Below are 457,335 nucleotides of genomic sequence, written 5' to 3'. Positions count from 1 at the left end.
TGTGGCTTATTCAGTAAAGCATAGTTAAAGTACAGGTTAGCATGTAGTAGAAAGACAATATAATAATTTGCTACTGATGATAAACTAAACTTCTTCAACTGGTACCCTTCAGATGTGATGGGTACAACTTTGTGCTGTCTCCAATGGGTGGATCTGGAAACCTTTGGAAAAGATACAGAGATAGCAGAAGCTTTAGGTGCAGATTTAGGAGGTAATAAAGGTAATAAAGGAGAAGGCTGTGCTCACACAACTGATTGAACCACAATTAGGTAGTTACTACTGAATCAGATTTGACTCCCAGTGAATGCATGGACAAATGCTTGCAATATTGATCCGTCCCTTGTAATATCTCATAGCTCTTCTAAAGAAAGGCTTACAATCTCTCTGAACCCTCCATCTACCTTATTTTTTGTTTCCCCCTTCTTCTTCCTTCATTTTACCAAGCATAATTTTTTCTTGGCCCATCATCCATGCCCAAAGTATGTGGATGTCTTCTTGTTGATGATTGCCTTAGCAGAACAGATATTTTATTTGGTCTAGGACTGACTCTTCTTTAATCCATTGTACTCTCAGTAACTATTTCCAGTGTGGGAGTTGAGAACCAGGGTTTCTTAGGGCAGAGATGACAGTTATGTCAACAACTGGCAATTGTCCAGCTAGAAGGTTGAACGAGAAATCAGGGCAAAGTGTCCATTAAATCATGGGAAGGGTGGGAGAAAGAAATGCTACAGTTAAGCTAGTGGGTTTAAAGAGGGAATTGCACCTTCACATTTATCAGAAGATAATCAACTGTTTTAGTGGCTTCTTCCAAGTCCACATAAAGATTCTTATTGAGGTGAGTCCTAAAGCCTAGATAAGCCATGCTGAGAATTCAGGAAATACTGCTGAGCTCCTGCCTATGAGCCCAAGATCCAGAACTTAATTCAAATGCATCTATCTCCTTTCTGTCAGTCTTTCTCAATGTCCAACTTTCACAGCTATCCAATCACCATTAGAAATACCAGTGCTTTAGTATTCTGATTTTTGTTGTGATAGAAATATCCCTACTCTTCATATTGTGCGGTAAGTTTGTAATTACCTTCCTTACTTTTCCTGTTCACTTCTCCAGCACAATGTCCATTTATATCTATTCTTGAGCCCAAGAAAACAAAACTACACTTCCTTTACTTCTTCACTGCTCACTCTGAGTTCAGTAAGCATACTGGTTGACATTATATTTGTTGTGTTAATATTCAAGAGTTTTCATTTTTATTATTTTGTTTCATCATATTTATATTTATTTCATCATATTTTTACTTTTCTAGTGAGGTCCTCCAGATCTTTTTTACTCAGCTAATAAAGTGCTGTTGTTTGCAAATAGCAACAACAAATGGCAAAATATTCAACTGCAAATTCAGGTCTTACAGTGGCTTCTTGTTCATTATAAAGGATCCTCTGAAGAATTATCAAGTGTTCTGACATGCTTATTGTGTATATGTGCGATCAAGTCAGTATCAACTCTCAGCAACCACATAGACAGACCTTCTCCAGGACGATTTGTCTCCAACTTGCCCCTTCAGGTCTCTAACAGTGTGCTCACTGCCACCAGAATCAAGTCCAATCACCTTGTTGCTGGTTGTCCTTTTCTTTCCTTCCACTTTTCCCAGCATGATGGGCTTCTCAAAGTTTGTTTGTTTTTGTGGCTATCCATGGTATTCTCAAGAGTCTTTTCCAACACCAAAGTTCAAAGATGACAACACTTTTTCTATCCTGCTTCTTCAAAGTCCAACTTTCATTTCCATAGAGTGTCACAAGAAAAACCACATCCTGCACAGTTCAGATCTTTGTAGGCATAGATGCATCATAACATTTGAATATATTTTCCCAGGCCTTCATAGCAAGTGCTAGCTGGAGGAGTACTTCTTGACTGCCGGTTCCTTTATTGTTGATAATCCTGAAAGGCAGAAGCTATCCACCATTTCAGTATCTTCATTGTCAGTTCTGAGGCTGGTTGCTATACCTGCTGTCATTAGTTTGGCCTTTATATTTAATCTTACTCCCACATTTTTCATTGTGCTCCTTTGACTTTCACTGCTAGAGCTTCAAGATCCTTTCCATTTTCGGCTATCGGGGTAGCATCATCAGCATAGCAAGGTTATTGATGTTGCTTCCTCCAATTTTAAAACCATGCTCATCTTCCAATCTAACCTCCTCAATGTATATTTAGCATATAATAACCTTGTCTCACTCCTTTGTCAGCCTGGAGCCAGTCTGTCTCCTCATGTGCTATTTGCACTGTGCTTCCTGTCCTGCATATGTCATGTTTCACGTGAGGACAAAGAAATGTTCTGAGGTTCTTATTTTCCTAAGGACATCCCACAGTTTGATATGGTTAATACAATCAAAGGCCTTTCTATAATCAATGAAGCACATATTGACTTCTTTTTGGTATTATTTACTTTCTCAATTATCCAGCATGTATCAGCAATAATGTCTCTTGTTCCTTGGCCTTTTTGAAAACCAGCTTGAACATCTGGCATTTCCCTTTAAGTGCAGGGCTCTAATCTTATTGGATAATCCTAAACATCATTTTCCTAACATGTGAAATTAATAGCTTGCACACTTTCTTAAAGTCCCCTTTCTTTGGTATTGGTATGTAGACTCTCTCTCCATGTATGCCTTTATTCTTTTGTGTAAAATCAAGTCAGACTTTGCTTGTGAGAGGAATTAGCATAGCGGTTTGATAATTTGTAAATGCTCTTACATCTCTTTTCTTCACCATACAAACACCAATCTTTTCCATTCTCCAGCCACAAAGTCTTGCTCCATTGTTGTTAACTTTGAGCTGTTTGCACTTTAATTTTCTCATCTCCTGCAGCTTTAAATAGGTCAGTGGGTACTTCATTCATACTTGCTACTTCCTTATCTGACAATGGTCTTTTGTATGTTACACTTTCCTTTCTAATGGAGTTAGTTCTTGAATATATTCCCTGGAAATGTTTGTTATTCTATAAACCTATTTATAAAAGGATTCAGCATAGTCTTTCATCTTATTTTAACCTCTTTTGCTTCTAGTAGTTTCTTCTGTGATTACATCAGAATTCCTGCTTTACCTGTAAAATTTTCTGTGATTTCTCTGATTAAAAAGTCTAATTTTTCTTTTCTTGTTAATTCCCTCTATTTGTTGGCATTCCTCATTTCTTGCATGGTCTTTCTTTCTTGGAAGTCTGTGTTTAGTCACTACCTCTTTCTTGTTCAAGACTATGGCTATCATGATCGCTTGTTCTAAAAGTAATTTGGATCTTTTCCACTTTGAAATTTTGGGAATTTTTTTTCTGCTTCAGTTTTTACCACATCTCTTATCTCTTCCTCTAGCTCTTTAGCTTCTGTTTCATATAGGTTAAGCATAGCAGATTATTTGACATTAGTAGTTCAAGTTCTGTTCCACATACTTGCATCTGGAAGTGCGTGGCTTGCACTTCGTTATCTTCTGGTTTCTATTAGGCAGTTGATCTGATTATAATGTTATGCATCTGGTGATGTCCAGGCATAGAGCCTGGGTGTGTGTTGCCTGAAGCAGGTATTGGTAATAAACAAAGAATTCACTTTGCAAAACTTGAAAACTTAACTTACATTATTGTATTTATCTTGTTAACCTATTCTTCCAGCAATTCTAGGTCCCTCCATTTTTCCAATTTTTTGCATTCCAACACTAACCATTTTAGGCTTACTTGTTGGGCAAACCCAGCCAGTGCTGTTACATTATTCTTTAGTGGGTCTGGTAAACAAGCCATTAAGTAGATGTAGCAGGGGAATATATATTTTATTTTAAGGACATGTATATCCTTACAACCTGGATAAAATAAATACTTTTTTATTTTAATAGTTCTCCTATATGATGCTGACCAAAAAAGTAATTGTTCCAAGGTTAATTCTACAACCAAATGGAGAAATTTGAAGCCGGCTTTTCTGTCCCAGTGATATCTGTGCATTGGGGATGCAAAAAGAGGATATAGTAGTATAGGATGAGATCTCAGAAACTAAGCAGAATTAGCCCAGGTTATTTGGCTGGGGAAATGTCAAAGATGCAGCCTAGACTGGGAAGTAGAAAAGAAAAAAGATCCTATAATGCAAAGATAAACCACTTCTGTATGCTGTCAAGAAAACTGCACGGATAGATCCATATAAGTCACCAGGAATCACGTCCTATGGCAAAGGAAGTTTTACCTTTCAGGACCAGATGCCTGAAGGGAGGGGACCCTGGAAAAGAACGGGCATAATTCTAGTAACACTGACATGGCATTTACAGTAGTCTTTCCCAACCTGGTGCCTTCCAAAAATACTGGGACCACAGTGACCGGTGGGTGGGAATTCTGGGTATTGTAGTCCCAAGACGCCCGGAGCGCTTCAAGCTGGGAAAGGCTCGGGCTGACTTGCAGCCATCTAGCCCTTCGTGCCTCCGAAGCACCCGCAGGCGGCAGACGATCCTTCCCCGGGGAAGCCGCTCCTCCCCGCCCGCAGGAGGGTTACAGACCCAGCCCAAGATTCCCGGAATAGCAGCTGCCGCTCTTGGGGGAGCCGCCTTCGGCCCGCCCGCGACCGCTTGCGTCGCCAAGCGGGCCCTCACGGCGAATCGGTGAGCTGCAATCAACGCTCCGGCATCGACCGCGCGTCCCGTCCCCTTCGCCTCGCTTGGTGGGGACAGAGGTGGTCGGAGAGAGGGGGCGTCTGCAGAGCCGCTCGGGGTGGTAGCGCCCCTTCTGGCCCACCTGGGACGTGCAGGCGTATTTTCCCGCTTTCTGCGAGCAGAGGAATGTCTTCGATCAAGATTCAGAGGGGCGATAGCCATAGATGGTGGCGCACTGGAGGCCTGCGACAGTGGGGAGGAGAGGACGGATGTCTCGTTTGTTTGTTTTCCTTGTAATGCCTTTTATTGCTCCGCTATGGCTATCATATTGTGGTTCTAATTTTCTTCTTGGCCATCTTTATTATTATTCAGCATGGTGGGGTCCCCATTTCATCAGCTTTTCCCATCTTAATGTCTTGGATAAAATTCTAGGCTGGGAGGGGGGCGTTTAGGCTAGCCTCTGCCTGAACCCATCCAGCCAAAGGGAGCCTGTGACCTCTCTGTATGTTGGGATTACAACTCCCTGAATGCTGGCCAGCGGGCCCCTTTGAGAGCTATATACCAATGATGACTGAGCCAGAGTCACAAGAGTCAATGAACCAAAGGCCTCTCCTCTCACAACCTCTGCATGCACACCCATGGCGTGCATAGTGCAGAAAGGCAGCAAGTGGTTCCGTAGGCAGGGGCAAGGATGTAGGGCTTCCCTTATTTCCAAAGCTGTTTTCTCCCGGGAGCTGAGAAGTGCAGAGAAGGGGATCATGAGAAGGAGAGCTAATCTCCCCATGCGCAGCAAACTGGGAACCCGCTGGGCATGAGAGAAAATAGGGCAGGGTAGTAGGGAGGGGACAAAAGTGGGACTGGGGAATGGGAAGACTTGGTAGCCCAGATAGATCTCTAGATCAGGCGTTTTCAAGTACAGGACAGGAAACCTCTTCCAGATGTTCCTGAATTACAATTCCTAACATTCCTCACTATTGGGCAGGAAGATTGGGACCATTGGGAGTATAACTTTGTAACATATAGACAGATGCAGCTTCTTCTGCTATAGAAGATATAAGCACACGTAGCATCACACTCTCTTCTTTGACAGTAAACAACATCTTGCTAAGCACAGAAAAGGAATACAAAACAGTACATCAAAGAAATTAAAGGCATGAGATAAGAAAAAGAAACATGGCTAAATCTGGTTTATACCAATATCATTCACTGTACCCATTCCATAACCCTTGTCCTTGCAAAATAACCTGGCTTGCACCACATCCATACACTATTTTGTACACTGCTTTTTGATCTCTAAAGGATCTCATTAGTTCCATCCAACCACAATTTTCTCAATGTTCTCTTTCGTCTTGACCCATTCACTCTTCCTTCATATATTTTTTGCAATTTGATCCTCATTCAATCTCTCTCTATAACCCTAATCCAAACCACCTCAAAGTACTTATTTTGAACCAAACACACACTTTTGTATCTAATGCATATTCATCCAGCACCCCTTTCTTCTTGGCCTTGTCTGTTCTTGTTTTGCCACACACACTTACATAACCCATTCCTACTGCATTCACATTATGTTTTTTCTGACATACCCAACTCTCACTTCTGTATAACAGAATGACCAGAAGCACACCATTACATACAGTCATTTTCACTTCCTTTGATATTCATTACTTGCAACAGGTCACATATTCCTATCATCTTTCTACCAGCATTTGCATGCCTTAAAATTTCTCCATTTTCCATTCTTTAGTAAACTTTCTATCAGAGTATACAAATTAATCTAGTTGCTCTATTGTTTACTACTTACATATACTTTGTAATTAGTTGCTCTATTTTCCCTGCCAAGCCAAACTGTTTAAGTCTTTGATACCATATTTTTTACATTCATTCTCCTCCCCTCATTATATGATCTATTTAACATTCAGTGCAAGTCACTTTTGTTCTTAGCCCAAAACATGGCATTGTATTCATACAAAAGTGCATGAACATTCATGTCCCAACTAATACACATCTACCATCATCACAACCATTCCATATGCAATTAGGCTTAAATGCCTTAATCAAAGGGATATCAGACATCCTTGTCTCAACCTTGGCCAGTGTTGAATCATTTGTTAGTATTCCATTTATTCCCATGCGTGTTTTACTTCCATTCTGTATGCTTTATCTCATTCAGCAATCAACCTTCAACTCCAACTTTTGTGCAAAATATTCCACTCAAAATACTCACTTTCACTAAATCAAGAAATACACAATGAATTTTCTTCCATTCAAACATGTCTCACTGACCTACCAAAGAGAAAGAATCTGATCTGCATACCCCCTGCCCAGCATAAAGCCTCCCTGTACTCCCAAATTCTGCTCTTTGATCAGAATTTTGCCACACATTTTCCCCAGGCATGCTTAAATTAACTCCCCTGTCAGTTTTGCATTCACTCTAGCTATTATTTTTAGGGAAATAATAAAAAGCATTCTTCCACAGATGCAGCCTTTAGACTCACATTAAGAGAGCCAGTCTGGTGCTAGAAACTCTGAGTTCTAAGCCTCCCTTAGGCGTGAAAGCTGGCTGGGTGACCTCACAAGGTTATTGTTGTAAGGAAAGAGAAAGCAGGAACATTAGGTTCACTGCCTTGACATACACATACATACACAACAAAAATGTAACAATAACAAATGAGTTGCACAGCCATACCATTAGCAAATCATAGCTATATTTCAACATTTCTCCAATTACTCTATCTACACCTGCAGCCTTACCCTTTTTCAACATTCTGTAGCATTCATTACTTCTTTTTCATCATTTCTGAACACTAAAATTTATAGCATTCATTTTAGTCCCATTATTCAATATGCCAACATATTTCCAATACCAATCTCTAAAATAGCTCTTCCAATGTTCCCTCATTTCTGTTTCATTCCAAATCATTGTGTCACTTTAATTTTAAATTCCATTTATTTTGCCAGAAGCTCCTTGTTTAGTCTTTTTCATCCACTTTTTATTTCCACCAGAAATGCTCTGCATTTTCTTTGCCTATTTTAAGCCAAATGTGCTGTTCTAAAGCTTTGCAGAGAGTAAAAATCGTAGGAGCCTAAAGGAGGTCAAATGATGGAACATGTAATGTGACCTTGCTGTACAAACTATGTGATTTATATAAATATGTCTGACATCATTTTGTCATTTTCATATTATCTCAGTCTGTTCTGGATATCTATGGCTAGAATTAGAAGGTACTATTAGAAAGTTGACATTTGCACAGGCAAAGTGACTCTGCAAAATAACATCTTTGCAGATCATCAAATCCAAAACACGAGCTTTCACACTACAAGTTCATTCTTTTTTTAAAAAAATATAATTTATTTTTCTGCTGTTTAATCCTTATTTTGTCATGAAAAAACACTAATGATAAAAAAGACAATAAAAGTAAAATATAAATAAATAAAAATATGAGTAACAGGAAACAAAGAAAAACCCCAACAGAATTAGGAGTATGTAGAAATGTTTGCCATCTTAAGGAGAGATACAATGATTTTAAACATCCATATTCACTATTTTTGTCCAGAAGCACTTTTTCTACTTTCCACAAAAGTATTTGAGCAAATTGGATACCAGATATGGTAATCTGCATCAGTTTGATTATAACCCCTCCAATACAATCTAGAAAGGCTTTGATTGACATATCATCTTAAAAGGGTTCAGTTACATCAATGAATTACCTTATAGTCAGATCTCGAAGACTTGCTGATATTATTTTAAAGATAGATTTGTTTTACAAGAAGTCCGCATCTCAAATCCTTTCCCACTTCTTTGTAAAGACTTTGAAGGGAATCAGTTATATTTGATAAGAGTTTCACATGGTACTTTACTTGAGGTTTCTTTTAATGGAAATATTGATGTGGATTTACTGCATTCTTCAGATCTCTCAGAAGAAAAGGTTGAATACAGATGCAGGAGTAAATGAAAATATTTGTGGTCTTGATATGTAAGATTTAATAAGCATAAGACGACATGATCCAATATATCTCCTTTGGTTGGAATTTGTGAGACTTCAGCAAAGTACATTAATTAGGGAGAGCCATTTATCAATAATCAAGTTTCCAACTTTCAAAGTGCTCATGTGAAGGAAGCTCCAAATTGCGATCTAGTTTAGAATATTATCAGCTCTCTCGTGGGTTTTGTTTGTCTGTTTGTGCCTTCAAGTCAATCATAAGTCCACGCATTTTCTTGGCAACATTTTTCGGAAGTGGTTTTCCCTTGCCTCCTTCTGAAGGCTGAGACGGAAAGACTAGCCCAAAGTAACCCTTGCGCCTAAGGCAGGACTAGAACTTACACTCTCCTGGTTTCTTATTATTTCTGTATTATTTTGAATTATTCAATGAGTAAAAGGTAATAATAATGTCAGAAGCTGCACAAAACACATCGGACTCCAAAAGCGTGGGGAAAATGTTCTCCTGCCCCCTATAAATCTGAAACCTCTCTCTAACTTGCAGGGACAGACTCCTAAAAATTAAAGAAGGGACGTTACTCAACCGGGCTCGGCAGCTTCATCGTATTCTGCAACAAGCTAGGACAAAAGATGCTTGCCTGGCTTGTGTCTCACAGGCTGCGGTCGCACGATGGGGCTAGCTTACGGTTCCATGTGCTATCCGAGCCTGGGTTATGGGGCTAAAGGTCTCTCTTTACTCGACGGTTACCCGCGGCGCTCCTTGTGCGCAGGGCTGAGATAAGGAGGTAAAGCCGCCAGACGGGGCCGTCACATCGTTCGAGGCAGATTCTGCCCCCGCCGCCCCATCCCATCCCTTCCCTTCCCTTCCCTCCCCTCGATGAGTGGGTGGATCCCACTCTGATGTCATTTCCCGTGGAGTTCCCCTCCTCCACTGACCCCCTCTCTTCTCGAGCCGGAAAATGAAGCAATCCTCCGGGTGGATGTTTTCCTCTTGCCTTGGGAGGAGACGGCGCCGCTACTGATTTCTTCTGCGTCTTGGTCCGGAGCCCTCCTGCATCTCTTTTCCTCCGATTGCACCAGGCTCGGAGCCCGACCAGCTCTCGCCCCGTTAACTGCTGAGAGTCCCCGATTGCTTTCCAGGAAGCTCCAGTGGGGGTGGGTGGGGCGGGGGAATGATGTCCCATGACACGAGCGAGAGGCCCCCCAACCCAGAGCCGCCCCCCGCGACTGTCTACGTGCTAGTGGAGGACCCACGGTCGACGGACGCCCTCCAGCTGCTCAGGTGAGATGGGAGCCCCGCCTCCCCCACCGTTATTGGGGGCAGGACAGGAGGAATTGCCGTAGCGGGAATGGGGGTATTCCCTGAAGGGAGCTGAGTTGAGGAGAGAGTCCGCGTGGGGCCTCTCTCATTGCTCGGAGTGACGACCGGCACCTGAATAATTCAGAGCAGCTTCATTTGCACGAATGTAAATTCCTTCCTTGTTAGTTTCTAGCAGCCTCGTCAAACCTGGGTTCTCCGGATAATTGCCATTATCCCCATCCATCCGTCAAGGGGAGTGGGGTGGCGATGGGAGTTTTAAGGCGAGGTGTTCGGCAGAAGGTACCTTGTTGGGAAAGTCCACATTCTAGTCAGCTGGATTTGGACGCGTTGATGTGCCATCGTGTTATTCACTCGGAGGGAAACAAGATGGGCTGTGCTTGTGCATACGAAAGCTGGTTGAAAATGGATGTTTGGAGAAAAGGGCAAAGTGCTGAGAGGAGTGCCCTGGAGCTCTGGGGCGCCAGGATTTCTGATGGATTCTTTTCCCTCTCCCCTCACCCCCAAAAATGCAGAAGAGGAAGTATTAGAAAAAGAAAACAAAGTACGTGTGCATGTCTCTAATAAATGTTTCAGCATCAACCATTCAGTTAATTGGCAGAGTCCAGTTTTATGTGTTTTATAGAATGGTCTTGACTCTGACTCAGCTCATCTTGGTTTAGCAGAGTAGCTGAGCTTGAACATGAGAAACCTGGGATCTGTGAGGTCATAACAAGGGAAAGGGAAAGTACATCTGAGCAGGTGCCAAGGTTGTTATTCGCCTCCAGTTTTACTGAGTATTCAGTTTCCTATTTCCTCAAGTTTCTTGTGATCTAATAAAATGAAACACGCGGACAAGAGGAAAAGAAGAGCTCCTCTTAAAGGAACAGTGGGGAGAATCTAAGACAGCTGTTGAGTTGGAAAATCCAAGCTAGATAGAGATTTGACTCAGGGATATAAAAGCTCAGCGTATCCCAGCTGTTGGTGTTTTCCTAGCTCTGTGATTTGAATTTGCAGAAAATCACAACATCTATCTATGTTTGTCTATGTGGGAGAAGTGCCTTTATGATTCAGTTTCCTTCTGTTTTGCTGACTGCAGGGTCTCCCCCTGTGTTTAGTTTTCACTTCTGTTTTTCTTTTTTTAATTGCTGATCTCAACTTTTTCCTGAGTAAAGCCACAATCAACCTTAGGCTCACCTATTAATTGGCTTTAAAATTGTTTATGTATTTCACTTCTTCCCTGAACCAAAATGTCTTAGATGAGAAAACTTTTTCCCCCTTGAGATGTACACTTTTGATGTACCTGAGTTTATCAGGCAAAGTCATAGATTAAGAAGCTAGTTCTTGCAAGTTGTAAGAGTGGTCTGTAATAATTAAAACAAGTGAGGAGGGCAAGAATGGGAAATCTGTCTGTGGATCTCTGGACGTTACTGAATTATTTCCAGCAATCCTTGCTATTGCCCAGGTTTACTGGGGCTTCCTGAAGTAGTAGTCCTGTAACATTAAGAAGGCCATAATTTACTCATTCCTGGTCTAAAAAGTCAGAAATACTTGCATTCTATTTTCTGGCTTCCTAATCCCAGAAGCTCATTGCAACCTGTTTTGGGAATAATGGCTTTCCTACTCTCTGTGCACATAGCATTACAGTCTCCATCATTCCCAGTCATCAAAAACAAAATGATGAATGGGGAATGGAGTTGTAACGGGACACATCCAGAGCATGGCACACAGAGTAAAGTTAGCTTGCAATGTGAACATTCATGGCTGGCATAAATGCTGGCTGGCTGACCTGGTGAGATTTGACTGTTTCTTTCTAAGACTAATGTACAGCCATATGGGCATCATTTCCACGGCAACAATTTTCTTGGGAAATAAGTATAAGACTATATTATTGATTTAATGTAGTACTTCTTCTGTAGAGCTAATTGAGGTGGATGGGAAACCAGATGGGGCTCCCCCCAAATTACCCAGCAGGTTCCTGCATACTTCTGGAATTCTCTAAGTGAGCAAAAGTGCACAGGTTGCAAAACGGAAAGAGTAACAACCGTAACAATAATAGTGAGCTTTTTTGTGTGCATGTCTTCAAGTCAGTCCTGACTCCTGGTATCTGGGGCGCAAAAATGCATTCATTCATTCATTCATTCATTCATTCATTCATTCATTCATTCATTCATTGGATTTATTAATTTATTGGATTTAAAAATGGCTGTGGTATCAAAAGACAAAAAGAAAAACCCATGTATAAAGTACACAGTTTATATTGAGAACCTGATGGAAGGGGTTGCAGCTCAGGTGGGTGTACTCTATGAAATTAATGAAAAACGAAAATTAAAATCCTTTTTACCACGTGCAATGATGTTTTAGAAGGAAGGCAAGCAATGAGGACTTATTTCATCTGGTACAAAGGCCCCTCTCTAGTTAAATAAGGCTGACGTTAGGATTACAGAGAGAGGCTATTGATCTCTCTTGCACAGTACTATCTACATTGATTGGCAACAACTCTGCAAGGTTTCTGATTTGAGTCTCTGGTCAGCTCAGCTGCAGAGGCTGCAAATGGAAGCTGGGAGGGCCTGGATGTAAAATACGTCTTTTACCTTTTACCCCCTGTTGACATCCTGTTCTGGATTCTGATTCTCATAATTCCCAAGCAGCATATGTTCTTCTCAGCTGTATTCCCAGTATTTGGAATCTATTAAGATATGAATTGTGGATTGTTGACTCTTTTCTAGGCAGATAGGCTGTAGCTGGCACTGTAGCTGGTATATAGAGTAGTGGTAATGGGAAGGAATTACTCCCTCCAACACTAGAAGACCCCTGTACTTATAGCACTCCTGTATGAGGAGAAAATGCTCTGCAACCTGTTGAGCACTTTTCCCAGAGTGCCAGAGACATCGTTAATAAGTGCCTTGTTTGCTCATTCTTATCAGAGCAGGGAAAAAGCTGATTCAGAACAAGCATTTATTTTGTCCAGCTATGTGCACCACATCAGTATCAATATCTCACCTAGGCACTCAGAATGTGTAACTATATCTACTATTAAACATAATTTATTCAGGCCCATGCTTAGGAAAAAGCCTCTTTGATCAAGTAAGGACTTTCTCCTGAGTAAAATCTTACTGGGATCAATAATACTGCAGTCTCTGCTCCTTTATATACACTTGTTTGGAAACCAGTGTCAGCACATCTGGCAAGGATCGGACTGCCCAAATCCTTTGTAACATGTTTATATATTACTGCTTAATGAGGCATGTAAAGATCCAGTTGTGGGCTATATCGATAGTACAAGCTAAAAAGCCCCCTGAAAGTCCTTAACAATGCAGTCCTAATACATGTTTACTTGGAAGTGAAGTCCGAAGGTTAATGGGACTTTTTCCTGGGAAATATGTCCACATGCTGACATCCTGTTCTGGATTCTGATTCTCATAATTCCCAAGCAGCATATGTTCTTCTCAGCTGTATTCCCAGTATTTGGAATCTATTAAGATATGGATTGTGGATTGTTGACTCTTTTCTAGGCAGATAGGCAGACCAAAAAAGTCATTTTACAACACTGGGAGGAGTATACCCGATTGGCAGCAACAGATTGTTGAGCTGGGTTAGTCAATATTTGAACTTTTTCTTTTGGGAGGGAAAGGGGCAGGGAAGATGACTTCTTGGTAGCTTTTTGGGGGGAAATATTTTGTGTATAAAATAATTCCCCAAGCTGCCCCCCCCTTTTTAAAAAAAAAATCATGATCATGAATTTTGAGGGCTCCTGAGATTGTTAATACTATTGGATGTATACTTTTTCTCCTGGCAATTAGTTTGATATAATTGAATAACAATAATTCCAAGCCGGCCTATGCAAAGATTAGCATCGCAGTCTTACACAACTACGTGTTAATAGGCCACTCTGTCAGTATTAAGAGCCATCACAATCAGATGTTTCTCACCCTCCACTTTACATTATTTGAAGCCTTGCCTCTTCTGGACTTTTCATCTCCGATGTATAATCTGTTTCTCTACTAAAGAGTGCGAGTCGAAAATGCATCTCTCTAATGTTGATCCCCCCCGCAAGAAAAGAAGAATTACAGTCGGGAATCCTGGCGCGGCTCCTTTAAACTTAACGTTCCACGCCGAGAGGAAGGGCTTTGGCGAGCTGAAAGTAAGACTCCGGGGTGCCCCCTGGCGGCCTACAGGCGGCGGTGCCGCCGAGTGGCTTCTGCTCCTGTCTCCAAGCGCGTAATTTTTCCCCGGGCTTGCTATTAATAGCTCCAAAACAAGGGCGCGTTTGTAGATGCGCAGCGAGGATTTGTGTCTTCTTACGCGGATCAAGGGAGAGGGAAGGGGGCGGAGCCCCTGGGCTACTTTGTAGGGACGCGCTTCGGGGGTCTGGCGAAGCGGCGTGCGTAGACCTGCCGGGTGCTTTCCTCTCCACGCGTTCAGCGATGCCGGGTTGAGATGCTTCTCCAAAATGGCCCGCACCAGGAAATGTAACAAGCACTTTGCAGAGGCCTAAAGTGGGGCAGGAAGTCGGAGGCGCGCTGGAATCGCCCGGCGCGCAGAGCGAACCCGGGAGCGAGGATCGCGAAAGGGGGATCGCCAAATTGCCGGCCCTGATGCCCCGGCGCTCGCGGGGGGCCGGTTCTGTGGCGCAGCCCAGGGCAGAGGCAGGGCTACGAGAAGAGTCCGGCTGGAGAGGAGGAGGTGAGCGAGTTCCGGGCCTTATCTTGGTTCTCACGGCTTAGGAAACTCTCTCTCTCTCTTCCCCCCCCGCCCCCGCCCCACATCTCGTCGTTACCTGCTCCCTTGAGAGAAAGCGAGGAAATTCCGGGTTTAGGAGTTGCGGGTGAGGATTTCTGTTTTTCTTCCGAAATCTTGGGAGCAAAAGGGAAGCAACAATAATCTCAGTTCCCCGTTCCCGGATGCCTAAACTTAGACGAAAGTACCAAAGACACAGCGTGGCATTTGACAAACGTTTCTAGGTTTTGCACGGGATTTTTTTCCTAACGTGTACACTACAGCTGCTTACAGCTGCTTCGAAATAGACCTCCTTCGTTTCGGGGCAGTTCAGTTCTGAAGCCGATGCGCCCAAGACTGCGAGGTGGTTGAGCATGTTCTCTCTCCCACCTCCCCGTCTCTTGAATATAGACAAGGAAATTTGCTGTTTTCAACAAGGGTTTGTTGATCTTGTGTCGGTATTGTCTCCATAGATGATAATTTTGCTGGGGAGTGTAATTCGAAGTTCAATGAAATGTCCTCCTTAGGAATTATATCTGAACTCACTAGGGCTTACCTGAGACTAGCTTTACCCCCCACCCCTTCAATAATAACTAGCTTTACCGCCACCACCCCATTCAATAATATGGGGAGAATGATAAAGCAGCCTTCATCCTAATGTCTTCTAGATCTGTTGGGGCTTCAGTACTTGTCACCCCAGACAGCTAGGGTGGGGATGATGGGGACTGAATCTTAACATGCTTCTGGGAAGGTTGGTGAAGCTATGGAAATGATTGATCGATTGATTATGTGTCATTAAGTTGACGTCAATTCTCAGTGACCACATAGATTTTCTCCAGGACGAATGGAAATTATTGCAACGATATTAAAACTATGCATGGAAAACATTTCAACTGCTCAGAAGTGCTGTATGTTAATGTTTTTTCATGTTGAGCAATTCAATAACCATCTGATTGATTCTCTGTATTGCTGTTGACATAGATGAGATGAGTTCGTTTCTGGCAGGGGTGAGATGGATCTATGTACAAGTTCATAAAATAAAAGCTGTATTTGGTGAGAAAAGCAAATTCCTGTTAACTGTATTGCTTGTTATTATACAGAAATAGTGTCACTGTTTATTTAAACGTTAGCTCATGTGGATATTAATTTTGCTTTTCCAGTTCATATATCTGATAACTTGCCCAATTCAATGGGACAGTAGACATTTCATTTAAATCAAAGAGGCAATTCCAGATAGGAGTTTTCAGAGGTGGAAGGTGAAGGGAATTTTTATTTGCCAAGTTCTCTGTAGCATTGTTTCTTTACCTGTCTGCCTTGGCAGTAGAAGTAATCAGAAGGATATCTTTGCTGAAGTACAAACTTTGTAGAGAGGGAGTTACCTGTTTCACGTATCTTTTATCTCTCTAGTGTGTCTTGTGGATTAGTGAGTCTCTAATTGTTGAGTAAATGTGAGGGAGTTTGTAAGTGTATTTGGATGGGCGTGAGAGAGACTGCCTGTAAAACTAGGATAACTGTCTGGAGTTGTGGTTTTTATGTTGGAATGTGTTTCAGGGGAGGATTAAGGTTCTATTCACACATATACATCATGGAGAGAAACTCACTGAAAACAGGGAGGCATTCTTTGGAATATAAAAGTATTAGACTGTGCTTGAAGTCTATATTTTCTTTTATTTTCCATTATACTGTTTTATATTTTTTAAAGAATATGAAAGTTAGGTGATACAAATAGAAGAATCAAGTATGGATGATGAAATATAGGCAGATCAACAACAAATCTGAATTAGCAAAACCCTAAATATTGGAAGTTTATGATATTACAAGATTCTTCATATACATTTTATCATGTTGAATTTTGAGCTAAAATGCTTGGTTAACACAGTTCAAATAATGAAAGACTGTAGGTCACAAACAATATATTAAATCAATATTGTAAACTGCACATCAAATTAAAATATAAACTCTACAATCCAAATTTTGGATACGGCACAATTTCCTGTATGAGGTTGTAGTCCAAGAATGATTTTCAGTTAGAATCACATTCTGTGTCAGATTTACTTTTTAAATACAAAGGTATTCTAGACATTGAGGCATAACCCCACAATTTAAATAGCCATTCTTCCAAAGAAGGAATCAGATAACTTTTCCAATAAAAGGCATATAAAATCCTTGCAACTGTTAACATATTAGATATATTTTCAAGTAATTATATGAAAAATGTATCATTTCTCTTTAAAAATGCTGTTTGTTTAGGAACAGTTTAAATTGATCAAAAAAACTTAATTAACCACTGCACCCATAATAATGAAAATATTTATGTAAAGCATTTCATGTGATGAAATGCATTCATGAATGGCTTAAGAAAGGCATGTATATGATATTGTCTACATTTTTATTTCTGTATTTGGGAAAGAATACAGAGAGAATTAACTATTGGATTGTTCTGAGTTATTACACCACACCAACTCTCTAGGAAGTCTCGGTAAATGAAATATTCAGGAAACTCACACAGACCAAAACCTGATCATCTTCTACAGATCTAGGCAGGCATTGTTGTTCTTGTGCCAGAGGTACGCACTGATGGCAAATGCTAAAAGCAGGTGGCAGCTGTGGCTGTGACTGCCTTTACACAGCTCCATCCTGTGCATTACTTATGACCATTCCTAGGTCAGGAGGTCCTGCTCATGGTCACTCATGCCTTGGTCACTTCTTGGTTGGGCTGTTACAAGGACTGCCATCAAGACAACTCAGATGTTGTTGCTGGTCCAGAATGCAAGTGCCTGAGTAGTTAAGAAGGCATCTCATTTTGCTTGGATAACACTTCTACTTCAGACGCTGCACTGGTTATTGATTGGCTTCCAGGTGGAATTCAAGATTGTTAACTTTAAAGCTTTATGTGGTTCAAGTTCTGGACATCTGTGGGATCACCTGCTCCAGTAAGATAGAGAAGGGAGGGCTCTGTGGGTCCCCCCTCTGAAAGTGTGTTACCACGAGGGGCCATAGAGATACCGTTTTCCATTGCTGTGCTCTCTTCTCTGGCATGATATTTCTCATGGGATCACGTTCTCCCCTTTGTTGTTGCCATTTAAAAGGCCATTAAAACCTAACGTTTCCAGGAAACTTCTGGGGTGTGACTGAGAGTTGGGTCTCCACTTGCAGTAAGTGGTGATTAATTATTTTGGATGAGTTTTCCTCAGCATGTTACATGTTTGATTTATATTTTTTGCTATTCTTTATATTTTAAATGTTGGATTTGGTTAACTAACCAAATAAATAAAAATGATGCCTTTATCACATAAGATAATCTGTGCACTAGTCTGGCAGATTGGTGAGACGTTCTGCATAGCTATTATGCTGTGGCAGAGGGTTCCCTGTGGATTCAGATGAATGTTAAGGATAAGGGACTGGGAAATGTTTGTTGTGCACTGGCTGTTCAATCAGTTAGTACTTTGTGGACTTTGTGGCTAATAGTGATACACGTGTAGCATGATTAATAATAATGTGCAGCTCCTGTGATGCTTTTAGGGGTATTTTCAGGAATAAGAAATAGGAGCCACAACAAACTGATGCCATATTTACAGTGTTAAGAAAGAGGCCACCATGTTCTCTTCTGCAGTGGTCCATTTCCATCCTCTTCCTCTTATATTACCAAATGGACATTCAGCATTTTTCATCCACTGAGCATGCCTTGTCACCTTGGGGGTCTTCCTTACAGTCCTGGTAACATATGTTCTGCCAGTACTTGAGTCAGCAGAAAAGGATGACAGCATAACGTGCATTGCTCCGAAGGCTGAGTCCTATTCTGCCTCAGTAATGAGGCCAGTTTGGGGTGCTGCCCTTACAATTTTACTGCAGGACAATTTAAGGGCAGCAGCTGGTAGATTCCTGCAGCTTTGTTCACTCTCCTACCCAGTGTCACTTGCTGGTGAGAAAACCAGCTCTCCTTAATGTATAGCAGGTGGAATGACTATAGTGGGTGCCTGGAACAGAGGTTTTAGTGGCCTTTCAAGTAGTCCGTGTGTCAGGTCACCAATGTGGAGGTGCTTCAAGTCAGTGGCTTGTCACTTGGGCTGTCTTTTGGACATGGGACCAAAAATAGTCAAGCTGACAGGTTGCAGGCACAGAGGAGTGATGGGTGAAGCAGGAAAGAGCTGTCCGAACACATTGATAGTGTTTCCTCCCATTTTACTCCATGCTGTGCCTGTGACCTCTTAGGCTATTTGTTAACATGGGTCTGGTACTCTTCTATTCAAAGGTAACCCAAGGGAGGTCTCAGAGGAGGAGTTGCATGGAGCAGGAGCTTTAAGGAAGAGCCCTTCCACTTCATCCAGCTCTCCTCCACCATGCCAATCGCTTTTTGGTTGCTTGTTTGGGAATTCTCAGAAATGATAAAAGTAATATAACCCTTAACAAGTAAAGGCATGCAAAACCGCTCTGTGCTGTCCCTGGGACCTGTCTGCCAGACTGGGTCCTAGACGTGCTCAGATGAAATTCAGTAGTTATTTGCACTGACATCTTAGCCAAGGTAGAATGACCAAAAAGGCTGTCTCCCAGGTGAGGACATTGATGGATATCATCTATCTGATGGGTTTGAAAGGAGCAATCATTAAAGTCCTTAGAACCAATGACAGTCTCATGAACAGACATGATAAATCAGAAGGAGTGAGAGTAGTCTTCTAGCTCTATAAAATGACAGAGGTAGGTGGCCAGAGAGGAAGTTATCTCGCCTATCCAGGAGGACAATGATTCAGGTTGTATTTTGCACCTCTCCTCAAGGGCATGTCAAGATCTTCCTGGTAGCTGGGTGCCTGGAGGTCAAGATGATTTCCATTATAGGTCCTTGAAGGCTACAGCTCAAGAGATATTCCCATTCAGTTGACAAGCACATAGTTATAGTCAGTGTGGGTGTAGAATCCAGCCTTATGAAGGATGTGTAGACATTTCAAGAGCTGCTCTCTCACTCATCTCTACTAGAGTGGAAAACTGTGGTGACATGAGCCAGAATGGGGACACTAAAACCACCCTTTCCTGGCACATCTCAACCTTCCACACTGCTTTGGATAGTGCTGGCAGCAGAGCAGTCTTTCCAGCTCAGTCATGCTAATGTCCAGTGAGTACGTTATTGCTTCTTTCAAACTGAACTGCTTCTCTGTGTTTGAGATGTGAGATGGCAGGAACTTGTTCCTTAGTTTTCCTGTGAATTCCAGAGCATCCTCTCATCAGATCATCCCCAGTGGCCATCTGACCTTGTGGTGGGTATTCCTAAGTGTGCTAGAAATGTTGCAGTGACCAGGAAGGTGGCATCAATTTGAGGGGTAAATGCTTTACTTGCCAAAAGGCCCAGATTTCCAATCTTCCTGGAAGGTGCCAAGGACTGAATTCCTGAGCTCAGTGGAGAGGAACTCCAGGTCTGGCTGACCATTAGTGAGCTGATGAGACAAGTGGTTTACCTTAGAATCAGCGGGTTTATTATGTTCTTGGAATAAAGTTAGTTGCAATCTATGAAAATCTCTGCTACTCAGATGAAGTAGGCTCTAGTTCACATAATCATTTGCCAGGATAAATATGTTCGTCTCTAAGGTGCCATTTCACTGTTTATGTATGTCTTGACTGCTCTCCAGCCATGCTTGTCAAAGCACTGTAAATATAGAACAGGGATTCCCACCTTTTGGGCATATGGAATTTGGAGGCACAGTCACAAAATGGCTACTATGAATTGTTCAGTGAGTCACAAAACATGCTTTTCAGAGAAAGAGAGAGGCAATGGAAACAGAAACATTTGGAGTGCACGATCTTCTCCTTTCTTCAAGATCACCCTCCAACTGTCTACCCCTTTTTTTCTCCCTCCCCAGTATTCACTCCTCCAGTTCTTACACCCCAATAGTTTTCATGCTCTCATTTCCACACACCATTTCCCAGCTATCTCTCCCTAATACCTCCCACTTGCTCCAGTCTACCTATTTCTCTTCTTTTCATGTAAGATCTTCCCAGGCCTGGTTTTCTCACTTCATCTTCCTATCCTGTTTGGTTGTTCCCACGGGTCTCTCTGTTTCTTCCTTCAAGGTCATCTCCACCCCACCACCCCACCACATTTAAGAGCCTCTACTCTTCTATCTCTTGCTTCTTTTTCTCCCCCCCCCCCCATTTCTGGTTATCCAAGGTTTAAAAAAATATATATATAAAAGTACTACTATATCACAGTTTCAGCAAACTACTTTGTCGGCACAGAACATATGTACAAACACTGTGCCACGTTGCCTGATGTGGAACACCAGATAATATTTTGTCAGGAAGACAGGACAGTTTGCATCGATGTCTCTATCTGGAGTCTTGCTAGCAGGGCTTCCATACCTGACTTGAATGAATGGGCAGGGTTAAATCCACATATACTGTGTACTGTTTTGTAGGTACTTGATCCCAAGCTGTAAAAGGCTGTACTGTATAGATCGAAACCAGCATTTTGAATTATGCTCGGAAATGACTTCTGTTGTTTTAATGCTAAAGTTAATTCTTGCCCTTCACATGGTGGTAAAATGCCACGGGAGTCTTATCATTTCAGCTATCGGTTTTATTATCTCACCAGCAGTTGTTGAGTGTTCAGTCCAATCTATGGCCCAAGAGTAATAGCCAGGCTGAATCAAGGAATCCTTGATTCAAATGTTGCCTTTGGCTCTTTGTACCTTTGCCCCACCCAGCCCCAGGATCTTTCTCCTTAAGTAACTTTCAGGAGTGCTGCAAGGATGACACCGTGAAGTTTTTGGAAACTTGGGTTTGAAAGGTTAAGCTAGGTTTTTGGTAAAGTTGTGAAAAGTTGTTAAGAGTAGGATGAAATCAGGCCTATTAAATCATTTAGAAGAAAGCCAAGCCTAGCCCTGTAACTCAGGGATTTCATCCACTTGTTTGTCTGCTAGAAGACTACAAATGCTGCTCCTTTCCTACAGATTCAGGCGCTGATACAGCCATTTCTTTTGTGGTTGTGCAGAGCTCTTTCACAGCAACCTTTTTCACTTCTTCAAATTTGGCTCTTGGAAGAAAGGCGGCCTCTTGTCATGCTGGTAGCACAATTTCTTCTCTCTGGATTAGGAATCTCCATTTTCACTTCCACCATGTTTGGCTCGAAACGGTTGCCTTAAATTCCACCAAAGTTCTAAATTCTGCCTTAGTTTTGTGCTTTGTTAGGATGGCCTCGCAGCTCAGTCTTAGACGGGATATTACTTGTCTTCTTGCCTGCCTCTCTGGCCAATTTTCTGTCCCTGGGGAGGGCAACAGCGAGAAAAGTTCCCCTGAGGGCTCTGTAGTATCTCTAAATGAGATCCAAACGTGATTTAGCATTAGGGCAGGACAATGCAGGTCAGCCTTCCCCAACGGAGACACCAGAATTTCCAGATACATGGGCTCTTTATTTCTAGGGCCAAGGTAGAGAGATGTGGCCTTTGGGAGATGGACTTGGTGGATTCAGGCAACCGGATGGTTTACAACCCACAATGATATGCATAATCACCATTGTGCTGGAACTCTGGTGACCGACCTCAGGGTTCCTCAACCTCAGCAACTTTAAGATGGGCGGGCTTCAATGGCTGGGGAATTCTGGGAGTTGAAGTCCACCCATCTTAAAGTGGCTGAGGTTGAGGAACCCTGACCTACCTTATTCCTCAGATCAGAAGCCTATTTAGCTGAATAAGGTGCCTTTGCAGAGGTTTACCAGACATTTCTGCAAAGGGAAAGAAAGAAAAAAGAAAAGAAAAGAAAAGAAAAGAAAAGAAAGAGCCAGCCAGCCAGCCAGCCAGCCAGCCCATGGATTGTCCCTAGAATATGGTAATTGGAAATACACTAGTTTTGTATAAGAAGCTGCCCTGATAAGAAGCTGAAAAGCCAGTCTGGGTCTCTCTTAAAGTATCTGAACAGGGTCTTCACTTCTCATGACAATTTCTCATTTCTGGTTTTTTGTTTGCACTCTTTATCATCTTATGTACTTTTACCAATTTCCTTAGTTGTTGCTTTAAATTAACGAGCTGTGTCTTCACCAAGAAGACCGGCTGTCACCACCCACCATACACCCACATTACCCTTCTACTAGCTCTTTTCTGTATCTTCTCCAGCTGTCGATTAAACGTTTTAAAATGGACTATTCTGGATATGTGCATGTTATACATTGAAGGTTTCATGCTTTCTATGAGTAGAGAGTAAGGAAGATGACCTTGATGGAGATATGCAGGAACCATTATCTAGGCAAAGAGGCGGAAACGTTTTTTTTAGGTTCAGAACAGTGATAACATTCAGAAGCAGTTCAGGAAGACGCCTCCCTAATTCACTAAGCATGAGGAGGAGGAGGAGGAGGAGGCGGTGGCAGCAGCAGCAGCAGCGACACAATCAGACTTGTAAGATTCTGTTATTTTAGCCTATCTCAGTAAAGGTAGTTTTAGCCTTCCTGGAGCTGATTTAATGTTCTGGTCTACCTAGTGGGGCTGAACTAGGGTCATAACTTCCAGAGATAGTCACATCCACTCCCTCTATCCATAACATGGTCTATGAAAACATAACTGAGATTTTGCTATTAATAAATATTTGTGGACTATTTTAAATCTCTTTGTTAATAACTTGTGTGCTAAGAGTAATGTGTGCTAATAATAACAATTAACTCAGAGGCAGCGTGCTGTAATCGATAAGCTCTTGGGCTGGCACCAGGGAGACATCGATTCTGGTCCACCCTCAGCCATGAAAGCTCACTGGTTGACTTTGGGCCAATTGTTCCCTCTCAGCGCAACCTACCTCACAGGGTTATTGTTACAGAAAAAAGCAGAAAGAAAGAATGCCGTGCCCACAACCCTGAGCTCCTAAATGAAAGGCAGGATATAAGGTTAATGAAAGTATAAAATAAATAATTGTTGCGGTGATTGAATCAGTAAGCTTTCCAATCATCTGGGATTTTTCAAATATCAACAGGCTGTTTATTTGAATAGCTGCAGGCAAAGAACTTGGGTGATCAAGTTGACATGTAGATTTCTCAGAATCAGATCTTTGGTTAGACAGAATGAATCAGACTCATCATGCAGCTGGCTTGGAAGTCAGGGCTGTTGGATCCTCTCATTTGCCCTCTCTCAGCTGTCCCCAGATGTAGTGAAAGATGTGGTCCCCTTGCTAATGTTAAAGTAAACTTTAGCCACTAATCCAGTTTTTATGTGTACTCAGAATGGGATTTGAATGTCTTAAGTAGCAAAACATGTAAGGACGAACCCTGGAAACTTACAAAACAGGCAACAGTGGCTAAGTTGGTCATGAGAAAAACATTACCCAGAATTCATAATAATATGTTTATTAGATTATTTGAAGGATTACAAAACAATGTGCAAGCTTCTGGATTTCAAAGAATTCTATAACTGACCAGATAGTTAAGAAATTGCAGGAGGGGCCAAGGAAAGGAAAGAAAATGTGCTTAGTATTTCTTCACCAGGTTCCAGTTTGAGTAATCTGGGAGATGTTAACTGGATGTAATCAGATACAGAATTGTGTTAATGTTGCACTAAAGTCTTGCCAAATCATGCAGACAAAAAGAAACATTCAAAGAATTGTCAGTCCCTTATTCTTGGAAGTAAAACATCCTGGTGTTAAAAGTCAAAATACTTTCCATCTTTGTGAAATATGCAAGTCCCAAGTATGAAACTCCTTAGTAAGCTATATGAACTGGTATCTTCTTCAAAATTTAGAAATCATGTTTGGGAAGTAAAAACATTTTCTCTGACCACATTTGGTAAACCATATTCTCCCTGCAATCTATGTTGATGACCTTAGATTTGAGATCAATATGTACATTTCAGATCCAAAAGTTTATGAATAAGTAGCTTAGTACAGGATTTGAATCTGGCATCTGCAAATGATTGGCAACCTCTGATTTTTCTACTCAGCCCCTGGAAACTGGAGAAATATCGTACCATTGCTCCACTTGCATTTCTGCTACATCCATTTCATTGTGGGAAATTTCCCTACATTTTCCCCTGTCCATGTTTATGGAAGGACAAGAGGCCCCAGACTTGCAGATACAAAGAATCCTTCTTACTTATTCAGAGTCTGGGGATAGTTGCCAGGTAAAAAAGATGCCAAGAAAGTGGAAAGTTGCAAGCGTTGTTATAGCTTACCAACTGTTACAGACTATTAAAGTCTGGTTTGCTTGCTAAAGAAAATGAAAATGGCCAGCAACAAGATTGACTGTTAAAATCAGCTGTTACCCCTCAAATAAGCAACAAACAATAACCAATAGCAAATAACAAGAGCAATAAAAAATCTCAAGTTTGTAAATTGATTATAATGGCTGGCCAGCTGACATAGTTCATGAAAATACTAAAAGCAGAAAGGAAGCTCTTCTGTTTCTTGAAAATGATACTGCTCTATCATATCACCAGCAAGAAACACAACATGATACCTAAGCAGATAAACAGATCAGTAAGGAATTCACTCAACAAAGCTAAGTTTTTACATGCATTTAACAGTTTTGGGTTGTCTCTGTGGAGGGTATTCCTTAGGCAGTGTTTCTCAACCTTGGCAACTTTAAGATGTGTGGACTTCAACTCCCAGAATTCCCCAGCTAGCATGGCTGGCTGGGGAATTCTGGGAGTTGAAGTCCACAGTCTTAAAATTGCCACGGTTGAGAAACATTGTCTTTAGGGTTGGAGCCCTGTTTTGGGAGGCATTGAACCTCAGCTGGTAAAGGAATGAAGAGTCCAGCTCTGACATTGACAACTGGACATGGGGGAGGAATATAGATATAAGGGAAGTATATCTTAAAGATGTAGAGTCTGAAGCCAAGAATAGCTTTCAAAATAAGAATTTGAAACTGGAAGCAAACCGGTGACCAGTATAGACTGAACAAGGCTGGAATAATACTCAGTGATCTGTCCCAGATAACAGAGGAGCCGTTAGCTTCTGAAGACTAAAGGACACTTTTAAGGGTAGTCTCATGTAGTGTGTGTTATAGTAGTCCATTTCTACAGCTATTAAAGAACGGGTGGCCTTGGCAGGTCTGATTTCTCTAAGAATGGATGCCGCAGGTTTATTAGGCAAACCTTGATGTCTCCCGTTACATAGAGAATGGCTTAGAGGAGCCTAGTCTCAGTTTATGGGCTGAGATAAGTCTTAACTGTTCAAAGAGAAATAAGCATTGTGTCTTAATCCTGGTCTGTCTTTTCAAACAGCCTCAGCTCTGCGCCCCCAGAGTCTGGGATCGTGGCCGACATTGACTTGGAGAACATCCTCTCTCTGAGCAGCGAGAGCTTCTACGAACTCAAGAGCCAACCTATTGGTGTCAGGTAGGAAGAGAGAAGGGTAGCTGTCATTGGGCAACGGTTCTGTGAGGCTGTTGTCCTTCTGCTTCTCAGTTCCTAGGGTGGTGGGATAAGGAAAAGAGAAGGAGACTTTCTGAATATTCCAAGATCAAATGATACTCTTGAGAGGATTTTCCTTAGTTTTTCAACTGTAGTTCATTCATTCTTCTAGCACACTTTATCCTGTCACTTGCAGGTAGATAGATTACACAACCCTTCAGTTCCAGGCGTTCAAGATAATATATTTAACTGAATCAGAAATTTATCATTGGCCTCCTCAGGTCTTATTTTATTTTCTGCTGAATACCAGAGAACCCTGAGGTAGTTTAAACAGTGGCTTTTATACATGGGATTTTAGATTGTTACCTGAAAGAAAAAGGAAGGGAGGTAAGGTGATTCAAGGCTAAGCTAAATAATATAGCTTGTTTCCTTTGTTAATCTCTCTCATAGGCCAAAATTGCTGTCACACATTTTTTTTCTAATGCTTGTACACATATACAGTATGCACATAAAATTAAAAAAAACTGGATGCTTCCATTGACATAGCAGGCCTTTGCCTAGCTCATAAACATATAACCTTTTCATCTACAGGTAGTCCTCGCTTAATGACTGTTCACTTAATAACAGTTCAAAGTTACGATGGCCTCATAAAAAGTGCTTTACAACCTGTCGCATTTACAACCGTCGCAAACCATCGCACCCCCCCACAGTCACACAATCATAATTTGCAACCTTTTATGATGGTCATTAAGTGAATCACATGGTTGTTAAGTGAATCATGTAGTTGCTAAGTGAATTCTGGCAAAAATGTTCATTGGGGAGCTGAATTCACGTAACCATGTGATTCATTTAACCATGTGATTTACTTAATGACCATCATAAGAATGGTCATAAAATCGGGTCTGGTCACGTGGTGACTTGCTTAACGACCACTCCACTTAACAACTAATTTTCCAGTCCCTGTTGTGGTTGTTAAGCGAGCACTACCGATATTTTAAAAATAAGACCTTATTCCCCCACCCATTAAAATGGGACTGGTCAAACATTCTTAAATTGAGCTAGAGTCAGTTTCCCAAATGATCCCTTCTAATTAAGTGAATTTCTCCCCTTGTAGTATATTGAATTTCCCCAAATTTGTAGCAAGTAGCCATGGTGGTTTAGAACAGGATGCTTTTCTGTCCTTCATCTGCTTTTTTCCTCAAGCTCTGTCCCCAGTTGAGTTATCTTTGTTTAAAGGCACATGAACATTTCTTTAGACTGCAGCACACTAACATCATGAAGCATTTTACAACAGTAATTGTTGCAAGATTGTGATGTAAGAATTATGCTGAAGGTTGGATAGCTGAGCTTTGGTCAAAGAAACTGGTGGTGTGGTGATTGTTCCTTGACCCATGTTAACTTCTGGACTTAGTGAAACAGTCAGTCTTTTAATGCAGTGCAAACAGTGGGAAGGAAAACAATCCAGACAAGGGAAATTCCATATTCCGTGAACTTGTTGCTGATGTGTCCCAGGTGTCTAGCTTTGCAAACCACACAATGTGCTATTGGATTCTCCAGTCCAAAGCAAAGTTACCCTACAGGTTTGTACCAAATGCCAAAATACCTTTAGATGGTGTATCATGTTATACTTTATCCCAGCTTCACAGCACATATCCGTATACCAAATACAATGTGCAGTATTTACAGGCAAAGTTCCTTCAGATTCCTACACAGGAATTTTTGGATTCTTTTTTTTTTTTTTTTTTGCCTCTTGTTGATAGAGAACTGCTTTCTATGTAGGGCTCTCCGAAAAGATAGGACACCATGAAGAGTAAGGTAAGGAAAGGACTTTGACCTGAGGAAATTATAGTAAGCAGGAGGGAGATGAGATCCCAGAGAGGAATATTGAGTCAATAAATTCATTTATTTTATTTTAAGCAAAGGGGGATCTAGAATATTTCTTCACTTAAAGTAACTGGAATTTTAACATTTTGCAGCGTGTTGTGTGTGCGTACACACTTTAAAAGAGAGTCAGGAAAGGGTGAAGGAGAGCAAATTGGAGACTCTGTTTAAGAAATGGTGGTGACTGAGTAAAGATATCCCTCCAAACAGGAATTTGACCCCTCAGCCACTCTGGCTGCTGATCAGCTTTAACAGGAAATACTGTATCTAAACCCTCGGGCTTCTCTTTCCCATCCAAGGAGATTAAGAGTATTTTTTTTTCATTCCTCCTCTTTTTTTAAATTCCAGATTCTATGGAAGCAACCAGAACCCATATTTCAGGTGCCTTTTTCCTAGTTTGCAGGTTACCAGCAATAATATCGTCACCATTTTGGATTTCTGTGCAGTCAGGAGACATAATAATCAAAGTGGCCAACTTTGCAACAGTGTAATTATAAAATCGATAATACAATGTGTTGCTTTTAAATGACCCCTGAAATTTCTTTCGACTGGAATCTGTGGGCTAGTTTGCACGTCCCTCTAGCCCAGTAATGTCTGGCCAGCCTTCCTTAATACAATGCCCCGCAGTTCTGTTGGAAGTACAATTCCCAGAACTCAAAACCAGTAGGGACTATTGGTCTAGTCCAGTGTTTCCCAGTCTTGGCAACTCTCGGGTGTGTGGACTTCAACTCCCAGAATTCCCCAGCCAGCACGGCCATCGCTGAGGATTCTGAGAGTTGACATCCACGTATCTGGAATTTGCCATGCTGGAGAAAACTGACTGGCAGCTGTTCTCAGGGGGAAGGGTTTCTTAGCTTTTTCCCTGATCCTATTTTCATCTGAAGTTTGATGGGATTGAACAGGATGGAAACCACCTCTGCTTTCAAGCAGCTATGACTCCAGCTCTGTTTCAATGACCTTGATTTTAAATTTCTTTGAAGCATTTGTGTCTTACCTACAGTTCTGTGACAATTCTAGTAGCAGCCAGAATAGACTAATGGTTAGGGAATGCTAGATTAGGATTAGAGAGGTCAGGGTTCAAATCTCCACTCAGCCATTAAATGATAAGGCCTGATACAGTCTTTCAGTCTTGTCAATCTGCTATTGTGAGGATAAAATGTTGGGGGGGGGATGTATATTGCCTTGGAGGAAAAGTGAGTTTAAGTAAAAAATGTAAGACAATAATGTAAAACAGCCTTCTCTCTCACTGCAGTTTCTTCCAAATGTAGTTCTTAACTGCCACGTTATCTTCCTTCAGCCCCAGAATCTCCAGCACCTCTCAGAAATAACTACTAGCAAATGTCAGTGAAAGGAGGGAGGGTTTCTTCTTCACTTGGCCATGACTACTTCTAGTTGTAAAATGAAATACATTTCCCTGTTACCCCCCAACAGTGATTATGATTATTCTGTGCCATCAAGTTGGTGTTAACTCCTAGCAACCACAGACAGGCTTTCTCCCTGACAATCTGTCCCTAACCTGGTCTTTCAGGTCTTCCAAAGGTGTACCCCACTGTAACTGAGTCCATCCACCTTGCTGCTGGTCGTCCTCTTCTTCTCTTTCCTTCCGCCTTTCCCAGCATCAGAGCCTTCTCCAGAGAGCTGGGTCTTCACATAACGTGTCCAAAGTAGGATAATTTGAACCTGGTCATTTGTGCCTCAAGTGAAAACTCTAGGTTGATTTGTTCGATGATCCATCAGTTTGTTTTCTTGGCTGTCCAAGGTATTCTCAGGAGTCTTCCCCAACACCAGCGTTTAAAGGCATCAATACTCTTCCTATCGTGCTTCTTCAAAGTCCAACTTTCGCTTCCCTTGAGTGTCACAGGGAATACCACGGCTTGCTTACCCAATATTGCAGGAATCTAAATGCAGTTGTTTTCTCTTAGCTGTGAACTTCCTGGTGTGAAGGAATTGCTTTAACTGATATTTAGCTGTACTACTAGCATGTCTTCTGGATAACCAGAGAATATGAATTGGTGTTTGCATGTGAACATGAACTAGGAACCCTGTATTGATAAATAATTTATTCCCACTTAGTTCCACCTTTCACACTGTGAAAGGGGTTGCTTCATGTGACATCCAAACCTGGGATATGGTTCAATCCACCCAAACCAGCCAGGATTTGTCTGCCATCAATGAGTTCTGTTTTAAAGTTATTTATAGTCCTGGCGTGGTGTTGTTTATGAAATTGTGGTTAATGGGGAGGATTTGGGGCGGGACTGAAGCAGAGAAAGGACTGCAGTGGTTGGTGTCTGTATAATGGAATAGTTTCATGTTAATCTTTGAGGTCGGCTGGGGAATCTTTTTTTTTTTTTTAATGGGTGTGCACTAAATTACCCATGGGCAATGTCAAACCCCAAAAAAGACAAAGCCTCTGCCTCTATTTTTTCTCACGCTGTTTTTTGCTTCCTGTTTTTTTCCTCTTCCTGGTGGATACATCGCTCTTCAAGAGTCTAAGCAAATCTTTTGTGGAGGGCTTTTGAAATTCAGTTTCCAACATGTAAAATTAGGGCCACAGGGTCACCGATGTTTTAGTCTTCTTTTAGCTTCCTACTACAGTAGATCCCTAACAGAAGTCTCAGCATCAACTTTTCCTTACTGGTCCCACAAATCAAATGATTACTTCCTGAATTTTGGTAACTGGCTTTCCTTTTCTTGCTTCCAGTCAAATATGACATATGCATTTACTTAGCTTGTGCGATTCGGCTCTTCTTTTATCATTCAGAGGCAGGAGTAAAGGGATTTATAGAAGCTCTGTTTATCACTAGTAATTCTACTTAAGAGCCAGTTTGGTGTAGTGGTTGAGGCACCGGGCTAGAAACCAGAGATCCTGACTTCTAGTCCCACCTTAGGCACGAAGTCAGCTGGGGGACCTTGGATCAGTCTCTCACTCACCCCTAGGAAGGAGGCTAAGTTATGGTTAAATGCACCCAAACCAACCAGGATTTCTCTGCCATCAATATGTTCTGTTTGGTCTGGTTTGGCAAACCACTGCTTAAATTTTGCCAAAGAAACTGCAGGGACTTTCCAGGCAGTCACCAGGAATCAACAATGACTCAAAGGCAGACACAGAATTCTGCACAACTCTTTTCTCTGGGTTTGGAGATTTCAGCTGACCATGGTCAACATTGTTTTGTAATCTTAAAGATTAGGCACTTGTTTTCCCTTAAAATGAAAGCTGAGATACCACATTCCACATCTGGATGCCCTACCTTCCTCCAAATGGACTCAAGTACAGATTGAAATATCCATTACTTCCTTAAATCTGCTACAGTCAATACAGATTTTGGATTTAATTGCTTTACAGGGCAATTTTTTATACAGTAACTGTGTATTATTTCACTTTAAAATGTGGCCAAGCTAGTCTTTCTAAACTCAGGGAAAGCCTTTCTGCTTTTGGGGACCTTGGAATTCTGCCCCCAGTAGCACCATGAATGGTTGAAATCCCATGTCCTGGCAACTAGACTGAGCCTACTCAGGCGGCTGTTGTGCAGAATAGAAACTCTCCACCAACTCATTGACTCTGGGATCATCCCCAGTAGTGTCTTAAGGGGGTCGCACCTTGAGGGCTATTGCCAACCTGCAACCTAACATCCTATCTCATCATTTGACCTCACTAAGCCTCTCAGGAAATATATACCTTCTTTCTCTACCATTTTAGTGCGTCGTTGCTCCATTAATGTAAAGAAAGCTTTATCTAACAATAACCTATTCTACTGATGCTCAATATAATAGCCTGATTTATTTATCGCATTTCTGTCCTGCTTCATTCTGACAACTCTTGGTGGCTTACCTAATATAGGATATAAAAAAATACTGAAATATGGCCAGGTTGCTCTCTGTCCCACTTGTGTGTAGGAACTGGTACCCTGTTACCAGGGAGGCTTCTTTGGAGGATTTACTGGCCCAACCAGTGAAATAATTCTCTCTCTCCTTCCTGCAGCCCTCCAAGGGCCCCAGCTCAAGGTCCTAGCATGTCATCCCGGGTTCTGCTCCGGCAGCAGCTTATGCGGGCGCAGACGCAAGAACAGGAACGTCGGGAGCAGCAACAGGCAGCACAGTTCACCCCTGCCTCCGCTGCACCATCTACTCCAGCAATTTCTGTGAGCCCGCTAGCTCGCCCTGCCCCTGCCCAGGTGCCTGTGGAGGTGTTGAAGGTAAGAGAAAAGAGGAGGCAACTCTGCACTGGAGGGAATATCAGGTTTGATCCTAGCAGAAGGAACTGGGCAGAAGAAGATGTTGGTACCGCCAGTTTGGGATTGACAGGCAGTCTCATTTTCCTCCTTCACTGGAGGCATTCTCACACTTAGAAAGGATGCACAGTGAAGCTGGAAGTGATTCAGCTGTGGTGTATGCTTTGCCTTTGGAGCCCTAAGGTAGTTTTTCTGCCCTTCCTCTCACTTTTGGCCATAGCCGCTTGGCCCAAGTGCCCTTTCACCCAGTTCCATCTCGTTGCATCCAAACTTCTGTGGTCATGGGACCAGAATGATGTAGCCTCCTTCTCTATGCAAAGATCTGAGGGCTGCATTCCCTTGATCTGGTGTATGTCTTGTTACATTGGACTTTCATAGCCCAAAATTCTTAGCAAGGGCCACCGTGGACAGGGAATTCTGGGAGTTGGAAGTCCAAAGATCTGGAGGACCCCCAAGTTGGAGGAGGCTGTACTATTTATTCCTTGTATCATGCTGCAATTGGCTGCTGAATTACTTAGAGTCCTCTCGCCTTCTGCAGCAAGTGGATGGAAGGCTGCAACTCCTGGAATTCTCCGCAATGGTCATGTTGGCCAGGGAATGCTGGGAGTTGAAGTACACACTCCTAGAGGGTGCTCAGGTGGGGGAACTGTGTATTACGTATTCCTTGGGATATACTGTGATTGGCTCCTGAGAATCCAATTCTCCTACTGGGCAAGGGGAAGGGGACTTCAGTTTGTGTTGGTGTTCTCAATGCAAAAGGCATTAGCAAGTTCTCTGAAAATAGATTTAAGTTGAAACTGGCTGGATGTCCAGTTTCCCTGCCCTCACAACTCTTGACGCCAGGCTATGCTGCAGGTGCAGTGGAACCTCTTCCCCCGGGGTGCAAATTTGAAGTGCAAATTTGAATTCATTGGGAACAACAGGGAGGGTTAGTTGTGACAGCAGTCCCCATCCAGCAAACATAACTCAGAGGCTTGGCTCCTTTTGCTAATGTGATTACATTTGTGTATGTAACTGAGGATGAGGTTCAAATTCAATTTGCCAGCATTTAGAGGCAGAGGTAGACTCTCAGCTTGCTAGCTTGGTTCATTGCCTTCAGCATTTCTGTATGCTGGGAAATCAGTCTGACCCTGTTGCATATGCAAATGGTTGAATGGCACCATCCAAGTGATGGCTGACTCATATTTTTCCCCCTCTCCCTCCCACTTGAACTCAGGTTCAAACGCACCTGGAGAACCCCACCAAGTACCACATCCAGCAGGCGCAGAGACAGCAAGTCAAACAGTATCTTTCTACTGCCATGGGGAGCAAGTTGTCAACCCAGGCATTAACTGGGACTAGCCCTGGTGCACCCACCTGCTCCCCACAGGCTGCTTCAGCTCCTGAGCCTGCACCTGGTTTGCCTCACCAGCAGGGAGTGGCAGGAGGCACTGGCAGTGCCCCCAATAGCCCTATGGCTATGCTCAACATTGGTTCCAACTCTGAGAAAGAGGTGAGTAGAAATTCCCCTACCCCCTTCATCCCTCGTATTCCCACAGCTTTCTTGCCTTTTCCCTCCCTCCTTGCTTTCTGATTATTTCCAGTTGGCCCCCCTCATCTCAGATACATCTAACCCCACCCCACTCTCCTCTCCGTCAGATTGATGATGTCATTGATGAGATTATCAGCCTGGAATCCAGCTACAATGATGAAATCCTAAACTATGGTGGTCTGCAGATGCCCAGCACTGTGAGTAGCTTTTGGTTAAACAAAGAAAGATGTATGGGTGCTTAAAGAAAAGCAGTGGTGGGAAACCTAGATTTGGAAATTAGGATGGAACAGGTAATGTTTTGTTGTACGTGCCTTGGTTTAAATAGAAAAAGACATCATAAAGCCTGACCTGTCTTGTGACATCATAAAGCCTGACCAATTTATGGCTTACATTTTCATAGACCATAGGCTGACTTCAACAAATGGAAGCTGATACTATGAAAAAGTATTAGACTGTAAGAGAAAGTCAGCATCTTCCCCTGTACCTCCCCCCACTTTATTTTTGGCTACTTAGGATACAGGATTCTTGCCCCAAATTGGTGGAAACTGCTCCATTATAATAAAAAAATTTGCTGCCCAATACTGGATGTGTATCTTGAGGAACTGGGAGGGGGGTCTGCAAAAAAGGGGGGAGGTTATTTGACCCACAGGCTGTGGGTCACCCATCCTGCTTTACTGTGCCATAAGATTCTCTATTGGTTTTGATCCACCAGACTAATAGGATTCCTGCTCTGAAACTCTTCAGATAGATTAATTGCTTGGTATAAAATACATCATGCATTTGAGAGATAGACAGAAGCAAGTCAATTATTTCTTGCAAAGAACGTTTCGGAAATATCCATCCTTTTCTTCTACACTAACACCTTAGAACCAGACTATCCTTAAAAAAATAAAGATAAGGAAGAGTGTTTTTATTTTAGCCTTAATGCTTTAAAAACGACTTCTCTGGAGTTAATCACCCACCCATTAGTTTGTTTCTTAGGCATTCTCAGTAAGTATCATTAATTAGAATTGAATTAACCTGTTACTGTAGATGATATATTTTTACCTTCTGTTTGGATGTCAAAGGAATATAGTACCTATTTATTTCGTCACGAGAGCATCCTAATGGCCATTAAGATCAGCCAATGTGGAGTAGCGGGCAGAGTGTTGGACTGGACTGGGGAGATGCAAGACCAGAACCCCACTCAGGAGGAAGCAAGTTCCCTCAGTGACTTCGGGTCTATCCATAGCTCTTAGTTGCCAGGTGCTGCCTCCTGATCTAGACTAGAAGATCTAGATTTGAAGGTAGATTAGAAACTAGACATCTCATGTTAAAGCAGACTTTCCTGAGCTGCTGGCCTGGACGTCACATCAATTCTTTTCTGTTTTGCGCAGCTTCCAGTCTCTGGAAACCTCCTGGATGTGTACAGGAACCCAGGAATGATGGAGCCAGCTGTAACTGTCAGCAACTCCTGCCCAGCTGACCTGCCCAATATCAAGAGAGAGATGTCAGGTACTTAGCTGGAGGGATTGAAAGCATGCCGAGTTCAGCATAGAAAGGTGCTTCATTGCAGGGAACAAAAACAGTGGCGTAGCCAGAGTTGAACGGAGCTCCTGGAATAGCTGCCAGGAGGACATGTCTCTTTCCCCATCCAGGAGGAAAGATCAGTGTCTTTGTTCCTTTTAAAAGTTGAAAGAAGAGTTTGGGGTGTGCAGTGGCATCATATTGCTACCACATCTGGCACTTTGATTTCCCTAAGGCCTCTAGACCCCTATGGAAAACAGCTGGGAATGGGTGGGTGGCTTTATTATTATTTCTGTCTTAATTTGTGCCCCTTTGCAGAAAATGAAGCCAAAGCATTTCTGAAGGAAAGGCAGAAGAAAGACAACCACAATTTAAGTGAGTGGCCTCTTGGATGAACTATCTGTGACTTCTTATTCTGGGCTTGAAATGGATATTTCATTGCTGAGAAAAAGGGCAAAAGTGTTTTCATGTCTGGGAGACCCTACATATGCCTACTTGCCTCTTTTGGTCTTACATAAGTTCAGGGATTTTTGTCCCACCTCTGACTGGCTCTCTGGGCTTTTCATCTTCTACTTGATCCTTTTGAATAGAGACACATCAGGGCTGCAAAGCTTGTACCGGCAAAGCAGGTGCTTGATCACTAAGTTCTAGTGTCTTTGAAATCAGCAGAACTTTATTCTGAGGAAGAGTGAGCAGGATGTAGCAAATATGTGTTTTTCCTCTCAGTTGGGGAAGCTGTGTGTGTGTGTGTGTGTGTGTGTGTGTGAGGGAGGGAGGGAGGGAGGGAGGAGAAGATCCACAACAAACTTTTGCTGGGTGAAATTGGACATCATTATTCTACTCTGGCCTGGTTTACTGTCTCAGTATTTCAAAGCAGAATCTGTTTGGTCTGCTTGAACATTTTAAATCTTCAAAGCGGTAATACAAATTCTGGTTCCTTTATCACAAAACATATCTCAATGATTCTTGGCTTTCCCTTCTTCTCAATTCATTTGAGTTTTATTTATTCACAATATATGGAAAGAGCTCTTGCAGGAGCAGAGCAAACTCCATCTAGTCTAGAACCCTTTGTACATCTTTAGTAACCAGCATGCCCTGGACATTGGCCACTGATCCAAGAAGACTAATGTGTCTTCTGTCCACTTGTGAGATTATAAGCGGCCCTGAGGTGCTAGCCTATTTGACCACTTGCCTCTTTTAGAGCAGAGAGAGGGAGAAAGAGAGTTGGGAGCTGAGAAAACACAAAACAGTCGTGGCAACCTCACTGGGGCTGAGTTTACACGTTGTGCTAAGCCTTAATGTGGTCCATTGGTTTGCATATTGCCAAACCCTAAGGTTAACCTCTGTGGTTTGTAAACCAGGGTTTATGGATTAACGGGTTGTATAAACCCAGTCAATAAATCATGATAAATCCAACCATGGCTTAGTACAGTGTTCAGAACAGGCCATTGTGTCCTTGCAGAAGAACAGTTCTTTTTAATGCCAATGATTTGATGAGGGAAAAGGCAGAAAGCGTCAGCTTCTTCCACATCTCTGTTGTATTTTGGATTGTTTCATTGCTCCTCTTCCTACCTGTATATTTATAATAGAAGTTGAACCAAATTTAAGCAGCAGTAGCTTCCCTATACACGATACATTACACAGCAAGGCCGATTCATATGGCTTCTAGGAAAAGAGTCAAGAAACCACAGATGAAATGTCTTAAACAGAGATAAGCAAAATTCTCCAAAGTTTAATATTAAATATTAAAAGCGTAGCATAAATATTTAAATAATAAAAGAAAAAATTATTTTTTAATCAGTTAAACATCCCCCTCTATTTTAATTCGGCAACTGATCTTACATTATAGGGGAGAACAAGAGATGGTGTGGGCTTTCTTGGAAGAAGGATTTCCTTTCCTTTCTTTGTGTATCAGATAAAAAATATTTTAGATTCTTTGGAAAGCTTTGGGCAAGTTTTCTCCCATGGGATCCTTAGTAATAGTGAAGGCTTTAAGCTGAAAAATGCAGATAATCCAAGATCTGTTATTGTTGAAAGCAAAGGTCAAGTGCCTTCACTTGAAAGTTGCTGTTAAATTCAGCATACGTTGACTTGGAGGTTAGGGATACTCTACTAGGTGGGCTTGTGAGGGGCGTGGATTGAGGAAAGGTTGTTTTTGACCCACTGGAGTCTAGAAGTGGGAGACAGTAAAATGATATGGTTGACAGACATATTTTATTTATTTATTATTAAATTTGTATGCTGCCCATCTCCCCCCAATGGGTGACTCTGGGCGGCTCAGAATTAAAATCAGAAACCTCATCAACAATTAACCCCCCCTCCATAAATAGTTAAATAAATAATCCATTAAAAGTCAAATACACATCATATAAGATGTGATGAGGCCTGAGGTAGAATAAGCAACTGAGCCAGCTTGCAGAAGATGCCTTGTGTTGGCCTATCATTTATTGGCGGGGGGGAGGGGAAGATTGGTTGACATATTCATTTCTTTCCTCTCCTCCCACCCAGTGCTGCATTTCATCATAAATTTTTCTGTGCTAGGCCCTGGGGCCCCGTTGTTCAGCTGTGTTTTAGGTTCTGTGCCAACCCGAGATTGTATGCAAACACAGGAAGGATTCTGTGCACAAATGCAGGAAGGGTCTGATTGGTTTTGTTAGAATATGGCACATTCCTGAATTGATTTCTATTAATAGAAATGGAAAAGAGCTGAAAGTACTCATAATATATGCATGTTTCTGAAAAGTCCGGATTGAGACAGTCAAATATCAACATGATTGTTATTTCTAAAAAAAACTAACCTAAGGCACCAGCTATGAAACTATCATGCCCTGCCTGTGTCAGATGCAATGCTGTTGCAGGGTGTGATGTATTAACAAAACCAGCATTCTGAAAACTGAGTGTCTATGCCAAGCAAGTATAGTAATAGTAACCTGTACTGGGTAGCTTATCTTGTACATAATTCAGTACCCAGTTAACTATGGGGAAATTAAGAACTACAGAGATCCCTATTTTCCAGCCACTGAAATAATTTGCAATGTTTGTATGCCTGCCATTATCCTATTAGTGATTTTGGGCCAGATCAAAATTAATTGTAATTTAATGTTACTACAACAATAAAAGAGTTAAACCCCAATTTAAAAAGTCACAATGTTAAAATGCCTGAATAAATTAAATATTTTGCTTGCTTTTGAAAAAGATTGTAGTATACCTGAGTCTCTTTAAGGAGGTACCATTGCTAAGAACCCCTTTTCTGTTTTTCAATGGCATTATTTGAATAACGGAGGTACCTGAAGAACAGCCTCAGAAGATCTTAAGGCAGATTCACGTGGGATGAGATTTCTGACATTTTGCCTGCATATTTCAAAGTATATTTTTTAGAACCATGAGGCTGGGAACCTTTGCCTTTAAAGAATCTGGAAGTTGAATTTTGTGCCCAAGAATAATAATATCCTTGTGTGGAATCACAACATATACCTGTCTTTGAAGGTAGCTTAGCATAATGGGGAACTTATCTAAGGACTGTTGAGAGGTTCAATGGGATGCTACAGTATAATAGCAAACTGCTTTGCTTGCTGGAAAAATACTAGAGACATGATTCGCTTTTATTATTAATAGTTGTAGCAAAAGCAGGAGTCCTCCATCTCTCCACAGAGCCTCTTACGAAACTCTCTCTTTTTGCAGTTGAACGACGGCGGCGGTTTAATATAAATGACCGAATCAAAGAACTGGGGACCCTCATCCCCAAATCTAATGACCCGTAAGTCTGACAGGTTGATGAATGTAACCACTTAATCAAAAATGAGATAACAATTGTCTGCAAAAAGGGACAAAAGCTTATATAGGCTTGATTGTGTACTACACTGAGCCTCCCTGAGTGATACGTATGCATCTTTATATACAATTTTTAAAAGGTGGTTTGATTTTGGTATGAATTCAACCATAGTGACTTTTATGCTGATTTATGACACAGTACAGTGCTAATCATAGGGAGCTGTAGTTTATTCAACAACCCTCTAAACTAACTGTGACTCAGTACAGTGTAGAAATTAGCTTGTGGAGACTTCGATAGTTGGAGGTATATTGAATACATGAACAAAATAAAATGGTGTGGTGTGCAGTGTATATAGAAAGTCGCTATCGTTCCACTTCCCTGAGAATCCTGTATGCATGTGCTGGTTCAGTCATACACATTCCCACTGCTGGTATAAACTAAAGTTTTTTCCAGGACTGAATGCTATCTTTTGCCCATGCCAACTGGAAATACTGGGAGTTGTAGTAGTCCAACACTTTTGTAGGGCCCAGCTGAAAGAAATTATCTTTACAGAGTCAAATGGAGTAAGATCTAAAGAGACTTAATTCCTGTTCCCTGTTGCCTCCCCCCGCGTTTAGGGAAATGCGCTGGAATAAAGGAACTATCCTGAAGGCCTCAGTGGATTACATCCGCAAATTGCAGAAAGAACAGCAGCGCTCCAAGGAGATGGAGCTGAGACAACGCAAATTAGAGCAAGCTAACCGCAGCCTGCAGCTACGAGTACAGGTAGGAGGGATGGGAAGGGACGGGATGGGACGGGACGGGATGGGGGCAATGCAGCTCAGGCCTGCTGCCAAGTCTCATGAGCCTGTCTGTGACTTCTTCTGCAGGAGCTGGAACTCCAGGTCCAGATGCACGGGTTGCCTTTGACTTCCACCCAGGGGCTTCTGGCACAGTCCTTGGGAGGAGACCTGGCTCCGCCATTTGCAGAGTCCCTGGATCTGCCCTTTTCAGCTGAAGAGCTGGGTCTGGGTCTTGCACTGGGATCTGACGGGGGAGCCTTGCAAGATGTTCTCATGGACGATGGGACTGCTCTGTCCCCGCTGGGCGCCTCCGACCCACTCCTTTCCTCTGTCTCTCCTGGTGCCTCAAAGGGCAGCAGTCGCCGTTCCAGCTTCAGCATGGAAGATGATTCATGATGGCAGCCCTTGGCATTGGGGGCAGTAGGGATGGAGGAGCTGGAAATGGCTTTGCCATTTTACATGTCTTGTTCTGGCCCAATGCAGACTTTGCTGCTTACACTCATCAGCTTCAAATCTTGGAGGCTCCTCTCTTCGGTTGCTATAGGCTGTGTCCCTCTGGAAGTACCACCCCTTTCATAATATTCTATATTTTTAAAGGTACCCCTTTAACAAAAAGGAGGGAACTCATGGTTAAATTTTCTTCCTACAGAAGGTGGGCTCGAACCATGTAATAGCAAACGTCCTTCCTAGAAGCAGTAGAAACAGAATTTTGTCACTAATTGTGGGACTGTATGTTATCTGCACCCATTAAGGCTCAGAAACTCAGTGTGATAAATTTGTGCATCTCCCTTACCTGTTCTAAACTTCAATAGGGTATTGCTTTAATGCTGTGCAAAGAGCATGTAATCACAAACCTTGATTCCTTCACTCTAACCTTTACTTTACACTCTTGCATCTTTGCTGTATATAATTTGAGCAGAATTGGGAAGGGAGGGGAGGAGGAAAGTGGACTTCTTTCATAGTGTTTTTGCAAAGCAGAGAGCCACTACCTTTTTTTAAAAAAGAGAGCTTTATTTTATATAGATATTGGACTTTTTAATTTGTACATCTTAGCCTTTTCCTGTCATTATTTCAAAGTTTTACTAAACTGCCACTTTCTAGTTAGTGAAACCTTAACATTTGAGTTACTTGGCACTCTACTTCACAATATGGCTAGCCCATGTGAAGGGGGGACAAGACAGTGCCTCTTGGAACTTCACTGGGAAAGGTGGAGGGCAAAAAAAAAAGTAAATAATGTCCTTGTAATTGCACATATGACTATTGAAGTGTCATGGCTGCTCAGTAGGATTTAATTGCCATTTCCTGTTTTTGTAAGATAAATGAAACTATAATCAGTGTTTTTTTTTAAATACTTTCTTGCTTACCAAATTGATGTTAGTAGAAACACAGCAAATAGGACTGTTTAATGATTTGTTAGACTTTAAAAATACTGAAAGCAGATCTATGACCTGTTTTCTGGTTGTTTAAAAGAATAGGGAAAAATTGTTGCAAAGACAATCATTTGGGCTTCACTGGAAACTTCATCACTACCATGTATATGAATGCTCATAAGAAGATATGATGACCCTGTTCCAAAAGATTATCTGAACACAAACTCTTAGACATCTGGCATTATTGAATGTCTAGATTTAAAAAGGAGCTTGGCACTTCTATTTTGCAAGAAGGATAACTCTAAATATGGGAGGAACCTCCTAAGAGGAAGGGGTCTGAATATGCACAGAATGATTCAGGTTGGATTCTACAGGGGGATGTAATGATGTAGGTAGCAATTTGAGAGTGAGAATTATGCATATCTGGGCAGTTTCTCAGCTGAGACCTCCTTGAGCAGGAGACAAGGATATGGGATTAGGTGGTCAGTGTAAGTGAGATGTTGTTAAGTGCTATTTCAGCATGCCTGGTTAGCAAGAAGAAAGAGGGCTGAGGGCAGAGCATCTTGGGAAGAGTAGGTTGGGCAAGTGGTTGCAGTTCTTAATATGAGTTGAGTTGGACTGTTCAGGGGATGAAAGAAGGGAGAATTGCAAATTTGAGGCGAGACACTATTTTTCCTCTTTTGTGGATTCTACATCCTTAATGACCCAGATGCCACTTTCTATCATTTTATATTGTATGTTTAAACATTCCCAATTACCAATACTAGAGGCTTCTAAACAAATAAATGAACAATGATCATTTTCTACAGCCAATTATGCCACCTTTTTCATCATTGTGTTTTGCAAAATTCAAGGTGTTTCAATTCATTTTTTAAAAAGCCACATCTGGTTGGCGGCCAGAAGATTAAGAGATTTCTGATGTTGAAAAAAAAGGATCTGAATTCAAGCTGGTGAAAACTCATATTCATGAACCTTATTTTACACCAAGGATTGCTGAGAACAGAGTTATTCCACACTTTGATAACAATGTGATTTGGCCCCTGGGGTTCCAAATTGACCACTAGTGTTTTAGTTTCTCTTCTGAAGTCAAACAACAAATCCCAGATGTAATCTTTGTAACTGATGCATTTTATTCATGCTTTTACTAAAGGCTTAGTAAAATTGGGTCACTAAGCCATAATATACGTGGCATTAGATGCACATTTCTGATTCTAGAGTGCTGAATGCATCTATTTCTAGTCATTTATGAAGTCTGCCTGTGTTATTTCTTTCAAACACCGATAAGTAAGGAATACACTCATTGAGGTGCCACTTGTTCATGAATATGTGCAAGAGAACTTATACAAATTAAGCATCCTTCATAGTTGACATGATTGTATTTACTGACATATAGGATCTTGATTTTAGCACCTCAGGATGAGACTAAGAGAATTGTGAATTATAGGCTACCTAACAGGCTTTCAAGGAAATTGAGGATTTTATTTACAAAAGAAACAGTTAAATTGCAGGAAAGCTTAATACCCTGTAGCACTACATATGGCAAAATGAAACATGTATCTGTTTACAAGGAATAACTTTGTATTTAGATAATACAAAGTTATTTCTCACAAACAGATACATGTTTATGACTACAATACTGTAATGGGTGCATGGTTTGCCACACACTCAATGAGTGATGAGACTAATAAAGTTAGCTTCTAGTAGCAACAGTTTCAAAGGGGCAGGCGAATCCCAGTCTGAAAAGTTACACTGAAGATTGGAATCTCTTGTACCACTTTAGAAATTAGGGATGTTCTCTGCCTGAGAGCATAGCACTTGTGGCCAATGTTTCATACATTTTGGGAGGGTTCTAATAGCTGGATAAGATAGCTTCTGAGGCTGACAGCCTTATTTGCAGTAATCCTGATTCAAAATTTTAACTATATGAAGCCATTCCTCAGTATCATGTTAACTTCCTAATACTGGGCATGAATTCAGATGGTGGTGGCCCTCTCAGAGAGAGACTTGTTAGGCTGGAGTCTAACACCGTCTTGTGACATTCAATGCAAATAAATTTGTTATAGAATAATTTGCAGATTTTGGTTCTCATCAAGTGTTATTTATAACTTGGAAGGTTAGCAAAGTCCCAACTGATTATGTTCATAAAATAGAAGGTGGTGATGGAAAGTTAACAGAAGCACAGCAGTAGATTTAATTCAACCTGCGTAATCCATTTAAAAGGATTTAGTGAGTGGGCCTCAAACTACTAATTACATGGGGGAAGGAACAGCTGCAGAATGGGACTTGCTACATGGATAAAGCTTGGATTTAAGTCATTGTCTCTGGACAAATTAGAATTTATTTCACATGTGATACTGTGACTTTCATATTGTGTGAAACAAGCAAATCTGGTTTAGTCCAATGTATGAACAGCTGTAACAGATTTAGGTGTCTTGTATAAATCAAATATATTCACGTTAAGACCTGGGAATCTTCTTGGAGAGAGTGCCTTTCCTATGAATGATTGCATGACAGTAAGTCTGAGTTTCCCTAAGTAAATGCGTTTAGGATTATACCCTTACAGCACATTCCTCCACATAACTAGCAATGCTATTGAACGAAAGGGCCTTAATCGCAATTCAGTCGGTATAAGCTTGCAGCCTTCTGCTTTCTTTCCTGTAAGAAATGCACCTGCGCGGTGTCCATTATTCCTGATTACTCCCGTTATAGGGAGCAGCTCCTGAATACCTGCTTTGCATGCAAAAGATTTCGGTCCCGTTCTCACGATCCCCAGGAGGACTGCGAGGGGCCGCCGAACTCGGTACGACACGTCGTAAGGCGCCCTCTACCAATCAAAGCGCTTCCGCTCCCGGAGACGCTCCTCGGCGGAGGCAGGAAAGGTCGCGAGACTCCGTTGGCCTCTGGCGATCTTGCATTGGATGCTGGAGAGAACAAATGTTGATGTGACCCCGGAAAGGAGAAGAGCGTTGAGGGCGCGCGTCTTTCAGTTATTATCGATCACTTCCGAAGCCGCCGCCGCCGCCGCCTTCCTCCACCTCGGCCGTTTCGCTTTCATCTATGACACAGTGGGCGGTGTCGCCCCCCGTTACTATGATCTCAACCAGTCACTTCCGGCATCTCTATGACCCTCACGGGAAAGCGCTGGCATCCTTTCTAGGCTTCTGTTTCCATGGGAGCATCCGAGCTGCAGTTCTACACTTTCTCCTCTTATTCATACCACTCCCCCCCACCTTCTCAAGCTCCAGTTGCGAATCACGATTTTTTTAGCAGTGCCGGCTCATCTCTATGCCTCTTCACTTCCGGCCTCCGAGCTCCAGTCCGCCGGTTCCGCGGTTCCTCCCTGCGGTGCAGACAAGAAAAAGAGAACGCCAATGAAAACATCCGTCCTCTCTCCTGTTCCCTCTATGATACCTTCTTAAAGCCACCTCGTCATCCTCCTCCACGAGCGGGCAGGGGCAGACTTGCCGTTCCTTCTTCCTCTCTCCTTTGGATCGTACCAAGCTGGAGCCGAGCCGGGGGGGAGGCGGGGGAGGGAAGATGGCGCAGGCCTTGTCCGAAGAGGAGTTCGAGCGCATGCAGGTGCGTCTGGCTGGCGGGAGCGGAAGACCGAGGGATGCCGGCGGGGGCCTGCGGAGCATTCCCGCAGCGAGCGGACGGGGGTGGGGAAGAGCAGCGGGCTCCGATTCCGGGAAGCTTTTCCCGCGGAGAGCGTAGCGAGGAGCCGGGGGTGCAAAAGCCGGAGGAGGGGGCGCGATGCCCGAAGAGCGGTGCACCCGGGGGCGTCTTTTTTCGGGCTGCTCCCCAGGTGACCGGGGCAAAATCGGGGTTCCCGCGGAGCATGGACTCAGTAACGAGCGGGTAGCCCGCCGCAGCTGCTTCGCTGTATTTTCTACGCGCGTTCCCCGCCGTTGCGCTTCGAGCCTTCAGGTGCTGGCTTAAAGCGCTTGCAGCCCACCTGCCCCGAGCTGGTGCGTTTGGACTACAGTTCCCAAGATCCCTCCACGGCGTAGCTTCTGGAAGTTGTAGTTCGGCACATCTGGAGGACGCAGATTGTGGAAGACTGCCTTGGGAATGCATTAATTAATGGAGGAGGTGGCTCTTGTCCCGTGGGTGTAGTTAAATCACATTCTTGGAAATGAGCCGCCTCCCCGCTGAGATTGGCACGAAGCCTGGGCTGGTATTGCGCCGCCTCACTTGTGCTCTCCCCCTCCCCCGGGCAGATGCAGAACTGGCTAGTCATCTCTGTGCAAGGGTGGCCTAGAGGCAGAGGAAGATGGGGCTGGTGTCTCTTTGGGCAGCTTATGTAAGAGAAGGAATGTTTCCAGAGGCAATTTTTCTCATCCCCCGCATTACAGACTTTGCTTACCAGCATCCCTTCTTTTGCAAAAGCATTAAAGAAGCTCTGCTGTTTGAATTTGATCATCCTAGGATAGCTTTAACCAACCTGGTGACTTCCTGATGTTACAGATTACGAATCCCATAGCATAACCAGTAGTGATAACAGCTGAATGTATTGGGTGTGCACCAGATTGGGAAAGTCTGGCTTTGTGTATACAGAGTAAATACATACTGACACACACACCCATCCTGAGTTGCATTGCTGTGCATTGCTCATTTTCACTGGGGACCCCTTTCAGCTCACTTCTGCAGGTGAAGCCGTGTCTTTTACTCACTTCTCTTGCCTTTGGACCTTTCCAGTTGTAGTGTGAAAGAAGGTGAATAGTGTTCCCATTCTCCAGTTCAAGGTGTTGTACTTAATAAGGAGATATCATATATTCCATCACTCTGTCTTTTATTTCTCTTCTTGCTGATCTTCATATTTAGACCACAGATACAACTTTCCAAAATATAAAAGGCCACTGATCCTTATTTAATCTTTTGCCCAATGGAAAATTCTACAAATGAGTTGGTCAATGTTGTTATCAGGATAATAATATTCAGTGTATGTGCACACTGTTCATTTGTTTGCAGTACCATATGCAGCTTGGTCAATTATGGGCTTTGTCATTATTGGCTCAAATGAACTTTCTACCTTAGCTGAGGTTCTGATATTTACAGAGTTCTTTACAACTCTCAGTTAATACTTTTTCTTCATTTGGTGCCGAAGTACAAGTACCCTTCTAGAGGGAAAAGGCCAGTTAATACAGAGATTTTTTTTTCACATGTTCAGCACACCTTGAGAATATCAGGTGGTCTGAGGAGGGTGCAGAGTTAGAGCAGAGATATTAGCTGTCTTAATCACTGAAACAACTCACCCACGTGGTTGCCAGCCAAGAGTTAGAAGTAACATGCACTGACAGTGGAAGATGCTGCAATGGGTTTGGCAGAAGACTCTTTTGGGGTGTAGTTTTCAAGGCCTTAGAAGGGGGGGGAAAAACCCAATAGCAACCAGGGCCTTTAGTATTAAAGAATAAGTGGGGGAAATAAATTCCCCTACAGAATTTATAAGAATAAGTTCTGTAGATCACAGTACTGAAGGGCCAATAGAAGCCTTTTCATTTGCTTTGCATCATCTTTCTCCAACTCTTAAAAGCCAGTCTGATTCACTGGATGGATTTTGGATAGCTGGGTTCAAAGCCCCCCTTAGCAATGGCAGCTCTAGACTAACCTTTACCACATTTTGTCAGTCAAGAATAATACAAATTTATTTTTTGAAATAATTAAGAATTAGTAGCAGTGTTGCCTACAGTTTACAAAAGTCTCATACACACTGTATCTCAACCAATATATGTTCAGAGCCCAAGGTTTGAAGAGAACTGCTGGGCTTCCTGACCTAAATTCAGCAGCAAATCTCCTGATGGCTCATGGTTTAGCTCAAGTCCTTGACTTGATTTGGCAGCAGTTCCCAGATTCAGCTCAGATAGATTAGAATCTTTACTGCAATCAAGGGCAAAGCCATGCAGAACAGATGATTGCCCCCTGCCAGTGAAAAGATGTACTGTAAATGACATTCGCAGTCTCAAGGGCTTAGACACAACTTCCAAATTAATGGATATGTGACCTAGCACTTGATGGCCATGAAGCTGAGCAGCCATCTCTGGTGAGGAAGATACTGGTTCCTGTCTTAAGCCTCATAAGAACCAAACTGGCCTTAATCCCACCTAGTCATCTATATGGCTTGTCCTGGTGATGTTCCCCCCCCTTTTTTTTTTTACCTTTTTTGTTTCTCTTGGTAGGCCCAGTTATTAGAACTTCGAACACAGAATTACCAACTCTCTGATGAACTCCGCAAAAACTCAGCTGGTAAGACTCTCTCCTCAGGTCTGCTCCCCTAGTGACTCTGTGATCTGGGCTATTACATTTTGTGCCCATCATGAAAGCATCAGAATCCCTGCATGTATTCATATATGCTTACATTTGCATATGGTTATGCTGGTTCAGTTGTCTAGCTGTTAGCATGGCTCTTGCAAAATCTGAAATTCAGTAGAAAGAAAGCAGCAGAATGAGTGAGTTCTGAAGTATATGAAAAGTTACCGTATGTCGTGGTTTGCAACCGCACAAGAAATAGCTAGAATGTAGTACTGACCATAGAATTTAAAAGAATTGGCTTTCTCACCCCTGTGATTGTGAAGTTATGTTTGAAGGTGCCCAGACAGTGTATGATGAAATCTTATGAGCGGGCAATTGCCAAGGAAGCTTTGCTGCGGTTTGAGGGTAAGGCATCAGTGCCTGTTTAGCACCACATCCCTCTCTGTGATGCGCAGAAGCAGAATAAATTGCACAAAGTTCTCAGGGATTTGCAAAACTTATATCTATTCCTGTACTCGGAGAATGGCTGTAAAATATTCACCTCCTCTTTTGCCCCTTCCTTGCAGCTTTTCTGGCTCTAGGCGTGGAGAGGAAATAGGATTTCATTTAGCTGTTCTCTAGCCATGATATTTTTTTGTTCTTCCTTTGTTGTTGTGTAGCTGCTTCTCTCATCTTTAATATGACTTATGTTCTCTGCATCATTTGGAAAGTTTTAAAAAAAATCTTTCTCAACTTGCAATCAGAATGGTCCTATTGGGTATCTTACTGCAACACTTCTCTAAGTCTGTGGCCTGTCTTTCGTTTCTGGTGCTCTCAAGGCCAAAGCAAGCATGCACTGCTGATTAAATGCTTTTATGTCTGGCAGACTGATGGAGCTGAGGGCTAGAAACATGCTTTTTAAGTACACATTCAAAAATCAGAATGGTCAGGAATTTAGGGTCACATACCATATTTCATACCATATCCTACATGTTCAGAATGACAAAAGACAGATACTCTTTTTCTAAAATATTTTCCTAATTCTGATTTGTTCTTCTCTTGATTGTTTAGAATTAAATGGGCTTCGACAACGGGTGACCTATTTAGACAAGGAATTTGCTAAGGCTCAGAAGGTAAAGTAACATTATTTAATGAAATAGCAGGTGTACATTAGTAGACAATGTAAATTTTCTTTGGGGGGAAGATCACCAAGGAATCACAAAACCATTAGTGGATATTTCTTGATTTTTACATTCTACTCTGGATAAAACTGACTAATAATTTATATAAACAAGTGTTAAAAAGTTGTGACACTAGAACTACCTTATTATTCCCTTTTAGTTTCAAGTTTTGTGACTTTCAAAAAAAATGTTGTAGAATGCCTGCACTTTAAGTGGTGAAAGGACACAATTGGGTTTTAAAAATGGGTAGTCTTAGACTTCAACAATTTCAAAATTTGTAATTACAGGAGTTTGTAGTCATTCTTCAGGGGATCTATGAGAGTAAGCAATAAGCACCATAAAAATCAGTATTTTGGTACCATTGACCCTCTGTCTAAACTTTATTGGTGCTTTGTTAACGACTTTCTTTCTTTCCTTTTTTAATATATAATTCTTATTGAAACTTTTAAACAAGAAGATTAAACACAAAAATAAGATGAAGCAAGGAAAAATAGAAAAAGAAAGCAAAAAGCAAAAAGTGCAAGAAAAATAAAGTTGAAGAAAAATAGAAAAGAAAGAAAAAAGAGGCTTCCGATATTCTTTACAACAGTTATAATGTATTTTAACCTCTTTCTCTCTAAAGTTATATCATATTACTCTTCTTTCTATAATCTATCCTACCTAATCATTAAAACTATAAATCAGAAGTTCATTTTTTGTTTGTTTTTATGCAAAAAGTCTATAAGAGTCTTCCAGTCATCAATAAATGTAGATCATGTCTTTTCCCTAATCAAAGAAGTCAATTTCTCAAATTCAGCAAAATCTGTCAACTTCATCCACAACTTTTTCTTTCTTTCCCAGGCTCTGAATAAGAGTAAAAAGGCTCAGGTAAGGTATCAGTTTATAGTGTCAATTGCTGTGTCACGTTCTGTCCTGCCCAGATCCAGACTCTCTGTCTGCCATCACTTGTTACTAATATTTTTTTGTTTCCCACCTATCTGCAAGTCTTCCTTTTCTTCTCCCAGGTGATTCCAACCTCCCTGCCCAGAGGGAATGTCAGTAATCTAAGCTCAAATGGAGGCAGTCCTAGTTCTCTAGTTTTTCTGACCCGTTTTATTCAGAATATTCAGATATTCAGAAGCCCCCAAATTTAAAGGAGCCATTTCATATGCATGTATAACTGTTGGTCTGAAAAAACAAGAGAGATAGCAGCTGATAATGGTCTAGATAGAATAGAAAATATGATTTCCATATCATCTCTACCTGTTCCTCCTCTTGAATGCATCCTGCCACCAGTTTCTCTGCTACCCACTGCAGAACTGCTAGCATTCAGTCACGAACTAAGGGCCCCTTGCCATAAGATGGACCATCTAGAATCGTAGTAGGAAAAAAGGCAGGAAGATAGCAAGTGAGAACATTTCTTAATATTGTTGGGAGATTGGCAAAGGAGGCCTGATCTGCTTGAGGATTGAGTCTGCCATCTAGTGGAGGGAAGTGAACCTTGCATTGATTATGTGTTTGGGATTTCATGCAATTTTGTTGACTTTGCTTCCCTAGGAGGTGGATGCACTGCTTAGCGAAAATGAAATGCTTCAGGGAAAACTACATAGCCAAGAGGATGACTTCAGGCTGCAAAATAGTACTCTCATGCAGGAGCTCTCCAAGGTACTGGACTCGTATTCCTTTTGCAGTGCCACCAGGGTCATGCCAGAGGGTGCTGTGTGACAGAGAATAGCACTTCTGATTAACCGTGCAGAATTCTGAGATAGAATTCTAGAACCATAGAGTTGGAAGGGATCATTTAGACAATTGCATTCAACCATCTGGCCAGTGCAGAAATCCAAAGTCAAGTATCTTAACAAATGTCTACCCAGCCTCAGTTTGAAAACATCCAGCTCTTCAAAACATATAGTCCTACCTTTTTTTTTTTTTGGTCAAAAGTGCAGGAACCGCATTCAAAGTCACAAGAGAATGAATTAGGACTGTGCAGTGCTTCAGATTCAATTTTCAAACAGTATATAGGAGGGCACAGGTGTGCAAATGTAGCACCTGTCTCAAGCCCCTTAAAGCAGCTGCTCTCTTTCCCAGGGTCAGTTCTGGGAAAATACTTTGTTACGGTGTTGCAGACAGGTGCTAAGTTTGCTCTCCTGTATCCTTCAAAACACCTTTTGCACACGGAATCTAAAGTGTTGCACAACACATTTAACTGCATACGTAATTTAGTACTTCTAATCTGGCATCTCCAGCTCAGGTCTCAAAGGTTCTTTCCCTCCATGGTTAATCTTATATTTCCCAACCTTTTCTTTTCTTTGTTATCACAGCTAACCCAAAGGATATACTAAATACAAAGTGTGGGTGGGAGGAATACCAATCTTTAGCTCCCCAACATACTTCTTCATGCACGTGAATAATTTTTTCCTTGTCATTCACCTAGTTTGCCTATCAGATTGGCAAGTCCGGTTGCTGCAAAAGTTTTTCTTTCTCCTTCCACCTCCACTCTCACTCCACGGTGTGATATTTGAGTCATTTGTGTAGTATTACGAAACATTCTGAGTGGGAGGCTTTTTCTTAGCAACTGCTCTTTGCATGCTTATTGAGATTGGAAAAGTGCAGGCGAATCAGCGGGGGGAGAATTTGTTGTGATGATTAGGTTACTCCTAGATGTATAAAATCAAAGCCATTGTAGAGTGAAGATAGACTGCATCCCTTATAGCCAATTCTTTAGAGCGCACTCTTGCGGCTTCTTTTGGGGAGCTGGGGTAACAAGTGCTTTTTCTTGCCATGAAGATCTGGGCTCAGCTGCAGACCAATTTCCCCCCAGGTGGATCCTCTGTGCTTTTTGTTAAATGTGCTATTTGCTGAAATCCAGTCCTTTGGTCTCTCAAATATAGCTGTGCTCCCAGATTGAGCAGTTGGAGAAGGAGAATCAGAGTCTTCGGGAAGGGAAGACAGCAGTAGCCAGCGAAGAGGCATTCCCAGCCAGCTCTGTGGATGGAGAGTTGTTAAGGCTGCAGGCAGAGAACTCTGCCCTGCAGAAGAACATGGCAGGTACCATTCTTGCTTGCTTACAACTGTGGGGGCTCAAACTGAAGACTGGAAAGTCCAGGGAATTGGACAGGCTGACTTCAGGGGGAAGATTGACAAGGTGGAGCACCATAGAGCAGCCTTCCCCAAATATGGCCATTGCTGAGAATTCTGGGCCTTGAAGCCCACACAGCTGAAGGACATCCATGATGGGGAAGGTTGCCATAGAGAATATATCTTGTCCCCCACCTGCAAGCAGATCTGTTCCTTCAGCCTAGCAATTGTTCTGAAGGAGTGCCTGCTTTATGGCCCCAACCTCTGGGGTGCCAGCGTAGGCCAGAATGTGAAAATGTTGGAACAGGGTAGGGGACAAAGTTAAGATCAACAGCCAAGTCATGGAAGGAGGCAGTAGAGGTGTGAGTTCAAGGAAGATCAGTGCTGAACAAGACAAGGAGCAGCAGGAAACACAACAGGCTAGAGGTCCTTGTAAGAGTCCTAATTGGGGCTGATTGCCAATCTGCTAACAGCTTCTTTTTATTTCTTTTTATGAGAGCTGCTGAAATCTGGGAAGCAGCTTCCAACAAGTAGTTCCTGATACAACATAAAAAGGAAGTAACATAAAAAATGGAAATTGCAGTGTATTTCCCCCATAATCATTTACCAATGGTGGAGAAGATTCAGTGAGTCTTCATCAGTCATGTGAGCATTAGGAAAATATTGCTGGCAAAGCAAGTGGTGTGTGACTTATAACCAGAGCAGATAATATTTTTGTGGCGTGGGGCTCACACTTTTCTTTCCTATATTTTTTTCAGGGGTTCAAAGTAGCAATGCAAAGTTTTCATCAAAGGGAAGAAAGTTCCCTCCTTTCTGGAATTTTTTCCCGGGAAACTTAGTTATTATACCATTTTACTTCTAACTTTGATGAAAAACTGCAGAATATCATATGACCGTTATTGGGTGGTTTGCTTTGGGATTTCAGAAGCGAAACTGAAAGAGGGAGGGCTGTTCCAGGCTGCAAAAGGAACTTGGGAGTCAGAGTTGGCCCCTGGGCCTGAAGATGCCCATCCCTGATTTAAATCCGTATTTTTCAAATTTGGCAACTTTAAGATGTGTGGACTTCAACTCCCAGAATTTCTGACCAGCATGCTGGCTGGGGAATTCTGGGAGTTGTAGTTCACACATCTTAAAGTTGCCAAGTTTGAAAAAAACATTTAAAATAAAAGGGATACAGAAGAAGAAAACTCTGGTCTGCTCAGAATGGCTGGCCCTTGTTCTCCAGCTTTACAGGAGCGCTATGAGAAGGAAGTGGCCCGGCAGGCAGAAAACCGAGGTGGTGGAAAAGGTGATGCTTCTCTGGATCCTTGTCCCACTGTGCCAGAGGCTTCAGAGCAGCAGGCATTTGACAGCAACAGCAGTGCCACCTCCCAGCAGCTTCTGTCAGAGGTTGAACTGAAACTGCAGACGGAGAGGGAGGAGAAAATACTTCTGAAGGAGCAGCTGCAGAGCCTTGAGGTGAGAAGGACTCCTTGATATTCACTATCCTTTGCAAATGTTGATTTCTGCCTCAGCTGGAGCTTGCAGCTAGTAGAAAGCAGCTTGTAGGGAATGGGGAGTCATTCCTCACTGCAAATGAAATACAATTATTTCCAGGAAAGCTCTTGAAGGAGGTGGAGGAAAGCAGAATGTTCTGACCTCAGGGTTGATCTTCAGGGTAGGAGGAGGAGTCCCATGCATGGGTTGAGAAGGCTGTGGTCTGTGGTCAAATGTTGTTTGCTCTAGCATTCCTCACCACAGGCTATATCGGTTGGGGTTCCTGGGTCTGGTAGTTCAGCAGCATCCCAGTGGATCACAGGATCCTTGCTCCAGATTGAATTTTTCCATCTCCATCCTTGCCCTATCTTCCAAGTATCAGAGAAACACTTGTTGCCCAGTTGCAGTGGCTCATGCTAACTGGATTCACACATGAAGCTTTAGCAGTCCTGTGGTTTGTTTGGTTTTTGGCTTAATGTGGTAAGTTAACCCAACCATGGTGGTTTATTCAGCAAATTGTGGCTAAGCAATTATAGCATTGCATGATGTGTGAACGCTGTCTTCTGCTTTCTGCTCAGCTCTTTTGCTGTAGTCACATCTTTCAGACATACCATTTTGTAATGGCCTAGTACCTTTCTTGTATTATCATTCCTGCCGGGCAGGGCTTCACCATCATTATAATGGCAAGTTGAAAACCTCTGACACTTCTCACTTGTTGATAGCTTAGGGGTGAAAAGAAAGGAGGAGGGAATCCTTATTCAAATCATAATTTAATCTTGGCCTCCCCAAAGGGCAGGAGGCAAGCCACTGTTTTTTGTTTCCCCTCCCTTTCCTCAAAAACAGCACCGTGATGATAGCAATAAAGATTGAATGTCCAAAGCTGAGATAAGATTTATGGATAATCTGGACCCTTTTCAGTCAGGGTTCAGGCTGGGTTTAGTACTGACATTGCATTAGTTGCACTTGTGGGTGATCTTTGGAGAGCTCAGGATGGTGGTGGTGTGTCTGTCCTGGCCCTCCTAGATCTCTCACTGGCTTCCAATACCATCGACCAAGGTACCCTGCTGGACCAGCTCTGGGCTGGGAGTGGGAGGCACTGTTTTGCCGTGTTCTTTCCCTTTCACCCTGGGCAGTTCCAGTTGGTGTTGGTGGGGGGAGGATGTCCACCCTAAGGCCCCAGTTATGTGGTGTGCCTCAGGGCTTGGGTCTCTTACCTCATCTTTAACATCTACACGAGACTGCTGGGTGAGGCTATTCACAACATGGGGTGCAGTATCATCAGTATGCAGATGATACTCAGTTATACATCGGTGCCCCATGTCGGGTAGGTGGGACTTACCCAGTGCCTGCAGGCTGGGAGGACCTAGCTTCATCTCATCCCTGGCAAGATGGAGTGTCTTTGGGTTTTTGGCCCTCTGGGGTTGGATAAGTTGTCATATTTGGCTCTTATTGGGGTAGCATTCCTCTGGATAGAGTCAGTGCACAATTTGGGGGTCCTTCAGGACTCATGACTCCAGCTTTCAGAGCAGGTGGCAACCATGGCTAAGGGGGGCTTTGCACAAGTTTGTCTTGTGCACCAATTGTGTCCTTTCCTAGACTGGGAGGCCTTGCTCAAAGTCACTCGCACCTTAGTCACTTCTCAGTTGGATTACTATAATCTGCTGTACTTGGGGCTGCCCTTGAAGACCACTCAGAAGTTACAACTGGTCCAGCATGCAGCAGTGCACAGTTCTAGGTGCTTGCAAGTCACTTGTATTAACACTGCTGCTGTGTGAGCTGTATTGGCTTCCAGGTGCAATTCAAGGTGCTGGTTATCACCTTTAAAGCCCTACATGGCATAGGGCCAGGTTATTTGCAGGACTGCTTCTCCCTGAGACTATCTGCCCATCTTTACCAGGTCAGATAGGGTGGGCACACCCCAGATCCCTCCCTTTAAATATTGCCATCTGGTGGGACCTTGGGGACATTCCTTCTTGGTGGCTGTCCTGGCCCTTTGGGTCATGGAACATTATCGGTGGAAACCTTATGCTTGCTAGTTGCAATCCTGTTAATCGACAGCAGCTGTATGAAGAATGCTAGTCATGCCTGGATGAAAGTAAAAATTACTTTATTACATTATTAATAGGTAACAATAAGCTAGGCTATTTGCTGTGTTAACAGAAATGTAAGACACAGTACAGTTATATGTCCAAGAATCATAATGTGTATATAAAATGTAAAAAACTGACTCTGTTTGGAACTTATACATAACTGCCAATATTATGTCCTTCAAAAATATTGACCCTTCGCTGTTTTTTTGTTTCTGTTTTAATAGGGGAGGGTTTCAGCAATGTTTTTCTCATAAAGTATTTATTCTACATTGAACTGAACGTAGTGCGTTGAATTTACGTTGAATTGAAAGTGTGCTGCATCTAATATGACTGTTACTAGCAAAATTACCAGTGTTAGCAAGGGCAGGGAATATTTCAATAAAGAATAATGCAGAGACTTGAAAGTAGGAGAGGATCCTGGAAACTCCTGGTCACAGTGATTTGACCTCTGTCCCCAAGCGTAGCCCTTTGTTTTTATTTTTATTCCCAGGAGGGTGAGGGGTGAACATTTGCTTGCATGGGATAAAATAAACAACCACCAGCATGCTGGTTTCTGAACTAGAAAATCTAGACATTGCCTCTTCCTTGTCTCTCCCCTGCCCTAAAACTGGTTGTTGCCTTATAGAACCACCTGGTGGAGGTATTCAAAACAAATGCCAAGTCAGTGAAAGACTTTGAATGCTTGAGATAGATGGCTGTGTTTGCCTCTCCTTCCCCTCCTATAGGCATCCAAGACGACAGAGACATCCCGCCTGCAACAAGAACTCACCAAGGTAAGGAAGGGAGAGAGGTTTGGGCGGCTGGTCCCATTCTCGGGGGTGGGTGGGTGAGGACTACTGGTGGGAACTTACAGCTTTTTCTCTCTCATGCAGCTTGTGGAGAAGCTTAAGAAGAAGCAAGAGAGGTATGTTTTGGGGGTGGGGTGGGGAACTTGGCCATATTAGGATAAGGAATGGGATTTGCTTCTTATTAGCTGGCCAGCCTTCTACCTACTTCGGTTTGCTGTTCCTGTTGTAAGAGGAAGTTCCACGTGAAAGTTTGCTCTCATCTCAAGATGTTTGAATGGCCGCTCCATCCTCCATGGCGAGAGCATGTTCATAGTCTCTGCAAGGTGGCTTCTCTTTGGAAACCTAGCTTTAGCCGCTCTTCTGTTCTGTGTTTTAACTTCTCCCTGTCTTGCTTCTCTTCCTCTTCCTTTTAGCTTTGTGCGGCTACAGACGGAAAAAGAAGCTCTCTATAATGACAGCAGGTACGGGCTGAGCAATCTGGAATTTGCGCCAGTACACGATGTGCTTTTCAGAGAAGCCTGTTTGAGAAGCCCCGGGCAGTTGGGGTACAGCTTTCCAAAGGACATTTGAAACCGGGGCTTTTTGGGGGGGGGGCGAAGAAGCAACAGGAGGAAGGGGAAGAGCTGAAATTCACTGCCAGTATTACAGTCCAGACCCCCAGAAAATCACTGCAGCATGAAAGCATTAAGGCAGTGTTGTCCAAACTTGGCCACTTTAAGATGAGTGGACTTCAACTCTCAGAATTCCCCAGCCAGCAGGTGGTTGTTATGGCTGGCTGGGGAATTCTGGGAGTTGGGAATCCCAGCCAGCAGGTGGTTGTTATGGCTGGCTGGGGAATTCTGGGAGTTGAAGTCCACTCATCTTAAAGTGGCCAAGTTTGGACAACACTGCATTAAGGGGATCCCCGTGGGAATCCACTGAGCTAGCCAGCCAACGGCATGGAATGAATTGCACTCATAGATCATAGAATCTTGGAAGGGACCTTGGAGGTCTTCTGGTCTAACCCCCACACCTGACTGGTCTGAAACGGACCCAGTTAAGTGTGCAGAAAGCCTTGGGACTCTCCCCCTTCTTCCCAGCCTCCTGAATGATCATTGGCCCCGTTTTTCTTGTATTTATTTACGCCAGTCATTTTTGCTCTTATTAGAGTGTGCAGTATGGCTTTCAGATACTTTAAATGCTATACAAAAAACATATTCATAATAAAATAGCAGACCAACTATAGCTGAACAAAACAATATAATACAGTGAGGGTAGGTGATGCAGTGCCCCTAAGTGCAAGAGGGCTGGTATATACAGTATCTCCCTTGATTAGCAAAAGCAAATGATCTAGGTAAAACAGACCCTGATGCCAAATAGATTAGAGACGTGCATGATTTAGATCTAATGTTGCACTTCTTAGCCGACCTTGGCTGGTCTTGAACGCTATGCAAAGTTAGTCTTAATTACTGTTTAGATGGAGGACCACCTGGGAGGTTCAGAGCTGTTGGCCAGATTGGAACATTGAATTAATATAGCATTCTGGAAGAAGGCAGGGGCAGACCGCTTTCATAACACTGCTGAGAAAGCACGGATATAACCATGTGAGCCCCCAGAGTTGAGCATAACTGAAAAGTGATGGTACTTGCTTCTTTTCTTGCTTGGAATTTGCATCAGCTGGGTGCAGATTTTAACTGAAAGTCGGGATATGGGGCTGGAGCATTGGGCAACAAGGGTATTAAAGTGCTTTGGGGAAAGACCTGCTGCAGTGGTGGGTGTTGAGGAGAAAGGTGGGGAAGGAAGCATATTCCTGGGAAAAGAAGCAATAAAGCTGGAAATGGGGATGAGTGGATGACATGGGAATGAAAAGGAGGCATTTCCCCAAGTAGGGAGGTGAGAGAGGAGATCATTAGCTATAAAGAGAGGGAGATTCAAACAGCTGACAGAATTGCCCAAAGAACATCAGCTTAAGGAGAAGAAAGCATTGTCCCTGAGTTCCCTCTCCTCTCTAAACAAATTTTCCCTTCCACTGTTCAGGACTAAAATTAAGGAGATCCAACAACGGAAGGAGGAGGAGCTCAAATCTCTGCAGGTTCGTAACCAGAAGCTGCAGCAGGAGCTCCAGACAACAAACCAGGTAAAAGTCATTTTTCTTTCTTCTGTACTTTAGTCTGAGCCACACTGAAGGCATGGCTAAAGGGGCCTGATTCATAAGGTTTAGAAAGCGTGTCCAGGAGCTTTGCTCCATCAGCAAGAAAACCTCTTGAGCAGAAGTTTTTATTTGTTTATTTATTTATTTATTTATATATCACATTTATATAGCTGCCCATCTCACACAAAGCAACTCTGGGCAGCCTGCAATGATTCTTTTTATCCATTTGTTCTTTTATTCAATCATTATAAAAAAGAAAAAAAGTGATGCTTAAAATGCAACATTAACCAAAAGTTTAAAAAATTTAAAATATAGAAACCCCGTGGAGAGAGCAGAATATCAATCATAGTGGAGCCATCTAAAAATGTCTCTGGTTCCCAAAGACCCCCAGGCCTGATGACATAACCAGGTCTTGAGGGACTTGGCAGCAGGGAAGGGGCAAGCGTAACTTCGGGGGGAGAATGTTCCACAAGGAGGGAGCCATGGCAGAGAAAACCCACCTCCTGGGACCCACCAAATGCAAGTCCCTGGCGGTTGGAACATGTAGCATACCTTCCCTGCCTATTAAATAAAATTATTTAGTTTCATCATTTATGAGAGGTCTTCATGCAAAGTTCAGCTCCGTACTTGCTCAGTTCTTTTCAGCCTCAGGTCTCCAACCTGTAGGGTTAGAATAGTTTTGGCCTTTCAGGGTCTAAAGCAGTGTTTCTCAACCTCAGCAACATTAAGCTCTGTGGACTTCAACGCCTAGAATTCCCCAGCCAGCACACTGAGGTTAAGAAACACTTGTCTAAAGCATGGCTGTCTTGTTGGGGTTAACTGCCACAACTTTCCCCCTTGAAGCTTGAGAAATATGAAGGAGCTGAGGTTGTTTGTTTATAAATCAAATGTATAGGCTGTCCCACTCGCCAGATAATTTGTAGTATCTCATGGAACTATAGTTCCCAGAATTCCTTGGGGGAAAAACCATAGACGGTTGAAGTGGATAAAGCATAAATGTAGCTAACAATAATGGGCTGTTTGTTTCCTGCCCTAGAAAACAGGATGCCCCCCTTTTTTCTCCTAAGAAAGGGAAGAATCTGTGCTTTTATCTCTTTAACGGTTCTGAGGTTTATCTCAGCTGATAATTTTTGTGGGCAGAGTTCTCTCCACCTCAGGGGTGAACCTACTGGAATCTAATGCAACAGTGAAATCTTCCCTTTATGTTCTGTCTCTGGTAAATTTGCTCCTTCCTTCTTTCTCAGGGCTTCTTGGAATTAAAGGACCAGTTGCAGAGTTGTCAAAAAGAGCATGAATTGGCCCTTCAGACTCTGCAGGACCAAGTGAGTGGCCCTCCTGCCTGCCTCCCCCTACAAAGTCCCTTTGTTAAGAATCTCTGATCTGCCTCAGACTATAACATCTCAGCAAGACGTGCACCCCCTGAGGTTGTAGGCCTGTGTGGAGGATTGGATCTCTGTTTCTGCTTCAGGGGTTTGGGCTTGTAGTTTCCATCATTCTCAAGCCATGGCCAGGGGGCTGGAACTAATGGCATATGAAGGGCATATGCATATACACTTATGCCTGCTTTTGTAATAAGATGATACAGTATGTTGTGTTAGAAGTAAGAGACATCCAGGGGACTCCTAGATGCTAGTTTTGGCCAGAGCTATATGGATTCCCAAGTTTAAAAGAAAGAGGAGAAATTGGATGATAAGGCAACCCAAATTTGCCACCAAAAAAGCAGAATTTTATTAATGATGCCATTTGAGTAAATTGGCATTAGGAGTTCTATGAAATTCTGGTTTTGCTTTTGTAGGGATAAACAAAGACTTGTTTTTCTAATGATGAAGCCTTGTTAAGTCATAAAAGTTGGAGATGTGCAGCCTCTTGAAGGAAAAAAACAATCTCTGCTTGTTATCATGTTTTGTATTTTTCTCCTACACTGCTGTGAGATAGGCCAGCCTGGAGCCCTGAGGTGGTTGAACTACACCTCCCATCATCTGTAATTATTGGCCATGTGATTGAGGCTAATGGGAATTTAAAACAATTAGAAGGAATCATCTTAGTGAAGCCTGAAATGCAAAAAAGGAGAGCCTTTGACCTGCTCTGGCAGATACACCAGCTGGACCAGGGGGTGCTGAAGACAATGCCTTATTCCTTTGTTATCTCTCAGCTAGACCTCTGTCCTTTCCTTTACATAGGGCTGCCCTTGAAAGTGATTCAGAAGTGCAGCTGGCATAGAATAGCTGCCCGCTTGCTGTCTGGTACTAGCCGGTTCAGCAGAATAACTCCTATTTTATGGGAGCTGGTTGCTGTTGGCTTCTGGTCCAATTCAAAGTGCTGATGATTATCTGTAAGCTCTGTACACTTGAGCTCCCCCTACCTGTGGGCTCCCTTCCTCCAGGTAGAATCTGCGTGAAGCAGGGAGTGGATATTTCAGGTGCCCATCCCACAGGAGATTGGGGGGGGAGAGCTGGCACTCAAAGAACAACCTTCTCAGTTGCAGCCCCCCTGCCCCCAGGAATGGCATGCCCCCCGAGGTCAGGTTGGCCTATCCTGCTGTCTTCAAATGTTGGTGAAGACTGTTCTCTTCCAAAGGATGTTCAGTCTGGAAGCTTTTAATGGAACTATAGTGATTTTATGTGAATGGCTGCATGTTTAAGTTATATATTATTTTATGGCTGTTTTTAGATTGTCCACTCTAAGCCACGTAGTCATATGAGTCACATGTATGGATGTGGGTAATAAATAAATAAAGCAAGCCATATGGCTGACAGGGCAAATGGGTTGGTTAACTGCAATATTGATGCAACCCACCCATACTTGTTCATTGAGTTACTTGAGGAGAGATTAACCTGGTTTCTTGGAACTGTGATCTTACTTTCCATACAATTGTTTGCCTGCTACGTTTCCATTTAATTCAGTGTGTTGGACATTGGTATTCTGTTCCTATTCTTGCCATGCTCCCATTTTCTATGTATGTATGTGTGATTTCTGTTGATCCAGGGTGATTTTATAGCTGTCTGCCTATCCCAAGTATATTTCTGAATGCGCAGCATGCTATGTCTCCTTGGCACTTTATAAAAGAAATCTGGATTTGCTGGTGGGGATGGAATTAACTTTCTGTGGATACTTACTTGGCAGTAAATCCCACTGAACTTAATGCAACTTACTGAGTAGTAAATACGAGTTGCATTGTAATGTTTCTCTATGTGTGGAAGCAACAGCTAAAGAATTAGAAACTTGGATCTTAAAATATGCACACTACTAGTAGCAGTTGTTGAACTAATTCCTCAAAAGAACTAAATATAAATAATGGAAAGCTGCTGTAGAACCAGAGCACCTCCCCATCTCAAGTAAGCTGTTGTATCACTGCCCTGTGAGTACATCTCTCTAGTCTCAGTGGGGAGGCAGGTAACCCTGCTGCATCCAATTGGTTTATATCATTCGTTTGTCCCCATACTGAAAATGATGCGATTTCAGACAAGGCTATGTATCGTTTTATTGAATGAATTCCTCTTAGCTATCCTTTCTTCATTTGAATAATGTCTTGCATTCAAACATAAGCATATGGTAATGTGAAATCGAACAGTGCTAATGTAGCAGAAGATGATGGAAGGCAGTTATCTGCTGTGAACCTGAATTCACACATTGTCCCCCCAAACACAAAGATGCCTCCCTCCCCCAAATTGTGTCCCTAGGATGCTCCCTGTAAGACAGTGTTCCTCAACCTTAGCAGCTTTAAGATGTGTGGACTTCAACTCCCAGAATTCTGGGAGTTGAAGTCCACACATCTTAAAGCTGCTAAGGTTGAGGAACACTGCTGTAAGAGAATCAGAACTTCTCAATTCCGTTGTTGTTTTTCAATAGACTTGTGTTTCCAGTTTGTCATCATTTCTTCTGCCGATATCCAGGCAGGGTAGTGTGTTGTTGTTTTCTTCTTCCCTTGTGAATTTTATCCCTTTGAAGATGAGGTTGATTGTTTCATGTGTCTTCTCTAGTTGTTTCTTTTTTATTATGGTGAAGATGTTGTCTACATACTGGATCCATACTTTTGGTTGTATGGGTGAGAGTGCTATAGTTTCTAGACATGGCATTACACTCTCTGCTATGAGTCCTGAGAGTGGTGATCCCATGGGTGTTCCTCTGATTTGTTGGTATATTTGTCTTAGTGTATTTGGTTAGGTCGGGTGTGTTGTGTAGTACTGCTGCTACCCAACCTAACCAAATACGCTAAGATCAAAATACCCAGAATCATGGACCTCATCAGCCTCTGCCTCTCTACCTACTTTCAGTTTGATGGATAAATTACAAGGAGAAAACCACATCCCCACCAACACTGGCAGGGCAAACTACTGTATATAAACAGAGAGAAAACCCCACACTCACTAGCACTCACTAGTCGGATAATGAAATGTCTGCAGTCAAACAACCAAGCTCGGAGAGCACCAAGAACTCCACATACTTGTATAATCTCTGATTTTTGGCCATGGCTGTAGTGAAGGGAGAATAATCCAAATAATCTGGTAAGCATTACTAGTGCATGCCCTTAACAAGATGATATGCTGCAGGTGGGAATAACTTTCATTCAGTGATCTTAATTCTTTTATATATAACAGCAAAAAGCTAAATAAGATTTTAATCCTAGAAAGTTATAAATGGATTAAGAATCCAGATAAAATTGGAATATTGAAACTTTTATGATAAGATTTTGGAATTAATTATAAAGTACAAATAGCTTCCTATGGGAAATAAATCCTGTTTTGGTTTTAACAAGACGTAACATAGATAAAGAATTTGATGATTTCAAAAACTGGACACTAGAGGGGACTAAAGATTTTAGGTAGAGGAAAGATTTACAAGCCTGTAAAATGTTGCAAAACATAACAGTAAAAATGTTGAAGAATGGAATCAGAAAATAGCTATAATATCAACGTCAGTTATGATGTCTGCGTCTATGGATAGAATATGTCCAAAAGATGTTATTGAAGAAATGCCATATGTAGAACAAATTTTATCTGACAAGATAGATATGGTATTGAAAGTGGATTTACAACTGACAGGCCAAGAGAAAGATTTAGAAAAGGATGTTTCACTGAATCTACAAAAGAAATTGGCTAGGGTTTTAAAATTTAAAAGGGAGATACAAATGACAAACCAAAAGAGTGACCTGGATAATTTTTTCCTACTGGATTTACAAAAGAGGCTTGTTGAAGAACTCTGTGTGATGGGACAAAGAACAAATGAAGAGAAATCAAATCCTAGAACAATATTTGAATGAACTAAAGATTAAGGCTGTTAGAAGCAAGAGGAAGGAATATAAAGTTGGTTTATTTGATCAAGGTTAAAATAAGATATGTCATTACTTCTGGCTACCCTTTATGGGCTTTCTGCTGACACCAGGACTGAAAACATGATGCTTTATGGATTTGTTTATAGATAAGAGATGGGATATGGGATGAAGAGATGAATGTTTGTAACTTTAGAGAGGATGAAGAGCTACTAAATTTGTTTACAGTGGGGCAAAAAAGTATTTAGTCAGCCACCAATTGTGCAAGTTCTCTCACTTAAAAAGATGAGAGAGGCCTGTAATTTTCATCATAGGTATACCTCAACTATGAGAGACAAAATGAGAAAAAAAATCCAGAAAATCACATTGTCTGATTTTTAAAGAATTTATTTGCAAATCATGGTGGAAAATAAGTATTTGGTCAATATCAAAAGTTCATCTCAATACTTTGTTATATATCCTTTGTTGGCAATGACAGAGGTCAAACGTTTTCTGTAAGTCTTCACAAGGTTTTCACACACTGTTGCTGGTATTTTGGCCCATTCCTCCATGCAGATCTCCTCTAGAGCAGTGATGTTTTGGGGCTGTCGCTGGGCAACACGGACTTTCAACTCCCTCCAAAGGTTTTCCATGGGGTTGAGATCTGGAGACTGGCTAGGCCACTCCAGGACCTTGAAATGCTTCTTACGAAGCCACTCCTTCATTGCCCGGGCGGTGTGTTTGGGATCATTGTCATGCTGAAAGACCCAGCCACGTTTCATCTTCAATGCCCTTGCTGATGGAAGGAGGTGTTCACTCAAAATCTCACGATACATGGCCCCATTCATTCTTTCCTTTACACAGATCAGTCGTCCTGGTCCCTTTGCAGAAAAACAGCCCCAAAGCATGATGTTTCCACCCCCATGCTTCACAGTAGGTATGGTGTTCTTTGGATGCAACTCAGCATTCTCTCTCCTCCAAACACGACAAGTTGAGTTTAGACCAAAACGTTCTACTTTGGTTTCATCTGACCATATGACATTCTCCCAATCCTCTTCTGGATCATCCAAGTGCTCTCTAGCAAACTTCAGACGGCCTGGACATGTACTGGCTTAAGCAGGGGGACACGTCTGGCACTGCAGGATTTGAGTCCCTGGCGGCATACTGTGTTACTGATGGTAGCCTTTGTTACTTTGGTCCCAGCTCTCTGCAGGTCATTCACTAGGTCCCCCTGTGTGGTTCTGGGATTTTTGCTCACCATTCTTGTGATCATTTTGACCCCACAGGGTGAGATCTTGCGTGGAGCCCCAGATCAAGGGAGATTATCAGTGGTCTTGTATGTCTTCCATTTTCTAATTATTGCTCCCACAGTTGATTTCTTCACACCAAGCTGCTTGCCTATTGCAGATTCAGTCTTCCCAGCCTGGTGCAGGTCTACAATTTTGTTTCTGGTGTCCCTCAACAGCTCTTTGGTCTTGGCCATAGTGGAGTTTGGAGTGTGACTGTTTGAGGTTGTGGACGGGTGTCTTTTATACTGATAACAAGGTCAAACAGGTGCCATTACTACAGGTAACGAGTGGAGGACAGAGGAGCCTCTTAAAGAAGTAGTTACAGGTCTGTGAGAGCCAGACATCTTGCTTGTTTGTAGGTGACCAAATACTTATTTTCCACCATGATTTGCAAATAAATTCTTTAAAAATCAGACAATGTGATTTTCTGGATTTTTTTCCTCATTTTGTCTCTCATAGTTGAGGTATACCTATGATGAAAATTACAGGCCTCTCTCATCTTTTTAAGTGGGAGAACTTGCACAATTGGTGGCTGACTAAATACTTTTTTGCCCCACTGTATATTTGTTGTGATGAAGGTTGAAAGTCACTTCTTTATATATTTATTATATTCTTTTCTTTTTCTTCTCTTTCCTTTCTTTTTCCTTTCAGTTTTTCCTCTTTCTATTTTCTTTTCTCTCTCTAAGTTTAGTTTGTACTGTATTAGATTTTGCTATAATAATCAAGATTCATACATATGGACGATCTCCAGCCCCCCCAAAATGTGCCACTGAAATTCAGTCTGCTCCTGGGTTGCTGGGGCCATAGGTTGGCTTCTGTTTTCAAGTGTAGTTGGACTTGCACAAGGCCTTCTACTTGAAAGCCATGTTCTTTGGTCCCCTTTTAAAGATTCACACGTTGCTTGAGTCTGCTGTTTCTCTGGACACAGTTACACATGACTTCATCCTCACAATGAGTTGCTATGGGAAACCTTGTAAGATGTTGCCAGTGATACTTTTGTGGAGGCTTTACATTTTCTTAGCTGAATGCTTTGGTAGGCAAATAGGATTTCACAGATTGGCTTCTTCCAATTTGGTATTGGATCATAGTTTATTGCAAAATTTATTTTACCACTTCGTTTATTCTTTCCTTAAGTCATTTCCTCTTGGATGATATAAAGACACAGTTTTGTGTTTTATTCCATTGTGATGGATGTGCTGTTCTATTTCAAACGAAGTAAGCAGTATCCCATTTCTTTAGGTAAACTCTTCTCTGGAAAAAATAGCAGCCATGAATTGAATATTTCATCTATAGTTATTCTGTCAGAAAATGAATCTTCAGGCTATAGCACCATTATCAACAGATTTTTTTTCCAGGTTGATTATTCAAACCCCTTTATTTCCTAAAGCAAAATTATCACATGGATCTTTAGGAATCTCTATTGGAATTAATAATAATAATAATAATTTATTAAACTTGAATGGGGCATTCATCACTCAATTCCAGATTGGTTCCTCAGTGTGCTGCTTCATACCTTGGTACGCCATTAGCAGTTTTATCAGGAATATCATGTGAATAGACTCATGCCCATATGACCTTTGTGGGTCAAACTAGCTATTATTGCTTACAACATGGCTTACTAAGCAATCTGTCCTCAATATTTAGTCATTGTAAATGGATGACTCAGCTGGCACTTGTAGATATGATCATAACATTTCTGGTATTTGAACACTCCATTACCATTTTTTGGTGATAATATGCTTTGGGTCAAAAGTATATCATCAGTCTTTAAAGCTGCTGTTCATTCCGAAGGTGCAGTCACTCTTTTGAGTGGTTAAAGCTATTTGTGCAATTATAATTTCATCCATATTTCCACATTGTCTTTCAAAATGGGAGATAACAGCTGAGATAGATTGTCTGCTATAATAGTGTAATTATCTGGAAAGTATTCAGATTGGAGCAAATATTTTATAAGTTATAAATAAAGTTATAAATGAGAATTTATATTCTTATTTAATTCAGGATCATAATCATATATATTAGCAAAAGTTTTATTTTTTCTGAATCCTTTCTCTCTTTCTACTTCTTCCTCCTTCTCCCTTGTTCTTCATATTTGGCTCCACTTCTACTATTTTCTCACTGGGCCAAACTTCTAATTCAAAACATATTCATGCTCTGGGATACAACTCTGGGTAGATGGACTGTCAATTCAAATTCAGTGCATTCATATTAATTTAATTTTCCAAATATACATTGTAGTGAAAACAGCATTATTTCACTTGTGAACTTCAGTGTTTCCAGAAATACAACAGATCTTTAGAAAAAGGAACAGAAGAGGTAACCAGGATGGTATAACTGAAAAGCAGAGCTATTATGGATGTAGCAGACTTAAAGATGTTTCCTCCTGTCCCCAGAATGCCTCATACAGCACAGACCTGTGCTTCAGCAGTGTTCCCACAACCGCTCCTCTGCTAGTCCTTATCACCTCTGTATCAATCATACAGTTGCACCCTTGTTTTAATTGTTATATGCTATCTTGTAATGATTTATTCAAAAAAGTGAGGTCAAAATATATACACTGAATCTGCTAATTGGACTACCATATTATTTATCATGTTTCTTGAAGAAAAAGAGACCGTTTCTTAAATTTTTGGTTTCAGTTTACTTTTGGTTATTGCGTACTGATTTCTAAAACCCCTAGAGGATTTCTTTTGCTAAATGTTGAGTTTCACATCATGTCTGTTTTAACCTGCATTTAGGGGGCATTCTAAAGTCAGAGATCAGAAAATGTTTAAGCTGTAAAACGCCTGGCTATATTAAGAATTTGTATTGGGTTGAGACTTCCTGACAAAAGTCAAAAATGTTTTCCCATTTCTTTGAGTCATGAGGATATATGAGTTATGAGTGAGTTGAAAGATATTAAGTTCTATATTAGAAAACTGAGTTTGACAGTTTGAAAAGGTTATGCAAGACTTTAATAAATCACAGGTTGATTCTTTCGGTGTATGGACCTCAGCCGTTGGTACCATCATGAGAGTCACCGATGCTGGGTCTTCCCTAATCACTATAAATCTCCAGCTTTAGGATTTTTCAACATGTGCTTCCCGTATACTTTTTCAACCCTTATTTCACAATGTTAAAGATTTCACACTTTTTAATAAACAAAAGTGGTGACTTAGGTGGCCGTATGTATTGTTTGTATAGGCCATGACCATCCTGGTTCTGAAACACAAAGCCTTAGAAAATTCTAAAATCTTACTACGAGCATCTTGGTCTAACTATGTGATTTCTCAGCCCTGAATTAAGTTTCCCTTCTGTACTTCTGGCAGATAGGCTTTTATTCATTCCAGAAGCCAATTTGACTAACTTAATAGGAAAAGCTAAATGGGTTTTGCTGGCTACCCTATCAGATTAGCATCTGGAAGTGTCCTGCTTTCTCTAGTAGCACAGCAAGAGGTGTGTGTGAACAAAGTTTGGAGGGTTAGGGACAACATTTAGGGCTAATGATCTAAAGTGGGCAGGTTCATAATACACATATATTACACATATGGATGTGGCTAGCTTCCACACCCTACCCCACCCTGTCCTGGCTCTTGAATTGGATTTGGGGATTTTCTCCAAGTGTGTTAGAACTCGGTCAGCATATTCAGCTTCATTGTTTATGGCTTCTCCACTTCATAATGATGGGAAATGGGTGCACTGATTCATAGCAATTGTGGAGTTTTGAAAAAGATGTGGGTGTGGGGAATAAAAATGTGCAGCAAATATATAGAAAATGGTCATGCAGGAGGAATATAACGTGCGCAGAAACTGACACTGTGTGTCAGAGTGTAACTGACAGAGCTTCTAATATTTGGTCTGCCTGTCAGTCACAGCCCTTGGTTCTACCTTGTTCTTGGCTTGGGCACAACGACACACTCCTGCCTAGCCTTTACACTTTGTGGACCTGTTGCCTCAGCCTGACTAAGACCCCCTCCTTTAATATCCCTTTGATATTCAGGGCCACAGCAATTTAATGTCGCTTTAGAAATTACAGTCAGTGTGGATCAATTTGTGCGTGGAGGGGCCTAACTCAGGCTCAGCAGTTTATTTGAATACTTTCTGGAAATCTTTTTCCTTCAAATGTAGTAATTTCCAGCTGAGATGGTGGCACACATTGCTTCACTCATAATATGCAGTAAGTCGGTTGTGCTGAATTTGGGGTGCCCCTCTCCCCTATTTGTTTGAAAGGGGGGCTGTGTTTCTACCCCAGAGGCCTGTCCTGATGCACCACAGGTCTTAGATTTAGGAGCTTAACCCTGAAATTACTCTCTTCTTTTCTTTTTACTTGTCACATTTCTTCTCAGATTCCTGTATTCCCAAGGGGCTTTCCCTCCTCTTAATTTGCTTTTCTTGTTTTAACCTTCTTCCTCTTTTCTCAAGCAGGTTTGGCAATTATGTTGAGTCTCTAATAACTGTGTCTTGTCTTTGTAACTGTATATGAAATGTGGTTCATTTTGTTAATCGTTTTATTTTAATAGCAATGGATGTGTCTGGTTTTTTTAAAATTTGGTTTCCAAGTGAGATGAGCTTGCTTTTTCTAAAAACAAAATAAAAACCAACCACAACCCTTGCCCAAGACTGCTAATTCCATGTTTTGCTCTATTTTTAATCCTTACTTTCTCCTCTCCCCCCTTTTGCTTTGTTCCTTCTCCTCTCTCTCTCTCTCTCCCCTTCCTTCCTTCCTTCCTTCCTTCCTTCCTTCCTTCCTTCCTTCCTTCCTTCCTTCCTTCCTTCCTTCCTTCCTTCCTGTCTGTTGCCCATTCTGCCCATTCTGTACTTCATGGGCCCTCAGGTTGCGTGCCAAAGTGCGGAGAGCCAGGAACAGGTTGAGACCATTCTGTCTGAAAATGATGCTCTGAGAACCAACCTTGCAGCATTAGAACAGGTACCAGGTTCGGTTTTGTGAGCCAAGTGGTCAGGAGGTAGAGGGTGGTGGTGGTGGTGGTGGTGAAGTTGAAGGCTGTAGCTATTCATTTTTACAAGGGGTATGTGTATTATATTTACAACATAAGTGAGGCCAAAGGACCAGCAACAGTAGGGTGTGAAGAATTCCTACTTTATTTATTGCATTTATATTCCTCCCTTCATCCAGTACTCTGTGTGTGTGCGTGTGTGTGCATTTTCAGCGTTTCCTATCAAGTAGGATAGGGAAAGAATAGACCAGTTCCAAACCACCTTCTTAGATTCATGGATGACTGGGAATTTGAACATAAGCATCTCCAGTCCAGTACTTCAACTGCTATACCACACTGACTCCAGTTCAAGGAGCATATTCATCTCACTTCATCAGTGCGCAGCAACAGAGCCCTTCCATTAGCCAGGATGAGCAGCCATTTAGACCCAGGGTCATGCACCTTTTTTGGAGTGGCTGAGAGTTGCAGTGAAAGGGGCAGTAATGCAAAGAAGACAGGACTGTGTCATAGACAGATTTGGGACCAATATATATATATTTTTCCTAGGCAATGGGATAGTGTTGTTAAGCCTACACTATCCCATTGGGCTTGTGCTACAGTTTTTGCTTATTTCCTGCCTTTAAACAACAGGAGATTGTGACACTTATTTTTGGCACTGATGGTCAGGGGGATCTAGAGCACTCTGCTTGCCTGCCTTTGTGGTATGGAAGCCCTGCTCAGTACCATTTCCTCATGCTCTTGGCTTGTCCAGGATAAGAAGCACCAAAGTGCTTGAAGGGAGGCCTGTGTCAAAGCCTGTTGTGTTGTTCCCACTCTGAAAAGGTCGATGACACCTTAGGAGAAAGTGGCTGAGATTACATAATAATTCTGTGTGTGTGTGTGTGTGTGTGTGTGTGTGTGTGTATCCTTGGAAATCAGGAGTTATGATGAAGAGGCCGATGCAAGTATCACAGATACTAGGCTTGTTATTCATGACAGGACGAGATTCCTTCTTCCTAGCTTAAGACATGGACAGGAGACTGTGCCAGCAATCCTATGCCGTATGAAAATGTGCCATTACTGGCCTACTACCTTATGCCTGACACTTCCTCCAGCACTTTGATATAGGTCAGCCTTCCAAAACTCTAGATGTAGGGCATGCTAGTTGGAAGTTATGGGAGTTATAGTCCTGCCACATCTGGAAGGCACTAGATTGGAGAAGGCTGGTTTAGGGGATTAGGGAGAAAAGGTCAGAATGTTGTGTGATGTCATTGCACAAATGGAAGCAACTTGTGTTTAAACATCTTTTGGATAAAAATATCATTTTTAAGAAAAATGGGCATAAAACCCTTGGATTCTGTGATATTGCAAGAGTTACAGTATATTTCATGCTTAAAGTGCTACAAACATCTTTATGAGTTCTTGCTTTTCAGTAGCCCAAAAACTCAGAGCCATTTCTGACTAGCCAAGCTTTATTTTTAAAGGTAATTTGTAAATGATAATATAATTATAAAATATATAATTTACTTTTTTAAAATGAAACCTGGTTGGTCAGAAATCACTCTGTATTTCTGAATATTTTTGTACCTAATCCGTCTGTGAGGAGCAGATAAAAATGTGCTGGTGCTAAGAATTCCGATTCAGCTACAAAACAGCACAAATGAAATAGATTCCATAGTTCCACATTCTGGACTTAGTACAAGATGAGACAAGAAAAAATAAAAGAAAAATCATGCTAGTTTGTACCATCAAAAATATTTTAAAATGTATCTGTGCCAAAAACACTTTTCCTGTGGGTTTTCATAAAGCTAAAGCTAATGAGACTTGATACAGAAATAACAATCCTGTCCAAGATTAGGAGACTAGAAGTCAATGGGAAAGTCATGCGGTTCTCCCACTTTCTCCCTTTCCTTGGTTGTTCTGTTGCTCAGAAATGTGTGTGCGCCTATCATAATTATCATATGATTAATAATCATAATCCCTATTGTCACTGGAATTTGAAGCTGGTTTGAAAACTCCAATTAAGTGTGAAGTCTGATGATTTTCTGCAGTGGGTAACGTCAGAGGCATCACTCCTATTTACACATACCGTGAATAAAAAAAATTCCTTGTGAAACCAAAAGATGAAGAAAATACAGGAGAGCTCAGTCTCTCATATGGCACATGGAAATGTGCTTGGGTATTAAGAAGGGGAAGATCTATGATTTGTAGCTCTCTTTTTAAGGAAAAAATCCCACAGTGTTGCCAGGTGTGCCTTTTGGAGAGTAGGTCGCGGTGTCATGTGATTTTCTGAAAGGGCTATTAACTTTTACCTTCCCCTCTTGTCCTGCTGCATTCTTGCCTTCGTAGATCCAGACGTCTAAAACTCAGGAGATGAATCTGATGCGAGAACAGGTGGCAGCATTGGGAGAGGAGCTCCAGCAGCGTCAGAGTGAGAAGGAGGCATTGGCTGCCCAGCGGGATGAGCTCAACACGCAGCTGCAGGTGGGCCAAGGCATCAGATCCACCCAGGCCCTCATACTGCTGCTTACAAGGCCCAGCCAGCTATTTGCATATTCTGTATTTCCTTCCTCCTATCGCCCTTGGGCACAGCATGCGAAATGCCCCATTCTGAACCTTTACAGCACAGATAGATAGAAGGAGCAAGAAGATAAATATTTATGGCACGAGAGGTCTGTTGCTGCCTCTCAGGCCCTTTTGCCGATGTCTTCATTTTTTATACTCCTTCTCTCTCCTTCTGATTGTTTGATCTCCTTACTGATCTCTTCCTCCTACTCTTGCTGCCCTTCTAACTGCTACCTAAATTCCCGGCCCCATTTTGGTGGATTAGCAAAGTTCTTCCCAACTCCACACCTATTTTTTTTTCAAATTAGCGGTATTTTAATCCTGAACTCTGTTTTAAATTAGTCAGTGTGAAAGGAGGCTGGGTGGTTTACCCTACAGTTTCCCAAGCTGAAAAGGCTGATCCTTTTCCACTCTCACTTTCAAGGGCTTAGCAGAGGTATAGAATTTAAATAGGTCAGGTGCTCAAAGTGCTTCATGTAGCTGATTACAATAATCCTTTCGATATTCGTATAAGGTGGGCCAAGGCTGTTGTGTGATTGTTTTTCTCTGTTTAAATGTTATTGGTGTCATTATCATCTGTCAGAGGCAGTGGAGAGTCTCTGACCAAACTGTGGTGCAGATAAACAAAGGATGCGGTGGGAGAAAGAGTTGTCTTAGAAGATAGGATTTTTCGTTATCTTCACCTTCTGTCGTAGGAGTCACTCCGGGGCAATACTCGTCTTCTGGAGCAGGTACAAGAACTCGGACAGGAAAGGGAGAGATTGTTACAAGAGCTTGATGAAATGCGGAAGGTAAGCTAGTGTGCATTGTGGCTCATTCAGACAGAGACTCAACCATGGCTTGGCACTTGTATGTGAGCAGCAGAACACTAGACTATGGCCTGCTTCCTCCTCCCTTTCTGCACTGAGCTTTCTAAACTGATTTTGTTTGTCAGTGAAACAGTTTGCTGTTGACTCTGAAGATGGCACACTACCATTTGGCAAAACTGTAGTTTTCCCATAAATCAGGATCTCAAGTAACAGTTTGAGATTCTACTCTGAATTAACTACGATTCAGTATTAAGTTTATGAGTAGAATCTCATAAAATTTGGGGCAAAACAGAAGGGAATAGAGGAAAGTAAAGGACAAAGAGGAATGGGATAACATAGCCACATGGGAGTAAGAATAGTAGCTGTAGGAACATTGTAAGATGTTGAAATGGCATCTGCTGGCTAAGGAAGCCTTTCCATTTTTGCCTGATTTCCTGAGTTTCTCCAGAAAGAGCCCACAGACTTCTGACATTTCTCTCTGCAATTTTGAAGACTAGAAATGAATGCCTTGTGTTTTTAAAGAAGCCAAGGATTTGGGATTCAAAATGCAAACTTTCTAATTAGGCAAATATCACCTATGCTTCTCAAGGTAAACATCACCTCCCTTGCCAACCTTTAATGTAAAATCTAGGACGTCTCATTTGTCTGCACACCACCTCTATGAGGTTGGTCTTCATAAGGTAAGCTAAAGTATTCTTGGTTTTATACTCAGGACCATAGGGGGATGGGGAATTTTATGTCTGAATCCTTATCGCCAGGACTTCCCTATTGTGTTGGCAGTGGGACGATAGTGCTGAGCTGTGTGTCTGCTTTCCAGACAGCGGAGAAACGCAAGGCCATGCTGGATGAGATGGCCATTGAGACCCAACAAGAAAAGGGGCGCCACAAGGAAGAGCTTGGTAACCTCCGTCTGCAGCATGAGAAAGAGGTGCTGGCTGTGAGGGCACGCTATGAGCGGGAGCTGCGGGAGCTGCACGAGCACAAGAAACGGCAAGAGGATGAGCTGCGTGGCCAGCTCAAGGAGGAGAAGGTATGAGTCAAGGAATTTGTGATGGAATGGTTTGGTGAAGGCCGCGCTCGGGGAGATAAGCATTTCCTTAGCCGCCAGCAGGAGCGTGGGAAAGTTAAGAAGATGAGACTGGCATCACCCTAAGAAATTCGCAGTGCTTGCTTGCTGGCTTGAGAAGTTTAGATTCGGTCTGGCAGGATTCTGTCTTGTGGCTGGAAGCTAATAAAAGCTGTCGAACTAGATCTGTACTGTCTTGTGGAGTTCTTTGGGCTGAACCTAACATCAATCCCGCCAGACTCAATCTAAACTTCTCAAGCCAGCAAGCAAGCGCCGCGAATTCCTTAGGGTGGTGCCAGTCTCATCTTCTTAACCTTCCCACGCTCCTGCTGGGGGCTACGGAAATGCTTATCTCCCCGAGCGCGGCCTTCACCAAACCATTCCATCACAGAACTGGGGGCGTGTTCAGGTTTTAAGGATCAGAAATTTGATCTGTCTCCCTGCCTTTCTCAGTGAAAGCAGAGCATTTCAAGACAATCCTCTAAGGCAGCGGTCCACAACCTTTTTGGCACCAGGGACCGGTTTCTTGGAAGACAATTTTTCCATGGACCCGGGGCGGGGGGGGTGTTGGTTTCGGGATGATGCAAGCGCATTACATTTATTGTGCACTTTATTATTATTACATTGGAATATATAATGAAATAATTATGCCACTCACCATAATGCAGAATCAGCTCCACCTCAGATCACCAGGCATTAGATTCTCATGAGGAGCATGCAGCCTAGATCCCTCGCATGCGCAGTTAACAGTAGGGTTTGCGCTCCTAGGAGAATCTCATGCTGCCGCTGACTTGACGGGGCGGAGCTCAGGAGGTAACGCGAGTGATGGGGAGCGGCCATAAATACAGATGAAGCTTTGCTTGCCCACCCTCCGCTCACCTCCTGCTGTGTAGCCCGGTTCCTAACAGACCATGGACTGGTACCGGTCTGTGGCCCGGGGTTGGGGACCCCTGCTCTAAGGGAAGAATTTGCTAACTTTATGGGAGGGAGCCAACAGCAAAGATTGTGCTGATTGGCTATAAATTCTAGGTAAGCTGCTGCCTGTGTTATGTCTGTTAACATGCACAATATGTTGAGGCCAGGAAATGAAATCACAGGCAAGGCTTTGCCAGTAAGGATCACCAAGGAGAGCTTTGGCTCTCACATTTAAGGTGAAACTTTGTTACGTTTGCTTCCTTTTTCCGTGGGAGAAAGGACACTGTAGGTGTCTTTCATTTCCTCTCCATTCTGAATTGTCTGCAGTCTTTTCCTTCCTCTTCTTCCTTAGGCTCGCAGTCAGGAACTGGAATCCATGCAACAAACTGTGGAAGAGCTGCGGCTCCAGATCCAGTCCATGGATGGCACCAAGGGCTGGTTCGAGCGGCGGCTTAAAGAGGCAGAGGTGCTGATCTGGAAGAGAAATAGAGCAGGAATTCCACCCTCACTCCCAGTTGCAGAAATCAGTTTCTGCGTACCACTTTATTCACTGTTGCATCTCAGTATTGGGACATAGACTAGAAGTGGCATTCTCTGGGCAGGCCAGTCAGGTTCCCTTCCAGTCTTATATTGAGCACCTGTCAGGCCCAGTCCAAGAACAACAGGGAAACAGTTCATCCATATTCAGTTCTTTTATTGTTCAGTTCAGTTCAACTTTATTGATTTAGTCTGTTGACCATATCAAGTATAAGGGAAATAAGATAAAATAAAATAAATGCCATTGTAAACATACAAGTAAGAATTAATAAAAATGTAAATATGACTAAAACTATGATACAAGTTCATGTCAAGCCATCACCCCTGCAGTCAACACCAATCTGATCTAAATGATCTGCCCTCTTTATAACTGCCTTTGATATAAAGAGTGCAGTCTTACTGGTGATACGGAGGTTCTTGCCCTGTAAAAAGTAGGAAAGTTTCTGCTGGCCACTCCAATATTTTTTATTTTTTAAATATAAATCTAAATGGTCAGTCCTCTCTGCTGAATATAATCTACAATCAAACAGGATGTGTGTCGTATCTTCAATAGCTGGGGCGCCACAAATACATAGTCTTTCTTCATATGGGACTCCTTGAAATCTCCCATATCTTACCATAGAGTTTAACTGGTTGAAACGAGCTCTGGTAAAAGCTCTTCTAAGATATTGGGGTAAAGGAGTTGTTAGATACTTTTCTAATTGGAAGACTGGGCCAGCCACTTCAAGGACTTGAGGTGTTTAAGGTGTGCTATATCCTCTTGGGCAGCCACATCCAAAACCCTTTGTTTTAAAACTTTTTTTGGCCTTCACGTCTGATTGTACTGGGAAGTGGGTTGAAAATCCATATTAGGAAATTGTATTGGTAAGTCGGGCTGCCCAAGCACGAGGTCTTTTATTGCTTACACCTTATAGACAGAACCTTGCCAGACTACATCTGTACTACTGCAACTAATGGATATACCCAGGGAGATTCTAGGGAGTGGCTATCCTGAACTTCTTATACTTCCCACACTCCTGCTCCAAACAACTGTGTTGTCTCTTATCTCTTTGCCATTCCCGGAACGTACCCCCTCCTTCCTGATAGCCTTGCTCTCTACTGCAATCCACCATATCACACCACCACCCCAGATATTTTCCATCACAGCGCCTGATTTTCTTCCTCTTCCCCAGGAGTTGATAGAGAAACACCAACAGGAACACATGGAGGCCCTGAGAATCTGTAAAGAGCAGCACGCAGCTGAATTGCAGGTATGGGGGTGGGGGGGAGGACGGCAGATTGTGTATTCCTTCCCAGGCACGAGAAATGACAGAGATTTATTTCATTCCATGCTGTCTGGTGTAAGATTGCCAAACTCTCAGTTAAGGGGTTTTATCTGCTTCTGCCATCTAGGTGTGGTTTAATTGCAGCCAAGATCAGTTGATCTGGATTGGGGCTGATATGAAAAGCGATCTGCTTTCATCTGCAGTGGACTGGTTGTTAAGTCTAATTAATTTCTGGTCCTTTCTGGACACGGTTAATGTATGATAGGGCTGAGGGATCGGTAGGCCTCAGTGTTGCTGATCTTCAACTCCCAGCAGTCTCAGTCAATATGGTTAATGAGGTGAGGGGTACTGGGAATTATAGTTCACAAAATCTGAAGGGCCACAGGTTCTCCACACATACAATTCTAAAAATTGTGCCATAGAGCTTTTTATGAAATTCTGGAAGTAGGACCATCTTCCTCAATGTGAATGAGTGACTTTTTCTGAAATCTTTTTATACCCGCCTTTATCAAATTAGATTCCTGACTGAGTTTACAACTATAGTGGGAAGAATCAGAATTAAAATACAGAGCAGGTAAAATATTTGCTTGGCATCTCACTGATTTTAGATAGACTTCTTTCAGGAAGAAACTCCATAACTGGGTGCTGTAGTCAGAAATACTCTCTTTGTCCTTGATGTCAGCCTCACCTTCGATAGGAGAGTCACTCAGAGAAGGGCTGGAAAGGGACAAACTGCTCAAGTCTTTCACAGTAACACAAGTACAAGCACCTTTTCGTTGAGACCCTTTTACAGTAGGCAGGATGTGAACATTTATTTGTCTGTATCTTATACTCTCTTGGCTGAATTGGACCCCTCTGGGACTAGGCAGGAGCAAGTATCACAAGGGTAAGGAAATGTCCATATTTTTATAGTAGAAATCTCTTCTAGATACCCCCATCATTTTTGGAGAGGCATCCAGGAAAAAGGACCTTCTCGGTTGCGGCTCCCTGCTGTCATCTCTTGCTCAAGCTTTTGAGACCCTTGTTTCACCCTACTGAGCATTTTGTGTTGCATTTGTTATGTTCTGTTTATTTGACATTTTGTTTTATTCTTTCTCTGAAAAGCCCTAAGGGAGGAAAAGCCTAAAAGGCAGTATTAAACTAATAGTAACTATGTAAATGCAGCTTGTCCGGCTAGTGTTGTCTTTGGCTTTCTCCTTAATTAAAAAGAGGCATTCCAGAGGCAGCTGGTAGCAAATGCTTTTGAACTAATACTGCTGAGGAGGAGTTATAATCTACTTTTTATTGTGGTTTTTGCTTTGTTTGGTCTGCAGTGGAATGGGTAGGCAGGCTAATATCAGTCTTCCTCAGCCTTCAGGTATGTTTAGGACTACAGGCCCCAGGGTTCCCAGGCAGCACATAGCTTTTGGCAAAGGCAGTGAATAACCTGTAATTTAAAGGGGACTTTGGAGCTCACCTTAACCTTGTGTGTTGTATTTGTGTAAACTAACTGTGGTGCTGACTTTCCCCACCTGCCAGTGCCAGCCTCACATTATCACTTTTTTGGCCCCAGAAAGAGAGGTGGTACCTGACAAACTGAAATCTGTTTAGCTATTGTGAGTTTTCCCATGATCATCCCTGAACTTCTCCACATGTTTGTGGTAGCAAGGAATGGAAGTGGGGGGAGAAGATAACCAGGACTGTCTTAATAAAAATCATGCCATATTTACCAAAATGTTCACCAGAATTCCTTGAAGACTCCCTGAGGCTTATTTGGATTGTAGAGGAGGGTTGTTGGCCTGAAAATATAGATACATTAGATTGTGACGCCATGTCCAGCAACTCTAATGTTTAACAGTTCTAGCTGTGGACATGGATGAGATACTTGCAGCCAGTGGGCAAAGCAGCAGAGCAGAGCACTTGCAGAGGAGAAATTAGGAATGTGTCAACTAACCCTTCTCCTGCTTTACGCTTTTCCTGTTTACTCCATTGCTGCCCCTTGGGCTCTTTTCACGTTAGCTGTTTTTTCCTCGCTTGACCAGCAGTGATACAGGCAGAGTAGCTACACAGTAGGCTTCATCCATGCAGTTTGTGCTGAAAAGATCCCTTCTCAGCCACTGGCATTTTCCATGTGAGTGGCAAATATGGGAATTGTTTATTTGCCACCAGATGTGCAGTTCTGCCTTTTAACTACTATGCTCCCCTCTCTCCTGGTCCAATTGGGTTGTTTCTTCTGCAGCTAAAAGACCAAGAGGTGGAAGCAACTAAGGAGAAGCTGCGAGAGATTGAAAAAGCCAGGAATGAGCACATGGACGCAGTCAACCGGCTGAAACAGGTGTGTATGCGCTGAGCCTGCCAGCTTCCTCCGGGAGCTGGTGCCTGGCAGCACGCGGTTCCTTGGACCATCTGTTCCCTCTCTTCCTGCCAGGATTTGCCACCTGCTGGATTATGTCTCCTCCTCCGGCGTGGTTGCGGTACACTGGCAGGGCTAGACAAGTGGCACTGTTCCTCTCCAGTTCATGTATTCAGACGAAGGTTTTTGCAGTAGTTCCTGGAGAGTTAAGAATACAGCCTTCCAAACAATGCCATTCCTGGTTTGGTTAGACGGAAACTGATCACTGCTACATCTGAGTGTACAACATCTCATCACATTCAAGAGAATGATTGAATCATAGAACATAAGGCTTAGAAGAGGCCTTGGAAATAATCTAAGCCAGTGTTTCTCAATCTTGGCGGCTTTAAGACGGGTGGACTTCAACTCTCAGAATTCCCCAGCCAGCCACTGATCTAAGCCAACCCCCTGCCTAGTGCGGGAATTCACGATTACAGCAGTGTTTACAATCGGTAAAATACAAAAAGTTTTTGGGAGGGAGGGAGGGAAAGAAGCATATTTTGACACTAGTTTTTAGGCACAAAGCTTTTGTCCATGTTCTTTCAAGTAGGGAGGATGGAAGCAAGTTCTCTATAGCCACTCTTTTTTAGTTGCTAGATGTGGCCAGGTTGGACTCTTGCTTGCTAGGAGAGCAGGAGAGCCGCTTCCCTGTAGCTAATGGCAGATGTCAGAGGTTTGCTTGTGCTGGTCTTTGGTCCAGGAATCCCAGTGCAACTGTTCCGGAATCCCCTTATCCCAGTTTAGACAAGAGGATCGTTGTCAGCCCTTCAAGGTAGGCCAGGTCAGGAAACAGACACCACAGGAAATACCAGAACTCTCATTTATTAATATGGGCTAGCATAACAACATCTTGAAAGCCTGATCACATTTCTCTTTCCTTTCTTCTTATGCCAAAGAGAATCAAGTTGGAGCAATCTTTAGTTTCTTTCTCATATTTTCTTGTTTTCCCAGGCTCGTGCTTTATTAGCAGTTGCTCCATACTTCTCTAAAGTCATCTCTGTGCTTCTCTACAGTTGGTGATAGGACCCTCGCTGTGGTAGACGAGCTGCCCCCAACTGTGAAATATAAGAGTAGCTGAGGGAAAGGAGAAATGAATTCCTAGAATGTGGCAGGGATTAGAGATGAAGCTAGAGGACCTGGAAGAAGACTTGGTGCATTTTTAAAATAATAGTTTCTTTCATAATATGAGCTCAGGACCTTTTTCAGAGTAATAAAAATTCTGCTTCCACTCCACCTCTGGAGTATGAAGATAAGAAAGAGATCCCACCACTTACAGCACAGCAGTTCTACTTTGCAGAGATGAGATGAACTGAGAAGGAAATGATTAGGTGTGTCGCCGTTAACTACATGTGATAGAAATGTAATTTTGACCTACGAAGTGAACAGTCTTGTCTCTTTGGCAGGAAGTGAAAGACACAGTAGATGGGCAACGGATCCTGGAGAAGAAAGGGAGTGCAGCAGTAAGTTGGGGGAATTCTCCAGGGAAATTGGGCGGGGGAGGGGGTTAGGAGTGTGTACCTCATACTTGGTCTTCTGGTTGAGAACCTTGCTATCTTGGCACCCAGCTTGCCATTCTTCGCCTCTCTCTGTTAACTTCTGGGATAATTTTATTGAGGAGCTAGGATATTTTTTTCTCTCTGTCCCATCCCCTTTGCAAAACCTGAAGGAAATGGGAGGCTGAGAATTGCTGGAAGGCTTTAAGATAAGACTGCTAAATTCGAGTCTGCCACCGCCAGTTAAAAAAGAATGTCGGAAACCATCAAGCCCTGTGAAGCTGGCAAACTTGGCAAACAAGAACCATTTGATTTTCTGGAAAGATTTGTATTGCTAGTAGGGTAATGGAACAAACAAACAACTGATAAAGTCCCTTTGCCATGCATTAAATTGCAGTGGAGTCATGTCCACTTATCTTACTCTGCCGAGCTGTATTTCACACTGGCCTGGCTTGTCTCCTCACTTTTGCTGGTTAAAGAATAGAGTGGGCTGCTTGAATAAAGATTTCTCCAGAAGTTGGAAATCAGAGCCATGCTTCCCTGGATGGACAGCATCCTTGTGGTCCTCATGCTATTGGAAAACTTCTTCCTCCCACCCTGAAAAATTGACCTCACTGCTCAGATGCTAAGCTATCCATATATGCTACCAACTGAAGATCACTAAATCATGCTGATCTCTAGCCAATGCCTAATCATGCTGATCTCTAGCCAATGCTGATCTCTAGCCCAATTCCAAAGTCTTCAAAGCTGCCTTGGTTGTAGTGTTGTGATTCTAAGGTTTCCTCATGCCCACCACCCTCCCAACACATGAATGTACTACCTACAGAAATTAAAGTGACATGTGCATAATTCTCATCTTTTTGTGTGGAATAGGTGGTTGTAGTCCTATACTGATGAAAGAGAAATACAGGTAGTCTTCGTTCAGTGACCATTCAAAGTTACAATGGCACTGAGTGAGGAGACTTATGGCCAGTCCTCGAAGTTGTGGCTGTTGCAGCATCCCCATGGTCACATAATCACAATTTGGGCACTTGGCAGCTGGCGCACAATTATGATGGTTGCAGCGTCCTGAATTCACCTGATCGCCATTTGTGATCTTCACTGCTGGCTTCTGACAATCAAAGTCAATGGGAAAGTCAGCAGGAAGTCGCAAGTTGCAGTCATGTGACATTGTACTTAATGACGTGCACAATTCATTTAACGACCACAACCGGAACTGCTGTCGTAAGTTGGCATGGTCATGTGACTTTTTGCTTTATGACCACGTTGCTTAGCAATGGAGCTCCTGGACCCAATTACGGTAGTTAACTGAGGACTACCTGCATTGTGCATATGCTGCATGGCAGGTTTGTTTGCTTACCTTATGCAAAGAGGGCTGAATTGGGGGTCTAACAGCCAGTGGACTAAGCATCAATGAGTGCAGCCTTGATTTCTTCCACATCTCCCTCTTCCCCGCAAACAGTTGAAGGACCTCAAAAGGCAGCTTCATCTGGAAAGGAAGCGAGCGGATAAACTCCAGGAGCGCCTGCAGGAGATCTTGACCAACAGCAAGAGCAGGACAGGTAAGCGATGACCACCAGGGTTGCGGAGGTGAGGGGGAGAGGGAGCAGTGGCTTAGTATGAATAAGAGTTTGTTTCTTCTTTCCCCTCCACTATGTACAGTGTTGTAATTCAGCCAGTGGCTCAGCCCTGAAAACAGTCATTGGGGCCATGAATCTTCACATGCAGGGTTGGCTTCTTATTCTGAATTTTGGTATTGGAAAGGGGCGTATGAGTTTGAGTAACTTCAACTCCGTCAACTCCTTGTCTAGAATCCCTTTAGCACTTAGTAGATTTAGCAAGTACATTTTGCTGATTTCAGTTACGTGCCTACTTTAAGGCATTTTGTCTTCAAAACAAAACTCAACATCCTTCTCTAGTCAATTAATCGATCCATCAATAAATAACTAGCTCTGCATTCCACGGTCTGTATGAATCATGCAAATTAAGTTTAGCTGCATAGTTGACTTGGCAACATTAGATATTTTGCATATTTTGGATTTTTTTTCCCTGGGGGAGCAATAGACAGTTCTATGTATGGACTTCTTGACCACTTGGAGTTTTATTCAGCATTCCTTTTGTTTCACAAATTGACCACAAAAAACAGCATGTTTTTTTTCAAATGTATTTTTGAAACTTTTTGCTTTAAAACACACATTTACACACACATCTCTGTTGGAACTCAGACTCTTGTGGTAAAGGCAGCAAAGTGTCAGCATTTCTTTATCTTTGCTCCCTGTTGAGAAAGAGCAGGCACAATGATCCATCTGCAGGCTGCTGTGAGTTATTTGTGCAATAGTTTGCCAGTAAAATTGCTCATGTTTGCTAAAATCTGAACTCTACATGGGCAGGATGTGAAAGGTTGACTGGGGAATATTCTGTAATGTTATCTCGGATTCATTTTGGCTTCTAGAGTCTAAGGAAGGGTGTAGGATGCATTATGGCATGAGATCCACCACCCATGAAGTGGGCCCCAGCTTTACCTGGTTTTTGGTCTGCTGGGGTATGTGTGTGAGAATAGTTGGGTTCAGGAGGTTGTCAGCACTTCACTGGGGGAAGGGGTGGTACCAGCTGCCTTATAGGTGCAGTACTTCTCCTAAAGAAGCCTTTCCTGGATCCAGCCGTTGGACAGCTTCCACCGCATCTCCAACCTTCCCTTTGTGGGGAAGGTTGTAGAGCAAGCATCAGCTGCAGAATTCAAAAGAAGAAGTAGATTATCTTGACCCCTTTTAGTCTGGATTCAGGCCTGGAAACAGGATGGAAAATGTATCAATTGCTCTGGTGGTGTGATGGAAGGCATGAGCAGGGAAGGTTCTGGAATGGAGCTTCAAGGTTGCCAGGAGGGGGGAGAGACATTCTGGGGAAGCACCTCCTCAGTCCCCAGCCGGAGTGTGGGAAAGCCAAGAGAAGGAGACTGGCCCCTCCCTAGGGCCTCATGGTTATAGTTACTGTTGTTGTGGTATAGATTTAGTCTGGCAAGATTCTGTCTATTAGTTGTGAGCTAATAAAGGAGCTAAACTGTTCTGGACTGTCTCGCTGTTGTTCTTGGGCTGAACCTGACAGGTGGATGGCTTTTGCTGGGTTTTGTTAGATAAGAAGAGTCCTTTTAGTTCTCAGTAGCATTTAGTACCAACGATCATGGTATATTTCTGGATCACCTGCAAGGACTGGGGGTGGGAGACACTGTTTTATAGTGTTTCTGCTCCTTCCTGGGTGGGTGTTTCCAATCAGTAGGGAAAGAGAGGTTGGCCAGGTGGTTGCTTCCTTGTGGGGTGCTGCAACATTTGCTCTTCTCTCCCCTAATTTTAAAAATCTAGTAGTTTTATGTAAATTTTAAAAAGAGAGAGCTTATCTTATCAGTTTGGAGTGAGGTATGAATATGCTGATGATACCCCAGTTATATATATCCACCTCAGACCAAGCAGGAAGTATGGTGGAGGCCTTGACTCTGGGGCAGGTCTGAATGGGATGAAACAAGCTGAGAATTCTAGCATAACTGAAGGCTATTTATTAAAAATAAATCTGACTCTTATTAGCTCCTGTTATAACTCTGGTTTGCACTCTCCTTGAAGAAGCAGGTCCATGGCATGAGGGTTTTTATTTTTTATTTATTCATTTATTTATTACATTTCTCCCCCGCCCATCTCCCCCCAATGGGGGACTCTGGGCGGTTCACACAAAACATTAAAACCATAAATACGTATAAATACATAAAACATAAAAATTTTAAAAACATTACTAAAAAGGAGGAAGAGAGTCCAAGAAGATGAAGGATCTAGGGCTGAAGTTTTCCTGGATTCTTGGCTAGTATTAGACTAGACCTGCAGTTAGAAACTGGGGTCAGGGGAAACTTTGCCCAGCTTCAGCTGGTGTATAGGTTGTGGCCCTAACTGGAGCAGGAGACCCTGGTGAGAATAACTCATGCCCTCATCACCTAGAAATTAGACTACCGCAATGGCCTTTACCTAGGGCCACCTTGAAGACTACTTGGAAACTGCAATTGGTGCAAAATGCAGCTGCCTGCTTATTAGCCCTTGTGCACCATCATATCCATGTAACACTCTTCTTGCAGGTCTTGCATTGACTTCCAATATGTTGAACTGGGTATAATTCAAAGGGCTAATTTTAAGCTATAAAGCCCTACATGGCTTGGCTACCTGGAATCTCCAGGACTGCCTCCTTCAACTGGAAATGATCCTTCCCATATCCTCATCCTGAGAAAAAAGGGTCAAATTCCTCTCCCCCCCCCACCTCCTGCTTGAGGTTGGTGAGCGAGAGGCCCAGAGGTAGTGTTTCTCTGTGATAGCACTTTCACTTTGGGGTAGCCATTGCATAGAGGTTCATTTGGTGCCTTTTAGGAAGGCACTGAAAATATTGTTGCTTCATACAGTGTTCAGTTTGTAATTGCTGTCGGGAGACTAGGGACCGTTGGATAGTATTATCTGATCTGGTGTATTTTTTAATTCAGTATTGATTCTGTTTTGACTGTTCTGATTGCTCTTACGTAAGCCACCAGGAGTTGCACTGGACTGTAGTAGTATAGAAATATCGCAAAAAAGCAAATAAATGTACAGACACATGGCCTTATATTCTGTGAGAGCAGAATGCTGTGCTTCCTACCGTATTATAAACTTTTTTTGCCCTGGATTCCTGAAGAAGCATAGAGTAGACATAAAATTATGACCATGTGATGTGGAGAGTAGGTAAATATATAACTTTCTTTTTGAATCTCATGAGCGCTTTCAACGTGTACCATAGGTATGGGAACCAAGGATAGCTAAGGTTTTTGTAAGCTAATATACATGAAAAACTGGTCCATGTAGGCATCAAATAAACTGTTACATTTCAACAAGTAAACCATGCAAGTATTCCACCTTGGTTTCTGGAGAATTCCTTTGACTTGAGTCGAGAGCAGTGTTTCTCAACCTTGGCAACTTTAAGAGATGTGGACTTCAACTCCCAGAATTCCCCAGCCAGCATTGTGGGAGTTGAAGTCCACATATCTTAAAGTTGCCAGCGTTGAAAAACACTGCTCTGGAGGCTGACTCAAGCTGGGGTGGGGTGGTGTAGAAAAGGAACAGGCAGATTTCAGGCTCACTGGGTCAACTTTCTCTTTCTCATAGAACCGTGAGATCCATGGATCAAAGGCTACCTGTGAAATAATGTCATGGATATGTCCTTACAGGTTTTCATTAAAAAAAAATCAGTCTAGGAATTTGTGATCTGTATCAGGAATCAAGTTCATGAGTCTTTTCATGCAAAAATCCTCTTCTGGTTTTTCCATAAGTGCTTTTTCCAACAATATAGGGAAGACAATTGTTTCGTTTGACAGATGAAAGGCAGAAACCCTGATCGATCTCCTACAAAGCATTTAAAGGTCTTCCAGATATTCTGATTTGTCCTCTGCCCTCAGCTTTGAGCCTCCATGAAAGAGTGTCCAAGTTTCTAGATTTCTATCGGCCCCCATTATAATTTCACTTTTGAAACATGAATTCAATCCTCAGAACAAATGAAATATTTGAAGCAAAATACACATTTATCTCCTGAAATGATTAAAAACTTGCACCAGCAGCACCTTTGAGAACTCCTGGATCAGCATTGTCACGAACATAAGCTGTATTCCAGGAGGGAGAAATGATGCTGTCTCCAATTGCCAGGCACCTCAGGAATAGGAAGCCAGCTGCCCAGCTTGCATTGCAGTCAGTCGGACACCTGGCCGTCCCAGCTGTGTGTGGTCTGGAGGGAAGGGAGCCAGGCAAGTGGGAATTGCTCACAGGAAAGTAAGCATTAAAATAGCAGATCGGTTAAATGAATCTTCTGGGAAGAGGGAGGATGCTGGAAAGTAGAACCATTGCGTCCATCTGTGTTGCACTCTTTTGAATGGGGAAGGAGGAGATCATGGGTTTGGAGCAGAGCGGGGCTGCCTGGTCAGGATGGCAGATGAAGTGGAATGAATGGAGGTGGGGAAGAGACTGTTTCTTTAGGGTAGCCCCTGGAATTTGGGTATCTCTGCCCACTGGTAATATAGGAATGACATCACGAGGTTGCAAAATTAGGAAAATCCATCTCAGTGAAGTGTTTTGAGAGCTCCGGAGAGAGTTCCATCCAATATGGTCCAGAAGCCATGTTTCTTGACTGCCTTTGCCAGTGGACAAAATGAGGATTTTTAAATTCCAACCTGCTAAACTGCTTCCTGGTACCCAGAGGATCTAGCCATCCTCCAAAGGTTCCTCTTGCCCTTTACTGCTTTACAAACATGTGTCTCCTTGCTGCGTGTACAAGACCACATCCTTGAACTCAATCATTTATGTGCACTAGGGCAAGAGTGCCCCTCTGGGTGTTGCTGAACTACATCTCCCAATATCTTTGCTATTTCCCATGCTTATTGGTCCTGCTGGATATACCTCAGAAGCAGCTGGAGGACTGTGCTAACTAACCCTTGCCACAGGGCCTTCTCCTTAATCACCACCATGCCTTGAATGGAAAAAAAAATTGTAGAATCTTTTCAGCATGCATTGATCTAGGAACTGTGAAGTATGGTTTTTATAGGTGCAATCAATCCATTCTAAGCTTCTGTGCCCTCAGCCTTGGTTACAAAAGGGATTGCTAGCTATATAAAACAGCCTGTATATTTTTCCCTCTTTAAAGTGAGCCTGAAGTGAACAGTTTTTCTGAACCCCAGGCAACTTGCAAGTCCAAGATGCTTTTTTTATCTTGCTGTTTGCTCTAGGGCCCCTGGAACATGAAACAGCTTGATTTTCTGAGTTCCTTCTTTGTTGTTCTTGTGGGGTGTGCCTGTGGCAAAGCAGAAAAGAATCTTTCTCTTCACAGGCTTATTTTCCAGCATAAAGTTATGTCTCTTTTTCTCCTTTTCTTCCTTGGGCAAAAGAACAGTGACCTCCAACTTAGCCTATTGCTAAAAGAAAAGATTGGGCTGTGGAGAAAGACAGATCTTTGCAGCATCAGTAAACAAGAATGGTGCCTAAATGAACAAGTAGTTTGAGGCCTGAGCTAGGGTTAGGGAGGTGCCTGTGGTTCTCTATCCCAGATTATCAGCACTGAAGGGGTCTCTTATTTTTGTGGTTGGATTAAAAATTAACCATCTAGGCTGAGCAGCTGCTGCGGTTGCTGTAGGATCTTTCACTTCCTACGCACCCAGCACTCTCCTTCTGAGAAGCTCTTGAAGCTGTACTGGATAGGTTGCACAATTGCTAGAAATCCCATTTCTGGCATTAGGGGATGGTCTAGAAACATGAGGTGCAGAGCTTTTCTGAAACAAAGCAGTATCAACCTGGTCAGTGGTCTAGATGGGAAGCCACTGCAATCTTCATCTAGATGAATAGGGTGTCTGTCTACAGACACATGTAGATGTCAGTGTGGAAAAGAAGAAATGCCTTTCCCATCCTCAACCTCACCTTTTTTTTTAATTGAGGCATGGCAGAAGAAAATGGATCTCTGTTTGCTGAGACTCTATCAGGATTAGATTCTGCTGCCTGTGCTTTGATCTCCTTTTCCCTTGTTTTTTATATCTTGTCAAAGTTTGGGAGAATTTACATGAAAAGATGTCACAATGGAACATAGCCAAAAGCCAGGGTGAGCTACAAAGGTGTTGGTAGGGTTCTGTAGGTAGAAATAGTCTTGACTGTCAAGGAAGGGTGTTTAGTCCATAGTCCTGATTGATATCCTCAAATGGTTGTCATTTACTCCTGTTGGGGAGTGACCTTGTTGGGTAGCAAGTAATGGAAAAGCTCTGCCCATCAGTGAAGACAGCCCTCAGAATAAGGAAGCTAATGACCAATCCTGACATAAGGAACTTCCTGCTTAGGGAAGAACAAAAACGTTCAGCCTGGATTCATGGCTGAGGTTAAAGAGCAAACCTGCCTTAGTTCTCCTTGAAGCTGTATGACCCAGCTGCAGAGATGAGGGTCCAGCAGTCTCATCTGTGTGTGAGCAGGTGTGGTGCACAAAGACCAAGTGAAGCCTTCAAGAGAAGCCATTATATTCCTCCTTATACCGTAAAACAAATCCAGCTTACCTAAAGCTATCTCAGAAGAGCCTGGTAGAGGAGAAAATTGGATCAGGGCCATCACAACTCTAATTCTTTATCACTGCAAAGAGGAATTTGGATCTACTGCAGAGCTCTGCTTCTGCTCTTGTCTTTCTGGTACTGCTTGCGTTCCTTTATTTCTGCAAAGAGACCATACTGGCTGGGGATGATGAGAGCTGAAGGCTGAGACACTTAGAGGGCCCTAGTTTGAAGAATCTGAGTCTAGGTAAGACAGAATAGGAAGCAGGAACGAAATTTTCCCCTCCAGGTCTCCTTGCTAACCTGTTTTAATCTTGCTTATCTTAAATCTCTTTCTGAAGCTTTGTCATAGTGAGTTCTGCTAAAACTACCCCTTTCAGAAGCAAAAGAAAGCTAGCTCAGTTGTTTCAGTGGTCTGGTGGATGTACCAGATGGTCTGTATTGGAAGCTACATTCTGCCATCTGCTGTGTAAAAAGTGTCCCTTGCCTTTTGGGTTTATGTGTGCGTGCAGTTTTCTGAAGCAGATTCATATTCTTGTTTTTCTCCCGAGGAATTTCAAAATGGCATACAATCATTTTTTCCTTTTTATCCTCATAAAAACTCTTGTAAGATGGGTAAGATGGATTACGTTATGAAATAGGTTGGTTTGTACAGTGCACTTCATTGTACAATGGGCTAGTGCCCCACACGTGCCATCTGGCTCCTCCTAGGAGGGACTGGAGAAGCAAGTTTGCACACTCCCTAATCATAGTAGTTTATGATTAAGCCTGACACCCAAATGCAGGATGCATGCTGCTTACAGCCACATAGTCCACCCGTGATTTGTGGTAAGTTGGTTTATGGTTTTAAAGAATGGTGGGAATTAGCACTGCCCTGCATTGGAATGACACATTTAGCCAGGGGTTGGCAAACTGATACATGGGGCCCTAAGGCTTGTAGGCTCAGCCAAGTATTTTAAAAGGTATCTTTAATTTTAAACATCAGAATTTTGATATGCAAAGGCCAGGCAACAGCTGCCAACTTGGGTTTCCAAGAGTATCTCTGGGCTCCACAGAGGCCCCATATGTGTTTATAGAAAATAAAATTAAATAATATTGGTGGGTTGGTGCAGGGATAGTATGGCAACCTGGCCAAACAAAGCTAAGCTGGGGTTGTCAAGTGAAGAACAGAGAGCCCATGTGGTGCAATAGTGAAAGGGTTGGACCAGGAGCAGGGAGGCCTGGGTTCTAATCCACCCTCCATCACAGACGATGACTGGGTGACTTTGGGCCAGTCATTCTCTCTCAGGCCAATGTACCTCACAAGACTGCTGTTCTGGGGAAAAATAGAAAGGGGGGGTGCTATTCAGGAGCTGCCTTGAGCTCCTGATTGAAAGGCAAGATGTAAATCTAATAAATAAATAAACATTCTTGAGAGGGAGAGGAAAGGGAGTGGTAAACCTCACTCGTTTGCTGTCTGGTCAGTTGTGTCTTGCGATGGGCCATGCACACTATGGCAGTCTCCTTGTAAATGCCTACTCCCTCCCTCCCTTGGCAGCTATTTGATGCAGCATCTTCTCAAATTTCAAATGTATCCATTGGACCTCCCCTCCCCAAAGCTACCCTACTTGTCAATGGATTGTAAATGCTATTGGTCATGGGGGGAGCCTGAAGACATCAGACCGTTAGCAGTATGTTTGCTGCTTTGTTATCTATGCTGAAGAGGTGGCTAATGGCTGTGTTTGGACCTCATGATAAATCTGACATCCCCTCCAGGTCCACACACACCTTTCTGCTTCTCAGTTTACTGTTTACCTAAACAATGAACCATGGCTAAGCTTAACTTTGGTTTCTCAACCCATGGATTGATGCTCACTGTTCAAGCAAATCATGCTTAAAATTAACCACAACTTGCCTGTTTCAGGCAATGTGACCACTGTAGTTAGTCTAAAAGAAAAGTGGAAGCTATTGAATTTCTCTTCACAACCTCCCCAGTAGAAGAAGTAGTACATAAATGTAATCAGGAGGGAGGCACATTCCCATCAGAGTAAGACCTCCTGATATCTTCCGGGTATGTTGGATTATATCCTCCAGAATGATCAGCTATGAGAATTCTGGGGTTTGTGGTCTCATATGTCTGCAGGCTTTTGTAAACCAGAGTTTATTGTGAAGTCCAGAGGCAGGTAGCTCAAAGGTATCCAGTGGCCCCCATAACTGAATGGAAATCTTGGAACAGTTGGATAGCAGAAACTTGCTCAGCTAATGGCTACTGGCCAATTGCTGTTGGGTCCTAGTGGTTTTCAAAAGATGGTAGGCTAAACTAGATGAAGGTCAAGTTGGCTTTTACTGTATTTCATATCATGATTGTACACTGTAATGCATTGGTATGTTAAGGGATCCCTCATTTACAAATAATTTCACTCACTCACTCATTCACATACTTCATCCCTGCATGATGGTTCATCATATCATGATGGTACATCACCATCTCTCTCGAAACAATACTTTGTTAATCTGCTCATCTAGAAGTACCAGAGTAACCAAAAAAAAAAAAAACTTATGGAGAGGGCAGATTTCAAATGAGACTGCCTGGTTTATTGCAGCCTTATTTTAATTTATTACTTTACTTTACATACAGAAAAGAAGTGTAAATTGAAAGCTTTAAAGCAGAGAATTCAACACATACACAAACTGAGACTGGGAACAAAGAATCTCTCCTGTTCAAACGTGGGCCTTGCAGGCATAAAGCTTCTGAACTCTTTATCCACAATGTAGGGGGAGGGGGGAGAGGTTTTGGGCTGAGTTACTTCTCTAAGCATTTCCTCCACTCACAACTCCCTTTAGTAGCCTTTGCATTGGATATTATCCATCTTAATGCTGGCCTTAAGTACAATTAATGCTAACCTGGGCCCACTTTAACTACTATATGGCAGATTTAAGAGGACAGCATCCTGGCTTGCACGAACTGTGATTTAAGCCAGTAGAGGGAGTATGGAGAGTTCATGGGGGTTGTGGAAGCATGAGGTCCAAAAGCTGTTGTTATCCTTTGCCTGTTCTTCACTGGATTAGGACCATAACTCCCAGTTAGCCCTCCAAGGTAGTCCAGATAAGAAGCACATCCAGGAGTACTAGCTCTGTCTTTCTTGTAAGGTTACATTAACAGAATCTTGCAAGACTGAAAATATTTCTCCCCTCCTTTTCTTTTACTCTCTCGAAAACTACGGAGGGTCCCTTCTGAAATGTTTCTCACACCATCCCTTTTTCTGTGGGCTGAGACATCTTTTACATGCCAGTTGTCCAGTCTGTGGCTCTCCCTCCTGTCTCCCAAGGTCATTCCCACATACCATTACACCCCCCTACTCAGAACTGTGCATATTCCTAGTTAAGTCTAGAAGGCTCTCACTGTTTCTAGGCCACATGGGATTCCTGCAGTTGCAGGGTGAGAATCTGGTGCCCCAAAGGTTAATTTGTTAGTTCCCTGAGGAAGATGTGACTTCAGATGAGACTAGGGTTACCCTCAGAGTGCCTAGAAAGGGAAAATTGGCATGCAGTTGCTGAAGCAAATCCTGCTAAAGACAGGCAGTCTCTCATTGCCTCTGCCTACATATTTTTCAGAGCATTTCCTATAATGTTGACTGTGTGGAAAAATAGAAGCCATTTCTTACATGTCCAAAGAACTGTTCTGTCCACCAGCTAGTTCAGTGGGGGGAAAGCAATGAAAAAGCCCTGATGACGGTTTAATCAGAATTGAAGCTGGTTGATGCCAGTCCTTTCCGAAAAGTGAAACTGCGTTTTGCCATAGATTTACCTAGAATGAGGTTATTTTTCTTGAAGATGCTGATATCTAGATGCGTTTGCTCTCCCAGTCAGATGCTTCAGTGAGTCACTGCAGGTCTGGGAGCTGCTGGGCTGGATGGCAATCTTGGACTCTAGAAACGTCCCTCTTTGTGGTCTTCTAGCATTCTCTTTGCCTTCCAGGGATCGAGGATCTTGTCCTGGCAGATATCAGCTCACCCAGTCGGACTCAGACGGGAGACAGTAGCAGCATCTCATCCTTCAGCTATCGTGAAATCATGAAAGAGGGATCCGGGGCTGGCAGTAACAAGGTGAGGGGACCAGAGGTAGAAATCAAAAGCCAGGACTCTTGAACGGTATAGCTTTGCTTCATGAGGGGATGAGTTTCATCCCCACAAATAAAGGAGGATTTTCTCTTTCCAAAAAGAAAATCAAAGCATTTCCTGGAATGGCACTTCTCTGTCTAGTTCTTTCCTTTTCCCCATGAAGGGCAACTGACTTTTCCCTCTGCATCATTTGTTGCACCGGTGAAGCGTGATGTTGTAATTCACCTAGCAAGTTTCATTTGACACTGCAGTACCAGGGTTGCAGTCTTCAAGCTTTCGGGAATTTTTTTCTTTTTCTTTTCTTTTTATGGGACTCCAAGGTCGGCCAGCTGAAGCCAGATGGGAAATACTGGAACAAGTAGACAAACTCAGCCTAAATATTTAAAGAATGGGATGGTTTTGAGTATGTGCTTGCTTCAGGAGTCTGTGATCCCTATCAGAATAACAAACTCACCTGTTTTTAAATCTGCTCTTGTGTAATCTAAATTTAATGTTTTCACATATGTTTAGAGCAATTCACATGTTTAATTTCTGATATTCATAATTTGTGTTGTCTGCCAAAAATTGGTACCGAAGGTGACTAACAGTAAATAAAAGCCAAAACAAAACAAAACTTTACTAAAACATTACATCAGTGCAAGGAAGTTTATGAAGCCAGAATAAAAGCAGGATGGCAGCTACTTGAAGAACCCATAGTTCACATCTGGTGCTTGGCTCCTTATGTTAAGCTAGTTTTATCATGTATCAGGATCTAAATGTTTATACCAAAGATAAAGGGCTTGGAAGCATAACAATATTTTTGTCTGGCAGATAAGATCATAAAGATGGCCCCACCCATACCTAGCTGGGGAGGGCATTCCAAAGTTGAGGGGCTACCAGGTAGCCTTCATTGCATCTCAATGTGGGAGGACGTCAGGAGCAGCCCCTCCAAGAAAGGATCTTAGGGTAGGAGCATGTGTGAAGAGGGGTTCCTTCAGATACTGCAGCCCCAAATGTGAAGTGCTTGATAGGTTGAGAGCAGAAACTAATTGGAAGCCACTCCATAAAGGACAGGCATGATATTTTCATATTACCCAGTTTCAATCAGTATCCCTCTACCAGCATTTTGTTGTAACTGAAGTGTCTGAATTGTCTTCAAGGACAACCCAATTAGCATTGCGCTAATTAAATGAGAAGTTACTGTCAGGTTCAGCCCAAAGAACTCCACGAGACAGTGCAGAACAGTTCTGTTGCGTTTATTAGCTTCACCTCAATACAGAAATCTCTCCAGACTGAACCTAAGTTCCCAAGCCAACAAGCCACAATACCCTGAATTCCTTAGGGTGGTGCCAGTCTCATCTTCTTAAACTTCCCACGCTCCTGTTGAGGGCTAAGGAAACGCTTATCTTCCTGAGCGTGGCCTTCATAACACCATTCCATCACAGTTACCAGGGCATGGATTACTGTGATGAGGGTGTCTTTATCCAACTAAGCCATAGCTGGTACACCAGCCCAAGCTGGGGAAAGATGCTTCATGCCCCAGAGGCCACTTGAGCCTCTCATGACAAGGACCAATGCAGAAGCTCTCCCAAGCTATGAACCTGAACCTTTAGGTTGAACTCTATTCAGCTGGACAGGCAAAGCGTCTCTGACTTCTGAAGTCCAGAATTTTATTGTAATGCTTTACAGAACTTTATTGTAATGACCCAGTCCATTACCACGAATGGCCACTGGTTCAGCAGTTCCACTACTTCACCTATATCCAATTTATTTCACTGATTGGAACCAGCATAACTTTTGAGTCCTCCATGAGCCTACCTGCCTGTTAAAGATATCAGTTGATTCTAAATTTATTTTCTGTTCTCATTTTGAAAAATTAGAGGAACAGCTTTATGATGTTTCCCTAATGACGTGCAATAACTTCTCCACTAGGAAAGTATGCTGTATATTCTTATCTCTCTAGCTTTAGATCACAACCTTTCCCAATTGGCACTCTCTAGACACGTCAAGTTACAACTTCCATAATTCCCAGTTAGTACAGCCCTTGGGAATCTGCTTTCAAATGCTTTAAGTGGAAAAAGATAGATGATAGTAGGAGCTAGATGTATAGTTTCAGGTTTACTACTTTAAAATTAATCTTATATACAATGCTGATGTCTGTGATTATATAGAGGAAACCACCTTTGGTGCCTCACAAAAGCAAGAGATAAATGCTTTTGCCTACTTAGTGGAATTTGGGTGGTTCTGCCATTGTGTCTGTAATAAAAGACCTGCACGTGAGAAGTGATACGTCTGTCTTTTATCTTTTCTACTTGCAGTCAACCACAGGAAGCCCACAGTCACAGTCGCAACCTTCACGGCCAGCCGAACTTTCAGATGAGGAGATCTCAGGACTGTTCCAGCGGCTGGCTGAAGTTCAGCAGGAGAAATGGCTTTTGGAGGAGAAGGTATAAAAATCACCTGAATTTTAGGTTTGGATTTTGTGAGACCCCGGACCGTTCAGTATTTCCTTGACTTCCCACAGTATAGACCACCTAGTTTGGATGCCTGCACAGCGGCCTTGGCATACATTCCCAAGGACCCATGTGGGAGTCCACTGATTGGGGCTTTGCTTCTAATCCTGATAGTGTTGCCAGACCTTGACTTTTGGGGCTCTGGTTGGGGAGCAGATTCTGAAAGAATGTCAGTATAGATGCAAATTCTGAACTTTGGAGGAATCAGTCAGAGACAGGGACAAACTCTGGGACAAGGGCTGTGATGAAGAGAGCAAATTAGAAAAAGGCTGGTCTGCCACATTTAAGGAACATAGCTAGTTGATCCCCAGACCTAGGAATAGCATTGGCCTTGTGGGAAGCAGGTCTGGCAGTAAGAAGTAATGCAATCTTTCTCTGCTAGGTGAAGCACCTTGAAGTTAGTAGTGCCTCCATGGCTGAGGACCTGTGCCGGAAGAGTGCCATTATTGAGACCTATGTGATGGACAGCCGCATTGGTGAGAATTGTAGTCTTCAGGAGGGAGCCAGCTTGGAGGCAGCCAGAGATTTGAGATTGCAGGAGAAAGGGGGAGTTGGATGCTCAAAGCAAAAGTGATATTCCCTGTCTATTTAATTTCAGCCTGGTTGAGCTCTTGTGAGTTGATGGTCTTCTCATTCCATTTTTGGATTGCATTCTAGGAAACCCCTAGGCCATTGTGAACCCTTAGGCCATTGTGGCTTGATCATGGCTGAGGGGAAATGTGATATGGGAGCTTCACATCTCCCAACTGTCCATGGTGTATTTTCTAGCAATGGTAAGACTCCCAAGAAATAAGAAAGTGAGTGCTAGAAGAATTAAACTGTAAGGAAGAAGGAGTAGGTAAGGTCCCTGCTCACAAGGGACCAAATGGGGCAAGCATAGTTCTACTCTACATCAGATCTGTGTTCAAGAAATAGAGTAGAACTATGCTTGCCCCATTTGGTCCCTTGCAAGCAGGCACCTTACCTACTCCTTCTTCCTTACAGTTTAATTCTTTTAATACTTTATATTAGGGATATAAATACATAAAATTAACAATTTATATTAGGGATATAAATACATAAAAGCATTGAGATTCAAAATAAAAATGCAGAATCATCAAGAATCCCTTGTCCCTCCACCTTGTCTCCAGTTGATTAACCAAGAATCCAGCACATCTGAGTTTAAATTCAGAGGAGAACAAAAAATTATGACTTCAGAGAAAAAAAATATTGAGTTGAGTGTATAATACTGGATAAATCTGAGTGGAATAAAGGACCTTGGAGAGCAACCTTAGCCATACTCTCCTCACCTATTCTCTTCCTCTGTCAGCATCAGTTTATATATGGAAAGAGATTTCCAGAATCAGTGCTTGAGTACCAGTCCCAGAAGAGAGCCCATGTTGAACCAATCTCCAAAAAATTTTGATTTCTGATTAAACCAGGAGAGGTGGGGATAAGCCTGTGGACTCAAGAAAACAAATGATTCAAATTGCTTAATTCACCTGACATTGCTTCCATGATAGACCTGGCCCACAAAAGGGACTTTTGGTGACTTAATGTATTCTTGATAATGCCAAATGAGTAGGGACATTCTTTTGCAGCACTGACAGGTTCTGTGGCATCTGCCATCAAAACATGTTAGTTCATCTCCATCAAAGACCAAGGCAAAGAGAAGAGAAAAGGAGCTGCTCCCACTCAGCCATCTTGCAGTATAAAGGGAAGTGCACACTCAGGTGTCAACACTTCCGTTGTTTGCTTGTATGGCCTGGCTGTAGCTTGATACCTAAAGAGCATTTGGTGGTTCCAAGGCCAATATTTAGCTAAGTCTTTTAACCAATTATTTCCTTTGAGGGGCCTTTTTCAGGATGCTCTAAGTTTTCAAAGCATTTGATGATGGGGAAAAGCAGCTGTCACTGCTTGAGAAAAAGGGAAAGAGTCCTGCTCATCTATATGCTATGGTTCTGTGGGTTAGAGGTCCTACTTTTAATTTTTAAATTTCTAACCTTAATAGTGCAGTGGCAAACTGGGAAGAGCAGTCATTTCTGCAGAATTTTTGAAGCTTAGGACTTCTCTGGGAAATGACTTCTGGTAGTCACGGCTTTCATATAACTCTTCCAGTGATAAGATCACAAAAGTGTGTGATGAAACTCTGCAGATTTGATCACTGGGCCAGACTGCCTGGATATCCTTATATAAATAGGACTGGATAAATCTGCTCAATTTCTGCTGCCCTCTCATATCACAGACTTCTTCTGAAAAATATTCTCCTTTTGCATTCAGGTATGTAGCTTAGATGTGTGCGTGCTCAGTATTACAGTACAAGAGGGAACCTATTATCAGCATACTTTATAGAGATTATTTAGGGAGGCTATTCTCTCAAACAGTTCTGTGTTGAATAAGCTCTTTCTGATAGTTGTTTAGTGTTACTGATGTAGTGACTTTTATTAGATCAGTAAGTTCTTGTGATGAGCATGTGCTTTTCAGGATATGGGATTTTGGTACAGTATATGGTTTCTGAAGCATTTGAATTGATGTTGTTTACCTTCACTTATGACTCTGATGATAGCTATTTGTCTGAAGTGCACTTGGGAATATTTTATTTAAATGACTCAAACCTAAGAGGCTGGATAAGAAAAGTACAGGTTGTAGAATGAGTATAGTGGCTAATGTAGGTTTTGCATTCATATTCAAAACCTGATGTAGACCTAATCTCCCATATGTGAACACACCCTGATTTGTAGGGAAGCTGTTCCATAGAGAAGTCTGCTTCTGTTTTACGAAGTTCCAGATATTCTACAGATTTGATTTGCTTCTCTTCTCCCACCCCCCACTAGTTTTCCTTTCTGGAGCACTACAACTTGAACAGTGTTAAGGTTAATTGATGACCTTGAATGGTCATCAGGAAATGGTGGGCACTGTGATCTTCAATAGATGCTTGGCTTTCAACAGTCTATATGGTTTATGCTTTGTGGTGGAAAGTAACAATTGTCCATGAAGAGAAGCATAACTCTGCAATCTGCATACGTTATGTGAATAAGAAAATTTTGCACATTTTAGTTTCCTTGGTAGGTTCTCTGCTATTGTGAGGGACTAAGAGGTCCCATTTCCTAACCAAAATAAATACTGCTGAATTGTCCTCCTTCCTCTTCTTAAGTGTCAATTTTGAGCTGTCACTCAAGATCACACACAAACGTGCTTTTCACTCTCTTTCTTCAAGTGAAGCTGAGAATCTCAATTTATTAAATTTAGTTTCAGTTAATGCCATATTCCACATACTTGGGTGGTGCAATTACAAAATACTTGACCTGAATCAATGGATTGTCCAAAATGGATCCAGTCATAGGCTGCTCCATTGTGATTTATTCATCCTATTAACGAAATAGGAATTTCACAGGTTCAGAAACTGAGGAAATCAGGATTAGCAACCATAATGCTTCTGGCTTCAAGTAGGAAGAGGTAGGAGAGGAGAACCTAAGCTGTCTGCAAGGTTAAGACAATGCCATTTTACACATGTTATTTTTCTTCCTGTCAAGAATGAAAGAGCCAAGGAAGGAAATGGGGGGTGCTCACTAGGATAGTTTTTATGGCCCCCTTGGTTTGTGGTGGATGCTGTGCTCTGAAGGGAACTGCTCCCTCCCCGAGAATGATGCACGAAAGTGGAAGTGAAGTCAGCAGTCAACTTTTTGCTTTTGGCATGAGAAAATGTTGGGTTCAGCAAATCATTCAGGAAGTCATTTGGGAAACTGAGCCACAAAGAAAACATGCTGTCGCGTTGATTGCTTCCCTGTTGCTCCCCCTGCTGGGTGTGCCCTACAGTTTTCCCCAGTCCAGTCCCACAGTGGACTGAAGTGCTATTTTCTCTCGCCCATGCCAGCCCGTCTTCTATGGGCTCCACTGCCCATAGAGCACCTTCGCCCTTTGCCCAGATGTGAGCTGGCTGCTGTTCCATTGGTTGACCAGAACTGCAAAGGAGCAAAGACCTTGGAAGGGGTGGGATAATAAGGAATAAGGGGTGTCTTGGAAAAGGTGCTCAGGTGAATAGCCAGGCAACTACATAGTCGGTGGGGGGGTGCATCCTCTGGGCACGTTTTTCATACATCCACACTGAATTGTGCTATGGGCATGAAACAGGAGTCAGCTATAAATAGCTTGTACAGGGTCGCCTTTGCCTCAGCTTGGCAACACACAACCCAGCCAGTGAATATTTCATGAATGCTAAAAATACAAGCCACCACCAGCACCACCACCACCACCTCCTCCTCCTCCTCCTGCCTCTTGAGCTGCTTCCTTTTTGCCTGATCGGTCAGTCATTTGCAGTCTGATTTGTCCTCCAAATCTTTGTAACTGAATCTAGGAGTCTTTCTTAGCCCCATATGCTAATCACCTGATTCTCAGTGCCTCAGAGACTTCAGCGTGTTTTCTGTCTTTTCTTAAAATTTAACTATTCCTCCTTCTGTAACTAAACCTTGCTGGAGTCCACTGAATGCCGTGACTTGTTTGGTTCGATAATTGAACCATGTTTGTCCAGTTCCTCCCGACTCAGCTGAGGGAGTTACCATTGGAGCAAACGACAGGCGAGAGGGGAGGCCAAAAGCAGGGGGCTTTAAGGTACTCCATAGTGCCTGGCCTGGACTGGGGAGGGAGAGGTAAGCTTAGCAGTATCCGTTAGGGCGGTCTAATTTTATTGGTTTTATTCTTAAGACTTGAGAGAGTTGAGTAGGGGTGATTTTTGAGACCCAGTGAAAAAAATGGGGCTTTTTTTTTTTGCTCCTGGTAAGCATACTAGCTGCAGCCTTGGTTGCGTTCCCCACCTTTTTTTTAATATCACTGCAAAACTGCATCTCTGCTATTGAATAGAAGCATTTGCAACATATGAATGTTTTTAATTCTCTGTTCAAGTTGACGGTTGTCGGCACTTTCAGATCTTTGCCCAAACGTGCTGTGCCAATGTGTGGGAATAATGGATAGATTTTGTACATTGAAACCAAATGCCAGCAAGAGGAAAGGAAAACTCGTGCCTGTGTAGGGCTCAGTAGTCTAATGGCAGCAATCTATCTTCTTATTGCATAAGTCCATTAGATCTTGTCCTGCCCTCTTGGACTACAGAGCTTCAAACTGTGCTCTTTTCTGTGGAGATTGCAGTAAAGTGAGTGAAAATTTGGCAGAAAAGGGGGCTTGTACAAAAATACTTCTAAAGACCACATTAGGAAGTCCTGTTGGTAGGCTTCGTAACATGCTGGCTGAACTTAGATTAATACTTTTTGAACATCATAGCATATTCTACTGTAGATGAGGATAGCGAATTATGGATCTTTTCTTACCCTTTCATTGAAAGCTCATATGAACATGGCCCTCAGAAGGGAGTACTGGATGCCAAATTTGGCATTTTAAGAAATGTGATTTTCCTTTTCTGAAAATGGAGGCATGTTTCTAGCTGTTATGGCCACCAAGATTGATGAGCTGCAGAATGTCATTGCTTTTTGTTAGAAGTAGGGACTCTTATGTAGGTGCAGAGTACAAAACCCAAACAGGTGTGTATGACTTCTGTGGGTTTCAGAGTTTAGCTTTTACAGAGTCAAATGCTAGTTTTTAAACAGTGTGTGCTTGCTCTTGTTAAATGGCAATATGTGGATTGTGCCTTGCACTGATGATTGTTACTCAGTGAACTGGTGGAAGAGTAGAAAGTGTGATAGGCACTGAGCTGAGTCAGGAGAGTTGAGTTTGATAGGGGAGCTGAGGTTCAAACCTAGAACTGATGACCACTCTCTCTTCTTTGAGGCTTTATGTGTATGTAAGGCGACACTTACTAGCACAGCCAAGGGACAGGAAAGATTTCCGTACTGAGAGACAGCTGGATTGATGAAGGCTGAAAGTCCCCGACAGAGAGAGCAGGCAAAATCGATCTAGATGTCAGGGTTGCTTTAGTCCAGCATCAGTCTGGGAAATCAAGGCAGCACACTGCATTGAACAGCCTTGGGAGGGAGGGTGCAACCTGCAGGCTTTTCCCCACTACCCTTGGAAGAAAGGACCTAGGAACTCCAATGCTCAATTTCCATCGCTCTCTCCATTTCAGGGAAGCTGGTGTGAAAATGTACTTCCAAGTAAGGTTCCATCATTTGGAAAGCTGGAAAAGTAAGACAGTTGGGGGTTAGAAAGAATTGCCCACTTTGGATTTATGAAATCAACTCAGATCGGGACTAACAAGGCCAAGAAGGAAGCTGGGCAACCGAGATAGCCCGGTATCTGGCAAGACATTGGTGGAGAATGGCAGTCAATTTGAGGTTGTGGTTTCTTCAAATGAAATACTGATTTTCAATGTATCTCTGGACTGGCTGCTTGACCAAGTGGAAACAGAGGCTTAAGTTTACTTGGATGTTCCTTGAAGCTGGAGCTATTCCCCAATGTATGGGGCCTGGGTATGATCAATCTGCATATGCTTTGATTTAGCTCTTGTTTTGAGAGTGAGTTCTACAGTGAAGTGCTCAAGAGCCTTAGTAAGCCTTGTATCTTGCTATATTCCAGGCACATTTGTCATTGTTTCCTCACCCTTACCCCTGCAACCCCCATCATTCAAACAATAGGCTAGGCTGTCATGGAGTCATACAGACTTCCCTTTTGCTGGAGTTATCTGTCTCTTGGCTCTCAAAAGCAGTGAAACTACAAGCAAATCTGTTGGTTCCTCCATCCCGCATGCAAGTTAAAATCTAATTTAATTCCTGTTCCCAATTTTTTTTCATGCCAGTTTCTTAGGATGGAGTGGAGGATGGTCTATGGCTGTTATGTCTTTCCTGCTGTTTTGCTAATTTCATGGTTGAGCAACTTTCAGCCTTCCTGCAGGGAAAGACCCCACATTCATGTCAGACCCCTGATGAGATTAGATCCAGTCCAAGCTCCAGGAAGAAAAGCTGTGAGTAATGGTTAGAGGTGCAGGGAGGTGGTGGCAGGAAGATAAGTGCCAGTTCCAAAAGGGAGGAGAGCTGAAGGATGGACATCACAGTTGTTGTTGTTTTATTTACTATATCAGCACTTAGCACTGGAAGTGGGGGAGTGAGGTGGATTCCACAGTATTATTTGCTCTGCAAAATACATTCTCTGTTTTGGCTGTATTTCTAGAAGTAGACAGGACTGAGAACAAAGACGAAAAGCTTTACAATGCAGCTTCTTTCCCTCACTCATTCTGACTTAAACTAAGAACAATATTTCATGATCTCACTCTGAATTGGCTTCCTAACCTCATATAATCAATTCTAATTGGCTGTGGGATTAAACAATATTCCTCAAGCAGTTTTTATTATTTTATTTGTTTCTTGTATTTCTGCTCCCCCTTTTGGACTGTGGAAATTCATTCACAATAACGATAAAATTAAATCCATCTATATAGAGTCCTGTCAGCCTTGCAAGGTAGTCCAGACAAGAAGCACACCCAAGAGTACTAGCTCTATCTTTACTGTAAGGTTATATTAACAGAATCTTTCAAGTCTGAAAGTACCCCTCCATCCCTCACTTGTATTCTCCTAAAAACTAGAGAGGGCCCCTTCTGAGCCCCTTTTGCCACCCCTCCTCCTTCGGACTCAAATCTCGTTTATCAGACTGTTGTCTGGTATTTTCAAAGGTCACCTAAAATAAACCTCTGTTTATGCATTTCTTAAAGGTCACCAAGGAAAGAGCTCTGATAGATAACTCAGGAGTCTTCCCTAATTTGGTGCCCTCCCGATGTGCTGGACTTTGATTCTCAGGTTCTCCATAACCCAACACATCTAGAAATCACCAAATTGGTAAAGGCTGCCCTATCCTGTGGGTGGACACGAATTTAATGTTTTCTGAAGAAGGGATCCAGAGCAGAATGTTGAAGATTTAAGTGTGCTAACTAGATCCTACAGCACTTTTAGGCTGGTTTCTCCCTGTGGTGACAAACTTGTTAGTCCTGATATCCTTCATTCTAAGGAGCTACTCTTCCAAAGTCACTTCTGAAGAGAAAGATTGTTGTTATAGGGAACTTTACATAGTTATTTATAGGAAGGATACATTCAATATGGACCCATGTTCTTTCTCTTCAAATGATGCAGCTCAGATGCTTAGTTTCCACTATGGCCATAATTTATACATTCAGTTGGAACTTCTTTCTCTGTTACTGCTTTTTTTTCCCCTGCCCTTTTCCCTTTGACAGATGTGTCTGGGGCTCATGGGCAGGTTGATCGAAGTAGCCTAAGTAGTGTCCTACGAGATCTGGTGAAGCCGGGAGACGAGAACCTACGGGAGATGAACAAGAAGCTTCAGAACATGCTGGAGGAGCAGCTCACCAAGAACATGCACTTACAGAAGGTTTGTAGGTGGAGCCTGGAGAAGAGGCATGGTGGCGAAATGGGGGCTGGGCAGAGCTGCAGGGGGCAGGAGGGAGGACTTCTGCCAGGAGGAACGTAAAGCAAAAGGTATACAGTGACATGCGGCCCTGAACTTTCAGAGTACAGAAATGGAAGTGGGCGTTTACGCAGGGCATCTTTATTTACTGAAAGATGTATAACTGGTCCTTATGAAATGCCCTCATAAGGTTGGGGTACAAACAAGGAAAAAAAAAACTTCAGTCAGTAAAACAATAAAATAAGCAACATCACAGAGGGCAGATTCTGCAATCCAGTATAAGCAGATGGTGAATGAAGGCCGTGCTGTGGCCACAACAACCCAACATTTTGGGTGAATGAATAAACAGGCTTTTTCTAAGACTGAAACCAAATGCTAGGCTGATCTCTGCAGGGAAAGCATTTTATAAATAGGTTTCCTCACCCAAGAAGGCCTTCCCTCAAACCTCCATGTAACCCCCCAAAGGGGAGATATCAGAGACAAGCTCCCTAGGAACTTAATGCTCAGACCCTTGGAGAATCCCAGGGTTTGGGGGAGGAACACTACAGCAAAAGGGGTATTTTCCCCCAAAGGACGGTGTTCTACATTAAACACATGCAGCTTTGTCATGGCAAGGCAAAGTTGCACGTGTTCCTTGGCCATTCAAGGGTGTGCTAGGGACTGCACTCCAAAAGATTGTGGGTGAGGCTAGGACAGAAACTAACCTTGAGTTTTATTTCATTTTAACCACATTAACATGTAGGGAAAATTAAAAATCATTAATATGACTGCTCTCCAATCACGCGTTTAACAATTTTCTGTCTCATTAAAAGTGATAATTTGGGATCAACTTTTGGAGGTCCCTGGGGACCCCATCCACAGCTTTCAGCCATTCCAGACCATGCTGGGGCCTCGGGCTGTGCCCCAACCTTCCCCAGGAGGGTGCTCTCTTGGTATTTGGGGTCTTCAGCTTATGCAAACATTTGCCATTGCTATGCTGGCTAAAGCCTGTGGGAGTTGTAAAGCAAACAGTTGAAGAACATGGGGTGGCGTAACTCCCACCTTTGAACAGGCTGGCACGGAGTTCTGGGAGTGCTAGTTTCAGCACACCTGGAAGACGCCATGAGGAGGAAGAAAAGTCTGCCCCAAGAGAACGCTAAATGGCATTGCTGAGTAACCAGAATGCTGATGGGGGCTTTGGGGGAGTATATTTGGTGCAGTTACTTTGTTCTTGGAATAAAAGGTGTGAGATAATCCTGTTGCACACCTGTGTCTTAAAGAAATATGCAGAGGGGGTTGCCCTTTGTTGTGATCTGCATGGTACCACCCGAAGGAGATAATGCCCTTGATGGCAAAGGGTAATGCTGTAAACAGAAGTCTACTGCAGTGTCAGCTTACCCAGGGGAAAGCCCAAGCCTTGCTGCTCAGTTTTATGAGTGCCTGCCATTTTGCCTTTCAGCTAGGCTACTGGAATCCTAAACTAGATGCCGAGTGCCAAAATCTATGATTGAAAAGCATTCTGAAGTCGCTCTGTACATAATCAGTGACACCTTGCCCTTAGAGCCATGATGACTGTATTATTACTATTACTTTTCGTGTGTGTGCCCTTGAGTTAGTCTTGAACTAGCCCCTGCAGTTTTCTTGGTGACATTTTCAGAAATAGTTTGCCCTTGCCTTCTTCCTAGGGCTAAGAAAGAATGACTGGCTCAAGGTCACCCAGCTAGCTTTTTGCCTGAGGCAGGACTAGAACTCAAGGTTTCCAGGTTTCTAGCCTGGTGCCTTAACCACTACACCATACTGGCTCTCACTATTACTATTACTGCAGCTATTTTCTGTTCCTTCTGATTAAGAGCAATACTCTGTATGTTCAGAAGAACAGAATTGCCAAAACAAAAAATAAAAGTTGGCAACCCAATGATAAGGAGCAAGCCCCCATAAACAAAAAATAGAAGAGGCTGGGTAGAACAAAAGCTACCCAGAGGGACCTAGTGGACCAAGTTCAAGAACAGATGCCTGATGCACAGCTACAAACACCAGTCTAGAAATGCTGAAGGCAACTACATAGCCTTTGCCAAACTTAAATTCCCACATGATGTTGGATGACAGCTCCCTTCATTCCTGCAACAATAGGAGTTCTGGTCCAACACCATCTAGGAATCTATGATTGGGAAAGGTTGTGGGGTGACGACCAGCAACCAGAGAGGGAGAAGATACTCATTGTGAGGTACGAGGCAGGTCTTTGTTGGACAAACTCCTCAGCAGCATGTAGCCATTGAAAAATGGGGCATTGGGGAGAGCTTTCTGGAAGGAACATGCTGCTGTGGTAAGTATATAAGAACAGCCTTTCTGCTAGTTGGCTTCTGAGTTTGTGTGTTCTTGGTCCAGGGTGAGTATATATAGAGCTGCTGTGGCTGCCTGTCCATTCACCTTGTTTCTCAGGCTGCAGATCAAGGTGACTGATGGGGAAGAGAAGCAGCAAGAGGCTAGCTTTGGCACCAAATGGAAGCTAAGGGAGTAGCAAATTTCCTTCTGCATGAACACGGTGGTGACCTTGAATAAAGAACTATGCCTTCATGCCCCCATTCTGCAGTTTCTCCAGCCTTCTCCCTGTGCCACAGATGGGTGACCACCCACATTCACAGAGGAGACCTCGGGTGATGCCATTGTCTCTGGGCAGAACAGCTCAAGGGAGAAAACTTTGCAGCTTGGAAGTATGTCCTGGGGGGCATCTTTATTCTGGCCACAGTGGTGATGGTGCAGCAGGAATATTACATCCTGGCTGTTTGTCCCCGCCGCCCCCCAGGCCAGATTATCAAGAGTGCCCCCTTACCTTTGTGCTTTTTTCACCAATACATGGTCTAACGCTGGACTTTTTCAGATAGCTAGGTGAAGATCTGAGTAGAAGAGCACTCAGATTCCCTTTGGAGGTGCTTTGAGCTCCCCTCCTTTGAGAAAAAGTGGGGGGGAAAAAACCTTTCATACATGATCCATATATCTATGTAGAGGTTTATAAAACTTATGGAGAAAAACTTTTTTCAAAGGACTAGATAGATTTATGCAAGAAAGCTCTTTTGGACTATTCCTCTTAGACATGGTATCTCAGAAGACCCTCCCTATTCAAAAGTAGTATACTTCTGAATATCAGTTGCTAAGATCAGATGGCAGGGAAAAATCAATTGCTCTTTCTCTGTGTTTTAGTGAGCTTCCTAGCTTCCAGTAGCTAGAAACAGATTGCTGGATTAGGTAGACTTCTATCTATCTAGCAAGGCAAGTCTTCTGCTTGCCTGCTTTTATCACGAAAGCACATGCTGAGGCAAGAGAAAGAGAGCTCGCCTCAGTGAAAGACTTTGCAGCATATTGGGTTTTTTTCCCCCTTCAGTATGAGCTTGATGTAGAATCTGATCTTTCCAACGTCCTAATGGAACAAGGGGACGAAAGAATGATGTCAGCGGAAAGAAGAGGCTATTTATAGCTGTGTCTGAATGGGGAGGGATGGGGGGTGAGCAGCCTCAGAGGACAGGCTTCAAGGTTGGGGCTTCAATGGAGCAGTCAGTGTGGGGCAGGAAAGGGATGCTGCCCTGGCACTGCCAGGGTGTAAATGAGGATCAAGATCACTTTGGGAGGAGACCTTCAGATATACCAGCCATGCAGGAAAACACTGAGTAGGGGAAAGGGTAGTTTGGTGTATTTGGGGATGGCCGATGAAGTAGTGTGGGTGAGCCCAGTGGTGGCCTGTAGGGGGCACTGTGCATTTGGGAAAGAATCTGTGTGCAGGTAGAGTAGGTGGCAGAAGATGCCACCTAGGGCATGGGGCTGGGCCTGGCTCCCCTGGTGTACAGCGTTCTGCAAGAGAGAATGTGATCTAAAATGCATCTATTCTGGGCTTCTGAGCCGCAGTGCTGAAAGAGGAAGAAAGGTCTTTTTTCCAAGGGAAGCTCCTGTTTTGCAGTCCAAACCAACTTGGGTCCTTTGTTCTCTTAATAAACTGTATTGATTGCCATTGGTTCTTTATCTCTCTGTTGGTTTGGGTTTTTTTGCTTTCCAGACTTTTTCTTTGAACTCAAGCCCAATGACGATCAATGAGCAGTTTTTAATTGGGAGAATGAATTGTGCAGAACAGGCCCTGGCTGGAAAGGGATGTCTATATTTTGCTTGGCAGGGCGTGTATCGGCTTCCTGCTTGGATATCGTGCCTCTTCTTCCACCGGCCTCCTTTTCTGGCTCCCTCTCATCCGATTCCCTCCTTTCTTCCAGGATTTGGAGGTCCTCTCCCAGGAGCTGGTCCGTCTTAGCAAAGAGTGTGCCCCATCCCCTGATGCCGAACCTGGCCTGGATGATGCTGTCTGAGCTCAGTCCCACCTGTGATGCCGTCCTCCGTGCTCGGCCCTCGGCTGCACTGCTGGTGTGTGTGGGGCGGGGCGGGGTAGAGATATTGGAACTTTCTGCCTCCCCTCTCTCTGGTCGGACCATTTCTTTTCAGCCGTATTGAAGGGGGCAAGCCTTTAATCCGGCTACTCTCTCCCTCTTAGTGGAGCACAAACAACGTTTCTCCCTTCATCACTATCCTACTCAGGCCTTCCCCCAAGCAGATGGATTTCTTTTGAATCATGCACCTACTGATTATGCTGCCTGCCTCTTCTTGGGCCTACATTTGCTGCCCCACAGGAAACATTGGCAGCAGTAGCTTGTCTGCAGTTGGCATGTTTTTTAAGTTGCGTGGCCAATTGCAGCTTTATTCTTTTGGTGGCCATTTCTGAAACCAGCCCCCGACCCTACCCCAACCAAGGTTGTCTCCCCTAGTCCAGAGGAGCTGCCACGTGGAGGAGGAGGTGTTCCTGCTATAGTAAAGCTTCATAATCCATTCTCAGCATACAGCAGCCCTGGGAGTAAAGTTCAGTTTACTTAAAAGCCTCTCCCCCTGCATTCTACCCTGCAAGCTGCATTTGTGATCCTGTAGCTTCTTCCTTCTGCCTGTATGACCTCTGACTTTATGACCACCTCCCTCATTTTGCATGCTTGGTCAGTTCTGAACTCCCTGTCGCAGCTGAACCCAGCTGTTGCGTGTATGTATGTGTGTTTTACACACACATTCACATGCTGATCCCCTCCCTCTCAACAGCAGGATGGAACCCAAGTGGTACAACCCGAAAGGACGAAGCCTTGCACTTGTACAGGGTGGTAGCTGCGCCCTTTTTTCAGTAATAGGGTAATAGAGGTAGAGCAAAGGCAACCATGTTTATTTAACACATCAGTGACTTGTACAAGGCTGTAATTGTTGAGTAACTGATAATGCAAACAATGGTGGTTTTTTTTTTTTTTTGGAGTGGCTTTTACTCTGTGCGTGGACATTGTTTTAAAATGGGCTTAAAGATCTGAATTGATGGGTACTCTGCTAGTAGATGTAAACTGGAGAGGTCTCTCCCCATGGCTAAGTTCATGTTCCACCTTCCCATCCTTTCTGTAGTGCAAGGTAGGCAAAGCGTAGCCCTGGGCCTAATTTCAAAAGCAGGCAGTTCAGAACTCTGGCAGACGTGATCTGCTGTTCCTTCTGATGGCTTGTGGGGTGTGAAGGAAAAAAGGGGTTTTGGGTGGAGAGGGAGAGAATGGAGCTTCCACCCATTTGGGGCTCTGACTTGACCTTAACCTGGCCCTAGGCATGCATTCTGGCCCCCAAAAGACTATTCCTGCAGGAATGCAGCTCTCGGTGGGAAAAAGGTTGCCTATCCCCTGCTCTAGGGCCTTGACCAGATCCAGCACCTCAGTCTCTGCCACCTCCTGCACATTGTAGCTCTTGGCTCTGCGCTAGTCCCCTGCTGCTTTATGGGAAGAGAGAGGGCTGATGATGTTTGGGGCTCAGAAGGCGAATCTCTGCTTGCTTATAGGGCACTTCAGGAAAGATTGGGACTCTGCTTGTTCCCTTCTTTGGTCAGTCCTTTGACATACTATTACTCAATGCTAGTCCAGCATTTGGGAGGGTGGGAGGAGAGTTTGGGAAACAACCTTTGGCCTTTCTTTTTTTAAACTGGCAAAGAGGACTTTCCTGTGCAGCTTTTCATCCTAGGGTGTTCCATACAAAGGAAGCTTTGATGGTACTGAAGGGACAGCTGGTGGGGAGGTGAACTCCTCCTCCTTCCTGTGGCCACAGTAAATGACACGGATTCGTTTTCTCAGCCTTTGTTTAGGAAGAAATGTGGTTTCTGTCAGACTTCATTGCAACAAGCAAACCAATCCAAGCACAACCAAAGAAATATTTGGGCCAGAATCGTCCACTTACGTTCTGGAGCCTTTCAGGGAGGGCTGGGGGGTGGGGGAGGAACCTGTGAGCTTCCTGCTGTTGTTGAACTACAGCTCCCAGCATCCCTCACTATTAGACATGCTGGTGGGGGCTGCTGAAAGTTTACTGGTATTTGGTGATGGGGAAGATCTGAATACTTAGCTATGTTCATGAATGAATTGCACTCAGTCATTCTGCTGCAAGAAAATATTAGTTTATTTCACTTCAACAATTTTCAAATTCACCTTTTTAAATTCAAACACTGGGTGATGAGGAGTGGAATAGAATACAGTAAAATTTAAAGGAACACATAGTTGTTTTGGGTCAGCATGATCTTGAATTTGAAACCAAGACCAGGACTATGAAACAAGAGTTTGACTATGTATGGATGATTGCTCCAAAACCCATCTTTACACTGTTGGTTTTAGAAAAAAGTTTTGCTTTCTATGAGCTTTCTCTTCCTCTTATCAAGTTACAAATGAATGACTCAAAAAAGTAGCAGTTTAGGGAGAAAGAAAGGGGTTGCACAAAGCTATAAAGCTATATATCCTTGCTTGCTTGAAGATTTTACCTTTTGAAATTATAGCAATTGTTCTCAGTGCTTCTGGGCTATGGAATCTTTGCTCAGGTTGGGCTAGTGAAACAAGAAGAGAGCCCATTTCTGAATGAAACAAAAGTATATTCCTCACCTGCCTATTTATTCAAAATCCAGATGCAACTTATTCTTGAAAGTACAGGTTTTTTTTTTTTTAATCTGCACTCAGTCGTTACCGACTCTGCAGTGACTGCTTTGGACAAGTCCTTTTGCAGTTTTCAAGGCAAGGTGTTTCGGAAGTGGTTTGCCAGTGCCTCCTTCCTAGAGCAGAGCCCAGCTGGCGAGCGCAGGAGGTGGGGTTTCCGTTGCTTCGCGCCTTTTTTGGGCGAGCGCGGCTTCCGCGCTACCAGCAACTGCTCCCGACTCCTTTTGCAAGGCGCCACCAGCATTTTCCTCCCACCGGAGTGAGAGATTTATCTACTCACGTAAGTTTTTGAACTGTTGGGTTGACAGGAACTGGGGGAGGAAGCAGGAGCTCACCCTGCTGCGCGAAGGCTGGGCTCAAACCGCTGAAGTGTCGACCATTTCTGGCTGGCAACTCCCCCCCCCCCCGAAAGTACAGGTAGTCCTTGGTTAACAACTGCCTTGTTTAGCAACCATTCGATGGCTAAGTAACATTATGACCAGTCCTTGCACTTATGACTGTCACAGTCACATGATCATGATTTGGGCGCTTCGCAACTGGTGCACATTTATGACTGTTGCAGTGCCCTGTGGTCACATGACTGCCACTTGTGAGCTTCACAGCTGGCTTCGTGTGTGTGTAAATTTTTAAACACAAGAATAAGACTAATACAAACTAAAATAGAGAAAAAAAGAAAAAAAAATGAAAAAACTAAAAGTACAAAAAGAAAAAGAGTAGCAGAAATATAGAAAAGAAAGAAAAAAGATAAAAAGAAGTGGCTTCTGATCTTTTTTACACCAGTTATAAGTACAATTATAAATTTACCTCTCTCTAAAGTTAAATCGTGACTCTCTTTCTATAATCTATCCTATGTAATCATCAAAACCATAAAACATAAATTCATTTTTTTCTTTTTTACAGAAAGTCCATAAGGGGTTTCCAGTCACCAATAAACATAGATATTGTCTTTTCTCTAATCAAACAAGTCAGTTTGGCCATTTCAGCAAGTTCTGTCATCTTCACCAACCATTCCTCTGTCATAGATATTGCCAGATCTTTCCATATTTGTGCATACAATAATCTCAGTGCAGTTATCATATATAAAAACAATGTTCCATGACTTTTTTCCAACTGCTTATCCATCAGTCCCAAGAAGAAAAGTTCTGGTTTCAGTTGAATGTTGATCTTTAAAATCCTCTGAATCACTGTATATATTTGAAACCAACATTTTCTAGCTTTTTTGCATGTTCACCAAGCATGATAAAATGACCCTTCCTGTTGTTCACATTTCCAACATAAATTTGAAGTGCCTTTATATATTCTGACAAGCAAAGTCAATGGAGAAGCTGGCAGTGAAATCATAAGTCACAGTCATGTGATGTCTCACTTAACAACCATAGGTGATTTGCTTAACAACTGCAACGGAACTGATGTCATAAGTACGGCACGGTCATGCGGTGTTTCATTTAACCATGTCGCTTAGCAATAGAATTGCTGGTCCAATTTGCGGTCGTTAAGTTAGCCTGTATACTTCAGGCTCTTTCCAGCCACAAAGTTTGGGTTTCAGGTGATGAAACTGAAAAGCCTGAATTTCTCTGATAAGCGTTTCCTCCCCTTTTTCCCCCACTGCTTAAGACGCCCCCGAGAATCTAAATAAAACTGGGTCTTTGATCTGGGGGAACAACAACAATGAAATATTTATCCATGCATCAGGAACTTAGTGACATTCCAATGAGTGGGTGTTGGCAGCTGTGGTAAAGATGCAAATTGTAGTCATCAGTCCTGGCTGCATGCTTTCTTCCCTGCTAATGGCCCCCTCCCCATGCAGTAACTATTGGGGTATGATTAAAATACAGATACACATATAAATAGTCTCTCCCTAACATTCTCTGTTGTCATGCTCTTTTAAAAAATGAAGATTCTATAATAGCAAAAAACAACTTGGGTTAGGGAGGCTATGCAGGTGGGGGATGAATCCTCAATGATTCTCCCACTGAATTCCGTGGGACAAAGAAAAGAGGCTGCTGTTTACTACTAGGAGAAACAAAATATGGTATCCGTGGAGCAAAGTTGCAAACCAGGTAGAATATGACAGACAGCAACTTTGGCCTTAGAACTGTGTAATTGGTAATAGCGTTGCTGGGTGCTTGGAAGAGGCATTTTTCATTGTCCTGCTCATCCTTACATCTTCTCAGTCCTGAGTTCACTGAGTGGTTTTCCACCAAGCACTCTGACATCCTACCCTTTCCCCCACTCTGTCTGTGATAATGGGGACGATAATACCTACCCAGCACGATGGTTGTAAGCATTTCTGTAACAAATTGTATGTGGAATACAAGGCTTTGGAATGTCATGAATGTCAAAACGTGCCCCCTAATATCTTCTATGATCCTGATTCTTTTCAAAAAAGAGCTCCGTGAATGAAAAAAGTAGCTGATGCACACTAGAAAAAATAAGCAGTGCCATCCACAGAAATGAGTGCACCATCGGTTCTTGTCATCTACACTAATGAATCCAAAACTGCAACCATGCCCTAGTTCGTTGGATGTAATTTCTAGCCATCTCTTACTCTGCACGATAAATGAGGAAGAAGGCAGGAGAAAGGTGCAGGAAAAAAATGGGTAAAAGGAGTCACAGGCACTACATGAACAGATTTAAAACTAGGGCAGGTTCTTGGTAAGCTCTGATGAGTCTTAATCACAAACTCGTGCCTACTTCAGTACAGCCACACATTTCAGCAGCCTGAGATGTAGTGAGAAATTGTATACTGTATTTAAATTCTCCCAATCCCCCTGCTTTTTTTTTTAAAGCCCAATGGTAAACTGAAGTTAAGATAACAGCTGCCTACACCACCCACTTGTCATAATGATGAGCATTTAATTAGTAAATATGTAAACAGGATGATCCAATCTTAATATTTCAGGTGGGTTGTTATTTTTATAGCAAATTCACACACCAATCAGACTGAACTCAAAGGATCCTGCTGATTAGTATGTTCTCCTGCTCCCATCCACCTTCAATGCCTTTTATCGGGAGTTTGATCTGCAGAAATCAGGTTTAGTTTGGTGCTATGAAAACCCTCACCTGCTTATTTGGCCAGAGGAGATGATAAAAGTTGGCATTGCTATTCATCTCAGATACTTTGCTACTTTTCTCAGCATTCCTGCATTTTTAACAGAAAGTGCAATTGGGGTTTCTTCCTCAGAGAACAGTAATGCTTAATTTCTAGCCACTGGGTTGCTGTGTATAAAAGGTGGTAGCCTTAAAGAAGCAGTACCATGTATGTCAAGTCCTTACCAGTCAGGGATCCAAGGGGGAAAAGAAAGCACTAAACAGGCAGAAACTAACAGATAAAGTCTTTCCTAACACAGACATGGCATAGGGGGAGTAGCTGCATCCGTTGAAGGTTCCCTTCCATATACGTTACTGGAAGCAAGGGAGATGTACCAAGTGTGAGTTTCTTTGACAAAATTGAAAGACCATCACCTCTGAACTTGAGCTTTTGAGGGGCTTTGTAGCCCCCAAAGCTGAGTGAGTGATGAGATAATTAATGAAGGGGAAAAGATTGCTGGTGTTCACATATTTTTTTTATCTTTAACCATGTTTTACTCAATCCAAGTTTCTGGGTTCACACAATACACAACCATAATTTAAACACATGGGCTGGATTTGCACAACCCACTAGGTGAAAATGCTATTGGCAAGTTGGTGATTTAGAGTGTTGAGCAAACCCAGCCATTTTTCTACTCCCAAATCTGCTAAGTGCCTGCAAAGGCAGCCACCGCGCCTGCCTTTCCTTGCTTGCAGATGGTCTCTGCCAGAACATTTGTCAACCTGTCAAGGGAGGTGGGATGAGAAAGCTGACTTGTGTTACAGGAGAAAACCTCTGACCTGGGCCATGGAAAAACTGTTGGCAAACCTGAGCCCAGGGGCTGGTGCTGCCACAGGGATTAGGTGGGATGGCTACTAGTCCAACCCAAGAATTCTGCTGAAGCAAAGGGGGCATATAGGTGTCCTGGCAACAGTCTGCTGATCCAGCTGAGAAAAAAAATGGCTGAATCGTGGTCAACCAAAAGCTTCCAAACTGAGCAGCAATTCCCTACCAGTCAGGATCCAAATTTCCCGGCCCTGTCCAGTGCTCTGCTTGCCCCAGCACACTGTTTGGCAGGCAGGATAGTTAGCTTCGCAGTACCCTTTTTGATACCCAGTACAACTATCCTTCTGCTGGTTATGCTGAAGCTTTCAGAACAGCTTGCTGCACTGATCTCAGCTGGTAACAGCCACACATTTTTTATGCTGTGAAAAGCTTCAGCTGTGCAGATCAAACTGCAGCACTAATTGGCCAGCCTTCAGTTCTTGTTACTTATTTTTTCCTGCTGGCAATACTACTTAAGAGAAGTCATGGCTCACACTCATTTTTTTCTTCCTCCTCAAGCTTAAGCTACAACTACAGGTGGCCCTCAAAGCTCTGTTTTGCAGCTCCTGGAGCCGCATCACAGATCAGCAATTGCTCCATTAAGGCAGAAAACACGTGCAAACTGCAGTGCAGACCCTGAAGTCCCAAATATGCATGTAGCCTTGAGGTATGGGTTACAGAGACTCCCAATGTATTTGGTTTTTTTTTAATGTAACAGAGGGAAAATTCCCAAAACACAAGTGGAAAGTTATATTAAACTGCAGTTAATGTAAATGAAAGCAAGCTCTTTCCTGAGCCCATATAGTCCCTTTTGAAAAACTGCTCATAACATGTTACTCAAAAACCAAGTGCAGCCCTCATCTGACAACATTTGGGCATCCCTGCTATATTGTAAGCTCTAAAATAGGCTTGATATTCTTTTAAAGAAGAATGACAACCCCCCAAAATACCAGGAAAATAACAGCAAATCCCAGCACAGAATGATTCCCTTTCTTATCTTTCATCAGCATCCACCCACAGCAGACCGCAGCCTCCTGAAGGCTATCCACCCTGGCTTAAGACAAGAAAGAAAAATGCTGATGGTATTAGTATATTGTATACTTAATATAAGCCATGATTTATTTGAATAAGCCACAGTTTGCACACAATGTCCCATGAAGCATGCTTGGCTTTACACAACTAAGCCACAAACAAACAAACTCTGTTTAGCTTAGCATGGTATGCATCTCAGCTACTGTTTGGTTAAGGATTGTGGGAGTTGAAATCCAATATGTCTGGAGGGTAGCAGCTTGGAGGAAGTTGCTATAAACCCTCCAACTCTTTAATTGATTTGAAGTGTGTATGCAAGATTGCCTTGATAGAATGCACCTTCATTTAGATTTCCAACTGGGCAGGGACAGACCACACACACACAGACACACACACACTGCCTTGACCTGCTCTTGTGCCCTTAGCAGTTTGATTTGCATGAATTAGCAGCTGAAACTTTTCCAAATCTGGAGATCACTGCTGACTGCTAAAGCCAAGCTAAGGAATCTGCTGAAAAAGAAGCAACCCTTTGCTAACCTGCATGCGTTCTTACATATTATTTCTAGTGGGAATACCCAGCCAGGTCCAGTCGTCAGAGAATTAGGGTTAATGACTGATGTCTTCAAAGCAGTGCTGTTTGCCTGGTAAGAAAAGCACCCAAGCATTCAGAGGCGCCTCTGTATTGATCTGACGCTTGCTAGCATTTTTATACGTGACCCTATGTGAAAAGAGCTCAGCCTGAGACCTGGTTCACGTTAAACCATAGACTGAATGACCCTCATGGCACAGTAGCAGCTTTTTTTTTTGGCTGGGGTTTATATGCTGCTGCACTCTAGAGAGCCTCTGACTCCAGGCTGAGTGGTCCGATGGAGACAGATCCCTTTTTAGACTGCAATGCCTTGGACTCTGTAAGTTTCAACAGGTGAGCAGGCTGCTGGAACATCTTGGGAGCCTCATCCTTTCTGCCCCCAAGTTCTACCCTAACTGTATTCTTGACAGCAAAACTGTAGAAATATTGCTGGATATTGACAGAGTAAATAATACTTTGATATGTTTCCTCATCATAAGGTTCACTCAATGGATGGACACCTCTCTCCCTATTTCTGGCTCAACCTGACTTGCTGCACAAACCTGTTCTGAGAATAAAGTGGGACCACGCCATAAACTAAGGGCTGTTAGAGGACAGGGATTCCATAAATGATTCTCCATTTAAAAATCCATTGGCAAACAGGATGTGAGAGTTAATTTCTGAAAAGGATTCCTCTCCACTGGAACTTGGGCCTTGTCTTTTCATTGTCAACGCTGAGCTGTGTTTGTTCAGAGGGGTAAGGAAGGCATTCTGCATATGATTGCGACCACTCTTACTAACTCATTTGCTCCAGAGTTTATCCCTGAATGAAGATTGAACTCATCACTTTTATGGAAGCTAAGCCTGTGTTAAGCCAGGGGGAAAGGTGGTAACTTTCTAATGTCCAGTTTTCACAGCTTTTGAATGTGCATAATGGTGACTGGAGTTGCCCCTGTCTCCTTTTATTTCCCTTCCCCTCTCCTGTATTGGCTCTGTTTCTCTTCCAACTTTAGCAGCAGCTGTTGTAGCTTTTTTGGGCATCAAGATAAAGAGATGACTAAGAAAGAAGCTTTGGTTGTATGACGTATTACCTAACAAATTCACACAATGAGGGATGGATGAGAGCAGACTGGGGAACCAGTCCTGGACATCGTCCAGATTATAGTCATTTGGGAATAACAAAAATGATTTTAAAAGTCCCTCATCAAAATACTAATTACAATTTAGCTTCCTCCCTCCCTTAACAAGGAAGGGACATTAAGGTATTAGCAATTATTTTAAATCACTGTTATATTTTGAACGTGAATAAAATGGTAATTCTTAGAAAACGGGGACAGAGTCATCTGAGTTGAGTTTCTATGTAAGGCTAGCATGTTTCTACTGGACAAACTGGAGAATTTTTTCTTGACTCTCCAGTCCTGGCTTCACCCCTCTCCTTCAATCGCATTTTAAAATATTTGTAATAGAAGAGGAAACAAATTTCTGATTGAGAAGCTCTGAACTGGGTCAAGAGGGGAAATATTCAAACCATGGATGTCTTTTTCCCTGTTGGCCAAGGAAGTATTTGATAAAAGTCAGAAGAATTCCAGTTTTTAGCACAAGAATAGAGCTTCATTTTTGGCCTTCTCTCAAAGCAGGGCAGCCCTGACTAGTAATTTAAATGAGGCACTGCCTTTCTCTTGGTCTCCTTTATCCAATTTGCCATTGATCAGTGTTTCAAAACAGGCCAAGATGAAATGAATAACTATAGTCATCATAATGCTTAATTCAATTTGCTGGAAAAAGGTGAGGGTGAGAGCGAGACTTTTCAACAACAAAAGAACAGCAGCAACTGAAGGTGGTTTAAAAAGGGGATCAGAGAAGCTCACCAATGATCAGGTGTTGTGTGGCTGTACCTGCTCCAACGTGGCGCTCTCTGGGATTTTGGGACTACAAATCCCAAAGTTTCCAACCAGGATCTATACATTCTCCCGGGTCAGTTGCAACCTGCATCTGCATGCCTCATCTTGGAAAACAACCGTAGCACGACAATGGCATCTTCAGAGACTCACCCTTAATGGAGAGACAGAAGGGCTGTGTTCACACAAGACCATGGATCATGAACTACCCACCCACACCTATTATGCTGCGTGAGCCCAAGCTCCTTAATTGAACTATTAAGTAACTAAAAATTTGCAAAACACACTAGGCTAAAATGTGGTCAGCTAGTTTGTGGTTTAGCTTATCCTGCAAATCCAGTTCTTGTATTCTTAAATGGATGACCCTTTGCCCACTGGGCTGATTTGCAGTCATGGTAAGCTATAGTTTAACCATGTTTACTGAATAAACTAGAACTAGCATGCCAAGCCCAAACCAGGCAAATTTCTATGTGCCAAGATCTTCTACTGATCAAGTTCTTTCTAAAGGCACAAATGCAAACCAAGGTATTACTTCTCTAATCAGTTAGTGGGACTTTAATATGGTCTTTAGCGACAGAGATCAAGGATTGTGATTGGTATTAACTTATTTACAGACAGCTAAACCAACATGTCTTAAGAAGCTACAAAAACAGCTTTTTCTCCATGCTATAACAAAGTTCTTATTCATTTTTGGTGGTTCTGCAGCTGCTAAAGAGACAAATCTGCAGTTGTAAAATGGGAACAATTCTTCTGATAATGATTAAGTAAGGGTTATAAGGGATACTTTTAAGAATCTCTCTGTATAAATGGTAATTGGATACTCACAGGCATGTAGGACTGGCACTACACCCTGAATGTTTAAATAAGGCCACCTGGTTTTACACATGGTTTTCGGAAGAAGCCACAATTGGCTGAGTGTGCACAACTTGCTAAAGCACGCAAAACACTTCACAGTCTGGCTTAGAATGATGTGTGGACTAAAGTCATGGTCTTTCTTACCAACTCTGTTCTTAAGAAACAAAAACTCGGATTCAGGCAATGCAGAGCAATTACAGTTACAGTAGAAAGATGAAATAATTGATGGTTTCCAAAGTTGAAATTTGGGAGTTTAAAAGCAAACATGATCTCAGGTCTGAGAGGCAGTGGGGTTCCATATGCCATTCAGAGAAAACCAGAGACCATTCCCCACCCTTCTAGTTTAAACCTAAGTCATTGTTCTTTTCTCTGGCCAATTCTCACAGATGCTATCTATGCATCCAGGGACTATTAGAAATGACCTATGTGCCAGCAATTCATATTAAAAGGAACCAAATCTTTGATATAATACAAGGATGTTTTGATTTGTTTTGACAATTTTGCTACAGAAGAATTTCTAAACATGAGATGACAGCCATACTTTTTTGCAGTGTCCCTTCAGTGAATCTTTTCAACTTCACTGAGAAATCTACCTGCCTGAATTTTATCACTCCTCATTTCTATTGAAATAACATCCCTGAAATGTCCAAGAGCAGGAGCAATGAGGTTTGCTCATTCTGACCAGCAGCAGTTGTCCTGTAGATTCTTTCCCCATATTGCTACTAGAAATTATTTTAAGTAGAGATGCCCCAAATTTAATACAGGGTCTTGTAGATGACCAGTCATGCTGCCTTTGAATTTTGAGGGCTTGTGCTCGCTGCTGTTCCATATGTAAGGCCTGCACTACATCACTGAATTAAATCCTTTCTCTTCCCACCCCGTTTGGTTCACATTCCATATTTCCACCTCCATGAAGGAGAATAATTTGGGGTGGGATGAGATTTCTTCCTGTGTCAGGTGTTTTGGTGGCTGCATTCCCAAGAACTGACATATCAAGGTCACTATCACCAGCCTGACATTGAACTGCTTTTGAAGGATCAGATCAAAGAATGGAAGTTGTCCCAGAGTCTGAGCTAACTGAAAGGAGATATGAGGCCTAAGAGATGTGTGGGGGTGCATGTGCAGAAGCACTTGAGGAATGTGGGATGTTCTGAACAAGAAGAGGAACATATGTGCAACTATGTTAAATCTCTCAGGTCAGGGTTAAAGGACTCAGCCAAAGTTATTGATGATCTGTACTTCTCTGAACAAAGGTAAGATAAAAATTTGACCCCTTCCAAGTTAGTATCTGGACAGCTATGAGACTGAAACTGTCTTGGTTGCCATCATGGATGATCTATACTGAAAGACAGATGGGGAGAATGCAAACCAGTGGTTCTCCTTAATCTATCAACAGTTTTTGACACAGTTGAACAAAATTATCCGGCTGGCAGGAAAAGCTTGTAAGAGGCACAATTTTCCAATAATGTCTGTCTTTTCCGAAGAGTAAATCCCAGAGGTGGTACTGCTGGTTTACTATTCTCCCCTGAGTCCTCTAACACAGGATTCCAGCTTCTCCGCTGTGGTGTTTAACATCTACAGGATGCTAGAAAAATCCATGCCCAGATTTTGGCTGGGATGTCATCAGAATGCTGATGGACTACTGTCCAGGAGAAGTCAGGTCTAGTCTCAGTCCACCTCGTCCAAGTGCCAATAATTACTATTAGTAATCCAAGTTGGATTATTATCAAACACTATGTTGGGACTTTCCTTAAACAGATAGTCCAAGATCTTCAATCAATTTGTCATGGTGGGATAAATCTGTTGTCAAAAGGATCAACTGCTTCATGCTGAACCAGTTTTTTAGTTCAAGGGTCTCTTTCTGGCCTTCGAAATCCTGATCAGAGATGAACAAGGGCAGTTCTCAGATGCTGCTAAGCTGCAATTCCCAGCACGTCTCTCTGAATAGTAGTTGGAGTTCAACAGGCTGGGCCAAAGCATATTGTGAACAGCTCAAGATCTGCATTCTGGATTTGTATTCCTCTTCATTTTCTCTTCAGAAGTGCCAATAAACATATGGCTGATAGGGCACAAAATGTACTAAACCACAGGGGAAAAAGCAGTAGCTTCCCAAAGGCGTTTCTCAGCTTGCCTTTAATTGACCATTTTATTCCCATAAACATTGAAACAACTTTTTTTCATTTTGTAAGCTGCTTTGAGTATGATTTATTGCATAAGATTGGGATGTTGGTGTTGTTCAGTCACTTCCAATTCTTCTTGATCCAATGGACTAGAGTTTACCAAGATTAGTCTGGCAGTAAATGCTTCCCTGAGTACTTATAAAGCCATGTTCATGGTATTTGTGATAGCATCTAGCCGTCTTGGTTCCTGCAGGCCATCTTGGTTCCTGCAGGCTTTCAATTTTTCCACACCAGGGTCTTCTCAAAATATTCTTGAAAGTTAGGATACAATGGTTAAAATACAGCTTGTTCTGGCTGAGTGTTTAGCAAAGGAACAGAAGCTGCTACAGGTAGTCCCTGCTTAATGACCCTAATTGGGACCAGAATTTAGGTCGCTAAGTGATGCAGTCATTAAGTGAGATGTCACATGACCACTTCACTTAGTGATGGCGATCCTGGCAATTCCTCTTGCTGTTGTTAACCAAATTCCACTGGTGGTTAGCTGAGGACCCACCCCAATTCAAGCCATTCTGAGCTTGGTCCCTCCCAGCCCTGAGGCTCAGTAAGGTTAAGGACTGCCTCCTCTTCAACTCCCTCCACCCGGTTCTCTCCCCCTCATCTCTGCCCTTTTGGCTGCCCTGCACCCTGCCTTGCAGGGCAACAGCTAGCCCCATATCTGCGTGGCTCTGGGGCTGCTTGCCATGCCCAGGGAAGCCACACCTGCCCCAGCCCAGTCCCACCTGCCTACCTCCTCCCCCATCTATGCTGTATTGGCCCCCTGCCACCCTGCGCTTCACTGTCCCAGCTGACCTTGCCATCTTTCTCCCACTGCTGATGAGGCGTCCCTGGCCAGGCTGCTGGGCCGGGCCAGCTTTGGCTGTGGAAAAAGAAAAAAAAATGCTAAAGGGGGTCTGGGGATCCTCCTGGACTCACGACTCCTGCTCAAGAAGCTCTTTGCTCAGCTTTGTGTTGTGTGCCAGTTGTGCCCTTTCCTGGATTGGGAAGCCCTTCTGTCAATCACTCATGCATTGGTCATCTCCCGTATGGACTGCTGCAATGCGCTCTACATGGGGCTACCCTTGAAAAGGATCCAGAAGCTGCAGCTGATGCAGAATGCAGAGTCACGGGCAGTTGTGGGCGCCTCTAGGGCTGTGCATGTAACATCTCTGCTGCATGAGCTGCACTGGGTGCCGGTTTGCTTCCGGGTTCAATTCAAGTTGTTGATTATGACCCTTAAAGCCTTTCATGGCATGGGCTCAGGTTACCTGAGGAACCGTTACATCAACCCGCCCCACTCAGTCTGGCAGGAAGGGCACGTTAAGGACCCCATCAGCAAGAGAATGTCGACTGGCGGAGTCTAGGAGGAGAGCCTTTTGTGCTGTTGGCCCCGCCCTGTGGAACATCTTGCCCCCTGGGGTGAGATTGGCCCCCACTCTTCTGGCCTTCCGGAACAGCACTAAGACCTGGTTGTCAACTTGCATGGGGACCCAATGGGGGTTTGCAGTACTGGGGGTGGTTGGTGGCTTGGGGACGCTCTGTCTTTTAGCTTTGTATATTTTTGTAAAGATTTTTATTTTTATCACTTTTTCACTTGTAAGCTCCCTACAGTCACTTATACAGTGAGATGGGTGGTGTATAAATTTGATTAATAAATACATTTGATTGATAAATAAATAAGGCAGCCCCTCAATGGCGGCGTCCTAAAATGCCCCTTTTTGCCATGCTCCTGGGTGGTTGCTGGAGCTGGCTTCAGCTGTGGGAAAAAAAACCCAAAGCAGTCCCTTTGCAAAGAGCTCTTTGCAAAGGGCTGCTTTGGGGTTTTTCCCCCTTTTCCACAGCTGAAGCCAGCTCCAGCCCCGCCCAAGAGCTCTTTGCAGAGGGACTGCTTTGGTGGGTTTTTTTTTTCTTTTTCTGCAGCCAAAGCCAGCCCAGCCAGGCCAGGCACACCTCAACAGCAGTGGGAGGAAGAAGATAGCAAGGTCAGCTGGGGTACCAGAGCACAGGGCAGCAGGGCCAAAAAGGCATAGATGAGGGAGAGATAGGCAGGTAGGTGGAGTTGCAGCACCCCTGCAGTCTAAGTACAGGCAGGCTGCCAAACACCCAAATTTTGATTACCTGACTGCAGGGGCACTGCAACAACTGTAACTTCAGGCACGGTCATAAGTCACTTTTTTCAGCATGTTCGTAACTTCGAACGGTCACTGAACAAATAGTAAGTGAGGACTATCTGTAATTTCAATCTATTGAATTGACCTATTGCATTGTCCAGCTCTACCCAACCATTGCTGAGATGAAGCCTGTCCTCATTGCTATTATTTTGGCACAAATATGGTTGGATAACTAAATATGCTGTAAGTCTCAAGTGGAGATCCTTCTGTGGGGTGATTTCATTGATCATATGCCATCAAGTCATTGTCAACTCTTAGCAGTTACATAGATTTTCTCCATGATGATCTGTCCCAAGCCTGGCTCTTCAGGTCTTCCAAGGGTGCACTCATCCCCATTGTAATTGAGTCCATCCAACTTGCTGCTCATCATCCTCTTCTTCTCTTTCCTTCCACCTTTCCCAGCATTAGAGCCTTCTCCAGAGACATCTTAGGTCTTTTCATAATGTGCCCAAAGTAGGATAATTTGAGCCTGTTCATTTGTACCTCAAGTGAGAACTCTAGGCTGATTTGTTTGATTATCCATTTGTTGGTTTTCTTGGCTGTCCACAGTATTCTCAGAAATCTTCTCCAACACCAGCGTTCAAAGGCGTCAATACTCTTCCTATCCTGCTTCTTCAAAGTCCAACTTTCACTCCCATACAGTGTCACAGGGAACACCACAGCATGCACATTTCTGATTTTTGCAGGTACAGTACAGACACATCATGGCATTTGAATATTTTTTCCAAGGCCTTCATGGCTGCTCTGCTATTAAACAATTAAGCTGTATTTTTACTGAGGCAGAGCACTGATCCATCAAGTTCAGTAGTACCTAAATGAAATTTCCCAGTTGGGTACCCTTCAAATTTAGATCACATCTCCCATTATCCCTGCCTCTGGGATCAGGTAGCAATTGTTCAACAGATCTGGAAGGCACAAGGTTGGGGAAGGTTGATTTATACTGCTGACAGGGGCTCTCCCAGGCTTTTCCCAGCCCCAACTGGAGATAGTAGGGACAACCTAGGATTCCCAGTGTACTTGCTTTTATTACTGGGCTATGGCACTTCTGCTAAATCCTCCACAAGATTATCAAACATACAGGAACTGGATCAGATCCTTCTTTGTATCTCACCATCTCTGACAGTTTGTGCACAATATACCTTTTCCAAACTCCATCTATTAAAGCTATATTGTGAATTGCTGTAAAACAAGGGGCCCTACATTCAGAAGCGATCTAGTGTTTATGCTTCTGTGTAAGAACATAAGAAGAGCTCTTCTGGATCAGGCCAAGGGCTGAACCAGTAAGTATCACCCTTTCTTTAGCATCTGTATACATACAGTGCATTCGGAAAGTATTCAGACCCCCTTCACTTTTTTCAATTTTGTTATGTTGCAGCCTGATACTACAATTGTTCAAATTCATTTTTTTCTCATTAATCTACACTTAGTACCCCATAATGACAAAGTGAAAACAGAATTTTATAAATGTTTGCAAATGTATGAAAAAGGAAAAACTGAAATATCACATTGGCATAAGTATTCAGACCCTTTGCAACAACACTTGAAATTTAGCTCAGGTGCCTCCCATTTCTCTTGATTGTTGCTGAGCTGTTTCTATACCTTGATTGGAGTCCACCTGTGGTAAATTAAATTGATTGGACATGATTTGGAAAGGCACACACCTGTCTATAGAAGGCCTCACAGCTGACAATGCATACTGTACCAGAGCAAAAGCCATGAGGTCAAAGGAACTGCCTGCAGAGCTCAGAGACAGGATTATTGCAAGGCACGGATCTGGGGAAGGGTACAGAAAAATTTCTGCTGCACTCAAGGTTCCCAAGAGCACAGTGGCTTCCATAATTCTCAAATGGAAGAAGTTTGGCACAACCAGGACTCTTCCAAGAGCTGGTCGCCCAGCCAAACTGAGCAATCGGGGGAGAAGAGCCTCAGTAAGAGAGGTGGCCAAGAACCCAATGGTCACTCTGACTGAGCTCCAGAGATCCTGTGTGGAGATGGGATATAGTTCCAGGAGGACAACCATCACTGCAGCCCTCCACCGATCTGGGCTTTCTGGCAGAGTGGCTAGATGGAAGCCTCTCCTCAGTGTAAAACACATGAAAGCCCGCTTAGAGTTTGCAGAAAAGCACCTGAAGGACTCTCAGACTGAGGAACAAGATTCTCTGGTCTGATGAAGCCAGGATTGAACTGTTTGGCCTCAATTCTAAACGTTATGCCTGGAGGAAACCAGGCACCACTCATCACCTGCCCAATACCATCCCAAAAGTGAAGCATGGTGGTGGCAGCATCATGCTGTGGGGGTGTTTTTCAGCAGCAGGGACTGGGAGACTGGTCAGAGTTCAGGGAAAGCTGAATGGAGCAAAGGACAGAGATATCCTCAATGAAAACCTGTTCCACAGTGCTCAGGACCTCAGACTGGGCTGAAGGTTCACCTTCCAACATGACAACGATCCTAAGCACACAGCCAAGACAACACAGGAATGGCTTAGGGACAACTCTATGAATGTCCTAGAGTGGCCCAGCCAGAGCCCTGACTTGAACCCTATGGAACATCTCTGGAGAGACGTGGAAATGGCTGTCCACCGACGGTCCCCATCAAACCTGACTGAGCTTGAGAGGATTTGCAAAGAAGAATGGCAGAAAATCCCCCAATCCAGGTGTGCAAAGCTTGTTGCATCATACTGAAAAAGACTCGAGGCTGTAATTGCTGCCAAAGGTGCTTCAACAAAGTACTGAGTAAAGGGTCTGAATACTTATGCCAATATGATATTTCAGTTTTCCTTTTTAATAAATTTACAGACCTTTCTAAAATTCTGTTTTCACTTGCTCATTATGGGGTACTGAGTGTAGATTAATGAGAAAAAAATGGATTTGAACAATTGTAGTATCAGGCTGCAACATAACAAAATTGAAAAAAAGTGAAGGGGGTCTGAATACTTTTCAAATGCACTGTACATACATAGATATTCAGTATGGATTTCCTGTTTGGCCATCATGATAATAGCTACCAGTAAGCATTTTTTCCTGGAGTTTCTCTAATATCTATTTTAAAAGTTACCAAATGTCTAATCTGTGTCTGGAGGAGAAAACAATAGAATTGGGAGGTGCCAACAGTATGACTTCTGGCTACAAAGAGATTATCACATTTATAATACAAACTTCTGCCAAATGTATATACAGACACATCATTGCTATTACCAACATATGAGGAAGAGTTTTGTGATAGGGTTGTGATAGACTCCTTTTTATGTGGGAAAGAATTTGAAAATGAGGTATGAAGTGGTATAACAACCCTTTTTCCAAGTATACAGTAGTTGCCTCTTGCTTCATGGGGCAATGGCATGTGGGCTCAGCAAAGAGTCATTGCTAGGTCTTGCAGCAGCAAATTGTAGGTCCACATAATTCTGCTCCCTGAGGCCATGCAGAAACGGTGAGCCTGTCTTTCTACGTTAGGATGCATCATACCCCAGGACCAAAGAAGTTACTTTGGGTGCTGAAATGGAAAATTTCACGCACCTCTCCCTCGCTCCCTGGAAGTGACATCCACCAATAATAGCTAATTGCCTAATGGCAGGGTTAGCCTTGAAATAGCACAAATTACCTGCATATCTCACTCAATCTTAGATACTCAGTATGGCAAAGCCAGAGTCCAAGCGTTCCTTTCTAAAACCAACATACCACTTTGGATCTTTGACCCAAGTTGGGCAGTCTTGGTTGAGCCAGGCAGTAAACCAGAATACAAGATTCATCCCTCTTCCGTCCTAATGAGATCACCTTCCCTGGCTCAGCCAGTATCCCTAACAGCTCCTTTTTGGGGTGCTGTTGGTTGCCTGCCTCCCTTACAATTGGGAGGGAGAGGTTGGCTTTTGGCCAACATAATGAACAGCTCTTAGCTAGAGCAGAGCTGGTATTGATCGCTGCTAAGTGCTGGTTGTTCCTTCAATGCTGATTCAGAGGTTGATTCATGCAGGAGTGTCCAATCAAGAGGCGGTGGGGGAAGGAGAAGACTGAGAAGGACTACTGGTCCTGGTGTGAGGTAGCCCATCGCCTAGGCTTGGTGGAAGACGCAAATTAATCTAACACTCCAGTGTAGCACAATGACTGCAATGGCAACTTGGGGCTTAATAAGAAAGACTGGCCTTTATTTGGATCAGGCACCGCCTACACTGTCTGCCAAGTAGAATGTGCAATGAGAAGAATTCTGTCACCACTTCTGTTTCCCAAACAGCAAGACATGGATTTCCATAGCAAATTCCAGCAATCCACCTTAACAGTGAATTCCCATTAGATTAATTCCTTAGTTGTTCAGGGGCTTAGCCCCATAGTGCATTGTGCTGTTCCTTTCATTTGTTGAAAAGCTGCATCGTGGCTTTTCAGTGGGCAGCAGAAACACCCTTTCTTCTACATGTGCCTTTTGCTGAATGTTCTGTACAGGGAGATTGCTTAAAAGTTGCACAACTGCTGAATCATTCTAATAACACAGGAGGTTTTTGGAGGTTCTATCCCTGCCCCAGCAATGTGGGATTTGAAAAGGTTAGAGGTGATGATTTCATGCGAGGCTGTATTATTGAAAAGCTATACGTGTATTATATACACCCACATGCACACACACACCCCTTGGTTTCTAAGTCGAGATTTAGCTGCACAGCTCTCAGTTTAGACTGCAAGTGATCAGCTGCTTTTCAGTTTAAAGGAAATGCGACAAGTGAACTTGGTTTGTTGGTGGAAGTACAAAAATCTGGCTTTTCTAGCTCTGGCCCAAGTGACTAGAAATTGAGCAAATGATTCCTTACCTATCACATGTCAACAAACTCTTCACCTGTTGAATTCCTGCCTAGCATGCCACTGTTAGTACGTCCAAAAACCTTGAACATCAGAAATAAATGTGAAAATCTTACAGCTGATTTAAGTTTTATTGGAGAAGAACAGTGGGCTGGTAAGAAGATAGTCATCTCGGGGAAATTCTGATTTGGTATGGTTACTCTTGCCACCAGTTTGAGCCATTACAGACCTATTTCAAAGCTGTACATGGGTTCTTCATAAGAATTTGCGTGTTCAGAAGAGGAACATCCTGATAGAGCCGGTTAGGGAATTACAGCACAAAGTTCACACTGAACCCCACACAGCCATATGATTCTTCTACTGGGTGTGTTCCCTTCTGGAATGTTTTCCCCAGGACAGAACAATTCTATACCTTAAGTTCCTGCTACATCAAATTAAGAAAACCCCTCTCATCTTTTGGAGCTCACCCATCCCCTTCCCATCTCCCAGCTTTAAGGAACTTAGTGTCTTAGTTCTCCCAAGTTTATGAACCATTTTCAAATACAGATTGTTTCCCCAAAATCCTGTATTTTAAAGTATCACAGTTCTTTAAACGATAGCTTTGGATATTGCTAGGGCTGCCATATCTGGGTGACAAAACTCCAGATTCCCTCTAGGTGGCAGTGAGGGGTTAGTGTTTTCAGTATTTTGCCTTTTAATGGTGGTCTGGATTTTTGCAGCCTAGATAGGGTAGTCCTTCCTCAGCCAAAGAGCTTGATTCAGAAGCATCAAGGAAGCACTGTTCTTTGCATGTTGATAATATACTTTTCATACAATTGCCAACAAGTTCCTCACTGCATCTTTTCCTTTTTGCTATGAATCTCTCCACTCTCTAAAAACAGTATCTTTCTCCTGCCCTTTTTGAAATGGCTTCCCAATAAAACACTTTAGAGGCTGCAAAGGTTTACTTAGAACTGGCTCCCAATTAAGAGTTTGTGGAAAGCTGGACAGACTCAAAGACTGGCTATCCATCAGCCATCAATGAGCTTGGCCTTCACTGAATCAAATGAAGGCACCCCAGCTCCCTTAGTTTATTTGTCAGGAATCAAAATAGCCAGGGTTAGGGTCAGGGTTATACTGTATAACCGTATCCCATCAAGGTATATGAAAGATGTTCCTTAATTCTCAGTGCATTCTCTGCACATTATAAAAGTTGACTGCAGTACTCTAATTTTGCAGAGGAACAGGGCATTGGATTTTTCCCTCTGATCAGGGATTTCAACTCTTCTGGGGCAATGTTCTGCTTTGCTGGCTTGGTTCTCTGACATGGCATACAGGGCTACCCCATCATGTCTGTCACTTTCTTATTACACCTTTAACAGCAGTAAATGATTTGCAATTATAAGCAAGCACTTACCTCCATTTCTCTGAATGGGAACTCTTCCTATGCAGGTCTCAGCAGAGCAGACTCAGAGAAAGGTATCCAGCCTGGAAAAGTCAGCGGGATTAATTGTCCTGATACCTAGCAATCACAGAAGCGACAGGAAGTTTTAAGAGCTCTCTGTTTCTTTCATATCTTTGTAATAGACAGAAATCAACAGGTCATTTTTTTTCCATAGAGCAAAAGAGCCGTACCTGTTGATTTCTGACTGTCGTTCAGCTGTAAAAATCCATATATAGTCTACACACCCAGAAAGAAAAAGACAGGAAGTTACTTTATAGTAGGCCAAGGTTCACACATAATGCTAAGCCATGAGGTGGGGGGTTTAGCTTGGCTTAACACTGTGCATGAACTAGGCCACTCTGTCTTGTTCAAGAAATCATGGCTAAACAAACAGTGGTGTGGCATAGATGAGAACCTACGTCCATCTACTAGGCATCCATATCTGGGCTATGCAAATCTGAAAGACCATTAGATGGTAACACAGGGAACTCTCAGACCCTTTGCTCTGATCTAGATGTCATCTGCATTTTTACAGCCCAAAGTGGGTTTACCATCGACCCCAGCACTGTATTTTCTGATTAAAGCAATTCTTCAGGGTCTTCCCTGAAAGCCTTTTCTGTCAGCAGTTACTTCATGCTTTCACCTGGAGATATCAGGGAGTGAACTATTGGGGCTTTTCTACATCCAAAGCATGTTCCTGACCACCATTGTATGTTTGCCTTGAAATGGCGCATAGTATTTGGATCTCCAACCGTAATCATGCATGCAAAGGAAAACAGTGATTTGCAGGTGAGCTACTGGAAGGAAAAGCTGCTTCTTTTCTTTATCCTGTCCCCAACTCTGCTCAATATTATTTGGCAGAAGGAGGAAGATGGGGTAAGTGGTAAAAATGCACATATGTTTGTAAATGGCTTGGGCAACTAGTGTCACCCTCAGGGCCCCCAAAATGGCACACCCTTGATTTGTAGTCCACAGAGCCACAATCATCTTTGGCTCATTAAATTTTGCCAAATTAAGATAAATCAAATTGTGGCTTAGGGCCATGTGTGAATGGAGCCTTTTTCTCTGACCTAGTTCATACATTGAGTTAAAAACATGAGGTCATTAGTATGGCTCTGGTTTTGCAGGCTGGGTAAAATTGTCTTTACAGTGTATTATGACACCGGGCAATGTATTGTGGGAAGTTACTGAGATTTATGTTATTATTTATTTACTACATTTTGAAACCAGCAATCAGCAACAGCTGCTATCCCCTAAACCATGAATACAGAACTTCATGGCTAAAGATAATTGATGTGAGCCGATTTAAGGTTTTTTTAAGGCTTCCTGGGCTGGAGAAGAGGCAAAGAGTTCCCTTCCCCATATTTCACTTTCTCTGGGCTGAAAAATATCCCATGCAGTGAATGAGAAAATAGGCGGTCTTGCCCCCGATACACGACGAGGTGCAAAAAAGCAACGCATCCCGCTTGATTGAGAAACGATCTCAGGCGCCTGCGCTGCGCTCCAGACTCTGCTAATGGTCCCCTTTCCAGCAGGAGGGGCGGCGAATGCGACGCAGCCGAGGGAGCTCTTGACCCGCCACGTGGCTGCGATCACGTCAGAAAGCGGCCTCGGCTCTCAGTTCCCCCCTCCCCGGGTTACCGTTTTGCTACCATCATCCACATCTTCATTCAAAAGGATGAGCCCACCCAACCACCTCTTCCTAAACTTGGTTAGGACCTGTGCAGTCGGGGTGTTCTAGTAAGGCCTGAAGTATCTTGACTCGCGGGGTTGGGTGGAAAATGGCTTGGCTCATTTAAAATCGGAATTAAAGAACCGCGCGGCCCGGCGCGCGCCGTCCCACAGAGGCGGCGTTTCCTCGCTCCTCCCGCCTTCAGGTGCGGCGCGTTCCTTCTCTGCCCTAGCCGGGCCCATCAGGCCAGGGGGAGTCTGACTCGCCGATGGTTCAGCGGCTGCCGCTTTCCCCGTATTTCAGGGCGTTTACCGTCCCTGAAACGAGTAGGGTCTTACTCCGTATTGCTTTAAACTGGAAGAGAAGGAGAAGCGTGAGGTCAAATGTGGGGAAGATCTTCTTGCTCAGAGAGAACCAGCACAGGAATGAAAGGTTCCTGGGTACAGGGAGGTGGGTACCCCTGTCCGATTGAAATAGCGTTCAGACTTGTAAACTCCCCACCCCTTTTGGAACAGGAGATGGTATAATCTACAAAAGACAGCTTTACTACTCGTTTCTCCTGCTGGTTGGTTTTGGGTTGGTTCTTGGTCTAAAGAAGAGTGCTGATGTGCTTGAGAAGCAACCAAGAAGATGTATAAGCGGCCAGTTTAAGAACAGCCTTGTAGATATTTGGAATTTCAATCCATGCTTGTTCCCCAGTTTCTGCGACTGAATGAACATCAATGTCTTAAATTTGCTCATTTCCTTGAGTTTCTGTTTGGACATGCGACATGACATCTCATAGCTCATAATATGTAGCCATATCTTGCATTAGCTACAAGGCCCACTTTTGAGGTGCACACATGGAGTTCTCTCTCCTTGCCTCCGCCCAACATGCTAAGTCATAATAATAAGGCTCAGGGTGGCACCTTGTGATGCCTGAACCCAATCTCAGGAGTGCTTAAAGAAGCAAACACATATCCATGAGCAGAACCAAGACCAAGTAGGCAAGACCAAGACCAGGGAAATGTGATTTAGGTCATCAAATTAAATGCAATTAAAGTTAAATCAATTAAACTTAATATTGCTATTTCCCTTGTATGCTATTTCCTCCTTAGCTGGGAGTGAGGTATACGCAATTCAGATGCATCTCTGCAACTATTCTCTTTGCTCCAGCTGGGGAAGAAGAATACTGACTTAGCTTGCAGGTTTGCTGTAAGCATTATTGAGGAATAGATGTGAAATGAGTTGAACATACAGGCTACCATAATAAAAATATTTAGGATGTTGATTAATGCTGTTAATTTAATAACAGGACACGATCCCATAACAGAATACAATAACAATAACAGGACACATAATTCTGTGCATCAAATTTTGCTGACAATGTCCTTCCACCTCCATACCTTTGCTATTAAAATTGGATTTCTTTGCTTCTGAGGTTGGTAATGTGGTTCTTGGTCCTTTCTTCCTACATTTCTGCTGGCATGATGAACTATCTGTCCAGCATAATCCACCAGGCTTCCCTTTCACTCCTTGCTCTAGCCAATTCACATTTTAGCTTTCTGCTAAAGGAAACCAAAGTCCAAGCAAGCCATTATCCTCTCCTGGAGAGGCCATATGTCTTCATGGGCATCTGCCAGCCGGGATTTTCTCAGGTCAAGAGGAGCTAGATTCAAGTACCTTGGAGGGGGGCAGGGGAAGAGGGGGTCCTAGCGATTGTGCTGTTGGGATGACAGGGAATTGCATGTGAAACAGAGTATGGTGAAAGGGAGCATCTAACCCTAACCTTAGGATGGGGAGGGAGAGACATTAGGAATGTGGAGAATAAGTTGTGAATACTGCCACAAAAGAGTTGCTAGGGAGTACGCCACTGACTTTGTCCACAGAGAACAAAATCAATTACAAAGCACTGCTTTATTGAAATTCTACTAATCTGCTCCTTCTAGTTCCTCCCCCCACTTTTGCAGGACTTTCCCCTTCCTCCTATTGTCCATTTTCTTGCCAGATGGACAAATTTCCAAACGAAGGCTTGGGCTACACGCCACCTTCATTTTAATTCTACAGAAGTTTAAGGGGCCCATGTGGGGGCCAGGGGCATTCTTGGAATAAAGATGATGCTGGTGGTTGACTATATGCTAGCTTTGCATTATTACACTTTTATGTAATAATTGCATTATTACATTTCTCTACAAGCACTTTGGGGCCCATGGATGCTATGCCAGGAATCCCTGCAGTAAGTAGAGCAAGTTTTCTTTCCCAACACGTGGATGAAGCAGTCATTTACTCATTCATTTATGTTGACTGCTTGCCATTATCAAAAACCCAAGGGCCTAAGCAGGAGAAGATGACAATCGTCATATTTGGGCAGGTTGGGTGGGCTTCAGAAGTGATGGGGGAATGAGAATCCATCCTAGTCACTGAGTGTGAAGAACTAGGAGTAGTAAAAGTTGCAGCTGCATGCTGCTTTGGGCAGAGAGTTGCTTTTTTTTTTTTTTTTTTGCTATTTTATACTGCATGATGTAGATTGATGAAGAGATATTATTGATTTATTGCACTTGCAAGTAGCTGTTTCTGCCAGGAGGCACTCAGAGACGCATATATCAATTAAAAACAAAAAAATCGATAAAACAGCAAAACTTAGAAATCATAAAAACACCACAGCGATCATAAAGCCAACTTAATAAAACATTGCTCCTCTCGGCGTTACTTATTGTTAATCTCTAGTCCTGTGTGTATGAGTTCAGACAAAGGGAAACTAAGAAACTCACAGCCAGGTCATGCATTCAGCAGGGTCAAGAACTCAACCAAATGTCCTCCCCGGGTCTGCCAGTTTAGGCCCTAGTCCTACCTTTGACGGCTCTCGCACTAGAAAGCAAACTTGCATGTAGAAAACCGCCTAGCCTTTCTCAGCGTTGCTAGGCTATTGCTTCACCCGCTGTGGGGAAGGGGAATTTTTGTCGGGGGTGTTGGCCTTCAGAGGGAGAACATTTCCCCTTGGCACCGTGTCACCCCTTCGATTTTGCGGAATCTCTACGAACCCATCGGTAGGACGGGGCGCGCTCTGCAGAGCGAGGAGCGGGGGTCAGAGGCGTTGCGTACCGCAAGCGACGCTCCCCGAGATCTCCAGAGGGGGCGCTGTGAGGAGGAGCCCGGGATGCTTCTGTGCGAGATCCGAGGGAGGAGGAGCGGCGGCGGCGGCCCAGGTTCATTGAGAGAAGCTCGCCCCTCCCGCGCGGTAGCGACTGTGCCCTCTCCTTCCCTGATCCTCCTCCTCTTTGTACTTATCCTGCATGGCACCAAATTTGAAATTCCTATGGAGGCTCATAAACGTAAACCAGCAGCACTGCGCACAACACACGACTTCTGAGCTGCGGTCGGAAAGGGAATGGCCCGGCTCTAAACAGGGCAGGACTGGGAAGCAGGTTTCCCGCAGAAGCCGAAAGGGGGCGGGGGGGGGGTAGGAAAGAGAAGGGCACGTGGGGACCCCCGGGGGTGGAGGACGGGACGCCTGATTCCTCGGGGCGTTGGAAGGGCCCGGCCGTCCTTTCCGCTCGCCAGATCTCGACGATCCCCCGGACTTCCTTCAGCCTGCTGTGTGGCTGCCCTTCCCGTGGTTCTGCCTCCTTCCGCCGCCTGTCTCTAAGCACTTTTCTGTGGCTTGAAGGTGCTATCTGTTGATCGGGCACTTCTCCAGGGCTTTCCCCCCTTCCTGCCTCCCGCAGCTGCCCGCCTCTAGCTTCTAACCGGTCCCCAGAGCACCCCCGTCTCTCTTGATGCACCTCTTAAGATCTCTGGTTTATCTTCTTTCCTACGTGATCTCAGCCAGCCGTTTTCCCGCTCCCGATCGTTCTTCTCTCTTTCTTCTTAACATCCAGCTTTTCCTCTCTACCCACCCTGGCTCTTTGCTGTGCTCTCCTGTTGAACTCCTCCGTCTATCCGTGTACCATCCGCCCTCCATTCCGGGCCATTCATCCCGCTCCTCTCCTCCCGCCTCTGCCTTTCCAGCCTCTTGCCAACGCCCCCACCCCCCCAGCCTGCGTCTTCCCTCCCCTGCTCCTGCTGGTCCCCGGCCGGCCCGAGCGTTGCCTGGGGTGCGCGCCTCCGCCGCCTGCGATGCAGCCACTCGCTGCTGCCAACCGCTCGCTCTGCCCCCTCCCTGCCGAATGCAGCTCACACACACTCGCGCACACACACTCAGATACACAAACACGCGCGCACACACACGGCGCCGGGAGGGTGGGAGCGCAGCACAGTCAGACGGGCGAGCCGAGGGGAGCGATGAGGATCGGCGCCGCCGGGGGCAACCGGAGCCCTGTCGCTTGCGCCCTGGGGGCGGCCCGGTACCTCCTGACCCGGAATCCCACTACCCCACATCGGGGTTCGCGGTCGTCAGGCTGCTGCCTGCTTCTCGGACAGTCTCAGGGGTAAGAGCCTTGCTTTAGCCTCCCCCGCAACCCCCCCCCCCGCAACCCAGTCAAATTACTCCACATACCCCATAAATTGGGCTTCTTCACATCTTCAGCGCCTTAGATTTGACGTTTTACTCCTCAGAGTTGCCACCATTCCATCAGGGATTATCACCTTCTCTAAATTTGGCCTTCCTTCCTTCCTTCCCTCCTTCCCAAGGATTTTGTCTTTTCCATTTTTTAACTTGCCTTGCTCTTCATTTGCTTTCTCTCCAAAGACTTGCCCTGTTCTTTTCTTAATTCCCATCCCTCTCCTTCCAGTTTTCCCATGCCCCCCCAGAGGTTGTTGGATTTTTTTTTTAATCCAAATTGTTTATAGGTATGTATGTAGGAAAGCTGTAGTTAGAGCCTAGCCTCCAATTAGAGGTGGGGACTCTTGGCACAAGGAGACAAACAGTTAATGGGAAAGTTTGTTTGGATCCTGAGGGTGTTTCTTGAGAACTGCTCTCTTTCCTCTCCCCAGCCTCCCTTCACTGGGGCTGCTGTTGGTTTGCCCTGAGAAACAGCAGTATTCACACCCTAGTAGGCACAATGAAATTACAAGTGTTCCCTTGCCTTTGCCAAACTCTTTGACAAAGCTTCTGCATGCCACATCTTGGACACAGCATTATGAATGGCCATCGTACTTTCCTGTCAGGGTCTTTTTGACTCTTACAATATGAAACAAGTCCTGTTGGCTCCTCCAGTCATTTGAACCCTAGATCCCTAGATGTTATTCAAGCTGTGGGGAAGGATTTACGTGGTTATCTAGGAGCTGATCTCAAGGCACCTTCTTCAAAGATGGTGTGCAGAGGAATCGTGGCTCTCATTCCCTTGGCCGGCCTCGAGGTTTCTGTTTCTTCTCAGAAATGCAGTCAGAAGACTGGATCCCAAACTAGTGCCTCTTAGGGTTAACAGCTAATTAGGCCATGTTCCTCATATAGGGTTTTTGGTTTTCAGTTTTTGAAGCAGGGCTAGTTAAGAACTGCTGCATTCACGCCAAATGCCATAACCTAGTGGCATGCTGTTATTTCTTTCTCATAGTTTATCTCTTTCTCTCTTTGTTTCTCTCTCTCTCTTTCTCTCTCCCCTTTCCACAGCAACGTTTGTGTCCTCCATAAAGGTGAACATATCAACTGAGCCCCTTTCTCCTACCCCCACCCCAACTTGGTATCGTGTCATCCATTTTCTCTGCCAACAGGAAGAAAGAATCAGAAGACAAAGAACAGCAGAATAATATAATCCATTGCAGGTTTCCAGAGAGGAGTGTCCACCATGTTCAGTCTGCACAGAACCACATGGTCAAATTAATCTGGCACCAGACAAACTATGGAGAAGACTCCTGTCAGCTGCACTACCTCTTTCTGATTCCACAATTCTTGATCTGAATACAGAGTTGGAATACTGTTTGGCAGCAAGTTCTCTAATACATCCAGATTTGTTAACATCCACTGAAGAAAGCTTGGATATTTTTGCACAGGAGGGAAAAACATCGCCATCCTTATTGGAATAAATATTTTGGTATGCCTGGATATTTTAGACAGAACTAATCTGGATGGCTGCATTCCTACTGAGACCCTCTAAGTCACTGACTTGTGGTTGCAACTGACCAAAATAATCAGCCGAAGAACTCTTAGACAGCCCCTATTTTCCAAAAGTCTTAGAGCGTCGTGGGTTTGGATGGTGACACAGCTTCCACAACATGGCTGCAGGAGTGGCAACCTGGCTGCCCTTTGCCCGGGCAGCAGCTGTGGGCTGGCTCCCACTGGCCAAGAAGCCTATGCCCAAGCCTCCTTTGGACAAGAAACGCCGCCATGATGAAATCTTAGTGGTCAACGTTAGTGGAAAACGCTTCCAAACTTGGAAGAATACCCTGGACCGTTATCCAGATACCTTATTAGGCAGTTCTGAGAAGGAATTCTTTTATGATGAAGATAGCAAGGAATATTTCTTTGATCGTGACCCAGAGATGTTCCGGCACATTCTCAACTTCTATCGTACAGGTAGGCTCCATTATCCCCGCCAGGAGTGCATACAGGCCTTTGATGAAGAGCTGTCCTTTTACGGAATCATCCCAGAGCTGATTGGTGACTGCTGCTTGGAGGAATACCGTGACCGCAAGAAGGAGAATGCGGAGCGCCTGGCTGAGGATGAAGAAGCCGAGATTGCCACGGACACTGCCTTGCCGCCAGATAGCACGTTCCGTCAACAGCTCTGGAGAGCGTTTGAGAACCCCCATACCAGCACCATGGCTTTGGTCTTCTACTATGTGACTGGTTTCTTCATTGCTGTCTCGGTCATTGCCAATGTGGTGGAGACGATCCCATGCCGGCCACCTCCTGGGAAGAAGAAAAGCGAGTCCTGTGGAGATCGTTTCCCCAACGCTTTCTTCTGCATGGACACAGCATGTGTCCTCATCTTTACCTTTGAGTATCTCATGCGGCTTTTTGCTGCCCCCAGTCGATTCAAGTTCATGAAGAGCGTGATGAGTATCATTGACGTTGTGGCCATCATGCCTTACTATATTGGGCTGGTGGTGCCAGAAAATGAAAACGTCTCTGGGGCCTTTGTGACACTGAGAGTCTTCCGTGTCTTCCGCATCTTCAAGTTCTCACGCCACTCACAGGGCCTAAGGATCCTGGGCTATACTCTTAAGAGCTGTGCCTCTGAATTGGGCTTCCTCCTCTTCTCCCTCACTATGGCTATCATCATCTTTGCCACCGTTATGTTCTATGCTGAGAAGAGCACAAAGGAGACCAACTTCACCAGCATCCCTGCTGCCTTCTGGTACACTATTGTCACCATGACCACACTTGGGTGAGTTGCCCACTTTCAGACCTGATCCTAAGGCCTCAGCTCCCCACCATTTAGCTTATCCCTTTCCCTGCTCACCTGGAAAAAGCCTCCAATCACATTTCTTTTGGAAGCCTGATTTTCAGATTGATATCTAATGGCATCCTGACTTCCCTGTTAATCAAGGCACCCTAAGTCCAGGCTGTCATCAGATAAGCTGTGGGATTTAAGAGCTTCTCAGTTTCCATGGTAGAAATGAGAGCCAAACGATTAAGAGATGGATAAGCACTGAATCCATACAGGTCACTATGTTGGTTTGGAAGTTAAGTCATCTGCAAATGGATCCTGATAGCCTCTTCCCCAGACTCTCTTATAAAGTGATGGCAGCAAGGTGGCTCTGCCAAATAAAAGAGAGAACATGTGCCTTCACCTTTGGATGATTCTGAGATCAATGCGGCATTATCTTCAAGGAGATGCTGCCAAAAAAAAGTGTCTTTATCCTTGGGGGAAGGTAGGGAAGCACCCATATGAGAAAAACGGAGATGGGGCCTATTGAGGTCAAATTAGTGGAAGTTGCAAAATAAAAGGAAAAGGGAGGGAGGGAGAGGGAGGGAGGGAAGGAAGGAAGGAAGGAAGATTGGTTTTAGGAAAGATGTGTGAATGTGTGGACCTTTTCCCCAAAAAACAGAAAACACCCTTTTGTATCTGCTGTGGATGAAAACTTTAGCCTATTCTTTCAAAAATAACATCTCCTCCATTTCATTGTTCTGCTCTACAATGCACTGACTTGATTAGATGGCTCTGTGTGCTATATAGAAGCACTAAGCTTCCTTTTTAAACTATTACATTGGGGAATATGCATTCTAGAACTGTATCCATTCTCTGGAAAATGAAAATGTGATTTTGGGTGCAGGTGGGCATGCATGCTTGCCTATTGGAATTTTAAACATTGAGACTAGGAGTCTGGCATTTCTGAATGTGAGCTGCCTCCAGAGATTTACTTTCCTCGGCCAACTGACTGATTCTCTTTTTCCCTCTGGATTCTGCTGGATATCATGTGTGACATTAGAACAGGAATAGAAAATCTGGTGTCTCATCAGACGTCTGCATAACATTTTGGTTCCAGTTTATTTCTGGGCTTTCCAGGTTTATTTCCTCATTCCATGGTGGTGTTAGTATGATCGCTTTTAGTATCAAGTGATTCAATCAAGTTATTATTAAGTTATTAAAATCAAGTTATTATTGATTTTGTATCATACATAAGTACTTTATAATTTACCATTAGCAAGAGACATGTTCCTCCTCAAAAGGTTTATTTATAATGTAAACAAAGAGAATTTGAGGGCTCATCAGAAAAAGAGAGTTAAAAGGAGAAGTGTGAGCAAAAGCAAGGTGTGGATGGATATTTTGAAAGATTCAGGGTGGTATAGATTTGATATCAAGTGCTTTTTGGAAGTCTGCAGGAGCTGCTAAGGTTTATTATTAACAAAGGGCTTTCCTGTATTCCAGTGAATCATTGCTTTTGGCATCTATTTTTGTACCAAGTGGATTCTCAGCTGAACTGGGATGTTTTATCATTACTGGGAGCTTTCAGGCTGCCACAGGAGTTCAATGTAGAATCAAAGTTGGTGAGTTTTTAAATCCATCAGCTTCCACCTGGGAGAAGTTATCCAAGTGTGTTGAGACTGTGTGAGGCCTGGATTTATTTTTATTTCTCATTCTCCCTGTAAGATGCTCCGAGAGTAGTACGTCTGAAATTACCCTCATTTTATCCTAACAACAGCTCAGTGGAGTTGGTCTAGGGCAGGATTCCTCAACCTTGGCAACTTTAAGATGGGTGGACTTCAACTCTCAGAATTCCTCAGCCAGTAAGGCTGGCTGGGGAATTCTGAGAGTTGAAGTCCACCCATCTTAAAGTTGCCAAGGTTGAGGAACCCTGGTCTAGGGTGAGAGAAAAAACATTTGGAAAGGAGAGAGTTAGTGGAGAACCACAGGCAAATGTCAAGGAGAATTGGAGAATCTGGTCAGATATATTGGGAGTGTTTTCAAGAGTTGTCCAAAACAGTCCTGAGACCAACTATTAATTTCCAAGAAGAGGGATCTCAGGCTTCACGCCTTCCTGGAAGCCATTCTCAGTCTGTCCGACCAAGTTTCCTAAATCCCCTTGACATTTGCCTATGAATCTCCACCAGCAAAGGACAGGAGAAAGAGGTTTTGACTAGAGAGAGAGAGAGACCAAAAATGTAAGTGAAAGATGGTTAGAATTAATGCTGTTGTGACATTATGTGCATTCCTAGATATTCGTTATTTAGTGGTAAGGAAAAGAGATTTAACTCATACTCAAAAGCCTCTTTGGTATTACTTCTATGCATCAGAAAGAAGTTCTGCTGCTCTTGAACAGGCACTAGGACTAGACTGTGGCCAAACTGTGGCTGAGAATGAACATCCAGGGGAAAAAAGGAATGCTGGATCAGGATTGAGCTGGCATTTACTGCACATGTTTTGCTTGATTCTGATCAGGGAATGAATGAATGAATGAATGAATGAATGAATGAATGAATGAGGAAAAGAATGATCCATTTCTCAGATAAATGGAGAAAGGGAAGGTATTGATTATCTTACCAACTGGAATTGATGTTGCTGCTTGGAGCTGAGAATCTGGGTGATGGATTTGCTAAGGCAGTGATTAAAAGTCATTTCCGTTGTTCCATATTCCAGAAGTGAGGTAGTAGTTCAGTGCAACAATGGGTTGGCCAGAAACACAACAGGGCCTTTAGGGTGGAAGAAATTAATATGGTGGAAGGGAGCTGTGGTACATGCTCTTTTTTTCATCAGAATGTATCCATGTGGCTATGTAAGTGATTTCCTGACAGTTTTGAATCATGAAAGGGTAGATTGTGCCTCTGGACCAGGGCAAATCCAGCCTTGAGTCACAATACATTGGCTCTGGGCCTGGAAAGGGAGCCAGGCTGGGCCCGAAGGCTGCTCCTGTGGATCAGGATTGTTAGGAGTCTGTCAAAGAGGAGAAGGAGGCAAGGAGCATAAACAGGTGGTGACTAGTTCGGATGAAAAGAATCATCTTTCTCTGATGCACTGCTCTGTCCAAACTTAATGAGAATCCACTGGTTGCTATAACATTTCCCCAGTGTCAGCAGCTGAGCTAGCAAGAACTCCTGGCTCCCCTCCTTCCCGGTCTCCGCTAGGCCTCTGCTGAGAATTACCCTTCCCAATAAATCCCAACCATAATTCCCACCTCCTTTCCTGTTCCCAGCCATGCCACAGAGCCCCGCTTCTCGCTCCACTCTCCTCTCCTGAAATCCAATGGTTCCCATTACTGGGAAGCTTAATTATCTGCCCTGTTCCCATCCGCTCAATTAAGTTTTAATAACTTGCTTGCACTTTTGCCAGAGAGACACCCGCTGTTGGCACACACACACACACACACACCTCCAGTTCCCAGCACTGATGCAAATGTGTTCTGAAGCACATCGGCGAATGCCGATTTCTGCCTCTGTTTCCACATAAAGGGGCATCAAGGCCTCTGAGCTGCTTTTCCCTCAGGAACTGGGCCAGGAAGCTAGGTGTCCTGGCATCCTATTTCGTAACCATCTCGGCCCAGAATAAAGTCTCTCTTATTCCTCACGGCATTCTCCCTTGGCTGTTCTCCAGCAGCCCTCACGCAGCTCTTTCTCTTTCTGCTGGGCGCACATGGACCAGCCTTTGGCACTTTCAAACCTTAAGCAGCAGAATATTAAACCGGGCTCATCGTTAATCACCACAGTGATCACGGTGGCTCTGCAGCTCTTTCAGCCTGGCAGAGGCACAGCCTTTTCCCTCCTCCATGAGATCCCAGTAGGACTCCTTTTTTCCTGGGTGGGAAAACCCCTTCTGGGGTAGAATTTCTTTTTCTGGGGGGTCAGATAAATCAGGGTTCCTCAACCTCAGCCACTTTAAGATGGGTGGACTTCAACTCCCAGAATTCCCCACGCTGGCTGGGGAATTCTGGGAGTTGAAGTCCATCCATCTTAAAGTGGCTGAGGTTGAGGAACCCTGATATAAATAACAAATAAAGAATGCCTGCTGTTGTCAAATATTACCTTTGGTGTGCTTTCTAGCAGGAATGGTGTGCTCACTGCCTTCCTGCGGTCTTTGGCCTACGACTTTAGTCACGCTGGCAGGGAAGTTATGGAACTGCGCTCCTGAGATAGTGGGAAAGAACCAATTTGGGGCGAAAAATGAGCAAGTCTCTAGCTTGTTGTTTCTGTTCTCTACCTGTAAAATGGGAATAGGACTGAATTACCTCGCAGGATTGATGTTCATGCTTAATGGATCCAGTGAATCATATCAAGCCATTATGTTTGCTGCAACAGTTGGCCAGTTAGTTTAGATCAATCTGTGACACTTACTGTCACAGTGCTAGGTCGTGCTGCCCCTGCAATGACCTCGCAGACGTCTCCTCTTCTGCACATTTTCTGAATGCGTGGATACCTCTCAGGCTCCAAAAGGGCAGTTCAGGGTCCTCCCTAACTTTGGTCGTGCTTGCCTGGAAGGATGGGAATGGGAGTCTAACACATCTGGAGGGAGGCTGGTTGGGGACGGCTGGCTCACCATCTCCAGGGCACTCTTGCCGAGCCTGATCTGCTTCCATCCTTGCTGGCAGTGTGCAGCCACTCTTATGCCCAGGGCCTGGGTGAAGCTTTGCTTCAGCTTTCCATTCTCCAGCCTGACTCCTGGACAAACATCCTCCATTATTCAGCATTCCTTCTGTGCCACCCTGCCAGGGGCACCTAGCTTGTCTTGCCCCGAGGAAGTATGAGTTATACATACTTCCCTGGCTGCCTCTCCCCCCTCCCCCTTCCTGTCTCTTCTCCTTTCTGTTCCCGGTACTTTGTCTCTTTTCTGTCAACGTTCTGCCCATGGACTTCTTGATACTTAACCACAATCCCCTGACAGCTTTCCTTCCCCTCAGTATTCTAGCCCTCAATTCCTAGCTTGCTCAGCTAACAGGACACCATCCCTTCATGCAGGAAAGGCGAAATTAAAAATAGCTCTGGGGTGCGGCAGCCTCTTGAATAAACAGGTGCCCCGCCACAGAACCGGCTAGAGAAAGGCTCGATATACATCCGGCTGCTCTTGTATTTGACATAGTTCCATCTTAGTGTCAAAGAAGAGGAAAACTCATTGCCCCCTGCCTCCCCCCCCCATTTTTTCTCCTTTTCCCCTAAGGAGTTTCCAAAGGCATCTTTGGCTGTTTGTCCACTTCTGCTGGGGGCGATTCCAGTGCTGGGCTTCCCCAGTCTGGATGCAGCCAGGTCAGCAATTTTGAGCTTTTATTGTTGTTGCTGAGTAATTTCTCTTTATGGGCTAAGTCACTTAATGTGTAACCAAAGGGAGGGGAATGAAATAAATAAATTTCCAGGCAGTGAAGGAGCGTACGTAGGAATTGTATTATTTATAGTAGGACCAGGGAGAGAGGAGAGAACTGGCTGCCACTGAAACAGAATTCTGATCAAATCCTTGCATGTAAGAAAGGACGGCTTGTGGATGGGACGGATTCAGCTGGGAAAAGAGGGAAGGGGGCTAAATTAAGGGGTGAGGAATTATCAGGAGGGAAGGTTAGCGAGGATGAAGAAGAGCTCTAGCTGCTCCCCGGTTAGCTCTACCTATCTGATCAGTTCTCCGGCCTCACACAAGGAACTAGTGGTGGGTTATTTCAAAACCATTAAACCCAAGAGACTTCAAATTCTTTCCTCACTCCATTTGGGCAGATGGTAGTGTGCTCTGATTTTCCTTCCTTGTATTTTCTTAAATTAAAATCCGGAAGCAAATACCGGTGAGGTTAAAAAGTTGGTAGATGCCTGGATTCCCCACCATTTTGGGGGGAAGGCCCTGAATTCAGCTGCAGTTATAAAATATACAGTGCACAAAGCCGCTTAAAACCAAAAAGAAAAGTCAGCCGCTCTGCCCCCAACCTGGCTGCATTAGGTTAAATCTCCCGTCCAAGATCAGCTTGCACCTAAGCACTAAAAAATTGTCTAAGATTTCCAGCCTTAGGTTTGGGACACCTTGTAGGGATGCAGTTTATGGATTAGTATGAAATGGGGTCCATCTCAGCTCAGCCATAGAACCTATCTCGAGGGCTCGTGTCAGAGCTTCAGCTGGGCATGCAATAAATCTCCCTCTAGGAACACCAATACGGGCTCATGAGCAAACAATTCAAGGACGAGGCTCAGATCCGTTGTGTATATTGTGGATGCGAAAGAAGATCTGTTCTTGGTGAAGAACAGCTACTGCAGAATCTAGGAATCTAGCCATATTTGTGTGTTAGCTCCAGGGTTTAGGCCCCGCATTTGTTTCCCACCCTTTCATGGCAATGGAGTTTATTTTGCCTGTTTTCATACTTGGATGCTGATGGCACATGCAAGGGGTTTTGGATTATGGTCTTGTCTGGTCTCAGACTTTTCTCTTGCCACTTTCAGCCCTTGTAACTGAGCACGTGGGAATAAGGATTAGACAGTTTCTGAGGTTTTCTCAGTACTCAGTAGCCACACCCATTTCTATCTGTTGAGGGAAAACATGGATACGTAGAACCCAAACTCTGCACAACAAAATGCAGCTATGTGATCTTAAAAAAGAAAAAGAAATGAAAGTATTCACACCAAAGCTTGCATAGTGATTTTTACTTTGCACAATATATGTTGCTGTTGCTTGGAGCTTTTCACCATGACTTCTTAGGCTTCTGAGATTACCAGGCATAACCATAAGGACTAGACATTTGTTTCTTTTTATAGTGAAAGCTGAAATTCTCAGGAACCTCCACTGTCCAAGAACCTCATCTGCCCTTCCACAGAATTATGGCACATACATTGACCTGGGCAGGGTTGAACAAACCCTGGCACCTTTCTGTTTAGAAATAAATCTCAGGCAGAATTTCATAATAAGGGGCTGCCACTGAACACACTTGATGTGTAGGCCAGATGGTAAGGTCAACTAGCTGATGGAAAAGCAGAGTCACGAGCATGTTGGGGGGAGGGAATGCACCCTTTTTTATGCCAGCAGCTATCAGAAGGGCTTTGAGGCTGGGAGTGAGGTGATGGGTGGCAGTGGCAACATGGCCAGAAAACAGAGTTTAATTTGCTTTCTCCTGGCCTTTGGCTAACCAGAGCCCTGGTGGTGTTTGCTGAATCACTAACTCCGTTGTTCTCTGAATGCTGTATCGGTTGGCTGCCAGGCTGTGGAGGGCTCCCAATTTCTGCATAAGTAGATGCCTTGTCACGAGCCAAACCAATAGTTCATGCTGATCCGGTATTCTCAGGTCTCAGATGGACTCTCTTGAGACTCCTTCAGCATAGATCTTTCCCAGCGCTATCACAGGAATGGCAAATGCTGAGGTTCTGACCCATGGCTCTTGACTTGCTGTGGAACACGGACTTTGTTCCTGAGCTGCAGCCAGTGCTTGGCCTCAGAAGATCTCCATGGGCTGCCCAATCAGCAGGCCCCCTCCCTGTTCTGCCATAGAATTATTCCCATCCTGCTACTGGCATGAGTCTTGCCATTTGGGTGCCTAGAGTGGAAGTCCCCTGCCACGAGGAAGTCTCGTTGAAAGGAATTTGGGCTCAGTACTAATGAAGTGGGCCTAAAGAATAGCCTAATTCAGTCAGTCAAAGGCCGAGGCCAAATGGCTTGATTCACATGTCACACTAAGCCATGCTTAGTGGTTTATTGGCTCAACCATTGGCTTTGTTTGCTCAGTACACGAAACCATAAAATGTGGTTTACAATCCACAGGTTGAGTTTTAGCTAAGCCATAATATGGTTTACTTCTTTATGGCTTAGTGTTGTGCAAACCCACCCAATTGTGATTGGTTTAATAAACCATGGTTAAGCGAATGATGGCGTTGCATGGTGTATGAACCCAATGAATGACTTCCAATGCTGTTTTAGGTAGTGAGGATGAATAGGATTGTAGCCTGAGTCTGCCCTTTTATTCTGGGTTTCCTAATCCATAGCTTTCTTTGAACCAGTTTAGAAGCTGGCACCAGGATCTCCAAATTATTGTTATATTCATGTCATTGGGAACTCTTTGTGCTTAGAAGGAAGTCTGAGCATATGCAAAAGGTTCTTCCTCAACCACTGTTGAGAGGGAAGTTTTGCAGATTGTTGCTTGTGTTTCATGCTGAACTAGAAATCCAGGTTGCAGAACAAAATCTGTTTCTGTGAAAAGAGGCACATTTTTTGAGGCTTGAAGTGCTTTTCCCTTGGCCCGTCTGGACAGGCCATACTAACCCTTCAGGTGGTGCTTTCAAGTAGGTGGATAGATAGCAATAGCTGGGAAACTAATGTGGGATGTCATCCAAGGAAAACAGAAACGGAGCCAATGTCTTCATCCTCCATTCAAAACTTGCTACAGAAATTTCCTTTTATTCAACACAGTCAGTTCTCAGCTACTTGCTTTTGGCAAGCACTTTTTCTCTTGAAAAAGGGTTTTGCAAACTAAAACACCCTGGGATCAATCACTTGCTTGGCTCAGAAGACCTTTGATGCATTTTAGGTGGTGCACTCCACCTTTGAAGGAAGATCATTCCCACCTCACTCAGCCAGTACAGCCAATGGTCCCGCTGGCCAAGGATAGTGGGAACTGCAGCCCACTGCGCTGCGAGAGCATCAGCTTGGGGAATTTTGTTCTTAGTTGTTTTCTTTAGAAAGTCTTGGTGATGCTGTTCATTCTACTTTTTGGATCGGTGTGCAATGGTGCAAACAAAGCACCCTGTCTTGAAGCCCATAAAGCAGCCATTTCTTCCAGAATCCTGACTGCTTCAAAGTATTTCCCAGCTCTCCATATGTGCATTTCACCTCACTCGCAGTCTCAGCAGGAGTGCCATTTGTGCATGAACACGCGCATGCAGACGTTCTGGATGCAGCTGTTTTAATGTTTCAGGGAGGGAGGGGGTTTTGCTCCTGCTGGGCTGCTATGCAAAATACCCATTTTGAAGCCTTTGCAGCTGCAGTCTATAATCACACAAAGCCATAGTGTGTTTGGTTTTGGCTTAATCTATTAAGGGAATCCAACTATTGTGGTTTTTAAACCCTAATTTAGAATGCTAGTGAACTTGGCCAGTGGTGGCTTTTCAAGCAATCCTTTCATGGGTTGGGGAAACATGGTTGATACTGAACATAGTCACTGCAATCTGGATTGCCTCTTTAGTGGTGACCATGGTTTTGAAGAAGGAGGGTTAGTTACCTAATGTCCTGCCTTTGAGAAGGCCCATCTTTTGGTGCTCCACAAGGGTGTGATTCTGATGGTTTTGGAATAGATCCAGAGTCCTGGGGTGGAAGAGCCGGTGACAGCAGCAGAGGCTTGAGAAATGGGCAGATATGCAAACAGAGGAGCCTTCTAGTGCCTTGACAAGAATGAGATTTATTGTAGTAAATGTTTTCTTCAATACTGGTTTATTTATATGTTTCTGCTACTACCACAAATTGGTAATGCTACAGTCCTATAGCCATTTGCCAAGGGTAAGCCCAGTAGAACTCAGTGGGACTTGTTTTTTTGAACTTATACTAACGTTTTATAAAAAATGAGGAAAGAGATCTCTGCCGCATGGATCGTGCGCTCTAGAAATATATCCAAAAGAAGGAATTTAGGAGACAAAGGGAAATGAAGACAGGGTTCTGAGGGAAAAATAGTAGGAGACTGAATTCATGCTGCCCTATCCTAAAACGATGATGTTTGATATGGATTCTCACAAGAATTGTCCTGAGCAGGGATAATCTTTAAAGGACAGCAGATATCAATGTTTTTTTGTAAAGGGCAACTGATTAATCATCCGTTTCTTAAGCAATTCATGTATCTATTACATTAAACTAGTGTTTTGCAACGCAAACTCAGACTCAAAAATCGACATTCATCAGCCAGTAAAAATGAGACAAATTGAGGACATTTGCCTAATTTATTTTCATTTCTAACTCTGCCTTAGCATCTGATGGGAGAGTCATGGGACCCTGGGAACTTTTACTCAGCCATCCCTCTGGATCCTGAAATTTTAGCAGGCCCTCACAGCTCTAAGGAACAGAATTACAGGTGTAGGGATTTTATTCCCCAAAGCATAGCTGTTGTTCTCAGGATCTTTATTCAGCCCTGTTGTCCCCTACTTTTTTTTTTTTTTTGCCCTTTCACTGTGTTTCTATAGAAGAGGGTTGGAAAATATTTTGGTATTTGAAGGGCAGGGCTGTGATACAAAGTGAGCATGTCAGGATTTTCTAGGGTTTTTTTTTTTTTTTGGTATTTCTGTAGGACTTGCATTGTTTTTTCTTTGCTTAATACAAAATTAAACCCAGGAAACTATAAAACTGATGCTTGATCATTGTGACTGGAGGCCACAAAATAAAACGGGCACCACAGCATTCCCAGGGCTTGGGTTGCATATCTGTGTCACAGAAAAATTATGTACAGAGCTCTTGCTAAACTATATTAACACAACAGAACCCAAATCACCCCCAATTATGGAAAGGTGGCTTCACTCAAACACCTTTCAAAGGCAATTTGATTTCTGCTGGTTAATCCATGCAGATTCTAGTGGATTAAAGCAAAGAATTCCTGCAGCCCTTTGTGCTTGCCAAACTGATATAGAGCGAGAGTGCCTCGTCGTACCACCACTGTGGCTGAGCAATCTTTATTTTTGTTTCTTTTCCAGTACAGATGCAAGCAGGCTTCTTTTTATCAAAGGATATGAGAAGTAGTGCATCCACCACAGGGGAAACATGCGCTGACAAACCGAATCATATCCACATGCACTCACACCCGCTGCCCCAAATCATCATTCCTTGTGGAGGACATTACCACAATAAAATTGAGTGGGGCTATTGACTCTCTTGGCTCTCTTAACAACAGGCCCGGCCAGCAGGCATGCAGTCAATGCATCAAAACATCTTTCCAAGTCCCTTCTTCCATCCCATTTCAGACATGGGGGATTTTGTCAGTCCAGTTTTTCCAACTCAGCCTACTCTCTGTTCATCACCTCTGTACTCTGACAGTCTGCAACACAAGGTTACTGCATCTTCTTTCCAGTGGAGTGGAAATGCTGTGAGTTGGTACCTAGGGATTATATGAATATTTCATGCTATCCGTATTTATAATCAGTGCCAGCAAAATATATCCTTCTTGAATGCAGAAAGGAAGGATCGTATGGTATTTATTTTACAGCCGGTTGTCATATTTGTTTCCTGTCCGTTGCAAAATCCACTCTTCTCCTTGATGTCTGCAAAGTAGAAAAAGACAGACATCCAAGTTACGTAAAGAGTTTCTAATTACCAACTTGCCTTTGCTTTGATCTCCTCCCGCTCTACCCTCCAGGTGGACAGAGGCTGAACATTTAACTTGACCAGAAGGAAGCCAGTCAATCTGAAAGTTAGAGGTGTTTCTCTGTAATAATAAAGATTGGCATTGAAGCTGGCCTAAGACATTTTACCGTTTCTCCACTTGGTGCTGTGCAACCAGAAAAATACCCCCGGGAAGAAGTATCGCACTTTTCCTGCAACACCGCAAAACGTTACACCCTTTTGAATTGCAAGCCATTTCTTTGGTGCTTCCTCTTCCCATATACAGTATTTCCATTTGAGTTGGTTGTTCAATTTTCCTACCTGGAGCTGGAGCTCTCCTTTCAAAGCAGCTATGGCATGGCTGCAGCATTGTGGTCCAACTAATAGTAAACAACCAAAGAGATTGCAATAAATAAACAAGAGATTGCAGGAGTCATCCTGAAAGAGGAAGGGCATGTTTGCATGACATGTTGAGGGGAAAATATAGGCAATGAAAGCACGAGGGGCAAGAGTTCTAATGCTGTTCTCTCTCTCTCTCTCTCTCTCTCTCCCTATGCTGTGACATTTTCAACTCACTGTGTCATGCAAGCTCACAGTAAATGCCTTGTTGCATTTGTATGGCCTGGTAAGTGTGAAATCTGGGGGAAAATGTGGGGCACTGGAAGTTAAAAATGCCACTGCATGTGTGGCTGTTACCTAAAGTTTTTTTCCTCCTCTGCATGGTGTCTGGATATTACCTCAGTTGTCTAGGGCAGAACAGACCAATGAGTTGGTCTTGCAGAAGTTGTTGGAATCCAACTGTCACAGTCAGTGGTCAGGGTGATGGAGGTTGTTGGTCAACCTTTGAAAGGCTACTAATTTTGGCCCCTGCTCCACAGTTTTGTCTTCAACTAATGGGCTGACTTTTACAAGTGAGTTGACCCCTGATCGGTTGCTACCTTTTGTGAGGGACGTGGGCGAGAGATCTTCAGGGCTATCTTCTTGCTTCTGTCACCACCAACTGTCAGGCTCTGAGGCATCTGTATCTGCTTAACATTGAAAGCCATTTTTCAAGCACAATTCTCATGGAGTCTCTTTAACAGGTTTAACTGAGAAGAAAGGGAGGGGTTATAAGAAATCCTATTTCTCTTCTAAAACCAATAGTGCCAGAATTCATTAAGGTGATCCTTCCTTCCTTCCTTCCTTCCTTCCTTCCTTCCTTCCTTCCTTCCTTCCTTCCTTCCTTCCTTCCGTGTGCATAAAGTCTTCCTGTGAACTGATGAATTGGCAGGTCCCTTCACTGGTAGTAGAAGAGCCATGAGTCCTTGCAATGGGTCAGGTCCTGGCAGGTGTCCAGTGATGCCAATCCCCCCCAGCCACTATCCAGTGGTGTCCACAGGGGAGTCAAAACAGGCAAGGTAGCAGGCGTAGCATTACAATTGAAGCTCTCCCATATACACCTATACAAAAGGAGTGGGGCTGGATTGTGTTACTGCCACTAACTGTGGCTTGAGATCAGTCACTTGCTCTTTGACATCACCTACGTTTTTGGAGTTTTCTTTAGTTTGTTCTTTATTTTTCCTAAAGCAGAAAGATTATGGGATAGAAAAAGAAGAGAAACAACAGCTTCTGTTCTTCAGATAGAGTGCTATTTGATACTCGTTTAATAGTGACAGCTCTTCTCTCCCCACTCCTAAATATAATCCTGAGAATTGGAGATTGGGGTGGAGGCTGAAAGAATACTTTTCAAAACTTGTGCTACCCACTCTATTTATTCCCTCCCTCGCCCGTACCTACGTTGAACTTCAGTTCTGTGGTTTTCCTGGGAGCAAGAATGAATGTTAAACCAGTTTGATTGCAGTGCAGATATGCCTTGAGAAGAACAGATGGGTGGGGCAGAAGAGACTTAGCTGGGGGAAAATATAAGCCCTGGTCCTGAAATCATGGAAGGTCTTTCTAATGGCTGTGCATTGTATCTAGTAATTTTCCCTAAGGAGGGGAGTTCTAAATAAATAACTTATGCTGTACTGTAGTTTCAACAGAGCCTTTATTCTTACCCCAAATGCACTTTGCTGCCCTAAACTCCAACAATAGTATTCCTGATCTTCTGGAAAGTAGAGGTCCAGAAGGTATGTCCTGGAGCAGGAGGGAACAGATCCCATGCAGCCCTGTTGCTGAGGTCTGTTGTGGTTGGAAGATTTATTGTAGCTTTCCCCATTGGCTACGCTGGCTGGGGATGATGGGAATGGGGGTCCAGCATCTCCGAAGGTCTATTTTGTCCGTTCTTTTCATTGCCCTTGAAAATGAAGGATTGTCCTTCAGGTCTTCAGTGCTTGGTGTAATATTCCTCTGTGGCTATTCCGAACCCCTTGTTCTTTTGCTTGTATAGCAGCCGCACCTCCATCTGCCACAGTCCCAGGCCATTTGCTCTGCTGACTGAGGCCAATGCAAACTGTAGTTTCAAACATCTGGATCATGCCAGGTCAAGAAAAGCTGCTGTGTAATCAAATAATCCCAGTGTGGTGCCTTGTTGAAATTATTTGCTATCCATTCACATGCTGTTTCCTCTAGAGTTCTTTGCGACTATTCTATAAAACTTCAGTCAGCCTAAATAAATTATTTGGCCTTGTATGGGTTTTGAGTCTTTTGTACCCATTTTAACAAAGCAATGATAGGGTCAAGGGAAATGTGACATTTCGATGTTTTTGTTTCATCTTCTGAATCTGCTATCATTAGTTATTATTTCTTTGATATAGTAATCATTTGCTAAAAGACTCACAGTAATGGGTACTCCTGGTTCTTCTTTTTCCCACTCATTTTTTTCTCACAATAACCCTGTGAAGTAGGTTGGAAGTGTGGACAGACCAGGACTAACCAATGACCTTTACCACTGCAGTTACCCAATTCTGAATTTGCCATGACATCCGAGTGGCTAATTATGAATTGGGAGGGACAGTCCATTTGACTAGGAATTGTAATCTAAAATATCTGGAGGGCAGTGATTCGCTTACGTCAGAACCTTCTAATGGTAATCCGAATTGGAACCAAACATTCAAGGAACATTTTTTTTTCTGTGTGCTGATTAATAGGACTTCATAAGATGAGGGTTAAGGTGATACCACAAGAATTCCAATGAGAACTTTTGCTTTCAAATGTGAACCTTATATATAGGAATTCCCTTAGCTGCTTGCTTGCTTTCTTTTGCCCTCTTGATGAAGGGGGATGGGGGGGTTGTCTCTTTTGTGATGACAGAATAACCTGCCCCAGTTATTGTTTGCCCAAAAGCTACTAGCATTGTTATTAGTGTGCAAATCCATGTTCAAAAAATGAGTTATTTGTACATAGATACTGGGCTTAATGGTCTCTTTTGGTTAGTAGTGGGCAACCTTTTAATAGCCAGGAGTTACATAGCATTTTGCATGGGTTATGAGGACCACAGTGGTAAGGAAATGATGCAAAGTGTGTTTGATTGTGTCACACATATGTGAGGATTTTCTCTTTTTTTTCCTGGATTTGGGAAAAGAGAGGAAAATAAGAGAGAATGGGTGTGTGTGAGAGAGGGAGACAGAGAGACAGAGAACAAGTTAAGACTACTTTAAAGTTTAGGGCTTGTACTAAAATGTTCATCTATTTCATACCTCAAAATGGTAGAAAAGCAGACCACTGAATTTTGGCAATTTTGGATCAAAGGAGTTTCCCTTGGCCATGAAATAAGGGGCACAGATTTTAGGCAATAACACTTTGCTTTCTTTTTTTGGGGGGGTGCCTTCGAGTCAGTTTTTGACTCTTGGCGTCTGTCTGGAAAAGTTCCTGCAGTTTTCTTGGCAAGATTTCGGAAGTGGTTTGCCCTTGCCTGCTTCCCTGAGAGAGAGCAACTGGCCCAAGGTCACCCAGTTGGTTGTGTGCCTAAGGTGGGATTATAACTCACAGTCTCCTGGTTTCTAGCCTGATGCCTTGACCACTGGCTACATTTGCTTAATATTATTAACTTGCTTAATATTATTAACATATTAATAGTATTAATACTATTTTTAATATTAATAATATTAACATCACAATATTGACAGGCAATCCTGCTGCACTTGAGATCATCTATTCCTTTGGCAAAGTAAGCCTTGGATTTCTACTCCAAAGCCTTGCCTTGTAGGCACCACTGCTGAGGCTGCCTTGGCTGACGCTCATACCATTTTCCAGATGGGTAAAAATGAGTGTGGAGCAGGGAATCATAGGTAGTGTGAATATATGTTGGAGGGGGCATTGATGCTGAGAGGAAGAGAGAGTGGCGGTCAAGGTGGGGACCATCATGTCTAAGGCCACCTTGCTGATGATTTGAATTCAAAGTTATTCAAGGGCCTTTCATTTTTAAAAGATTCTTTCCTTGACTTCCGGGGGAGGAATGGCGAACAAGCACCTCTCTGAATGAGCAGAGATGACAACCATGGCAAAGACTGAAGAACCCATGAGTAGACTGGTTCTACAGAACCTCTCCAGGTAAGGAGAGGACATGTGCTCTGGACGGCGGCTCCTCACAAGGAGACCACAGGACAGTGGTCTCCCATGGGTTTGAGTGCCAGGAGACAAAGGGAAGCTATCATGCTCTCAACCGCGGCAGAACCTTTTGAAGGACACTGGGTTCACTAACCTCACTTTTTAATCACTTTAGGAAATTACCTATTTAACTATCTTAAGGCTATTAGAGATCTTCAAAATGACAAGTTTGACAAACTACCTGGTGAGTTTACCTTCATTCTTGAATAAAAGAAAAATTAACTTTAAGCTTAAGAATTTAAAGAATTGGAAATAAACAGCAAAAAGGTAAGTAAGACTTTGATCCAAGAAAGTTATAAACGAATTAAGGGACCAGACAAATGTGGAATATTAGGACTTTTACTATAAGATTTTGGAAATAATTATATAAATAAACCACCTTTTATGGGAACTAAATTGTTTTGTCTATCCTAAGTCATAACAGAAATTCAAGACTTTATGATTTCAGAAAATGGACACTAGAAGGGACTAAAGATTCCAGGCAGAAATGGAAAAGCTGCAAAAAAAGTGAAAGATTGCACTTTCTGTTTGGTTAGTACTGTACTGAAATTTACAAAATGACACAAAACATTATGACATTTGAAATACTCTAGATCTTTGAAGAATGGGGTCAGAAATTAGCAGCTACAATGTCAGCAATGATGTCTGCTTCTATGGATAGACTATGTCCAAAAGATGTCAACGAAGGAATGACATATGTGAAAGGGAATATTTTGAGAGATTTACAGGATAAAGAGGTAAAACAAATTTTGCCTGATGTAGGAATATTAGAACCAGAAATACTGGAAAATTTTAAAATAGTAGATTATAAGACAGAGAAGACAACTAAGGTGGAAACACAAATGACAAGCCAAGAGAATGACCTGGATAAGGACTTTCTACTGGATATACAAAAGATGTTGGTTAAATCCTTGAAAATTAAAATGGAAATACAAATGATAAACCAAAAGAATGACCTAGATAATGACTTTTTATTGGATTTAGAAAAGAGGTTTGCTAAAGCCTCGAAGAAGCCTTTGGGAATGGGAAAAAGAAAAAGAAAAATTGAAGAGAAATCAAATCCTATGACAACATCTGAATGAATTAAAGATCAAGATTGTTAAAAGTAAAAAGAATATAAAGTGGGTTTGTCTGACCAAGGTTAAAATAAGACATGTTTCTATAAGCCTATGATAACCCTTTATGGACTTCTTGCTGACACCAGGACTGAAAAGTTGATGATTTATGGATTTGCATATGGATAAGCGATGGGTTATGGGAAGAGAAATATTTGTTTGTAACCTTATATGGGGTGAAGAGTTATTAAATTTGTTTATACTTATGATGAAGATTGGAAGTAACTTCTTTAAATACAGTGGTACCTCGGGATACGAACTTCATCCGTTCCGTGACTCTGGGCGTATCCCGAGTTGGTCGTAACCCGAAGGAAATTTCCCCATAGGGTTCAATGTAAATCCGGTTAATCTGTTCCGCCCTCCGAATTTGGTCGCACCCCGAGGCAAATTTCCCCATAGGGTTCAATGTAAATCCGGTTAATCCGTTCCGCCCTCCGCCCGAATTTGGTCGCAACCCGAGGCAATTTCCCATAAGGTTCAATGTAATTACCGTTAATCCATTCTGGCATCCACAGACCACGCGTCGGGCGGGAAAGCGGCCGGGCGCGGCGTGGTGCGGCGCGAAAACGGCCGGGTGCGGTGCAGCGCGGCGCGGCACAAAAACGGCCCGGCGCGGCGCGAAAACGGCCTGGCGCAGCGCAGCGCAAAAACAGCCTGGCGCAGCGCGAAAACGGCCCGGCGCGGTGCAGCGCAAAAACAGCCCGGCGCGGCGCGAAAACGGCCGCGGACCACGCGGCAGGGCCGGAAAAACAGCCGCGGACCACGTGGCACGGGCGGAAAAATGGCCGCGGGCCACGTGGCATGGGCAGAAAATGGCCGCGGACCACGTGTCACGGTGGAAAATGGCCGCCGATCTGGTTCATACCCCGAGGCGGAGTTCGCAAACTGAGGTAAATTTTTGGGGCCGGAGCTGGTCGTAACCCGAAAAATTCGCAAGCAGAGGCATTCGTATCCCGAGGTATCACTGTATTTATTTTCTTTTTCTTACTTTCTCTTTTCTTTTTCCTTTTTCTTTCCTTGCACTTTTTATTCTTTCTTTCTATTCTTTTTCTCTGAGTTTAGTATTTGCTTTTACTATTGTAATCAAAATTTTCAATAAAAATTATTTAAAAAATAAAAGATTCTTCCTTCTCAACTTCTGAAGCTTCTGTGAAAAGGCTCTCTTCATCATATAAACAAAATGGAGAGCAAAGCAAGAACATTAGAAACATATAGAACAGTGGCAAATTTAGCTTAGAAAGCAATAGGTGAGGTTTTGGATTGGTCTGCCTGGAACTACTTGGAAAATAAATATCTCAGAGGTTCAAGAAAGAAAGAAAGAGATTTGCGTCAGAGAAGATATTGTAATTTCTAACCTGCTGGATCAATGGTAGCCCTAGAAATCAGATAAAGGAGGGGGTGTTAATGTGTGCCTGGATATAATTTGGGGGAAGTTCATACTTCTCTGGATCAACAGGAATTGTCACAGCAGCATAAAGCAGTCATTTGACTTCATATAGTTTGATTTATTTAGACAATATTTTGCTCAAGCTCAGACATAAGGGTTTAGGAAGGAATATTCCTGAGAAAGAATTCACATGATTTCAATCATGTAGGAACTCTCCTTTTGTTTTACAGAATCCCAAAGTCTACCAGTGTTGAGCAGAAATGTAAAATTGTGGCTCCAAGAGTGGAACCTGACACAAGGTGGTGGCCATGGGGCTAGAACCCATTATGTACAAACACAGTGGTTGGCCTAAACTACACCTGTGGCCCTCCAGATATTAAACTGCAATTCCCAGAAGCCCCAGTGGTGAAGGATGTTGGGAATTTTAATTGAACAACAGCTAGATTCTAGAATCATTTGGGGGGACAGTTTGATACATATATAGAGGGCTACAGGTACTTGATTCCTACACTAAATTCTCAGCCTCAGTTTTCCTCCTGATCTACAAAATATGACTGAGAGAGAAGGGTTTTAGCTAAGGTCAGTTAATAGTAATGATTTTTTAATGTTTTAAGTTGTGTCTACATAAAATTCCATACGATAGATGGGAAACACAAACTAGAGGAACTTGTCCATTGAAGAACAAATTACTGTGCAGGGTACATCAGCTTTTTTACTGTTATTGTTGTTGCTAAGCATTTGGGAGTACAAAATCTTTGCTGATCATTACAAAGCAAGAGGAATCTGATTTAGCATCTGCTCACCTCTGATGAACAGGTCTTTCATTGATCTGTCCCCATGAACTCCATATTAGCCTTTCTGTTCCTTCCCTTGTATTTTTCACATTAACATTCATGTCTGTAAATTCCTCAGGACATAAATGCTAACAAAAATCCAGACTCACACCCTGAGGCTCATAATATCAATTTCAGCTGTAAAGAAAAGAGCAAAGGACAGGAAAGGAAAGGAATTGGAATGAAAGGGTCTAACAAAGAAAAACTGTTTAGAGCAAATTAGTAATATGTACTTCTGGTTTGTAAGGATGAGGATTTGATGTCTGAGTCAAAATCTTATCAAAAGAGGTATGTTCTAAAGAGTTAAAGGGGGAAAGAGAAATATTATCACAAATGTTGACTTGACCCATATCTGATGTCTTTCAGATATGTTGGGACTGCAACTCCCAGAATTCCTAGTCAACATGTCTTTCAGCCAAAGGTCAGAAATTCTGGAGGCTGGAAGGAAAAGGGAATCTCTTCTTTATTCCAGGGAATTTTTGGCATGGAGGGCAGTAACCAAGAAGATAGAATCTGCAAAAAAGACAAAATCTAATGTTAAACATTCCAGTTTTATATATTATATATATTAATCCCCTATGCAGATTTTTTTCCCAATGGCATAATTCATACTGATCTTGGCATTTAAAACTGGTGAAGTCTTCTAAAAACACAGAATTGTAGACGTTAAAGCAAGATATTATGGGGTAGCGTACAAGCGAGTTGATGGAACATGGTGGCTAGCAGCCAAATCTGGTGAGTTCCCACTTCTAAGCTCACCTCAATCATTTATGTGAGGTGGTCTTACACAAAGCCTAAAGGTAGCTTGTCATGTGAAGCACACCAGTCATCATCATCATCTTTCCTGGATGATATCTTTCAAGGATTTTGAATATTCTTTGCCAGAGCATGGTGAAGAGGCTGGACAGGGAGACCTATAGCTGAAGAATGGTTAACTTCCAAGAATTCCGGGCCTTGGACCAATCAGGATGGAATGTGGGAGGCTGCCTTCCTTTCACCCACCCCTCCCATTGGTAGGGTCAGCTGATGTTCAGACCCCTTTGGAGGAGTGTGTGAAGAACAAGGGCACTTAGAATCCTGTAGATGTTTGGCTATCTGTGAAACATTCCCTCCTGCAACCTCGCCAGTGGAAATCCATTAGGGCACCACCAGCTAATGACATTTGGCGGTAGTAAGTCTATCTTCCATCCAAGAGGGAGTCCTGATCAGACTGAACTTTCAAGCCCACAAAAATGCTAAAGGTGAATATTAATATTGTGTTCTAGCATAGCCATTGTTCAGTCTTCCATGACTGAATGAATGTTGCCAACTGACCAGAAGCCTGGTCTGCTGTTTGTTGTAGGTTTTGGATAGCATCTGGTACATAGGAATTGTCAGGCAATGTTTGGGGGCATGGAGATAAGCAGAGGCTTCCTGAAGAACTGCCAAGACCCCTTGACTTCTGGAGTCCAACACCCCCTTCCCTTCCCTCCAGTGAGAAACAGCCATGTGGGGATTCCAGAGAGAGCACTGTTTCCCCAGCTGTCCTGAGATCCTTCATCCTTTTTCTTTTCTAAGGCTCCTCCCATCTGAAAGTATGGCTTTTGGGTTCTTTTTTCCTCCAATGAGCCTTTATTTGATTTATTCCTGCTCCCATTCAATTAGTCATGTCATTTCTGAGCATATTTTATTACATAATAGCAGATCACTTTAGTTAGATTAATGATGTTGCTATATAAGCTATTTAGCTTTCTGCAATCTTCTAGCACCAGTCCCTGTCCCAAGAGAAGGTGCTGTGCCGGCTCACCGAAGAACAAAAAGGACTGCCAGTGTCAGTCAGATCGATCTTCCTTCAGGCCGTTGTCCTTTTCTTGAGGGCAGAACTAGACGTGATGACAGCAGACCTCTATCTTCAATGTGGGTTCAGCTGAGCAGAAGAGGAATGGCTGGTGGATCGCAGGGGAAGTGCAGGGAGGGGGATCCTTGTACCGGAATAGAGGACAAATGTCCATGCTTTCCCCACACTATTCCTACCTATATGAGATTTTCTTTTAATGATTGCATCACATCATCACACGCTTTGGTCCTATTAGATGTTTTACTCTAAATGCTTAGATCCATCAGGATGCCCCAAAAAGAACCCAAAAGCCATCATTCAGACCACTGCCCGTATCTTGATGGGTTTTATCAGAGTCTCATAATCTCCTACCCCTTTCCATTTTTCTTCCATCCTGATTCTTCCATGTTCTTTATGAAAAAATTGCCTCTGTTCAGAGCAGGAACTACTGGCTTTGCTTTTGTTTTGAGAAGATGCGTAACAGTGATAAAATAGTATTGATGGCAGGGGGGCAGACTTTCCAGCCTAATTTTTGAGGTCTGTTTTATCAGACAAAACAGATGAATTAAATCTATTGGAGGTTTAGCACAACTATTTTATTTTATTTATTTATTTATTTATTTATTTATTTATTTATTTAAATGGAAAATGGTGCCAGTGATTTTCAAATTTCGTCTTGGGGACTGCAGGAGCTAGGAGCTGCATACAGTTCTCAGGCTGCAACTGGTCTGCTCTTGGAATAGACATGCTGGAGCTGAATGAACTGATGTGCTATCAGATAACTTTCTTATAGAAGAAGAAACCCTGGGACCATAAGTCAGAGGACTGAGAATCAGGGTTAGCAGCCTAACCAACTGATATTTTGGAAAGGCCCAAACTGGACCTGGAAATTTAATTGCTGTTCTAAATTAGGAAAAGTATAATGAGTCCCAGAATGGATCTAGAACCTGGACAGACATGATACACCTGATAACTCTTCAATCTGCAGCTCTGTGGTTCTGACTGAAGACGTCAGAACTTGCCTTTGCTACCTGGAATTAAGTGCCTAGACTCAGTAAATTATTCAGACTCGCAAGACTTCCTGGTGAATAGCCAAATCATGTGGTCTAAAATACAGATGTGTATGTATGTCATTGCTTCTCCCTTCCAAAACATTGATCCAACCTTTATAGACATGTCCTCCTATCCTCAGTCATACATACTTGTTTGCTTTTTAATATAAGAATTTCTTGTTCCCCAGATTGGTGAGTGAGCCTTTATTTATCTGATGTGTTTCAAAGAGGCAGCATTTTCCATTACTCAAAGCAGCTAGCAATAATAGAAGGCAAGCAAAAATCAAGCAGATTAAAAATATAGTTAAAAGACTTAATGAAAATATCATTTAAAAAACTAGAATAGAACTGCCAATGCCCACCCAACTCAACAGAAAAAATGGCTTATCCGTCAAAAGCCTGTCTCAATAAGAATGCTTGTGTCTGCTGACAGAAAGAAATTAGAAAAACTTGGATTTCATGTGGCTGCACCCTAACCCAATATGCTTACCCTCCATTTCCTGACCAGTATCCTGATGGATCTAAATTGAGCATAAGACAATCCCTACCACGATTCTCCCCATCTAATCCCTTTTTGACAGCCTTAAAATATTTATAGCACCTGAACTGATATAGAACTGTTTGAATGGGTCAAAACACCAGCTTTCTGCTTCCTCATCTGATGAACTAGAAAGTGCTGTGTATAATAAATATAAAGAGCACTAATCTGTGCTAAAACAAACCCAGAATCTTTTCAAGATAATGCAAATAAAGCCATGCTCTGTGACATCCATTTTGCAGAGTAAGCATCTTCGTATGTATATTTGCTTAGTCTGCAATCCTCTGTGCATTTTCTGGAAAGGAAGCCCCATTGAATAAAACGGGGCTTCATTCCAAGGAAAATTGATGAGGATCAAGCTGCATGCCTGCTTCTGTGCTGATCATGAGGACTCGTGTCAAGCAATTACACATAACCCCACCACCAGGGCCTCAGTCGGCACCAATTGCTGATTCTCAACAGCCTCTTCAAACTGTAGGATATTATCAAGGACTGACTATACTTTAGCAAAATTACTCAGTAGCTGTGAGAGTTATAAATGCGGACTGGGAGGTGAGGGAAGACATGAATAAAAATATAGATTCTGATGGTGGATTTCTACAATATATGCTCTGTAGGCCTGACTACAACTACTACGTAGTTGATGAAATGGTTCCTTGGTAATCTGTTGCAATGTACAAAGAGTTCATCTTACTTTCAACTTTAGTCTGGTCCTCCAGGTTGGGTTCTTTTGAAACTACAGTACAGCTCGATTGTTGCACAAGATAAATTGCCAGCAGGACATATCACAGATTTTCCACTTATTTTAAAACTTTTAGCTGAATCAGGCTACTATGGCTCCTTCTCCTTGCTTTCTCCAGTCCTCATATAGTCCTCCTTCACCGGCTAATGTAGATCCCTGATACTAAGATAGGACAGAGGAGAAATGGAAGGAAAGGACTGAATAGAAGACAGGAAGATGCTGCATCTTCTTCCTGGGAATTTAAAGATGGAATTAGAAAATCTGATTTCTGACCTAGAAGTCTTATACAGATTGATGCCACTAAGGCTAAATCAGTGGGCACAGACCTTGGGGATCCTAATTTCAGCACCCATATAACTTTTCAAAAAATCAACAGAGAGATGTTGCCTTACCTCCCACTCCCTTCTCTGCCTCTCCTCTTTCCCCAAAGACTCTCTGGAGGGCACCATAGGCAATGGCAGATTTGTTCTGCAGTGCCCCCAAATGCTTTTAAATGTAGAAGGAAAGAAACAGAAGGTGCCTATTAAGACATAGGGAGTTTAACGATGGGGAGGGAGGGTAGAGAGAGAGGGAGGGAATATTAACAGCACCCAGAAGTGTGCATACATTCATGTCCCAAGAAGGTATCTCACCCAGACCTCCTCAACCAAGGCAGCACTACTGTTTATCCATCAGCACTCTGACCAGTCTCCCAAATTCCCTAATCTGCCTCTGACATCACATGAGCAACTGATGCCTCAAATTGTGCAGGATCAGAAAGTAGAACAAGACGTGAGCATTTCTCTCTCTTTGCTAACACTAGAGCCTGAGGCCTTCCAACAAAGTTGAATAGTGGGGATTCAAGACAATCAAGAGGAAGGACATGTTCATTCAAGGGTGGTGGAAGTGAGCATTCTAGCTCCATCCAAATGCTGTCCACCAGTTCCTGTGCTGGTAGAGAACTATACTGGCATAAAATTGATCTCTGTGGTACTGTCTTTATTTACAGTGTACACAATAAGAATAGGATTTGGTGATTTTTTCCAGCTTTGTTTGCCTTCTCCCTCCCCCCTTTAACATGGTCCAGGGCTGGGCTTGGAAAGGAAGTGAGTTTCAACAGCTGGACGAGTGGAGTAAGCCAACTGTCAAAATGTGGTCTGTTTTTGCACAAGTATGTTCACAGGTTACTTTTGAACGTAACTTTCATACTATTCCAGGAAAGTACTAACCCTGCTAGTGGTCAATTACTGTTCCGATTGATCCAGGTTTCCAATCTATTCGAAAGAACTGCATCTTCCTATTGCTAAAAGCAGAATGACCCTGTGCCTAAGGGACAGAGAGAAGGGGGAATTTTTGGTGACGCATGTCAGCTGTATCCATGGCAAAACCTGTTTTGGGACTAGAGGAAAATACTACTGTACTTGAAAACTGGGCAGCTAAAGATGAGCTAAGGTAGCCTCATAGTTGGGCTGGTGATCAGATGAAGGCAATTTTAAGAGGACAGAGCAGAAAAGAGGTTGCTAGGTCATGTTTCTGCCACACTTAGATACAAGTGAAGAAAGGCCCCTAGAGGACCACAGGTTCTTCACAGTTTTCTGAGGCAAACTAATTCAAAAGATGGGCCTGTGCTGGAAATCATCAAAAATGGGTGGCAAGTTTTTTTCATGCAAATGATTTCCATTTTCTGCAGACATGGCCTGACTTTAGTCTTGGATGATTTTACTTTTCTTTTGCTAGCATCACACTATAGGTAGTCATTTAGTGTCCACAACTGGGACTGGTAACTTGAACATTAAGCAAAATGGTTGCTAAGTGAAACTGTGACTGTGCTTATGATCTTACTTCAGCTTTCCCTTGCTTTATGGACCTGGGAAGATCGTAAATGCGAGGATTGGTTGCAAAGTTACTTTTTCATCACTTCATAACTGCAAATGGTCACTAAATGAGGCAGTTGTTAAACAAGGACTGCCTGTAATCAACTGTTACAAAGCAAGAAAATATACTTAGTTGTTGTTTTTTTTAACTTATTCAACCTTATAGGATAGGGAAGCTGCCTGTGCGTCTGGATCTGGAAGTCCCACAGGATCTTACGCCTGTTATTCTCCATGACTTTCTTTGGAATCTCCCATCTGGACTTGGGAGAGTCTAGCCCATACACTGTGCAGATGTTCCTGTATACAATGCCAGCTACTTGGTTATGCTATTCCTGCCTGCATCTTATACCCTGCCATTATGGAGCTGGTGCTTAGTGCCTGTTCTTGTGCTGCTATGATCAGTGCCTCAGTGCTGTCTTTTAGTCCAGCTCTTTCCAGCCACTGGTAGGATTTCCCAATGTCAGCCACCTCAGCTGTCAATGGTACATCCCATGCAGGGTCTTGCCTTCCATGGCACTTCCTCTGTTTGAACTTCCTCCTATGTCTGCTGCTGCCTCAGTCATTCTCTCAGCAGCTCATCTTTGGGTGCCATGTTACTGATGTACTCCTGGATGCTCTGGGTTTCATCCAAGACAGTGGCTTTGACATTCACCAGAACCTGCCCACCCTCTTTGCGGCTGGTGTAAATTCTCTGGGTGTTGGACTTGGGGTGGAAATCTCTGTACATTGTGAGGAGCTTCTGGGTCTTCACATTGGCAGCCTCCATGTCCTCCTTTGGCCAGCTCACTATACCAGCAGGGTATCTGATGACTGGCAGGGCGTACGTGTTGATGGCATGGCTCTTGTTCTTTCCACTGAACTGGCTCTTCAGGACATGCCTTATCCTATGGTGGTACTTGGATGTTGCTGTCTTCCTTGTCTCCTCATCATGGTTCCCATGTGACTGTGGGATACCAAGATACTTGTAGCTGGTCTTTATGTCTGCTGTGTGGCCCACTGGTAGTTCCACCCCATCAGTCTTAACTACCTTCCCTCTTTTTACTACCATCCAGCCACACTTCTCCAGTCCAAATTACATCCCAATGTCCTCACTGTAGATCCATGTCAGGTGGATTAGCGAGTCGATGTCTCATTCACTCTTAGCATACAGCTTGAGGTCATCCATGTAGAGGAGGTGGCTGATGGTGATTCCATTCTTGAACTTGTATCCATATCCAGACCTTGTGATTATCTGGCTGAAGGGGTTCAAGCCTATGCAGAACAGCAGCAGGGACAGTGCATCATCTTGGTATATGCTGCATTTGATGGCCACTTGTGCGAGCTTTCTTGACTTGACTTCCAGTGTTTGAGTTGATTTCCATTGTTGTCTTCCACAGTCCCATTGAGTTCTCAAGGAAGGTCCTTAGTATCTTGTGGACTTTGTATAGCGCCAGGTATTCACAGATCCATGTGTGTAGCATTCAGTCATAAGCTTTCCTGTAGTCAATCCAGGCTGTGCTCAGATTGGTCTGTCTAGACCTCGAGTCTTGGGTGACTGCTGTATCTATGAGCAACTGGTGTTCTGAGTGTCTGGTGTTGTTCCCAACGCCGTTCTACGCTGTGCTAATGTATTGGCCCATATGGCCAGTTAACCTAGGAGGCAGGTTATTGGCTGGTAGTTGGACGGTGCTGTTCCCTTGTGGGGATCTGTCATGATCAGCACTGTCCTTCCTTTTGTTAGCAAGTCTGGGTGGGAGCCTGCTGTTAGCAGCTGGTTCATCTGTGCTGCTAGGCATTCATGCAATGTGTAGTTCATGCACTGCTGTGCTGCTAGGCATTCATGCAATGCTGCTAGACATTCATGCACTGCTGTTAGTTTCTTTAGCCAGTAGATGTGAATCATGTCCAGGCCAGGTGCTGTTCAGCTCTTCATGTTCCTGACCCGCTGTTGGATGTCTGCTACTGTGATGGTGACTGGTGCCTGTTCTGGGAGATTGCTATGGTCTGCTCTCATGTCCTGCAGCCACTTTGCACTGATGTTATGTGTCTTCTCTTTCTCCCATATGTTCTTCCAGTACTGTTCACTTTCTGCTGTTGGTGGCTCTGCGGTTATTGTGTTATTGCACTGCAGTTGGGAGTACGCCTTGGACTGTTCTTTGGAGAACAGGGCATTTATCTTCTTGGCCTCTGCTTCTCTAGTGTATCTCCTTAGCCCGGCAGCCAGTGCTGTGAGCCTTTGTTTAGCAGTCTCTAGGGCTTCAGTTGGAGTCAGGCCCATGTATTTTTCAGTAGCTGAATCTTATCCTTAATCTCCACACCCTTCTGTAGTTCCACCAGAATTGATTAACTTCTTTCCGAGTTGCCTTGATCTTAGCCTCCAATCTCATTTTCTTGGGGGGGGGGGATGTATTGCTGTTCTTCTTGATCGTGTAGTGAAGTATCCAGGATTACAGCAGCTGTAGCATATACCAGTTCATTGGTTTGAATTATGTTGGTAGTAGGGATTGTCGTGAAGGCTCTATTGGCATCTTCTAGCATACTATCTGATGGCACTTCTCCACTGAGCCTTGGTAATCTGTCTCAAGAGTTGACTAAAGCTAGTTTATCCATGATCTTATGCCTCATGCTGTAATGGAGGGAGTGGCAGTGACGTTCCAGCTTCAGGTGTTGGCTGCACATCTAGTTGTTCCTCCAGGTCTTCTTGAGTCTGGGATGTAATGTGTGGTTTGGTCTACCTCAAGTTGTGAGAGCAGCTTCCTCTTCACTATATTGAAGCGTTGGGTAACTAGCTGTTTCTCAGTGTGGATATAGGTCTTCTGTCCATCCATAGTTCCCTCATATGTTCCATATATCCCCTCTCATTAGGTCTACTGTTGTAGTAGCATTCCATCAATTCCAAGTTCTCTTGTCTCGTCCGTGTATGGTTTGTTTCAGTAGCCCACTTACTGTTAGATTGTCCTGGTTCCTCAGCATCTGATGCACACCTTGTTAATCCAGGCAACACCTGAGCTGGCATGACTCTCTTAGTTCCTGTCACTCTTGTATCCAAGGTAAGCAGGTGAAGCATTAGGGAGTCTCTGCCCAAGGACTCCTAATTACAAATGAATATAAAGTAAGAAAAAGAAAAGAAAAAGAAAGAAATGAAAGAGAAAGCTAAAAGTGCAAGGAAGGGGGAAAAAATAAAAGAAAAATAGAAAAGAAAGAAAAAAGATACAAAGAAGTGGCTGCCGATCTTCTTTACAGCAGTTAGAAGTACAATTGTACATTTACCCTACTCTATGATTACAACAACTCTTTTTTCTATAATCTACTCAGTCTAATCATCAGAAACATAAATCGTAAGTTCAATTTTTTCTGTTTTACACAAAAAGCCCCTTCGTGCCGTGCTCCTAGGCCAGGCTGGGGCTGGGCTTCACAAAAAAAAAGCACAAAGGGGCTGCTTTCTGCTTTTCTTTTTTTCACAGCACAAAGCCCAGCCCCAGCCCGGCCCAGCAGCTGGGCACGCCTCGTCAGCAGTGGGTGCAAGAAAACGGCAAAGGTCAGCTGGGGTGGCAGAGCACAGGGCGGCAGGAGGCCAAAAAGGCATAGATGGGGGGAGATAGGTGGGGGGGGGAGTTGAAGCATCACTGCGGTCATAAGCACAGGTGGGCTGCCAAGCACCTGACTTTTGATCACATGACCACGGGGATGCTGCAACAGTCATAACTTTGGGCACAGGTCATATGTCCCTTTGTCCAGTGCCACCGTAACTTTGAGCAGTCACTGAACGAATGGTTGTAAGTTGAGGACTACCTGTATATCCTTCTGCCACTGTTTAAATGGTGCATCAGTTGTCAAAGCAGGTATTATCTGAAATAAAAACATCGTTCTAGGCAAGACCTTCATTTTTATCACAGAAATTCTCCCCAGCAACAACAGTTGTAGTTTTTCCCATCTTAACATGTCTTTTTTAACTTCATTCCATGTCTTAACATAATTATTTTGAAGTAACATACAATTAATATTTGTAATACTGATATCCAGATATTTTACCTTCTTCTCAATCTTAAAACCCATTTTATTCATCAATTCTGTTTGATCTTCTATTTTCATATTTTGTTAGCATCTTCGTCTTCTGTTTGTTAATCTTGAAACCTGCTAATGCACCAAATTCTTTTAATTTGCCCATTAATGTTTCAATTCCCTTTAAAGGATCTTCCAGAATCAACACCAAGTCATCTGCAAAAGCTCTCAACTTATAAGTTTCTTTTTTAATCTTGATAGTTTCTTGTTAAAGTCAAATCTTGTCCCTCTTTGGGTATTAGTGTTATACTGGCCTCTTTCCAACTCTCTGACATCTTTCCTCCTTGCAAGACAGAGGTCATCATGTTTTGTAAAGGTTGTAAAAATTCATCCTCAAAACATTTATAATAAAAACCTGATAATCCATCTGGTCCAGGCACCTTTCCTGGTTTAATCTTTTTTATAGCTTCAGAAACTTCCCTTATTGTAGGTGAAGGCACCTGGCATTCTGATCAGGCCAAGATGTTACCCCATTGTCTCCAAGATAAACCTGGCCTTGATCTGCTGAGTGCTAGCAAGATTTTAGGTTAGCTGATATATTTATAGGGAGTTCAAATTAGAGAAATTTGTAAATGAACTTGAGATCAGAGAGCAGCCACAGAGAAACAGGGAAGGGTGAAAAAGGGTTGTTTCGTAATAAAGCAAAGGTTTATTACAGAATTGTTATCTGGTAATTGTTATCTGGTAACATAAAACACACATAAAGATGGAAGTTCAAGGGCTGATGTAAGCAACCGTAGTAGCAGCACCTTGGGGCAGCAGTCAGATATGGGAGAGGAACAGCATGAAACAGGGTACCAGAAAGGAATGGAAGGTTTGCTTGATACTCTAAATCTAGCACTAATTGTGATCTGGTTCTGTCCCAGGGCTCCAATGAAACAGGCAAAAGCACAATCAATATAAGAGTGATTCTGACTCCATGCAAAAAACACTTTCCTCATTCCTGAGCCAAAGAATGGAGGTTGTGAAGCAGTTGTTTCACTACATCAGTGTACAGACCAATTCAGCCTTGGTGCTAGTAGCCCCAGTGGCTGTCCCAGAAATCAGGTTTGTCTGTCATATGATGAATGGCTGTAGAAACATTGAGCACAAGCCCTGCATGCCAAGGGACACCACCAGGCAGGACTAGAAAAGGCCTTAGAGACCAATCACTGCCCCCCACCTGGTGCCCCCTCCCTGCAAGTCTGGATTTTAGTTCCCATCAGCTCCAGTTAGCTCCAGTTAGCATGGCCAAGGAGAAGAGAAGGTCGGAGTCTAGCACCAAACATGAAGAAGTTTGGTGTAGGCAATACTGAGCTAGATGGGCTAATAATTGGACTCAAGAGAAGGTTGTTTCTTATATTTCTAGGGTTCCTGTAGTTTCAAGGTAATTCAGTAGGTAGTGAAACAGAAGCCCACTGGATTGGCTGTATCATAAACTTTTATTAAGAGCTGCTTCTAGATATTTTGGGTATAATCAGCTACTGAACTGTACAGCATACAAGTGTCCCCATGGCAGATGTGAAGGACACACTGGTGTTTCAGATGCAGCTTTCCCCTTCAGAATATACACTGGTGGCAATGAGAAGAGATGTGTATATAGAAGAGAAAGCACTACCTTGAAATGTATTAGCGCTGGGGTAGAGATCATGGTTCCTTTGGCACCCATCAGACTCCCTGCCCCACCCAACTCTTCTTTTTCAATTATTTTTTATTTAAAAATACATCAATGGGAAGTGAGAATGCTGCAAATCTCCAGCATCACCTTTATTTCCAAGAACGTATCAAGGCCCACACTGGATTATCAGACAATAAAAATGGAAGGTTGTTTAGGCCAGTACTTTGTTTGGAGTTATATTTATCTGTTCCCCAATGCCTGAGGTAAAAGCCAGGTCCTCAAGGCTTTCTGGAAGGCTAGCAGAGTCAGGGCCATCCAAATCTAAGAGAGGAGGCTGTTCCATAGGGTGGGTGCCTATGGATGCCTCCTGGATTCAACTAGATGACCCTAGTTTAACAGGAGAGACCCTGAGCTTGCCCACTCTGCCAGATCTGGTGGGACAGGCAGAAACCATTGGAAACAGGCAGTCCTCCAAGTAACTTGGCTTTATATGTCTTGAATTGCACTTGGAAGTCTACTGGAATCCACTGCAGCTTACAAACCATGGAGTAACACGGGCATACTATGGAGCATCCAGAACTGCACACGTCACTGCTTTCTGGACCAGCTGCAGTTCCAAATGCTCTTCAAGGGCAGGCCCATTAGAAGGCATTGCACCAGTCCAACCAGAATGTGATGAAAGCATGAATGATTGTGAGTAGAGCTGCCTGATCCAGGCACGGGTGCAATTGGCATATAAAATGGATTTGTGCAAAGATCCTCCAGGCCAGTGCTGCCACCTGCCCTCAAGGGCCCTCATACTATGCACCACCTTTTTCTGGGGGAGTTTTCCCCTATCCAGAATTAGAGGTGGAATGTTTCTAGATCTGGGGGCTCTCTAAAACCCATAGCCACTTGGATGGCCAGGAACAGAGACGTACAACTAATTTTCATCAACGTACTGATAATACTTAACTCCAGGCCGACAAATAACCTCACCCAGCAGCTTCATGTAGATATTAGAAGCAGGGAGAGAGTCAAGCCCTAAGGCACAATAAAATGCAGGAGCCTAGGGGCAGACACCTCCCTTCCCAAACTGAGTGGAACTGGCCTTGGAGGAAGGAGGAGAACCACTGTAAACTGTGCTTCCTGCAACCCTCTAAGCCTGCTGGCCTTCTGCAAACCCCTTAAGACTTGGTTTGTCTGTCAGGCATGGCAGTCAGCTGGTGGTTGAGCTCATGAGTTTTATGAATTTGTTGTTGACTGTTTATCCTCAAGTGACCTTTTTTTTCTTTTTGATGTGGCTTTATTTATTGCATTTTGTTTTGTATTGATGTTTTTATTGTGTTAGCCACCCAAAGTCACTTTATGCAAGATGAGCAGCCATATAAATCTAATAAATAAATAAATAAGCCGAACCAGAAGTATACCATGATCCATGGTATTGAAGGCTGCTGAAAGATCAAGGAGGGCCAGGATGGATGCACCACCCCATTCCCAAGCCTACCAGAGATCATCAACAAGTGTGATTAATATTTTCTCAGTACTATAATCCAGCCTAAACCCAACTGAAAGGAGTCCAGATAATCTGCTTCCTCCAGGCCCTTTGGAGTTGCAGGCCTACCACCTTTTCAACAACCTTCCCTAAAAAGGGACAATTGGAGACTGGACAAAAGTTGTCCAGCTCCATTGGATCCAGTACTGCCTTCTTGAGGAGAAGATGAACCACCACTTTACCATGGCAACCATTGTGTGTCAAAAACTCAAAAAATTGCCCACTTCTGGATGATGGAAGATAATTCTTAATTGCTACCAAGAACAACATGGAGATAGATGGGACCTCCCAGGAGCACCAGTGCTGGCTGACTGATTAGTACAGAGAACTGAATGAGAGTGCAGTTCAGTTGCAAGCAAATATTTAGGCACCCCTGGTCAAGTTTGTGTTTCAGTGAACAATATTTGGAAGCTGTTATTTCTATCAAAGAAGATATAAAGGACTGATTGAAAGGGTACCCAGCCTTTGGCACCTCCCATATGCACTGTTTCTTCTCTGAATCTGTACACAATTACACATAAATTGTAAGTATGCATTCAAATTTGCAAAAATTGTGTTTAACTTAATACCACTTTTTTTTAGCTTCTGTTCATTGAAACATAGTTTGACTAGGAGTGTTTCAACTTTTGCATGCAAACCACATGCCCTTGATCTGATCCAATAAGTCACAATGCATGCTGGAAGCTAGTAGAGACACTTTCCATCTAATAGCATGCATGTATATTTTGTACTTAAACTGCCTATGTTTGAGTACGAGGCCTTTAGTTTCAGGGCTGTAAAATATAATGAATGCAAGGTTTTTCCCCTATTCTTTTCCCCAGCTGAACGTGAATGTACAGGGAAGCTGTTGAAATAATTTGGAGAAAGTAATGCTGAGTTGGATAAAATATCCAGCCTCCATTTGTTTGTTCATTCATTCATTCATTCTGGTCCCTGCTGGGTCTTAATATTCAATTACCTGCTTCTCCTCCTTCCTTCCCCAGCACTGGTCCTATTAATGATCTCCCAAGGGCCTGTTCATCAGAGAGAACTAAAGAGTTATTAGGGCCATAATTCTTGGAACCTGCTGTTCCCTAACAGGTGCCATAGATTTTCAGTCCTTAAGTCAACTGATTGCATGGAGTTTGTTCCATTATGGGCTGGAAACGACATCTAGGTGGTATCCTTGGGGAGGAAGAAACACAACCATGGTTGGGAACCAGCTTCACCCACAGAACTTTGGGAAACAAGATCATGTGGGAAGACGTCCAGCTCACCCATGAAGCCACACTGCCAGAAACACTGGGATAAGCATGGGTGAGGGATGGTGGGGAATATGTCCCTCTGGATCATTAGGGGTCATATATTTAGAGGCATTTACATGTAGAAGAAAAAGAGGGGAAGCATTTAAGGCCTGGTGTTGGTGGATAAGGGGGGATGAGGATGGAAAGTGCCTGATGCTTGAAAAATAACAATTATTATTTGAAAGTTCTTTGTAGAACTTTGTCTTCAAATGTCTTCAGCGCATTGACATGAGACTATTGATGTAGACACAAATGCTGTCTTCATCAATAGTCTCTAACTTTCACACTAACTTTTGCAATCAATTCCACTAGATGTATTGGATTCCAGCTTCCATCATTCCTATTTCTCATGTTGAATGGGAATGATGGAAATTGAAGGCCAACTTATTTGGAAGGCACCAGATTGGGAGAGACTGTTTTTCTACTCAGCTTTGGAAGTAAGGAACTTACACAATTCCCATATATAAAAGAGATGGAATTCCTACCATCCTTCTACACCACTAGTTGTTCCACTCCCCAGTAACAACATGGAAGTAATTAACCATTGACTTCTTTGGAGATATTTCTTCAACTTCTTAGTCTAGTGTACACTTCTGATATTCTCCGGAAGAATCCCATCCAACTATTAACCAAGGCCATTCCTGTTTAGTTTCTCAGCCTAGAAGCTACTATCAGAATAACTAACAGAGTGCCACTTAAATATCATAAGTTTAGTCACAGTTCTAAAAATATTTAAATCCAGGATTAAACCATAAATAACATTCTTGTAATACAAATTTAATCATTCCTTTTTGTAAAATATACTCAGAACTTACATACTTAGCATAGATATTCAAGCAATTATTTTCAAAGACTACATATAGTAAACAGAATTGACCAGAACAGTGAAATGAATAACCAAAAGAAAAAAAATCTTAGTATAAACATATTGGAAGTTTATCTCTGCACTGATCAAAGAAAGTTCAAGTTTATGTGAATTAAAAATTCCAGTCCCATGCTTACATAATCCTTATGCAACACACAAACCCCAAGCTATCTAGTAGATTTGCCACCACTATTATTTAGTCATCCTCCTGGGTCTTTAATAGCTGCCTGACACACAAGTTAACATTTTCACAGCATAGAAATCAAAGGATCGAGATCTTTTCACTTGCTTGATTTTTTGCATCAAGCTGCTCTTAACAGTGCAAGAGGGTCAGTGAAAAATTTGGCATCCAATCCAGAATTTTACACACACACACACACCTGTTTTATTTGTGCCACCAACCAATCTTCATATGTACAAGTAGGCACAGCCTGTTGATTGTAGTCCTGAACTTAAAGATCTTATGGTGGGTCCCTTGATAAGGCAATTTGCGTGGCTTCAGTTGTGGAACCCACCACTGACTTTGGAATAAGCCCTGTTTTCTTGTCAGAATGGGTAATATTTATTTCAGGAATAAAGAAATAAAACTACCTGACCTAAAAAGGATTTTTAAAATAAAGAAGGAAAGACGTTTAAATGAATAATAGCAATCCTGGTGAACCTCAATACACCCAGATGTATTTATTGAGCAAAACCAACAGTCTGTTTCTTATCTGCCAATCTCTGATCACTTGGTGATGGGAGGAGGGAGACAGACTGCAGGCTTGAAAGCTAGCCCTGATTATGCCACTGAGCAGTCAGCTATTTTCTCCCCAGCCTGCTGTAACACTGACCAAGGACAACCTTCCAGATGTGTTTGAGTTCGCCTCCCTTAATCCAGTGGAGTACTAGCAAAGCATTATGGGAACTGAAGTTCAACATATCTGAAAGGCACCAATTTGGGGAAGACTGATGAAGGGGGAAGATCTTCATTTCTGGGTGTTTAAGACAGAGGGGCAACATGTGTATATGGGCAACTGTGAGATGGTTTGAGAGACTAAGGGCTGCAGTAACTGCTGTATCTCTTCCAGCTATGGTGACATGGTCCCAAGCACCATTGCAGGGAAGATCTTTGGATCCATCTGCTCTCTAAGTGGGGTGCTGGTCATCGCCCTTCCTGTACCTGTCATTGTTTCCAACTTCAGCCGCATCTACCACCAGAATCAGCGGGCAGATAAGCGGCGAGCTCAGCAGGTAGATTTGACTGCCAAAGGAGGAGGAGGAGGAGGAAGAGGAAGCAAAAAGCAGTGGGTGAAAGACACCACAGAGAAGGGGGGCTCAATTATCTCTCACATTCCATAAATGGTTCTTTGTGTTCCCCCCCTTTACAGAAGGTTCGCCTGGCCCGAATACGGCTGGCCAAGAGTGGTACTACCAATGCTTTTCTTCAGTACAAGCAGAATGGAGGCCTTGAGGTATGAACTCAGTTCTCTGTTCACCTTGGTGCCTTCAGCTTTCTCCACGCTGGGCATCCTTGAAACAATGGCACGGATTGTTTTCTTAATCCTGTTGAGTTTTCCTAGATAAGGAAAAACAGGGATCAGTATGAATGGAAAACACTTGCGGTTCCTCCTCCTTGCTTGGGCCAACGCACTAAGCTTTTGTTACTGCAATCCAAACTAGCAAACCTAAACCTTTGATCTTTGGGGTTGACTACAGCTGGGCCGGGGTACATTTTCTCCATTGCATTCCATCAGTGTTAAGAATAATTTGCCAGAGCTGCAAGTTAGGCCAACGGGCTCTGCCCAAAGATAGTTTTGGGCAGAGCCCGTTGCCAAAAAAATAAAAAAGAAAGAAAGAAAGAAAGAAAGAAAGAAAGAAAGAAAGAAAGAAAGAAAGAAAGAAAGAAAGAAAGAAAGAAAGAAAGAAAGAAAGGAAAATAATGGGTATACCAGTCCTCTTTCTCTCTCTTGGCCCTCCATTTTCTATCCCATCTGTTACTGTCTTCTCTCCCGATCTGTTTTTTTCTATTCCCCCATTTTATTTATGGGGATGCATGCAGCACTTAGTCTAATTTCAGAAACAATCTGCAAATGATCAGTCTAGACCTCTGGCAAAAGGAGTCTGTCTCTTCTCTGGCAGAAAGGGAAGTTGATGTGATTGTTTTCAGAGGGCTTTTGAAATTAGGCTGAGGACCATGCTCATCCCCAGGGCCAACAGTTGCACACCTTTGGGCCAAGCTTAGAACAATGCCTCCAGGGTGAGTCAGTTTCTGAAACCGATGCAGGGATGCTCTTCCCCAGGGGATAATTCTGGTTCTGTATTATCTCCCACGCTTGTTAATATAATCACGAAACCCTTGGATGGATCATTGGAAATGATGGCATTTGGTTTAGATTTATGCCAAAGATTCCCATCTCTATTTATCCGTTTCATCAAATCTAGAAGCTGTGAGATCTTTCTGTGCACATTCCCGCTCATTAATGAGCTGAATGAGAGCAATTTAATTAAAGTTCTGTCCAAATAAAACAAAGGCTGGGTTTAAACATTGCATTATACTATAAAATCATTTGTTTTGTTTTGGCTTAATATTTTGCGTGAGCCCGTACATTGTTGTTTGTGACTTAGCATGATATGTAAACATAGCCCATTTTCATTGATTCAGCAAATAGCAACTAAAACAAATAATAGCTTAATATATTTGAACCCATTCAGTGTTAAGGATAGCGGAAGATTGGCTGAAGAAACAGCTACTCTGGCTGGTGTCCTATTCCATCAGAGGACCCAATTCATAGCTTGAAGCTATGGCATTGCTCCTGGACTTTCAGGAGCTCCTGCGTCCTAATGCCTTTCTATCAGCTTTAGCTGATTCACATGTTATGTCCTCTGTGGTGCAATAAACCTAGCTGCTGTCATTCATGCATTGGCGTTTTCCAAATATTCTCTGTGTCAGAGTGCCCTTGAAGATGGTTTGGAAATTTCGACTGCTGCAAAAATCAGCATCCTACATTGCTATCAAATCAGGACCAAAACTCAATGGCAGTGCCTGTTTTGATGCACCACAGTTTCCAGGCACTGTTCTAACTGCTAATTCTCCCCGCTTTATGCTCTAAATATTTTGATCTTGGTTAACGCAGGGAATATAGAAGCCCACTCATAAAAGTTTCTGATGAAGCTATGCTCTGGTTATGGGTAAACAAAGTTGGCATTCACTCATTGGGGCCTATTTTGTTATAGCTCCCAAACTAGAGCATCTTTCCAAGGGAGGTTTAATGGTAAGGCCTCTATCCTGCAGCTTTTCAGAAACAAATTAATAACCTTACTTATTTTAAATGGCTTTTGGAACTGAAGTTAACTGTTATAAAGCTTTGCTTCATAGTTGTTTAATGTCCCTTTCTCCTGTTTTTTTTAAATAAATACTTCTCTTATTTTTATTTAATTTTGGAAACCACTGTGATATATTACATGAACAGTGATGTGTAAATATTTTTTTAAATAACATTACAAGTCTAATCCAGTGCTCCTCAAATTTTCTATTCTCAATTCCAATTTTAAATAAGCTCCTTACTTCATATTGCAACTGGAGTATTCTTTGTTGGGAGGCTCCCTAGTTTGCAAAACATTAATACCCTGTACCCAGAAAAGTAGCCCATTGGATACTTTTATAGCCAAGCCCTATCCTGCAGGTATTAGTTTTCTAAATGCAGAAACCTTCTTTTAAATGGGAAGGCATTCAAATACTCAACCATCCTCTTCCAATCTGAAATACAGTAATCCTAAAGATATTTAAAGTGTTTATGGGTTTTAAACCTTATGCACTTAGATGTTCTTCCCATTTTTACATCTCCACTTGCATGTCCAAGGATTGCTGTGATAATTTAGGCATGCTGATATTCAGGCTGGAGTTGAAATGGAATGTGTATGTATTGGTGTGTCCATCAGATCCCATCTGCCTTTATCTGCTTTCTCCATCAGGACAGAGATCCTGTTGCACATGCCCTGGCAGTGCGCAACCGATCAGCTTTTGAACAACAACACCACCATCTCTTGCACTGCCTGGAGAAAACTACAGTGAGTAGCAGGATGGGGTCAAAACATGGGAGGGATTCAGGAAACAGAAGTGGGGCAGGCAGGTGGTTTGGAAAAGTTTTTTATTTGCAAATGAAATCTGCTTTCTGTCCAAAATTTCATGGGCCAATCTTTCCCACTTTGTGCTCTCCAAAGTGTTAAACTACCATTTTCATGCTTGCAGGGCATAATGGGGGTTTTATTCTAAAACAGCTTGAGGGTATCTTATTGGAGGAAGCTGGCCTAGAGAGTTTGGAAATGTGCTTATCTTATCCCTAGGCAGTTTTTTCCCAGGCTTATAATATGTTGATCAACAAAATTATACATAGTGACAAACTAATCTCTTAAAGCTGTCATTCTAACTGGGCTAACCCAGAGGCAAGCTTCTTGAGATACAGTGAGACTTACATCCATATAATCGCGTTATAGGAGTATCAAAGCAAAACATTAATGCTGTAAAAGAGACTCAGCGGTCTGACTTCTGTTAAAAAAGAGGTGTCATTTCATATAAAATAAAACAGAAATCTTTAACTAAAATAAAAGCAGTAACATTAAGGGGGACAGTCTCATCATATTGGCTTTGGAAGGCAACCCCCCCCACACACACACACCCCTATAATGGCTCATTACTTCTGGTAGAACGTTGGTTGCTTTTTGTTGTAGTAAGGAGAACTGAAGTTGCAGACAGACAGTAAATGCAAAATTAAGCCAGTTACAGCCCTTAGATTTTATAGTCCATAGGAGAGGGCTCTTATGAGTGTACAAGTTAATCTGTTTTCCAGGGGAAAGGGGGGTGTCGGATCCTCATTCAGGGCCATCACCCCCAACAACTAATATTATTCTTCTAATACTACCAGAAGTCTTTATGAGCATCACAAGAGTAAAAGATTCCAAAACCAGATCTCAGGGGATCTTTAACAATTTAAGTCAATATGCCTATGAGGAGGTGAGCTAACCAAACTACAGGTCTTACTACCCTACACAGTGCTTCAGTCCTGTTTAGCTTCCTGATGCTTTTAGGCCCCATAGTTGGTTGCTGAATTCCACGCTCCAAAAAAGTAGTGATTAAGGACAAGGCAAAATCTAAAACTGATTTCATTTCGTTTAAATTTAATTAAAGATAAGCATAGTTAATGTAACTGCCCCCATGAATTTTGCTATTTACAATTCTGTCATATTAAAGATTACGACTTTGGTCATTCTTGGAGGCTTCATTTCAGCAGGCAGCAAGACCTAGCTAACCTTGGCTGATCTTGATAGAGCTAAGCAAGCTCAAACCTGGCTAGTACTTGGAGGGGGGATCATCAGGAAATAGTAGGGATGTAGGCTAGAGTGACAAATTGAAAACACATACCAGAAAATATAATAAAACTACTTTTGTATTATTGCTAAGAAAACTATATGGACATGCCCATGCAATCCCCAATTGTACTCGATTGAAGGCTATTTTTACCACCATCATCACTACTACCCCACCCCAGTTTCTGGGGATTACAACCCAGTCTTTCAGGAGCTACATAGAGTCTTAAGATTTCCATCTTGTACTGTAGTTTAATCTGTAAGAGGCCTACAGCTAGTGGTTTCAGCTAGATTTCATTTGGAGCTGTCCAAGGTCCTGTTTTCATTTGCCCTTCGTGCAGAAAGACTTTTGCCTTGATTTTGCTTATCTCAACTGATTTTCATTGCCAATTTAACATTGTCATCTTGACTGGAATATGACTGCCTAGATTTGATATGACAGCCTGAACTGATTCTACAGGTATACAAATATCTGTCTGCTCTGTGTTTTCTTTTTCTGCTCTAGATGAAAACAAATGAATTAAAAGTAAGCAATGATTATGTTTTGCAACAACATTAAATTACTAGGATGGTTAAAACACAAAGGGGCAGCAAAGAGTTACAAATTTCTCTTCAGGCTTGGGGAAATGGGAATAAAATAGCAGACTTCCTGTGAACTAAGACAAATGATGGGTATTAGGCAAAAAAAAAAAAATTCCCAATTTTGCATAAAAGCTCTTGGTGGCTCAATTGGCAGTAAGTGACCCAAAAATGGGATCTTGGAGTTTTATTTGTATCTGAATAAAAATGTCAGTTTGGTGCAGAAAAAAAGGCAGAATCTATGTTTGCACTCATCAGGAAAGGAATTGATAATAAAAGTGCCAGAATCATAATGCTTTAATACAAATCAGTGGTGTGACCATACTTAATAGCCTATTCATAGTATTTTTAGTTGTGATCATTGTATCTCAGAAGGAAGATTATTGATCTGAAGAATGCAGAAAAGAGTAATCAAAATTATTAAGAAATGTTGGAGCAAGTCCCTTATGAGGAAAAGTTACAACACTTGAGGCTTTTTAGTTTAGAGGGAAAAAAAGAGGCAAGTGAAAGAGGCCATGATAGAGTTGTAGTAAATTACACGTGATGTGAAGAAAGTGTTTAGGGGAAAACTGTGATGAGGTATTAATTAAGCAATTTCATATGAATAAACTTGCAGAAGAAGAGGGGCTTGGGAATAAGAATGGGTTTGTCCACTTATATCAACCTCTTCTGATTGTTCTTCCCCTCCCTGGCATTGTTTCACTCACATATAGAGTCACGAGTTTACTGATGAACACTCCTACAGTGAGTTTTGTTTGACTGAGCCCCTGGGCTACCGCACCAGCCGCAGCACCTCTCTCTCCTCCCAACCAGGAAGCAAGGGGGGTCTAAGCACCTCCTGCTGCCCCCGCCGCAACAGGCGACGCACCACCCGCCTCACCAACTCCACCATGTCTGTGAGCCGGGCCAGCGCTCAAGAGCTAGATATGTTGAACAGCCAGAAAAGTGCTGCCCCCCAGAGGTAAGAATGATGCCTGCAGTTTTTAACACTCAACCAGTGGGGAGAAGGGATGACTTCCGCTTGCATTATTCGAGTTCAAAAGAACTTGGACTACATTTTTTTCTACAGGAGAGGAGGAGGGGTGGGAAGACACAAACAGCTCAACTGAGTTACCAAAGCTATTCAGTGCAAGGGGGAAGCCACAGCACAATGGCAAAGCATTTTGAGGAAGCATTCTCAGGTTTAATCTCCGGGAGTTTAATTTTCTGCCTGGAGAACCACTGACAATCAGTGTTGATCATGCTAGACTCATTTTTTTTTTGTTAAAGTTAGATTGATGTGGTGGTAATATTAGCTGTGTCTTAGTAGTACCAAAATGAAGAATGTGTGGCCCTCCAGAGTTCCCTTTATCTGTCATGATTGGCCATACTTGGCTGGGGCTGCTGGGAGTTTTAATAGAGTCATATCTGGAGTGCCACTGGTTCCCCATCTCTGCCTTCCTGCCTGAAGACCAAAGACCTTCTGTACGTAAAAATATCTCATGGTGGTGTATAAAGAACATCTCTATAATACAATGATACACAATTAAATTAAAAACATTTTATACCCGCTTAAAATAGAGTAGCCTGATGATTTGAACTCCAGGCCACCAAAGTTTTTGCAGTAATAAATATGTTAACCTTAAGTTGCCACAGGGTTGTCTTCACTGCAATAGATTAATACTAATACTAATACTAATAATAATAATAAACACTGCTAGAGCTGCTTCCCTTTCATCTCTCCCATAACTGATTTTACAGCTAATAAATGTCACCAGATTTGTTTAATAATACAGTGGATTGGATTGTACTTGCAGCTCAGCAATGCTGTCCAGTACAGCCAGATCCATTGTAGGATGAAGCGTTATTTGGCTAAATTTTTAGAAAGGACATTTATGACCAGTTTACTAAGAAACTCTGTTTGGGTTCTGCAGGAGGAGGATGGGCAGTTACAGCCTTAACAGAAATAGGTTGGATAGAGAGGGTTAGGGTTAGGGTTAGGGCTAGGGCAACATGGAGGAGATGTATCAAGAGTATAAGTGACATGTTAGTGGATATGGACTTTGCCCCTGGGCATATATTTGCCACACTTTTTATCTACTCTGTCTTTGCTGCTAAAGAAGGAATTATCCATACTGGCCAAACAGCTTAGCATGAAGGTTGAGCCTTTCCCTTCCAATGAAAGCACAGCCTTTTCCAATTCTTTTTCAATGATTCAGTTCTTTTATGCTCTGCAAGGTAGAACGGATCAAGGAACACACTCCGTAGGATGACTAGAACTCCACTTTATTGAGATAGGCTTTAGTAATGGAACTGTGCAAGTCTGTCAGTGCAAGTCTGTCAGAGAGTCAGGGGGAGCCAGTCTGAGTTTCTTTCTCATGCTTTCCCCCAGGCTTAATAGAAGCTTCTTCTGCACCTCTTGTTGTCCTAACGACTTCTGGATACCTTCTCCAAGGCCATTTCCATGGCTCTCTATACAGAATCACATTCCAAAAACAGGGGGGAGGAGGGTGTTAGAATAAGAACTGAGCAAGACCAAGCAGGGGTGTAAAAAAATCAAGATGTTAACTATGACTCTGTGACTGAAGCCCCACCTCTTTTCATAGCGTCACGATGCACATTAAAAAGGGGCAGGGCACCTGTCATATAGTCACGAGTGCCAGCTTCATTGTTTCTATCTCCCCCTCCCTGGATGCTGCTGGGGCCAGGCCAAAAAATAAAATTAAATCAGAGGCAATTCCTATAATTATCTTTGTGTATTTTGTAATTTTCTTTTTCTTTAATGTTGAAGGTAGCAACTCACTGTCAAGTGGTTGATGTAATCATGATTGCTCTTTTAATGTTTACAATGTTGTATGTGATTTGACTGGCTCATTTTAACATATTCCAATTTGGGCATTGCTTTGAACGAAACGTAGACAAAAACCAATAATAAATTATAAGTAAATAAATACTTGAAGGGGCGTGCAGACTTGGAGTGGCAGATTGTACACTATTGCTCCACAGGTTGGGGGCAGGGCTTTGGGAGAGGAGATAGGGCCTCCTGCCTTGGCCACTTACTCTGTGGGCCAGATCAGGCCTCCTGGCTGGAACTTCCCACATCTGGCCTAGCACAGGGCCTAGAGCAGGGGGAAATGACCTGATGCCTCACATCTGTTTGGACTCCGTCTTCTACCATCCCTTGTTGAGTCATGCCTGTTCTGTGGGACGGCATCCCCCAAGAGATCTGGATGGCCCCAAGCCTGTTGGCCAGAAGGTTAAGTGAGTTTGATTGTTTGGTTTTGGGAATGGTCTTCTGACCCCAGCCATGTGCTAGAATGTGGTTTGTATATTGATTTTATGAATTACATTATTGTTTGGGGGTTTTCATCATTGTATGCCACCCAAGGTCACCTTTGTGAGATGGGTGGCTATGCAAATTGTTCAAATAAACAAGTAAATGAATGTCAGGCCCAGCCCAAGAATGACAACGAGGCAGTCCAGTCCAGTAAAGTTCCTTTATTAGCTTGTACCTAATAGACAGAATCTCGCCAGACTAAACCTATGCCAAAGCAACTAGTGGATATACCCCATGAAACTCTAGGGAGGGGCCAGTCTCAGCCTCTTCATCTTCTCACGGTCTTGCGGGCTGAGGATGTGCTTGCTCTGTAACCTCTCCAGGAATGCTCCCCTCCCTCCTGATAACCTTGATCCTCCATTCCAGTATCCTCCTCGCACATGCCTTCCATTACACTAAGTCCTTAAACCCTGCTAAAAAAATGGGGGTGCTCTGACTCCTGATGGTTAGGGGAAGGAAAGTTTAGTCCCACCTACAAAATTGACTGCTGATACTGTACACTCCTGTATCCGAGTATGCTTTTCAATATTAGTTTCTTGGTAATGTCCTCATGACTCAGTAATGTCTTCTCTAGGGGGCTTCCTAGAGACATTTGCTGGGACAGAAGTTGTGTTAGATGGACTTTCAGTCTTTATAATTTGATTGTTACATGTAGATAGAGCCTTTGTTGTTTTTCAGTTACCAACTCTCCGTGACCCAGTGGACAAGTTTGCCAAAATTATTTATCAATACCTGCTTCTTGGGTACTTGTAGGTACATGCTTGTAAGATTAGTGATAGCCATCTTACCTTTTTCCAGCCTCTTTTTCTATATAGCCTTCGATTTTTCCAAGTGTCAGGGTCTTTCTTCTGGATTATGTGTCCAAAATACTTAAGAATTATTTCTTCCTGTGCTCCAAGATACTCTGAACTATTTTCTCCAGTACTACAGTTTAAAGGGATTGATCTTCATTCATAGTTTTGATGGTCCAGCTTTCACAGGCAGATGTTACAACTGGGAAGACTTTAGCCTTGACAATATAGATCTTTGTTGGCAGCATGATGTGTCTGCACTTACTGTTTTGTCCAGATGTATCATAATCTTTAACCAAGATATATACGTCTCTTTATTTTATGTTTCAAATCAACATCCTTATGGATTTTTGAGGCGAGGAATATAAAGTCTGTTACTGCTTCCACACCTATTGGTGTTGACTTGACACTAGTAGGTGATATTATCTTAGGGATTTTTTTTAATATTGAGTATCAGAGTGGCTTTTGTGCCCACTTATTCCCCTTCAACAAGAGATTTCTTAAATCTTATTTATTCATTCATTCATTCATTCATTCAGTTTATATAGCCGCTCATCTCGGACAGGTGATTCTGGGCGGCTAACAACAATAAAAACAGTCAACATTTAAAACAGTACAAAAAATTAAATATGAATATGAATACAGCCAAGAGATCTTAAAAAAAACTATCGGTATCAGCACAACCATGAAACGGGGCCCTGAGCAGTCAATTTCATTTCATTAGGTTCCAAGTTATCAATGTTCAGTTTTGTCGTCTGTTCTTTCTGGGATATTCCCTGGTTGTGAATATCCATTTGGCCTTTTCCTTCTCCAGTGGATCTCATTTAGTCTGGACTCTCATCTATGATCTGCCTGTTGTGAGATCCTTCTGGAACTGCATTCCCCATAATATAGCTTATACTGTTAGGATGTTTAAGCCCCTTCGTCACTACAAATCAACAATCCATGGAAGGGGAGCCTTCAGGTACCTTGCAGCTAATACTATTGGCCTGTTCTGCTTTTGCCCATTTGAGCAAATCTCTCTTGCTTCTGATCCTTTGGCATCGATTATTGTTTCTGAGATTTATTCAAGGAACCCAGTGGCTCAGATTTGCAGTTCAGGCTTGTTCAACATAGTTATATTGTTGCAGTTTGAGAATGCAACATCTGCATTTTCAGAAGCATTTTCATTTTTGTAGAGCAAGCCTGCCCTGTCTGCATCTCCAAAAACATAACTTACTGGCCATGTTGATACTATGTCCTAAAAGCCTGAGTCCAGAGTTGGGTGGGCTTAAGCTGCATCTTAGACTTGATCCCACATCAACTCAGTAAGGCCGCCTTCTGGAGAAACAGAGAATCAGATTTCTGAACTCTAAGTGGGGTGTATGTAGAGACAGTCAAAATAACAACAGGATCAAACAAGTGCAAAGTGTTAGCCAAAAGCAGTGGCAGGCACCTTGGTTTGCATGATTAATCTGGTCAGAGAAGCAACTGGTAGCTTGAATTACCCATCAGGGTTGCCTGTTCCACAATAGTTCTAGGTCTGGGCTTGTTTATATTGCTTGAATAGAAAAGAAAAGAAAGCAGGGGTATCGAAGCAAATTTTCTTCCTGGCAAAAGTAACTGTTTCTTTGTATAGCTTGCTGCACAACAAGCAAGCAAGCAAATAGTTCATTGAATAAGTCTCCAGGCCACTTCAAGTATGCTACAGGTAACAATTGTATACACATTTATCTTAAAACAGAACATTGTTATTTCTATCTAAGACTAATAAATTACAAATGTTAAAATTTAGATCTAAACCCTTTTAACCTATATGACTTAATATATATATATGGATGGTAATAACTGGTTTTATCTCTTTTGTAAAGTTTACTGAGAGTATGAAAAGCTTTTATTTATTTATTTATTGGTTTTAAATGCTTCTGTATTGTCTATCCCTAAACTCAACGCAGATTGCAGCAATTAAATGAACCAAAAAAAATTGATCTATCTATCTATCTATCTATCTATCTATCTATCTATCTATCTATCTATCTATCTATCAAGTTTATATGGCCACCCATCTTAAATACATAACTGGGTGGTGAACAACCTGGGGAAAAAAAAGTAAAATCCTCATAACCAAAATTAAAAATAATCCATGACAAAGAAGAAAACAAAGCACTAAATAACAGTTTCACAAGCACAAATATATTGGGTTTCCCTAACTTCCTGGTCCTAACACCTGGAGGGAAAGTCAGATCTTAACAGCCCACTGGAAAACTAAGAGGGTCAGGCTCTCCAAATCTCAGCACATGTTCCATAGGGGAGGTGTTGCAACAGAGAAGGCACACCTCCTTGGTCCTGCAAGGTTGCGCTTTTAATAGTGGGGATCTGGAGCACATACCTCCTGTCAGATTTGGTGGAATGGGCAGAAACCCTCAGAAATAGATGGTCCTGCAAATAACTTGGCCCTGTGCCATGCAGGGCTTTAAAGGTGATTATCAGTGCCTTGAATTGCACCTGGAAGCATACTGGAAGCCAGTGTACAAGACAATGTTCCACTTGAATCATTTAGAACTAAAAACTCATGAATGCCAAGGAACAGACACATAGACATCTGTTGCTAATCAAAGCCTACCTGAATACAGTGGTTTTCACAGCTTTCCAAAAGCCTAGTATGGTGATGACTTCTCCCATCATGGGATAAGGGTTCCACAATGTTGGGCCACTAACAGAAAGTCTGTTGCAGGCTCAGTGTTGTAAAAGTATTATATAAACATACATACTATTATAACGTATTGAGTTGTTACAAAGCTTAGTAGCTGGATAAATTTGTTTAAAGCGAGTGCTGAGAGTTGCTGGGTTTAGAGTCTTTGTGCTATAAAGTGCATATACATTAGGGGATATGCAAAACATTTTGAATTTGAAAAATCAGAGCTCAAAGCTGATGTTTTGAGTTCAAGACAGCTTATTCCAGCTTAACAGAAGTCTTGTAGTATTGTTCCAACCATTTGGGAAATGTTCAAAGCTTGAAGCAGATGCATTTCAGCTCAGAACACTTCAAGCAATGGAATTATTATAAATTTAAAATTGATATTTTAAATTCAGGGTATTTTGAATTCAAGCTGTTTTGTAAATACATACTAGTGTGTGCATGTCAGCACAGCTATATGTGTACCAAGCAAACATTTTAATAGAATATAGGGCTGTTAGTGGTTGTATGCTACTAATGAACAATTCATGGATTTTAGACCGCATGTGGCCTTTTTTTTAGACCTCCAAACTTCTGAAGAAGACAGCCCCTAATTTCAGTGGTAAGCCATCAAGTTGCAGCAGTGCAAATTCTCTCCAGTTTTGGGCAGAAAGTTACACACACACACACACAACCTGCCTCCAGCAGGTTTAGCATATCTAAGAAAAGCTAAGTGTCAGGCCCAGCCCAAGAATGACAACGAGGCAGTCCAGTCCAGTAAAGTTCCTTTATTAGCTCACACCTAATAGACAGAATCTCGCCAGACTAAACCTATGCCAAAGCAACTAGTGGATATACCCCATGAAACTCTAGGGAGGGGCCAGTCTCAGCCTCTTCATCTTCTCACGGTCTTGCGGGCTGAGGATGTGCTTGCTCTGTAACCTCTCCAGGAATGCTCCCCTCCCTCCTGATAGCCTTGATCATCCATTCCAGTATCCTCCTCGCACATGCCTTCCATTACAATGAATCAGTCAGTGCTGGTGGCTAATGGGAGTGAAATCCCAAACACCTGAAGGGCACCCTTTGCCCCCCTAGGCTAAAGCATGGGCCAGACTCTCTTGCTTAATGCATATGAAATATATGCCATGCAGTTTAATTAATAATTACATTATTCATAAGCTGCCCTTCAAGATTAATTCTCCTCATGTGGTTTGTAACATATTAAAATTTAAAATTTCGTTAGAACTCTTTACAATCCAGAGCCACGTAATCTAGAAATATTGTAACAGGGTTATAGCAATATTATGGCAGCAGTAATATGCATGAGTGCTCAAAAGTACACTCTATTGTGTGAAGTGGGACAAACCTGCTTGTAAACAAGGCAATTTTCACTCATTCCCATTATAGGGTACTGCTTCTTTTAGGGCACTGATTTGATAGTGATTAATAGCAGGTGTCAGCACCTAGCTGACCTTGGCTAATTCCCCAAAAGACCTGGTTCATGCATGGATGGGAGACCACCAGGAACTTTCAGGGCTATAAGGTTAAAAAAAAGATCCAGAAAAAGGCCATAGGAAACCAGTTCCTTACTGCTGCCAAGATAACCATACAGATGTGCCCTGGAGATCACCAGGAGTCAAGCTGGACACAAGGGAGCCCTTCCATTTTTATACAGAGCACATTCCTGGATTGGGGGTGGGTGGAAAGTCAGCTTTTAAATTACTTTTATTAATCATTTATCTTATTTATACTACTTCTAATATGGCATTCCAGTTGTCACACTATATTGCTTTCTGCATTCCAATTTCAATTTCAGGGTGAGTGGGATAAATGAGAAAACACACTATATTATAGTTTTATTTATTAAGCGTTGGCTTAATGCACTGCATGAGCCCAACCATTGTGATTCACAAACCCTAAAGGCTTAGTACAGTGTTGTGCAAACTTGGCCACTTTAAGATGAGTGGACTTCAACTCCCAGAATTGCCCAGCCAGCCATGAGTTGAAGTCCACTCATCTTAAAGTGGCCAAGTTTGGACAAGTGGCTTAGTATGTTATGTGAACCCAGCCACTGCAGTGTCAAAATCATAAATGTTTAGTTTGTTTTGTGAAGCTATCCAATGTTGGTTTATTCAGGAAAACCATGGTTAAGCAAACTATAGCTTAGTGTACGTGTGAACCAAGCTGGAGTTTGAACATACTGTGCTGGCTCCTTCCTACTGTACACATATGACCTGTTGAAGCTTTTCCTGCTTGCTGGTGTAACAGTTGTTGTTGTTGTTTAGTCATTAAGTCGTGTCCGACTCTTCGTGACCCCATGAACCATATTGCGCCAGGCCTTCCTGTCCTTCACTGCCTCCCTGAGTTTGCTCAGTTTCATGCTCATTGCTTCAGTGATGCTATCTAACCATCTCATCCTCTGCCGTCCTCTTCTCCTTTTGCCTTCAATCTTTCCCAGCATCAGGGTCTTCTCCAAAGAGTCCTCTCTTCGCATTAGGTGGCCAAAGTATCTGAGCTTGAGCTTCATTACCGATCCTTCCAATGAGCAGTCAGGGTTGATTTCCTTTAAGATTGACTGGTTTGACCTCCTAGCAGTCCATATAGCAGCTTTTCCTAGTCTGGTGCCAGATGTGTTGGACTGGGTGGGAAAGATAGGAACTGAAGTCCTACATATCCAAAGGGCATTGTGGAAAGGTACCTTAGAGTGGTGACCTGTCTATGATTGGTGTAAGTTAAGGTCAAAAGGGTTGGAGAGATTTCCATCTCCCCACATAACTGCTTCCATTTTCCTGGGAAGACCCATTCCTGCGGAGGATCTAAGCATGGATTTAAGATTGAGTTGCATTAACAAGAGAAGGGACAGGAAGTCAATGCTATTTTAGATTGTGTCATCAAAAGAAAGATTGTTTGACTAAAGGAGTTACCAAGCATTCCATGGACACAATTTTAAATTAACGTCCACATTTCAAGAATGATTCTGAGAGAAGCTGAAATGATAGATGGGTTTGAATGGAAAGAAGTATGAGGAAAGGCTGAAGGAGGCTGGATAGTGCAAGCACAGAGAAAAGACATTTAGGGAGAAAGCTTAAAAGCCACTTCCAATATCTGAAAGAGCTGTCAGGAAGTGGGAGAATGGCTGACTGCTTATTGGCACCCACTGCAGGAAAGCAGGCATAGCGCTGACATCTGGAAGAGCCAGGATAAGCATTCACTGGGGAGAAGTGTTCAGTCATGGGTGTTTTGTGTCAGAACTAGATGGCTTTTGATTACTGTTCTGAGATCAGCGTGTGCTACTTCTGTTGAGTCTTCCAACAGAATGAAAAGCTTGTCAGTCAAGAGGATGAGTTAAGTATCGCAAATTGACTGGCATAAATGCTATCTCTCCCCCCACCCCACCCCACCCCACCCCACCCCACCCCACCTCCTCTTGCCGTAATTGACTGAGCTGCTCTGATGCAACTGGACGTTCATGTGGAGAAAGAGTTGGCCATACAGTAATTGAGGAAAGACTGCAGCTACAAGGAAGTGGAAGAAACCAACTTTCATGTACTGACATGGGCAGGCATGGGTAGAAGAATGCACACCCAGTTGTTAAATGCAGGGACACCAACAGCCTAGGGGCTGAAAGAAAGATGGGCAGATAAGTGGAGGGACAGGAGGACATAGGAGAGCGAGGAAACCTTGGGATCTGAAATTTGAAAGTAGCTGTACCCAAGAGACAGAGAGGCAGGAGACACTGTCAGCAACTCAAGAAGGTGGCTGAGCTGAATTTAATATATGAACAATAAGCCAAGTTTCAGGCTCTAATATTGCTGAATTCGGCTCTTAAGTACCAGCCTTAATTTCGGCAAGACCCACTTTTTTACGGCTTTTTGAAATCATGGATCTGCTGCCACCTCCTGGTAGAAGAGTGGGAAGACCAGAGGAATGGTCCAGAACATCGGAGTCATTAACTGAGACTTAGAAAAGAGGCCTACTAACCATTGCCTTAACTCAGAAGTTTGTGGCTTTCTTTGCTTGAGAGCCACACCGGGCTTTCCTCAGCAAGGCTGTATTCCAAAAGTGGAGGAGGAAATGCTCCATGGGGTATAGAGTTCAGGGGTTTTAAGAAGTGAAATGAGTGGCTTAAGACTTTGAAAGGTTTAAGGCACACAAGTGGCTCCATAACATTCCCAAACACTCACAAGTACAAAACAAGGGTCTGAAATATTAGGACCTAAGCATTTGGTGGTCACTATAGGTCACAGTAGAGATGCTGGAGGACTGTAACCCAAGGTACTTTGCTTGATGTAAATTCAGCTATTGTGGCTTGCAAACCATGGCTTACAACCTAGCCAATTGTGTGAACCCAGCCATTTAGGGGCCGAGTTCACACAATACAGTAAGCCACAATGTGGTTTGTTTGTTTATGGCTTTAGTATGTTGTATGAAGCCAGCCAGCATTGCTTGTAAACCATGTTTAATTGTTTAGCACAGTATTTCCCAACCTTCTCAGCATGGCTGGCTGAGGAATTCTGGGAGTTGAAGTCCACACATCTTCAAGTTGCCAAGGTTGAGAAACAGTGGTTTAATGTGTTGCTTGGACCTAGTCAGTGGTGAGCTTAAGAAGGCGGTAGACCTCAGCTGCCTTCTTAAGCCTCTACGCTTTGACCTAGAACCCTTTCCCCCTTACATTTCTCTTTCTTTAAAATAATTTTTATTGAAGAATTCTTACGAAGTTAAAAAGATAAACACAAAACAATGTAAAAAAAGAGTTTAAAAAGAAAAAGGTGTTAAATCTCTTCCTGGACATTTTTGGAACTGGGTTATACCATGAGGAGGGAATGACATGCTGTACCTGCTGAAAGATGCTCGTCCTCATCTCTGGCTGGGGTTTTAAAATGCTCATGCCTGACTGGGAAGGATGTTCATTTGAAAACACCACTAAGTGAAAGAAAAGCAGTACAGTCAGGAAGCCTTCAGAGGCAAGTTTTCATTCCATTAAAACCTCTGATATTTGAATGGTACACAATATGTGTGCAAAATCTAGCACAGGTATATTCATCCCTTTGGTTTCTCTGGAATGATTTCCTTCCTTCCTTCCTTCCTTCCTTCCTTCCTTCCTTCCTTCCTTCCTTCCTTCCTTCCTTCCTTCCTTCCTCCCTTCCCTTCCCTTCCCTTCCCTTCCCTCCTTCCTTCCTTCCTTCCTTCCTTCCTTCCTTCCTTCCTCATCCATTAAATCACCTATGCCAGTGTTGTCCAAACTTGGCCACTTTAAGATGAGTGGACTTCAACTCCCAGAATTCCACTCAACTTCAACTCCATTAAGTCCACTCATCTTAAAGTGGCCAAGTTTGGACAACACTGACCTATGCTATTTTCAGTCTCTTAAGGAAGACCAAACAGAGACTTCCTTTCAAATAACTGATCAATTATAATAGCCACATCAAAATATGGAAAATCTGTTAGGATACTCACAAGAAATAAACATTTGATTCAGATGAAATGTTGAGTGCTACATATTCACCAACCAAATGCAGGAATCATCATCATCAAATAAGGAGTGCACAGTTGCAGTTCCCTCCCTTCACTCTTATAATCTGTTAAATATGTGGTCTCTTCCTTATTGGAGTGGTAAATCTAGAGCTGGGCTATAATCTGCAGTCATTCAAATGATTGAAAAGTCTTTCATTTAGCAAAGTTCAGAGGCTAAGTTCATACATTGTGATTGGTTTGTTTATGGCTTAGCAGATGGTGTGAATCCAGTTGCTGATTTATGGAATAGGCCATCTTGTTTCAAGGGTATCATTTATCTTGGCATGAGAACTTTTTTTCCCTCCTCTTCCCTTCCCTCCCTTTCTAAATACGATTAAAGTCTTTGCAGTGATCATTCTGTAAATCAAACCATACGGTTTGGTATTATTTAAAATATATCATATATTAATTTTTAATTTTTGCTTGCTATTATTTTATTGTAATGTTTTTTCTTTTTCTTTTTGGAGCTTAATAAAATGTCATTTTTAAAAAATTAACAACTGAAGAGAGTGATAGAATTCAAACAAACTGAAGATAAAGCAACTTGACTTTTCGACTGCATCTCTGAAATATAGTGGATACTTATCACTAAATATATGCTAAATGGAACTGTTAATTATTTGATGATTGGTTATAAATAGCTGAGGAAACTGTCCCAAGGATTGGACAGGGAAAAAATTGTGGAAAAAGGAAATGATACATTTCAAAATGATTAAAATGTTGGGGGTCAACCCTCTACGAGAATCAGCGCTCTGACATAGACTTTTACAACCCCAGCCATGTAGGGAAGCGCTGAAGTTCACTCAGTGGCCTCAGAGATATACTGGCTGGAGTGATGGCATTTGCACAACATGCTCCTTTTGTTTAGTTTTAATATTTGTTAGGATTTTTTGTGGTTTAGTCTGTTGCTGAGCCTCCAGGTGTTGCTGAAATATATCTATTTGCATTCTTCAGCATTTGGTCATGTGAACGGGGCAGCCTGGAATTATTGTTCAGCAACATCTGGAAGGCTTTTGATTCTCTACCCTTACTATCTATGATTAAAGAATCTCATACTTTGAGGCTGGGATGACCTCTGCATTCATAATTTCTCTCTCTGTTTCTTCCTTTGTCTTCTGCTTCTCTAGTCGCTCCAACTTGAATGCCAAAACCCATGACAACTTGAAGCTGAACTGTGACACCACCGACTTCACAGCAGCCATTATCTGCATCCCCACCCCTCCTGCCAACACACCAGATGAAAGTCAGCCTCCCTCACCTAGAGGCCCTAGTGGACCTGTACGCAATTCCAGCCTCTCCCCTCCATACCTTCTTCATGAGACTGTCAAGATCTCCTCCTTGTAAGAGGAGGCTGGGGTGGGGTCGGGTTGGTGGTCCTTTCTCTTTCTGGAGTTCCTGTTGGCCAACAGAGTCTTATCTATGAGCTGGGGATGGGCTCTTCCACATCAATGTTCCACCCCACCCTTTTGCTTCAACCTGGAGTAGATGAGGAGGAATCAGCGTTACTTTTTTAGGGGTGACATTGGTAGCCACCAACACAGGAAGTTCTTACATAAGAGGTGCCTGCCCAACTCCCATACCCCAGCAGTCAAAGCCATAGAGGAGATGAGGTGGATCCCAGATGCTATGCAACTTCAGAAGAATGGAGTGGTGCAAGGAAAACTGGGTCACAGTAGATGGATCTCTGGGATACTCAGGAACATATCCCAGCTATGGGGGAGGGTTTTTTACCCTTTAGACAGTTTCACTATACCAAACCTCTTGTCTCTGAAGTTGTGAACAAGAGTGAGCAAAGACTCCTGCTTTTTGCTCTCTAACTCTAGAACTGAAGAAGGGTTTAGGCTCTAGAGCAGGAAAGGGAGCAAGGACTTTGGCACCCATGGCTTTGGAAGGGAAGCAGAGTCTAGTGGTGGGACCGTACGTTTCCTACATTAGTGTGGTCAGGGCTGACAGATGGGTTGTAGGCTGAATGTACAGCCAGAAGGCTCAGAAAACTGGGCTCTTTAATTAATTCTGTCCCTGGCACAGTCAGGAAAGTGCTGTGCAGTGGTTAGAGCAATGACCCATGGATGCTTGCAAGATTGAAGCAGAGAAATGAAAAGGGAAAAAAGAGAATCAACTAAGCTTCCAACAATTTTTCTATCTCCTGGCTAAGCCATGACATCGCTGGGGTGGATGGAGCCTGTAAGCTTCCCCACAACCCCAGCTGCCACTTTTCTCTTTCTCTCTTTCTCTGCCCTTCTCTCTCTCTCTCTCTCTCTCTCTCTCTCTCTCCCCCCCAATACCTGTTCTGTCTCTTGGAAACTGCACTTTAAAAGCAAAAGAAAAAAGTCTATTGCACCAAAATGCTACACCTCATGGGAATCTCATGTATTATGATCCCAAACACACACACACACGCACACACACAAACAAACCTAAACCTGCACTTCCCCACATTGTGTAGCATCAAGACTGTGCATGTGTATTATACCACCGAGAGTGAGATCCCAAGTCCACAGCTGCAAACTGTCACGTGCATGTGTAGCTGGGTTCCCAACTCATCTCATCACCCGGATGGAAGATATGCTGTGAAGAACTGAACCAACCCTGCAGAGCAGGGTTCAGTGGTCTATCTGGCCATCCTTCTCCTACAGACATTTTTTGGATTATTATAAACAGGGAAAGACTGAATCTTGATACTAACCAAGCACTGTAACTGGGGAAGGAACGGAACATGGCAGAAAGCAGAGAAAAAAACTTAAAAGCACTTTGGTGGGATAATGGATACCGTTCTAGGTATCAAACCAGCCACAAGACCCATAGCATGCATCAAATTGGCCAGCTCTCATGACCAGAAAAAGATCTTCTCTCAAACAGGAATGTCTTCTTTGTTCTGACTGTGTCCATCTTGACTGTTTTTGCTAATTATGTTGGATTCTCTCTCCTGAATATGTATGAGGAATAAGGATAACCTATTATGGGGCAGCTGAGAATCACCGGTCAATTAGGACGCAACTTAGGGGATGCCACACAGTCTTCCACAAATTGCTGCCCTCCAGATGTACTGGACTTTGTCTCCCACAATTCCTCAGCCAGCATGAAAATTTGGCCATGCTAAGGAATTATGGGAATCACTGTCCAACACATCCACAGAATGTCAAATTGGGGGAAGCTGGTCTCCTGAAGGCCTGCGAAAGAAGCAGCGTATTAGTGAATGAGAATGGAAGGAAATGCATTCGGGCCAAATTCCTAAGTTCAGCCTGTAGCTCTGGCATGTAGTTGACAAATGGGATCTATACAGGTGCTGAAAGTTAGTATCCTTAGACAGACCCACATAGCACATACTCTGGCCATTCTCCCCTTCTTCCTCTGTTTGCTTCTCAGGGTTGCTGTTCCTTCATGCACCAGAGTTTCCCACACCACAAGTAAAGCAATACTTCCATGTGTTGGATAGTTAAAGAAATGCCATCAAATTCCTTCAGTGTACTTCACTGCTGATCACAAATGTACTTTGAACAAACTGGGAATTGAATGATAACAAAGGAGGAGAATATGTTTCTTATTCTTTTTTGATCCCTTACTGGAACTGAAAATTCCATAGTTTCAAGTGCTTCTGAAGTGCTTGAAAAAGACAATGCAGACAGGTCAGGGAAAGAATATAATTCTGTTCATTTTCCTGAAATCTCTTCTGTTTTCCCATTAATGGTGCTATCAGGCATTCTGGGAATAAAGCAGCTGTACTGCACAATGAAAACTTCACCTAGAAGCACCTTAAGTATGGAATATAATACAAATACCCAACGTCTAACTGCTTCAGAGTTAAACTGAACAAGAGTTTTCTATCCTCATAAAACTGATAGCAATATTCCCAGGTTTTACTATATGCAAAGGGCAATCTGCATTTTCTTCCACGTAGTGCCCTTCTCCAATTTGAAGTGGTTGAATATAAGAGAGCAATCTGCCATCTGTCTCAAATGAAGGCCATATGCATATATGAAAATTCTTACATATCTAGTAACAATGCACCAGAATCCACTTGTAAAGCTTTTCCTGGACTGGATAACTTATGCTTCGAGTGGGTTGTGGTGAAGGTACATGTCTGATTGGTCCTCTCTAAGGGTAAAGAAACATGTCACCAAAAAACCTAGAAGGAACCCTTTTCTCTAACTTGTTAATTTACTACATGCAAGAAGTTTGATTTTTGTTTCTGATTGCCTTGTAAGGGAGCATTTAAATATGCAAACAAATCCTTTCCCTTTCTGAGATAATAGTATAGTCTGAAAAAGATGTTACTTGTCCATTTTGCTGAATATATGAATATTCTGGATTTAGCCCTCACTGTGACAAAGTTCTTGATGTGCCCTGACAGAAATGAGAAAAGTGGTTGGACTAGAAAAGAGCTCCCTTTGTTCTCATGCTGCATGGGCATGCAATGTGTATGATCTTGGTTTCACATCAACTCAGGTTCCTGTTTGTGTACAAACAGGAGGAACAAAACTGACCTGGAGTTGGGGGAGGTTGTGTGTACAATGAGGGAGAAACATAATGTCTAGCACAGGGTTTCTCAACTTTGGTGACTTGAGGATGTGTGGACTTCAATTCCCAAAATTCCCTAGCCAGCATGGCTGGCTGGGGAATTCTGGGAATTGAAGTCCACACATCTTCAGGTCACCAAGATTGAGAAATACTGGTCTAGCATATTCATGGGATAGGGGTTAATGGAGGATCAGGAGGCATTGTTACTGAGGTGTACTGGGAGAGAAGATGTTAAAGAGAGGAAACGGGCGCTGTTGTAGTTTTGTGCCAATAAACAACATTGGATGAGAGCTCCAAAGCAGTTTCATACTCTATTCTTATTCCATGTAGTAAAGGTATTGGAGAATTTGGGGATGAATATAACCACTTATTGAGGTCCTGTGCCAGTGACTTCCATTATTTGAAATATCACGTGGACTGCTACTCAAATTATTATTCCATAACATATTTTCTAACTAAACTCTAGAAAAAAGAAGAAAAGCTTCAATGTAGCTGATTATCATTCCCAATTAAAACACCATGTTTTTAAAGCCTGCACTTGGCAGGGAAAGGGAAGCCTAAATGGGGCTGGCATGAATGAACTATTTATTTTGGAAATTACACTGATACCTAGAAATGTGTAAGATTTGTGGATCCATATGAATTGGCCTGGAATTGGGGTATATCAGCACTGCATTTGGTTTAAAACAGAAAAGCAAAACTCATCCTTAAAATAAGGAAAGATTATTTATTTATTTAGGATGGTTTGAGTCAAGAAATCTTTTACTGTGCGTAACATTTAAACATCCAAAACCCTGAAATAAATATTTAGGATCAGCCTCTTTAACCGGGTGCCCTCTATTGCTGCTGAGGAATTTTGAGTGAGGTGGAAGACACCAGTACTAAAAAAATCAGTAGCTATCAATGAAAGGGTGGGGAACCCTGTGCAAATATCACACAGCTGTGAACAGAGCCATCTTAACTTATTCTGCCCTCTGTGCTCCACAAACAACTTGAATTGCATAACTTGGATACAAGGGTCAGGTTCAAACATTGTCTCTGGTCATATATTTCCAGAATGAGTTGGTTAAAAGCACAAAAGTGCACTGAAAGAAATCTTCCATCCCTCACTACAGGGTTTGCAAAAATCTGGACCGCTGCGAGATCACAGTAAAGAGAGACAGAACTACAGAAACCTCTTGCTTCTCGGCATCATCTAGTGGTCATTCAGATATTTGCAGCTCAACTCTAGGAGCCCTATTCATGTCTCTTAGCAGCTATTACTAAGAGAAGCAATACAGTGGTACCTCGGGTCACGAACGCTTCTGTTCATGACCAATTCGGGTCACGAACAGCACCGTTCGCAAAATTTTGCTTCCGTTCACAAACTTCGCATCAGGTGATGAACAGGATCCGCGGCCATTTTCCCTGCTGACACACGTGGTCGTGGCTTCCTGTAGGGAGGGGGACTCTCCCTCCGAACAATAACCGCCTCCCCACCCGCCTTCCTGTCCTCCACGCCAGAAGTCGCCTCAAGCAAGGTCAGTGTTCTCTCTCTTCATACTGTACTGTACTGTACTTTGTTTCATATTTTTGTGGTTTAAAAAAAAAAACATATGGTTCAGAACAGATTAACCGTATTTACATTGAACCTTATGGGAAAATTTGATCTGGGTCGCGATCAATTCGGGTCGCGACCAGAGTTGCAGAATGAATTAAGTTCGTGACCCGAGGTACCACTGTACCACTAAACATGGAGCACATTTAATTATCGTGTGCAATGCCCATTAGAAATTTTCTCCATACGTGTTAAAAATATTCCTTTAAAACAGGGGTTCCTAAACTATTTGCCATCACACCTCCCTTTAGTATTATCTTAATGTAACACACCTCCCCTAAAAATCCAAACACCAAAATGAACACAAATGAACAATGAAAACAATACAATGAAACTTTGGGAAAGGTGGATTTATTAACTAAAAGGTTTTTCACACCTCCCCTGGACTCTGTCTGCACCACCCCAAGGAAGGTACACCTCAGTTTGGGAAACTCTGCATTAAAACCATATTTTTACAGATAGTCCTTGACTTACGTCCATTTGTTTAACGACTGTTCAAAGTTACAACAGCGCTGAAAAAAGTGACTTACGACCTCTCCTTGCACTTACGACTGTCACAGCATCCCCATGTTCATGTGATCAAAATTCGGGCGCTTGGCAACTGGCATGTATTTATGACAACTGCAGCATCCTGGAGTCACGTGATCACCATGTGTGACCTTCCAACAAGCAAAGACAATGGGGGAAGCTGGATTCACTTAATGACCACGTTATTCACTTAACGACTGTAGCAAAAAAGGTCATAAAATTGTGTGCAACTCAATTACCGCATTGCTTAGCAGCAGAAGTTCTGGTCCCAATTGTGGTCGTAAGTCAAGGACTACCTGTATTTCTTCGCGTCATACCCCATTGTATTTAATAAACTATAAAAACATTGCAGAGCTATTTTCCTAAGTAAAGATGTGCATCTATAAAAGGATAATAACATCTAAGTACATCTATCAAAGGAAGATTAATGTAATGGTCACATCCTGTCTTTAGAAATAAGTATACGAAAAACAACCTGTTTTAGTCTATAGGTTGACACGAAACTGTTTTGTTCAAATGCTTCCGAGATACGATCGGCACAGTAAAAAACGTTGGGACTACGATTCGCAGTATATCCAGAAAGCATAGTCGTTGGATAAGTATTCTGGGAATTGTAGTTTCAACAGATGGACAGCATCGGGTTCAGGAAGATGAATATAAAGCACCGGAACACGCTTTCTCGGTCTGGACTGTTTAGGAATCAGGACATCGGGAAGCGCGCGGTAGCCAATCAGATCGAAGAATTTCGGGACGCCAAATAGCCGCAAGAACTTTTGCCTCAACCTATCAGTTTCTACACCCGGGAAGGCCCCAGCCAATCAGAAAGACCCTGCCCCTTTCCGCCAATTATAAATGAGATTTGCATCTCTTGACGAATTAAGAGATGGTAATTACATTCCTAGCCCTATCGGAACGAAGCCTGCTGCTAAGAGAGCTAAAAGCTCCCGCCTCCCTCAATCGGTCCAACGGCGGAGCGGGGAGGAGGAGGAGAATTAAAAAGGCAGGGTAACACCTAACTGACAGTAATGCTGACTACTCAGGAAAGGACTTCCGTCACTACCAGCCCATGAACGTTTAAATCACGTGCCGCTCAGCCATTAAGAATGGGGCGGTTGCTACGGTCTGCCTAGGGACCACCTCACCTGTTGCTAAGGGGCGTGGAAACGGAAGTTGAGTTCGCCGGGGTCAGAGGCCGGCTGTGTTGATGTTGACACTAGGCCGGGCCCATAGATGGGCCGTAGTAGACGCCGCTGTCAGGAGACCGCGAGAGTCCCGGAAGCCGTAGGAGCCAGCGGGAAGAGGCCCTTTCAGGGGAACTGGGCTGCTCGGGACGCCCGCTTCCCTGTCGGGTGCCTCCCGGGGATTGAATGCTTCGCTTCCTTCCGCCGCCCTGCTGAGCTGAGCGGAGTTGCCGTGGGACGGCGATACGTTGTGATTGAGCCTCTCATCCGGGCACTCGCCTCCACCTTCCCTCTCCTCCTCTCGACAGAGGCTTTGCCGTCCCTCTCGGCTCCTCGACCGCGACGTTGCCCTTTCCTCCCTCTGTCCCCCCCCGAGCCCTCCTCATCCGGGTAACCTGCTCGCGGCTTAGCCCTTTTCATCCGGGCACCCGCCGGCGCTCGGCCCTCGGAGCGGCGTTCTTCGCCAGGCCGCCGCCTCGACACACGCGCCCTTCCGCGCAGCTCTTGCCCGAGGCTCGGCCCTCGGCGCTCCTCCTCCTCCTCCTCCTCCTCCCCCCTGCCCCGTCCCCTTCCCTCCCCGTCCCCGCTTTGGCCATGACGATCCTGCCCAAGAAGAAGGCCTGCCCGGCTGCCGGCGACGGAGACAGGGACCAGCCCGGCTCGAGAGGGGGAGGCCCCGGCGGGCCAGGGGGGCCCGGCGGCGTAGGCGGCCCTGACCCCCGGGGCTGCCCCGGCGCCGATTCCCACCCCCGCGGCGTCGGCGTTGGAGGAGGGGTTGGGCCCGGGGACCCGCACTCCGGACGCGGCGGAGCCCGTCCCCGGGCCTCCCCTCCTCCGCCGCCGCCGCGCTGGGGACTGCCCCCCGCCGGGTCCCCTCCGCCGCCCAATCCTGGAGTTGGAGCCGGGGGCGACGGGCCCGGCCTCGGCCTACTCGACCCTGGAGTGGCCGAGGCGCGGGGCGGAGTCGGCGGCGGCTGCTGCTCCGGGCCCGGCCACAGCAAGCGGCGGCGGCAGGGGGGGCCTGGCGGCGGGCTGGGGCTCGGCGGGGCGGCGGGGCCTGGCGGAGGGGGAGGCAATAGTCCCGAGCAAGATGAGGTCGGCGCCGGCTACAACAGCGAGGACGAGTACGAGACGGCGGCGGCCCGCATCGAGAGCATGGACCCGGCCACCGTGGAGCAGGTACCCTCTAGCGAAAGGACACGACAGTCGAGAGGGGAGGCCTCTGGACGGGCGTGGAAGAGCAGAGGGCAGCGGACTGGAGCCCGTCGGAAGCCACCTTTAGTGAGGGACTTGGCTCAACTCTGGACTATAAGACAAGAAGGGTTGACTTAGCCCCCCGTGGTTAGAAATGGTCAGCCGAGATGTGAATAGAAGCACGCGGCTGTGCTACCAAATTGCTGCCCCTGTGGCCTTCCTGATGAGTTTACCCCGTAACGCACAGCTTTCCTGACAATCTACAACTGCCACTTAACGCGTAGGAACCGGCTGTCATGCGTCTTTTCTGTTGAAAAAGTTCTGCCAGCTTTAATTTTTAAGTCGCTTGCCAGTGGCAATAAGGTGTGCAAATACAGTGTGTTGGTAGCAGTGTGTCTGAAATAATTTGTTAAATTGTCAGGATTGTGTCATAGGGAAACATCCTTTCCATATGTTGATGTAGGTATTTGTCCTTTTTATTCAGGAAGGGGGCTTGTTGAAAAGGGGATGGGGGGTTATTGTAGTAAGAGGTCACTGTATAATCCTGAAAGCAGGGAGAACAATAATTGAGGAAATGGGCATGAAGGTGAACCTCTGCTAAATCTGCTTAGCTGGTGGATGAAGGAGGCTATATTATAGGAGGCAAAGAAGAATGGGGATACTGAGGAAAGGATGAAGGGAAACTTTGGATTCAAACTTGTGAAAAAGAGGGGAGGCTGTCCACTGGAGTGCTTCAGGGAAATGTGCCCACAGGGGAATAGTATGAGAACAGCCTTTAGTTAGTGCTAATGTTCCCTGATGTCCTGTTTGGGAATAAAAGGCAGATATTCAGTCACTATGTGCGAAGAGGAAAGTTTATTCCACAGACTCCAAATAATCTTTTGATAACAGCAATTGTGGCATTGTAGACTCTTGTTCCTTTTTTGCCTGCCAAAAAGTTTTTGCCCACAAGTAAGTTTTTTGCACCAATAGGTTACATCCACTTATTTTGGTTTTCTCACACCTTTTTCCCTGCCAAATTGGTAAGGCTAGTTGATTGGTGCTTAACCTTTACCTCTGCAAATTTATGTACCTATGCCATAATCACAACTAGGACCAATCAATTATATCCGCAGAGGGCAAAAAAGTTTTGGGCATGAAATTTTAACACTAGTGGTTGGCAAAAAAGGAACAAGAGCCCCACTGTATTCAGAAAAGAAGATAGGTTTATTTTAGGTTGAGAAAGGCTTGAGAAAGGATCATAGGTGCTGATAGGGACTATTGTAGAAATCAGTGAAAATAGTGGTATATATTCTTTCTGCAGTTTTGGAGGAATTGCAGATATAGGCCTCCATGCTTGATTATTACGATTAATGTGTGATTATAGCTCTATATTTGGAAACTGTATAACAATATGGGGGATACCTTTACAAGAAAATAGTGGTTGCCTGTTGTGAATTGGAGAGACTGAGTAAAAGTGTATTGGAAGAAAAATATGTGTTGGGATTACATATTTTTAATATAATCATGCTATTCAGATTCTAGCATTTATATGTCTGTACTATGTATGACTATATAACATTGATTTAAGTTTCAGTTGTGTCTAATTATGTAACCCAGACACTTGTTTTTAAATAAGCTGTTCTTCAGCAACATGGGCTGTGTAACATGAGATCTTTCAGGTGGAAATATTTAATTCAAAGTCTAATGTATGGTTAGTAAGCTTTGAGCCTGACACCTTCCATTTTAGGAGTAAACAAATGCCTTTTTGGTGCATTGATTCCCTCTGTGGTGTTCTCATTTTGGCTATTCCTAAGCATGTTGAACTTTCTTTGTAGTATACTCTCATTTCTTGATTGTGTATATTGTGACTGTTTACTACTAAAGAGCCTTCTCAGCACACTTGCTATAAACTAGGTCTTGTGGAACATACAGAAGAAGTGCTGTGTTCTAAATGATTCAGATCCCTGGCTTGAAAGGAGTGAGATAAATTGGAGAACCGTGAAATGCAAGTGAGATCTTAGTCCCAATGTACCAAAGTGGAAACGAATTTGAGTTAGGTGCTACCAGAGTGGCTCTAGAGCAAAATTCTTCATGTTTTTAACTTAAAAAAAATACCTTCCTTGCCTTTAAATCTGCTGTGGGACCACTCCATATTCTATTGGATTATAAGGCATTTTTTACTGTCCCATTTAGTAAAGTGAAGCCATTGCTGAACCAGTTGAAGACATTTAAATATAAATTTGAGTTAGTTCAACTAGAGAGATAACTGATATTAATGGGGCAAAAAAAGATAGCTGAATATACTACCATCCTAGCCTTTTTTAGAAGTGATGTGAAATCCAGATGTCAAATGGTTGAAGCAGAATAGTTGGCTTGGAATTTAGCTTAAGGTTCTGCCAGATGCAGTAATTTAAACACATTAAAAAACCAAATTTCCTCTGCTATAGAAAAAGAAAGCAAGGCAGCTGTTTTAAATTGTAGCACTGTGGATTTGAGTCCACTGTTGAGGGAAAACCTATTAAATGCAACAATTAGGCAACAAAGCAAGTTGCTTTGGAAAATTGCTAAGCTTTGTGTACTGAAAAAGTCGATTAATGTTTATATTGATGTACAGTATCTAAAAGTTTGGAGCAAGTTAATTTGTCTACAATCACAAACTGTCAAATCAGAAAGCTCATAGTTCACTTAGAAGGCTTCCGACTAGTAGTGCAATTCAATTAAGTTCTGGGACAGGCCAGCTTGCTACCCTGTTTGTAACTCTGTGATGACTAATATGCCAAATCCTAATTGGTGTACTGAATTCTGTTAAGATGCACATGACTGGAATGTCAACAATAATTATGAAGAAGAGTAGAGAAATACAGTCTGGGGCATGTGAGCAATGTGGTTTAAGATTAGACCAGACATAGATTGTCCTTTTTTCTAAAAAAAAAAAGGGGGAGGGGTACATTTTGGTATGAATTCATATCAGTTTATGTCACTTGGTGTCTTCCAGCTGAGTGGGTGGTCTTCCTCATTTGGAAAACATTGCTTATGAGTATGAGGTTGTTTCAGAGGCTTAGAAAGTTGTTTCATCACACTTGTTCCATTGAAGTGGTTTGATTAACATTTGGCAACTACATTGTTTAGTAAATAGGCTCTGTGCACTTTTGGAAAAAAATTAGTCTGGCAACTTTCCTAGGGATAAGAGTTCCAAGTTGTAAGCCAGCTATAGTGACTTGGTGTTACCGTGGTCTTGTAACAGTGTCAGGTATTCTGTTAATAAGGCAACAATTATTATGGAGCTCATTGACCTATGTTGACCTACATAATACAAGTTCTTTCAGACCATGCAGGGCAGCTCATCAGGCATGTAATATTCTCTATGTTTTGAAATGTTCCTAGGTATAGCAGGTACTTCTAGGGGAAGATATAAAAAGAGCAAACTTACAGATATGTTGAATATTCTCACTGGATTTTTTGGGGGGGGGCAAATGTAGTCAGCATCATTAGTTCATAATGCTATTTGGATTCCACTGATGTAGAATCGTGTTATCACTGTTGTCTTCAATCCATTAGTCAGAGTATTCTTTGGTGCTGGGACTCAAGATAATTTCTGAGGGAACAGTTATTTACTCTAACCGATCTTATTGTTGTTGAATTCTTTTTCAAGACCATAGCAGCCTTAAAGTGTATTTGCTAATCTCTGTATCTGCCTACTAGTTCATCAAAAATGAATTTACAAATCTGAGAAGAAATTGATATGAACTTTTGCTTTAAACTTTCTACAGTTCTATAGAAAGTGTCTACTGCTGAGATTTCTAACAGTCTACCTAAATGTCCAGGTTTGTTGGACTGTAACTCCCATCACCTTCATCCAATATGTTGGTCAAGGATGGTGTGAGTTATAATACACTTAGAGGGACCCATATTGAGTAAAGTGGACATAGGGGTTTTTGTTTTTTTGTTTTTTTGGTGTGCCTTTGAGTCAGTATTGACTCCTGGTGACTGCCTAGAATGTCCCTCTAGTTTTTTTGGGAAGGTTTCGGAAGTGGCTTGCCATTGCTTCCTTCCTAGGGCTGAGAGACAGTGATGGATCCACAGTCACCCAGCTGGCTTCGTTCCGAAGGTGGGAGTGGAATTAATGGTCTCCTGGTTTCTAGCCTGATGCTTTAACCACTACACCAAAGTGGCTTTCTCTAGTTTTTGCTTAGCCCCCAGAAATCCACACTGCAAAATGTGCTGCTAAGTAGCTCAGCAAGCTCTTCAACTAAATGGAATTGAATTCCATATAGTATGTGTATGGTTCCTTATAAGAATTGAGGTTTGCACAGAAAAGGGTAGTTTGAACTATTTAGATAAGGCCATGTGGTACTGCATCATGATTATAGATAAATTAGGGGACCTTGAGCTAGGATTGCATCTTATTTGAAAAACATTTGTGGCATGTGACATGCCATCGAAACATTCAGTTAGATCAGTATAATATTGTTGCCCAGATTAGTGTTGGCTATGATATATAATTTGGAATACATGATAACTGTGTCCTGCTCCTCCCCAATTAAGGGTATGGGGAAAGGAAGGTGTTTGTTTTCATACTTTACAAAGCGTCCAGGCAAATTACACTATATGTGCAGTTTTCCAGCATGATTGTGATAGGGGTGTTATACATTTCTTATAAATGGATGAAAGTCACTTGCTGTATTGATGGATGTAACCAGATTGTCTATAGTCATGACCTGAGCTGGTTTTCTTTGTGCCTCCACCCCAGTAGTTACCCACCCTTTTCTGACATCTCAGCATATTCATACATTTATTTCCTAGTCTCAGTTTGAAAGTGAATTGGTAGATGAAAGGACAGAGAAGGCAGAAAAATGATAAATGAATTTTAACAATTGAAGTGGTATGTGGCTTTTTATTTAATAGAAAGAATATGAACAAGAGTGTTACAGTTGCATAGTTGAGAAGTCTGGAATAACTGTTTCTTAGTCTTATAAACTAGTGATGCCTTGCTTATGTTGAGTTGGGATGGAGAATAGAACGCTATCTGTGATGAAACTTGAATGAAGAAATCTTCCCTGCAAAGTCAGGAACTACATAGAGTAAGGCCCTTTCTCTTGGTGCACATACATTTCAAGGCATTAGGTTTCTCTCTCTTTTTACATATCCCTGAGAGGAGTTGTATAACCTTATATTTTTTGGCGTTACAGTACCTGGTAGTCATTTATGAGAAGGAATTTCATGCAGATGTTAAGTGAGCTGCAGGGTGAAGGATAATGGGGTTTTCTTTTTTGTGCTCAGCATAGAAATGCAGGAAGTTGTTATGTGAGAAGCAGAATACCTCATGTCTTTTCTGCCAGTCTGTATGGAATAGTGAGTCTGCAGAATGATGACTTATGTGGACTAGCAAGTCTGGGTATATTGTTAATGTATCTTAAGTTTCCCTAGTTCTCATGTCCATTGCTGAGAAGTCTGGGAGTTAAAGTCGTCATATATGTGATATACTCAGGTTGCAGAAGGATCCCATATCTTACAATAATTATGGTGTGTTTTCTTTTTAAGTTTATATTCTCTGCATCCTAATGTGCCAGATCTCCTAGAAAAGTTTCAAATGAACTGATCAACATAAGGGTCATTGTGTTCCTGCCTTAGCCAGTGAAAATTACGAGTTCTCTTAAAGCCTGTTAAGTCTAAACATCATTGATCACATTGTGTTGTTACCTGGTAATAGTAGAATTCATTAGAAATCTTCATGCATACAAGCCTAAGGAATCTTCACAGGATAATGAGAAACAGATTCAGGGGTTTTTTCCCTTCATTTTTCCTTTCAGTGATAAAGGCTGCTAAATTGGCAGGAGAGGCATACGGTATATAATCCAGCTGCATTTTTTTAGTATCTAACTCCCTTTCCCTCTTCTTCTGTAAGATAAGCATGACACTTATAAAATGGGCTCTGCCAATTTGTCACAGCTCTAAGTTCATTTTGCACATGGCTCTGTCACTCCCTTCTTTGAGGTGAGGCTGGACAACTCCCATCTTCAGTCAGTCAGCACTGTCATTTTGCCATGCTGGTTGGTAAGGGGATGGAGTCACACAAACATTTGGAGGACACTAGTTGGGGAAGCCTGCTCTGTATTCTCTTTGCTAAATATTAATGGATGATGCGAGAATGCCTGTTTGAAAAGCAGCCAAAGCAGGAAGGATCCCACCAAATATATAGCATTCCACCAGCAGTATTTCTCTCTGGGTATATATTCCTGTTTCTGCCACACATTTGTCCATGGAGCACAGTTGGAGTAGGCCTAGACTTCTAGTAACAGAACAAAATAGGAATTTGAACATTTTTGGTTTCAATCTAGCTTCAGGTATGAAGCTTCTAAGTGACCACTAAGATACTGTTTTGTACTTCCAGTCTTCCTTTTTAATACAGGATTGATTGATTATTAGTCTGCTTTATGCCCTCCTCGTAATTCTTGTAGCAAAAAACACTCTGCTGGACTAGAGATTACTTTTTGGTTTTCAGAAAATTGCTGCATGACTGAAGTTGAATAATCTATACTCTGTAATACAGCTCCCAGAACTAAAGGGAAAAGGAACATCAGTAGAGGTTTCCAGAGGAACCATAACCTAGTCTTCTTTACGTCCCTAGTCTAGTGCCCTGACTCTGCAAATATGTAGTTCTCTTTCCCTCATCTGTTCAAACTGAATATAGAATTAAAGTACTGGGGATGGTAGGGAGTGGTGAAAGGGTAGAATTGCTAACAAAGGGAATAGAAAATCTTTGACTACTTTAAAATCTAGCTCTCTCTGTTGCCAGTAGATGGCAGTGAAACTACTTGAGCCAAAGACAAAAGGATCAATAAATTTGAAGTAGTATTCTTTTGAATTACTGTTAATAAATATCTTTTTTAATTGATTATGTGCCATCATGTTGGTGTCAACTTTTAATGACTAAAGTAATTTAATAGATTACTGGAAGACTGTATGCAGTGGGTCATTAAGTAATAATCTCTTGAGCAAAATGAAGATGTACCTATTCAGTACAAGTAGGTCTCGATTAGTGCGGTTAATGAATTCCACGAAATGGTCACAGTATTCAAATTTGCACTATTCAAAGTGATATTTCTCTGGAAAATAGGGTAATTGGTTCCCGCTTGACAGAAATAGGCAATTAAAATTTTTAAACATAAATTTGTACATGTTCATTAATGAAATACCGTATAACAGTAAAAGAGCATAAACCCATATCCAGAGGTTACCTGCTATCTTCTGTATTCTGCAGTTAGTCTCACACTAACAGAATTTTGGCTTGTGTTAAACGTGACCTGGAATCAATTAATAATTTGCACTAAATCGAATATCACACACTATTCAAACTCGCGCTAATGGCAGCCTACCTGTTTTCTTGAAGCGATTGTTATGCAAAATTCTAGAATTTACTTCATAAGTGACTGAATGTGTTTATCCACAAGATGTAAGTTAATACCTGGGAGAGAAGGAAGGATTAGTTAATTCTGCAGTTTTTAACAGAACCTGGTATGTTGGAGAAAATTTAGAATGTGAAGAGGGTGTTTTTATTTTTTTCCTTTGAAAAAAGCAAATTTCTAATCCTCATCATTCAAACTGCAGAATTGGATATATTGGCTACATGGGTTTGAGAATGCAAAAAACAGAATTGTACAGCAAGGCATGACATTAAGTGCTGCTCTTAAAGCTCTGGGTATTTGCAAAAAATACAGGTGTTGTATCAAAATGAGCTTGTAATCATGAAGCCTCTGGAGAGAGACCTTGTGCTGTATGAATTCCTTAGGTGTTAACTATCTGCTTCATTACCTGTAGCATTCATTCCCTGTGCAAAAAATCATGGAAGTTGAAGAGTTTTGATTGACTTATGAATATGGGAAGTGTGCTTACTGGGTACAATTGAGGAGTTGGGATTGACCTATAGTCTTAAATGGCTTGGGATCAATAAAGGGATTACTTCTATTATAAACCTGACAATTTTTCAAGATTTGTAGGAAGGCCCTTTTGAAGAATCCCACACTGTCAACAATCCACCTTTCTGGCACATAGGACACAGCCTTTTCCTCTGTTGCTTCCCTAAGGGAGCATTCCCTCAGGAGCGCTTGGCCCCTACTGTCTTGGCATTTTAAAAAACCCCTAAAGACATCTCTCATCAGGCTTTTAATTAATTGAATGCAATATAAATGTTGTTAATTTTAATGTTTTTATATTCTGTTTTGATTTTAAAATTTTGTTGGCTGCCTTACCTACTTAACAGAGTAAAAAGGTAGATAGATAGATAGATAGATAGATAGATAGATAGATAGATAGATAGATAGATAGATTATATATTGTATCAGATATATAAATAAAATTGTGCACAGTCCCATTAGTGCCAGTGCTATACAGTACTATTCCCTGATTACAACATCATTTGGAATTAACTGGGGGCATCTTTTATTGATCAACTCAGTGCTCTAATGATCACTGCTTGGCGTGGATCAGCCTCTAGTGGGCAGCAGAGTTACATACTGTACTGCATGTAGAAAATCTTTCTTCTCCACTGTGGCTTTTCCACCTGGTCCCTATTTTTATAAAGAGTCATGGGTAGAACAGGAGAGAAAGTTGGTTATGTTGCCCTCCCTCATTTGTGGGATGGGGATGCTGTCTAACTTGCTGACATCTGCCCCTCCTGTCACCAGCAGGAACACAGGTTCGAGAAGGCGCTGAGAGAGAAGAAAGGGTTCATCATAAAACAGATGAAGGAAGATGGGGCCTGCTTGTTCCGGGCTGTGGGTAAGTTCTGCCTGCTGATGGGATCTACCTTAGAGAGATTGGACAGCAGGCAGCACTCAAGCTGAAATGAATCTCTGCCCTCAGTTCTCCAAGTCATGTATATGCTCAAATCAAATATTTCCACCATGTTAGGTATAGTATTTCAGATCCAGTGTTAGACTTCAGTATTGTAGATTTGATCATTAACATGGTGACTCTCATTTAACACTTGACAACTGGCATTAGGCAGCAGGGGTTCAAAAATCCTAATGTCCAGTAGCTATTGCAAATGGGATCTGATTACTGGCATATTGGAAGTAGGGTGATCATCCTGCTTTTTGTCTGCCCTGTTGCTGCCACAGTTTCACTTTTAACCTTGTTGATTCCTTTTCATTTTGGTCCCTAATACAGCTTAGTTCATTTGGCAGTCAGACTGAGGTGAAGGTAACTTTTTAACCTGAGCCAGAGATCTAGTTGTGGGATGGGATGGAGTCAGCCACTTGGGCAGATTCAAACTTCCAGTTTTTTCTCTGAACTAGAAATGTTAGTAGCTTTTAATTTTTGCTGAGGAAAAAGAAATCCATGTATACTTGATTATTTTTTAGCTGAAAACTGTTTTGGTATTTAATAACTGCTGTTGGATTTCTGATTGATGTCTCTGGAAGAATTTGTTGCCATGTATATACTAGCAATGGAAAACTTCTGGGTCACTAGGTCTCATCTTATCCATAAAGCAGAGAACCCCTTCAGTTCATTACTCTTGGGAATGCCTCCTGGTTGACTGCCTTTTTTCATCAGGAAGTAGGAATATTGGCAAAGCAGAGTTGTTGCTTGAAGACACTAAGGCCTCGGAGAGTATTCTGTTCCACTCACTGGTGGGTAGCCTATGAGACTGTATGTGCCCCTGAAGACAAATCTTTGGTGCCCCCCTGGGCAATCCTGAAAAGGGTGTGGTGAAAAGTTCTGGCCATGTTTGAAAGTTTAAGGAGCAAATGAATGTCTGATGCCTTGATCCACCATCTTGGTATTTGTATTCCTTCAAGCAAGATTGATATGCAAAGGGGAGAAATTGACTTGCTGAAAGATTTTCACATAGTGCAACAATGAGATATTATAATGTTTATGAAATACAAGACTGAATTTATCATGGTTAACAGTAGTCCCAATGAATTATGAGCCGTTTTACTCTTTATCATCAAAAACTTTTTTCATAGGCAAGCAAGTTCTAAGACATAACTGAAATCTACTGTAATAAGATCTTTTTCTGTCCATCCAACTTAGTTGATCTTATATTTCTTCTGCAATGTCTTGTCACTATCCCAAACTTGTCCAAAATTTAACATCTTAGTTTTCCTCCCAAGCTGTCCTCTCACTGAATCCTTTTTTAAAAATTTATTGGGGTTACCATTTACTTGGTTGGCTAGAGAAGAATTCTTAACTTTGAAATTCTACTCTCACTTGTTCACAATCATAAAAGTTTTCCTTGGACAGGATAATGAAGATCAAGTTCATTTTCATCTGCTTGGTAGAAACCCTGGTTAATTTTATTGAATCTTGCAACTGTCAAATTTATATTGCTCCTGCCCAAATCATTCTATACTTTTGTCGTTCTTATAATGCAGTGCCTCTTTGTAAATCCCTAAACTGGTCTTCTGTGTTTCATGTCCAGCATATATTCCTTCATCGTCTGTGACTTTCCTCTGTATCCTTATCTGCAATATACCTTTGTCCCCTTTGAGATAGGGAACTTTTAGTCTATAACCTGGATGTACCCAGTAGGACTTCCTCTTTCAGCTCCAGTTCACTATATCCTCTGTATTGCAATGACACTTTAAAACATTGCAGCTTTTCAAATGTGCATGTGATTTATTTGGGGGGAGGCATGATGATACCTGGGTAAGGAAGAGCCCTTCATGTGTTATGACATTTCCTTTCCTGCAGTGCAGCTGTTCCAAATGGATACCTTCTTAAGCCTAAATGTTGAGTAGTGAAGCAAAGTTTAGCTGGGGAGGAAAGGGGACAGAGAGCAGGAGAAAGAAAATATGATTGTAAGATAACTCCATTTATACCTACTGATGATATGTGGTTTTGAGTATATTTCCTGCAGAAAAATGCTGTGCTCTGGCTGGGAAAGATTTCTCATCTCTAATTTACCTCTACTTCTATTGGGTCATTTATTTATTTGTTTATGGAATGTTATCTAAGTACATGGAACCCTACAAAGATCATATATGTATGATAGTATTCTTCTCCAAAGGATTGTGGAAATTTGATAGGAAAACAAGAATGAAGAGTGCTTGGGGGAAAAAAGGTATGAATAAGACTGGGAAGAATATGTGTTGTTTTCAGTTGCATGTGCTTTTGCTTAGTTACAATAAAGTACAGGTAATCCTTGCTTAACAACAGTAATTGAGATCAGCAACTCCATCGCTAAGTGACACAGTTGTAAAGTGCGACATCACGTGATCTTACGATGGCAGCTGAAGCAGTTCTGGTTGCTTTCATTAAGCAAATTCTGCACAGTCGTTAGGTGCAGTGTCATGTGATCACCATTTGCAACCTTCTGCTGGCTTTCCCGTTGATTTTGCTTGTCGGAAGCCGGCAGTGAAGGTCGCAAATGGTGATCACATGACCTTGGGGATGCTGCAACAGCCCAACTGTGAGGACCAGTTGTAAGTCTCCTCGTTCAGTGCTATCATAACTTTAAACGTCATTCAAAGTTCAAATGGTTGTTAAACAAGGGACCTGTATTAGCTAGGACTAAGAAATGATCCAGACCCTTCCCAATATAATGAGATTGAGGAGGTTCTTAACCTATTTCCTTTATCACATGGCAGCCAGTGGTGTTTCAGTACCGGGAGACCTTTGGACAAGAGAATAGTAGAGATGAGTAAGTGAATGTACTGTTGGAACGGAAGAGCTGAGAGAAAATCAAGAGAGTTTTAAAAGTGAGGAAAAGAACTTTGTGCAAGATTAGGGACTGGACAAGAAGTCAGTGAAAAGTTTAAGGAAGGACATAGGATCAGAATGATGAGAGTGATAACTGCCTTCAACAGCTGAGTATTGGGTGGATATGATGGTGATACAATAAAAAGCTACAAAAAAGATTAGAATTCGTAAGGCAAAAGGTGTCCAGGTATGGACAAAATATTTTGCTGGATGGAGAAGAAGAGGCTCACCATATTTTTATAATGTTGTAAGGCATATAAGTGGAGTGTCAAAGGGAAAAACATCACTTTGTGCTTGATAATAGGGTAGATGCAGACATGAATGCAGGTAGTCCTTGCTTAACAATCACAATTGGGACCGGAATTTCCATCGCTAAGCAATGGAAGTCATAAAGGAAGATGTCACGTGACCACTTCACTTAGCGACCACAATCCTGGCACTCCCTGTTGCCATCATTAACTGAAAACCATGGGTGGCTATGCGGAGGGAGTCCCAAGTAAGGAGCAGGGGGGTGCTGCAGGGGGGTGGGCAAGGCCCGGCGCAGACCATGCGTAAGTTGGAGGGGTGCCACAGTGCGGCCCAGCCCAGCAGCCCAGCACAAAGCTGTTGGGCCCTGGGAAACCTCAGCTACCCCAGTCCAACCACACTTACGACTGCAGGGGTGCTGCAACTCACCCTGCCTGCCTATCTTCCCCCCTCCCCATCTATGCCCTTTTGGCTGCCCTACACAGTGGTGCTCGGCCCCCAGGCCTCTACTTCAGCCCAGCGCCACTGCTGAGAAATGCTGTCTCAAGCCCCACACTGCAGCCAGCCACCGCAACACCACTGTGCAAAGCTGAAACTCATCTAATACCAGTGATCCAGTCAGCATTTAATCAGCTGTTTACAATATAAGACATTTTTGAAATGGTTCCTGAAACCACATTCTTGGAATTCATATGTGCCTCTAAATTTTTGTAGAAGTCTGAAATCTGAAACTCCCATTCAACAGGTTACTTTTGAGTGAGAAAGTGCCCCTTTCTGTTTCTCTTTTCTTCCCCATAGCTGAACTATATTTACTAGAAAAGTTAGTGACCTGGTCGCTTTTACAAGAAATGCACACTAGAAATTTCCTGCTAGGTAGCGGTAATGAGAATACTGACCACTTTGTTACTCATGCATTGAGTTTTCTGAGTAAAACCTCATTTGTACTTTAAAAGGGTTGGGTCTGTGTAGAACACCATATGTAACCTAGTGTTGGATAAGACTCTTCCCTCCTTTTCATATACTGCATAATCAGTGATAATTTTAAATATGATACATTAATACAGCAGGTAACATAGGTAGCAGTGAAATTTGAATGGGGTATCATTTGGACAAAGCCAAAAAAGAAGTTCATGTGAGAATAAGTGGATTCAGTACTGCAATAAGAGGTCTGGATTCAAACTGCAACATAGTCATGCAGTTGTCATGAATCTGGACAAACTTATCAGTTAGACTCTATTGTTCCATCAGTAAATAGATTCAATTTAGTTGCTGTTATTACCATTGGCTGCATTCATCAGTGAACAGACAGTAAGCTACTAAATGTCACCTGTTTGCTGTCACTTTGCTCTTCTTTGTATTACATGTATGGATATTCAAAGAGGGAAATGTATAACTTGTCTGAATTTGGAATGATAGCTAAATACATTCAGAGGAGTAGTGCTTCATTTGTCAACAATTACTATTTAAGCCCAATGATCCTTGCTTGTTTCAGCATGGTAAATTTTGAAAGTTCACATGCAAGCTACACCTGAACTCAGGATTCTTCCTCCAGAATTCGAGATTAGCCCTTTACAGTTTTTTTTTTAATCCGTTCAGTCATGTCCGATTCTCAGAGACTGCCTGGACAAGTCCCTGCAGTTTTCTTGGCAAAGTTTTTCAGAAGTGGTTTGCCCTTACCTCCTTCCTAGGGCTGAGAGAAAGTGACTGGCTCAAGGTGACCCAGCTGGCTTTGTGCCTAGGTAGGACTAGAGCTCACAGTCTCCCAGTTTCTAGCCTAGTGCCTTAACCACTACTGTACACCAAACTGGCTCAATTAATTACTTATAATTAATCAATTAATTAATATCTTAATTAAAGTTAGTGCTCTCCAAATGTATTGTGACTGCAATTTGTGGAACTCCTATGCCCATGCTAGCTGGGAATTGCAATAACATCACATCTGGAGTACAGCAGCTTGGGGAAGACTGCTCCAGATGATTCATACAAGTAAGCCAAGTTACTTTTTGTTGCAGTCTAAAGAATCAAGGGCAATATGTGAGGACCTGCTACAACAGAAGTGGTGCGAACTAAGCTGGCCCTTACCATTATTATTCTTGCCTGGCTGGAATTGGATAACACTTCTAGGTATCAAGAACCTATAGAATTTGAACCTCCCTTCCACATGGGTATATACCTTTAAATACTATGCTCGCACCACTGATGCACAAAGTATCTCTCTTGCTGTTGTGGAGTCTAAAGAGAGCTAATATCATTATTAATGGAGACCTTTTAAATCTTTGATGCAAGCTAGAGTTGTTAAAATATCAGTTACAATCTAGCATCATAATTTGGGAGATGGGTTTGGAAAGCTTGTAAAAAAGTTGTATCCAAAAGTGCTGAATAGGTGCTTCCTCCAGAGAACTCACTGGCCAGTAAGAATATCCTGTTTCATATTGAAGAATTTATAGATGTGCCATTTCCTTCCCTTTTTATTTTTGAAATGGTAGCAAATAGCTTTATGTGCTGCTTTTTGTTTCTGAATGTCTTCCTGCCTTTCAAGTGATCTCCTAACTCCTCCGCAGAAGTGGCTTTGTCCTACTTCTGTACCATGGGGTGGCTGCTTCTTTCTGTCAGGAAACCATGAAGCAGCAATAAATCTCCGCCGTGGGACCCAGAGAGCTACATGTCTGCTTTTCAAGCCCTTCCACATTCCACATTAAAACATGCAAAATTTAGTGCATGTCGGACAGCCGACTATACTGTGTTGCAGGTTGGAGTGCTACTTTCCAAGCATTCCTTTCTGTTCCCTATACAAACTTATTAGTTTTCCCTTTTAAATACCTTAAACAAGATCACTCTGTGCTCGTCTTTTTGATGACTGTTCTCCTCCAGTTTGGATTTTGTTTAAATACTGGGTTTCTGGGAGGGTTGACATACTCGTATTCAACAATTGAGCTAATTTGATTCAACAGTTAAAATTTTGGATTTGATAACTCATTTTTTTCCCTTGGAGATATCTTAAAGTAGCTTCTTGTATGAACCTATTGTTGGTCCCTTCATCTTGCTTAGATGCTTAATTTCATTATCCCTCCTATCATCTACTTGGCATTTTTTGCTTTTCAATCTATCAAATTCTGTGTAAGGTTTTTTCCTAGCCCTTGAAATCACAGCATTACTCAGTTACCTTTCTTCTGTGTGGGTAGTGTATGAGCATAAGGCTTAAACTGAAAGTAGAAGCAATGAATCTGCAGTTAATTGCTGTGTGTGTTGCTTTTTCATAATACCTGTGAGATTCATGCACTTGGGTTATATGCCGGCCCAGAGTCTAGTTTGGAAGCTTCCAGAGCTGTGGAATTGTTTGGTATCCCAGTGTGGCTATGCACAGTTCCTGCTGAACCCTTTCAGTTTGTTTTTCATCATTGAGTATTAACATTCATTCTTGAGCTGATTGTCCTTCTGCCTTATCAACATTTTTTTTGTTGTTGTTTTCTTTAATATTCCGTCATCGTCAATATTTCTTAGAGTTGTTTGTCAGGACATCTTATCCTCTCATCATGACATAAGGCCCAACAGGCCCTATATCTGAAGAACTAATACTTTCAGGCTTTGGCTCAGATTGGAACTAATTATCTCTTTTGCCTTAGTGAAGGTCATGCAGTCTAGCAAACTGTCTTGTTTTTGTTTGTGAGGCACTCTCAGAATATCAGCTTTAAGAGTGGCACACACCAAAGCTATTGTAGCCACATTTCTTCTAAGCATTTTAGTATATCCTCAGAATTGTATGGCAGCTTCCTCACCTCCTCAGATACCTGCCATACTATTATTGGCATTGAGGAAATTGCTCATTAATGGTTCAGAACCTTCAAAGAGGCCTGCCCTGCCCAAATCCAACCACAGCAAAAAGTAAAAAAGGAATACAGGTCTGTTGACTCCCTGATCCCAGCTTCAGCAGACTTGAATCCCTCTTCACAGTGATCTTCTACAACCTGGCTGCTTGTAATCCAACTGTTGATAAACTTTCCAATTTGTATTACTGAGTATTCATCAGCTTCTCTGCCAGCATGGGATTCAATCTCAGAAGAGGGATTTGGGACAGATCTCCCTTGACTGGTACTCTACTGGACTATATATTAATATAATATAGATAGATATAATAATCTATCAGGATAAATGCAAGCAAGAATCTTCTTAAGCTGTCTTGAGGTCACCCACATTGTAGTTACTTCATGGCCACACTGCTTCCAAACAGCATCTCAGATTTCAGTTAATTACATGTGCTAGAGTGGATCATTGTTCCATTCAGAATCAGTCCTTTCACGGTCTTGATTAGTCAACCCATAATCCCTGGAAAAGCCTAAATACAGTGAGGCAGACAATTACACATTGGCCTTCCACTCCATATTCTTCTCATATTCAACCACCAAATCATGTCCATCTACTGAGGCTCCTCAGCATCAGAACAGAGTTTGAAAGCTACTAGGACTGTTACCTTATTTCATCCACTCTTGCTACCATCCATGGTCCCATTTGCATCTCAATCAAAGGCCATCATTTTTTTGAACAGAAAGAGTATATTATTCTGTTCCACAGTTCTTGCTAGAAGTTGGCATTGCCTGTGCTCATTGTTTGATTTTGATCATGTTGTTTCCACATATGGGTCATTTGGAGACTGTCTAGCTGACTTTCAGGTTATAACTGATGATCTTTGGATTTGGTCAGTTATTTTGCATGGCTTCCATGATGAGTTCCAGAGTAATCCCACATCAGATTGTCCTCTTGCTTCTCAGGCATCCTCAGGATTACCTCTGGAAGTTTCCCTTCTTCTACAAAGAGACAATTGAGAGTATTTTTCAAAGGGAATGTATTCTGGCTTTCCCCCCCCTAAATTTTACTGTTCCTAAAAAGAATGGGCTCAGACCCACATTGGATTTTTCCTGTCATAATTTTTTAGATGCTCTCATTTTATGATGATACAAAATGATATTGATTGCTTCCATTATTCTCCTCTTGCAGAAGGGGATGTGGCTCACGTTTATGGATTTGCAGGATGCATATTTTCACATATCTGTAATACCCTACCATCACTTCTTCCTTTATTTGACAAGAGATGGATGCATGTACCAATTTCATTTTTTTATCATCTGGATGGATTCTCCATGGCTCCAAGAAGTTTTTCTAAATGTAGAGCAATTTCACTGCATTTCTTCTTTTTCAACTGTTATTATGTAGATGATACAGGTAGTCCTCAGGTTAAAACCACTCATTCAGCAACTGTTCAGAGTTATAATGGCGCTGAATGAGGGGGGACTTATGACTGGTTCTCAAAGTTTTAGCCATCACAGCATCCCCACAGTTACATGATCCCGATTCAGGTACTTGGCAACTGGCTTGCAGTTATCACGGTTGCACCATCCTGCGGTCATGTGACTGCTGTTTGCAGTCTTTTATGCTGGCTTCCTATAAGCAAAATCTATGGGTAAGCCGGCAAGAGGTCCCAAGTCACTCCCACTCCTGCTGCTTTTTCTCCTGAGGAGCCCCTGTGCAGCATGGGGATGTCGTATTCCATAGTGCCCACCCGCACTCCCACACTGTAGTGCCCACCCATGGCACTTGCCTGCCTGCCCATAGCTCTCGACCACTGGCCTGTTTGCCTGGGACGCGGTTTCAGCACCCCTTCCCGCATCACGGTCACATGATTAATGACAGCATGATTAACATGGTCCTTGCTTAATGACAGCAGCAGGGACTGCTGGGATTGCCATTGCTAAGCAATGCAGTCACATGATGTCACGCTGTATGACTGCATCGCTTAGCGATGGAAATTCCAGTCCCATTTGCCATCGTGACTTGAGGACTACCTGTAGTCTCTTAGTTGCATTTCTATGTCAAGGTGTGTTACAACTTAACTCAAGTCCTCCTGCTTCTACAGCGCTTCACCTTCCTGGTCATCCGAGAAGTCTTTCCTTCTCCCTTTGGAAATAATTCACAGGGGCAGTGATTTATATTGTAGAAGAGCTATTTCTTTACTGTTGTTGCAACTTGATATGCTTCAGATGCTGATACAGAAGATCTCCTTCTGAAGAAGAATCAGAACCCATGTTCTGCAACAGCTGAGCGATATAGCAGCTGTGCCTCCAGTTGTTTGCTTCACCCATCTATGGATGCATTCCTTACAGGTGTGGTATCTCCATTCTGCTTCTCTAGGCATGGACATAAGACAGTCCTCTTCTCAGTTCTGCCCTGTGTCAAGGAATCCCTCTTCTGATGGTTGATTTCAGACAATCTCACTTAAGTTGTTTCATTTTTGCCCTTTTCTTCAATGCCATCCTCACCATTGCAGCATTAATGTATGGATAGGGAGTTTACTTCTAAGACAGGTGTTTGGTCCAGGTGAAACACATCAGCTCTTCCTCATAATTAGGAAGGTATATGAAGCCTTCCAAAGCTATTTTTGTGGCCACAAGTTATATCAGACAATTCTGTGGGACATGAAGAAACAACATTGCAAAAGATTGTCCCTGCTTTGCATTTTGCATTACAGATTTGACATTGGTGCATCCATTACTCCATCTTCATCCTGACAATTAATATGCCTAGAAGTAACAATATCCTTACTTCTTAGATCAGCCATTTCAAACAGCCATCTATAAATGGAAATGATGTCCCTCATTAAATCCTATTGAGGCAACCCCAGGGTCAATCTGTTTATTTCATTGGATATCAGAGAGTTTCTAACCTTTTACAGTACAGTTGGGATAGACCTCCACCCTCTCAGGAATGTATTCCTTTTTTGAAATAGACCTTTGTTTTATATGCTTCCATATCTTGGTGGCCTTGACAACTGCACTTTACCCAGCTCTCTCCTCCTTGGGAATACCTCTGCCTCCCAGCTGAATCATGCTCCTCTCTATCCATCAGAGACAAATTTTCCATCCAAAACTAATTTCCTTCTGCCTTAAAACCTGGGGGCTTCATTTGCACAGCCCCTCTGAGGCAAGGTAAAATAGATTATGCTTGCTTCTTGGAAGCCTTTCACAAGGGCTTCTTGTGCAACTAAATGAACATTCTTTGATACATTGTCCAGAAACAGGACTTAGATTCCCTGTGATGTCAGGATCATTACCTTTTGGGTTTTTTCTTTCATTTGAAATAGTGAGACTTGGTTCTTTCTTCAGTAAAGATATTTCTGTTGCCTGTTCTGCTTTTTTTTCCTTTGTCAGGAGGAATTTTTTTCTAATTTGCTAATTGTTTTGTTAAAGTTTAAGCTCATCTCTGTCCTTCACCTTCCCTGTTGCTTTTGGCCTGCAGCCTCTCTCTTATTCTTGCCAAGTTAAAATGTTGAACCCTTTGAAATCAACCTTCTTTGGAAGGTAGCTTTTTGGGTAGCTGTGATGTTGGTTCATCAAGTTGGAAATCTGTGGACTTTACAAAGAGATTTTCCCTTTGCCCAGATATTTCCTTCCAAAGTCAGCCTTTAAATATCTTTCATTTGAATCAAAACATATTGCCTACCATTTTTCCGTACTCCACAATGCCACTGGAAACATTGTTTAATTTTGGGGGGGATGTTCATAGGGTTCTGCTGTTTTGCTGGAGCTGTTGTTTACTCCTCACCTTCCAAGAGTTATTTAAAGGGAACAGCCTTTTTATACAGCATTTCTCCAAATATGTATTGGCAGCTATCAGGCTTTTTTACAAGCAGATTAAATTATTTTCTACTCTCCCAGTCTGCACTCCCTCCAGAACAGCAAGGGCATCAGCATCTTTCCTCCATTCATTACTGCAGTTATGCCAAGTGACCAAATAGCTCTATAGCTTGGATCTCTGCTTCCAGAGAGATGCAGACTTTGAGAGAGCCATCTTCTCTTCTGTTTCCTCATGATGACCATACCTTCTTCCAGGTAAAAAGCTTGCTCTTTACACACATGTGCGTCACAGCGATCACAATAAGGAAGAACCTTTTCTACTTGTAACTTTGAGTGGTCATCTGTGAATTCACACAGCCTGTCCTCTAATCCCACTTGGTCTCAGGTGCCTTCTGTGTTCCTTCAAATCCACTGTGTTGGTCTTAGGAACAGAAGGATTTTGGTGGGAGCCACATCTGGTCATGTAGTGTGAAGGTGGGGTGCAGAGCTCCTGCCCCAAAATTGTGTAGTCTCTAGAAGGTTCTCAACCTGGCACGGCCCATTACCCATCAGTGTGAATTCACAGAGGACCATTCAAAGAACATCAGTTATGGGTTAGTCACCAGTTCTTATAAACCATATTTTTTATTTGGGTCTAGTGGCCACAGAAGACATGAAAGTTTAAACTGCTTATACCAACACATCTACAGGTATACTTGTTAAACTACTTTTGAAAAATGGGGAAGGAATGAGGGAAATCATAATGCCCTAAAGAAAAAAAGTTGAGATCCTCCTGGAGCAAGGTAAGATAACTTACATTAGGCAGCTCTTTGGAATCTACACTTTCATCTCATTCTATGATGTACCTTTTTGTATTTTTGTTTTTAAATGAAATTAAGCTCACAGGTAGTAGTTCCAGTCTGTTGTCTGCAGGGGGCAGTGTAAGGCATTACCTTTACCAAACTTCAGCTGCTGCCCAAAGATAAAGCCTTCCAGGGAAGTCTCATATTAACACACCCTGCATTTACTGACTCAGCAGGCTGGAACTCTTGGAGAAAGCATGACTCTGCTTATTTTTTTTAGTGATGCTGCATTTTTGAGAGAAGTGGGCCTGGAACAAATGGCCAGAGGCCTTTGTTTTTAGTTATGCCGAGCTGCAAAAGTATAGGCATATGTGGAAGACGGAGCAGAAAGTATTACAAAAGACTATGATACTAGTATCTTTACAAAACAAAAAAGATACACCTCCATAATTTGGTGCAAACGGCCAGGAGTGTGAAGTAGAACTGGCAGAGAAGAATGTCTTCTCTTGCTTCAGTTCACTGACACTTTAGATGTCTATCTGAAATTCCTACATAGTGCTACCTGATTCTGTTAGGTTGCATACACAAAGTAGCACAGTACATATGCGGCAGTGAGATTGGCAATATCTCTTCCAGTCTACTTTCAAAGGCAGGAGGAACTGGGCTCCTTCATACCACCTCTGTGTTTCCCTGTGCAGCGGCTTCCCCTCTCCCCTGCTCTGAACGCATGACACACATCCATTTCTTACTCTGGCAGCAGAGCCCACATCAGGAGCTCCTTCCAGATGATGGGAATAAAGAAAAGGTCTGAGCACCGTTCTATTTAATATATCAAGAATAATTAGGCACTGATAGATCTATCTTCCTTGAATTTCTTACCATTTTAAAGCCATCTCCTGTATCAAGTGTTACTATTTTTCATAGAATTGCCATAAATTAATCATGAACAGAGTTATATGGTTTCTCTGCTTATTAGCATTCTTTCTACTGCAGTGGGTGACCAAGAATATGAATAACTTGGTGGATTAATTTCCTTTTACAGTGAAACCTTGTTTTAACTGACTAATTGGGGAGAGAATGCATCCATTATTCACAAGCAATTTATCTCGTGTAATTTCACATCATTATGTAAATGATGCAAATTTTTTTTAAAAAGCTTTCCTGGTAGGAGGTTGGGCACTTCAGGGAAGTGGGTGACACCTGATTGTAACTGGCCATAGAGATGGTGACAAGGAGAAGAAGGGATCAAGCAGTACCTGAAATCCATAGACAAAGGAACAACACCATCATTTGCACAATGATACCACTATGGAAATGAGGTAAATTACAGTGGTATTTGATTGGTTCTATGTGAAGTCCATTGCATGGAAGTCTGGTAAATCAGAGTTATACTCTATTCATTCTTCTCATCATTCATAATCTAGGATCCATTTAATGAAAAATAACTAAAGGAATGGCTGATATTATTTATTTAGTGCACAGTTCCAGCATCTAGCATCTATGTATTATGTTTTCTTAGAAAATAAAAATACCATAATTAGTACTAGAGGGTTGCCAAACATTTTGACTTCTAAATGGTTATTTCAGTGTTTCCAGGCTTAAAGCAAAACACATGTGTTCCAAAAGTATTGTTTCAAGATCAGGACAGAATATGACCTATTTGAATGAGTGAGTGTTAAGGTAATGGGAAACAACTGCAAATAGCCTCTTTCAAGTATTCTGAGCTGAAAAAAAAGTTTTCCCAAAGTTTTATGTCTAGGCTAGAACAAAACACTCAAACTATTTTGAGTTTTTTTTTTCCTGATGGAACATAGCCAACTCACAACATTTCAAATGGAGCTGTTTTGTTCTGAGCTCAAAACAAAATATATTTTCCAGCTTCTGTACATTTTCTAGGCAGGTTCTCAAACCATTCTTGACTAAGCTGAAATGCTTTTCAAGCTCAAAACTTGGCACCCTGATTCTGAAGCAACATGAGATGGGTCTTGCTTTGTAACAGGTAGTTACTGCCAGTCCTGCTTTATGCTAAAGAGATCTGTTTTTCTCCACTTTATCCTGATAGAAACCTCTGTTTCTACTCAAACCTGGTTTTAATGAACTCATTTGAGAATGACAAAATGGGACACCATTGCAACATAGTGCCTTGTTCAATCTGCTTAAATGCAATTTTTATTTCTGTTGCAACTCTCTTTGCTAATGTTCCCATCTGGCATTTGCTGATACATGCAGCTACCTTCCTGCATCTCTAGATGACTAAGACCCTGTGATGTCCAGCTTCCATTTCCAGCTAATGTGCCCAGGCAGAGACTCACTCTTAGCCCCCACTATGATTTTCCTTGCACTGTGTCCTTCTCAACATTCTTTGCTTACTTAAGGTCATTCTGTTCATTCTCTGTAATGTCAAATCCATATCTACATCAACAGTGTTACCCAGTTTAGTTCTACTTCCTTCCCAAGGCCACCAGTAAGTAACTGAGTCCCTAGAATAATCTTGGAGAAATTTCAGAAGCTCCTTCCTGCCTGCCTGCCTGCCTGCCTGCCTGCCTGCCTGCCTGCCTGCCTGCCTGCCGGCCTCCCTACCTACCTACCTACCTACCTACCTACGACTCTGGCTGGCTCGCAACGGTCAAAACAAGGAAATTACAATTAAAAAGAAAAAAAGGTAAAAGATGGCAAGAATGACAGACTGGATGGGAAAGAAGCAAGGGGTCTCACTCTCTCTTGTGAAAGACCAGGCAAAGAGCCAGGTCTTCAAGGTATTTTGAAACACCAGCAGGTTGGTGGTTAATAGGTTCTTGGGGGGAACCTTATTCCAGAGGGCAGGCCCTGCCACAGAGAAGTGAGCTTGTAGGGTCCTGATAGATAGCATTGTTTAATTGAAGGAGCATGCCAACCTTGCATGAATTGGCTGGGTAGATACTATGGGAGGCAAGCGGTGCCTCAAGTAACCAGGCCTATGCCATATATGGCTTTATAGGTAACAACCAGCATCTTGAATTGTATTTGGAAGCAAACTGGCAACTGGTGCAGCTCGCGAAGCAGAGGTGTTACATGGGCATACCACGCTGTTGCATTCTGAATCAGTTGAAGCTTCCAGATGGTCTTCAAGGGCAGCCTCATGTAGCGTGCATTGCAGTAGCCAAGCTGTGAAGTGACCAGGGCACATTACATGATCATTTACTCTCCAGTGTACAAATTTATATTTTCTCACCATCCTCAGGGTAAATGGAGCGCGGGGCGCTGCTTTCTTTGGACTGATAATACTGGCAATCGTGTGACTACATGGGGACAGCTAATGATTTCTCCTGTACTACCCACTTTAGAGCAGAAACTGGTGCTGCTGCTGATTTTCAGCAGTTCTAATCAGAGTAGATACTGTGATCAGAAAAAGTTTAAGGCTCACCTAGGTTGCCCATCTGAGTCTTAAAGTTGCCCAGGAAGACAGTTCCTGATGAAATATCGCAAATGTTGCAAGAGAATGCCTTGCAATATCATAAAAGAAAAATATACACAAGAAAAGGGAAATTTCTGATTCCATGGTGAATGAAGAGGGACAAAACAAGCAATAAGGGGTTTTTCCCAGAATTAGAGGCTGGAGCTGGCTGAATAAAATAGATTTGCCTTAAAGCAAAACAGTATTCACTGAATTTGAAGTAGCCACAGTTTTGCACTTTGACCTAAGTATTTTGTGCTTTCCAAAAAAAAAACTTAACTGGTATTGCAAAGGCAGCTATGGATCATTTATATAAACGTCCACAGTCAACATAGCTTATTTTTAACCAAGAAGTCTGTTAAAGTTTGGGGCACAGAGTTGCAACAAGAAAAGAGCAATAATATGGACTGAATTTTAACAAGCTAGTAAGATGCAAAATATTCTGGCTTCCTTCTGAGTGGACCTGTTTATCAAATTGCAGTAATGGTTAGGTTTTCTTTTTAACTATGTTGCAAAAACTGCTCAAATTAATAATGACAGGATCTTGGGGTTAATAACTTTAAAAAATATTGAATTTCTTGAGATCATTGGATGCTGCCCCCCATTCCAAGGATATATATTATTTTCACATGCAGCAAAATGTAACCATACAAAGTGTAAAGTGAATTTTGGAATGGGCCTCTACAACTTCAAGGTCCAAAATATTTTTTAAAAATAGGTTTTCAAGATTTGAAGAAATCGACATTGCTATGTGGATTGGCTTTCAAGAATGGCAGGTCTTTAATCAGCAAAGTTCTGATCCCTTCAGTCCACTTCCTCCTAAGTTCGATTCAAAGTAAGTAATCAAACCACCACCTTTCGCAACCAGTTAGTTGATCAGCATTGTACTAAGCACTGAAGGATTCCAAGAAGCCTCTGAGTCTATTATACTTACTGTCACCAGTTGATAAATGTTATCACTCTCTCTTGGTTAGCCGCTATTTCTTGTAGCCTGTTCTCTTGCCAAAACCACATTCTTAATTCTGGTAGTCCTAAACACGGTTACGCCTTTCCTTGACTTGCTGTCTTCCTTCAACTCTCATTCAATTCCTTTGGCAAAGCAGGTGTATAAGACTGATTTCAACACATCTCTGCAGAGCACCAGATCTTTAGCAAAAATATGTTTCCCCTCCTGCCAGCAGCCCACAGGGAAAAGAGGGGCATTGGGCCCCACCACAGAAAAAAAAAATCTCTGCTTCCACATTGAAGAGTAAGCAATGCATATTATAGGTATGCAAGAGTGTATGTTTCACAGAAAGTTAGATACAGTGATGCTACCTGAGAATATCTTTGAATTCTTTGCTAACCCTTGTTAATTGTCTCTTGTTTATTTATTGCATAGTAATAACCCCCTTCCTGAACTGAGCAGAAGCATTCTGCAACAGATAAAGGCAACTTTGCATGAAACTTACACTGGATTAATGCACCTGACTATGGAATTTATAGAGTAGGATTTATTTATTTATTTTATTTATATGTCAAATTTATATCACCGCTGAACCTCCCCCACAAGGAGGGACTCTGGGCGGTTCACAACAAAACAATTTAAAATAAATAAAAACATAAATAATACAAATATAAAATACAAGTATTAAATACAATAAAATCCAAGAGATGGTGATATTATTTCAGCCTGTGACCAGATAATATCGGTCAAAGGTAAGACTAGGGAACCAGCCAACCCCAAAACTGACTATTCCCATCCCCACCCGATGTGTAATGGCAGAACCAAGTCTCCAGTTTTTTTCTGAAGTCTAAAAGGGAAGGGGCCAGCCTCACTTCTGGGGGAAGAGTGTTCCAAAGGCCAGGGGCTGCTGCAGAGAAGGCTCGCCTCCTGGACTCCATCAGATGAAATTTTCTTACAGACGGGGTCCGTAGAATGCCCTCTCTGCATGACCGGGTGGGATGGGTTGATGTAACGGGGATGAGACAGTCCTTCAGGTACCCTGGACCCATGCCATGTAGGGCTTTAAAGGTGATAACCAACACCTTAAATTGGACCCGGAAGCAAACTGGCACCCAATGCAGCTCATGGAGCAAAGGTGGTATATGTGCTGATCTTGATACACCTAAGATCACCCGTGCGGCCACATTCTGGACCAGCTGAAGCTTCCGGATACTCTTCAAGGGTAGCCTCATGTAGAGCACATTACAACAGTCTATATGGGAGATGACCAGGGCATGAGTGACCGTTCGAAGGGCCTCTCGGTCCAGGAAAGGGTGTAACTGGCGGACAACATGAATTCGCACAAAGGCCCTCTTGGCCATGACTGCCACCTGCTCTTTGAGCAGGAGTCGTGAGTCCAAGAGGATCCCCAAGTTACGCACTGGGTCTGTCTGGGGCAGTGCAACCCCATCCAGAACCAAAGATGGCAAATTCCTAGGGGCCGAGGGGCCATTAACCCACAGCCACTCCATCTTGCCAGGGTTCAGCTGAAGCCTGCTGTTCCCTGTCCAGACCCCCACAGCCTCCAGGCACCTGGAAAGGGCAGCCACAGCATCACTTACTTCCTCCGGGATGGAGATGTATAACTGAGTATCATTGGCATACTGATGATATCTCATCCTGCAGAGATGGATGATCTCACCCAGTGGTTTCATGTAGATGTTAAAAAGGAGAGGAGAGAGTACCAAGCCCTGCGGCACCACATAAAGGAGGGGCCATGGGCCCGATCTCTCCTCCCCTATCAACACCAACTGGGACCGGCCCCGGAGGAAGGAGGTGAACCAACGCAAGACTATGCCGCCCACCCCCAACTCCCTGAGTCAGTCCAGAAGGATACCGTGGTCAATGGTATTGAAAGCTGCTGAGAGCACCACCTCCATCCCGCTCCTGCCAGAGATCATCCATAAGTGCGACCAATGCTGTTTCTGTTCCATATCCAGGCCTGAAACCTGACTGAAAGGAGTCCAGATAATCCGTATCATCCAAAATCCTCTGGAGCTGCAGTGCCACCACCTTCTCAACCACCTTTCCCATAAAGGGGAGGTGGGAGACTGGACGAAAATTATCCAGAGCAGTAGGGTCAGCGATGGTTTCTTGAGGAGTGGGCACACCAGCGCCTCCTTAAAGGTTGCTGGGAACACCCCCTCTCTCAAGGATGTATTAACCATCGCCAGGACCCAACCACACATCCCTTCCCTGGCTGCCCTCACCAGCCAGGAGGCACATGGATCTAAAGGGCATGTGGTGGCATTTACAGTCTGGAGGATCCTGTCCACTTTCTCAGGACCAACAGGATCAAACTGGTCCCAGATAACTCAGCAAAGACATTCTCCGGGCATCTCTCCAGACCATGCCTCACACTTGGCGTCCAACTTAACGGATCTGAGTGACTTTATCCTCCAGATGCTCAGAAAATTCCTCAGCACGGCCCTGTAGGTGGTTTTCTGAACCCCCTCTCCCCAACAGGGATCGGGTGATTCTAAACAGGGCCACTGGGAGGCATTCTCCGGATGCAGTAAGAGCGGAGAAATACTGACATTTTGCCACTCTTACTGCCACAAGGTAGGCCTTAACCGCAGCTCTAGCTTGTGTTCAGTCGGGTTCAGTCCTTGTCTTCTTCCAGCGGCGCTCCAGGTGTCCCTTAACCCTCTTCAGAACCCTCAGCTCCTCCGTAAACCATGGGGAGCGACGAGCTCAAATGGGCAAGAGAGGCTGCACAGGCGCAATCCTGTCTAAGGCCCCAACCGCCACCTATTCCAGTCAGCAGCCAGAGCCTCCACTGGACCATGCAGCAAGACCTCGGGGATAACCCCCAGCTCCTTCTGAAACCCTAACGGGTCCATCAGTCACCAGGGCTAGACCGATCGAATAGGTCCTGCCTCCCTGCAGAGGGGGGGGCGACATGCAAGAACCTCAAGGCCACCAGGGCATGATCTGACCATGGCAACGGGGAAAGATGTAACTCCCCCCTCAGGTCCCGTTGCCACTGCTCCGACAAGATTAAATCCAGTGTGAGTCCACTGTCTCGAGCTGGGTCCCGAATAATTTGAGTCAGGCCCATGGTGGCCATGAACTCCTGGGCTGCCTCCGAGGTTCATCCCAGGGATGGCAGATTGAAGTCCCCCAGAACCATAAGCCTGGGGGACTTCACCACCAGGGAGGCTGGTACAGCAGCAACACTCCCAACTTGAAAAACGGTCTCACAACCAGTTACTTGTGGAGCAGGGCCCCTGAAGGCCACTAGAGATTCTTGGATGGTCACAGCCACCCCACCTCCCCTGCCCTGGCATCTCGGCTGATGCCACACCTAAAACCCAGCCGGGCACATTTCTGACAAAGCTGCTCCTCCTTCCGGGCCCAGCCAAGTTTCAGTAATACGTGCCAGGTCTGCCCCCTCCTCCTTGATCAGATCACATATGAGGGGGGCTTTGTTATTGACTGACCTGGCATTGAGCAGGGTTACTGTTTAATATCCAGTTCTGGCCATTCTTAATCAGGCAGTCTCTTGTCCCATTGCTTTTCCTTTTTTTCTCCTTATCTGTTCTCTCTGTCTGTTTAGCAGAAGTTGTTAGCGCTCATATCAGCAGCACACACTAACCGGGAATCTAGATTATGACGCAGGAGTTGGCATTCTGAGAAGCTTGGCTTTATTTTCCAGAGTGTACCTTGTTCTTAGAAATTCAGGGGGGAAAAAAGAAACCGGAATGCAGTGCTGAAGGAATGACAATCCACACAGGCTTTAGCAGCCACTGTCAAGTGTAGGAATTCCCATATCCAAAAGCTAGTTTTGAGATGTTCATCTTGGTCCCTTGTGAGCTTTCTGATTTAATAAGCAGTACCAAGAGACACAAGTTTAAGTTTTAACCATTTTAAGTTTACACCAAAAAAAACAAACACGAAGCGTCAGTGGGATAGACCGGGATACAAGTGTGTGTTATATTAGCAAACCTATTAGGGAATTGCAGTTGGCCATAGCAAGTTGTGTACTTAAGCTTGTCTTTGTGTATTGTGTGTGAAATGGTCCTAAAGCATTTTGGCAACCTCCCAATCTTTCTTATGTATGAAATAAATCTCCCCTTTTTTGACCCCAAAATGACACACAACAAAACAAAAGATCCCACAGTAAAATTGAAAAAGTACAGGACAACATTAAAAAGTTAGTAAAAACTTTTTTAAAAAAACTATATTTAACATTTGAAAAAGAAGGTAAGTTACCCCCAAAGAGGGAATTCTCCAGTCTGGATCCTCTGTGTATCCTTATGCACATAATGGGTAATCCTGGTGTAGGTTTTATCTGAGGAGTTAAAAAAACTTGTTTTGAAAGTTCCTCTTGAAGTATAACCACTGATTTATAAATGTATAAATGTATGCATTTATTATAAAGTTATACATTGATAGATTTACACACAAACCCTTTTTGAATTGAAGCTTGATTTGGGCTGGGACAAAATGGCTGGTTTTGGCTATGAGAGTATTGCTCCTGTGGTACCCTATTTTCTTTAGGGGTCTCACAGTTAATACCACTCCAGGGCTTTTCTCTGTTCTGTGCTATGAGCTCCAAGGTGAAGCTTTCAACTATGATTTTTTCTATCAGTACATTTATTTAGGACAAAATGTTCCTGCTTGCGTAGCTTTCCATTCCAAGTTTGCTTCCTGTCATCATCATCCACCGTACTCTTGCATTTGTCATCTTTTTCCTTCTATAGAAGAGAAACTTTCGTGATGCGGTCTGGGGCTTCCCTTGTTATTTCATGGGAAGTAAGATTGAATGAAAAGGAGAAGTTGGACATACCACTATAAACAGCTCAGCTCAGCTCACCAAACCATCTTGCGTATGAGAACTTGGTCAGAAATGGCCTTAGATCATTGCCACTGCCTCCTTCTAGTTTATATAATATGGATGGTAATAACTGGTTTTATCTCTTTTGTAAAGTTTACTGAGAGTATGAAAAGCTTTTATTTATTTATTTATTGGTTTTAAATGCTTCTGTATTGTCTATCCCTAAACTCAACGCAGATTGCAGCAATTAAATGAACCAAAAAAAATTGATCTATCTATCTATCTATCTATCTATCTATCTATCTATCTATCTATCTATCTATCTATCTATCAAGTTTATATGGCCACCCATCTTAAATACATAACTGGGTGGTGAACAACCTGGGGAAAAAAAAGTAAAATCCTCATAACCAAAATTAAAAATAATCCATGACAAAGAAGAAAACAAAGCACTAAATAACAGTTTCACAAGCACAAATATATTGGGTTTCCCCTAACTTCCTGGTCCTAACACCTGGAGGGAAAGTCAGATCTTAACAGCCCACTGGAAAACTAAGAGGGTCAGGCTCTCCAAATCTCAGCACATGTTCCATAGGGGAGGTGTTGCAACAGAGAAGGCACACCTCCTTGGTCCTGCAAGGTTGCGCTTTTAATAGTGGGGATCTGGAGCACATACCTCCTGTCAGATTTGGTGGAATGGGCAGAAACCCTCAGAAATAGATGGTCCTGCAAATAACTTGGCCCTGTGCCATGCAGGGCTTTAAAGGTGATTATCAGTGCCTTGAATTGCACCTGGAAGCATACTGGAAGCCAGTGTACAAGACAATGTTCCACTTGAATCATTTAGAACTAAAAACTCATGAATGCCAAGGAACAGACACATAGACATCTGTTGCTAATCAAAGCCTACCTGAATACAGTGGTTTTCACAGCTTTCCAAAAGCCTAGTATGGTGATGACTTCTCCCATCATGGGATAAGGGTTCCACAATGTTGGGCCACTAACAGAAAGTCTGTTGCAGGCTCAGTGTTGTAAAAGTATTATATAAACATACATACTATTATAACGTATTGAGTTGTTACAAAGCTTAGTAGCTGGATAAATTTGTTTAAAGCGAGTGCTGAGAGTTGCTGGGTTTAGAGTCTTTGTGCTATAAAGTGCATATACATTAGGGGATATGCAAAACATTTTGAATTTGAAAAATCAGAGCTCAAAGCTGATGTTTTGAGTTCAAGACAGCTTATTCCAGCTTAACAGAAGTCTTGTAGTATTGTTCCAACCATTTGGGAAATGTTCAAAGCTTGAAGCAGATGCATTTCAGCTCAGAACACTTCAAGCAATGGAATTATTATAAATTTAAAATTGATATTTTAAATTCAGGGTATTTTGAATTCAAGCTGTTTTGTAAATACATACTAGTGTGTGCATGTCAGCACAGCTATATGTGTACCAAGCAAACATTTTAATAGAATATAGGGCTGTTAGTGGTTGTATGCTACTAATGAACAATTCATGGATTTTAGACCGCATGTGGCCTTTTTTAGACCTCCAAACTTCTGAAGAAGACAGCCCCTAATTTCAGTGGTAAGCCATCAAGTTGCAGCAGTGCAAATTCTCTCCAGTTTTGGGCAGAAAGTTACACACACACACACACAACCTGCCTCCAGCAGGTTTAGCATATCTAAGAAAAGCTAAGTGTCAGGCCCAGCCCAAGAATGACAACGAGGCAGTCCAGTCCAGTAAAGTTCCTTTATTAGCTCACACCTAATAGACAGAATCTCGCCAGACTAAACCTATGCCAAAGCAACTAGTGGATATACCCCATGAAACTCTAGGGAGGGGCCAGTCTCAGCCTCTTCATCTTCTCACGGTCTTGCGGGCTGAGGATGTGCTTGCTCTGTAACCTCTCCAGGAATGCTCCCCTCCCTCCTGATAACCTTGATCCTCCATTCCAGTATCCTCCTCGCACATGCCTTCCATTACACTAAGTCCTTAAACCCTGCTAAAAAAATGGGGGTGCTCTGACTCCTGATGGTTAGGGGAAGGAAAGTTTAGTCCCACCTACAAAATTGACTGCTGATACTGTACACTCCTGTATCCGAGTATGCTTTTCAATATTAGTTTCTTGGTAATGTCCTCATGACTCAGTAATGTCTTCTCTAGGGGCTTCCTAGAGACATTTGCTGGGACAGAAGTTGTGTTAGATGGACTTTCAGTCTTTATAATTTGATTGTTACATGTAGATAGAGCCTTTGTTGTTTTTCAGTTACCAACTCTCCGTGACCCAGTGGACAAGTTTGCCAAAATTATTTATCAATACCTGCTTCTTGGGTACTTGTAGGTACATGCTTGTAAGATTAGTGATAGCCATCTTACCTTTTTCCAGCCTCTTTTTCTATATAGCCTTCGATTTTTCCAAGTGTCAGGGTCTTTCTTCTGGATTATGTGTCCAAAATACTTAAGAATTATTTCTTCCTGTGCTCCAAGATACTCTGAACTATTTTCTCCAGTACTACAGTTTAAAGGGATTGATCTTCATTCATAGTTTTGATGGTCCAGCTTTCACAGGCAGATGTTACAACTGGGAAGACTTTAGCCTTGACAATATAGATCTTTGTTGGCAGCATGATGTGTCTGCACTTACTGTTTTGTCCAGATGTATCATAATCTTTAACCAAGATATATACGTCTCTTTATTTTATGTTTCAAATCAACATCCTTATGGATTTTTGAGGCGAGGAATATAAAGTCTGTTACTGCTTCCACACCTATTGGTGTTGACTTGACACTAGTAGGTGATATTATCTTAGGGATTTTTTTAATATTGAGTATCAGAGTGGCTTTTGTGCCCACTTATTCCCCTTCAACAAGAGATTTCTTAAATCTTATTTATTCATTCATTCATTCATTCATTCAGTTTATATAGCCGCTCATCTCGGACAGGTGATTCTGGGCGGCTAACAACAATAAAAACAGTCAACATTTAAAACAGTACAAAAAATTAAATATGAATATGAATACAGCCAAGAGATCTTAAAAAAAACTATCGGTATCAGCACAACCATGAAACGGGGCCCTGAGCAGTCAATTTCATTTCATTAGGTTCCAAGTTATCAATGTTCAGTTTTGTCGTCTGTTCTTTCTGGGATATTCCCTGGTTGTGAATATCCATTTGGCCTTTTCCTTCTCCAGTGGATCTCATTTAGTCTGGACTCTCATCTATGATCTGCCTGTTGTGAGATCCTTCTGGAACTGCATTCCCCATAATATAGCTTATACTGTTAGGATGTTTAAGCCCCTTCGTCACTACAAATCAACAATCCATGGAAGGGGAGCCTTCAGGTACCTTGCAGCTAATACTATTGGCCTGTTCTGCTTTTGCCCATTTGAGCAAATCTCTCTTGCTTCTGATCCTTTGGCATCGATTATTGTTTCTGAGATTTATTCAAGGAACCCAGTGGCTCAGATTTGCAGTTCAGGCTTGTTCAACATAGTTATATTGTTGCAGTTTGAGAATGCAACATCTGCATTTTCAGAAGCATTTTCATTTTTGTAGAGCAAGCCTGCCCTGTCTGCATCTCCAAAAACATAACTTACTGGCCATGTTGATACTATGTCCTAAAAGCCTGAGTCCAGAGTTGGGTGGGCTTAAGCTGCATCTTAGACTTGATCCCACATCAACTCAGTAAGGCCGCCTTCTGGAGAAACAGAGAATCAGATTTCTGAACTCTAAGTGGGGTGTATGTAGAGACAGTCAAAATAACAACAGGATCAAACAAGTGCAAAGTGTTAGCCAAAAGCAGTGGCAGGCACCTTGGTTTGCATGATTAATCTGGTCAGAGAAGCAACTGGTAGCTTGAATTACCCATCAGGGTTGCCTGTTCCACAATAGTTCTAGGTCTGGGCTTGTTTATATTGCTTGAATAGAAAAGAAAAGAAAGCAGGGGTATCGAAGCAAATTTTCTTCCTGGCAAAAGTAACTGTTTCTTTGTATAGCTTGCTGCACAACAAGCAAGCAAGCAAATAGTTCATTGAATAAGTCTCCAGGCCACTTCAAGTATGCTACAGGTAACAATTGTATACACATTTATCTTAAAACAGAACATTGTTATTTCTATCTAAGACTAATAAATTACAAATGTTAAAATTTAGATCTAAACCCTTTTAACCTATATGACTTAATATTTTAAAATGATTAACAAAGTAGAGAAGAACTTTTAATACTCCAGGTCAAAATCCTAGAAGATATAGGCATTACATAATTTGCAGTGTCGGGCAGATCCCACTATCTCTTTTTCCCTTAATGTGGCTGTCTTGACTGCATGGAAAACAGCTTGCTGTGTCACAACTTGTAAATAAAAAAAAAGAGGAAATTCAACTTACTTTCAACATTCTAATTCCTCATATCGTCAGGGAATGGAAATAAGTAATGATCCCTATATTTAGCATACACCAGCATTCCAATACATAACATACCAGATCTTCTATTTCATCTGCTCCTGCATACACAGAGTCTGTCTTGCACTGGGTTGCTTCAGAAACTGCCTTGTTGAATCATTATATCCAGCTGCTCAAATCTAAGACAATAAAGGCTGCGCAATAATCCCTTTTCATTGGAAAAGACAGATATTTTTCTTCTTGAAATTAAGGTTTAATTCTTGCTAGCCATTTCATCGAGTATGTAGAGAGCCAGTTTGATCTAGTGGCTAAGGTAACAGGCTAGAAACCAGGAGACTGTGAGTTCTAGTTCTGCCTTAGATATGAAAGTCGGCTGGGTGACTTTGGGCCAGTCACTCTCTCTCAGCCCACGAAGTCAGGCTCAGTCACCAAGCCGGTTGGTAAATTCCTGTTGCAACCAGTGGATCAACATTGGGTTGATCCAGAAAAAAAAGTGGACTCTGCATATGTGGAAAAAACACTAGGAAGAAGAAAAATCACTGAGTATATAATTGAGAGAGTTGCTATGTCCCTCTGTCCTCTAACATCAAATATTCTTTCTTTGAAAACATTTCTTATATTAGTGCTGGGTACACTTAAAGCCTCTACTCTAAAACCATACTGTAATGTCAGTTTTGAAAAATTACATAACCAGAACTTGTCAAGGGTTTTAACCATCTGCTCATGTAAACAAATTTTAGGAAGCCTATCTTCACTCATTGGGGTTAACTTGACCCAGTAATTAAACATATATCTTAAAACAGAGCATTATTATTTATATCTACAATGGATTACATCCACTGCTATGAGCATCTCTGATGGTATGTGCTGAGGAAACTCTTGACACACTTAAGATCAAACATAAAAAAACAATTCTGGACATTTTCAGTTCCCTTGGCTGTCAACAACCTGTTCAAAATTTGAATGCTTATGTTTGCCTTCAGTTCATTCCTCTCTATCTGAGGAATCCAGGATCCCACAGATGAAAAAACGATACCTAGATTAAAAAAAAAGATTCAACCTGTTCTACTTTATATGGGAATTTAAAAACCACTTATACTGCTTCCTTTTCCTGCCAAAAACCACCAGTTTTGATTTCATGCCATTAATTACCAAGCCATTTTTCAAACAATACATACTAAACTTCCTCGATTCTCTATGTAACCCTACTTGGGATGTGGGTAACAATTGGCATTTAATAGAATATTTAATCTTCTATCCAAAACTATTGGCATATGGAAATCCTGGCTGTAAACAGTAGACTTAACATCATTAGCATAGAAATTAAAAAGAAATGGGACTCATGCATCCCTGACATGGTCCTTTAATACTAGGGATCTTGTTTGTCAAGGTGTGATTTACACCTCTTCTCACCATTAAACTTGTATTTGTATAAAGGGCCTTTATAAAATAGAAGAGTCGTCAATCACCACTAGTTTTTAGCAATTTTTCCCACAAAATATTTATATTTATGGAATCAAGTGCAGCACTTAAATTAAAATATGCAGCGTAAAGACACCCACTGTTAGCTATATATTTTGTTATTAGGTGGGATAAGATAAAACAATTATTGATGACCAACCGTCCTTGCCTAAAACCAGATTGCTCCTCTACTAAGATGGTCTTTTGCTCTGCTCAATCCACCGATTTCTAGGGGAGAAACTTTGCATAATTTTTGCTGAAATATCAAACTAATTGGTCTATAATGTCTGGGATCCACTTGATTACCTTTGTTAAACACTGGTACTGCTATACTAAGCTTCTATCCCTGGGGAATACACCCTGTATTATTTATGTGGATAAACAAATTGGCCAATAAAGTGGCCCAAACTGGCCCAATTCTCTCCCAGAGCTTTATTATTTTTTTAGTGACTGTATTAAGGTTTTATTTTTCTTATAGTAAAAAGTGGCCATATGGGTAAATCAACAACACCCTGAAAGTATTTTCCTGGGGGGGAAAAAAAAAAGAATTGTCACACTGTGTTTCATCCCTGAATGACTCAGCATAAATTTCTTCCCAAGCAGCAGCCAGTCTCAAACTTATTTATTGAATCTGTCAGACTGGCTGCTACTAACTGTCAAAAGCATGTTGGATTTTTATTTATATAGTCCCATTTTAAAACTGCCCAACTTTTGCAATATAGTTAGCCTTGTGATTAGAACTATTTTTTAAAATATTTTTTGTCTAAGAACAAGCATACATGTAAAGGCTTTGTCATCTAAAGAATTATGCACTTTTCTCATTTGTTTTTTTGCATGCCTTCTCAGTTCTCTGCATTTGGTATCAAACCATACAGATTTTGAATTCCTTATGCAATTAAATCTGACCTGTGTAACTAATAAAGGACTAATTCGAGAACAGATAGACTGATACGCATGCAGTACAAAGTCAATGTTTGATTCTATAGAACACACAATATTGCCCAGTGTTCCTCCTACCTCTGAGGTCAGAAAAGTTTTAAGATTTAGCAAGTCCACTTGCTGCCATTTTAGTCTTTTCTCATGTATTCAGTTCAAATTCTGTAACGCCTGTCTGTCTGCCAGAGACACTGGGTGTTAGATAAGATTCAAGGAACAATTGTGTGGATATCAGTTGGTGATTGCTACCTACTCTAATATGAACTGAGAGGGCAGAAAACAAATGTGTTTTGCTTAGGCACACATATATAATGAACCATACTTCCTGTATTAAGAGAAAAATATGTGTAAGAATATAATAAGCTAGGATTACTGGAGCCAAAATTTGTAGTCCAAATATATAATATAATGCCTGTAAGCTATTTGCTTTCTTATCACTGGAAAACCAGTAATACATTTTTTAAAATTTCTTCCTGGAGATCCCATTGGTCTACCAGTTTTGAGGGAGATGGTCTGTTCTGGCGTTAAAGTCCCCCAATGTAACGAATAGCACATCTGGGTAAACTGTATTTACATCCTCCAGCAATTTTCCCAGGAGGAGGCAGATACTTACAAAATTGTACAAAGAATTTACTAGAGGGGATTTCAGTTACACATGGGGGCTTTGATTTAAGAACTACACAATTTCAGGGCATGTCAGTATTTGACAACAACTCACCTGACCATCCTATGTCTTCTTTAACAAATATTGACAGACCACCTATTGCTATACCCTTATCTTTGATTTTCAAAGCAGGTTTGAGCCATGTGTTATCTCCTGGTAACAGATTATCCTCTTTAATTATAACCCAAGTTTCTTGAAGTGCAATCCCATCACATTTGGAGAATAATTCAGTCAAGTCCTTACTACAAAGCAAGCCTTGCAACCAGCTATATTCCAAGAAAGGATTTTAACTGGCAAAACTGTGGGTTGAGAATTATGTTTAATAGGAGGGAATTGTATATTCTCATTATACTTTATCTGATGTAAGGGGGGAAAAGTTAACCACTGATCCTCTAACTCAGTGTTCCTCAACCTTGGCAACTTTAAGATGTGTGGACTTCAACTCCCAGAATTCCCCAGCCAGCCATGGGAGTTAAAGTCCACACATCTTAAAGTTGCCAAGGTTGAGGAACACTGCTCTAACTGGAAGCAGTATAACCCAGTGTATCATCCTGAATTAACTAGTTGAACAGAGGGCTACTCCACTCTGGAATCAAGGAACACAAGTTCACCTTTGAGCTGACTCAATATACTATGACTGAACCTTGCTGGATACAATGTCTACTTGGTGAGACTTCAGTTGATTTTTTCTCAATCACTTCCCCACTCCTTCTCATCTGTATACCTCATTTCAAGCCAGTTTGCAACCATTATCAAATCCCCTTTTGTGCATTTTGTTTGACTCAAGTTGCTCTCGCCAGACCAAGGACTTGTTTTGGATGTAGCCTGTGCCCTCACCTTTCTCATAACTAATTAGTGCCTCACTTCTAGGCTTTTCTTCCTGGTAGAATTTTTCCACTCCTACAATTCCTGTTTCATCTATACATTCCCTCCGTCTCACAGTTGCACATACTGGAGAATCCCCGAGACATGTCTGTTTCTGAATTAAACAATTCCTCAGCTGATCTATTCAATCCAGTATCTCTACCTGAAAAATAGCTGTCCAGGACCAGAATATATTCAATAAAGGTTTCTCTTCTAGGCTGAAAAATTCCATCCTTTCAACAGACATTTGTTGGATATCCTGAACGACCACTAAGGCTTTCCAGTTGGAGTCCTGAAACTGTATATCAGGCGAGATTGAATTTTGGACCAATTAAAATCAATAAAATTTTGAGGGCATATCGTCGTTACCTTTAGAGGGTACCATTGAAACCTCCAAAGGAGATTGATTTTCAAAAAATCTTACTATAGTTAAGCCATACTCCAAGAATGTCTCCTTAGTTTTATAAATATGTCGAGCTACGCCCTGAGCTCTGATTCTTATCACAGCCCAAGCTCTGAATCTGTCAAAATATAAATATTCTACAAAAAGAATATCCTATAGGTTAATGCACTGGGTATTAAACAATTTAAAATGCATAAAGAATATGAACTATGCACTCACACTGAGCTAAAAAACTTCTAGGAAAATTAACTCAGTAATTTATATGAAATCAACATTAAGTTCCAACTGGTTCTCTTGTGACTCTCAAGCTGTAACTGTCTCTGGTAACTACGGAACCCAGTCTAATCACATTGGCATCCACTTCCCTCCATTAAAAAAAAAAATCTAAATACCCCTTAGTAGTATTTAGATTTTTTTCCCCCGTGGGTCCTGTACCATTTCACCATCAATGGCCTGGTCTGCTTTATTGTCTGATGGAGGCTCTTCCTTCTTTATCTGAGGCAGGCTTACTCTTTTGTTTAATTCCATTTTCTTATTTTCTTTGCAAACATTAGATTTTAACTGATTAGTCTCTACAACTGGTCTTCTGCCCAGCAATTTGATAGGCTCTTCTTTCTGACTATACTGGGCTTTTATACTCCCCTTTCTTATATTTTTGATATTTTTGCTTTTCTTCTGTCTTTTGCATGCAACTTCAGAATCCGCTTCAGTAGCATCTTTAGCCAGGCCTAACGGATTCCGGGTCATCTCTATAAGGATGGTCTGTGGTGGTGTCTTCTGTTGTGAGAAAGAACTAGCTCTGTACTTTGCTCCATGTGGATGTGTGCTTATGTTTTGGAGAGGCAGTTGTGAATTTAACTCAAATTACAGATTTCATCTATTTCTGTGAATCCCAGCCTGCTGAAAATATAATTTTAGTTGCCCCATCTTGGTGGTCTTAGAAGGAGTGTCTTTCCACAACCCCTTTTTAATTCATGATCTTGCAAATAAAAGAAACGGTGAGACTTGACACCTTTTATGAATCTAGTGCACCTATCTCTGCAGGGTGGTGCACACCAGAGCAGGGTAGTTGTAGCCTTCAGGCATTCTGCCTCTTGCATGAGTGATGATTTCAGAGATGAAAGTTCTTCTCCAATATAGGAATTTCCAGCAACACTAATATTTAAAAAGCTTTCAAGCAGCAGTAATTATCTGCCAACAGCCTTGGCAAAGAACTGAGAAGGCGATACTAAGAAGAGAGCTAAACAAGAACAGAGCTCAAAACCTTGAAGCACAGATTAAATGAGGTGTCCTTTGCTTACTGATGTTACGTTGCCCTTGTTTTGTGGAGCCCCTGCTGAGAAATCTTGCCAACAGCATGGCTGTCTGCTGCCCACTTGGATTGCCTTTCTTGTCTCCTCCTTCTCATCCTTCAGCAGAGGCTACGACTGTGGGAAGAACCATGGGAATTCCATTTTCAAAGAGCTTAGTTGACTGCAACCAATAGTTTCAGTTTCTATCAAAATATGCTCAGGTTTCCCACCTTAGGTTCTTTAGTGTAAAGTTAGGTTCCCCTTTTTTTGTCTGTTTTAACTCCTACGCACTATTTTTTTTAAATTAGCATGGCAACTCCTTATAGCATATTGACAATAGATGCTCTGTTTTATTCTTTTTTTTTTCACCTGGAATGTTTATGTAAAACAGTGTTTAAAAAAAAAAGAGGCAAAAAGCTGATAGGGAAATCTTACTGATGAAATAAGGGTATTATTGGGAATCTCCAACTTAGAATGCACGTACATTGCTGTTTTATTGAAGATGTTTGTGGAACACCTGCTTATCTGAAACTTGCAGTGTGGTAGAAGGGGAGATTCAAAACTGGAACAAAACCTGCCTGCCCAGTGATGCTGAAGTCACCTTTTCCAATTTGATCTCTTCTGCACATGGCCACAATGGCTGAGAATTCTGAATATTGTCATCCACAATATGGTGTGGCAAATTGCAGAAGGTTGAAAACAAGCCACAGAATTCTTGCCTTTTTTCAGCCTGGGGGAAAAAAATAATAATAATATAATGATCTCTCCCCCAAGCCATATCCTGAAAAAGAAATTTCAAAATCACCTTTATGGAAGCACAATCACAGATCCAGGCCCTCAGATTGTCTTTTTTTTTTTTCCAGAGACTGAATAAAGACCTTGTTAGTTTCCCCAGTTTCATTCAGTTTCACTTACTCTCTCTGAAGTGGATCTTTATCCACAGCTACAGGAGAAGAGAAACATGACCATGTTTAAGAATACGTAGACATGAAAATATGACATGGGAACCACATGCACACATGCGCACACACAACTGGATAGGGTAAGTGGAAAGGATGATGGGATCTTTTTGTGTGTGCATTTGTCAAAAACAGGAAAGTGAAAAAGTAAATTGTCATCTTCCTGGATGTCAGAAATTAATGCAAAGTCATGGAGCTGCAATCATTTTAACCATTTCAAGGGGTAGGCATGTTACAGCATAAAGAACTACCACGTGGCACCATAAAGATTAATTAGTGCGTTGCAGCATGAACTAGTCTTCTTTCCCACTATGTGACACTAGTCCAAGAAGATCAGTGACCTTTGTTAGACTACAGCCCATTTCATCCTATGTATCTGCTGTATGGACTGTAGTACAGGTAGTCCTCGACTTACAATGACAATTGGGACTGGAGTTTCCATCACTAAGCGATGTGGTCATAAAGTGTGACCACATCGCTTAGCGATGGCAATCCAGTTGCTGTTGTTAACTGAATCCCATGTTGTTAGGCAAGGTAACTTCCTGCCGGCTTCCCACAACCAAAGTCCTGCAACCAAAAGAAGTGGGAAGCGACATCTGGGAATGCACAACTATTACAGGCAAGCAAGAGAGTTATCAGTCAATTGCCAAGACCACAAGCTATGGTGATCAGTCAATTGCCAAAACCATTGTGGTGTGATTCCTGCCTGGAGCTGGGCTTAGAGCCTGGCCTGGAACTTGGTAGCAACCAGAAGAGGAGCAACCAAGCTGAGGCAGCGCCTCATCCTAGCAAGGGCAAGACCTTTCGGAGGGAGGCAAAGGTTGAATGCTTTGCAGACTTTAAGACTATTATTTGTTATAAGGACTTACCATCAAAGATTTATTTACGTGGCTACATCAACTTGCAAACCCTAGGAGGGTGGAGTTAACCCAGAGCAACGGCCTGTTGTTGGGAAAGGTGTGTGCTACAGTAAAGTATTTCGTTCAGTTATCTTCTACGCTGTGGTGTGTCCAGTTAGTGGAAAACAAAGAACTGTCACAATTTGCCCTGCTGATACTGTTCATATGGGGTACACTCCAGTGATAAATCTGTGAAATTGCTTTTACATGCTCTAGCCGCAAACTGCCCATTTCTGAAGTTCTCGCCAGCTCTACTGCCTGCAATTTTTGACTAGAAATGCAAAAGGAAGAGCATTAGAAAGATGCCAGACCTACCCTGGCATCTTTCACCTTGAAGACAGAATTCTTCTACGGGGTGTCTGGGGTGCTGTGTTTTTTATAGTTGATTATAATATTGTTTCATTGTTTGATTTCATTGTATGTTTTGTTTGTTGTAAACTGCTGGGAGTCAATCCTGATTTTAGTGTATAAGTTCAATCAATCAATTAATAAATGGTGGGCTTTGGCTCTTTTGCAAGCAAAGCCATGTATGTTTTACTGGTAGGCTTTGGCCTCAGCTTTCATTGGGAGCGGGGAGGGGAATGACAAGTGATTGATCAATAAAGATAACTTGGTTTCTTGAGTGAGATAGACCTTGACTCTCTAACCTCAGGTTTAGTTTTTTTTTAACACTTGGATAAATGAAAGAAGTAATAGATTCACTGAGTGGTTCAACTTGATCCTTGAAATAGTTTTGTTTGTTTATATAAAATCAATCAATCCAGGGAGGGAAGGAACTTTTCAAGAAAGTGATGATTGTAAGTCATTGCTGTACTGATGTTTTCTAATTTGTCCACTAGCCCATTTGGTAGCTAACACACTGACATACAATCTTGCCTGACTTTTGTAGTGCAGTTTGTCTCACTTCTAATTCTGACATCTTGTTTCATTTGTTTTGTGATGTTTTGGGGATTTTTTTGGCGTAGGCTGAGAATTTTCAAAGTCTAAAGAGCACTGAGTTTCTTTGAATTGCACTGTAGTTCACCTTCTGGAGCTTAGTCATCTGCCTCTTCTTCCCATTTTAATGTGATTTAATTCTAGCCAGAAAAAAATTACTTTGATAACAGAATGCTACAAGTGAAAGGTACACAAAAAACTGCAGCGTGCAGTGCTTCTGGTAAGGACCCTGCAACCTCCTTCTACTCCTTCCCCATTTTTTGTCTGTCCTCCAATTCTGCATCTCCATTCTCCATCTGATGAACATGTTTGGCCTTCGTTGGAATGCTTCGGGGATTTTCCCTCTTGCTTTTTCAAAAGAAGTTTTTCTGATTATAAATCTTTGGGGTTTCCCCCCAGACTGCTAGTGCTCCTGCACAGATAATGCTGTTTGGTGGCATAAACAACAGCGCGCATATCATTCAGAATCCTTTGAACAAAAGTTATCTTCATTAGATCAATGTAAAAGGATGACTTGAGCTTGCAGGACTTACATTGATGTGGCTAGCTTTGACATCAGTTTACTCAAGGCAGTGGCAGCCTGGTGACTTGGCTACTGATCAGTTAGCCTAAACGGATAGTTTCATCAGTACCTGTTGCAGGTGCTCAATGTTCTCAACTGATCATCAAGCAAGATGGATCAGCTTCTTGACACTTGGCTTTACTAGGAAAAAAAGTATGTACAGGTCATGTACAGATCTCTTCAAGAAAATTGGAGATATCAAAGGAACGTTTAGTGCAAAGATGGGCATGATAAAGGACAAAAAAGGCAGGGACCTAACAGAAGCAGAAGAGATTAAGAAGAGGTGGCAAGAATATACAGAAGAACTAGACAAGAAAGATCTTAATGTCCCTAATGTCCATGCTGGTGTGGTCACTGACCTTGAACCAGACATCCTAGAGAGAAGTCAAGTGGGCCTTAGGAAGCATTGCTAACAACAAAGCTAGTGGAGATGACAGTATTCCAGCTGAGTTATTTAAAATACTAAAAGATGATGCTGTTAAAGTGCTGCACTCAATATGCCAGCAAGTTTGGAAAACGCAACAGTGGCCACGGGATTGGAAAAGGTCAGTTTACGTCCCAATTCCAAAGAAGGGCAATGCCAAAGAATGCTCAAACTATCGCACAATTGCACTCATTTCACATGCTAGCAAGGTTATGCTCAAAATCCTACAAGCTAGGCTTCAGCAGTACGTGAACCGAGAACTACCGGATGTACAAGCTGGGTTTCGAAGAGGCAGAGGAACTAGAGATCAAATTACCAACATTTGCTGGATCATGGAGAAAGCACGAGAGTTCCAGAAAAACATCTACTTCTGCTTCATTGACTATGCAAAAGCCTTTGATTGTGTGGATCACAACACACTGTGGCAAATTCTTAAAGAGATGGGGGTACCAGACCATCTTACCTGTCTCCTGAGAAATCTGTATGCGGGCCAAGAACCAACAGTTAGAACCAGTCACGGAACAACCGATTGGTTCAAAATAGGGAAAGGAGTACGACAAGGCTGTATACTGTCATCCTGCTTATTTAACCTATATGCAGAGTACATCATGAGGGATGCCAGGCTGGAAGAATCACAAGCCGGAATTAAGATTGCAGGGAGAATCATCAATAACCTCAGATATGCAGACGATACCACCCTAATGGCAGAAAGTGAAGAAGAACTCAAGAGCCTCTTGATGAGGGTGAAAGAGGAGAGTGCAAAAGCTGGCTTGAAACTCAACATTAAAAAAACTAAGATCATGGCATCTGGACCCATCAATTCCTGGCAAATAGAAGGGGTAGAAATGGAAGCAGTAACAGACTTCATTTATTTGGGCTCCAAGATCACTGCAGACGGAGACTGCAGCCATGAAATTAAAAGACGCTCCTTGGGAGGAAAGCTATGGCAAACCTAGATAGCATATTAAAAAGCAGAGACGTCACCTTGCCGACAAAGATCCGCATAGTCAAAGCTATGGTTTTTCCAGTAGTAATGTATGGCTGTGAGAGCTGGACCATAAAGAAGGCTGAGCGCCGAAGAATTGATGCCTTTGAACTGTGGTGCTGGAGAAGACTCTTAAGAGTCCCCTGGACTGCTAGGAGGTCAAACCAGTCAGTCTTAAAGGAAATCAAACCTGATTGCTCATTGGGAGGATTGATAATGAAGCTCAAGCTCAGATACTTTGGTCACCTAATGCGAAGAGAGGACTGTTTGGAAAAGACCTTGACGCTGGGAAAGATTGAAGGCAAAAGGAGAAGAGGACGGCAGAGGATGAGATGGTTAGATAGCATCACTGAAGCAATGAGCATGAAACTGAGCAAACTGAGGGAGGCAGTGAAGGACAGGAAGGCCTGGCGCAATATGGTTCATGGGGTCACGAAGAGTCAGACACGACTTAACAACTGAACAACAACAACAGGTCATGTTAGCCCTTAATTCCTTCTTCCCAGCCTTTTCAAAACGAATGCAGATGTGTGATAATATGAACTAACCAGGATTCAAAAGTATCATGATCAGTCCTGTACACACACTTAATCAGCAGCACTACTTTTGAAATTCTGTGAATTTCAACTGTTTTGAAAGTACAGATAAGAGAGGCAATGGTACTAGGGGGTTGTGATCTGCTTTATTGTAAGCCTTGGACTTCTTCACCCTTGTGCTCATGATATGCATTTGTTTTACTAGGATACCACTGCTGGCTGGAATGATGGGAATTGTAGTCCAGGACATCAGGAAAGCATTGGATTTAGGGAAAGGCTGCCTTCACTGGTAAAAAGTGTTTTGGGTTAGAAGGGTATTCTTGGTACTTGCAGGTAACATAGCTTATGCTGGTGAGTGCTTGGAGAAGTGTTTTACTTACACAATTGTCTATTCAACAGTTTCCCCGAGACACGTGCTTATGTCAGTTCTTGATATAAGAAGCATTCTCAGAAGATAAAAGAACTGAAAAAGGAACATAAAGTAGGGTGCTTTTATTCTTCAGCATTTTTGCCATCACATTTTTTAGTGTAACCATGAGACCCTAAACATTCCTCTTTATTTTCTATAACCTTTCCCCCTCTGTGTTTTAAGCACCTGGCTGTGAGAATAGCACTGCAGATGTCTCTTTAAAAAGAACACAAGCATGGCCTGGAAGATGGTGTAGAGATCCTAACTCCACGTGATACCTGTACCTTCTATTTCCAACCCATAGTCAACCTGTAGCCCATGAAAGCAGGGTGGAGTAGGGAGGCAGTATGGTTTCTGTGTGTGCTCTTAGTGTGTATGTGTGCAGTGTGTGCAGATGCACAAGTCACCAACAAAACCGGAGCTTAGTATAACCGCAACCCCAGTTTCGGAGAAAAGCCCGTGCCCCATGTGACTTGCTGGAACTGCTGGCTTTACTTCTCCACATCAGAAACCACATCCTTGTTTACATGAGGGTTAGAGATGAGTCACTTGCTCCCATGATGCAGTGTGCAGCAGCCCGCCAAAATGTTTTTGACCAATATCATTTTGACTGTTGCTTTGTCACTGCTATTTGATGAGGGGATGGTAACACAGAATGAGCTTGGGAGGATACAGCTCTAATGAGACCAGGTGTCTGCCCGTTGGGGTTCTTGATAGGGAACACATCTAATAACTAATGTCTCCTCTCTCTTCCACTGTACAGAAAGTCCCAGTACATTAGTGGCATAGAGTGGCTTTGAGGATGGGGTTCCTTTACTAATGCCACATTTATGTCATGTGATATGTCACTCTCCTGGCTATTCCCTCTTTTCTGCCCTGCTAATTCTGGATTTGTGCAGTCTTGTGGCAGGCCAGTCTCTTTCCCTGAGTGTTGTACATGGAGTCCTCGTTTAGTGACTGCCTCATTTAGTGACCCCTCACAGTTACAACGGTGATGAAAATAACTTTACGACCAGTCCTTACATTTATGACCTTCACAGGTCTGTAAATCGAAGGAAAGCTGAAGTAAAATCATAAGCACAGTCATGATTTCACTTAGCGACCACTTCACTTAACAACCAAGTTGCTGGTCCCAATTGTGGCTGCTAAACGAGGACTACCTATAGATGTCTATGTATTTATTTACTTTGATTTTGGCACCACCCAACTACAAAGCGACTCTGGGCAGCTCATAATATAAGCAAAATAATGATACAATAATGTAAATACAAAAATATAAAGAGAGAATGTTTGGTGCTGGAAAACTGGTTTGTCCATCATTTGACCCGAAATGGTCCTCTCAGATGAAGCGCTACCTTAAGCAACCAATGCAGGATGCAGGGAGTGATTGTCCCATGCTCCTCTGAAATAGCTGGGAGCTACACATTTCAGTAAGGATTGGTCCTCTGAATGACTTAATTCAGTTTGCAGTTGAGCGTGTGGTGGAGGGCATAACTTTTTTTTAAAAACTTCTTCAAAAGACCTTGGCCCAGGAATAACAAGAACCTGATGCTTTACATCTTCGACTCATTGAGGTGCCATTCAATTGCTGTTCACTCCTGATATGCCCTGTGAAGATGTTGTGGTTCCTAACAGCTTCAGAAGATGTGCACAAAAAGTCTTGTCCGTGCCTGAAGCAGTGGCAAATCTGCTAGGAGGCTGTAAAGGCAGGAGGGGGGGAGAAGAGAATGGGAAGGGCAGAAGGCATGATGCAGAAGATGGGAGGAATCGTTGCTTGCAGGCGTTTAGGTAGAGGCAGGAAGCAGGAACGGTGGAAACTGGTGCTGTTGGGGAAGGGGTCCATAGGTCTTATCCTAGGGGGTTGGTTATGCAGAGTCTCTCCTGCTTTTGAAGATTTGTTTCCCTGCTCCCCCTGCTCTTCCCCTGCCATGCCGCTTCACTCTGATTCAGCTGGCCCTGCTGTACGGAAAGATGCAAAAGGCCAAACTGCCCCCTCGCCGTTGCTCTAGCATCTTACAACAAGATCTACCACGTTGTGCTGTCGTATAGGCTTTTGCTTTCCAATGGTGTTAAGACTGCAGCGCTCATCATCCCACAGCCGTTGATCAGATTTGCTGAGGGTGATGAGAGTTGTAATTAAACACATCAGAAGAAGGCTGAGGCAAAGTAGTGCCCGTGTGGTTGAGGATACCTCCCTAATAGTACCTTCTGTCCCCTGTGCAGAAAAGTAACTTTCATCCCTGCAGAGACTGAGTGGGTGCCCTGCAAGTAGTGCAGGAGACCCCATTTTACAGTTTTCAGAAGGCCCCTGCTTCAAGATTGCCCCTCTGAAATTGGGCTTCAAGACATAGAAATTTTCAAGCCCAACATTATTTTTTCTTCTTCTTTTTTTTTCTTTTGCAAAAATATTAAAATAAATTAGTGCTTTATTTTAAGGCCCCAACAGTCTCTCTTCTCTCCTCTTCAGCCCATCTCACAACCGACTGAAGAATAAGACCGTATTGCCACCATTTGCACCAGCAATTGTAGGGTATGATCCAAAAGTACATGTGGCTCAACAAAGAAATCCCACACACTGATTTCCCTGCGTTTAGTTGGAATCCCAAGGGATTTCTCTTTACTCGTGAGCCCACTTCCCTTTTTCTTTGGATTTGACTGTTCCTGATTCACAAAAATATTTGAAACATTCTAAGTTGCATTTGTGCTTTGATAAGAACAGAACCTGGAATCTCTTTTTCCAAACAGTCTGAATGAGGTCAGGTTTCAAGGAATCCAGGTCTAGCGCTGCTTATTGCATCCTAGTTCTGCTATGTCAGTTGCAGGAGGATATGGAAGTAGAAGCTTTATAAACAAATCAAAATAGGAAGAAAAGTTGGCACTCCTCTGTAAATGCTTCTTTGATACGCTGTGGTGCTGTCTAGGTAATTCACTTTCCAGAAATATTCCTTGGCCTGCCTCTCATTTTGTGACCTTCCAGAAGTTTGCATCAATAGGCTTTTTCCTCACTTGCCCCTGGAATTACCTCTAGCCTGCAGAAACTCCCATTTGAAGATGGGAAGGCTGCTTTGCCTTGCCTTTTCAGCACCTCTTATCAGTTTCATGACTGTTTCATTTGCTCCCTTATTGTGGTTTAGTTGATGAAGAATGGAACCAGGGCTCTAGGTTTTGATTGCTAGATTACTCAGTGAAAGATTTTGTTTGACTTATTTTTGAACTGCAAGCAGTAAGTGGTGGAGGTGCCACAGAAGGGGAAAACTAGTTTAGTACTAGAAGAAGGATTTCTTTTTTTCAGTTTCTGGTCATAGTATTAATGATTTTCCTGATGGAATGTCATCTAACTGATGGTGGGTTAGACCAAGTGTATTACAGAGGTGTGTTGCGGATGGTACTTGTGGAATAAAATTGCATACTATAAAGATGATCCCATAATTCCATGTTTTTCTGTCCTGGGAGGATTTGATCTTCTTGATGGAAGTTGCAGAATTCATGATCAATCAGATCCCTCAAGTGAGGCGTGGGATTGGTGCTATTGGCCTTCAAGAAAGTGTTGAGTCTTAGAAGCCAAATGATGACTGCTGTCTTTGCATTTCAAGTTAGGAGAAGGAGAGACGCCAACATCTCCTACACCATCTCTTATTTCTTCCTCACTTGATTTGCTGTACTTCTAGACAGCTTGTATTTTTTTAAAAAATCTAATTGGTTTGCTTACCAGAAAAATCTGGAACTGAATTTCCATCCCAGTTGAAATAACAAGAAATTGATTTGGGGTTGAGGCCTGTCTTGGCTGCAGATTCAAAAAGACCACACGTTTTACTCTTATTGACCATTCTTCAGGACCTCTGAGTAGCTTTCATACAGTCAGAAAACTTGTGGTCTAGAAGATGTGACACCAAAAGGAAGAAGTGGGGAGAAGGAACAGAAATGGATGGGCTGGTGAGGAGCAAACCTTGGTACTAATTATTAAATAGTAATGCTCACTTTAACCAGTAAGAGGTCAGAGTAAGGAAGAAGATAAAGGCTGGGAAAATGGTCTTCAAGCATTGCTGATGGAGCGGCTCTGTATCTCATCTCCCTCTTAGGGCCACTTAGTCATCCCTGTTAGATGCAAAGAAAAAAAGGGTCTGTGCCTAGCTTTTCTGTGCCTTTCTCAGGAAGCCAAGTGCGGTGTCTGACAGAACTCTCCTCTTTTCTTTTCACAGCTGACCAGGTATATGGTGACCAAGACATGCACGAAGTGGTCAGGAAGCACTGCATGGACTACTTGGTGAGTGAGAGCGGGAGTGTGGTGGAGGGCTGGTCACCACCACCACCACTGAGTCTGACATTTAGGATTGCAGCTGTCAGGCATCCTGGCAAGAACCAGAACAGATCAGGTTAGGCTCCTGGGCAGCTGTCTCTGGAAAAAGTGCCTCTTTCCTGCATAGGAATTTTCCTGAAACCTGAAGCTCTGTATCTGGTGCTACAGTCATAACTCTGGGCTCCTTTTTTTTTTTTTAATTTGTGTCTACAACGCATAGCCCTGTTTCATTGTTAAAAACAAACCCAAAGCATTCCTGATCTCTCCTCTCCTCTCCCCCATCCCCCAAGTTTACTAGCACGGATCAAAAGGTGTCAAGGCTAAATCTCTGTATCAACCAGCTGCTTCTAAAGGTTGAGGTTCAGGCAGCCATCTGTGCATGGCTTGCAAGCGATTGAGGCAGCACTGGCCTTGCACAGTCTTATCAAAAGGGAAGGGATTCCACAAAATTACCTTGGATGTGCTGGAGGAGAAGCTGCTTTTTCCTGAACAATTCCCATGTATCTGGGTTAACTCAGTTGTACAGATGGACCTGTTTAAACATCACTCCCACTGCTTGAGTCCAGTGATACCACCTGTTCTCCCAACATTTCTCTAGTGAAGCAAAGAGAGTCCTTTTTTCACTGGCTGGATGTGTGTTGCAGGTTTATGCTGAGAGCCCTTCCCTGGAAACTTAGTGTCCTGCTTCTGCTTCTTGTGCCCACCTGTGTGTTTGTCTGCTTCCCTCTCATCCTGAGGCCCTCCCTCATTTCAGATGAAAAATGCTGACTACTTCTCCAATTATGTGACAGAAGATTTCACCACTTACATTAACCGCAAACGGAAAAACAATTGTCATGGCAACCATATTGAGATGCAAGCTATGGCAGAGATGTACAATCGACCTGTGGAGGTTTACCAGTATGGCACAGGTATAGGCACCTGTCCCCTGCTTCAGTTGCTGTCCCTGACTCTTCTGAACATCCGTCTGGGGCAAGGGGGGTGGTTGCTTCCCTGCCTGCCCTGCAGAAGTAGAAAGTGAGTTCATGGAGGGATGGTTGAGCCACGGTCACCCATCACCCTGTCCTGCCATTTTTCCCTTCCAGAGCCCATCAATACTTTCCATGGCATCCATCAGAATGAGGATGAACCCATCCGGGTGAGCTATCACCGCAACATACATTACAACTCCGTGGTGAACCCCAACAAGGCTACCATTGGGGTGGGACTAGGGCTGCCCTCCTTCAAGCCAGGGGTGAGTTTTTCCTGGTCGACATCTGAGGGGGGTTGGCTTTCTAGGATGGGCAAAAGGTTGGTGGCCAATATCCTGTTCCACCCTGGTTCCTCGCAAGCTGTACTTCCAGGATAATAGCCAGAAACCTGGCCGCAGCCTGGCTTTGGAGGATTGGGGCAAGGACCATTTCATGGGTCAAGAGGTGTGGGGAGAAACAGAACTTGCAAAGCGGTGTGCTTTGTGATGTAGCACAGCTTTCCAGAATGGACACACAACTTTTTTGGGTTTAAGATCTGTGTTTGGCCTTTGGGGCTGCACTCCAAAAATGGGTGTGGCTAAGATAAAGTAATGGCTGGGCCTTGGGCAAACTCTATTTTGATTGAATGTCAACTTAATTCAAGTACTTAACTATGACAATCATACAATTATTTTCCTTGTAATCATAATGTTACTGTTTTCCCTTTCTGTCTCATGAAAAAATATATTTTGATGGTAATATTTGGGGTGTAGGATGCTTGGGGGGGCTGCACCCAAGACTTTGGAGAGCTGTCACGTATGCACCTCTTTTTCCAAAAGAATAAAACAGTTGCTCCAACAGAGGTTTGTCACATTTGATCAAACTTAATATCCCACTTTTTCTGTCTTCAGAAAGACACCCTTAAATGGATAGCTCTTTTTAACCTGCAGTGAATAGGATTACTGTCCCACACCCTGCAGGGACACGTGAATTTATCCAAAATACTGGGAAATGGCCTGCTGGTCATACTGATATTTCTTGATGACACTTCTCAAGTAACCACCTGGACAAGCAGCTCTAGCACATCCTCCCAGCTGCATCTAAGCCAAGCTTGAAGAGGCAAGAGAAGCTCTAGCCTGTCCCTTGAGCCACTAGGAGACTATCATTGGTTTCCTCCCTAGATCTGGCAAAACAATCATTGTCCAAGAATGTTCCCATATTGTTTATGATGATTTAATCCATTCCTTCCCCGTGCCAGGAAGAAACTGAGCACCTGTCTGTTATCTGCTCTCCCTAGGTGACCATGGGGCAAATGCTTCCCGTTCTGCCCCATCTTCTACTTTCCAGTGCTTGCATTTGGAGGGACGTTCACATTTTGCAGCTTCTCTAAGAAAAAAGGCTTGGGACTGTGGTGAGCTTGCTAAATCTCCTTTTTTCTTTGCAGTATGCAGAGCAGTCCTTGATGAAGAATGCCATCAAGACCTCGGAGGAGTCCTGGATCGAGCAGCAGATGCTGGAGGATAAGAAGCGAGCAACCGACTGGGAAGCCACCAATGAGGCCATCGAAGAACAGGTTGCCCGGGAGTCTTACTTGCAGTGGCTGCGTGACCAAGAAAAGCAGGCCAGACAGGTTTGGCTCTCTTTCTTTGCACAGGAGGCGAATGAGAGCTGGCGGGATACCTCAGGGATCCCTGCAGGATCAGTGGCATGGGCCTCGTCCCTCCTCCAGTAGGAGTAACTGGTCCTTGGGAACTGAAACCAAATATCCCATAGCCCTGACTGGTGCCCCTGCTCTTCTTCCCTCAGCCCCGCAAAGCCAGTGCTACTTGCAGCTCTGCCACGGCGGCTGCAGCAAGCGGCTTGGAAGAATGGAGTGGCCGCTCCCCACGTCAGCGCAGCTCAGCTTCTTCCCCGGAGCACCCCGACCTGCACAATGAGCTGAATGCTGCCAAACCCCCTTCTCCTGGAAGCACTGCGGCCCTAGCACTTACCAAACCCCCCTCGCCGTGTGCTCCAGGTGAGTGCCTGATGGATTAGGGTGGGAGGTGGGCATTTGTTGAGTCTGGGAGATTACAGTCAGGTCCAGAAATATTGGGGCATCGACACAATTCTAACATCTTTGGCTCTATACACCACCACAATGGATTTGGAATGAAACAAACACAATGTGCGTTAACTGCAGACTGTCAGCTTTAATTTGAGGGTATGTACATCCAATTCAGGTGAACGGTGTAGGAATTACAACAGTTTGCATATGTGCCTCCCACTTGGTAAGGGACCAAAAGTAATGGGACAATTGGCTTCTCAGCTGTTCCATGGCCAGGTGTGTGATATCCCCTCAGTACCCCAATTACAATGTGCAGATAAAAGGCCCAGAGTTCATTTCAAGTGTGCTATTTGCATGTGGAATCTGTTGCTGTCAACTCTCAAGATGAGATCCAAAGAGCTGTCACTATCAGTGAAGCAAGCCATCATTAGGCTGAAGAAACAAAACAAACCCATCAGAGAGATAGCAAGAACATTAGGTGTGGCTAAAACAACTGTTTGGAACATTCTCAAAAAAAAGGAACGCACCGGTGAGCTCAGCAACACCAAAAGACCCGGGAGACAACGGAGAACAACTGTGGTGGATGACCGAAGAATTCGTTCCCTGGTGAAGAAAACACCCTTCACAACAGTTGGCCAGATCAAGAACACTCTCCAGGAGGTAGGTGTATGTGTGCCAAAGTCAACAATCAAAAGAAGACTTCACCAGAGTGAATACAGAGGGTTCACCACAAGATGTAAACCATTGGTGAGCCTCAAAAACAGGAAGGCCAGATTAGAGTTTGCCAAACGACATCTAAAAAAGCCTTCACAGTTCTGGAACAACATCCTATGGACAGATGAGACCAAGATCAACTTGTACCAGAGTGATGGGAAGAGAAGAGTATGGAGAAGGAAAGGAACTGCTCATGATCCTAAGCATACCACCTCATCAGTGAAGCATGGTGGTGGTAGTGTCATGGCGTGGGCATGTATGGCTGCCAATGGAACTGGTTCTCTTGTATTTATTGATGATGTGACTGCTGACAAAAGCAGCAGGATGAATTCTGCAGTGTTTCGGGCAATATTATCTGCTCACATTCAGCCAAATGCTGCAGAACTCATTGGACGGTGCTTCACAGTACAGATGGACAATGACCCCAAGCATACTGCAAAAGCAACCAAAGAGTTTTTGAAGGGACAGAAGTGGAATGTTATGCAATGGCCAAGTCAATCACCTGACCTGAATCCCATTGAGCATGCATTTCACTTGCTGAAGACAAAACTGAAGGGAAAATGCCCCAAGAACAAGCAGGAACTGAAGACAGTTGCAGTAGAGGCCTGGCAGAGCATCACCAGGGATGAAACCCAGCGTCTGGTGATGTCTATGTGTTCCAGACTTCAGGCTGTGATTGACTGCAACGGATTTGCAACCAAGTATTAAAAAGGGAAAGTTTGATGTATGATTATTATTCTGTCCCATTACTTTTGGTCCCTTAACAAGCGGGAGGCACGTATGCAAACTGTTGTAATTCCTACACCGTTCACCTGAGTTGGATGTACATACCCTCAAATTAAAGCTGACAGTCTGCAGTTAACGCACATTGTGTTTGTTTCATTCCAAATCCATTGTGGTGGTGTATAGAGCCAAAGATGTTAGAATTGTGTCGATGTCTCAATATTTCTGGACCTGACTGTATATCCTAGGGCAGCGTGATTCCTGCAACATCCTTAGACGGGGCCTGTGGTCTCCCAACATTAAATAGCGTTCTCTTGTAATGCAAGATCCCCATATTTTTAACACCATGAGCTTGTGAACACTTAATTTATATGGGAGGAGGCACCTGGACCATTACGCAAAAAGATTGCTAACAAATTGAGAAGTTGACTTTTCCTCGAGATACACGTTGAACAAGTTGGCTTGCCAGCGCATCATTTCAGTATAACAAAACACCTGCAAGATCTGGGGGGTGGGGGTGGGCAGGCTTCTGTGTTTTAATTGTTAGGCATAAGGCAGGCGTGGTTATGCAATATGTCAATTTCCTGCCTACATTGCCCTGGGTTTTCATCCAGGAACAAAGTTACTTGTGCAATAGCATTAAAGCCATACCTACAGATGCTTTATGTAGCCCTAATACAGATGTTATATATTGAACAATTAGACTATAACATGTCTTAAACTACAGAGGCTGGACCTTCCTTTTGAAGGTCCAAAGGGAGAGTGGAAGAGCACTGTGGACCTTGCTTGCTCCCTTCATGGCTGCATCCTTGCTACCAGTTTCAAATTCTGATGACGCAGGTTGGAGAAGAATATATAGATAGCAATCAGATTGGAGCAGAACGAGTGAAGATGAGAGAATTGATTTTACATACATTCGGAAATTGCCAACCTACACTGTATTAAAAAATAAAATAGGGTGTTAAAATCCTACATGAACAAAAGTTTCAGGCAAAATATCTAGTTCTTAAATACATATGATTTTAATGCAAGATTTAGCTTTGCAGGGTTAGAAACTAAGATCCTTACAAGAAGGTAATTCAGAAGAGCAAAACAGCCCAGAGACAAGAAAACCATAACATCTTGCAGTTAGAAAGTGGGGGGCTTTTTTTCAGGCAGATCTCCATAGCCGTGTTTTGCTGAGGCACCGTTATTGCGAAGGGAGGCCCTAGTCATAATTTCATCTCTGTTCTCTGGCCTAGGGGTGGCAAAATGAACCAGTGCAACCCCCCCCCCCCAAGTTTAAGTGACACCTTGAATCATTTTATTGCAGAGAGTAAATGGATGTCAAACTTGTCGTAAGTTATGCTATGGCAGAATCCATGCCGTTTTCTAAACTTTGGGCATTGCATTAGGATTAGTTTTTTAAAAAAAGAAAAGTTGACATTCTCAGGAATCTAGTCTTGTCTCAGTAAACGTGAATCCTTCTACCTATGCTGATTCCTGTCTTGCAAAGTTGTGAAAGACATTCTGCATTTACAAGAAATGTAGATCTTGCAGGTGTAACTTTTCAGTGTGCTCCAGAAAACAATTGTTGGCATTCTTTTAAAGGAAGCTGTGCTTATATAAACTTCCAAATCTTCAGATAATCATCTGCAGTGAGTCACTCAGTTCTGAATCCTGCAGTGCAAAGTTTTCATCTGCAACTTCCACCCATCACAGGTACAAGCAGCCAGCTGTCTGCAGGCGGTGGCCGAGTAACCCCTCCCTTAGTGTCGTTGTATCCAGCCCTGGAGTGCCGGGCAATAATGCAACAGATGTCACCCACAGCGTTCGGTAGGTGCCCTCATTTTGCCCTGCCGGCATGATTGGAATCTCAGATTACCTGGGTTTCAGCTTTCGTCCCTTTAAAAAGCAATGCCTTCCAGCGTTGCAAGACATGCCAGTGCTACAGCCAGAGTCTCTCCACTTTCCCAGTACAGAATCTCACCTGTTAAAATGCTTCCAACTTTTGATCCTTAATCATATGGACTGGATGTTAAAATTTTAAGCTGCGCTTCTCCAAGTTTTATACGAACAGCTGGATTTTGCAGTAGATGACACGTTGTGTAATAATTGTGGCCATGGAAGTTTCTGGTGCAGCTAATTCTCAATATTTATTTATTCCTAGAGTGATGCTGATCATTTGTTTGTTTGCTTGTTTTTTGCTATAGGAAAGGAACAATATATTCAAAATAAGTGCATTATAATTACCAATAGTGTAACACACTTATTTTAGGACTCATCCAATTAAAAAGAAATGGGGGGGGATCTTGCCCACATTCAGTAGGACAGGGGCTCTGGACTCTGTAGAAATGAATCTGGGAAAGCTGCAGGTAGTTAACACGGAAGCTCTCTACAGTCCTGTTCAGAGCATCAGGCATTATGTAGACTGGTGGAGATGGACTTGTGGTGGGGGAAATAAAGTGACTATGTTTGTGAAAGAGGATGGTGGCCAGGAGGACTCAAGAGAACAGGTGATGGGGCAGTATAAAGCAGGGTTGGGGGAACTACAGCTCCCATCGTTGAGCATTGACTGTGCTGGTAGAGGCAGAGCCAAGCTTATCTAATAGACAAGGTTCCCCCAGCTCTACTCTAAAGAGCCCCCCACCCACTGACCACTGTGCTCCTTTGTCTGTCTTTGACCAGGTCTGAGCGATTGGGATGATGATGAGATCCTGGCCTCGGTGTTGGCCGTTTCGCAACAGGAGTACTTGGAAAGCATGAAGAAAGGCGCCCTGCACAGAGACAGTGGTTCTGACAAGAGTTGATAACTGGTTCTGGCTCTTGTGCTCGCCTGACACCCCTTCGGTGCATGTTTTGGCAGGAAGGATGATACTACTTGGGACCCCTCCCCTCCTCCTCCACTGCTGCTGATCAAGGCTCCTTCAGCTGCCCTTTTGCTCCCCACTTTTGGCTCTCCGCAGAAGGCTCTCCCCTCTGGTGCGCTGAGAAACAGACAGGTGCAAGAGAGGGACAGGACCTCTTCAACAAGGAGCTGAAACACTCACAGACTGGGGCATGCTGGGCTTCCCCTTCATCTGCCGTTTTTCATTATTAAAAGAAATAATTGATCTGGTCCTCAGAGAGCCCTCCCCCCTTTGGATCGGAGGGGTAGAGTTTGCCTGCGGGGTGGGGACTGACGTTGGGTTTAGGGGTGTGGAGGGAGCGTAGCTGCTTCAGTAGAAGGAAAATGCCACTGTAGGGCCTGCTGGTTTCCCTCACCCTGGAGGCTGGGGGGATCCTATAATTTGGGGGCAAGGAGAAGAGGAGTTGATAGGACACCACTTTTTTTTTGCTCTTTCAGCCGCCTTCCCTGCCCTAAGGGAAAAGATTTCAGCAAAGCAGGTCTTAAACCTGCAGCCGTTGAAATCATTCTGCCTTCCTCCAAAGAAAAGTCCCCCCTCTTGTCTGTAAGAGGCTGTCCCTTTTTCACTCGGTGCAATAGCCTCTCCTTCTCTTCCCACCCACCTCTTTGTTCGAGCGTGGCTCTTGACCGCCCAGCAGGTATCACTCCTCCCACTGTTGCCAATGGGTTGGCCCAGCGGTCTGGTCTCCCTGCTCTTGTCGCTGTGCTTCGTTGGCCTTCCTTGGTCCCTCCTGCTGCTGCCTTTTCGATTCTCCCTGTGCCTAGCAGCAGAGGGAGAGGGGGCACCACTCTCCGGTCAGTGTCAGGACTTCCCCCTGAGCAGGTCTGGCCTTAGGGTAACGCCGAGAGGAAAAGAGACTGGGAACCAAATGGACTCTGGACAGAAAATAAAGCGATGGAGGCTGCAGCTAACGTGGTGGGGTGCCAAAATAGACTTTGACTCCCATTCTAAGGGCTGGTTCAAACAGGGGAGCTTCTGCTGGGTCCTGGACTGTTGATGGGCTGGTTTGAAAGTCTAAAACAAAAAAGCCAAGGAAGGAAGTATTTCTGGTAACCTTACCTTTTCCAGGTGTGGTGTCTTCCTCACTACAGGTGTAGTTATAATCTACCTATTGTGGCCATTTTACTGTCTAAGCCTTGGTCTGAACAAGTGTTTCTTTACACTTAGACGTAAAGAAGCCACATGCTCAGCTTCTCTCGCGTCTTCATGCTGAGTCCCAAATTCCTGGAGGGACAGGAGATATGCTGACATTCCTGCCCCCCATTTGTTGCTCTCTGACGCTTCAAAGAGGCATCTTTGAAAAGTGGGGAGGGGAGTAGTCTGCTGCTTTAGAAGATGGATCCTGGAGACTCCACGGATGGCTGGTCTAAAAGTGGTATTTGGTGCCTGAAATAAAAATATAGGCAGAGTTGACCTCCTGCACGCTCTTTTTTTCTCATTTTTTTTCCTCCTTCACTTCTTCTTTGTGCGGCGGGTGATGAATGTCTCTGCATGGGGGGGGGAGGAACTGAAGTTGGAAAAGATGGGGCGGATGCTCTTGCAGTCCACAAGAACCAAACAAGCACTTGGTCTACTGAGTTCTCTGCTTCCTGGAAAACTATTGTGTTGCCGATAAGAGGTTACTAGAACAAACTCTACGTTACTTTTCTAAGGGTCCTTGATGGACAGCTCCTTGAGTCACCCAGGTAGGAAAAGGGAGGCCATTGTTTACCTGCTGAAAATGAAATCCCACGTGGCTGTCTGTCCAGCAGGGTCCTATACTCCACCCAAGGACTGCCCGTCAGTAATGAAGGTCCCTTGATCAAAAACACACATTCTCTGAGGTTCGTAGCAGCAGAAGAAAATCATGTACATACGACTTTGATCTAGTAGAGCAAATCAGATAGGTTTGAGATGCATTAAATTAAGGATATCTATGCTCAGTACCATTAGTCCTTGTTCCTTTGCAAAAGAGGGTGGGAAGGGCAGGAATGTAATGGGGGGGGGTATTAGAAAATACAGGAGTGTCTAACCACTAGTGCCATAAGGACCGCCACCTTGAAAAGCAACAAATTGAGATCCTAAGCAGCATGATTGACTCCGCTTGAAGGCGGATCCTGAAAGCCATCTTTGCATGCAGGATTTCAGTTTGTACAGAGATGGACAAATCTATCTTGTCTCTGGTTGATCTGTCCTTTACATCTGGGCCTCATTCCTCTTGTCACCTTACAGGCTGTTGCTTGTCCCTTGGTGAGACCCCGAAGGTTTCTGCAACCAGCTCTTAGACCTGCTGTGCTCCAACCTCTTGGGGAGAACAGGTTTTTGACTGACATGTGGAAGCCAGGGATTGGCATCCCTTTTCCATGTGTGTGTGTTCAACTGGAGACTGCTAACAAGTAGCAGTCAATCTACTAATCAGCAGTCTGCTAATACCAATCGCCTCTCACTCTGCTTGCTAACTAGCTTGTGCTTACAGATGTTAGGGTGCTACATCTATGCAACTGCTAAGCAGTCCAGAGTTGGAGAAGCCCGGTCTGCTAGTCACAGTCCACTTTTCCAGAAAATGTTAGACAGACATCATAATGACAACATGGTAGGCTTTAAGCCATTTTCTGCTGGCTTTTTATTAGCACTGGGACTGCTGAAACAAAGTGAAAAGAGCTCAGGTGGGTCAGGGCAAGTGGTTCAAAGCTGACCCTGCTGTTTTCCAGTGAATCAGGAGCAATTTTGGTCAATGAAAAGTGGCTTTGACTATTTTGGCTTCCAAACATAAATGCAGTTATATTGGTGGGAGAATGATAGGAGTTGTACTCCAGTATATTTTGAGGACACCACACGCAGACAGGTGGAGGTTAACATGCTAAGGATGCATATTGGGCTCGTCCATACATCAGAAAGGAATCCAGGAAGGCCAAGGTGATGGAATGAAATGCCATTTCCGTCTGTCTCGGCTGCCGTGCCGAGGGAAGTGCTTCCCTGTAAACAACTACAAGCCGAAAACGAACATAAGAGGAAGTGGGCAGGAATCATCTATCTGACTGCTAGTTACTTCTTAAATTATTTGCATGAAGCTTGGTAAATAGGAAAGCAATGAAAACAATACCCGGATGGCACAGTTCCTTCACTCAGGTTTGGGACGTTTTTATCTTGCTACATGTTGTAGATCTGATGGTACTATTTAAGATGTAAAATACTCGATAAGTTAGTTTATCCTGTTTCTTTTCCTCCTATCTATGCTTTTCTCTGCTTTAAAATACGAGGTCCCCATGAGTTCTGTATACTCTTAGCAGTATAGATGTTGCTAGTACAGTATCCTAGCTCACTTTCCTGAGTCCGGTACTCTCTACCACGTGGGAAGGGTTTGCACTGCAACTTGGCTAGCAGGATCCTGTTTGGTGGGAGGGGGGAGACCCTTCAACGTATGTTCCTCTTGACACTCCTTTTGAAATACCAGGAGGCATCAGAAGAGGATGCAGCTGCTTCCAACACTGGAGTAGTTCAGAAGTAAGCGGAGTAGGGTGAGGTTGGTAACCACATGCTATTTGTGACACAGGACAATGGGGGCGGCAGGAGAAAAGCTCTTAGGCAGTTCTTAGGAAGGAGATGGAAACTTGCAACACTGCCAGTAATGTGACAGCAATACCGGTCTTGTCCAATCAGTGATTACATTTGGGCAGTTCACTGAACCAGAAACTTGCCAACCACATTTTAGCCTGTGTATTAATGGGAACCCGGTCCATGTGATTATGGTTCAGTATGTTGTATCAACCCCCCAAAAGTAGGTGAATGCCATTAATCCAAGTTAACCATGGATCAATGTGTTTTGCAAACCACTGTGATGGGTTATGACTGCTGACCTGAAAAAACCTCTCCAGCAATACCTATTTGCTCAGGGAGCACCTCTTGAGGGTCCGGCCTGGCAGGAGCTGCATTTCCAGCTATCGGTTAAACTTTGTTTAACTGTCCTGACATCGATGCTGCTTCAATCAGAAATTATAACTATTGAATGTAAGGGGCAGCAAGAAGGTATTAGGACAATACTCTTACTAGACCAACTCTAGGTTTTAAAAAGTGAGCTTTGAAGAACCCTTCCTCTCCATATCTCACAAAAACATTTTAGTCTTGCATGGTCAACCTCTAAAGATGGAGCCTGAGAGGAAGAAATAGATGACCGCAGTTGGCATGGTTTGGGATGGCTTACTGGGCACCCACCCTTAAACAATTGGATCAAAGATGCAAACAATGCTGGAAAAGCTCCCTCCCCACATTTGAAATTAAGAGTAGTGGCATGTGTTTTATGGCCTTTCAGTTCATCTCATAAAACTCATTTGCCCGGTTTGGACTCAAAAGGATGCTTTGGGGGGAAGGCATAGAGAAGCCTTCCCCAACTGGATGTCCTTAATCAATGTGTTCATTTCCCAGAATTCCCAACCATCACAGTGATCTGAAATACATCTGGAGGACACAGATGAGGGAAGGAGGGTATAGTTCAAGATCTGTACTACACCCAGGAGAAACATTTCCCTGCCTGCAGCTGAGAAAAAGAGTAGGCAAGACTAGGACAAATAAGAGGATGTAGGTAGCCTCGAGCTAAATGTTTTCCTTTAAATGTTGCTATAAACTAAATCTAATTGTTATTTTCCCCTCTAGCTTTACTTAGCCTTTTCTGTAAAAATAATGGCAATTTCAGTCAGTTTTTGAAGGCACTCTGTGGACCCTACTCAAAGCTTTGGAAGAGGGTCATCTGTGCCTTGAGGTTGGGGTGCTCTGTGCATCTCAAGGATCTCTGGGCATCTCAAGGAGGGCCTTAATGCAGATGTGGCAATCTGGATGGTAGTAAGCACAGAATCCTCCCTTTATTGCCTCTGAGTCCATACAACATGTTAAACCCAAACCAGCAAACCACAAGATTGTTTAGCTCAAGGTGTGACCAAGCTAGTAATTATCAATTTTATTAGCTGACTCTTAAGAACATTACATCAGAAACCACAGGCAGGACCAAGCTGCTGTCCTTCTCCTGCTGTGGACAGGCCTGGACCAAGCACAGCATGTAGCCCCCACTGCCGAAGAAGAGTGAAGTCAGTTTGAAGGAGTAGTTGGAGTCAGTACGGCTTGGTGGGAAGATGGCGGAAGGGAAGGTTGAGGTCAGAGTAGATGCATCAGGGGTTCCACACACACCTCTCAGCAAGGCCTCCTGCCTCAAGACAGAAGCTAATGCTGAGCCGGGACCTTGTTCTTCAGGCTTGGCCACCCACAGGCCCCTGCTGTGCATGCAGATGACTCCGGTTCAAAGAATCCTGTTGGGCTTGCTTTGCAGGAGGACCCATGCAGAGAAGCAATGGGTCCTTCCCAGGCCTTTTCCTCATGCCTTCCATCCACCCCAGGAAAAGGAGTCTCAGACAGGCAGGATTAAGTAACTTGCCCTTCAGACCCATGGCTGTGGGACTTGCCCAGAAAATGTCAAGCAAGGAATTTGCAACAGGTATGAGGAATTGTTTTCCTTCCCACTCTTGTGGCTGATGTGGAAAGAAAGACCAAGGCTGCATCTCCAAGATGCTAGAGGCTGACCTCTTTTTTTAACCACAGCTTATGCTTTAGGGACTGAGATTTTCCTCCATTTTTCTCAAAGGTTTGTCTGAAGCATTAACCTGTGGGTCCAGTCTGGATTTGCACCTAATGATTTAAATGTCTTTTTATATCAAGGAAGCTTGCAGAGTAAGCTTTTGTTCCTCAACCCTAGTAGCATTTGAATGATGACGGTGATGAGGGTGATAGAAACAGGATCAAAGTTGTGATCTTGTTTACATGAACAAAGACCAGATTTTTCTGCAGCTATCGCAGTGACTAGAGTGTGGTTGGTAAGCAAATGGCGCTTGCGGGCAAAGGCAAAGAATTCTGGCATGCAGCTCAAAATACCACTTCAAAATATGAGAGCTCAGCATCAAAGTAATTCCAACCCAGCATCAAGAAAACCTGAAGTCTGTGATCTGTGTGAGTTCTAGATATTAGTTATGACAGAGGAAGACTAAAGAGCAAGAGGACACAAATCGCCCAGAATCACTGGGAGGCGGGTGGCATACAAATTTAATTTGTTGTTATTATATCAGGTAATATGGCTGGGTTCACACACCATCCTAATCCATAATGTAATTAAGATTTAACATGTGTGAATCCAGCCAAATTGTGACTTAAGTAGTGCATACGGTCATATTGGTAAGCACTCCGCAATGTGTGTTTTAACTGAGAAGGTTGATTCAGACAAAGGCCCTTGATAGGAGACTAGAAGTATTGAGAAAACACAAATAGATCCTCTCTCTCTCTCTCTCTTTTTTTTTGTATAAAATGTTGACAGATATAACTCCCCAGATCTCTTCCCAAGTTGGGTCTCCATCTTATATATTGGCTTCTAACTTCTATTAATTATGATTTATTTATTTATTTTTCAAATTTAGTCACCACCCATCTCACTCAAAGACCAACTCTCAGCAGTTTACAATAAAAACAAGAATAAACACTAATTAAAATACAATAAAATGGTGTTCTTAAATAAATAATGTTGCTAGATGATTTTAGCCCCAGCGGGTTAAAATGGCTGCAGTATGTATTTATTGCACGTGTCATACTACACTGTTTCACTTAGGAAGCACACGATTAAGAATAAGCACTATTTCTATTGTAGTGTGTGTGTCTGTGTGTCTGTGTGTGTGAGAGAGAGAGGGAGAGAGAGAGAGAGAGACACACGCACACACACAGTATCTGTAATCCTCTATCCGCCCAGTGACCAGTTTTTGATAAGAATTTTTTTTTTAAATGACAAAGCAAACACAAACCACACGAGTCACAGAAAGGCATTGTCATGCATACACTGGCTCAGGGGGTTCAGGCTGGCTTTTTTAATGTTCTCCCTGCCATTTTGTCTGCTCTGGTCAGGTCAAAGGTGGTAGACCCTACAGCAGTGTTTCTCAACCTTGGCCACTTTAAGATATGTGGACTTCAACTCCCAGAATGCTGGCTGGGGAATTCTGGGAGTTGAAGTCCACATATCTTAAAGTGGCCAAGGTTGAGAAACACTGCCCTGCAGACCAATCCCAGCCTACCATTCTTAATGTAGGACCAGTTACCCTTTGGTGGCTGGGGGACCTACTTAACATTTGGGGGACCCCAAGGCAAACAGGCTGAGGCTGGTTGTTTTAATATGGGGGTTCTTTGCTTCTTCAGTTACATTAATTCCATGGCAAGTCTTAAACTACACTTTTCAAGGGGTTCCCACCGCCAGTGGATAAAAAAAAACGTGGAACCTCTCGCCAGCCATTGCGCCCAGGGGGAGTTTCAGAGCCAGAAAGGGGTTCAGGGCCCACAGGGTGCCAATCTCTGCTTTAATGGCAAATAACAGCAGGAGCTGACTGAGAGGAGTAACAGACCTCCTGCCCCAGTCTTACATTCAGCGGCACTTTGCTTTCCCTTGATTCTGCCGGAGGAAAGGGCGGCCCGGCCTTTTCCCCCCACCGAATAACTTAAATTCCGAGGAACTCGCTGACTTTCGAGTAAGGGTGCGGAAAGCGGGTCCACGCTGGCCTGCCTCAGGACCCCCTTCCCGGCGCCTTATTTTCGGCATGTTTCCTAGAACAGCGAGCACGCAGGAAGACGAGCGCAACTCGGTTTCCACAACGTAACCAGTTTACGTTTATTTTTATTTTTTCGATCCATTGCACAAGCTCTTTCCAGGACACGGGTGGGGACTTCCCCACGCTCCACTTCCTCCTCCCTCCGCTTCGGTCTCCTCATTTGCATGGAACGCCGGCCTAGGTGGCTGGTGGGCGGAGCTATGCAAATCCGCTCGATTCCCTGATAGGGCCGGAGCGCGGTGGGGAGCGGAGCGGCTCGCGACTTCGCCGGGAAAGCACGACTTCGAGGCGCGGAGCCGGAGCCGCGGTGCGGGGGACGCGGGACCCTGGACTCGCTGGGCAGAGGACTTTCCATTTTTGATTTATTAACGTAACGATGCCGAGCAGGGGAGCTTCTGGGAGCCGGGCTTAGAGAGCCTAGCTCCGCTCTTTCCTTGCTCCTGATCGGAACGGGGGACTTACCTGGCCGGGTCGGGGACGATGATCCCGCAACGCAGTGAAGTCGCTTGGAATCCGGCAGGTGAGCTGGAGATCACGCTTCCCCGACCCCTCGCTTTGCTCTCTATGCGTTCACACAACCCTTTTAACCTGGTTACGGAATTAATCCATTTTCTGGGCTCACACGAGACACTGAACCATAACTTGGCCAAACGGGCCGGGTTTGCACGATGCGCTAAGCCGTAACAAAATGAAGCCGCTAGAACGTTTACTGACTTAGGTCCGCGTGTTGTGTGAACCCAGACTGTGCCATCAATCCGAAGGCATGACAGACATATTCTACCTTTTTTCTCCTTTACGGATTCTCTTCCCCGTTAAATAAAAGAACTTTCGAAGCAATGGGGAAAAGCGGGACGGTTTTCAAATTAAGTGCTCCCTCGGGGCGCCCTTGACAGGCTACACCTTGGAGGGTTGCCCAATGAAACCCTGGTCCACAAACTCTCTTGCTCAAGTTTTTCAGCGCCACCCTAAATGTGCAACAGGGAAACTATTACCAGTCGCGGCTTCTGGATCCGTGCGCTTGCACGCTAGGCTTGCTTTTAAATGCACCCGCCCCAGAGCGATCGCTCTCGACATAGTAACCGTATACTGTACTCCTGTATACCAACCTGTAATGAACGTGTGCAGAGCTCTTGGGCGGGCATTTTTAAAACCACGGTTGTTCAGTAAACCGTTCCTCGCTTTTCTTTCTTTGCTAATTGCTGGGATAATACCTGATCATGCTTTGAAAAAGAGGAAACGTTTGGAGGCTAGGATGGGAAGAGAAATCGTAACAAGCAAGCCACCAAACTCTCTAAAGGTGCCCAAACCGAAGCAGCACAGTGGGACTGGCTGCGAAGCCAACCAGCGCTTAATTTGCGAGTTATTCTCTAAGGCAGATTAAGGAAGAGGCAACAGGGCTCCGTGAGCAGTAAAGGTTTGGGAAAACCTTTTCCCTTCCCAGGACAGGTTACACTGGAACTCGAAGACCTGCACGTGTAGAGACTCTTTGCACCATCTTCGATAACTCACACAGGCACATGCTGTTTCTCTATTGCCTCTAGGACCATGGGTGTAACGACCTGATATTCAGGGACCCGTACTTGTACACCCAGAGACACGGTCGGGGGTGGGGGGGCGAAAGGACGCGGGGACAGGCGAGCAGAACCTTCGCTCTGCACCGCCGTCCGGGACTCGGGGCGGCTGCGGCTCAGGGCTGCCCTCTGCTGCCGAAAGGGCGTGCGTGCACGTCAGGTCCCATCGCTCCGAGAGTGAGACGTTCTCCGCGCAGTTAAGATGCCGAGTTTAACTTCCTTTCCCAGTTAGAAAGCAAGACTTGGCAGATGCGTCTCTCTGTGAACACCTGCTTCGTTTCCAAAAATTTGCCGGAGAAGGAGCAGCTCTCCTTCAAAGCAGATCTTCAGATTCCCACCACAGTCCTGCTTAATTCCAGCTACAGATTTGTCTCTCTCTTTCTTCCAAACGATCTGCTGCTGTTTCCTTGCACTCTCTTCCCTCACACTCATCCTCTTTCCCTCCGTTCAGGAATCTTGCCTTCTCCAGAGGCTCTCATTCAAAATCCAAGAGAGATTCCCAGCCCCTAACTAGTAATCCTATTAAGTGAACCATCAACTAATTTTGTGGGCTATTAACTGTCCAGCTGCCTCACAAAGGACTGGTGGCTTAACCAAAGTAACTCATTTACAAGACTATCTGTGGCTTGGGATATAGGGTAAATAGCAGAAGTGTTCTTAGTGGAGGTTGCCCATTCACCCTTGTGTCCTTAGTACAATGCCAGGAAGAATAGAGGTCTATTGCTGGGAGAAAATGGCAACCTGGGGTGTATCTGTGCATTATTGTTGGTCAAAAGGCCTGTGTTGCGAAGGCTGGTAATTTGGATCATCAACAAAAGCATCTCTGCCTTTACCTCTACCTCTACCTATCTTTCTGTGCCTGAGTCATTGCTGACTTCTGGCAACTGCCTAGACAAGTCCCTACAGCTTTCTTGGCAAGGTTTTTATAAGTGGTTTGCCCAAGGTCACCCAGCTGGCTTTGTGCCTAAGACAGGAGATACACACACACACATACACATACTGTACACACATAAAAGCAAAACAAAACATCAAAGAAAGCAAAGTAACCGCAGGTGCAATTGTCCTTCTCCGCAACATCTTCCTGGAGAAAGCATCACTCGCAGACTTCTTTCTGCTGCACAGCTGTTAGAGGCAGAGGAGTGCCGTTCACGTAAAAGAGGAACTTCCATTCACTGCAAGAGATATATAAATAGCAGCAATCAAACTATGATGTCCTGCCCCAGAGGTTCCTCCCTCCGCCCATATTGTTTGTACTAAAGCTGAGTTCAGAGAGGTGTTTCACCAGCCTGTCCTGCTCTGTGTCAGCTCCACAGTTAGTTCCTGGAAGGAGGGGCCGAGACCAGCTGCCACATCTGTGAGTCACCTTAAACTTTGGGAACATTTTGTCACCACCTCACTTCCCTGCATTTAAGAGATCTGAGAATAACAATAAAAATAACCTGAGAAAACACTTCGGCTTGCCCGTTTCAACAGCCCAGAAGTGAGCAGAATGGCCTTGGACCCCCCCTTGCTGCAGTCTCTCGCCACTGAGAAGCTGGGTGGGGTTGGTGGGGTCCAAGTGCAAAAAGCAATGCTTCTGGGTGCTGGAATCCCACCCTAAGCAGGGTGAATACCAGATTGCCACTGCTTCGATGGGTCAAGCAGCAGTCCTGCTCCGTGAAGCCTCCTGTGGAAATCCAGCCAATGTGTAAAGAGGTTTCTCTCTTTTGTTTTTTTCTAGGCAAGGACAAGGAGTCCTTTGATGCTCTGTATAAGCGAGGCGGTTTGCTCGGCAAAGGTGGCTTTGGAACAGTGTACACTGGGTACCGAGTTGCTGATGGACTGCAGGTAGGATGGGTCTCTGTGCTATGTAGCAGCAAGCCTGGTTCCGCTCTCGTATGGGTCGTAATGTCCCTGGGGATTTGTTTAGGGATGTCACAACGGCCTATAGGGATTGCCTATGGCTATAACCGGCATTATTTCCTTGAGCGCATTCTGTAGCTGGGAATCAGGGTGTCGGTAATCCAATACAGTGGAAAGCATTAGCTCAGGGAGGGTTTGATCTCGGGAAATCTAGTCCTGCTTCATCTCTACAGGTGAGAAGGAAGGTGAGTGATGGAGCTCAGATCTCTGCTTCTTTTTTCAACAGGTTGCAATCAAACACGTTACCAAGAGCAAGGAGCGGGCTGAGCTGGTGAGTGTGAAGAACATCTTCCCTGAGTCCACATGGAGTACGCCAGTTCCAGCCCTGATAGAATTTAGAGGAGGAAAACGTTAGGGCTGACCAGGGCCTGGAAGAGAAGAATAAGTTGACAGAATGGAGAATGCGGGTTTGGGGCCAGGCCAAAAATGCCCCCCTATCTGCCTGTGCTGCTTTGTGTATGGCTTAAGGATGAATAGACTGCATCCTCTCCTTTGCCTTCATAATTTCTATCACCCAAGATGAGTGGAAGCGTGGCAAAGGCAAGGGAATTTTATTGGATGTGAACACAAGTGTAAAACTAGCATTTCAGTAGGTAAAACTTGTCCAAAGTGACCTTGAGCATAAACAGGGAGAGGAAGGGTGCTCTACCTATTCAGCACCACTGAGCTGACTTTCTCACTGTGAGAATTGGGGGGTGTTGGAGGCTTTTAAAATTCTGGATCCTGCTCTGCCTTCTCTTTGGGAAATGCTGGGAACTGTACTTCTGAATTTTGGGTACCTGGATACTTTGCAGCAGGTGTGAATGAATGGTGGTCCTCAATATGATATTGGTTTATAAAACCCATCATTCCAGCTTTGTGGTCCAGTCACTGTGTCCTGTGTATCCTATCTTTGCTTCAGCAGATGCTATGATTTTAGCAGTTTAGGACCATTACCTAGAATAAAATCTGGTTCTAGATAGGACCATGTAGTAGAACAGGCACTGAGCAATTTCTTAACATTTTATTTCAGCTTTCTCCAGTCAGGTCTGTTCCAGATGTCTTGGATTAGCAATTCCTGGAATTCTGGCTAGGCAAAGAAAGAGCTCGGAATTCTGTGAATTGCATCTCCAACACTTTTGGTGGACATGAATTTGGGGAGGGCTGCTGCCCCAAGTACTTCTATTTGCCACGGGGTCTAAATCCTTCCGTCTCTCCTATTTCAGCCCAATGGGACTGTGGCTCCTCTGGAGGTAATGCTGATGAAGCTTGTTGGGTCAGGGTCTGGGCACCGTGGTGTGATTCGCCTCTTGGACTGGTATGAAACCCCTGAAGGCTACTTCCTGGTACTGGAACAACTTGAGCATTGCCAAGATCTCTTTGATTATGTCACGGAGCAGGGACCGCTCCCAGAGAAGCTTTGCCGACACTTTTTCCAGCAAGTGGTGGAAGCAGTACGCCACTGCCACGCCCAGGGGGTGGTCCATCGGGACATCAAAGATGAGAACATACTGGTGGACGTGCGTTCCGGCATCCTCAAGCTCATTGACTTTGGGTCTGGAGCCTTGTTGAGGGATTCGATCTACACAGATTTTGATGGTGAGTGTCCAGCCAGCATTTCTCCAATCTGCTAGTCCCCACGTGTACTGGATCATAACCTTCCTCAACCAGCACACCCAGTGGCTGCCCTAAATGATTTCATACAATGGTAATGGTAGTGCAAGACTTTGGGGCAGATGTCCAGGACACCCCTCACAATGGCTGGCTAGCCTGGACTGCCTGATCCAATTTGTAGGTGAAGAAGTATTCCATATTACTATCTAAAAAAGGAAAGCCCATAAGGATATTCAGTCCAAATCTAAACTAAGTTCACCACACATTGACTCAGGGATGGTAGCAAGCTGTTTCTTTCCCTCATCCTGTCTCAGGTACCCGTGTGTACAGTCCACCGGAGTGGGTGGAATCCCAGCAGTACCACGCTCTCCCAGCAACTGTCTGGTCCCTGGGCATCCTGCTGTATGACATGGCATGTGGTGACATCCCATTTGAACGAGACGAGGAAATCCTGGCTGCCAACGTGCAGTTCCGCACTCCTGTTTCTCCTGGTGAGTCCTCACTAGTACTTCTTGGTTGTTTCCTTCCTAGGTAGCCCAGATGGATCGGTCCTCCATTCTAAACTGGGTGGTGGTGGGAGGCGTCTACTTTCAAATTCAAATGTGGTCCTACTCAATCTGATCAGAGATTACTAAGAACTAATAAGCCTTCCTGGGTTGCTCCATATCTTCTATGCAACACTGCCTCACTAATGTAGCAGCCCTGTCTTTCGGGCTCCCCAATTTCCCATCATTCTGAGATTGGACTTAAAAGAAGAGGTAGTCTGGTGCCCTGCAGGATACCCTTACCCTAGTAGAGAGCCATCCAAAACATATTGAGGGCACCAGGTTGCCTATCCATTTTTTATAAGAGAAAGTTGACTTTCTCAAGAAGTACTTCATGCAGACCACAGTGCTGAACAGCTTCCAAATGGAGGGCTGGTTTTGGAAACAGAACCCTGGATTCTTTCTAAATGTGATTCTTCTTTTCCAGGCCTCCAAGACCTCATCCAGTGGTGTTTGTCTCCTGAACCTTCCGAACGACCCACACTGGAGCAAGTGCTTTTGCACCCTTGGCTAAAACGTGATCCCATTCTTCATCTTGAAGAAATGCAGGGCTCAGCATCCCCCAGGGCTATAATCTGCAACAGCAGCGGTTGAAGGACCAACCCTGTTTCCTGGCCTTGCCTTTCCCCTCTGAGATGGGGTAGTGGTCCAAATGGCAGCTGCCAGACTCAAGCAACCAGACTTAGTTACTGGTTGAGAAAGTGTTAACCTGGTTTTACAGGTTGTTTTTTATTTTTAAGAAACTGAATCATGAGAGGGAACTTGAGCTGGGGAAGAGAATTCATCCACCCAAGCTTAATCTCCTTTCAACTATCCAGAGGATGTTTCAGTTCTGGCTTTGACCAGGAGAGGACATCTCAATACATGTAGATACTTGGGTATTATTATTTACAAGGACTCCTGCAGATTTTTGGGGGAAGAGAATTCTCGGTGGATTTCTGCTTTCCAAACTCTTTTCAAGGCTTCTGGCCAAAGGAGAACTGGGGTGCGGCGGGCGTGGTATCTGGTTTACGTACATGGGTGCATAACTTTGGCTTATGGATATGTGTGTTCTTTAAAAAAAAAAAATTAAAGAAGCCATCATGCAAAGAGGTGTTCCTTAGTGTCAAACTCTGAGTGGAATTCTATTTAATAAAATAGAATTGAATTCTTGTTGCTGTCACTCATAAACTCACTCAATCTCATTTTCTCATTAAATGAGACAGAGCTGTTCTGTCTTACTAGGGCGGGAGCTAACTCTAAGGATGGGGAAATCTCAGGAGTGAGCAGTCTCTCTTGCCTGGGCCTGGAGGGGATGATGGATTCATGATGTCAGTGGAGGGAGGTGTCTTTTTTTTAAATTTCTGTTGACCTTTTTGGTTCAATGGGAATAATTTAAAAGGGCAAATGGCCTTAAGGCAGTGTTTCTCAATCTCAGCAACTCTTAAGATGTGTGGACTTCAACTCCCAGAATTCCCCAGTCAGCTGGGGAATTCTGGGAATACATCTTAAAGTAGCTGAGATTGAGAAACACTACCCTAAAGCATTGGTTTTATCTCTTAGGTAAGTCTCCATTGGGGCAGGTTTGTACTCCTGGGGACTACCTGGACATATATGGTTAGTTTGTTTCCCAGAGTTCCTCGGGTAGATGAGTGGCTATATAAAATTGATAACTAAATAACCAACCAACCACGTAGGTTTCTTAATATGTAAATGGGTTGCCTTTTGCCAGGGTGTTTTTTCAGCTTCCCAGCTGAAAAAGCTGTGGAGTTATTTGGTGGCCTCGCATATACTAGCTAACCAAGGTCTGATCCTACTTAGCTTTTTTAAGATCAGCAAAAATCACTTGCTATGATTTTGCCCCTTAGCCCTCCAAAGAAGTGCAAAAAAAGAGACCAACATGGGAAAAGGTGAAAAGGATGTTTGCTGTTTCTATTTTAGGGGAACATCTCTGGTACTTTCATAACATTATTCATTTTTGGATTCCCCATCATAAAATAAGGGCAGCTCTCAAAACTCTTTGACTGTCGCTGTGCAAGTTGCTAAGCTACCATTTAACTATAACTTACTGTAATAAAACCTAATTTGCAGAGTTCACACAAAGTATCCTGAACCATCAGCTTTCAAAATGAACCAATCATGTTTTAATTTAGCATGCTGCATGAAGCTAGCTAAAGCTTGATTCTTTTTTTCAACAACAATGACTGATACCAGATCAGGAAGGTAAAGCCACAGGAGCAAGTGAGGAATGGGGAAAAAGCTGTAAGAGATAGAAAGGCAATCAGAAGAAGAAACTGTTAGGAAATGGAATTAAAAATTACCTTCTAGAATTGCAAATTTTCTTTCTAAAAACCAAGGAAGTTTAGAAATCTTTTAAACTAGAGGGTTGCTGAAGGATTAAGGAGCTTATAAGTCTACTCATGCTGCCCCTGCCTTCCTGGGGAAGCTGAGACACAAAGCCACTGTGTTTTGTGCTGTAGAAGTAGAAAACGTTCTCCAGTCCCTAGGCTTACCCACAATTCCCTTCATTTCCCGTCATTTCTCCTGACCCTTCACGGTGAGATCATTCGACTGGGTGCCTTTTGACCCTTACGCTTCGGTCTTGAGTTTGGTCTGCCCAACACCCAAACTTGTTGGATTGTAGACAGTGTGTGTTTCTTTCACAACAGTGTGAACCTTGGTTCTGTGATTTGTAAACCATGGTTTTAGTCTTTCCCCACTTGCAACTGATCATGGTACAAACATTTCCTGGCAAGATCTTTTCTGTTGCTTTGCATTATGTTGTCTTCAACTCACCCCAGCCCATGGGCGAGACAAGCTTAAGTCATCCTTAGTTGTAGTACAGCCCCATCTGAAGTTGACAGCATCCAGTGACAGCTGTAAGGTGTGTCAGATTTGTTACACTTTGCTGCCCTTTACATCAGAAATGAAGTCAGGTAACCAGGAGCAGAAGGGATCAGAGAGGAACTGTATTGGCTCTCGAGGCTATGCAACATACCCCCTCCTTTCCATTCCTGGTCTGCCTTGCCTGTTGCCCTGCTGTGGCGGTCACTCGAAAGAGCTGAATCCAGCAGAGCATCACTGGTGCCTTTCAGATTTGCGGAGTTGTATTGTTTAGCACAGAGGCTGAGGTTGCCTTTCTCTAGTAATCCTGCTCTAAGTGTACCCAAGTGCTTTCCTGCATACAGCGACTGATATAGCACAATGCAACAGGTGGATGTTGTCATTTTACAGCCTCTGTAGAGCAATGGAAGCAATTGGCGCCAGGAAATTTACATAGCGGTCAATCAGAATTGCACAATTGCATGGCCTTGCTGGTTTAGCCCAGGGGCAAACTAGCTTAATAGTGGAATATCAGAACCAGCCTGGCCACCTGCCCCAAGTGCCTCCAGAAGAAGTCTTGAAGCCAGCATTTGTTGCCTGGATAAAGAGAGGAAGGAAAGGGAGAGAAACTATAGATAACAGGCTGCTTTGGACTCAGCTCTCTTTGTGACTCTGATCTGTTTAAAAAGCTTTATTCAACTTGCGTCGTGACAGAAAGGGCCACCAGAAGCAGCTGAGAAATGACCGCGTCCTGCAGCTGGACCTATTCCGTTCTGGTAGCAGTGCCATGAATGCTTAATGTTCTTCCACCAGATGGTGACATGCAGAAGAAGGAGAGCAATACAGCTGGAGGAATCAACCAATCATTTTGCTTATCACACACTGTACACACATAATGAGGACAGAACCATTAGGCAGTGACTCAGAACAGACACCATATCGCTTGTTACTTCTGCCCATCCCAGAAAGTCACACGGGGTGGGTCTGATCCTGGTCCCTTCTTTGAAGCAGTGTCATCTAACAGGACCTGAGAGATGTGCTTTCTTGGTTGCCATGCCTGGAAGGAGCTCCCTCCACCACCAGGTTCAGGTGGCCCTGCCCTATTAGCCTTTCATAGAGCTGTGAAGACCTGTCATTTCTCCCATGCATTGGTCCAAGATAGTGAATGAGCCTGTTCTGTTGTGAGAGTGAATGCTTATTACATCCAGTCCCAGCTATGTGGTGATGGTGTTTGTTCTATTGGTTTTGTATTGTTTATTGTTTATTTTTATTGATGTATTCTGCACAGAGTCACAAATAAATTAAGAAAGTAAGTAGAGGCAGGAGAGGGATTGGCAATCGGGTAGCCATTTCATACCAGTATAGTCTTCTGGTGACTCATGGATGGTCAGCACTAACTCACAATAGGGAAAGACCCACTATGGCTTAGTGTGTAATACAACCCAGCCAATTGTACTTTAATTGAGAGACACTTATTAAATAGGCTGTTGCTTAGCACAATCTATGAACTAGGCCCTTCTTGGTCACTTTCTGCTTCCCCATCTAGCAATTATTCCTCCACAGCCCTTCATTACCGCCCTATGCCATCCTACCAAGCTTGATATATGCAGGTATTCACCTCCGACATGAGCACAGCTAAACTGAGGAAGGCATGTGAGCATGCATGCATGCTTCTTGTACCTTCAGAAGCTCCCTTTCTTGCAGAGCATGTGCAAAGATCTGACCAAGAAGTTATAAGCACCTTCAGTGAGTTAGGAATGATGGGTTCCAGATCATGGATAGTGTTGCAAATATCCTTTCCCCATTTCAGCTACACTTGTGTTGCATACAGAAAACCAACCGAAGATTCTCTAAGCTCAGGCCTGTCTCTTATGGAAAAAGAAGGCATCAGCAGGACCAAGCAAGTTCCAAGCCTTGCAAAAGTAGAACAATCAGGGAGTAGGAGACCCTCCCTAAAAACAGCCCAATGTGTACTGGATGTGATGAATAGCTACAGAATTCAAACCAAAGGGAAAGAGAATGAAATAGAATCGAATCTGGCCCCCTTGCGGTGTATTTGTAATAGACTTTTGGTACCCTTGAACAATGCTATGATGATGATGAACTCCAAAGTCTCAAATTAGGATGCAAACTTCTGAATGTTTCATAATGTTTTGCCACTAGTGGTACAAAGTGCAGGGAATGGGGTTAAAACCACCACCACCACCACCACCACAAATCAGACATTATTCTATGAAGGCAACATTTTGGAGGCAGGTCCTTTCAGAGGGCATTCTTCCTGTGCAGATCATCTTGTCTCCTTCAGGATAAATGGATCTGAACCTTGGGATCTTATGCCATAATCAAACGCTCAAGGGAACACGCAGCAGACAGAGAGCCTCTGTTCACCTATAACAGCTTTATTAATTACAATGGTTCAAGCCTTATCCAGACACACATTTGTACTCATTTGCTCTGCTGGACCCAAGTCAGGTGATGCACAGGGATTGGAGAAGACAGAAGTGCTCTGTTGATATTTATGTCCATAAATAGGGAATCTTCCTTGTTTTTATCTGACACTGAGAGCTCCCTTCACTTTCCACCTTAGCCGTTTGCTCACTGGATGTTATGGATGTTGGATTGAGGGGGACTTGCTGTATGGCAATTAAATCTCACTTCTTCATTACCCAGTTTGGTCTGGCATCAGCCTGTTTGCTTGCTATCCATTCTTTGGGTTACTTTGGATCACATCTGTTTTTGAGGTAGTTTTATTTGCCTACATGCCATGCTACTCAACCTTTATGGAATGTATGGATTTTATAACACATCAAAGGAACCAGGTTGTGTCATCTTTCATTTGTGACCCTCTTGGATTTCTCCACTGCTTCTTTCTTCTTTGTTCTTACCATAGAAAATCTTTGAAGGCGAAAGAATGGAATAACTGCGCTGTGGCTGCACTCCAGCAGGGTTTACACCATATACTAAGCCACAGTTTGTTTTAACCATGGATTGTTGAATAAGCCACTAGATTCACACACAATGATAAGCAAATTGTGGTTTACACAACACAATGGCTTCATTCAATCAATATGCTAAACCAGCTATACCTTATGTCTTAGAATAACTATGTCTTAAAATAATAAAGGACTCTCAGTCTCAAATATAGATTGTAAACTGGATTAATTACTCACAATTAGATATTGATGGCATGCTAGGATTATCAGATAAAGAAACAATGGCTGACATTTGTTTCTGAAAATAAAAAGGATGCCTGTTGCCAATGCTTATTGCTTGCCTTGGGAGAAACACATAGGTTCCTTGTTAGACTAAGACCAGGAATAAAGAAAAGCATGACAATCTTTATATTAGCAAAGCTGGAGATTAGTATAGGGTGGTGCCCTGAATATATAAAATCAAATGAAATTTAAAGGTGTGGTATTCCCTGGGGGTTGGAAGGAACTGAACCCTTAAAATGAAATGCCTCTTTTCATTTTTGAGTGACAATTGATAATTTTGTGAACTTTAGGCTACTCATTGTTAGCAGCTTATATTTTGTATTTGTATTTTTACTGCAACTCCCAATTTATATTGGTTACATTGGCTTGGCAGTTTATTCTTTTCTTCCAAGAGTTTCTGTTGGAAGATAGGTTTTAGATACAATTCACAAATTTTGCATTCCAGGAAAAAGAGAGTACTGCCCTATCACTCTTTGAAGAGGTTCAACAGAAGTAGTAATCTTATCCCAACTAATAAACTTAACTAAAATCAGTAGTGCTTAATTTGGCAGATACAAATAAGACTGTACTCGAAAAGCCTCTTCCCAAGTTCATAGGGAACTCAGTGTCCCCTGTGGTTCACATGTTATGAAACTTGCAGTGATTCACATTTGCCTATTAAACACTGATGACAGAGTCTACAGTTGCCACATCAAGGGCAAGTAAATTGTTTACAGCCAGGGACTCTGCGTCCAGATAGATAGATAGATAGATAGATAGATAGATAGATAGATAGACAGACAGACAGACAGACAGACAGACAGACAGACAGACAGACAGACAGACAGACAGATGATAGAGAGATAAAGATGGATGGATGGATGGATATAGATAGATGATAGAGACAGAGATGAGACAGAGATTCAGCCTTCAAAAAGCCGGGGCAATGTTTGCAGTAGATTGTTTTCAGCAGCACCTTGCACGAGTAATTTGGCATCATAGCCCAGTGATATGCTGTAGAAGGTTCCAGGGACTGAAAAAGAAAAAAAAAAAGAAGAAGCAGGGAGGGGCAGCCTGCATGCCTGGATTGCCCAACCCTATTGTATTTGCTGCAGGATCTTAATTACATGATTAATTATCCATGCTAATTATCCATGCTAATATCTCCTCTAATGTTACAATGGATCTAATGTGTACACAAACACACCACACACATATTATATTACATGTTCTGACAGTAGCAATTTTATCCTGCCTTTTTTCACCATATATCTATATATTTCACTACACACACACACACACACACAGTGTGTGTGTGTGTGTGTGTGTATAAAAAAATTATATATAGCCCTCCTAGATGGTAAAACTGAATGTAACATTATGCCTTTCTGCCACCCTATACTTGACCTGAGGTTCACACCCTTCATTAAAAGTAGAACATTCCATTACCGGGAAGAATGCCAGTCTAATGAAACCAACAGGGCAAGTTCCTGTAAATTCCACCCTCTGGGGTGCCGGTCTGGGAATGCCAAGCAAGATCTAGAAATGACGCACCCCGGAGTCACACTAGAGTTTACTTAGCTCCTGAGTACACAGGAAGTTGCTACACCTGAAAAAGCTGCTCTGTCCACCTGCATGCCTCCTGCCTGCATCCGTGATGTGCTCACTCTTGCCTTTCCCAGTTGCAACTTCTGGTAAGAAGTGTAAATCCAAGTGGTAGGCTAGGGAATGAAGTTTTGGGAGAAACAAAAACCACATTTCAAGGAAGATGCTACCTATAATATAATAATTAATAATATATATTAAATATATTATATACCTTATATCAACTTATAGCTTACAACTTCCCAAACCTGATACCCCCCAATGTGTGTTGGACCTTGACAACCATAATTTCTGCTATAGAACCTGGATGCTGCATTCTAAGTAATTTAATATGGTAATGAGCTGAAGGAGATCCAAATGCTAGCTACCCTTTAGAAGTGCTGCCAGGCCTCATCCCCGCTAACTCCCCCAGCAGGTTTTACTGGCAAACGACTACAGTAATGAATGGGAGGGAAGTCAGCACTCCAACCATCATCTTCAATTACTCCAAATGCATGTCTGACCTGAATTAAGTAACAGACATTGCATTTAAGGTAATCTAAGGCAGTGACCAACTGGAGTGGAGCCATCAGCTGAGTTCCATTCAGAAGTGCCACACCGACCTTTATAACAACTGTTTTCCTAACATCCAGCAAAACTTCTAAATAGGCCAGTTGGCCCTTGCCTGCACTTATTCTGAATTGTATCAGAACATCCTTTGTAGTAGTGGAAAATTTCGGACATGTTATGTGAAGACCTAGCTCTCTGGGGAAGGCTCTAATGCTGAGACAGATGGAAGGAAAGAGAAGAAGATGAAAAGCAGCAAGATGGTTGGACTCAGTTACAGTGGTGATGAGTGCACTGTTGGAAGACCTGAAAGACCATGGATAAAATTTATCTACAGTATGTGGTTGCTAAGAGTTGATACCAACATGATGCCACATAATCAATCAATAGTGGAAACTGGGCTTACAAGAATGTGGTACTCCTGCGACCTTTTTATTTGCAGGGACTATAACGTTGCCTGACACCAGTGGCAACCATGGAATGGGTGAGGTCAAAAGAGTCCAGATTATGGTTGCAAGTGTGCAATCAAACCCTTGTTCCTTTTGTATGTGTGGCACCATGTTGCACATGTACAAAGGGGCAGAGCTTTGATTGTGCAGTTGCCCTGTCTTGACCCACTCCGTGGATGCCATTGTCCAAAAGTGTCCGGGGAGTATCAAATGATGAAAGCAGTATCATGCCATCATGATGCAGGCTCTACCCTTTATGTATGTGCATCATGATGTTGCACACATGCATTAAACAGGCAGAGCTTGTCTCACAGTGGGGCAATGTTGTTTTTCTCATTGTGAGGAAAGCCTCCAATTTTGCAGATGCCTCTGTCTTCTCCTTAGCAACTTGGGAGATAACCTGGGATTCTCAAATGACAGCAGTCCAGTTGCTGAGACTTCTGCCACTCAAACTGAGAGAATCTTGTTTTCTGTTGAAGTGGGTCACTATGAGCTTGATACTGTGGCACAAGGATGACCCACAATCCATTTCAAAAGGACACATCCTAATGATGTTGCCTTTGCCTCATCCTGAGTCCACCATAAACACAGCTTAAGGTTTTATTTAGATCTCAAATTTTGAAACAGTGTTTTCACGCTTCTCCTGACACAATTCTTCTAGTGAACTTGATCTAGGACACTTTACTGAATACAGCCATACCTTGGAGATATTGCGGGTTCGGTTCCAGACCGTCACAATAAGCCAAGTATTGCAGTAAAGCAAGTCACATGAATTTTTTGGTTTCCCAGTGCATATAAAAGTTATGTTTACACTATACTGTAGTCTATTATGTGTGCAATAGCATTATGTCTAAAAAAATGTACATACCTTTATTAAAAAATACTTCATTGCTAAAAAAATGCTAATCATCACCTGATAGACTTAATTGATACAGGGTTGTCACAAACCTTCAATTTGTAAAAAAAAAACCCAAAAACACATCTGCAAAGCACAATAAAGTGAAGTGCAATAAAACGAGGTATGCCTGTACTTTGGTTGATGATACACTGATCATCAACCAATACACTTAGTGTAACATGCCTGGGATTGGGCCATCTTATTGAGCCAGTTTGGTGTAGAAACCAGGCGATGGTGAGTTCTAGTCCTGCCTTAGGCCTGAAAGCTGGCTGGGTGACTTTGGGCCAGTCTCTCTCTCTCTCAGCCCATCCCTCCTCAGAGGGTTGTTGTAGTGGGAAATAAGAGGCAACAGTATCAGGTTGATTGATAGATAGATAGATAGATAGATAGATAGATAGATAGATAGATAGATAGATAGATATACACGCACACACACACAAAATAAATATATTTCAAAAAGGCGGGATGAAAATCTAACCCTCCTCATCTCTTATCGCCCACTTCAGGCTGCTGAGGCACATCCCTCCTGTCTGATCAATGCCCTCCGTGGCCAGTTTTCCTTGGGCTGCAGCTTTCTGGCTTCTGCAGACGCATCGTAACACCTGACCAGCACTTTGTGTTCTCGTGAGTCAAAGGACGCGGGATTTTTCGGTCTAATTTTGCAAAATTATGTGCCGGCTTCGCCGCTACCATCCTCTCTCTCCGCTGTGAACTCGAGAAAGAACATTATCTATGGAACTGTTGGGCTTTGACCCCGCCTACCCGCTCGCTTCCGCCTCGCCTTCTGCCCCATCTCTATGGTTAGCTAAGCTTCTCCCGGAAACGGAATAGGCCGGCAGGTAGGATGCGGAAGTATCCGTTACAGTGGGAAAGGTCCGCTGCCCCGCGGTTGCCACCATGGCAGCGGCTGGGGGCCCGGGAGGTGGCGTTGACAGTCCGGTGGCGGCAGCAGGTGAGAGTGAGGAGGAGGAGAAGGGAGGAGTGGGGACGTTTCGGGCCATTATATATATAATTTTTTTTATATATATATATATGTATAGCAACCAAATTCCGAATATTTCCCATCTCCTGCTCCTTATAGAGGCGCTGCGTTGCCTCCTCCCTCCGGGAAGGTTTTTCCTGCACGCAGGTCGGGCGAGCCTTCTGTAAGTTTTGGGGTCGGGGATTTTATTTTCGTGAGCAGAGAGGGAATTGTAGCTAATTTGCTGGAATGGATATGAATTCCTGAAGAAATAAAATAGTCTCCAACATCATGTACCTCCTTCTTCCCACATACGTGTGTGCGCGTGCTTATTGGAGAGAGAGAGAGAGAAAGTGTGCTCCAAAAGAAGTCTGCAAAATACTTAGGAAAGTCTTAGGCATTTTATGGCGAGCTGCCAGCGTGTATTCCCAGCCTGATGATCTCACGTTGCTGATAATCTCCAAGAACTATTTACTGCTGAGAGCGGTGTGTGTGTGTTAGCCAATAACTTAATTTAAAATGCAAATTGTCACAATGCTGCAAGGGGAGAGCCCTTGAACTTTTAATTAATAGGTATTGGGGATAATCCTGTGGAAATTAAGTCATACACTATTAATTTTCTATATTGTGAGTTTCCTTGTGGCTGGGGCTAATTGCTGTTGGTTGTGGACAACTGGAACTATTTAAAATGATGCAGTAATATTTTAAAAACTATTTCTGCAAACTATGGTAAGTACATTTCAAAGCTAGTTTGGTATATCAGGGATAAAAACTGAATCCTGTCTTTAAATTGGCAACTTATGCAGCAATTTATTGTAAGAAAACTTCTTTGAAGCCATTCAGATATAGACCATTATATTTGGAGTGCACCGGATTATACATTTGTCCTTTATTTATATTAGCTTTCTTGCTGCTTGGCTTTTCATTCAGGAAATAAATGGCTTTTGTTCCTAGAAATGGAATGTTGTTCATCAAGTTGTTAACGCATTTTCTTTGCTCTCCACTTCCTGCCTAATGTACATCTTAAACTGACAGGCACAAGATATTGTTTGCAGAGCCAAACAAAGAATCCGGTTTAAGTGTCAGTACAGCCGGATGGAAACTCTTAACCCTTTTTGATATTGCTGGAGTTCTGAGATACAGATCATTAGACATGAAGAACATTGCTCCTGAATTACTTTTGTCCATCTGCCAGTTAGATTAGAGAGAAGGCATTTTCCCATTTGACGTCAAAAAGTTAGACTGTTGGATCTCAGTGCTTATTACCACACATTGTATTTATCAAAACCAGACATATTTCAAACAAAGAAATAATATACCATTCTCTTTTGGTATGGTCAGCAACTAGTTTAATAAGATGCCTACTCTTGGAAAGATGGAAGTTGGTAAATTGGTGTTTTCCACTTCCATTCCTCAAACTCAGGGCAGGCTTCCAATTTACACTATAGGACTGCACTTTGGATTTTGATTTCGTCTGTAAGCTAGTATTGGAAATATAATCAGGGATGGGCTGACATTGTTGGCCCTTTGTTGGACAGTAGATTAAGGGGTGAAATAAGCTTCAATGAAGTTAAATGTACGAGAGGAATGTAATTTGATAAGAAAAATGGTGCCTCCAAAAATCTATGGTTTTGACATTGAATGTTGACAGTGCAAGCTGGAGGAGGTCTAAGGACTACAAAAATGAGGCTGCCGAGCTCTTCTGTCAGCCATGGATTGCCCTCTTCTGCTCAGTGTTGACAACCGCCATCCTGCATCCTCTAGCTGGTGGGCTGGCAACTAAGGGGAGGAGATGGAACTTGGTCTGTGTGTGTGTGTGTGGGGGGGGGTTGTATGAATTTAAGCCTTGATTCTCCAGGTTCTAACACCTGTCTTAGTGGCGTCTGATACAAGAAACTTAAAAGGGACCCAGAGGTTCCCAATAATTTCTGTGGATTTCCTCAAAATCTCTTGTACTGTTTCTAGATGGGCATCATTTTCTCAGTTTCAGTATCGCTTGTGAGCCTGCTGGGGAGTGATACTGGTAGAAGGATACTGAACTCTTTTCTACTTTTCCTTTCCCAGGTAATCGACAGTTGAAGTACATTAGTTTAGCAGTCTTGGTGGTGCAAAATGCCTCTCTGATCCTGAGCATTCGCTATGTGCGCACCCTGCCAGGGAACCGATTCTTTGCTACCACAGCAGTGGTTATGGCTGAAATCCTTAAGGGAATCACCTGTCTGCTGCTCATCTTTGTTCAAAAGCAAGGTGGGAATACCATACCAAGGAAAATGGAGGCCCTCAAAAAAGGGCTCGCTTCTCCCAACATTGTTTCATGTTCAATGGCAGTCTTGCTGGGTTGAGAATTTGAGTTTCTGCCTTTGACCAATCTAATGGCTGAATTAAAAAATCTAAATTTCTTTTATGCTCAGTCATTTCTATGTATTACTGTTTATGATTATATCTGAATTTGGCTCACTATAAATTTAAAGAACATGGTTGAATGCTTGCAACATGTATCCAATAATGGGAAGAAAACAAGCAAAAAAATTTTTTTTCTGTGGATACAGAAAGAAACATGACATAATTAAACAATTACATGATGTGAAACAATAATTTAAAACATGCATACTCAAGCATAGAACTCCTTCTTTAAATAGAAATGTATAATTTTATTTTTTAAAGGAAATGAGAGCCAGTTTGGTCTAGTGGTTAAGGCACCAGGCTAGAAACCAGGAGACGGTGAGTTCTAGTCCAGCCTTAGGCGTGAAAGCCGGCTGGGTGACTTTGGGCCAGTCACTCTCTCTCTCAGCCCAACTCACCTCTCAGGATTGTTGTGGGGAAAATAGGAGGAGGAAGGAGTATTAGGTATGTTTGAGGCCTTGAGCTGTTTATAAAAATAATAAAGGCAGGATTAAAAAAATATTTTAAAAAATTTGGTTAACTGACCAATTGATGTAAGGTGAGCCGTGTGTTTTCTTGTAAGGGCCTTACTTTTATTTTATTTACTTGCGTGCTGTTTCAGTCCACAAGGGACTCTGACCAGCTTGCATACTTCATTCTGTAATCAGGTTAAAAGGATACAGAACCCTAACAAGCACAGTAATAATCCAACCACCACCACAAATTAGCACTGGAAAATCCCATAATCAATCAATATTCTTCTACAGGGGAACCATTACATCTTTCAGACCTTAAAAGTGTGCTTGAAACAACCAGGGCTTAATGGCTTCACAGAATGCCAGACGTGTAGAGGAGAGTCCAGTCTTGGGGGTGGGATATGATTCTAGAGAAGGGGGAGCAGTAATGGAGGAAGTCTGTCTCTGAGCTCCCTCCCTGTAGGTGATATTACTTAAGGATAGGGACCTTGAGGCAGCCCATCCTCTTAGATCTTATTGGATGGGCAGGGGCCACTGGGAGAAGGTACCTGGGTCCTGAGCCATGAAAATAATCTATAGGGAGCCCCATAGCAATTGTGAGTGGAGCTGAAGGAATCAATGAATGAAATCAGCCTCAATAGGGACAGTCCTTCTGACTACCTTTTTTCTCTTTTTCCTCCTCCTCTCTCTCTTTTACAGTCTCCACTCCCCTACAGGAGGCTAGGATAGCTTATTGTTGCCAGGAGTCTTAACTGCTTACTTACAGAAGTTTACTGAAATTAACTCAAGGGCCTAGGCTGTCAAACTCTAAGATGTGCAACACATAACAGTAAACCCTTCTGTGAGAGTTCTTCCCCTCTTATTATAAACGCCCATTAGTTTTTCCCGTGCCCAAACACTGACAAAAGAATTCTTTCACGCCACGTCCTTGGGGAGAGTAGTATTTATGGTTCTGTCTATTTATCCCTTTTGTGCTAGTCCTGAATATTCTCAAAGGTGGATAGGAACAAGTAGTTGCAGTGCATAATAATGAGGGATCTCCCCCTTTTGCAGTTGTTATTTATGTCAAAGCAAAAGGGACTGAAAAAACAGTTGTGCCTCGATAGGTACAAGAAGCCAGTTAGTCACTTGCATCGCTTAGCTCTCTCCTGGTCCTCCCAGGTCTTACTCGTTTAAAAAGTGAGCCCTGTTAAAGAAACAGTTTCCTGTCTGTATCCCTTTGCAGGTAATCTGAGACAGTTTGCTGCCTCCTTGTATGATTCCATTTTGGTGCAGTATATGGACACTCTCAAGCTAGCAGTGCCTTCTCTCATTTACACCCTCCAAAACAACCTGCAGTACGTGGCCATCTCCAACTTGCCAGCAGCCACCTTCCAGGTGAGATGCTCCTGCTTTCACTGCTTCTCTAAGGTGCTCTCAGGCAACGTTAGAAGCATCTCTCCAAAGGAGAATGTCCTTCAGTTTCATCTACTCAGTTTATATACCATGGGGTCATATGTGCTGTTTTTTAAAATTTATCTGTACCTCCTCCCCACATCAGAGTCATGAGGATGGGCATCCTGAGTTGTGTTAAGTCTCTTGGACAGTGCTTATTGAAATCCTGTGCACATATCTAGAAATACTCACTGCTGTGGGTTCCCATGGCTATGGTTTGATTTCATTAAAAATGCACTGTTTATCCGAGGGGCATTAGGGTTGTTGTTCACCACAGAGGTGGGAACTGTAGCTAGCTGTCTGGAAAGGACTGACAGTGTCACATTATTTCAAAACCATACATACATGCATGCAAAGACAGCCTGTTTTCTGTCTTTGGAAAAAGCTGAATCACGTTTATGTAAATTATGCAACTTAAGCAAATCAACATTTCTTTTTTCTCACTTTGCAGAGTTTTTGAATATTTTTATGATTCTGCGTAATGTACTCTGTTTCTGATAATTGGTTGGGGGGAACATGCTGAATTCCTGGGTTCTGAAATCTCAGCAGGTATTATTGTTATTCTGAAGCAAATGGTCACACTATCATAAAGAGTAGAGAATTCCTCTCTTTTAAAAATGAAAGCAAACATTCATGGGATGCTGAATTGTTCAAATTGTTACAATCTCCACTTTTTATCCACTTTTGTGGAATCAGAGTACACATACAATCCTGGATATTTGATTCTAAACCACTATAGTTTCAGTAACTTTATTTTTTCAGTAAGATTAAAGACTTAAAGTGGGTTAAATCAGTGCAGTACCATCTGAGATTTTGGTCTCATTTTGCACATAGAGAATAAGAACCGAAAGGGGATCTGGATCCCTACAGTGGTTTGGATTAACTTTCCCTAACCAGATATCTTCTGGATGAGTGGAGCTGCAACTCCCACTGGGAATTCTGGGGATTGTGGTCCAATGTGTGTGGAGAGTTCTTGCATAATTTAGAGTCTGGGGCAAAGGGGAACTACATAATTCTTTGGTCCCTGGCTGGCTGGCAGCTCCCTGACTCATGGCATATTGGGGTGGCTACTAAACTGCACTGCCTTTCCCAGGTCACCTACCAGCTGAAGATCCTCACCACAGCTGTCTTCTCGGTGCTGATGCTCCGCAAGAGCCTGTCCCGTCTTCAGTGGCTGTCCCTCGTGCTTCTTTTTGCCGGTGTAGCCATTGTCCAGGTGGAGCAGCAGCAGGCAGGGGGCAAGCCAACCCCCAAGGGCCAGGGGATGCAACAAAGCTACATGGTGGGGCTTGTGGCCGTGGTGGTGTCGTGCCTCTCGTCTGGCTTTGCTGGGGTCTATTTTGAAAAGATCCTCAAGGGCAGCACAGCCTCGGTTTGGCTACGTAATGTCCAACTGGGCATCTTCGGGACCTTGCTGGGGCTGTTGGGGCTGTGGTCCACTGAGGGGGCAGCCGTAGCTCAGCATGGATTCTTCTTTGGCTACACCCCACTGGTGTGGGGAGTGATCCTGAATCAGGCTTTTGGTGGCCTCTTGGTGGCAGTGGTGGTGAAATATGCTGACAACATCCTCAAAGGCTTTGCCACCTCCTTCTCCATTGTGGTGTCCACCGTGGCTTCCATCTACCTCTTTGACTTCCACCTCAACCTACTCTTTGCTCTAGGAGCAGGCCTGGTCATAGGGGCTGTCTATCTGTACAGCTTGCCCAAGGGACCGCTGGCCAATCGATCCCTGGTTGGGGCAGCTATCCAGCAGCAGGGCCATGGAGCACAAAGCAAGGAACTTCCTTCCGTGACTACAGATGGCTTCCTGTCCAAGTCAGTACTGATCAGTTGAGAAGAACAGAACACATCCTGCATTACCTGTCACTGGTTTCTTGTGAAGGTTCAACAAAACCTGGAGCCCTTTTTGCAATGTCCATCTTTTTCACTTCTCACTTTCTCCCCAGGTCTTCTCTGCTCTCTCCTCTCCCTGTTGCCTTAGTCTTTATGTTCTTAACTGTGTGCTGACCATTGTGTATTCTCCTTCTTTTCTTCTCACCTGCTTCCCAGCTTATTCAGCTGCCCGTTTTATAGACCCATAAATTGTTATTTTATCCAACAGTGTATAATTCTTCACACACCTCAGCTGGTATCTGCCATTGCCTGCTTGAATTGTTCACTTTCTCTTTGACTTCTAACTTTCCTGTCTGTTTCTCCACTGTCCCTCTTTTGGGGACATTGCCTCCTGAAAAGCAACTAGGGGCAACACTGCTTTGGGAATACTTGTATCCCAAGAACTTTCTTATGTCTGGTCAGCAGGGAGAAATTTTATAAAGCGGTGTACTTTCGAGTAAACACTTTTAATAGAAGATCAGATATAATCTCAAGAAGGATTGAGAGGGGAATATACAGCAACACGTAAAGAGGGAAATGTGAAGAAAAATGTCATTTGCCCTTTGGGAGCATACCAACAGTTTTTAAAATGCCAGATATGTGAAAGTAATAGGAATTAGCTTATTTACAGCTGTTTGCTGAGAAATTGTCAAATTTATCTTCTGTAGCAGATGAAAATTTAACAAGAAAGGTGTGTGCGTGCGTGGATGTGGCAGTATCAGGCCAGTGAAATCAAGGTGTTGGGTATTTCAGTTGCTTGGCATTCTGCTTTTGTTCCTTCTCCAGCTCTGATTATGTAGCAAATGCTATTGGATCATTGTGGAAAGGGAACTGAGTTTGAGGTGTACTTAATTATTTCCTGCCCTCAGTGTATATTTAGAATATTAAAGGTTTGGGGGTTACTGGGCAAATGAGGAGACTGAATCATTACTACTTAATTAAGGTTTTGTTATGGACAGAGAAGATGGAGTGGAACTGACAGCAGATTGTCTCATTTCACATAAAAGATGTTTGGCTTGAAGTAGGAAAAATCTCAGGGTAAGGGTGGAAGAATATTAGGATAGAGCCACCAAATATGGGCAGATAATGTATATACAGTATAGGAAGAGAAACTTGCATCAGCCAGAGATTAAGAGGAGGACCATCTGCTAGTGCTGATGCTGTTAGCCAAGATTGGAATGTCTGGCCTTCTGGAACTCTGTGGCACCTACTGGGGAGTCTGGAGCAGAAGTGAAGAATTTGAGTGCCATTCACTTTCTCTCACACTTTGCAGGGAGGAGAGGTGATTAAATGAAAACAGGGTTCTTAGTGAACGTCTAAGCCCATTTCAAGTGTGTGTCTTTCCTCTTCACCCCACCCCACCCCCAGAGGTCTCCCAGGCATTTGCTCTGCATTTCCAGTCTGCACATGCAAACTGTTCAGCTTGGTGGTTCTCACATTGTGTAGGGCTTGAATCTAAAAGTAACGGAAGGGTAAGGGAGGCTGGAATTCTGAGAAGTTAGGGCCCATCTCTGCCTCGGTTTCCTTTCTCTGTTAATACATGAGGCTTACTGGGATTTGGGCTGCCTCTCCTTAATCCTTATGCATTTTATGCAGACTAGGCCTGTTGGTTGAGGGGGAGTGCACTAACCCTGGAGTGTGGGTGGGATGGGGTAGGAGGGTGTTGGGTGAATTTTGTTTCCTTTTGAAATGGGGGGGATAAACCCAAGTCATGTGATGTGTGTGTGTGTGTATGTACGTGTTTTTTTACATTGCTAATCATTTTTTATGAATCCTGCTTTTTTAAGGAAAACAACTAAAGAAAGCCTGTACTGTTTGTCAATGTACATAAATTACAGATGAATAAAGAGAGTGTATTTATTTAGCCTTACTGCTTAATGATTGAGGAAGCCTTGAAAAGGGCAGATCTGTCTCATGCTGCATGTCTAACCCTATTAACGCTGGGAGATGGCTGGGGCAAGGGATGGGGCAGCCTTTTCACTTGAGATTGGGATCAGCTGCTTGTAAAGGGGAGGGGCAGGTGTGATTTTGAGCCAGGACGCTGACCAGGTTTCATCAGCCTTCAGTCAGTGTGTGGCCAGTGATCTTGTTGGCTGGGGGCACGATGGGAACCGTAGTTCAGCCCAGTTGGAGGGCATCCAAATGAGGAAAGCTGGCACAGATTATTTGTTTTTCCATGCTTGTGAGCCAGTTGAAGTGTAATGACTGAAGCACCAAATAGAAGTATCTGAAATAATACATGCATGGGATGGCATATTATTGAAATGCAGAAAGCCGTTGGCTTGTCTGTCACATTAAAAGTTACAATTTGGTGACAGCTTTTAAAATGGTTCTTGGGGCCACACCCAAGTTTTCCAATGACCACCAGCAGCCCTGAGGCTTTGGACTGTGCATCCCTATTAGAAGCAGCAGCCATAGCCTAACTCTACCATTTGATTAAGAATGAACAGCACTCTCTAATCATTAAAGTTGGGCTTGATTTTACCAACATGTGTTAAAATTAGGAATACATTATACTCAAGGGCCAGGAACTGCTGTACTTCCCAATTCAGACTGATCTAGTGTACATAAAATAGGAGAAAAGAAAATAAGGGTGTGGTTCTTTCCATGTCTAGGTTACGGTTAGTCCCCTTGCATTATGATCTAATATTGCCTTTTACAAGTGGGAATAAAATGGCTAGCGCAAATTCTTTCCTCAGAATTCTGCCCCCCTCCTTCTCTAGAAGTTCCATCTTGGGCTTTTGGATGATGCCTCTGGACTTCAGTGCTCAGACACCTAAACCAAGAGTAGAAGATTGCGTCCCTGGAACTGTAGGATTCCCCTCCCAGTCAGAATTGAGAGATGCTTTTTCCTGTTATGCATACTGTAAACCCAGACTGTTTTCAAAATTTGGGGAAAAATTCCAGCCCACTCCTTGCAAGATACAGTTCCGCCTACTTTGCATTTAGTCAACAGTAGTCTTCTTTCCCAGAATTATTAAGGGCACCCCCTTGTGGCCCAGAGATTGTTCATCTCTGGTCTAGAGGCAAACCTGCAGGCATGTTTTGCTGATACGCTGCTTTTTGTTTGCTCCCTACTTCTCAGGATAGTAAATATTTGCTTAATGGGCTTCAGCTATATTTTTTTAGAAAATTACCACCAGATTCTGGGAAATCTGGTCAACTTGTTTAAGAAACCCTTCCTAGGAAAAGAAGCTCCAATTAAGTTCAACTGAGGATGCAGAGGAAGGAGGAAAACATGATGGGCACAATGTAACAACATAGGTAATTACCTCTCTCTTTTGACCCATGATTTATTCCAAGGAACCTTACTTGGAGCACATAAAAATGGCTCTGTCATATTGGGGAGGTGCATTCTCCTCCAGGCTAAATGAGAATGACCTCTGGAGCCCAATATAGCATTCTCCTTGCAGATCTGACATACCATCTCAGACTGCAATGATAGATTTGCTTGCTTGAATTGTTCCCCTCCCCGTGACCAAATTCGCTCTAAGTAGACAATAAGATGGCAAAGACTGAAACCTTGGTTTCTGTGGGGAAGAGCAGTAGGTAAGTAGCATGGGACTGGGTCAGTCTGGAGATCTTCAAGTGGATCCGGAAAGAGCTGTGCCTGAAGCCTTTAAAGATATGGTCGTGGCTGTGAAATTTCAATGGCCGATAAACAAGATTAAATGGCATTTTCAAAGATTCATGGAACAGACCTTCTGTGGTCTCCAATATTTCCTTATCTCATGATAAGACTGGAAACTTATTAATAAGGATGAATAAAATATCCAAACTAAGAAAAACTATGCACATTTTGCTTAACTGATAAGTCTTGGAAGATATAAATCATTGCTTTCAAAACACTGAATTTTTCAAAAAAGTTACAGAACTCACCCAGGGTAAGGAAAGATGTTGGATGTGAGCTGTGGATGAACAGCTAGGAATCGTTAAGCCAAACCAGACCACAGAAATTTGTATACCCAGCTAGATTGTCCTCTGCATTGATTCTGCTCTGCAGGATCCAGTTGTGATCAATGGACCTACTGCAGCCTGTTTCTGGGTGGCTCCAATTGAATAGACTGCTGCATATCTGTCCTGAGAAGCACTGGACCTTTCTCTTTTGGAACTATTAATGTTCACCACACAGGGATCTTACCACTTCTGCATTCTGGATTTGTAACTGTTCTGGCACTTTTGGGCTGGGTTTCTTGCTTTATTAATCCTTTGGAGGTTCACATTTGAGCACTAATTTATAATTAGATTAGAACCACCAGCAGTTGTTTGCTGTTATCTTCTATGAAATGGTATTAATAGTGTGAGTTCTGTGGCCACTTCCCAGGCAGAAATAGTTGTCATGGTTCACATCTCATGCTTAGCTATGAGTTTCTTGAATAAACAGCTAGCTTTGCACAATGTGTTGAGCCATGGATGGACTAATAATGGACTAATAAATACCAATTAACCATAACTGATTCAGCTCACCCAACATGCTAACCAACTAAGCCAGAATTATGTCTTAGCACAATGTCTGAGCTCACTTCAGGAGTCCATTTCAAATGCAACAGTCACTGTATATGCTTTCTCCACACAACAGAATTGGGGATAGCTCCTGCTTTGGCACTTTGCTTTTTTTTTTTGCTAAATTCAGTATGGGAGTTGATTATTGCCCTTTATAAAGGTTGCCAGGAACATCGAGAGTTTTGCAAGTTGCAGAGAAAGGAAAATACATGTAAAGATTGTTTAGGCATACTGATTCTGCAGCTGAAATACAGTGTCATAGAACACCTTGCAAGTGCTGGTCCTTCCTTTCAATGGCAAACTTACATTGAAGCCAGTCTACACTACCTAGAATGAGTTATAAGCATATTTTTGAATGCTGTCTTTTTTCTTCCTCCCTAAAACAGCAGCTACAGCAGGGCTTTTCCCTCTAATAAGCTTATTTTCTAACTGAAGTGAGTTTGTTGCATGAAAGAATTCAAAATAATATTCCCCCATCCTGCTTTTTTGGTCTCAAACTATATTGGTTTTTGGTGTGCTTTATTCTGGCTGTATGTACAGATCTGACTCAAGGAGGAAAAAGGAGGGAGTAGTAAATAGTATTGTGCAGGTCAGTGTCCTAGATAGTGTGACAACATTGTCGTAACTACCTTGTTAAACTAAGAACACAGTGTACCACAAACCAGTAAACATTTTAGCCTAGTGTGTGGTATCAACTCTGACAGTGTGGTTTGTTTATAATTCAGTGCATCCTGCAAACCCAGGAAACTGGGCAAACTGAGTTTTAGTTAGGATAACTGGTAAAGCATGTCATCGGAACACAGCTAGCCTTTGCAATGTGTTTTAAAAATACGCCATTGCTTCTGACACTTTACAAGTAGGAGAAGCCATATTACGTGGGATTAGTGTACATAATTCCCCTTTGCCAAATGCGCGCCATTTCCCCTAATCTGTATTATGGTCAATTGAGTGGACTAATAGAATAACTACTAAATTTTGGATCCTCCCATGGAAAACATTCAGACATATTCTTTGTTCCCTTCACTCCAACCGCTTTAGGTTGCTCTAGCTAGAAGGGGATGACTCTCCAATAAACAGAGCTTTGAAATCTGTCCTCTGGTCCAAATGCAGCACTATCAGGAATAGAGAGTTGATCCCATGTCACGTTCTAGATGTTGCCAAACTACCACTCCAACATTCCCAGCCAGCTTGGTTAGTAATGAAGGATGCTGGGAGTTGTAGTTCAGTGTTATTTGGAGGCTGCAGATTACCCATTCTGGTACTTCACCATATTGGTCTAAGGTTACCATGCCTAGCGAAGCTGTCACAACAATTTAAGAAATTGGGCTGAAATCAAAGAAAAACCTCAGGTCAGAGAAAACCAATGGCGTGCTCTTCAATCCTCCTAGATTGCTTAATTAACTATCAGAGACCTTATTTCTAGGGTTGTCCACAAGAGGGTGTCAACAGTGTAAAAATGGGAGTGCAACTGGTGATCATGCCCCAGTCTTTCTGCATGGACATAAAATAGGGCAGGGCTTCGATCACCCCAGTTGTGCCTGCTATTCTGATGCTGACACCCCCTTCCCACCAGGTGCCCCTGCTCATTTCATTTAGGAGGAATGTCTTTTCAAGCCCTTGCAAATATAAAGAACTTGGGAAAAGTGCAACAGGCAAATACAAAACAAAATCAAGAGATCTTGGAAGTTAGATGCTTCTGATATAGCTGTCTCTTGCTTTATGGGGAAAATTTGTTCTGCAATATATGCAAATGTGCAGTTGTTATTTCTTTCGGTTGCAGAATGATTTTTGATTCCTGTAGTCTAGGAAAAAGGGCTTATTTGTTGCCTTTGAAATTTAATTGGGCAATGGTAATAGCAAAGTCCAATAGATTGAGATTATTTTAATGATGGTTTGTTATCCATGGCTGGATTTGCTGAACTCATTCAGTCATAAATTGTTCACAAACTACAATGATTGTGTTCAGAGAGCACAGTAAATCAAACCATCATGGTTTATTGCAGTATATGAACCCAGCCACTATTAAAACCATCCACATGTAGGAGCTTGCTGTTTTGAATTTTTTGGAAATGAATTGCAATTCCGAGTGGGTGAGATTTTCAATTTAAGGCCACCTTCCATGATCACATAAAACATACAGTCCTGCTTTTGTTTGAGCACCATATCCGATATCAAAGTGAAGGGCCTTCTCAGAAAGCTATAATCAGCCTATTGCATGATTAAAGACTTATAAAACACCAAGGGATATTGTTCCATTTTATTCATGGTTGCTTATTGGTAGAGTGGATGTTCAAGTCCATGGGATTCCTAAACAGGGCTGGGGTAGTAGTGTGGATTTTTTTAATCTAAATTCCTGATTTGGGCAAGGAATGAATTGTAGAAAAAGAAAAATACGGGTGTTCAGCCATCCCCTGTACCCTTTGAATTAGTGGATCTTCCCAGATTGGGGAAGGTGGGTATAACTAATTAACGTAGAGGCAGATGGAATATTCTAAGAGATGCCCAATCTCCAGGTCCTGTTTCTCACTGAGCTCAACCATTCTTCTGCTTTTTTTCAGGGTCTCAGCTAAAGAAAAAGGTTCTTAAAGCAGCAGACAAAACACCATAGAAGACTCTAGCAGCATTTCAGCTGTGATGCTTTCCTAGATGAATGAAATCTTCTGCCTGCACTTCCAAGAAGCAGAACAATTCATGGCATTGTGCGTATAGAGAAGATAGGACTAATTTTCTCAGGTGTGCCTTTTGGGTAGCCTGATGCGCTCCATCAAGTGCCTGATAACAAATAATTATGGAGCAAATCTAGTCTCTCATTAAGCCTGCCTCACATACACACCTGGCCCATAGGAGTTCCGATACCAATTAATGGCTCCCTATTGGATTATCTCAGAGGAGCAAAGGAGCTATTAGAGGTGCTTTTTTAAAGCTGGGACAACACCCTTCATTGATTCCTTGTCTCACTGCCCTGGTGTGCATTCTGAATTCTAAGGCACTGTTCCAAGTGTTTGTCAAATTCTGCCAGGACTCTTAGAAATTGCAACACTGGGGAACAACTTCAGGCCTGTGCTTTTTTTTTCTTTCTCCTTCCCTAATTCTCTATTTTGTTTACAATGTAGGCAGGACTGGTGGGCAGGGGGACTTGTAAGTTCAAAAGTTTGCTCACAACTTTTGTAATATTAATACTAATTACAGAATTGTCATATATAGTAGTGTGAATGAGCTCAGAAAGAAAATAACCATGTATGAACCAGCCTTGGCCCTTGATTGTTGTAAACTGAGGTTCATTCCAAACCACCATTCCCCTCTGAAGGACAGACATTATCAGAAAAGTTATAACTTGTCTAAAGCTTTGACTTTGCTCCTACCCCTATGAACTGAGAATCTGGAGCAGAGACCTAACCAAGTGTAAGTTCCAAGCTTCGTTTTGCTTTCTACAGCTGAGTTTGCAAAAGTCTGGCCTGCGTAAATCCAGACCTTGGAAACCAAAATGAAGACAACATACTGGCTTCTCCTTGCTTGCCATTTCTGTTTCACTTTGTGTGCTGAACCTTTCCCTCCCCCTGTACAAAGGGAGAGACAGTGTTTCCTTTTACTCCCTAGGTAAGACACTTCCCACCCATCATATATCAGTGCAGATATATGTAGCATCATATCAAATATTAATTGCATTATAAAGGCATTGTTGAAATAGTTTCATAACCAAGGCATTAACTTTTAAATACTGTGCAGCTTTGTATGTTTGATTTATTCTTGTAAAAACATACAGATTTTTAAAGCAAGCAGGACGGGTGTGGTGTGATCACTTCAGCAGAGCCGAACAGCTGCATGTCCTGTCTACTCTGAGCAAAGGTGGATTTGGGGTCGGGAAAGGGAAGCGTGCTGGCTTCCTTCTCCTTGCCTTGCTTGGTTATTACTGGCCAGATTCTACAAACTAAGTCTGCAGAAGGAGTTTTCTTTATGCTATGCAAATATTATAAGCTGAGAAAAAATGTTATATGGGGAAAAACAAAGCAGTCTCTATCTCAACTTTTTTTTTTGAAATTCAGAGTGGGATGGGGGAAGGAGATGGAGACTGCTGAGGAGACTGTTCCCTGCAGAAGTCAGCATGCAGCACTGGAACACTGTAGAACCTCTTCTGCAGTGAAACTCTGCCTCCCGACAGCCCAAAAGATCTTGGGAGCCTGTAGCCTTCCAGAAGCTATTGAACTACAAGGATCAGCATCCCTTACTGTTGGGTGTGCAAAGAGTTTTAGTTGTAGCAAAGATTTGGAAAAACTACCACTGGCCCAGTCTGCAGTCCAGAGGGAGTCCTGTTGTTGCAGCAGATCTTTCAGAATATGTTATATCTAACTTTATTACCAAATACATTCAGGAAAGGAGGAGTGGGATCTCAGTCCTGCTGCTTGGCTCGAGAAGCTTCTGCATTCGCACGCAAGACAGCCCCAGGACTTGGATAGGGGCGCTGCTGGAACAGTGGACCGGCGGCTGTGGTATCTGCACCTGTCTTGGCTTCATTTCTCTTGGGCAGCCCTGTGGACCAGGTTCCCCTTGAGATGTAGAAACAATGTTGGCGTCACTGGTTGCTCCCCAATCCTGTCACTGCCCCTTACTACTTTGCCTCTAACCTCATCTAGCTTTGGCCCTACCCCACTGCCAGTACATCCACTCCTCTACTTCTCGGCTCCTAAGACAGCCTGAAGTGCTCACTGACTTTTAAAATTCTATGAACACCATAACACAGCAACGCTTGAACCTCTGATTGGTGTAGTTTTAGAAAATGAAAGCATGTAATTACGGATACAGGCACAGAATTTAATTTCCTCATAACCCATGGTTTCATAGAAAATGCAAGTTTCTAGTCCCCAGAGATCACAGAAGTTATGCTTGGACAAAATTTATGTATATACACTAGAAAAGTCTGCTAAAATCTAGAAAGAAGAATTTAAAGTGCCTGAATGCATTTCATTGTTAATTCCAGCAAACAACTGGAACACATGAAGCTGCCATACAGGTAGTCCTCGACTTCATTCAATGACTGAAGAGACTTATAACTGCCGTTGCAGTGCCCCCGAGTTTGTGTGATAAAAATTCGGGTGCTTGGCAGCCCACCCGCACTTACAACCGCAGGGGCGCTTCAACTCCCACCACTCGTCTATCTCCCCCTGCCTTTTGGCCCCCTACACTCCACAGTCCCTGACGCCCCAGCTGACCTTTGCCATTTTCTCACTCCTGCTGCTGACCAAGCACGCCTGGCCTGGCCCTCTGCAAGGCAGCTGCTGGCCGCATGAGGCTTTCTTCCCAAGGTTGCGCACGGCGGTTTCCTCACATGGCCAGCAGCTGCCTCACAAAGGATCAGGAAGGGTATACCTCGACAGCAAGGGGAGCAAGAAGGGGCAGTGGCATGCAGGGTGGTGACGATGACTGTGGCTGGGACGGGGCTGGGGTGGCTGGGGCTTCCCAGGATGCTGTGGCTTTGTACCACACTGCTGGGGCTTCCTGGGATGCTGCGTGGCAAGCAGCCCCAGAGTCACATGGTTCTGGGGCTGCTCGCCAACCCGCAAAGCAGGGTGCAGGGCAGCCAAAAGGGTAGAGATGGAGAGGAGATAGGTGGGTGAGGGGAGTTGAAGGGGAGGCAGTCCCTTACCTTACTGAGGCTCTGGGCTGGGATGGAGAAAGCCAGGAATGGCTTGGATTGGGATGGGTCCTCACCTAACAACCCACGCGTCTTGGGGTTACAATGGCAACTGGGATTGACCAGGATTACCGTCGCCAAGCAATGTGGTCATGTGACATCACGCTTTATGACCATATCACTTAGTGAAGGAAATTCTGGTCCCAATTGTGGTCGCAAGTTGAAGACTACCTGTATCAGAGCAATAGAAGATATGGTCCAATCATATGGTCCAATCTTTAAGATCCAGCAGGGAGCTACCCAAGAATTTTTTAAACACACATCCTGTTCTATCCAATACTCTTATCCTGAAACTGGAAGCATTTGCCCTCTCCCAGTGCCTACTTCTGATCTTCCAATATAGCCATTCTTCTGCATTGACACTCAGCTTCAGCAGGATGCTTGAAGCAGTGGGTGGAGCTTTCTACTGAGGAGACTCACCGAGGAGCATCTGAATAAGCGCTGGGGTCCATGGGATCAAGCTCTTCATCCTTTCGGCTTGCTGTAGAAGACAGACAAGAGGAATGCTGGACTTTGATAATCACCCTCCCTTATGGGGCAAGAGAAACCCAGCCTCCAGGAAGAGATATGCTTATGGCTGAAAGCTCAGGGTAGGGCTTCTGCTCTTACCCTTTTTGCTCTTGGGGTAGGGAGCCAGCTCTTCCCGCCGGTGATATCGACGTTCCTTCACCTCTTCACGCTCTATCTTCTCATGGAAACGTTCTGTTTTGCTCTCAGCATCTAGAGGAGATTGATAATGTTTGCATTGGTTTTCTGAAAACCTACCTTTTGCCTTCCCCTTCTGCACTGGCATTTTTCTTTTGGTTGTTCTTAAGCAATAATTTGCATATGGGTGGTTACTAGACTCCAGCATATATAGGTAGTCTTCATTTAGTGACCACAATTGGGACCAGCAACTTAGTTAAGTGGTCACTAAGTGAAACTGTGACTGTACTTATGATCTTACTTCAGCTTTCCTTTGCTTTACAGACCTGTTGTAAATGTGAGTATTGGTCATAAAGCTACTTTTTCATCATGGTTGTAACTGCAAATGGTTGCTAAATGAGGCAGTTGCTAAATGAGGACTACTTGTAAGTAGATTGTTATTCCCCCTGCTTTGGAAATCTTTTGAAAACTGAATTACAGAATGTAATCAGTGGCCACCTTTTGACAGCCCTAAATCCAGATAAGTATCAAAACAGCAGCATGCATGGCTCCCTGTGAAAGAGAGGGAGGGAGTTTTAAAAGCCTATCACTACTGATAAACACTTAGAGTACAACCATCTATTCCCTCTCATACATGATTGCCCACAGACTACTTGTGATACATCAACAGCAACAGTTGCAGAGAGCAGAAGATGAAGCTGTCCTTTTTCATAAAGTCAAGTGTTACCTGTTAAGTGCCTCCAAATCAAGCTGCTAGTAACTAACCCAACACAGTTTAGAAAGCTGGCAACCCCACACTTCCATTATCACCTCTCTTCATGATTGCACAGATTAACGAGATACACAGTTTATTTTCTGTATGCCCCCATGTCTCAATGCAGAGAAGAAGAAAAAAAATGTAAAAATGTAAAAATGGTGGCTGGGGCCTGTGCTTCACTGGGGTGACAGCAAATGCAGTAGGAGAATGTGGCATGTTTCAAGATTTTGGATAGTTATTTTTTAACTCCTCATATTACAGTTGTATGTTTTCCTGCCTCAAAATGGTAGAAAAATACACCACTCATTTCCAATCCAAAGGGTTTCTTTAAAAAAAAAAAAAGAGAACAGATGCTATAGTTGTCCATCCCCACTTTGTAGCCTTATGCATACATTATTTCTCACCAGAGGCCAGATTAAATTTTCTGTCCTTCCAGAAGATTAGATCCCCTATTCATTTAAGACCAGTTTACAGTTCCCCTACTACTACCAACTCAGATAATACCCAAAACATGGTATGTAAAACGAAACATTCTTACCTAAGTTGTTCTTCAGTTTCTTGGCTGCTTTGGTCACCACAGAGCTGGGATCGTTAGGTGAGAGCCACGAAACCAGATCAGTTTCTATGTTCCAATAATAAGGGAGGCAGCTACAAGGAGAAGAGAATCATATTTGCTACATCTGTAGCCAACAGCAATAGTTCCAAATGCAAAGTTCTTATTTTCCCTTATTTTCAGGGAGCAGTGAAATGTATTCTCAACATTTTTTGTCAAAGACCATTGGCATTTAGCTTCAGGAAACTAAACTTATTTATTTACTGGTTAGACTGATATCCCATTCACAATAACCCTCCCCCCTGCAAAAATGCAAGCCTGTGGGGTAGGTTGCAGTGATCGGAAGTAACTGGCAAAGTGTCAGGTTCAGCCCAAAGAACATGAGACAGTGCAGTACAGTTCTGTTGTGTTTATTAGCTTCACCTCAATACAGAAATCTCTCTAGACTGAACCTAAGTTCCCAAGCCAGCCAGCCACAACACCGTGAATTCCTTAGGGTGGTGCCAGTCTCATCTTCTTAAACTTCCCATGCTCCTGTTGAGGGCTAAGGAAACGCTTATCTCCCTGAGCGTGGCCTTCATAACACCATTCCATCACACAAAGTCACCCAGTGAGCTTCATGGCTGAGGGATGTGAACTTGGGTCTCCTTGGTTTTATTTCAACACCTTAACTACTACACCATACTACTCAAAAAATCCAGGATAGTTAGAGCACCAGCTGAAGATGGAAACAGACACAAAAAAACAAGGACGTCTTTCAAAAGATCTCTCAACTCAGAAGGGGTCCCAACCTTGAACTGGTATGCTAAAGAATGGACTAATTCAAAGATCAAACAAAGATAAAGGAGTGTACAGAAATTCGGTACAGCAGACATGTCAACATCCAAGACACCTTAGAAGATACTGTCTTACTTACAAGAACCTCTAGTAGTAGAAAATGAAGTCAGATCAGCAATCATTAACAAGTCAGAAGGCTGATGGAAATTTTACAGAAATATGGCAAACGACAGAAAAAGAATATGTAAAGTATTATAATATAAATACAATATATAGTATTTATATATTTATATATTATAAATATATAATATATTTATACTTATGTAATATAAACATACTATGCCAGCAAAACTGGAGAACAACAGTGCCAACAGATTAGAAGAAGTCAGTCTAAATACTAATACCAAAGACAACAGACTTAAGAGAAAGTACAACCTATTGTACAATGTCCTTAATTTCACATGTTAATAAAATAATGCTCAGGAACATCTAATACAATTTAGACTTCTCTATGGAAAGGGAGTTGCCAGATATTCAAGCTGGCTTTAGAAAAGGATGAGGAACAACAGACACAATCACTGCTGTACAACGGAAAACTGAGAAAGCCAAAGAATCCAAAAAGAAGTAATTATGTGCTTCAGTGATTATAGAAAGGCCTCCAATTGTGTTAACCATATCAAGCTGTGGAATGTATACAAGAAAATGGGAATTCCAGAACTTCTCATTGTCCTCATGTGAAATCTTATATGCAGGTCAGGAAACCATAATGTGGATGAAACATGGCTAAATAGGCTGCTTTCAGGTTGGTAAAGGTGTTCGACAAAGCTGTATACTCTTTCCTTATTTATTCAACTTATAGTATATGTTGAATATAAATATTGAGGGAGGCTGGATTGGAAGATGTGTGGTTTTAAAATTGGTGGAAGGAATACAATAACCTGTGCTAACGCTGATGACACTATTTTGTTAGCTGAAAATGCAAATAAAATAAAATAAAAAATTAAAATCTGCAAGTTCTAGTAATGAAAGTGAAGGAGCACAGAGGAAAAAAATGGAACTAAGATCAAATATAAAGACCAAAACTAATGACACTATGTACAGCAACCAGCCTTAGAATTGACACTAAAGATATTGAAGTGGTGGACAGCTTCTTGCTTTTAGGATTCACTATCAACAGTAAAGGAACCAGCAGTCTAGGACTTGGTAGAATAGCCATGAAGATATTCAGATTCTGGGATGTGTCTATACCTACAAAAATCAAAATCATGCAGGCAATGATTTTCCCTGTGACACTCTATGAAAGCAAAATTCTGAATTGATATGTTCTCTGATCCATTTGTTTGTTTTCTTAGCTATCTAAGAAACAAATGGATCACAGAACATATCAATTCAGAATTTTCACAAGGCACAAATGATCATATTTTGGACACCTTACGCAAAGACCTAGCTATCTTGAAAAGTCTACAATGCTGGGAAAGGTGGAAGGAAAGAAAAGAGGATAACCAGCAGCAAGCTGAATGGACTCAATTACAGCAGCAATAGGTGCACCATTGGAAGGCCTGAAGGACCAAGTTAGGATCATCCTAGAGAATCTATTTATGTTGTCACTAAGAGTCAACACCAACTTCATGGCACATCGTCATCATGATTAACACAATTCATGGGTTGATATAATATTCTGACTCCAATCTATGTAACGTAATCAAACTATTAAGACACAGAAAATTCCCCCAACCTAATAAATGCCATCTACCATATGATCATGACAAAACAGCTTACTCCTGGAAATATGGACTGGACCACCCCTTCTTTTCTCCTCCTTCTTCAGAGAGCCATAAAAGCTAGGGACAGTCAGATCATGCTACTCCCATGTTATTTTAATTGATTTTTGTTTTTAAATACTATGATATTAATACTGTATGCCATAATAAGTCTCTAGAAATGGAGCCACATATGTTGCAGCAATAAATAAATGAAACACATTACTCTGCTGGACAGGAGATATGAAAAATGCTAAAATGTTTGCCAACTCAGTAATGGCTAGACAGCACATGGTAGCCTTCTAGAAGCACTAAATCTTTCCTCCGCCAGGTTTACCAGAGTTTGCGGAGACCAGCTAACAGAACCAGAAATATCTCCTTGACAAGGCAGGCCACTGATGAATACTGAAACCAATCCTGCAAGCACAGACTAAAAGCACTCTGATGGAAATCATTAGCAGGGCATACTGAGTACCCACTATATGCTTACCAAACAGGGTCGATGACTTTGTACCAGTTTGGTGGCAGGTTCTCCATCCTTGTGGCTTCATAATCAACATGATCATCATCATAATCTTCTGCAATTATTTCTTCTTCTGGCTCTTATGTGGAAAGAAACAGGATCAGGCTTGAAAAAAAAGATGGGGTCAACAGGTGGCAAAAATGCACAATCCAGAATGGGTACCAATTTTAGAGAGCCAAAATAATCACTTGGGAACTAGCCAGCTCTAGTTCCTGGGTACCGTTCCAGATGCCTATCCTTGTTTTACAGTCTGCCTACAGAAGTTATCTTCTTCCTGAAAAAAAAATTCTGTACTTACCAGGTTCTACATGCTTCAGCAGGCCTCGCCTGGCCAGACGAGACTGCAGTGCCACTGGCAGAGGCATCAGAATGGAGCAAGTGGGCAAATATTGCCTTTCGGATCACTTTTCTATACCTGAGGAGAGAGAAAAATGTCACACATTACATTTAGCTCTTATCACTACTCTTTCCAGAATGTGCACACTACCCCATAAGTTTTCACAGCAGAATTCTTTAATACTATTTCTCAGAATATGTGGGATTCAACTTCTATGGATGATGGTAGATATAAACCATCAGGGCACCACTCTGAGGCAATAGCTGCTTTACACCTTTCTTTTTTTCTTCTTCCTGTCTACATGCATTTCTCTAGGAATCAAGTGAAGTCTTTAACAACGTATTTGACTCCCTCTCACGAACTTATTCAGAAGTTGGAATTAATGAGTTTCTTGACCCATAAAATAGATAGCTTAGCGTCAGCCCCACTAGATGAACCAGACCAGGAAATCAACTCCATAAGAAGGCTAAAACTACTTTTATTGAGATTGGCTATTATAACAGAAAACTTGCAAGTCTGACTTGCAAGTACCTCCTCCTCCTCTTAATTCAGTGAATTAAGGAGGTGTTTGTCTGAGTCACTTCTGAATGTTATCTGGCTGTTCTGGGCTTTAAAAATGCTTCAACCTCTTTTGCCTAGGCAACAGCTCCCACGTATCTTTGTCAAGACCATTTTCCTTAGTCATTAAATTTGATGAGATGGGGGCAGAGGGGAGGAATGCGGGAGCTGCAAATGTGCCTGGGAGACTTCATGAAGCCCACGGGCTGCCAACTCCTATTTAACATTTCTATGCATATTTCCCTAAAAGCCCTAATAGCATCCCTGTTGCAGTTAAGCCATAAACTTTACAGTTCCTATTTACATGATTTTTCTTACATTCTCCTTGCAACCAGGCCAGTAGTCTCTTGCCAAAGTTTTATTTAACAACTTAATTTAGTTAATTACATTTATTTAACAATGTTGTTAAATACTTTTTCTTTTCTCCAGTTCCTTTCATCTATGCTTTTAGCAGGCCACATCCAGAACCACATCCAGAACCACTCAGTCACCTCCACTACCATTTGATTCTCTTAAATCTGCACTCTTATAATCATTTATCAATCCTAATCTGTTTTCTCTCTTAGCCACTGGATGTAACTGTAAACCCAGTAATCAGACCTGCCACTTTATGTCCTGTGCATTGTGGAACATACCCTGAGTACTAAAAGAGATACTATCATTTATCTTTGTAACCGAGACTCTTATCTGCTGCAACACTGTTGTCCTAAGATTGATACATTTCGTTTTTGTAATTTCATCTAGCCTGTATCTTAGAAATGTTCTGGGTCCAATTCTTACAAAGCTGATAAATTTGCTGCCACACCATTTCAGACTACTGCCAGGACTGTGTACAACCAAAATGCTCATTCCATAGAATTTTCACATGAGGAAGAACAATTCTAGTCTAGCTGACTCAGGCTTCCATATAAAATGATCTTATTTATTCTAAACGTGAATTTAAAAAAGAGTTATATTCCATCCGCATATGGGAATGGAAGACCACAAAACAGAGAATTCTTTTAATCTGTAACACACTTTATCCTATTTTTAAAACTCCCAGAGTTCGGAACATTTACACAATGGGGTTGTATTTATATCATTGTTTTTGTGCAAGAAGTGATCCATGGAAACCTCTTAGCTCAGACAGTTTTAACTCTCAGTGAGCACTCAGTCTCAGTTTATACCTCTATAGTTCTTCGGTCTCACCTTCTTATCGCCCCAGAGTCACCCACCCACGTACACGCTCAAGAAAACTCCGTCACCTGGCAGGTAGCCTTCACGTTACCGGATTCAAAGCAGCTCCTGTTGCTCCTAGAGAGTCACCTGCACGTGACACATTTCCACCAATCCGCGGCCCAACAGAACTCCTCCTACCGGGCCTTTCCACTCCTTGTGGGATTTCATCATTAAATGAAAAACCAACCAACCAATCCCAGGGAAGAAGACTTAATTGAGTCCACCCCCTTCGGCGCCCTCTTAGCCTATTAGAGGCTGGTTTGCTCCTCCGGTAGTGACGGAAGACGCGTTGCGGATTAACAGCCTCGTTTGACCTCGGCCTTTCCATGTATTTTGATTGGCCGAAGTAAAACATGAACGTTGGAAACTACGGTTATAAAAGCAGAGTCCCACGCGATCTTTTGACATTTCCAATGTGCGCTGTAACTTCCCCCTCTCGTGTTACTCAGTACTCAATCAGAGCATTCGAAAACCGCGGCCCCTCCGTACTTTCCACCTCAGGGACCAACGAGCGACTGACGTAAGAACCTTCAGTTACCTTCCGAAGCTCGAGAGCATTCGACTCTTGCCACGTGCACGCACCGGCCAATAGGCATTGGTCACGTGACTCAGCCGAGCGCTTCTTCCTCTTCACATGAGCCGCCGAGCCTACGGCCGGGAGCTATGGAGGAATATGCCCGGGAACCCTGGTAACCGGGGGTGGGTGGGTGAGTGGGGGGGTTGGAGGGCTGGTCGAGAGGGTGCCTTGGGCCGGCTTGGTAGGCGAGGGGGTGTCGCGCCCTTCGCTGGCCGGCTTCAGCCCCTTCGAGGCCGCGGGGGAAGCGAAGCTGATGGAGGCCCTTCCAGGCAGCAGAGGTCAGGGTCCTTGTTTCAGTTCGTCCCTCCTTTCTCCTTCGTCAGCTGCTCCTTTCCCTCGCGTCCCTTCCTCTGCAAAGCGCGGGTGGGAGGGAGGGCTAGTCCTATTTTATACACATCACAACAGCCCTGTGAGGTAGCTCAAGGTCAGCGGAGAGAACGACCGGACCCCCCTCTGTGCAGTGAGTTCCTGAAAGGGAATTTTATCCGCAGTCCAAACGTGAGCTTCGAGCTGCAGTGGTGCCACTTTGGCTTTTGCTAGTCGCCCCCTTCCCTCTTCTTGCTCCCCTCTTAGCTACAAAAACAGCAAGAGCAGAATGCTGCTCAAAAGCATAGCGTAAAAGCCACACAAAGAAATGAGCCGGCTTCTGAGTTTAGCAGAACTCTTGGGCAGTGTGGTAGAAGGGTGATGAATAGGTCCAAGGTCACCCAGTGGGTGTTATGAAACACGCGGGCGTATGTACCCAGGTTTTCTTACTCCATGTCCATCTCTCCACCGAGTCTTTTATTTACTTTTCTGCTGTCTCCTGGTGTGGAGTGTTCTGTCATTGCTGTTGGGCGGCTTAAGCATGTTAAGTTTCTACTTACTAGCCCACATGTCCATGCAAGCAGTCAATCAGGATCTTGGTGGTTAACAATGGATGCTGTTATAACTGTAGCTAGTTTTGTCTATAACAACACACTTAGTTGTTTTTAGTCAGACATTTCATATTTGTGGCAATATTTCCGTATCTCTGCTGAAAAGTTTATGAAACACTGAAATGCTTGTGTGTGTCAACACCTGTATAGAGTAACTTTATCATGTGTAGAGCTGCTTTCAGCCTCAGGTAATTTGTGTGATTATGATTTAAACATGTTTAAAATATTTTCACACTGTCTGTGATAGTTTTATTTTAGGTATATTTTCAAACAAATATTTCATGTAAGCAAATAAGTAAAATAATGTATTTTCAACTCTACGTATTTGAGATGAAATGTGATGCATGGCCATTTGTAAATATAAATAAAAGCAGAGAACTCACATGAACTGGTGGTCAAGAGAGTGAGATTTCTGAGAGAGAAGTATTATTTAATGGGCAGACACTGCTGGCATCTATGTTCTCTATGCAGGTGGTATTTCTCTGTCTCCTTTGGCACTGAGAGAGAGAGCTATTCTGTTGCAACCATTCTGTACTTTTCTCCAGATTGGTGTATGTGTGTGTACTTAAGCTGGTAAATTGTTGATTACTTGTGTGGGCATGTGTGTGTGTGCTTTGAAAAGGAGCTCATTTATTGGCTGCCAGTCCTTAAGTTTTCCAGACAGCAGTAATACATATCAGTATCATATTGGGGTAGTTATAACGCTTCATAAACTATAAATTCTTAGCATAACACAGAGCTTCCTACGTGAAGAGCCTACACTAACTTCTGTTTCTATCTGACAGCCCCTGGCGGATTGTGGATGACTGTGGTGGTGCCTTTACTATGGGGATGATTGGTGGGGGTGTCTTTCAGGCAATCAAAGGCTTCCGCAATGCTCCGGTGGTGAGTTTTACATTTTTATTTTATTTTTTGCTTCCTTTAAGCAGCAATTGATGAGGAAATGGAGTCTTTGGAATAAGAATCCTTGTTCGAGTGATATCCGCTGTCATAAATTTAGAGACAATGCTGGAATTTACTTTAATATATAGCACTTTGTTTTGTGATTTAGCAATATGAAAAAAAGGTTGATTGCATCCATATGTGGTCTTACTGCTTTGCAGTGTTGTCACTTGTTACTGATTGAGCATGGAATTTCTCTGATCATCCAGACTGTTCATTTTTAACTTCAGTTGTTATTGCTTGATTTTTGGTAAATCTGTTTTATCAATGTTTATTGTATCATTTTCCTCAGCTTGATGCCCTCTAGGGAATTGGTGTTACAATTCTCATTGCCTAAGCTAACATGGCTAGTTTTAGGGATGATGGAAATTGTATTCAAAGCTTATGAAACATACTAGCCTAAGAAAGCTGGCTATAATGGGAGAAGGAGGTTGTAATAAGAGTACTATACATTTTGGGGGATTCTTGGTTGTGCCCTCATGGGGAGTATCAGAAGCACTCTAAAACAACTTTAAAATTCCCAGATGACTGTGTGGAAGCCTTCTACTCCATCTTCCACTTCTAAATTGGGTGGGTCATATCTATGTTGGGCTAACCCTCAAAGATACCTGACTTTCATCTGCATGGAAAATAATAATTTTAATGGGTGGGAAATAATTTAAAGTCTTTTTTCGTGACAATTACTTCATCCAGCAGGGCATCTGGAGCAGGATAGTCTTTCTTTGTATGGAGCAACTGAAGGAAGAGTCTTTTGTAAATGGATAGTAATTGAACTGGGCAAGGGAAGCTGAGATCAGATATAGGAAAACAAAGTAAATTATATTGGTTATTGGGAAAGTATCAGAATCTATGTTAGGGTGATGTTCTTATTTGATTGATACAGAGGTCACAAATATATGCCATTGTTGAGATCCTGAGATCATCTAATGAAAAGATCTGAAAAACATGAAATGTGTATATTCCAATTATATTTCAATTGTCCTGGAATAGATTTTGAGGTCTGGTATGGTTAAAAAGTGGCAGTCATAAGCACATCCTGAGCTCATCTCCATTCTGCAAGTTGAGGACAGAAATGTCTGGCTCCATGATCAAGCCGTTATTTGGGAATTGTAATATGGATGACAAGCCTTGGAAGTGATAATACCTTTCTATTGCACTATTTTAGCTCACTTGTTCTCATTTAGTTCACATGTTCATTTTTCTTTGCCAACTATTGAATCCTAAACTGTGAGTTCTGTATGCATTGTTTGAATTATGAGTCCTCTTGATTAAGTATGGAATTGATTAACCAAAAGGGTTTCTGTTTTTTCTTTAACAAATTCAGGGTGTCAGGCATCGGTTCAAAGGCAGCATCAATGCTATCAGAGTCAGAGCACCACAGATCGGAGGTAAGATAAGGGGCTTGGCAGTGGGGAATGGGTGTCATAGGCAATGCATACATCAACAGATTACAGTAATGAAGGTTTGTTATCAAGGAGGGGCTGGATAGTGGTTAAAGTTTTGGATGAAGATCAGGGAGAACCAGAATCAAATTCTGACACAGTGTTGAAGCTATGGGGTGACATTGGATCAGTCTTTTCAGCTTGACCTGTGTTGCAGGTTTATTATAAGGACTTAAGTCTCTGGATAAAAAGAGAGAATATAAATTTGGGATAGGCACGTGCAAAACTGTGTTGTCTATTTCTGGAATGTTCTGGTGTTCTTCAAGAACAAGATGTCCTAAGAGTTTGAGGGAAATGGTTTATCCATTTCTGGAAGTGAATCTTTCACAACACAAGTGCTTTGTAGTCTTCTAGATGTGGATCACCTCTTTCAGACAAAGTACTTTTTGAAGGCTCAGATGAGCTCATTTCTGAAGAAAAACTGAACATCGCAGGCATGGACCTTGCAATTTTGGAAACAGTCCAGGGTGGGTGTCCTGCAGTCCTCACCCTGCTTTCAGAAGTCTCTGCAAGCTGTCAGGTACGAACTGTCTATCCTAGCCTATAGTGAGGAAGACAGAGAAGAAGGTGGCAGAAGCAGAGAAAAGAGAGGGTGCTAGACAGAGAATTGGATGGCTTCACTTAGCCCAGAACTTGTTTGAACTCCTATGCCATATATATATAATTCTGAAGAAAGTGGAGCTCTTGGTTGGAGTTCTTACCCAATCCTAGTATATATTTATTTTTAAAAATAGACATCTGCAAGCAATGGAAAGTGGTAATCAATTGAGAAAAAGAGATGGTGGTTGGAGAGCTGGTTTAGGGGCTACTTCACTCAAGTTTACTTACTGAAATCTTCCCCAATTTGGTGGCCTTCAGTTGTGTTAGACCAGCTTGAAGAATTTCCAGCATGGCCACACTAGCTTGATATGTTGGAAGTAGAAGTCCAGCACATTTGATAGGCATCAGATTGGGGAAGGTTGATCTGTCCCATCTGGAACAGTGCAGTCCTATAAATGTTCATTTAAAGTAAGTAATAGTAACTTCTAAGTTAATAGTAACTTTAGAATTAATATTACCTACTTGCAGTAAGCTGCTATGAAATCTTGCAATAAACTTGCAGTTTACTTGTTGACCTTTACTTGTAGCTATGAGATCTTTCTTGCAGTAAGCTGTCATGAAACCTATGCCTGTGTAACAGTTTGTAGAATGAGACCCCACGTTAAAAAATACCAATGGAAGCAGAATAAAAAAATCTAAGTCATTTCCGTTTCCTCACACTATCCTATCTTGTTTATTCATGTGGTTCTATTTGCAAGAAATTGACACAAAATCTGAGACTGTGAATTAGTTTGTTTTTTTAAATAAAGGCAAAGTGTTTCTGTCTTTCAAGGTTCAGGTGATAAATTTAGAAATCAGTTGCTCAGGAGGTAGAATCTGTGAATTGCAGTGACTGCTGCCCCTTCTTGAAAAGCTCTGACTATATGCTTTGGGAATAACTTTTAAGATTCTGGCATATCTTGATCCAGTTCTTCACGTGCACAGAACAAATATTTATAATAAAATTGCTTAGTGTTAGATAGTGGATTCTTTTTATGCAAGTTATGAACAACTCAGCATCCAAGTATAGACTTCAAAGGTTTTCCCTCTTTCTCCTCCCAGGGAGCTTTGCAGTGTGGGGTGGGCTTTTTTCTACCATTGACTGTGGTCTGGTGAAGATGCGAGGCAAAGAGGATCCTTGGAATTCCATCACCAGCGGGGCACTCACTGGGGCCGTATTAGCATCACGCAGTAAGTGATGTTTCTTAGCTCTGCAAAATATGCACCACCCATTTAGCATCACTTTCTAAATGCTTACTTGGGGCTTATTAAATGACTGCTCTTTCATTTAGGTGGGCCGTTGGCCATGGTAGGCTCTGCTATGATGGGAGGCATCTTGCTTGCCCTGATAGAAGGTGTTGGAATTTTGTTGACAAGATATACAGCTCAGCAGTTCCAGAACCGTAAGTTATAATTCTGAGATTAAGAGGTCCCAGAAGGAAGGGAGAACTTTGGATTTGGGGGAGCTATGGACCTCTAAATATAGTTGAAAGACAAATCCCAGTCCTTTCTCATTGTTAGGAATGAGAAAAAGGAATGCTGGGAATTGAAATGTAATAATATATGGAGGGCCAGAGGTCTCTGGGAAGTATATTTGGAGTACTTTTTCATATTGTATTCCTTTTATGTGTAGGGGACCTGCAACCCTCCAAACACTGCTGAACAACAATTCTCAGCAGCCCCAGCCAGCATGACCAATAGTGAGAGATGTAAAACCTGAAGAGCCACAGATTTTAATCCACCTGCCCTTGTCTATCACCTTGTAATGATGCAATTTAGTGAGAGTTATGTGAACAGATTGTGAGTGGGGCCGTGGTGGGGAGAGCAGTATCAAGTCAATTCCACTTTGTGGTGAAAGAGGTTTTGGCTTTTCTAGGTTTTTTCCCCCTAAAAGGTAATGTTCCTTTGCAGTTACCCAAAATGCAAGAAGTGTCTCTTATTGATTTCCATGTCTCTCCCTATTCTTATCCCAGGTCTTGGTGCCTTTATGGGCAGGAAGCATGCTGCATGCCTGTCTTCCCCATCTCCTCTGTTTTCACACAACTTGTTATGACAATGGGCATTTTGCTAATGGTTCTATAAATGTGTGCCAGAGTTACACTTCTTCTCACACTGTCTGGCACCCTCCCCTTCTTTATTTACAGATTGACATTTCAATCTGAATATTCTGATAGTAAAAGTTGAGATTTTTCACTTAATTTAATGAATCACCTCTCCCTTAAACCCCCACCTTCTTTCATCCTGTCTTCACCGTTGTTGTTTCTGGTTCAGAAAGAGTTTTCCTCTGCTGCCCCTCACCATGAATGATAGTGCCCCTATTTTTTTGTCTGTCACTAATGGGTCCTTCTTTCCTTCTTAGCCAATCCCTTTGGAGAAGATCCCAGTCAGCTGCCTCCCAAGGATGGTTCACCGCCTACAGGATATACAGGCTATGGACATTATCAGTGAACCAGTGTGGGGCCAGAATCACTTCTATTTTTGGCAGGGATGGGGCAAGATTTTTCCCCTTGAAACTAAGACATTCACCCAAGAGTGCAAACAAAGCATGGAAGGGATTTGGTTCCTGCAGTTATCTTTTAAGTTTTTGGGGGGCAAGGAAAATGGGGGGGTGAGCTGTATAATATCTACCTCTATGAGGGGTTAGGAAGCTTGCAGTGATGAAATGAGGTGCCCCAGGATTAATTCCATATGATGAAGGAACCAAAGCTTATTCAGAGAACTTGGAATCCTAGGATGATATTTGCCTGAAGAACTGGGGCGTGCAATTACAGTTACAGCAATTACAGTTACAGACTCTGGCAAATTTTAAAGGGCTGTTTCTTGGCTTTCTGGTGGAGTGTCTCCTCCAATTTTCTCTGTTGGTGGGAACTCCTCTTAACTTATCATTTAAAGATCTGTAAACAAAGCAGTGTGTTTTCCCAGACCTTGGGTGAAAGGGTGATTGTAACAAGGGGAAGCTATGTCACTATAGCAATTACCAGAGTCCCACAGGTGAAGATATCCTGTGATAAGCCTCTTCCTTGTAGGTCAGGTCCCCATGTACTATTGAGCCAGAATAAGAGATGCTGCTACCCTGAGTCCTCACCCTTTTCTTGTGTTTAATAATACTGCTTTTGCTCATTGCTTAGGTTTGAAAAAACAAGGTGGGTCAAAACAAAACAGGGTTCATGTCCTTGACTCAGCTTATGAGGGTGTTAAGTTGTATAGGCCTCCCTTGGAACCAAGTTTTATTCCAATAAAATGCTGCATCAGTTCTATCTTTACAACAACTAACCAGGACAGACTAGCAGAACAGAGAGTGTGTTTCAGCCTCTAAAATGCCATCTAGGATATTGAAACAGTGCTTTAGTTGTGGATACTGAACAATCCAAAACTCTTTTGAGATCCAAATTGACATTGCCCCTCCCTCCCTTGCCCATCTAAGCCAAGCCACCTCTAACCCTGCAGTATAATTTTGGTTTCAGTTTTATATACTTGGCCTTTGTGGGCTAAGGACCTCAATTCACAGTACAAAAGACCTATTAAGATAGGATTTAAATTCTACTTTAAAAATGTGTTGCATCTCCTTCTAATGCGAATCACAAGACTGGCTCTTTATAAAACAGACCTAGTAGTACATACCCTCCAGCTTGAAGATCTTCTGATATTGGGGCAATTTGTATTTCAATATCATTTTAAAGAAAGACTCTGTATTATGTTACAGATGTAAATACAAACCTGGCTTTTTTGCATCTGTCCTGGAGAATTTAATTAGCCATTTGACAAAAGTGATAGTTGTATGAGAAATGTCCCAGCAGTGTTGCATGAGGAAATTTTAGAAGCATTTGAACCAACTTGCTCTACTGTTCTAAGAAAAAAAAATAGGGCTGAATCTTTCTTCTGTTAATGAAAGATCTTTGATTCTTTTTCCCTTAACAAAGAGCACAATGCGGCCAGCAATATATTGTGTTTCACCCTGACGTTTTGTCCTCCCCTGTGGACAAAAAGTTTGCATACCCCATTAGCATTCATCATAAAGTTGGTGATTATTACAGTATTTGAAATCTGTCATGACCTCTTCAGGGATGGGTTTTCTATTGTCACAGACTTTAATTCCTGGGATGGATCTGAAAAGCAAACCAGGATAAATTGTTAAATGGAAATTAATCTCCAGTATCTGCACAATGTGCTTAAAAAGAAAGAAACAAAACCTCTACATCCTTAAGATTCACATCTGAGATATGGGAAGGGAAGTGACATCCTGTGTAGACTTCACTTTTGTCAGGGTTGTGAGAGACCTTACCTTGGTGGTTTTGACACGGTTTCCTAATGAGCACATCCAGCCTGAATTGTCAGGTAATGCTTTGCACTCCTCTTCAGCCTGGCAGGGCTCCATATCACACCACCACTTTCCTGTCACAATGGAGGCTGCAGAGGAGGGGGAGACACCTGTTACCATCCCTCCTTAGAGCCAGTGTCAACAACTGACATTGTTGCCTGGTTCAGTGTGGATATGGCAATTCAGTAGGTTTGTGGTCAAGATGGAGTACCTCTCCAGCCTCTCCGGGCCTCTTGGCATCAAGAGGTTACAGACCAGGGACAGATGGGACTTCCTGAATTCCATGCTGCAAGCAGTAGAGACTAACTTGCCTCCGCCCTGCCTGAATCAGGCTGTTTTAAAGTATCCTGCTTTATTGTGAAGTTTCAGGACATAGTATAAAAGTAAAGTTCCCCCAAGCATAATAAATTATTAATACCATCTGATGCCTTTTAAGACCACTATAACCACTACTTGCATCTTGCCTGAGAGAGCCAATATAGGACACACACAGTCTTCTCATAAAAGAAGCTACAGCTATCAAGCCCTTTAATCATTCCTTCCTCCTGCTTGCTAGGCTATCCTCATCCTCACCAATATCTGTTTATGCGTGTTTGGTGTTTCTTTTTTTTTTCCTCCCTCTCTCTTTATTTTGGATCCTAAGATGGATCCTAAGAGTCTCTTCCCAAGACTCCTATTGCTTGAAGTCTTGGTCCTTCCTAAATCCACTTGGCTTTTGCTGCCACTTGGGGTTATGGGTAGAAGAAGGAAGGTTCTTGGCTCCTAGCACTTACTATCCACACAAGAAGGTTTGCCACGGGTTGTCCCAGCCACTTTCCCTTGGAGGCAGGAGCATTGGATGGTTTGGGACCGTTCTTCAATATGGTTGCGGTTGCAGCAGCGTCGGACAGCAATCACTTTGCAGGTACCCCCATCTGTGGTGGGGAGTGATTGAGAGGGAAGATTGGAGGAGGAAGCAGCACTGAGGGTTTAGTAGTAAGTTTTTGTCTGCTGCACCTTTTTTCCCTAGCCTAGAAGAGCAAAGGTTCTAATCTCAGCTCTGGTGTCAACTTCTACCCCCCACCCCATATTTTGCCTCTTTTGATGTGACAACTACAAGCAAATTGAAAGATATCTGAGTTGCTATTTTCAGAACCAAATTTGGTATTACTTGGGTGGAGTTCTGATACTTAGAGGGCACCTTTAGTAGTCGCCTATCTCTGGAAGAATCCCATCCTCACACCTTAAGCGCTGAAGACTTAAAGTATACATTAATTCTATTTGTGTGCACATAAAAACAACTGGGGATCCTCAAATAGTGGTGTTAACAGATAATGCACGAACTATTGTCTAATCGGATAACTTAGGAAAAGAGTAGAGCCTAGGTTTCCATAATGAGGGCTGGAGTTCATGCCTTTTGCTCAGATACTCAAACCCCCTTCCCCAGAACAGAAGGAACTCACTGATCACTGGGATTTGATCTACTGCTGTCTGGTACCAATATTGATCATGATGATGCTGTTGACTCTGAATGGGGAACTCTTGAGCAAAGGTGCCTGGCTGCATGAGAATGATGGAAACCATTAAGAATGCTGGAAAAGGGTGGCACATCATGATAGATCTGCAAGAGAAGAATGTGATTGGATGAAGAGAGAAGGGGAAAGGAAGATAAAAGCCTATTTTACCTGATAGTTCTTATCCTTAGTTCTGGCAAAGTTACCACATTGAGGTGAATGGTTGCATCATGGCCATTTGGAACTACTTTTCCAAGAGAGGGGACGTATTAAAATGGAATAATTTGAAGAGAGCTTCTTCCACCTGTGCTTAGAAGGTGTGTCATTCCTGATGTACTGTTATAATTTGTTTTGAAGGTTTAAATTGGCTCTTGAGAGAACTTAGCTGCTAGGTCTTATTTGGCATCCTTGACTCATGGGGAGCATGACCACGTAGGCACAAGCTGACAGAAAAGAAAGGTGTTTTTTTTTAAGTAAAAACATGGAGATTATTTTATGCTACCTGTAATACCTGCATACCTCATTTCAGGAAAGAGTGCCCAGATCCCTGGGAGCCCTTTTCTCAGTGTAAATTCCTACAAAGCTGTCTTCAAAAAAAAAACAGTGGGCATGTATCACCAATATATTATTGTAAGTGTATACATGCCTGTTAGAAGTTATTAACTTTGAAAGTATACCATGCATCTACAAAACGGTATGTGCTAATCAGATGGGATTGTATATATTTGATTTTGCTACATCAAACTTTAAAACGCAAAATGAAACTAAACAAGGTTAACCTTTCCAAAATTATATATTTGCTACGACTGATGCAAATCCTATGTTCTTGTTTCTTTATTGGGCACATTCTCAATTATCCCAAACAAAATATTTTCTAAATTGCTTGACTTTCACACATTTGATAGGTGCACTAACATGCAGTTTGCACCCCAGTGCTGATCAGGAATTGTTTGAAGTCTGTCTGATTCTGCTTTCTGTGCTGCAAATTCAGGAGGGTATTTGTTTACTACCTTGGAACAACCTTACTGACCTGAATGGGCTTTAAATGGTTTATTTCTGAATCAGCACTTGAGCAGGTTCAACCAGCAGCAACACTTGTTTCAAAGGAGTTGCTAACAGCTTGTTCTTGTGTCAGGCCTAGGTGAAAGAGAGCAGAGTCAGCTCAGAAAACCAACCTAACTACAACAACAGTCCAGTAAATAATTGTTTATTTTCAACAAGGGTAACTGAAATAAGTTCATGTGCTGATTTTTACAAATACAAAGTATGAGTTGCTGGTGGAAGAGTTTGGGTGCAAATCATTTTGTGATGCTCTATGGGGCAATGTTAGTGCATTCATTCATTCTGTGGCATGATGAAGACCACCTTTAGTTCTTCAGCATGATCTATAGATCTATGCTTTGGGGGTTATCTGTTGGAAAAGCGATCTCTGGTAGTATAGACTCACAGTAATTTGGAATTATTAAGGGATGTGGAACTCCAGTTTGTCTAGAATTCTGGTCTAGAAGATTAATTCCCAGTTATTCAGCAGGCATCCAATGGGGGAAGGATGTGGAGAATTTACATCGATTTCAGTGATGGTTTTGGAAAGTTGGTGATCAAATAAAATTGTCCTGTGCATTAATGTTACTTCAAATTAGTTTCCATAAATTGAATTGCAAGTTTAGAAGCTTGATCTGAATGCATGGTTACTCATAAGGTTACTCATAATATAGAGAAGCCACTTCCCCAGCTAGATGACCTGACCTATCTCTTGGAGAAGCAACAAGGAAGCACCTTGATGGAGTAACAGACTTTGAAGAAAATAGTTTGCCCCCCCCATCATAAAATACAACAAAATTTGTAGACACTAATGGGATCAGAGCTAGCAGTGACTAATGAGGAAAGAGATCTTGGATTAATGAATGTATCAACACAGTGTGCCTCTGCTGTAAAAAAGGCCAATAGCGTGTTAGGAATAATAAATCATATTGAAAATAGAGATGCCAATATTATAATGACCTTATATAAATAAATGGTGTGACAGTGTCTGGAATATTGTGTGCAGTTCTGGTTGCTACACCTCAAAAAGGATATAGTGGAGCTGGAGAAGGTTCAGAGGAGGGCAACTCAGATGATAAAGGGGCTGGAGCCTTTATGAGGAAAGGTGGTAATGGTTGGGGCTATTTAGTCTAGAAAGGAGGCAGATGAGAAGGGACATGACTGAGGGGAAGAAAATTATGCATGGTGTGGATAAAATGGAAAAGGAGAAGCAGTGTTCCCCTTCCCAAACTACTAGATCCAGAGATCACCCAATATAATTGAATCTTGGAAGAATCCAGTAATGTATATAGCAGTACCTAATCAGATTGGGTATAAATTCCAGTCTAATAATTCCATCATTATTAGACCCAACCCAAGTAATTCCTGATTATTTCACAAGAGAAGACTGTTTACAGAAAGCATGTGTTCTCACTTGACCAAGCCAAATCGTTTAACTATCAGAAGCATTATTAGAACGGGGTGTCAAGACTGATATGTGGGATAATACAGCCATCGACTCAGTTGATCCCTCCAAACTGGTGTGGAGCCAGAGACAGTCTTGGAGGGGATGATGTTATATCTGGCCCCTAGAACCATAGATGGCATAGGATTAAATCTAGCCTGCAAAAAGCCCTTTTCTGTGCAAAATGGTATTAAAGAAATATTTAAACTCTTCTAGTAGTTGGGGGCTAAATAGCAGTCTTTCTGTAAATAAGAGTGAAGTTTATTCTGCTTCGACTGCTATGATGCTTTCTTGTACCCTTGTCGCAGCAAGAATTGAGCTGAGACGCCACAGGAACACTGTGATTTTCTTCCAGGGCAAAACTGAGAATTGGGGGCAGGGGGGCTAGACAGTCTCACAGTTTGATTTAAATCAGTATCTTAATTAGCAAATTCTCAAATGTACCTGTATAGAGAAAGATCTGCTTCCAGAGATGAGAGTATTTAACACACAATGACGAACATGAAGTCTAGCTCTCATAAACTTCTAAGATTCTTGAGCTCTTGTATGCACATACCTGTGTGCTATACAGTAAAAGGCTAAAAAAGACACTATATAAACAATGGGTTGTGTTATTTAGAATACTTTAAAAAAGTAGAAAAGGAGATATTGGTTGGTTAGTGACTTCAACTGTTACCATAAGCAGCATCTAGCCAAATGAAAATGCAGTGAATTGGTCAATGCCTTGTACGAGGACTTTTCAAGGAAGCTTCATTGAACATCTTGTGCAAATAAAATCAAAGTCCTGGATTTGTTACTCATGCAGGGATTAAAATGTGACAGTGACACTGTTCTATACCAAAGAGTTCAGAATGTGTTTCTCCTGCTGTATTATGTTATCCTTGTTGAACATGCTGGTGAGATAGGTTAGGAACTAACCTTAATCCTAACTTGGGAACTTTGCCCCTCTGCATTGAGAGTATCAAAGATTCGATCTGGTTTTTTCAATCCATCAAAATACTCTGCCCATTGTGCTCCTTATGAGTATCTTTCTCCCCTCTTAAGATGGGATGAAGTGTAAAAGAGGACAGAAATACAGAAGAAACAATCTCTTATTATGTAACAGGTATGTAATAAATGTTCTAAGCTTTCAAGTTTTTCTCTTACGGAGAATTGTCAGGAGCAATGCTAAATGGAACTGTAATTTTGCTTGAAAAATTGAGACATTTTTAAAATGGCTAGTTTGTTCCATAAAATATTGATATGGTTTATTATTTGCCTGCCACTTCTCCCTTAAATCATGACCTACAACAGTCTAAACAAACTTTAATAGTCCCCCAGGCCCCATTCCTCATGTACATATTTCTCATCTCTTACCTGTGATCCTGTCCTTGGTGCTGAAGTTTTCTCACCTCTCTGTCCCAGCCATGGCAGCAGGGTCCCTGGAGCCTGGAAGCATCCTTCTCTTTGTTCTGATTAATTCTCTTACTTGGAAGAGATGAAGAAAAATGTTCTGGGTGCTCACAGTTCTGGAACCAAAGTAACTGTTCTGGCAGCTTTGATCTGCCCTGATCATAACCCCCTTACAATCTTGCAACTCAACTGCGCTCTCAGCCAGATTTGGGGCTGGAACCAAAAGTTCTGGCTGCCAGCCCTCCTCCTGCAACCCAGCAGATGTCTCAGTATCTGTGCGAGATTTTGAGTCTGTCTATTCTTCAGCTTTGCTTTGACTGATATATGCGTACACGTGTATCTGTGTATGAGAGCTCCAGACTGCCTCTTTGCGCTTTTCTCCTTTATATTTTCTGTCCAAAGAGCCCTCCTGCTACACCCACGTAAGGCTGCCTCCTCCAGATTTTGTATCTGATACCACTTTTGCTAGGAGATGAGCCAGCTTTGATAGTCTTCCTTTCTTTGCCTTCACCGTTTCTCACTTTGGGATGAAGTGTTAAAAAATCGGACCCACAAAGGATGCAGCTAGAGATTTCTGTAGCTCTTCAACTCTGATATCCAGAAAGTCAAAAAAAGAAATGCCAGTACACACATGCAAATTAAAGGGATGTACTTGAATGTCCTGTGCTACTCAGATAGTCGTGCCCATTTTGCTGTCCCAGGATTGGTGACACACATTTTATTGCTGCTGTTATAAAACAATGAGGGCTAGGAAACTTTTCTTTTATTATTAAAGCATATTCTGATTTACCTTCGATTTGCAATATGTTCTGTATGAAAACACATGTGCAGAAGTAAGATGTGGTTATACTGTGCTAGATATGAATTTATAGCTGAAATTTCTGATATTTCGTTGCCTTTATCTCTTAATTTCCCTACTCTGGAGCTACATGGCCAGTACCAGCATATTTTATTTTTCAATCTTAGTGCCCCTCCCCCAGTTTGCAGATCCAAAAGATGATGGATGGATGGATGGAGAGAGAGAGAGAGAGAGAGAGAGAGATTGCAGATATTATTGGTGGGGAGTGATGGGTACTAGTGAATCCCATTGTTTTCTTCTTCCCAGGACCAGTTCCATCATTAGCCACAGCCGGGTAACTGAGATGAGGTTGACAGACAAAGGTACATGTCCGCTTGTGCTACCATCAGCACTGCAATAAGATTCAACTACCAGTTGGTGGAATGAGGGGACACTGATTTGTCCTTTGTCTCGAATAGAAAAATGTCTTGGGCCTGCTCTGAATCCATCCTTCTATCTCTAATTGGAGTTATGAATACTCGCTCAGTTATGCTTTCCACCCTCTTCTTCCTCATCCTCATTCTGAATTAATAGGTTTTTCCACTGTTAAACACCATTTTCACCAATGTACAGTAGGAATTGTAATTGTCAATGTAAGCTCTGGTGTCAATTAAAAATGAGGGTGTGAGGAGCAAAATGTGCTAAAATGTCTTCCTAGACAAATCTAGGTTTGCTATGACCCAGTATCACTGAAGTGAGAATAATGACAAAGTGTGTGCACAATTTATTAATTAGGCCAGGTATGTATAGGCTCTAGCTGTTCAGTTGCTTAATGGGGCTTTGTGATGGCTGGCTTATACTGAAACTAGAGCTTTGCTAGTATAGCAACTAGTAGTAGACTAGTACTGGGGTTTCAAAAAGCCCATAGGGGAAAACTGACTTGCCTGGAATGTAAGCTACATTTTCCATCAATAGGGCTTTTATTTTTTTTAAGTGCATGAAGTTATTAGGGACATTGTTCCCTTGAGCACATCCAGACTACCTTTTCACTGAGATTAGGAGAGATGAGACTTTCATCTCTAAATGCTGCATTTTTTCCTTCTATAATCAGAAGGATGAGGATGAGGATTGGCTTTGATGGCAGGAATTGCAAGCTGTACGTGTTCAGAGGTGGAATCTCCATTATGATTACTCTTTTCAGAAAAGCAGATGCTGTGTCTCAGCAGATCTTGTTCAAAGCATCCCCCCCGCCCCAATACAGCTCCATCTCTCTAGGGCTCTTTGAAGCAGAACCACATTACACTCTTACGGTAGATAGCTTTCAATAAACATTTGGTATGCCACTCATGAGACACTGTCAACTACATTTTGCCAGATCCAACTGCCATACCATACTAAAAAGGTTTAGCATTTCTCTTCCAGCACTTACTTCAGATTCAATCACAAGAGAAGCAATAGAAAGGGAGTAAAGTTGCACTGTGTATTAAAAAATATATACATTGCATAGAAATCCAAGTGAATGAATACAATGGTGCCATTGAGAGCATCCAGGTTAAAATTAGAGAAAGAGAGAATAAAATAATAAAAGAAAAACCTATTGTTGTCCACCACTGACCACTCAAATAAAGAGAAGCTATAGACAGTGTATTCCAAACACAATATTCAGATATTTTAAAGAAATATGAAATATTAGAGATTGGAGACCTGAAATACTCTGCCATTTGTTGGTAGACAAATTCAAACAATCCCGCCCAGGAATGAAAAATGGAAGAGAGCAGAAGAAGTCAGTGTGTCTGCACAGAAAGGTGAGGAGAAAATCTTAAAAGGAACGATTTTGAGAGTAGACAGGTCACCAAGGTTCAGCACCTAGAGGTAGAGATGGTGTCAGGAAAATATAAGCTCAGAATGGACCAATGGCTATGTTTAAAACAGAACAAAAAAACAAAACAAAACAATATTAATTGTTCAGTGAAGAATGCAAACAGACCAAAAAAAAAAAAAAAAGTTACTCAATTCCTACTTTGGCTCAGTCGTTGAGAAAAGGAATTTGTTCCACTAGACAAATATGAAGAAAGCAATGGAAAACAATTCCAATTCCCAGGCAAGGAATAAGTTTGACAAACATAGTTAAGGAATATTTATTGACCTTGATTGAATTCAGATTTTCAGGGCCAGATAGAATGCATCAAAGCTACTAAGGAAGCTGATGAAGATCTGGCCAAATCTCTAGCCATTATTTTTGAAAAATCTGGAGAATAGGTGAGATCCCAGATGAGGGGAGGATGGCAAACATCCCTATCCCCCCAAAAGACTTGGGGAACTACAAGCCAGTCAGTCTGACATTAATAACTGGGAAGATTCTGGAGCAAATTTTAAAAACTATCTGTAAACCCCTTGAAAATAGTTTGCTAACTACTAGAAGTCAGCATGGATTTGTCATGGAGAAGCTTTGTCAGACTATCTTTATTTCATGTTTTGAACAGGTCACTTCCCTAGTTATGCAAGATTAGTCTGACGAGTAGAATGTAGACATTTATCTTGATGTCAGCAAAACTTTTGACAAAGTATCTTATGATGTTCTGCTTAGCAAACTAGATTGGTCTAATACCTAGACTGAGCATAAGGTGCCTTTGATTTGCCTTGTTAAGGCAAATTATGTTGTCTTCACCATGCAAGGTAACCTTGGTATTGCCTCTTAGCCTCCTCATGCTCCACAAGTACAGTACTTGAGGAATGTAAGAAGCAACACTGAGAGACTTAGTACAGCAAAAAAGATGATTGGTCCTTTTCAGCATTTTCAGTAATTATTGGATGTAGAGGTGGAGGAAAGACCTAACAGATCTGACATAACATTGGGTAGCATAGCTAACATCCTAAATTCAAAATAATCTGGGGACTAGAACTCACAGTTTCCTGGTTTCTAGCCTGGTGCCTTAACCACAACTCCAAAGTGGCTCTCCTACATCACCTAGTCCCATCCCAAATCGCAGGTGAGAAAGAATATCACCATATTAAAATCCAGGTGAACCAATAGAATACATTTCCACCATCTGTCATAGGACATTTAGTAGGGCAAATCCGATAGTCTTAACTGATAGTCCCATCTTAGGCACAAAGCCAGCTGGGGGACCCTGGACCAGTTCTTCTTTCTCAGCCCTAGGAAGTAGGCAAGGGCAAATCGCTTCTGAAAAGCTTGCCAAGAAAACTGCAGGGACTTGTTTAGAGAGTCGCCAGGAATCAGCACTGACTTGAAGGCACACACACAAGGTGATGTAGGAGGATGAGTCCAGAATATGCTGGAGGGAACTCCACCACCATCACTTTTGCCATGGTGAATTGAGATACTTCAAGGTTTCATCTACTTCCCTGTGATATCCAACATTTCAACCCCTGGGAGAAGCGAGTTGAGGTTTTATCAGTATAAAGATTCCACAGATGCAGTTGAAATTGGTCTGGTACCTGAGGGCAATATTGGGGTGGGTGAGATCTAAGAAACTGAAGCTTAAATTGGGATAAAGTAGAAATATTACAAGTTTGGAAATCGAGCCTGAAAGGTGGATTACATCTGATTTTGAAAGGAGTCATATTCTGCCTGGGAGTTACAAACATGCAGCCTGGGAATGCTCCTTTGCCTCTTCGTTGGGAGTTTTGGGGAGTTAAAAAAAAACACTAAAAAACTAACAGGTTTGTGGCCTGAAAAAGTTTGAAAGCCCCTACTCTATGGGGCTTCCATCATTATCCTTCTGCAAGAGATCCTCAGTCAACTCAGAGGCTGATACCTGTCTTTGGAACTGGAGTTCTGTACGGCTCTAATGGCAGCAGGTGGCAAGTGAAGCACTTCTGGTGATCCTGGATTTCAGACAAGGCGAAAGAAAAAAGAAGCCATCTTCCCATGATGAAAATTATAATACATACTTTCACCGGCGGTGGGTGGTGGGGAGGCATTGCTCACTTGATCTCGTTCCCAATACTTCATCCACCAAGGACACAGCCACCAGAGTTGTAGTTCAACAACATCTGAAAGGCCATCTATAGGAAGGGAGAGCCCTATTTATGGGTGGTAATATCTAAAATCCACCAAGGGGTGATAATATTTATTAGGATCAACTACATAAGAGAATGGGCCTAAGTGTTCCAGAATTCTTCTTCAGTTTAAATGGGGAAAAGCAGAGAAGTCCAAGAATTAATGAGTACTTTTTAATTGTGTTCTAATTCTTGTTCCTCCAATGCTCGCCTTGTCTTCTGTACCTCCCAGACTTTTGGAGAACTCGAAAGCTCTCACACGCAAACTTCCTTTGGGGAGGTTTGCTTTAAGAAAGGAAACCTTCAGGAACTGTTGGAGTTGGGTTGCTGGGCAACGCGGTCCTGTCTCTATAACCCGCGGCAAGCCGACTGCCTGGCGTAGAGATAGATTAAAAAAGCCACTCACGCAGCTATCATTTCCGGTTCCGATTAGACTCTTTCACGCTTGAAGCAAGGGTGGCCAAAGTATGCAGGCAACCTAAACACTTGTTCAACAGCTTTTTTTTTTTTTTTTTTGCAGTGTTTTCATCACGTGGGGTGAATTACAATTTATCGACCTCAGTTCGACATCCTGCAGCCTTAAGGCTTGGGAGCCTTTTATTCACCCCAAATGTGTAGTGATCTGTAGTCTTTATCCCGAGGAGGGGAAATAGACTAAGCTTAAGTAACATGCCCACGCCTTGGGGTTTTAGCCGAGCCCTGTGATCCACGGAGATGTGTAAGTTACATCCCTGTTCTTTAAAAAAAAAAAAAAATCCAAGGCATCGGATGTGCGAAGCCTCCTTCCTCTCTGCATTTTGGACTATATGCCAAAATGAACCAGTAACAGAGCGCGATCTTATGCGGGTCTCTTCCAAGGGAAGTTTCTGGAACTCATCGCGTCCCTTCGCTAGGACAGTCTGAGGCCGTGGCAGGACAGAAAACTCCTCGCTTTGCTGTAACCTGCAGGAATTGCTTGCCCAAAGACATGTAAATACAGGAGATTTTTTTTTTTTTAAAAGCAGAGGTTGAAAAAAGACGAACGGTGCCAGAAGAAGAGCTCAGATCTCTACTGCACAAATCCGGTCGAACACAAAGTGGCGGCAGAGAGGGGTGAGCGTTGTGGGGCCCTTTACTTCCCTCTAGGGCAGTGTTTTTCAAACTTGGCAACTTTAAGATGTGTAGACTCCAACTCCCAGAATTCCCCATGCGAAGTCCACCCATCTTAAAGTTGCCAAGGGTGAAAACCCCCGCAGTGGCTATGTGGATCTTTGCAACTCAGATCTGGTAGCTCTAAGATTAAAACGAACAAACGAACAAACCCAACCCCTAACTTCTTTAGGAGAGGTTGACTTATTTTTCCAAAAGCGGGGGGGTGAGTGGGAATCTCCAAACGTGCTTCACTGAGTTTCTGCGCCTGTTTCCCTCGCAGCAGGCTCGTACGCGAAGGAAGCGAAGCGGCTATTTGCCATAGAGCTGTGTTTCTCAACCACCTGTGTGGACCTCGACTCCCAGAATTCCCCAGCCAGCACGGAATTCTGGGAGTGGAAGCGCCCACATCTTAAAGCCGCCGAGGCTGAGAAACCCCGCAGGAGAACCTGAACTCTCTTCGAAACGCCGAGGAGATTCCACTTGCGGGAGCGCGCGGCATGCTGGGAAACGGCCGGCGGGGATTCTTTGGCTGAGCAGCGTCCCGGTTCTTCAGGGAGCCGGTCGGGGAAAGCGGGGCCGGGTGGCCGAGCCGTGCACCGGTCTCCTGGGAGTCCTTTAGGTGGCCCTGAGCGTGCGTCCTCCGCGGGATAAGGAGGGGTTTGTAGGGCTTTGCGTGAGGCGACGGGGAGCGGGGGGTGGCGCGCTCTGAATTACGACCCCGCCTGCTTTTTTCCCCTTACAGAGTCTATGCCTTTAACCGCTTGAGGTGGGAGAACAAATTGGGTAGCCAGACTTTTCTTGAAAAGGATGCAGACAACCACCGAGGTGCTCTGCATTAGGAAAGGCAGCGCACTAGAACCTTCGGTTAAGGGAGAAAAAAGGCGACTTACCCCTTTCGCGTGTTATATATATGAGCGCGCCCCTCGGCGAGAAAGCGGGTAGAGGGAGGTTTTTGTCTCGTGCGGTTAGATCCTGGGGAATTGCCCAGTTGGACTGGCAGGAGATTCAGGAATTCACGCAGCGTATAACTAGAATCCGTCCCGTTTATTGCTTCAGTATGTTGTGGTGCCATATCGTAAACTTCGATAGCTCTGAAAATATCTTAGGTATACTTGCAAACAGTCAATATTGGTGGTGGTTAAATATTTCATAAAACAAGGAGCCTCCATATCCAACAGCAGTATGCCACTGAATATGTTTGGGGCAGTCGAGAAGGGAGAGAGCACTGTTGCTGTGGAGTCTTGTTTGCAGGCGATTCAGGGACCAGTAATATATTGATCTAGATCTAATCCAGGAGAGCTGTTTTCATGATTAAAACTGCTTCCTGTGTCCATGCTTTGGGTTAAAAATTGGTGAGATGGTGAGGTGGATGATGGAATCATCCTGGCATGTACAAAAGAATTTGGTAGTTAACTTCTTTAAAGCAACTATCCTAATAGCATTTTAACTCAAATTTCTGGGGAAATCAGTCTTTATATATTTGGGGTAGGTTTTCTGCATGTATTTCTTTCTAAAGTATATGCCAGAGCTGTATTTTAGATAAACCAGGTCCCAGTTACTGAGCAAATTACTTCACTCACCAAGGAAATAATGCCCCCCCCCAAAAAAAATTGCACACTTAAAAAAGAGATTATTCTGCTTTTTAATATTTTAATGAAAACAAGCTTTTCATCACAAATTTTTGAGGAATTAATTCTTGTTATATTCTGATTGATGTTGAACTTGAACTCCCATCTCATACAATATGGTTTGCAGTTGTTGCATTCTTATCCTGTTTAAATGGAACCTTTATATATTGACTTCTTTATGTTTGTTTTATTTTTCTGGAAAAGGAATATGTAAGAATTAAAAGAACACTCTGACTTTGCTCCTATAATACCTTGTGAAAGAGTCTTGAAATCAACGTTGGAGAAATCCATAAGGTAATCTAGTTAATAAATAATATCCTATGATGCATTTTGGAAGTTTACTTCAGTATGGTTGAAATCTCTCTTCTACACCACCAGGAAGTATTCTGACTTTTAAAAATCTTGCCAGTCTGTGTATGTGTTGTAGCAGAGAGAATTCAGATTTACCTACAGTATTATATGACCGCTCATCTTATACAATATAACCCTGGGTGGCTAACAACAGCTACATAAAGAAAACAGAAAAAAACTCAACAAAATTAAAACCATTACATAAAACCAAGGCACCATTATACTCCTATCCCAAATATATATGTGCAGGCCTGGGGGAACAGGTCTTCATAGCCTTCTAGAATATTTTCCTTGGCTGCTGTGTGCATTCTAATTTTTGTATTATGCTGGAAATTTGTTTTTAATTCATTTTATGTTTGCTGCCCAGAGTCACTTGTTGAAATGGGAGGCCATACAAATTAAATCAAATGAATGAATGAATGAATGAATGAACCACTGATTTATTCACATCATTTAACAAATGCAGAAAGATTGTGTCAAAGATTTAACTCTTAAAATCAGTGTTTTTAAAACTGATTTATCTAAAATGGATTCCCGATTTAGGAATTTTGATTTTGTAAAGGCTATAATATGTTTTCTTAATTGCATTTCTTCAGTGAGTTACGTTTCCTTTGCTGGAAGCCAAATCAGGTGGTCCGGTTTCAAAAATAGTGCAGGTACATATCAATAGAAATCTGCAGCTTGCAAGATGAGAGGTGATCCTGCTCTTTTTGTTATTTGAAAGTTTGTCAAGAGACATGTAGCTCTTTATATTGAGCCTTCTGAACTGTTGGTAGTTTTATATAGATTTCAAAGCTAATTTTGATTGTTTTAAATTGTATTTCCTTTTGGGGGGGTCAAGTTAGCCATCTAATGTTAGCTTTGGATAGAAAGGTGGGATACACATTTTATAAAGAAAAAAGGAAAGACGGAGCACGTGTTATTTAATAAGAATTCATGAGTGCCCTGCTGGGACACATGAGCTATGATTTCTTTGTCTGTTTCCATTATGAGAGGCCAGCATGGATCAATACAGTATTCTTGGCCGCATCGGAGAGGGAGCCCATGGCATTGTTTTCAAAGCCAAGAACATAGAAGTAAGTGGAAGTCCTCATGGCCTCAGAGGCCAGTGTGCCAAGTTCTTTGCTTTTTTCTCAAGGTCTGGGGACAAACATCTGCTTCTGGTTTTTATTTTGCTCTCTTCCCTGGCAGACTGGGGAGACTGTGGCCCTGAAGAAAGTGGCTCTCCGCAAGCTGGAGGATGGGATCCCCAACCAAGCCCTGCGGGAGATCAAGGCTCTGCAGGAGATTGAGGAAAACCAGCATGTGAGTTGCTTGTGGAAGTGACAGTCCATGAGCTACACTGGACCGGCCTTTTTGAGTTCCATCTCAGGCTAGGACTCCAATAAGCTAAGTTTTCAGAACAAATTAGCCTGGTTTATGTGTACACTAAAGTATAATAACCTGGAGGAGGGTGTTGGGAATTCAGATAAAGGTTATTGGTGAACTCAGCCATTGTGACTTTGCCATAATCTTCCCCTCCACTGAAACAACTTGTTCCCATTCCCTTGATCTTCCAGAAGCAGGTAAAAACTGGCTATAATTATTATTATTATTAGATTTTTATCCCACCTTTTTCTATCTATCTGTCCGTCCATCCAAACATACCTAATTCTCCTGCTTGTCTAACATGTCTAACAACCACCCTGTGAGGTGGGTTGGGCTGAGAGAGAGGGACATGAATGCTGTAGAGCTCCTGGAGCCAGGACTATTGCACAAATTGTAATTTTTTCCTGTCGTATGATTCCTGTTAGGGTGTGTGGCTGTATATTACAGTATGCAATTGTTATGGTTGCTTTGGCTGTGGCTGTTGCTTTTGTACACTTCTTGGCATTGTCTGACTAAAGTGGTTGACCAGTTCAGAAATAAATGTGATTGATTCTCTTCCAGGGTGACTCTGGCTGGCTGTCATTCTGCTTGTGAGAGGGTGCTCTGGGCATCCTTAACCGGGGAGGTGACAGAGGCACAGAGGCAGGGCTGCTCCATGGCTGCTCCAATGTTTTGGCATAAGCTCCCCCAAGACTTACTTTAATCCTCTTCCAGAAAGTTGTTGAAATGGGGCTGTTCCCAACAAGGCCTCGGAGATTAACATTTGTGCTTTGCTTGCCATCTGTTTGGCAGTATATTCCCTTAATTTTGAATTGTTTTAAATAAGTGTGATGATGTGGTTTTATGGTTTTACTCCTTTATGACTTAGGTTTGTGAACCACCTATGCATGTGGAATTGTGGCGATACACAAATAATGGACAATAAAGGAGTAAATGGCTTGCTCAATAAACCATAATTAAACCATAATAACGCAGTGAAGTATCTTAGATGATTGAAGTTGATCTGATGTCATAAAGCCATGCATTTTTGAAGGCAAGGATTCTGAAACTCCACACTAGTCCAGTGCAGTGCAATTCAAAGAGTACATTGTGGGCAATCTAGCATTACTCTTATTTAGTTTATATTCTTCCTAGAGTTTGGATAGTGACATTTTAAAAATCTTTATTTGAATTGTTTGGGATTTTGTCGTGTCTGGAAAAGGAGCTGTGGGGTAGGAATAGGCTGATAAAGACCTACAGTATGAGGACTGTTTCATCCTTATAGATCAGTGGAACATTCATGTGGAGCCTTCTTAAACTGTTTCTTCACAGACACGAGGGCTAGAAACTGACCCTCTTGGCCTTTGGAAGGTCATTAAAACTTGGCTTTTCCCCCAAGTGTTAAGGCCAGGATGTTAGGGACGCCAGATACATGTGGAATTTATGGAGTTGTTCTGTAGCACCTTGATTATTTTTTTCCTGTAATATATTTTTAATTGGTTTTTATATTGTTTTGGTATTTAGGATAGGCGGCTATATCAGTTTTCTAAAAAAAAAAAGCAACAATATTCTTTGATCTCATATCAGAATATTTTCTAGTTGCAACTGCTGTATGAAGGTTTCCTGAGCCCTTGTTTAAAGCTTAGAAAACTATGCATTCATGTACCTCCAACATGGAGGTGGGGTTGATATTATTGCTTTCTTGCTTGGTGGTGGAGAATGTGCTGGATGTTCCAGATTGCTATAGAGCAGAGCACGCTAAAGGTTGTTAGCTTATTCTAAACCTGGGGAAGGTGGGAAGGGGTGGGGGAAACCTCTCAGGAGATTTAGTCCCTTCTCTTTCCTCTAGCTCTAGATACTGTATGTATCCAGTTCCAGTCCACTTGATACTGGAAGAAGCAGGATAAGGCAGAGAGCCCTTACAAGATCTTTGGAAGATTTCCTCTTTATGGGACTGACTGCATGCTGCTGTATGGCTTGACTAAAAGTAGTTCTGAATGCTGACAACAGTCTGAGAATTACGCAAATCATTCAGAGCTTTATTTAAAAATCAGTTTTCCCTACCTTGCAAACAAAACGAATATGGGGGAATAAACAGAACATCAATGAAGTGATCATAATCAATATTGGTAGCAGTACCGCCTGCAGCATTTTGAACTTTTACCAGTACTTTTGCCTTTTCCACCTCTGGTTCTCCTTGTAAGATTCTAGCCACTGTCTTCAAGTTACAGTTAATAACCTTTCAGCACTAAGTGGCCTGCTTCCATCACAACCTCCTGGTTCAACTAGATGCAAAATGCAAAGAGAGGATTTTGCCAAATAATAGCAGTGCAATCATTACTTATTACGTGACCAGCTTAAAGAAGCTCAGTGAAATGTATCCAGCATAAAGACAGGTGTTGGGGGGAATAATATAACTTCAGGCTTTGCAAAAACCTTCAGATGGCTCATGTTCTGTTCTATATTCAGTCACTTAACTCCCTATACCGAGTCAGGAAGCCTAATCAAATCTTCATGATGTCAGTTGTGGGACAGGCCACCCAATATGGAATCCAACTTGTCTAATTTCTGTCTTCTAGGTGGTGCAACTGAAAGATGTTTTCCCCCATGGCACAGGGTTTGTGCTAGTATTTGAGTACATGCTGTCCGATCTGTCCGAGGTGATCCGCAACTCTGAGCAGCCTCTTACTGAAGCCCAAGTGAAAGGCTACATGCTGATGCTGCTCAAGGGGGTGGCTTTCTGCCATGCCAACTCTATTATGCACCGGGTGAGGCCGGGTCAAGTTTGACCATAGGATGGCTTCCTTCTCCCAGAAAGATCACATCTTGTCCTTTGACCCATTGATGCTGTGCATCCCATTCTTTGCCTTTTCCTTAGTTTCTAAGATGTTTTCAAATTCTTGTCTTGTCCTTTCAGGATCTGAAACCAGCCAATTTGCTGATCAGTTCTACAGGGCAATTGAAAATTGCTGATTTTGGTTTGGCCCGTGTATTCACCAGTGATGGAGAGAGGCTGTATAGCCATCAAGTGGCCACCAGGTAAATTGGAATGGGCATGGGGTGTGGACTTGAACGTTCAACCAAGGAAGAGAGAACCAAACTGGAAAATGCTTGCATCTCCAATTCCTAGTAGCCACGGCCAGCAAGTTCAGTGGTAATGGAAGTTGGACAAGATAGTTCAACAACATACTGAGGGGTCCTAAATTCTCCATCCAGACCTTATTCCAAGATCTTTGAAGTCTGTCCTAAGTGTTAAGAAGGCTCTGGAGTCTTGTTGGCACTAGACTTGAAAATTGTTGGGACTGTAGTTCAGTCCCATTGTGTGAGATGAACTGAGCTATGTATAATATGATTTGTGTGCTCTTCTCAATTAGGTGGTATCGGGCTCCTGAACTGTTGTACGGTGCTCGGAAGTATGATGAAGGTGTAGACCTGTGGTGAGTGTCTTTGTCCTCTTTCCTTTCATGAGTCTGGACTGTTCCATCTCTGGGCTTTTTGAAAAGGGCAACCCTGGAGTGTTAGAGATGAAATTGTTGAACTGACTGAAAGCCTTGACCACAGTGCCACCAGATATAATTGGTATGTAGGTGGAAAATTGCCAAGGGAATCCAACACAATTATACTTGATTTCAAGAGAGGAAATTATCAGGTAAAAAGGCAAATTGAGAAGGAGAGTTTAAAAAAAAAAAAAAAGTTCAGTTTCTCCAAAGTGCTTGGAAATTACTCAGAATCACAATAATCAACACTTAGCTGTAATATATCCCCTAGATCAGGAAGAGTGTTATTACTGCCATCCTGATTAATCAACAGTGTTAAGGAAACCTGGTGAAAAGGAATCTTCCTTCAGAAAAAGGGGGCCTTTCCCAAATGAGAAAAACAAAACGGAATGCAAACTTAGACAAAAGAAATGCAAGCCTACAATACAGAATGTTGAAAAGGATTGCGTGGAGCAAAACCATATTGAAATCTTGTCCCATTTATTCAGTGGATTGAAGGCCTGATTGCACTTGCTATTTACGAGCGGATTGCCTACAGACATAGACTTTGCATGGACAAGTAGAATGAAATATGGGACTCAGTTATACAAAATGCAGTAGGTTAAAAAAACATGATGGTCATATAAATGTATTAGAAATATATGCATACTTGAATAATATTTGCATTAGATGAGTATATATAGAATTGTAATTGTTTACTGTTATAATGACATATTAACATTTTTTTCCTTTGTTGTATTTCTTTCACTTTTTTGCTAAAGCATTTTCTATGTATTTTTTTTTCTTCTTCTCAATAATATAAATAAATAAAGATATTGAAATCAAGAATTGAAGGAAATATTTTTCACTGCCTAAGAAGCAGGAAGCTGGCTAGGGAGGGGCTTGAATGTTTGGATGACAGGAATGTTCCCCCTCATCCTCTGATCCTGCAACCTCTTTTCTCTCTTTAACCAGGGCTGTTGGCTGCATCTTTGCTGAGCTTCTCAACAATTCTCCGCTCTTCCCTGGTGAAAATGACATTGAGCAGCTGTGTTGTGTCCTCCGAGTGCTTGGCACACCTAATCAAAAGACCTGGCCGGTGGGTCCAATAACCATTAGCTTGCCCGCAGGAATTAAGGCCAAGGATCTGCCCTGAAGTCCAGGGGAGGAGCGGGGCCCTTTAAAAGTGAAGAAACCAAGAACCAAGTCCCACCATTGTTATCTTTTTGGGGGGACAGGAGATTACAGAGTTGCCAGATTACAACAAAATCTCCTTCAAAGAGAAGCAGCCCATTCCTTTGGAGCAGGTGGTGCCTGATGCTTCCCTGCAAGCAGTGCAGCTCCTGAAAGAGTTCCTGGTCTATCCTTCAAAGCAGCGTATGCAGGCAGCCCAGGTAAGGGGGAATGGTGAGGTTGCCAGCATGGCACAGCATCCTGCAAAGAACAGGGCGAGGAGCTTTGTGGAGTTGCACAAAGTGACTAATTGTACGCAGCGTATTGGCAGACAGTAACATGCTTTCTGAGTAAGTTCTACATGTGGAATAGCTAAGAAATAGTTTGAGCCACTTGTGACTCCCCAAGCCCAGCTACGTGCTCAGTGACCCATTCGGCTTTCTTAAATAGCCCGTTTTTCACATTTCAGAGAAGGTAGCAGGTACAGAATTTTGATGGGTGCCAAGAGTTTGGTAGATTGAAGTTGTGACCCACTTTAGTAAAACTGCCTCTGGAGGTTAATGTCAGCTGCAAAACTACAGATGGAAGCAAGAGTACAATCCAGGCCTGAGGCTGGGTTGTTACCTGCCATGTAGATCCTTTAGGGTTTCCCACTTGTGGGCATCTTCCACTCCCTAGTCCATGGTTAGTATGTAGCAAGGAAGTTGTAGCTGAGAAAATAAGCAGTGGTTGTACAAGGACTTTTGCACAGCAGTTGATCCTAAATAGGCTATGCCCTGGAATTCCCTAAGAGTGCCAAAGACTCTATCCTTATTTTTGGATGCTTGTTGTAAATCAGCCTGGGGACCGGGTTCTTCCAAATTTCTTGGGGAAATTTTCTCATTGAGAAGGAAGCAAGTCCATTCTATATCGCCACGAGGGGGCACTCCAGCCTGCTTTGCTATTTTGCAGTGGATATTTGTCTGTGATTTTTTGCACACCTCTATCTGTTCATTTCCCTAAAGATGCTTCTCTAGGCAGTGAGCACCTTATGGTAGTAATCCAAAGGCAACATGCAACTATTCCATCTTAACATTAAAAAAAAAAAGAACACCAAGTGAGCAGTGGGAAAACATGAGGTTAGAAGAGGGAGATTACATTCCCCACCCCATGTGAGATTCTGTGAATGAGGCAGGGGGATTGCATGGCAAAAGCCTCATTTGGTGGCACCCCAAGGGAGGAGTGAAATAACTACTCATGGGTGGAATGAGATTATGTAGTTAAATTTACACCATTGGTAATTAGGAATGGAGATGGAGATGTTGGTTAGAAACAGGGCCTGCCTAGGGTTGTACAGGACCTTGTTCATCCAACATGAGTGACCCATATCTCCTTTGTGCCTGTTAGCAGCCTTCCCCAGCTGATACTCCCCATAAGCCTCAACCAATGGATGATCTGTAAACTAATCCAACTGGAGTGCCCCCCCGCCCCCTTGGGGAAGGCTTTCTAGGACTCCCCATATGGCCATAGTTGGAGACATTCTTGGACTCGGTCAGAGCCGGCCAGATGACCGTCTTTTCTTTTCTCCCTTAGGCACTTCTGCATCCCTATTTCTTCACCCCTCCTCTGCCAGCCCATCACTCGGAACTACCCATTCCCCAGCGTGGGGGCAAAAAGATTCGTCAGGGGCTCCAGCACCAGCGTGATTTCCATGTGGAGCAGCCCCTGGAAGGGTCAGTCGTGGATCTGGAGCTGGTGGCACCATATGTGATTGATGTATAAAGAGGGTCCTCTCTTGCTCTCCTTCAAAGTCTGGCTTCTGTGCCATCTCGTGAAGCAAGTTGGTTCCTCATCCCCAAGGCACGGAGGGAGCCATGCGTTATTCGCTCAGTGGGTGGGTAACCACGAGACCATAACCCAATGATGTCATGTGGATGGGTGAAACGAGTCCAGATTTTCAAAGGCTTGAAGGTGTTTTGACTCTTTCCACCATACTTAAGCCTATTGGATGGCTGAATTCAGTAGTTTCTGGCAGCTATTTGGTGGCCTAGTTTCTGGGGCTGCAAAAAAGAGACTGGGGAAAGACTGTGTGCGGCCTGCATTTTCCCAGTTTAACCTTCAAGGGAACCAGTTGAGTGATTTGGTGGCAGCAGATGACAAAAGAGGGAGCAGAGGGCATGCTGAACTGCCACTCTAGCAGAAGAACCAAGAGAAACTGCTCTTCTCCAAAGACTCACAGAGCCCATCCAGTGAGGAATCTGACAAAACTCTCTTCTGGTATTGAACCTGATCACATTTTTCCCCTTGGGAGAGCAGAATCAGGCCCAGGTGGATTCAGGAGAGCAAAGTCTCTGTTCCTTTGAAGCAGGGTAGGGCCCAAAGGCTGCCTGTACCAGTTTCTCCCCCCACAGAGTTTTGAGGACTTCTCTCAGGCCTTTTCTGTTTTTCTGTAATCTCTCTTCTTATGCAGTGGCTGTTATAACAGTTGATAATTAAACAGGTAAGCAATCAACTAAATTCCTGGCCTCTTTCTTGGGTCACAGATTTTGGGGATGGACCCTGAGGGGCATGGTGTCCAATGGGAATGGCTTCTTTGGGATCTGTTAGCCATTAAAAATACTCCTGAGGATTGCTGTGGCTACTCCAGACCCTGTGCTTAAGACCTGGCCTGAAATCAGCTGCCTAGATTTACTCTGATGCTGATGAAGCGAGATTTTGTGGGGGAGAAGAAGGGGAAGAGAATAAATAAATAGTTGCTGTTGTAGAAAGATGAGAATAACAGTTCAGATGTTCTCCCTTCCCCAGGTTCACAATCACCGATGCAAAATTCTGACCTACCAAGAAAAAGAAAATGATCACTAGTTTTTGTGTCTTGCATAACTACAGAAACAACAGCTATTTCATACGCTGCTCATGGTCATTGCTCCATTTGTAATGAACGTGGGTGTGTGCTTCTGTATAAAGTTAGCCTCTCCTAAAACGCAAAAACAGTTGCTAAACTTAAACTAGGCACATTTGGATAGTCTTTCCTCCTCCACACTCTCACTTGAAGTGAAGTGAAATGGACAGTAATGTACTCCCCTAGTAAATTTCTTCTCTACATTTTCCCCTATGATTAAAAACAGAAAAGAAAAGCGAACTGTCAGTTTTAGAGAAAAAGAGCTGAGCTGAGCTGACCTCTGTGACCTAAAACTGACTAAAATTTGATTCCTTTAAAGGCCCAAAATAACAGTTCTTACATAAAACTTCTAAATAATGTAGAGATTCAGAATATGAGGTTTCATATAAAATATTTGCAGAATCTGCAAAGCCTACTTTGGGTAGCATTTTTATTTATTTTGCAAGATCTAGAAAAATTAGACATGTACCAAACATTCATTATTGATTTACCAGTGGACCCCCACTTCCCTGGTTCCCCGTATCTGTTGAACCTTTTTTGTTTCCCACATTTTAGATACCAGGCCAGGATTTTAAGATGGCTCCCAAACAATTTTTTGCTATTCTTTCATCAGTTCCATGTGGAAAAGCTTAGAGGGATTGGAGGAATCAATCCTGCTAATTTTACTGGGGGAGAAAACCTAGCTTTCCCCAACCATTATTTCAAAATCTGCCAGTTCATCTTTGGCAGAAAACAAATTATGCAAGTTACACAAAAACATGCGGTTTGATGATTTGATCTTAAGAAAGCAATCATTTTTGACAGTTTCAAACAAACTTCATTTGGTGAAAGCAGCAATAATTTATCAGAGGTCTTGATGCTGTACAAATTCAGCTGGGCATTGTGTCTGACTGTAGAATGGGACATAGGAAAATATTAAAAGAAAAGGAAGCACAGAAGGGGAAAGTAAGCATCAGAATTATGGTGAGGGCACACATCTGAGAACAATCATAGATACTCTACTCTTCGTGAGAACTTTTTTTCTGTGGGCCTCTCAGAACTTAGAACCTTTAATAACAATAATCAGATTCTCTGCAGGTCTCCATTGTTACAAAGAACTCCATGTGTAAAAGCGTTCCATCTATGCATTCTCTTCTCTTTTGCAGGATACTCTCCCCAATTTAGCTATGAGACTGATTGAATAAAAAAAATAATATGGGACTGGGGATACTCTGGGCATACTCCAGCTACACATTTGAGTCTTGGTGCTACGTGCAGTGGTTGTTGCTAGATTATGGCAACTATCATGAGGCGTTTCAGGTTTTCCCAACCATAAATAGGAGCACCTTCCCCCCTCTTTAAAAAAAACATTGATGTCAGTTGAGTCAACCCATTGCATCTGTGCAGAAAAGAGTTTACAGCCTGAGTGAGGAATTAGAAGACTCTTTTAAGATGAGGATGGTCATGGTGCAAATTCATTCTTTCTCACTGCTGAGAGTGGAGTTGAGTAGGCCAGGATGGGGTAAGCAGGCAGGCCCCAAGATCTTGAGGCTCCGTTGGAACTCCTTGGTTATTATCCTGGCTGGTGCTCCTTTGCAAAGCCCTTTCTACCACACTGCCTGGCCTGCGGAGATAACTTTATCTCTACTTGCCTATCCTGCTGCATCATGGATTAGCTGCTTGTTTCCAGCCAATGGGTGGAGCCTGGGGTGCCTAGAGGGCAAAGAGGAGGCATTCCTGGAGAATTTTTCTTTGCTTTATATTTTGGCCAGTTTTGCATAAGAGCTTTGCTTCTTCTCCTGGCATTCCTTGTTTCAGAACTGGGAGACTTAGTGCTTCAACTTTGCCATATCCCCAAATGGTGTGGGAGAGGGAGGTACCCCATCTCAAAACTAGCACCCCTCTTTGCATGCAGAGACCTCTCTTGCTAGGTCTCTAGTTTTATTTGAAGGAAAAGGACTTTCCACGCTCCAGGGTCTCCTGAATCATCCCCTGGACATTTAAAATAGATATCCTCCTCCTAAGCAACACCTGTTCCGGGGAAGTTAAAAACATTAGGCTCAGAAGGAGGAGAAAGTATGTTCTGCCAATACTAATATGTAGTATTAATATGTGAATTATTCTCTTTTAGAGGGCTAATATATGAGACATAATAGTCCCCCCACTCTCAAATACACCTCTATCCCTCATAATACTATTTTCCAATGTTGCCACTGGCCATATAGGACAGTGTTTCTCAACCTTGGCGAGTTTAAGATGGGTGGACTTCAACTCCCAGAATTCTGTGAATTGAAGTCCACCCATCTTAAACTTGCCAAGGTTGAGAACACTGATATAGAAGATAGCATCTTACCCTGTAAAATCTTTAAAGTGATAAAGCAAACTGAGTATGACTGGAAGGGAAAACAATATGGCTTCATTTCCAGAAACTGACTGAAGAGATCATGATGCTGACTGTTGAGCACTTCTGATGGAAGCCCTTACTTTAAGAGTAAGGTTTCTTCACTGAAAAGTCAAACAAGGCAATTGGGGAGGTTGTGGATGGTGGGGAAGTATTGGTCCTGGAGCTTTTTTTAGTTACCAGGTTTGGATGAAGAAATGCCTGAACTGGGGAGGCTGTGGGTCTCCCACAAATCAAATGAATTTTAAAAGGTTACAATTTAGTGGCCACATCAGTTCTGTGGAAAGAAAAGAGGCGAGTGGGCAACAGTTCTGCTCCTGTTTGAGTTGGGTATTTTTATACTTGATCATTTATCATCCTTGTGGAGTAGCTCCTGTTTTCTTTGTCTGTGTCATCAGATTGTATACCCTTATTTCATGGGAAAGGCGGTGCCATGCATTCTCTCAAGCAGCCTTAGATGTCAAGCTGGGTGGGATTGTGAAAGGCTGGCCTCGAATGGTATGTTTGAGCAGAGAGAGATTATGGTTCAAACCCTCGTTCATTCATGGGAGCTGTTGATCTTGTAGGAGGAGAGCCATGTTAGTCTAAAATCAGGAAGTCTGGTAAGTACAGACTTACTTTCCAGGTAACACATGTTATTAAAGGGCTTTTGTGAGCTGCAGCTCTCTTCATCTCCTCCTAAGTGACACACTTGTTGCAGGGAAGTTAAAAACATCAGATTTAGAAGTGCTTATATTGGAGAAAGGATGTTCTGCAAATGCTGATGAAGTAATTGATGAAGCAAGCTGCAGCTCATGAAAGCTAATGCCTTTTAATAATATTGGTTAGTTGGAAAAGGGGCTACCAGACTCCTTCAAAGGAGCTGAGTGATTGACTTGGCCTCAGGTGCTGCCTCTCAGGCTAACATATTGACAGAATAATGGAGAGATTGGTGGGAAAGAAGAGCGTATCTTCTGTCATGAAATCACTGGAGGATGTCATAAAATAACTTAAAAAGGGGAATGAAGCAAGCAGAAGCTATCACATTCCTAGGAGATATATAGAGCCTCACATTATTTCTGTCCTTCAGTGGGCTAGGGCAAATTCTTTTCTTGAGGCAATAGTATTTCCCATACTAGAGTGGAGAAATGCCAAAGTAAATATGGGTTGGTCAGTCCGTGGTGTGTATATTGCATATATTGCTTGATTATGCTATGTTTCCCATGATTCTCAGCCAACTGTATATAGTTCTTGGTCTCCAAAGCCAGCATTGACCAGTCCTGGCATCTTTTCTTAGACAGCTGAGAATTTATTACCCAGAACAAGACTATGGACTAGTAGATAAAGGTAGAGTCTTCCTCAGATCGTTCTTAACTCCTGGTGACTATTTGGACATGTTCTTGTTGCTTTTTTGAAAACAAAATGGAGGTGGTTTATTATTTTATTTTTCTGGGATTTTTTTTCAACTGCCCCAAGTGGATCTAAGTCTAGAGCTGTAAAGTACTAATGAGGCATGGTCCTAGTTAGCTTCTAACAGCCAAGAATGCAGGTGGCAGAATTTGGTTGTTTTCTGGGCTCAGAAATTTAAGTAGGAGCAGGAGAGGGCAAGTCAAGTCTCCCTTGATGTTACTGGCTGGCCGCTGAATATTATTTTGGCATCAGTGAAGAAGACTATGTTTTCTTCAGGGCCCCCGGCTCGCTACAGGACATGCTGTGAGTCCTCTCAGCTGTGACCTCCAACACTGTATTGGCCCTCCTTGCTCTCCTATGCAGCACACTAAAATATAGAATGCAATTTTCTCAAAAGTGGGAGAAAAAATCAGGGTTTTTCAAGCATCTGTATGGGACAGGAAATGCAAAAGATCCATGAAGGTGTGTTAGCTAAGAATCTCTGAGAGGAGAGAGAGACACAAGCCAAGTGCCACCACAGAAAAGGCCTTTTCTTTGGAAGCTGAAATGGCAGGAACATCCAGAGCTGGCATTTTACTACAAAGTGTACAGGTAGGTATATATAAGCCCGGTTTCCTTCCATTCATTACATGCTCTGTATGCTCTAGACTAGCAATGCCAGAACCCCACCCCACCACTTTTTTAAAAAAAACCTAAGGCTTCATTAATCTCCATCTCCAGATATTCTCATGAAGTAAGTGGGGTTTTGAGGTGAGGATAGGGAAGGGAAATCAGAACCACAAAATCAATATTTTGTCCCCAGATAGCCTTGGTAAAAGGTTTCCTTTGAATTTCCAAAAGAGCGTTTCATGTTCAGGACTGAGTTTCTACCATTCCCTCCCTCTCTCCCCCCAGTAACAAGTTCTTTCAGTAGATCTATGACTGCCATTATTAGGGAACCATCTGATGTTCTTTCCGACAATTTTCTAGCTAGGTTTTGTCTGATGCTCCACCAGGGAAGAAAGATGTTTTCTCCCCATCAAATGGGTTAGAGGAGTGTTCCTCAACCTTAGCAACTTTAAGATAGGTGGACTTCAACTCCCAAAATTCCCCATCCAGCATGCTAACTGGGTTAGAGATTTGAGATGCTTCTTTGTGGAACACAGCAGCTCAGTTTTTGGAGTTATCTGAAGAGCGATGTGGCCAGCCTGCTTTCTTAGTGCTCTGTGCTCTATTTGTAGCCTGGGATAGATGGCTTGACTAATGCAGGGCTTCAGCTAAGCTAGCCAACCATGATGAAGGGCCCCAGGTTGAAGAAAGCTGTATTTAGCCTTTTAGAACTGTCTTCCTCATGATTCTAGGATTAGCTAATTTCAAGACTTTATGTGTGTGTGTGTGTGTGTGTGCGCGCGCGCCTTTGAGTCAGTTTTTGACTCCTGGTGACTGCCTGGACAGGTCTCTGCAGTTTTCTTGGCAAGATTTCAGAAGTGCTTGCCCTTGCCTCCTTCCTAGGGCTGGGAGAGTGTGACTGGCTCAAGGTCACCCAGCTGGCTTTGTGCCTAAAGCAGGACTAGAACTCACGGTCTCCCGGTTTCTAGCCTGGTGCCTTAACCACTATGCCAAACAGGCTCTCCAATTTCAAGACTACCACTGTGTTAAAGAGAAGGGGCCATCGCTAGATCTCTGAGGCTTGTATTGTAATGATGTAGTAACTAGAGTACTGAGGCAGGACTAGGAAGCCCTAGGTTTAAGTCCACCCTTGGCCATGGAAACATACTGGATGATTTTTGACCAGTCGGTCTCATTCTGGCCTATTTCATTGGGCAGCTGTCGTGGGGGTAAAGCAAAAAGTGCATAATGAAAACCCCCCCTGCAATATCTTTGTGCAAATCGTTGACTGAATAAAAGATATAATCGTATCCATCATGACATTATTTATGAAATTGCTGGTGCTGTGGGTGATGGAGTGCCTTGAAATGTGGATTAATTACGGACCTGGTTGCATTCTCTGTCTCATTCTCCAGGATGAGAGAGTACCTGTTGTGCAAGCAGGGCAGCAGAAGTGGTCTTGGTGAGGCTCTTCTCATGTGGTTCCAGAGATAAGGCAATATCCAGAGAATTGCTTGAACACCTTGTTTGAATTTTGCATCACAGCGAAACTGACTCTGACCCATTCATCCACTCTTTTCAGGAATGAACATATGACTGGCACAATATCATTTTACACACAGACAGAGAGAGAGAGAGAGAGAGCTGTAGTCCCACAACTTCAACAGTTTCTCAAAAAGAACAAGAGTTTCAAGTTTCTAGCCCTCCTGCTTGTAAAGTATTTGGAATGGGCGCCATCCTCAGTAGGCAGAGTTTTACAGTCACTGGTTTGTAGTTTATGTCCCCTTTTTAAACAGAAAAGTTAGGAGTGCTTCAGGAAAGGTATTAAATAATAAAGAATCCCGGGGATGGGAAATGAGACTGTAGCAGGCAGAAGAGGAGAAACAAATATGGCAGAAGGAGGGCCTTGCGTAAAGAATTGAATTGAAAAGGTTACATTAATCGAACTTCCTGTCAGCCCTTGAGGTAGGCCAGGTCAAGAAACAGGCATAGCAAGTATTCCAGGAATGCTCTTCATTATTGCAGAGTACAGTACCAGGATCCTGAAGCCAGCCAGAGTTTCTCTGCCCCATCTTCTATCAAACGAAAAGAGGGGTTATTCTGAGTTTTTTTCTCATGCTTTCTTTTTCTCAGGCCAGAGTAATCTTTTCTCAAAGTGCTCTCTTAACGACTCACTCATTCCTTCCCTGTTCCCAAAGGCAGGTCTACTTTCCTTCACACCTCCTGATAATAGATACGCACAATGTTCTGTGGGGCATAACTATATTACGATTGCCCAGTGATGAGAAAGGTGGGATATAAATCATGAAAAGAACTAAAGCACTTCACTTTGGACTGATTTAAAAGGTGAGGACTAGCAACTTGACTTTGGCTCCTGCTTCTGTCCCTGAGGTAAGGCATGATTACTGACTTGCCCTGAGGAAATCAGTCATTTGGCTTTGGGTTTTGGCCTCTCTCCCAGCTGGGATGTGGCTCTGCTCTTTTCCGGGATGCGTGACCGTAGGCTACGGTTTGCGACTGTTTTTCCTGCTCTGAGGGCTTCACAGAAGCTGCTTGCCGGCAGTCGCCCTTGCAGCCAATGAATGTTTTGCCTCCCAGCTCTGCCCTGTCACTCAGAGCCCAAACCGTCAGTTCAGACTTCTGATAAGGCCTTATCAGAGCTGCCCAGCAGTGCTAACTCAGAGCTGTGCCTTGCAGCTTTCGCACCACCCCAAGAGCTGAGCTGTGGAAAGCTGGAAGCTGCAGGATGCACCGGCTGGGGAATTCAAGGGGGTGATTGAAGGGACTGGCTCACAGGCACCACTCTGCACCCTGGCTCAGGAGAGGCCAAAGGAGACCCGTGAAATGGTGGCAATTTAAATGGACTTGCAGAAATGAGCTTGCTAAAAGGAGGAAGAGCAGCTATGCTGGCTTGGCAGTTCATCAACCCACATGGCTGCAACAGGCAATTCAAGAGGGGCAGCCCCAGAGCTCCTCAGTGTTGCAGTGAATGATGGAAAAGATTATATGCTACAAGCAATCATACGGTTGCTCCCCCGTCCTCACGTCGTCTATGGTGTTGCAGTAAAATGGGTCCTTCAGAAACATAGACAGCCTTACTGGGTCCCCACCTCCTGTTGCCACTTGTGAGGGCTGGAGAAGTGGCCCACTTCTTAAGCCACTTCTAAGCCCACTTTCCAAATTATAGTGCAAGCAAGCCACATATTTTCTGTAGTATTTGTATTCTTATTTTATAATACTGCATTAAAGGCAGAAGAATATGTACTGCACAGTCACTAGATCAGCCAGGCATGATGCCTTAACTCTCCTGAGTGAGGTTGAAACATGAAAAAGATAGGATACAAATCTTTATACAAACAAATTTTGATTCTGGGGAAGAGGAGTTAATCTTTAGCTCCTGGAAATTGGGGAAATATTTATGGTGCTAGGACACAGTTTTCCAAACGAAGTCAAGCAAGATTTGGAAGAAGGTAAAGGCCTCCTGGGGCTTTTTCCATAGCATAGGACAGTATCTTACTTCCAAATGCATTTTAATCTTTTGCATGGTAGTTTCCGCAAGCCCTGATCCAATTACAAATGAATACAGTATTCCAATGCATGGAAAATGTAACCTTCCTTGAAACAAAATCATTACTTTGGAAGACTCTGCAGTGATGATAGTAACAACAAGAAAAACAATAATAATCCATTGCATCAAAGAAAAATTGATGATGACGACGACAATGATGATATAACAGGTCAGAATTCCTACCTTGCAATCATGGTCTGTGCTTTACTGTCTCCTAAAATGAGAATGGATCGGTCAACTAAACATGCCAGTTGCTTCACAATGAATCCAGTTGTCCTTTTCCAACACCAGAGCTTAACCTGATAGCACCTGCCGCAATCCACTATCTGGACAGGCAGGCCTACAGTTGCAAGGAGAGGAAGGGGAGATTGTGCACTGCCGTTCTGCATTCATAGGCACCTATTTCTAGGCGTCTGTCCTTGGGTCAAGAGGTGTTTGCCTGAGCTCTAGCGTCAAAGGCATTTAATTTCTAAGCTGGGGGGTGGGGAAGGAGAAGGGTGTGGGAAGTGAATTGTGAAGAGTGACAATTCCATCTCTAAAAGGCACTGGGGAAAACCTAAAACACAGGGCACCCTAAAACACAGGGCAGGAGGACCCATGCTTTAACTGAGACTTTAATTTAGAGAGCCATTGGTTCTACATCTCTCTCCTTCAGCGTCACACTCAGACCTACTTTTCTGATCAAGATTAATTACAAATAAAGTCAGAACTCTGCCTTGAAGTACAGCTCTGCTGGATCAGCCCAAGAACCAGCTAGTCCAGCCCTTACTTCCCACAGTGGCCAGCCAGATGCCTTCAAGATGCCCCAAGCAACTCAGGAGAGCTCTAGCATCCTCCTCCTTGTGTCTCCCAGCAACTGGTACCCTACTTCCACTGGAAGTCACACACAGCTTCGTGACCTGCAGCCATTGATAATCCATTAATTAACTATCCTCTTTCACTTTTACCTTTCCTGTGGCTCTTTCTATTCTTTTCAGTGTCCAGACCCAAAAGTTTCCACCTGCTTTCTATGCAACCTTCTTTACATGAAAGCTCTGGAGAACAGTAATATGAAGCTGGAAAAGTATAAGAAAAAAAAGAGAGAGAGAGAGGCTACATCCTTCCCCTCATGAAAGACTGTGCAAAAGATCTTACATTCCTGGATTCAACTAGTAAGAGATAAGACCGCAACAGATATGTTACTTTGATGATTAACTTCCTTGTTTTGTTTTTAATTTGCAGAAACTTAAATTCTCCCCATAAGTTTGGATGAGGTCTAGGAGTTCTGTCTTCCACGCTTGACCTCAGCCTACTAAATGCAGCGGCCATTTCAGGCCTTGATACAGACTCCCTGAAGTTGGATTTTTACTCTCCAACTCCAGACACCAGAGCTTATCCTTGAATTGATTGTAATAGGAAAGTGTTAATTTCATTGGGTTCATATAGAAGCCATATACGTGTTCCACCACATATACACACACATACAATTTTTTTCCCTGTTCTTCATCCTCCTTGTCAGAGCCCTTTGGAGAAGGCGGAGACATCACTTGGGTGTCTGCTTGCTTTTTTTTTTTTTTTTGGTCCCCTCCCTGTTTCTCTTCGGTCTCCTCTGTCATCAACAGGCTGGGATCTTCTAAGAGGGCTCAGCTGAACAGATCAGCAGCCAGAAGTGGGAACACTTTCTCTGGGGTCAGCCCAATTTTTTCCTATTCTCCAGCCTCTGTGGACCAAGAGACGTTCAGAACGTAGAGAAGGTTTGCCCTCAGCAGCAGGTCAGTTTGATCCACTATACGGCCCAAATGCTGTGGCTTGAAACATATATCCCTTGCTTTATGTTTGTGGTTTTGATGATAGAGTCATGGCCTGGAAATGCTATGAAGGGGAACTGGTATTAGAGGAAAAACTGGACCAAAAAAGCAAGTTGGAAAAAGAAATGGCACCATGGTCGCATAGAGTGCTGAAAATAAGCTCTATCTAGCTGACGTTGGGTTGCTGAAAGCAATATATTACTGGGGCTGGTTGTAGTCATCTGTAAGGGAAATGCATTTGGCACATGGGTAGAGGTACCCAATCTTAGCTCTTCTTTTGCATATTGGGATTTGATAAAGAAAATAGGTTCTCAGGCTGATTCAGGCAACTTCTCATGTTGGAGACTTCTTGCTTTTATGAATGGCATTTCCACAGCCACAGGCAGTGGAAAAATTGGATGCCTTCTCTGCTGGAGGCAGTAAAATGGGTGGTTTACCTGCCCAGCTTCTTCCTCTTCTAAGAGTGAAGGGAGGGATACTGTTCCAACCAAATGTATTCGGAATAACAGAATTGTTAGAGAAAGTTAGTGATTGCAGTGGAAGGAGGTATTTACTTCTGGGAACATATAAAGTGGTCTTAGAGTTTGTGATACATACGAACAAGTGAAAAAAAGTATCAGCGAACTGAGATTGTTTTTAAAGCTGTATATTTGGGGGGGACATTGTGGGCAGATTAGCAGTGATTCAGAAAGATTTCCATAAAAAATACAAATAAAATAGGTTTGATATTTGCGGAGCAGGATATAATAGATACTTAGATAAACAGATAGCCAATGCTTGTCAATTTCTTGTCCATTAGATGGCAAGATGAGGCTCTCTATTTGGAGAATAAGTCTTTACGGATAGATTGGAAAAGTTCATACTTGGCACTGGGACCTGGTGAATGCCGTGAGACTTGCTTCTGCATAAACATACAAAGGATCAGATAAAGTGGGCTGGTATTCTGAATTCTTCCAAAGTGGGTTAGGATTCTGAGTTCTTCTTCTTACAAAGGAAAGTAGGGTTCTGCATTCCAGTTTTTAGAAACAAAGCAAAAAAAAAAAAATCAGAGAAAAGATTTCTTGTGCAATTCTTTCATAGTGCAACTTTCTCGTGCAATTACTATGAAAACAATGTGGAGAACATCAGGTGTGAGAAAAAATGCTATTAAACTGAATGATCAGCAAAGAGGCTAACAAGTTGTTAAGAGAGCAAAATACAACATTAAAAAAAAAACACCCTAGAGAACAGAATGGCAAAAGGAGTGCATTATTTTAAATAATGCATTAAAGGAGAACAACAAAGATGATAAGGGATCTGGAGGCTAAATCCTAGGAACTAGGTATGTTTAGCTTAACGAAGAGTGAGGGGAGACATGATAACAGTCTTCCGATACTTGAAGGGCTGCCACAGGGAAGAGGGCATCGATTTATTCTCCATAGCACCTGAGGGTAGGACAAGAAGCAATGGGTGGAAGCTTGTCAGAGGGAGATCCAACCTGGAAATAAGGAGGAATTTCCTGACTGTGAGAACTATTAAGCAGTGGAACAGCTTGCCTCCCGGAGTTGTGGGTGCTCTGTTCCTGGAAGTTTTCAAGAAAAGATTGGACAACCATTTGTCCGAGATGGTATGAGGACTCCTGCCTTGGGCAGGGAATTGGACTAGAAGACCTCCAAGGTCCCTTCCAACTCTATGTTTCTATGATTTGGAAATGGAGGAATAGGCAGCTCAAGAGTAGTGGTGTCATGTTTAGAAAACCTGAAATGCTGGATTGAAAGATTGACATAAAGGAACCATATTGAGTAGAGAATGGAAGGAAGGCAGCTGACCTTTCTTAAATGCACACAAAATGACAGTGTGGGGCTGCTGAAATAGTGGATGGAGCAGAGGCAGAATGCTAACAAAATGTTATGAAACAGAAAATCCGACCCCCCCCTCTGCCCCATGTGTGTATCAATCACATTCACTACCCTACACAATACTGGAAGTATGTAGTAGATGGTCCAGGTACATAAATTCAACCAGCTTCTCCACTGAGAAACTTCATTTTCACATGAAGCCCCCTCCTACATTTCAATTCTGTGCCCTTGCTTTTCAGCCAAGGAAGATTTTGCATCCATTTTAAAAGCAAGTGATCAGGTAGATGTTGTCTCCGAAGGTACCTGAGCGTTAGCACCATGTAACTGGTCTGTTCGGCGTCTTGGGGAAAAATGGACCAAGCACTTAACGTGAGATTGGAGCTGTGCAATCTCATGCATGGGCCTTAGAGACAGGGAACCTGGCTTCAAGCCATGATTTAAACTCAATCTTGGCCTTGATTCCTTTTCTATAAAATGGACGTAATATCCCATGTCTGCACTCATGGATATGTAAGCAGATCTGCTTGCTTTTAACTGAATATCTCCCCAGGAGAAAAAAAAATGCCTCAAACTTCTGCAACTGAAGAATGCAGAAAGGGAAGCTCATTGCCACGGGGACCCTCTGCCTGTGCTTTCCTTTATGCTAAACAGATTTGGTTATGTTATAATTAATCTGAATTTTTATGGAGCCACAGAACCCTTGCTGTATTAGCAAGATATAATCACAGTTCTCACACCACTCTCTCCTTACAATGATCTCACAATGTAGGCCAGTATTATTATTCCCATGTTGTGCTGGGTGTGTGGGCTAAGAAAAAGTAGACCCCTCTCCCCCACCCAGTAAATTACTTTCAAAGGCAATTTGGAACTGGGAACTTTCAAGCTCATGTTCTTTGCAACTATATTCCTCCAAATATGGACATAGTTGCTACCCACACAAGCTTTCAGGATAGAAAGAATTATATTTCTAAAGAGAATTCTTCAGAGCTCTAATCTCTAGTTATTGGCACTAGAATGTCCTGGCCACTTCCATCTTATCCTGTGTCCTCGTGACACTGGTTTTTTCTTGTCCATCGGCCAGGATTTCCCACAGTCTTCTGTACTATAAAGTACCTGACAGCCACAAAAACAGAAAGGAGAGCAAAGGAGTCAAGAGAAGCAATCCTTGTAATGACAATTTGTTCTCCGTCATCACAGCAAGGACCCGGTGCTGCTAAGGATCACTACTGGGAAAGACTGATAACGTGAAATTGGGGAAGAAAACACTACTTAAGAAAGAGTGTGGAATAAGGGGAAGAAGAGAAAAGAATGGTAGCATAAAGGTATACTGAGAAATGTAACAAGGAAACTGCGTGGATGAACAATAAAGATGAAGGCATAGATTGGCAATGAAAATTTGGCTTGATATACTGTATATGCAGAACTGGAATGCAATGAAAGGGGGAAATGCATGCTTATTAGTGTTCCTATCTCTCTCCATATAGCCTCCTCACCAACTTCCTTATGATCCCAAAAACATTTGAGTCTGATTTAGTTTTTGTCCTGGTAAAATCCATGCAAAGTTCAGGAAATAGGTTCCCTGCCTGTCTTTTGAACTGGTTCACTCCTCCACTCTACTTTCCATCCTGGTTCAGAGCTGGGAATTCATCAGAATCCTGCCAGAACTGTTTGGAGAGAATGACATCCATGCCCAACATTTCCACATCCTCTTTCCAAGCTGTTGATTTACCTTCAGCATTGGCGGTCAAATCCCTGGATTCTTTCAAAGGCTGAGTCGTCTTGCAAAGTTTCTGATGGGGGAAGCAATGAGTTGAAAGGCAAGCTGGCCTCACTCTAGGAGCATCTGATCTGTTTCAAGGTGGATTAACATTGCTGCTTCAGTTACCCAAGCACCCCAATAACAAATATCCTAGAGATAATTATCTGAAGCTGGGGTTGGTGGTGATAAAATGCTGTAATCAACTCTGGGACCCACATCCCTTCTTCTCTTTCCCTGTGTAGATGAGAAACAGCATGTTGACTTATGGGTAGGGCAACAACTGTAATTTTGGCTAAAATGAAATATTCAAAAGGAAATTTCATTCTTGCTGATAACAACTGGTGTGGCTGAAAGATAAGGCGATGTCTCCAATGTTTGTGACAGAGTTGGTTTGATGTATCACTGTTGGGGGGGAATAGAAATTCTGGGACATTTTCACTGCTGGGGCTATGTTGGATGTCAGCAAACATGCCTACTATTGCAGAAAAAATTGAACACTCTTGTCTTGTCCTAGAGCTACTCAGCAAAAGTTGAAACATGCTTTTAATAACTCTCTTATTGGAAGAATTTGCAGTGACTACAGAACAGCTTTCCAGAACCATTACTGCTGAAGGGAGTTCCTCCAGATGGGCAATTCCTAAAGCAATGGTGCAGAACTTGAAGTCCTGGAGCTGCAAATGGTCTCCAGAAGCCTTAGGTGCAACTCCCAAGGTTCTCAAAAAGTTGCTACCTATTGATATCATTAATATAACATAAGGGAGAAATCATTACATGCATGGGGAATAATGTCAACTATACTTATTTAAATGTAACTTTATTTAAATTAAAAACAAAATCTAGTTAGTTTGCTCATCTGCCCACTGTCTAATTTTTGGAACGCACACCAGTGCAATTAGTGTGGCCAACATCTTGGAAGAAGGTTGGACTCTAGGGTACAGAAGTTCTGGGGAACCACTGAAGGGTGACTGCTGGAAAATGGGGACACCTCCCCATGCCAGGAAAGGGCAATTGCATAATAAAAACCTCATCCCTAAACACCTCAAGTCTCTACTAGCATCTGAACTCACAGGTGCGTAGTGCATTTGTGCCTTAGATTGCAATCTATAATCCAGGCCTGAGCAATTTTTTTCTTTGTTAAGAATTCATCTGACCTGGAGAAAAATCTGTTGGGATCCTCATGCTAATACCTGAGTACAGGTAGTCCCCAGTTTAAGAACAAGTTCCGTTTCCAAGGTCTGTCCTTAAATTGAACTTGTATGTAAGCCAGAACAGTATTATTGTATAATACTGTAAAAGTAGTATTGTGTAATTAACTTGAACCATTGTGTATTTAACTCGAATTTTGCTACAATAGGCTCTGTTCTTAACTATGGGTCATCTGTAACCTGGGCATTCTTAACCTGGGGACTACCTGTAGGGCCAAAATATTTGGTGGAAGAGGGGAGACCTATACTTTCTCTTCATTTGACCCCCTCTTTTTCCTGTGGTTTCTCTTTTTTACTTTCTCCTCTTCCCCTTTTTCCTCTCTCTCTTTCTCTCTCTTAACTTTTCCACTCATTCCTCCATGAGATAGACTTCAAGGGACAGGCCAAGATCCAGAGTCATTGCTTGTTGGAATTAGCCCATGAGCTGCATAGAAGTAGGTTAAGGGCCACAAGTTGCCCATTCCTTGCGGAAACCTGCATGAAACTCCATTGAACTCAGGAGAATTTAATTCTGTAACACTGTAGGCATGATTGCAGAATTAATGCCCCTATACTGAAATATATATGAGCGTCTGCTAGCAACAAGACACCTCCCCTCTGCTTAGTGATTTAAGTTCTCAAAAAACACAGAGGGCAGGGGGCTGAGGGGAAGATGGACGCAACTTGGAGATTTATTGATCTGTTAATATGCAATTTTAAAAAGCCTTCACAAATGGCACAAATATAATAAATATAGGAAATAGGTAAATACAGATGGGGACATAAAATAACCTGGAACAGATGTCAGAAAACAGCACAGCAATAACTTTCTTCATTAACTCATGAAACAACATGAAATGCAAGAAATCAGAAGAGTCCTGCAAGCTCAGATTAAAGGCCTATCCAGTCCAGTATTCTGTGCCTACGGTGGCCAACTGGATTCTGATAAGAAGCCCAGAAGCAAGCAGGTGGGGCAAATGCTGTTTTTTGCTCATGAAAGGCAGACTGCCACTGATACTGCCTCTGAGCTATTGTTACTATCAGTAGTGATCATTGATAGCTGTATCCTCCATCAATGTGCTTACTTTTCTTTCAAAATCGTCTTGGGGCAGCAAATTCCATAATTTAGTCCAAAGCCTTCACAAAATAAATATCATCTATTAGATCACCTCTGTCCCTATCTTTGATATTCTCCAAGAACTCAAGATTAATGATGTATGTAGAAGCCAAGTTGATTTTTCTTCCGCAAGGCCTGTCTGCTGTGTGTGATAGTCTGGCTCTTAATAATACATTCCATCAGTTTGCCAACACGAGATGTTAAGCTGAACATCAGCTAGACATCTCAGTAGTTCAGGCTGTTTCACAGACTCACTGTGGGACTGGGTGCAAATCCTAGACACACGAATAATTTATCTTCCCCCTTAACCAAAATGCTCAGGCTGACCTTCTGATTGGGATCCCTTCCCTCAACTTCTGATCATTTTCTTTTTAAATAGCATTACATCGATCTCTTTCCTGCCCTTCCAGAAAGAGCAATCTTACATTTCTTAACCAATGAACAGAGTCTTGATCAAGCAATTTGCCTGTTTTCAATTTGTCAGTGCCTAGAACTGCATTTCCAGTTACCATCATTTGTTGTACTGCCTTGAAGTCTTTTCCTGAAGATTTAAGTTCAGACATAAAGCTCTCTCTTATATTTTATGTCATGAAGAAAGGTCTCAATTCTTCATAAATCTTCTCTGCAGTGTCCTAATTCTTATCATTTCTGTGTTCCAACCATTGCCCTACCAGATTTTCTGCTTCTAATTTAGTTATATTCAATTATTTGTCTTAATATCATAGTTTTATTTTAAATCTTATGAAATTGCATTTCTTTTGCATGGGATTGTATTCCTTTACATTCTTCTCATTTAGGTAAGCCTTCCCATTCTTTTCTCTTGCTGATCTAAGGTCTATATTCTAGCAAGTTTCTTTTATTTAACTCCCAAACATTTTAGAGAATTTTTTCATCTTTTCTTTTTCTTCTTTCAACATCCTTTTTGCCACTCTGCTGATTTTTGAGAACTGTCTTCTTTGAGAATCAGATGTGTTGGTGTGGGATTTTAAAAACACAGGAAAATAAAATTCCCCTTCCCTTTCCCGGTTACAGAATTGGAGCAGCCACTTAGACTCCAAAGGCCCTATGAAATAAAAGTCTTCTTGAATGACAGCAGAATAGGGGCAGACTGGGCTTCTGCAAAAGATTGTTCCATGAAAACAGGCCAGCCATTGAGAAGGCCTGTATCTGGGTACACACCTACCTGCCCCAAATGGGGGGAACCCAAGCATTCCCTCCTGGTTGTGTAGCTGGATTCTGTTGGAAGGAGATGACCCTGAAGGCATTACACCATACAAGATTCATATCCCTCACAATGCAGCAACCTCCATTTATTATTAAAATGGTAAAACTTTTATCTATGTAGTTGGTTATGAGCTGGTTCACCTCTTTTCTGAGATCAGAATATGCATTTATCCAGACTGTCTGAGGATAATTACAGTCCTCTATTACTATAACCATTTCTTCACTCCAGTCCTGAACACCTCCCAGATTTCACTCCCTGTCTCAAGGTCAGCCTGAGCATTTTGGTTAAGGGGGAAGATAAATTATTCGTGTGTCTAGGATTTGCACCCAGTCCCACAGTGAGTCTGTGAAACAGCCTGAACTACTGAGATGTCTAGTTGGTTTGACATTATACCTTCAATGATCTGTATTCTTCACATTTTTGGTGTCTGCATTTGGAAGCTGAAGTTTTCAGTTATTTTGCAGTGAAAATTTTGTGCAAAGTATGCATGTTACGATAATCTATTATCAATGCATATGTGACAGTGGTTTGATTTGTTTCTCCAGAGAGAGTACAACGGGTGTACCAAACAAAGCCATGCAAAGATACTGGTGGCCACAGCTACTGTTTGACCAATCAGGAACAATGCTGAGTCTAAGAGCATACCAGACTACAAAGGAAGTCCAACCTCACTGAGAACAGGCCATATCTCTAACCTCAGATTAGCCTGCTTTCCAGGCACCTCATGGTTGAGAAGTGCTATTTTGAACACCTGGGACACACTTCCATTGGTTAACTCCTGGCATAAATTGAGAGCCAGGATAGTATAGTGATTAAGCTGCTGGACTATGAGCAGGGAGACCCAGGTCTACTTCTCCCTTAGGCCTGGAAACCTGATGGGAGACCTTGGGTCTCTCAATCCTAATCAGCACCAGGCTCTGCAAAAAAAATGACTGATAACCCTCCTCCCATTGCATCATGAATTGCAGCTGTATGAAGCACAGTGCAAAAAGAAGCAGGCCTTGCACCTAAGCAGGACAAACACTAAAAATAATAACAAAAATTATTGACCTAAATTATTCTGTCCCCCAGGTAAGTCTGATCCTAGTTTGGATGAGCATTAGATATATACAGACTTTATACATTTCAGTTTGAGTGATGGTCTGAAGGAAGGAGAGTGAGCACAAGCACCCTTGTTCTACATTCTGCATTACCCTCCTCATATTCTTCTGAACTTCAGAAGTAATGTGTTTTTTGGATCCATGTAGGCCCCTTGTGCAGTGCACCTAATTCTGCGTGATGTGGAAACCCCCGCAGGAATACAAAGGCCCTAGGTTCAGAAGTCTTCATCAACATGAAGAAAGGTTTGCAGAGAGCAGGGTTAACACAAAGATTATGCTCCCTCTCTTCTTGAGCCTTAGATAAACTTAGCTGTTGAACACCCGCTACTGCAGGGGCACAAAGGAAAGGAGATTTTGATTGTAGGGGTTATATTTTGTGTTGCTGTTGGGAAATCTCAAATGAAGCACGAAGCTCATGTTTGAGGCTTTTGATAGCACCACCACATAAAAAGGTTTCTCTTCTATAATTTGATACTTCTGTGGAGGGAGGGAGCTACTGCTTGTGTTTAAAAAATGGTTTCAGATTGAGCATCAGCTTTAGGCACTGCCTTAAAATGGAGGTGAGGTGAGACTTTGATCATGAAATTTCCCTACCTTACTCAGCAAATTTTGTGCAGCATCTCTTCTATCTTTCCTAGTCTTCCTGGGCTTCCCCACTGCTGTATTCCTATTCATTCTTCCCACAAAACATCAATTAAAAATGTAATAGTTGAACAATGTGGACTTGAGAACACCTTAGGTTAGATCATTGGTTCATCTATCTCGATACTGCAGCAACCTGTCAGATTATCAGAGAGAACTGCTGTCCTATCTGTATGAACTTAGTATTATTTTAATATCAGTATTTTATTCATGATCCTCTTTGTTTGCAGCTGATGGCAATATCCCTGACTAGAGCAATAAAATGAACGTAGCCCAGCCTTTCCTAATCGGTTTCTTCTAAATTTTTAGAGATTACAACTCTCAGAATTCCCAGCCAGCATTCGGAGAACACCAGAGTTGGAGGCAGAATTGACAAGCTGGTGTCTTCCAGGTATTTTGAACTGCAAGTCCCATAACTCTTGACATTCACCATGATAATTGGATTGATGGGAATTATAGTTCAAACAACTAGAGGAAATCAGGTGTCTACGCCTAATTGGAGAAAGTTCTGTTCCTTATGGATAATAGGGTATTGATTAATGAACATTCATGGCTTTCATACTCCATTGGCAGGCTTGCATAACACACTTGAAGAAATGAAATGGGTGACAAGTTTGTGGTTTGGTGTGGTTTGGGTTGTAGCATGTTGTCTGAACCAGACCATCATGCTAGGCCTTTGTATGCTTTGTCTGAACATAGCCTGTGATGGTCAAGTAAGGACTTGGCACGGTGCATGAACCAAGCCCATGTATCGTACCCCAGATGGTGACAAAAAATAGATTTGACTGGTAGAAGCAGATTAAGATGTTGGAGTGATTTCCAGATATTGTTTATAGATTCATACTCTTAATAAATGTATTTGCTTCCTATTTACTTGAAAAGTAAAAGCCATTTTTTAAAAATGAACACTGGGTTATTAAAATTTTCAAAAATCGTTGGTAGTTTCTCCTCATAAGGCAAATTGTGCTAAAAATTGTCCTTAGCTATTAGGAAAGTGGGGAGTATGCATTAAAGAAGCTCAGGGGATTATGCAGAGGCCTCATCATATAAAGGAAATCTTTTTACCTGGGACTCATAACTTTTCACTTTAATGGGTGAAGCAGTACCCGCTTGTCTGACAAAGGGAAGGGTTTAAAACAGGGGTGGGGAAATACCTCCCCCCCATCTGCCGCAAATGAGGGGGTGGGCAGGTTTGGAGCTAAAGGTGAGCAGAGCCACCCTCCTGTTATTTCTGCGCATCACACCTTTTCTGTTATCCCTTCAGAACTGCATGGGAGGACCAGGTGGCATTTTCCGGAAATGCGATTAGCTGGCTTGTGAGCAAATGGCCGTCTCCTCTTCATCACTCCCCTGAGCGCTTTTGGCTTTTCATTTGCTTTTCTCCCTCTAGGCTCCTCCCAACAGTATTAAATTAGTCCGAAGGCAAGATGAAGTTAGGCTGAGGGCTGCTTGTGGTCCTTAGCTGCAGATTGTCCGTCCTGGTTTAAGAGGAACAGACGGAACTTCTTAAGTGGACTTTTGTCTAATCTGCCTAGCAGTGTGACTGGTCCAACACCTCTGCAAGCTCAGAAGCAAAATAGGAAGAAAATTGGCAATTCTGGTTGCATGCTGCCCACATCCAGTCCCTCTGAGGTTCTCAGGTTTTACAGCTATACAGGAAGCTACCAAAGATAAGGTTGTTTAGACCCAAGTGGGTGCTTCTGTTTAATTTAATTTATACCACTGGACTCTGAATGAATTCTGGGCGGTGTATAATAAAACCAAACAGAATAAAAATACAATACAATAATTATGAAAGAAATAGAAAACAAGAACTGATGGTAGATCTGGCTAACCACACCCACACACAATTTGGCAGGGGCCCCAACTGCCCTAACCCAAGGCCTAGCCCAGCAAGGTCTTCAAAGGCTTTCTGGAAGGCCAGCAGGATGGGATAGAGATCAGAAGGAATCTCATTTTACTTGCTCTGATTTTGTTACTTGGTCTCAAATAGCTTTCTCCAGGCTGGTGTTTTTGAGCATAACTCCCATCATCCCCAAGCAGCACAAGCAGATGTTACTGAACACATCTGGAAAGCACCAAGTTGCGGGAAGACTGGTTTGAAATTATGTGGTGCCACTTGTGTCCCTCAAGATCAAAGAAGGGAAGCAACTTTAAGATACAACAAATACAAATGACAAAATATGCATGTGAGCTTCCAGTCCTGTTGATTCCCCTCCCACAGTGAGAAGAGAATCCAGGAAGTCCTCTAAAGGCCCCCAGAGGTGGAAAGGGGGAGGAAGTGAATCAGAAAAACAACAGTCCCACTAGTCCCACATTTAGAGGAAGTTGGTGTCTGTTCAAGCTTGATTTCAAAAGCTTCCTTTGGTACCCCGTGCTTGAACACATTGCAGAGATGGGAGGATAAGGCCTGGCAGCAGATCCAACTGCCATCCAAGGGGGAAGAACAGGGTCATAGAAGGATGGGGAAGGGAAAACATTATTTTATGCAGGACCTAGAAGAATGTGATGGCCAGCAGAGAATCCCAAAGTGTGGCACAGCCATTTGGGGCAGTAGATGGGACTATTGGTTCTCAAGAAGAGTGGAGTACTAGAACCACCACTGGTGGCCCCCAGAAGAGAAAACTCTAAAAATCTTGTCCTTCTTGTTGCTGCAAGATGTGATGATTGCTGCTAACTTAGGGCTAAAGAGACATGACAAATTCCGTGATTGGATCTTTCAACTTTGGACCACACCTTCATGGGACTGGTGCTCCACAGCTAGAAAAAAGGATGTTTAAACCTGTAACATGCCTGATCTATCCTCATTCAAGCCCCTGCCCTACTCTTATTATCAACATTATTATTAGCCTCTTTAAGGGGCGGGGAGGGACAAAAGCTCAGAAGTTTTTACATTTTCCCTGTTCTGGTTTGACTTCTGACAATTTTTATGTGGCGGGGTGGGGTAATAAAATTTAATATCTTGGAGGATATTAAATCTTATATGCAAAGTAACCATTTTCCAAGGAATCAATATGGGATGCCCCTCACTTTACTTCATCTCACAGTTATCTATCAAGTAAGTTAATCTTACTGGCCCAGGGCCGTGTTGCATATGCTACATGTGGGTAGGAACTTGTCTTGTTGAGTGACCTATTGGCATAAAACACACGTGGTTTCATCATGCTGGCTCTCTAGCCTGGACTTCTCCTTGAAATGCTAGTTTTCTATATGGAAGGATTTTTTTTTCCTATTTAGAACAGAACATTCAGGTATGCGAGGGTCCGAGTGCAGTCTCTCACCCCAGCACAGATTCAGACATAAACCTCAGCAAGAGTTAGGTCACAGTTAGGCCTAGCTCACACAGCATGTTTAAGCCATGTTTGTTTGTTTTTGGTTTAGTACAGGGTTTCTCAACCTTGGCAACTTTAAGACATGTGGACTTCAACTCCCAGAATATGCTGGCTGGGGAATACTGAGAGTTGAAGTCCACACATCTTAAAGTTACCAAGGTTGAGAAACCCTGGTTTAGTATGTTGGGTGAACCCACTTATGACAGTGACTTAGGGTCTTTCCCCTGTTGCACTTCACCATGGCGCAAGCATGTCCTGGCTGACAACATTTCTTCTTTTTACCATGTCCCTACGATTTTACTCTACCAAGGGCAGCCTCAGTTCCCTTGAAAGGAAGTCAGGCAACTGGTGACTGGGGGCAGAGGCAAGACTGGAATTGGGAATGGGGCCAGCACATTCCATGCCAATAGAGTTTTCTGCCAATCCTGGGAGAGGTGAGGACTACTTTCAATCAGTATGGGAAAAACTCTTGGCATGTCAAGTGAATTCAGCCAATTGTGACTTAATTAATAAACATGGCTGGGAATGATCTGTGAAGCCCATCAAAAGCATACTTGAGGAAATGTTTGTCTCAGTTCCATCACGAGCAGAAAAATCTTTGAGGACTTTCTCACAGGTGGATCATGTTTAGAGCAAAAGGCATGGATAGGTGGATCATTATGGCCTGCATGGTGGCCTCACCATCATCACTGTTTTATCTTAACAAAATTCTCAAGAAAAAGTGGGAAGAGAGGAGAGGCTGGTCCTAAGTCATCCTGTGAGCTTCATGGCTCAATGGGGATTTTTGAACTGGGGCTTCCCAGGTCTAGTCTGACACACTGGCTTTCTGCATTATGTTCAGTGTAGTAAGGGGAGTCCCTTAGTGAGCTTTCATTACAGCATGCATGCATGCAAGCACGCACACACACACATACAATGTTGATGCAGAAAGACATACTTTGGGGAGGGGAATATAATCAGATCTGTAAAATGATATCTGAGCAAAAAGCACACTCGAAAGTGAGTTGTCAGTTCTGAGAAAGAGAAAGTGATCAGAGAGACAGATAGAGAGAGGAAAGTGAACTTAATGCCTCAATTTCTTAATTTCAGGGTAGTTTTAGGCCAGGAATAATGATGCTAAGATCAGGGTAGACAACTGCACACATACAATGCTCAGTTATAGGCATGAATCTAGGTCTAGTTGTTGGTACATCTGTATTTCTACTCTGAGGTAGCCATGGTATATAGTAGTTACCATTTGCCATCCAGTCTTTTGAAAGGGGGAAAACACAGCAGCGTTGTTAATCCACCAGAGCAATGCTACTCTCTCCTCTGTTGTGTGCAGACAGGATATTATTCTATGGACTTGGAAAGGGGATTTTCTGATCAACCCATTACAAGCATCATTTTAGCTGATCATTGGGATAATCCAAAAGAGAGAAATGTTGGGTACTTTTTTTTCTTTTTAAATCAATGCTTGCATTTTTATCTACTCCAAAAAGGCCTGGGCAGTTCAAAATTTGACTGACACATCTTATGCCTAGGTTAATCACCAATAGAAAGCAAGGATCACACAAAATATTGACTGCAATTTCAGCATATAAATTGAAGATATTTATCACTTAACAGATATAAAATGATGAGACTAAAGAAAGGGTTAATGAGAAATTGGTATCATAAATGAGATAGTGGGAGACAAGAACAATTTCTCAAATTATTTTTTTCCAATACAGAAAGGGCTTTTGATAAAGTAGAATGGAAGTTTAGCAAAAAGATGAATTATTTCACTTGGTTAATTAGCTTGTTGAAATATCAGCGGTCCCTATAAGGAATAATAGGAAATTTAAAACACAGTTCCAGAACAATAACAATAAGCTGGAATATGCCTAGAGGACAAGGAAGGATGACAAGGATGGCAAGAAGTTAGAAGTATGAGAAAAGGTTGAAGGTGATGGTATACTCTCCTTCCTCAGAGGCTTTTAAATAGAGACTGGGTAGCTAATGAATATTATATCAGTAGATTTTCTGCGATGGGCCTTTCCAGTGATGAGTCTGTGATTAGACTGACAGAATGCCCAATGTGCCTACTGGACCATACATGTAGCTTATAAATTGCTCCATCTGGGGAGACATTTTGAAAACCATTTATCTTGAAAATTCCACGTTACCCAAGGAACTGGAGATGCTACTAGGATTCAGGAAAAATGAATCTTTAACCTATCATATGCTTTGCTAGTTGTATAGGACAGTTTGGAATTGAAATTAAAATCCTTGAAAATCCCATGTTTCATAAGTGAAGAAAGAGATCCCAGAGCTCTAATGTCTATCATCCTTGGGTCCTTCTAACCACTAGGTCCTGAAATAATACTTGATCACAGTAACTTGTTATACCTAGTATTTTCTGTTTTGTATGACACCCTCTTTCTTTTTCATGTAGGCTTTATCATTTGCAGAAGAAAGTTCTAAGAAAGGACAATGGATTACTCCAGTCAGGATTCTGTCCCACAATATATAGAGTCCTCCCATTTGCAAGCAAACGATGACTCAGACCTTTTCTTTACTGGTCCTGAGGGAGTTGATTCCAATGCTGTGCCCACTTATTTCTCTCGAATGCCTGAATCCTACAGACACTCTCCAGGTAGGTATGAATGTAGCAACCAGAAGAAGTTAGACTTTGATTCCATTGAGGCCATGGGTGTTTGAATCTTTGGAGGCTGATCCCAGTTTTTAAAGAAAGACTTGGAAACCTAAACTTCTTCTGCAGCTTTTTCCCAATTTAGAGTTATCCAGAGATGCACACTAAAGCCAAAAATGGTGGGCACTGTAGCCTAACACATCCAGAGGACATCATGTTAAAAAATATCCTTCTTTTTAATCACAGATGGTTGCGTGAACTGAAATCATTCACTGAATCCTAGATACTTTTGCTATGGCTTTCTATACTACAGGACAGATCTGAGTCCTAGCACAAAAAATAAATTCAGAGCCAAGCCCTGGTGAGCCCTCACTCAGATTAAATTCTCTATGTAATAGCCTTCATTTTTTATCATTTTATTTATTTATTTTAATTTATATATCAAATTTGTCACCTCCCATCTTGTTAAAAAGCAACTCTGGGTGGTTTACAGAAAGGATAAAATAAATTAAAATACAATATAAAAGCAGTGTTAAATAATAAATAGATTCCAAGAATTGGTGAAATTGGCGAGTTGCTCAGGGAGCATCATCAGGGCGCCAGCCACCCCCAAGATCAGAGTTCCCATTGCCCCACGTAAGCTGGCAGAGCCAAGTCTTTAACCTTTTCCAGAAAGCCGGGAGGGTAGGGCCCTGCTGCATCTCTGGGAGGAGAATATTCCAAAGGGCGGGGGCAATGGCAGAGCTCTCCTCCTAGGCCCCACCAGCCGACATACTCTCGCTGATGGGGTCCACATCATGTCCTCTCTGCTTGACCAGGTGGGATGGGTTAATGTGATGGGGTGAGACAGTCCCTTAGGTAGCCTGGACCCATGCCAAGTAGGGCTTTAAAGGTGATAACCAACACCCTGAATTGGACCTGGAAGCAAACTGGCACCCAACGCAGATCCCGTAGCAAAGGTGTTATATGTGCCATCCTAGGGGCACCCAAGATTGTCTGCGTGGCTGCATTTTGAACCAGCTGTAGCTTCTGGATACTCTTCAAGGGTAGCCCCATGTAGAGCGCATTGCGGTAGTCTAACCAAGAAGTGACCATAATATTCTTGCTCTCCTACATAGTCTCAACACTCTTAAAAAATTCTGGACGCTTGGCTGATATTAGCTGAGTTCACATGTTATATTCAGTTTAGTGTATTGTACAAATGCAGCCATTGTGGCTTGTAAACCAGGATTTATTGCTAAGTACGTTGTGTGGAGCCAGACAAATCTGATTTAGTCAACACGTCACATTGAAACAAATTGTGGCTTAGCATTACGGGTAAACCCTTTAACTGTTATTGCTGTGTTTTCCTGCTGCAAATTTTGCCAAACTTTACTAACTTCACCATATTGAAGCTTCACCATAATGAATCGAAGAACTTGGAATTCTAGTGTAAGAATTTTAGACTCAATAAAATAATGTATAAATGTATACATACACATGCACATACATAGACATAGACATGTTTGTATGTTTGTGTATATCTATTTGTGTGTGTGTGTGTTTAAAAAATGTGATTTTAAATCATGCTTCCCTTTTATTTCCTGTACGGAAATCTGCCAACCTTTCCTTCAAATACAATCAAAAGCAGATGCTTTTGTTGCTCAGATGATGATGAACCAACCATGTTTAGCACCTTATCTACTTGATCTCTTTCATTAGGTAGTGCACTTTTCCTTAGTCTACATGCATGCACATACATGCTCACTATGGTGTTGTTATTTCTTGCATATCGTCATCACCATCATCATCACCATCATCACCATCACCACTGCTACTACGATGTCCCATCTCTGCAACAGTGCGGCAATTATACCCTCTTCTCAATGGTTTGCAATGGGGGGATGGCCATCCCTACAGCACAGCGGCCTGGGTCTCCAGTGCCTCTGGGAAAACCCATGCTGGGCTTCCAATCTACACCTCTGCCTCATCCTCCTACCAGACCCTGCATGCGCCACCCTCTCCCAAGGACCTTCCCCCCGAGGACAAGAGCAGCCCCAGATATCTGGAGATGTTGAAGACCGAACGGATCAGCCCCATTCATGCTGAACTGCTGCCCCTCGGGACCTCACCTGGCACAGCCCACACTCCTTACACTATGGGACAGGAGTATGGATACTTTCCGATGCCTGGAAGCCCCCTGACAGCTGGATATTCCCCCAAACTCCGGGGGACAACGCAGCTCTCCCCCACTGGTGAGATCTTCTGCTGGATATCTTAGATGTTATAAAATAATGGCAGGTTTGGAATAAGGGAACCCCCTTCATAGGCTTACCTTGTGCTAAAAATGTCTGGCAAATCCACAGCATTGATGTAAGAGGAAGAAACTGTGGAATGCATCTTTTTTTGCTGCTCTTGACATGGGCTTTAAATCTTTTTAATATTCTGAATTTCCAACGTTAGTAAAGGAAGCTATGCAGCAGTTTGGATTCAATTCCAAAAAGATGCTTTGGGGCAGGCCGAGACATGAACTTTAGACCTCTCTGCAACTCTTTAAAACAGCTGTGCCTTTTCCAAGGATTGTGCACTGATTGTGTAACAAGAACAGAATGGTGATGGAAACACCAGATTCTACCCAGGTATAATTGCCCAGTGTCACTAATGACTACATTATATAATGAGATATAATACACAGATATAATTTCTCCACCATCATCTTGTTTTGATTCTTAAAAGAAACAGTTATGGAACCAAGGCTACCCCCATGAACCTAGGAAAAGATTCAGCTATTTAACAGATTTGCAGACAGGTGTCACATTCATGTCCTTGTGCACTCCAACCTTGTTTAAATTAAATCCATAGCATTGCACAAGGGTACTGTGGAATCACAAAGCCACAATGTGACTTCTCCCATTTGGAATCTGATGAGGTACAGACCATTCTTGTTCTATCGTAATAGAGGTGCTTCATGAATATTGCAATCCTAAGAGCAGATGCCACTCCAGAGAAGGCCCATCTGCAGCTAAATGCAAGATGATGCTCTGCCAAGTGCAGAAGGACCTCTTCTGAGGGCTTTCGTGATTGAACAGGTCTCTATCAGTAGAGGCACTCTGTCAGGTTTTCTGGTCTTGAGTTGTTAAAGCCCTATATATCAAAAACAGAATCTTCTTCCTGATCTGATAGCTCATTCTACAAAGTAGGTCCTACTAGTTTCTTGCCCTTTCCCAAACTGTCCTTCTCCAACTCAGCACTGTTTCAACAGCAATGACAGCCTTTCCTAGAAATGAAAGACCCTACCATATTCTCCCACATGAAAGATCATGCTATCTTCTCCTTAAAAGTCTCTTCCCAACTCTTCCCACAGAGGCACGTGAGTGTGTGAACTGTGGAGCCACAGCCACCCCCCTGTGGAGAAGAGATGGCACTGGCCACTATCTTTGCAATGCCTGTGGGCTCTACCACAAGATGAATGGCCAGAACCGGCCCCTCATTCGGCCCAAGAAACGTCTGGTAAGTCAACGTTCACTCCCCAGCAAGTGAATCCCGCTCACCTTAAGAGTCCCATCTCAACGTTGCAACTGTCTGTTCGTTTAAACAGTGCCATAATTTTGTTTTTAAAAAAGATGCTTTTTCAAGTAGATGGTTGCAGCTGAGGAGAACAAACCTTACAAAGGAGTTAAGGAAAACAAGGAGAATTAAAAAAAAAAAAGATATTGCCTATAGATGATAACATATAGTTACAGTATTTGTTCCAGTATAAATTTGATATATTTTATTTGTTTGCCTATCATAGAAAAAACAGAATGAAGTCAATCTACTCTATCTAATATAGGTTATTCCCTACAAGAATAAATTACTTCCAAAGGTGGTAAACCTGAGTGCTGGAATGAAGAAACACTGTAATAGTGTCTCTTGAACAAGAGCTCTATTCTACAGATTAGGAGTCTATGAAGGCAGATTTTGAGTTCCAGAAAACTGATATGATCCTGGGAAGCTCAGAAGACAGGCCAGTCAAAAAGCTAGCCAAGAACCCTTTCTTGTGAGAAAAGAACAGTGATAGAAACCCCTGATTCCACCTAGATATTATTAAGTCCATTAACACTAAGGACTGCCATTTATTTATTTATTTGTTTGTTTATTTGTTTATTTATGTATTTCCACAATTTTTACACAATGCTCCAATCACTCAACTGCAGTTAACAGTGCAACATAAAATAACGATTCATAGCAAAACTCGACACCCTCAGACCAAGCTAAAAGTGGCTGCCCGGCCACCCTCAGCTCAGATCAAATGTCTGCTTGAAGAGGAGAGTCTTCTGGACTCAGGAGTGAAGCAGCCCCCCTTATCTCCGGGCCAATGTGCTCCATTGTTGGGGCAACCACAGGAAAGGCCTGCCTGCTTTCTGGCCCATGTTTCTTTCACCTCTCATCCTGATGGGACCTTGAGCAAGCTCTCTCTTGATGCTGTTACAAGGTGGGCAGGTGGTCTCTAAGGTCCTCGGATACTGCACTGCATAGGGCTTTATAGGTATAACCAGCTTTATGAATTGGACCTGGAAACTCTGACAACCAGTACAGTGCTGGGTTTTCAAATGCTAGTTGAGAACTGTACTTTGCCAGATGTTACTGTGAATTTCCTGTGTGGATTAGGGAACCACCCTGTGACCTCACGCATAAGACTACTTGGGACTTTGGCTTCATCCAGCAGAAATCTTCTTGGGGTCTTAGTTTTTATTAAGTATTCCGAGTTCCATGTCAAAAGAACATGATTTGGCCATTCATGATTCGGCCGTTCTATACTTTCCACCATCTGCCATAGTTTTCTTCCAATCAACTCAACAAAATGTCAATGACTCTTCTTGGGGATAAATTGCATGTCAGCCTTGCCCGGGACAATCCCAGAGTCAGGCTTGTGCCTCTCTTTGGAAAGGGCAAAAGCATTATAGACATTGCTGGCTTCTTTCCCAATGACCTAAAGCAGTGAACTTAATTGCACGGTTTCCTTCTCCTTGGGGATCTTTCCGAGCTGGGCGTAAGAAAGCTTCCCTCCCACCCCAGTTCTTGTGGCCCTGCTGTATTATTAGAAATTAAGCCTTTTAGTGCAAAGAACGTTGTCACTTTTCTCATCTTGTTAGGAATCTGTGGGTTTAAAAACCTGACTTCTAACAGCAAGTCATGGATGGTTTGGGGACAAATCAGGAAGTGAGACAAGAACTTTATTATCTCTATTAGTAAAGAACAGAACAGGAACAGGAAACTCCTGACCTCACCAGATACAATTAAGTCCAGTGTCATCTAGTGGCTAGGCAATATAGCGACCAGTCCCTCGTTTTCATGGACTTGTGCTAGCATATATAGCTGCTGTTTATAGCTAATTGTCTGGTTAAACTTACTGTATTTCTTTTATTGACAGAATTCAGATTGTTCTATTAGTCAGAGTGGTTGAGAGTGTAATTAAAATTGGGGATGGGATGGGATCTAGCCAACCATAACTTCTTTACTTCATCCTATACCACAGTGTTTCTCAACCTTGGCAGCTTGAAGATGTGTGGACTTCAACTCCCAGAATTCCCCAACCAGCATGGGGAATTCTGGGTGGGGAATTCTGGGAGTTGAAGTCCACACATCTTCAAGTTGTCAAGGTTGAGAAACACTGCAAGCAGGTGCAGAGAGACAAGCTGTTTCGCTGGGTACCTGTGATGGAATGGTGTTATGAAGGCCACGCTCAGGGAGATGAGCATTTCCTTAGCCCTCAACAGGAGCGTGAGAAGTTTAAGAGGATGAGACTGGCACCACCCTAAGGAATTCACGGTGTTGTGGCTTGCTGGCTTGGGAACTTAGGTTCAGTCTGGAGAGATTTCTGTATTGAGATGAAGCTAATAAACGCAACAGAACTGTACTGCACTGTCTCGTGGAGTTCTTTGGGCTGAACCTGACAATGTCTTGAATTTCTTCACGAGACAATGCCATACAGTTCTATTGCGTTTATTAGCTTCCACCTCAAGACAGAAATCTCTCCAGACTGAACCTAAGCCAGCAAGCCACAACACTGAATTCCTTAGGGTGGTGCCAGTCTCATCCTCTTAAACTTCTCACGCGCCTGTTGAGGGCTAAGGAAACGCTCATCTCCCTGAGCGTGGCCTTCATAACACCATTCCATCACGGTACCTGTGCAACTGGCAAGGTACCCCCCCCCCCTGGTAATAGTTTTTATACAAACCACATTACAAGCTTCTAAGTTTTATGAACTGTTTTAAACTTCTGAGCAGGGAAAACATTTTGAAAATGGAGAGAGACATAAAAAAAAAGAAAATATATAAATGATTCTTTCAATATTTATAACAATTGCTCTTTTCAGATTTAAAATATTAAAACGCAAAGATTAAACCCATTAGATACTAATATAAAATGAAATATTTTTCATGAAAAACGCTATATTTTTTAACAAATAAAAAATAATAATGAGAAGAGTGACATTGTTTTAAATTTTGTGCAAATATCTTTAATGTCTGGCAAATCATTTTGATTTTGGAGACCCCTGAGGGCCTTGGGGGATCCTAGGAGTCCTTGGACCACACTTCAAGAAACGCTGTTCTACAGGAACATTATAAGCCCTGTATGTCATTTCTAAAATTAGCAAGGCAAGTATTTAATTCTCCTCGTTCCATGATGCAGATTGTCAGCAAGCGAGCTGGTACCCAGTGCAGTAACTGCCAAACTACCACCACCACCCTCTGGCGCCGCAACATGAATGGAGAACCTGTGTGCAACGCCTGCGGCCTCTATTACAAACTGCACAATGTAAGGCAATAGGGAGAGAGTGGAAGAGGGGGTGTGTGCATGAAAGAGGGGTGCCGTGGGGGTGGGGGTTGATTGCTTCCAGGAATATATTGGAGAAGGATCAGAGGGCTTAGTGGCACTTGGTGTGTATAAGCCATTCTGGAATATCCTGGGGAAAAGATCTGGGCACTTACTGTCATCAGAAAAGAGGCATGGCCTTGGGTTATGCTGAGGGAATAATGAACACTGGCTCCATTTGGCTTGACCTATCTCTTAACATTATCCCCAGACAAATTTTCTCTGAGATCTTGATCTCACCTTCATCATTTCTCCTACTTGTACCCTACAGGTGAACCGCCCCTTGGCCATGCGCAAGGATGGGATCCAGACACGGAACCGCAAGGTGTCCTCAGCCAAGTCCAAAAAGCGCAAAGGGAATTCTGGGGAAGCCACAATTGCTGCAACCACACCCTTGGAGATGATGCCATCTTCCTTAATGGGGGAAGAAGCTGCTGCCCTCTACCCTCTCAGCCCCATGATGCTACCAGGACATTTGCTCCCTTTTGGCACCAATCCTCACTTTCTAGGATCTCCAGCAAGTTTTCCTCCACAGGCTTCCCCTGCCCCACATGGTTCTCCAGGAGTGGTCTCTGCTCTGGGGTAAACAGCCTTGTAGCATGTGCGTGCACACCCACCCACTTTTATGTACAGAGACTTTGGGACACATGTAGGGAGAAGATTCTCCTAAACAAGGATAACCTTTTGGAGTAGCTCTATTAACTGTTTGCAGTTTGGGCCCCTTGAAAATGGTCCCTATGGGTGAGAACTGTGATCCCCCAGCTTACCAGAGCAGACAGAAAGGTACAATGGGGTAATTCACATAAATAAGGGAAGAAGTGGTGATAAAGGGGCAAAACTGTTTTGAGAAGGGATCCTTTAGAATGGCCAACGTGGAATGTTGGAGTGGAAAGTTGCCCCCGTGGAGAAAATAATTACTGGCAATACAAAAAACAATGAGGGAAAGAATTAGGTTCACAACCTGGTTCCCAGGATCAAGGATTTTATGTGTGAAAATTGATTTGTTTGTTTGTTAATCCAGAAAAGCAAAGCAGTGAGTCCTGAAAGTTTTGCCATTTTATCATCCCCCTTCCTCAACCGTTTGTGCCAATTAGGATGCAGACTGAAGTGAGCTAATAATGCCTCTAATCCATCTTGCTACCCCCATCTATAAATAACCTTTGTCCAGTTCCATAAATATTTTCTTTCCTACCCATTCTGCAAGATACGCATTATAACCCAGATGAGTATCTCTAACTCCAGGGACAATCTGTACCTGCTTGTCCTTACAATTAAGTATCTCTTGATGTGTCATTTGTGAGAGCGCTCTGCGTGTGAGTGGATGTTTCACCCTGATTGCATGGCTGTAGATCCATCCCAAGAATTTCCCCACCACCAACTCCACCACTACCTCCACTTGGCTCAGTGAACTGGTCCGTCAATAGCAGGAAGCATCATTCTGTACACTACCATTGACTTCATGTTGGGAAGGCACACCAATACAGAACTCAAGTCTGTTGCTTCTGAAAACGAGCGTCTTGCTGACTCCAGTTGCCACCTGAATGGAGAACCGACCCTGCCTTTTTCATTTAGTCATTCACTTTTGGTCCCATTTTAACTTCCCTATCTATGATCAAGTCTCCTGTGCTTTCCATCCATTATATTTCTCTTTCATTCTTTTCTCACCATACCAACCCGTTCAGAAACACATCTGCCCAACATCACCATATTCTTCCCTTGATAAGTTGTATTTGCTGCGCTCTCACCTCTGAAACACTGCGATAGAAGAAAGGAGGGAACATGCCATGTTCTGACTAAGGTACTTATAGGATTTGCCTTTGCTGGGTTTATATATTTGCCCCTGGGCTTATATGAAAATTTTCCTTCTTTATTAACAACGGAGGGACAAGGTTGAAATGCATTTTCTGCAAAGCCAACTTCAGCACGGCATGAGGGAAGTTCTTCCAAAGAATGCCAGTTTTCTCTTAAGTGTCTTCTGAAATTTATTTGTACTATTAAATTTATGTTTTAAATGAAATCTCACTGGGAAAGGGGAAGTATTCTCCTCCCCCCCCCCCCCGTGATGCAAAAGGAATGCTATTCCATGATATTCTTATGATATTTCCATGAAAATTCAAACGGCTTTCTCAACTGACAGATTAGCATGGGGCAGGACCCAAATGAAAGTCGCCTTGTCCAAATCTAATGGGAGATGCCTGAAATGTTAGTTGGCAACCCTGATTTCTGGTAGGCAATAATCATATTAGCTAGACAAATTGTTTTTGGTAAGTGGGAAAACATGGTCCTTTATAATGGGCTTATTCAGCCTATAACCTCCGAAGGTTTGGGCACTAAGCACAGACAGCCAATGCAGAGAGATGCTATCTGCACCTAGAAGGCTACACTCATGGCTGCTACATTGCGTTGGGCTGGATGGATTTCAGCTGGCATAGCTCTAAAACAAAGAATAGTCCAGATATCCTAACTTCCCCCACTGCATCCCCAGAACTCAGATTTTTCTTTAATTCAGCAGGTGGCACAGTACAAAAATCAGTGCTATGGAATACAATCTTCATTGGAAGTATCATCCACACTGAACTTATTGACATGCATCAGAACACTGATTTCCTCTGCATCTTCCTCCCACTCCCACCTCCCATGTTATACAGGTAGTCCTTGACTTACAACCATTTCTTTAACAACCATTCAAAGTTACGATGGCACTGAAAAAAGTGGCATACGACTGGTCCTCACACTTATGAGCGTTGCAGCATCCCCACAGTCACGTGATAAAAATTTGGGTGTTTGGCAACCAGCATGTATTTACAATGGTTGCAGCATCCCAGGGTCATGTCATCGCCATTTGCAACCTTCCCAGGGGGCTTCCGACAAGCAAAGTCAATGGGGTAAGCTGGATTTGCTTAACAACTGTGTGATTCACTTAAAGACCGTAGCAAAAAAAGGTTGTAAAATAGGGTGTGATTCACTTAATGACTGCATTGCTTAGCAACAGAAGTTCCAGTCCCAATTGTGGTTGCAAGTTGAGGACTACCTGTATGTTATTGGGTTCAGCTTTGCAATGAGTTTTGAATGTGCTGAGATGTGTCTTAATAAGAAAGAATTTTCTGAGTGTGTATGAAAAGTCTTCATTTCAGTCACTGGTTAATCACAGTCACATGTACCAATTTTTTAAAAAAATGGTGAGTTTGCTTGTTTAGATTTAGGGACAACTGGGCTTGAAAGCTAAGCAGGGGAGACTGGGAGGCTGAAAAAACATTGTGGAAGAAGACAATGACAATACTTCCATCTTTCTGTCAAGAAGAGTATATGGATATGTGCATGAAGTCACCAGGAGTCAAGCTTGACTTGAAGGAGACTTTACTTTTTATACACGCTGCAAGTACAGGTAATAAAATGTCCAGCTACATAGCAGAATCTAACTGATTTCATTTGAATTTGCAAGAGCTAAGCAGGGTTGAACCTGGTTAGGACTTGGATGGGAGACCACCAGAAATCCAGACTAGATGGAGAAATCAGAAAAACATCTCCAAAGAATCTGAATGAAACCATTTCTATACTGTTGCCAAACAAGCAACATGGATGTGTCCACGTGGTCACTAGAAGTTAAGTTCAGCTGGAGGGCATTTTTTACCATTTCTCTATTCTTTAAGAACTTCTTTAGTGGGAATTGTTCAGATAAATGTCACATTATAATCTGTGAGAAAGAAGGCTGGTTTCCTGGCTTTTTTTTTTACATCTGTTTTGAGCCAACTAAACAGATCCCTGAATATTCTTTCTCCTTTGCAAATCACCTTCCTGATACAGTGCTATATACTTCACGAAAGACACTGCAGGCAACTTTACCATATCTAGTTTGATCTACAACTAGCCATGTTCCCAACCCTTTTCCTTTTTTTTTGAAGGGAAGTTGTTAACTAAAAGCTAGAAATCTGGAATCCTAGCATATCCAAATGTGGAAAGCAAAACCCAATCCTACTTTTATAATGTTTTTTTTTAAAATAGCAGAACAGCTTTGGAACTGCTAGTCTGATTCAGTTGCCAGAAGCCCTGTCCAAGTTATTAAGAGTTCCCAGAAGTGTTGTAGATTTGATTGTTAATTTTTTATTTTATTACACTTACATCCTGCCTTTATTCATCTTGCTTTATTGAAATTATTAATATTTAGAATATTTATAGAATAATCTCAGCAAAAACTTTGCATCCAAGATGCTTACAATCAATCCATGTTTTGACAGTGGATGAAGCTAAGAGTAGGATGCAGGAAAGTGAGATAGATGGGAACTGAATAGACACGACTGCAGTTAGGTGTCCTTTAACTTCAATTTGAGATAAGAATTCAAGGATTTTGAAAGAGGAAATAGGAAGTGCTATCAAATGGATTTTGAAGAGGGATAGGAAGGAAAAAAAAGAAAGAAAGGGATGGTCCCATAATTATAATTTTTCTGGAAGGGATTTTCAGAAATGGACAAGCTTGTTTATAGGACTGGAAGACTTTGGAATAGTTAAAGATGAGAGAGAGAGAGAGAGAGAGAGAGAGAGAGAGAGAGAGAGTTTTGTGTAGTGGTTAAAGCATCAGGCTAGAAACCCAGAGACTGTGAGTTCTAATCCCACTTTAGGCATGAAGCCAGCTGGGTGACCTTGGGCCAGTTGCTTTCCCTCAGCCTTAGGAAGGAGGCAAGGGCAAACCACTTCTGAAATCTTGCCCAAAAACCTGCAGACATACTCTGCACAGTCCAGACAGTCGCCAGGAGTCAAAAACTGACTCAAAGGCACATCATCATCATCATCATCATCATCATCATCATCATCATCATGACAGAGGCAGTCTGAAAATAAATTCAAACCTCCTTTCACTTGGGCTCAGCTCTGGTAACTACTTGGAAACATTGATGTAATTTTTGGGGGTGACAAAATGGCAGTGATTTGCCATTGCCTTTGTGACAGCAGGTTCTCACGTTGATAAAGAGGCTAACAGACATTTTGGAAACCCTCTGCAGGTGCCAGCTGGCCCATCTTCTCAAAAGAGACAGGCCTCTCTCCATTTATACTGAAAAAGGAAAAGAAAGAGAACAAGAATCTAACTGCTTTGATTTGCCTATACTGTGTACAGCTTTCTCAATTAAAAAAAAAAAAGTACTTGCCCGAATGCCTGAGTTAATAATTTAAAAAATAACTTGTGTTGTCACTCTTTTCCTAACTGGGCTCAGAGAGACTTGCTCCTTAGACTGATTGTTTCTGATCTTGCTTGTTGCTAAAGATGTCTGAGAGACTTCTTCAAGGAGGTTTTTTTCAATTTCCTAGTCTAAGCTTATATCCCTGCAATTCCTTCTATCCAAGTAACAATCAAGTCCACCCTGCTTAGCTTTTTGACAGCCAGGGGGCTGTCGCCTACTGTAGCTGGGGCAGAGTTGGCTTGCAAGAGAGATTGTGCCACCTCCTTCTGCTTTGCTTCTTCAAGAAAGCACCATTTAGTTGACTGCGGAGGCGGAAATACAGCAACTTTGTTTGATCGTTGATTCTCATTTCAAACATCTTATGGTTTCCCTAAGCTGCAAGTAAAATCTAGGAGAATCTCTCCAAGGGCAGCCCCGGTCTCTCTTGAAGCATGGCTGGTGGGGAGTCTTATCACACAACATCTCTGCTTCTCCTTTCCCACATGCTTCAACAGAGCCATCAAAGGAAGCTGTGGCCATTTTATCTTGCCATCAAGTCACTATGAGTTCATTGCTTGTTCCCCACGCAATCCTCTCCTTTTCGGATAAAGGGCTGGCAGAGCTACTGGGAACAAAGTTTCCGAGGTTGCAAAAGACAGAGAAGGATGCAGATTGGCAGGCATCCCCCCTGCTCCTGCCTTCCACCCCTACATAGGCTTCATTCATCCATCCTGCAACTATTTGTGGTTGTATTATACTGCCTTACTTCTAGAACCAAAGGAAGTTAACTGGCCGGAGAGGCCAAAACATTTGAAAGCCTAAGTCCATGATCTTACTTGCTAATCAAAGCTGGGTTCAGTTTTGACATAGGTGCCTTGTGTCCTTGGCACCTGAACCAGACCTGTGTACTTGTGCTTCTTAAATTAACTTTGTTTAATGTTGGTTTTTGAAAGTCTTCCAAGAATGCTGGTTTTATTGTTGATGCTTTTACTTAAGATTCTTAGTTTTCATTTTGTACAACCATTCTGAGTTCCTCCAGAAGAAAGAGTGTTAATAAGAATAGAAAAAATAGTAATAATTATAGAAGATGATGATGATGATGATGATGATGATGATGATGATGATGATGGAGGAGGAGAAGAACCACCACCAACAACAACTGTCAATCAGGCCTTTGTCCAAGGGCAGCCCTGAACATTCAAATTTGTACACTTCCCCCATATGTCACTGCCTTATTTTCTCTGACATCTCAAGCACTAGCTGGTTCACAAACCAATCAGGAAAATTCATATAGAACAGTATGCAAAGCCAGGCCCTGTTGATGTGTTGACTTCAGTTCTCATCATCCTAGCAGCAGGACCAGATTTCGGGTAGTGCTATCAGCAGCTGAAGCAATGCTTATGTCCAGATAATGACAAACAGTAAAAGAGATTCCAGGTATTCCAACAGACCAGGGACAATGCCTGCTTTTTTAATATCTACCCCTGATAAATCACAATGTCTATCTGAATCTTACTTTTCCCTTTGGAGAAACCATCAAATTCATTCATTCATTCATTCATTCATTCATTCATTCATTCATTCATTCATTCTTTTTTTTTCCTGCTTTCTTGCTCAAACAAGTGCTCCAGGTTGACGCTGTTAGCAAAATAACAAAAATATAAAATAGGGAAAATGTGCATGGAAATTTATACTATAATTAATAATTACATGCATCCTAAATGTTCTTCTAAATGCAGAGAATGTGGAGGCTATGTGCAGCTGCAGCTCCCATGGGAGCGCGCTTCATAGCCTCTTTGCTGGTCGAGAAGGATGGGCCATCGTTCTCCAAAGTTCAGCTTCTTCCCTGCAGTCTCTAAAATTTACATCTCTGTGTGGGAGTGGATGCTTCTTATCACCAGTACATATGATTATGAATGAGCCGACATGAATCCTGGGAGTAAACTCCTGTTGTGAATCATCAAAAAGCTGTCATTGTTGTTTATTCATGTTTATAATCTTACATTCTTTCCTTTATGAAGAAATCTGCAAATTTAGTAAGCCCTGAAAAAATAAACAGAGTAGAATTCTCACTGTTAGCATCAGCCAAATTCAGTAGCTGCAGCCACTCCCAGCAGAGAGAGGAATGTATTGAATCTGCTTGCTCTCTAACCACTAAGGAGAAGCTGAGGAAGAAGTTGTTTGGGGAACAAAGAAGTAGAAATCTTCATTCTGATGAATATTTTAATTTATTGGGTTTTTCCTTTCTATATTTTAGAAATGGCTTTGAGATGCCTTTGTGTTGGAAGCATTTTGGGCCAGGTTGCATGTTTCTTTTTTTTCTTTTCTTTTTTCTTTTTTCTTTTCTCTCCTTCCTTCCTTCCTTCCTTCCTTCCTTCCTTCCTTCCTTCCTTCCTTCCTTCCTTCCTTCCGAACTGTTTTTCCATAAGCATGACTGGTGAATTACAATAAAACATACAGTGATGAAATAAAAGTTCCCAGAATCAGATACAGTACATTGGTCCAGGCTGATATTTGAGAACACTGATTATAATGATTCAGAGTTCCTGGTCCCTATTCACCTAGTTAGCAGCATGATTTTTAAAAAATCTGTGTCTTTTTTCATTAGTCACCACTAGATCATCTTGACTGCCCTGATCCAGAAGACAGAGCAGAAGCTTCAGTGTGAGTCCAATTAGGATAAACAGTCTTATCTGCAAAATAGGAATAACAGTAAAGTGGTTGGTAAAAGTGTTAAGAACTCCTGCTACTTTTCCTAGAAATTAGAGACTGGGAAGATCATAAAAACATACTTGAAGCATTCTGTATTTTTTGCAATGCCATAATACTGGGTGGGGTAGCAAATACTCCAAATCAGAGACTCTCAAATTGTGAGTTGGGACCCCCAGGAGTTGGGGGGAGGGGTGTCACATTAAAAAAAAAACTGCTCAGGCTTGCACAGTTAAATGGAAGCACTTTCAAAATTTAATCTGGGCTTTGTTCCCCACATTGTCTGTGCAACTTGGCTGTGGGGTTTCCCAAACAAAGCAGGAGGATGTTCTGACAATGCTCTGCTTTTACCTGTGGAGGTAGGAGCACTGGAAGAATTCATTCTGGGCTTTATTTTGCCTTTGTAAGCCTCCAGAGGCCAGTTTGAGAGGGCTTGTGATATAGATTAACCTGAAATTAACATATAGATGGTATCCATATTTCTTGCCCAACCCTAATATCCATGTCAGTATAAGCTGTTCAGAGTTGGGAGTGACCGGAGGGGCATATACAGGTAGATCTCACTTAATGACTGCCCTGTTTAGCGACCTGTCAAAGTTATGACAGCACTGAAAAAGTAACTTTACAACCAGTCCTCGCACATATGACCATCACAGCATCCCCGCAGTCATGATTGACATTTGGGCACTTCACAACTGGTGCACATTTATGCTGGTTGCAGCGTCCCGTGGTCATGTGATCACCATTTGTGCACTTCACAACCAGCTTCCGACAAGCAGAGTCAATGGAGAAGCTGGCAGTAAAATTGCAAGTCATGGTCACATGATGTCTTGCTTATTGACCTGCGGTGATTTGCTTAAGAACCAAATGTGAAGTGATGTCATAAATCCATTGTGGTGACATGATGTTTCACTTGGTAACAGAGTTGCCGGTCCCAAGTTTGGTCACTAAGTGAGGACTATCTGTAAATCCTAGTAAATAAATAAATAAACTCATTAATACAGGAGGGTCACACAAATTTGCATTTATCATTTTAAGAGATTACAGTTCTGCAAAGATTTAGATTTGCTGTTCTGGTTATGTGCCATTAAGTCAGTGTCGACTTTTAGGGACTACACAGATAGATTTTCTCCTTTGGGTCTTCCAATGGTGCACCCATCGCTGCTGTAACTGAGTCCATCCATCTTGCTGCTAGTCATCCTTCCTTCCACCTTTCCCAGCATCAGAGCCTTCTCCAAAGAAATAGGTCTTTGCATGATGTGTCTGAAATAGGATAATCTGAGCCTGGTTATTTGTGTCTCAAGTGATTTCTTCAATGATGCATTTGTTTGTTTTCTTGGCTGTCCTCAGGTGTTTTTTTCCAACACCATTCACTGTTCTAGAAGGTAGAAAGAAACCATAAAGAACATAATAGGTTAGCTGAAAATAATAATAATAAACATGAAAGGTCTTCATTTAGGAAAAAACTGAAATGTACAGGTACAGAATAAGTGTACCTTGGGTTCTGGAACTATAGCTAATTGCAACTGAGTAAGAGTCACTGGTATGATATGGCTCACAAATTTTAGGCTGCATCAATAGAAATATGCACATTGGGGGAAGTAATTGTTCTGTTACATCCAGTAGTTGGACCCACCTTAAGTAGCATGTCAGGTTCTGAGAAGGAATCAAAGAAACTGAAAAACAGGTGTAAAAATCAGCAACCAAGTTGATGGGGGCTGAAAATAAGTCTTTCGAGGAGAAGTTATTGGGGCATGTTTTCAGCCTTCGGAAGGGAAGGTATTTATTTTTTATTAGATTTACAGTATGTCCCGCCTTTATTTTGTACAACTGAAGGCAACGTACTAATGCTCCCTCCTACTTTCCCTGCAACAATAACCCTGCAAGGTGGGTTGGGCTAAGAAACAGTGACTGCCTCAAGGTCATCCGATCAGCCAGCTTTCATGTCTAAGAGAGGACTAGAACTTACCGTCTCCTGGTTGCTGGTCCAGCATCTTAACCACTCACCAAGTTGAGGTGGGATATGTTGGGGTACCAGAAAGAGAAAAGTCAAGGCTGTCCTCTACCACCCCAGTGCAGGACACAGAATAATTATCAATGTTGGGAAAGACTTCCTAATGGTGTCAAAATTAATGTGAACCCAATGAGTGACAAAGCTTTCTTTTGTTAGATGTATTCAAGGAGGGTGGGGGCAGCTATCTGTTGGAGATGCTTTAATCGGGACTCTGCTTTGAATGGGGACTGGGCTCACTCACCTAAATGGCCCCTTTCAACTTCAGCAGCATCAGTGGGAAGATGGTGGTGGCAGTGGTCAAAAAAGGCAAGATAGCAGCTACAACTGCAAGATCAAAGCCTTGCCCCCTTTTAACAGATGTGCATCCACAACCCATGTGAAAATGGCGCAACCCATCTAACAGGGGCAGGGCTTTGCTTGCAGCTGCCATCTTGACTTAAAAAAAAATATTATATTGTTGTAAAACTTACATTGCACATTGCATTATTTTGAGACCGTGGTGTTTATACAATGCTGTCCATCTTGACTTTTTTGACTCCCCCCCAGACTGCCCTATCCAATTCTACAATTCTATGAAATAAATCAAACTCAAGTTCTGATCTGGGTGAAGATGGAAGACTAGAAGATAAGCTGACTGCCTTTGTCATTGTTCACTGCAATTTGGTCTTCTCACCTGTTCTCTCAGCCTCCCACCCAATTCACAGGTCTGCCTTATTTTTAAAACATGTGAGACCTGCCTCACATTCAGCTATCACAGCCTAAGTCCACTCTTGTCACCTCCCCTCCCGCCAGCACAGGACACAGCAGTCTGTATCAGCTTGTCTGTGCTCGTTCACACCAACACCTTTCCAAATGCCAGTGTTTTACCCTCACCAGATCTTCAGGAGTAAAGTACTTCACTTTTGTACTGCTTGCAGATGCTTTGAAGGTGAGGGAAAGGAATGACATGGAGTCTCCATCCCTTGAAAAAAGATACAGCTTTCTAATATCAGTTAGAACCACCCCAATATTGCAAGCTGGCAGGCAAGGCTCAACCAGTGTCCAAGGAGAAGTCTTGTGGCTCTGTACAAACCAACCCATTTTTACAGCTCACGTTTCCATTGGTTCTTGTCCAGTTCATCTGAGTTTTGTTCATTACCACTTCTGGTATAATAAAAGTAATGAAAAGAGCAATTGGGCTTAATTATTTTAACATTTTATGTTTGATAGGGCAAATGCTCAAGAGAGGTGGGTGGGTGGATCCAATCATAGCCATCGCCCCTCATTCTATATGTGTAGAGAGGGTGGGTAATTACAGTAGAGCAGTGTTCCTCAAACTTGGTGACTTTAAGATGTGTGGACTTCAACTCCCAGAATTCCCCAGCCAGCCAGGGGAATTCTGGGAGTTGAAGTCCACATATCTTAAAGTCACCAAGGTTGAAGAACATTGCAGTAGAGGAAATGGGCTTCTAATAGAGAGAATATCTGGAGCTCAGGGTTGAACTCTGGAGTCCTTGGTGCTCTCTGAGCTTGGTTGCTTGCAGACATTTCGTTACCTGACTAGGTAACATCAGTGCTAGCGAGTGTGGGGTTTGCTCCGTTTATATACAGTAGCTTGCCCTGCAGCAAACGGATGCTCAATGGGTTCATTCCCACCTCCAGTCGTAACTTTCCTATTTAACATCTTCCCAGGGCGGTTGTTCAAGTCAGAGCTTGAGCACGTGTTCAAAGCAGCCCAAGTGTGCGCGCGCATAGCCAATGATTAGGCAGTCAGGCTGAACCACCTTGCAGGCTGTTACAAGTACTCCATAGGTTCACAATTAAACCTAAATCATAATCTAACCGGAGTGGAGGAAGAGCGACACACATCGGGAAAAACAAAGAAAAGGGACGCTAATGGAGAAGTCCGCCCGGCTCCACCTCCTTGACTCGTTTCCTTCCCCTGCCCCAATAACAAATGGTCTCGCCTCCTCCTCTAACCTTCGCAAACCGACCGCTCTCCAGCGGCTCCGCCCAATCGTTCGCGCCCGCCGGTTCCCCCACCGCGAACGGAATGGTCTTGCCCAGTTTCTGCCGAGGGCGGTGAATGGTTTCCCTCGCAGAGGGGGCGTGGCCCCGAGGTGACAGCATCAGGCAGCGCCCTGGGAGAGACCGGCACTGGACGTGGGAAGCGCGTGCCCGGCGGTCCGTAGCGCCAGGTGAGGCGGAGGCGCGCTCCGGCGACTCGTTGAGGGGATGCAGGAAGAGCGAGGGGGGCGTGGTGGTCCTCCCGCCCTTGTCAAGCCCTTCCATCCCGCACAGCCCCGTTTTGCTGACGATCGGACATTGCTGCCTCCTGGTTGCCTTTGGTTCCAGCTAGCTCGCCTTGGGCAGGTCGCCTCAGCCCGTAGTAGAGGGGCAGCGGGGGACCGTGTCCTGAGCCGCCGCCTCTTCAGTCGGAGTGGGGTCCTTGGAACTGGATCCTTCAGGGGTGGGGAAGTGGTTCCTCCAATGCAGGTTTGGAGGGTGGGTGGATGAGGATAGCCCTTGTCACCTTGGTAACAGGCATGGGGAAGTTTTGAAATGTGGCGTCACCGCACCCGTTTCTAGAGGGGAGAGGTTCATCCTTTGTCATGTCTTCTGCTAATAAAATCTGGTGATCAGAAGGGTCAAAGGAGGTGCTTGTGGGCATAGGGGGTGTGTCTCTAAATAGGCTGTGTGTCCCCACCTCAGATTCTGCTTCTGACAGTGCTCCTAGGTCGGTTTACTTCGAAGTAAATCCTACTAAGATCAACCGGCTTGACACTCAGGTAAGCCTGTAGAATTGCAACCTGGCTTTATTGATGATTTTAGAAAGACCCTGTCAAAAAGAAGCAGATGGCTCCATTGCACAATAGCAATGCTATTAGTGAGGAAAATGTTTTCCGTAGAAAGAAAAAGTGTAGAGCAGATGCCAATAGAAGAAAGACCATGGTTTGGTAGTGGTCATAGTCAGATGTTTGGATGGGTGGAAATATGACAATTTCTATCCTTGCTATTTTAAGCACAGTTGAGCCTCTTTCCTGCTGATGACACATTTGTGTGGAAGATGGAAATGTAGCTCTAATTTTGTTTACTTTGAGATTTATAAAACCTTTCATTTTTGAAATCCTATTTGTTTCTACAAGTGTAGATTTGGGAAACAGTTTGCATTTTAACTAATAAGCTTATGCTTGTCAGAGGGGCTTGTGTATTGCCCGGTTCACCGATCATAATTTTGTTAATTACAATGTATTGAATAAACCAGTAAGCCATAGAAAATGGTTTACAAACAACAGTGGCTGAATTTATACAATATGCTAAGCCTGAACTGAGTGGACTGTGTTATGGCTTAGCACAAAGGGTGAATCCACCCATTATTAATTTATTACATTTATATCCCACTGCAATCAAACAAAACTATTGACAGTTTATAAGACATATATAGAAATTACCTGAAATATCTCCAATGAATCCAAATACAAATATCTAAAATCAATTAAAACAACAAAAACAGATATGATAGGCAAAATATACACTGCCATGTTAAACCACACATCAGTGGCTAAGTCTAAGTTGTGAATACTCTGCAAAAGAGCCCAGGTGCGTGTGTGTGTTGTTTACATTTTTTAAAATGATGTTAGGGAAGGGGCCAGTCTAATTTCCATTGCAAGGCTGTTCCTGAGAGCCAGCCTTGCTATTGAGCCAGCACTGTCTAGCTTCAGCAGCCCTTTTCCCCTGGAAGTGGGGAACTACTTCTCCCAAGATGACATTATTGGTCAGGACATTTCCAGCTGGAATAGGCCATCCTGGAGATAACTAGATACCAACTGATAAGGGCTTTAGAGGGTAAGAACAGCACTTTAAATTGCACTCACCACCCTGTCAGAAGCCTGTGCAGGGGCCAAAGTACAAATGTAATAATGCTCCCAACAACAGCTGCCAATTAGCCCATAGACCACTGCACTCTGGACTATATGAAGCTTTTGAGTGATCCTTAATGGTTGCCGTATCCAGAGCATAGTTCAGTAGGGTGTCTAGTAATGAGAGTGTGAGTTAATGTGCTTCAGACCGCAAGATTTTTTTCTCCCAGTGGCTTTGTGTAGATGTAAAAAAGGAGAGGATTCCTGCACTGAGCAGGGAGTTGGCCAAGATGTTCTTCAAGATCACTTCCAACCCCTTCGTTCTGTGATTCCATGACTTCTTGTTTAATCTGTTAACTTGTGTCTGACATTTTCAACATCTGTTTTTACCCTCTGTATGGTATCTGTCTAATGACTCCTCTAATATTCTTTCCTTTGTTACTTCAGCTCAGCTCCTGAGCTGAGCAAACACATCCACCAGTATGGAACTGGTTTGCCATTTCGTTCTGGGATTTCCCCCCCCCTTCTCAGTTTAGGCCTGGTATTTCCTGGTGGTCTCTTGTATTAGCTAGGTCAGACCCTCCTTAGTGCTTTGAGGTCAGCCAAAATTCATGGGGTGCTGCCAACTGTCAGACTAATTCTTTGGCAAATGAAATTTTCTTGTGGGTTCCATAATGATAGTAACCTTGAGAAGTGGAAGCTCTTTCATGTGGCTGGGGAGAAGTCACTCAGTGACAGCTAAGATTTTCCCCACACGGAAAACTGTTTTCTTGGCGATAGCTTATTTCCTAGAACCAGGTATTTAGATAACACGGTGATTTTAGAATTGAATGCTCTAGTACAGTGTTTCTCAACCTTGGCAGTTTGAAGATGTGTGGACTTCAATTCCCAGAATTCCCCAGCCAGCATGGGGAATTCTGGGAATTGAAGTCCGCACATCTTCAAGCTGCTAAGATTGAGAAACACTGCTCTAGCGTCTGCTTCAGTTATGAAACTTTCTGTAATGGGTGTTCTTGTTCTCTTCCCTAGGATTGGAGGAGGCAGTACCTCTTCCCCCAACAATGGCTTCTGATTTGGGAAATGCCTCAGTGTTGGATCCCTTATCTGTGCCTGCTTTGAAGATTCAGGCTCCATTGGTAAAGTAACCTATTGTTGTGATGGAGACTGTGGGAAGCAATAGTTCATTGGGAGTATGGTTGGGTGAGCAAGGCAGCTATCCTTTCTGTCCCATGGAAGAAGGGAGAGCCTTGCTACTTCTGTTGCAGGGATGTGTATCAAGGTGTAAGAACCACGGTACTCAGTTCCCAATGAAAGCAACTCCCATTGAAACCAATGCAAGTTCAAAGAAAGGTTCATTTACTGGAAAGTAGTGCACAGCTCTAAAGCGATAGCTGGAACTGAGTCCTGCCTGCGCCAAAACTTAGTTTTACCTCATTCCCATTTCACCTCCCCCCTTCTGTCTTTGAGTCTCTCTTGCGCATGTCAAAGATTCTCTCCGGGTCTTACGCTGGTACGACCTTGGGCATTCCTAAGAACCAGATAACAGTCCATCTGCGCCTAACAGTTAACCTCCCAACCTTCCCTCCCTTCCTCCTCGTCACTGTAATGGCAGAAACGAAGCAAGCAAACTAGCAAGGCAATTGATTGATTGCGCGGATTCTGACACAAGGCAATATCCTCTTGGCTTCCCCAGAAAAAAGCTAACCGAAAGGGAGGGCTTCCAGAGGCCAAGCGGAAAGGACGGGCAAAAAGATTGAACAAAGATGCTGAGGATCTGCTCTTGGGCCTGCAGCGACTGGTAGGTAGATCCCTTCAATTCCCAAGCTCTGGGCTGAAAAAGCAGCTGTGGATTGTTCGTTGACTCTTGGGAGAGAACTGGAAGATGCAAGCCTTCTTGCAGTGATGGTCACAGTGAAGTCATCATAAGTGGCATTTTTAAATAGTCTAGGATCTTTTGTAACTGTGTTGCTGAGAGAGATGAAAGCGGCACTGAAATTTTGTTAAGATGAATGGCCAGGGCTCAAGTTCACCTAGTAGTTCTATTCCTTATCCTGAAAAAAAAAAAGATGAGTTTTGGTTACTATAAGCATTAGAGGGAGCCACATTATTTTGCTCCCTGATGATGAAAAGATACTCTGTTCATGTACAAGAATGTTTTCCTTTTGTGGGTCCTGCAACAACATCTTGCAAGGGGGACTCATCTTTAGGATGCCAGCCAGCTTTCTGCTTTTCTGCTCATTCTCTTCTCCCTCACCTAAATTTTCTGGTTCTTCTCAACAACCAGCCTGTATTCACTAAGTATACTCAATTCTTGTAGACTGTTTGGACATTCCTTTGCCCTCAGAGTATTATTTCTTGAAATAATTTAACACTGGTGTTAAACTAGTTAGCAGTACATAACTAACCTAACTAGCCTAACCCAAGCACATATTCACTAAAATGGAATAAGGAAAGTTATTCATTTTAAGACACTCAAATATGAATGCTTTCTTTGAGCTGCCCTCAAGCCTACTGATAAACCCACCTTGAAATTCTCTGATTGGCAGCAGCAGCAGCAACAGCATCATCATCGTCATTATTATTATTATTTATCCCCCTTATGCACAGATACTGTCATTTTGCATGCATTCCTTTCCCCAAATGTATTGAATTTAAACTATTATACTCAGCTAGCGTGATCAAGAATTTAGTCTAATTTATTTGGAGGGCATTGGGTTGGGAAGGGCTAAGAGAGGAGATTATATCATATCTAATTTTGCTCCTATGAGCAAGAATGAGAGGGAGGGAGTATTAGGGTATGGCCTTGGAGGGGAGGATTAGGATTAGAAGAGATGTTTTTCCTTCATACACCACTGTTTTGTGTGGTTCTTTCTTAAACAGGATCTCACTACAGAATGTGCTGCTCCCACGGGAACTGGACTGATTTGGGATAAACGGATGACAGAATTTTGCTGCCCATGGGATAAAAGGTATCTGGGGGAAAGGGTGGGGTTTTGAGCCTTAAGTGTAACAGCTGAGATGTTTTGTTTTAATTTTTAGGCCTCTTAACTTTCAGGATTTTTTTTTAAGATTATGGTCTCTTAATCTCAGTTTTGTATACTCTTAATCTTAAATTGAGATTTTCTCTGCCTGTCTGTTTTGATTTCTACTCTACTATAGTAAATCATTCATGAAATAACCTTTACTCTTTTTCACCCAGTGAAAGTTTTTCAAGAATAATGGGTATTTCAAATTGTAAGTCACTCTGAGTCCTTGGTGTGGCGTAGATGAAAATCTCAACAATATCTACTCCAGAGATTAAAAATAAAATGAGAGGCTTATATAACAAACAATATTTCATAAGGGATCTTCTTGAACTGCAGCTGGCTGCTTTTAAACAACTATTAGAAGACAAATTAATGAAGGATTAATAGCTCTTAACCAGGAACTACACAGAATGGCCATGTTCAGAAACACTGGGCTTTAGAATACCAAATACTGACAGGTTAGGTGAAATGAGAAGGATTTTACCTTTCTATCTTGCTTCAGAATTTCCTCCAGGCAGGTGGCGAGCCATTGCTGGAAACCAAGCACTGAGCCTTTTCCTGCTTTATCAGGACTCAGTTTAACACAGCTCTCTTAATCAATACAGTTAGGATGGAAGTGACCATGCCTCTGATTTGCTGATGATTTTCACAAATTCTTCTAAGGCACAAATACATATTTTCCCTAAAGTAGTACCTCATTTCAATAATCATGGACTTGGGCTTTCGTTTTGTTTTTGATCAATGGTTGTAATTACTCAGGATGCTTTTAAATGAAAGAAAATGCATTGGTTATGTGAATAAAACGGTCTTGGTTAATGATGAAAGGCCAAGTAATCTCCCTGCTTTATGCAAGCTAGATAGGGCCAGGCACCTGATGCCTTCCAGAAGTTTCAGACTTCCTGTCCCATCTGTCTCAGCCAGCATGGCCAATGGATCCATAGTCCAAAATCAGAATATCAAGTTGCCTCCCTTGGTCTAGGTTCATCTGAACCTGGTGTATCACATCTAAACCTTATTAAAAGACATAACCAGTCACAGACCAAGTATTGCCCTCCTTTCAACCACTGCCTCCAGCCCTTGTAGTTCCTCTGTACTGTACATTTAGACCTATGTTTTTATGTTCTGTTCCTTCAGAAATCCTAACATAACTTGTAGTACATGTAGACATGCCTAAAAACTCACTCTATAGGGTGAGCCTCACTTCCTTTCTATCTTTGTCTCTCAAGTCACAGTCATACTTCCCTTGAACTTCTGCCAAGTTACTGCAGGTAACCCATGCTGCACATGCCAAAATAAAAACGTATATTGCAATGGGCAATATCTTGTGAGATTCCCAAATCTCACTCAAAGCCTTGTAAGAATTTGATGTTTTCACCAAAATTCCCACTGAAAGATATCCAGTGGGAAAACCAAAATTTCATGAGATTTAGCCATCTTAAAACATTTTTAAGTGAAGTAATTTTAATTTTATTTAAGGTGTGGGGGCTTTGCAGATATACTCTGGTGGTGTCTTGTTGATCCTTGACTTACATGGTGGTTTACAAAAGTTTTCAGTGATGATATAGTGGTAAACATAAGGAAACAGTTGGGAACCACTGCCTTAGCTACCATAACGTAAACCAAAAGTTCTCTATGGTAGAGGAGTATGGAGATGGCCTTGAAGAGGTATGTGACAGCCATTATGAAAATATCAGCTTAGCCTGGAAAGACAGGAGGGGATGAGGAAGATATTTCAGATTGCCAGACCTTAACTGTCTTTAGTATAAGATGGAGGGAGAGAGAAATTCTGTCAGGCTTTCAAGCCTCTAATATCCCATAACAACAAAGTAAAATTTCAGTAATTCTATGGCACCTATCTCTTGACCTGGCCTACCTCAAAAGGCTGACACCGATGAAAAGAAATTGCAGAGGATGGAATTCCTCCCTCAGGGATGTTTTTGTAAAGGGAGGATTCCCTCCTTAGAGCAGTGTTTTCCAACCTTGGCATCTTTAAGATGTGTAGACTTCAACTCCCAAAATTCCCCAGCCAGCATGGGGAATTCTGGGAGTTGAAGTCCACGCATCTTAAAGTTGCCAAGGTTGGAAAACACTGATTTAGAGTATGGAGATACTTTCTCTAGTCATTGAAATGGGAATGGGACTTCTCTTGCCAAAATCAGTATCTCACTTATTGTCATCTTGCTGAACCATAATACTCATTTTGTGATTGGCTCAGGTGTCTGTTTAGATACCAAAACGTGCCTACAAACTTCCAAAGTTGATGATTCCTGCCATATGTGCTTGCTTGAAGTATCCATGAAGGCAATGGAGTTTTCCTCTAAGTAGATAGTCATCAGATATAGATAGGAGACAGATTTCTCAAGATCAGAGTTGGATTTGAACTGCTGCAAACGGATTGTATAGATTTCCCCCCTCCACCCCAATATTCTGTCTTGGAAACACCATTGTATACCTGACCAAAATATGATACAGGTACTCCTTGGTTTATGTCCTTTTATTGAACAACCGTTTAAAGTTACAGCAGCGCTGAAAAAATGGATGTACGACCAGTCCTCAAAGTTCTGGCCACTGCAGCACCCTGCGGTCACATGGTCGTGATCTGGGCACTCAGGTGCCTGGCTTGTGATTACGACGTCGCAGGGAGCTACAGTCATGTGATTGTTATTTGTGATCTTCCCAGCTGGCTTTCCACAGGCAAAGTCAATGGGGAAGCCAGTAGGGAAGGTCGCAAGTTACTCCAGTAAGTCACTCCCACTTTTGTAGCCCCCCACCTATGCGCAGCTTCCACTGGGCCTCCCCTGGCCTCCTCCAACTCGTGCATGGCCTGTGTTGGCCCTCCCAGGCCCTCCCCCGACCCCCCTGTGGCACTCCCATGCTCCTTACCTGGGACTCCTGCCTCTTCCCACTTAACGACCGTGTGTCTTGGGGGAATAAAGCACATCTTGGACTTTATGACTTCATTGCTTAGCGATGGCAATCCCGGTCCTAACTGCCATCGTAACCCAAGGACTACCCGTATGTGAGTGCACTTCCAGGAGGCTCATCCTCAGTTTTGATTGTGTCTGGGTTCACTCATTTTGTAGCATTGATCTGCCTTATGATGATGGATACTATGGACTTCATAAGAAAATAGGTTGGAAGAAAGGTTCCTATGTGAAATCATATGGCAGGAAATCTGAGGATGCAGTAGCCTGGTCCCTGCTGGATTGCTTTTCCCTTTTGTAATCCATTGAAAGCAATATTAAAGTCTGAACTGAATATGTTTCATCATTCCAAAACCACTGATTTTTTTTCCTGGCAGAGGGAGGAAGAGTAACCTTGGTTTGGATGTGGGTAAATATATAATCCTGTTCTTATTTCCCTTTGTGCTGCCTGTAATTCTGTGGTGTGTGTGTTTATTCCACCCACTTGGCTCACTTTTCCGTGTAATCTCAACATAATTCCCTGGATATGATGACCATGATCCTTTTATTTCTTCCTTGATTCCTCACTGGATTCTTCATCTCCAGTCCTAAATAGTAGCCCTATACCCTTGACCCTTGCTCACTGTTAAGTTTCCATCTTAAAATAATATCTTTCTTTGTTGAATGCAGCCATTCTTAAACTTTGAGAAAGAAATGCCATTGGGTAATATTGACTTTAGTCTTAATGCTTGTTACCTGAAAGGGAGCCCCATTGAACACAAGCAAATTCACTTCATATTAAACTTGCATTGGATTGTGTTGCTTACATGGATCTTATCCTCTTTCATCTAGGACAGGATTAGATACTTAAATAGACTCAGCATCTAACATTCCTGTCCTGATTTCTGTATGGATCCTTACCCGTTCTGCCATTTCTAAATTAATAGAGTCTTGTAGGGAACGTGTGAGGCAGAAGAGGCTCACTCTAGACTGGCAACAAGATCAGTCAGTCAATCAATCACAATTATTTGTATGCTGCCTACTTAAATAATTCTTGGTGGCTTACAACCAGTTACATTAAAAACATACATAAAATCAATATAGATTGATGTAATGGTCTGTGGGAATATCCTTGACAGACGGGAGGAGGAAGAGCCTCAGCCAGGGCAGCAGTCAGATAAGGGACATCTCAGCCCGCAGAAGGAATGGAATTGTGGTAAGCGTCTCAGAAGGGACCCTCTTTAGTTCCCTGGAAAGTAAAGGCAAGCGGGGAGAAATGTGCTTTCAGGCTTGCAAGATTCTGTTACTATAACCTTGCAATAAAGGTAGTGTTACTACTCATGGTATTGGTTTCTTGTCTGGACTACCTCAAAGGGCTGACATTTAAAATGTTAAAATCTTAAAACATCTTCTGCTATCTTCCATTAAAAGCCAGTTCCCAAATGCCTGTAAAAGAGGATGGTTTCAACCTGCTTCCTAAAGGATGATAGGGTGAGGGCTAGTTTGATCTCGGGGGGTAAGCTGTGCAAAAGTGAGGGTCTGCCACTAAAAATGCCATTTGTAGGTCCCCACTTGCTGGATCTCTCTATGGACCCATAGTATCCTCTCCGAGCCAGATTGTATAGAGTGAATAGATTCTACTTAGAGAACGGGTCATGAAGGCATTAGAGAAGCATGGGGATTAACCCTGCAAAAGTGATGCCTATTCCACTCTGATAATATTAGAGTCATTTTGTAGAATCAACAAAGCTAAGGGACTACATGTAATGATTTTTTTTTTTAAATGCACTACTTCAGGCTGGAAGTAGAAAGAATAGTGTTATTTTCTTCTTTGCAAATGTGAATAGGTCCCAAGTATAAGCAATGAAAAGAATTTCCCTTCTTCTAGAAAATGGCTGTCTTCACCGGAATAGGGAAAGGCGTTAATAACATTCGAAAAGTTATTTCTTTTCTATATATAGGTGTTCTAAAGTTGTGAAATCACTGCATCAGCAATTTTGTATTTGCAATAACAGTTGACTCTTCACTTCCAGTCTGCAGTAGCTCTAAATCACTCTTCCTCTCTCCTCATAACATCAGTGAATTCATGATCTCTACTTTCCAATCCTGTAACAGCCTTTCTTCAAACCGCTGTCCTCCAGATGCACTGGACAACTTCCATCATCTCCCAGTCAGCTATCACCTCACAGTGAGGGGGATGATGAGAGTTGAAGTCCAAAATATTTGTAGAGCATCAGCTTAGGAAGGACTGACAAGGCCTAGAAATATTTCCAAAAAGTCTGCTTAGGGACATACAAGAGAGGGCTCATCCTCATGTTCCTAATTTCAGCACAAAGATGCTTATCTTAGTGAACTGTGGAGATAGCTAACATTTATCTTTGGCTGTTCTGATTTTAAAGCAGTGTTTTTCTTTTTATTTTGACACAAATGTTACCATACAAACATTCTGTATTACCTTGTTGTCTGTGTTGGTAGTGATGTGGTCCGGCTGAGAGCTAACCAGCTCTCCTTGGGCACTTTTAGCAGTCGTGGGCAGACCTCCTCATATAACTGGGATCTCCCCCTCCTCCCTATCCTGGCAGTCATTTTTGGTGAGCTACAGCAGAGATTAGGTACCTGGCTTATGCAGAAGCATCTACCTCCTTCATGCTTGACCATTGCTTCACGAAGCACCAACATAAGTCTAGTGTTCTTCCAGAACAGCATCAGATTTTTTAAAAAAAACAACATGTTTTTAGCGGTCTTTTGAAAGACTGGTAAACCTGTGTTTAAAAAGCAGGATTAATGTGTTCTGCATGCAAGGTTGATTTTAACCAGGGAAGAGAACTTGGCTGCCAGCTGTGTGTCTGGCTCTGATCCATATGAGTGCATTCTAGATTTCTCACTGCTTCTGCTGATAGAAACTTTTGTGTGGCCATACTTCCTACTGCTTTTATTTCTTTGGAAAGGAGGTGCCAGTTACCTACTCCAGTGACATTTTGTGATCTTGTGAGATACTTCTTGGTGCTGTAGTCTACCAGTGTTGCCAGCACTTAACTGATTTGGGATATTTGGGAAGTTGCATGAAATTAATAAGAATTCTGTCAGTTTCTCTTTTTAGGTGCCAGGGCAAGGCAGAAGGACGTGCTTCCATATGTCTCTTCCAGCTCCTCCACCATGTCTATGATCTCTCACTCAAGCTATGTCTGAACATACATCTACTGGTTTTCTGGAAGTCTGATAAAAGCACATTAAAAAATCAGGCTGGCTGACAGGTTTGTGGGAAGGAGGATGGGCCTGGGATGAAGTAGGAAAAAGCTCTCTTAAGGTGCCTTGTGAGTTCTCTCCCTCCCACTTCCTCCCATATCCTTCCTTCTCTCCACCAGGTTACTTTTGAGCACATGTTAAGACCAGTAGACCCATGTTCAAAAAAAAGCCTGAGTGACAGCTTACTGAGATGAGGCACGTCTGTGTCAGGCATCTGGCACTTGGGCAGCATGGCAGGTGGTTAAAGCCTCTGTCCCGGGCCAATGCCCATGTTTACCCAGGCCCACTGCACCACATATTAAGAAGACTGGTGGTTTTTTCCCCACCAGCTGGGGTTCTGGCTGAGAGAGAGGAAACACAGCTGGGGAATCCATCAATCGCTGCCCTTAAATAGTCCTGCAGTAAAACTCTTAGGGCAAGACTACTCACCAGTCTTGTTATTGAGGCAGATTAGAGCTTGCCAGTTGGTACAGCCCAAATTATGCTGGCATACTTTTATGTCGACTCAAGGATTGGAGGGATGCACAGTAAGGTAGCCACAGTGAACAGCCCATAGAGAGTTATTGGCTAAACACTGAGGTTGCTTGCAGTCCTAGCAGATGTAGCAGGAGTTATTCCCATTGTGCTCAATGGGGCTATTTTTGAATAAAGATCCAGTTTGGCTTAGTGATTGTTTTTAAGCAATATAATTCCTCCTGACTTCATGCCTATTTCCAAAATGTTATTTCCATGGAGGCTTAAAAAAACCATCACCACCAATATGTGAAGAGTCTATGTCAGTGTTGCTTGGGGTTACTTAGCTAATGTCTCTGCTTCACAGCAGTTATACTAGGCACACACAACTTCTATTGACTCCAAGGCCACGGCAGATTTTGCATGTTGTCTGGAGGGCTACACTCCAAAAGTGAGCCTGGCTGGGCCTGTTTTAGGAGGGAGCTCTTTCAGAAGTTTTAAGGAATAAAATGTCTGTCATTATGCTTGGCAACAGCTCTGGATTTCTACAGAGCAGGTTCTCCCAATATGCTGCCCTTCAGAATTGTCAGGATTCTACTGCTAGACTTGTTCAACATTGCCTCCAGGAGGCTGGCTGGGAACTCTGAGCTGTCTTGTTCTTCTGCCTCTGAAGGACACTGTGTTGGAGTTGGACCCGATTCTACTGTTTGACTAAACTGCCTTTTCAGGATGAGCTTTATTTAGCTGGAACCAGTATTTATGGGAACTCAGAATTCTATCTTTAGGTTTTTTGAGGAAGAGAAGGATGAAAAATGTCACTTTGTATGAGACGGGCGGCTATATAAATACAAGAAATAAGAATGAATGAATGAATGAATGAATGAATGAATGAATGAATGAATGAATGAATGAATGAATGAGCAGGGCTAGCTTCTCAGCTAGGTGTGTAGAAGATCTTATCTGTAGAAGTCATAGAGAAATATATACATACTCCTCTTGGCCTCGGGGTGTTCCCCAAACAGGACCTCTTCACCATAAGGTCTGGGAATTCACATGCTTTTCAGTGTAGAAAATTCAGCCTTGTCATATGTCTGTGTGAACTGTCAGATTCTGTAAATTGCCATCTTCTGCACAGTCTCAGTTATGCAGATTCAAAGGTCTGCTCTCCCAAGCATTCCCAGATTAGTTACTGAGTGTGGCCTCTGCTCCCTAGCACTAACTTTTATAGCCCTGCTGTCTCCCTCCCACTTTATTTCCTCCTGTCCTTGTCCTTTAATCCTGCTCCATTATGATGGTGCCCATTACAATGGTCTAAATGCCCTCTGCAACTATGGTTGCAACCATAGTTCACACTTTCCTACCCTTCTCCCATCTTGCTTGTTTTCTGAATTATCGGAGTAAAGGACGGGGTTCTAGAGAAAGATTGCCAGCCCACCCTTGTTTCTTTCTTCTCCAAACCATCCCAGCTCCACTGCTTGCCTCACAGTTAATGGGTTCTTGATCTGCCCTACATATCCCCTTTGTTGTCTTTTCTCTAGTTTCCCAGAATGCCCAGAGCGGCTGGTGACCATTCAGGACAAACTACTTCAATATGAACTGTTGGAGCGTTGTGTCCCAATAATGGTAAGAGAGAGAGAGAGAGAGGAGATGAGAACAAGCAAGAATTTGTGGACAGGTTCAGGGTAGATTTCAGTGGCGCAGCGGTAAGAGTAGGAGTAGGCAACCTGCACCTCTGTGTGGCCACCTAACTTCTTTTTGCAGCTCTTTGAACTCCACTTTCTCTATTGTGGGGTGGGAAACACAAAAATAGTCAGGCCCACCTAGTAGAAGTTTTATTCTTTTTTTTTTAAATAGATGTATTTTAAATAAATAAAAAACAATATCTAGCGAAACCTTAGCCTGACCTTCCAAGAAAACAGAAAATGCTATCATCTGGCAGTGGCTACCCCCAATTGAATCATCAGCCCACCTACTATGGTCTCCTCAAACTATTAAGGGCTGCCCCCAGCCATCAAAAAGTTGCCCACCCCAGATTAGAGAATCAAAATAATTTTGGGGAGAGCTGAGTTGGACATCTGTAACATCTCCTGAGTTTCTTGGAGGTAGCATGGAATGAACATGTAATAAGCAATCAGTAGAGAATGAAATATTTTTATTCTAATCTCTCCTACAGGGCCGAGAAGTTTCTGAGGAGGAGATCCTCTTGGCTCACAGGTGAAAGCAAATCTTGGAGTTGGGGCAGAGCCGGGCATGGAGTTGAGGGGTGGAGAGGAAGAGACTGAGCTGCAGCTGAACATGTGAATCTCTCTTTTTTAACAGTCAGGAGTACTTGACACTCATGAAATCGACCGAAACAATGAGTGAGACTGAGTTAAGGTCTCTGGCAGATACCTTTGATTCTGTTTACCTGCATCCAGTGAGTATCTTCAGAGCTGTATTTAAAGGCAGAAGTGTCTAACCTTTGTAACTGAAATACCTGGTGCAGAGTTGACAGGCTGCACCTTTGTGAACTTCTAGTTCATTTTTTTTGAACTGCCGGCGGCAGCACTGAATTTGGGAATGTCACTCATTCTAATGCTGTTAGACATATGCCTGCCTAATATCCATGGGGCAAAGCTTGGCACAAGAGGATAGGTATAATTTATACTGTATAAATGACTTCATAGCACCACGTCTAAAAGCTGTTGAAGCAATGTGTTGCAGTCAAGTTCTGCATCTTCTTGTGGAGGACCCTTGGAGAAGTGTGGGCATGTGGGGTGAAATTCTCCAGAAACAAGGCATCCCAGTTTTGGGGAAGGGAGGTGTAGGTGTGGGAACAGGGGAGAATAGAAATGATATTGTAAGTTCTTCCATATCTTGTATTTTTTCTCCATTGCTATGTATTTTCTGATCTCTGTAAATAAAGTCCCCATTTCTGAGTATCAGAATTTTTCCTCTTAACTGTACTAGAAAAAAAGGGGGGGGGGAGTGTGTTTAAAACCCGTTTTGGGAATAATAAAAAAGTTTAGTAGTTAGAACAATAAATTATTCAGATCCTATAATTTTCTCCATAGCTGACTTCTACATTATTTATCCGAATAATATAACTTGCTACTGGATTTAGGGCTCTTTGGGGGGGGGGGGTTCCTTTGCACCTCCAGGTGAACACACCTATGCACATCTTGTTCTGTTTTGCTTTTTCTGAGGGGGCGGGGCTAAGAACCAAGCAATTTGCTGGGACCCAGAGTTCCATCTGTTCGTCTGCAGCAGGAGAACCCCTGGTGCTATAGTAGGGTTTACTAACCTGATTTTCAATTCCTACCAAAGAATTTCTACCGCTGTGCCTGCCTTGCTGCTGGTTCTGTCTTGCAACTTGTGGAGAAAGTGTGGTCTGGGGAACTCCGTAATGGCCTGGCTGTGGTCAGGTAAGATGCAGATAGAGATTATTTTCGCTTTTGTTTGACTCAAAATACCATTGCAAGCAAGCATAGTCAGTTTGCTTTAATAGACCCTTTGACAGGTATGGGAAGGGGCATATTCTCATAGTGGGTTGTGTACAGTACAAGCTCACAGGCGTAACGTCTATTTGTTATCTTTTTATTTTCTTGCCCACTAGCAGTGAAGAAGAGGTTCCCCTTATCCACAAAACAGACTTTCCTATCCACTGCCCCCTAGATGTGTTGGACTTAACTGTCAGAATCTGGTTGGCCATACTGGCTAGGGCAGTGTTCCTCAACCTTGGCAACTTTAAGATGGGTGGACTTCGACTCCCAGAATTCTGGGAGTCAAAGTCCACAGATCTTAAAGTCGCTAAGGTTGAGAAACACTGGGCTAGGGATTCTGGGAGCCGGTTCGCATCCAGAGGGCCTCAGGTGGGGAAAAGTTGCATTAAATAGTGATGGGCAATCTCCCAAGTGGATTCCACAATAAAGACAGGATTGTCAATGTCTTGACTGTGTGTGCATACATGTACTTGTTTATGGAGGATGGGAATGATGGTCCAACTGATCCAGAAAGAAAATAGGTGGTGGAATTCACCCAGATGATGCCTCTTAGAATTAACAACCCAAAGCACTGTGCTGCTGTCTTCCCCCCTTAATAAAAGGCAGGAGGATGTGAGAAAAAAGATTATTGAATCAGAAATATGTCATATCTTGATCTCTGTAAAATTCTGCGTATGAGAACATTTTGACTTGCACAGTAAAAACCTTATATGGAAGTCACCAAGTGACTCCTCACTCTTTCTGGACTTTTATGTCCTTGAAGACACATGGGAGTGGTGGCCCAAGCATGCTTCTTTTAGCATTTAGAGCAGAAGGTGCCAAATGCAATCGATAATTTGCACTGTAGCAACATCAGCTTGCACTCTGGCTTCTTTTTTCCTTGATGGCTGACTTGTGATTTTCTAGTTCTAGAGTGAGCCACCGTATCTTTTGGGTTTCAGGCCCCCTGGACACCATGCTCACCGCTACAAGATGGATGGCTACTGCATGTTCAACAACATAGGCATTGCAGCACAATATGCCCGACAGAAATTGGGGGTGGAGCGGTGAGTAGCTACAGAGAGGGGAGGTAACAAGCTAAGACTGATTGCTGGGCAGTTTGCCACAAGCATGAATCAGCATTCTCTGAGCTTCAGCTCCTCTGCATTATGTGGATGGCGGGTTAGCCAATAAATGCAAAGCATTAGATATTTGAACAACTGGTCCTAGTTGTTCCACACACTCCAGTTTTTGGAGGATGTCTCTCAGTACCCAGTTATGATCCATTTTGGTTTTTCAGTGAACATTTACTGAATAATCATTTCTGTTCTGTTACTGTCCCTAGAGCTTAGAGCAGTGACGTTCAAGCCTGCATCAGTGGTCATGACAGTGCCTTTATAAGGGATCCTGGGAACAGGAGTTTAGTGAGGAAGCTGAGAAGTCTCCCAGTCCCCCTTAGGACTACAGCTCCCATGACTCCTTGAAGGGATGCTGTTAACAGTGAGGACTGATGTCAGCTTGCTTTTTCAGATGCTGCTTTTTATGAGTTCCCTTTTTCATTCATTATGTTTGTGTTTCTTTCTCTTCCAGGGTGCTTATTGTTGACTGGGATGTGCATCATGGGCAAGGCCTTCAGTACCTCTTTGAGGAGAATCCCAGGTGTCTAATCAAAGAATGAGCTTTGTTTAGTTGGAGAACTTGGGAAATTCTATAGTGGATGAGGAGAGTTGGCAAAAGCAGGGCGGATTAGTTTGGTTTAAATATAGGCTGCAGCCAGACTGGGTTCAGAGGGCTGGGGCTTGGCTAGTGTCTATTTCTCTTCACCACTGAATCTGCCATGACTGTTTTTCCTAGCATCCTTTATTTCTCCATCCATCGCTATGAAGGAGGAAATTTCTGGCCCCATCTTCCAGAATCTGACAGTCATGCAGTGGGCAGAGGTCGGGGAGAGGGCTACAACATCAATGTGCCCTGGAACCAGGTATGGTAGTTTGATAGGGGCATGCTAGGCTGAGATTGCTGGGAATGGTAATTTGTCACTTCTCCACTCCTGCTAAAGCTGCTTGCGTATTGCCCCATTTTTCTCAACAGCAGTTGCAAATAGTGCCATTTGGCTAGCAACCTAAATATGGTTTCAGTATCCCGAAGGACTATCCTGACTGCTGGGCAAAAAAAAGGGAGGGGGAGAACTGATCATCTTTTACAAGTAGGCAGATCCCTGACTTTGCTAGTATAGACTGTATAATAGCCTGGTTACAGGAAGAAGCCAAAGTTGTGTGTGGATCTAAGTTCAAATTGTGGCATAGCCTTTTTAGGGAAAGGGAAAATTGATTGGCGGGGGGGGGATTCAGATCATGAGATCGGTCCAATCACCCTCCGCAGTTGCTTAGAAACTGCTCTTTCCCTTTGCAGTAGCCACTTGTATCAGGACGCATTTGCTTGGAAGGGGACATGTTAGTGTAGGCTTCAATGCTACTGTGCTTCTTACAACTAATAAGCCAAGTTCACATATCACACCAAACCTTGATTTCACCAAAGTTCTTGAATAAGCCTCAGTTGGCTGGGTTCATGCTGAATGGTAAACCATCAAGTTTCATTCACAAACCACAAGTGTGCTCTTTCATCATGGTAAGCCAACATCAAAACAGTTACATTGTAGTTTAGCATACTGGGTTGTGGTTTAGTGTAGTACCTGAATCCAGCCATTGAGTTCTAGAATCAGAATGAGCCAAGATTCAGAAGCCAGTTGCAAACCAAGACTTCAGATTATTGCTCAGTTTCTTTCTCGGGATGGATTCACACATCACACTAAGCCAAAGACAAACAAACAGAGGTTTTGGATCGGATTTCGTTTGGCATCCCTAATGTCAGATTCCTCAAAGTTTAGGACCTTCCTGACTGTTGCTATGTTACATCAGTAGTGGCTGCTCTTTTAGGCAGGATGCCCATACTGTATGTGTGCAGGTAAAGAAGTTCTTTGTGGATTTCCTTTAATCTCCTCTAAGTTCAATGTGTCTGTCTGCCCCTTTAGACAGGAATGAGGGATGCTGACTACCTCTCTGCCTTTTTACATGTCCTACTGCCTGTGGCCTTAGAGGTAAGCGATGAAGCAGCCAGCATTTTGAAAGGATCGACAGTCTGATCTATTACTTGATTTATATAGTTGTCCAGAACAGTAGCCCAGGATCATAAATAGCTTGTGGTAATCCAGGATCATAAAATATGAAATGTTGATGGAAAGCATTTCTTAATCGTTTGTTGGATGACATGCCATTTAAAGATGTTAGTACAATATTCAAGAACTGGTCTTGACTCCCATGTCTTCCTCTCTCTCTTGCTCTGTAGAAGCATGCTGTCCAAAACAGTAGGTCATGTTCAAGCCAATGTCCAATCTTCTGCCTTAATTGAAACACAAGTGAGGCCGTGCAGAATTGAGAGTTGTTTTCTCTATGTGCAATGTGTAGAATCATAAAGTTGGAAGGTATCTTAAGAGGTTACCTAGCCCAATCTCCTGCTCAACGCAGGATCCGTTAGAGGATCTTTGACAGATGCCCATGCAGCTTCAGTTTAAAGCCTCATTTTTGTGGCATTCTGTTCTTCTGGCTGACAGCTTGTTCACAGCATGTATAGATTTGGGGATGTCACTGTCATCCACTGGAGTTGTGTGGGCTGCCCAAAATCTTTGCAGAATTGTCGTCTTGCTTCACGGAGTGGAAATTTGGTGAAGTCAGCATTCTTCCCTTCTCCCCTTCCCCGTCCTCCATCCACTGCAGACCTCTAGGGCCTGTTCATTCTTTGTGGCTTCATAATGCAAGATAAAGTTGCACCCCAGTGGGCATTGTTCTGTATAAAAGTGTCACATGACAAACAGTCCTTAGCACAGAGCTGCTCCCCAGTCTTGTTCTTGAACTCTGGGAATTCCCTGTCATCGTTCTGTTGGCTTCCCAGCCAGACGTTTTATTCTTGCTCTACTGTACTCTGTTCGCAGTTCCAACCCCAGATGATCCTGGTTGCTGCTGGTTTTGATGCTGTAATTGGTGATGTTAAGGTAAGATGGCTTTTCTGCTCTCTGCAGAGCATTTCTCAGCATTTTTTAAATGTTTCACAAGGGAGAAAAGGTTGAAAATCTGTTTTCTTCCTCCCCCGGCACGCTGGATTAAAGTCACCATTATGTTCTGGAGCAGGGATAGTCAACCTTTTTGGAGCCAGGGGCTGAGGAGAGCTAGAGTACAGAAATGGACGAGGCAAGAAATGAGCAAAAGCTAATGTTAATTGAAATTCAATAACAATTAATTCAGTCATTAATTTGATTATTCTTGGTGTTTTTAATAAATTCCTCTTCTGTCACATTAAAATTGCGATTCAGTGGCAACTTTTGGCATCATATACATGCCACAACTTATGCACTTGCATCAGGTGTCAGGAGTCATTTGTATGATGTTGTCACTGCCTCTGCTGTTCTGCTTGGGCTGCTGCTCTCACTAAGCCTCTTAAGAGGAGGGATATCCGGCTTCCCAGCTGTCTTCTTGATAAACATGCCTGACCAATTCTGCAAGAAAAAGAAAGAATGATTAATAGCTAATATTTTTGGGGAGGGGGGGGTTGACCATTTTTTAATCCCCTGTACTGCTTGTAAGATGACCAGGTTGTCTTAAGAGGAATAAATCCAGCTTATACATCTAATCATGACTTTAGCTTTATGTGTGGTAGTCGATGGCAGCTTTGATGAATAACTGGATGGAGTAGACTGGTTGCCCACCTTAGACCGTCCCTGAAGTCACAGGTGGTATACTGAGAATGAGGGCCGGAATGCCTGACTTAGCAAGAGTGTTTTGAGATGTGGGATTGCTGGTGGCAAGGACAAACACAAGCTCTTTTTCTGTAACCCTAGAGCTTCAGCTAGGCAATGCAGAAGCAGCCTTGAGGACCAAGAGTCTTTCTCGTTCCCACTTCTCTTGCCACAGCTTTAGAGGCGCTTCCAGGGGTCTGCTGCAATAGAAGTAGTTTATCTGTCCAATAACATTTTTTTTTCATTTAATTTAATGTATCCACTCCCTGATTCATGCCTTGCCCCCTTTTCCAAGAGTAAGTCAGGAGAGTGCAATTGACCAATCTTTGCACTCCTAGGGGGAGATGGCTGCCACCCCAGCATGCTTTGCTCAGCTGACACATCTGTTAATGTCGCTGTCTGGAGGCAAGCTGGTTTTGTCTCTGGAGGTGAGTGATTTTCTTTCCAATTTCTAGCCAGGGCTGGGGTTGGGCGGTCACTTAAGGAAGACATCTAGCTTCTCCCTTTTCACTTTCTCAGGGTGGGTATAATCTCCAGACCTTGGCAGAGGGAACCTGCATGGTCCTTAAGACTCTCCTAGGAGATCCCTGTCCACTGATGGAATCACCTTTCCTCCCATGTAGCAGGTAAGAGAGATATTTCCCTTTTGGCTCCTGAGCATTGAACCAGAGCTCCCTGCTGCCTGGTGCTTTTAAAATCATTGTGTTGGATCAAATCCAACCCCCTCCTCTGAGCAGGAGTCCAATTAAAGCAACTTCTTTTCCTCCTGTCAGTGCCCTCAGCTCAGTGTCTCAGACCATTGCAGTTCATAGCAAGTATTGGAAGAACCTACGGAGGATCAGTGAGTGAATGTAGCTCTCTTTCTCCCGTTCCTCAAAAGCAAGTAGCCGGGGGCATCTTTGCTCTCAGTTCCTTTCTACTCTGATTGACTATGAGACACTCAGGACTGCTCAGGACACTCACTGAATCTTTCTCTGCCTCTTCCATACAATTCAGGTGCTGATGTGCCCCAGGAGAATGGCAAGGTTAGTGTAGCTTGGCCACCAGCCAGCCATCTGTCTGTAGCTGATGCCCTCTCCAGGTCAGCAGCTGAACTGATGCAGCCCCGGCCCCCTTCTTGCACAGGGCTAGTCTATGATGAGAAGATGATGGAGCATTACAATATGTGGGACAGGTAAGAATTTCAGATATAGTTTAAGTGAGTTAAAGGGAATGTTTCCATCCTTTCTGCACGTGTAATGCATGCAAGCAGTTTTGCATCAGCTAGTGTACAAACCATGAACCAGCTGGTAAAGAGAATGTCTTTGAACAGATGTAGAGTGCTAGTTCCCCACCAAGTCACCATAGTTGACAACTCTGCTTCTGACTGAGTCTCTATCAAAGGAACACCTAATTATTTTTGGAACTACAGACTTTAAGGGCTACACTATTTTAAGATATTCACCAAAACAGTCTGTCAAATGATTCAATCACGTGGCTTCCAGGCAGATTTGAGATCCAGTGTGTTTTTGTTCTTAAGCTCATTGGAAGGGCACAGGGCCCCTCATACAAAATTGTTCTTTAGGAGGGAAGTAGGCAACTTTTTTTCATATTAAGGATCTCTTCTAAGAATAATCTGATGGGGGCTGTGTGTGCTGGTGCACAGACTGGAGGAAACGGTGGCTGGGCCCAGATTCAGAAGTAGGCGAGGCCTTTCGTTTTTTGATAACCTCTGTTTTCTCTCTCCAAGCAACAGATTGTCAGAGAATGGGCAAAAAATACTTAACAGTGGTTTGAACTGGTACCTTGCAAAAGTTTTTTGAAATTAGACCAAGAGGTATATGTGGTCCAAGAACTTCAGATCTTCCATCCCTATCCCAGAGGTTTTCTGAAGAGGCTGGTTAGGTTTTGTTTCCATCCTAAAGCTTGAAAGCAAGACGTTGTGTAAGAGTCATAGCGTTCTGTCACTCTTAGTGTCACCTTTCTTCTGTAGCCAACATCCAGAGCTGCCTCAGAGAGTCTCCAGGATCTTCCAGCGCCATGGGGAGCTGCATCTGACAGAGCGGTGCTGCCGGCTCCCAGCCCGCCTTGCCTCTGAAGAGGAGCTACAAATGTGCCACAGGTTCTGAAGAATTTAGTTCCAATAGCCTTTTCAACACCAAGGAGAGGGGTGGGAGGTCTGACAGAGTAGGGTTGGGATAAGTCAGCAATGCCCAAAGCTTCACACTCTTCTTTTTATGTAAAGAGGGAGTGGAGTCCATATTACAGTGTTCTCCAACCGAATGCTCTCTAAAGGCATTGGGCTTTAGCTCCACAAATAGATTGGCTAACAGAATTTTAGGAGTTGAAGCCCAACCCATTTGGCAGGCATCTGGTTGAGAAAGGCTGCCTTATTGCCTCTCCTCCTCTCTGCAGCCTGGCTTATGTGGAGACAGTGAAGTCCACAGCCACCATGAAGCCCCGTGACCTGCATCGCCAGGGCGACCAGTACAATTCTGTCTATATCTGTGCCAGCTCCTATGAGTGTGCCCGGCTGGCAGCCGGGTCTGCATTCAGTGCAGTAGAGGCTGTACTTTCTGGGAAGGTAAGTGCCAGGACCTTTGCAGGGCAGGGAGTGAGCAGCAGTTAATTCAGCCAGTCTCCTACAGATTATATCCTTTTGTCCAGTTGCTTTGCTACAGCCTTTGGACAGGCCTGCCTCTAGCAGGTGGCCTGTTCTATAGATCCCTTTTAGCTTGGAGGAAGTTCTCTGCACAAGTCCCATTGCTATCCTGGATTTCCATACAGCATTTATCCCATATTGTTTCTTCTTCTGGGGCCCCAGACTCAAAATGCTGTGGCCATTGTCCGCCCTCCTGGACACCATGCTGAATCAGATACTGCCTGTGGCTTCTGCTTCTTCAATTCTGTGGCTTTGGCAGCACGATATGCCCAGCGCTTTGCTGGCCGGAGCATGAGGTGAGTATACTCCCAAGAGCATAAAATTTTGTTTGACTAATTAAAGCAGGTTTGGCTCTTGAATTTTGTTCCCCAAGAGGTATCCTGGGAGCGGGAATTGTCATTCTGGGAGCTCCATAACAGTTAAAGTTTATTTTAGCTGAACTTAATCCGGGAGTTTAACTTACTGATCTGATTTTTGTTTTATTTCTCAGGGTGTTGATACTAGACTGGGATGTTCACCATGGCAATGGGACGCAGCACATGTTTGAAGATGATCCCAGGTACCACATATCATCTTTTTTCCTATTTAAAGGAACAGTTATGCTACATCCTACAGAATAGGGAATCAGGGTTCTTTTTTCCCTGCCCAGCTAGAGGTCATCTTTATTTGTTATGGATGAGCATTTACCAAAGGGGACATTTGACAATATTCTGCAGTAACACCCCTCCCCCATCCCCTGGTTTCTTAATCATTTTTTTTTTCTTTTTTGAGACATGAAATACCACAAGTAAGTTAAAACAGGGATGGGAAGTCTTGGGGCTCAAGTGAGCTCATTTCCTCCTCCCCCAGACTTTTTAACCTCCCTTCATCTGTGAGGGAAGCCACATTTGCAGTGGAGAATCTGTTTTCTCTTTTCTGCCTCTTGCCTCCTGGCCCCTGGGGCAATTTCCCCCCATCCTTGAACTAAAACAAAGGATAAAATGGCAGGCAAGCATTAAACATGCCTGTGATGCTTGCATTAACTTTGATGCATGCTTCAACTGAAAAGAGTCCCCTCCTTATTTCTTAGTTTTCAAATATATGTGGTATTGTTTGGCTTAGAATCCCAATTTGCAGGGGTAAAGGATAATGGGGCTCATACCCATAGCCTGAGGGTGCAGAGGGCATGAAAAGAAATGTGGGCTGCTTTCAATGAAAGGGCATGGGCAGCTATCCCTTCTCTGCCTCCTTGTTGGATTTATGGGGGGAGGAAAAAAAGACTGAAAAAGCCCCCATCCTTATAAAATTCCATGAATGAGGCCAGACCATGATGGCAGGTCTCCAAGCAGTAGTCGAGGAGACAAATTGCAGAATTTTGACAAGGGTTTCTGGCTCCCTGTTGCCTAATAAAAAAGGTTTTCTGCTTTTCTGGCTTTTAAATTTGACAGCTGAAATTGAGAGAACTTTTAGGGGAAAACTAGGAGTAGATTTCTATGTGGGAAGGCCATAAGCTCAGTCTCTCGCTAACACCAATATCTGGACTGAGTGATTGTGTTCACAGGACATACCTAGTAGGTTAAAAAAAGGAAGTAGTGTATCATATGAAGGCCATACCCCAGTCAGTGCTATGTTAGAGGGGTTTAGTTTATTCCCAAATAGCCCCATGTTGTTTCTCCCTGCCATATGTGTCATCCAAAATAGTTAAACCTCTCTTTCCACTGCAAGCAGAGAGACAAAATCTTGGAGTAGCTGGGCTCTTCTAGGACCTCCCTCCCTCCCTCCCTCCCTCCCTCCCTCCCTCCCTCCCCCACTGCAGTATCTGGGAGGCCATCAAAAGTAGCAGCTCTCTGACTAGAGAACTGGGATCACTAGCTGCTGGCACAAAAAGATTAGTGTTACTTAAAATAACAGCAGATTTGTCAGCTTTATTGTTGTGAATACAGGTAGCAAGTACTCAGGAGGTGTTCTGCTCCAAGTCTGGGGAGCATAAATGTGTAATTGTGACCTGCAGTTCCTAGGCATCCTGATTTTGTATTGGGAGGTGGCAAGGCCCTTGTCCTTGGCCCCTTCTTTTCTGATCGCCTTCCCCTTCCCCTCTAGTGTTCTGTATATCTCCCTCCATCGCTATGACAATGGCACTTTCTTCCCCACTTCTGAGGATGCAGACTATGACCGGGTGGGTGTGGGGCCTGGTGAAGGCTTCACCCTTAATGTGCCTTGGAACTGTTCCCGCATGGGAGACTCTGAGTATCTGGCTGCCTTCCATCAGATTGTCATGCCTGTTAGCTATGAGGTAGGCACTGAATATTCATGACGGGAAGTTTTGGGAGTGGCCTGAATAGTGCCATGATGCCAGTTGCTAGATGTGATGAAAGAGAGAGAGAACGATGGGGGGAGGGGGCTATTGAGTATTATTTATTTAATCAAATTTATAATGGCCGCCCATCTTACACAAGTGACTCTGGGCAGCGTACAATAAAACCAACAATGAAAACTTTCTACAGAGATATCCAAGGCATTTAGAGCCCAAACAGTCCTTTTTCAGGGAAATGCAGAAATTAAGATTCCTAGCCACTGATCTAGAGCTTGTAGCCATGTCATTTGGCTAAGATAACTGGGTGGTCTCTAGGTAGGTTGGATTAGCGCTCCCAAGAGCCCAACCCATCCTGGCTTATGTTCAGGGATTCTGGGACTTGCTAGTTAAAGTATCTGAAGAGAACTAGGCTGCCTGCACCTGGCCTCCAGTGGTAGAAAGGGCTGGCCCAGGCAAGGGGGTAAACTAGTAGGAAAAACGGAGGGTTCACTTACAATGTGTGTTTTCTAGTTCAATCCAGAGCTGGTCCTGGTGTCGGCTGGTTTTGATGCTGCCCGAGGGGACCCGTTGGGAGGGTGTCTCGTGACCCCAGAATGCTATGCCCATATGACCCACTTCCTCTTGGGCTTGGCAGGAGGGAAGGTAGCCGTTGTCCTAGAGGTATGTCAGAAGTCTCTCTTTACTATCTGGCGGAGCCCTGCTTGTGAGCCAGGGAGCTACTTTTGAGCATGGGTGGATAGGCAGTGAGGAAATCGGAGCTGGAATCCAGTGGGGTGAAAATGGCTTGAGGGAGTTTCAGGAAAAAATTAAGTATTCTTCTCCACTCCTTTGTTTTGTTCTCTATTTCAAAGCAAGAAAAAGGCTACTGAAACTATACTTGCCATTCAGCATTTCTGTTCCGATGAGGAAAAGTCCAAATGCTGCATTTGGAAAGAGTTCTGCTGGGAGGAAGAGGAGAAACGTGCTGAATGTTACCTTCCAACCCTAGTGCCGCCACCCAGCCCCGATGTTAACTTTTATTCATTGTCATTTTAAATAAAGCAGAAGCCAGCAAGCTACAAAGTACCAGGTTCTCATGTCAGCATTATTTACAAGAATGCCTATGGGCTCCATGTGGGCCCCAGAGGACTTCTGACCCAGGGAAAAAGCAGGGTGGCTATCACCCCATGCTTTATTTGGAAGGAGGAGACCTGCTGAGAGAGCAGTCAAAGATAAACTAAAGTGGGAGAGAATATCTTGGAAGGCTGCAGTGGCATTCTCACAAGCTGTCATCTGCTAGATTGGAGTGTTGGGTATGGTCACAATCATCATAGCTGCCATTGTGAGAATAGGCAACTGTTTTATGAGAATACCCACAATATATTCTCAAAGTTCCCAATGTGCCCACCTAACTCAGGGTAATATGTACAGGTAGTCCTCGCTTACTGATGTGATCATAAAGTGTGGCGTTACGTGACCGTGCTGACTTACAACAGCAGTTCCAGCAGTCCCAGTTGCCATCATTAGGTGAATCCCATGCAGTTCCAGTATCCCGCAGTCATGGGATTGCCATTTGCAGCCTTCTGCCAGCTTCCCCACTGACTTTGCTTGTTGAAAGCTGGCAGGGGAGGTTGCAAATGGTGATCCCATGATCGTGGGATGCTGCAACAGCTGCAACTACAGGACCTATATAATCAAATATAACTATATAAGTTCCCCCGCGTTCAACGCTGTTGTAACTTCAAATGGTCGCTGAATGAGTGGACATTAAGCGAGGATTACTTGTATGTGAATTGTAAATTTTAGATTGCTGTTCTTACTCCTTTTCCTCATTCCCTCTCTTTCTTGTGCACAAAGTAACCAAAATCTTCCATCCTTCATCAATAGACAGTACTTGGTGTTAAGTTGAAGCTCCAGAGAGTGATTGGTGGCTCATGTTCCCAAAAGTGGCTGAATTGCATAGGCTGTCTGGAAGCATAGGCTTCGAGGACTAGAAACTTGCTGTTTCTATTTTAGGTCGCAACGAAGAATCTTTACAGTAGCAGCTCTGTACTTGCATGCCAACTGTATATAGACTGGTACCAGTTACTTTAATGTGGGAGTAATGGTGCTTTCTTTCCTTCAGGGTGGCTATAACCTAGAATCTATCTCAGAGTCCATGACCATGTGTACCCGCAGCCTCCTGGGGGATCCTCCACCTCCACTGGGACGCCTAAAGCCCCCCCACCTGAGCGCCCTGCAGTCCTTGGCCCGTGTTGCTGCTGTGCACCGCAAATATTGGATGAGCCTCCGACTAGAAGGTGAATAATTCTCTTCTGTCTGAAGCATCTCTATTCTGTTTGGGCTGATGCTCTTCATAACAACTGCTACAGCCTAGTGACCATGTAGACTAAAAAAAGTCTACAATTCATCTCTTACTCTTACTGTAAAGTGATTGCATTCCCTTAGGCAAGCCAGTAGTTCTCATAGTTTGCCCCCCTTCTGTTCCATAAGAGGCTAATACTATTGAATCATGCATTTGGGGCACTTGTGAAGTGGGAATGTGCCACGGTCTAGAGCAGAATGAGCCACAGGTAGGCAGAAAGGAGACACAACAAGGCAACAAGAGCAGGGGAGTTTCGCAAGGGAGCCTTGAATTGCAGAGCTGGCTGATTGCATGGGTCTGGCAGTTTACTGGCTGAGGGGTTGTGTGTTTTCTTGTTTGCTGAACCCAGAGTGTGAAGAAGGGGCATGGGGGCTTAACAACTGTAGCAGACTTACTGATCAGGTGACCAGCTAGTGAGTGGAGGAAGTAATATATCTTAGCTAGGAGCTTATTCTCAAACGGCACTCTTTAGACAGCAGACAGAGCAAACCAGAACAGAGGAGTTTTACGAGGCAATTTAGCAGGGGGAAGAACAAACTCAGCTTCTGCCAAAAGGAAGGTGCCGTTGTGTGACAAGCTAGGCATGTATCTTCTTACTAGAAGAACTTGCTGATTATACCTATTGGCTTGTCTCCTTGCTGGAGGGGAAGGTAAAAGGATTGGAGGCCAGCCTTTCTCCTTTGAAGGCTCATCAAGGTGAAGATCACATAAATACTGTACAGAGAGAAAGCAAAAAGAATGAATCCTCCGAGGACAAGAGGCCACATAAGTCAATTTCCCATCATTTGAGGTTTTCATAGGGAGGCTGGATGGTCAGACATTTGCCATACTGAGTAGAGAGTTGGACTAGATTACTTATATTACTAGATTACTTTCAGCTCAGTGCAGTGTGGCTTCTAAGCCAAGGGCATACCTGGCCTTTGAGAAGCACGCAAGGGGCTTAACTCCAAGAAGTCGTAAAAAAGTGGGGGTCCATTAAAAGACATTTGATGTTCACAGCCATACCACCAAGGCCTTTCAGCTTGGGGTTTGAGGGTGCTTAGCAACTCTACAGTGTAGGAAAAGAGTGCTAGAGATTGGTTGAACTCTTGCTGATGTCGCAAAAGACCCTTCCCTACAAAATACTGTCACAGGGATGGGCTGCTACAGAACAGGGCAAAGGATGCTGGGGAAGGTTGTGGAAGAGGCCTGATGTAAGAATTCAGAGAAAAGGGATAAGATGAAGTCAGGGAAGAAGGAGGGGGATAGAAGCACAAAAAACTGCCCCAAAAGGGAGGTTGAGTTGGTACTGAACGCCTCTCCATTTAGTCATGCTATGAATTCATGTTCCCACCTCTTACATTCCCATCACTTGAACTGGGTTCCCATCACTTTAACTAAGCATCTGAAAAGTGACTTTTATTTTCCTCCCCAGTACCTGCTACTCTGTGGGAGAAGCCCAGGACCCGGGCTGGGAAGGAAACTCCCATTCCAAATGAGGTTCCTGAACAAGCCCCTCAAGAGTTGCTCCAAAGCCCTGTAGCTCAACCTGTGGAAGCTATAGAAGATGCTATGGCGGGCTTGGGCTCCCTCCAGCTAGAAGACAATCTCATGGAAGAGGGCGAAACAGCTTCGAGTTCTCTCTCTCCTGACTCTAGTCCAGTGGGTGAGGAAGGTCAGCCAAAAGTTGGTGGCTCCCCTAAAGAAGTGGATTCAGCAGAGGGTGCACCAAGAGAAGGCATGCCGGCGGAGGGCTTCTCTGGTGAAGTGACAGCTCCTGACAAAGAGGCAGAAGTGAGCACCGCAGCTTTCTTGTGGATTGGATGGTGGATTTTCCAGGCTGCTTTTCCTTTTGAGGGAATACTTTTCACATCCGCTTGTATTGCCACAGAACTATGGCTGTTGCAAAATTGGGGCATGTGTGAAAGGCTGAGCATTCAGTCCATGGGTGTTCCAGCCCAGGCTTCCTGGCCTCTCCACCAACTCCACGTATGCTGAGAATCAATTTAGGAATGAGGCAACCTTCCCAAATGGCTTCATTATAAGACAAAGATGGTTAGCACTGGGAATGTTTATCCTCCTCCTTGCCTGAGGAGCCCATGATTTACCTCACGGACTCAGAAAAAAACACACTACCCTAAATCTGTGATTTCCTTCTTTTCTTTTTCAGACTTAGAAACATGACCCCTAGGGGACTCTGTTTCCATTTTTCCCTATTTATCTAACTTGGTTCCTCTGCAGCAATTCTCTTAATTTAAAAGAAAGTGACATCTGGTTTTAAATAGTGTTCACTTGAGAGTCTCTGCCTGTTAACAAGCTCTTTGCATGTGTTGGACTACATATCCCATTACATCTAACAGCCAACATTTTTTGGTCATGCTGTCTGGGACAATGGAAGTCATACTCCACATTTAAAGGAACTAAAGCTGGCTTAGAGTAGAAAGGATAGTCTTTAAACAAAGGCAGCTCATTTCAGAATTCAGGTGGTAAAAATTGTTCAAGCCAATTGAAACATTTAAACTATCAAAATTGAGGTTGGAAAGCGATGGGGAGGGGGTAGCTAAGCCTCTTTTCCCTGCCTCCCATTGCCCTTGTTTCTTCAGCAAGACAGGCCCTGTTCTTGAGAACAGTAGTTTTGGAAGCTGCGTCTCTGCTATAAAGCAACTACATTTCAAGGACTTCTGAAAAAGATCAGCCCACATCATCTCAATCTCATCTCTCTTCTTTCCTGTCTCTTACCTTCATCCAGGTGAGCTTGCAACTTCACCCCCCTGTCCTGCTGGATGAAGCAACAGGGGGTGCTCCTTCCTTTGATGAGCAGCTTGGGGAAGATATGGCTGACAGTGTGAGTATTGGGAAGGGAAGTCCTTAGCAAGGGCACCCAGGGCTGGATTTCCTGAGTGCAGAGAAAGTTAGGTTTGAGAGAGCTGCAACAGCATGTCAGTGGCCTAAGGAAGAGTGAGTGGCACATTTGGCTTCTAGTATCAGTGGAAAAGCCTTGAGTACTTACATGAGTCTTTCAGCTAGAGACGGGGGAGACCATGACAGTGTGAAAGTGATTTTACATGGGTGTGATATAACCCCATATGCATATCAGCAGAGATTCCAGGAATGTTGCTGTGATGCACAAGGAGTTAGAGAATAAAGAATCCATGTTGCTAGATCTAGGAATCAAATCTAGTTAAAGCCTGACTTCAGAACTAGCATAGAGGTGATAGAAGAACAGTTCTTGCAAGTCCTACCAAATCCAGTCAGGTTCTGGATTCAAAAGCACCATCCTGAGACAGGGAGGAGGATGGCTGAAGATTATTTAACAGCCCAGATTGCTGAAGATGCACAACAGGGAATTTTCCAAGTTTGGCAAAAGTTCCAGAATAGGGGGGAGTGTAGCTTGAAGGGAAAAAGCCAAGGCTTAGAAGGATCAACCTCTAGGCTAGATGACAGGATAGAGGGATTCTTCTGCTATCTGTTTCCAGGGGCTGTTTTATGCGGTGACTCCCTTAACCTGGTGCCCCCACCTCAGCTCGGTGCTGCCTGTGCCTCCTGTGGGCTTGGACGTGCTGGAGCCTTGTGCAGAATGTGGCAGCAAGATGGAGAACTGGGTTTGTCTGGTGTGCTATAAGGTAAGGTAGTTAATGCAGTCTAACTGGGGACAGACCAGTCCTGAAGCTGCAGCTTTGGGGTTAGAGGCCAGAAGTGGTAGACCTGGGGCTGATAGTGACTCTCCCTGTTCTTGAAGGAAGTGTACTTATTAACTCAGGGTGGGTAACTTTTTGGTGGACAGGGGCCATCCTCCCCCAACGGGTCTCTACTACACAAAGGATTACAGCTGATGGAGCAGTAATGCAACAATATCATCAGAGCTGCATTTTCAGTTCATTGTCTATTTTGCTGGGAGTGTTGCATTTTCTGTATCTATTGTTAAGTCTCTGATGGCATATGACACCTGTTTTGTTTAGTTTCCCATCCAAATTGGCAGAAACTCATGCCATCTTTGAGAGCTCTGTGGAGTAAAAAAGAACTGTCTGTACACAGATTGCTTGTGCTTGTTTTGCACTAAGGTGGCTCTTTGTGCTCCAGTAATACTTCCTTCTGGAAATGCTAGTTTTGAGTTCTTGCTCTGAGACTCATTGTCTGTATGGCCTGCAAGGAAAAGTCCCTCCACATACTCTTGGCCAGGAGCTATTTTAGGGGTTTCATTGACCTGCCTTTATCATCTTCCATCTGACTGGCTTGAATGAAATACACAACAGCAGAATTTGTTCTTCACCATTAACTTTCCTCGCCCTAATATGCTTCCTTTGCTTTGTGAGGAGTAGGCCTTCGAGTAAAGTTGATGAGTTGAGATCGTGACATCTTGGATCTGTGCATTTAATGTTTCAGCCCTGCCCTCCTGAAATATTCTATCCCTTTCAGGTCTGTTGTGGCCGCTACATTAATCAACATATGCTGGATCACAATAAGGAATCTGGGCACCCGCTGGTGCTTAGCTTTGCAGATCTCTCTGCCTGGTGCTATGGCTGCCAAGCCTACATCCATCACCCAGTGAGTTGTAACTGTGGTTTTCTTCTTCTTCTTTTTTTTTTTTTCCACCCTGCCTATGACCTCACTAGGGGCTGCTCCTTCAGCTGAGAAAAACTAAACTTGCAGATTGAGCTGCACCTCTGAAGGTCCATATGAGAGAAATGAAACACCTTCTTCTTCCATTGGCCTTTGAGACTGTCAGTTGCACAGAGGTCATCATATTTTATTGCATGTGGGAAGCACAGGAAAGAATTACAGAGCATGATTTAGGGGAGCCTTTTGAACTGATTACAACACCAGGAAGTCCAACTGGTTGTCATCCAATAGATCTGGAGCATCAGGGAGGAGTGTCTTTAGGAAAGCCTCCTTGGTGTTTTGAGAGCCAGAGCTTTGGTCAGCATATCTAGGATGCTCATCAGGTGACTCCCTACTTGGCAGACAGTGTCCATCATGCTGCACTAGGTTTGCAAAGTGGTCCAACCACACATCTGGCAGATTTTTCAGCTTCCCTCCAGCTTTGTACTTTTGAGACATGTTGGGCTATAAATCCCATCATTCTCAGCCAGTGCATCAGCAGAACACTTGATTAGGAAGCCTTTTGCTTTTTAGATTGATAGTCATTTTAAGAGCATTGAACTTTTTATTTATTTATTTTAATTAAATAAATATTTAATTAAATTTATATGCCGTCCATCTCCCCCAGAGGTTGACTCTGGGCAGCATACAATTAAAAACCAAGACAATAAAAACAATGAAAATATAAATACCCCCCAATTAAAATCACAAGTAACAAAACTGTAAAGCAGTATACAATTCAAGAAGATGGGGGAAGCAGTATCAATCATCCCAGCAGCCAGTTCCAGCGATGCAAGCCCCCATCAGGCCCCCAGGCCATCTGGCATAGCTATGTTTTTACACCTTTTCGGAAGGCCAGGAGTATGGGGGCAGCCTGCACCTCAGCTGGCAAGCTGTTCCACAGGGTGGGGGCCATGGCAGAAAAGGTCCTCTTCCTAGACCCCACCAGCCGAAATTCCTTGACTGGCAGGGTCTGCGACATGCCCCTTCTGCCGGATCGAGTGGGGCGGGCAGATATAATGGGGGCGAGACGGCTCCTCAGATAACCTGGTCCTGTGCCATGAAGGACTTTAAAGGTGATAACCAACACCTTGAACTGGACCTGGAAGCAAACCGGCAACCAATGCAGCTCGCGTAACAGAGGTGTTATATGTGCTGCCCTAGGGACGTTCAAGATTGCACCACTGCATTTTGTGCCAGCTGTAGCTTCCAAATACTCTGTAAGGGTAGCCCCATGTAGAGCGGATTGCAGTAATCCAAACTGGAGGTGACCAGAGCATCAGTGACTGCACAGAGGACCTCCTGATCCAGGAAGGGGCATAACTGATGCACAACACAAAGTTGTGTGAAGGCCCTCCTAGCCAAACTGCCACCTGCTCTTTGAACAAGAGTCGTGAGTCTAGGAGGACCCCCAGATTACGCACCGGGTCTGTCTGGGGTAGTGCAACCCCATCAAGAACCAAAGATGATAAACTCCTAGATCTTGAGGCTCCCCGTACCCACAGCCACTCCGTCTTACCAGGGTTCAGTTGAAGCCTGTTGTCCCCATCCAGGCACCGCGAAAGGGTAGAACTTGGACTAGGAGTAGGGAGACTAGTCCACTCTCAGCTGCAGAAGCTCACTGGGGGACTTTGGGCTAGTCTTTTAGGTCAGCCTATCTCCCAGTCAAATAAAAGGCAGTGTCCCCCTACCACCTTTACACAAGTAGCAAAGCAACTTCTCTTCTTGTAAGAAAGAGTGTTAAATAAATGGCTGGTGTGGAATGGATTTCCTTCTACTGGTAACGGTGTCATTTATTTCCTGGGGTAAAATACACAGTTATGTTGGAGGAAGGATGGGTACAAACTGAACACAGCTGAGTTAAACTTCTGTGTGCCAACAAATTCATAGTGCTAAGGGCCAAATAACATGGGACATAGCATAGGCTTTTGTTTATCTTGGTGTAAGAGTCAGAATTTAAGTGTTGTATGCTGCCCGGAGTCACTTTTTTGTGAGATGGGCAGCCATACAAATTAGATAGATAGATAGATAGATAGATAGATAGATAGATAGATAGATAGATAGATAGATAGATAGATAGATAGATAGATAGATAGATAGATATGCAAGAATGGCTGCTATGGAAGGAGGGAATAAATCTCTGGCTACTGTAATCCAAGGGAAAAATTCCTTCTGGACATTGTGTTGGGGCGGAAGGAGGAAATGGAAAGCAGTAGTTCTGAACTGCATAGTTTTGATGAGTGTTCCTTCTGGCGGAAGCATGTAAAGCAAGCTGCTTGCAGTTGTCCCTTGGCTTGATGTATGGAGCAAGGTTGAATTGGGAGGGTAACGTTAGAACAGGTTTTGAACTCAAGTCTAGTAACTTTCTTGGGACCGATATATGAAATAAGTAATAATAAAAAATAATTGAAATATAATAGCTCCTCTGTGTGAATTCAGCACTCTCACCAATGCACAGCTCTATCTCTCAGCTTCCATTTTACCAATGGTATGACTGTTATATTAGGGTTAGGGTTAAATTAGTCTCAGTACAGGTAGTCCTCAACTTACAACTATTAGTTTAGTGACTGTTCGAAGTTACGACAGTGCTAAAAAGGTGACTTACGACCAGTCCTCACACTTATGCCCATCACAGCATCCCCATGGTCATGTGATCAAAATTCAGGCACTTGGCAACCAGCAGCTCAGCATCCCGGGGTCATACAATTGCCATCTGCAACCTTCTCAGCTGGTTTCTAACAAGCAAAATCAGTGGGGAACTCTGTGATTCGCGTAATGACTGCGGCAAAAAAGGTTGTAAAATCGGGTGCTGTCAAATGACACCTCACCTCAGGGCTACCTATAAAGGAAAAAACACAGGGTAGATGGCCAAATCCAATTACTGATGATCAGTGTGAGTTTCTTTTTCTTCAGGTCCTTCTTGAAGCCAAGTGCCAGGCCCACAAGCTGAAGTTTGGAGTGGACATGCACCTGCCTTCCTAAGGTGACTTTGTTCAGAGGGAAGTCCTAAGACTGAATGCAGCACAATCAACCATCATTTGACCTCACTGAAGTGAATCCGAGGCTTAAAGGGCTCTTGTGCCAAAAATAGCCAGCAATCATCAATTGCAATGCCACCAGCAGCCACCAATCAAGCACCAGCACCCTCACTGCTTCCGCTAGAACAAAGAACGTCCTTCTGGTCCATTCCATGAAGGGGAAGAATCACATGTTAGTGCGTTAAGGATATCTTTGCTTCCGATCAGAAGTACTTCACTTTCTTCCATGCTGAAGAAACTCCAGTGCCAATTTTCTTTTTACTAAAGGGGCAAGGGGCTCACTTTTCGAGTGTCTGATTGTGCAAGACTGCATTTCCCTTCATATTACTGTATATTCCTCTAAATCATCTCTCCTCCATGTTATAGTGATTTTTTTGCTCAGTTGGAAAAAGCCTATGTTGATTTTAAAGTAATGTGCAGGGCATTGGAGTGAATGAGAGAAAGGGTGTTTCCCTTGAGATTAGAGTAGGATGTGACAAGCGGTCAGTCCAGACGTTGGTCTAGCCTTGTTAAGAATCTACATTATAATTTTAAGACTGAGTTCACATTTTGGACTTCAGACCGTGTATATGCATGTATAGGTAAAAGCAAGAAAGGGAAACAGCAGTTTCCACATGAAGCAAGTTGACCTGAGCCATGACAGCAAAACCACTGTTTATGTTGAATCATGACGCTCCTAGAAAGTTGTTATTTGAATTACCATGGCAAGCACTGTGTTTATGCGCACGTTGTTTTCTGCAGATAAAAATGAGAATGAGCCTGCTGCAAAAGGGAATGTGAGAATTGGGCCTTGATTGCTGTATTGGAAATAAGTTGGTGCAGTTGGCTTGTTAAGCAAGGAGCAGGATGGCCTTCCCTAGGGGTGAGTTTCTGTCCTTGGCAAATGACTGGGGAAGCATGCATTGGACTCCCTGGCCACTTCCAAAGTTGCAAGGTGGCAGAGCTAGGGGGTGGAGTGGTTTAGGTCTGCAGTATGAAAGCCTTAAAGCTTCTCTTCTATCAAGCTAAAAAGTGGTCAGGAGGAAAAGCTTTAAACTGGTAAAATAAGACGGCACACCCAGCCTTTAAATAAGGGTGGCCAATGTGGTGCTGTTTAGTTTATAGCTCCCGTCATCCTTAGCTAATTAAGTTAGCTAGGATTGATGGCATGTCCAAAACATCAAGACAGGACCAATTTGCTTCATGCTCTGAAAGCTGATGGAGGAAAAGGATACGTGTTGAAAAGAGTTAATGGGGGAGGGTGGCAAGAAGAAAAGATGGCTGGGAAGGGCTCACTGTGTGTGTGAAAGAAGCTCATCATCTTCCACTTGAGGGTGCATCATTTTCCAGGGCCGGCCCTGGTGGATTTGTGGGGAGGGGGATGTATGGCTATTATAAGGTTGATCTGAAGATGGAGAGAGGGTTGATACTGAAACTTGAGAATTTAGTTGGATTGTAGCCTCCACTGAAAAAAAAATGTTTGCGTATGTTTCTCTGCCTGATTTGTAATCTTTGTAATTCAAATAAAGTGCTCCTGCTTGGAATTGCTGTACGTGGGTGTAACTTAGGGGGATCTCAGCGGAGAGAGGTGCAGTGTTAAGCTTTTGGGGGTGAGACCGATCTGTCTCCATCCCAGGATTCGGCTCAGCTTGCGGGCTGCCATGCTGAGTTTATAGTGTCCTCACTTTCTGCCAGTACCTACTTCTTCACAATTTCCTATAATATGTATAAATTTGGAAAAGTATGATACTGTATGCCCAATGATGAGAGTCTACGTGGTATATTGGTAAAGGTGCTGGACAAGGAGTAGGGAAATCCAGGTTCTAGTCTTCCCTTAGGCATAGAAATTACTTGAGTGATTTTGGGCCAGTTACCTCCTCTCAGCCCTGATCCGCATCAGACTCTGCAACAAGTTGGCTGATAAACAAAACCCCTTGGTCACATCATGCATTGATAACTTTGCTGTAAGACCTAGGAGAGCATGGCGCAAAAACTAGCAGGCTCTGCAACTTTGAGGGACAAATGCTAAGAAAAACAACAGCAACCACATGATGGATCCGTAGGTCATTTGGGAAGCATCAGTCCCTTTCCCTGCATCTTCTTCCCTTTCTTTCTGGCATATACTGCTAGGCTATCCATTGCGTCTGTTTGCAGGATCCAGCGTTGGAAACCTGGACCAGTTTGCATCTCTGTGTTGCTTTGCCTTTACTTCTGCTTCTAGCCCATTGGAAAGATTCGGGAGAGCAAACCTAATTCCTCTGCTTCCTTCTCCCTATCTGGCAAATACTGAACTGCTCAAAACAGCTATGCGATGCCACTAGAAAATATACAGGTCCCAGAAAACTTCCTATGGAAAAAGACTGGAATAATATATAAGCCATGGGGACATTTCCTGATTATCAGAGTAGGATGCAAAGGAGGGGGGGAAAATAGCCTTGAGTTTGTGATGTTCTGTAGCATTGCCTTGGATTGGGATTAGAAAGCCTATGGGCAGGCTATATGTAGAGTTCTGGTAAGTAATCACTAATTCAGTGTACCAATTCAGCATTCAGTATAAATTAAAGCACAGTAGAAGAAAAATACATGGCCCTAACTATTTGGCATATTTACTAAGATACCGAAGACACATGGGGCCTTTTTCTCATGCCCTGATCCGTGAATAGTATTTTAACCTCTTTATTTCAGGAAACAACATTGTTCTTTTGATTCTTAATAGCTGTTCTGTATAAATGCATGCATACGTGTTTGTGTGCATATACGCAGAAGGTAGAAATGCCATGCTGAGTTAATGGGGACTAAGGTTCACAGGAGGAGCAGTGTAGTCCTCTACATGTCAGCTTGAAAGCAACTCCCAGAGAATTCAGTGGGACTTCCTTTTTGGCAAGTACGGTAGAATTGTCATGCAACAAACTAGAAGGCCTAAAGATACAAAACACATTTTCAGACGCATCCAACTTTAAGGAGCTGCAGTTCAATTTACATGTTACAAGTGGGAATCACTTTAGCAGTGTTGATTCAATTTAGTTTCAAGCTAAAAACAGTAGTGTCACATCTGTCAACAGGCAGAATTCCCAAGGTTACAGCCAATGCTATTGGATGCCCGACATGTATTTCAGCTTTATTTTGCCCTTTACCCAGCATTTCATTTTCTTTTGTTCTTCTCCTTTTTTTTTTCTTCTTGCCTCCTCCTCCTCCTCCTCCTCCTCCTCCTCCCTGTGTTCTTCTCTTCACTCTGCTCAGTTGCTGTAGCACACACAGCTCCTGTTTCCTTGAGAAAACACAGTAAGGGCATCTCAGATGCTGGTGGGCTGAGCAATATGGCATCTGAAGTCTGTGCCTACAAGCAGCCCTAGTCCCTACTGGTCTCTTTGGAGGGAGAGGTTTGTTCCCATGATAGAGGTAATTTTCTTGAATTCAGCAAACCTCGCGTTTTCCCTGAACGTGTATGTTTCTCAGGGGCCTTGTTTGTGCCCCTGTTCTGCTGACACTTACCAGTCACTAGAGGGAGTAGAGTTCATATTCGTTGTATAGAGAGCTTTAAAGTGTTCCAAGCATTTCTCGGTACAGCAATGTGTTCAAGAATCCTCTAAGGTATTTAAGAGCTATCATAATCGTCTTCATCATCTCTACATTGCAAATGAAAGTGGCAGAGAAAGGTGCTACCTACCTCATCGCCTCTGAATTCCTGGCAGAAGAAAGTTGCAAGGTAGAATAGCACCTAGTCTTTAGGTGTAGTTCTCACTGCAGTGGGTGAATCTATACTGGCGTGTGTGTATGTGTGTGTGTGTGTGTGTGTGTGTGTTGGCAGAAGGCTCGGCTGGCTGAATGCTCTTTCATAGCAGGGCAGCGGATGGCTGAGCTGCGACCCATCTCCCTTATTCCTTCTGCGTGTGACGTTGTATCACACGAGCTGCCGCGTGAGTATGAAGTGGTATAGTCCAGGCAAGGGTAATCACCGCTTCAGCAAGCCAACATGCCATACAGCAGTTCTGGATGATCAATGGGCTGCATCGATAACCAAGGACTTGTCTATTTTATTCAAAGGCGTTTGCTGCCTCCTGCTGGAAGCTCTAATCCCTTCCCTGGCATTTGCCTGCCTGGTGTGGCTAAGGGAAAGGGGGCACTGTTTCTGCCCTCCACCCCCACCCAAGTCTCCTTCCTCTTTCCTTCGTCTCCTCTCCCTGTTCTCCTAAGCCAGGGCATGATTTAGCAGTGGGCAGCTGGTGAACCTCTGCACCCATCCTCTTGCGTGGAAGATGAACCGGGCAGCAGATGCTCTGAGCCCAGTCCTGCTCCTTCTTCCCAGCAGCTCTTGCTCAGGGAGACGGAAGGAGAGGAAAGGGCAAGGCCAGTGGGCGCTTGGCCAGGTGGCTGCTTCTATCTCCAGGGCAGGAGAAGTAAGAAGCAGGCTAGAGAGTGATGAGGTTGGGAGGGAAGAGAAACCAACTCCCTTCCCCCTCTCTCAGCACCCTGCAAAAGAAGGAAGCCAATCTTGAGAAGGAGAGAATGTAGCATCGCCTCCCCCCTCCCCCCTTCTTCCATCACCATCAGCAGAGGAGTGCTGCGACTGCAGAGCAAAAGAGCTTAGCGATCCTCACCCCAGGAGATCCCTGCAAGGAATGGGGGACTCTCCTGACAGCTTCTACGGGTGGAGAACCTGAACAACTCGGTGGAGAAGTGGAGCTGCTGGAGCAGAGGTCTGCTGGGTTTTTCCCAGAGGAGGAGGAGCTGAGCAGAGGAGAGGAGAGGAGAGTGGCCAGAGGAGGGGTGCATCAACTGGCTTCGGGAGTGAAGGCTTGTAGGCTTTGGCTCCCTGGAGAGGGAAAGAAAAGCGCTTCTTGGGGAAGGACACTTGCAGCAGGCCCTCAAAGGAGACGCAGACCATGTTGGCAGCCCGAGAAGCAGCGGCCCTCTATCAGACCGATTTTGTGCGCAATGCCAGGGCGGTGGGTGCTCTCTGGGCTGGCTGTAGCCTCTGCTTTGGCATCTTGGAGGTGGTGGTGCTTATCCAGCCAGCATGGGTGCAGACAGCCCCCCTCACCTACCAGCTGCCAGTCTCCGGAGCCCTCTCTGACCCCAGTGTGAGCGCCGTGGGCTCCTTCGGCCTCTACCAAGTCTGCACGGAGCAGGATGGGGTCCTCCAGTGCGAGGGGTCTTTGGTCACCCTAACCCCCATCCCATCTTTCAAAGCAGCTGCTGTCTTTGTCCTGATGGCCCTGGTGTTGGTGATGGGCAGTGTGGCCTCCCTGGGTCTTTTCTGGGTCTGCAGTGCAGGGACTGTCTACAAGGTGTGTGCCTGGCAGCAGCTTTCAGCAGGTGAGAGAATCCAGGTTGGGCTGTCATTTTTGAAAACACAATGTATAAAAGGAAGAAACTTGGAAGGGGGTGGGGTGGGAGTGGGGTGGGGGAAGAGTTTGCAAAATGAGATGCTACCGAGGCTCAGGTCCAACACAAGCCATGCTGTATGCTTGACAGTTGAATTTGGAAGACAAACCACAAAGTTTGGTCTCTTGACAAGGATAGGAATAGCCAAACCAAGACACGACCACGCAGGCTTCATTCAGAATAGTTGGGAATGTTTAGAAGCAGGGGTTATGTTTCCCTTCCACCAGTGTCCCTGAGTATGCTGATTGTTCTTCACTTGCTGCAATGAGAGAAAATGGTTCTTTACCACTGAGTGAGCCTGTATGTCCTTCACCATCAGGGATCCTATCTCCATCAAGCTAGATTGCAAACCTGACCTTTCTCCTTAGAGGACCTTCTTCTGGTTTTATCAGCAATAGCAGCATTAAGAGTGAAAGAAGTTCCAGTGACCAGTCTTTGGAGTTAGCAAAGTCAGAGAAAGCAGAATATAATCCATGGGCAGGACATAATGTTTTTTTAAGAAAGCAAAAGTCAGTTCTGCATCCAGGTAACCCAGACACCATTCTAAACAAGCTAAGCTCTGAAACCGGTGTGAACTGTGCAAATGTACATAATTTTATTTCTGTGTGATGTATTCACTTTTTTTGTGCGGTGTATCCTGATTTTTTTTTTTTTTAGTAATAGGGAAGGATGTGGAAACATGCAGGGCTTGTTTGCACTTTTAGGTTTTAGCAGTCATCGCCCACATATTGTCGAGCATCTCTTGTGGCATTAAAGGTGCCGGCTTGGTTTAGAAATGAGTGCTGACCTTGGGAAGTTGAATTATGGGCTCAGTACATGCAGCCCTGAGTGAACAGAGTGCTCCTCTGCAGGTCTCATCCATTTCAATTAGGGTAGGGTAGGAGAAGTTCTTGGCGGACAGTGTCATTTATTAATTAGCAGGAGGATAGTGCCATAGATGTCCATCTGAAATGCCAAAACGTATTGGGTCACAGTCAGACTGATCAGACTGAAAAGCAACCAGTTCTCTCTCTCCACTGGCTTCAGAATTGTGAGCCCTTTGGACACAGCACCCTCCATAGACCTCTTTAACCTGGAAATGCTGGGATAGAGAATTCCACAGACTGAAGCCAATCTTCCTGCATTTTCTGTGGGGAACAAAAACTTTCTGGTGATCTCAGAGCACTTGTAAATGGCCAGTTTTGTTACCTTTCAAATGCGACCTTGGAAGAGAAGATAGGAGGTCTATCTGGATAAGGTCATGCAGTAATTCAGATTCAAAGGGGAAAAGGTACTTCAGAGCGCATGGAGGCATGCTAGTAGCACTTTTGGCATCTCCATAAACCAGGGTTTTCAAACTGTCAGTAACAGCTCCCTACAGGATCACAAGAAAATTTGAGGGGCTTGTGCACACCAAGCAGGAGCACCACTGAAACATGTTCCCACTGTGCCTATACAAGGCAACAGCAAAGTTGGACTTCTCTATTTCATTTCAAATATCGGTCCAAGATAAATGTGGAATGAAACGCAAGAATGTCTCTTTCAAAAATAAAATCCAGATTTCAGGAATTATGCCAAACCTTGTTCAAAATACGGTTGTAAATATGATGGGGGTGCTATTTATTTGCAATAAAAAGCTTTTATTTTATAAAATTGCAAAGTTCTATCATAGTTTTCACAGAGAGCTTAAAATCCAATCATTAAAATAAATGGTACGTTTCTTTTCTGCACAACCCAAAATCCAATGAAATAATTTGTTGTATTTGTGGCAGTGGTGATATCACACCAATTCATTTACAATTTCTAGGCGTCACAGCACTGCAAAGTTAGAGGATCCCTGCTTTCAACCAACCTGTTTTTTTTTTCTGGGATTCTACTGAAAAGAGCAGGTACCCAGTCCTGGGAAAAGATGCAACTGCTGGGAAAAGTTGCAAGCATCCTCTTGTGCTCCAAAATACCTTTTAACCTTCAAATCTGAAGGGTTACACAGCCCTAGTAATGGATGTACAAGTAGTCCTAGCGACTGCCTCGTTTAGCAACCATTTGCAGTTACTACGGTGATGAAGAAGTAACTCTGCAACCAATCACAGGTCTGTAAAGCAAAGGAAAGCTGAAGTAAGATCTTTAGCACAGTTGCAGTTTCACTCAGCAGACACTTCACTTAACGACCAAGTTGCCAGTCCCAATTGTGGTCACTAAACGAGGACAATCTGAATATATCTGAGGGTCATTTACTCTTCTGCCAACATATTTGTTAAAGCAGCAGGAGACAATCAGCCAAATATGAAGCTGCTCCGGTTACCCTGACAGCAGCCATATTTAGTGGTATTTCGCCTGGTTTTGGCTAGGCCAGGTTGGGGGAGAGGTGGACAATGTATAAAATAAAATAGAAATCTGTAGTATCCTAATGGGGTCAGAGCCATAATGGATGCAGGTTGGGGGGAGATTTATTCTGCCACCTCCCCTTTCCCTATGCCTATGGGTGGAAGGTGAGCATCCCAAAGAGGCAGAGTTTGAGACCTATTTTTGCAGGGCTGTTTTACACTCCCACCTCTGGGGTCAGTGCAGAAGCAGGGAGAGAAGAGTAACCCTAATGGAAGCCTCTTTCTCATGTTTGGTCTCCATGGCTGACTGGGGGGGGGGGGGGTCCCTTGAGTGGAAACCAACTTTCTCCTTCTCCAGCGCTGTGTTTTCATGTTTGCCTAATGCACTCCTTCTTTTCTTGACCTACTTAAGCATGTCCTGTGAACAGAGCCCCGAGGAGAAGGACATCAAGGCTGGGAAAAGTCAGCGGCTTTGCCTTCTACAGCACGTGCCTGTATGGGAGCCAGGACTCCATTAATTCTGTCTCTGTCCCCCCTCCCTCTTTGTCTGCCCATCTCTCTGTCTCACAGCGACTTGCCAGGCCCTTGGCTGCCTGGTCTTCCCAGACGGCTGGGGAGCGCCAGAGGTGAGGGCTCTTTGTGGGCCCCAGGCCAGGAGCTACACCCTGGGCACCTGCTCGATCCACTGGGCCTTTACTCTCGCCTTGCTGGGCATCGCTGATGCGCTGGTTCTGGCCACCCTCGCCTTTGTGCTGGGAAACAGGCAGGATGCTCTCTTGCCTGCGGGCTACACACCACCCCGAGAGGGAAGAGGTAAGCATCGGCACATCCTGTGCCCCCCGTCTTGGTAACCAGTGGAGCCAATGGAGGCTTCCGCAAAGCCCAGCTGCTCGAGGGGCCGGACTGTCAGCCACGTGAGCTGTTGCTTAGTTACGGGCAATGAGACACCCAGATGCAACTGGGATTGGAACTGGCCCTGCCACTGGTTTTCTGATCATGACCGAAGTGCATTCTTTCTACATCTTCAAAGCATCCCTCCCTTTCTCTCACACGTGCAGAATGCTAAAAATACCCATTTGTTCCCAAAGAATACAAACTCTGCACAGAGATTCCCTAAAAAACGGAGAGCTGCAAATCTGGGTCTTCTGCAATTTCTGCTAGTCTTCGGAAGAGATACCAAAATATTCTGCTCTTGTGCCCAAATGGTTTGGGCAGGGATTTGTCTCACCTACCACCCTTTTGGCTTCGATGGGATGCCTAAACTAACTTGTTCAGGGTGGGCATGTATTAGCCTTGATTTGTGAGGTATGTTAGGGCTAATAGAGCTGGGCTGAAAAAATCCAGATTTGATAGAATCATTTGATCAAAACAAAGAATTTGAGTTTTCTGCCTGATGTCACTGATCTTCTGCAGCCCAGATATGATCATCCTAGGTATTGTTTATCTCCAAAGCTGACATCAACAGGTTAGTGAAGCTTACTCAAACATATATGCATACAACTGTATACCATTTAGGGCTTGTTTGAATGATAAGCAGTTGGGAAATTCACATACACACAAACACCCAGCTGCTGGTCTTGAATCTTCCATTTTGCCACATGTCAGGACAGTTATAGGAAATTATTGACCTCTTTGATTAGAGAAATGACACAATCTACTTTTTTGCTCACTGGAAACCCCTTATAGACTTTTTGCGTGAAACAGAAAAAAATGAATTTTTGATTTATAGTTTTGAATATTTAAAAAAAACTAGAAAAAAGAGTTATGTTGTAACTATAGAGTAAGAGGTAAATTTACACTTATAACTGCTGTTGATAGATAGATAGATAGATAGATAGATAGATAGATAGATAGATAGATAGATAGATAGATAGATAGCTTTTTTATCCCTTTATTATTTTTTATAAACAGCTCAAGGCCTCAAACATACCTAATACTCCTTCCTCCTCCTATTTTCCCCACAACAATCCTGAGAGGTGAGTTGGGCTGAGAGAGAGAGGCTGGCCCAGAGTCACCCAGCCGGCTTTCATGCCTAAGGCTGGACTAGAATTCACCGTCTCCTGCTTTCTAGCCTGGTGCCTTCACCTCTAGACCAAACTGGCTCATATTGTTAATTTCCTTTCTTTTTTTCTTTTTTCTGTACTTTTGGTTTTGTCTTTTTCTTTTTCTTCTCTCTTTTCTTTATTCTATATTAGTTTCAGTTAGCTTTTATCTTTATTTTTACAATTTTTAATTATTATAAATTATATATTATATAATATATATTACAGGACAATTATAGGACATTATAGGAAATTATAGGATTATAGGACAATTATAGGAAATTAAAATGGCTCCATTTTGTTCTCATTTAAAACGTTGCTGCTGTGTCTACCAAAAAAGACCTATTAAGGTTAGAGAACATGATGTTGGCATCCCTCAGGTGTGCGGAGTGCCCTGCTCACAAGGTCGGATGTGGGAAGCTCACATGACTGACAGACTGGTGTGTAATGCTTCAAAGTGCCAGAAAAACACCTTACACTGCAAGGTTAATTATAATTCAAGCATGATGACAGTTAAAGTCAGTGCATCTGGGGGACCCTCGGTTGGAGAGTGCTGGTTTAACGTTTGCCTGTAAACCCAGAAACGTCAGAAGAGACCTCAAGACAGATAAAACTGCAACTCCCAGGTTTTCAATATTCCCTTTCCTCTTCAACATAATACATTTTGAAAGGTGCGCACTCGCGCAAGCGCGCACACGCACACACACACACAAAGGGGCCAAGGGGGAGGACAAAACATCACGCCCGGCACATTTTTTAAAGAAGTGTAATTACATTCAGAAAACACATTCCAGGAAATGAATGAAGCACTTGTGCCTGGCTGGTTGCTTGCCCACCATTTTCTGCCCCACAAGTGTCCACCATGCTTGAAACAGACTTTTTTAATGCTACCTTAGGGGGAGTGAGTGGAGAAGCTGGACTTTGCTTCAAGAACCCAAATGTCTTGGGCATCACAGATTTTAGAAAGTATCTTATAATTTCCCCCTTTTCTGCTTGTGGTATGTGCCTAGGTGTGACCTCAGCGCTGACTCCAGATTGATTCCAACCAGCAGACATTCTTCAGAGGTGGATACATCATGCTTTTGCTGTACCCATGGCAATAAATTTTAGAAAACGATAGTATAATGGTGTCGTATTAGTATCTTCCATGAATTTTTGAAAATGTTTGCAAAACCTTTTTTCTCATTCAGGGATGGAAAACCAGAGGCTCACAGGCAATGTATGGCCTCCTAATACTATTTTTTTGCAGTTCTCCAAATGTCACACAGCCAAAATTTGGCAACAAATAATAAATTACAGCAGGAAACGACAGTAGGTCAACCCATCAACAGGTTTAAACTTTAGTATTTAAAATAATCCCCAAGCTCCCCCCCACCCAAAAGATGAAACAAAGGGCAGAACGTTCCAGATCTACTGAGTGATATTGTCACATATCTGCCATAATTCCTATGGCCTTTGTCAGATGAAAAAACATTAAAAAGGAAAAGGTACCCAGTTCCCAAAAAGTTCCTGATTCCTGATATTGTTTGCTGTCAGAGTCTTCTATGACATGAAAAGAGTTGGGGAGAAGGTGTATCACTCAAGGAGGTGACTCTGTGATGTTCATGGTAGTACTGAACTCCTCATTCAATATGACATCTGGAAGAGAACAAAATGAGTTCCAGCAGTTTTACACTCATCGTGCCCTGTGGATTGATTGTCACCTCATGTCAGAACCTCTTGTTCGTTTAAGGCTAGTACCTACTAGCAAAATACCAATATAGGTTGATATAGACACCATTTTTTGAAGATTCTTGACTTTTGAAGGCTCAGAGGCAGATTGTTCATTCAACACCAACCTCTTTATTCTGATAGTACCCTCTAGGCCTTCTTAGACATGGCTTCAAATCCCAGTGTAAGGGTTTCCCCCCTGCCCACCCCCATCCCTTTTCTTCACCAAAGGGCCTAGTAAACAGGAATGTCTGGGGAAACCCAAAATATTGAAATAACTCTTAGGTTTATATTTTGGTTAGCTTTACTGCCTGGATCTATCTGCTTATTTCTAATATTGATGGGAATAAGGGCCCCAGAGTGGAGCTAAGGGTAATGGTCTCTCTTCACCAAGCCCTAGGTGCCCAACTTCTTTCAAACTTGGTTACCCTTTTGAGTAAAAAGGTGGAGGCCACACTCCAAAATGTAGGCATGGCTGGAAGTAAAATGACTGAAGGTTAATTAACTAAATATAGGAAATATGATGCCTTCCTATGCATATCATTCTTTCATCATTCTATAAATTACAATTTCATGGCAAGTTCTGGAGGGGCACTGAGGACCATATCCAAGGCTCCCCAGAGTTATATGTGGTGTTGGGGCCCTCAAGTTGTGCATTCCCACAGTACGGATTTTCCATAGGATGACACGAACAAGACCACTGCTACAATAAAATACCTGGTGGGACTTTTTATTCAGTAATTCATCAACACTAAAACTCTGGCCACAAGCATGATTGAACATGGCAACAAATCAGCAAGGGCAGCATTGGTGTTTATGTAGGCCAAGGAGGGTTGAACACAAGGAGTTTTACAAACCAGACAGAAACAAGCAGGTGGAAACAGGGAGGAAGGGGTGAGAGGCAGCATTGATGAAGGAGGAATATTAAGGCAGTTGGAAGATTGGGGGGCTGAAAGTTTGTTTAAGCCACATTTTTTTAAAAAGCCAAGATGTGAGAAGGATGAGGCTAGTGATAACTAGCTCTGGCTTCAGAGGGAGGTGGGGATTAACCATCAATGAAAAACCAACTCCTTAGCTGAAGAGCTTTCTTCCAGGGCACTGAAAAGGTCCATGAAGAGAAAAGCCCCCCTCCCCTGCACACACTTTATAGAACATAATTAGGATTTGGGGATCCCAGTCCATGGTTATCCCCCTTCCTTCCCAGTATTTTGGGGTCACAGGTAGGACAGAGGCAGGAAAGAACACGAGGTGTCACTCACAGTCCATTGACATTCAAAGGGGGGGGCTCATCAGCAAGGTGGCTCCCCAAGTTTTCTTTTCACAGAAACCAATTCACATTATTCAGGGAGATACCGAAGCCTCTGGGTGCCCCCGCTCATACTCCTTCTCCCACCCACCCCTTCTCCTTCTGTCCGCTTGACTCGCTGTAGCTCGTCCCCACTCTCCCCACCAAGACGCTTGACCCGCAGAAGATTGGGGGGTTCAGGTAGGTCTCCTCCATCAAAGATAGCACGACGCAGGCGTCTGGGGGCCAGTGAGAGGCGCTGCGAGGACAGGTTGTTTGCTCCTGACAGGATCCTGCCAACCAGATACCTGCAAAAGACAGGGAAAGACAGAATTGGGGGCTTACCAACCCACCCATGCCCCCGTTTTAATCTGCAAGAATCTTTTGCAGGAAACAGGAGTAGATGTTGATCTGCAGACTCGGTCAGTTTATATTTCAGGCTAAGCTACGATCTATTAAACATGGCTTTTATCGAAAAGGCTATGATGTGCTCCTGCCATACTCTAAGATATAAACCATGGTTTACCAACTGCAACAGCTATGTTCACACATCACCCTGAGCCAAGGAAAACGAAACAAAACTCCAACACATTAGAAGGCCTTGCAACTTCTTCCCACCTTCCTTTCAAAAGTTGTTATAATTCCCAATATAGAAGCAGATACAAATCCCAGCTCTTCCCTCCAACTGGCCTTCCCAACAACAGAATCCAGGAAAATCCCCAGGATTTATGCCAGGACTGAGAGTATAGTGAGGATGTATGCCAGGACTGAGAGTGTAGATCCTTTCCCTGTTAAGCTGATGCATTCACACGGAGAACTGAATCTGTGATCGCTGGGGATCAACCCTTCCCTTCTCCAAATCACACTTGTGACATCAGTGAAGAAACAGCTGTCCGTTAATATGGTGTGGTTGTCTGCAATGCAGGTGGAGCCTCAGTAATGGAGAGGACCAGCATGGGTGGAAATGTCTGCATGTGTGCAAAGGGGCAAACAGACCAGCTCTTCAGTGATACCTTTACTGTGAGCTGAAAAGGGTCTGCTCTCTGCAGTTCCCACATCCAGTTTGACCCATGAACCCACTGCCCAAGTCTGACTTTTCTCCGGAGAGGTCTTTGCACTTCTCATGGCCATACCAAGGGGGAGTCTTGCCCAGCTTGGGGGCTCCAGAAGCACAAGGAGGTCAGTTCTGTTGGAGCAGCTTCACAAAACAGTTTGCCTTAACTGCTATCCCTTTGCATGTGCCCTAGAAAATCTCAAGGGACCCTTTGCTGCACAGAAATTCACAGGAAAAAGGCTTCCTAAACTTACCCAGACCTGAGATTTATAGGTCAAAGCAAAAATTCACAGGTCTAAGCAAAAAGTAAGAAACCTGAATATAATCATGCTGATCCAAAGTATCTTTCTATTGATGGAAATGTTATGATCCAGGAAAGTCTTCTGAGATTGGAGGTGGGAGAATAATTAGCGCTCCTCTCTTCCCTCTGCAGCAACTGCCTCTCTCAAAAATCTGTTCCAAAGAACTGATGATTCCCCAGGACAGGACAGGAGGAGGAGCTGCAAACAAGAGGAGGGAGTCTGAAAAACTCCTCTTTCATGTACTGAAGCTTCCTTTGTGAACCGCTCTCTGAAAGACCATTTTGAGAATGGCTTGATTTTACTCAGCAGTGAAAAATGAAATCCCACTCTACTTTCTATATTGCACAGCTCAACGGCGGCATTCTGAACACTGAGAGTTAATTCCTAATTCAAAGCAAACCCTGATTTTTCATCTCTGGCTACCTTAGCATCTCGGGGTCCACCTCTCCAGCAGCTTCCTCCTCTGCGCCCAGCTCTTCTTGGGGTTCGAAACCTCCTTCAGGGGCCCAATAGCGATTTGGCAGTGCTCTGGGTGGAGAGGAGCCACCTGGCAGGCCAGTTTCATCATACTCGGGGTACAAGGTCGCCCCCTTTGCTTCATCCCACAGCCTCAGTAGATTTGCCAGGTAGACAGATTCCTGGTCCCGGCGATGCCCATCCTGAAGGAGGCGCTGCAAAGCAAGTGCCAGGTGCTTGTCTGGCTGGAACTGGTTGCTAGGTGGGGACACCACTCTTTCAAGGGCCTGGGCCATGCGCTCGTCGGCCAGCTGGTTCCCGGAAGAAGCCAACGCTCGCTCCAAGGCTTGGGTGAAGTGATCTTCTTGCAGCTGGCCCCCCGGAGTCGACATGGCCCTTTCCAGGGCAGCCAGCTGAACCAGTTCCGGGTAATATACTTCATTGGCCAAGGCGGTCTCAACAGCCTCATATGGTGCCCCCTGAAGCTCACGGCGTACCCGCCGGACCCCCCCTGACAGGTTAGGATTCACCCCTCCGTGGGAGCTGCCTGTGGTGGGCAGAGGCTGCAAGAAACAGGGAAGGTGATTGACAGGAAGTTAATAAATATGGACAGAGAGAAATCAGGCTGGTGCCAGGCAGGGAAGCCAATATTAGATCATCCTTGCTGTAGACTCGTAGCTGGGTCTTTGGCAATGGATTCACTACAAATCAATATGAAACAACAAGAAAAAAACCCCTATCAAACTGTAAGTAGCTGAACACACAAGTAGTTTAATAAAAAATAAAGGAAAGCTTTAATCTAATCAAAGCAAAGCACTTTTAAATCTCATTGATTTCACCAGAGAAGAACATTTAATTTGCTTGTTGCAATGAATCAGTATTGTTTATTTTTACCCTTGTTTTACACACACACACACACACACACACACAGAGACATATATTTTAATTCTGTCCTTCCCCAAGGAGCTTAGGATGGCATGAGTTTCCATCCTTATTTTATACTCCTGAAGTAGGTCAGAACAAGAGCTATTGGACCCAGCAGCCGGATCACAACTGATCAGTAGAAAATGGAAAAATGGAACTGGATGTATTTAATTTTGTATAAATAAATAGAAGAATGGATGCATGGATGGATAGAAACATTGATAGACAGACAGACACCTCAAGATCTTAGGGGAAAAAATCCACTCTCATTTCCCCCCCCATACATAATAGATAATAGTTGGCTCATTCTAACATTTGTAGTGACATACAATCATAGGAATGTTTATCAGAAACAAAAGCTTTGTCTCAGTACATTAGTTTCTGTCTCAAATGCCATAGCATTCGGGGAGAAGGGATAGATGTCAGAGATCCTATTTGTCCACTCAAAATAATGGTAAGTGTTTGCGTAGCACAAGCTAATTTTTGTTAACCATTTTTAATTGGTCATTGTGATGAAGACCGACTGTCCCAGACTGAGGTATATTGTTTATTTATTATACTACTTATGAGCAGCCCTGCAACTGAAGTTCTGTGGATGTTATCAAGGCTTAAAACAAACACAAATACAGTAAGATAGTGGGGACATACTTAATCTTATTAACCATTCTCTTTCTTTTTCTCTCTCCACACACGCACACACACACACATATAAACCATTTACACAGATATAGCCTGATTCAGCTCAAAACATATCAATATGATCTATGAAGAACAGACTCTCCTCTGATCAACTGATTATGGTAGATTACCACTCATCATTCTTATCATCTTTGTCTCTATATTCAGTTGTCCAATTTTCTGCACAAGTCTGATTAGATTCTTCCAAAGTTACCACAAACCCTCGAAACCTTTGAAAATAAAAGAAATGGCCCTCTCATATACCTATTTGTAGGGATTAAATAGCAAACAGAAAAATTAACTCGAGCCCCAGCAGCAGGAATGAAGAGGAAAAAAGTCAGGGCCGAGAGCATCTGGGAGAATGGGGAAGGAAGTTCTTTTCCAAAAGGGACAGGCGGGCATCTCTGCAGAGAAGTATATAGAAATTGGTGAGGTTGCCAAAGAGCTCTGCAGTCCTCCTGCAGGGTTAGTCACACACCCACTGGCGGGGGTGGGGGGGGTGATTAGGAAATCTTGGGTAGGTGCTCAAAGAATTGCATGGTTAAATAAAATGTGGCCCTGACCTTTCAGGGCACTAGTTAGCCTTCCATGCCTCAAGCTGATGTTCTGCTACCCCTCAGCATCCCATTTGCCTCTGCCTTTGTTTTCAGCCATCCCAGTCCCCCAGGCCACGATGAATCAGTCAAGACGCCTGGAGCAGGGATGGTGGCAAGGGACTCAGAGCTTACATAAAGCATCCATGACGGCATTTGGGTACATGTCTTCTTGTGTCTCCATCACACATATGTATTCCATGCTGCACCTTTCTTTTACAACAACAAGCACCTTTCTGTGAGCACACCCAGACACCCTACCCTCATCAGGGAAACATATCCACCCAATCCTTTTAACACACAATGCTTTTTACACAGTCACTTGTCACACCCCTTCCATAAAAGTCAGACGTATTCACATTTTGCACCCCTTTAATGCCCAATAACATGCTCACCCTTCTTGCACTCATGTGCACTTGTATCATGCTTTGCATCATTCTTTTGCACACACCCCACATAGTTCAATCCTGGCACAGCCACACAGACAATTTGCAAATCTTACTTACCCTCCCACCCACAAGTACCCCACACTCAGCAGTCCTATAAAACATACACAGCTGCTTCTCGTAGGCATATGTGTGAATCACTTACACAAATGTATACAACAGTGACTTCTCTAGGTAGGTGGGTGAAAAACAGGCATGCATGATTCATGGTGTTTTATGCTTTCCTACAACAAATATGCATGCATGCACACACACACACACATACACACACAAGGGCAGCCAGATGTCCTTTGCTGTTTGAAAGTGCTTGAACAGAAGCATCAGACAAATCTTCATTTTATAAGTAGAATGCCACATGGTCTTCCACAATTCCTCCTTCCTTTGAAAAATCAGGACTGCTCCTTCAGATACCCATCACAGCCCCAAAGTGTTCCTTGGTTGGGTCTTCTATTGAGCCCCGCTCTGAATTGGGGAGTCGTGGCTTACAGACCATCAAGCAGTGCTCCACTTTATTTTATTACCGTTCATCCCCCCGAATCCACCAGATCAAATCCTGGCAATCCGGACAGGCGCATGTTAGAAAGGCAGGAAAATAGGTGCGCCACAAAGAGGCTGACAGATGACTCAAGTAAGGAAGCCAAGCCACAAACTAGGGACGGCTGCTAACCCCCGTATGGAGGGAAACAAAAGAGAAACCATTCGTTAGCCTACAACTAAAGCATGGGTTACATATCGTATAAGCCCCTCCACCCGCGGCTTCCTTGCCTGCAGCGCCCCAGATATGCATAACCTAGGGCCAGTCACGTTCGCACGGCCAGCCTAAGTGTTGGACTCAGCCACAGGGTTTGAGTTCGCATCTCCTACCTTGGCGGCTCCGAGGCCCGAAAGCAGCGCGAGCAGCAGCGCCGGGCCCATCGCTCCCGAGTCCCTCCGGGAGGTAGAGGCTGCCCGGATGGCGGCGGCGGCGACAGCAAGCGAACAACGGAGCCGAGCGCGGACTGCACCAGCCAAGCGCACCTCGCCAGACAGCGCCGACAGCTCCGCCCAATAGCCCCGCCCTACCGCCTTTGGCTCCGCCCACACCCATTACTCAGTTCCCCGGCAGCTGCGTGCGGCGGGCAAGCAGACGGGGTCGGGAAGGTAGGGAGGCGGGTGGTGGCCTGTGTCTTGCCCCTGGAACGTGCGAAAAGCACTGCTCCTGAGCACGTGCAGAGTGCAGTCCCACCGAACAGTCTGGTGTGGGTGGCTGCTTGAGGCCTTTTCCCTGCTTGCCCCTACAAACATGCTCTGGCAACGTGAGTTTTTCGGCTTTGTCCCCATGGGATTCTCATCCCCAGCTCATGGATGAGAAAGGCTGAAGTCGTTCTTAGCTGTGCTGGAGTTAAAGTAGCATTTTCTCTTTTTTCTGGCATCATCCCAGGGCAGTGTCAAGGTGTATAAAATCTGCTGGTCTCATCACTCTTTGCCTCGGAGAAAAGTCAGGGAATTGGGAAAGAGAAGAGGCCAGAGATAAAAATTGCAAGCTGCCAGTTAAGGGATGTCTGGGTAGCACTTCCATTCAGAAGTGGGAAAGGCTCCGAAACGTATAACATGTTGCACTTTCTGTACTTCTGTTTTGACCCTGACTCTAGCCTCTATGCCTGGGTGGGTGGGATGGAAGAGAAAAGCTAAAATCTTCTTGCAGTATTAAAGGCTGTCTCTACAAAGTTGTATTTCTATCAGCTTCCTAAAAGTACACAGGAAAGGGGTATTCAACTTATTCTCAGTAGCCGGAATTTTTGGAAGTTTCTAGTGATGACAGAGAAATTCTACTGAATAAACCCTTGGTTACTATTATTTATTGCACTTATAATGCAGTATTTTGTTCAAAAAATTCGAGGCAATGCATAGAGTTGTCTCCCTATCCACACTTCTTAAGCTAAGAAATTAAGATAGTCCAAGATCACCCACGAACTTTATAGATTAGAGGGGGCTTGAATCTGTGTTTCTAATCCTTCAACCTTGCACTCTAACCATGACACTATTAAAAGCCAGTGGTTGTAACCATAAAGTTGAAGTTTAATTTAGAAAGCACATTTCCTTGCATTTTGTCAAGGAGTTAATTTAAATAATTGCAATGCATCTGAAATGGGAAACTTGTGAACTCCAGGTATGGCTGAATCACCATTCCCAGCAGCCTCAGCTACCTTAGGAAATAGGGATTTGAGTTGTAGTTTGGCAACAGGTCAAAGGTCATCCAATCCCTACTTGGAATTAAGTTGTAGCACTAAAATGTAAGTCTTTTTTTACTTCTACTTCCACCTTCAACCTTAAATTGTTCAGCCAATGGTGTCTGTCTCTCCTACCGAGCTAAATAAATTAATATACTGCCTGATTCCCAAAAACTGGATAGTTCGCAAGTAAAACCATGAAAAACTAGGAAAAAAAACCATAATAAAAATGAAGGAGTAAAAGATGGCACAGATGACAAAACAGGACAGGTATGAAAAAGAAACAGATCCACATAACCCAAAGGGGCTACAATCATCCTCATCAAAGGACTGAAAGAGTCAGGTCTTCAGAGCCCTCCCAAACACCAGCAGGGTGGAGTCCATCCTGATCTGAGGCTGGCTCATTCCAGAATGCAGGCACTGCAACAGAGAAGGTGCATTTTTGTTGTCTCAATAGATGGCATTGTTTAATCAAAGGAACCCCAAGCATGCCAACCCTGCCAGATTAAATTGGGTGGGTAGATACTATGGGAGACAGGCGGTCCCTCAAGTGACCAGGCCCTATGCTATCAATGATTCAGGAAATAACTTCTATTTTAGATTGTGGCAGTACACATTGTATTTTACCCACAAAGGATGGATCCAAATCTCTCCATCTCTCTTGATGATAGGCGGTGCTTGTTTTTACATTTGGAAAATCTTGTTCCACCTACATAAAAAAAAGAGAGAGAAACAGGGCATGAAAGAAAACTCACCCTCCCATCCTGTGTCCTATTTCTATATACAGAATGTTGTAATTATTCCATTAATATCAGTGTTACTTGGTTCCCCATTTTATACTTTGATTTAGGGGCTCTTGCAATTCCCCATATTGAAGAAAAATGTTGTTTTTTTTCTATTCATGCTACAGCTACTTGTTATGCTGTTTCATATGCAAGCCTGAAGATAATCTTTCCTTTCAACATGTTGTTAAATAAATAAGGTTTATGAATAAACTCCTAATAACTGTGAAAAGTGAGCAGCTTGTAGATTTTCAGTTTCCAAATTAAGAAGCACCTAAGATCACTTTACATCAAAAATGCTTTCCTTAGTCCTAATACAGATCAGTTTTCTCCAAGCTGGTGCCCTCCAAGGATATTCCCTTAATTCTGCCTGTATTCACTAGGAATTGTAGCCAACACATTACAAAATACTGCCCTCCAGATGTGTTAAACTTCAGTACCCATAATCTTCCAGTGATACTGGTGATGTCAGCTGGAAATGATGGAACCTATAGTCTAACATCTGTAGGGCATCAGCCTGGGAAAACTGGACTGAAATATCAGAGCATTCATATTTAAACCACTGCTGGGTTTGCTACACATCCAGAAAAAAAAAAATTACCTAGGTATCTACTAATTCTCACTTACACTTGTCAGTCACCTGATCATTTTCTGAACACTGTAAACGGTTGTTGCCATGTAGGTCACACTGGGAACAAGAAATATGAGATAGTGACTACCGATCCATTCTGCCTGATTTACCCAATTTCAATTCAAAATGAAAGCAAGATCACCTCCTGCTTGGGACAAAGAGATACATTGGCCTTGTTCCTTACTATACCAGGATGTACACACTTTTGTGTGAGGCCAGCTCAGGAATTAAGCACCAAGCAGAAAAGTCTCAGGCCGAGGCAGATTCATTTATAACATGTGTATTGCATGCAATCATTTGGTAGCATTTATATGTTAATGATTTACAAAGGAATACATACAAATGTTGATAAACCAGAAGGAGCCTCTGTCATGGTGAAATGAGATGGAAAGTGGCAAGGAGGTCCTAGAGGCAGAATAGTGTGTGCTGGATATTCTGCGCTGTACTTTGCTCCCAGTATATCCAATATACCCAATTAATCTGTTGGCCACAGGTATAGGCAGGATGCTGTCTTGAAGAGAAGCTTGATTGCCAGTCTGATCAGATCACAGATGTGAAATTCAGGGTTGCAGCATTTTGCATAGCTTGGCTACCAGAAGTCTTGGGGCAGCCCTTTGTGACTTGGGATTTAATTTTGATTGAAAGCTTGACTAGATAAAACAGCTTAGTGTTTCTATAGAGAAATACAATTGTCTTGTAAGGTTTTGTTTTATTTTGTTTTGGTTGGTATTTATTTGTTTGTTTGTTTGGCAAATTTCTAGGCTGCCCAGCTCCAGAAGAATGGCTTCACAAAATTAACAATATTATGCATAAAACAACACAGAACATAATATAAAAACACAATTGGCATATGAGGGAAACATAATGTACTTCAGTGTCACTCGCAACTAGAAGGGGAACCCAAAACATTTAGCTTCAGGTCCAAGGAAAACCCCAATATTTAAAGAGTGCCTAAAGATGGGCAAGGTGGGGGTTTTGGGTCGCTGGGGGGATGCTGTTCCAACAAGCAGAATGGTTATTTATGCCTGCAAATATCTTTTAGGTCACTTTCAGCTTTGGATTTGTCTCTCCAGAAACTGCTTAGTTTTGCATGCTTGCAGTGATGAAAAAATTAGAGATACAACTCATTCAGCACAGAAATCTGTAGTTTAATGCAAATAAATTCCTGGACTGGAGAGAGCCCACAGAAAACTTGCAGATAGGAAAGGATTAAAGGTAGATTACAGTGAGACCCAGAGTTTATTTCATGCTACAGTAAAGATCATCCATGATAAAGTTGCCTGTTATAAAGAGTGTTATTACTAGACCACCCTGACTGTGCACATATTTGAACTGGAACCTTCCAAAACAAGCTGTTGAGTGGTTTATTGGATTTATATCCTGCTTTTCATTCAGGAGCTCAAGATACTGTACATACCATCCTGCCTCCTATTTTCCCCAGCAACAACCCTGTGAGGTAGGCTGGGTTGCAAAGAGGGACCATTCCAAAGCCACCCGAGGAGCATTTGTGGCTGAGGGTGGGCTTGAACTGGGGCTCCCCTCTGCTATCCAACATCTTAACCTCTACACCACTATTGTATCTCTACACCACAAATATGTCTCTTTTGATTAAGAAGAAGCTAGAGGGATGGATCAATACACACGTATAGGCCACATTTCCCAATGGCACCTCATAAGGACACAGACATACCCTGGCGACATCTTTTTTTGCCAGGTCCCCATAATGTTCCCTTTGTCAGTCTCATGCTGAAACATCCTTCAGTTATCCTCAGCTGTACCAATGTTAAAGTAGCATTTTCTCCCTCAGGCTGCTGACACTGTCCAAGGGCAGCCTCCAGGTGTGTCACATCTGTGGAGTCCTCGGTGCTCTCTGAGCTTGGTTGTTTGCTTGCAGATGTTTCATTACCTGACTAGGTAGTGTCACAGTTCAACCCTGAGCTACACATATTTCCTTCTGTTGTGTTACATCTGTAAGGTTTGGTCACCCATGACCTTGGAGGGAAGTCGGGGGACTGTGGTAACTGGGACAGGGGCAGGATAGGGATGGCCAACCAGGGGGGAGGGCAGTAAATTCCATGCCAGTGCAGTTTTCTGCCAACTCCCAGTTGGGTGGAGAACACTATAACTCGGTGTGAAAAGGCCCATAGGTTTTTACTAAATATATACCTTAAAATCTGCTTTAAAAAATATTAGTCTCCAACCTTTTTCCTCATTAATTGCTTATTTTATAAAGCGAAAAAAAAGCCACACTATAACACTGAAGGGTGAGGCCGGATTGTGTCGGGGTCTGAAGCCAGACCCTTGAAAACCCCAAGTCGGGATCTTGCTTTGTCATCATCATCTCAAGCATACGCCCTTGAGCCTGATGCTTTCTTTGTCCTTCCCCCACTCCTCTTCCATGAGGTTATTGCAATCTCGTTTTCTGCAGCGTCCATCACCATGGAGACATAATGAGTCATTTACGACCGAGGGAGGAGAATGGCAGGAGAGACACAATGCATGATGGGAGTGTCCTAGACTCGCTCGCCGTGCAGTTGACATTCTCCCACTCCCCTCCTAGTAATGCTCTGGGGACTCCAAAAGAAGTAGAAGTGAGGCTTTTCCCGATACAGTCATCTGTAGCTCTCCGCAGGGCCCTTCTGTTTCTCCAAGCCCAGGCTGAAACGCTTGTGGGGCAGCCTACAAACAGGACACCCCATCCCTCCCACCCTTCCAAGCCACTGGCCCCTTAGAGCCGTCTTCACAGGTGTCCCCCACTACAGCTGTCAAACGAATAAGTGGATGCTAAACTTTTCTGGCCTGGCTCCCGTTCTACCTGAATTAATGGCCCTTTAGAGACCTGTAAGTAATCCTAGCCTGGTCTGGTCTGGGGCTCTGGGAGATCCAGCCCACCCCTCCTGGGAGGCCAGCTCTCAACTCCTCTAAGTGGGATGAATTACTTAAGGTTCAATCCATTACCTGGGTCTCCGGCATGTCTGCCTTGCTTCCCAGCTTCACTTCCCCCTAACCTGACCTTTAAAAGCAGTGGCCTCTGGTGGGAAATCCCTCCAAATGTATAATTGGGTCATCTGCAGCTGTCCCCGAGATGGAAGAAATCATTTCACAGAGAGCAAAAGAAAGTTTACAATTGGGGGGAGAGGGGGACCCACTGTTCACAGAAGAGGGTGCTTTTTAATATATACTGAAAGAGCATGGCCCAGGGCTGGCATGTAGTTAATGATTTGGGGCAGCTTATTTTATGTGGGATCTAGAGCTTCCAACTTTCTTTTTTAACCAGACACTCCCTTCAATGGCTGTGTGAGGGTCTTTCCTTGTGCCCTAAAAACATTATTTTCCTTGTTTTGTCCTTCCCCAAGACATTGCCTTCATCTCATCCCCAGCCAATAAGTCCTCGTTAGCTGTTCCAGTGTTAAAGTAGTTATTTCTGACTTATTTTGACAGCATCCAAGGGCAGTCTGAAGCTGTATAAAATCTGTATGCCTTTCTCCCATTGCCTTGGGGGGAAATCAAGGAAATACAGTGACGGGGAACAGAGGCAAGGAAGTCAGAATAGGGATTGGTAATGGGAACATCAAATGCCAGCATAGTTTTGAAGGCTGTGCAAAGATCCATATTCTCAAAGGGCAAAATATGATTCAGAAGGGGGGTAGGCTGTTGGGAACACCTTAAACCAATATTTGCCTTTTCCTGTGAGTGTCCCATAGAGGACAGCCTCTTCATCCTGCCAGAAGACATGGCTACATTAAGGGGGTCCTGGTGGGCGTACCTTCCCACACATGGAATCACATGTTGGCCTTTGACCCTGGATTTCTACACAATGCCAATAGTTTTATGCCAATTCAAGAACAGGCGGAGAGAACTTCAATTTAGCAATGGGAAATACTGAAAGCCTAGGAATCTGCTAAAGAGGACAACCACTGTATCTGGCTTACTACATTAATATTAATTATTATGCTATCTTGCAGCATATATCTGGATTTCAAGCACAACAGTTTCTGAGTCCTACCTGGAAATATATCAGAAATTAAATATTTTGCCTTAAATGCATATGCTTTACTGCATTCTTATGCCCCTTCCATTAATCTGTTGCTTTCTGTAGAGTGGATCAGACATGCTCCTTCAGATCATTTAACAAACCTAAAGGATATTCTGACTCAGCACAGTGTTAGAACTTAATTCTAGAGAGAAGGCTGTTGTTGATAATAACATAATAATCAGCATGTCTGACTCATCACCATTTGTGAAGTGCCTACCATGTTCTGAGCAGTATACAATTTTATTCAGCTTACAGAGGACTAGTCTCAATTTTGATACAGCACAAGAAAAACACCACAGAAATATGGGGAATGAAGAGGTAAATGTACCTCATTAGGGCATTGAAACCAGCCCACATACATTTTCATTTACACGTAGTCCCTGATTTAAGAACGCCTGGTTTACAGACGAGCCATAGTTAAGAATGGAGCCTATTGTAGCAAAATTTGAGTTAAATGCACAATGATTTGAGTTAAATGCACAATGGTTCAGGTTAATTGCACAATACTACTTATACAGTATTATACAATAATACTGTTCTGGCTTACATACAAATTTGACTTAAGGACAGACCTTGGGAATGGAACTCATTCTTAAACTGGGGACTACCTGTTTTCTTACAGAGGTCTTGTGAACTGCGTCTGCTGATAGAACCTGCTGGCGAGCCCCGTGCTATAAAGCCTCCGCCGGCTTTGAAGACAGCCGCAGCCAAAAACTGATAGAAAACCATGAGTGGCATCAGAGAATAACAGCCACTGTTACTACAACAATGGACTTCCAGTACCCCCATTGTGGTAGACTCTACGCTTCCAGAGTGGGACTGCAGAGCCACCTCCGTGTCCACAGGTGAACAGCATGTCTTCTTCAAACCTGAAGGACTACCATATTATCTCCATGTTGTAGTGATGATGTTGAAATTGAGACGATGGGTTTCTTAATGCCAATGAGTGAATCTATTGTGAGATTTGGACCGAATCGTGAAGGTATCTAGTAGTAAGGTCTAGGAAATGGATTCATCTTTGATGTAGTTAAGCAGCAGGGAATATTCAGTGGTGAAATATGTCCCAAGGGATTTTCAACGTTTGTCAATATCAGAGGTTGCACTTATATAAATGAGTATAAGAAACATGGAAGGGGAATGACTACTGGACCAGGTTGATATCACAAAAACAACAACAACAACCCAGAAGCACCAGTAGTGCTGCAGGGTTTTTATCCACTGCAGTCCCAATACGGTACAGGCATATAGAATTTATTTTTCCAAAAATTACAGATGTGTCAGTTATCCTCTCACATATCACACTGACAAGCCCTTTCTTTCCATATAATTTACCCAGAGATATGGATATAAACATCTGTTAAGGGCAGGTTTTGTTTGTTTCTGTAAAGAGATCCACTTTTTACTCTTTTGTAAATGGTTTTGCATAGTTTTAGACACTGCTTGAAAAACATTACTTGTTGTAGAATAGAGGTTACAGATTCTAAGCAGCTGTTTTGCACCAAATCCATTGTCCAATGAGAAGCAGATAATTGGTAGACTGAAATAATATGTATAATTTATGGAAGAATAATGAAATTCCCACAATGGAGGAATGGCCTGTGAAAATGTCAGAATTTGCAGAAATGGCAAAACTGGCCAGTTTGGTCAGAGAACAAACAAAAACTTTTTTGAAAGACTGGAAACCTTGTATGGACTTTGTGTTGAAAGAAAAAAAAAAACAAATCGATGATTTATGGATTTGAAGATTAAGAAAGATGTGGATTAAATCAGGGGGTGAGGGGATTTGTAAAATATTTAAGAGGGAGGACGGACAATAAGATCGTAACTATCTGTCGAAAAGAAAGTCAGAAGTCATTTATATATTTCTTAACTTTGTTTTAGCTATTACTTCCAGCAATGAACTACTTTCAGAGAGTTTTACACTAGAAGATGTAGTTATATCCTTATTCAGCTGTTCTCCTTAATCATGCCTGGGTTAATTTCAAATAGAACTGAATTCCCAAAACACACCTTATATTCAGCTCAGCAGCTGTGTTGCACTACTTTGAATCTAGAACAGAGTTCAAAGGGCCTTGTGGGGAACAATTCTGACCCAGCTCTTGTGCTAAGGCCTGGCTCAATTAGTGCTGAGGTTGCGAGTCATTTGAACTACCTTCATCCTTTGAAGAGTTGCCTTCAGATGAGACCATGACACCCTGGATCCTGTGGAGGGTGCCATCTTATTGGCAGTGCCCAAGTGAGGTTCAGCTGCCAATCCTATTGGGTCTGGGACAGGAAAGGTTAGAGGTGTGGTAAGAAACTCCATCATGCAAAGTGTCTTGGGCATGCCCTGGGATTTCAGTTTGGATGAAAGGATGAAATGATAAAAAGACAGTTAACAAAACAATAAAAAGACAACATGGTCTGAATGTGATATGGGGCAAGAGACCGTGAGAAGAAAGCACAATCTCCATACAGTGAGGTCATGCAAAAGAATTAATCGGCCTTGGGACAACAAATGATGGATGCTCGTTTGAGAAAAAGATGCAGCTGCCTATAACATGAAGAAATCTTCATCTTGGTGATTTTGGGAGAAGCCGTTTCCAGTCCGGTGGAATTTTGCAGAGATAATACTGGTTTGCATAAACTGAACCTCTCCCGCCCACTCCCTGGACCTCTGCCGAGCCCAGTACTAAGGCAGGGGGATGGGAGTGGCTACTTTATATGATCTGATATTTGTTTTCCCTCCCCAACTACCATGCTGAGTTGCAATCAGGATGTGATGACGACAGAGAAGTTGGAGCATCAGCCAGAGCGGGATGGACCAAGCAGACCGAGCGGAGCCTATCCCAAACAGCAAGTGTGCGCAGCTTGCAAATCAGGGAGCTGGTCAAAGTGTCCTGGAATTCTGAAGAGAACCCACAGCCTTGAACTGCTTGCCTTACCAGGTACATCGTCATGGAAAGTTTGCATGTTGTAGTGGCATGGATTTATGCATTTCTATTTCACCTGTTTGCTGAGAAGTGGATACCTAACGTGTGTGGAGGTTTCCCCTTTAAAAGATACCTACTGTAACATGAGAAAAATGTACAGGACGCGTGATATGCAACCACAGACTAGAAGAAAGGCCTTTAGACTCAGTCTTTGATAAATGAGAAGCGCTTCTGTATTTTTTGCTCTTTGTTTATTTCGCTTTTACTCTTGCAAATATCCTCCCAAAGTTAGGGATTTGCTTTGTGTTTTGGTCTAAATGGCCCCAAGGCCGTCTGAATACAATCAATGAGAATCCACCAAGTTGTACATTTGAACTGAAGGCAATGACTGATTGGTAAAAATTATTCCAGCCCTCATCAACTTGGTGGATTCCAACTCTCCTAATTCCATTCCTACTAGTTTGGTGAACTAGGGTTATAGTGAGCAAAAGCTGAGTAGTATGGATGAGCCAGCCTCAAGGCAAACAAGGATACATTTCTTCTCATTTTATACGTTAGAATTAAACTGATGTTGAATTTCTGAGATACTTTAGATGTACGGTTTAACAACTTTTATTCTTGTTATAATTAACTATTTTACATCATTATAGTTTACAGACTGCATTTTATCACTTAGATAGCTTAGTAGTGCTGCAACAATTGTACTTATAGAATTAAGAGCTGTAATGTTTTACGTCATGATGTTGGTAGTATTAAGTTTCATTTACTGTGGAAACGTCTGTAATTCTTGGATCAGGAGGGTTATGTCATTGTATACCAGTCTTTGAAATAATCATTCTTTGCTTGTTTCCTATAAAGCAAAATGGGTCAAGGTACTGTGGAGATTAAATAGCCAATTGGGACACAAACATTCAGCAAGCAACAGTTGCTTTACATTTAATTTGGTTGCACCTTGGTACCATTGGGAAAGAGAGTGACTCATTCTTAAAGTTGGTCTTTAAAAAGCAAAGCTACAAGATAAAAGTGGAACTATTGATCCTGCAGGACCTGAAATATGGGGCCTAAACCAATTTAAAAAATAACCACTTTTAAGAAACAAGCAGTTTGGGGGACAGTTAAGCATGATAGGCTTATCTAGGTAGAGACCCTTAACTTTACTGTGCCTGGCTCCCTCTGAATTCACTGGATTTTAAAATGAAAACAGTAAGCAAACCCTTAGCAGAGGCTTTTCCAATCTTCATAATACTGTAGAGGAGGCTGGCACTGAATTTCTGCCCCATCAGACATCTGTTCTTAAGGCCCAGGCCTGCTGCTCGAGAAAGAAAAAGGGGGGGTCAGCGCAGATGGCCTGGCTCCTCCTAGCACCCTTTGCTCCAGCCTGCTAAAACTGTGTGGTTCTCCCTGCCCAGCCTCAGGGGTCCAGCCCTCTCAATGCTTTTGTTCCTGCTGTTTTGCCTCCTCCTGTTATTTTAGCCCCAGCAGGGTGGGAGGTTAATGGACCTGTTGTTTCCTGTTTCCCCCCTCCCAGGGCTTTGAACTGACAGGGCTGGTACGAGCATGGGGAAAGCTCAGGAAACAGCAGCAGCCCAGCAGCAGCCTCACCTTGGAGACCCTTGTTTCTTTCATCTGCACCAGGCCCAGCTCCCAGCTGCACACGTACAGTCCAATTCAGCGGAAATGTAGGTCATGCATTTGAGTCTCACAGAGAGTTCCTTTGCAGGTTGCAGTCTCAATTACCATTGGATGGTTGTATAAAGACACCATCTTCTTTTCTGATCTCAGGTCAGACCTGGCATTTCGGCCAGAAGAAGGGAAAGCAAATCTTCGATTCCTCCACACACACCCCACTTCTTTCTGGAGCAAGTGATCTCCCCCGGCAGTGAAGTAGACTCTTTTTGCAAGGAAGGAATTTTGTCTTGTGATCCATTCCCTGTATGGCTCAGAGCTAGAATGTAATGCAACGCATTCTTCTCTTCTGCTCCACATTTTTAGTTCCCAGATGTCAGCCATCAACTCACATGTATCAGACGGGACCGATGGGACAAATGCAGAACCCACCCGGGACACAGCGGATGCCACGCAAGTCACTCCTGATTCAGGTGAGTGATCTGGCAACCCTAAGCAGTTTATAGTCTTCTGGATTGCCCAGAAACCTTCTGGATTGCCCAGGCACTACATATTTCTTTCTCTTCATCTTCTCCACAGAATATTCTCTTGTAGAAAAATGTTATTGCTAAAATGTTAGAGCCACTTTGAGGTCATGGTTAAGGCACCAGGCTAGAAACCGGAAGACTGTGAGTTCCAGTCCCACCTTAGGCACAAAGCCAGCTGCGTGACCTTGGGCCAGTCACTTTCTCTCAGCCCTAGAAAGCAGGCAAGGGCAAACCACTTGCAAAATCTTGCCAAGAAAACGGCAGGGACTGGTCCAGGTAGTCGCCAGGAATCCAGACTGACTCAAAGGCACAAAAAGAAATAGAAAAAAAGAGACTCACTGTGGGGGGAGCTTTTCAGTTGGCATAGCTATGCAAGTAGATTTGTGATGCTCTGGATGGAGGGATATCACACAACGCACCCTCCCCAAAAAGGCTCGCCTGGCATCACAATCCTTTTGGCACCAAGTAAAGACCTCTGCATTTCTCTGGACATTTTGACAACCATGCTAGCGTTTTTAAAACTTAAGGCTTTATTTGCTACTTCTGTTACTGGGACTTTTATGTCATATTTATCACCATTATTAGTAACACTCCTGACTTTTATATTATTGTGCTGCTCTCTGGGTTGTTTTTCGTATTGTTAAAATATACATATGCATATAAAAGATAAAGACTCCCTTGAGTTGAATTCATATACCAATAATATGGAAGTGGTTGGCCACTGCCTTTTTCCAGGCTGTTATTTTTTTTTTAGCTTAACTAACAATTCCAGGATTGGTCTCCCATTCAAATATTAACCAGATCCGACCCTGCTTAGCTTTATTTGAGATGGGCTAAGGTTGCTAGGTGCTGCTGTCTGGTGCACGTGTGTTTTAACTGACCTGTATGCCACACAGAGAACTATGTTATCAGGTAGTCTAGAAGCACAATAGACAAATAGGTAGATACTGAGAGATAAATTCATGGACAAAAGATGGCAGTGCTGGTCCTGATGTATTGGATTACAACTCCCATAATCCCCAGTGACCATGGGTGTTCTAAGAGGGACTGGTTTCTCGGGGAACAATTTTGTTGCTGTACAGAACACCAGAGTTGGAATCAGGCTGGCATGACACATTGGTCCACTAAGGCAGTACAGTATTTTCCCCAGAAGTCCTATTGATATGAACATAGCAGTCCCAAGAGCACAGCAGTTCCAATTCCCAGTTCAATCACGTTGTGTCTGTTTGTTGATAAATAGAAGATGGGTACCACTTTTAGGCAACCAACATATTTTACACAGGCTGCCTGTGACATAGAGCTTAGCAAAAGAGTGGGGAAGCTATGGGCCTCTGATGGTGCTAAGCTACAGTTCCCAGCACCCTTGATTATAGGTGAAGGATGCTGGGAATTGCAGTACAGCTACACCTGAAGGATCATATTTTCCCTACCAGTAGCTCAGCATCTTCACAGCAAGACATTGTGAGAGAAGTGTGCGTGTGGAGGCAAAAATCTGTACATTCCCAGTGACTATATTTAGCACTCACAATGAAAAAGTCTTTTTCTGGAAGAGCGAGGGATTTTTTTGATGGTAGCACCATTTCCTCTAGAAGAACACTGTGCCTTTATTGTACAGCTATTTTTAAGTATACATTTCTTAAACTAAGTGGTAGAATGACAGAACCCATTGAGACTAATTTACGGTAAGTTATTTGGGGATTTAAAGTAATTATTTGTCACTTTCTACTTTCTACAGATTTCTACTAGGAAATTGTTCTCTATAAAGAAACCTGGAATCATAATTAAGATGAATTAAAATGTTTATTAAATGCCCCTTAAATCACTTTGATGTTTTCATTTATTATGTTTGTTAAAGCAACTTTTATTATGACATGTATGTGATAATTTACATTATTTATTATAAATGGTTTGGGGATGCTTTTGATAGGCACAGTTTTCCTAAATAAATGGTGTACAGCAGGAAAATATTCTCAAGGAGAGTTGCTGGATAGAGAGTGGGATTAAAGGAACTCCCACAATACCACTCTTTGTATTTCCCAGTCTCACAAAAGAAGAACAAGGAGCTAAAATCACTGCCCTGTAGCAACTAAAGAGGACAGAACACCTTATAGGATCTTGCCAATTTCACATCTGCTCTCTTACCCAGGGCTACTGAGGAGGAGATACAATGCTGTCAAGCCAGTGTTCCCTTACTCAGCCCTGCTAGGGCAGCTGAAACTCAGGAACCAGGAGGAGGAGTAAGGCAAGGCAATACTGAAAGAGCCCTCCCCCAGGCCTCACAAGATCCAGCATTTCCAGCTGAAAAGCAGCTTCAGAGAGTTTCCTCATGCATTGCAGTTGAGTTGGAAGTGTATCCGCTCAGCTGCCAAAGAGGGACAATGAGTTGGGAGCAAAATTCCCTTGTGTGGAAATGCTTCAGGATGAGTTGTACTTTTCAAATTAGATGGTAGGGTGGTCAAGTTGGCTGGGATGTCAAATGGAGATGAACATCTGTCTCTGAAGGTGAAAATCTAAGTTGTACCTTCCTCTCATTGAATAACAAAACAAATCATCCAGCTGTGTATCTTGGTCCACTGTCCCCCATAAGCCAGTTGGGCTGTCCCTCACACAAAAGATTTGCACGTGGCTGGCATTAGTTGGCTTTGCTTCAGAGGGCATGACTTCCTGACAGGCTTTGTTCCTGGTATCTCTCACTTGGGAAAGGAAGCACTGCTGCATAAAGATATGATCCATGCTGGGTCTCAGGGCAGAGGCATGTGGTACCTGGACAAACAAGGACTTCCAAATGCCCATTTGCAAAGTCAGAAACAGCAGGCCTGAGAGACATTGTGTCATCTTTTTCTTCTGGCTTATTTCCATTGTCAGAGCCCAGTCTGAAGGAAATACAGGTGAAATTCACCTAAAAAACAGGGTGATATGGAGGGACTGAAAACTGACAAGCAAATGTCAGGTTTCCACCCCATTATTAGAGGTTCATATTGGCCTCGGAATTCACCAGTCTTCTCTTGCAACAAGCTGCTGTTCTTGGAGACATCCAGTGCTTCTCTGCTAAAATGGGAGGAATCAATATAGAATATCAGACGCAGGAGGTCTGTGGGAAAAAAAGGTGATGAGGCAGAGATAGTTATGGACAAAAAACTGTAAGCATTCATTTGGTAAGCATTCAGTTAGTGTGACGTGGTTTTCAAGTGAAAAACAGCTGCAAAATATCTGGAAGAGGAGCCACAGTATAATCAAAGCCTAATTCCTGTCTCTTTTTCTCTTTCACGGGAGGCGAGTTGAATCAGAACAGTTTAAACCTTTGCCCTGTCATGTTGCTAGTCCACTCCTCTTTTTTCTTATTGTCTTTCAAAATTATTATTAATTGCATGACTAAGCCTCAGTTTTGCTTTGGCCTGCTTTAGCTGCAATAAACTGAACTCATTCCCTCTATCACTTTTTATTTATTTCAGAGTCCCTTACTTTCTGTAGAATTAAAAACCAAGAGGATTGCATTCACTGACTAAACTATGCTAGAAGAACATAGTAGTCCTACTAAGGGTTAGCAACAGCTTGAGATATATCTCAGCATTGTTGTGCATGAGATAGTAGGGTTGTGTCAGTCCCTAGAGGTAGGTCAGGTCAAAAAACACACTCCATAAGGACTACTGGAACTCTACCTTATTGTTGCAAGGTATCATAACAGGACCTTGACAGCCTGACAGAGCTGCTCTCTTCCTCCTGTTATACAAAGACAATCAGGGCAGGGCAATCTTGAGTTTCTTTCTCACTCCGTCTTCTGTTTCAGAGCTGAGCTAATGTTCATGTAACCGCCCTTGCGTTCCTTCTTCAAGGTTATGTCCATATGCTTCTATAGGTTGTGTGAGACACAACCCCTCGTGTTAATGCTTTGGAGAAAATGGATATTCTTTCTACTGAGAGCTTGAGTCCTGTCCTCACTTGCACCTTAGCATGATGCAGCAACACCAGTTCTCTGTCTTGTTTTCATCATATTCCTTTCATCTCATTCCCAGCCCATAAATGAGACTGGCTTCAGTCATCATTAGTGGTAAAAGTAGTATTTTCCCCCTTAAGCTGATGCATTATACATTGTCAAGGTGTCTAAAACCCATAATGCCTTGACTATGAATTCAGGTGGCCAGTAGTGGGTGTGATCAGAGAAGTATTGTGCATACCCCTTCCCCTCTGGGAATTACCCAACCTCTACCTCAGCCATTTCTCTCCCATTCTTTGGCCTGGCCATTTGCATTTCATTTCCTGAGCTCTTTTCATGACTGTCACCTCTCCCTTTCTCTGTTTTTGATTCTACTCCTCTTCAGGCTTCCATCAAGGAAGAAAGAACAGATCTCCATCTTTTCATTTGGGGAAGAAGAGGGCATGAGTTTGTGTTTATTTGCCAGCTTCCTTGTATTGGTCAGCTTCAGTCACTGAGTGGTGGCCCAGAGGCTAGTCAATTTAAGTTCTCCTGCTCTGCAGGACCTCTTCATGGCAGGTTGGCCTCCCACCGCTGCCTTGGTATCTTTCCATATGTTTCTTTATTTCGTATTATTTTTATTTGAGAGATGCCAAAATGAGCAGGAGGAAGAGACAAACCAACTGCCCAGAGTTGCTGGGAGTTGGGTGGCACGGAAATTTAATTTATTATTATTGGTCACATAGTCAGCCAGATGTTTAGACTGGATTTGGCATTTTTATCCACCTATCAAATCCTTCCCAAGGACCTGAGATATGTTGTTGTTTGATGGTGTTAAAGGTATTGTCGCAGGATGTAAGCTGTTCCAAGTAAAGCTGCCTTTTGCAATTGACTGATGGTGATTTTGTCAATGCTGATAGTCTACAAGTGGTACTCCAGATGTTTTGGGATTGCACCCAAAGCGCCTGTTACTATCGGTACTATCTTTGCTTTCTTTTGCCACAGTTGTTCTGCTTCTATTTGCAGGTCTTTGTATTTTGTGATTTTTTCCAGTTCTTTCTCTTCTATTCTGCTGTCTCCAGGTATTGCAATGTACAGTATCCAGACTTTTTTGTCTTTCTTATCAACAATTGTCTGGGGTGTTGTGTGGCAGGTGCTTGTCTGTTTGAATTCTAAAGTCCCAGAGCACTTTAGATTCTTCGTTTTCTATTACTTTGTCTGTTTTGTGGTCCCACCAGTTCTTGCTTGCAGGCAAATGGTATTTCTTGCAGATATTCCAATGCACCATTGTTGCTACTTTGTCAGTCTGTGCGATCTTCTTGCAGCAGCTAACTAGGTGGTCTGCTGTTTCTTCATTGGCCTAGATTCCTTTCCTTTCCTTTCCTTTCCTTTCCTTTCCTTTCCTTTCCTTTCCTTTCCTTTCCTTTCCTTTCCTTTCCTTCCCTTCCCTTCCCTTCCCTTCCCTTCCCTTCCCTTCCCTTCCCTTCCCTTCCCTTCCCTTCCCTATATTATATTATATTATATTATATTATATTATATAATATTATATTATATTATATTATATTAATTTTCCAGTGGTGAGTGATGCCACCTCAGGCTTCTGTGGGTGGGGGAGAATTAGGGAAAATCATTTTATATGGAAATAATATAAGTGGTAAGGTTCAAAGTCATGTCTCTAATGTTTCCAAGATTAAATTGCAAAACTGCAATGTGTTTCCAGAGCACTTTGTATGATCGCTTGTGGTATCTTATAATAAAAAGCCACCTAAATAATGCTGAGACCTAGTCACATGGTCTAACATACACAGTAAATGTTCTTCTCCCACACTCTTCCCTAAATGGTCCTTCCTCTCTTAAATTATGTATCTTCCAGAGCTTTGAAATCAAGTATAGTGTATATGCAGTATAATTCTGTACACATCTTCAGAACTAAGTCCCACTTAATTCAAAGGGATTTACTTCTTGGTAAGTGTATATACAAGACTGCAGCATGTAGGTATTATTGAACTCTGCCTCTGCTCAAATAAAGTCACACTCACACATGCGTTTAGAAGGAGAGACCAGTAGCTGTTCCTGCTTTCAGTTGTCAGAGCAGCAAGAAGCAGTAGAAAATATCCCTTTCTCTGGAAAACAGATTTACAGGCTTAAGGAGTGGAACTTTGGAACATCTTGCCCACGGAGGTGAGACAGGCCCCCTCGCTCCTGGCCTTTCGGAGGGACTTGAAGACCTGGCTCTGCCATCTGGGCTGGGGTAGGGAGGGAGGTCATCAGATATGGGGTTGGCTAGCTCCCTAGAGGCCTGGTGTTGCTTCCATCGGCCTCCTGGATTTTTCCTTTTCCTTTTATTCCTTGTAAATGTGTCCTCTTATAAATTTTAACTGTATATTTATTTATTGTTTTAATATGTTGTAAGCTGCCCAGAGTCCCCCACTGGGGGGAGATGGGCAGGGACAAGATAAACAAACAAACAAACAAACTCCAATGAAGATTTGGTCCTTCTGCTTTTCACCCAACTAGTGAGAATGGTATGGACTAAGAGCAGAAAAGGAGTACATCAGGAGTGTGAGCTAATAAGCAGGACCCTAAATAGATACCTTGGTTTTATTAGGCTATTGTAATGTCTGTAATTGGCTGTGATAGTCAATTATTTATAGAGATCTGTACATATTGATCCAAGCTTGGGTACAGAGGTTTCTACTTTGGATCTACAGCAGTGTTTCCAAGTTCTGTTCTCCAGCCACTATTTATATTACTGTTTTATGAATGCCTGTATAGGAAGTCAATGAGTAAATTTGTTTGGGAATGAGGGGGCCCACCTGGCCTTTCAGTGATGCGCCAAGGATTGCCCTCCAAAATTTGATTTAATCTAAATTTAAATTAAGTATAGTTGAAATGACTAGTCCCTGTGTGTTTGAGGACTTCCCTCTTCTATTTCATTAGTAACTTTTGAATGGATTCTAGGAGCTGTGGCTCAGCTTTTCATCACTGGTGAAAGAATACTCTTCCAACCAATTGTCTTCCAGATGTGTTGAACCACAACTCCCATAATTGCTGATTTAAACTTATGGGAGTTGTAATTCTAAGCACCCATGGTGGATAAAAAATAATTATCATGGCACCTCAACCAGCAGGTGACATTAATTAAGACAATTAACTTTTGCTTAAAAATATGAATGGCCACTTTGATCAGAGTGGTGGAAATAGAGATTGGAACCAGCACTTGGAAGAAAATAGTATTTTTTTTCCCATCCCCCAAGTCATTTGAAAGTTACTCTTAAGCACAGAAGGGAAATTGCTGCTTGAGCTATTATTCTGCCATGAGCTAAATAATAAACAAATTGATCAGATGCCAGTCTTACACCTCTACCCTTCTCTTTAATTTTGTTACAGAGCTTCCTCCTTCAATTGCCACCAGTAGAGCCTGCTTGCCTTTCCAGCAGGGGAAGATTCCTCTCCACCCCGTCTCCTATAGCAATGGCTGTGGGGTTCCCCCTCAGGCTTCTGTGAAGCAGCAGCAGCCCCAGGCCTCAAAGAAGCAGCGGATCAGCTCCACTTCCTCTGTTTGTACCAGCAGCAGTAAGAAGAGCTGCAAGTCAACAGCTTCTCAGATTCAGGAGGTGGCCGGGGATGGTGAGTTCACAGAGGGAGGACCTGGTAGGGAGGCTGCTGAAGAATGAGCACTGAGGGGTAATGAGGAAGAAACAGCTGCCGTTGGTTTCTGGGTCAAGACTTAGAAGCAAAAATGGGAAGTCTATCCCATAGGAAGACTCTGAAAAGAGATGAGAGAGCAGGACAAAACAACTGGTGGACTTCAGGAGCTTCTCATTTGGCCCCTGATAACTTTTCCAAGGGCAAGTGGATACTCCAGCAGAGGACTGAGGTGCATCTGGGAGGGAGGCCAGCAGCTTCAAAGTGGCAGGTGTGACTGAGCAATCAAAGCTCCGCCCTTTTTAATGTGTGTTTTACACATCACATTCATGTAAAACAGGGCAAGGTTTTGATCACCCTGTCAGAGTCTGCACACTCATTCCCAAAGTTCAGTAAATCCTGTGGACTCTAATTAGTTCCATTACAGATTTCTTTATTGAGAGAAAATGCACAGCATCTATAAGTTGTTGAGTCTAAGCCTTGCTAAGCAAAAACCCTTCCTTTTAACCCCTTTTCACCCCCCTTCTACTTTCTTTTCCCGCTTGAAATTCCTTTCTCATGGTTGCTTGACCTTGTTGGCGCCTCTGCAGAGATAATGGTAGCACCTGGCTTTGCTTCCTCCCCCCTTTCTCCTGACTTTGATGGCAGGAACCAGCAAGCAGGCCTCCAATTAACAATTATAACATTTAACCCTGTCAACTATGCATCACTAGTCTACATTCAATTAAGCTTTGATTTCTAGCTTGCGCAGATCCTGACAACCCAGTCACACACACCCCACCCCAAAAGGACCTTTAAATCTGTCTTCTTCCACATAGATAGATGCATGGCTTTATATGGAGCCCTCTCCTAATTAGGAAGGACGGTTTGTCACCCAAAATGTATCACAGAGGACAGCCCTGCCATTAGACAAAGTGAGGCAGCTGCCTCAGATGGCAAAGAACAGGTAGACCTGTATGGGCTGCCTGAACTCACTTTGCACTCTCTGAAAGCTCAGGTGCAGGAGAAGGCATTAAACCCTGGTACCATCTTGAAATCAGATTCAACAGCAGCTTGACCTCTCCATGGCAGCTAGTCATGGTGGCTACATGTTATTCCCAGTAAGAACACGGAAAGCCTTTCAGTACCAATTCCTGGGAAACAGCTGGAGGATGAGAGAAAGATGATTCCTTTCTAAGCTGCCTGGGGGATTCATGGAGGCCCTTGGTAAGCCATCATGAGAACAGAAGGCTGGCCCAGGCAGACAACTGGTTTGAGCCTGCAGGCCTCATCCTTCTGTACTTCTGCCTGGCAATTGGCCATGGAGGAGTGGGGTGGGAGTCTTGGCTCATGGTGTGAAATATTTTGGACCAGCCTTGCCATGTCAGTATTCTCCATCCTTGGGTGCACTATGTAAAATCTGAAATGTGCATTTTATAATCATTTGGTTAGTGGCCAGTATGAGGAACAATTAACCGCGGGGCATAAAACAGGAAAAGGAAAGCTTAACAAGGAGGTTTGGCTCCATTCTGCCCACTGTTTCATAACAGCACTAACAGGCAAGGAGCCCTTTAAAGTCCCCCTGCCTTGGATTAAGGCTACCTGATCTAGGCTGCAAACATCTGGATGATCACCTGATGACAGCAACAAGAGTTAGGGTTTTTTGTATCTCTTTGCTGTTTTCTATGTTTGTGGGATTTTTGCAGCCTAGATCTCCAGAATGACTAGCAAATCTGGCTTCTTTTATTGAGGGTAGGAAAAAAAGCTCTTAAATCATTATTCAGCTGACAGTGAGAAGGGGTAGGGCTGCCAGCACAGAGGAGCATTTAAGGATGCAGTTGTTCCACTTGTGGGCTTAAATAGTACCATTCCAACTGGATTGTGCCATGTGAACTGCCCTGAATATGTAGAGTGGCTCTTACCTATCCTCCCCTTTATGTCTGATGAACTTAAATGCAGAAGACCAGACATTCCTAATGGTTTTTGGCTGGAGATGCAAAAATAGAGACAGGCATAAATTAAAAAGAGGATTCAGAACATGTCCCTTAGCTGTAATATGGGGAGGCTTTCTCATGGGGGCTCATTAGAAAGAAGAAATGTGCAGGCAGGCAAATCAGAACCTTGATTTCACAGTTCTTTCCTCATCCCATATGTTTGAAATGGGTCTCCCCTTTTTCATTCATTTTTATTACACACACACACCCACACCCACACACACAGACTATTAAATCTGGGCTGCAGACATCCGGGGAACAGCAAAGAGACACTGAATGCTCTAATTCTTTGCTCCCATCTCATGATTGTCTGGATTTTTGTAGCCTAGCGCTGGTAGTCCTAACAAAACTGGCCTAGGAATGAGGTTTAGATTTCATGACATCAGAGGTGCCAACCAGTTCAGTCACTGATGGCTTCAACTGAGCATGCAAAGCAAGTAACTTCAGATGTTGACTTTGCCAAGAAAGGTACGCTTGAATTGAATTATAAGGTATAAGGACGTTGCCAAATTTGCCCCACTGCTGTGAAACTGTGACCTCTGTCTTCTCCTCCTTCTATTCCTTTCTACAGAGCTGTGTGCTACTATCCTCTTAACCAAAATCATCCTTCTTTGGTCATTTTTCTGATATCCTGCCTCTTCTTTCTGGGCCCTACTCTTTCTGCTCCCCTCTGTCTGCCTGTAGCCCAAGGCTTCTGGGGCTGAATTCTGACCTCTCTAGCTGCTGCTGCTGCAGTCTTGGAGGACCAGCCCTGGAATTCTGCTACCAGACTGGTGACTGTCTGGAACTTGCCTTAGAAGTATATGAACTGTGCTATCATTGATTAACCCGGCTACCATGGAGGCTTCCTACTAACTGCTTTTCTTCTGGGATCATCATGGCAGGTGAGCAAAGTTTGACATTGATTTCAAGCCAGAGTTCTATATATTCTTGTCCCTGTGGACTCAGAATATTGCCATATCTCGGAATAGAAGGAAGAAATACCATGCACAGTGGCCAGATTGATTCTAATTCTGTTATACTTCCTGGGCAGGGGTTTATAGCCCGAGGCCCAGTTCTGAAACATTTTTGAGATGGGAAGCTTGAAAGGTCTGGTGTAAGCCCTAAAATAGGCATATTACAGTTTAAAAACACAGGCAACCCACATAACTCAACACAGAGCCAGAACTGATTTTGCCCATCCAGTAAGAACATCTTGGGAGGTGAAATTCCACAATCTGGAGAGTGCCACATCAGAGAAGACTGGCCTGGAAGGTCAGTAATATGAAACAATTCTTTGTTTCCAAAGAATTTCAATCAGAGGTCAGCTTTTGCAAAATCCAGTAGGAGAGAGATGGAAATCCTCTGTTCCGGCAAGTCACTCCTATCTAGATGGCTGATTCTATGGGATGCTGGGAGACATGATTCAACATCTGGAGATCCCAGTTCTCCAGACCTCTTCTATGCCCGGCATTACTGTTTACCCTATATAATTTATTTAAGGGAAATCCAAGTGGGTCTACCTTCAGGCTGTTTTTACCTTTCTTCTAATCAGTTTCTTTGCAGAAAATGTAATAAAACATGTTTCTCTGCCAAGTTCCAGCCTAAGTTCCATCCTAACCTATTTTGCTGGATAGTAAGGGAATGACATTTCCCAAGAGCTGAGCTGCACGATCATATTAAGCTTATTGCAAAAATGTAGCTTTTTTTGTAGATTAAGAATCACAAGCAATACTTCATAATGTGCCTGTTTATATGTGGAGGCTCTTGAGCCAAACAGCAAACATGGTAAAATTGGCCTGGACTTTATGTAGTTATGAAATTCATAATTATATAATTGACACGGGCAATTAGCATACCCTTATAAATCAGGGGGGAAAAATCTTTGTTCACATGTAAAAGAATTTTTTAATGTAACTCATTTTTTTTTAATAAAGTTTTTTATTCTTTACAACAAACACAAAACATACGTAAACAAACAAGAACATACAAAGGCATAAAAAAAAAATCTTCCATTTTATACCGTGTGTCAACCAGTTACCAAATCATTGGTGCCCCTTTCATAGTCTTCACTCATTTATATAATGTAACTCATTTTTAAATGAGGTCCAGATTATATCTGTCTGAGGTGGGCGTGTAAAATGTCACATATACTTTGATATTGCCAAATACTAGAAAATGTGAATGAAATTATGAGATGCATCCAGCTTTATGGTCTGTTTGGATATGTAGAGAATCAGTGATTTTGATCAGGAAATTGTCATTAATTAGCTAATAGTCATTAATATTGCAGGTAATCATTAATGGGAGGAAAAAGATATGTCAATAAGAGAATGGATTATTAATATCTGAAAACTAGTTTTCATGTTGCAATTCACAGACATTTTGGAATTTGATAAGGGAGAGAGGGAACAATGATTTTATTTTAAAATGCTATATTTTTCTTATAGTTTGGACTATTACAATAAAGAACAAGATAAAACCCATCATTTGTTTTGAACGTTGTTCTGTATTAAGTTATGACATACAGATTGTCAACTGATGACATCATCATCATACAAGAGGATAAAAGAGAACCTTATTTTCTGACATGCGAACATACAGATTTTCATTTGCACGACAGTATCGATGCAAGGCCCCACCCTTTGAAGTGGTCCAGCAGAAGAACAGTTTGCGCACGTGATGCACTGATGAACTAGAAAAGATTTCTGAGCAACAGGAGGAGGGGGTAATAGCAATGTGGAAATCTACGGGTAATTGGACTGTGATCTTCTCAGATTTCCCTTGTACTCCTAATCTCTTTTTCTCTCCTTTTCCTCCAGACTGTTGTGCCCTGTGTGCCCTGGCCTGCCTCTTTTGTGAGTTCATGACCTTCTGCTCCCTCCTCCTGGAATGTGGGGCCTGTGGGGGCTGCCTAGAAGCTTGCTGCAGCGGGGAAGGAGGGGAGCCACTATCAGAAAGCTGCTGTGGCGAGGCAGGTGGTGGGAACTGCCCCTGTGGGTTAGGCTGCGGGATGCTGCAAGATTGCTGTGGTTCCTCTGACTGTCTTGAGATCTGCCTGGAATGCTGTTCTATCTGTTTCCCAGCCTAAGTGCCACGTGCCCATCTAACTTATACAGTGGCCGGCTAGAAAGGTGCCTATATGTCCTTCCAAGAATCCCTTCCCTGGCTTCAGAGTAAAAAAGGTGGATGCTTTGAACTTCTTTTGCTATGGCCTCATATACTGTGAGGCCATTGGAGTTCCTCCCCCTTTTTGAAAACATCGCGCTACATTGGGCATCCACTAGATGGCAGCAAAGAGGCATAGACATCTCTAACAAGTGCCATCTAGCGGTGGTCTGGATTTTTGTATCTCAGGAATGGTATCGTAACTGCTGAAGTGCCTCCCTGATTGCCCACACACATCAGAAACAGTTGGATGCTATTGTTCAGACAAATGAAGCACATTTAAAACAGTTTCATTCTGCCATACCCAGGCCATCATCGAAAGGATACTTTTATGCTGTGGATGTGTTAAAATTCTCCTTGAATCCTGAAATATTGTCAAATTGAGGTGTTATTTTTTCTTTTTTTATGTGTGGGGGGGCTATTGGTGTTGTCTTTTCCATGATGGTTTGAGAGATGTCCCCGTAAGATGAAGCAACAGATGGGATTTCTCCCTCCTCTTCTCCCCCTCCTTCTTTTAAAATGTGATTAAAGAACTGCTCCATTGGTTTTGCAATGATTTCATTGGATGGACTGAAGATGGAAGATTCTGCTGCTATTACTGCAGAGGTCTCAGAGCCAAGGAAATTCCTCTAATGTGACGGGACGGTGTGTGCCTTCATTTCAAGCACATATTCTCCAACTCAGTGCCTCCAGATGTGTTGAACTACAACTTCCAGGATCAACTAGAGAGCCTGACATTTGGGAAGGCTGAGTTATACACACTCCAATTGCTATTCCCATAGCTCCACTTGTGTGTTTTTCTATGTGCCTGAGAATATATTACTATTTTGATCAGAATGATTGTAAAATAAATTAAATTAAAGGAATGAAATAGAGAATCCAGCTTTTACTGTTTAAATTTTGGGTTTCCATTTTCTCTTACCTTCTACAGCATATCTGTGGCTTGCTCTTAACTTCCTCGGCTATCATCATACCTATGGATATTCCTTATATACACTCCTCATCTTTATGCAAACGGTTTGATCTTATAATTAGGCAGGTTCAGGGTGGAAACTGCCTCCCTTAGGCAACTGATTTGTAGAAGGATGGAACACAACCAGTAGTTATTCTATTTTTTGTGAGTGTTTTTTTCCCTGGGATTTTCTGAATCAGGCGCTTAGCTTTGAATATCAGATCCTGCAAGTTGTGAGGGGTGACTGAAATTTATTGAATTGCTGCAGGCAGTAAAATATTTTGAGCTGGACAAGATCAAGCTTTTAAGAATGAATTTCCAGTTCTTTCTTTGAAACCAAGCTGTAATAACAGTCTGATTAAGGAGCTTTGGGGAATATGATGCTTATACCATATAAATCAGTCTTGGCTTTTTATTTGCTTTCTGATTCTACTTAATATTCCATTTCTTCCTTATGCCTTAAATTCATTTTTCATTTCAGTCCCTGAGTTGTCTAAATCCTTTGCCTAGCCCACAGATTGTCCCACCAATGAAGGACCATATTGTCATATTGTGATACCATTGTAAATATTGTGGAATTTAAGAGAGATGCAAGAAATTACAGATGGGTTCTTGCTATGTATTTATTGTTCTTTGGTATCTCCTACTAACAATAGTTCTGAGGATTGTGTTTACATAATATTAACACATGAAATGCAAACAAAGGAAGATAACAAACAAGCCAAGATGAACTATATGTCTCAATATTCCCAGCCAAACATGGCATACTGGTTGGGGAAGACTGAATTGAAATACTTAAATTGTGTTTATTATAAAAGGCTAGGATACCTAATTTTCTACAATCTGGCTTAACACAACATTCCCCAGTCTGGTACCCTAGTTGATTACTAGGGAACCAGACTGGGGAATGTTGTGTTAAGACATTAGCCTTAGCTTAGTTTCTTGGCTTTGTGGTGCTTAAGCCAACAGAAGACAGCCTTAATGTGTGGCTGATTTTTAATCAGCTTATAACTGAGCTAACCATGTTATATACTATCCAGAAACACAATAACTGATAGCTTTTCCTCCTTTGCTTGTAGAAAAGCTATAGGAGGAAGGGATGCAACTTTGTGGGAGAATGGTGAGAGAAAACAGCGCCCTCTGATTCCACATATAAAAGCTTGCAGGGCCGGCTAATTTAGTGGGCACTTCCAACAGAGGAGAACAGCTGGGGGCATGGCTGGGTAACTGCCACTGCTCCCTTCCCCATCTTCTCCCTCAAT

At 43.0% G+C, this 457,335-nt stretch overlaps 15 protein-coding genes and 2 long non-coding RNA genes across 50 annotated transcripts; 12 read left to right on the top strand and 5 right to left on the bottom strand.

Annotated features, from left to right (window-relative positions):
* Positions 1-9,459: 9,459 nt before the first annotated feature.
* TFE3 (transcription factor binding to IGHM enhancer 3) lies at positions 9,460-41,747 on the top strand. Of its 3 annotated transcripts, none has more exons than XM_007428701.4 (10): positions 9,460-9,829; positions 25,747-25,860; positions 31,736-31,949; positions 33,202-33,477; positions 33,624-33,713; positions 34,893-35,010; positions 35,341-35,397; positions 38,704-38,779; positions 39,412-39,559; positions 39,664-41,747. In XM_007428701.4, the coding sequence occupies exons 1-10, from the start codon at positions 9,720-9,722 to the stop codon at positions 39,970-39,972; spliced, it is 1,512 nt and encodes a 503-aa protein (XP_007428763.1). In that variant the 5' UTR covers positions 9,460-9,719; the 3' UTR covers positions 39,973-41,747. The 3 variants fall into 3 exon arrangements, with proteins under 3 accessions (XP_007428763.1, XP_007428764.1, XP_087993956.1); XM_007428702.4 differs by lacking the exon at positions 9,460-9,829 and adding an exon at positions 14,344-14,530; XM_088137830.1 differs by lacking the exon at positions 9,460-9,829 and adding an exon at positions 14,654-14,672.
* A 2,533-nt stretch (positions 41,748-44,280) lies between these two features.
* Positions 44,281-117,169, top strand: GRIPAP1 (GRIP1 associated protein 1). 12 transcript variants are annotated; one of them, XR_015795647.1, is made up of 29 exons: positions 44,281-44,525; positions 47,123-47,189; positions 48,246-48,307; positions 49,196-49,222; positions 49,892-49,999; positions 51,226-51,382; positions 52,638-52,870; positions 55,704-55,751; positions 55,851-55,882; positions 56,180-56,227; positions 57,783-57,882; positions 59,142-59,219; positions 69,248-69,340; positions 71,697-71,831; positions 72,608-72,703; positions 73,539-73,751; positions 75,055-75,168; positions 76,412-76,489; positions 78,723-78,818; positions 80,279-80,335; positions 81,831-81,930; positions 92,391-92,518; positions 94,831-94,959; positions 95,408-95,501; positions 103,172-103,326; positions 107,595-107,742; positions 111,255-115,331; positions 115,845-115,922; positions 116,347-117,169. XR_015795647.1 is itself a non-coding variant. In XM_007428697.3 (26 exons), exons 1-26 carry the CDS (start codon positions 44,484-44,486, stop codon positions 107,685-107,687), a joined length of 2,583 nt encoding a protein of 860 aa, XP_007428759.1. In that variant the 5' UTR covers positions 44,281-44,483; the 3' UTR covers positions 107,688-108,654. The 12 variants fall into 12 exon arrangements, 1 of the variants encoding a protein (XP_007428759.1); XR_015795648.1 differs by lacking the exon at positions 111,255-115,331; XR_015795644.1 differs by having other exon boundaries at positions 115,257-115,331; positions 115,845-117,169.
* Positions 98,040-129,389, bottom strand: LOC107326140 (uncharacterized). 2 transcript variants are annotated; one of them, XR_001559885.3, is made up of 4 exons: positions 129,320-129,389; positions 129,102-129,206; positions 117,715-117,898; positions 98,040-101,128 (listed from the first exon to the last, which is right to left on the bottom strand). It is a non-coding gene; the product is annotated as an uncharacterized LOC107326140 (long non-coding RNA). The 2 variants fall into 2 exon arrangements; XR_015795651.1 differs by lacking the exon at positions 98,040-101,128 and having other exon boundaries at positions 117,345-117,898.
* Positions 129,390-136,929: 7,540 nt separating this feature from the next.
* KCND1 (potassium voltage-gated channel subfamily D member 1) lies at positions 136,930-195,527 on the top strand. The gene is made up of 6 exons (XM_088137829.1): positions 136,930-138,044; positions 173,593-173,755; positions 173,893-173,976; positions 176,477-176,572; positions 179,161-179,408; positions 191,852-195,527. The coding sequence occupies exons 1-6, from the start codon at positions 136,930-136,932 to the stop codon at positions 192,066-192,068; spliced, it is 1,923 nt and encodes a 640-aa protein (XP_087993955.1). The 3' UTR covers positions 192,069-195,527.
* A 3,024-nt stretch (positions 195,528-198,551) lies between these two features.
* Positions 198,552-258,046, top strand: OTUD5 (OTU deubiquitinase 5). Of its 4 annotated transcripts, none has more exons than XM_088137827.1 (9): positions 198,552-199,727; positions 208,409-208,502; positions 249,209-249,273; positions 250,061-250,217; positions 250,392-250,444; positions 251,701-251,886; positions 252,063-252,273; positions 255,442-255,555; positions 256,408-258,046. In XM_088137827.1, the coding sequence occupies exons 1-9, from the start codon at positions 199,143-199,145 to the stop codon at positions 256,527-256,529; spliced, it is 1,587 nt and encodes a 528-aa protein (XP_087993953.1). In that variant the 5' UTR covers positions 198,552-199,142; the 3' UTR covers positions 256,530-258,046. The 4 variants fall into 4 exon arrangements, with proteins under 4 accessions (XP_087993953.1, XP_087993954.1, XP_007422282.2 ...); XM_007422220.3 differs by having other exon boundaries at positions 198,555-199,727; positions 208,412-208,502; positions 250,392-250,540; XM_007422221.3 differs by having other exon boundaries at positions 198,556-199,727; positions 250,392-250,540.
* Positions 258,047-264,447: 6,401 nt separating this feature from the next.
* On the top strand, positions 264,448-270,995 carry PIM2 (Pim-2 proto-oncogene, serine/threonine kinase). Its single transcript, XM_007422219.4, has 6 exons — positions 264,448-264,752; positions 267,524-267,630; positions 267,932-267,976; positions 268,911-269,283; positions 269,613-269,789; positions 270,271-270,995. The coding sequence occupies exons 1-6, from the start codon at positions 264,713-264,715 to the stop codon at positions 270,435-270,437; spliced, it is 909 nt and encodes a 302-aa protein (XP_007422281.1). The 5' UTR covers positions 264,448-264,712; the 3' UTR covers positions 270,438-270,995.
* Positions 270,996-280,139: 9,144 nt separating this feature from the next.
* Positions 280,140-294,590, top strand: SLC35A2 (solute carrier family 35 member A2). Its single transcript, XM_007422216.3, has 5 exons — positions 280,140-280,289; positions 282,363-282,545; positions 284,382-284,533; positions 285,684-286,405; positions 293,524-294,590. Exons 1-5 carry the CDS (start codon positions 280,235-280,237, stop codon positions 293,549-293,551), a joined length of 1,140 nt encoding a protein of 379 aa, XP_007422278.1. The 5' UTR covers positions 280,140-280,234; the 3' UTR covers positions 293,552-294,590.
* Positions 294,591-294,688: 98 nt separating this feature from the next.
* On the bottom strand, positions 294,689-303,941 carry PQBP1 (polyglutamine binding protein 1). 4 transcript variants are annotated; one of them, XM_007422217.4, is made up of 7 exons: positions 303,809-303,941; positions 301,968-302,084; positions 301,637-301,748; positions 298,595-298,704; positions 297,264-297,374; positions 297,075-297,135; positions 294,689-295,509 (listed from the first exon to the last, which is right to left on the bottom strand). In XM_007422217.4, exons 2-7 carry the CDS (start codon positions 302,032-302,034, stop codon positions 295,353-295,355), a joined length of 618 nt encoding a protein of 205 aa, XP_007422279.1. In that variant the 5' UTR covers positions 302,035-302,084; positions 303,809-303,941; the 3' UTR covers positions 294,689-295,352. The 4 variants fall into 4 exon arrangements, with proteins under 4 accessions (XP_007422279.1, XP_007422280.1, XP_015746452.1 ...); XM_007422218.4 differs by having other exon boundaries at positions 303,753-303,865; XM_015890966.3 differs by having other exon boundaries at positions 303,731-303,827.
* A 372-nt stretch (positions 303,942-304,313) lies between these two features.
* Positions 304,314-311,972, top strand: TIMM17B (translocase of inner mitochondrial membrane 17B). The gene is made up of 6 exons (XM_007422215.4): positions 304,314-304,471; positions 306,062-306,161; positions 307,543-307,606; positions 309,302-309,430; positions 309,532-309,642; positions 310,599-311,972. The coding sequence occupies exons 1-6, from the start codon at positions 304,446-304,448 to the stop codon at positions 310,685-310,687; spliced, it is 519 nt and encodes a 172-aa protein (XP_007422277.1). The 5' UTR covers positions 304,314-304,445; the 3' UTR covers positions 310,688-311,972.
* Positions 311,973-312,327: 355 nt separating this feature from the next.
* On the bottom strand, positions 312,328-314,120 carry LOC112542917 (chemokine-like protein TAFA-1). Its single transcript, XM_088138474.1, has 4 exons — positions 314,000-314,120; positions 313,331-313,471; positions 312,522-312,646; positions 312,328-312,345 (listed from the first exon to the last, which is right to left on the bottom strand). The coding sequence occupies exons 1-4, from the start codon at positions 314,118-314,120 to the stop codon at positions 312,328-312,330; spliced, it is 405 nt and encodes a 134-aa protein (XP_087994600.1).
* A 9,513-nt stretch (positions 314,121-323,633) lies between these two features.
* Positions 323,634-334,319, top strand: CDK20 (cyclin dependent kinase 20). 7 transcript variants are annotated; one of them, XM_088137825.1, is made up of 10 exons: positions 323,634-323,820; positions 325,692-325,781; positions 326,834-326,914; positions 327,030-327,143; positions 329,765-329,953; positions 330,103-330,224; positions 330,560-330,622; positions 331,637-331,760; positions 331,900-332,055; positions 333,407-334,319. In XM_088137825.1, the coding sequence occupies exons 3-10, from the start codon at positions 326,840-326,842 to the stop codon at positions 333,593-333,595; spliced, it is 1,032 nt and encodes a 343-aa protein (XP_087993951.1). In that variant the 5' UTR covers positions 323,634-323,820; positions 325,692-325,781; positions 326,834-326,839; the 3' UTR covers positions 333,596-334,319. The 7 variants fall into 7 exon arrangements, with proteins under 7 accessions (XP_087993951.1, XP_087993952.1, XP_087993950.1 ...); XM_088137824.1 differs by lacking the exon at positions 323,634-323,820 and adding an exon at positions 324,221-324,478; XM_015890960.3 differs by lacking the exon at positions 323,634-323,820 and adding an exon at positions 324,221-324,516.
* A 4,073-nt stretch (positions 334,320-338,392) lies between these two features.
* Positions 338,393-374,815, top strand: GATA1 (GATA binding protein 1). 3 transcript variants are annotated; one of them, XM_088137820.1, is made up of 7 exons: positions 344,222-344,388; positions 353,599-353,680; positions 359,038-359,238; positions 361,077-361,469; positions 362,579-362,724; positions 365,890-366,015; positions 366,344-374,815. In XM_088137820.1, the coding sequence occupies exons 3-7, from the start codon at positions 359,076-359,078 to the stop codon at positions 366,656-366,658; spliced, it is 1,143 nt and encodes a 380-aa protein (XP_087993946.1). In that variant the 5' UTR covers positions 344,222-344,388; positions 353,599-353,680; positions 359,038-359,075; the 3' UTR covers positions 366,659-374,815. The 3 variants fall into 3 exon arrangements, with proteins under 3 accessions (XP_025032629.1, XP_087993946.1, XP_007422274.1); XM_025176861.2 differs by lacking the exons at positions 344,222-344,388; positions 353,599-353,680 and adding an exon at positions 338,393-339,072; XM_007422212.3 differs by lacking the exon at positions 353,599-353,680.
* Positions 374,816-374,943: 128 nt separating this feature from the next.
* On the bottom strand, positions 374,944-378,046 carry LOC148216255 (uncharacterized). The gene is made up of 2 exons (XR_015795642.1): positions 377,908-378,046; positions 374,944-375,312 (listed from the first exon to the last, which is right to left on the bottom strand). It is a non-coding gene; the product is annotated as an uncharacterized LOC148216255 (long non-coding RNA).
* On the top strand, positions 377,986-413,027 carry HDAC6 (histone deacetylase 6). Of its 4 annotated transcripts, XM_025176847.2 has the most exons (30): positions 377,986-378,125; positions 378,640-378,716; positions 380,817-380,923; positions 381,481-381,585; positions 382,668-382,756; positions 390,954-391,038; positions 391,589-391,629; positions 391,735-391,831; positions 392,722-392,819; positions 393,839-393,943; positions 394,467-394,535; positions 394,731-394,857; positions 395,908-395,973; positions 396,865-396,924; positions 398,004-398,093; positions 398,185-398,291; positions 398,439-398,506; positions 398,662-398,839; positions 399,638-399,766; positions 400,060-400,228; positions 400,469-400,602; positions 400,797-400,865; positions 402,386-402,578; positions 403,110-403,259; positions 404,704-404,878; positions 406,358-406,716; positions 407,672-407,767; positions 408,399-408,545; positions 409,339-409,467; positions 412,435-413,027. In XM_025176847.2, exons 3-30 carry the CDS (start codon positions 380,849-380,851, stop codon positions 412,501-412,503), a joined length of 3,279 nt encoding a protein of 1,092 aa, XP_025032615.1. In that variant the 5' UTR covers positions 377,986-378,125; positions 378,640-378,716; positions 380,817-380,848; the 3' UTR covers positions 412,504-413,027. The 4 variants fall into 4 exon arrangements, with proteins under 4 accessions (XP_025032615.1, XP_087993945.1, XP_007422273.3 ...); XM_088137819.1 differs by lacking the exon at positions 381,481-381,585; XM_007422211.3 differs by lacking the exon at positions 378,640-378,716 and having other exon boundaries at positions 378,044-378,125.
* A 4,371-nt stretch (positions 413,028-417,398) lies between these two features.
* On the top strand, positions 417,399-423,546 carry LOC103064666 (LHFPL tetraspan subfamily member 5 protein-like). The gene is made up of 3 exons (XM_007422226.2): positions 417,399-417,854; positions 420,797-421,039; positions 423,279-423,546. Exons 1-3 carry the CDS (start codon positions 417,422-417,424, stop codon positions 423,305-423,307), a joined length of 705 nt encoding a protein of 234 aa, XP_007422288.2. The 5' UTR covers positions 417,399-417,421; the 3' UTR covers positions 423,308-423,546.
* Positions 423,547-423,666: 120 nt separating this feature from the next.
* On the bottom strand, positions 423,667-430,754 carry PCSK1N (proprotein convertase subtilisin/kexin type 1 inhibitor). Of its 2 annotated transcripts, XM_088137817.1 has the most exons (4): positions 430,581-430,754; positions 427,043-427,638; positions 425,376-425,571; positions 423,667-423,906 (listed from the first exon to the last, which is right to left on the bottom strand). In XM_088137817.1, the coding sequence occupies exons 1-4, from the start codon at positions 430,629-430,631 to the stop codon at positions 423,895-423,897; spliced, it is 855 nt and encodes a 284-aa protein (XP_087993943.1). In that variant the 5' UTR covers positions 430,632-430,754; the 3' UTR covers positions 423,667-423,894. The 2 variants fall into 2 exon arrangements, with proteins under 2 accessions (XP_087993943.1, XP_007422272.2); XM_007422210.4 differs by lacking the exon at positions 423,667-423,906 and having other exon boundaries at positions 424,676-425,571.
* Positions 430,755-440,166: 9,412 nt separating this feature from the next.
* On the top strand, positions 440,167-456,151 carry LOC103060929 (myoD family inhibitor domain-containing protein-like). 2 transcript variants are annotated; one of them, XM_088137816.1, is made up of 5 exons: positions 440,167-440,302; positions 441,816-441,966; positions 442,280-442,386; positions 449,744-449,983; positions 454,776-456,151. In XM_088137816.1, the coding sequence occupies exons 2-5, from the start codon at positions 441,845-441,847 to the stop codon at positions 455,042-455,044; spliced, it is 738 nt and encodes a 245-aa protein (XP_087993942.1). In that variant the 5' UTR covers positions 440,167-440,302; positions 441,816-441,844; the 3' UTR covers positions 455,045-456,151. The 2 variants fall into 2 exon arrangements, with proteins under 2 accessions (XP_087993942.1, XP_007422271.1); XM_007422209.4 differs by lacking the exon at positions 441,816-441,966.
* Positions 456,152-457,335: the final 1,184 nt, after the last annotated feature.

The sequence above is a fragment of the Python bivittatus genome, unplaced genomic scaffold (genome assembly GCF_059951505.1).
Source record: "Python bivittatus isolate LINGU-HERP-01145 unplaced genomic scaffold, Pbiv_v1 ctg000220_np1212, whole genome shotgun sequence".
Lineage (NCBI taxonomy): Eukaryota > Metazoa > Chordata > Lepidosauria > Squamata > Pythonidae > Python > Python bivittatus.
The sequence above is the reverse complement of the archived record's forward strand: the minus strand, read 5'-3'. Positions and strand labels throughout refer to the sequence as shown.

Excerpts from the sequence above, each read along its gene's own strand:
- TFE3 (XM_007428701.4), top strand. The coding sequence starts at position 9,720 with ATGATGTCCCATGACACGAGCGAGAGGCCCCCCAACCCAGAGCCGCCC. Across the intron at positions 9,830-25,746 it reads GACGCCCTCCAGCTGCTCAG|CCTCAGCTCTGCGCCCCCAG; the intron begins GTGAGATGGGAG and ends CTTTTCAAACAG. Across the intron at positions 33,478-33,623 it reads GTTCCAACTCTGAGAAAGAG|ATTGATGATGTCATTGATGA; the intron begins GTGAGTAGAAAT and ends CCTCTCCGTCAG.
- GRIPAP1 (XM_007428697.3), top strand. The coding sequence starts at position 44,484 with ATGGCGCAGGCCTTGTCCGAAGAGGAGTTCGAGCGCATGCAG. Across the intron at positions 55,752-55,850 it reads TGCAACAAGAACTCACCAAG|CTTGTGGAGAAGCTTAAGAA; the intron begins GTAAGGAAGGGA and ends TCTCTCATGCAG. Across the intron at positions 72,704-73,538 it reads AGCTTGATGAAATGCGGAAG|ACAGCGGAGAAACGCAAGGC; the intron begins GTAAGCTAGTGT and ends TCTGCTTTCCAG.
- KCND1 (XM_088137829.1), top strand. The coding sequence starts at position 136,930 with ATGGCTGCAGGAGTGGCAACCTGGCTGCCCTTTGCCCGGGCAGCAGCT. Across the intron at positions 138,045-173,592 it reads GTCACCATGACCACACTTGG|CTATGGTGACATGGTCCCAA; the intron begins GTGAGTTGCCCA and ends TATCTCTTCCAG. Across the intron at positions 173,756-173,892 it reads ATAAGCGGCGAGCTCAGCAG|AAGGTTCGCCTGGCCCGAAT; the intron begins GTAGATTTGACT and ends CCCCCTTTACAG.
- OTUD5 (XM_007422221.3), top strand. The coding sequence starts at position 199,143 with ATGACGATCCTGCCCAAGAAGAAGGCCTGCCCGGCTGCCGGCGACGGA. Across the intron at positions 199,728-208,408 it reads ACCCGGCCACCGTGGAGCAG|CAGGAACACAGGTTCGAGAA; the intron begins GTACCCTCTAGC and ends TCCTGTCACCAG. Across the intron at positions 208,503-249,208 it reads CTGCTTGTTCCGGGCTGTGG|CTGACCAGGTATATGGTGAC; the intron begins GTAAGTTCTGCC and ends TTCTTTTCACAG.
- PIM2 (XM_007422219.4), top strand. The coding sequence starts at position 264,713 with ATGATCCCGCAACGCAGTGAAGTCGCTTGGAATCCGGCAG. Across the intron at positions 267,977-268,910 it reads GCAAGGAGCGGGCTGAGCTG|CCCAATGGGACTGTGGCTCC; the intron begins GTGAGTGTGAAG and ends CTCCTATTTCAG. Across the intron at positions 269,790-270,270 it reads CCGCACTCCTGTTTCTCCTG|GCCTCCAAGACCTCATCCAG; the intron begins GTGAGTCCTCAC and ends CTTCTTTTCCAG.
- SLC35A2 (XM_007422216.3), top strand. The coding sequence starts at position 280,235 with ATGGCAGCGGCTGGGGGCCCGGGAGGTGGCGTTGACAGTCCGGTGGCG. Across the intron at positions 284,534-285,683 it reads TGCCAGCAGCCACCTTCCAG|GTCACCTACCAGCTGAAGAT; the intron begins GTGAGATGCTCC and ends TGCCTTTCCCAG. Across the intron at positions 286,406-293,523 it reads ACAGATGGCTTCCTGTCCAA|GGTCTCAGCTAAAGAAAAAG; the intron begins GTCAGTACTGAT and ends GCTTTTTTTCAG.
- PQBP1 (XM_007422217.4), bottom strand. The coding sequence starts at position 302,034 with ATGCCTCTGCCAGTGGCACTGCAGTCTCGTCTGGCCAGGCGAGGCCTG. Across the intron at positions 297,136-297,263 it reads CTACCCCAAGAGCAAAAAGG|CAAGCCGAAAGGATGAAGAG; the intron begins GTAAGAGCAGAA and ends TGTCTTCTACAG. Across the intron at positions 295,510-297,074 it reads GCTTATTCAGATGCTCCTCG|GGGAACCTGGTCCACAGGGC; the intron begins GTGAGTCTCCTC and ends CTACATCTCAAG.
- TIMM17B (XM_007422215.4), top strand. The coding sequence starts at position 304,446 with ATGGAGGAATATGCCCGGGAACCCTG. Across the intron at positions 304,472-306,061 it reads GAATATGCCCGGGAACCCTG|CCCCTGGCGGATTGTGGATG; the intron begins GTAACCGGGGGT and ends TCTATCTGACAG. Across the intron at positions 307,607-309,301 it reads CAGAGCACCACAGATCGGAG|GGAGCTTTGCAGTGTGGGGT; the intron begins GTAAGATAAGGG and ends TTCTCCTCCCAG.
- LOC112542917 (XM_088138474.1), bottom strand. The coding sequence starts at position 314,120 with ATGGTTTCCATCATTCTCATGCAGCCAGGCACCTTTGCTCAAGAGTTC. Across the intron at positions 313,472-313,999 it reads AGATCAAATCCCAGTGATCA|ATGGGGGTACCTGCAAAGTG; the intron begins GTGAGTTCCTTC and ends TCCCCACCACAG. Across the intron at positions 312,647-313,330 it reads CAAACCTTCTTGTGTGGATA|CCTCCATTGTGACAGGAAAG; the intron begins GTAAGTGCTAGG and ends CCTCCTCTGCAG.
- CDK20 (XM_088137825.1), top strand. The coding sequence starts at position 326,840 with ATGGATCAATACAGTATTCTTGGCCGCATCGGAGAGGGAGCCCATGGC. Across the intron at positions 329,954-330,102 it reads CCAACTCTATTATGCACCGG|GATCTGAAACCAGCCAATTT; the intron begins GTGAGGCCGGGT and ends TTGTCCTTTCAG. Across the intron at positions 332,056-333,406 it reads AGCGTATGCAGGCAGCCCAG|GCACTTCTGCATCCCTATTT; the intron begins GTAAGGGGGAAT and ends TTTCTCCCTTAG.
- GATA1 (XM_025176861.2), top strand. The coding sequence starts at position 359,076 with ATGGATTACTCCAGTCAGGATTCTGTCCCACAATATATAGAGTCCTCC. Across the intron at positions 361,470-362,578 it reads AACGCAGCTCTCCCCCACTG|AGGCACGTGAGTGTGTGAAC; the intron begins GTGAGATCTTCT and ends CTCTTCCCACAG. Across the intron at positions 366,016-366,343 it reads TCTATTACAAACTGCACAAT|GTGAACCGCCCCTTGGCCAT; the intron begins GTAAGGCAATAG and ends TGTACCCTACAG.
- HDAC6 (XM_025176847.2), top strand. The coding sequence starts at position 380,849 with ATGGCTTCTGATTTGGGAAATGCCTCAGTGTTGGATCCCTTATCTGTG. Across the intron at positions 396,925-398,003 it reads CTGTAATTGGTGATGTTAAG|GGGGAGATGGCTGCCACCCC; the intron begins GTAAGATGGCTT and ends TTGCACTCCTAG. Across the intron at positions 398,094-398,184 it reads AGCTGGTTTTGTCTCTGGAG|GGTGGGTATAATCTCCAGAC; the intron begins GTGAGTGATTTT and ends TCACTTTCTCAG.
- LOC103064666 (XM_007422226.2), top strand. The coding sequence starts at position 417,422 with ATGTTGGCAGCCCGAGAAGCAGCGGCCCTCTATCAGACCGATTTTGTG. Across the intron at positions 417,855-420,796 it reads CTGGCAGCAGCTTTCAGCAG|CGACTTGCCAGGCCCTTGGC; the intron begins GTGAGAGAATCC and ends TCTGTCTCACAG. Across the intron at positions 421,040-423,278 it reads ACCACCCCGAGAGGGAAGAG|GTGTGACCTCAGCGCTGACT; the intron begins GTAAGCATCGGC and ends GTATGTGCCTAG.
- PCSK1N (XM_007422210.4), bottom strand. The coding sequence starts at position 430,631 with ATGGGCCCGGCGCTGCTGCTCGCGCTGCTTTCGGGCCTCGGAGCCGCC. Across the intron at positions 427,639-430,580 it reads CGGGCCTCGGAGCCGCCAAG|CCTCTGCCCACCACAGGCAG; the intron begins GTAGGAGATGCG and ends TGTTTCTTGCAG. Across the intron at positions 425,572-427,042 it reads GTGGACCCCGAGATGCTAAG|GTATCTGGTTGGCAGGATCC; the intron begins GTAGCCAGAGAT and ends TGTCTTTTGCAG.
- LOC103060929 (XM_088137816.1), top strand. The coding sequence starts at position 441,845 with ATGGGGAAAGCTCAGGAAACAGCAGCAGCCCAGCAGCAGCCTCACCTT. Across the intron at positions 441,967-442,279 it reads CAGTCCAATTCAGCGGAAAT|TTCCCAGATGTCAGCCATCA; the intron begins GTAGGTCATGCA and ends CCACATTTTTAG. Across the intron at positions 449,984-454,775 it reads TCAGGAGGTGGCCGGGGATG|ACTGTTGTGCCCTGTGTGCC; the intron begins GTGAGTTCACAG and ends CTTTTCCTCCAG.